The sequence below is a fragment of the Morchella sextelata genome (genome assembly GCF_020137385.1).
Source record: "Morchella sextelata strain SCLS chromosome Unknown scls_26, whole genome shotgun sequence".
In the NCBI taxonomy this organism is placed as follows: domain Eukaryota; kingdom Fungi; phylum Ascomycota; class Pezizomycetes; order Pezizales; family Morchellaceae; genus Morchella; species Morchella sextelata.
This window is the reverse complement of record NW_025408641.1, coordinates 5,695-481,855: the sequence shown is the minus strand read 5'-3', so window position 1 is coordinate 481,855 and position 476,161 is coordinate 5,695. Positions and strand designations below refer to the sequence as shown.

Below are 476,161 nucleotides of genomic sequence, written 5' to 3'. Positions count from 1 at the left end.
CAGATGTCTGAACTGTAAAGGAATCCATAAGGCCTCCGATCCAGCATGCCCCGAAAGAGTTAAACGCCGATTCCTCAACAAAGGAAAGGAAAACGCCCCACCCGCCCAAGACCCACCGGCCGCACCCATCCAGGAGCCGCTCCCGGTAGTCCAAGTACCAGCCACCGCCCCAGTCGGAGCAACACCCGTTCCCGAAGACGACCAACACATGACAAATAATGCTTAGGCCTCGAACCACCGCGCTCGCACACCAACTCAATTGTGCACGGAGCGAACTTATCACCAAGGCGGCGGTAGAAGAAGCGGAAACAGACTCTAGTATTTATTTTCTATTACTACAAGAACCATGGACCTCAGCAGAGGGATACCCACCAGAATCAAATCTCTTTTATATTTTTACGGCCAGCAACACCAATACAAAATGCGCAACATACGTCCGCAAACATGCCAATCTCAAACCAAAACACCACTACACACACGATAATTTCATTTTATCAATCACGGTAGAAATCCAAACCAAAAAAACCCAAATCCTAAACATATACTCCCCAGGCCGAAGTGGCCCCTTCGCCCAAATAGCAAGTACAATCCAAACCCTTGATAACTGTCTAGTAATGGGAGACTTCAACTGCCACCATCAGATGTGGTACGGAGAAAATTCACATGAGTACAGAAACAACATTCGAGCAGACCGGGTCAACGGCGCACGGTTAAAACGATGGATAACCCGACAGAAACTGACCCTCCTGAACGAACCAGGCGTCTTTACGCACTTCCCCAGAGACAGAGGGAAAAGGCCCACAACCATCGACCTTGCATTTGTAAAAGGCCCAACACTCGACCACAACCTACGATGGAGTACTGAACCCTACGGAGCGGGCTCAGACCACGGGAGAACCTCCGTCCACTTACACCTGGAAAAACCACCTTTTGTACCAAGACGAATGTGGCGACAAACAGACTGGAAGCTATTGGAGAACCACATGTCAAACATCTCCATCCCTGCAGAGGCATGGGAAACCAAGGAACACACGGAACAAACTGTCGATTTCTTCCTAGAATTGGTCAGGTCAACAGTCAGCATAGTAACACCACTCTCGAAGGAGGGGGTAAGAGCCAACTCCTGGTGGTCAGATGAGATGAAACAGATGAAGGCAAGGGTAAACGCAGCAGAAAAGAAGGCGAGAAATACAAGGAAATCCAATCACGTGGAGGAACACCGGAAGGCTTGCAGAGAATGGACAGTCATGATCCGGAAAGCAAAAGCGGACCAGCGGGAAAAGACGATGAACGAGGCGAAAGGTAGTGAAGTCTGGAGAATCCTAAACGTAGGAAGAAGAAGAGACACAATCATACCAACCATACAAGGTGAAGAAACGTTTGCGGGGAAGTGCCAAGCTCTAAGAGCCCAACTTTTCCCCTCGAAACGGACGTCCCCCGACCACCCCCCCCCTAAACATTAGACCCCCTTCTTTTGACCTTAGCAACACCTTCGACATAGTCACCCCCGAAGAACTTAATAAAGCAATCGACTCCTGTCCAGCGCACTCGGCGACCGGCCCGGATGGCATTCCTTATACCTTTATTAAAGCAATAGTCAAAGCAAACACAACTCTAATCCAAGACATGTTCTCCGCCATGCTCCGGCACGGCGTACACCCAGCGGAATGGAAAATAGCTAAGTGTATCCCGATCCCGAAACCCGGTAAAGCAAACTATCATGAAGCAAAAGCCTACCGGCCCATTTCCCTTCTACAATGTTTCAGCAAAATCCTGGAGAAGATAGTGGCCCAAAGACTCTGCACCGCTGGAGAAATTCTAGGCACACTCTCAGCGAATCAATTTGGGGGAAGACCAACCATCTCGGCAATCGACGCCCTGCTGAGAACCTTAACGCCAATACAACAAAACCTACTACTGAAAAACAGTACCGGAGTCGCTCGGCGAGACAGACCAGCGATCCTAACCAATGATATCCAAGGAGCATTTAACTGCGTTGACTACCTACTCCTCGCGGAAATCATGCAACAACAAAAATTCCCTACCTACTTAACAGAATGGTGCAAGGAATTCAATACCGGCAGAAAACTACAGTTTAAATTCAACCATGAGCTAGAAGAACCACAGCCCTATGATTCTGGAGTGCCGCAAGGTAGCCCCATGTCCCCGGTGCTATTTATGATCTATGCTGGAGTAATCCTGGACCCAACAAGCAGCCCGAAAGAGATGGACACTACTTACATCGATGACGACGCGCTGGTACAAATATCCAAAACACCAGGCTTCACAATCAAGAGATTAGAGGAACGAATGAGAGAGAGACTAATAAAAGCTGAGCCACTCCAAATTAAATACGACCCGGATAAATCCGACCTGATCTTCTTCCGGCTCACCACATCATCCACACAACACCCACGACTTCCAGTCAAAGTTAACAATATCAATATACACCCCAAGGAAAGACTGAAATATGTAGGAGTCTGGATAGATCCGACCCTTTCCTTCCGGCCCCACATCGAAGCAGCGATCGCAAAAGGCCTTAAAGCCCTCCACCAGATTCGATACACTGCCCGCTTGCCAGGCATAACGGTCAAAACAATCCATCATATCATAACACAAGGCTTCCTCCCAAGCCTACTCTACGGATCCGAGGCTTGGTGGACTGGCGCAGACCACATTATAAGATCCCTCGAACCACTATATAATGAAGCGGCCCGGATCATCACTGGCCTACCACGATGGACCAAGAGAGCTAAACTCCTCCGAGAAGCAGGACTACCCCCCCTAGATTACCTCCTAACATATCGCTCAAGAAAGTACGGAACCAGAATACTCTGCACCGAGGCAACCCATCCCAACAATGAATCCCTAATTGAGCTCCTCCCATACAGAGAAGCAAACATCAAAGGGACAGGTCTACACCGAATCGCTTCCCTCCTACTCCCATATCAAACCCCCGGAAATGCGAGAGACAAGTGGAACCAAAACAAACTACTACACGACCACCTGTTGGAAGAATGGAATACACAACCAATACCGGACTACCATCACCGGGGGGAGTTCCGCCCCCCTTCCAAGATTGCGAAACTCACCCTAACGGAGGCGAAAAAAGTTTTTCGAATCCGGTGCCAAACTACCCGAATCGATAAACACGCGGTATATACAGACCCCGAACCATGCCAGTGTGGTATGGAAAACTCAGCGAAACACACACTTATGGAATGCCCAGCGTGGGCTCGAATCCGTGCCCCCCTGATAGAAAGGATCCCCGGAGCGATGACCTGGGAAAACTGGATGTTTACAAACTTGAAAACGGACCTTATCTTACAATTTGCAAAAAACTCTCAACTCTCGAAGTGGTACGAGTCGGCGGAAGCGGAGGTGGACCTAGAAGCGGGGATGGAAGAAAATGATTAGGGACGGGATTAGGAAAGGGCGGTTTCCTTTTACCTTTTTAACTTTGGTTTTTACTTTGTTTTGATGGATCCAGCGCCCGAGTTCGCTGAGATATGTTATTTCTCCTTGTCGTTGGGTTGTTTCTGGTTGGGTGTCGTTCTGGAATCTCCTTATTCTTGTTGATGTTCGTTCGTGTTCGCTTTTGTTCTTGTTTGTTTGTTCGTGTTTGTTGTTTTCTTTCCTTTCGTTCTTTTGTTTGGTTCGTGTTTTAGGCGGTCGGGTCGGCGTGCGATAAGTCTTGTACTTCAAAGCAATATAAGTTTCTTCTTCTTCTTCTGTATTCTACTCGCTCGCCTCTGGCTCGCGATAGGATTTCTTTCCCCCCGAGATGGAGTTATACTGATTCTCGAATTGCTTCGGTCCCTGAACTTCCCTCGCTCGACACCCCCCATTCTTTGCTCGTTCGGTGCCCTCACGGGACGCGTCCACCGTTCACCCCTCGCCAAACCAGCGGCTACTCTCGAAAGCCGCCTTCGCCCCTCCTTATTTTCACTCATCGCACGAGTGATCCCACACGTCGGGTACGCACACTATCAGTAATCTCCAGTCAGCGAGAACCTACTGCCAAAGCGCTCGACAGCCCGCGAAGTTAGCGACCTCTCGGTCGCGAAACTATCGTCAAATTTTTTACCCGAGGTCCCGTGACCTTACCCCTCTTTATCGGCCTTAACCAGGCCACCCACTTTTACCCGAGGCGGCCCGCTCCCCTCACTCCAACTCAACCGGTCTCCGAGACCACCCTCAATACAATACGGTCGGCACTTTCGATTGCGACCCCCATATATACTGAGCCTTCGGCTCAACCCTTTTTGCATGTCCCCTCCAGAGGACACCACTTCAAATACGACTCGGGCACAGTCTTTAGCCGTTGCTCCAGGGACCGACGACCCCACCCACTCCTTACTTGACCATCCGGTCACCACTCCTTAATTCCTCGCTGCCTGACAACCAGATGCCCGAGGACCCACTCTTGAACAACCCCCCCTCGCTTCCACCCTGACGCTATTGCGGTTGGCCTTTCCTGCCTTCGTGCGCATGGTTTCCCAGTCCTGTTAAGGTTCGTCCACAGATACGACACCGGGAACGTTGGTAATGATATCGTTTCGATTGAATACTATGTATAGGATTGTGCTCGCTTATGTAGTTGACGGAGAAGCTTGGGGTTCACTCTTACTACGGGGAGGTTTCTTTGTTGTCGCTTAGATTCTGCTTACCTGTACCACTTGTTATTCGCGCCCTCTTCATGCGCTGTTTTTCTTATCGTGTACGTAGTTCTCATAGCTGCGGTAGTTAGTTCTTGTACTTTGTTTTTTGCTTTCGGGTTAGTCGGTGGAGGTTGTAGTCGGGTAGTTAGGTGTGCGATAAGCTTCGGCTTCTAAGCAATATAAGTTTCTTCTTCTTCTTCTTCTGTATTTATTCTACGAATACTATTCTTTGTCCGTACTACGTCATAGGGCTCCAACCGGTTTATCATACCAGGTAGAGCCACCTCATAGTCCATAGTCAAAGTATACCTTTACGTCTACGTCCACGTCTACGTTACTACCGAGGTTGTATTCCTTGGCACCACAGTCTATCGCCGACGGTCCTCGTGATACGTAGGTTGCGTCCTCTATCGCCAACCAATACAATATCATAGTTTACAATGTCGGAACATGCATCTATTGATTATCAACAACTCAGCGATAGTATCCAAGCCCTTTTTCGAGCGCATCCACAGGTCGATGATACTGTTGGAACTGAAGCCTATGCACTTCTCCAACAGTGCCGACATGGTCTTGCTCAATATGCAACGGATTTACAGGAGGTAGAAGCGGAGGCCGAGAGGGCGAGGAGAAGGTTTGAGCAAGATCTTGCTGCTGCCCGAGCTCAACAGGCTCCTGTTGAGACCGTCGCCCCTGTGCAAGCACCCGTCGAAGACAATGTTCCACCTGCACCCCCAGTACCACCCGCTACAGATACTACCTATCAGTCGGAGAAGCTCCCAGATCCTGAAGTATTTAAGGGGGATCGTGATCGAGAAAGACTACACCTGTTCAAGCAACAAATGAAGATTAAATTATTGGGAAATGCCGATCGCTATCCCACACTACAGTCTAAACTATCCTATGCATTCAGCAGATTGGAAGGCGTTGCCGCTAATCAGTTTTTACAATACGTCGGTGAAGAAGGCATTGCTTTGCCCTCTATGCTACGATTTTATGAGATTTTGGATACTGCTTTTGGGGACCCCGATCGGATGCGTACGGCTAGGAGGAATCTTAGGAACATCCGTCAACGAAATCGAACGTTCGCCGATTATTTTGCTGAGTTTCAACGATATGCTGCTGAGTCGGGTATGGATGAAGTCTCTCGGATTGAGGCTTTGATGGAAGGTATTAATGCGGAACTCGATGAATCAATGATACACCATGACACTCCCGCAACGGTAAATGCTTGTGCGACACTTCTGCAACGGTTGGATAATCGTCGCCGAGCAGCAGAAGCTAAGCGAGGAAGTAAAAAACCTTGGACTACTACTACTACTCCGGCCCCTCGTCCTCCACCAGCAAGTCCTGTTTCCACTCCCCACGCTGTCGCCCCAGTCGCCAATGCACCTGTTACTGAAAGTCATCCCTCATCCCACCCGGGAGGTGATGTACCAATGGATCTATCTGGAGGACGTCGTCGCCCCTCCCCTACCGAAAGAAATGCCCGCTTAGTTGAGGGCCGATGTTTCTATTGCGGAGGTGTTGGACATATGGTTAGGGATTGTCCTCAAGCGAGGGCAACTGGAAATCAACCAAGGAGGCCTGTGATGAGAGGAGCGGCGTTGACAGTGGAAGAAAATGACGGAAGCGATAACGAGTCGGCAAAAGATTTGTCCCTGCACTAAGTGGCTTAGCCCAGGGACCATTTAAGGATTTTTCTAGGATGTGTATTTCTGGTTTCTCGGTATCAGAGGAGGAAATGGATGAAAATCAACTTGTAGTAACTTGTTCGATTTCACAGAATAAAAATTCGTTTATACCTACCTACGCTCTTATTGATACCGGAGCATCAGGATATGCTTTCATTGATGAATCTTTTGCACGCCACAACAATCTTACAATGACCCCCCTCAAAATACCTCGCCATGTAGACGTTATAGACGGAAGACCTATTAAGTCAGGAAAAATTACCCATATTGTCGATGTCTCGGTAGACATTCATGGCCATCAGGAGACGGCGCCATATTTTGTAACGAAGTTAGGACACTATCCAATTGTGATGGGGATACCTTGGATGCGACGACATGATGTTACGATTCGACCGAAAGAAAATCTACTTGTTTTTGACTCTCAAAGCTGTTGTCAACACTGTTCACTCAGTGGAACTGCAGTTATTGTTCATGGTATCTCGATTCCCTTACCGGAACACCATACAATTATCGTTTCAGCAACTGAGAAACCCACTATCGATATTGAACAATTAGTACCGAAAGAATTTCACCATCGTCTCCATATGTTTAAAGAATACGATGCTTCAATTCTCCCACCACATCGACCATCCCATGACATCGAGATAGTATTGGAGGAAGGCAAAAAACCACCATATGGTATCACGGGGACTGTAGGCAATAGACTGTGGTGCCAAGGAATACAACCTAGGTAGTGACGTAGACGTGAACGTAGATGTAAAGGTATGCTTTGACTATGGACTATGGGGTGGCTCTGCCTGGTATGATAAACCGGTTGGAGCCCTATGACGTAGTGCGGACAGAGAATAGTATTCGTGGAATAAATACAGAGGTTGCGTAAGGAAGAAAGAGAAGAAGGAAAACAGACAAAAGCACGAGACAACGCCCCCTTATATATCCATCCATAATCCAACAATGACTAATACCTTCGCGTAACAGAAACCCAAAGAACATAACAGAAATCCCCATTACAAATCCTAATTCCACTGCACGATACCTCCTTCCCTCATCCCAGTTCATCACCTAGCCGAAATACATAGCTGCCATTACAGACCACGCCCCCCTCTAAGGCCTACCTCCTGGTAGGCTTAGGCTTCTCTGGATAACGCTTATGGAATCGTCTAATAATTTCAGGTGAATGTTCAAGGTCCGATAGCGGTTGCCAGGAGGCTTCGTCATATCCCATATATCGTACCAAATATTCAAATCTTCCTCTTCGTTTCCTCGAATCCAAAATATCTTCGACTTCCCATTCTTCCTCCCCTTCGATTTCAACCGGAGGTGGTGGTAATCGTTGTTGTCCTGGTAAAGGATCATTCGCTTCAGGTGACAATAACGAAACATGAAATACTGGATGAATTTTCATCGACCGGGGAAGTTCCAACTCGTAAGCATAGGGATTAACGATTCGTTTAACGCTATAAGGTCCAATACGTTTCCAATCGAATTTCTTAGAGGGTCGCTTTGTTAGAATATGACGGGTCGAGAGAAAAACCTTATCTCCTAAATAATATCGAGGAGCTGGAGTTCGATTCCTATTGGCTGATTCTTCTTGTATCCTTTGCGCCCGGAACATTTCTTCTCTTAGGAAGTCCACCACATCCTTCATTTCCCTTGCAATACGGTTCGCTTGATCCTCCGCCGTCGTTCGACCATGTTCCAAAGGCCCAAATGTTATCCTAGGATTCCTTCCCGAATTAGCATAAAAGGGGGAAACTTTTGTTGTTTCGGAAACGTGGTTGTTGGTTGCAAATTCAGCCATCGGTAGCCATCGGACCCAGTCATCTTGTTGATAGGAAACATAGCTTCGGAGGTATTGTTCCATTATGGCATTAATTCTTTCTGTCTGTCCATCTGTTTGGGGGTGGAATGCAGTAGAGAACTTTGGCGAGATTTCCAATCGATCACAAAGGGACCTCCAGAATTCCGCGACGAACTGTGTTCCTCGATCGGATACCATAGTGTCGGGTAATCCATGTAGCTTCCAGACGTTATCAATATATAGCCTTGCTACTTCCTGTGAGTCCGCCTCCTTTGTCGTTGGTATCAGATGCCGCATTTTGGTTAGTCTATCCACCACGACCAAAATCGCATTATACCCATCACTCTCAGGAAGATCAGTTACAAAGTCCATCGAGACATCTGTCCAGGGTCCATCGGGAATTGGCATGGGGCGAAGTACTCCATAAGGTGCATTGTGTGATGCCTTGCTACGGGTGCACACATTGCAATTCCTAATATACTGATCGACAAACTTCCGCATCTGTGGCCAGTAATATTCTCGACTTAGGAGCTCCAGAGTCTTCGCTCTACCCGGATGTCCTGCAGATGGTTTGTCATGATATTCTTTTAAAAGCCTTAGTCGAAGGTCATCATCGTCTGGTACATATAGCATGCCTCGATAAAGCAGCCGACCGTTGTTATCTTCCATACATTCGGCAAGTGAGATTTTGTTTGAGTGGCGTATGCCATTCCGAAGCATATTGAGAACCTTGTTTGGGAAACTATCCACTTGGTAAGCTTTTGAAAATAACTCCTCTACAGTGGACGCTCCTTCAGCGGATTCATTTGACAAAGAACCCGCGAACAAACTTAGCTTGGTATCCAAATTTTTTCGCTTCAGAATCACTTGACTCTGATGCGTTAACCGTTCATCCCCCTCTTTAGGTAGGTCACCTGACCTCCTAGTCAATGCATCTGGTTTTGTTCCTTGTTTTCCTGGCCGAAATTGTATAACGAAATCGAAGCGTGAAAGAAATTCGGACCAACGGGCTTGTCGACGATTTAACAATTTTGTTGTCATAAAATACTCAAGATTCCGATGGTCGCTAAGAACTTCAATTGGAAATTGAGCTCCCTCCAGATGATGTCGCCATTCTTCAAAACATCGTATAATTGCTAAAAGCTCTTTGTCATAGATTTCGTAGTTGCATTCTGCGGGAGAGTGTTTCTTGGAAAAGAAAGCAACTGGATGTAGAATTCCTTCGTTGTCACGTTGAGATAGGATTCCTGCTGAAACATAGTCGGATGCATCAGTTTCTATCACAATTTTTCGATCTGGATTAAAATGAGCTAGTATCGGTGCCGTTGTAAACATCTTTTTCAAAGTCTGAAATGCTTCCTCCCTTTCATCCGTCCATTCAAATTTAACGTTTTTCTTTGTCAAGGCTGTAAGCGGGGCAACAATTTTCGAATATCCCAAAATAAACCGTCGGTAGAAATTTGCAAATCCTAGGAATACTTGAACATCACGAAGGTTTGTCGGTGTAGTCCATTCCAAAACATCGATAACTTTCTTTGGATCCATTCTATTCCCATTCGGAGTAAGGATTAAACCAAGATATTTTGTTTCCTGAACCATAAATTCACATTTTTCAGGTTTAAGGTGAACATGATTTTCATCAAGTACCTTTAGAACCTTTTGAATATGTTCTTTATGTTCTGATAGGGTCTCGGAATAGATAAGGATATCGTCTAAGTATGCTGTTACGAATTGATCGAGGTAGGGACGTAGAATATCATTGATCCAATGCTGAAATGTAGCAGGGGCATTAGCTAATCCAAACGGCATTACTGTATATTCGAAATGTCCATATCGAGTCCGGAATGCTGTTTTCCATTCATCTCCCTCCGCTATCCTGATTTGATTATATCCCCATCGTAAATCCAACTTAGTATAGTATCGTGCTCTTGATAACTTAGCCAGGGTTTCTTTCAACAATGGTAATGGATATCGATTTTTGATTGTAATCGCATTTAGGCCTCGATAGTCAACACAAAGTCGAAGGGTTCCATCGCTTTTCTTCACAAACAGTATGGGTGCTCCCGCTGGTGATTCACTGGCTCGAATAAATCCTTTGGGTAAATTTTCATCAAGATATTCTCGTAGTGCTTTTAACTCAATTTGAGATAATCCATATATAGGTCCATATGGTGGTCGTTTGCCTTCCTCTAATACTATCTCGATGTCATGGGATGGTCGATGTGGTGGGAGAATTGAAGCATCATATTCTTTGAACATATGAAGACGATGGTGAAATTCTTTCGGTACTAATTGTTCGATATCGATAGTGGATTTCTCGGTTGCTGAAACGATGACTGTATGGTGTTCCGGTAAGGGGATCGAGATACCATGAACAATAACTGCAGTTCCACTGAGTGAACAGTGTTGACAACAGCTTCGAGAGTCAAAAACAAGTAGATTTTCTTTTGGTCGAATCGTAACATCATGTCGTCGCATCCAAGGTGTCCCCATCACAATCGGATAGTGTCCTAACTTCGTTACAAAACATGGCGCCGTCTCCCGATGACCATGAATGTCTAGCGAGACATCGACAATATGGGTAATTTTTCCTGACTTAATAGGCCTTCCGTCTATAACGTCTACATGGCGAGGTATTTTAAGGGGGGTCATTGTAAGATTGTTGTGGCGTGCAAAGGATTCATCAATGAAAGCATATCCTGATGCTCCGGTATCAATAAGGGCGTAGGTAGGTATAAACGAATTTTTATTCTGTGAAATCGAACAAGTTACTACAAGTTGATTTCCATCCATTTCCTCCTCTGATACCGAAAAACCAGAAATACACATCTTAGAAAAATCCTTAAACGGTCCCTGGGCTAAGCCACTTAGTGCAGGGACAAATCTTTTGCCGACTCATTATCGCTTCCATCATTTTCTTCCACTGTCAACGCCGCTCCTCTCATCACAGGCCTCCTTGGTTGATTTCCAGTTGCCCTCGCTTGGGGGCAATTTCTAACCATATGCCCGACACCTCCGCAATAGAAACATCGGCCCTCAGCTAATCGGGCGTTTCTTTCGGCAGGGGTAGGGCGACGACGTCCTCCAGACAGGTCCATGGGTACATCACCTCCAGGACGGAATGAGGGGTGATTCTCAGTAGCAGGTGGGTTGGCAGCAGGGGCAGCAGGACGGGGAGCAGGAACAGGATTTGTTGGTGGAGGGCGCGGAGCCGGGGTCGCAGTAGTAGTCCAAGGTTTTTTACTACCTCGCTTAGCTTCCGCCGCCCGTCGTCGGTTATCCAATCGTTGCAAGAGTGTTGCACAACCATCTACCGTTGCAGGAGTCTCATGGTGTATCATCGATTCGTCCAGTTCCCCATTAATTCCTTCCATCAAAGCCTCAATCCGAGAGACTTCATCCATACCCGACTCAGCAGCATACCGTTGAAACTCAGCAAAATAATCGGCAAAGGTTCGAGTGCGTTGTCTGATGTTCCGAAGATTTCTTCTAGCTGTACGCATTCGATCGGGGTCTCCAAAAGCTGTATCCAGAATCTCATAAAACCGTGTCATAGAAGGTAAGGCAATACCTTCTTCTCCCATGTACTGTAAAAACTGATTGGCAGCAGCACCTTCCAATCTGCTGAACGCGTACGATAACTTAGACTGTAGTGTAGGATAGCGATCGGCATTTCCTAATAGCTTAAGTTTCATTTGTTGCTTGAATAAGTGTAGCCTTTCCCGGTCACGATCCCCCCTGAACACGTCGGGGTCTGGGAGTTTCTCCGACCGATAGGTGGTACCGGTAACTGGTGGTGCTGGGGGTACAGGTGGAGCATTATTTCCAATAGGTTCTTCGTCAGGGGCCACAATCTGAACAGCAGTTTGTTGAGCTCGGGCAGCAGTAAGATCTCGTTCAAACATTCTTCTTGCCCTCTCAGCCTCCGCTTCTACCTCTTGTAAATCCGTTGCATATTGAGTAAGACCATTTTGACACTGTTGAAGAAGCGCATAAGCTTCAGCTCCGACAACATGATCGACCTGTGGATGCGCTTCAAAAAATCTTTGGAGGTTATCGTTGAGTTGTTGATAATCGACATGGACATGTTCCGACATTGTAGGCTATGGTGTTGTATTGGTTGGCGATAGAGGACGCAACCTACGTATCACGGGGACTGTAGGCAATAGACTGTGGTGCCAAGGAATACAACCTAGGTAGTGACGTAGACGTGAACGTAGATGTAAAGGTATGCTTTGACTATGGACTATGGGGTGGCTCTGCCTGGTATGATAAACCGGTTGGAGCCCTATGACGTAGTGCGGACAGAGAATAGTATTCGTGGAATAAATACAGAGGTTGCGTAAGGAAGAAAGAGAAGAAGGAAAACAGACAAAAGCACGAGACAACGCCCCCTTATATATCCATCCATAATCCAACAATGACTAATACCTTCGCGTAACAGAAACCCAAAGAACATAACAGAAATCCCCATTACAAATCCTAATTCCACTGCACGATACCTCCTTCCCTCATCCCAGTTCATCACCTAGCCGAAATACATAGCTGCCATTACATATGGACCCATATATGGATTATCTCAAATTGAGTTAAAAGCACTACGAGAATATCTTGATGAAAATTTACCCAAAGGATTTATTCGAGCCAGTGAATCACCAGCGGGAGCACCCATACTATTTGTGAAGAAAAGCGATGGAACCCTTAGACTCTGTGTTGACTATCGAGGCCTAAATGCGATTACAATCAAAAATCGATATCCATTACCATTGTTGAAAGAAACCCTGGCTAAGTTATCAAGGGCACAGTACTATACTAAGTTGGACTTACGATGGGGATATAATCAAATCAGGATAGCAGAAGGAGACGAATGGAAAACGGCGTTCCGGACTCGATATGGACATTTCGAATATACAGTAATGCCGTTTGGATTAGCTAATGCCCCTGCCATATTTCAGCATTGGATCAATGATATTCTACGTCCCTACCTCGATCAATTCGTAACGGCATATTTAGACGATATCCTTATCTATTCCGAGACCCTATCAGAACATAAAGAACATATTCAAAGGGTTCTAAAGGTACTTGATAAGAATCATGTTCACCTTAAACCTGAAAAATGTGAATTTATGGTTCAGGAAACAAAATACCTTGGTCTAATCCTTACTCCGGATGGGAATAGAATGGACCCAAAGAAAGTTGTCGATGTTTTGGAATGGACCACACCGACAAACCTTCGTGATGTTCAAGTATTTTTAGGATTTGCAAATTTCTATCGACGATTTATTCTAGGATATTCAAAAATTGTTGCTCCACTTACAGCTTTAACAAAGAAAAACGTTAAATTTGAATGGACGAATGAAAGGGAGGAAGCATTTCAAACTTTAAAAAAAATGTTTACAACGGCACCAATACTAACTCATTTTAATCCGGATCGAAAAATTGTAATAGAAACCGATGCATCCGACTATGTTTCAGCAGGAATCCTATCTCAACGTGACAACGAAGGAATCCTACATCCAGTCGCTTTCTTTTCCAAGAAACATTCTCCTGCAGAATGCAACTACGAAATCTATGATAAAGAACTTTTAGCAATTATACGATGTTTCGAAGAATGGCGACATCACCTGGAGGGAGCTCAATTTCCAATTGAAGTTCTTAGCGACCATCGGAATCTTGAATATTTTATGACAACAAAATTGTTAAATCGTCGACAAGCCCGTTGGTCTGAATTTCTTTCACGCTTCGATTTCGTTATACAATTTCGGCCAGGAAAACAAGGAACAAAACCAGATGCATTGACTAGGAGGTCAGGTGACCTACCTAAAGAGGGGGATGAAAGGTTGACGCATCAGAGTCAAGTGATTCTGAAGCGAAAAAATTTGGATATTAAGCTAAGTTTGTTCGCGGGTTCTTTATGAAATGAATCCGCTGAAGGAGCGTCCACTGTAGAGGAGTTATTTTCAAAAGCTTACCAAGTAGATAGTTTTCCAAACAAGGTCCTCAATATGCTTCGGAATGGCATACGTCACTCAAATAAAATCTCGCTTGCCGAATGTACGGAAGATAACAACGGTCGGCTGCTTTATCGAGGCATGCTATATGTACCAGACGACGATGACCTTCGACTAAGGCTTTTAAAAGAATACCATGATAAACCATCTGCAGGACATCCGGGTAGAGCGAAGACTCTAGAGCTTCTAAGTCGAGAATACTATTGGCCACAGATGCGGAAGTTCGTCGATCAGTATATTAGGAATTGCAATGTGTGCACCTGTAGCAAGGCATCACACAATGCACCTTATGGAGTACTTCGCCCCATGCCAATTCCCGATGGACCCTGGACAGATGTCTCGATGGATTTTGTGACTGATCTTCCTGAGAGTGATGGGTATAATCCGATTTTGGTCGTGGTGGATAGACTAACCAAAATGCGGCATCTAATACCAACGACCAAAGAGGCAGATTCAAAGGAAGTAGCGAAGCTATATATCGATCATGTTTGGAAGCTGCATGGACTACCAGATACCATTGTATCTGATCGAGGAACACAGTTCGTTGCAGAATTCTGGAAGTCGCTTTGTAATCGGTTGGAAATATCACCAAAATTCTCTACTGCATTTCACCCCCAAACAGATGGACAAACGGAAAGAATCAATGCCGTAATGGAACAGTACCTCCGAAGTTATGTTTCCTACCAACAAGATGATTGGGCTCGAATGCTACCAATGGCCGAATTTGCGACAAACAACCATGCTTCCGAAACAACAAAGGTCTCCCCGTTCTATGCCAATTCGGGAAGAAATCCAAGAATGACTTTTGGCCCTTTGGAACATGGTCGAACAACAGCTGAGGATCAAGCGAACCGTATTGCAAGAGAAATGAAGGATGTAATAGATTTCCTAAGAGAAGAGATGTTTCGAGCGCAAAGGATACAAGAAGAATCAGCCAACAAGAATCGAACTCCAGCTCCTCGGTACCATTTAGGAGATAAAGTTTTCCTATCGACTCGTCATATTCTAACCAAACGACCTTCCAAGAAATTCGACTGGAAACGTATTGGACCTTATAGTGTTAAGCGCATTGTTAATCCCTACGCTTACGAGTTGGAACTTCCCCGGTCAATGAAAATTCACCCAGTATTTCATGTTTCATTACTGTCACCTGATGCGAATGATCCCTTACCGGGACAACAACAGTTACCACCACCTCCGGTTGAGATCGAAGGAGAAGAAGAATGGGAAGCCGAAAATATTTTGGATTCGAGGAAACGAAGAGGAAGGTTTGAGTATTTGGTACGATATAGAGGATATGATGAAGCCTCCTGGCAACCACTATCGGACCTTGAGCATTCACCTGATATTGTTAAACGATTCCATGAGCGTTATCCAGGGAAGCCTAAGCCTACCAGGAGGTAGGCCTTAGAGGGGGGCGTGGTCTGTAACGGCAATTAGGTAATTCTGGCTAGGTGATAAATTGGAACGAGGGAAGGAGGTATTGTGCAGTGGAGTTAGGATTTGTAATGGGAATTTCTATTATGTTCTTTTGGTTTCTGTTACGCGAAGGTATTAGTCATCGTTGGATTATGGATGGATATATAAGGGGGTGTTGTCTTGTGTTTTTGTCTGTTTTCCTTCTTCTCTTCTTTCCTTATGCAACCTCTGTATTCTACCCGCTCGCCTCTGGCTCGCGGTAGGATTTCTTCCCCCCGAGATGGAGTTATACTGATTCTCGAATTGCTTCGGTCCCTGAACTTCCCTCGCTCGACACCCCCATTCTTTGCTCGTTCGGTGCCCTCACGGGATGCGTCCACCGTTCACCCCTCGCCAAACCAGCGGCTACTCTCGAAAGCCGCCTTCGCCCCTCCTTACTTTCACTCATCGCACGAGTGATCCCACACGTTGGGTACGCACACTGTCAGTAATCTCCAGTCAGCGAGAACCTACTGCCAAAGCGCTCGACAGCCCGCGAAGTTAGCGACCTCTCGGTCGCGAAACTATCGTCAAATTTTTTACCCGAGGTCCCGTGACCTTACCCCTCTTTATCGGCCTTAACCAGGCCACCCACTTTTACCCGAGGCGGCCCGCTCCCCTCACCCCAACCCAACCGGTCTCCGAGACCACCCTCAACACAACACGGTCGGCACTTTCGATTGCGACCCCCATACATACTGAGCCTTCGGCTCAACCCTTTTTGCATGTCCCCTCCAGAGGACACCACTTCAAACACGACTCGGGCACAGTCTTTAGCCGTTGCTCCAGGGACCGACGACCCCACCCACTCCTTACTTGACCAACCGGTCACCACTCCTCAATTCCTCGCTGCCTGACAACCAGAAGCCCGAGGACCCACACTCGACCCACCCCCCCTCGCTTTCACACCTGACGCTGTTGCGGTTGGCCTCTCCTGCCTTCGTGCGCGTGGTTTCCCAGTCCTGTTAAGGTTCGTCCACAGATATGACACCGGGAACGTTGGTAATGATATCGTTTCGATTGAACACTACGTTTAGGATTGTGCTCGCTAATGCAGTTGACGGAGAAGTTTGGGGTTCTTACTTTTACTACGGGGAGGTTTCTTTGTTGTCGCTTAGATTCTGCTTACCTGTACCACTTGTTATTCGCGCCCTCTTCGTGCGCTGTTTTTGTTTTATTATGTACGCAGTTCTTGTAGCCGCGGTAGTTAGTTTTTGTACTTCGTTTTTGCTTTCGGGTTAGTCGGTGGAGGTTGTAGTCGGGTAGTTAGGTGTGCGATAAGCTTCGGCTTCTAAGCAATATAAGTTTCTTCTTCTTCTTCTGTATTCTACTTGCTCGCTAAGGCTCGCAAAGAACTCCCTGATAACAAACCTCGCTTCAAAAACACTTTTATTTTATTCCCTTCGGTTTACCCTGGTATACCATACCAGGTTGAGCCACTTTGTCCCCGATCGTACGGTCGCGTTTGTTGTTCCTAGCGAAAGAAACACCACAAAAACTGGCTTCTAGCGAAGAATTCTCCAGCCTTGACCTCCCGAAAGGAAGGAAAAGAAACCTTTCTGAAACATCACTCTACGCCGCCAGAAGAACTGGACATTCAATCATGTCGCAGCAAGCTTTGCTCCAGTCCTTTTTTACCCAGTCTTTCCAGCAAGGGACAGCCCCCCCGCAGAACAGGAACACTCCGGTCCCCAACCCAACCCCATCCGGAGCTCAGGAACAGGAATTCTCCTCGACCTTTGCAACAGAATCCGACTACAACGACCCATACCAACCAAGAATTGACTACCTCTACCCGAGCATTGTCCCCCAGGACACCCACACCCAGACGGACCTGAACTATATCACCTGGGCCATCAGACATGCTACCAGCCGGATCTGCCCACCCTCCGACAGGATTGAAATCCTCGAAGAGCAAACAACTACACTCCGGAGAACAGTGGATACACTGAGACACCAGATCGAGGCGCAGACACATATGATCACCAATATGCATTCGGCGATCCACGCCCTCCTCAGCAAACAACCGCAACCGCAGCAACCGCAGCAACCGCAACAACAGCAACAACAGCAACAACAGCAACAACAGCGAAAACCACAACAACCGCAAGGACAGAGAATGCCCCCTCCAGCGGTCCCACAAACAGTTCCCCAAGCAGCGCCACAGGCAGCTCATCGGGCCCCCCTACCCGCACCCCCCCAACAAGCCCCACTCCGGGGATGGAAGGCAGGCACCTGGGCCGCCGTGGCCTCGGCACCCGGCCCTGCCCAAGGAAACTTCCAGGTTGTCGAGAGGAAAAAGAAGTCCGCAAAGCCAAAAGCGGACCCCCTCTTCAAACCAGAATACACCAAAATCAACAGGGAGATCATTGTTGAAACCACTGCCCCATCCGATGTCAACCCCTCTGAGATCAGGACCCTAGTCAATGCAAGGATTCAGGACGAATCCTGCCATTTCATTTCAGCAAGGAGAACACCCAAGGACAACTTCATCCTGGAAACAAAGTTCGTCACCCCTGCAACAAAGGCAATGGAATATGCCAAAGAAATTGAGGAGGCCCTCCTCACCCTACAGGTACCGGTCACTGTCATCCGCGCAAACTCTAAATGGTCAAAGTTTCTCCTCCATGGAATTCCCACAACGGTCAGGGAGGGCATCGAGGCGGGACAATTGGTAGCATCAGAAATCAGAAGCAACTATGGAGAGAACTTCCAACTTGCACAGATTCCCCGCTGGATCTCCAGAGCAGAGACTCGAATGGAGAAAACCCACTCATCAATGGTCATCGCGCTCCCAGGACAAATTACAATGGAAACACTAGGAGTTAAATTCCTATCTCTCTTCAACCGAAGCTGCCATATCGAGGCCTTCCTCCCAACCTTCCCGGATACTCAGTGTGCAAAGTGCCTCGAGTACGGCCACCGCCAAGAGAAATGTAAGAACAATGGGAAATGCGGCCACTGCGCCGGAGATCATCTTACCAGTTTTCACCCATGCAATCAATGCCAGGGAGGATATAGATGCACCCACACTCCAATTAGATGCCTGAACTGTAAAGGAGCTCATAAGGCCTCCGACCCAGCATGCCCCGAGAGAGCCAAACGCCGATTCCTCAATAAAGGGAAGGAAAATGCCCCACCCGCTCAAGACCCACCGGCCGCACCCGTCCAGGAGCTGCTTCCAATAGTTCAAGTACCAGCCACCACCCCAGTCGGAGCCACACCCATTCCCGAAGATGACCAACCCATGACAAATAATGCTTATGCCTCGAACCACCGCGCTCGCACACCAACTCAATTGTGCACGGAGCGAACTCATTACCAAGGCGGCGGTAGAAGAAGCGGAAACAGACTCTAGTATTTATTTCCTATTATTACAAGAACCATGGACCTCAGCAGAGGGATACCCACCAGAATCAAATCTCTTTTATATTTTTACAGCCAGCAATACCAATACAAAATGCGCAACATACGTCCGCAAACACGCCAACCTCAAACCAAAACACCACTACACACACGATAATTTTATAGTATCGATTACGGTAGAAATCCAGAACAAGAAAACCCAAATCCTAAACATATACTCCCCAGGCCGAAGTGGCCCCTTCGCTCAAATAGCAAGTACAATCCAAACCCTTGATAATTGTCTAGTAATGGGAGACTTCAACTGCCACCACCAAATGTGGTACGGAGTAAATTCACATGAATACAGAAACAATATTCGAGCAGACCGCGTCAATGGTGCACGACTAAAACGATGGATAACCCGACAGAAACTGTCCCTCCTGAACGAACCAGGCGTCTTTACGCATTTCCCCAGAGACAGAGGGAAAAGGCCCACAACCATCGACCTTACATTTGTAAAAGGCCCAATACTCGATCATAACCTACGATGGAGCACTGAACCCTACGGAGCGGGCTCAGACCATGGGAGAACCTCCGTTCACTTACACTTGGAGAAACCACCTTTTGTACCAAGACGAATGTGGCGACAAACAGACTGGAAGCTATTGGAAAACCACATGTCAAACATTTCCATCCCTGCAGAGGCATGGGAAACCAAGGAACTTACGGAACAGACTGTTGATTTCTTTCTAGAACTGGTCAGGTCAACAGTCAGCATAGTAACACCGCTCTCGAAGGAGGGGGTAAGAGCCAACTCCTGGTGGTCAGATGAAATGAAACAAATGAAGGCAAAGGTAAATGCAGCAGAAAGGAAGGCGAGGAACACAAGGAAACCCAATCACGTGGAGGAACACCGGAAGGCTTGCAGAGAATGGACAGTCATGATCCGGAAAGCAAAAGCGGATCAGCGGGAAAAGACGATGAACGAGGCGAAAGGTAGTGAAGTCTGGAGAATCCTAAACGTAGGAAGAAGAAGAGACACAATCATACCAACCATACAAGGTGAAGAAACGTTTGCGGGGAAGTGCCAAGCTCTAAGAGCCCAACTTTTCCCCTCGAAACGGACGTCCCCCGACCACCCCCCCCCTAAACATTAGACCCCCTTCTTTTGACCTTAGCAACACCTTCGACATAGTCACCCCCGAAGAACTTAATAAAGCAATCGACTCCTGTCCAGCGCACTCGGCGACCGGCCCGGATGGCATTCCTTATACCTTTATTAAAGCAATAGTCAAAGCAAACACAACTCTAATCCAAGACATGTTCTCCGCCATGCTCCGGCACGGCGTACACCCAGCGGAATGGAAAATAGCTAAGTGTATCCCGATCCCGAAACCCGGTAAAGCAAACTATCATGAAGCAAAAGCCTACCGGCCCATTTCCCTTCTACAATGTTTCAGCAAAATCCTGGAGAAGATAGTGGCCCAAAGACTCTGCACCGCTGGAGAAATTCTAGGCACACTCTCAGCGAATCAATTTGGGGGAAGACCAACCATCTCGGCAATCGACGCCCTGCTGAGAACCTTAACGCCAATACAACAAAACCTACTACTGAAAAACAGTACCGGAGTCGCTCGGCGAGACAGACCAGCGATCCTAACCAATGATATCCAAGGAGCATTTAACTGCGTTGACTACCTACTCCTCGCGGAAATCATGCAACAACAAAAATTCCCTACCTACTTAACAGAATGGTGCAAGGAATTCAATACCGGCAGAAAACTACAGTTTAAATTCAACCATGAGCTAGAAGAACCACAGCCCTATGATTCTGGAGTGCCGCAAGGTAGCCCCATGTCCCCGGTGCTATTTATGATCTATGCTGGAGTAATCCTGGACCCAACAAGCAGCCCGAAAGAGATGGACACTACTTACATCGATGACGACGCGCTGGTACAAATATCCAAAACACCAGGCTTCACAATCAAGAGATTGGAGGAACGAATGAGAGAGAGACTAATAAAAGCTGAGCCACTCCAAATTAAATACGACCCGGATAAATCCGACCTGATCTTCTTCCGGCTCACCACATCATCCACACAACACCCACGACTTCCAGTCAAAGTTAACAATATCAATATACACCCCAAGGAAAGACTGAAATATGTAGGAGTCTGGATAGATCCGACCCTTTCCTTCCGGCCCCACATCGAAGCAGCGATCGCAAAAGGCCTTAAAGCCCTCCACCAGATTCGATACACTGCCCGCTTGCCAGGCATAACGGTCAAAACAATCCATCATATCATAACACAAGGCTTCCTCCCAAGCCTACTCTACGGATCCGAGGCTTGGTGGACTGGCGCAGACCACATTATAAGATCCCTCGAACCACTATATAATGAAGCGGCCCGGATCATCACTGGCCTAGCACGATGGACCAAAAGAGCTAAACTCCTCCGAGAAGCAGGCCTATCCCCCTTAGAACACCTCCTGACATATCGCTCAAGAAAGTACGGAACCAGAATACTCTGCTCCGAGGCAACCCACCCCAACAATGAATCCCTGATCGAGCTCCTCCCTTACAAAGAAGCAAATATCAAAGGAACAGGCCTACACCGAATCGCTTCCCTACTACTCCCATACCAGACCCCCGGAAATGCGAGAGATAAGTGGAACCAAAATAAACTACTACGCGACCACCTGTTGGAAGAATGGAACACACAATCAATACCGAACTACCACCACCGGGGGGAATTCCGCCCCCCTCCCAAGATAGCGAAACTCACCCTTACGGAAGCAAAAAAAGTATTTCGAATCCGGTGCCAAACCACCCGAATCGACAAACACGCAGTATATACAGACCCCGAACCATGCCAGTGTGGTATGGAAAACTCAGCGAAACACATACTCATGGAATGCCCAGCGTGGGCTCGAATCCGCACCCCCCTGATAGAGAAGATCCCCGGAGCGATGACCTGGGAAAACTGGATGTTTACAAACCTGAGAACGGACCTCATCCTACAATTTGCAAAACAATCTCAACTCTCAAAATGGTACGAGTCGGCGGAGGCAGAGGCGGACCTGGAAGAGGGGAGGGAAGAAAATGATTAGGGACGGGATTAGGAAGGGCAGTTTCCTTTTACTCTTTAAATTTGGTTTTATGTTCTGTTTTTGATGGGTCCAGCGCTCGAGTCCGCTGAGATATGTTATTTCTCCTTGTCGTTGGGTTTTCTGGTCGAGTATTGTTCTGGAATTTCCTTGTTACTATTCGTGCTCGCTTGTGCTTGTTTTGTTCTTGTTCTTGTTCGTTTGCGTTTATGTTTGTTGTTTTCTTTTCTTTCTTTCTTTCTTTTGTTCGGTTTGATTTGTGTTTTAGGCGGTTGGGTCGGCGTGCGATAAGTCTTGTACTTCAATGCAATATAAGTTTCTTCTTCTTCTTCTGTATTTATTCTACGAATACTATTCTTTGTCCGTACTACGTCATAGGGCTCCAACCGGTTTATCATACCAGGTAGAGCCACCTCATAGTCCATAGTCAAAGTATACCTTTACGTCTACGTCCACGTCTACGTTACTACCGAGGTTGTATTCCTTGGCACCACAGTCTATCGCCGACGGTCCTCGTGATATTCTTCAGTTTTCGTTATCATCCAAACTCAAACAGCGTCTCACCCCGATGGAGAATATGAGTCCGATCAACGACCAACGCCTAGTCATGGCGCTTATCTGAACACATACCTTGCACCCACCTATTGCCCCTGCAATCTGTCGTTGCCGAAGCTAATCATAGTAAGCACAGCTCGAACCCTGGGCAACCAGGCGCTACAGTGCAGTATATGTACCTACTCTGGCCCGGCCTCACTTCCTTTGAACAAATATATTCGAGGACCTCACTTCGTTTGAGTAGCCTACCTACTGTTGTTGTAAGTTACGATCGGAACCTTTTATCGCCTCTGCTTTCAATCTTTGCATCGTTAGACCCCGAACGGCAAGGGAGAACGACATCTATACTATTGCGTCACCGCTAGAAACCGAAGGCAACCACCCAATGCCAAAAGCACGCATAGGTCCAGATTTGTTCACAACTCATAAACGCGGAGCCGAGTACAACCATCCCTGCTCGCTACCCTCGCCTAGCTCTCGGTATGCCAAATGATGCACTTTCTTCTGTTTTTTCCTCTTGATCTGTTGTTTCCGTTTTTGTCTGCTCACTGTTTCGTACACGTTCCTTTGATAGCTAGCGCATTGAATTTTTTTTTTTTTTTTTTTTTTGTGTTTTTTTCTGAAAATTATATTAATAAAAAAGAAAACTCTACACGTCTTGTTGGTTGAATAATTGCAGGTCTCTTCCTAAACAGAACTTGCTGGCAGTGCGCACATTGGTAGCTAGAACCTGCTGACAGTACGCACATTGGCATGCATGCATTTAAGTTTAACCGCCCTGTAGCTGTTCCCAGAATAACGCACATTTCGGGACATAAAAAGGCTATCGTCTCCCCAATACCCTCTAACCTGCCACTGTCATCTTTCACTTGGCATCTTTCACCTGCCGCCTTTCACCTGCCGCCTTTCACCTGCCGCCTTTCACCTGCCGCCTTTCACCTGCCACCTTTCACCTGCCGCCTTTCACCTGCCATCTTTTAATTTCATCGTTTTCAAAACTGAGCGTGCATCACGAGTTGAAAGCAGTTCATTCTCTCCATACTAGTTTATGCACAATGTCCAATTCACCATCATCGCAGCCCTCTATCCCATCTTCGTCTGTTTTTAATCCCTCGATGGATACCTTCACTCCACCTGATCCATCTACGAATACATCTCCCCCTGTTTCCGATCCACCACTGGGTGCTTCTATTGCATCAGACGATATTCATGCCGCAACACCTCACTCCTGTAGTTCAACACCTCTGCCTGAGGGCCCGGATTTGCGCCCACCCCCCGAGGTCCCACTTCCTCCGTATGCGGAAAGGCAAAAGCCTGGATTTTTCTTTGAAACTTTAGGCATAGGCTCGAAGAGAATCAGCAGGAAGCCTCTTCAAGATCGTAAGTCGGATGCATAACACTCGAGATGTTTTGTGTTTTGTTGACCGACTCTGTAGACGTGAGTGATGTATGGAGAGCTAGACCAGAATGGGCTACAACGGAATCTAGCTGGACGGAGCTTCCAGAACAGGAGCGGCTGTCGGCGGAGAACGAGTTGCAACGCGCTCTTGAAGCTCAGTACCCTCTTCCTGGTTACACGGCCAAGCGGGTGCAAGGGTGCCGGAACTGGTTGCCAAGGTTGATGTTAGCGGAAAGACACACGCAAAGAAAAAGAAAGCGGATTTCACGCCGACGCCAAACCGGCTCTCGCGCGGAGTGATTGTTTTTCTCTTGGGTCATTGATATAGGTAATGAGACCACTGTTGTATTTAGACATCAACTCGAGTGTTCACTTTATGGTTGGATGAGTACTTATTTATGTTCGAAGGAGATATCATATCTAGCAAAGTATCTTAAGGTAAAATAGTAGTGCGAGGGTGTCGAGGGAAGTAATCGAAGTATAAATGGAACAAAAGCGGTGCTGACCTCAAAGGAATTCACAAAGGAAGGGAGATAGGCTGGTGTAATTGTATAACTAGAACGCAATGATGGGGTCACAATGCCATTACCAAGAGGATTGTGAGAGCGCAGGAGCGTATTGAAATTGAGGGGGGGGGGGGGGGGGGAGGAGTCTATATTGAACCGACATTGCAGGTATACACAGAGGACAAGAATTCCCGGGGGGTGGATAGTAACCACTACCAAGGGGATTCAGTGGTTGCTCGCCGAGTTGTCCAAGTAAGCTTGGCGTGACCGCGGGAAGCGCTCAAGTCGGGATAGGAGTTGGTTCAAGAAGTTGCGGGACTGACTCGACGTATGAAAGTCGAGACTTTTGCCCGAGCCCTTTCTTTTTCAATTGGGCCTTCAACACCCCCGAGGGGCCGTTCTTGTTTGCTTGACGGGTAGTATCGCGGGGGTATTTCATCCGGGGTAATTTCAGGGACCATGCGGAAGGGTCTGTCTTTGGTGAGAGTTGTAGGCCCGACGAAGGCCCAGGGTGGGACTCTGTTAAGCTTTCGGGTTGGTACTGTTTTGAAGGTTGGTGATCTGCTGATTGGTCCTCGACTGAGGGTTGGTGTTCTGTGGAAAGGTCGGGCTGGAATTGTATTGAATTTTCAGGTTGTTGGGATGATGTTGCATATGGGTTTGTGGACGCAGGTTGTTTGGTATGTTTGGGAATAGAAAATGCCAAGCAGGATACCCACTTGTGTCGAGTAGTCTGACAGTCAGGGTTTTCCCAATCTCTAGTGGCTAGTCAATGATTATATATTTGAAATGGAGAAGGATTACTAACGGGTTACTGTAGACATCGATGCAAACATCGGCAACGAGATCTGGGAAAAAAGGATCCTCGTTCTCAAGAATGTATGCAGACAATGGCCGTGGGCCGCAAGAAATAATATCGTGGAGAGTGTGTCCAGGGATAGAGGAACACCATGCTTGGTTACATGTTGTTTAGTAACGCTGGGAGTTCGTTTGGAAGATACATCCTGCGGTTGTTTTACAAGCACAGCTGCGCCGAAAACAAAAAGAATGAAGGCACGTGAAGTGAATAACATGTTCGTTACACATTGTTTTTTTGAAGTTCAAACAGCTGAAGTCTTGGTGAGCGAGAGGTGGTAAAGGATGATCTAGAACAATGGCGACCTGCTGATGAAAAAGAACTTTCCCCTTTATATATGGTACCCGGAACAAATAAATTTTTTAAAAAAAAGCTAAATTATCATTGACATTTGCTTGCCGTGATATGATTGCACGTGACCTTCAGCAATGATTACAATTGCTCATTTACCATTCAGCTATGGTATTACGCCAATATGGGTGGTATGAGAGCACTATCGACGCCTCAACATGCCACGTACGGCATGCGACATCCTGCGGGCGACATCCTGCGGGCGACATCCTGCAAGCGACATCCCTGCAAGCGGGTGGTATTCGAGCTACATGTATGGATAGCGTTAAGATGCTTTTATTCAGGATATAATTATTACAATCTCGAAAAGTAAACTAATAAGTGTTTTACATCGCTACAGTTTTTCTCTTAACCGTATAGTATAGTATGCCACTCCCATTATGAATGATTGATCTTCCTCGAGCGATAACCGCTCGCAGGATGCCGCATGCCATGCGTGGCATGTTAGGAAGTCGTGAGTCCGGCCGCTGTCCTGCTGTCCGGATCGGGTGATAAGTTCGACGAGGAAGCGGAGACCATGTCGCAATGCGATAGGTAATCGCAGTGGCGCTACAAGGATGATGGTTGTGGTTTGAGACGCGCCACCATGCGCCCATTGAGAAATACCCATTGCCCAACACCCATTGCCCAACACCCATTGCCCAACACCCATTGCCCAACACCCATTGCCAAGTGCCCATGCCGCGCCTACCGCGGTGTGACAATTGATTAGCACACCAATTGGTGGAGAAGGGGGGGGGTTTCGAGCACACCAGCCATCGGGTGTCTTTGGAGAACGATTAAATTTGCTCATTGCTGGCAGGTAGATAGATACATGATAACAAGGACAACAAAAAAGGGACAAAGTTTGTTGCTCCTTATATACAGATAATTCCAATACCACGTGATCCCCATATTATATAATCCCTGGCACTAAGCCTAATCTGAAACCCTTGTTCCTACTATGAGTCATCCCTTATACACGAGTAATTACCATACATAACCGATATCGCAATGCCCTATTTCTACACCTGTCGTATTCTCTAGCACTAAGGCGAATGTTACGGAAGATTTCCTCGTCCGTGATATTGGCGGAGTTGACGTATTGGTTTTGCATGAAATATATCTCGTCTGCTGTTGTATACTCTGCGTATTTACTATCAGGGTCCCGTCACAAGGGGGTTGTAGTGTGCATAAGATACGCTCACCTTCAATGTATACATCAACCCCCCACCAGTGTTCCTCTTCTGCAAGCCCCGCTTTTGCGGCCAAAATGCGATGATGACCGTGCAGATATTCCACGCTTCCATCAGGCGCATCAAGCCTGGGAATCTCTGAGATATGTGTAAGGTCCCCTTGCAGTATATGTGTAAGGCGTTCCTCTCGCACGTTAGAACGGTGAAGTATCTCTTGGAATGCTGCTTCGCTAAGCAGCACGGGAATGCGGCGTAAGGGTGATGTTCTCTCCAACGCGAATGTCTTGAATACCTTTTTCAGGCGCTCAGCGTTTTTAGAATCGACCTCACGGGCCGGATACTTGGGTTTCTTGACAAATGCCCCGAAGGGAAGTATTGCATGGCCGCGGTACGAGCGCCCTCCGCTAGGTCGGTTGTCAGCCATCACAATCACAATCCCGTGTAGTGTAGAAGCAAAGGTGAGCAAAGGTGGATGCCATAGGTACAAACTAAGAGGGTACTGCGAGGTATTTGTAGCGCGCGGTAGCGTAAGCCAATCCGTGCAGGACCCGCGCGGGGCAAGCTTGGTGCCCGCGCGGTACCCACTGGCCCCCGTGCGGTCGTGCATTGCACCGCGCGGGTTCTGCCCGGATTGGCTTACGCGCGGTGAACTGGACAGGTGATTACCCGGACGCATGCCGGCAAGACGTCGTCGTCGACGAGATATGCGCTGATTACCGGGGTTAACAACAAGCGAAGATCACGATACATCACTCGAAAATCAATAAAGTCACCAAGGATCACTCGAGAATAAGTCTCGTCACCAAAAATCACTCGAACATAACACGAGATCACATCATGTCACTCGACAAGGGAGGTTCGGGGGTCGTGGAGATAGCACATAAAGTTGAATATTGCAATAGGAAACACAGAAGAAAGGTATGGACTACGCTAGATAATTTAAAAATAGAGCAGAAACCTTGTGGTAATCAAACATAAGAAATTGGGTCTAGAAAGGCGTCAAGACAAAACACCAAAGAAGGAATGATGAAACAACAAAGAACGTTGAATTGCAAAGACAGAATGAAAGCATGGTGCTACGCGGGATAATTCAAAACCAAGTAGAAAACGGTGTCGTAAGGCAACATAAGAAATTCAGTCTGAAAAGGTTTCATAAAGAAATGCAAAAGAATGGATCATGAAATAACAAAGAACATTGAATAGCAAAGATAGAAGGAAAGCATTGCGCTAGGCGAGGTACTTCAGGAAAGCAAGGGAGCAAAGATAAAGCTGGAAAAGCATGTCACAATGAAACGTAAGGACTTGGTCTGTAAGAGTTTCGGGGGGGAAAATAAAAAGGATAGATTATGAGAACTGGGGGTGATCAGGCATGTAGTATTGGTGTTAGAGTGGCGGGGCGATATAACAGTTCCCTAGGTGATGATTTCCGATGACACAAATGTGAGTTTAATGACAATAAACGGGGGCGGGTGGGAAAATCCTACATGTGTTACGCGAGGCAGAGCCGAAAATAGCGGCATCATCCATTCTTTCTTGGATGAAGAAGTGGTGGTGCGGAGTGGGCGGGTTGATGATTGATGTGAGTTGGTTCGGAGGAGACAGATGCAGTCCGTCCAACATGGATATCAATTGTAACTCGGTAGGAGGAGAATGTACATCTGTGGGAACGCGTGGAACGTGTGATCGCACAGGCGAAGGTTGCGCGATATCAAATTGGGTTGCAAGTTTTTGGAGGTGGGAGGGTGATGGGCGGCCGCTGGGGAGCAAAGGTGGAAGGACAGGCGTACTATGGGGGACAGGCAGGACACAACGAGGACCCGGGGTGCATGGAGTAAAAAGCGGGGGAACATAAGGGGCAGGGGAATATGGACGGTCGTTGGCGAGGAAAGGTTGAAGCACAGGCGTAGTAGGGGGGACAGGCATGACGCAAGAAGGAGCCGGGGTGTATGCAGTAAAAATCGGAGGAACAGAATGAGCAGAATGAGGAGGGGAATAGGGGTCATTGTGAACGAGCTCCCAGGGTTCATTCTGAACCATGGTGCTATACTCACGGTCACCCGGTCGTGGTGTCAAGGCAGCTGATCGTGCAAACGAACCCGCGTGATCACCTTGATCTGTATAGAGGGCCGAACTAGATCCATCTTGGTAAAATGTATGGATGTTTGGTTGCGGGGGAACATAGTATGCGGTGTGCCTGTAAGGCATGTACTTTAACATCATGTAACATCAATGGGACTGCGTGGCAACTTACCTTGAGAGTTCGGCAATAACGTGTTGAGACAAGGTGTAAATGTTATAGATCATGTCGAGATCCTTGTACAGCAATTGTGACGGCTGTGACTGTTCTTTTGCTCAATCTGTCCCTGTCGAATGGTGAACAAGTGATTGTTCATCGTTGTGATCTCAGACCACATTTCTTTAAGGTGCTCCGGGTAATACGCGCTGGGCTGGGAAGGAGCTTCGTTTTGAGGAGTGGGTGAAGACATGTTCTTATATTGAGTGGGGAAGATGAGAAGAGGGCAGTGAGACGAAGACAGTGGGGCGAGGATAGTGAGACGAGGATAGTGAGACGAGGACGCTGATATGGAGTTTCTTGTTCACTGGGAGGGGGATGTGCCTCGCCTTTATCCTCTTGCCTTGACCGGGAGGTCGTACACCCATCTCCATTTCCTGCACCCATTGAGATGTTCCCAATGGGTGACCCTCGTATATTTCTTTCCGAAATTAGTAAATACCGCGTGTGTATGGTCCAAAACACAACAGTGTTAGCCTTGGCCGCAGGCCAGCAGAGTGAGAGGGGGCAGCATGAAAGATAATGCACCCATTGGGGCGATAGATCTGTATGTTGGTGGCGTTTTCACAACATAGGCCTGGGTTTCAGCGGAATATAGTTTGGTTGTCTGAGCGTTTTGTCGGAAACTGCGCTGTTTGGAGCCATGGTTGCCGGATGAAGCGCCCGAATTCACCCCAAATTAACCATGCGTGATAGCCAATACTTGATTCCGTAAATACTGGGCTGTTTTGTAGATATTCGAGGCATAGAGTGCAGGATTAGCGCTCGCCGCTCGCCGCTCGCCGCTCACCGCTCACCGGCTGTCGGTTGCAAGGTGTCACATGCAGGCTGAAGGCGCCAGCATCAAAGACTACAGTCCTGGGTCGAAGATTAATACTACAATGGAAACATTCCTAGTTTGAGATAATTGAGTGCTGAATCGTCGCCGTACGCCTAGCATATTCAGCCTTCAGGTTTCTCGTTGTGATTTAAACCACAAGTGTCAGGTTAAGGAAGACGATGATTGAGGTTTGCCACGACATTTACTACTTCTGCAGTTAACAGCCCTCCCAAGGCAGTCAAGGATTAAGGTCAATTCACCGAGATCATGGTTAGGCGTGTGTAACCTCCTGGCAACGACGTCAACACTTTTCAGAAGTCTCCAAATATTCCCACTCCACCTCACCTTCAATTGCAAACCCACGACAGTCAAAATGCGCGCCGGCCTCCGCCCCCTGCTACGGGCGAAACCCCCCTCCGCCCTACTCCCTACTACCGCCGCCCGCCTCCAAAAGCGCACCCACACCACCCACACCGCCGCCGCCCGCTCCCCCCCCAGCGTCGACTCGGCGCGCGCCTACTGCGCCACCCTCCTCCAGTACGCTCCTCCATCCCCCGCAACCCACTACTCCCCACCACATCCTAACACCCCGCCCCCGCGCCCACTAGGAAACACGACTATGCCTCCCACCTCACCACCGCACTCATCCACCCGCTCGCGCGAGACGCCCACCTCGCTGTCCGCGCCTTCAACATCGACACGGCGCTCATCGACGACGCCGTGACCAGCGTTACCGTCGGCCGCATGCGCATGCAGTACTGGCGCGATGCCATCGACTCTACGTTTTCTGGGCGGGCGCCGGCGGAGCCTGTGGCGGTGCTGCTGGCGAGTGTGTTGCAGGGCGGAGCGCCGCTGGGGAAGGGGTGGTTTAAGAAGGTTATTGGCTGTCGGGTGCGTATTCCGGGGGTGAGGGGTGGAGGTGGGGTGGGGAGAGTGGTGAAAGTGGTGAGAGGGTGCTGATGGGGTACGGGGGGGACAGGAGCAATATCTAGGCGCCGTTCCATTCGCAACACTTGACGACCTCGAGGCATATGCAGAGGGCACCTACGGATCGCTCAACTACCTCAGTCTCGAGTCCTTCGGCGTGCACAGCGTTACGCTCGACCACGTAGCGTCTCATATCGGGAAAGCCGTCGGTATCGCCGCTATTCTGCGTGGTATGCCACTGCTAGCGTTTCCCGCAGGGGGAAGTGCGGGGGCGGGGGCGGTGGTGTTCCCGCTGGATGTGTGTGCGCAGCACGGGCTGCGGCAGGAGGACGTACTGAGAAAGGGTAGTGGGGCAGAGGGGCTGAAGGATGCGGTGTTTGCGGTGGCTACGAGGGCGAATGATCATTTGATCACGGCGAGGAAGATGTTGGGGGATGCGGGGGCAGAGGGGAAGGGTGCGCCGTTTGGCGCGTTTCTGAGTGCGGTGAGTGTTCCTGGATTCTGTAATTGGCGGGGGACTGATGAGATTGTGCATATTATAGGTCCCGACGGCGCTGTATCTGGAGCGGCTGGAGGGGGTGGATTTCGACCCGTTTGATCCGAGCTTGCAGAAGAGGCCGTGGAAGCTGCCGTGGAGGGCGTATCGTGCGTATTCGACGAAGAAGTTCTGAGATGGTGGGTGGGTATAGGTGGGTCTGTATAATATAGGTTGTCAATTGTGTACAGATTTTTCATCCAAGGTCTTTACAATCAAATCTAGTGATAGAGATTTCTCAGTCCACGGTGATTCCCTATTACAATCAAATCTCCTGTCGTCATACCACGACAGCGCGGAGAAGATTGACCTATCGTACTGGGATGGAAACATAGTCGAGCTGTTTCTCCAATTCCTGTATTTTGAGGATTACGAGGTGCCGGCAATGACAGAGAGCGACACGGATGCCATTGGCCAGTTTGGAGATACCAGTGGGGGTAGCGGCGGGGGGTGGATCAGGTTCGGCGGCAACATGTACACGCGATGTGGTAAACACTCCAGATACACGGGGTGCTGTTGCTGGCGAAGACGAAGGGAATGCACTGCTGGTACATACATGCCAAGTTGGCGAAGATTGCACACTACACAAGGGTTGATGTACTCGAGGAAATTGCGTGGTACCGACTCAACTTGATGCGTGAATCCTATGATCAAATATTGAGCAAGGCGCTACCTCATAGTTTATTGAGTTGGTGGAGTATAGTTACTCTGATATATCGCGATTGGTGGGGTTGGGGGAACTCGTATCAGACTTTGCGGTAAGCCGGCTCGAGAGTTTGACAACTCAAGTGGGTATGTATAATCTACTGTCTGTGAGAGGGGGGGGGGGGGGGGGGGGGACTTTCCATCGGATCTGATGGTGAGGATTGTGAATCGACTTTTTCATAAGGAGAAGAAAGTCCGTGACTTGCGACGCAAACTTCGGGCGCAGAAGAGATTGTCCAAAACTCGAGTTCTAAAAGTGGTGTAAGAGGGCTCTGAGAAGAGGGTACGTTCTGGTAAGAGGCATTGGGAGGATATAAAAGAGATTATAAAGAGATTGATGGTGGAACCGTGGAAGGGACGGGGTCCTCTCCGAAGCGAACATAATGAGCGGGCGTTAAGAGGAACTCTTTTTATGCTTGGAACTACGAATCCTTCTTCCATCACGGAGCGGATCGAGTGCAGTAATATACTGGACATATACCAGTTTTTCAAAGCGCCTTCTTTCATAGCATTCTTTATAATTGGCTTACAATACGCAAGACCTGTCACGTCACACCGTATCACTCGCTATACTACGCCGAGTAATTACTCGTGATCACTAATCTGCATGTGATTTCGCTTGGCATTCTCACGATCCTAACCCCACATCTCATTATTGACAGGCTTTCCAAGACCTTCTGCGTCTGCCCTGCATATATCCCGAGAACCTCATCTTTCGAAAGTCACCTAATAAACCCGTACCTAAAAATGCAGTGCATGGAGGTTCGCATTCTTCTACCGTATATCGCTGTTCTGTTATGTGGCTAACCTGAGAGTTGTAGGGCACGCAACCAGGAAGTAAGCTCATTTGGAGTGCTCGTTACCGGTGATGGCTAACTGACTCGTCGGGCGTGTCTTATAGACGAATCACTCTTTGACTTGCTCGAGAAACTTGAGAGTTTGAGTGGGGAAACAGTTTCAAAGATCGATGAGGCAGAAGAGCGAGCAAGGGTTTTGAAGTTAGAGTTGGCATTAGTTAGGGCCGAGAATATGAAGTTGAAAGAGGAGGCTGCAAAAAGGGACGAGGAGAATGAGAACTTAAGAAAGAGAAACGAGGAGTTATCAGCAAGAAATAAGGAACTGGAAGGCCGCGTGCCGAGCGGGTAGTTGAGCGGTAGATGATTGTAGGATGCAATACCTTACCAACATGCATTTTCAGAATCACGAATATAATGGATCAGGTTTACATATACCCACTACAGGTACAGGCTTGGTAGTCTCGTGCCCAGCCTGTGTTTGCTTTGATCCTGCGTACAGTGCGACAACAAAACAGTCTGGGAACGAGACTACAGGCTTGGGTGAATGGCTTATGATAACTGTTGCATGACGATACATCAGACTCTTTGTGGTACTTCGCAATGGATAGAGCTACCCCGCTTTATCGTGCGGCACAACCCCAAGGTGCAAAGTACGGGTAACATCACAAGCTGTCGTGAGGATAGCTAGCTATTTGAAGCTGCCATTTGATAAATTTGGTCTCGTGGGGGCTGAGAAACAATGTACCGCAACAAAGTATTTGTAAATTGGAGAGGCCACTGAACTGTAAGGTACAATGGGAGAAATGGCCATCGTAGGTAACTGGGTTTTGACCCTTGTAAACTTTGTTTTGACCCCTTTCGAATCTTACACACGCTGCAGATAAGGAGATAGTTGCAGCGGCTCTTTTAGGCTCTACACGTCGTTAAGGCAACGAAGGAGTGAAACTTCCCAACTAATCCTTGGCATGGGCTTTCAAACAACGCGACGCGTTCCCGAATTAACCTCCGAAACCAACAACACACCCTAGGGCCTCCCATTTCGAATTCTGGCATCCTATAAATATAATAACAGCTTCACAGAAGAACAGAGGGGATTTCATTGATCACGTCCATAAGTTATAGTTATGCCCGTCACTCCAAGCAATCGCAAAGCTCACTCCGACCAACGCACGGCCATCTCTACAAGAAGCATAGACCCAGCGTCAAATTTACTCTCTCCTCCAAATCATAAAGCCCCTACTTCCATAAGTGCTGTCCACCCTTTCTTTACTCCTAGACGGAATCCTCTCCGGAAGGTCACAGCAAGTAGCAGTAATTCAAGGGGACGAGGCCTCCCATCGCCCGAAGCATCACCATCTCACCGACAGTCTAAGAGATCACGTATATCAAAGTCTCTATTCGGCGAAAGTGAACAACCAATATTTATAACACCTCTTATCGAAGATGCTGAGACCAAGGAGGATACGGAGCTTGAACCAGGGCCTCCCCCGCCATTACCAAGAAAAATCAAATCGACCTTTAACAATAGGGTTTTGATGAGAAGCCTAGGCGGGTATGGGGTGCCATGGAGGGATCCAGGTCAACGGGGGTTTAGCTGCGCCGGTATGGGTCTCTTGATACGTCATCGGAGTATGCTAATGTAACGGCAGATTGGAAAATGGAGGTGAGGGGATTTTACTCTAGGCCGGAAGATTCACATTCTGTCGTAAATGATGAGAATGTCCTTTCGCTGCCTCTTACGGTACAAGCATGCAATCGAAATTCGCTCGTTGCGGTTGGAGATGAATCTGGTGCTGTACGGTTAATTGAGTCCGCAAAAGATGAAGCACCCGGGTTTGGTACATCAACCAAACACCACTTCATTAATAGGATTGTTCTGACGCCTCGTAGGGCTAACTTACACCGGCATGAATTGCCATGACAACGCTGTTTTTGACATTTCGTTCTCTCCGGACGACTTTCAAATGGTGTGTAATATCACTTTCCCCACCCTTTCATCCGATTTCCTATGTCCTTGACTCAACCATGTTTACCATATTCTAGGCAACTGCATCCGGTGACCAATCTGTCCGAATCTTTGATGTTCAGAAACGATTGTGCACTTCTGTTCTACAAGGTCATCGTAGCAGTATTAAACAAGTCGCATTCAATCCTCTCAACCCTTTCGTCCTTACTTCTTGCTCAAGGGATGGCAGCATCAATATCTGGGATACCCGCTGTGTTGGTGTTCGCTCTGAAGACCTTATCATCCACAAGCCTGTCAACTCTATTGATCAAGCTCATACCCCTCCTACTGCTCGGGGTAGGGGTGCCAAGAAGCGGGTTGACGTGAGTGTGACAGCGGTAACCTGGATCGAAGAACATAAGATTGCTTCGGCCTCAGAGTTGAATGCTGAGATTAAAGTGTGGGATATTCGGGCGACTCAGAAAAAAGGGAAGGCCGCAGTGGCTATAGACGCAAGCGCATTGCCCACACATCACAATAGGGCCTTTGGGTTAAATTCACTTACTTTAAGCCCTGATGGGGCCAGGCTTTATAGTCTTTGCAGGGATGGTGTGATATATGCGTACGCTACCCAGCATCTCTCTAACGGCCCTATTCATGCATACACCCACCCTCGTCTGCATGCATCGACTTTCTATGTCAAAACTGCAATCTCCCGCGACGGAAGATTGCTCTCAGCAGGCTCCTCAGATAACTGCCCGATCGTTTTCCCGACAGACGAACGCTACTTTGATCGATCACTGTATCCGCAATCGCACCCAGAGGACTCGAGGGCCGCAAGTGTCAGTAAGATTATGCCAGTGGGAAAGGGAGCAGCGTTAGTAAGGGGGTATGAAAAAGAGGTTATGGACCTTACGTGGACGATGGATGGCGATATGGTCGCAATCTCGGACGACTACCTAGCGAGATGTTGGAGGGTGGGAGAGAGAGGCGAAGAGGCGGAAAATATGAGGAGTGGAGGGGAGGAAGAAGGGCGAAGATGGGGATGGGGCTGGTCAGAGGTGGAGTAAGAAGAATAAGGGCGGTTAAACAGGTGGCAGTAGCTCGTCTCTAGACGAGTCGCCTATTAAGTCGCCATAAGACTGTCCCATATTGTTAAAATTGAATCTCGATTGGAGAATACGTTTGGGACCGACGTTTTGTATGCGTTCTGTCTGATTGGAGGCGTGAATCAGTTGGAAGTGAATAAAACTGTCCATAAATGTATTCAATCCCGAACATTTAATTATTAGGAACTGGCCCGGTTTATTGATTGCTCAAAGACAGACAACCTGAAGCATTGATGTTCTTAAAGCAGCCTTATCGAAAAAAGCGTAGGATAATTACAAGTAGATGTACAGTCATTTTTCAAAAAGAGTTACGAGTAGGAATACGTATAGACGTACGTACAGATAATAAATCACAAACACGTTTCGTTACATGTACCGATGCTGGCTGCAAGAGTTAAGTGGTTAAGGTGATGAGAGTAGATCTTCTAATATGTACTGACCTTAATTCTGCGAACCTACTCGCCCTCTGATTGGTCAAGAGCGGAAACCCTGTTTATTAACGGGGTATTGAGAGATACCTTAAACAGGAGTTCAACGGGTATCCACGGTGTATGGTAGAACCATCAACTGGGAATGGGTTCATGAGGTCCCTTCACTGGCGGGAGAGGACCTGGGGGGGGGGAGCAATCGAGATGGAAGACCCACGATAGGCAGAATTAATTGGAGTAAAGGGAACTCGCGCTCGCGAGGTCGGCCACTGCTAGTGTTATGAACTATTCGAGGGTCACGGTGGAGGACGGAAGTATGCTACCGACTCACTAGCGCTCATGGAGTTTTAAGGGAATTAGAAAATTACCTACCATCAACCACTTCCTGTGGCCTAACAAGCTGAAGTGTCGCCCAGAGGGGCCGAGTTCAATAGTTCGAACCTCCCAGACTTGGTGGGAAAACATACACTGTGTGACTGGGTAAAGGAGCAGAGCGGGATGCCTCTCCTTTTTGCTGCTTTGGACCTTGGAACACGGAATTTCCTTTTTTTTTTTTTTTTTTTTGCTCCGTTTTTTGAAACTTTGAACGGCACCCACGAACCCCTCGAGAGTCGTAATGACTCGTGTATATGTATTGTATTACTTGCAATTGGGCTGCTTGTGGTTAACGCCAAACCCGGTGTGGGGACGGAAGGATGTACATGTCAGCGGAAGATGGGTATAATTCTAGTCTCGTTCCCAGACTGTTTTGTTGTCGCACTGCGTGCAGACACAAATCAAGCAAACACAGGCTGGGCACGAGACTAGTATAATTCATTATGCTGGGGTATGGGCTGGCATTGGCTAGTAGTGGTCTTGGTCATAGTATATCACTCGATCTTTTGCCCCACTGTGTGCGGTGCTAGAATGCTCGGTATTAGTGACAATGCTTCGTGAGGGTTTATCTCTTAAATATATGGCCAGCTAGAGTACAATATTAAACTCTGAAATTGAATTCACCTACTAGAAAATGTTTAATCATCGACGCAGATTGCGAACATAAATAAACAACGCGGCCACCGAATCCATCAACCGAGAAGAGCCAACCAAAACCAACGATATCATAAGTATCTCACATAATAACCAAACTAACTACCAGTCACTGATTGCCATCAACTACCGTTTAAAGGGTATATCTGAATCCCTTCCTGCGTCCATCAGTCCCAACTTCCTCGCTAGAATCTGGCGCAAAACCCTCTTCCCTATCAAGCTTGCGGTTCTCATGCTTCAACCAAGTCCTAAGAGTAATTGCAGTAATAGCACAAACCCCAGTAAAAGTAGCTAGGACCAACCCGGCTTTCAGGTATCTGGGCTTGTCCGTACTCGGGTACAGGTAGCTAGTGAACAAGTGGGTACAGTTGGCGATAGAATTGACCATGGCAAGTGCGGCAGCACGTTTGGCTTTTGGGCGAGGGATTGTTGATGAGACCCACGAGAGTGTGACATTGAAGGCACTGTAGACACCCATAGTCATAAGAAACATAGCGGCGTAACGACCAGCAGTGGTTTCCAGGGTCACAACAAGGATATTGCCAAGCATGGAAATGGTGAGAGGGATGGCAATATGGAAACAACGCTCATTAGTTTTTCCGGAGTGTAAGGAATTGCCGATGGAGGTGAAAAAGGCAAGAAAGTATGGAGGTGCGGTCAGGAGTAGTGTAATGATGTTGTTATATCCAAGAGTTTTCATGATGGTTGGGAAGAAGTAGGTGTATGCCATACCAACAAGGAGGGAAAGTTGGAGGAGAATGAGTAGATAGACCTTGGGATCCGCAAGGGCCATAAGCGCACCCTTCCAGATGGAGCTACCGTCGTCGTCTTCGACACCACCGGCTTCTTCAGTCAGACGACACACAGCGAATTCGCGTTCCTCGACGGTAAGCCATCGGGTTTTCTTAGGATAGTTGGGCAAAATAAAGCCAGCTCCGATAGCGATAACGACGGTAATGCATCCTTCGATGATGAATAGCCATCTCCAAGCACGTAATCCACCAACACCTTCCATCTTGTCCAAAACACCTGCAGCAATCATTCCCCCAAAGGCATTGGAGAGAGTATTTCCGGCGTAAAGAAAGGCAATTCTCGGAGGAAGCTCAGCGCGAGAATACCATGAAGTCAGGAGTAGTAAAGCACCGGGGCTATGAGAAATGCTGTTTAGTATTCTTTTTCGGAAACTGAAGTAAAACAGGGGCTATCTCACAAGAAAGGGGCCTCAACGAAACCCAAAAAGAAACGAATAGACAGCACAGCACCGTAGGAGTGAGCAGCTGCCATAGAAGCAGACACCTAAAAAGAATAAAGTTAATATAATTTACCGATATTCTCTGCTTAGGATCACTTACACCTCCCCAAAGACATGCTGCGACTGAAAGATAGATACCCGGGCGAGGAAATCTAGACAATATCACGTTGGATGGAAATTGAAATAGCAGGTATCCAACATACATGATCATCAAAGACGTATTATATTGATGATCATTGAGGCCAATGTCGTCTTCCAAGCCGCCCAATCTAGCGTTGGTGAAGTTGTTACGGTCGAGGATACTATATGGATTATACAAGATTAGCCATTGTTTTCCAAATGTTTTCCAAATGTTTTGTATGTGCAAAAAATATACTTCAATAAGAATAATATGATCAAGGTAGGCATGAGCCTTGTATCCAATTTTCTAAGCATAGTTTTCTTGATTGCTTCCAATTCCTCGGGGGATTTGTTGACCAGGCATTCCGGCCTAGGAGTTTGATGCTGCGACCCAATGATGTCTTCAACCATAACCTGGTTAGACTTTTCGATTCCCGACTTGGTGCTGGGGATAGACATTCTGATTTGCTGGATTCAGGATCGACTGGCAGTTCCTTGTAGGTATTTGCTGTAGGGGTAATTATCTCTTGGCTTTGATACCGGACGGGTGGATAGCAAAGGGGAACTGGGAACGTGAGATTATATAGAGCTTTTTTTTTTTTTGGTTATTATATATCTTGAATGTAAACTTCTGCACGTACGCGCAAAGACGGCACGTCTTCACATTTTTTTTTGAGCATTTCCGGTCTTTGGTGGCTTGCTCTAAGTGAGCCCAGGAAGCCGTTGAAATGGGGTCACGGGAGTGGGGAAACAAGGATTTACGTCTCTTTAGCGAAATGCGGAGGTTATCCGCTCCCTAGTCCATACCAATGCAATCCAAGGCAACGAAGATTGGAAGTGGTGATCACTGATAAACGAATCCAGGAACTGTTCGTTTCGGAAATGCGGCTTTTCCGAGGCTTCGTTCCGGAAATGGCCCGGGTTTCGGAAATATGCTCTTACAGGGATTGTCGCTGGGTCGGAATTCCATCTCAACCACTGCCTTGCAATCCGCGCGTAAACGATGAGGCGAAAATCCGGCAAGAAAAAATTATATAGATATACTTAATTCCACGGTGCTATGTTCATATACTTAAAAACTCACTCTTGCCTCCGCATTACTTGATCAACTATATACCACTTCAGACGATAATAACAATGGCTCTCAACCGTACCTTTACTTTAAACACCGGAGCGCAGATTCCGGCCGTTGGTTTCGGAACTTGGCAAGCAAAACCCAACCAAGTCAGAATTGCCGTGGAAGCTGCTCTCCGTGCAGGATATAGACATATCGACTGTGCTGCTATATATCGTAATGAAGTTGAAGTTGGTGAAGGAATAAAGGCTTCAGGTGTTCCAAGGGAAGATATCTTTGTAAGTTTCTTTAAATTTTTGGATCTCTCAGCTTGACCTAATGATCCATACAAATAAAGGTGACATCGAAGCTGTGGAATACCAAGCATCATCCTGACGATGTCGAAAATGCACTGGACCGGACCTTACAATGCTTGGGGACGGATTACTTAGACCTTTATCTGATGCACTGGCCATGGTAAGAGTGGGCTTATTCTAAAGCTGAATGAAGCATGCCCCTAGAAGTCAAGTAGCTTATGAGTGATTTAAACAGCGCCTTTCGATCAGGAAGCGATTGGTTCCCTCTCGACAGTGAGGGCAAGTTCGAACTCAGTTCAGTAAGCTACGTTGATACGTGGAAAGCAATGGAGGCTCTTCTAGCGACTAAGAAAGTCAAGGCAATTGGTATTTCCAATTTTAATGAACGCAGAATCAACGATCTCCTCTCAAAATGCACCGTTGTCCCAGCAGTCAACCAGATAGAAGTCCACCCATACCTTCAACAGCCATCTCTGATGAAGCTTTGCAAAGAAAAGGGCATATTTATCGAAGCCTACTCGCCACTCGGGAATAATCAAACCGGTGAGCCGAGAACTGTTGATGATGCGAAGGTTCATGAGTTGTCAAAGAGGCTAGGTAAAGATCGAGGCCAGATACTGGTTAGCTGGGGTGTTCAAAAAGGACATGTTGTGTTGCCCAAGAGCGTGACAAAATCGAGGATAGAGTCGAATTTTCAAGGTACATTCGATTCATCTATTCAAGTACCTTTATTTCTCCGAGGCTAATTTGTGGGGAAATTTTAGATTTCATAATCCCCGAAGCAGAGTTTGAGGAATTAAATGCTTTAGAAAGACACAAAAGATTTAACTTCCCTGCTCATTGGGGTTATGACATTTTCGATGAGGCTGGTGATGAAAGGGTTAAGCAGGCGGCACTTGATTGGGCGGAGGCAAACAAGAAAGCCTAGTATCTTTAGACGGGTGTGTTAGCAATGGAATATTATGTTAGATCTGGCCGGTCTATAGGCTTCATTAAGGAGAAAAACAAATTTATGTAGACAGCTAAAAGTATGTGACAATCGTTTTCGGATAGCAACCCCGTTATTACGATCAGATAGATATGAACAAGAACTACATACACGCACGTTCAAACAAACTTCCCCAAATTAAAGTGAAGTATTGGTCCTAAATATATCCGCAGGCACTTGTAATACCTACATGTAGATGTAAGATGCGCCTTGTCATTACCACTGCAGGGTGGTGTCAATTAACTGTATGCGGGGTGAACTCGGCTAGTGCACCCGAATAGACCCTGAACATGCCATGCAAAGTTATTCCGCACACGTGGGGGCACAATAGCCGAAATATGACGAAGCTTGACTACATACCACGGATGAACCAGCTGGCCAGTGCATCTCATCCCTTCTCCTTCCCCGCAATCTACTACACCACGAGTAGATAACACTTTTTTTATTTTATTTTTAATTGTACGAACGAAGGAGATGAGCAATATGGAGGACATACGGTTTCCTGGAAACATCGGGCCCCCAATAAAGAAAAGGCGAAGGAATGCTACTAGAGCTTGTGATCGTTGCAAGGAGTATATTCACCCATGAGCTCTCTATCAATGGATTGTGAAATTGATTTCTGTTTCTTAGGAAAAAGTCGAAGTGCGATGGTACCCGAGTAAGGTTCAATCTTGTTGTTTACCGCAATTCATTTAAATTCTGATAATCGACAAAACAGCCATGTACTCGATGTACTACCAGTGGGGAAAGTAAGTCCTAATTCCTTATATCCTCGAGATAAGATTGAAATTCTGATCTATTTCAAAAGCATGTTCCTATGAAAAACCATATCTCCGGGGCACTGTGCCTGAGGTTCTACCTGCGAACCCTTCACAAAGTCAAAGCCCGACGTCTAGCACGGTTCGTGTCAAGTCTCAAGACCCACAGGACCCTCAAGATTCCCATGACCTCAATCTTAGCCGTGATGAAAGCGTTGATGCAGTGCATCATGAGTCTTATCTCGGTAAGTACATATGAAAGAGAGAATTCATCCTCATTATCGCCTCTTATCATAAACGCGTTAGGATCCTCTTCAAATCTTGTATTTTCTGAAGCCGCCCACCTGCACTTATCCACCCCACCTTCAACATCTTCCCACCTACAAGGTCCACGCGTCAACAACAATGAAAGCGAATATACCAGTAGTGACCTCCCACAAAGACGCATCACGAGTAACAATAGAATCAGAAATCAGAACAATCAATTTTGGTTTTCTGAGCCTCCTTTCCCACAATTGAACCTTGCTATGTTCTCACTTCCAACACGGGAGCAGGCATATCTATATTCAAGGTGGTACTTTGAGAACGCATCACCTACTTATCGGGTATTGCATCGGGCAAGCGTAGAGGCTATCATCGATGCTGGACTCTACGCGGGTGGCAATACGGATTGTAAAAAATTAGAGGATAGGTGTGTTTGTGCAATTGTCTTCATGGTTTGGGCTTTGGGATGCCAATATCCATTGGTTGAAAAGGAGGAGGACAAAGAGAAATATGGGAGAATGTCGTGAGTTCGCTTTTTTATATAAACATGTCGGCATTCACCAAAACCTCATGAAACCAGTGCGCAGCTAGTCGAACACCAAAATTCGATGCAACACAAGCCCATCAGGCCTTAGATGATAACCAAGGATATCAGAGTCCCATAAAACTGCTTGGAGCTTTTTTTGGTTGTTCTCTGGTTTATGGGTTGTGGAGGGGGAATTGAGCTTTGGAATTCACCTGCACCGATCTCATGTGGTTTTGATGAATGCTTGTCAAACGATGGGACTAGAAGTTCTGATGAAGGTTCAGGATACAGTTCTATCAATGTGCACAACTTCAACTGGAAAAGGAAAAATCACAAATCGATAGACTTGCGGCACTGCAGGCAAAATTACTTATGGTATAGAAACATATTCTCAATTCCATCATACATGCTTTTATGTTAATTAATTGATATTGAGAGATTTTTTTCTAATCCCATACCGCGCAAAAAATAGTGTCTCTACCTCCTAACTAAATCCCGTTTGAAAGCATCATGGGATCTTTTTGCGTCGGTAAAAAACATGGCGAACAGTCTGGACCTGAATCGAAGGGTACGGCTTCGGAGCAATCTGGATACTGTGCATTTGGAGTCACGAAGAAGAGCACTATGGGCAGTTTATACCCTGGATTCGTAGGCTTTTTCCTTCTAAAGTGCTTGATCTAGTGAGCTATACTTACTAATTAAAATAGATATCTGTGTACGATGCTAGGGAAAACATTAACTTGGGATGATAATGATGTGACAGAACAATATCCAAAATTGATAGACGATTCGAGATCAGCGTCAACTGATGTTGACATAAACCCTGATGTCGATGAAGTCGAATTCGATGAGGGAGATTGCGCGCCATCTCTGATGCACGCACCTATTGCTCACGCAAAGTAAGTACATAAATGGAATTAAAATTGCTGATACTATCTTCGTTCATGATTCTGACAGGGTCAATTGTGTTAGGCTAGCACGCATAGTACGGTTGACCCTTCGAACACTCTACAATGACCGACAGAAGTCCGAAGAGGATGATTTAGAGGAGATGGCGGTGTTTGATGGTCTTGCGGCGAAGATTGCAGATTGGGAAAACTCACTACCGGGCTTTCTCAAAGTAAAGGCCCCTGGAAGTTTGTTATTGATATACGCACGGTATGGGTCAATACTCATAGATTTTTAAATGAACTATCATTTACTTGAATTTACAGACAATCGGCGGTAATACAGCTCGCACATGCGCATGCTTTGATTATGATATACCGACCTTTCTTACCGCTCTCTGGGCTTACAAGCTCACCTACTTCTTCGATTGTTGCAAACGGCCCTGGAAGGCCGCGAAATGCAAGAGTCAAGGTCTATCAGGATTGCTGCTTGGATGCTGCATTAAAAGTGTGGAATTTAGTTTCTGGTTTGGCTAAAAAGCGTTCCATCTCCTCGCCTTTTTGGGTAAATAATATTCATTTTGTTTTTTTATGCTACAAACGCGTTCCATCATATCTAACGATGACCAGTTTTCAGCATATGTTACATTTTGCGCGGCAACAGTCATGTTGGTTTATGCTGCACAAAACCCGGACTCTAGCAAGAGCAGAACGGCGCTAAAAGCTGCAGAGAAATGTTGCTCTATTGAGAAAATGCTTGCCGGAGAAAACAACAAGATGGCTCAGAGGTATGCATCTGCATTGGAGGTATGTGGTTTTTTACTTCTTAAGTTTTGGTTCAATTCTCATTGTTGGAAACGAATAGGGTCTATTGCGGCAAGTCAAGAGTAGGCTAGAATTAGTAGATCGTGATAATGCGAGTGTGAAGGAAACCATCAACAACATTGGAACCACATTGGACATGGCAATTCAACCACTACAGCCCTTTGAACACACCCAGCACCAATCAAATTCACAACCACCGCCATCATCCCGTACAGTTCCACCGCACTCACAATTTTCTCCTGCCTTTTCCGAATCGCCAATTTTTCCAATAAACGACCCTAAACAATCAAATTTGGACGATCAAACGGGTATGACGGAATTATGGGGTGGTAATGGCATAGAATATGGGGACATGGGTGACATTATTTTGCAAGGGCTCGGAGAAGACTCCACATTTCAAGGGTTGGATGCAACAGTGAGCGGAGGTTATCTCTTTGGCTGGCCAGATGGGCCACTCTACTAGGCGCTGAGGTGGGCCCGGGACGTTGTGCAGATAAATTTGTAATTAATTGATCATGAGAGTATTATACTCTGTGTGTACCTTATAATTTGATATCATTAACCGAGAGTTTACCGACCAAAATCAAGCTTTTTTGCGCGAATCAGTATATATCCCAAATCGAAGGATTGATTGCGACTCGGTCCAGGGGGGTGTTGTGTTCCTGAATTTCTCTAGGACCGTATTTCCGAACCGGAGGTGTGGCTTTTCCGGAGAGCGCCGGAAAAGAACCCCAACCCAATTGGTTGTGAATCCGCAACGACGCCCATCTTCCGTAACAGCCTTTACGGCTGTATTCATCTCCCTGATAGCCCGAAATCCGATGGGAATTGTGGGGAAGGATTGTATATCATATCTGCATTTTTTTTCTTGGTAATGAAGCTATCCGTACTTAAGCATAGACACCTGCATCCTTCTTGGAAATTACCAAGAGATATACATGTATACATCTTTGTACACCTTTCTTCATCATCTCACGGGGAGGAAAACTATGGCTCCAGCTCTCATCACTCACGATAACCATGACGATGTTTCTGCAGTACCTGCACCTCTCACAATTGATCAGCTTGTCAGGTCACGTGCGGAAACAACTGGTGACACTCCTCTAATCGCATATCCAATTACTGGTCTCGATTACAAGGATTATACAGCCAGGCAGCTGGATATCTTTTCTGCCCGTGTGGCTATGCACTTCTCGAAGTTAATCGCCACTCGAAACTCTTCATCCGAACCTGAGAAAGTTGTTGCAATTCTTGCGGCATCTAATTTCGATTACTTGGTCAGCACAATAGCTCTTAGCAAGCTAGGGTTCACGGTATTGTTTCTTTCAACACGCATATCCGATGCTGCTTATGCATCACTTATTGAAGTGACAGGATGCACGCACATTGTGATCCAACCATCATTCGAAACTACGATTTCCAGAGTTAAAGCCACATGTTCTCTCCCAACTTTGATAACACATCTGATGCCTGAACGCACATCCTACGATTATCCCTTGGCCAAAACACATCCTTCTTTCTCAACTGCTTTTGACGCACATCTTGACCCCAATGTGGAAACAAACAACATATGTTGGATCATTCACTCCAGCGGCTCCACTGGTCTTCCTAAGCCCATAAAACAAACGCATGCCGCAGCTCTACGGAACTATTCCAACAATTTCAGTATGAACGGATTCATCACACTTCCTTTATTCCATGCTCATGGTATATCTTCCGTTTTTCGTGCAATTCATTCCGGCAGACAGATCCATGTTTATAATGCCGATTTACCGCTTACAAGCCCGTATCTTGTCGAGAGCATGGAAAGGCACCCACCAGAGATATTTTACGGTGTACCATATGCACTGAAATTGCTTGCCGAGTCACGGGAGGGGATGGAGGCATTGAAGAAGTGCCGTTTGGTCATGTTTGGTGGTTCAAGTTGCCCGGATGTTTTGGGTGATCGATTGGTAAAGAACGGTGTAAAGCTAGTTTCGCATTATGGAACGTGAGTTATATTGTCAATATTCATTGAGCGGGGGGTAACAATTAGCTAACAATTTCTAGGACCGAGACTGGTCAACTGATGACTTCATTTCGTGAGGATGGCGATTACGACTGGAATTATCTCAAGGTTTCTCCAAACCTCAAGCCTTTTGTCAGATGGGATCAGCAGGCAGGTGATGTTTACGAGTTAGTAATCCTCGATGGATGGGCGTCCAAGGTCGCTACAAACCGCCCAGATGGCTCTTACGCAACAAAAGACCTCTTCCTAAAACATCCTACGAAAGAGGATAGATGGAAATACTTCGGCCGTTTAGACGATACGCTCGTGCTCGTCAATGGTGAAAAGGCAAATCCAATCCAAACCGAACATACGGTGCGCGAAAATCCATATGTATCCGAAGCAGTCGTTTTTGGTGCAGGGAAACAACAATTGGGATCAATCGTTATTCTTTCCGATAACTCCAGGGGGATGCTAGAACAAGAAGTTATGGAGAGGGTTTGGCCTTCATTTGAGACCGCAAATACCCTTGCACCTGAATATGCCCGCATATCCCAGGAGATGGTTAGATTCTTACCCCCTGGTACCCCATTTCCTAGGACAGATAAAGGCACGGTGATTAGAGCTGCTTTTTACAATATATTCAAATCAGATATCGAGGAGATATATGCAGACATTGAGAGAGGCGCCGTTAATGGTGGTTTAGAGTTGCCAGAAACTGAGATCAAGGACTTTGTGCGCAATACCGTTCTCAGTTTGTTGAGGTTGCCAGATCCCTTGATCCTGAGAGACGATACAGACTTTTTCTCTATAGGGATGGACTCCTTGATGGCTGCACGGATTAGGTCTGCCATCCTGAAAAACCTCAACACTGGTGGGCAAACACTAGGCCTAAACATTGTATTCGAAAAGCCATCAGTCAACCAACTCTCGAAGTTTTTGTTCAGGTTGAGAGTTCCAGAGAAATCGGGCGTGGAAGAAGAGGAGACTGTTGAAGAAACCATGAAGAGATTGATTGAGAAATACTCCGAATTTCCCATGCATATCCCTGGAGATTCTGATGTCGAGGGTGAGCATGTGGTATGTTCCCCTTTACCCACTCAGCATAAAAAGCCCGCTAAAATAAATTCTCAATAGGTCGTTACTGGGGCTACTGGCTCCCTTGGAGCCCATATTGTAGCACAACTCGTTGCTATGAAGTCTGTAAAATCCGTTTTCTGCCTTGTCCGCGCGGAGTCTCCCAGGGCTGCTTGGGATCGTACTGTACAATCTTTACAAGTCAGACGGGTTTACGATAATTTATCAGATGAAGAGAAAAAGAAAATGATCTGTCTACCATCGAATCTAGCGGAGGAGGATCTTGGTCTTGGTCAGGGGCGTTATGAAGAGCTGAAATGTAAAGTTACGGCTATCATCCATTCGGCATGGTCAGTCAACTTCAACATGGATGTAACCAGCTTTGAGGCACAGCACATCAGAGGTATCGATCAAATACAGTCCCTATACCATGTGCATTATTAACAATAAGTATAGGTACTCACAACTTGATTAAGTTGTGTCTCCGCTCAAATCGTCCCTCTCCGGCTGGGTTCAACTTTCTCTCCAGCGTTTCATCTGTTGCGGCAACTGTTGGCTCCCAGGTCCCCGAATCCGTTGAAACATATCTCCAATCTGCTCAGCCCATGGGCTATGCCCGTTCAAAGCTTATCACAGAAAATATTTGCAATCTGGCTGCGAAGAAGGCTCGCATGAGTTCCCGTGTTCACCGTGTTGGCCAAGTAGTTGGTGACACTGATAACGGTATCTGGAACGCGACAGAGGCCATCCCGCTGTTGATACAAGGTGCCCTAAGTACAGGTGCTTTGCCTGCTCTCGAAGATACCCCTACTTGGCTACCCGTCAACATTGTCGCGAAGGTTGTCCTCGAATTGGCTTTTGTGCCCTCTGCTGATGCTCCGTTGAATGCATTGTTCCATGTCGTAAACCCAAACACAATCCACTGGACCAACGATCTTCTACCAGCTCTGAAAGAGGCCGGTCTTGAATTTGACATTGTCGGAAAACGGGACTGGGTCGATAAGCTTCGGAAGTCTGATCCAGACCCAGTGAAGAATCCGACATTCAAGCTGGTGGATTTCTTCGCCAAGAAATACGATAACGATAGAGTTGGAAAGGGGTTGTATTATCGTACGGAGTTGGCAAGAGCACTCTCACCAACACTGAGGGACATCGGGGTGGTAGATACAAAGTTGGTTTCAAAATTTGTGGATTACTGGAGGAAAAATTGTTGGAATGTTTAGCTTGTTACTGTTTCTTATGTTATACAGATTTGGGATGAAGTTTTGGGATCTTGATTTTTAAAGTTACTTTTTTATGATAACAGTTTGTATGACTCTTTATTTCCAATTTACGAAGATATCTTCCATCTATATACTCTTATCAACTTCCAGAGATTGGATAGTGATCGTCAAGCAAGGTCTTTTTTTCCCCTGTGTTTTGTTTTCATGCTCGCGTGGATTAGTAGACTACTAGTTACACGCCAAGACCGAGTGATACCCTGTGAACGGCGAACCCCAAAAAGGTTTACGCCACACATTCGTTTCTGTAGATGGGCATCGAAAAACAAGGGCGCGTTTCATCGATCTCCTTGATTTCCTGATCCGCAGTACTTCTCTGCGCTAAGTCTCCTGTCACCCTCCCCAGCGGATGAGAATGCCGCAATTCTACAAGTGGCTGCTTGGGGCGGGTAGGATGGCATAAGCAATGGTAGAGTATGCAAATACGCTAAACGTTAATTGTTCCAACCCGCACATCCCGGAAATTTGGAGAACCTAAGAGACTAGGCGGTTCATGGCTGCCGAAAATGATGTCAACCTATAGAACAGCCAGGATTCTGAGACTGCTTTGCTTGGTGTTGGAGTGATCGCCAGCATCACCCACGAGTATCGATCTATCACTCTAAAAACTCATTCGCAGGGTTACATATGAACCATGCACTACAATACCACGATGTTGGTGTTGCTTCTGGCTTTTTCCAGTACCATGATACCGATACCTAGTAACTACACGTGAGCAACACGTACATGCACCCCCTCCCCCCCTCAATGGCGAAAATCCTCCCTCACATCACCATCAACATCACCATCAACATCCCCACCGCCATCCAAAACAACCCCCTCCCTTCTCTCTCCTCCGAACGCAATCACAGCCCCTCACTCGCCGCCGCCGCCCACCACCCATCTTCCCGCTAAACCGCATTGGGCAAACGCACGCGCGACCCGGAAATTACCCCGCGAAAAACATACACACAGACACACCCCTCCTCCTCCTCCAATGTAAATATAGTAGCCTACAATCTCCGCACAGATATAATGGTTTAATGAGCCTCCTCATCTTCCTCCTCCTCCTCCTCCTCCTCCTCCTCCTCCTCCGTCCGGCGGCTTGTTTGCGCGCTGTTGAAAAGGTTTGGAGCGGTTTCGCTTCGGTTGGTCCCCCCCCCCCTTTTGTGGAGTGGGAGGGTGTTGCTGTTGCTTCATGGGGGGTCACTCGTGGAGAGGCTAGGATTGGGATTGGGATTGGGATGGGATGGGAATTGCACGGGGGTGAGTATATCTGAAATGGAGTTAGATTGTATCCGGCGGTCCTTATTATTTTCCTTTCCCCCCCCTTTGGCCCTAGGCTGGGATACTACTAATGCTAATAGCTACTATAACAACAGACAGACGGACGGACATAGAAAGGGCAGCAATAGCACTGGAGCGAGCGCAATAAAGAGAATGCGATGCGAGAGATATCGGCATAGAAAGGGAAATAAAAAAGTCAAAACGCGAAATCCACACAGCGCCATGCAAATAACTAGAAGATCAACTAACTAAAAACTAATTTGTGACGGACGACTTTCAAATATAAAAACGAAAGAGAAAGAGTAAAAGAGAAAAAGAAAGAGAAGGAAAAGCAAAACTGGTGATGATGGTGACGCAACAACTGAGTGTGGTGTGTATGCGTGTGCAGCCAATGACTTGTCGACAAATGAAACTTTCTGTTTGCTAGCATATATGATAACACTAGAGCGACTGACAAAAGACAAAAGGAACATTGCAGATAAAATGGAAATTGGAAAAAAGAAAAGTGAAACGAAAGGAATCAGTTAGTGTGCAGGTTCGTATAAAACTCACAACTGCAACACAACAGGTCGGCAATGTAGTAGGACACACGAGAGAACAAATCAAGAACCCCAAACCCCAGCTGATAATGCATCTCAACAGAGAACACAAAGGAAAAAAGTGAGGAAAAAAACTAGACCAAACCACCTATATAGACAATCCAACCCGCTCGCCAGCTCTTCACAGCAAAAAAAAAATAAATAAACGGAAAATAATGACACAAGAAGAAAAACAATCAATGTTACCAACCGCACAATGACATTAAGAAATTCCTATGATAATGTCTTTTCTCACTTCCAGGCTCATCAAAAATCGATTACAAAGGGTTATTTCATGATTGCTGCGGCGACCCGACAACTGGTGACCCGACAGCTGGCATCGGGGCCACAGGAGGGATCACAGGAGATGTTACCCCAGTGAGCGGGCCGGCAGTGTTTGCGATTGCTCGTTTTGAAAGAGTGCTCTTCATGGCGCCAAGCCATTTCGCAAGAACTTCTTCGTTTGGTGCCGAGAATCGGAACGATTTGCCTTCAGTGATGACCTGCATGCAGTGCTTTTTGGACTTTGACACTGGGTCAATCTCAACAGCATCGACAATGCTGTCTAGCGGGATTATCTTGATAGCTCGGTATTCCTAGTTTGGTTAGTCAAATCTGGACCTTCAAGCTTACTGCACAGTTGGATAGTACCTCTTCAGTTTTGTAGAAAGCCAGATTGATAGTCCTTAACACCACCCAGTATTTTTTCCACTGTCTTACACCGCCCTTTGACTTGAGACAGTACAAATATCCATGCCACACTACCCTTCCACCACCGTCCATTACATCGGTCGAAAACCCAGACTCATTCCTCACCATCCCAGGGTGTGGTGGTTCCGTTTCGGCTCCCGAGTCGATCCCTGCACCTAATGACAACTGCGAGATCCTGGCCCCGTCAGACATTGACGAGAACGACCCAACCTCCGCCCCTGAGTACTCCAAAGTCTGCGATGATACGCCACCACGTCCCATGCCCCTAATCTTGACAGCCCCCGAGTTCGTACCAAATTCGGGCGAGCTTGATCCTAACCTCATATCCGGGCTCATTGGAGCAGTCGGGCTAGAAAGCGGGTTCGTAGGGTCGTGAGCGTTGATTGGAGAGCCGAGGTAGAGGTCATCGTCCGCGTCCGCAAGGGCTGCAGTGCTGCGTATGCACTCAACCCACTCATTTGTATCCTTCAACGATTCGCCCTGAAAGTGATAATTCCGCGACGGGGAAAAGAGGCCAAAGACGTTGGGCTTCTTCGCGTCCTTAAGGACGGCCACTGCCGTGAGCTCGTTGAGGTAGACTTGACGGTGGATCTTGTACTCCTTCTGATCCTTGTACGACTGCAGACGATCACCGCGTAGGACGAACCAGCGACGTTTCCAGTTCTTGAAAGCCTACACGTCAGCATTGGTGGGGGGGTGAAGTGGGTGGAAAGGGGGAGGGGGGGAGTGCAGAAGCTACCTTTGTCTTCCTATTTCTCTTCATTAGCCAACCACTCTTGATCACCTTGTCCATGTGAAAGGCTCCGTCCTGGTCCACGCCAGCGATAGGTGCAGTATTCGTCCGCATGCGCAGCTGCGGTGGTTGCTCTCGCTGGGCAAACGCGTTGATGGGGGCCGTACCAGGGGGGGATATTGGTGAGAGAACTTGAGCTGTCGACATTTTTGCTGTTTGGTTGTATTATGGGCTACCGTGGCGAGATTGAGTGGTGAGAAATGTTCATGCCCAGGTCGTAGTAAAGGGGTGGTTGACTCGGAGCCTGCGAGAAATGGGTTGGTATGGTGCGTGCGTTGTTTTGGATGTTGTTGTGGGAACGGTGTGTTGATTAATGGGGGGAGTTGATATTTAATGGGCGACGAGAGATGGATGTGTGGGAAGAGAGGATGGAGGATGTTTGTTATGGAGGGGAGATGACGGACGTCGGAGTGGAGGTGGAGATGGCAGCAGGTGAGCAGAGTGATGATTGGACGGGAATTAACGGTTGCGTTGAGAGCATTTCCAGAAATGCAGCTGCAGCGAGGGGGGGGGTTGAGTGAGCGATGCAGAGCCGAATGTAGAAGTTTTAGTGAGTGAGAGAGCAGGAGTGTGTGGGGGGGGGGGGGGGGGGTGAGTGGGTGGAGGATCAAGCGTTTATTAATGGATGTATGATCTGGATGTATTATTGGGAAGATGAGTGTAACACAGGAATGAACGTGAGCGAGAGGCTATAGAGAGAGAAAGCGAACGAGCGAGAGATCGAGAGTGAATGTGAGGTGTGAATAGAATAATTTGGTGATGCGTGTGATGTAAGAATAGATGGGGGCACTAGAGACTAGAGTGAGTACATGTAGTTGCTACAGAAGAGAAATTTCGACACGGGAACAAAAAAAAAAAACGATACACACACAGAAATCCGAAAAAGACAGGCACACACAATAATAAAGTTAACCACTGGTAGAGTATGTAACCAGGCACAAAGGTTCTCGAATCGAATCCTAGGCACTGAGGCCCTTGAAGGACCAAGGTGCACCCACAGCAGCGGACCACAAATGCAGCGTCAACACGTTCAGCGTAGCGTCAACATGAACTCACGCCCCCATTCGTCCCCACAACCCCTGTCTCCTCTACCCGTAGAGTATGTAAGCGGCGCCAATCAGCAAGGCTTGTCCGTCCTGTCCTGTCCTGTCCGTAGTTAGTTAGGGTTAGGTGTTCCTACCCTCCTTCCTTGTTTCAGCGCTGCTGCTGCTGCGCGCTGCAGGCAAGACAGGCAGGCAGCACGACGACGGGCAGACTGTCCAGTCAGTGACTGGACAGGAACAGTCAGCCCCAGCTAGTTACATACCTGGCCCAGCTAGCCAGCCAAAGAAAGACATCCAAGCAAAACCCATCCATGATTCATCCCTCCCCCACCAAGCGTCTTCTTGTACCCCGCCAATAAAATAAATATTCCTACTTTTCCCAGAATAACGATCTTCTTGTCTAATTCGCCGCCACATAACACAGCTTTCACCCCCACCCCATTTCCCACCCCCCTGACCTACTTTCGAAACGTTCGTCTATCTAAAGCACATACATATCGATCGGGTTCAGTTATCAATCCAATAATTCAAGCTGTACTGCATCAGAACAGTAGTTGGGTAGTCAATAATTCGACACCGCGCACCACTACCACCATAGTCTGAATCGATGCCTCCCATCACTCCGGCTCAAATAGTCGCCCTTCAGAAGAACAGTGATAATATCCGAAACGTGAGTCTCCCCCCCCCCCCCCCCCCAAATAAACTAAGTCTAAGCGTCACTGTGTTTTGAAACACCGCGCTTACATACAATCGCCCTACAGATCTGCATCCTCGCGCATGTGGTGAGTTTCCAAAATTAACACATGTGCCCTCCCTCCATTCCATTCCTTACTCCCGAAACCCTGAAGCCGATCGCCTCACCGGTCCATACCACTACTCGGAGTTTCAATACTCTCCGCCACTATACCCTGAGGCGATCACTGCAGACGCTCTCTACCCTTCCAATCATTTCCCTTCCCAGTGTTTCGATAGTTCCCCAAAGTCCCGGACCGGAGTCCTCAGAGTTCCCACAGCTCCTCGGAAACCTCCTACTAACGCCTAACGCAGGATCATGGCAAAACCTCACTCTCCGACTGCCTACTCGCCACCAATGGCATTATTTCCTCCAAACTCGCCGGCCGCGTCCGCTACCTAGACTCGCGCCCGGATGAGCAGCTCCGCGGTATCACCATGGAGTCCTCCGCCATCTCCCTATACTTCCGCCTAATGCGATGCCCCACCCCCGAATCCGAGCCTGCGCCAAGCGAGTACCTTATCAACTTGATCGATTCCCCCGGCCACATTGACTTCTCCTCCGAGGTGTCCACCGCTTCCCGTCTCTGCGACGGTGCAGTAGTCCTGGTCGATGCCGTCGAGGGTGTTTGCTCCCAGACCGTCACCGTGCTCCGGCAGGCATGGCTCGAGAATATCAGGCCCATTTTGATCATTAATAAGATGGATCGCCTGATCACGGAGATCAAGCTCACGCCGGCAGAGGCGTTCACGCATCTGTGGAAGCTTCTGGAACAGGTAAATGCGGTCATGGGATCGTTCTTTGCGGGAGAGAGAATGGAGGAGGACCTGAAATGGCGCGAGACCCTCGAGGCGCGACTGGCAGCGACAAAGCTGCGTCAGGATGACGCAGAGGCCAGTGGTGAGGTTCCGGGTCAGGACACGCCGGAGAGCCAGTATGAGGAGCGCGACGATGAGGATATCTACTTTGCGCCTGAGAAGGATAACGTCATTTTCGCGAGCGCGATAGACGGGTGGGCATTCACAGTGCGCCAGTTTGCGAGCATATATGAGAAGAAGCTGGGCATCAAAAAGTCCGTTTTGGAGAAAGTGCTGTGGGGCGAATACTACCTGGACCCCAAGACGAAGCGGGTTTTGGGGGCAAAGCACCTGAAAGGGCGCAGCCTGAAGCCGATGTTTGTGCAGCTGGTTTTAGATAGCATCTGGGCAGTTTACGAGAGCACCGTTCTACAGAAGTATGCCCTCCATTCCCACCCCTTATTTCTTTCCCCGGATCATGGCTTATCACTCGCACCAACAGAGACCAAGAGCGCGTAGAGAAAATCGTAAAATCACTCAACATCAAGGTTCTCCCGCGTGAACTGAAGTCAAAAGACACACGTACACTCCTCACATCCATCTTCTCCCAATGGCTGCCTCTCTCCACCTCCGTGCTCGTAACAGTAATCGAAGAGCTCCCCTCCCCGCCCGTAGCCCAACACAAGCGTATCCCGTCGATCCTCCAGTCCGCACCCAGCGCCGACAAGATTGACAGCAGCCTCAAGACCGCCATGGTGGACTTCCAGACGGGCGCCGACGCGCCCATCATGGCGTTTGTCAGCAAGATGGTCGCCGTGCCGGAGAAGGAGCTAAAAAAGACAACGAGGGTGCAGCTGAGTGCGGAGGAAATGCGCGAAGCGGCACGCCAGAAGAGAATTGCAGTTGCTAGAGCGATCGCTGCGCAGGAAGAGGGCGCGGGCGCGGGCGAAGAAGAGCCGGAGTCGGCAGAGGCGCCGACTAGGGGTCCGAGGGAGACGGCGACGTTTAGTGTGCTCACTACCCTGAAGCCCACCGAGCCCGAGGCGGACAAGGAGAAGGAGAAGGAGAAAGATGAAGATGAGGGGGACAAGGAGCGTCTTATCGGCTTTGCACGTCTTTACTCTGGCACTATCACCGTTGGGCAGGAACTATATGTTTTGGGACCCAAGTACACCCCCTCCCAACCCGACCAGCACATCCAAAAGATCACCGTCACCGAGCTATACTACATGATGGGCCGCGACCTCCAATCCCTCGACTCCGTCCCCGCCGGCAACGTCTTCGGCATCGGCGGCCTCGAAGGCCGCATCCTCAAGTCCGGGACCCTCTGCTCCCTCCCACAAGGCGGCGTCAACCTCGCGGGCGTCAACCTCGGCGCCGCACCCATCGTGCGCGTCGCCGTGGAACCGAAGAATCCGAGCGACATGGGCAAGATGGTTGAAGGCCTCAAGATGCTCGAGCAAGCCGACCCCTGCGCCGAATACATTGTCCAGGAAACCGGCGAGCACGTGCTCCTGACCGCCGGCGAGCTGCATCTCGAGCGGTGCTTGAAGGACCTCCGGGAGCGCTTCGCGAGGGTGGATATCCAGAGCAGTGCGCCCATCGTGCCGTACCGCGAGTCCATCGTGGCGGCGGCGGAGATGTCCCCCGCGAAAGGTGAGGGCGGCGTGCGTGGCGCTGTGGCGGCGACAACGCCGTCGAAACAGGTCTCGATACGCATCCGGGTCCGCCCGCTCCCCGTGGAAGTGACAGAGTTCCTGCTCAAGAACAGCGGCAGCATCAAGCGCCTGTACGCCGAGCGCCGCGGCAACGAGGCCGAGGTCGCAGCAGCAGCGACCGAGAGCGCCGACGCCGCAGCCGAGGGCGCCGACAGCGCCACATCAAAGACCGAGAAGGCCGCCGCGCTCCTAAGCCTCCCGGAGTTCTGCGAGGGCCTGCAGAAAGCGTTCGACGAGGGCGAGGGCGCGGAGAAGGATGTCTGGGCCGGCATCGTGGAGAAGATCGCTGCCTTTGGCCCCCGCCGCATCGGGCCAAACTTGCTCATTGACGCCACCACGCAGGGGCTGTTCCGAAGACTGTAAATCCGATCATTTCCACCCACCCGAGTGATAGTCCATGACTGACTTTTTTTTTTTTTTTTCAAAACAGGCTCAACGACACCTCGACAGCACAGGAGGGCGCCTCGTCCTCCGCCAGGGACTTTGAAGATAAGTTCTCGCACGCCTTCCAGCTGGCCACGTGGCAGGGCCCGCTCTGCCACGAGCCCGTGCAGGGCATCGCCTGCTTCGTCGAGGAGGCGACCGTGCAGGACCAGGAGGACGATAGGAACCGTAACTTTGAGGTCATCACTGTCGTTCAGAACGCGATTAAGCAGGCCTTCCTCGACTGGAGTCCGCGCCTGCTGATGGCTATGTACAGCTGCGACATCCAAGCCTCCAGTACGTCTCCCCCTCCCCCCCCCCCCAGTCCATATCTAAACTAACACCCCCCGCCCCGCGCCTCCACAGCCGAAGTTCTCGGCAAAGTCTACGCCGTCGTGACGCGTCGGCGCGGCAAGATCCTCGCCGAAGAGATGAACGAGGGCACGCCCTTCTTCACGATCCGCGCCTCCCTCCCCGTCGCCGAGTCGTTCGGCTTCGGCGACGAGATCCGCAAGCGCACGTCGGGCGCCGCCTCGCCGCAGCTCATCTTCAGCGGCTACGAGATGCTGGTCGACGAGGACCCCTTCTGGACGCCCTTCACCGAGGACGAGCTCGAGGACCTCGGCGAGCTCGCCGACAAGGAGAATGTCGCGAAGAAGTACATGGACCGCGTGCGCGAGCGCAAGGGCCTGTTTGTCAAGAGGAAGGTGGTGGTGGGCGCGGAGAAGCAGAAGACGCTGAAAAGGTAGGTGGGTGGGTTGGGTGGGGTTTTTTTTGGAGAGAGGGGGGTGGGGGGGGGGGGGGTGCGGGGGTAGATGTGCTTGTGGGGATAGTTATTATATCTTTTTTTCTGTTCTTTTTGGTGGAATGTGTGCGTGCGTAGCCCGGCTACGACGGTCGATCCTGTCTGTCTGTGATTGTGACTGAGTGCCAGCTACCCAGCTAAGCTATGGATAAAATAATGCTACATATGTAAAACCGCCTCCACCCCACCACCACCACGGCCCCATCCAGAAGCCCCCTCCCTACCAAGGCCTTAAAATCCCACATAACCATCGATGCCATAAAAGATGCCATAAAAACAAGTAAAAAAAAAAAAAGGTAAAAGCTAAAATAAGTGCAAAAATAAAAGCTAAAAAAAGGTGAAGAAAAGTAAAAAGTCCCACCCCCCCAATCCCAGTTCCCTATAGTTAACGCCCATTACCACCCCTTTTCCTAAAGCCAGACCCGTCCTCCAGGAATGTTTTCCACAAGGAAAAACAGCCCCAAAGCTTTCCTAACACCTAAAACCAAATCCTAGAATTCCCTCACCCTCAATCCCCCAACGGCGCCGGCTTCGTCATCGCCCACCGCTCCGCCATGGCTTCAATCTTCGCAAGTAAATTACTGTCCCCACACCCAATTAGCATCCCCCATCCCCACACTCATCACAAAGAAAGGGTTTGCAAAACTCACTCCACACTCCCCCCCCCCCTCTCCTCCACCACCTCCCCGCCAATCGCCTCCATCGCCATCCTCATCACCCTCCCATGCTCCTCATAATGCGCCTCCACCGCCTTCAAGCTCTCCTCGCGGTCCGCGTCCATTATAAAGTGCCTACACCCGGCAATCTCGCACTCCCACAGGCCCCCCGGCCGGTTCGAGCCCAGCGCCTTCGGCGCAATGCTCGTCAGCGGCGAGATGAACGTCGTGGTGGTGGTGGTCGTCGTCGTCTTGACGCGCGCGGCGGCGGTGGCCGTGGCCGTGGGCGCGCCGATGCGCAGCGTCGTGATCAGTGATGGCTGCGTGCGCGCGCTGGCCGTGCACGCGCGTTTCGAGGCGGCGGAGGCGGCGCGGGAGGCGCCGTCGAGAGCGCGCTTCGAGGAGGTGCTGCTGGTGGTTGTGGAGGAGAAGGTACGTTTTGGTGCTGGCCGCGGCGGGGAGTCGCGCTCGGAGTCAGACTCGGAGTCGGCGGCGGCGGGCGGGGGCGCGGGCGTGCGTACGGGGCGGAGGACGGATTTGCCTTTGGAGCTGTAGATTGGGCGGGGGGGGACTTTGGAGCGGTTGCTGCGGCGGGCGGAGGAGGAGGGCTGGGTGTCTTCCTCTTCCTCTTCTTCGTCTTCGTCTTCTTCTTCTTGGTCTTCGTCGTCCTCGTCCTCGTTGCAGTCGTCGTCGGAGTCGTCGTCGGCAGCGGCATTGTGCATGCCGGGGTCCTCGTCGTCCGTGTCGAGGATGATGATGTGCTCCGGCTCCGCCGCGGGCTCCCTCTTCACAAAGATCGGCGCCAGCTTCTGCTGCACCAACTTCTTGGCCGGGCCCTTCTTCGCCGCCGTCTTCTTCGCCGGCTTCTTTACCGGGGGCGGCGGCACCTCTTCGTCCTCCTCCTCCTCCTCCTCCTCCTCCTCCTCCTCCTCCTCCTCCTCTTCCTCCTCCTCCTCCTCCTCCTTCACCTCCCTCTTGACCATCCCCCCCTTGATCCTCTCCTCCAGGCTCCCCGCCGCCGCCATCTTCACGACCCCCTCCACCTCCCGCTTATACGCGACCTTCCAGTCCCTAAACAGCGGGGTCCTTGCCCACATGGGCGTGTCCGTCCAGGCCGCACACATCTCAAACAGCAGGAAGCGGTGGTGGGCATCAAACAGGCGCTCCGCGGCCCTAGCACTCGGACACGACTCCCTGCGCAGGCGCGAGTAGTCGGCATAGACCTCGTGCACCGTGCCGGGGATGGGCGGGCCCGCGCCCTCGTAGGCGTCGAGGTAGCGGTCCTGCAGGAAGGCCCACAGCTGCATCTTCTCGAGCGCGCCGAGGAAGATGGGCGCGTAGCGCCGCGACGGCACCAGCGAGTACCACCCGCACTGCCCCAGCGCCCACAGCGTGAACGTGCCGTCGGCCAGCGACTGGATGGAGTAGGTGGTGACGCCGGCGATGGTGAGCTCTTCGCTGTAGAGGCGGGCGGCCTTGCCGGGGTATACTGTGCGTACGTCTGGATGTCAGTAGCCCCGGCCTATTGATTGAATCATCACGGAGGAGGGGAGGTGGGGGGTACCGATGTCGGCGAACTCGGCCGGCACGGGAGAGAGCTTCCCGCGGATCCGGTAGGGGCCTGTGTCTTGGACGTCGAGCAGGTCGGCCATGATGTCCTTCTCGCCGCGGCGGTAGCGGTACACGCACGCGTCGGTGAGCTCGAGGAGCGGCCAGGACTCTTGGTCGAGCGAGCGGTCGTACTGCTTTAGGGCTTGCTTCTCGAACATTGCGAGTTCTGCTTCTGTCCTGTCTGGTGGTGTTGAACCCGTGCGTGAAGGAGTGTGGTGGAAAAGTGGTGATGGATTGATTGGGTGAGGGAGGGAGGGAGGGAGGGAGGGAGGGAGGGAGGGAGGGAGGATTGGGGAGGGAGGGATTGATTGGGGAGAAGCAGAAGTTGGTGCTGTGGCTGTGGTGGGCGTGGGCGTGGGCGTGGGCGTGGCAACGGGGGTGTGGCGCCGGGGCGCGGGTTTGCGTTGAGGCTCGAAGACAGGGGAGAAGGGAGTGGGGGTTTATATGTTTAGATGTTTGTGTTTATATCAATACATACTCACATGTGTGTAACTATGAGATGGGACGGGACGGGGCTACAATATCTTTCAGGTGATCATGACTGTCGATAAATCTCTCATGATCGCTGTGAGTAAATGTATAGCTCTGATGATGGTGGAGAGCAGATCCATATATACTTGCTATCAGTACTCGAATTGAGAACGCCCGTTCCACAGCAAGTAGCATCAGAGCCGAGTACTATCCATCTTTCCTTTCGGAGTATTCCCAATTAAGGTTCTTCTGACGTTTTGTTTCAATTAACTGATATAGCCCCTTTGAGTATTTCTATTTTTTTTTAATCTACAGCCAGACTAGACGTTGTTAGCCGGCCGGCCCAAATGCTTTCTTTGGTGTGGTGGGCTTAACTTGCCTTGGTAGACGAGGCGGCGCCATGGATCCGGATTCTATGTATATGAGAGTAACTTCCAAAGAGTACTAAATGTAGCACTAGATCAACAAAAAGCAATCAGCTGCCACCCTCAATATCAATATCAATAGTCTTGATCACCAAACATTAAGTATGTAACAGAAACCGACACTAGAAAGAATACTTAAGAAACATCTCAACACCCCAAAAGGAAATTCTCAAACATGGCCAATCAAACCCCTAATACACACTGCATACTCGGTACATCTATCCTTATAACCCTTCACTCCGTTCGGGGGCATATGTAGGAGTACAAATTAGATAGCACGTGTATGTACTACACGATATCTAGATATTGCCTGCACGTACGAGCGCGGTACTAAATAAGCAAGCTGGGAAGCTGCTAGTGCACATGAAAGCACTACAGAGCTAGAAGCCAATCAATCAGAGCGTTGAAACTTCACAGCTAGGCTCAGTGATTATTAGAATTTGGTAAATAATACCGATTATGATTGAAGGCACAAGGTATCACTCGGTCTTGGCATCTTTTGGAGAGAGAGAGAGAGCTTGGATCGGGGCCCACATCAACCGGCCACACACCCAGATCTGAATCTATATGCTATTAGCGCTGGGGGTCTCTTGAAGAATGCGACGTTCGTAATATAGCATCAGTCGGATGGATAATTCGAACCATATATAGCTTCGTTATCCCCCCCCATACAGAGCTTTTTTTGTAAAATTGGAAATCGGGACATGCAAGGGGCCGGGATTGGAGAATCTTGGGAATTACATGTAATGACACACGTATGCAATGCATGTGAGATCCCGATCATGATAGAGCAATTAAAGCTCCACCAGAGCAAGACTAGAATCGTGCGGTTGGCTAACCGAAAGTAGGTGAGGTGGAGGCGAGAAGGAGGAAGGCAGACCAGAGGAAAGGAGGGAAAGGGAGAAGTAAGGGTAATGGACGGTGATTTTGAATGGTGGTGGCCACGGTCGCTGTGTCAAAGGAAGAGGGCGTAGTTGTGGCGGCGTCAGACGAAGAAGGAAAAGCGACATGTATTAGGGAGATGCTAAAGAGCTTTCCCAGTCCTAAACGAAAAGTCTCGCGACCTCTTTGACTTTTCTCTCCCACGTAGTAAATATACTCAAAACAGTCGTCAGCTGGTTCTGGTAAAAAAAAAACACTGGAGGTAAGAAAGAAAAAAAAAAAAAAGAAAAATGGGATTCCGTAACGGGAATCAAAACCCGGCCTCGCTGTCGTACTAGTTTCCTTTCGAGGGCATGCACAAACACATACGCCACTATGATACGGAACCCCGAAAGAAATATGTGCTGGGGGATATGATAAAGAGCTTTTTCCCAGTCCTAAACCCACAGGACGAGACGAGACATTTCCCAACCCTCGTCTCGGCTCGTCTCGCGCCCATCACTACGGGGCATATATATTTATGAGGCTGCTACTAGAAGTTACAAACTGGGCATGAGTCATCTTTGGAGAGCTTCAAATCTCAAATTTATCCTGAGCGAGGGCAACTTTAATTTGATGCCTAGTAAGTATTGCGTTCATGAAATATCACTCGTGTCACGTGAGTCAGGGAAACAGGAAGAACGAAAAACTGTTAGACCAAGTCCAAATTTTTCAGAAGGAAAAAAAAATACTTATACGTGTATATATATATAAAGGTACGTATAACTAGATAGCATCCCTACTATCAGTTGGATATATGAACCCATGTCGACGTGCAATTGATTTCATCCCGCTTGGCCTTGCAACATGTACAACGAAGAGATGCACGTAGCTGTAATAACCAGCCACAAACAACACGAAAAGTGAAGCTGGATGAGAAACAAAAGAAATGACATCTCTAGGCTCGGCGTCTTTAGAAGGAGCTTTATGCACGCCCTTAGCAGCAGGCATGCCTGTATTGTCCAATCCGGTAGAGGTTTCAACAGCCCCCGCCGCCGCCTCGTCAATTGCAGCTAGATGTGCTTTTCTCCACTTTTGCCGGTCTACCTCCCTACAATACTCCATAAACCGCTTACCACTTAAATTATAGTCCCTGCGTGTTAACCATGTGGCCATCTCACACATCTCGGGAACCCAAACTTCGTTGTAGGTTAATATATATGGTTTGGGAACCCGTGCACCAGGTACATGAGCGAGACAGGCTTCCTTAAGTAGTTGGTTTCCCACAGCCAACATGTCGCTATCAACCCAGAAGCGTGCGGAGTAGTATTCGCAAAGATTTTCGAAAGTAGTACTGCCTATGGTCTCCGACTGGTAGTTGAATACATTGGTAATTGTGGCGGCCGATATGATGACGCCTAGGGCGATTCGAAAACATTTGTGTGGGAATCGAGAGAACGCCCAAACTAAGAAGTCCGTGTTAAACCAACTAATCCCGCTTTGCTTCGATGTTTCCTGCGTCTGGCTGCTCGGTAAACCCTGATCAGCAGACATGGAGTGCCGTCGCCTAGGCCTCAGCGCTGGTTTCGAGTTCTTCAACTCCTTCACCACAGCCGAGAGCGTCCTCTCGACTCCCCGTAGCTTTCTCTCAGCACTGCCAAGTCTCTCCGATATATTTTCTACCAACTCAACAGCAAAATCTCCACCCCCATGCAGTAACAGGTGCATGTCTATCGGGCCTATCAAAGTCTGCAAGTTTTCGGCAGAAAACCTCGACACAAGTTCCCGTATGGGTTCTCCGCAGGATGTGTGGGAATAGATATACTCCAGCATCTCGACCACGCGAGCCGTCTGCTCCCCCACATCGATTCTCCCAAGCGCCCTTTGAAGGTTCTTGAACGATATGACCCGAAGCTCCTCAACGTCGTAGCACGCTGCAAGTGTATATATCTTCGCGTGGGTCAACAGGAAATTCAACGCATTCCCAACCTCAGAGTTCTTTTGGCGCTTCGCCGTATTCGGGCTCATCCCTCCGTCTACGCTCTCATCTTCCCCGCCTCTTTCTACCAATCTAGACTCGGGTACCTGATAGGACCCTATATACAGGAACTGGAGGAAGCGAGCAACCGTGTTTCCGTCCCAGTTTGATAGGTCAAGACGCTTTACACCCTTGGTGGCGCGACGAAGAGTCCTGGATTTCGCGGCAAATATAGAGCTGTGGACACGGAAGCGTTCCTGCCCGGATTCGGCAACTACTTCGATGATTTCTGAGGCGAGGAGCCCGAGATTCTGGGTAAAGCTATGGACGATGACTGTCAGTAAATATTTCGCTTAGTTATAGAGGTGGAAGAGGTTACCTGGTAGTACCTATAGCCATGGCTCTTGAAGGGATGAGTATATTTAGGACCAGAGATCATGAGAGTGTCTATTCTTTATTTTCAAGAAGTAAAGAGTTATATACGGCGCCCCAGGTCTATCTCGCTTGGCGGATAGTTGATAATATGATTGAAGCACATACAATGACGAGCTGCATGTTCTTTTCTTTGTTCTATCAAGGCTAGGGGGATCGCGATACCTCGAGTTATTCTGCTAAACAATGCATACATGATACCTCAGGTCCACAAAGAAAACAACCTGCGATCTACCATGGCCTCGGGCTTTCTCCAAATACTTAAGGGCTATTGCGGATGTGAATACAGGGTGTGGTTTTAACGCTTCACGACGTATCCCTTCGTCTGTCAATACTACCACCCTATAATAAAGGAATTAAATTTATATAGGAGATTCGTTATTTGATAAGAGAGATAACGAGATCTGTTAGTAAAGCCACACCAGATTTGCTTTTTCTTGGGGCGGCAGGATTTAACTGACAGAAGGGATGATAATATTCATGTCATGATCAACCATAGCTGAGGCCCGATAAGCTATCTTATCTATTTATACATTTAGTTACGAGTTATGAGGTATTGTTATAACCCTAAGCCCTCCCCAGAATTCAGCTAACCGCACCAAACAAAATCTTTGGCCCACACAGAGTTCAGATGTTTCCTCCTTTAAAAAGCTCCAGCTATCCCCATTAAAACGAGCTCAAGAACCTAGGGATCTCAATGGACCGTTTGACGTATTTATCTGTCTAATAACATATAAAACATTCTACCAGGGCTATATTTAGGGTAGTAGTACCGATACCTAAACCCCGGGTTAATTCAATTACTCATACGTAGTTGAAACTAGTTAATTTATATAGCTAGTACATACCTGTGTTCATAGCCTGTTTCCTTACAAGGTCTCACTCACCTTCTTGATCCCAGCTCTCTCCTTCGAACTCAGCAACCTTTTCATGATACAGAGCAAAGTTGTCCGCAGAATCAAGCTCTAGAACCTCAAGCCTTAACTCAACTTCAACGAGTCTCCCTATCACGGTTCTCAGCATCTCAGTCGTCAAATCACCTCCCTCACCCAGAAGTGTCCATACATCTTCCCGGTCCTTGAGATTTAAGAGTCGAATATTTTTTGCTACAAAGTCTAAAAAGAGCCTTCGTATTGGTTCATCAGAGTATTCACGGGTGCATATGTTTTCGTAGATATAACTCAAAACCTCTAGAATGTATTTTATAATCTTCTCGGTCAGAGCCGTTTCTAATGTGTTCGTCGACAAACATGGCGGGATTCTAGAAAGTATATCTTCAATCCTATTCAATGCTAACATCTGAAGCACTTCAACGTCTTTGTACTGCGCAAGCGCGTACACCTTCGTGTGCAATAGGAGCACATTAATGTTCTCGCTCCTAAAAAGTTCCTTGCATATGCAATCGAACGGCTCAGACGCACGGTGATATTCACGAGCAAATTCTGGTTCGAATTCCTCTCGATTTGGTTCATGGATCTGATAGTCGTCCACATACATGAATTGCAGGAACCGGCCAACTGTATCACCGTCCCAATCTGAGAAGTCGATCTTCTTCTCGGTGACCTCTTTCCATACACTGCTCATTATAGAACGAAGATGGTTTGATTTCGAGGTAAGGATGTCTTTGTGAACGAAAAATTTCCTGTTCCCGGACTCGGCCGAAACTTCGATGATCTCAGAAGTCAGTAGAGTGAGATCTGTTATGAGGCTGTTGTCGATTGGTTTTTATTAATTGTTAGTAATGACTAGATCTACTATTATAGAATACTCGAGGGGTATATACCTATATACTTTTGAAGACATGGTTTTTGATATTCGTCGACCCTTAGTTGTTGTAGTGTAATGAGCAGCTTGTAGTACTCTGTGAGTTAAAGTATGTGTCCATATATAACACGTATCATACTTACACAAGTGGGTGGCCATGGCCAGTGTCATGATGTACGTTGTGGTGGATTGTGATTGCGGGGTTAGGTGTCCCCCTAGCTCACTTTGCCCTCCCTCCCTTAAATATTACTTCCGGCGCACTAAAAATTTGTGTGGGCGAGTGTAGTCTAGGGGTAGACAGCTCGTCTTACACGAACACCGAGTGGGTTGAGTCCCCATGACCATCAGTAGGTCATGGGTTCAATCCCGGGGGTGGGAGTGTCTGTGGGGTGTATATTATATACCGGGAAACGTAGCCCATTATATTGCAGTACTGTATTGGGTAGGTAGCCCCGCGAAGGGTATATGGCCACAGCATCACTTTTTGTAAATTTATTGCCTATTTTGGGATTTTTCTTTCTTTTTTTGAGCTTATTAGGTAGCCTGAGGGCCTAGTGATATCGATCAGAGCTCTCTCTGGCCGGCCTACAATCGCAAATTGAACTATCTTAGCTTCTCGCTCATAAGTATTTGGCCAATTGGTCTCCCCCATTGTCAGGGCCGGATGTAGGATTAGGCCGGTTTATAATTAGCGAAACTTTTTCAGATCATATTCTTTTATAGTATAGTAGATGTAGCTTAGCAGATACGTTTGCTTTATACAGCCCACTCGTCGGTTTCCTGATGGTCGATTCTAGCTTTAAGGTAGGTAATGTATACATGGCTGCGGTTAAAAGCTCTCTATAACTGGTACATGGGCACATGTGTTCAGTAACGTAGCTACCATGCAAGTATCATGGCTATCGGGCTGAAACTTAAGGGCGTGCAGGCACATACAGTACCACCTCTCTGGGGATTGTTTAATTTAATTTACTTTGAATTGACTCAAAAATATACAAGTAGATACGTGTATGTAGTGAAGCTATCTCAATCTCCAAGATGCTTCCACGGGTGGCCGGAGACCAAACCACGACTGTAAAGAAATGTACAACCTCCGACTCAATACTCGGCCACCCCTAACCGCATCTTGTTCTACAGGTATCTGAGTTCTATTTAATTGATCGACGGCCCCGGGGATATCTGTTTGCGGGGTCTTCGTGACGGAGGGGTCTACTTCATCCTCCGAACCTTTAATCCCTCCAGTATTCTTTGGCTCCTCAGCTCTATCAATAGGTACTGTTACCAAGTCCTCCTTTCCAACCTCAAGGCCAGCTATAACCTCGCCCTCCTCACCCTCCCCACCCTCCTCACCCTCCTCACCCTCCTCACCCTCCTCGCCCTCCTCACCCTCCTCGCCCTCCTCGCCCTCTCTGCCTTCAACATCTTGAATATCCCCAATCGCCCCATCAGCCACAGCCACTGGATCCAAACATTCGTTGATGTTTGGATCATCACCCATCAACTCACTCTCCATGTTTTTGGCACCGTTACTACTCGCCTCAAACGTTTCAGTCACGGTAGCAAATTCCTTCTTATCTTCTAAGGAACTTTCCGCGAAACTACCCTGCACTGCTGCACTTATATCTTCGATATCACCACCGCCCTCCTCCACTATCTCGTTTTGTGGGACCGATTGCTCCTTGTTGACCATGTGGCAGGCCTTCAACTCACACATCGTATCTTTAAGATCTTCGCTAGTTTTGCCCTTGTCTACTACAACTACCAGGGCTTCAGTGCTTAGAGCATCCAACCGCGGCACTGCCTCAACATGTAGCACTCCCAAGTCGCTTTCAATACCTTCATTTCTTCTGTCCCCCCTCTCAACCCTCTCAAGTATAGTAACCATGTTCCCACCAAAGCCGTTTTCAGACCCAAATTGTCTCGTAACCATCTTGTGCATTAACTCAACCGCTAGATCGCCGCCTCCACACAGCAGCAACTTCATCTCCCGGCCGCTCACAGCCTTGAGCGTTCTGAAGTTCCCCGCTACATATCCCACCACAAGCTCCCTCGCGGGCTCCTGGGGACTTGTACGAGAGTAGATGTACTGCAGTAGCTCTATAACTTTTTTGGCTGTCCTTTCTGATATAGAAATCAGCCCAAGTGCTGTTCTTAGCCGGCTCACTGCTAAAGATTGCAATGCAGCAAGATTCTTATAACGTGCGAGTAGGTATAGTTTTGCGTGCACTAATAGCACGCCCTCGCTTTCTAGAATAATAGTTTCTAGCCCAGAGCTCGGCTCAGGATGTCGGTAGTCCCCAGTATGGAGAAACTCTAGGAATCGTCCCATAGTATTGCCATCCCAGTCGGGTTTCTCGACAACCGGCTCTTCCCACACATGAGGTTTTGATTCAATATCGTCATAGATATTGAAGTCGCTTTTCTCATTGACCCTATTGAAGATGAGAACACTAGTACATATCTAAGTTGAGAGAATGTGACGGGGGGGGGGAGTAATTCTGAATACAGTATTGTACATACCTGGAAGATAGTAGTGGAGGCGGCGTGGCGCAATGTGGAGGTGTCAGGAGAGGGGGGTAAGGCTGAGACATGCCAGCTGGAGGGAGAGGTCCTGGGCAGGCTACTCTATCTCTATCTACTCTACTTCGGGTGAGAACTGGGCGGGACGGTAGCCGTGGGATTCATTCTGGGTACATAACGCGCGTTCTCGATCTCGTTGGGTGGAGGATTGAGGTTCCTGGCGTACACGTAGGTGATCCGCCAAGATGTTACACGAAAACGGTTATTGCCGAGTCCTTCCCAGGTTTGTACCCGGCCGGAGAAGACCACCGTACATACCCGCGGTAGGTACTAGAGACTTTAGGTCAACCGGTTTTGAAAAATGCTTAATAGGCAATCCCTGATTTGGCCACGCAGAAGTAGGTACATACATCTGAGTATTATCAGCATTCATACGACACATGAAATATCAAATGAGGGGGCAGAATTGACGCAGTAACTAAATTTATACTCAGCCATCAATAACTTCATTCTCATCTTGGCATATATAAACACCCACTGAGTTTCACGCATGAGAGTGCAAGTATTCTGTATCTAGCAACCTTTGCGATTATATATCGTTTCATGATTCTTGGTCACTTTAATTTGGTGTTTATGATTGTTCTTGGCCTATATTATCACGATCAAGGGTTCGTAAATGCTATCATTATCACTAGCTAGAAATTCAGACATCCAAAGAAAAACTTGGAGCGCCCAGGTCCGCATCTCTCCCAGGGGATTACAGAAGGGGCCCAAAAGCGAAGGGGTAGTCTATATATAGCCACATCCTTACTGAAGAACAAAACCAAAGCTCTCTCTCGTGTGCCATGTCGAGCCATAAGTAAGCGGTTAAAATACCGTAAAGAAAACTCCAGAGAAGACAATGAAAAAAGAAATATGATGAGTATACATTAATCATTAGCAAGTTCATCATTCGTCCCATACATGCGTATATGAAACTTATGCTCCCTCCAGTTTGTCAAAAACACGAAGTCTAGGGCAAGAGGGCGTATAGCTAGTGTCTTGACAGTATAGTTCAAGCGATTTCCCTTCAAGCTCCAAGTAATAACTTCCAGCCCACAGCCGTTGTTCATAGAACTTACACATATCACCCCGCCTGCCAGCAGAAATTACAGGCCGTAAGACTCTAGAACCACGCGAGTGCTCGTTACATGCGACCTTTAGAGATTTCCCTTCAACCCTGACAAAGTCGCTCCCAGCCCAGTTATAGGCCCCATAATATTGGCATAGGTTTTGGAAAAACTTCCCGTCGACGGTTTGACTTTGAGATTGCGAGAATGTTTGAACCGATGGGGCGTAGGCGGCCTTATGAGTAGATAGGACGATCATAACGATCACGAATAAAGTTGTTGTTGCAATAGAAAGAAGTGTACGCAAGGAAAGGTTCCAGCCGGAAATAAGGAATATCAACTTATCCAAATTGTCCCATGGATGTTTCTTCGGTCCAGATATCGAGATATCGTCCTTACTATGACGGACTGGCGGCAGAATCGTGGATTTCTTTGCTCTTTCCTCCTCGAGCAACCTCTCCATGTTCGCAACCTTGTCGTTTAACTTTGATATCTCTCGTAGCTTGAGGGCCTCAGATCTCTTGGCGGCTTCCAGTCGTAAAGATGCCTCGTTCGATTCTCGCACCTTGTCCGTCAGTTTCTCCTCCCTCTTCTTGGCAGCCTCCAATCGGCGTTCTGCTGCGTTTAGATCTTGTGTAATTTCCGTGTTATTTTCCTCTGACTTTTGTAGCTTCCTTTCTACTTCGTTCATGAGCTTCTGCATCTCCGATTTAACTTCCACAAGAGCTCCTCCGGCATTGCAGAGTCTTGCTGCCACTTTCTCCATCAAGTCGACAGCACAATCGCCTCCCTTGCCCATCAATATCCTTATCTCCCCGTGTCCCTTGAGCTTTTCGAAATGCGCTGCTGCAAATGTTGACACAACATCCCGCATCGGATCATTAGAGCGTTTTTGAGTGTCGACATCACAATCCGTGGAAGGGCAAGTTGGAAAGTAGACATAGTCCAACATTTCAATAATATGGCGCAGCAAGTTTGGATCCTTATCAAGAAGGCTCCCATCGATGGCTTTTAGTACTTCTTTAAGCCTCTCTAAAGCCATCACTCGAAGTGCCTCTATCCTCTTGTGCTGCGCAAGGGTATAAACCTTAAGATGGGCCTTTAACATTTCCCCCAATTGCTCTGGATCCGACGGCAAAACCCCATTCTGGGTCTCCTTCTCTTCCTACTCCCTCTTTCGGGGGAGAAACCTCATAAGTCTCGCTATACAAAAAATCGACGAATCTCGCAACCGTATTGCCGTCCCACTCCAAGAGTTCGATTTTCTCCTCAAGTTCGGCACCCGTGATAGCACTCGGCAGGAGTCGCCATTTCGCGAGCAGCTTGCTGTTCACAAAAAAGCTGATATCACGGGATTTGACCTCGACCGTTTTTGAGGAGAGGTAGCTGTAGCTGGGTTGTTAGCTGGAGTTATGTTCATTCTTCGTTTTGAGGAGATACTTACCTGGAAATATTCATAGGCATTATGGTATCGAAGTCTGTCACTTCCTAGCATTCCAAAAAATCCGGAGGGCAGGAGGGAGAAATGGGGAGTTTTTTTTTTTCCCACGTCCCAATCGTGAGAGGACAGACAGCGCATAGTTAACCCTAACCCTTTATGCGGGTGTTGTACGGAGGTGTTTCAGGATGAGGCTCGAACCAGGATAATATCATGCTATTTACTGAGGTGGGCCTGCGGGGAGATGAATATGTCGGAAATGGAGAGATCTAGCAAAAGGAAAAAAAAAAAATGAGACAGAATCTATATGGGATATAAACTTTACCAATGGTCCTATTAGAGTTACGGTGGTATCCAATCTAATATTGCGTATCATGTGATGTGATGACCTAATGTGCCTTGTCACCTAACCCTAGGGCAGAGGCATGTGTATGAGAGGCTATAGTCCTCGGAGTTGAGAGATAAGAAGGCTGGAACTCAGGTAAAAGGTGAGATAAAGTGGGTTTTGATTGGTAGCTGGTAGTCTAGGCCCCGGTGTGTATAAAATATTATCGTGACTTGGACTGCCATGCCACATGTGGTGATAGGCATACCATGGCAAAATGCGCATGCTAGTACCCCACTGGACCACATATACAGTGTAACGTCTTCTTGTCCGAAAGCCTCGTTTGTGATGAGAACTGGGAATGATCGATCGAACCATAAGATCATCCATCCCAGGATCCTCTGACTCATATATAATTGTTTCACAGCTATCCCTAGGCCTGTGATGTTCTTGACAGCCTCCTGAACAGTAGCAACATGTATCAATTTTTAGCATGTATGGTACATAATCATGACACTAGAGATATCCTTGATAAATGATTCGGTATTCATGTTTGGCGTCTGTTTGAAAGTTTATGGAATCGCTAGCGCTATAGCCTGTATTCTGCGCTCTAAACCCTTCCATGTGATGGCTATCCTGAGAAGAAAGAGAGAAAGAAGCAAAGTTGAACCGGTGGAGAATCTGACGCCGGATGTGCACACCTATGCAGATAATAAATTTCAGCGATAACCCAACACCGCAGCTGGTCCGTTACTGTGGGTTTAAGTATTAGAATTTATGAGGCGAGTAGATATAATTGACGAGCACGTCCCCAATTAGTACCTGTGTTATGTATACCGAGGGAATCTGGGGTTTCTCAGGAAAAACCCCACACTTGTACGTAATTAACTCAGGCTCACTGCAGGTTTGCGATATTTTGAGGGACTATAAGCTGTCGAGAATACATGTGGTATATATCAACTGTTTTCCCATCTGTACATGAGTAACCAGCTTAAACCAAGAATATGACTTTCACTCATTTTTCAACAGCCTGAAAGAGACCAGCAGCCAGCGGCGACTCAGTTGAAGTATATTGCTATGTATAAATAGGTTCCGCCCAAACAAGGCGCGACTATTTCATACTTTTAGCTGTCGACGTCAGTTTGATTTCTTTGATGATATCCTGCAACGTTCTGTTGATGAAAATGAGGAAGTACACGAACTGTTTACATACATGTATGTGTTCATGATAATCACAGTAGCTCGATTTCAACACCAACGGCTGGTATGAAATCTCAGACTCAGCTTGGACTGCTGGATCACAATCACAGCTTAAAAATTACATATATGATTCAGAAGTGAAACATTCGGTTTGTAAATCGATGGCTGGCCGGGAATTGGAACGGGACTGATGAATTCGCACTGCTTTGTCCTTATCCTTATCGTTCTGTGTCTTCGACTAGCTGTGTGAACGTGGCACAGGAGACGAGAATACGCCAGAGAGCGGTCTTGAATTTAGCTCACTCTGTCTTGTTAATCCCGGTCTTGGCAAACTTCACGTCCAAGGTACGGGGGTATTTGCTTTAAAGTATTCCCGCCTTGTGGGCCGTGTGGGCCTTCCGAGCTTCTCTGGTCTCGAGGTGATGTCCCAAAGCAAAGATGGAAAGCCGCTCGGCGAGTCATACATACATGTAGACTACACGTGTACGGACGGCACTGTTGCCTCTGACCCTATCGCCTACATACCCGGCTTAATTGCCTACTTGTACTAGCTACGTATATACACGCGTGACTACAAGTACACCTGTCCTTACTTGGTGTTCCCTATAGAGCTTGTGTTTCCTGCATATTGACCTCGCGCGAGCTCCACTTCTTCTATTCACCCTTTGAATCATACTCCATCGCTACAAACCCTCGCCCCTCTGCGCGCCCGTTGGCATCGATATACCTCATATATACATGTATTAACCGCTCCAGTCCGCCTCTCGATCTCCGCCCTTTGGCCCCAACCGTACTTATGTAACTACAAGCGTATATTCACTAGTCATCTTCCATTAACAAGGAGCATCTATAGCAGAAGGAGATCAAAGCAAGTAGGAGTCTCAGCTCCTGTGGTCACGTGACGGAGTGACTTCAGCGAGTGATATGTCATGACTGATATATCATAAAAGTAAGTAGGACCATCTGGAAAGAACGCATTGATAATGCCAGTTCGCATTACTAACGCTTTTGTTCTACCTCTAGCTCTTCTCCTATTTAGTCTTCCTTGTAGTTAGTTTACCTCTCGCCCCACCCGGTGTCCGGACTTCTCGCAGGAGTGTGTGATATTGGCTTCACCAATCTCTACATTAAGCTACTCATTATTGTTGCCGTCAATCTCAGGCCTGCAGACTGTAAGAGTCGTTTTTATTGAAACTCCAGGCATGAACATCATATCAACAATTGCAAGGCAGGCTAGACCAACTGCGTGATTAAGCTCTACTATCTACGCAGGTAAGCCAATATTATCACCACCGTGCCTATAGCCAGAGATATACATTGTCCAACCAGTCGCCACTTCCTCGCCGTCTTGATCCAGGATGCTGTAATCATAGAAGAAAAATTAAATATCGGAGCTGGGGCGTACCTGGATCCGCCGATAAAAACATTCCATTCAAGTGCTATCCCTTTCTTTGGACGAATACCAGAGTGGCGAAATTCGTCGATGTCAGGGTGTGTATGCTGGACTACATGTAGCACCTGCTCTTATTCTTTATTGTGCTGGAAGCGTTCACCAGTACAGTCGAATCGCCCTATAAAGGTACAAAAGTGGCGCAAAGTCATACCCTTATAGGGCGTATACCCTTATAGACAGGGATACTTTGTGTCTACGAAGGCTATTGTAGTCCGGGAAGCCATACCCTTTAATATAAGGCGATTAACTTTATAAGAGGTACTTTTATAGGCCGATTCGACTGTATGTATGATACGGGGCTTGGCAAGGCAGTTGTTAGTGGGGGGTTAGAGTCTGGGTTCGATCCAGGGCCGGGTGGGAGCAGTACAAAACATGTAGGATGAGAGGAATATGATTCCCGTGATGTTACAGTGTTTTTGTTCTTTTTATGTACAGAGATTTAAATAAATAATAAAAAGGGAAAACTGTGTGGTGAATTCCTGACCGCTTTGAGTTGATTTGTAGGCGGGGGTGTCTTGCACATGCGAGTGAGATCTTATGATTGGAATACCAAGGCGTCCACCTAGATTTCTTAAAGTCCTAACACAAAATGCTAGACCCCAAACACAGACCTAAATATAAATACATGTATCTATAGAGTAAAACACCCAGATATGTACATAGGTACGTGTCAGGTTTCGTTACATATATGCGCCCATTCCTACATTATTCCGCCCAGACTCACCGTGCCTGCTCGAAGTGAAGGTGTGTACTTTTGTACCACCAACTTTGTCTCATACGTGCATACATGTATCTTCAGCTGCAGGCACGCCAAAAAAAAAAAGGAAGGTTGCATGCACGTAATCTTTCAGGCAACCATAGTAAGGGTTAGGGTTAATACTGTTCCCACCGAATATATATTCTCATAAGTTCGATATAGTCTAGAACAGCACACGCCCAAGCACTCTACGAGATACCGGAATCTTTGCGGCCATATTTTGCTGTTACTGACATACTCGCTGTATCTCATTATTATCCCACCTTTAGAGACCATGCCTCCAAGATTTTCTGGGTATTGCTTGTCCTACTCTAGGTTTGGGCGTGACGTCATACATTGGCTAACAAGTCGATATAGTCTCACTACAACTAGTGACCTCAGCTTCATCTCTTCGGAACCTTCCGTGATAACGTCTCGATCCGGCAAGCGGTTCTTTGTACATAGCGGTGTTATCGGCGACCTATACCTATGCACTGTTGGCCAAAGCCCCGGAGATATCGACCTCTCGGCTTGGAGTGATGACACAGTCAGCCGGTGGATCCAGTTCCTGTATGCTGGGAACTATCAGATCCCTGAACCCGCCTGGCAGGAGGACGACAAAGAAGAGGAAGAGGATGAAGAGGAAGAGGGGGATGAACAGGCTCCAACGGACAGAGATGGGTCAAATACACCCGACACAGTTCAAAGTCAGGCGAATCGGGAGGCAACACACGAAAATATACTACCTTTATATGTGGACATGTACGTACTCGCATAGTTCAGTCGGCCCTTACGAACTCGAAAGAATGGCATTCGATCGCCTCTATTCTGCGCTTCAGTAGTGCCGGTAGCTTTATAGAGAAGGGTGCCTCCAAACCAGCAATCGACTTCATCGAGACGTTAGCCTATACCTTCAATTTGGCCGAGACTACATGTAGTGATTATCGCATTAGACTAGGGGCGCGGGGACTAGCTCTTTTCAAGGATTTCGCAGTAACGCATTTCGGAAATCTGATGGTTCGTAAGGAAATGTCATCCTTGATGCGAAAGAACGGTGATTTTGCTGTTCAGTTGATGGGGTTGGTTGCCAATAAAGTTCGTAAGATAGAGAGCGATTCCAAGAACTAGAAAGATAAGGCTTTTGCGATTGGAGAAGCATTGCAGGAATCGATACGCAATCACGAAAAGATTGACGATCATTTGTATGGCCGTGATCCCTGGATGGAACTAGGGGGCTTTGCGTGTAAAGTTGTGGAAACTATACGCCTATCATCCGAGGTTGAGGCAAGAGTTCAAAGTTTACAACTCAAAAGGGATGGAAGAGTTCGTGAGTTTTGACAAAGATAGTGGAATGTCTTGATTTCTACCTCGAGGCAGCTAGCAAGTTGTTCAAGTCAGATTGGTCAGAGATTGAAAACTCTGAAGAGTTGGGCATCCAATATGAAGGTTGTGTCGCAGGCAAAATTTCGTACGTTGAGGCCTCGGCAAGAACTGATTTGACGGTTTTATATCCATCGGAAACAGAAGGTCATCCTGTGACACCTCTGAGGCCTCTAGAGCTAGAAGTTGTGAACTCGGCACATATGCTCCGTTGGTTGGAGACAAGTGGTGCTACCGCACTGATTAGAATTAGAGCCACCACACGGAGCGCCCTTATAAAATGTCTGATTGTCCGAGCGGCCTGGCTAGGTAGCCACGCAGGGTGGACGCGAGATAAGATAGAATGGTACGAAGCGCGTCTTCGGGGGTTTAATGGGCCAGAGCTTTTATGGACGTGTCCGGGCCAAGATTAGGTGGACTGGTCCGGACGAGAGCTTCAGCCTGCTGGACTGGACTGGTCTGAGTTTTATCCTTGCACGGGCCAAGGGGAAATTATATGGTCCTGAAAAAACAAGCCCACGGTAGTCCTGGATAGTTATTTTGTTAAGTCTTTTTTGGAGGATTCGTCTGTTTAAAACTTCTTGTAACAACACGTTCCTTAAGCTTTGGCCATAGTGTAAGCATGCACTGCACGCATGATGTAGCTTAGAGAAGCTTACGTGCACTTAAACCATGGCCAAATATGCGTGATTAAATGACGCCGGCGATGATATAATTTGCTCTTTTGTAAAGTTAAATGAGGAGAAGAGAGCTCGAATATTGAGGGTGACTTAATCTTCTGATGATGAGGTTGTCGAGGCTCCTTCATCTTGCAAGAATCTTCGAGGTTCGCAAAATTGAATTTTTTTAGGCTCCTGATCTTATAGTTTTAGGAGACTCGGGAGCTTATTTCTAGTAGGACTACTCAATCTAGATCTTCTATCAGCCACGGCCTATCAGGAGATGGGCATGTATAGTGGTGTTTCTGCCCTCTATTGTATTATACATGTAATCAGGCACTGCGCATGTACTTGCGCATGCGTCTTATGGGTACATAGGTTGCACGAGTGATATCTCATGATCAACTCCAATTGCCAAGACTGTTAGGCTTTGTTCATTCTCGTTTATCATCGTATTTTAACTCTAGAATATCCCGGTCCAATAGGTCTGTACTACTGAATTTACTACATACATCACGTGTATATATGAGATACCCACTAGTGGCTGCAAGTAGTTACCCGGCCCTTCTAGGTCTCTAAAACTTCAATTCAGTGACACCCCCGATGGGCAAAGATACGATAGTTGCATGTTCCTAGAAAACTCACCTAAAATGTCACGAAACCGCCGCATAGTCGCCTGGCGCACACCCGCCGATCTCCTTGAAGTTAAGGCCGCCTTCTATCCAGTCTCAAATGGCGAAGACCTCCGTCCAATGGCACTCGCAAAGGTATGGAAGAAAGCAAAAGGAAGAAGCAACCTCTATTCAGGAATCTCTAACACCCAATTGCGCCAGGTCCGTGCCTGGATATCGCGCACCCGCATCCCACACGCAATCGAAGCCACAGCGCTGCTAACAGAAGCCACCCTCCATGACACCTCCAGCCACTCAGCGCTCAACTCCAGACTCTCATACTCAACCGCGATCTGTCGGTACGTATCCGCGACCCCCCCACCCTACCCACCCATGACCCGCTAACAATTCAAGTCCCATACCAGCTTCGTCAATGGGCTCATAGATCCCGCGCAGCAGGCGCAATTCGCATTGCCTATGCACATCCTCGCGCGCAATCTCAACCTCCCAGCGTCGTTCGTCGAGATCCGACATGCGGCAACACATGACATGCTGCCCGGGCTACCGGTACTACGAGCGGTCGCGGCGAGGGCTCTGGCATGGCTGTGGGACAATTATTGGGTCTCGGTGGGCGTCAAGTGGACGTCAGAGGTAACAGGCTCTGGGGAAGAGGCGGTGCTGCAGTCGAAGGCGCGGATGGCGCTGAAGCGGTGGAGGCAGCTAAGGAGGGAGGATCCTAGGAAGCCATTAAAGCGATTTGATAAGACTCCCGAGGGCCGGGAGACCTATAAGATCATCAAGGAGTGTGCGGCGATCTGTCGAGGGGAGGAAGGGAAGGAGGCGCTGATTGAGGCATTCTTGGAAGAGAAGGGACTAATCCCAGCGGGTAAGAAGTATGTCATGCGGTCTCTTTTCCACCTCTTCTCTTATTTTATGCTAAAAGAACTCACAGGAAGGCACCCCTAATGAACGGCGCATTCCACCTCTGGCTTCCACTCCTAGACTCCCTTGACGCCTCCGTTAGTGGCTTTTCTAACATGCTCCTCTCCGCGATGCTCGATGTTTTTAATACCACCCGGCCACTCTTCACACTTCTGGACGGGACAAACCCAGACGACACGCACCCCCCCGAATTCATGGAAGCAGTGCTAGCATGGCTGAAACACCTCACATCCACCAACCCAGAGCCTAAAACAAACTTCGGCCACCAGGCCATAAGCCCAATTGACTATGATGAGCTAATCAAGCAATGCGTTGTGAGGCCCACTGAACGGTTTGCCCCTCCCTCCCTCTTTGCTCTGGGGAATTCGCTGACTGGTTTCCTACATACAGGGGTCTTAAATTCCTCCGCCATTTACTGAATGAGTACCCGGCCATGAACGAGAAGTACGCAAGGATTGTAGAGATTGCAGCCACTCAGGTTGTGCTGCCGCCGGCCAAGAAAGCAGAGGACGGCACAGATACGAGGAAGCGGAAACTCGAAGAGGTGGAAGCCGAGGTCAAGGAATTCGAGGCCAGGTTTGAGGCCATGAAGCGGCAAAAAGCTGAGCAGGAGGCGAGGCTGAGGGATGGTGATGCGATGCAAGTGGAGGCGGTGGTGGAGACCGTCAAGGCTGGGCGATGGAAGAAGTGGAATGGGGAATGGACACCGAGGCCTATTGGCGTCTTGTAAAATATTAGTTTTCATAAGGTAGAATAGCGTGTAATATAAGGAGGATATTATGTAATATCAACCTATCAGCGGCTCTAAAATCGAGGTAGGTGCTCCCCCGGCGCGCCCCCGCTTCCCATAATACCTAGAGATGATTGTATTTTGGCATTCACTATGGAGGAAATGACAAGAGCACAACTCATCATATGGGAGGTATCCTACTTTATACATTGACTACATGTAGATGACCAGAGGATTGATTCCGGGCGTTGTGTTGATTATTTTCAAGCCGCCTTTGCGCGAGCCAGATCGATTATCAAGTCGAGTGATAGGTCATGATCGAGACGGTGCCACAAGCCATCTACCTTGTTTAGGCAGCGTAGACTTATTCCTCCCGAGTCTTTGGTCACCGGATTCGAATCCCCTGGTTTAGGGATCACATATATATAGGTGGCCCATCTCTACGGTGTTTATGCCCGGATTTGGCGTACATGAGCCCATCCACCCAAACTACAGTACTAAAAAAGGGGGGTGGGATCCCTATAGTAGTACTATAGTAGTAGTGCGGTATTCTTATCTATACCGTATTCTTTCCAATACCGATTTATGCCGGTGTTTGGAGAAATATTTATTGCAAAGAATACCAATTAGTGCCTTCCGGTACAGCAGATTAGGACTAGTTCTGCGTGTTTTGAGATTAGTCTTGCCTTGATGGTACGTACCCCGTCTATACATCGAGCCCAGTATTGTATATACATGTATGCTAACATCACCATCGCCATCATCAAGTCTGCACCGGTTTAATTGCAATTATTATCACCATTGGCTGATAGGATTACCTGAGGTCTTTCGCGTGAGATGTTACGCCTAGATCAGGAAAATTTATTTTTTAAAAGTATATCCCAGTTCTGGAACGCCCATCATTGGAGGATGAACCTTCAGGGATCTATTGATAAATTAACATCTGGCGATGTTCATATTTGAAATGCTTCAAGCTTGAAATGCGGAATTAGGGTTAGGTGTTGAAAGTTTTAAGTATATCCCTATATCCCTATATCCCGTAGTTCTACTGGAGTGCTGCTGTAGTGAATAAAGTTCGGTACTACAGTTAACCCAGTATAATCTGGAACACGTGTTCTGGCTACTACCTTATTCTTACCGTATTTCTTCAATTTCCGTATTCTGAAAAATTAAATAGTATACAAAATACTACACTGATACGATTACTGTATCACTACTATAATTTACTTATATCGGTAATGCTATGATAGTGATCCCACCCCCTTTTTTCGTACTGTAGGAATGAGGCCATTGCGGTCGGGTACTTACACAGTTCTTGTTCCGTTCACATCAATCACCAACGTGTACCATTACATTATCTAGTATGTAGTAGTCGCGCGCGCTGAGAGTACCAAAACATGTGGAAGTCCACAGGTGTACTCGGTCACACACTTTTTCTTTTTTGGAAGAGTGGTCCTAGTAATGATAACCCTATTTTATTATTTTGAAAAAAGAAAAATAACGCAGTAGATGCAAAGCTAATTGAAGATTATGAGATAAAGAAGTATTCTAAACAAATAAAGAAGAGAAATAATAAAAAAGCAATACGTAAACCTCCATAGATGCCTAAATTCTAATGAATTTCTGCACCCTGTTCACACCATCTCCGCTCCTCTGGTCGGTTTCGTTTCATAGGTACATCCTTCATCAATCTTGTCTTGTCGATCTTTACTCAACGTATATGTTGTCATATCTGGCCCATTATGTTTCCCGATACCCATATGCGGCTTCCCATCACGGCCTGTAAATTTTCCTAAAGCGCATGCGTAATCGCGTGGATCCGCCCCATCTTCGACGAAGTCCGACCATGTTCTTAATCTCCTTTTTCTTTTACTTTTTCCTTTACTTTTACCTTTACGACTGAGAATGTCCCACCACCGTCGGGATGTCTGGGGTGAATTGTTCGCAGTCATCGGAGACGTTGCGGGGTTTGGTGGTGGTGTGGGGGGCGTGGCGGGAATATTCGTTGAATTGATTTCTTGAATAGTAGTCTCACTATTGTCACTCGGGTTTAATGAGCCTTGAAATGATGGCGGGAGTTGATTGACGGCCTTAGAGGCTTGAGGGGTTTCTGCTCCTTCGAGGTCAGAGGCCTTTTGGTGTTGGCCTAAGGGCTTTGTAGTTGTATTAGGATTGGAACCAGCTTTGATAATATCGGTTGCATAAACCATCAACAACTTTGAGGCCAATGTGATCGGCTGTCGAGGGAGAAATGGGCGACTGCGACAATAAAGGAGGAGAAGTATTTCCGAAATCATGATCACCTCGCAAGGGATCATGATGCTAACGCATACGATTGTAGTCGTCCAAGAATCATATGTTTCGTCGGGTAAAGCTAGCCAGGCAAATAAATAGATTTGTGATGCATAAACGGCTAATCCGCTGTTGAGATCGACGTAACTAGAAGCATCATCGTAACCGTTTCGATAGATATCTCTGGCAGCCAGCCACAAATCCTGAAAAGGCCACATTATGAACGCGATAGAATTACCGTATGCATATGGTGCGCCTTGTTCTCTGCGCATGAGGTAGATATACTCGTACTCGGATGAATATCTCCATATCTGCACCCAGAAGGATGATGTGGAGACCGTAAATATGAACTTCAAAACGCTGTGCCACGAGTTCCCGAATGTTTTAGGGAAACCTCCGTTCCTCGCCCAAAAAGGCTGCCCAGTGAGAATAATAAATAAGACGATAAGAATAAATGAAATCACACACAATGGGATCTTTTGGAAAAGCCATGGGTGGTTATCTTTCCAAAGCCAACGTCTGCGGAGCCTTGTAGCCTTAGAAACCCAACGGGGGGTTTTTATCCAAGAAAAGGTCAAAAAAAACCCGAATTTTTCAGGAGCGATGGTTGGTTGGGTACTAGCTTCTTTGTCGAGAGGAGGTAAATGGACGATACTAAATTGAGGTTCTTCATCTCCCAGGTATTGTGCTTGGAGTTTAAATCGAAGCGGCCCGAGTTTCCTTTCGAGTTCTTCCTCACAGATTTCCTCGTCTATATCTAGCTCTTCAAATACATGATAGATTGAGTTCTGAGGACTGTAATTTCTGGTGAGTCTGATGAGAGAACCGAAGTCGTTGAGGTTTCGTAGCACTCCAGATTTCCTCTTATGAAGTATTGTGGCCAATATCCCCATAAGTACAGACGCAAACAGCAGTACTCCTTGTAAAGCGTATTTGTAGACTGGAACCATTCTCATTTTATTCTCATCATCATACCCAAAACTCCGGGAAACCAGCTGTAGAAGAACTATCGTATCGAGAATCAGGGCCATAGATGTACAGAGAATTGTCCAATGGCGATTTCTTATGGCGATGTATGGTATGAAAAAGATGGACGGACGGAAGTAATCGACACAAAGACTTGTCGAGCCAGTCGCTCCGTCCGGCTGTGACATATGGTAAAAGGGCTCCATCTTTTTGACGGCATAGTCAAGCTCAAGGAAAAAGAGCCCCGAGAAAATAAGTATGAAGTTTGATAAAAACTCAGGTACGAATGACGAAACCAGCTCACGGGTCTCGTATTGAGGACCTTTTCTGAATAGCCCGCGGTCTCTAAGGGAAGTTTGATGAACATATTCAATCATGCCGATCGATATAAGAGGCAGTATGCACCAGAAACACAATGCCCAAGTACTCATAACCCAAGGACGGTAGTTTGGTGATTCTGGAGTAGGATTATCTGTACCTATTTCTCAACAGCTATAATTTAGTTTCAGAGACAACAATTGAAAAGATTCTATATTACCTTCATATATATCTGGGTTATGTCTAGTAATGGAAGAAACATTTGAGCCGGCGGTTTCAACAGAAGGAGGTCTCATAGTAACACTCCTAGATGTGCGATCAGTGCTTTCTGTTCTCATATTGTTGGTATGTAATCCGAATTGGAAGTGTAGAAAGGATTTAAATGATTAAATATATGTTTTACAGGGCGGATGATCTTTGAGCTGGTAGTAAGTTTTTGGCTGCGCACGAAAGCTACAGAATTGAGACATGATACTTGGCAAAGTTGGCAGCTTTAACAGCATAAGGGATAAGATAAGCGCCCACTCTCATGCATACATGTGTGGCGCCTTTGCGCTGTTCTTTTGCGATTTGAGGGTGCGTTAATGACGTGTGCCTAGATAAAAAAAATGTAGTTGTCGAATCATTTAGGAATCAATAACATGGCTTTCAAAAGGTGGCACTGGGCTGCTGAAACCCGCCCAATAAACTTTTGTAGATATAAAGATATTGAGATACGATATTGTCATAGCCTCCGGGCTGCATACAATTATTGGGATATGATGGCCGAGATGTTTGGTGGCTTGCCTGAACTGTACAGCTGTCTATGTACTGCGCCGCACTCTGATGTTCTCTCTTCTTTAAAGGTAATGCAACTATACATGCCCTCCGTCATTTTATAACCCTTCAAGTACCGTAGGATTTGAGAATATATATTCGTTGCGCCTCAGCAGGGGTATAAGCCAACCAGAGGCGGTATTTGGACGTCAATGTGCAAGTTTTGGTAGGGAGTGCCCCTGCTGCAGCGCAACGAATTTTTTCAAATACTGCTGTAGATCCAAAAGCAGCTGAAAACAGAAAAAGGAAAGAGAGAGAAAAAAATAGTTTATATGTACATACCTGTGTCAAGATACCTCATAGTACAGTCGCAACTCAATATGCCGGATTGCTAAGATTCTAAGGATTTCGTACGGGATAGCAAAAAATCCGGGATAGCAAATTGATTTTGCAGTAGGAAGAATAGTATTCTCAGAGGATCTCGTACGGGACAGCAAGGGATCCGGTGTATTGAGTTCCGGCATATCGAGTTGCGACTGTAGCCTCAAACCACAACTGTGTTATGTCACACTCTCAGTGTAAGTATTTCTAAAAGCACTGCGAAGGACTCGGGCTTGTTTTTTACAGATTGGGAAGGAGCCGTAGGTACATGTAGGTAAATACCTACATACGTGTTAGCTGGTGAGAGTCTTTACATACAGTGACAGAAACATGGATAAAATGACTACCGCAGTCTTTGGCAATGCCTTCTGATACTGTACCGCCACACAAGGCGCTAAATTACCCGAATTACCTCTTGTTGATGTTATTGTCAATGCGATGAACACATAAAAATATTGATAGGATACTCGCGCGTTAATTAGGTCCTAAGAAATTTTGTAAGGTCATTGCGACCAAGAATTCTCAGGGCTTAATTTATGCGTGAGTATTGTCGGAGACATTCTAATCTCGAGTTCGTAAAGTATTAACAGATGTCTAGCCCTAGAGTACAACTTAAGTGTCATCAAGGCTCCTAAAAATGATTTCCAGAATATACCGCTTCTTACGATTAACATTTTGTACTTTCCCTCATAAACCCGTGTCCTTATCTTTATGTTGTAATCCGGTTCATAAACGAAACACCTAAGTGCAGCATAATTTAATACCTATGTCACCAGGTCCCCAATTGTTGCCTTTTTCTTTCTTCTTTTTTGCTTTTCCTAAGAAAATATTTAGATTTACCGATCATAGCCGGAATCCCCAAGGATATCCCATGCTTCTAACCAGACCACGCCTCGGTTCTTTGGTTGGATGCAGAATGTAAGTTTACCCGTGGCCAGAATAATGGCAGGTCACTGTTCTCATAGATTAATAATACTCGGGAGGCTACTCTACTTAAATAGTGTACGCCTTCACAGCTATATTCCCTGGGGGTTGTACAGTATTGGGGTTCGACCCGGCCAGAACATCATGCCGCAGCGGCTATCCTAAAAAAATATTCGCCCAGTGTTTTAGTTGTCTCGGCTCCGCATTAACGTATTCAATCTTATTATGATTAGGCCTTCGCCACATAAAAGCCAGCTTAATTTTTGTGTGCGCAAAAATTCCATATTAATCTCTTGGAAGAACCAGAATCGCTATCCAAGACTGAGCAAAGGAGTAGAGACGAATCATATGTGAGTAAAAATCCAATGATGTTTCTAGAATTTACGATGGTGCATGCGGTTCTCAGGAGAGATTTCCAACTAAACGTCCACCTACTCGGCCACCCATTCAGAGATTTCTAGCCCCGAAGAGTTGTGAAGTTCCTCCCTAAAAGGTTCCATGAAAAGTCAGCAAGTTCACTTGAAAACAGGAACCTCATGAGCACGGAATCGGCACCTGACTCTAAGCCCAGGTGTAATCTCCAGTACTTACATTGCCGTCAAACAGTACATGGCAGATCTGATGTATCCCCATATAAACCATAGCTTGTAATCAGTGTGGTCCACGAGGAGCATCGAGGCGAGGAAGATCGGGCGTATCGAGTTTCCTCTGTCTCTGAGAAGATTTTTGGGTTGCCTCGAGCCATATACACCTATGCCTCGAGCTGTATCGATGCTCCTCGAGGCAGGTCTTGGCAGTGGGTTCTCAATAGGTCTTGTCTGGTTCGATCCCCCGGGATGTATATTTACACGAGTATCTCTCTTCTGGCAGCCTGAAGAATATATATTGAGTTGACTCGAGTCGAATCGAGTCGAGGAATATATCATGTATCGAGGCACCGGGTGTTGAGGGTAAGTGATCAGAATCTGATAAGTGAATGTTGCGGTGAATACGCCTATTTGTCTTATCAGATTCTGATCACTTTTCGCTACACCCTAGTACATCAGCCTCGTTGAAAAGTATACCTCGTGCCACCTCGAGGCATTTGCTTTGAGGTGAGACACGAAGTGCTTCGCCCTCGTGGACCACACTGCTTGTAATGACCTCGTAAGAATATAAAGGCTTATTACAGCTTGTCGAGGTCTTGGAGTATCTAACTTATCAGAGGTTTCTAATATGGGAAGCTAGGAGTGACTTGACAGCCCGAAGGTTTGGATAGTTACGCGGTTCTGCGGCTCGACAGTCAAAGCCATCCATATATCAATGACGGTGTGCAAGCCCGTCCAGACATTTAATTTGTAGAGGTAGGACAGTCAGCAATAAATTCCGTCCTCAACAATCGTAAACCATCGTCCGCTCTAAGCACATAGTTCTTGAACTCAGTATTACAGGCGATCGAGGGGGTGTTGTAATCAGAATGTAGGTACAACGGGAATGGAAAAATGATAATCCGAAGAATAGCCAAGCTGCACTAAGCCCTATTCAGCCGTTTCGTCACAGGCAAAAAAAAAATCCCGACCACGTCAACTGATCCGAGCGAGTATCCTGGCCCGGTCGAACCCCTCCAAAGGAACCCCTCTAGCTCTGGAAACAAAAACAAAAACGTTTCTATTCTAGTCCCAGCTTAACAAGACCACATCCCCTTTGCCAGTCATTAATGCTCATCTCCGCCCATCGCTTGAAATGAGTGCCCGTCTCCTCTCATCCAGAGCTGTTTCCTCAGCGATTTTACGCCGGCCTCAAATTGCCACTCGCCGTGTTCTTTCGGCTGCACCTTTATCCACATCTACCATAAAATCTAGTAGTACTACCTCCGGCGGCCTTCTACGTCTTGAGTCTGTACTGAGGTCTCAACGGCAAACATGGCCCAACCAGATCTATCGTGCTCACAGTGCCGGGGCTACGACAGTTAGGGCTTTGAGCTTTCACCGGGCTATACCAAAGCTCATGATGAAATTTATTAGGATACCAGCTGCGTTTGGTGGCGCTATGATTGCAGGTTTGGCTTATGTACAGTATCAGGCCCAGCGTCAGTACCAGCTGCCCATCTAGCGAACTCGTGAAGGGACTGTTACTAATTATGGTTAAACAGAGGCGGGCAATTACGCTATAGGGGTCTTCAATTCGGCTGGCGAAATTGTAGGAACGACTTATTCTGGGGCCAAGCAGAAGGTCAATGATATTTACGGAGGAGTAGCCGGTGGAATCGGCTCAGTTGAGCTTCCCGAGATGCCTGAATGGATGCAAGGCTTGTTTTCCGGGGGTGGAAAGGGCTCCGAGAATCCGGGCGGTGGTAGCGGTCAGGACCCAAAGGGAGGAGGCCCTAGAAAAGCTGCGGCTTCGGTTCTAGCAGGCGCAGCATTATACGGCGCTGGTGATGATGACGAGCGGACCGATCAACAAGCTGCCAAAGATGACCAAATGATGGTTTTGACTAGGAAGATGATTGAAATACGGAGCATTCTGCAGAAGGTTGGACAGACGGGGGTTCTTCAACTTCCTTCAATCGTGGTTATTGGCTCGCAGAGTTCAGGAAAGAGTTCAGTTTTGGAGGCAATTGTCGGTCACGAATTCTTACCGAAGGGCTCAAACATGGTTACCCGCCGGCCGATTGAATTGACCCTTATCAATACGCCCGAGTCACCGGTCGAATATGGCGAGTTTCCAGCTCTTGGACTTGGACGCATTTCAGACTTTACCCAGATTCAGCGGACACTTACCGACCTCAATCTTGCTGTTCCTGAGGCCGATTGTGTGTCTGATGATCCTATACAACTCAATATCTACTCCCCTACTGTCCCAGACCTATCGCTTATTGATCTTCCGGGTTATATCCAAATTAGTGCCCATGATCAGCCCGAAGAATTGAAGGGAAAGATTGCGGCTTTATGTGATAAATACATCCAGGCACCTAACGTTATTCTTGCAATTTCAGCCGCTGATGTCGACTTGGCGAATTCCACGGCCTTGAGGGCAAGCAGAAGAGTTGACCCAAGAGGTGAAAGGACTATTGGTGTTATCACAAAGATGGATTTGGTGGATCCCAAACGGGGAAGCGCGATTTTGAGGGATAGAAATTACCCTCTGCGGCTAGGCTATGTGGGGGTTGTCTGTAGAACGCCATCTTCAAAATTAGGCTTCCTAGGCAGCAAAAACGTCAACATCTCCAACGCTATTAGCAAAAACGAAAATGCCTACTTTGGAGCACACCCTGAATTTGCTGCACCTGACAGCCAACTAACAGTCGGAACTCAAAATTTAAGAAAGAAGCTCATGACTGTTCTAGAGCAGACTATGGCATTGAGTCTACGAAGCACAAGTAATGCAATTCATCAAGAGCTTGAAGAAGCAACCTATGAATTCAAAGTACAGTACAATGACCGACCATTGACTGCAGAGACCTATCTGGCGGAATCACTCGACAAATTCAAGCATTCCTTCAAGGATTTTACTGAACACTTTGGCCGGCCACAGGTCAGGCAGCTTCTCAAGCACGAACTTGATCAGAAGGTCCTTGATCTCCTGGCATCCCGATACTGGAACAAGCCTCTTGGAGAAGACAAATCACGAAGCCGTCTTGACGAAAGACCCTTATCTGAGCTTCCAAACGCTGACTCGGAAAGTCTTTTCTGGCACCGTCGACTTGACGCCTCAACATCTTCTCTCACAAAGCTCGGTGTCGGCCGTCTGGCTACCAATGTGGTCGCCAACGCCCTCACTCAGCACATGGACCGTCTCGTCTCTGAGTCTACGTTCAAGGAACATCCCTTTGCAAAGCAGGCTATCCAGGAAGCAACTAACGCGATTCTAAACGAGAGATTCTATTCCACTAGCGACCAAGTCGAGAACTGTATCAAACCTTTAAGTTTGAAATTGAAGTGGATGATCGCGAGTGGGCACACAGCAGGGAGAATGCCCAGCGGTTATTAAAGGAGGAACTGAAGGCGTGTGAAGAAGCTTTGAAGAACATGAAGACCACTATTGGTGGAAAGAAGTTAGGCCAGGTCATGACCTTTGTGGATAAAATTAGACAGGGAGAGCATGCAGATGTGAAGGAGGGAACGGAGGCTTTTGGCTTTAGTCAAGCACTTTTGCAAAAGGGTAAGCTTCAATATTCAAACTGGTGCATTTAGAGTGGTGCTGATAAGATCTCTTACAGGACGTGAGGGTGTCTTCCTAAGAGACAGAGCAGACCTCATCAAGATGCGTCTGATGGCTCTCAAGAGCAAGCAGTGTGCAAACCTAGTTAACAAATATCACTGCCCGGAGATCTTCATGGATGTAGTCGCCGAGAAACTGACCTCCACGGCCGTTCTCTTCCTGAACGTCGAGCTACTGTCAGAATTCTACTACAACGTATATTCCCCTTTTCTCATCCTTCCATTCATCAACTAACCCACCCCTCAGTTCCCTCGAGAGCTTGACAACCGCCTTGGTCGCCACCTCTCAATACAGCAAGTCGAGGCCTTCGCTCGCGAAGACCCAAAGATCCGAAAACACATTGACCTTCAGAAGCGAAAAGAGCTCCTCGAGCTCGCATTAGAGAAGATGGAGAGCCTCATGGCCCTAGAGAAGAGCAAGAAGCAGGCCCAGGGGGGAGCTGCAGCGGAACATAGTCCAAGTGTGAGAGGTAGCAGGTGGGGTGGTATGTTTTAGATGGGTATGAAGGGATGCGGCGTTTTTGTGAGGCTTTTTCTTCTTTTTTTCCCTCAGTTCCTTTCCATCCTTGGTGTGTGTTTTGAGGCGAGCGGGGCGGTACTTGACTTTACTTACAGATAACGTAAATTCCCAACTCCTTCTTGATAAGGCTTTGTTTTTGTATGTGCTTTTGATCATTCTTGTTTTATGTTTTTTTTAAGTCTTTCTGTGCCTGATATGTATATTGCTTTATGATACGATACTGCCCTGTGTGTTTGATATGCGCTGGATATGAGACGACGATATGATGAGGAACGTAGAATACATAACATGGAATACGAGATTTAAATTTTTTGGCGAGTCGTCTCTTGCTCTGTGACCTGCCCAACCAATCTGGATACCAGTCTTTCAATCAACATCTCAAACTTTCCTCACACCCGCGTGCATCCCTGCTGTCTTTCGGGACTCAAGGTCCCTAGAAAAATGTACCGCGGTGGCAGAGACCACATGAACGGAGGCGAGGGCCAATCAAGCAAAGAACCAGTGATAGCACTCATGATAAACAGAGGCCTAGGTGTTGTAGCAGAATGGATCTCGGTATTAAATCAATGGTATTTGGGTCCAGCACAAGTTGACTGCTTACGGTAAGTCGTAGTAAGGTCTGCACGGTTCACTTAACGCTCTAACCCCCTCTTTGTCCTAAAGAACCTGTCCGGGATTATCTTAAGCACAGTCATTCGCTAGTAATTCTAGTTTCTGTGGTGCCAAGATATTGGCGAATTAGCGTGTCGAGTGATATGCCATGATCTGGGCGGATGAATGGAACCATTTGGTTACGCATGATTGGAGCGGGCGACCAACAAACTCTTCACCCCGCACATCACAAACAAAAAAATCCGGCTTAACCTAATATGTACTACCCTTAATTCTGCGAACCTACTCGCCCTCTGATTGGCCAAGAGCGGAACCTAACCCTGACCTCTGCGTGGCAATGGGCTCACCCAAAATGCCACCCCCAAATGCCACGGAATGTCAAATTCAACTGCGGCTTTATACTGGGGGGTATTGCGCACTATTACCAAAATAAAAAAAGACCCCAAGCGGTACGTTTTGGGTGGTTATCCCTTGAACCGTCAGGCCGAATTGTAATCAGCGGAACCTAACGCAAAGTAGAAATCGTGATATAAGGCACGCCTGTAGGAGCAGCAATGACAGAAACCATCACAGAGCTCGTGTGTGATGAATTATACGTTGCAAGACAGACATACATATAAATCTTGCGTTTACCATATCACGATTTCCATTTTGCGTTAGGTTCCGCTAATTACAGTTCGGCCTGACGGTTCAAAGGATAGTATCTCTTCTTTCATACACAAAAAAAGAACAAAAAGTACTGTGCGGTTCCGGGACGAACTGGCACTACTCCCACCCCTGGGTCGAACCCTGGCCTTCTGTGATCGAAAGCAGGGCTAAACCTCGCGGTGTTCTTTGGCGAGGGTTAACCGTTAGACCACTCGCCCATGTGTGTTGGTGGCTAGAAATGATATTTGTGCGCCAAGGATGGTTGGCTAGTACGTATGTACTTCATTTCTTTATTTCAACAACTCATGCCCACAAAACTTTCTCTAGGTTACTAAAATCATAATTTTAAAACATGCGTACTCGTAGAAAGAAATCTCAAAACGTGTCTATCTATCTAGTAGTACCGCCAAAAAAAAAAAAAAAGAGGTATTACAACATGTACTTCTAGATCTAATCCATAGCCATCTTAGCCAACTCCTCTGCCACCTCGTCTACACTGCTCTTTCCGCCCCTCAGCACAACCTCGCTGGTGCCGACCTTGGATCCAAGCTCCTTCCATCGTGCTGTGTATGCAGCGCGGCGCTCGCCAGCGATGCGCAGGATCTCGGGCCAGTATTTGGGGTTCTGGTACTCAAAGTTGCTGTCTCCGCCGAACTTGATGTCGAGCTGGTCGGCGGGGACGTATTTGCGGAGGTCCTCGTTGAAAATGAGTTTTTCACGGGTCTAGAGATTGTTAGTGGGAATTGGTTGTTGGGCGTCTAAAGCGGGCTTACCAAGGGATCAATAAATGGGTTGATGGCCTTGAAGAAGAGTGACACGAACCAAGGGACTGAGTTGTGTTAGTTATAGTTCGGCTTCTATGACCTGTAGAGGGATACTCACTGTTGATGATCAACGCCCTCCCCAATCTCTCGGGATAGTGCATCTGCAAAATGTTCAACACCTCTCTTCCCTGCCCAACCGAAGGACTCGTGCTGCTTGTCGCACTCTTGAAGTCGATTAGGAGCGCCAAAGTCTCCTGTCCCGGTCCCATGATATCAATGACTCTCTCAAGCATGTACACCAGCGCATGCACCTGTCTCGGGCCCTTCTCGGTATTCTGTCTCCCGGGGTTCAGGTAAATACACGGCCGCGCGTCGTTGTCGAAACCCAGTGTGTACATCTTTCCTGTCTCAAGCTCCGGCGAGATATAGTCTCCAGTGTGCTCGCGGACACCGTACTCCCGGCGCCAGGTCAACGTGCCCTCCACACGCTTCTTTGCGTTGGCGACGTTCCACTTTGTGGCGCGGAGGTAGCGGAGGAGGCATTCCCGCGTCAACCACATCTTCTCCTCATCGTCGAGGGGCTTGGATTCGGCACCCTTCTCGGTGGAGGCGGGGACGGACTCGAGCTTTTCGATGTAGGCAAGAAGCTCGGCATATTTAGTCTCCTGTTCGGTGGTTATAGCCTCGGTCTTCGGGGGGTTGCAATCGGGCTTGGGGTTAATGAAAGGCGTGTAGCGTTTGTTGTCCTTGGCCTCCTCTGCGGCCAACTCAGCGTTTGGAATGACCTCTGGATGGATTGTGAGTTTAGGGGCGGCGGAAACTGGTGCAGGGGTCTCGGCAGGAGCAGCTGCAGGGGTGTCGGAGACTGGTGCGGCCTCGGCTGGGGGTGCGGCCTCGGTTGTTGTTTTTGTTTCAGCTGTCGGTGTCGTCGTCTCGGTTGCCGGGGCCTTCTCGTCAACGACTGCGGGGACCACAGGGGTCTCAACGGGGGTCTCAACGGGGGTCTCGGCAACTGGTGCTGTGGCCTCTGTCATGTTTGTGAATGTATGGGGTTCAATTGAGTGGATTAATCTGTTCAGAGCTCAGTGAATGTTAGATGAGTCAACAATAACAGAGAAGACTCGGGGGTGGGTGATAAAATGGGAAATCCATACGCAATTAACAGCTATATATTCTATAAAAGCAGCAGCGAGACGTTTTGAAGCACCGGTGGTGGAGGAGAAGGTGAGAAGGAGGAGAAGGGATAAGAGAAAGGACGTGGCGGTGGTTGTGTTGTTGTATCTACAGCAGCAAATTGAAGTAGAGTAGGTGCCCAGTGATAATAAGTACTCTGGATGCACGCCCTAGCCACCACAACCACAACCGTCCTTTCTTCGGCAACCCTTACCTTCTGCCTCTCGTCCTATTCTCGGGATGTTGGCTTGCCGGGTTGTTGGCACAGGGATGAATCCATATCCCCTGTCGCTTCATGCAATCTCCGCTGTTCAGCACCGGAACATCCTCCAATCGCTGCACCATCAGATAGGCGTAGCATGCAGCCCGTACCTAATCTGAATTGGGGCCACCATCCCGAATGGCGTTGACTAAGGATGTAACTCTAGAGCACTCTACTCTAAATGAATGAGAGCTGTGCCGTATGACAACTTTAATTTGACCACGCAGTTGAAAGGTTGGAGGCGCCGGAAGCACTTGCCGGTTTATCTATCCAAGGTGCGATACCAGCAGATTAGGTAGACCAGAGCATCAGATCGATCCCATCTAAAGTACCGAGTTCTACTCTAGGGAGGCCCCGATGCGAGGGATGACGTGAGCAGGGGGAAAGCTTGTGGTTTGGATGCTCGATGTGAGGCCTTGAGTGATACAATATGTTTGGTGGTGAGTTGAGTTACACAGATGGATGTCGCAATGGAATCTCCCGCATGGCTTTTTAAGGTCTCGAGTCCCACAAAACATCCCAGCATGGCGGTCCAGTGGGAAAGTTCACTTTTTATCTTGTCTATGGGAATTCATAACGTCTCTCGGGATGACCCTCTTGCTATTACCCTGAGCACTGACATAGCTCAAATGTTCATTATCACGCGTAGAGCGCAGAAAACCTAGAATTAGGACAGTTCCTTGGATATTGGAACCAAAGTCAAAGTCTCAAGTGCACAATATGACCTCGTATTTATATAATGTAAGCGGTGTAACGAGTTGATGCACTTCTCTTGAAGATGTGCAAATATTGAAGGTTTCCCGGTAAGAGCTCTCTATCTGCATTTCTAAGGAATTGGATCCATTTACCAGTCACTATGATGTTAGCAGTAGCAGTGCTTTATTGATCGTGATATGTAAACACTTCATCGAATAATGAAGTGAAGAGCTCCAGAGCCGTGTCCATTTTTGGTGACATCAGACCAGGCACGTGATCCTCTCAGGCACGTGACCCTCTCAGGCCCTAGTGCAGATCCCTGGGCACCCTTTTTCGCACTACACCAAACCCGGTCATGGGACCTCATGGCTCACTCAGGGTCCATCCAACCTGTCCATCTTGTTCATCTTGTCTAGCGCATCCGAATAGTGAGTGATAATCTATCTATCTGATATAGAGGACTCTCTTGGAATCGTAGAACAGATAACCAAGAAAACAATTTATCTGTGACGTCGTAAAGTACCGGAAGCTGAATCTTTTTATTCGGACTGGCAAGAAAAACACCGCAGATAGGGTGGAATTTGGTTGTGTTGCCAAGGAAAATTCGCTCGCGTGAGTGGCGGAAGAAACCCGAAAATCGCGACATTCAGCTCCATCTTGTGGTGCTAACTCCTGCATGATACTCTACCGATAAAGAAGAGGACTTCTCCTGGCTACGTAACAAGCTCTAGTTAGCTATTTCTCTTCAGCCCCTTCACTCTCTTTCCTCTCCTCTCTTCTATAATACACTCATTATTGACATCCCAATTCCACGTTCTCTCAAGGCTCATAACCATGTGTAAGCTCTCCCCCAAGCTCCCCCTTGACAAGTTAGGTTGGAATGACTCACTAACACCCCCCCCCCCCAGGTCGCTTCCTCGTCTACAAAGGTTCCAACCCAATCCTTCTCTCGGACCTAATCCTCAACCCTACGCACTCAATCCTCACCCAATCTTATGACTGCCGTCTCCGCCTGGACCGCCGTCCTCACAATGGCGATGGCTTCGGCGTCGGCTACTACACGACCCCCGAATTATCCTCCGAGCCCTGCATCTTCACGTCCACCACCCCCGCCTGGAATTGCGTCAACCTTGCCCGCATCGCCAAAAAGACCGTCTCAAGTCTAGTCTTCGCCCATGTCCGCGCTACCACCACAGGCGCCCTCAGCGAGAGCAACTGCCACCCGTTCTCCTACGGTAGTCTGATGTTTATGCACAATGGTCACTTGGCAAACTTTACCAGAATCAAGAGGAGGCTAGTTAGCAGCATAAAGGACGAGTTCTTCTTGATTGTTGAGGGCTCAACAGACAGCGAGTGGGCGTTCGCGCTGTACCTTGATACCCTTGCGTCGCTGGGCGTAGACCCAAAGAATCCGCCTATGCCGACTGGGTTCGGACATACACTTCTGCGCCAGGCGATGTTGGGGACAATCCGGAGGTTGAATGAGTTCTGGAGTGAGATTGGCGTGGATGAGCCAAGCTTGCTGAACTTTGCAGTGACAGATGGACATAGTGTTGTGTGCACACGCTACGTGACATCGCAGACAGAGGAGGCAGCGAGTCTATACTTTTCGTCCGGAACAAGGTTTCACGAGTACAAAGAAGGAGGGTTCTATCGGATGGAACGACATGATCGTGGACAAGATCTTGTTATGGTTGCCAGTGAGCCATTGACGTTCGAGCGTGGTGATTGGGTTACTGTGCCAACAAATAGTGTGCTGAGTATCAACAAGCAGACTGTGTTGATTCATCCGATTGTTGGTAAGTAGAGCCTTTTCTTGATGATTGTTGAATGTTGTTGACATTTATAAAGATCAATATTACCAGTCAAATCCCTCGTTTGCGCGCTCGACAGCACTCGCTGAGTCGAAGGGCATGGTCGGACAGGGCCCTGAAGCTCCCGCCACGGGCATACCCACTTCCGTCCCCGTCCCCGCCCCTACCCCCTCTCTCTCTACCTCAACTTCTACAAACGGTGCACCTACGCCTAAAACTAGCGGTACTACAACACCAAAATCAGTAGCAACCCCACCATCAGTAGAAAAAGTACAGCCCAAAGCCAAGAAGGAAATCCCTCATAAACTGCAAATTTCAACACTACACAACAAGAAAGAACAGGAAATATGGAAAGAAACCGGCTTGATTGTCCGAGTAGTTCTTCTGGCGCTGGTGTCGTTGATGGTGTTAGTGAACAGGGGGTATCTCGATTTGGAGAGTATTCCGGAGGCGCTTGACGGGTGGATAAAATCTATGCAGTGATTTGATTTATGTGGATGTGAGGAGTTGTCTCTTTTGTACGGAATTGGGATGGCGTTTAATTGTTAATGTGTGATATCCAGGTCAACGTGTGTTGGCTATCCCTTTGTTTTGTACTTTAGCTGGTGTGCGTATTTAGTAATTGAACGATTGATTGATGGTTACCTGTTTATGTGTGCAGTTTATATAAGAGTTTTTATAAAATCGCTGGACGCCATGGCCAAAAAAGGTCTGAGTCTGGTGGTTCAGACGTTCGTAACCTATTACTCGTCCAAGCTGTTTCTACTTCTGACTGACAATAAAGTACATGTATCTACATTAAACTTCTGTATCGCCAAGCCATACCCCTCGTGAAGGATCACAAGGTTAAACTTTAGCTAACACATTCGTAGGCATTAAGAGACACCCGTCTGTCTCCGGCCTACTCAGCCTTCTTCTGATTGGCTATTAACCTGGCTTTCCTAAATGCGTGGGTGAGACTTGGGCGAAAAACATGTTTTAAGACTTCCATTTTGATCACTGAGGTTTCTTCTTTTTGAACCTATATATAGACCGGAACATGTTTGGTGGATTTGATACTCACGTTTTATGGGCCTCTTGTAGACTCTAGAGGAAACGTCGCGGTATACTACGAACTCGTGCCAAGCTATATAAAAGCCTGGGCACGAGGCGGTCAGTCCATACGTACCGTAGATGTATCCATGCAGGGTGTCGGAAGATTAATTTAAATGTGCAGCGCAGAGACACCCCCCGTGCTCAAAATCTGGATTTAGGAAGCGTGCCAATGCGTTGTGCCAAAATATGTCTTCCCTCTTATGTACTCGCTGTAAAAGGCAACTTCGACGTCCGCCGAGACGAATTACTGCGGTAATATAATTAGGCGCTGTGTACCCAGGCTGGTGTTAGAGAGTGTTGCCTGACAACGCCCAAATACCCCCACATATCAAACACAATTGCAACACACTCCCTAAATTCAGAATTCAGGTACGGAACGTCTCTGCTACGCCTGAAAATACATTGGGCAGCTGCAGTGTTTGAAAGTAAAATATCCACCTTTAAGATAAAAAAGTCGCAGTGAGGCAGCGAAAATTAAATATATGGTAAAGAACCCAGAAAAGCCTTGATGACAGACATTCTTTCCCCTTTATATACACTCATTTGAAGATTTGTTCTCTAATGGTGTAGTTAGACTAAGCCAGAAACGGCCCGGGCTAGAGCCAGAGTTAGAAATGATTTTATTGGTTGGCCGACAAAAAGGTATTTCCAACTCCATCTTGGCTTTCCAAATATCCAGCAGAAAGGTCGTTTGAAAAGCTGGGATCGAGCCAGAACAACAAAATTTGGTATGACGTGGTTTTTTTTTAAATTTCAGAGATTTCAACAGACCTAGTGCCGATTCATCCAGCTAGTACTGTTAAAAGAACTCCGGCTTTTCAACCCAGCGATTTTTTGTTTTTGGGCAAATTGACCAGTCAAAACCAAAAAATGTCAACAAAAGTGCACCGACCCCTTTGCAATTTGCCCTGGCTGGATATCAACTATGGTTGGCCATTCGCCATTCAACAAGTTTCGCCATTGTCCCAGAAAATACTATATATGGTTACGAGCACCACTGCAGGAGCAGCAACAATTACTCTGTCGACTGCTCCAAGTAGACTCGCGTTTGGGGGTACGTATGCCGAAGATGGAGAATGCCGAACAAGGATTATTTGGGTGAGAAAAACAGGTATTCTAGGTACTTGTGGTTTGTCTCTCGCGATAGCAACAATCAGCCTCACCATTTTCTTAGGCCCACCAACCACCACCATAACCATGATAATTAAAGAAGGAGATAATTACTTTTGAGCATAAACACGACTATGACCTTAATACCCTTGGCTTTAGCTATTGGTTGTGGTTTTATAGGGTCTCAAGTTTGGTGGGCTGAAAGGTTACCAATTGGGATAATACTTACATGTATTGACCGGCAACGCAAGTAGTTAGTACTGCAACGTTGAGTTCTAGTACAATTCGGCATTCTCCATCTTCGGCATACCCCCCAAACGCGAGACGAGGTCTAGAAGACGGCCACGGTGCATGGTACCGATGAGGTGCAAATAAACCATGACACACCGGCACCACGTATGGTTTGAATGCAGGTACATACGTGGAAAATCGCAGAATCTCATGATCATGATCAGGATCAATAACGAATCGGACTGTAGCTAGGTTGGAATACCACTTACCCATTGGTCAAGACGGTCAAAAGTTACGCTTTTGGTCTGTCGGATTGAGCTAGACTCAACAAGTGCGATTCAGCTGTGGTAGTAGCGCATCGGGCTGTTACAATGGGAGGAAACCTCCGGTTTTGGGTGATTGATTGATTGATAAGTAATTCATTAATTGTGTGCAGCCCGGAGGCTATGACAATATCTGACATACCAAGACATGGAAATGGGGATATAACAGTAGAAAATAAAATAGAAATCTGATAATACAGTTCAAAAGTCACTGTCCTTTCCGTAAACAATTTATCCTCTTCCTTATTCTATCTCCAGTGTTATTAGACGACTTCCCATGAGCAATAGAGCGCGTTCTATCGCCCAATAGACCTGATTTGTCGTTCTATCAAATAGAACCCGAGTGTCTAAAAGATGTGATAGAGCACCATATTTGAGGAGAGGGTCTATGGGATAGAACATTTCTTATTCGCTTGGATAGAACTTTGAGCATCCCCACCTCCCCCCTCCAGCTAGAACAGGGAACTAAGAAAATCTCACTTGCTTATGGGAACCCGATCTATCTAAGAACCACCCGCTATTGCAATAGAACACGCTCTATGGCTGGGGACACCTTGAACCGGAGTGTCGCGACATTGGTTTCTGGCGATCAATTTCCCAATCGGGTAATTATTTAATAATTTTACTACAAGTAATTTGCCAAGATTATCCCTTGGCGCTCTCAGAGGAGGAACTTCTACTCAATTTGGACTATAGCTTTCCTAACTGGGTAATTAATCTGGCCCGAATAGGGAATTATGGGTGCGACATTGCTTGGGTCCCCCACCAAAAGTCCAACTTTTAGAAAATTCATAGCACCACCACAACGAAAGATAGAATTAATCAAGCTCTGTCATATTGTAGAGGAGAATAAGAACGATTGAATAACAGAGAGAAAAATAAATTAGAGTGTGGTTGGGGAAATTCATTAGCGGTTGAAGTTGACTCCCGAAACCACTCTGGTTCAAGGTGTCCCCAGCCATATTGCTTATGAGAAGTCGTCTATTCTTCCCTCAGGTTACCCCACCCCATTTTCAGCTCCGCTTTGCGTCTCGCTGTCTCCTCTCTCCAGTCGGTGTTTCCATTTTAGGAATTGGCTCCAGATGTTCCTCCAGTTGTGGGCAGCGAACTCATGAGCATTTGACAATTAACCCGGATCCCAATGTTTTCAGTCCAGTTCGGTTCGTTAGTCTTGAGACTCATTCCTCAATTAATAGTGTAGTCTACGTAGGTGGTTTCCCTGGCGGCTATTCGGACACCCACCTCACTCGGACAGAGTTAACGTAGAGAGGAGAAGATCAACGTTGTAAGTCCGAGTGGCTAGAGAAGTCGTCTATTCCTAAGAGAATAAAAGTCACTGCATGTAGGTTACAGTTTGTATAATTATATAAATCAGTCCAGCTGCCTCCGCGAGAGGGATTTATTCTGCAACTCACTCCACCGCACCTTTACACACATAAAAATGGGGGTACTTTCTGAACTCCTCGAGGCGTACCCGATTTCAGTCCCGGTTTTACTCGGATTATCTGTTTTCTTCTTTGTCGAGCAGGCGACGAGATCCAAGGCAAAGCTTCCATTCGCAGGGACTTGGTCATCGGATTTTTTGAGCCTATGTTATGGATGTTTGAAGTTCGTGAAATATGCTAGAAGTATGTTGGATGAAGGATACTGCAAAGTAAGTATTTTATGCCAAGGTAAATTATGCAAATATGTACCAGGATACATATAATTGACTAGATTGGTTCTTAGTTCCCAAATACACCGTTCCAGGTACCGACCCCCGCAGGAACTAGGGTTATAGTTCCGCCAAAGTTTGTGAAGGAGCTGAGGAACTATCCAAATTCCAAACTGAGTTTTAATGCTGCTATTTATGATGTGAGATTATATTGAGACTGTGTGGTTAAAGTAAGCAATGGTATATTAACATCATTAACAGGTTATGAATCTAAAGAAAGTTGGGCTATATTCCCTAGAGGAAGATAATACTCCTCATCAGATGTTGACTAGAGCACACCTTACATCTAATCTTGGTATGCCCTTTGATTTAATTTTGGTATGTAGCAATAGCGTGTATGAGCTTGAAGCTAACTCTAAAGCGCCACAGCAAAACTTATTCCCCCAATACTTGATGAATCCAAATACGCATTTCAAGTTGAGATTGGGTCAGCCGAAGGTAAATTACTCGTAGGTAATAATAGGTCTTATGACCCAGCTGACACCTGCAACAGAATGGAAAGCCGTACCCCTTCATTCGACTATGACTCGTATTGTCGCCCGCATTTCATCTCGCCTTTTCGTTGGTGAGGAAATCTGCCGCAACGAGGACTGGCTCCGCATCTCTATTGGATTTTCGACAGACGTCTTCAGCAACGCATTCTCCATGTTTCTCTTCCCCAGCTTTATCCGACCCCTCGCAGCCTACCTGTTACCATTCCAGCGTAGGGTCCGCCGCCAAAGAATGGAGTCGCGAAAGATTCTGGGCCCAACTTACAAGCAGCGACTAGCAGATAGAGAGGCAGGTAAGCCGAAGGTTGAGGATGGGTTTGATTGGATGATATCCAGTGCGGATCCCAAGTGGCAGAACGTAGATGATCTGGTCGATTTCCACCTGGCCCTGCAGTTGTCGGTGATCTACATACCGACGAATACACTGGTTGGCATGATATATGATTTGGCCGCACGACCGGAGTATATTGAACCACTACGGGAGGAGATTATACAGGCCGTTACGGAGGATGGCGGGCAGCTGAAGAAATCAACGCTGGCGAAGATGATGAAGGTGGATAGCTTCATGAAGGAATCTCACCGGTTCAACGCCGTTTTGAGTGAGTAGTTTTTTTTTTTTTTTCCTGATTTTCCATTCAGTGTAGTAGTTATAGTAGATTAGTAGCTGACCTAGTGCAAAGCCTCCTTCACCCGAAAAGCCATGCAGTCTTTTGACCTCTCAGATGGGACCCACATCCCCGCAGGCTCCATGCTCGCAACATCCGCGGTTTCTGCCCATTTCGACTCGACATACCATCAGAACCCGGAGGAGTTTGACGGATTCCGCTTCTACAAGATGCGACAGCAGACGGGTGAAGTCAACAAGCACTTATTCGTGTCCACCTCCCCTACGGAGATCAATTTTGGATACGGGGCCCACGCTTGCCCCGGGAGGTTCTTTGTGGCTAACAAGATGCAGCTGCTGCTGATCAGGGTATTGATGAAGTATGACTTCAAGTATCCTGAGGGTAAGGGTAGGCCAGAGGATATGGTGTTGGGGGACGCAAGGATGATGAATACAGCGGGAACCTTGATGATGAAGGAGAGGGTAGATGTGCCCAATTGGGACTTTTTGTGATGAACTAGAGGCGGGGGTGGGGGGTGGCTTCTTTGGTTTATTTTTGGACTTGTACAATTGTAATTTCTTTTGTTAAGAAGGTTTAAATTTACCACATATATTATTGTGAAGAGAAAGTGATATGAGCCCCAAGGGTTGGTGGGAGAAACAAGGGCCCGCTCAGGGCAGAGTACCCTGCTATGGTATACAGTCGCACCTCACTATCCCGGATCTCAATATCTCGGATTCCTTGCTCTCCCGTACGAAATCCTCTGGGATTTTAATCCTCTTGCTGCGAAATCGATTTGCTATCCCGTATGGAAATTGTCTGGTTCTTGGCATCCGGCATAGCGAGGTGCGACGGTAATAGCAGCTAATATCGTTAGATTTTTATCGCTTTTGTAATTGTGGCTGAGCGCCATATATACTTATTCTGTCAATATGTCTCAACAAATCTTTCCTTATCTAAAGTGGTGTTGAGTCTTGCAGCTGAGACAAAACCCATGCATCGTTACGTATACCCTTAATTCGTAATATGGCGAAAAACGCTAGTGTCCACCAAATGGTGGTGACTTTTGCCTGCAGAATATCAACCCATTGATCTCACACCTAAATCGATTCCTAGAGCTCGACTATGGATGGACGATGACCAGACAAAGCGATAGCCTCTAACCTACACCTAACCACGGGTGCTGCTATAATGCACATCACCGTCGAGGCCTCGCACACTCACCTGTGATTGTAGAGAGGAGTCATGAGATATCACTCGTCCACGCGCACGCCAAGCCCGCAGCTTATATAACGCGCGCGGGAAGTAATATATACACGATAAACAGAAACAGCCCACCAACCAGCAGCGCCGGATACATATGGAACGGACCACAGCAAACCTACAAACTCATTCTTTCTCTCTTTCTCTCCGCCTGGGAGACTATACCGCACGTTGGTCAGGGCGCGCGCACGACGTGCCGGTTGGTTTTGTTTAGTGGTGGGCGGCCGGATCCAATTGGTGGTACATGCAGTCATAACTGCGGGGTGTGTGTGTGTGTGTGTGTGATGTACCATCGATCGAGTGATAACCCATGATCCGAATTTCCCTAGCGTAACGCACAGCCTAGACTTAGACCTAGGTGTGGCCGTTTTTTTTTTTTTTTTTTTTTTTCCCTCTTGCGATTGAGGGCCGTTGGGATGTGTGCGTCTATGGTTATGGCTCTAGGCCAAGGTGGTCGTGGGGAGTGGGCGCAGGTAGATTAAACGATGTGGCCATGGGTGGATGCCGGTGGTGCTTTTGCGGGTTTTTTGAGGGAGGCGGTGAAGGAGTGAGGAAGCGATAGAGTGTCCAGTGGTGGTGGTGGTGACTTGGCCATTTACAGGCGCCCGGCCCATTCTATGGTGCCGCTTGGTCGGGTTTCGGAAAGTAATCTCTCTACTACGCACAGTTCGGTACGTTGAAACTGCGCACATCAGCTGCACGTGCACACCAAATCCAAACATCAAATTCCACACACCATATAAACCTACACACAATACCGTCAACCACAATGTCGCCCATGATGTGCACCCAAACTAAATACGACCCTCCCTTTTCACCCCCATCTCCTCCTCCTCCTTCTCCTTCGCTACGTCACACCAGACAGCAACGGCGCGCAAATCTCAATGCTGCGATTAAGGTCATTGAAAAGTTGGAGGCTAGGGTTAATGGGATGCGGAGAAATACGAAGGAGACAGTGGTGATATTTGAGGGTTTGCGGGAGGTGCGTATTTTCCTTTTCTTTTTGGTTGATTGGTTGATTGGTTGGGTTGGGCTGGGCTGGGCTGGGCTGGGCTTGGGTTGGGTTTGGATCGAGTTAGAGTTGTTGCTAACGAGTGCTTTTCGGTAGAGTTTAACGGATACTCCGGCAGAGGCGGGGGAGCAGAAAGAGGATGAGGAGGAGACTAAGAGGGGAGAGGTGGGGGCGATTGTCAAGAGGGAAGTGGTGAAGAAAGTGGTGCTGAGGGTGTCCGTGTAGGGGCTCAAGGGAGAGGGACTGGATGCGTAGTGGAGGTGTAGTGGAGTGATAGCTATATGTACGTGTAGTCACACAGTATACGTACATGTAGTGGATAAACCCAACTAACGAGCCAGCTAGGCTGAGATGGTGCAAGTGGTGGTTAGCGTTCTGTGTGTCAATGATTTGTTACAGGGATTTGTGCAGCAGCTAGCTGGATCAGCGCGAATAAATGCTAAACTCTAAACTCTAAACTCTAAACTCTATGTTCTGGCTGTACTGTCGGTGCCGCTACCTGTGGCATAGATTTGCAAAATGAGACCAGCTGGTATGTACATGTAGTTTTAAAAAACTCAAAACCTGCGTCTATGGCACAACACAGACACCACCGCCCAAGCACATGTAGTAGACCCCTCCACCCTCCACCCTCCACGCCACATACCACAAGTATCCCGTAGCATCCACCCCGCGCCCCCGAGCCGGGCCGCAACCTACAAGGATACACCAAGCCCGTCGCGCCGATCCCATACGGCGCATAACGTGGCATGCGGCGTAGCCAGCCACATACCCACCCCACCGGCGCCACAGCCCCCCATACGCCCAGCAAGAGCACAGGTACGACAGCAGCAGCCAGGCACTAGGTTGAAACAATCAAGTACATGTAGGTACCTCGGATGCAGTGATACCTCCCCCCCTCACCCACCCCCGCCGCCATTGTGCGTCATCGACGATCACTCGGTAGCGATAAGCGATTCGATTCGTCCCCGGCCCCGAGAACATGGGGGCTGAGGGGGCACGCACGGTACGGTACGATGCGGGCGGGCTCATGCCTTGGGTTTTGGGTTGGGGTTATGGTTCCTGGCGTGGAGGGTTGCTTTCTATTTAAAGTAGGGGTACTATACATGAGGGTATATATAACAACCCATCTCTAGCTTACCCGTTTGATACGGCCCATGACCACCCATTCTCTACAAGCGTTATATATACTCCGAAAGAACTCAAGCTTTTACTCTGCGAAGAAGAAGATGTACTTCCGCATCCTCCAATGCCCCACTGCGCGCGCGCCGACGCCGCCGCATCCGTATTACTACTATCGGCATACCCCCTCGTCTTCATCGTCGCGTGCGTTATTAGAGCTACAGGAGGGGGTGCTGGTGGAGGAGAAGGCGCATGTGCCGTACTACGAGCACCAGTATAACAAGGAGCGGCGGCGGCAGCAGCAGCGCGGGAAGGAGAGGCTGAGGAGTGGGGAGACGGCGGTGAGGAGGTTGGGGGGGAGAAGGTGGCTGGTGGTGGGGTGGGAGGAGGAGGCAAGGTGGGGGGCTTGATGGCGGGGGGTGGGTTTTCTTTCTTTTTCTGGTGGTTTTTTTCTGGGGGGGAAGGGGGAGTTCTTTGTGAGGGAGTTCTTTGTGGGAGAGCCTTTTTTCTGGAGGGGCGTATTGGGCGTTTTGGGTTTTATTTATTTATGTAAATGTGTTTGGAATAGAGAATGCCTACTGTTCACCTCCGTTACGTCCTATATATTAGGCAATATGCGCTTGGCAGTGGTATGTGTCCTGGTTGACCGAATACCGCATCTCCATATAAACCACCTTTCCTATGGCACTTGTAGTATCAGTACCAATCACCCGGGGAGCTCAGGAAGACGTCTTGTGATTACAGGGTTAGGTGTTGTCGCCCTCCCTTAAGTATTACTTCCCGGCCTCTGTCAATTGTGCGGGTGAGCGTTGTCTATTGGTAGACGCCTCGTCAACGGAGGACACCGAGCGGGTTGAGCCCCCATGACCATCAGTAGGTCATGGATTCAACCCCGAGGGGTGGGAGTCTATACTGGCGTTACGTGCAATAAATGGCACTCACCACCCTGAACAGCGTATTCTTCAGCAAGACTTTTTGTTCTTTTTAGCTTCTCGTACGTTCATTACATGCATGTAGCTGTCCCCCCTCCCCCCCGTCCCCCCCATACCTTTCCAATCTATACTCTTTTGTAAAATACATGTAGTAGATGCCAGTTCAATCACAGGCTGTCACTCGTCAGTTGACGCCAGGAACGTTACATACATGTCGACCTGGCAGGTTAGTCGACGGTTACGTGGCTGGACTCGGTCAAGCATATGTGTTCTGTCGTTTCAGGGAGCCTATAAAACTACGCTGTGGCGGCTACTTGATTGAATCATCATCATCATCGTCATCATCCTCATCATCATCATCATCTTCATCCTGCATCGAGCAAGACTTCCGATAGAGAGAGAGGCCTCGAAGTTCATACTTCACCAATAGCCTGGAAACGTCAACATCCTGTGAGTTCAAACATCTAAGCCCACTGCCCACTAGATATGGTTGATACTCTCTTTTCTTACATTGCAGATTAGGGGCCTCCTCAGCAATCTCGTCTCGATCCGAAATAATTCCTGCATGCATGTCCGGATACCGCGTGTATCTAGGGTTAGGGTTTGTCAACAGCCACCGCTTGCAGTGAAGCAGCCATTATGTCCTTCCTAGAAACCCCAAAACTACTTTTGCCTCGATTCCGTGGTATTCTGCTGAAACTGAGCGAGTTCTAGCTGTGTCTCTCTATTTGCAGACCTGCGTTTGTTATCGTCTGCCCCAGGGCTTTACGCGTTGCACCAAGCGCGTCGAAACCAATTTGCGGCACCCCCGAACACGTCTCCCCCAACTCAAACCTCCACGCCCGCAATCGCTCAATCCTCACCTCCGCCCACAACCTCACGATACCTCACGATACCTCACGATACAGAACCTACACATATATCACGAACCCACAAAGACCATATATCTACAGCAATGGATGAAGACCTCACATCCTACTTCGGCCCCCTCCCTGCCGACGTCGCCCCCGAGCTGCACTCCATGCTGCGCCTCCACAACATCAGCGCCGAGGAGCTCTTCTACAAGTGGGAGTCCTACTGCATGAAGATGGGCCCCGACACGCGGCCCACCCCCGACACCGTCGCCGCCTTCCGCAAAGACGTGCGCGAACAGCTCGAGAAGGATGTGCGCGCCCGCAGCCGCACCCAGCAGCACCAGACCCCCGCGCGCCGGAAGCCCGCACCCGCAGGCGGTGCAGACTGGATGATGGACGGGCTGACCCCCAGCGTCAAGCGCAAGTCTGACAAGGGGTACGGGACGCCTGTGAAGGCGTCGCGGGGGCCCAGTGGCGCCCCCGTGAAGGGGGGGGCGCCGTCAGTGTTTGCGGCGAGGACGAATGCGGGGGAGGTGGTGGAGGTGCTGAATGAGCACCTTCCGCAGCCGGCGATGCCGCAGGCGGGGGCGGAGGGCGGGTGGGAGGCGCGCGTGCGGCTGGTGGCGAATATGGATATCAAGCGGTTTGGGTTCCGCACAATGCACCAGAAGCTGACGGAGGCGTCGGAGGTGGTGGACGAACGCATCGACGACATGATGACGGTGGTGCAGGAGCACCACGGGCTCGCCGACGAGCAGTTTGGGAACCCGTCGACGGCGTCGCCGGCGGAGGTCGTTGCCGTCGGCCGCATCGTGTCGGACTTCCTCGACGGCAAACTCAACCCCGCGTCCGTCCTCCTCGAGGCCTCGCGGAGAATGGGTGCCGGTGCGAGAGTCCCGCTGAAGCTCGACGCCGTCAACAGCTTCTCCTTCTTCCCCGGCCAGATTGTGGCCGTGCGCGGCGTCAATGCCAGCGGCGCCTACTTTGCCGTCACGGAGATCCTCGACATCCCGCCGCCGCCGCTCCCCGCGTCCACCGCCGAGACACTGGCCGAGTCTGCCTCGCGCCTGGCTGGCGCCCCGCTGTCCGTCGTGGTGGCGTCTGGCCCATACACGACAGAGGACAATCTGGACTTCGAAGCCCTCGACGAGCTCTGCGAGCGAGCGGCGCGCGAGCGCCCCGACGTCGTGATCCTCACAGGCCCGTTCATAGACTCTGAGCACCCGCTCGTCAAGGCCGGCGATTTTGAGGTGGAGCGCGAGCGAGGTGGGCCAATCGCCGACCTCTTCCGCGAGCGCGTGAGTACAAAGATCCAAAAGATTGAGAACAGCATGGTGATCCTTGTGCCGGCCGTCACCGACGCCATCAGCACGCACGTCGCGTATCCGCAGGACAAGTTCAAGAAGCGCTTTCTCGAGCTGCCCACTGTATGCCGCCCTCCCCTCCCCCCTCTTCCCCTCGAGTGATGCCCTGTGACGCACCAAACTAACGCAGATGGACAGAACGTGAAGCTGCTCCCCAACCCCGCCACCTTCTCGCTCAACGAGGTGGTCTTCGCCGTGTCCACGCCCGACATCCTCCTGCACCTGTCGTCGGCCGAGTGCCGGCGCAACCCGTCGGAGCCACACCCTATCGCGCGGCTGTCGCGGTCACTCATGGCCCAGCGTAACTATTACCCGCTGTTCCCGCCGGCGGAGGGCGTGAATATGGATGTGCCGTATTGCAGGCTGGCGGACTTTATCAATGCGTGTCGTCCGGATGTGTTGGTGCTGCCGAGTGTGTTGGCGCCGACGGCGAAAGTGGTTGGGGGCGTGGTGGTGCTGAATTCTGGGGCGGCGAGTAGGAGAAAGGCGGCGGGGAACTGGGTGCGGTTGTGGGTGGGCGCTGGGGCGGGGGGAGAGGGGGAGGGAGGGGAGGTGAGGGGGCATAGGGTGTTTGAGAGGGTGAGGGTGGAGGTGGTGAGGGTTTAGATGGGGGTTTTGTCGCTTTTTCTTTTGTTGTGTTTTTGTTTTTTTGTTTTGGGATAGTTTAGAGGGGGGTGGGTAATGATACCATGCATAACGTGGTGGTGAATAGTAGTTTTTTCTTCCTCCTCTTTTCGCTTCTCGTAGTGATACTGCATCATGTATACTGCTAGAATTAATAGGTTGTGACGCTGATCATGGCTTCTCATCCACTGGTCCGGTCCGACCTTAACCAATGTAGTTACAGTCTACATGACTAGGCCAGCTAAATGTAGGTGTAAATGTAGTTACAAGTAGTCTATAAGCCCTCTTTTTCCTTTTCCTCTTTCTTCTCTTTTATTTCTGTTTCGCAATGCCTCGAAGACGACGTCGTGGTAGATTGACAGCTCAGGGTGAGGTATCCCCAGAAAGCACTTTTTTGTCATTTTCTGGAGCTTATTGGGGCTCTCCTCGTGTGGTTACATAGATGCATGGCCAGGGGAGGGGAGAGAGAGAGCCAATGATCGGATTTACCGGAAAACTAGACTGGCTACCCGCCCGCCCCCCTTCGGCTTTGTGTATGCTTCTGGCTATGGGGAGTGCTAACCTAAGTTTTTTATGCTTGGTAGGTAGGCGCTTGGGTATATAACCCCAGAGCCCGAATTTAAGGGATTGGGGTGGTCGAGTGATGGGCTGTGATACGGCATGCATATGGGTTTGAGGGAGGCTTGGCGATTCGATAGTGACTTGTGTCCGTTTTGGTCATGGCACGTTTTGGCGATTGATCCTGAGTTGAAAAAAAGTGCATGTGTAACTTAGACTCGATAGTCCTCATGCATATCATATCGATCGATGCAGTAATTTTGCAAACCCGTGTTCTCACGCAATCCATTGTGCTTCGAGACCAATGGATTGGTCCGGTCGGGGGCGAGGTTTCTGGTCGAGGCGGTGTTTTGGCGCGAGTGGCTGGATGCTGTGTTGTAGAGCGCATGGGGATCTAAGCATGCATCGCGTTTGGAAGGAATTTTGGCTTGAAATAGGATTGCGTCTCGTAACAGAGAGAGAGACGGAGCGCTGAAACAGAAGGGACCACAAAGCAGTAGAATACAACACGAGTACTTATACTAGAACGCAACCCAAGTGCTAGCTAATCTTGGGAACCTCATGATGATATGAGTGATCTACAGAATTAACAGGATATGGTGAAGAGCATCCGGATAGAAATACTAGCAACAGCTAGGGTATGTGGTGCAAAGTGATGCATTAATAAGGAAAAAAGAGAATAGATAGATAAACAAATAGATATGAAATACTAGTAGAGCTAGGAACCTCATTGAAAAATATTGCGGAAAAAAGAGTTTTCTGTATAAATAAGTGAGTAAGAAAAATTAAAGAGATGAAACAGATGAAAGACATGAGACGAAATAATAAACTAGTATAAGAAAATAAATATGAGAGAAAAGTCGAAACTAATTGAATACCTGAGAACAAATTAAGAGAATAAAGCAAAAGAAGAGAAGAAATGAAAGAAAGAAATTCAAGAAAAATAAAAATAAAAATAAAAATAAACCAAACGTAAAAGATGATAGAATTGAAAGTACACGAGGGCCACTCATACTCGTACCGATGCGGTATCAGTTTTACCCCCATTTCTGATACTGTATGGATCATGGCTGAGCATTGACATCAAAGGGTTAGGGGCTCTACTTCATCTTGGCACACCTCCAAGATCAAGTATCACTTCCAGTGCAGCACCCACCATGGGCGGGTGGTCTAGTGGTTAGACTGCTCGTCGGGTTAGACACCGAGTGTTTATCCAGGATACAAGGTCCTGGGTTCGAACCAGGGGTGGGGGTAGTAGCGCACACTAATCAATAAGTCGCTGCAGTACCTTTTGTGGAACCTTCTGTTCTGTTCTTTTTTTTTTTTTTTTTTCCTCGCCTGTCATTTTACATCATGTGTTAGTGCAGAGCACGTATATTGAAAACTGTGTCATTTTAGACCTTTTTCAATAATAAATTATCAGTCATCATCATTACGGATTGTTTCGTTCCCGAATCCCGTGTCCCCCACCCCCGGTATACCCATCTTGCCGGTCGGGCCGGGTTTTGGAAGTTTTCCCCAGTCACTTGCTCAAATGAGGACAGCGGTAATCCCTTGAACGTCGCCATAACTGAAAGGTTGCATGCGAGTATGAGAGATTATTATTATTATACGGATTGTTTCATGAAGAATCACTCGATCCATGATCGGTAAGTCGAGTGATGGTTGGTGAAGCACTAGCCCAATCGCCATTTCAGTAAGCAGTTGTAGAAATAGAGTCGTGTAATTATATCATCTTTTGACAATGAAGTATGATATAGAGCGCTATATCTTCTCAATAAAGATTTTATCAGAACAGTTCCAACCATAACTATCACCCATGTGCTTTCACCTTATCCCACTTGTTCAGCTAGCATATCAAACCCCAACAATTCCCATAAAGCGTTCGAAAATGGCGAATCAGTTACCATAATATTCTTACCGGGTTGTTTGGTTTCTAAACTCTCCCAAAACCCTTCTTGGTCATCTTTTTTTCGTTTCACCTTCTCTTTTCTTTCTCCCCCATCTTCCCTTGCAACCACATTACTTGTTCCGCCAAAGATTCCGTCGATCAAGATGAACTTCAATCTCTCCATCGCCTGTCTCTCTAGTTTTCTTTCCTCCGGCTCTATGGTGTGGTCTTTAACCTTTAGTGCCGCCTGAAATATTCTCAAGAAATACCAGGATGTCTCCTCTACTGCAAGCCTCTGGACCTTCATATCCTCGTTGTCTTCATCCAAGTAGGACAGATGTGATTGTGATAAAATACCATTTATTATTTCTAAGAAACGATAGAATAATCCTTCTAGTATATCTCTCTGATACGCTTCCCCCGCGCTCAGAGTCTTTAGGAGCCGAACCAGAATAGTTGTTAGTTCTAAACGGATGTCTCTTGTCGCCGGTTTGTCTGTTGGGTATAATGCCTCAGATAAAAGCCTTCGGGTAGTCTTATAGATTAGCGAAAGGATTCTGACGAGCATTTGGATAACACTGCCAATCCCAGAGGCTAGAAACTCTTTGTTTCTAGACTTGATTACTTTGCCTCCCTCCTCAATTAAATAACCTAAAGACGAAATGGCCTTGGCACAGGTCTTTCCGACAATATTTGAAATATCTTCAATCTCGTGTGACTCTTTGGTCCCACATGTGAGCTCGGCTGCAGCTGGGGAGATTGCTTTTGTAAGTTTGCCGTCGATGAAATCTTGTACCACGTCATACAGAGCCTGTGATGTTTGCTCGATAGATATAGGCACTAAGTGCGGCTCTCTAGCAAATTGCAATAGATACAGCGACGATATGAGTTTAGAAATTGCCGCTTCCATAAGGATAGGGGTTAGATGATGCATGCAGGAACAAACATATCATGCAGTTGGTCATGCACAGGGCAAACACTTACATCCAGAAAACCGCACAAAATCCCCTCCTTCGGGAAGAATATTCCACGATGGATCTTGCAGTATCTTGCTTGTCCCAGATTGATTTTCCACGGGTTTCGCAACATTTCCTGCAGGTACGCTTTTCCTCTTATTTACCGCCTTTCCCTTTCTCTTTACCAAGCCTGCGTCGTGTGACGCAAGTGGTGGCCTACAGCCCTTAAGAGAATCAGATTCGTTCGCCTTCGACAAAGCAGCAATCTTCTCTGTTAGTTCGTTGACCTTCGCTTGCAGCTCATGAATCCTGCCGGCGTTCGCCTCGGATCTTTCCCGCCAGAGCTTGCAAGCCTTGATATGCCGTTGCTCTGAAGCCGGATTTAGAGCCCGTTCTCCCGAGGAAGTGTGCGAGCGGAGCAGAACAATGAATTCTCTGATAGAAAGGGATGGTGGCTTATTTTGAAGAAGTTTGATTGCCAGTGCTATTCGGGCAGGGGAATCGAGGCGGGAGGGCTTGGATGAGATGCTAAGAGGGGTAGTAGGGGGCGTTGTTGATGACATTGTTGGATGGAATTGCAAGTCGGGAATCGGGATGCAAAGTGATATCTCAAAAGTTGACATGTTGACACGCAACCGATTATGCAGGGAAGGTGCACACAAAAGCGAAACATTAAAATCGATGCGGTCCGCGCTTGGGGTCTTGATCCGGGAAAAGAGGGAAAAATACTACTGAGGAGATATATGCCACTTAAAGACATAGCAATATATAGCAGTATATCAATATCAAGGAATATATTAAGACTGGACTCGCAAGAAGAACTTAATTTCCCCGGGAGGAGTTATATTGCCAACAATTTCTTACATATTGTTTTTGAGAATTAATTACAACATAGGTAAGTCAAGTCCTCACTCAGGATGCCGATATAGCAACAATCGCAGGCCGAAACCGTCAAATATCAGCTTACGAATCTAATGGAGAGTGCAGATCTCCCGGATCTCCCCCGGTGTCTCGTCAGCCCTGATTGACTACACCCCGCACCCCGCGCTGCACACTGACAAGGAGCCCAGCCGAGTGACCCATCATGAGCCATGACCATGGCAATACACGTTTCAGATACATACATGTACATGTAGATAAGAACGGCATGGAACACACCTACATGGCACCGCCATGCAAGTGGTCAAACCGATAACGTCCAACTGGTTTCATCTGTGCCTCTCAATCAGCGAAGCGATAGAAGCTTGATTCTAAAGACGTTTCTGTCAAGGTTATGATGTATGTAACCCCCGCCTTGCCGGCCGCTATGAATCTGCCTACTGATATGCAGTCAACCGTAATAACTACAACCGTCCTTTCGTCATCATTCGATGTTTGCTTTATGTATCGAGAAATCTCTGCCGCGGTGAACGGCAAGGCTGAAAAAAAAAAAAAGAAAAAAAAACTGTTCATCTCTCTATCCGCGTCCGGATGATAAGGCGAAAACCCAAATCCGTCGAACTTTTGGGGTTTAGGGGATACTGGGGCATGTCCCATACCAACTACCTTGAAGGTGCGCACTACTCACGAGGGCAAGGCTGCGCCCAGGTCCTTCACTCGTGGGAAACTCGTGAGATGGAAATTCAACCGGTATCGTAGCTCAACTCCACATGTCTGCTCCTCAAGTAGCGCGTGCACGCTAACATGTAAGTGACTTGTAGTTGAAGTGACAGGCTCGGTACTAGGCTCGTCCCCAACCCCTCTACTTCCATGCTTCCAGAGGACGGGCTGGTGCTATATCTCCCCGACTTGGGTGAGTTCTTTTTATATGGAGTGTCGGCTGTCGGGGTGGCTGTCGAGGTGGCTGTCGGACTCATTTACATACAAAAAATAAACTTTTTTTAGCTTCCGACATCAAAATTAAGGTTTATTCTGACCTCGATATCACATTTCGGGCTTTTATATCACAAGTAACGGGCTGGGTACGAGACTAGCTCGGTACACACATCCGACTATGCTTATAACAAGCCCCCCTTTAACTTTTGCATCTTGAGGATATATACTATCGGAGCCATATCGAGTCGGAACCCACATATTGCGGAGTGCAGCAGCTGCAGTCAGGGTTTACATACATGTGTTTTGTTCTCGCCACGTGCGGACCAAAAAAACTTCGGGGGAAAACAGTTACCGGATGAAGCCTGCCTGCTTGGGGGCTGTGCCTCGCCTTTATCTGATGTTAAGCGAGCTGCCTGTCTGAAGGAGTCGCAGCCCACTGCAGCCGAGGTGATTATTCGATTCGTTCGATTAATGACTGAATCCAGAGACCATACACTCTAGACGCTAGGTACATACTCTGCAATACTACCTACTCGCGACAGGCATGAAGTACCCGAATATGCAGCTGCAAGTTTTTGGTGTATTTTTGACTTCTACTCCAATGGAAATTGCAGATTAGGACGTGCATTTTCGGGTACTTGTTACCTGCTGCGAGTACTAGGTAGTAGAACGCCCTGTGGAACTACTCAGAAAATCATACGATATATATTCTAATCCATCACTACATGTACCACGTATTCATGGCCTTTTCTAGGAGGCGTTTTCCTTTCATTCGATTGATACATACCTAGTACAGTGAAGACGTGCTTATTAGCCGGAAGTCCATATCAATCGATACTACTCAACTTTAGCGCTTCTATGCAGGGGGCAACACGTGCATTATTGCAAGGCATGGTATTGCAAATGAAAAGAAACAAACTCTTCATGCAATATATATCAGGTACTATATGCAGGTCCAGGAAAATTTGCAATTGAGAGAAGTCGACTTGTTTTTTCCCACGATACGGTCGTACGGCGGCAGCCCGTCATCGATAACCGCGTCCTATGATGGGACTACCACCGGCGGCTGAAACTTACTGTTTTGAATTTTCTAGTAACTGCTATGTAGTACAACTACTGAAGTTTTCATCTCCGAAATTTTTACGGTGCAATTTTAGCTCCTTGGAATCTAGTTATCGGGCAACACCCAGATCTAGAATATTCGATTGCCCATCTCCAGACTACTTTAACATCATCTTTGGAGTTCTTGTGACAGGTCAGAGCAGAAGAGAAAAAAATAGCTTTTTTCATGGGATTCATCGTCGCCGTGCATTAGTTATAGCTTAGGCAACGGGGGCGTTATATCAAAACGGAAGGTTATAAGTAGGTTCTCCGCCATCTTCATGATAAATTACTGCATTCACTTAGTGATTAGTCCGGTGATTGTATTCTTGGTTGAGTAAAGAAACGTGATTTCTCTTACCTGACATGCAAAAAATTTCAGAAAGAAATTTAAAGCGGCACTTGAGCGACATTCCCCATGGCGATCTTCAGGAACGTCTCCTATCCTATTGTTAACTGTTCACTTAAGCTTCAATGATTTACAATGTTTGACATTGTTTGGTCGCTACAACGCTCGGGTGATGTCCGGTTGGTGCGCTTGATATTCCCATGTAATAATATCACGTCAACGCACTCCAACCTATCCCCGACACCGACAACCCGATTTCAAATTGCTTGTGAGACAGTGATTAGACGTTAATATTTTTTTTTCTAGAAGCTGACTATGGACCATAGGATGGCAGTGACAGTACATTATTATGTATGTCTTGTTTTATTTTGTGGTGGAGAAACAGCGCTACACATGTAGACTGCAGCACCGTTTGATATGTGAATGGTGATGTGTGGAAAATGGCTCTGTAAGAAATGTGATTTATTGGTATTAGAACAATTCACAAGACCCCCCGAGAGAAGCGAGGACTGTGCGGTGGTGCACCGGAGGCTTTACTTAGAAGTTAGGGGCACCTGCCAAGAAACCGGGGGGCCACGAGAGGCGATTTTATTAACCAGAGAGGCTCAAGAGCTAATGGAACGTCTGAGTGGGATTCGCCAAAGCTGGTGGACCGTGATGGGCCCAAATTTAACTGATGATAAAGGCAATCCTATTGATAAGATGGTATCTGCTACTTTCGATCTAAAAATCGTGAATGCTAATGTTTTATTAGACAGCCGTCGTCAGATATTAGAGGTGCAAATGATCAAAGTGCAAGTCAGGTACGGTAGATAGTTCGCTGCTCGGGTGGTGCTGCAGGTAGCGGTTGGGTTTTGTGCGGTGCAGGCTTGCCGCCCTGCGTCTGCTGCACCTCGCCAAAAGGTCTTCTACCACCCCCCACCCGATCAGGTTCAGGCATCTCCTTCGCATTTTGTTCCTGTTTGGCATCCCTGACTGTTCCCAGCCGTTCGGAATAGGTATCCAAACAGTAGTCTGAATGTTGTAGATAGTGTGTCGCTGGGGTTCATCAGCATCATCGTCCATCATCCCTCATCCCTTTTTTCTTTTTTGTCCCTCTTTTTGACTGTCTGTTACTCCCCGAAATTCACTGTGAGTAAGTCTGGAGCTCTCACAAAGCTTTGTCTGTTCCCGCGTGTCTCTGCACAGTACCGAAAGTCCCCCTTTTAGGTACTGGCTAATCTTCTCTCCGGCCAATTGAGAGAGGAAAAAAAAGTGACAGGGTCATCGTCGGCCAGCTAGGCGGAAGAGACTGTTGTGAAAATTCTCCTTGTCAGATCTCCTTCGGCACCTGTCTTCGCTCGCTCTTACATACACTCACTTCCCCCTCCGCGACATCGTGTGCCCGCGGTGGCTTCCCTGTTGACATATTATCGAAACGAAATCCCCACCCCCTCCCGTGGTTGTAGTGGCTACTACTTGGGCACGCCAAAACCAACCAAATTCTACCCCTGAGGTGATCCCAGGCAACAGGAGCATAAGCATAGACTTATTACGACCAACCTACGGAAACAGTTATATACATCTATTCCGCTCGTTCCATCGCCCATCCAGTAGCTTTACTATACCAGAGAGAGCGGCATCATGTCGCTCAACGGATTGGATACGCCTGAATTGACAGAGGCATTTGCAAAAGCATGCGCAGAGCCTGGAAGCTGGTACGTCAACTGTTTTTTCTTCTTCAATATATACCTTTCTCAACCCTGGCTTGATAATGGTCAATCACTCTATGGAGGGGGAAAATGCTCTTCGGTGGAACCCGTCTACAGCTCTTTTGCTGACAGGTATTGTGCTCACTTTGTAGGTTTTGGATTAAATACACCTCCCGAGACGATGTTGAGCTTCTGTGTCAGGGAATCAATGGAGCGGAGGAGATGCGAGAAGCAGCAGAGAAGGAGCCAGATGATTCGCCGCTGTATGGATTTATTCGATTCAGGCGACGAAATATCTTGATCAAGTATATCCCGGAGGGAACTTCGCGGGTTTTGAAAGGTGAGTCGCTACAAAGATTAAAAAAAAAAAAAAATCAAAAAAAAAACCTCATTCTCCGTTTACGGAATAATAACATTCCTTAATCTTCACAGCTCGATCACAGGTACATTTTCAATCCGTTGCTGAAAGGTTCATTCCAAACGACACTACATTCTCAATATCGACTCCTAAAGAGCTACGCGACAATGCATTGACGTCAGCATGCTCGACGCATACTGCAACTGCTTCGATATCTTCTTCGAATAGTTCTCTTCGAGCGCGTCGTTTAACGGATATTGCCGAATCTGCAGATGAGGAGGAGCCGCCTACAGCTGTAATGAGCGCTGGTTCGCCGGTGACATTCGGTGAGATCGATGGAAAAGGGAAGACTAGTCAAGGCTTGGCGGTGGTGATTACCGCACATGATTCGTCAATAACAGATGGCGGACCTGGCTCACCCGTCTTTCTCGATGGGGACAGGGACCTCTTGGGGTCCCCCCTAGGCGCCTCCTTTTCGAGAGACTCACTTGAACCCAGAAGAAAGTCAACAGGTACCTCACCCAGACCTTCTTCAACCGATTTATACGGACCGTACATATACACCCCTAGAGAAAAGGTTCGACTTGGACCTCGTCCCCACGTCGAGCCCGTAAAACGGCCTCATACCTCTGGTGAGCGTCCGAAAGCCTTCCCTAGCCCCGACCAGGAAATTCGACCCGTGGTCTCGGTTCCTAAATCTGTTCAAATTCCTCCAAGAAAATCCAAAGAATCAAGGAATAGGTCCTTGTCCAACGAATCTCTACGATCAGAGCAAGATACAATCTCATTTCTCTCAATTGAGATTGAGGACTCACCACCTCCTTCACCAAAATCACTCTCGCCGGTTCCCTCACAAGAGCCTGCCCTTACTCCTGAAAAGCAGAGGTTGATGAGAGCTTTGCAGCTGAGGAGAAAAACAATGCAACCTGAACTGAAAGAGCAATCGAGACGGGATGAGGAAGCCGCCCTAGAGATCCAAGGTATGAAGGAGTCAGACGAAATTAGCACCATTGCAGAAACTGACGAGGATGAAGACCGAGAGGAAGGGGAAAGTGGGATTGTATCCCAGAAGATAGTCGAGCCAGATTCAAACGAAGCTATCGGAGGACAAGAGGGGGTAGATGTGCTCGAGGAAAGTTCCCGTGGAGACGCGGTGAATGAAGGGGTAACACTGGATAGGGTAAACGAGCAGACAGAAACGGGAGATGCAACAGAGGACTTGAGGGAGCAGGATGATAAACTACCGGAATCACCAGTAGAACTACAATCACCCGAAAGTACAAAGGTTCGAGGCGAGCCCGATTCCGATGTTGACACTGAATCCGATCACACCGAAATTTCCATCATGACGGATTCTAGACCCGTAACTATGACAGCTATTCAGCAACCTATCCCTAGCATGATTAAAAGCAGTTCTCGCTCACACCCGACCAAACCCCCGTCACCAGATCCTTTGGCACCAAAGGTGCTCAAGAGAACTGATCGTCCAATTGAAAGCGAGCCCATAAACGAGCCCCCTGTTCCTGAGGCAGCCCGTTCTGTTTCTGCACCTTTCTTGAAACCGACAGCTCCCGCAGCTGGACCAAGAAAAGCTGTAGGCGGTGGGGGTGGGGGTGTGGCACAGCGGATTCGACAGCTCGAGATGTTGTCAGTTCAGAAAGCTGCCGCAGCAGCAGGGAAATCACCCCCTGTGAGCCGAGGCAGCTCCCCGACACCGCCGATTCCACAGTATCACCCGAACCGTCCGTCTAGTGTACATGTCCCAGTCGCGTTGCGTAGGATGTCTAATCCCCCTGCTCCTCTGCGGCCAACATCATCGGTATCGCGTCCATCCACTCCCAACACTTCTGTCTCAACTCTTGGGAACTCCTCTGGGAGTTTCACGTCCTCGTTACGATCAGTTATATCAACGCCTTCACTTCCGAAATCAAGCCCGCCAAAATCAAGTCCTGCTCCCAGGATGGAAATAATTGAACGCAATAACAGGCCCGAATTGCAAGTCACAACTCAAATCACCAGAGACGAGCAAGGAACTCCTCATCCATCATTCCAATCACCTCCAGCTCCAATTCCGGCTCCCGAGTCAGCTAAAAGCTTAAAAAGCCCCAATAGCTTCAGCCGGAGATCCAGCGTGGATATAACACCACAAGATCCAGTTCTGCGTAGCAGGAGTGTGGATGTAGCGCCCCCTCCAACAACATCTTCCAGAGGCCAAAGCATCGAGAGGGGTCGGGGTATTTTATCTAGATCATCAAGTTCAAGAGACTTAGAAAATCTCCCCGAGAAGATTCCCACACCCAGCTCCAGCCCTAAACCCACACCTACCTCCCCAAGACCGCCATCAACATACACGAACAGCTCGAAGAAGAGTAAGAAAGAAAAGGAAAGGCGTGGATCTTCTTCCAGCTCTGGGGGATCAGGGCCGTCTAAGGAAAAATCTAGATCCAAGTCGAAATCTCCGACAACCCCCAAGTCACCAAAGAGTCCTGGATTTTTGCAGAAAATGAGTGCGGCTTTAACAGGCAAGAAATCTAAGGAAGATGTGCAAGCCCCCGCTCCTGTAGCCCCCGCCGAGCCTGCGAAAAAATCATACCTCTTGGCTGGTTGGATAAATGCTCAACTTCCGGATACCATGTTATGGAGGCGGCGGTGTTTGAAGATAGATTCAAGTGGTTGGCTGTTCTTGTCTTTATCAGAAGATGAGGTATAATTCCTTTTATTCCCTTTAATTTGAGATTCCTCTGACGTATGAAACAGAATGCGCCACAAACTAAAAGATATCACATATCTACGGAGGTTCGATCGGTTGATTTACCAGATATGGATGAGCAAGAACTCCCCCACAGTGTGAGGCTTCATCTCTTTGAAGGCGGGACTCTGCAATGTGCTTGTCAGAACGCCAATGAGCAGAAAGAAGTATTGGGAGTGATTCGTGGTTGCATTGCATAGATGGCTTGCCCACTCTTCATTTCATCTCATTCTCTACTCATGCGTTTATTAAATGGTCGGAATTCTTAGTAGGGATTTGGTTGCAACGATATCCGACCATTTAATGAACGCCCGAGTAGCATCCAAAGTTATTCGTTTACATACACTGTTTTAGTTTTGCGGTCTTTTCTCGATAAATTTCAACCTTGTATTGCCAATACTTGTGGCTGCAAAAGAAACTGAATATTATAGACGATACTTAATGCTTCCCCTTCTAAAAAAAATATCTAGTATCCCTTTCGTTATCACTCTTTCAGCCATGTTCTTCTCGTTATACTCATTGTCACCATCGTGCCGGCTTTTTTTATTATCATCTAAAGATTCGTTATAAGGCAGGAGCCGTTGGGCATTTGGGCTCGCGGTTAGAAGGGTTGGGGCAATTACCTCCCCCTTTCCTTTATTCACTCTGCGATGCGCCCATATCAGGGGTGCTGTTTTTCATTTTGCCGTGGATTCGGGTTTATTCTTTTATTATTCTTTTTACAACTCTAGATCTACCTACTAGTTAGCGTGTTTTATTCTGTCTTCACTTCCTGTTTACTATGTTAATACCCCCGATTACCTCCCCATACACCCCTCCCTGGAGATGTCTTGCTATACTGCATTGTTTGTTTTCTTTGCTTATTAGTTCCGTTGTGTGCTTGATATCCCCCTTCGGTAGAAGATACCACACCCGTTTCCTCCACTCTACCGTCACGGATGGTTTGTGGGTAGGAGTTGGGGCAGCGCGATTTGATGATCGCAAGTTTTTTTGTCTTCGAGCGAATAAATAATCTTTGTTCGACCTAGCTTTCCGTTGTGATTCGAGCCATGTCCAAACCTGGTTCCATTGTAAATAAGCCTTGGCTTGGCAGCCGAACCTATATGCATGTGCCTCTGTTCAGGGTCCATTCAGGGTCCATTCAGGGTCCATTCAGGGTCCAAGTCGCACAAACCTTAAATCCACGTGCAAAGAACCCTCTCTTCGATATCATCTCCATCATCAAACGCAACTTCTAAATGGCAATTTCGGGGCTTCCCCCAACTGCTACTCCAGGTCAGCCATTGGCCTCATCAAGTCGTTATGTTCCCGGCACTGGCGTGCACATCTTTGATCGCGAAATATGTGCATCTATCGTTGGAATCCCGCAGCTATCCCCTAGCTCATCTTCAGGGCGTGAACAAATCTTGTCTGTTCTCCCTTGTACCGATTCCACAAATAAAAACGGGATTCTACCACAATTGGGAGCTATAATTTTGGGAAGGGTGACGAGGATAACCCACATTGAAGCTACATTGGCTATTTTTGTTGTGGGCGACGTAGTCTGCACTGATGAGTTTAAAGGTATTATCAGGTTTGTTACAAACGTCTGTAAGCTATGAGCTAGGTAAGCATCAAAAGCTAATATAATCGGGAATCCAGAAGGGAAGATGTACGAGCTTACTTGAAAGATAAAGCCAAGATTCTTTCCAGCTTTAGGCCTGGTGACATTGTTCGCGCTCGGATTGTGAGTGATATCCTGTCCCCTATATAATTCTTCCTGAGTAACTCGTCTAATTTATCTGTAGATATCACTTGGTGACCAGTCAAAATACTTTCTCTCAACTGCAAGCAATGATCTTGGTGTTATCGTCGCACATTCAGGTATGAAACCTAGCTAGGCCTCGATTCCCCTCGAGCCCAATGCCATCAACATTGGAGTTAATTTTCTGCCTTTTTGTTCCACGTATCTAACTTTATTAGAATCTGGCGATCCACTCAACCCGTTAAGCTGGCACGAAATGGTCTCACAATCGACAGGGGCGATAGAAGAACGAAAAGTTGCAAAACCGATGTGAAATAAATACATTCATTCATTAGTTGTCTTGAGATCTGCCATTGGGCGGGGGAGGGGGTGGATGAGAGTTAGCCTTGTGGTATATCTTCGAAAAAAGAAACAACATCTGGCTCTTCTAAAATACAAAATCAATGGAACCCACTCTCGAAATTATCGGGAAACCTAGATATGTCTTGCATGTGCCTGGGCCTTGAAACATTAATCTTCCAATTTTGAGCATGAGTGAATTAGTTTATATGGATATAGATATTTACATACATCTCAGGACTGTATACCACGTGCAATGATATGTAGATCTCGGGTTATCTCCGTTTTAGAACCATGATTACGAGTCGCCCAGTTAGCGTCTAATTAATCGCACAACTAACAATGCGCACGTTGTTGTTTGCGCACGTATGACTAAACCACCGTTTTAGGGTCAGAATTTATGATTGTCTTTGCCGTGAACGAATAGTGACGTCCGTCAGATCACTGTTCAAGATATTAATTCTTGAGAGTTAGCCTGTCGATGTTCTAGTATCACTGTATTGTTGTTGAAATTTTGTATATATTGTCTATATTTCCTATACCGCAGTAGCTATTCGGGCGTCGCGATCGCCCTGTTACTCACAACATGTATCTTCTGTGTGTATGGGTGCATGTAGAAAGCGTAAGCCTCCAAAACCCCCGCATCAAACGGCGTACTCCAGCCATTTTTTTCACAACTAAACGTATGTAATATTGCGCATGCGCATTCTTTTCTTTACAATGCATGTTGAGAAAATAAAATATATATCCCGGGCCGCAGAGCTAGTGCTTTTTACTCTGGTAACCACGAAATCTCTTAAGATCTTGTCGATACTACAAATTTCTTTCCCACTATAGTGCTATTAATTAACGGCCCCTACTGTATACCCAGAATTAAGTGTCCAAAAAGCTGAATTATGAGGATTCTATGCGTACATAGTACGGTGAATGATTTCATACTGGGACCCACATAAAGATAACCCTCTGTAGCTATATTAGTCAGGTATCGGTTTTCGAATTTCAATCCCTTTCTTCTTGTTTCCTAGTGCATGCAAGCATGCAGTCTTTTAATTAACCTGAACGCAATCAGTGAGTTAATTAAGAACAACAACGTACAAGTCCCTTTTAATTAACTATGACGACGTGTTCGCCGTATATAACGGTACCATAGTTTCATTCTCGATCAGCGAGTTGGGCATTAATTATAAATTGTTCTCACATAAGTATACCATGTAGTCATGTAGTTTGATTCAGTACTATTTCACATACATATGATGTACAAGGGTTCGTATATATTGCGCACGAGCTAGGGCGCTGCCTCATGCCACAACGCGCAACGCTGACTGAGCTGTCTCAGTATAAATTCTTCTAAGAATTTGACAATATATAAGTGAGCATCTCACTACATGTAATTGTAAGAATCAAATCCTTTACGATCATACCATTGACATTAGCGTTGTCTAGTAGAATTCACATGTCAGATCGAGACCCATTAAACCGACATCCCCATCTACACAAGCCTAACGCCAACCTTTACAATACCTGCCCTAATTATGATCCTGGGAATAACCCCGGACACACAACTACTATAGAGACTCCTAGAACTTCGAAAATGGAGAAATGGGTCAAAGTAAAAGTCCTCGGCGAAGGTTCATATGGAGTAGTATGGCTGGAGAAGGGAGAGCAAGGGGCGGTTCGGGCTGTGAAACAAATTTCCAGAGCAAATACTACCCTCAACCAACGAGAGCGACATGCCTTGACAGAACTGAAAGGGGTAAGGCTGTAATGGATCATTGATTTCGACATTGTATCTACTGATGCACAACTTTATGCTAATGCATACGCCATATAGTACCCCGACTCCTTTGTAGAGCTGTTCGAATCCGGATGCTATGAGGACCAAAATAACATCTACTTAGCGATGGAATACATCGAGCATGGCGACCTAATGGGCGTCGTTAAGAACCGTCAAGGCAGCATCTCTGAGAACGAAATAAAATCGATTACAAGGCAGCTACTCACTGCCTTAAAAATTATGCACAGTAAAAACTTTTGTCATCGTGACTTGAAACCCCAGGTAACACATTTCTCTCGGCAGGATACTTTTCTACTCATGTAGAAGTAATTAATATTTGAATAGAATATCTTGGTGGCCTCGATATCACCAATTAAAGTAAAAGTCGCCGATTTTGGCGTTACGAAGCAAGCCTCGGATAGCACCCAGCTACGAACGGTAGTGGGAACATGGGGTTACATGGCCCCTGAGGTCCTAGGCTTTTCTGATGCCGAGACCTCTGGGTACACAAGCTCTGCAGATATCTGGTCACTTGGGTCTTTACTGCACTTTATGTTTACGAATGAAGTCCCGTTTCCAGACAATCGAAAACTGATCAATTACGCTCGGGGGAATAACGCACAGTTTCCGACAGAAAAACTGCAAAAGTGGGGCGCGAGCTCGGCTGCAAGAGATTTTATTAAAAGCTTGATGAACCCTTGCCCGGAGAAAAGATTGACCGCGAAGCAAGCATTAGAAGCGTCATGGCTAAAAATTGATATCGATGAATCTGACCAGATCAGTCCACTTTCAGAAAGATCCTTACCAAACGCTCCCGAGCCTATGGCCAACAAACCAAAATTTAAAGGTTAGTCTCGCGTCTACATATCCAATCCTGCCTATAGTTATTCCGGTGTGAGAAACCCTAGAGATTAACGAATCATCCATCAGATTCTGGCAATTGGACGGCTGAGCCCGGCGCTGGCTACCCCAACAAATTTACATATCCATACGAATACAATGCCCAAGAGGAAGGATTCCAGAGTACGGCCTGGCTGACTGGAGTTCTCAACACAACGAGACGACCTCCGGATGTGGGAAATATACATATAGCCCCGTGTGGCTTTTTCAGCGCTGAACGATGGCTAGGATCGTGTGCAGAGGCTTTGTATTCTGGATCACAAGATCTAGAGGACGAATTGCCTTACCAATCGCACATATTCCCAATGACATTCAGGTAAGTTATGATATCAAACACTCGAATCATGCATGTATCCCGGGAGCTAACAGTTCCAGCAGATGGAATCAAGAGAGATCTTCAAAAACTATGCAATGGTCAAGAAAACCACGCGAGGTGACTTCATGCGGCAAGAAAACTGCAACTACAATCACAGAAAAACATTTTGCTCCAAGGGCAATGGGAGCGAAAGTCGTGAAAAGACAAAAGAATTGGACAAGGAGGCCAAGGGTCTTGTTCTATTATATAATGATGACTGTCTGAGCTTCTTTCAAGCAAATATAAAGGGGTAAAATATATTTAGTGTGAGGACTTGTGATCTCTAATCATATAACTTTCATATTTTCATTTTATTTTATTTTCATTTAAAATAGAGAATATTAATTCAGATTCAATAATTGAAGAAATTTGATAGCAAATCCACACTTTTGGCCCACAAAAAGGATAGTTTAATTAGGGGATAATAGAAAGCTAGGGGCCAGTTATGGCTCAATTGACTCATTTTAGTGGGTAGGTGTGTCAACTTGTATCTTGAATTCTCATTGGCCAAAATCGACTTTTAGCTTGAAGTATAGTTGTGGGTCGTTACTTGAGCATGAGGCTCTTCCTACAAGGGCTTATTGCCACTCAAATTGGCACACGTACCCACCCACCAAAGCGAGTTGAGACACAGGTGTAAGACCACTATCTGTAAGACAAAAGTTTCACCTGCCCATCCTCACAGCCGACGGAGATATCTGTCAGACCGCCGGGGAGGCTCTCAAATACGAGTTCAGAGCTATGTATTTACTGTTGATTATATATATATGATTACATATATATCCGGGTCCAGCACTTGAGTAGAAAATCCCAATCTAACTTTTCTGAAAAGGCAATATCAGTATTTCTAGGACGTGGACTATGATCGATGTGGTTATATCGCACTAGGAAATATTTGGTATATCGATATAGACTAATGTTAGAAAGTATATGACGCCTGTTAATCATGAATGAATATCCCAGGTACGTCTATATTCCCTGAACTATCGACATGAACGCCTTCTCGCATCACATTGCGCAGGCGATGAACACGCACTAATGATTCAATTATTACAAACTGAACACAGAATAAGGTGCTAGTATGAAGGCTTCCTCGTTGCTGAGCCTACAGGATCATATCACGCTTGAATTCTTCGGGACGCTCTTTGCAATTTGATAGACAGCGATAATAGTGCAACCAGGAGACCGCCACGGTCAGGCGGCCCAACGCCGAACGGTACACCGCGGCCGGTGCACCGGTGCACCGGCTATCAATGCGGACAGGCGTGCAAGATAGTGTGCGAAGACATTATTAACGGCCTAGTTTTGAAAATAATCGCTAGGCTACATGTATTTCTGAGTTTGTCCATTATGGCAGTACATATCAGTCAGGAACGCGCGCTAGAGATGTTGGGGGACGCAGGGCTTGGCAGCACTAAGACGGCTATCATTCATCCGCTATTTGAATAACGAATCTATCGAAGCTTGTGTTGGACAGGTTCTATTATTTTGACATTTCCCGAAACCTATAATTAACATATTCAACGACCAAAAGCTTCAGTATGTAAACATATTCGAAATCATAATATATCACTCGACTGCCAAGACAGCTCCAGATCTGCAATATCAATGATCGTCAGAGCAAGAATTTGGTTCTACCCTCTCGCCAGTCTCTCTATTTCTCTTCTTTTCACTGACCAAACGTAGAATCAACTTCTCCAATCTAAAATTCGTGATATGCATCATCAACACTCAAACAAAACTTGAGGCTATGCACGTATATATATATATATATAAAACCGATGTGTGATGTTGACACAAGTCCAGACCGGGGCGAGTCATAGGCCTAGGATCCTAGGAATGATACTTGTAATACCAGGATTATGAAGAATATAAATGTAATTTCTAGCCTCCGTTGAAGTCTTGAATGAAGATCAATGAGACCAAATTCTGGATTAATGAATTAAACAAAAAAAAAAAATTTCTGGATGCAATTTATCTCCGAGTGATTACCTATGATGACAATTATCGTCCTAGACATGGTGTATTATAATTTCTAAGATATTTCGGCACCTAAAAATTAAATCGATGAGAATTCCGTATTATATAGTATCTATGCAATCTTTTTGATGTTTGAGCGGTGTTTTTATTGACACTAATAGAATATGCGGGCACGTGTTTACTAACCTAAACTATATACATGTAGGCACGGAAGACTTTATTTAAGTCTGCATCGCGATTTAGAATAAAGTTTGTGCTACTTCTCAAACCTTCTTGCTTGGGAATAAGAGGTTTTTTTATGTTTCGCTTGGGCCCGTTTGTTCTTAAGAAATCCTTTGCTATCAATAATCTGTGTTGATCACGAGATTCTAGCTAAATCTTGTATAGATTAAACGAGTAATTATAGTTTATTTAGTGACCTCTTGGGGCAGGGGTGTTGGTATGGTGAAGAGAGATGCTAAACAAGGCCTTAGGAGTGGCAGAAATTCACAATCGTGAGGTGAAAACTGCTAGTGTAGCCTGTTGATACCTAGTCTATGTCTTTCAATTCGTCCAGTTAACCACCATTACTGAAAACTAGTTCAGGTATACACACCCAACTAGTATCAACCTAGCTTCGAACAGAACCTTAGCCAAAACTACAGTAAAACATCAGAATTTGAACGGCCAAGCGGTAAACACTTGAGTTTGCTTTACAAAAACCGTTTGCCTTGGCCCAACCCCAGTATAGACATTAAACTAGCAAAAAGATGTACCTTAACCAAGAACTCTTCCGTGTCTTTTGAATGAGTGAAGTTTATTAAAAGTGTACGGTTGTTATAACGCATACAAATTCCGACCCTCGCTATTGAGAGTTGGCTACCCAGCGCAGAAGGTTAACGTCATAGCTGGTATATATAAAGTATCGATGGGATAAGCCTAGTAGGCCTATAGATCTATTGAAAGCAATTATGCGATACAAGACCCATCCTGTCGTACCAAAAATGGCTCTCGGTTTCTAGATCTTCTCCAGTTGAGGGTTTAGTTAGAGAAATGATTAAACGGTCAAATTTGACCTGATCGGCTGGTAGAATAAATGGTCACCTTTGATGCACGTGGGAGTTTTATATAGGCGTGACAGATATATCTATCAATATCATAATATTAGTAGATTTCAAGACAATTATTACTCCACAATTCCGTTCCTCCTAATGAAGATTGTGATTTGAAACACACCCTAGCCTGAAAGACCTAAACTATAAACCAATGCGATAAGTAGGACGAATATGGAAGATGACGCTCTAGGGCCAGCAAACACCACCCCTGCAAATAAAAACGGCCCGGAACAAATATTATTTCTATGCAACATCTGACGAGAGTTCGATACGTGCCATGGCAGAAGCTAATTACTGAAGTTAGTATTCAATTATCAATCTCGGTGAAAATAACGCACGTCGTCTCACGGTCACACCGGGGGTGTCCTTATACAGTAATGGCTATTGCATTGTGCTTGTAATTGCAACAAATAAGCGCAAATCGCCGCTATGCAGGCCCTATCATGACAGCCCGTGCCACTCGAATGCACAGATATATGTATGCAATTGAGTAGAACCCTGAGGTATAAGGCGGGAAACTACACAAAGCTATCATAGGCCATTATTGGCTGTATCTACCCTGTTGGGAGCTTTGTATCCATGTAGCCAGTACTCAGGTTACACTGACTTCTCCAGCGGCGCGGTAAGGATGATAATATATGTATGACATCCTGAGCGATCCGACCCGACACAGCCCGACACCCATCACCTCTGTGGATCCTATTCAAAGTTGTTCGCTGTTGTGTGCTCGTAAGCGTTCAAGAAAGGTAGCGATATAAGGTCGTGCGGTGTGTAAATTGGTTGTAAGCGGAGATATGCTACTTTGACAGCACACCCTTGTTCCGATCAACGAGTTACTCAACAGCTTGCATAAACTCTATTTTAACCCCATCCCAGGCACAATTTCATGAGGGATGTGGCGGCTAATGTATTGATTGGTGTGTCGAATTGAGCGTCTGTGCCAATTGATTTCAGTTAAACATCTGGCTAAGTTATTCTGCTTACTGTCAGGATTTCAGGACTTGAACGGCGGGGAACTAAGTTGCCTTGCCTCGCCTTGAATCCACATTTATACCGCCCTATCTGGGCGTTCGAGTGGAGTTCTGAGCCCAGATTAACTGTGGATCGTGCTTTGGAAAGTTGAGATATTCGGATTATGATGTGAGACTCTGTTGATACTTTGGAATGATGGTGGTTGTTGTAGGTAGCTGGCTGTTGTAAGTAGCCGGTTGTTGTAGCCGGTTTTTGTGTCTTGATATTAGAGTTTTCAGAACGCCGGACACAATCGTGCCAAGTGTGAGTGAAACCTAACACCAGTTATTCACAAACAATGATGGTAGATGGACTACCAACCTCATCGTTCATCAAATCTCCTCTGCACACGATTGCCTAGCTACAAACGTGGCAGGAATTGCCATTAGGGTGATTCGACAACTGCCAAGAGCGTGACTGAGTAGGAACAAGTGTACGCATACGTTGTAGTTATAGAGGGTACAAAGAATATTCCTCTTACTCTACCACTTTCATCCTCTCGCTCTGTGTATCACTTTTATCCTTTATACCCTCTTCAGGGGCATGCTGGTGTCTCCAAGTATTCAACTGTGAATCTATCGGCGCGATCGTCCAAACAAGGGGGGAATATGTAATTGACAAAAGGAAAGCTAGTCTATGCTCCTTTGAGTTGTAGGTATCTCGCTCAATCCAGATGAACTGTAGAGCAGACCAGGTTCTAATCTCAATTACAGCCGATCAAGCTCCCACGTGGACGATTCATGCTCGTTGCCATTACTCTACAGCGCCAAATAAAAGAAATTCACAAAGACTATTGCTAACGAGCTAGAATGTTCTCCGAGAGACACCATTTCTCCCGGGCGACTACCATCAAGGCCAAATCAGTATTCTTGGCATAGCTCATGAAAGCCAGTAAGTCCTTGTCCCAGGTGTTGTATGTAGAGTGATCAAGGATAGCACACCATGCTATGCACCCACGGGAAGGAATTGCTTTTTCTCATACACCTACCCGTTAATATTCGTAACTCAGCTTCTCACGGCAGTTGTAGATATTGTACTTGTAGCTTTGCGCGCGCCCTTTTGAACTCAATTGATCATAAAATTCGATATGTTGGGTAACCTAGCCGTTCCCTTTCCGGATCCTGTGATTTACATTGTACAAATTGCTAATATTCCTGTGAATAGAAGCTTTGTGGGGTTGGTTGTACGATGGGGGAAGGCTCAAGGGGAAGAGGTTCAATGGTTTGCCAAGCACGCGCTCCTCGGATAAGCATCTCACTGTTTCGGCAGCCTAGATACGCGTGACTGAACAAGTGTGAGGCAGATTAGCTAAAATTCCATCATTAGCACGAGCTTTTCGTTATAACCAATTGATGCCCGATTTTATAGAAAAAACGTTTTAAGGTAGTGGTACCCGAAGAAAAGCAGTTTCGATTGATTGACCAAGCACCACGAACCCGACGCCGCAGACTTAATTCACTGAATTCGCACAATTCGCCCTCTCAAGGCTCTTGTGTTTCCAAGTTGGTCAATGCGGCGGTCAGCTGTTGTAGTTGATGTTGGTGGTGTGAGTGGCTGGCTCATGCACAGCTCGGCACTCGCTCTCTAGCTCAACCTCGTGAAGAAAGAAAAAAAGGGAAAGAAATTTGTTCTCTCTGAACTGTTCCAGGCGCCTGGATGAGTTGACGGCCGGTACCGACTGGTTGCCCGCTTGATTTGAGCCGAATTCGCCTCACTCAACACCACCTTGATGGGTCAAACTGCCTCTAAAGTACCTCCGATGCGGAGTGAGGTGACTTTTCTCATACCAGGTAGTAAGCAGTTATTTGTAGGTACCATTACTCGATGAAAACCACAAAAGGTACCTCGTAATGTAGCAAAAAGTACAGGGACTGGTACCTACGCGCTGTCCTCCACATCCTTTAACGGATAATAGGAAGAGAGAGAAATTTTCTTCCTTCCCCACACACGCAAGGCAGGAGACTTCGGTTTTGGAACGGCGATTCGAATCTCAAAGTATCGTGATATCTGTCTGTCAATGGATACCATCGTCACCTGTACCATTCCCCAACAGCTACTAGTATACGTAGGTACTCTGGATGTCACCGACGGTCACTCTATATTAAAGACTTGCGGGGAACCATCGGCTGCAGTGAGTGTTAGAGGTTTGGTAAGTTAGCCCCTCCCTCGAACCCACCGTGCCCCAGGGAGAACAGATAATTTGCTCGGTTGAGTTTACCACGCTAATTGTTGTACTGTTTTTACGAGGCGTCCCTTAGAGAAAGTTTGCAAACTGGACTGAGGTGGTTTGTAGTATTACGTAAAGCATCCAACTGTTATTGAGCGCATACGTAGTTATCCCCAAATGGACTTGTTGAAAGGGCAAGTCAGAGAGAGCTCTACATCGACCTTTCTCCGAGATGCTAGATGCTGTCCGCGGAGATGTGCGATAGGAAAATAAATAAACTCTTGACACGCCAAGGGTCAACACCTGAATGAAAAGGATCGCCTTACGCCTTCGGTCCCTTTTGGTCTCGGGATCACCCTGCTCCTTCTTCCACCATCACACCCACCTTGGTTACGCCTGCTTTTAAAAGCCTTGGAACGAAAGCGAAATTTCCCCCGCAATTTGCCTGTTGCGGCGGGGAAAGAAGGTGCGGTGTGCAGGGGGCCCTGATCGTCAGGGAGCGAGAAATGCCATTTCTATTTTCCCCTCTCGATTTCCGTCGATCTAGACGTCTGTTTTCTTTACTTTTTTCTTACCCTCTCACACCATAGCTTGCTCTGGTGAAAGCTTTCACTCATCGAAGCAGGGAACAAATAAGAAAAAAGGGGATCATGTACCGGTTTATCCATCATCTTCATCCATCGTGAACGACCAGATTGAAATGATGTCACTGATGACAATATCGATATATCCCTTAACAGTCAGTCCAGGCGGATTCAGTTTTGGTGTTGATGTTTACACTTTTCAGTGACCGCACAAAACGAAATTTTTTTGCTTGAGGCGCACTTGGTTGGGCAGGGTATCTTTGAGCTCCCTCTTCTTTGCTCCTCATGTCTACAGTAGTTACGGGGCTTTCTACTTTTCAGCGGCGCGTGACGTGGGTTTAGTAGGTATTTCTCATCCCTGGATAGTGGGAGCTAAGGTTGCTTGCTGTTGTCGCTTGTTTCATGCAAAACAAATAACGGACGCCAATTTTTATTTTATTTTTTTATTTTTGCGCGAACCACAATTAGGCTGGGGCCGAACATGCAAGATGCTTAGGGTCGCGTCGGTGGTCGGCAACGATCAGTGAAGTGTGAGGCGGCGCAAAAAATAGATCAATGATAATTTGCACGAGCGCTCATACTCATATATGACAGCAGCTATTCCATTAAGCAAAAAGGTCGGGACGGAGCTCGTACATACATGGAGTAGGGATGCTTTAAGCCGAGTGCGAGATGGTGCATGGTAGATGTGCTGTTACATATTCCCGTCAATCTGGCGAGGTGGATCTACTAGGGGAAGATACCAGCATCTTTGGGGGAGCTCAAAGACAATTCGCTGCGGGACTGAACAATGGAGAAAGTGTAAAAACACGTGGGCTGCGCAGAATTGGTTTCTGGTCCGTTTCTGTTCAGTTGGAGGAGAAAGCTCTCTATGGAGAAATATACTTGTGCTGCGCCATAGTTACCATAGCCGGAGTTCAAAGGATCCAAGAGCCGGCTTGGCCAACCATGTTGAAGCTGTGATTCACATCGAGAGCTTAGTTCCAATAAACCTAAAGGTTCCTTCACTTCCTTCACTTGCTGTCACTGGAAGTGCTCTTTAATCTAGTGGTAGAATAGTAGGCAGTCCAATATCCCCACTTCTTGGATACATACACTAACTGCGGATGATGGACCAGGGCTGATCGTGGTGAGGCTTGGGTGGAAAATTTCCACGCTCAATAATTTTTTCAGCCGCCAGCAGACGGCGGGCGGGCCCTTGGACATATAAAAATTTGTAGGTGATGTAAGACTAGGCGGACCTCGGTGGTTGCTGAAACAGGCAGCGGCGGCGAGCGATCGCATCAACATGCACCATAGGGCTGCTTGGTAGACTCGGTAAAGGATATTTTTGACAAGAATGCGCTGCACAGTAGGAGGGAGGCAAGGAAGCGTTTTCCAACGACGCCGCCACCTTCCCTCCTTCCTTCCTTCGATCATATCCATGCTAGTCGACCTGAAACGGGTTTTTTTTCCTGTCTACCCGTCGATTTAGCATTGGGATCCATCTCAAGTCGTCCTTTTTTTATTTTTTCTCTTTCACTCCGTAAAACAAAAACAAAAAAAACGAAAAATGAATGCAGGATATGCGAAGTTCAACCCTGGAATGGGAGTGCGGTAGTTGCAAGTAGACGCGATGAATGCGTAACGCACATGCGCAGGCCATACTCTAAACGCATATGTATGGATGGATGGATGTAGGTAGGTGGATCTCCATGGAGGAGGAGGTGGAGTGGAGGAACAGAAACACGGGAGCTAAAATGACGACCAAGAAGTAAAGGTGCCTTTCAGCATCGTGTTTACGAAGATCCCAGAAGAGGAACTACTTCGTCTGGAACGACCCGAAAGCAAGACCCCACCACTCATCACATCAGCAAGCACTTTTATTTTTTCCTGATGTGCCAGAAAATGTACTAGCGCTGCGGGAGAGCAATTCTATACGTAATGAGAAACCCGGGGTAGTGCTAGCGGTGACAAGAAGAACATAACGCCTTCGCATGGTAGTATTGCAGGTATGGATGGCATGGCCGCAAAAACCCAACCAGTCCCACCATGTGAGCGCCTGAACTGCATCGTGACCACCTACCTACCTACCTACATACTTCTTACTCACCTACCTACCTCTCTCTTTGGGCCTCTGCACTCAATCACTCCACTCACACTCACAACTCACATTAATTCGGCTGGCTGGTTGTTAGGAATCGAGCAGTATATAGCTCCAGCAGTAACCTCGCCGAATTACTGCCTCTTCAATAGATTGCCTTTACTTCACTTTGCCAAATCCGCTTCTTTACACTTACGATACAAGTTGGGGTGACCTACCTACATACTATCCACTACATACATCCATTCCCATACACACACACACTCACTCAGTACCTTACTACATAAGCTGTGTGAACTCATTCAATCAATCATATCAATTGCTTAGAACTGCAGCTCTCACAACCACAGCTGCTAAGCTGAACAACCACAACATCCCATTAACAAACGGCTGTGCACCCAACACGTTCTGGGCTGTTCAGCTGTGAGTTACCGTGGGTTTTGGGGCTAGGTTTTTTTCGGAGGAGGATGGATTTGGAAGTAAAAGAGCTACGACAGAAGATCTCATAAACAGCTAGCTTTCCCGCACATCCATCTCTCAAATAATTCAGAACCTTCAACCAAATAATTGCAATCCCTGCCAGTGGCTACTATTTCCTAGCTTCCCCACTACAGCTACAACGTTACTACTACAACTACAACTCCAACGACAACCACAACCACAACCACAACCACAACCACAGTTAAAGAAGAAGCTACTCAACTCCAACCCAAACCTTACCACACACAGCTACTAGTGCCAGATCAAGACCTCAGCCATTGCAACTAAAGTTACCTAGCCCAATTGATCCACGAGCAGTCCGCCGTCCCACCCCGCCCCACCTCAGCCCGCACACGTTGTTAATTCAGTTGTTGAGGAACGGCTAGCGCCAAAGAGGTTTTTCTTACGACATTTTTATGCCCATATATCGAAACCTCACCAGCAAAACCTCGCAAGGGAATAAATTTCCTCGACTCCTCCTTCACCCTCCACCCGACGATCCATCACCAGCAAGCTCAATGATATACCTACCAAACATCGAATCGCTTTCCTCAAAGCAAGGGAACTCCAAGAGACGCTTCTCTGGATCCCGCTCTAGTATGGAAGGAGTCCGCCCCATGCTCGAATCCTTCCGCTCATCAAAATCAACACTCAAGGCCAGTATTGAGGTCAGTCCAGAGATAAAAATGACAATTGAGTCACCGCCCCTCGTCTGCTACGGGACACCAAAAGAGTCGACCGGTGCGCTCTTGTCTGGCCTCGTCCACCTGGACGTCAAGGAGACGCAAACATTCGAGAGCTTTACCATGTCCTTTAAGGCCGAAGTCCTTACACGACGACCAGTGAGCACGCATTGTCGGGATTGCGCCGTCAACATCAGCGAACTTCACAAATGGACGCTCATCGCCGAGCCCGTAGTCCTCAAGAAGGGTATCCACACCTACCCCTTCAGCTACCTCGTCCCCGGCCACTTGCCCGCAACAAATAACAACACCCTCAGCAAGATCACATACAGCATCTCCGCCCTGGCCATGAGCGTCAAGGGCGACGAGATCAAATTCAAGCAACCCATCACCATCCAGCGCGCCATCCTGCCCGGCCTCGACCGCCACTCCATCCGCGTCTTCCCCCCCACCAACCTCTGCGCCTCCGTCAAGCTCCCGCCCGTCGTCCACCCCGGCGGCGACTTCCCGCTCGAGATCCGCCTGGACGGCGTCGTGCCAAAGAAGAAGCAGACCCGCTGGCGGCTGCGCAAGATCTCGTGGCGCATCGACGAGAACTGCCGCGTGGTGTCGCCGGCGTGCAAGTCCCACAGCAACAAGCTCGGCGGCGACGGCAAGGGCCTGCTGCACGACGACTCGAGGATAATTGGGTCGGGCGAGCTCAAGTCGGGTTGGAAATCGGACTTTGAGGCGGCCGGGGGGAAGATTGAGATGCAGTTTATGGCGGGGATTCCGGCGCATGCGGAGGCGGCGTGTGATATCGACTCGCCGTGTGGGATCGTGGTTTCGCACAATCTGATCATTGAGCTTATCGTTGCGGAAGAACACGTAAGTTTTTTTCCCTCCCAATCTATCAATTGATCTTTATCTTGAAAAATAACCAGCTCTTACTGACTATCTTCCCCCGCTATTCAGTGTCCTACAACTCAAACCCGCCTGATAACACCCACCGGCGCAGCGCGTGTCCTTCGGATGCAGTTCCGCCTCGCCGTCTCTGACCGCGGCGGCCTCGGTATCTCATGGGACGAGGAGACCCCCCCAATGTACGAGAACGTCCCCGAAGCCCCACCGCATTACACCGGCATCCAGTGCGGAGATATATCGGAATTCCTACCACCGGATTATGCGCATAGCTGCTGAGCCCTTTCTCACTTCACTACTACTACACATCATCACATACTCACTACTACTACTGCGACTCTCGATATCCGTTTTTCCTTTGTTTGGGGTGGGGAGGAGGGGTTATTTGGTATTATCTTTCTATTTTTTTTTTCCATTTTTATTTTGAAGCGTTTATTGCGGGTGTTTTATTTTTTTATTCTTTCCTCTACTTTTATTCAAGGGCGCCCTCAATTTCTTCTCAACTATAGACCAGGTGTTTTTTCTCGTTTTCTTCTTTTTTTCCGTTGGTGGTGTTTTTCGTTGTACAAAAGTATATCTTTTCTTTTTCCGGGTGAGCCCGGGTGAGTGAGGGGAGGGTGCACCCTAACCATACTCATCCTTCTCATCCTGTTCTATATCATGTATAACTACAGAGTCATGATTTATTGTACATGGACCTTGTTTACGCTCTACACGCATGCACGAATTTCCTTTTCCTCTTTTTCTTTTCTCTCTCTATGGAGGCGGGCTCTCTAGCTAGGACTGGAGTGGACTCAGGAGTGGTTATGTTATATGGGTACGGGAGTACAATATACCTAATAATGAATGAATAGAGGAGGGAAGGAGACTTAGTGGTTATACCCATCTGACGATAACTGTGCATTCTTCTCCTATCATCGTGATCTTGTGCAATCGATTTGTTGTTCGCGGGGAGGGGCCGGATTGAAAGGAGGGAAATAAAGTGGAGAGATAGGGGGGATATCGGAACGTCATGATTGATCCAGAAACACCCGACGGCGGCGGTGATCATGACATGTCAACGGTGTCCTATCGATCCAGGATAGGTAGTCAAAAAGGCAAGTCACAACCCGGTTTTTAAGCTTTGTGTGTGTGCGTGCATCATCTCATCTCATCTCAGAGTACATAGAATGGGTACATGATGTGAGTGTGAGAGCTTAAGTTATATAGAGTACAAATATAGATAAACTCTAATGGGCTGTTCTATATCTCAAACCCGTCGTTGTTGTGCGGCGCGCCGTTTCCAAGTATAGGAGGGAAGGAATCCTTGTTTGAGCTAGCTTAACTAGTTGAGCCCTAGCCCTGGCCTCTGTCACGCCGTGACATGATTGTTTGCGTGAGTTTGTTTGGGGTATTATTTATAGTGGGGAATATTTATACGTATAGCCTTCTCTCGCATGGTGGTAGTATGGCGTAGGCGACGGGTGGTAATTACTTACTTGTCCTGATTTAGGATTTCTAGCACACAATTAATTGCCATGGGCTACACATACTCTAAACAGAATCCGCTAGAGACCACAAACAACGTGGAACTACTATATGGCCGTCTCGCTTCCACGCCGGGCCTCTGCTCTGAGAGAATGGGTGCCGTTGATGGGAAGAATAAGATATCCTTATTTGGTGGTGACATGGTTTGTTGTGTCGTAGTTTTATGGTATGCCAAGCCCATACGGATGAGCGTAACTTAATTCCGCTGACGATGTGAGTCTTGTGTGTTCCCAGACTATCTATCCGCTGCTCTCGACTCGTCTGTTGACAGCACAGGTGCCTGTCTGTCTGTGCACTACTCGGATGCTACACTTTCGGGAAACAGGACTACCTCCATGCCATCGAAACCTCTATACGCAATCTACGGGACTAGCGGTACCGGGAGAGGCGCGATATGAAGGCTTGGCTTAGGTGACGACCGAGTGATATTTCGTGAGCGGTCGATACATCGTAACTAGTAAGGAAAGCCCGGAAAGATTCTCGTCGTTTTGTTAGTTGAGGTAGGGGGTCGCTGAGATACCTGTAACTCAGTTTGATAGGACCGGTACGTACACATTTCTGTGTTGTCTGCCGGCAAGGTTGTTGGAGTGGCTGTCGAGTATGACGCGATGATCATGGTTTATCACTCGGCCTATTTCTCCATCGGCGCTATAGCCAGGATCTCGATAGGATGGTTTGGTGTAAATGGCTTGTCGCTATTGGTGAACTAGAGAGGTCTTTAAACATAATAAACATAAACATAACAGTGTGGATATGGTGGAGGGGATCAGCGGCCATTTGCCCACTGGCACTGAGAGAATTAGCAACGGTTGCCTGATCATTTAATTAGACGTACCCTTTCTTGTCAATGGGATTTGGTTGGGGTAGTTCAAAGAATACTCGTAAGGTGTCTAGCTTGCGGTATAGACCCTTTTCAACCCTCCGTCCATGGGTTTATCGCCTCGTTTATTCAACCCAGGGGGATTGTAACTTCGTGGTAGTTCCATTGATTCATAACATGCGTTCTCAGTTCGTAGGTTATCCGCGGCACTTTTTATTACATCAGCAATTTTGAGTAGATGGGTGCCTTCGCTATTCTTGTTGACCCATGGCCACCTAATCAAAACAAAAACTTGGACTTTGAACGATCCCATAGTCGGATGCCCTTTCCCGCATGTTGAAGGTGGAGTTTTGTGGTGTTTCTTCATCGGGTTAAAGAGGGATATATATAGTTCATACGGGCAGGAGTTATAGGTGATATCGACATATACATGTACGTATACCAATATTGAGGGAGTACTTGTACGATTGTGACCACGTAGTAACTAGCTATCTATGAAACGTGTCAATAAGAATTGAGGATACGTTTCATGGCCGCGTACACTAGCTTCGAATACCTTTCTTTTTGTGTCAACTGGTAAACCGTCCTCTTTCCTGTGTCTACTTCTTTTACTGACATTTCAGACCATTTCTTGAGCTATGAACATTGACCCATTTCTATATACGGAGGCCCCAAAGCCACAACAGATATAATCGGCGGACCATTGACCCAGATTAAAAAAACGGAAAACAATTGGTTAGAAAATCCACCGCATTATTTCTCATGAAAGACGGTTAATATTTTTTACTGCAAGACGGCTTAAAAGGATCATAACCAAGCCGTTTCATCCTTAAACATGAAACCATGCTCATTCCCGGTCAAGTTAAATGAAAGTCACCGACAATAGAAGCTGCATTTCGTCTCAAGTGTTTCATAAAAAAAATTCCTAGTATGAAATTTGCCGCCATTGAATGCAAGTCACGGATCTGCGGCGAAAATTCTAGACTTGCCCGTCTCGTCCTATTGGACTCGGGTAGCTTCCTATAGAAAGATAGATTCCGGTAGCTTTTACATATCTACATCTTTACCCCACCATGGATACTTCCTCCAAGATAAAACAACCATCAAAACCGACCAACCATCAACCACCAACCACCAACCACCAAAACCAAAAATCTTTCTCCAACTCACCGTCACATCTATAACCATGCGCAACTACAAACAAACATACCTCTTCACCCTCCTCCTCACCCTGCTCCTTCTCCTCACCACCGCTCCTGCCCCCGCGCACGCCAGCCAGGCAACCACCACCTGCCTCCTCAAAGATACCGTCTCCGAGTTCAACTTCGAGCCCAGCGCCCAAGACGCTTCCCGTGCGCTTACCAAGTTCTGGTCAGACTGCACCACTGGCGCTATCAAAAAGCCCTTCCTCGCCTCTGACGCCACCCAATGCATGCAGGTCACCAAAGTCGGCACGGCCAACATCAGGCTGTGCCCCCCGCCTCTCAAGGACCGCAATGTCTGGAGGCGTGGCATAGAGTACAACTGTAACGAGATCAGGGTGGCCGTTATGGATGTTAATGCCTACTGCACCGCTCATGGGTTGACTGCGGGGTCGGCGTTGCTGGAGGATAGGAAGAGAGGGTTCGTGATTGTGAGGAGGATGATCTAGGATTAGCTAGGGAGTTGGAGATCTTTCTTCTGCTTTTTTGAACTCTTTCCTTACGTTTGCGCAATTGCACGCTAGAGATGCGGTTTCTAGTCGTGGGGTCCGTGCTTCTTTTTTGTACACAAGGTCAAATAGTTAGAGAAGTTAGATATCAAAGTCAACTTCTAAAGCTTTAAACAACATGGTCTTCGTAGCCTTCAGAAAGTGAACAGAGAAACAATTGTTCCCCAGAGTAAATAGGGTATACTATTCTAATCTGTTCAGTGATTTCTTATACCTAAGTATTGGAGAAGGTCTACGTACTTATTGATAAAATGACTGTAATCTTGATCTGTTCCGATCCGCGTTGAAAGAGATAACAAGTCATAAAAAATCACTCGAGGCTCGACACTCGTCCGAATTTTATGAAGCCAGGTAGTCCCAATATAAAATCTCAAAATAATCTTTCCGCAAAGTACGTATTTACTCAAAAAAAAAAGAAGAAAAAAACTCCGTCATAAAATCATTGTCACCAACCAAACCGTCACTCATCCATCCGTCCCTGATCTTACGGACCGAGCGTCCCCAGCACCTCTATTCTTAAACAACCTCTCAAGAAGCATGTTGGTCTCAACTTCTCTTGCCTCGCTCTCAGTGGCCCGAATTCTCTCCCTGACATGGAGCTCTTCAGCCTGTCTATGTAGTGCCGCGAGCGCGACTAGCCGCTGGTTCTTTTTGTTTATCCTGAATAACAGATTCTTCACTGCGATTTCCTGGTCTTGGAATGTCCTTTGATAGGCCGCAGAGGGCTTAGCGAGTCGCGAACTTCCTCCGCCAACGCCTCCATGCTGGATCTCAGACAGCCTGGCATAGGTTTCGCGCACCGTGGTGGCAATCAATTGGTTGACATGTTTGACGTCCTCGTCGAAATTTCTCAGCTCGTCATGGTCATTGAGCGGAATGGCAAACCGATCATCGTACGCTGTCGCCGCTTCGATATCACTCATCACTGCGCGGCTAACCACGAGGGGGGCAAGGCCCACCTCGGCAATATGGGCACTACTAAATTCAGGTGCCTCATGTGGGGCCTTGAAGGGGTTAAGAACCATAGTATTTGGTGGACCACCGTTCTCTGGTTCGTGCTCTTCGATGCATGGCTCGCCCGACGGTGTGTATCCCACGATTCGCCAGATCTTTTGGCCCGCTCCTGCTGGTTTGTGCCCCGTATTTCCGCCCCGGATACTTCTTCCATCCAGCTCATACATCTCCATCAGGTCGTTTCCTCTCTTCTCCCCCATCTCAGGCGCCTCGACGGTCTTTGGAAGCTCCGCTACAATCTCGGGCTGCTTTTCCTTTACTGGCTCTACCACTTCTTGGAAACAGACACTCGGAATGGCGCCCTCATTGACCTGGAACTCGCCCTTCCGGTCTGTCTGTAATATCTCGCCAATCTTGCTCTCCACCTCCCACAGCAAATCGTTGATTGCGTCCTCCCTCGTCACCCACTTCTTCCCCTTCGCCTTGCACTCCCTCTTCCACAGGATCTTCGAGTTGAAATCAGCATGCGAATCGCGCAGCGAACACGTCTTCGGCAGTATCAGCGCTGTACATGCGTTCGAGACGCCATTGTTGAAGGTGTGGTAGAACGTTATCAGCTGCACCTCTTGCCCGAAGAGCCATCTGCAATTCTCTGAGTACCCGTGGCCTTTAGTATCAACGAGGGGCCAGGGTTGAATGGGTTTATGTGTGTGTGCTAACCTAGTACCTGCTCGCGCCGCTGGGAGCTCGTGGGTTTCTCGTCGCCGTCCATGACCGTGCAGGGGTTGAGCTCTGGGATTTTATCTGTTAATGTTGCGGGCCTGCTTCCTGTCATTGAGCAGAGTTGTGCGGTTTATGAAAAGAAGGAGGGCGGGGGCCGTAATGGTAGCTGATGGTGTGTCCAGCGAGCCACCATGTGATTGGTAATATTAATAGGTACCAACGTGGTACAACAGCGCCTGAAACAGAAGGCTGGCTGTATTGGCTATACTTGACCGTGTGGCTGTCCGAAATTGGAATGGGGCGGGGCGTAGAAGCACTCAATTAATATCATATGTGCTTCATTCCTTTTTTTTGGAAGGGATATGTATTTGGCCGGCTGCTGTAATATTGCTCTGCGGTACCTACGAGTCTACTGAAATGCGACCCAATATTGTTAGATTATCCAAATACGGACTTGACGCAGGTGTTTGGCGTTAATAATCTGTGGATTTTGCCTATTATATCAGGCAACATGTGTCTGGCATACTGCATGGCTGTTGGATAAAAACGACAGAACCAATTACCGGCACCTGAATGTTTCCTTGGCAGCATGGAAAACGTTGAAGATCGATCATGGGCTAGGCCGAATGTGCAAACCTATTCTTTAGGGTACTATGGTTCCTGTGTGTCTTTTGTCTAGGGACACGGAATTTATTATTAAGGATTCGATTCACACACATAAAATATTATGCCACGGAATTTGAGTTATCAAGGATGGGGTACCACGGGAGGAAAAGCATGCTCGAAATAAACTCGGTCTCTAGCTTATCTCTTGTGGACCAGTACTGAATACACGCCCTAGAACGATTTTGTGTGCTGGTGTCGAGATCCTATGATCTTATTTCTCTTATGATCCGTCCTCGATCTCATCCCCTTTTGATGTGTTAGTCATGTTATATCACTCGCGATCGTGGGGCCGAGTCAACCGACCGGACAGGGGACTGCTGCCACGAAATATTTATCCTTCACCAATAGCTGGTCTATTTTCCGAGAAGCCACTCGAATATCATACCAGGTAATTAATGGGATATCCCTGAGACTAGCTCAATCCCGCCCGGCCAGTCTCGGGTATTGAAATGATAGGCCAAGCCCAGTGCGGCTAATCATGACTCCGAGTGAGTCCATTTATAGGCACTCTGTAAAATTGCCCGTGATATATTTCGAACACCTTTCGACTTTGATATCTAGTTAATCACTCACAAATATTCTTATCCTGTTGATGTCCAAGTAAGCCAGTTTTTGGTATACATACAAATATGGATCTTTAGGCCTATGCTATTGTCAACTCTGGGCCTGAAGGCTGTACCATACATGTACATGTTGGGTGACTGCAACGGCCGGAGAAAGATTCTCCTTCATCGAGAACGTATCGACATCGGCATCGTTTCTCCCAGGACAAACCGCCACCAGGAATAACAAAACATACAGAAAAAACACCACCCGCGGCTACAAATCTTCATCAATATTAGAGCTGTGGTCTTGCCGAGTAACCCAAGCCTACCTTCGATCCACCCCTCTTCTTCCTTAGCTTAGTAAGCAGGAGGTAATGACAGAATGAGCAGGATAACCTTGCATTAGTCTCTCCACTAGCGTGGTTTGGTGGGGCCTGTATATACTGAACTGTATCGCTATTATCTACAAGCATTTTCCGGCCTTTGGCCGGAGTAGGAACTGTTATGGCTTAAACAATATCAGTTTACCAACGCTTAAGATCACTGAAACCCCAAGATGCCCTGTGCACATATCTGATATACTATTTGGTTGACTCAAGGTATGTTGGAACCAATATCTACTGGCTGACTCAAACATATTTGATAGAATATCTACTTACTGACAAACATATTTGATAGAGAAAAAGAAAACCCCTCAAACCTGGCCAATCAAAACCTTTAAATAACACATTGCATATCGGTATATCTATATACTTATTAGATAATATATTTTATCCCGTTCCTGACTCATATCACACATAGCTTACTGCCTCCGGTGCAGCACCGAAAATCAGAGGGCGGATACAAGCTCATATCTTATCCTAAATACCAACGGCAACGGACACTCTCAGAGGTGGGCTAGGATTCGTACACGATGACAGGATGTAAGTCGCGAGGTCTTGGTATAAGAAGTAGCTCGTAGATATGATGAATATATACATATACATGTGGAAATGATGGTACAAATGGGTTATCTACATGTATCTATAGTGAAATAATCAAGGTACATATACGCGTTTGTACAGCCACTCTGCAAAAGTGTTCGTGATTCCGATTTCGGAGTGAGACATTTCTTCATATGTAACCGTGGCGGACCATCAAAACCCCCAATAGAAGACTTTCCTAGTGACCAATGGCGCCCGAAATCAATGTTGAAGGTGATTAATGACCTACTTTCTTTTATATACAGTCACGAACTATATTATCTATTTTTCGTTGTTTTGAATCTCAACATTAATAACGGATGCGCCACACTGCGCACTGACATTAAAACTAAATCACGAACACTTTTGCAGAGTGGCTGTACGTTTTGCGATAAATCAAGATCACCCTAACAGTTGGGGGGGAAAAAACGAAAGGTATTATAATTAATGAGGATATCAAACTCGAATGTTCTTAGCTATAGGCAACTTTTGTTGACACTGCTAGTCTCTGCCGGAGGCAAGATACAGCTACTCTGGTCCGAGATCTGATTCGATTGTGTCCTCAGCACACGAAACACATCATGCAGCTAAGGCTACAAAGAAAACATATTTTTTTGCAACTACAACCAGTCTTCTTACCTCTCATGGTTTCCCTGGTTAAGATTCACTGATCCTGAAGATCCGTCGAAGTTGGAGTGGAGGCCTCCGAGCGTTTACCCCCCAGAAGATGTCGTTTATTAACCGTTAGCCTACATTCCTAGAGATCTAAAGCAGCGGAGAAAGAGTTTCTCTATCCATGAGGTCTCAACAAATACTACTACGACCACCTCACACGAACCCCAATAAATATAGACAAAAAGCGACATACAAGATACGAAACCCATAGGATACCCCATTACTCTCCTCAGAAGGTAGGTTCACGTAGCTATGTACTTAGAGCTTTTGACTTAGAAACCTAGAAAATCCGTTCCACTCCTGATCATCAAGGTTAATATTTTGCCTCGATTTTCAGGGGTATAATTAATTAGTGTACTAGCTATCACTCGTCGCCTGAAGAAAGTAATGGCTCAGAAGCAAGAAAACATGGCCCTCTTATATATTCGTTTTGTCATCCATCTTCGATCCTATAAATGCTAACATTTACACCTTGGCATCCAAATTTAAAAGCCTAATTGCATTGTCCCCCAAGACACAGTCCGCTACCCCTTCCTCTCCAAATGCGTCCTTAATAGCATTGTAATTGGTCGTTACGCTTAACCACTGTTCCTCCTCCCCATCTAGGGGTGGGAAGAAGGGATGATCAGTCCCAAATAAGACTCTGTCAGCACCAGCCACGTCTACTGCAGCCTTCAACCCAACCGGTGAATACACAACTGCATCTAGTAGAATATTCTTGGATAGTACATCCCAAATGCTTCGCTTAGGCGCTGTGTTTGTGGTCTTGAGATGCGCGTCGTGTGCAATGACAGACTCAAGACGGCCCGCGAGGAAGGGGAGGGTACCGCCAGAGTGAGCGAGGAGCAGTGTGAGGCTTGGGTATCTATCAAAGACACCAGAGAGGATGAGGCGTGCAACTGCAATTGTCGTTTCAAGGGGAAAGCTACGCAGTGTCAATACATGTACTTATGATATAAAAGACACAAAGGAGGGTGTAGGTATACCCTAGCGCCAAGGGAAGAACATGTCCATACTCGGACGCCCTTGGTCCATACACCTCGGTAGGTAACCCGTAATGAGGATGTAGAAACATTGTCTGACAAGTCTCCTGTAGCGCTTCATACACCGGGTTCAACTTCTCGTCATCTAGCCCGTTACCTAGCCCCGAAGTACCCATGACGACGCCCCTAATCCATGGCAACCCTTGTAGCCTCCTGATCTCTTCTGTGATCTCTTCCACGCTCCCACTCAATGGAAGCGTTCCAAAGGCATATAATCGGCCAGGGTATGATCCGCAGGTGGTGTTCATATCATCATTGATGTCCTTCGCTGTGGCTGCAGCTTCAGATGGGGGCAAGAAGTCGAGCCAAGGGTTTGCGAGCGAAACAACAGAGATGTCAATATTGTGTTGGTCCATGAAGGCAATCTTGTAACTAAAATCATAGTACTCAGGACCGATAGGGCGGCCTCGAGCTGTGGAGTTATTGGACGAATTTTCACCTGGCAGGATTATGAGTCGCTCCTCGGTAGAGGGGGGGAATGTCCGCACATAGGGGACTGTAGTTCGGGAGCGGAGAACTGGAGGGCGCCGGCGTGTTAGTTGTTTTTGGAACCATGGGGTAGGAAAATGAAAATCTTACGCTTCATATAGGCAGGGGGGTATACATGAGTGTGGATATCGACAATCGTCATTGCTGCGGTATTGGGAATATTTGAATTGATGGGTAAAGATATAAGTGGACGTATATGACTATGAGGACTCAACTACTGTCTTTATATAAGATCTATTAGCGTGGCTTCAGCCTGTGAGCTGTCCTTCAACTTACGCTTGGGTACATACATGCGAGAACTAAGACATACATGTAGTACTTACATTATCTACTCACATGTACTGTACTACTCTATCATGTATGTACCTGTCCCCAGAGAGCAGTTCCGAGGTTTCACTGGCCCTCTTAATAAAACATCTAGGCTCTTTTCCATTGGCCTAAAATTCCCTGTCCGTCAACATTATACAGTATTCTTCATCCTGACGTATTCGCACACTACATACATGTAGATATATTAATACAATCCTCCAAATTGGTCGGGGGCACGCGACGACAGCAGCGGACGGGTCCGGCATTATTCCCACTTCGGATAAATATTACTGCGACTATGCCCTATTTCGGCCTTCTTGGCATCTGTTTATCGCGATAAGGAGCATTTATGGAAGGTGGGCAGGATGGTTTTGGATAAGATATGTAGTGGCCGGAATGTGGGGTAGGGCTCGGCAGGTCCTGCAGATTGGTGATAGGTAACCCTATGTACCTATCTGCTGATATGAGCGATGTTTGCGGTGATATGAGTGTGTAGAGTACTTGATAATACGAGGCGTTTCTATTATATATCCGTCTAAAACTACAGCTTCGCACTCGTCGACATACCCCCTGCTGTAATCGAAAGTATTCAACTATAGCTACAGCACCTACAAACGCGTGCTCTCCTTGAGCCTTACTTTACTAGTAGCACGGACTATCACCAGACGTATATGTCAAACATGGTCAACGCTCCTCAGGCCGTCACGACAGCTGTCTCCAAAGATGAGCTGTTCATTCCTGTAAGAATCCAGCTTGGAAACCCCCTGACCCCACCACTCCCGTTCCTTACTGCCACTGCAAAAATCACACATACTGAACTAGCACCTAGTTGATCGATTTCTCCCTCTTTCTTAATGGCACAGATGAAGACAAAAATGCTGCAGCCAACGGCATGGTCGACGGCTTCAAAAATGCCGGCTTTATGTAACCCCCCTATGAAGCCTACCTCACCAATACTATCTCGCCAACTGACCCTCATAGCTACATCAAGAACCACGGCGTCCCGCAGCCCTTGATCGACCGTGTCTTCGCCGAATCAGCCCTTTTCTTCGCTCGACCTAAAGACCAGAAAAACACACTCGCCTGGACCACCCCCGAGTCAAACCGTGGGTATGTTTCTCACGGTCGTGAGAAAGTAACACAGCTCGCCGACCCCACGCTCATCCAAGCGCTCCGCAACGCAAACCCCGATCTCAAAGAGTCTTTTGAGATTGGCCGTGACCATGTACCCGGGCTACCAAACCACTGGCCGGAACACCTCGACGAGGAGGGGAAGGTCTTTACTAAGACGATGAAGACCTTCTTCGAGACGTGCAAAGGGTTACATATCGAGGTTATGCGTGCCATAGGCTTAGGTATGGGCCTGGAGATGGGCTTCTTCGACAAGTTCACCTCTGGTGGTGATAATACGCTGCGCCTACTCCATTATCCGGCCGTTAAGAAGGATGTATTTGTCAAGAATAGGGACCAGGTCAGAGCAGGCAAACATACGGATTATGGCAGTATCACGCTGCTGTTTCAGGATGATAGAGGCGGCTTGCAGGTTAAGAGTCCGCAGGGGACTTTTGTGAATGCAACACCGATCCCGGGCACTAGTGAGTATTTCATATCTATGCAATGAAGTTTTGGAGGAGAAGTGTACTGATATGGTGTGCAACGTACGCCAGTTGTGATTAACGCTGGTGATCTGCTGGCGAGGTGGTCGAATTGTAAGATCAAGTCTACCGAGCATCAAGTCGTAGAGCCGCCGATTGCGCCAGATCGTGATGAGTATCCTGCCCGGTACTCTTGCGCGTAAGGCCTTACCTCATCTCCTTATTATTGTATGATATGCTGATAAAGAGATATTTAGATATTTCTGTAATCCGAACTTCGAACAGTACATTGAGGCACTCCCAGGGACATACCAGAGTGAAGAGGATAAGAAGTTTCCGGGAATCCTGAGCGGTGATTACTTGGTGCAGAGGTTACAGAGTACTTACACCACTTGAGCGCTTGTTTTTATTTATTGTGGGTTTGAGTTGGGGTATGGGGTTTGGAATGCATTGACTTTTGGGACGGACTTGAATTGTGGTTTTTATTTCTGCTGGCTAGTTGCAATCGACCGTTTTTGAGGAGCATGTTGTCTTGTCGCAATGATGATATGATTCAAGTCCCGCGCTTCTACATGTACTTGGTGTTGCGGGTTGTTCTAAATATCTATGTATGCCTGGGTGTTTCCCGCTGGGACGACTAACTATAACTAAGTAGCAGGTACTTACGTAGGTACATACACATATAGGAAACCAAAACTAAGAACTCAGCCGAAAACATAGTACCGCGACTATGTAGAGAGGCGCCTGTATAGCTTAGTCCTCAAAACTTTATTTTCAAATGGACAAGGAATCCTATCTTCACGGGTCGGGAGTACCGTCATGATATCTTATGGATCAGAATAAAGAATCTTGATAAAGACAAGCTAGGGATACTTTCTTTACATTATTCTTGCCGGCTTACAGTTTCACTCTATACATCGTTTACCGACTTACAATTTTCGGGTCACATACCCTGGTGTATTCGACACTTCATGACCTCAGGAATTTTAATTGTTGGTACTGGAATATTGACTCCTACCCCAGATCTATGCGATTATAATTGGGCTGCTCTATTGGGAACCGTTCCGATCCTATCTATAACAAATATATAATAGAGTTGCTCTCAACGAGGGATGGACACATCGCCATGAGAGGGTGAACCTTCATGAACACAAAAATTACAGTCGGCAGGTGTAGTATTGAGCTTATCTTCTAAGAGGGGAGGTATAAAGTCAACTTTTTCTGACTTCTTTTTTTGTTCTGTGTCCATGTAGCACCCTCTTGAGGCATAGGCTCTTGTGCAACTACTAAGTAACTACTTACACGTAGATGAATGTATATCAAATGAGTTACATGGGGACGGGATGACAAGGACTATGGATACGTTTGAGGTCCTTGAAATTGCTCACGGTATACTATAGTAGCTCACATACGCTCGACACGACATATATATGGTACGGAAAGAGGCATGCAATCCGTATCCTCAACATAAAATGCCATCTCGAATCTTCGTTCTAATACAAGTATTGTGCCACTTTATAATAATACCGCGGTTCAAAGATATATTTCTGCCGTAGTAGGTTCGCCCGCCCTTTAATTTAATGGTAACTGGTTGAACAAAGTAAATAATGCGGCTAGCCAGATATGCGTACGGGAATAGAGTGTGTAATTGTCTCAGTGTTATATCTACATGTTGAAGTGTTAGGTGTCGCCTCATAATCATTGAGGTGCATTTTTTCGGTGGCTTTGTTTATCGCGAAATCTAGATGATTGTCTGTGATAATGAGAATCATGAGTGATCACTCGCCTTGGGGGATTAGTAGCCGTATAATTGATGCTACCGGCCTATCTCAATTAGTGTTCGCTTGATCTTTTTCAATCATCAATGATACCTCCCCATACTCTCGCGGAACAATCAATCGAAAAAATCTCGCTACCGGTGATTTTCTGCAAGGGATCCGGATGACATCAGCTTTCTTATCCCTCGAGCCGCGTGATCCCGATGCAAAGTGGAGAAACCAGGAGTAATAAGCCTTTAGCCCTTCCCAGATATTACGTGTAATTGCTCTACAGAGCTAAGGGCTAGATGTATCGATACTTAATTAGGGCTTTGCAACATTTCGCATAGTCTAGTAGCGAAGGTTGGCTAAATGTAGTTTATGTAATAGTATCCAAAGCCATAATTATAATTATATAAATATGTACATATACAAGCAGTTTTATCACGCAGGCCGGTGATGTATATATACAGTCATCTAGGAATAACAACCTAAAGCTCACAAAGAACTTTACTGTCAGGATTCTCGTAGATCCTCTAACTCCGCTCTAGTCACAACCCATCACTCGGCATCACTAAGAACAAGAAACTGCCTGGATATGTATGTATGAGTCGCGCGTATGTATCTAAGGAGTTTGACAGTTTCTTGTTATAACAAAGAATTGTGGGCGGCTAGTAGTGAATGCCACGTATTTCCGTTATTTCGGAACCATCTTATCAATGTCAATGATCCAATCTCCACGTCTCAATCTTATACCATCAATCTCAGCAACCCAATGATCCTCACTACGCGATCGAATGCTCGATCGAATCAACGCCAAGGATCTCTTGTTACAACTCTATGCATACGATCTCTTCTCACATATTCCATACATATTTACCGTCTCAAAACAAACAAATTCCCCAGCTTTATGTATTTCAAATCCACACCAGCAGTCCAGTAAGTCTCGGCGATTATGAAGCGATATTTCGTGAAATTTATCGATTATTAGGACTAACCACGACCCACAAACTGGGATTAGGTTTATGACTGCCATTTCGTGTCTCCGTCCTTTTGTGAAGTCGTTTGGGCTCTTCATACCCCATAGACTTTACTACTATCACTTTAAACATCACTACGAAGGTCAGTTAGTAGAAACGACCCCATATCCATCCTTTACGAAGTAATACTTAACCTCATCCAGGTTAAGTTCTGTGATCCATCGGTACATGGGCTGCTGCCGATGCAAAATGTATGTTTAAACTTGCCAGTCTTAACTACATTTCTGAGATTCTAAGCTATAAACTTAAGTTTTCAGAGCAGCAACTAATATTTTGTGGAATATATAGCAAAACCACCACATTGCGGCTTTGAGGAGGAGCACAAACAAACTGGTAAATACCTAGAATATCTTACTACCCGCTGTACCAAGACCGATTAAGGGCGTTCCTCCTTTACTGCACATAGCTAGAGTGGCATTGTTACTCTAGTTGGATATACAGAAAAGGAGGACATCTATCAATCAGTCTTGAGACAGCGGAAAGTAGGATGTTCTGGGTGTTCGCTAGGTTGTTTATGTTTTTTTGTCAGTGTCGGTAGGTATTCGTTGATGTACTAGTTCTTTCCAATCGGTCTTATAACTAATTATATTAGTAAACAGTTGGGGGAGCCAGAGGAATCGGGAGCTTCTCCCTGTGATCGGTGTTATCTGTACGTATCATCTGGTGCTGATTTTTCAAAACCACTATTTGCATACAGAGATCTAATTATCCAATAGAGAACACCCAGGAAACGGCAAATACCTCAGATGATTTATAGGTACAGCCATATTAGTTTCGAAATCCCATGTTATAAGTATTATAGCTAATATCAATTGAGTAGGGCAAGGGTGAGTAGAAGTGGATGAAACTCCGCTACTACCCAGGCTGCGTCACCTAGGGCCCGGCCACCATCTCCGTACGTATAAATCTATTATAATCTTTCAAAATCTTTATTCTTTGCAATTTATGTGGCTGGGACTGGTGGGGGTGTATTGACTTACACCTCTCTGCCAGTCTCCCACTGATCCCGAAGTATGGGCGTGATTATCTATTTGAATATATTCTGAGAAGCGCAATTGCAATTATAAAAAACCCATTGATAAGATCAGAGAAAAGTCTAATCATTAGAATAGTCAACACCCAGGAAAGTGGCAACCAGGTAGCCCATTATCCGATACGGGGGCGCTCGAAGGTACAGCCACCCTGCAAAAGTGTTCGTGATTCGCCCGCTGGAGTGAGACATGATCGACATGAGACAAAGTGGCGTCCATGGACATTGCGGGTAGGAAATATCAAAAATACAGAGGTTTGCGACCCATTCAACACCGTGCCGTTCGATAGATATATAGTAAAATAAAATCCAAATAGGTTTTTCCGCTAAATAAGAAGACTCTTTCAACACTGTACCCGCTGAGTAGCAATAGAGTAAAAATACAAATAGGTTTCCGCAATCGTCCAGTACCCGTTCACTGCCTGTTCGTCAATACTTCGTATACCAGCCCTTTGCTTGAATGACGGCCTCCACCCTTCGGGGCATCGATGCTGCAAGTTTTTCAAAGAACTCCGGGGGTATGGTTTCCCAAACTAAAGGCAAAACTCTAGCCAGTTCCCTCTTTACAGCAGGTGGTCCCCCTTTGGTATCAGCAATTCTAGGGTACTGTTGTTGAAGCCTCTTCTTGAGTTCTACCCATACATGCTCGATAGGATTAAGATCTGGAGAGTAAGGTGGGTGGGCTTCCAACTCAATGTTGTTATGATCGAACCATTCTGTGATTATTCTGGCTGTATGAACTGGTGCATTATCATGTTGAAAACTGACATAAGGGTAGATGATCAAAGCACTTCTTAGAACTGATGGGAGATAACGTTTGATGATCCTAAGGTAGCGGATGCCAGTCATACTCTCGGGTACTGGAACCAAAGGGCCTTTATTCCCCCGTAAAAACAACCCCAAACCATTAGAGAAATACCTCTATCTTTTGGCTTTGGATAGATGCAGTCGGCAAGCCATTTCTCGTCTGGCTCTCTGAATACCCAAATTTGACGAGGGTCTTTAGATCTCTCAACCGCACACTCATCGCTCCAAATGACACTCATAAACTCCTCAATACCCCAGTCTTTCCGCTGCATTGCCCAATCTAGCCATTTTTTGACATGTTCGGGCTTCAATAGTGGACGGTGTTTGGCAAGCCATTTCTTAATATTTGCCTGCCGTAAGACTCGATCGACCGTAGCAAGAGAAATCCCAGGTGCATATTTGTCTCTAAATTCATTCTTTGTCATTCTCCGATTATTTTTTGCTGCTTTTACCAGTTCTTTCTTTTGCCGGCGGCTAAGCAAGGGCGGTCGACCAGAGCGGGGAAGGTTGTCCTCATTTCCGTCCCGTAAGACAGTACGCTGTATAAAGCTCTTGATTGTCGACCAAGGTCTAATAGATTATTATTAGTAGCTAGTCCGGATAGCCAGTCAGATAGTGAACACACCTGCCAATGATTGCCGACACTGTCTGTATGCAACCAAAGCAGAAGAAGAATGCGATAATCATGCCCTTTTCAGTTGACGACATCTGCCTCCTTGCAGTTTTCGCTTTAGGAGCCTTTTCTAACTTTAAATGAGCTAGACTCTTTTTCAAAAGCTGTACTTCAACAGCTTTATCCACTTGCACATGGCTATGTCGACGCCGTGCCATGGTTGCAGCGGCCCCACGACTTATTCCAGCGTCACGGATCTGTTGAGATTTCACAGGTATATTGCGGCTTCACAGGTTGCGGCTTGAAAGATTGCGGCTTGACAGAGTGCGGCTTCACAGGTTGCGGCTTGAAAGATTGCGGCTTGACAGAGTGCGGCTTCACAGGTTGCGGCTTCACAGGTTGCGGCTTCACAGGTTACGGCTTCAAAATCTTCACGCGTTGTGGGCTCCTCAAATTTTCACAACTTGAACCTGTACACAGTGATTAGTCAATTGAAACCTGTTGGATGTCTCACTCGAACAGGCGAATCACGAACACTTTTGCAGAGTGGCTGTACATAAAATTACAAAATCCATCATTATTTTTGCAAGATATACACGAAAATGTGGAGAGAGAAAATTAAAAGCTAACACCTAGGTGAATTAGCATTGACCCAGCAGCATTTGGGCGGCCTCTCAATTGTCCACAGCTGGTGCGGCTCTCGCCTTTCTTACGAAAGAAGAAGGGGAAAGCTCTAGAAGCTATCCTCCTGGTTGGCGCCAGTGTCACTGAGAATGACTTTTCTCACGAGTATTTGCAATATCGTAAGTCCAAAACAATCCCTTCTCTCTGAATTTAAAATTACTTACCTTTCAAACAGGCCTATGTTAGATAATACAATCGCCCGCCTGGCAGACACCCAGGATTGTCATGGCTGCCAGTTTGGTCACAATAGTTGACCGGCTCGTCATGTCTAAGGACATATAAAAGCGGAGAGGCGTGCTACTGACCGCCTACCGGCTGGGCTAAGGTCAATGCATGAGAATGGCGTTGGCACAGGGACTATTTCGTGGAATAGATCAAACGGCCCATAAGGGCTGTGAGGGGGAGTAGTATCCCATTCGATTTAGGTACGCGGTAGCCTGAAGCGACATTACGCCCAACACATGTCTACCAGGCTACAGATGGTGGTATCGACGGGGCAGGTCCAGGTGTAGGTTTTTTCTTTTTTTTTTGTAAATATCATTAATAAACATTTTATCTTGTACTTGCTGTTTCCTAGGAATTTCTTGAGTGGGAGTGATATAATCAGCACTAGTAGTAACTTATCGCGATGGCCGGTGGTAGTACCTTTTGCTAGTAGCAATATCAATAGTTGGATTTACCTAAATCGAGCTTATTAGTAAATGGTCTTTCGCTGTTAATTATTAGCACACCGATCGAGTGATTGGATTAATTGGTTTGCTTGTCCCAAAGTAACCCTCTTTTGATACATACATGTATGTCTATACTTGAGTAGACAGCATCATGATTCCTCGCTCGACCAGCCAGTCAGCTGACCATGACTGAGAACAGCACATATTGTTCCAGGCCACACCCTTAGCCCCTAGCTCTTTTCATGCGGCCAAAGATACACGACATCACAACACGCATGAAAGTACAATTCGTGATCTCTTGATTTCCTCTGGTGTCCTCCCGCCGCCCTCTTTTGGTTGTTAATGTAGCTAATAGGAGCGTAATGCAAACAAACACAAAAAAACAATAATAAAAAACTCCCCCCAATCCAGCCCAGCCCTGCCCAGTCCTGCCCAGTCCGTGCCTGATATTATGAATAAGGAAAAACGAAAGGAAAAATCCCCATTGAATACCCAGCCAGCAAAGAAATGATAAAATCCACAAAAACAAAAAGAAACAGGCAGGATTAAGAAAGAAAGTTAAAGGGTAAAAAGAAAAAAGATGGAATGCGTTATGGTGATATGGTAACGATGTGATGCTGTTATTATGGCGACTGTCCTTGCCCTGCATTTCCCGACCTAAACAAATAGTAATATAAAAAAAAAGAAAGCCTATACAGCAGCTTTTTGCTTTCCTTCTCTTTTCGACAGAAACTTGAATTCCATCGGTATCACGTCCTTGAGGCTGACTTTGCCTCTGCATACTGGGCACCTCCCAGCTGACTTAACCGGCGGCATAGCCGAGGCCTTGATGGCGCCGTGGAGGCATTTGTGGCAGAACATATGGCCTGTTCCCACACACACATAAGCAACTGTCTCGACAACTCTCTTCATAGAAACCGGCTATCTAGAAAAAGCAGGGCATATAGAGTAGCTGGTAGAAAGGGTCACAAACCACAAGGCGTCACCGCCAAATCTGTGGGCTCGTCCTCCATACAGATGACACACGTGAATCCCGCCACCTTCCTCTTCTCGCTCTCCCTCGCTGCCTCTTGAGTCTTCAGCAGGTCCTCCCTCTGCTGACGACGAAGCACGTCCTCATCCGCCTCCAGCTCTGTCAAGTCCACGCTCTCGATGACACGCCGGCGCTTCGCGGCTGGCTGCTCGTCGGAGTGGCTCGGCGGCGAAGCGGTGAGGTCTATTGTTGGGGCGCGGGCGTTCCAGCGTCTAGGGTTGCGGTTGGCGGGAGAAGGGCGGGGCGAGGCGTGAGGGTAGGGAGCGCGCGGGTATTGTTGTGACATTGTGGAGGCGTTTGGGTGTGTTTGTATGTTTAGTTGTGAGGATGAGGGGAGGTGTTGGAGGTGGTGAGGTGAGGTGAGGTTTTTGAAGGTGCAGCAGGCAGGACAAGGGCGTTATGTAGAGTAAGGTGCCTAGACTGGATACCGGACCCCCTTGGTCGTTGTTCCTGAGTTTTGACCTGGTCGCCAAGACTTTGCGCAGCTGTCAACTGGGGGTGCGATTCCATGATTGGTGGGAGGGTTTGTAGAGGTCTGGAACCTTCAGGGATGTCTACCTCTTTATTATTATTATTCACTCTCTGGGTATGTATTTACATATGTAGGTACTCTATTAAAGCCTGTGGGGAGCATCTGTAGCTCGTTTGAATACCTGGAAAAGCTGTGAGGATTGTGCATGTATGTAACCCTATTTGATGTAACCGTAGAAGGCACAACAGCAACGTGCCTCAATAACCAGGTGACAGGAGCGTCCACGTCGCACGAAACATACACATATTCAAACTCCTGTCAGCCAACCATATATATCAGTTCCAGACCACGGTGATGTCACTGATATCCTATCAGAATCATGGTCTCCTTATCACTACCGCATCACAAGACAAAATCTCAGGTAAATTTCTTTGAAGTCCTGTCTCTACCACGTATTCTGGTGTTTTAAACCTTCAGAGTTTATGCTGAATAGTGATCCCCATAATCCTAGCAATATACTTGGACCCCCAAACCTAAGAATAAGCTCAAGCCTGAGCTCGGACCAGACAATATGTCGAACATACTAAATACTTTGCAGAAATTGCGGCACAGTTCCAGCAGCTCTAGATGGGACCAGATGAGTCGAGTGCTCTCGTGCACACAGGACACGACATCGATCTACAGATGTACATACATACATGTATTGTAGATCCATGTCTTGAGCTCGAGCTCAAAGCTCGGGCCCACAGATCGTCAATCTACATAAAGCTTGGGAGGGTCCAGAACTCGAAAGTATCATAATTTAAATTGCCTTCTGCAGATCCTCGCCCAATTCTTATAAGGTTTTAAATATCGGTGAGAGGCGCAGGTACTTGTTCCTTACCTAGGAAAAGTACTGATACTCCAAAAACACATATTTGGCTCTTATCATTTTAGAGACGTTTATTCTTTTCTCGAGCTCTTGTCACGCACGATACATAGAACTAAAGCTGGAATATCGGCCACTATCAGCGGAGTTAGAGCGCAGAAGACCCCTGCCTGGTCTGTTATGTGATCTCGTCTCTTAATCCAAGTTCAATAAGCTAGCTTTGTCCCTCAAACCAAGGACATGTTGACATGGGCTTATTCAACCTTAGTTCTCGCTAGTGTGGTGTTCGGCTTATGACAGGTCCGAGCTTTAAGTCGGATTCGCTCGGCTTAAGAGAAGAAAGCACGATATATACAAGTATATACTCCTAGCATAATTATAAGAGGTACTCAGTATAAACCTCCTTTCGCAATACCCAACATATGCATATCAGTCAGAAATTTACACCTAAAGGGCAACTTCAGACTGAGTTCATACAACTACATGACATACATATATTCTAAGGCTCTCAAAGTGAATTCAGACCTAAAAAAAAAATGACTTCAGTACTGGCCCGGGCCTCATTGCGCAACTTGGAGCTTGAAATTTTCAAATCCAAAGGCCGTGCTGATATCTTGGCCATGCTGAACGTACATTTTTTGCGTAAGACATCCTCTTCAGAGTCTCAGTTTGAAGTCATTTTGCTAAATATGAGCTGGCTTGAGGCAAATGCAAGTTTTCCCTCGATCTGGCTCTATCCAGCTAGAATATCTCGAGGATGCACGAGCCTATGTTCGAACTTCCCACGCGAGCTTAAAAGCAGATTCATATTATATAATTATAAGTAAAGTTCTTGACTTCGGTTGAACTAGAGTATCCCGGACTAGTAGAACTGTTTGACTCACATAGGTAGTAGTTCGATCATAAGGTTGAGCTTACCACGAAGTACGTAAAGATTTTGTGTTCTGGCCTAATTAGGTATGAGATTCTCCTTTTGTTCCTAGACCTTTCAATATTTTTCCCGGGGGCGAGGAGGAGTTAAGGGCAGATGATGGGGTGAGGGGGGCTGGATATGTATGCTGGTTGACCAAAGAGGAGTGCAATCTGCCACAGCCTTGCGTCGTGCTTGTGATCTACCCCCACCTCCGGATCCCCTAAGTAGGTAATCTCTTGCAACCTTTAGGTAGCCGAAATTGGGTCGGCTGAAAGAACTTCAATAATCTTTGGGATGTAGAGGGATAACTCGAGGTGCACTATCACAACGAAGTACCGATAAGCTCGTAGCCCGTATTTGCGGGTCATCTTTGATTGTTTGGCAGGCCGCAGCTCTGCTCACTGTGCAAATAGCCACTCTCTAGCCTCTCCTCGTCTTGGTCCGCCTTGTGGGTCATGCGAATCCGATTTTGAGAAAGCTTGAGCACCATCGGCTTACTCGAAACCGGCGCCTAAGTACCACTCCAAGCCTCCAACTCTGTTGAGTTCCATTCAGTAACAATCGCGAGGGCGATGGGCGGCAGGATTAGTGAGTCTCCGACTATAACTACATGTATCCAATATTCGATTAGAGCATTCCATTTGTGCAGGTGCGTAGCTTACATTGCCCTTCCCCCGCACAGCCGCCACGCCTCCCCCCCGGATAACCCCCTCCCCTAGACAATACCTCCCCACATATGACAAAGCGATTTTTATGTTCCGTGGCATTGGAAGATCCTTCCACTAGACCTTATTTTCTGTTGAAGCGTACCCGTACCAGCCCTCTTGGCTGCCATGCCGCTTCAGATTTTATCACTTCAAGCGAGAAGTCTGGACACGAGATCACCCACCCCATAATACTGCATGGGGCCGAAGAGTTTTGATGAGAATCCCCCTTAAAATAGGGCTAGTTCTAACCATTCATACTACGCGACTTTCGAATAAGTACTTACATCTTGGAGAATGTCACCGCTAAGTAGTTAGGGCTGCAATATAGTCGCGAGTGATAATGTATGATTTCGCAAAGACACAACTCACAGTTACTCTTCACAGAACCCAACGCAGTCTATCCGCTACAAATACCTACATCTACGTACCAATCTAAAGAAGCCCCCTCCACCGCTCCCCCCACCCCATGCAAGCTCTTCGGAAAACAACGCTAACCGGATTGGTTGTGGCTCTAGTTACATCTAGTCTCGACAAAAAAAAAATTCGGAGTTGAACCGAGGATCTCAGCATTACTAGTGCTGCGCCTTACCAACTTGGCCATCAGAGCAGGTGTTTTCGCGCCTTGTATTGAGGCCAATCTCAAATTGATCTATAGGTCCCGTCCGGGTAGGGGAGTGTTAAAATCGGTTTAGGGCAATCATGTGTACTCTACATACTTTATTGTGGGCTTTTGTGGTGTATATCGATCCTTTGTTGGGCTAATGCGAAGAGGCAGAAACATCGAGTGAGAGATTGTGATTACAGGAAGATTGTCTATAAACAACTTTTCCTTCACAATGGCACCCATATTTCAAAAGCTGCAATCCTATGTAGTTCTAGAGATTCGTGATCGGTTGAGAAAGTCTCGGGAGTGTTGTGCGGTGATTTAAAATTGATGTGGAAGATGAAAGTTGAAACGAATTGCACTTGTACCTTTGCTAAAGATTAAAAGGTTATAACAAGATCGACCTGTACGGGGAAAAAAATATGCGCCCTAAGAATTTTGAAAACTACATGTGCTTGTACCAACCTTATTTTAAAGTTAGGATCCGTATAGGCTACATTTATTTAACTCAGAGACAATGTACTTTTGCCACAGCAAAACCAGCAGTGTCCTCTTAAAATACAGAAATAATAGTACAAAATGGGAGATCAAAATCTAAATCTAGAGGATTCTAGTTCTTCGATACCGGGCGGTTTCTATCTTGATATTTCGACGTATTCTTCGAAGGCCCCCTCTGCAATGTTTTCTCTTTTATGGCTAACATTTTCTCTTCCTTCTTCTTCGCCTTCCTCAACTGTTTTGCCGCAAGAACCTCGGCCTTCAACGCCGCCCTCTTTTCCTGCTTCGCAATCCTCCTCTCCTTCAGCTGCGCTTTCCTCATTTCCTTTCTCTTCGAATGCCCCAAGGTCGTCTGGACCTCCTGCTCTATGAGTTCCCCCAACTCCCATGCTTCTTCATCCGTGAGCCCAAAAGGGCCTCGTTTCCTCACCTTGCACTGTAGTTCTCTGATCCTGTTTTGCCTCTTCCTGACCTTCTGCTTGTTCGGGAGGGCTTCGTCTAGAATCTCCAGCGCTGGAGCCCCTTTAAGCTCGACACTTATAAGGTTTAGAAGGTCCCTTGACGCTACAAGTGTTTGCTCCACCCTCTCGAGCCGCTCCCGCCTCAGCCTCTTGTCTGCCCGGGCCTCTATTTTCATTCGGATCATTTCCCTTTTTGTTGGTAGGCCCATACTCGCAGCAATTATGTCGCGATCCCTTTCTAGCTCCACTTTCTTCTTCCTCTTGGCCAAGCGCTCCCGTTTAACTAATTCTCGCTTTGCCTGCTTCCTTTCAGCTTTCGTCAACTTTAAAGGTACGCCATGATTTAAAGGATGCGGTTCGGGCATTATTTCCAGAACCTCTCGAGGCTTTGGATGAGGCGGAAGCAGTGGTTCAGGCATCCTTTTCAAAAGCTCGTGAGGCTTTGGATGAGGCGGAAGCGGTAATTCTACCGGTTCTCTCTTGTCCCCCCCTCTGACTTTTTTCGGGATGAAAGGCTCTGGTGGTGGCGGCGGATTTAATGCTTCGAAAATGTTCTTTTGCATCTGTTCGAGTAGCTTCTGTGCTCCCTCCATTACATTTTCTGCGTGAGCCGCATTCAACTTCTCTTCGGAAAGTTTACCTTTTTTCCCCTTCTTGACGTTGCCTACTGGTTTAAAGGGAACCGTTACGTCTGGGTTGGGTGTCGTCTGTTCTTTCTTTGCTACCGATGACTGCTTTTGTATTTTTTTCTTCTCCACGGCAGGCGGCGTCTCCACGATGGGTGATTGCTCCAAGACAGGTGACGGCTCTACAACCTCTTGCTCGATCAAGTTCTCCAAGGTAGGCGGCAGCGTTGTCTCCACCTCCTCCAAAGGCTTCTCCATCTCAACCGTCCCCAAAGGCTTCTGGGTCTCCACCGCATTACCCTTCTTTTCCGACTTCTTCCCCTTCTTTTCCGACTTCTTCCCCTTCTTTTCCGAATTCTTCCCCTCCTTCTTCGAATCCACATCTTCAGCCTTATACATTGCCTGCAGCTCCTCCTTGGTACGCAGGATCTGCGCCTTGAGATATACACTCGTATCCTCGGCCCTGTACAAGTCCATGACCGGCTGCCTCTTCTTATAATTCCATCGCTCCAAACTAATCTGCATCTTTGGCACTACGGACGGATCTAGCTTCGCCTTATTGCCTTTGCCAAGGAGCTGCATGATGTCGAGTGACTCCCCATGCCGTATGGGAGTCGAGTGAGAAGGTGTGATGCAATCCATGCCAACATCCTTCCTCATCACCGTATCAATATCGACCGCTGAGAACCATGCCACCGACTGCGGCAGGTCATTGATTCCCATCTGCTCACTGAACATCGCGCGTGTCCACAGATTGGCCACCTGGAGCGCCATGGCGCACCGGTACTTGTCGGCCTCTGCGCAGAGATAGCGCACTTCGTCGTGGATAGTTAGTGCAACGCGTGCAGAAATATTGAAACGCTTGGTCAGATACTCCATCGCCACGAGGAGCATGTGAAGGTAGTCCACACCGCTGCTCTGCATAACCCAGTTGATGCGGCTAGGCATGAACTCCCGAGAAGAGAGGTTCTTCCGCGTCAGTGCCTGCGTAATGCCAGCGCCTAACACAGGTGTCTGTGGTGTCTCTTGCTCCGCAAATGTCTCAAGTTTATTGAATACGAAGCTCTCGGTGCCTCCATGCCAGAACCCACGCTCATGGACGGACGACTTACGGGTGCGGGTACCTTTGGTCTTTCTGTACATATCCTCTGCGAGAACAGTTGCATCCTGCTCACTCAGCGCCGGGTTTAGTTGCATCAATGTCATTGCGGCAAAGTACGAGCCAGCCCCATAGATGCGGGAGTAATTGATGACTTTTGCGCCGTTCCTGTCGACGCCAACAAGATCGGCAGTCCGCGAGTGCATGTCTGTGCCGTCGGCCTTGTTTCCTTCGAGCACCATGGAGCCGAGTGCGTTTGCACCGTGAAAGCCAAATACGGCGTCGCCGACCAGCGAAGCAATCCACAGCTCCTCGCTATCGACGTCTGCGCCTACGAATACATAACCGGGTGGAGGTTTGAGCATTGCTTTGATCTCGCTGCCGACACGCTGAGGATTTGGAGGTGGCGCAGTAAGCCATGTTGACTCCGAGGCGCGCCGAGTGACGGTTCCCATGGGCACTACCTTCGGGAGTATAATTCCAACCTCCTGGCTCCCCTCGGCGGTGGGGATACCGAAATCGACGCCAGGGTTGCTCTGCCAAACGACAGTCTGCTCCATAATACGTTCACGGGCATTGATCCAATATGCGCACTGCGCATTCATATCGAGCGCCTCCTTCCCAAGCGCATACTCTGATGACAGCACCCCCAAGTCAAAATATCGTTGGTAGCTCTTCGTCAGCGGACTGGCGCACCGTACTGACTGGCCGCTTTTATGCGGAAGCTTATAATAAGCGCCATCGGTGTCCCCTGCCACCTGTACTCTGGTGAGCGACCTTTCATACCTCTCAATAGCGTACTCAATGTCCTGCTTGCTCTGGCCCTTATGGGGAACCTTAGAAAGACGGAAGCACCATCCGTGTTCGTCGGACCAGAAGAGGGGATGTCCATCCCACGCCATCTTGAGGAGTAGTGGTGAAATGCGAGTACGCACAGAGAGTGACATTGAGGCATCACTGGTGGAGAATAGGTCTCTGTACCATTTAGGCATGCCCGGCTTCTTTCGCGGCATCACGCGCGGGGGGTCATCCGGCAGCTTGGTCTTGAGTTGTTTGACCTCCTGCCCGGACCAGTCGAGCTGCCGAAGCCATGGATCGGCGTTGTATATCTCGGGAGATTTGCGCAATTTCACGGCTTCTTCCGCGAGATCGACGAGGCGCTGGAGAACGGCGTCGGAGAGGCGGTGGTAGGTTGCTTCAGCGTTTGTAATATATGATTCCCAGCCGCGATTGACGGGGAGTATGCAGGATGAGAGGTGACGGAGGGCGGCAAAGGAGATGGGATGCGGACAGACTTCGAGGAAGGCGGGGAACACCTCTTTGTAGACTTTGTGTGTGACCACTACATCCTCGGCGCAGTAGGTTAATAGATTGTCAAGCTGCTCCCTCACACCCTCTGGATCCAAGATTCCAAACTGGTCTCTGATACTCTTGTCCATCTCAATCCCACAGTGAAACAAGGCCACGTCCTTTAGGCTATTTAGAGAGCTCTGTCCAGCCCAATGCCCGCCGCCCTCCAAGCTCTCACTCACTACGAAGCCTTCTTCGTTACGTTGGCCCCCCTCCGCATTCTTTTTGATCAATCCCTTCTTCTGTTTCGACGTGGCTCCATTCGCAGCGACATGCAAACTCATCGTGTCTAGAAACATTGTTTGCGTTCCAGCTACATTGTACTCTTCCTTCACCCGTACTCTATCGAAACCAATGTTGTGTCCGGCCACTATTCTAGCCTTGTTTGGATCTCCCAGGCTAATCAACTGCCGATCGTCCTTAGTTTCACCCAGCACCCACGGCGACAGCCATGCATACCACGCATGGGGGCTCACGGCGGTCGCCATGACCGCGAACGGAGATATTTTGTACAGGACTTCCACATCAAATACTAGACACTCCTCATCCGGTGACTCTACCTCCTCTGTTCGCCCGTCTGAGTAGTACTTGGTCCACCCCGACTTGTGCACCCACTTCTTCGGTATCGGCGGCACGTCAACGGCGGCAAACCCACGCGCGAGATCCTGATACGGAAAAGCGGCCTCCATACCGAGTTTGTAGAAGTGCTCATCGAGGGAATTCCCAGCGAGCGCTGGCAGTGGGAGCTCTACTGGCTTCGATCTGCTCGGTGGTTTTGAGAGGAGGTCATGGCGCTGGAGATGCTCTTTTGAGAGTTTTAGAAGATCGGGGGAGGGTATTTTAGGAGGAGCGGTGAAAAGCGCATTGTGGACTTTTTGTGGGAGGAGTTGAATTCCTAAGGGGTTGGTTCGTACTAAATATGCAGGTTTGTTAGTTTTTCAATTCTGTCCGGGGTGGCGGTATATATGATGGACTTACTGGAAGTACTCTTTGTAGACTTGTAGCGGTTGCGGAGTAGTTGTAGATGCAGATGCGGCTGTGGTCGGCCGCGAGTGCGGAAACAGGTCGACAGCATCGCGAGTTGATACTCAATGGCAATTTCGCATTGGCGGTGTTGTATGAAGCTTTACGGGGGTGGGGTGTTTGTGGAGGGGCGGATATTTTTTTTTCACCGTGATGTCAGGGATTGTTGCTGCCAAGGCTTCGTCGGATAAGATGTATAGTTAATCATTGACGTCCATCTAGTGGCAGAATTTTGACGCTTGCTTTTTCCCTCCAAGCTATAACATATTGATAACGTTTAAATGGATGAGATCAATGTTTGACTCAGTACCTGATGTGATGAGCATAACTATATATTAATTCCCTTGAAGTTAACCCTTTATAAAATTACAGTAATTAAGCAACCGGCCACAGATGATATTGATACCCGAATTAACCTTAGGTTTCTACTACAGTGTCAGATGTAAGAATTCGTAATAGCCTTGGGGACAGTGATGAGAACTCCTTTCAGCGCGTCATATTTAGATCTTGGGGTAGATCTGTTGATAGGTCATTTAAGATACCGGTGATAACTAATCATCAATTGTGTTGAAATCGAGCGTCCTATGCTCCCTATTAGTATCAGGTGCGAACGGGTTGAGTAGGGGAGGAAGAACGGGTTGACTAGCAGGGCAGGAAGGCTGGGTTATGACGAGTGAGCATGAGTGATGCTTGCAAGGGCTGTGGTCAACGACCTTTTCTTCTGTCTTTCCTTCTCACTCACTTCTGTATCAAGCACGAGTAAATCAATAAAAGCTTTCATCGCTCCCAACAAATTGCAAGTACATGCAATCGAGCAAACAACAAAACTGATCGATCCCTGGCTCATGAAAGTTTAGGGCTGTTCTATGTACAGCCACTCTGCTAAAGTGTTCGTGATTCAGTTTTAATGTCAGTGCGCAGTGTGGCGCACCCGTGAATTTGATGTTATTAGTGTTGAGGTTCAAAACAACGAAAAATATATAATATAGTTCGTAAGTATTTATAAAAGAAGATAAGTCCTTAAAATACTCTTCATTGATTCCGGGAGCCATTGGTCACTGGGGGAGTCTTCTCTTGGGGTTTTGATGGCCCGCCACGGTTACATATGAAGAAATGTCTCACTCCGAAATCGTAATCACGAACACTTTTGCAGAGTAGCTGTAGTTATTATATTATTAGCAGTAGAAATTGAACCGTGACTTGATAGATGTTACATCTAATATTGGTGTTCGGCCGGTTATACTAATATCATGAACGATCAATTAAGTACATCTAAGCCCACCTCCCCCGGGCCCCCAGGTTTCTAAAGAGGCATCAAAAGCGTAGTAGAGTTTCACTATCTAACTAACCGAATCACCTACGATACAGTGTTTACGAGGGGAATCCAAAATACTGAGGTTCTTTTTGAGGTATGACCGATCATTAGCTCAGTCGAAACCTTTTCTTTCTTTCCTTCTTGGGGGAGGGGGGGGGGGTTGAGGAAAGGGACTTGCATAAGGGTGTGGTCAATACCCCAATACCCCCCCCCCCCCCCCGGTTTCCTATCTCACGAAAACAGAATATATCGCCGTTATATTTTACCTTTTATTCGTTCTGTCTCTGTAGTTTAAAACCGAGCGCGGCACTCCCCGCCGGCTCTTATGATATTTTACAAGCGGAAAGTGTAAATCGCGGGGCAAAGAACAGGCTACAGGCCGGCCGGAAATGAGATTCATATCCTGTTCCTAAAAGAGAAGAATATAGCTGCATGCTCAGGCTTGTGGAAAAGGGGCAAAATTTCCTACCGATCACCCGGACCAGAGACCGAGGAGAAAGAGAGAAGCCAGAGGACAGAGAAAAGTTAATGTTTCAAGGTCCTCAGAATTGATTAGCTTCTTCATTGTTCAAGCTCTTTTGCTGGAAAATTCACGTTCTAGCTTGCATGCATCCTAGAGAAACGCCTTAGACTTAGAAGTTCAAGTACTCTGTCTACATCTTCTTTACCAATTCCCGTTAACTTACTTGCCGCCCGTTTAGCCGCATCACCTTCCATTGAAGTTATAACTCTAGCCGTGTACGCGTTGCATTTGGGGACTTGGAAAGATATCACCCAAAACCATCACCATATAGCTGTTGTTGTTCTAGATCTTGAAAGTTGGAGTTATCTTTAAAAAGTAGTGTGGTCCACGCGCGAGGCATCGACGCCCGAGGACTTGCCTCGAGGCCTCTGCCTCGAGGGAGCTCAAGGCATGGGGGTCGACAAGGCGAGCATGCTCGAGGCAAACCCTCTTGCCCGCCGGCCTCGAGCTGCTCGAGGTTTAGGTAATCATAGTATTAGTGGCATATATTCAGTAGGGTCGATGTTTCTGATAGGAACATTGGAAGCATTAATTTCCTACATTTGCGTTCCAGTATTACAATAAAATACGACTTTGACAGATCTAAATATAGCAATTATCTGCCTCAAGCCAGCTCGAGCACCTCGAGGCATCCCCCATTTTTTCACGAGCAAACAAAGGCATGGACAACACGAGGCAGAGGCACCTCGAGCACTTGTCACTGCTCGCCTCGAGCAGCCTCGTGGACCACACTATTAAAAAGATTTGTTTATATCCACTAGCCATGTAATTTTGCAATTTGCGCGCCTCAGACTCACCAGCTTCCCCTTTAGATCGTCTCGACCTTTATTAACACGCAATATCTTCCGTTACTTCGAATTTCTAGTCCAAAGTCCAAGCGATTCCTAGAGGAATTCTGCTGGTCTAATGAAAAGTTGTCGATTCTTCCTGGAATTAACACACGACATAAACATGCATTTCCTCACGGATATGTGTGCATGTGAGCTATCAAGCTATAATAGCCCAAGCTTATATATATTAAAGATTGATCACGATGAGTTGGTCTAGAAATTCGAAAGTACACCGTACCAATTGCAACAGTAGAAAGCTGAGGCCAGAGAATAGTTAGTGAAGTTGTGCCGTGCAAAGATACTTATTGTCTTATTGCCAATACACTTAATTAGCTAGCATATAAGTCATAAAGATTCAATTAGGAACATTGCTGCTCTGAATACGTATTGACTACATGTAGCAGCTCCGCAGCTGGCGATGTTCCGCTCATGGACATGGCCACTAATTAAAGAATCACCTGTTCGAAAGAAAGTTCCTATTACTCCGGTTAATTGCACGTAGTGGAAGGTATCAGCCGGTCAAAGGTTTGTAGACATTGTACATATATATATTAGCGTAATGAGGTTGACTGATTTTGTTTACATCTCGTTTCATGCGGCGCAGACGGAGAAAGCCGTGTGAGCCTCGCCTAGTCAATAATTCCAGATTCCAGCCACACACTCTCTTTCAACCTCCAACGAACTAGCCACGAAAACAACGCCATCCCCAGGCTCCAGTTTCTCGTGAGAACGCCCCCAGACCTCAAAGCGCGCGACGGTCTTGCTGAAACTCGCCTTTTACTGCCTTAAGTACGTGCCGTCTTTCGAAATGGCGCAATCAGCAGCATCTTCGTTCGACGACTTTCAAAAACTGCACAACACACTGATAGATCCCCATGGCCCAAATCTAGCGGTGCTGGCGGAAGAGCTGGAATCACGCACTGCAGAACTGAAGAAGTTGCTCGAGGTTCCACCCAAGAATGATGCCAGTCGAACGAAGATCAAGTCCGGTAAGCTACATACTGCCTCCACGCGTTTCCCGGACGGGCCCGTACTAACTTTACCTTGCGCAGGAAAACTGGAGATTAATGGAGGAGAATACAAGATCAACGAGCAGTTTATCCAGGAGGCGACACAGCTGTCAGATGACTTCAACATGGATGAGGTAGAGGCAGCACGGCTGTTATTTAGGGGATCTGAGGAGAAGCAAAAGCTAGATCGGTCGGCCTTCCAAAGCGCCGTCTTTCTCTACCATACTCGTCGACAAAACCTTCTAGAATGCTTACGACTAATACTCTCCTACGCGTTCAACGATAATACAGATCCTGAACTACGAGAGTTGGCCAAGGACACGGTTGATGTGCTATCTCCACTCAAGACTTGTGGGCAAACGTTTGCCGAGAGGTGTATTTCAGCGATGGGGTCGGTGCGGCAATCTGTGGAGCAGTTGAGGGCGAAGGAGAAACATGATCATACGCTTGGGCTAGAGAGTACCCCAAGTAATAAAGAGGAGTTAGAGATGCACGTCCGGTTCCTAATGAATCAGCATGAAGCCCTTGCATCTAGTGTTTACTACTTGGTCAAACTGAAGCGGGCCACAGTCTCAGATTTCAAGGCTCTACTCAACACCGTCAAGACCTTTGAGAAACATGACACATTCACCCTTCATCACATGCTTCCATTGTACGCCTTCATCACTATGCTCTGCGAGACTGATTCACCTCTGAGCTTTGAGGAGACTATCCAACTTCATAAAGAGATGTTGAGTAACTATAAATCATCACCATGGCCGCTAAAATATATTCACGCATCCGTCAATATATTGTGGATAAGCGAATTTAATGGACTCTGCAATGATCCTCCAACCATCGATGCGCCAAGTCTTCAAAAACTAGACTACATGACCGATATATTTGAGCCATCAAAAGAGGCGTTGGAGCAGGGTGCATTTGAATTCTTACTTGCGGTGTGCGCGGACGTTAGTGCCGGGTGGGCCCTCAACGCAGCAAAAGAGGATTTGCACCGATTTTTACAGACTCGAGTACCGCCAGTCGATCACCGTGGTCATATATCAGTACCTTTCAGGTCATTAATGATCAATCAGATAGAAATTTTTGTGGACAGTTTCATCTCAAACATGGCAGATGTATTGAAAGATATCAAGACGCGGGAGGAAGAGGACGTATTGTTAGGGCGGAAGACTTTGGGGTATGAGCTAGAGAGATTTTTCCTTATCATTCATTATGCATATTTGGGGCGACGAGACGCCGGAATGGTATTTTGGAGTGATCCAGAAAGCAATTTGCACGGGTTTATCTCTTGGGCATCGATGAGGCAAACACCGTTTATGGCGGCTACCTTCAGCTTTATGCTAGCTTCATTATCGTTAGGCAAAGTTGCCGCCGAACACACCCACAGATTTCTTCTTGACGAGGCCAACCCCGGTAGCACGAAAAGGAGGACAACCTATCTGTCGTGGGATTACATCTTCAAACAATTTCAACTGTATATTGGCCAGTTAGAAAAGAGATCACAGCAGTTAGTCCCAGCGAATGCCTTCAGGCCTCCCCTCCCGCCGCCAATTGAAACTACGGAGCCTGCACCTGAATTGAGTATGATGCTGGACGGATTCATGCGGCTAATCTCTCAAATTGTACAAGAATGTCCGGATGCCAGAAATTGGCTACTTCATGAGAGCCCCTTCAGAATTGTCCCTGCTCTGTTTGAGCTTCTCGGGTTACAAGCGTCAATCCAACTGTGGGATTCTATTTTTTCAACCATCACTGCTTTCTTGACTGAGAAGACTGAAGTTATTAATGGCGAAATATGGAAAGCAATTGACGATTGGGCTCTTGGAGCTGCTCCCCCAACTACCGCTCTACAACTCGGCGTCATCCCTGGAAAAGCCTTCGCCCAAGCTGGGTCTGAGAAACTTGACGCAGTAGTTACTTCGGTCCATCCTGCGGAGGCCTTTGTGCGTCTGCTTGCCACTTTGGTTTCGCCGGCATTTCATGACCAGCTTAAAGACGCTCTACCATTTCCCGAAAACCTTGGTAGCATGAATCGGTTATCCGGGATCGACCCATACGTCGATTTTATTTTGGGAACGATTTTCTCAAGTACCACGGTGCAGAATCTTCCTCCCGACCTTGTACTTCCGGTAGACAAGCAAGATATCCCAAGCGAAAGGTTGACCCGCTCACAGTACCGGAGTTTTCGTCCAGCGCTCCAATCTAGCTGCTTGACTTTTATTCATACTTGTCTTGCAACATTTAACGAAGATCTTCTCATTATCGCGAGCTCCAACATTTCTCTTGATTCTGCGATGAAATCATCTTCCCTTGAGACCTATGCAAAGCTGCATCCATTTGCCAGGGTCATGGAACATATCCTTACTGAGAAGTGCTTTAACGTTTTCTACGAAATCTTGAAGCTCGGCGTTGAGGATCTACAAGCCACGGACGTACCATTTCCTCTCGTTGAATTAGTCATCAACATTTTGGATCTTGCGTTGCAAATGCAGACAACATTTTTTGAGTTTGTTCGTCCTTTAGTCAAGCGTGACGACGGCATGCGAAAGGTGAACGTAACTTCTAACGGATACGGGTCCATTGAAGAAGCGGTCCTACACCATTTGGATATCGCAGTGTTTTTAGGACTGTTTGTGGGGAGTGCCAACCAGGATATCACCATGGCTGCTTTGAGCCTCCTTGAAAGGCTTTCCACACGGCCAAAATTGGTATCAACGGCAGGGCCATCACATACGTTTGGGCGGAAAATAGGCAGGAATCGTCTCCTAGGGATTATCGAGTCAAGTCCGGAGTCTCGTCGGATTTTGTTCAATTTTATTCACCAATGGGATGCGGATGTTGATGATGAGAGCCCAGACATGCGGTACCCACTTAAATTTGGTATATTAAAATTGCTTAATAGCAGTTTATCGGAACAACCAAATGAGTATACCCTTGCTCACTTCTTACTTGGATTCGGATACGACGAACAAGACGGCATTAGTCTTAGTGTTGAAGATGGAGGCATTGGATCTGGAATTGCTCTTCTTCATAGTATTTTGGCGGTTGTGGATGATGTTGCTGTATCGGATGATGAAGGCATGGCTTTTGATGGAGCTCTGTGCCAGCTGAAGAATGAGTGTTTCACTGTATTCAAACGGCTGTGGAAAGCGTCTTCCACATCAAGTGAAATGCTTTATGTTCTTCGAGCTAACAAACTCTTGTTTTCTCAGTTCATGGGGGAGCAGATCCTTAGAACGACTAGCAAGTGGGATGGTGTTCAATTTGGTTGCCTAGAGTTCTTCCAAGAGGGTAAGGCTTTAGGGCTTTGCAATTACATTGGAAGACGGGCCTCATTATTCAATTATATTGCGCTGGAAATCCGACAATTGGCCGCTCAAGGGGCCTCAACAATGGTCTCAAAATATCTTTCAACACTGCTTGGAGTAACAAATCTCGATGGGGACCCAATGCAAAATATCCACATTATTGACCTTCTCGACTTCTTGGAACTAGAAGCGCCTGAAGCCCTACCAATTCCAAAAATTACCTATTTCCATGACCTCAACCTTGCAACATTTCAACTAAATGACCAATTCGGCAATCCGTCGTTTCACCTACCAAATATTGAACAAGTTCTACTGCTACGTAAGCAAGAGTTACTGACCTCAGGGACTGTACACCCTCATGACGAAGATGTGGTCCAAGCTGAACTCGCTGAAATTTTAAATTACCTATTTGCCGAGAACCAGCTCCGTTACTACAGAGGCGCAAGACTTGAGTGTTTAAAGTCTTGGGCAACGCTAGTTGCTGTCATGTTGGAAGATTGTGAATTCGAACCGGCGGCAAAAACCTCGTTTCTGCTACAGGCATTGCAGGCTATCATGCCGAAGGTCGAGTCGTACAGCAGCAGCGATATTGAGAGTGCTCATGTACTCAGTTCGTTGACACATTCTCTGATCACTCATCTCAGGTTCGACATCAAGACTTTCGGCAAAGGCCGGTCAAGCGACTTGGCAAGTGATCGAATTTACGACCTTTTCCGAGTTTCATTAAGGTGCATCCAGTCACCAATGGCGACAGCAAGGCTACGCGAAGACTTTTATAACATCGCATATCGGTCCCTGCAGGGCACATCGGACCTTCTACAGCAAGGAAGCGCTACCCGCAGTCACAATATCCAAACGATCAAGGCGTCCGGTGACCGCTTGTTGGAGGTTTTGTGCAACGATGCCTACTCAGGTGAGGGACAGTGCAAGATAGTTGCACTGTTACTTCTGGAGGCACTTGTTGCACTTGCTGCAGCTGAGTCATCGCATTACGTGGTTGATGCTTTGATGCGACAGAATTTCTTGGTAGTGCTCGTGGATTCAACAAAACAAATCCGCACGGACCTAGTGACCACCAACTCTAATGGTAGGTTTTCTAACCTTGGATGTTCCTTCTGCCATCACTAACAGAAAGCAGACATCCCTTACTTGATGCGTTCTTTCAAGGCAACCACTGGCTTCCTCGTCCGAATTGCACAGACTAGAGTCGGTGCAGGCCATATCATTAATGCTGGTCTCTTCAAAGCCCTTCGCGAGAGCAAGCTCTTCTCTGTTGATCCTGACCTTGGGGTCGGAATTAACGACCCCAAGGCTCTTGAGAAATACTATGAGCTTCTTACACATGCTACGCGTGTTGTCGTCGCCTGTATTCTTTCCAGAGGCCAGGCCAATCGCCAGGCAATAACCGCAGGAAAACAATTCTTGATGGAAAACCGGCCTGTCGTACTGTCGGTGTTTAAGAGGCATGCCAACATTGGAGGTCCACGAATGGAAAATACCAAAGACATGAATGAGTTGGTAGGAATGTTTGTGTTGTTGATTGCGTTAACGGATTTCGTTGAGGTTTGTTTACCCTACATGCAGCCCATGAGAGAGAACTGTGACTAATTGATTCACAGTACGAAGAGAGTCTGCCGATACATGCGTAGAGTGAGTCTAAGGTGAGGTTCGATATGCCAGTCTGTTATGCGTTATATAAAGGCACAATTGGGGTTTATGTTTTTTTTTCTTTTGATTCTGGATGGGATCATATGGGATGGTCTGTTCTTATGATACCAACCTGTTATGCTTGGACAACCCAGTAGAGTCCGCTACTGTTCTGTTTTCTTTCCTTTCTCTCGATCTTTTGATGAGTGTCGTGTAAATGTAATGTGCTACAAAATAGTTTTTTTTGGTGCGTGTGTAAGTGGAGTGGAGTATTATGGTTTCAATGGGATGAACCTTTGTGTGCATTTTTTTCGATCCTTATCAAGTGGTTGATGTAACGAGTGATGGTCTATGACTCTAATGTTGAGAAAGAGGGTCGCAACAAAGGACAGGTCTTAATTAGCAGAATGAGGGAGCGGAAACGATAAACTTCCAGATTACTACTCAATTCAAAGTGGCCTCAATAGTAACCAAACCCCGGACTCGAAAGCGAGGCTATTGACACCATATCGCCTCTAAAAATCTCTACCAGTAACACCTGTATGTTTGACGCCTTCTGTGGGAGTGGCCCCTTCGTCATTCCTCGGGCTGGGAGCTGTGCTCAACCGAACCCAGAAGGTTTCGTGTTTCGGAATTCCGAGTTCGTGGTCCTAAAGCGAAAGGAGGCTAAGCACAGTTGCTCTGAAGTAATAACCCCTGGCGGGATAATTGGCTAGTTCTAACAGAACAGGTGGGTTAATAGAGCCGTGTTAAAGTGGGGGGGAAGTTGGTTTAGTCTTGAGAGTCTCTTAAGCCCAGTAGATGTCTCAGTAACTTTTCAAGTGCCCCCGCCCAGGTTCTCAGTTAGGGTAGAGCCCTCAGCTTCAACCCCCGGGCCGCCAACCCCCAAACCCTGCAGTCCGGCGCGAGAGTACCTCTTCTCCTACTTTACTACTCTTTTGCTCCTCCCTTTGTCCACTCATCACCCCCATACCACGTGGTATGTCAGAGCACAGCTTTGGCTAGGTGTCTTTCTAGGAAGATAAAAAGGCAGGGCACAAAGACCATGAACTAACATACAGATAACACTAAAAAATCATGCTGTGGGGGCGAGAACCGGGCAGAGAACTTAGGGTCATCTGAAGATAATGCTAACGACACAACCTCAATCCATTGCAGAGGTTGCCGCGCGAGTGCAACTAACTCAAACGATGGATTAAAGCCTTAGCACTCTACATCATGGCTGGAACCCCGTACGTTACTGCGCAGAAAAGTTAAGCACGGCGTCGGAAGAATAGATGAAGCACCCTAGATTAATTATAAACAGTCGTAGCTACCAACTACACGACTGCTGGTCTGAAAGCGGTTGAGGTGAAGCTAGATATGGCATAGGCACTCAAAAATCACTGCCGACATACCACTACTATCGGTCTTCCCCTCCAAGAGATCACGGCCCGGCTATTTGGATCGCGCTACTAGGAATGTCCGGCGAGTGATATATTGTGATGCACATGGAATAATCACTACATACAAGAAAATGCAGTCCGGCGCACTTCCTGTTGTGCTTTATAGCAACCTTGCATTGCCACTTTATATTGTGGTAGATACTGCGTTCCAGTACAAGAAAGATTTAAACTAAGGTCTAAGGTTGTGCCAATCCACGATACAGATGATTGATATGCAGCTCGTCCTGACCGAAAGGTGCTCAGCGAGTACTAGAGGAACCAAAAAAAGTGCAAGTGCTATTACCTCGGAAAAATAAGAACGTGCGTACGGATCTTCACTCTATTTGTGTATGTTTGTGCTACGCAAGTTGGTTTTAGGTGATAAGCCCTTAGGGAGCTCATATAAGAGCGATGACCGACTGATAACTACAGGAGTGACTACCTTTGCGGCAATAAGGTAGCTTTAATGGGTAATAAATTAGTACCAATAATCTTGCGAGCGAGCATCGTGGAGGAATGGTTCATGTCTCAGACATTGGTAGCTGTGGGAGCTTCTTCTTTCGAGTATGGATTACTATCCTAGAGTGGTGGGAGGCCTGAAACCACAAACTGGAACTACAAAACTGTGACTATAAACTACAGCTATTAGGGTCGACTAACGGAATCGGGGTAGTTAGTGTCGGAAAGGGATAAAACGCAAATCAAACCGGATCATGGCCATATCTGTTATCTAGAGCCAACTACGCCCGCCAAATCGTCCGAGTGATAATCCATGAGTCTTTGTCAACGTTTCATGCTCGAGGCCTAGCACCCATGCAGAGCCTAGCACCATTACTTGAGAACTCCACATTTTACCTAACACCAAGCATGACTTGAGTGAGGATCATCCTGAGGGGTAAACTAAACAGACAATCCTGTCTCTCCTTCCATCGGAGCCCATCCCCCCCACTCTCGATAGCTCCCCACTCCCTCTCCTCGTTCGGGAAACGATAACGCTTGATCTCCCTCCACATGTGTAGAAATGACGCGCCGAAAGCCCAACCACGTATCTCTGTGTCACGCGAGAGTTCCCAAAGCCCGAATCATGGCGCATAAGCGAGCGCGTACCCTTGCATCGGGCAGGGATTGTTTGCTTTTTGGGTGCAGTTTTTTTTTTTTGCGTGGTGAGCTTCTTGTTGGGATCTAGTTAGTACAGATGAGTGGAGGAGTGGAGGAGGAGGAGCACTAAGATAGATAGAGGCCAGAGAGGTTTGAGGTGGGAGATAGGAAGCTATATACCACGCCCCCCCCCCCCCCGCCTCTTCCTCCTCCTCCGTTCTTTCCGAGTATCTGGGTAGCTGCTCTGCTTGGGTGGGGTATTTACATTATCTCGAGCTCCTCGTCCACCACCGCTAATATCCTCAACAAAGTCAAAGTCTCCTCCACCACCAGACAGACAGAGCATCACGATACCTCCACACCTCACGATGGGCCCTACACTCCCCACCCACGGCCAACTCAGCATGTCCGAACGCCGGAACACCTTCCCCCTCAGCAACTCGTCCCGTCAGAAGCCACGGAAGTAAAGCCCCCCTCCCCAAACCCCCCCCCCAAAAAAAAAACCACAAACTAACCACCACAGATGGCCGCTCGCCTTCCGCTTCATCAAAGGCGCCATCCACCACGCCATCATCATCCCCGTGTCCATCCACACCCTCTTCACACTCCTCATCGTCTCCCTCGACGCCCACAGCGCCTACAACCTCGGCATCCCCGCCTCCATCGTGCCCTCCCTCTCCATCGTCGTGGGCCTCATGCTCGTCTTCCGCAACAGCTCCTCCTACGACCGCTACTGGGGCGGCCGCACGGGCCTGCAGTCCATCGTCAACAGCGTGCGCAACCTCACGCGCTCCTTCCTCGTCTGCGGCCCGCTCGACGACGACCAGGACCGCGCCGAGACGGAGAAGGTCGTAAAGACGCTCGTCGCTATCATGTATGCCGTCAAGAACCACCTCCGCGGGAATTGGGGCGCGATGGAGTTTCAGCCGGAGTATCGCATGTTGGTGCCGGAGGGGCTGGACGGGCATGAGGGCGAGGGCGTGGGCATGGCGCTGGAGTTGGGGTTTGTGGTGGAGAGGTATATTAAGAGGGGCGCGAGGAAGGGTGCGTTTAATGCGCCGCAGTCGGCGATGCTGAATGGGCAGTTGAATGGCATTATGGATGCGTATGGGCAGATGGAGACTATCAAGTGAGTTCGTCGGCTTCTCTGTGACTTTGAGAGCGGGTGGGTGCTGACGGGCGGGAATGGATAGATTGACACCAATCCCCGTATGTCAGCAAATCCACCAGAAACAGGTGCTGGCGCTATACTGCTGCATCCTCCCCTTCTGTCTGGTGGACGAGATGGGCTGGTGGACTGTGCCCGTCTTATCCCTGATCTGCTTCACGCTCTACGGCATCGAAGGGTGAGTTTCTCCATCTTTCTATCATTGCCTGACACTAACTGACACTACTTAGTATCGGAGAGGAGCTCGAAGACCCATTCGGCTACGACAAGAACGACATCAAGATTGATGCCATCATCGAGGATGCCAGGCAGGAGGTGTTGGTCCTGCTGGAGGGGTGGAAGAAGGGGAGTGATGAGTATTACCAGTAGTGGTGGTTGTGGTTGGTTTGTCGGGAGTAATGGGTGTATGGGTAGTTAACTTCTTTTTTTTTTTTTTTGAATTTATGATTTTTGTGGTTTTTTGTGTCATTGACAGGATATGGGATGATGATTATTAAGATGTAAGAAGAAGTTATTAGTATTAGATAGATACCCCAGTAGGGAAAGAAAAATAACGAGTACCACGGCCATTGAAATACTATTATAGTAAGAAGCAAGAATCAAGAAGCTAGAAGCAAGAAACATCATATCTCATCTACACATAACCACGTTCATCGGGCCATATCTAGCTACATACATGTAATTAAGCAAGCCCATCCACCCCCCCCCCCCCCCCCAGGGCCCCCCGCTCTACAACCCCATCTAAATCTAAGTCTAACTCACCCCCGCCCACTCCCTAAACCACGCCAAACACCCCGCATTCGCCACGCTCGCCGACACCGCCACGTCCATCCCACACAGGATCTGCTTCACCGCAACCTCCACCTTCTTCCCGTTCGTCGTCACCGGTATCTCCGGACACGCCTCCACCACCGCCGGCACATGCCGCGCACTCAGCTCCCGCCGAATCCTGTCCCGCACCTCCTTCACCAGCTCCGCCGTCAGCTCCTGGCCTGCAGACAGCTTGACAAAGAGTACGACCTGCTCGTCTGTGTCCGTGGGGCGCCGACGGCCGATACAGAGGGCGTCGTCGAATTGCGTGGGGAAGTGTGCGAGGAGGATGTTGTACTGCGCCGTGTGTTAGCTATCTGTCTATCGAGGAGGATGCGGGGAAGAAGAGGGGGGGGGGGGGGGGAGGGGGATATTTACGATCTCAGCAGACCCAAACCTCACGCCCGCAGGCTTCAAGATGCCGTCGCTGCGTCCCAGCATCACGAGGCCCCTCGTCTCGCCCACGATCTTTACGAAATCGCCGTGATGCCAGACACCCGGGAACTGCGTGAAGTAGCTCTTCTTGTACAAGTTCTCGCCGCCGGGGCCCCAGAAGGAGACAGGCATGCACGGGAATGGCGTGAGGCATACGAGGTCGCCGGCGGTGTCATCTGGTGCTTGCTGGCCCGCAGGAGACCATGACTGCACGTTCATGCCGAGGCCGAGACACTGGATCTCGCCGGAATGGACGGGTGAGAGCGGGGAGGGCGCGCCAAAGAGGGAGATTATGTCTGTGCCGCCGGTGATCGATGCGAGGTTTACGGGGCCGAAGGCGCGGTATACGTATTCGAACGTTGAGGGCGCAAGGACGGCCGCGGTGGAGTATATAGCCTTGAGGTGCGGGAGGGGCGGGGGCACGACGGAGTGCTGCTCGAGGAGGGAGAGGTATTTGGCGGATGTGCCGAAGTGGGTGATGTTTAGTTCGCGGAGGAGGGAGGGCATGGAGAGGTTTCCCTGGGGGTGGAAGGGGGAGCCGTCGTAGAGGACGATGGTGGCGCCGAGGGAGAGCGCCGAGACGAGCCAGTGCCACATCATCCAGGTGACGGTGGTGAACTGGAAGAAGGTGGAGGAGGGGGTCATGTCGCAGTGGAGGATGTGCTCCTTTTTGTGCTGGATGAGGGTGCCGATTGCGCCGTGGCAGATACATTTGGGTTCTAGAGGTGGGTTAGTTGGGTGCTGTAGGAGGGGGGATATGGGAGTGACTTACTCCCGGTAGTGCCGGAGGAGAAAAGAATGTAGACCGGGTGGTCGGGGTCGAGCTGCAGAAACTCGAGAGGGGCGGCTTTGTCTGCGGCGGTGGAGAGAAAGTCGGCATAGACGTAGGAGTCCCCGTTTATGGGCTTTACGCTGGGGATGTCGGGGGACTGGGAAAACTTGTCGATCACGACGACGGCTTTGAGGGTGGGTAGTGCTGCGACTACGAGTTTGAGCTTGTGCATCACGTCGTGCACTTTGCCATTGTAGAGAACTGCGCTGTCGGCAAAGAGGATTGTGGGCTCTAGCTGTACGAGTCTGTCTAGAACAGCTGTAGCACCGTGATCAGGACTGTAGATGTGTATTAGTATGTCGTAGTGAAATTGAAGAGTGTGGTGAATATCACATACCTGATTCCAGACCATACGCAACCTAAAGACGTCGCTGCAAGCATTGCCACGAGTGCATCCACATGGTTCGCAACATAACCTACACAGCTTGCGCCAGTCAGTAAAGGCACCCCCCCCTCGCTCCCCTCCAGCTCCCCATAGCAATACAAAACTCACCCGCAACCCTATCCCCAACCTTCACCCGCCCCTTCATCGCCGCCGCACACGCCCTCACCCTCTCCCTCAGCTCCGCCCACGTAACAACCACCCTCTCCTCCCTCTCCGTCGCCTCCACCACCGCCACCTTCTCCGCACTGCCCACCGCCCTCGGGAACAGCAAGTTCTCCGCAAAATTGAGCTTCGCGCCGGCGAACCAAGCCGGGCGCGGATAGATGCCCGCGGCCTCGTCCACGACGGTGTCCCATCGCCGCGAGGCAACGATGCCCGTGTAGTCCCACACCTCGCCCCAGAACTGCGACGGGTTGCCGACGGACCACCGCCACAGGGAGGCGTCCTTGTCGGTCTCGGGCCCGAATTGGACGTTGTGTTTGGCGGAGATGCGGGTTTTGAACTGGTGCATTTGGGTGCTCTCGGGAGAGGGGTGCTCCCAGAGCTTGCGGCCTGGGATTGCCTCGGCGGGGGCGGGGGCGGTGTCGGGTATCATCTTTGGGGGCGAATTCTAGGTTTGGGGGGGGTTGGATAGGTACGCGGGAGCTTTGAGACGGGGGGGGGGGGGGCTTGGGCAGTTATATATGAGCTATATAACTGAGCCTCGGTCTTCGGAGTTGGCGGGTGGACCTGCGAATGGGACGCTGCTTGTTTGCCAAGTGCGTACCTGCTTTTGCGCGTGCAATTGAGCCCTCTCCTCGGTGTTGACAGTCGGTCGTGACCCGTGGGTGAGCCGTGGTGTGTATATAATATGGCCTGAGATGTTATTGGGGGTTGGGACCTGAGCGATAACTGATCTGCAGCGTCGGGAGAGGTGCGGTCTTGGCGAGACAGCGATCGGTTCCAGGATGGGATGCTCGGCTAGGGTCGGGTCGGGACGGGTGATGGCTGGTGATGCGGGTGCTCTGCGTTCCCGTGGGAGAGAGGATGCGAGGGCCTAGGGGCCTATATCCATGTAGCTATTTTGATCCATGGCTGCATCCTGAAGCACGGATGGAGATTGTGTCTTGGGGGGAGGAGCCATATACATGTATGTCTCAAGCACAGAATGCCACTCGCGGCTGCTACCGGGGACCGGGCAGACAGGTGCATCTCCCTGGGAACGACTTATCCCCCCGCGCCCTCTCCGTATGAGAGCCATAGGCATAAACATCCTGGAAATGATCAGCGCTTCTCGCTACGACAAACGACCGCGGAGCGTGTAATCTAGCTCTGTCACCCCCGGATAGCTAGAGAGCCCGAACGTCCACGTACAACGACCCAGTCCAGGCGAGCACACACACGGCCAGCCTGTCTTCCAATGGTTGTAAAACGTGGTTTTGTTGACCTGAGTTCCCCCCCGTCCTTTGAGTGTGGGCTTCAAGAATTCGCGCCAAGTATCGCATCGAGTGATATATTGTGATGTATTTTCGATATAAGGCCAAGACTGGCCACCAGTAGGAAATATAAACACAAAAGAATATAGATGAGAAACGTTTCTCTAACCCCGGACCCCCTCTATCCGGCCCTAGCCATTAATTGAATGGAGTCTAATGATCAGCTACATCGTAATAGGGGAAGAGGGGGAGACAAGCCAACGGCATAAGCCACAGAAACCAGCGTTAATTTGAGTGGCTCACGCCATAGTTCTATCTGTATCCACCAGAAGAGATAGCGGAATAATACGGAAGTTCGAGCTGTAGTACGTTACGGGCCAGAGCTCTAATCGATACCACACATGCCCCACTGGCCCTCAGTCAGGCCCACCCACCCAATAAGCCCCCAAAATGGGCAATAAATTTACAAAAAGTGATGCTGTGGCCATATACCCTTCGCGGGGGTACCTACCCAATACAGTACTGCAATATAATGGGCTACGTTTCCCGGTATATAATATACACCCCACAGACACTCCCACCCCCGGGATTGAACCCATGGCCTACTGATGGCCATGGGGACTCAACCCACTCGGTGTTCGTGCAAGACGAGCTGTCTACCCGTAGACTACACTCGCCCACACAATCTTTTAGTGCGCCGGAAGTAATACTTAAGGGAGATGGGTAAGAGGTGCTAGGGAAACCTAACCCTGCCATGGCAATTTACCACAACCTACACCACGACCCACCGGCCAACCTCTTGTAACCGAAACGAAGACAGGAACGAGTTCTTGCCTCTTTTGTACGTTGTAATGCATAGACTCCATCTGCTCTGAAAAAGTAGATTACTTGCTGTGATAGGATACCCTCTACCCACATGCAATACTCCAAGGCCCTCATGCCCCTAGCTCTAGCTTTCCGTGCCCTTTATACAGCAAAAGACATCACGACAAGTACATATGCATGTGCACAGCGCCCAGTAGCAAAACTACCCACCTTACGTTTACCGCGCCTTAGAAACCACCACCACCACCACATCCAGCACCATAAACACCCCATCCCCACCGGCCGCCTAACCCTGCAAACAAACACCGCACCACCACCACCGCACGTTCCCCTCCTCCTACGACTCAACCCAACCCATATATGACAACCCTGCACCATTCATCTAAGTTCCGCTCTCCGCCGGCTCTTCACTACTTGTATCTACACGACGCGACCCAGGCGCAAATGTATCAACTGCCCGCCCCGCGCACTCGAATCAGCACCAACTGTACGCCATACACCCGCCAGCGGAGAGAAAGGGGGGGGGGGGGGGGTTACGGTTGCAGAGGATGGCAATGGTCAAGCCGATGCTGATGATGGTGGTGAGCGTGAGTGCTGCCTAGGTTGAGTTAGTGGTGGCGGTACAGTTGTGGGGTATAAGGAGGGGGGAGGGGGGGGGGGGCATACGATTCCGTGGGGTCCCATGTTGAGTTGATGTGTGTAGTTAATGTGGGAGTGATGGAGGGTTGGAGAAGAGGAGACTGGGGGGGGGGCGTGTTATATATCATCTGGAGTTTCTTTGTGAGGAATGCGTGTTTTGATAAAGCAATATCTGGTGTTTTGGCATAAGGTGATATGGTCGTCAGGCCATGGGCCACATGCACAGGCTATGGTATGTACTTGCATGAGATATCACTCGTCGCCAGATACAGATACCCGCGGGCATTGAGCACCTTCCTTATCTCTTATTACTGGCACTGAGTATTGCGTCTTGATTGAATGTGGATAGATGCTGTGTTGGTGGTGTGCATTGGGTATTCTTTGTTTTGAAGAACGGTTAGTTTTAAATATGGATAGTTGACGTGCATGGAGATTATGCCGGTTGGGAGCGGGATGATGACGGTCATGGCCGCAGAAGGTGGTCACATTTTCCCCGGAGCAGAAGTTGGGCCATTACCTTAGATGAGAGCCTGACACCGGGCACTCGATGCCCGTCTACACATTACATTACCACTATCTACCTATCTACCTATCTACAACCACACCCAACCCCACCCCACCCCACCCCACTACCCCCTCTCCAACCCATTCACAACCATATACCTACTCAGCCCAATCCACCCCCACCTAAACCACCTCATCTGGCTCTTATGGGCACTCACCATCGCCTCCCTCGCAACCCTCACCTCCCCCACCGAACTGACAAACCAGCCCGCCCCCGCGCCCCTCCCCCCCAACACCGCCTGCACAACGCCATCCAGCACAAACAGGTACTTGCGCACGATCCCCACGGTCCCCAACATCCACAGCTCCACCCCCGCCGTCTCCGACAGCCCCAACACCCACTCCTGCGCCCCCCGCAGACACGAGATGTGGTTCGGATGCCCGGACACCCCGCGCTCATCGAAGGTGATCAGCACATGCGGCAGCACCTCATGGCGCTCGCGCAGCACGCGCGCAATGGTGGCCGACGGCCACGGACTGTGCATCTGGTCCTGCAGCTCCCTGTTCACGCGCTCTATTAGCCACTCTCGCCTACAACCCGCGGTGGGGGGGGGGGGGGGGTGGCGGTACGGATGGTCAATGCTCTCCACACGCTCCTCCGGGACGCCGAGGCGCGCGCACGAGTCGACGAGCTCGTGTTTGCGGATGTGGCCGATGCCGTCGGCGTTGCCGGTGGAGAGGCAGATGACGGAGAGGGTGTTGTTGAGGTGGGGCTTTGTGAGGGCCAGCAGCGTGGGGGAGAAGAACATGGCCTCGTCGTCGGGGTGCGCGATGAGAAGGGTGATGCGCTTGTTGCGCGGGGGCGCGGTGCGCGTGGTGAGCGCGTAGAGCCAGGTGAGCGCGAGGGTGAGCGGGAGGAGGAGCGCGTGGAGGAGGTTCATCGTGGTGGGGATGGCGGGGGGTGGTGGTGGGAGCTGGAGAGAGAGAGAGTTGAGGATAGTAGTAGAGTAGAGAGGTAGGGATGTGCGAGGGTTTCAGTAAGTAGCCTCCTCCTCCGCCGATACCTGGAGCAACTATGTAGAGTACCTGCTCTGCTATGCATAATCGACAACACCCTCTCCACGCCGAGTAGCTGGTAGAGCACTCTACATAATGCTTGGTATATCCGAGCCCACCGATCGTGACGAGATAACCTACCTGTGCCTGCTCTGCCCCCGCAGGTCTTGATGCTTCACATACATGTCGATATTGGTTTCAGCGCTGCAGGGGGCTCCACAGCGACAGAATATATATACGCAATCTAGACAACCACGTCACTCGTCGCTGTCTCTGGCAGAATGCTCTTTACTTTACCTCTTGCTCTCGGCAGTGTGTACCTACATAGATACATCCTCTCTGGCCCCGCGGACCGGAGCAATTGCTGTGTTTCAGCGCGCGGAATACACACATGTGACATGCGGGTGCTTGGCGGTGAGTGCAGGGCCTGGATCATGGCAGAGCACTCGGCCCTCTCCCGCGACCACACCGCACCGGGCTCCGAGCGGCACCCGAGACCGTAGAGAGGGGCGGAAAGGCGGGCTGCTGCTATCCAGCGGCAGCTCTGTCGAAGCCGTGCAGAGGTCCTCTCCCGGGCCTCGGATGGCTGCGAGCCTCAGTGGGCTGGTGTCTTATGTAATCCACGCGCCAGCTCAGGGGAAACCCGCCGAACGGCAGCTCCCGCTCCCGCTCCCAATCCTCCTCCACAACTCAGCTATTCACACCACAATCGCCTCACGCTCCGCAATCCACCACTTCACAAACACCCAAACCTCAATCCCAAAACACACCGCACCGCACCGCACCGCAGCAATGGCAAAACCCAAATCCAAACCCGCCAAAGACCCCATCACAATCGCCGAAATGCCGCTCTCGCGCCCCCCTCCCAGCACCAGCACCAGCACCACCGATGGCGGCGGCGGCCCACGCCCCAAAACGCTCGTGGACCTCATCGAAGAGAAGCGGCCGCGGCACCCCGACGGCACCCCGATCCTGCCCTCCGACGGCGACGACGACGACGTGGTGCTGTTCGGCGCGGGCATGACGGCGGTGACGTGGACGGTGCCGCTGGCGATGCTGCTGTTCACGTTCGACGTGCTGGTGCACCAGCAGTACGTGCAGGAGGTTGACGTGGCGGAGATCTTGTGGCGGGTGGTGAAGGCTGTGCCTGGTTCGTATTTTTCTCCTTTCCCCTAGTTTTTGTAGGAAGGGGGGGGGGAGGGGGGGGTAGAGGCTAATGTGGTGGGTGGGGAACAGCGATATTTATACTCCTCTACGTGTTCCACCCGCGGCGGCACTGGGCGAGCGTGCAGCTGTTCTTCTTCGTCGTGAGCGTGGTGGCCGGCTGCTGGGTGGTCCATGCGGTGAACAAGTATGGCTACTACAAGGTGATGAAGCGGGCGCCGCCGGTGGGGACGTTGTGGATCTGGGCGGCGGTGGAGATGACGCTGGGGCCCGTGGTGCTGAGTTCGCTGGTTGTGGCGGGGTATACGTGGTGGATGGGGTATGGGTTTTAGTAGATGTAATGGCGGGGGAGTGGGGGGCTTTTAGAATGGGCTTTGGCGGTAATATACCATTATGTTGTTGGCTGCGTAGTTGGGTTTTTTTTTTTTGGTAAATGTCTTGAATGGTGTTTTGCACAGAGTGTAGGCCGTATTTGGACTTGTGAGTTTTTGGTAAAAAGTGCAATGCTAGCTCCGAAAAAGTGCTGCCAAGATGGAAGGGCAAAGCTTATTTCAGTCATTGACTCTAAGCCCAACTGATTGAAGATGTGATTGCAGCGTGATGATATGAGAACAACGATTCCAATGTGTTTGAGTATATTTGTACTGATTATTAGATTTATATCTACGAGCCCCCCAATATACAACGCTCACGCCCCCATGCTCCCGCCATGCTAAAATACACCAGCTAAAACAATAAAACCAAATCACAAAAAGCCCCACATCAAAACAAAAGAAAGCAATCAAAACGACAAAGGAAATAAAAAAACTATAAACAAGTACGCCCCCCATCCCCCCATCCCCCCATCCCACCTCATAAACCTAAACACTAAGCATCATCAACAATTAGGACTGCCTCCTCAAGTTCATCTGCAACTGCCTATCCAAGTCCGCACTCTCCATCCTGCCATGGCCAACCCCAAACTGCACCGGCGCCCCAGGGTGGAACCTAAACTCGACCGGCGTAGCCGGCACCTCGCCCTTCAACCCCATCTGCGCCAGCTTCTCCTTCACGCCGTCCCTGCTGGCCTGATTCGAGACCCAGCTGTTGACAGTCCTAAACTTCGGCTCCTCGCTATCGACGCTGCTCCTCTTCGTAGTCCACGAGAACCTCGACACCTGCGGGACCGGCGGCTCCGGCGGCGGGCCGAACGACGCATACATCTTCCTCGCAGCGGCCTTCTCCGGGTACGGCTCCGTCTGGCTAATTGACGACTCCATGCCAGGGGACCGCATCTCCTCGTAGACGGGCGGGAGGGGCTCGGCGGGGTTTGCGGTTTCGGGGCGGTAGAAGGTGCCCGGGTCGACGTTGTGCGTGGGCGGGTTGATGAAGACGAGTGGTGGGGGCTTTGGCATTCCCGGGGGCGACGGAGGCGGCCCCGGTGCGTTGGCTGCTGCCGCCGCCGAAGAGGGTGCTGGGCGGGGCGGCGGGGTAGGGGTAGGGGTGCTTCTCGTCGTTGTAGGTGACGGGGGCGGGGCGGGCTTTGCGCACGCGGTAGAGGAGGAAGGCGATGAGGGCGAGGACGAGGATTCCGCCGATGGTGCCGCCGGCGATGGCGGCGTTGCGGTTGTGGGTGTTGGCGGGAGAGGGGAGGATGTTGGGGAGGGCGGTGGGGGTGGCTGTACTTGTAGTAGATGGGAGAGTGTCGGCTAAGGCGGTGGTGGTTGCGGTTGCGGTTGCGGTTGGGAGAGAGGCGGAGATGGTGGAGCTGATGGGCGGGCGGTTTCGGGAGTCGTTTTGTGAGGACTGGGTAAGTAGATATTAGTATATATAGATCTAATGAATGTCTGAGGATAAATATAATATAACACATACATCATCGTCATCCTCATCATCACTAGCATCGTCATCGCTATCAACTTCGTCCTTCTCAGCTTTGATATCCTTATCCAGATGCACCGCATCTTCAATTGTCTGATTCAGAGAATCCGAGTTCTCCTCTGCCTCCCGGCGGTCAAGTGGAATTGCGGAGACTGCCGCAGCAGCGCCGAGAAACAATGCATATCTAAGGCGGAGGTTGTTGTTTGGCATCTTGATAGTTTGCTAATGATATTTTTAAGAGTAAATTGTTTTTGAAGGTGTAGAATATTTTGAATGCGAGGAGGCAATGAAGCGGTCGCAATTCGGAGCAGGAGAGAGGTCGTTATTGTAAAAATGTGGTACGTGCCGGACGTAGACTGGAAAAATATAAAAAGTGGTAGATATTTATTTTTACTGGAACCACAAATTCAAGGCACTGCCCAGAGAGCTAGAATCGAGCCTGTCGAAGAGGAAAGAAGGAAAGAAAAAAAAAAGGAGAAAAAAGTTTGCTCACCAAAGGAACGTAAGGTGAAAGTAAGAAAAGAAAGGAAGAAGGGAAGAAGAAGGAATGAAAAGAATCGAAATATTCGAAGAGTGTATGAAGTGAAGATGAAGCCCGTTCAGTCACAAGTCCAAAACTCGTAAGGAAGCGGATGTTGCCCACCAATGTATATAACCCTTTGGCACCGTACAAGCTGGAACTAGTCCGTAGCGCGTAAACAGGGGCATCCTATACTTAGTTATCCACAACCCACTGTACGTAGGTACATTTTGATTTGTGCATGAAGCCGCCCGCAAGACGATCATTTCAACTAGTCGGGGCTGGTACGGCCCCCCCTAAAACGGGCATGAAACCATATGTGTCTCACATCAACCTTTCAATACAAAAGGAAATCGGGGTAAAAAGGAAAGCCTCTTATGTCTGTAGCGAAGTGAGGGCTTACTCGGATGAGTCCCGGATTATGCAAGATGTTATGTCTTTCTTGTCTAGAAGAAAGGAATATTAGTACGGTAGTGTTATGAAAGCAGTAGTCTGGACTTACTGAGGTTGAAGGGGGGTACCCAGTTAGTACCCGTTGCTAACCCACAACAACAAAACCGCCTCCCACAGGCAACCCCTTTACCAGCATTAGGTACCTCCAGCTCCCGGCTTAAATTGATTCCTCTCCAAACAAACTCTAGCGAGAAAACTTCCATTACACAAACACCGTCGGTCTTCTACACGAGTGGTAGAGTGGAGCCCGGACATGACGAGGAAGGACGAGGATAGCTACATCGAATAGATTGCTCGGATTAAATTTCGTTAAAGGACCTTGTCGCCAGGATGACCATAACTCGGATGGAGCCGAGCTAATCATATCAAGGATTAAGCAGATCTGATCTCGTTGTTTTGCCAAGGAGCTGAATGGTGGTGAATAATTGGGTATTGGAACGCCCCCGAATAGTAGACGAAAAAAAAAGAGGCATAGTTGAGCTTGCAATTATAGCCTACCCTAGATAGCCATTGTGTACCTAATTATGTATTCAGCTCTTTTGCATCCTCCTCTAGTCACGAGAAAACTTCACGTCCAATCAAACCCCACTTGGCAGGAAACATACTGGTACCTTCAACCAGCCAACCAGTAACGTACTAATAGTAGTGCTTCTAAGCACTCGAAAAGAACTACTCTCAAAAGACTAAAGATAATCCGAAACGTTGCAGTTTAGTTGCTTCTATTTGACGATGAGTTTATTCTTCTTCCGGGGTACGTTAGCTGCGCATGTGAGATAGAGCAATCGTGAATTCCTCAGCCAGCGGCTACATAAACCCCAAGAACCTCACGAAGCGCCACTCGCACCTTCCCGCTTCTCTTCCCCATTCACCCCTCCACCTATTTTACTTGAGGCTCCGACGGGCATACGTACCCCGACGTCTCGAGTTACCTTTCCATAAGTGACCTGAAACGGGCAAGATCTGGAATTGTCACTTCAAGGCTTGAGTTACCTCGATCTCGTAGAAGGTTTCGAAGGGTTGACGTATGTGCCCTTTTGTTCGCGACAAGACAAAGTAAGGCACTTTTCGAGATGTCGATCACCAACAGGTAGAGGAGAAAGGATGCCTTGTGGGTGTGTGGATTTCCGGTGTTTGGGAGAAAGTAAAGGTGCGGCGACGGCGGTCCTGGGAGGTGGCCGATTCGCTCGCTCTAAGAGAAGAGGATGTAGCTTCCCATCCGGCACCGACCACAAGGACCTGGTAAACAAGCCAAGGAGCTTCCGCTCGCATAATCCCTAGTCTGCAGCAATCAAAGGTAAAACTTTGTTTCTGTTTATTGATGTTTATTCTTATTCTTATTCTTATTCTTATAATATATCCAAGCCCGACGCGAACTGCGCAATTGATATCGGGCCCTACATGTGCTTCTTCAACGACCAGGGGTGGTGCACGGTGGGTACATGTACCTACATCCCACGGCTATTTGTACCTTGCAATACGTTACGCACACCCCCTCAAACAAGAGTACGTATGTGTGTGTATGTTTCTTTGGTCCGGGAAGGAGGGAAATAATAGGCAGGAAGGCTTATAATTCTGTGGGGTGATATGATATGATTCGCAGCCAAATAATAAGAGAGTGTTTTGTTCGGTAGGGATTGCATATAACCGGAGGCTCGACTTGGAGACGAGACGAAGAAGCAGCTTGATTGGTCTGGGGGGGATCCTCGTACCTATATAGTTGTTACCATGCTATACTAGCGACCTGCATGTCATGTCTCCCAAACTACATGTATACATCCTGCCCTATCCACCAGTGCACCGCCGGGACCATAGCGTTTGCTCAATACAAGTACATGAACTGATTTGTTTGTGGGGACAAGAACAGCTCATTGAGATTCGAGATATAGTAGAGTCGAAACGTGATTGATGCGAGACAGAATTTTTCTTTACTCTGTTTCACTCTTCACTTAACAACGTTACCATAGCTAACGTCTCTCCCTCGAAGCACAATCGGCCCAGTTCGGGTAAAGGGTATTTCTTATTTGGAAACCAAGTAAACGGCAATTACACGCCGTAAAGATATCGATTTCCCGGCGGACGTTGGTGCAGTGATTTCCGGCATGAGATATCACTCGTGGTGCACATCACATACGTGTATAGGATTTCACCCGTGTAAACATGCAGTTTCAGGGCCCAGCCACGGCGGTTCCCCGGTAAAGTACTGCAGGAAGACTACGTAGTCATTATTCTGGGTGGCCTGTAATCGAAGACTCGAGCAATTACAAATGCATTGTTTTGACCTGCCGGACTGCAGAGGAAAGAGAGGGTGACAGGCTTCTAGGATCCTATGATGGCGACAAAATCTATGAAAACTCAATATGGACTGTTTGGAGCCACGTTTAAACTACATATACAATACATGATGTAGTTGTCCACAACAGTTGGAAATGCCAGAACGCAGTAGTATTCAGACCACCTCACAACAAGCAACGGCTGGCCCACAAATGACAACAGTGATATCTACATGTATGCATGCACATCTATTTCCCTTGACTCGTATCTATTGAACGAACTTCTAGACAGACGCGGTAAGCATCTAGAAGGCAGTCTTTTATCACAGCCGAAACACTTCCTTCGTCCCCATCCAGGAGAAAGGCTGACCACTTTAACAATCAATCCCGCCGAAAGCTACTCGGAATAGACAGCTGCAGTCTTACAGGACCGATAGCACAGTCGCAATCAGGCTTCCAGCACCATGGGTCATAGCCGATGAAACACCCAATAACTTCTACCCCATCCCGCATACTCCGCGACGCCAAGTGTGCGCGAGGCGGCAGTTCACTCTCCACCATTCCTTTGACGCCGTTCCAATTCAAGCATCCCATTACTCGACGGCTAATATTTCCAAGTTACACCTCTAGTTTGGTGGGGAGGAGTAGGCCTTTCCGACGGGTTTCATTGCACACCCAATGACGGAGAGAAGGGCAGCAATTATAACCGGATTTAATAGCTATAATATCCCAGCTAATGAGCACTCCTGAGAAGCGTATCTTAGCATGGACTCGGGAACCGGGGATTGGAGCTTCTTTGCTGCTTGGCTAGGAATGTCATCGATCCTGATGGGGGGCTGCTTTCGAGGTGCCGGCTTGACATTGCTGGTTTATCTACTTATTCGGCAATAGTAGTGTCCACAGCACCAGTACAGCGAAAGTTAAAGAGTGGGTCGGGCTTACGCACACCGGATTTCACCCCTATGACAGACATAGCCGTGATGGACAAGTCGCTATATCAATTGTCCGAGCACACTACTATGGGAGTTAAAAGCTGTGCGACAAATTTGTTCCTAGGCGCCAGCCCAGTGTAGAATTTCCCAGCCCATGGCCAGGGGAATACCTGATCCCGTTTCCTTTCCTTTTCTTGACGCCAGCGCAAACTAAACTACTTGGACACTATCACTCGTCAGAGTGAACAATAAATAGAGCGAGTGGTGCTCCCCCAACCGCCATGGAGTACCCAGTGGTGCCTAGTGGTGCCTTGCCCATGTGGCACTCCAGCTATATGCAGCTACAAATTTATCCCCCCATCTGTTAAAAAAATCTGCAATCTTCACAGCTATAAGCCAGAGCTGTATACTCGCAGCTCAACAAACCAAATAAAACAAACCCAACAAACCAATCCCAATAAAATATACTAAGAAAAAGAGAAGAACGCAATAAATGAAGGAAAATCAAGAAAAGAGGTCCTATCAGCAGACTTAACTCACGGTTCCAGTCCCCGTGCCGTTCTCAGTAATAATAATCTTCCTGCGATGCAGGCCAATTGGGTCATCAAACCTAGACACCCTCTCCCTCTTTGGAGGCGGCGGAGGCGGGGGAGGAGGAGTGGCATCACGCACGGGTACCAGGTCCACCAGGTCCATTTCCATGTCATCCTCGTCCTGCTCATGCGAATGAGCATGGTCATGGGTTTGATCGGGTTCTGCCATCTCCTGCTCCCTCTCCTGGTGCTCCTGAGGCCTGTCTTGCCTTTGCGTCTCCCTTTCTCTCTCGTGCTGTGGGGGCACCGGCTTCTCCTGCTCCTGCTCCTTCTCCTTCTCCTCGACCCCATTCTCCCTCATGATACCCCTGACCTTGTCTTCAATCTCGCACCTCCGCTCCGCCAGCATCCTTTCCACCTCCCTCTCGGCCTCGGCCAACCCTATAAAGCCCTCGAGCAGCTCCGCCGCCGAGCTCTTGTCGCGCACAAGCAGTGTTGGGTCGCGCTCAATCTCTGTAGTTGTTGTTTGCTCAATCCTTAGGGTGAACGACTTGCCCGCTTCCTATACACACATGGAGAGTTGTCAGCGAAAGCTCCTAATTTAGCTGTATCTCCCGTGGCAAAACCTACAGAGTCGGCAAAGTTCTGGTAGATGTCCTTCCGGAGGGTATCAAAGTGGCCGCGTTTCTTGTAGGTCGTTTTGAGGTTGTTGATTGTAGTCTTTGCGGCCGCGGTGAGAGGGGGCGGGGGTGCTGGGCGGGGTTGCGAGTGGTTTGAGTGGTGGGAATTGTGGTGGTGCGAGTGACGGGGCGGGGAGGTGGACGAGGGGCGGTAAGAGTCGTAAGAGTCGTGAGAAGCCATTGCCAGCAGAAAACCTGTGAAGACGGAGTTATATGTGTGTGGATATGAGGTAATTGAGTGCAGATAGCGATGCTGTAGCGAAGGTGACGTGAAGGTTTGGCGCGTCGAAGATCGGCGTTTTGCGGCTCTTGTGGATGCCAAGCGAGATCCTTTCGATAAGCGTGCAGGAACATTTCCGCCAGGCCTGGGCGGATGGAAGGAGATGGCGTGCAGAGCAGACAGAGTGAACTGCACGTAGGGCCGTGGAAAGCCCAAGTGTGGGGAACTGAGAATTGGGAACAGAATTGATATTCCTCATAGAAACCTCCCAGCGAATACAGCTTCAATTCTGCTGTTTCTCCAGTCTCAATCCTCGGTCGCGATTCCACTCAATTCGATCATTCACCCCCCTGCGCTTATCAGATTCTTGAAATTTTCTCGGCCCGCGCCCCCACATCAAGCAAAAGATCATTACCAGGTCAACGTTCCCGCCTCAACGACAACCCCTCGAGACATCAAAAGAGCTCTCCTGGGACTGCAGAGCTCTCGCCCCCTCACCTACACTCATTCACCAACTGTCACCCGCATCAATTGCGCGGCGGGCGACCCTCTCCTTATGAATGGACTACAGCCCGTCTCAATCCGCGCATGCACCCGACTCCGCTGCCTGCCGAAGCCTCCGCGCCCAGCATCATGCCTCCCCCGCCGGTACCTGCTCTCCGGTGACGGCCCCCTTAACCACCACCCCCTCCGCACCCCGCAGACCCCCCCCCCTGCTCCCACCCCCGCTCTCGACCCCGCCCTAACGGGCCTCACGCCAATCCCCCTCACCAACCGTGAGGGCCCTATCCGGCGCCTCCTCGCCGCCATCTCCGCCCGCAGGGACCCAGCAATCTGGCACCACTTCACCGCCATCGCCGCCGCAGACCTCACACCCCGCCTCACCGCCGCAGACTTCTCAAGCATCCTCCTCTCCCTCCGCCCCGCACGCTACGTCTCGCTCAGGGCACGGCACTACCTCAACGACCTCGGCCACCCCCGCCTGCTCCCGCTGCGCATCTCGTACGACGAGTTCCGCAGGAGACTCCATGCCGTGTCCGTCCAGATGGAGGCCAACGGCTACCAGATGGGCGTGCACGAGTACACCCACCTCCTCGACTGCGCGCGCGCCGGCAAGGACCGCGTCCTCGCCGAGCAGCTCTGGCGCCGTATGGCGGCCGCGGGGGTCGCCCCGGACACGTGGGCGTATAACTCGTACATGGCGGCGCTGTGCGGGACGGCGACGTTTGAGCGGGAGCTGCGTGTCACAGAGCGGACGCTGGCAATGCGGTCGGCGACGCCAGAGGACGTGAGGACGAGGGCCATGACGATATATCGCAGCATGATTGACCGCGGGGTTGTGCCGAACAGTATGACGTTTGATCTGCTGCTGCTGGCCATGTCGCGCATGGGCGATATCGGCGGCATGTGTAGGACGCTGAAGGAGGTGTGGGATGTGGATGTGGGGGCGCTGGCCACGCGGAAGGAGACGCCGGCGCCGGCGGTGGGTAAGGACTCGCCGCTGTGCCCGACGCAGCATACGTTGCTTGCGGTTGCGGCGGCGTTTGGTAGTAATAATGATGTGGAGAGCGCGGTGAGAACGGTGGACCATCTGGCGAGGAGGTATAAGGTGCTGATCTCGAAGGCGACGTGGGCAATGCTGCTTAATTGGACGTATGTGGCGACGAGGCCGCCGGCAAAGTATCTGCCCAAGTACAGCCCGGTCAATCTGTGGGACATCATGACGGCGCCGCCGTACTCGGTGGGGCCTACCATCGAGATGTACGACTATCTCGTGCGCTCGCTGATTGCGCGGAAGATGCATGAGAAGGCCATTGTGGCCATCGGCGATGCGCTGAAGATATATGCTGCAGATGCCGCGGCCAATGGGCATGTGAACGGCGATGAGAAGGAGATTGCATGGCGGCGGAGGATGGAGTTCAGGGAGCGCAGTATGATCCGCCGGTGGGCGGAGCTGCTGTGTCTGGGGAAGGGGATGAGGCCCGGGCATGCGAGGACGCTGGTGCCGGATGTGGTGCGCAAGCTGGGCTGGTTCTTGGGCGATCGGGTCACGTATGTGATGACCACGGGGTATGTCACGCTGGAGAGGGGCAAGGAGTATGCGTGGAGGCCGATGAGTATTCGCCGGAGGAAGAGGGTGGGGACGCCGTTGGGGACGGGGTCCAAGGAGATGGATTATCTGGATTAGGAGGGTGGTCTTTTGTACATAGTACTAGTTAGTTGGCTGTATGTAGTTCGTTTTTTACTATCTTTTTTTCTTTACTTCTATTTTCTTTCTTTGTCTTTACTTTTTTTTTTTTTTTTTTTACAACTTTGCGTTGGGAAGTTGTTGATATCAAAAAGGGGAGGGGGTACTTATATGCAGTAGAGGGTTTAGAGTGGTTTAGTTTAGAACTTAGTGGTAGGAGATGTATATGGAAATTCTGTGAACATATCATAGCGTTAATCCCGCTGTAATAGAGCTGACTGTGACTGTCTAATATATGGGTTGGATGCTTTCATATTGTGGGGGTGAATGATCGAGGACGCCAAGAGATCTAGAGTCAATGACCGGGCAGTAAAAGCGCCGGGTGTGCGCCATGAGGTTCGATGGGTTTGGGTCATTACTCGCCAGCGCTGGTGTCACTTGAAACCTGTGGATAACGAGTGATATCTCATGCAAGTACCATGGCCAGTGAAATGCATGTGGTCCATTGACGGCCATATCACCCTTAACTCAAAAAACGAAAACCAGATACATTATATATCGTACATGTAGCATGGCCAAGCCACCTATTGCTCCCCACTATCCCCTCTTCCGTCACTCCCAACCAAACTCACCGCCGCCATACACACCCACTGGTCATATTTAAGACCAGCCCTGCCCGAAAGCTCTTCAGAACAAAGAAGACTCAATGCATAACCCAGTCCACTACCAGCACAGCACCTACATCCACACCCACATCTAATCCAACAAATAGGCACAGCTCATCACTATTCGAAGCTGAAAGAGCTATTGGCACAGCTCAATGTCCCATGCGTGCTACTATTCATGAATACGTGTAGCCATACATATGGTATGGCCCATCAAGCTTTCGGCATACCGACTAGCAATCTCATTTTGGAAGATCTCAGGTTAATGGTTTGACTCAATTCCTACATATCTACATGCATCTACAGCCTGGTTTATATGACTACGTGACTGAGTTCGGCTCTAACTACACCATGGCAGCTGGAACTATATTAAACCAACAGATAAAAGAATATTACACACAACATCCTTCTAGCAGCATTACATACTGCCTATATTGCGTACTATTGGATCTGTCCCGGAATACCTGCCCATAGATATAACTATGTGTAGACCGAGACGTTCTAAGATATCACAAGACCCGAAAGACCGCAGGAGGGAATAAGATATAACGGCGTAGGTGGGGATATATCGATCCTTCGATTCTTCGCAACTTATATACACCCCAAACGACACTTATAACATCTTATTATCAAGACTTTACTCAACCAAGACCAGCGAATCTACTCAAAACCCCTCATACAATCATTCAGAAGAAGAAACTGCACCCATTGAACCAAGGAAAAGGTATCTAAATTAATTAATTCTATTCCACAGCTTTATCCTCTACCATCTCTAAAAGATACGACAGCACCTTACCCGCCGTCCGCCCCACCTCCCCACCATCCTTCTTCAAGCTCGCCAACCCCATACTCAGGAGCGCCAAAATATTCTTCCCCTGCCCATCCGTCAGATACCTCCTCCTCGCATCCACATCCTCCGGCTCCCCCGTCGCAAACTCCCCACCCCCACTACTCGCCGGCGGCGCCCCAAACAGGTTCAAATACGCATACGTATTCGACCTATCCGGGAGCCGATACACCTCAGCGTCCCCCCAGATACCCCTCACCCCCTCCATCTCCTCCTCCGCATCAAAACTTCCCAGTCCCTTCTCCAAAACATATTTCAGCACCTCCAAGTGCGCCATCACCACCTTCATCTCCTTCCCCTTCGGCACGACTGCCTTCACGCCTGCTCCATTCCAGCCCAGACACCCCGCAATACCCCTCAAGCTCGCGCCCCATCCGCCGCCGCCGAACGCGCCCTCTGGGTCGACTCCAATGGCCCATTGCAGGAACTTTGTCGAGTCCGCTCGAATCTCCTCGGTGATGTGTGTTGTGGCCGAGTTTACGAAGAGAAGGATCTTGGGGATGTACATTGCGACCTGGGACGTTGGGAGGAGCTTGAACAGGGCGAGGAGGTGCGTCCGTACGAGCTGCGAGGTGTCGAGCATGAGGGGTGTGAGGGCGCTGATGATGGCGGACATGGGCGGCACGCCATTGCTGGAGGTGGAGGTTTTAGAGGAGGCGTAGGCGAGGGCGTTGGGGAGGTGTGTGGTGAGGTAGGAGAGGGATTCGCGGCGGGTGGCGGAAGAGTGGTGCTTTAGGAGAGTGAGGTGGTGGGTGAAGAGGTAGGAGACGCTGGGGGCGGAGGTGTGGAGCGATTGGGTTGCGACGACAATTGCTGTACGGCGGCGCTTTTGTTAGTCTTCTTCTTCCCTCTGAGCAGGAGCAGGTACTGCGGACTGACCTTTTGACTTGAAGGATGTGTTTGTGAAGTTTGCGGCCTTGGGCTTTGTCTTTCCGACCTTTAGTTTTGGCTTCTGGAAGTCCTTGAGCTTCTCCTTCTTTTTCCTGTTGCTGGAACCCATTTTTGTGTCTGTCGCAGTACCGGGGTGTTTTGCGCCGAGTGAAGTTTTCGGGGCCGTTGAAGGATCTGCAATTATTTGGTTAGTTGGGCGGACAGTAGGGTAACCAGGCTATTGATATGCAGCCTTATCGATACCATGCCTAAATTTGGAAGCTCTATTAATTCTGATCCAAGTCGATCAAGGGTCTTGGCTGTGGTGGTTACACAGTCTATTATCTGTGGATGTTGAACTCGGGAGTGAGAGGTAGGTTGGTGCTCGAGTGGGCTTATATACATCTAGCTCGTTAATTATGTGCAAATCTCATTTACCTATGATCCTTACAGTTGCTGCCCTAAGCTGACATGGCCAGAAGATAAGTCATCGTGAGGCAAGTATATACTGGGTTAACCATAAATACCGAGAATCTGATAAGATAAACACACCTATTTCACAGCAAGATTCTGTTATCAGATTCTTCGTATTTACCCTCAACGCCCGGTACAGTGGTTTTCTGAGTGAGAGGGCCCGCGGTGATGATACATAAATCAAACTAAAGTCGACGACGATAATAGGTAGCAGTTATGGACGAAAACAGGAATATTCTTATTCCAGTTAGGGAATTAATTCATAGCCAAGTTAGAACCCACTCCAAAATAGTTCTATGTTTAAAAAAATAAAACACCGCAGACGAAAAAAATACCAATTGTTCTTAACCATGAACTTCGTGAACTCTATATGTACTACTCTGAACCATGAGCACTGACAAAGAAATTTTATACTCAGTCATACTATATGCCAATCACAGTAATTCGGCGGTGAACATCCGGGAGGGGCCAAATAAACAGAAAAAAACTACAGCAAGTTAATTAAATTAGCTAGGCCTGCAGTGGTTTCTTCACGCCCGCCCCAATATTCGGAGTACCTGACCGAGTAGGTATTACAGAGACGGGAATATGCATATACTGAAATAATAATTAATACTTAATTCTTAATTCTCCGCTCTCTCGCCTGCAGACAGTACTTCCAAAGCTGCTATTATGTATCCCCCAAATGTCTTGGCAAGTAAGATCTAATCTAATCTCGATCATTAAATTACTAACCGCTGCGTTGCTGTAGTAACCAATTGTTTACGCGAGTGATTTTTTATGTCGCCACGTGAGTATGGTACATGTAGCAGGCTTTAAATACCATATATATTAGCCATTTCACATCGGTAGACATAATCCCACACTAAGTAATGCATATTAAGACAGTTTTGTGATTTAAAGCATTTGGGACATATGTGTTCTGGAAAGAATTTTTAGGGCAAGAATTTAGGGCTTGGCTCAGGTTATTTTGTTAGTGGGGGTCAACGAAGACAATGTTCATACACGAATTCTCGACTGTACTGTCCACGTCTGCCCAACCCCGTTTAAAACATAGGTAAAAATATATATCGCTATCAAGTAAAATTCCTGTTGGATGGACCAAGAATTATTTATTCACGTAGATCCCAAGGTTGACATGCAAAATTAAAGGAAGCTGGAAGCTGACCCAAAAGCGATCGAGTGGAAGGATATAAATGTACATGATTTTATAAATCGGCCTCCTCCGGTAGGAGTGACGCGCGCGGTGAGCAGGGTTGCGAACTGCCAATTCGTGAATATATAGGCCAATCCATTTAGTATTTATATGGATATGTAACCTGCCAGGAAAGTAACCTGAGTAATCACGTCTAACCAGCAGAACATATATGTATTTATGCGCTAGAAATGTGAGAAGAATGCTCTAATTTATAGATTTTTAACATGGCCCCATTTCCGTGCTACCCCGAGCTCCGTCTCTGCCCGAGTGCTCCGAAAAATTTGGGAAATTTCATATATAGGGTTAATTACATGTAATTACCTTAAACCCACCGCCACAGATATGAATACAGCCTAGCCCTCCGATAATGTTATAAGAAAAAGTAAGAAAGATATGGTAATATTAAGAAAAAAGAACTAATTGCTAACAAAGTTCTAACAAGTGGCAGAAAATAAGAAATAGGAATTAATGGTAAGATAAGGAAAAGTATGAAAGAAGAACCAGGTGAGTTGTAGCTTTGGCACAAAAAAATGTGGCTTAGGAACTTACTCCCCATAATTCACCCTTACGAGTTCCATCATCTGAATTTTCTTCTTCAACTCTCTGATCACGTTGCCTGGAATGCTCCCGCTAAATGTGATTTCACACTCCGGGTTCATCTCTTCCAGCGCTTCAGGAAGATCTGTGATATCCTCCACGCAAGTCAACCCACTGATAGTTATTTTCTCCAGTTTCTCCCCCGCTCGGAGCAAGCCACTCCAAAACCTCGTTTCTTGGGTACCATGCCAGCGCCTCTCGTTGCCGTTGAATGCTACTATCCCTACGCTCAGCTCGCGGAGATCGTGAATATCTAGGCCAAGCTCGATGATCGCAAACGCGCTGGCGTCCGACACAGTTAACTTCTCGAGTGGAGGCGGAAATGACTTAAATTTGCGGTGCTCGAAGTTCACAGGACAACAAATTTGACGTGAGATCCTGTGTCGACTCGGTAGGTCTCCCATGGCTGACTTGGCGTTGATGCTGATATCCCGAGTATAAATTCTATATCTAATAGTCTTCATATCTGATGTAGATATACATGACCCATGAATTATAAGCTTTTTGCAGATAATGGGCGTCTTCATTATTGACAGAATCTGACAAATGCGATTGGTTTCGGTGTGCATAATCGTGATAGATTGTAGTCCATTGAATTTACTTGTTAAGATAAATTCTACAATTGCACCAATATATAATCATGTTAGTCGGTCTGCTATTATATGTTATACGTTATTGATTTTGTGTAGATTATTTACCTGCTGAATGATGGTTGATACCCATGAGACAGAGATTGCGGATCGCCAACTCCCTGCGATTCTTGGAGCGAAGCTTTGAGTCGAGCTTGAATATATCCTTCGAGTCTCCGGTAAACACTGATATAACCAGCATCTTTATCTTGTACTCAGTTGCAATCTTAGCTACAGTTGCTGGACTCGTCGTCTGGGGTCCGGGCGAAACACCCTGGTTGTCATTTGTACTTCTCCGGTCATCAAAGACTGAAGTAAGAAACTATACCACAGGCGTTAGTCTAAATTTTATATGAACAAGAACAGAAGAAGGAAAGCTAAAATTAAAATACCATTTGTGGTGGGCAATTAATAATTACGTTCCTCCATTTTTGGCAGACGTGACCCAGAACACACACCGACTCAAGTGGTGACCCAAAGGAAGAATTCGAATCGTCAGATATCCCTTGGAGATATTCCTTAAATATACAGACCAATATCTCCGTTGGAAGAAGATTAATATTAAGGTTCGTACCCGGTGGAAGGATTCGAGCCCTCAATCTTCTGGATCTGCGTGTCGCCTCGGCCCCAGTTGTGCGCTGCCGTTTTGTCACTGGAGTCGAGAATTCTTCTGATGGATCCACAGGAGTAATTCTGGCAGCAGAAGCTTTACGTTTCACCGGCATGGTGATTTTATATAAAGATATTTGTGCGTATGTAAAAGTAGTTTGGTTTAATGTTGTGAAAGTGTTTATCGAGAGATCTGAAATTTGTGTGTTTATGTAAATGAGAATGGAGACTGCGAGGAGAAAGATTAGGAGAGAGAGGAGGAGGGAGAGGAGGGGAGAGAGGTGGGGAGATGGAGGAGGAATTCCGGGGTACTAGGAATTGAGAGCACGTGACTTTAGCTATTGGTCTTTAAACACCAAGGTACGCTTCTTTAGAGTTCCAAACCGCAGTGGGAAATGAAACAACGATGAAGAACGAACGAGCAGCTGTGATGGGGGAAGAACAGAGGTGATGTACGAATAGTTTGCCGTGTAGCTGGTTGTCATTCATTCACGGGAAAGCCTTCAACTTGTGTGTTTACTCTCTCTATCGATAAGAACGAGGATCATAGCACTAGAGGGCGGCAGCTTGCATCCTTCGGGCTAGAATTTACAGGGTAGCTAGCGGCCTCGCCTACTTAAACTTGTGCTTAAATATTACGAGTCTAGAGAACTTTGATGTGGCTAGATTGCCTCACGGTACTTGTTGAGGTGGGTGGGACGAAACAACCCGTTAGAGAGTTCACAAAAGAATACATGTAGTAAATAATAGATGTGCGCACCGCACAGGTTGAATGATGAGGATGTATGAACGAATTTCTGTAGCTAGCCCCAATTCAAACTAACTCCTTAAGCCTGATGCTACAATTGCATGTAATACCCCACAACCAATCAAGGCAGAATAAATTTACTAATACAGAGCAGTGTAAGCAGATTTGGGCGCTCTCATTGATTCGCGCCTAGATACATGTAAATACATGTACCACTTTCATTAACAGACTACATGTACCGGGGGTTAACCATAAATACCGAGAATCTGACACCTATTTCACAGCAAGATTCTCTTATCAGATTCTTCGTATTTACCCTCAACACCCGGTACATGTAGTTTGGGAAAGAGGTCTAGTTAGCGCGGTGACATGCATAAATCATCGATATTGCAGTGATAGATCGATTCAATTATGGGTAGCTGCAATTCAAAACCTCATGCCTATGCATAAATCCATGAAGGAGTCAAAATGGGCGAGTTTTGTGAAATTGGTCAAGCCAGCGCAGACGAATTCGAGGTCTTGGCAGGAAGTTCAGGATTGCATGTATACAAGGCGCTAAGTTAATCTCCTGGAAATTGGTATTTTGAAAAAAAGGGTTGAAAAATGGTTGATTTACATGTAGGTATGTCTGCAAGAAGTACATATAACCAAAACGCGCTGGATTCGAATAATTACAAGTTGTTTACTGAAGAAATCAACCCCTCATAGAACTAAACTAAAAAAAAAAAAAGCGTAAGGCTCCAGCAAATAGGACATAAGATGAAACAATTAACCCCCAGAATAAACAAAGGAAATAAAGTGAAATAAATAAATGGCTATACCATGGCCAATATACCAGAAACAAACGAAAAAGATCGCCCCCTATGATACTGCTATACGCATTACGTCTCCATACTTAACTATACATGATAATAATAATAAAAACTAAATACAGGAATCAAAAACGAACCTCCCCATATGGATATGACTATTAGGAGACGATAAATAAAGAGCAACCCCCCCCCCAAATCGAGGTATCCCTGCTCTACCTCCCATACTCAACCAAGCCCCTGTATCTCCTGTACTGTGGTCTCGAAGGCCCCCTCCTGCTTGTGCTACTATTCACTCTCAGATTCCTCATTTGTTCCTGCATCGACTCATCTGCGCTCTCATACTCATAGTCCCCGTCTTCTGCGCCCCCATACCGGCTTCTTCTGCGGCTGGCACTCCTCTTCGCCCCTACACCATGATACCCCACATATTTTGGTTCTAGCCTTCCCCTTTGGTGTTGCGGAGTGGTTTCATACTGCATCTGCATCTCAAGCGCCGGCTTGGCATCTACATAATAATCTCCTGCCATGCTCCGTCTGTTGCCGCTAGTGTTTTGATAGTAGTCCTTCCCCGCATAGGTAGATACACTATTTCTTCTTTTCCCCATTGGCGGAGGGTTGAGTACATAGTCACCGACCACGCTTCCGCCGTCACCGCTGCCAACAGTCGATGTTCCTAGCCCGCTGCTACCGCTGATACTAGACTCAACCCAACGGTCGGTGCGGTTCATTTTATCCTCTGGATAAACCTCCGGTAGCTCAACTGCTGTGGATCGACGGTTCATGCTCTTCCGGTTTTCTGCGGGCGGCGGTGCGTGGTCCTGATAGTTCTCCGTCTGGCGGACCCTGGGCGCTGCCATGCTACTACTTCTTCTATGGCGTTCCTGTGGTGGAGTCTGCTGTGTCCGCCGGCTTTGTCTAGCTTCACTGTGGCGTGGTGAGCGTTTCGATGGCTGTTCGGCCTGGAAGGACTGCTCAACTCTCGTACTTTGAGTCCTAGTGATAGAGGGCATCGAAGTCCTCGGCTCCGCACTATGAGGCTGTTGATATCCAAAACCTTGTGCCTCAACTCCCAACGGCATCCTCGTGGCCGCCCTCGGAAACGCATCTGCAGCTTGGCTAAGCAACTGGGCATGTGTGAATGATGACCTTCCATCAACCTCTCGTAGCTGTGGGCCGGGGGTGGAGAACATTGGAAACCCTTGGCGGACCGGGTTGACATCTTGTACTTGCGGAGGGCCGGTAGGGGACATGAAATCGCCCCCATAGTAGCCACCTGATGTTGCTGGCCGTCCGCCTGAGAAGCTTGCCGGGCGGCCTCCAATAAAGCTACTTGGACGTGGAGGTGCGGGGATCTCAACAGATTGAACGACGATGGGACCATCATAAGGCTGTTCTTCGCGGCGGATAGGAGCGGTAGAGTGATGTGTATATGTCTGCGACCTTCCTGGCAATGGGGGTCTCCCCGGCGCAGGAGCGGTAGTAGGACGGAATCTCGACTGCCTAGAATATATTGCCCAGAACGTCTGTGATGCTCCGCCACTCTGTTTCTTCTCCTTCCCTACGGCGGAAACAACCCACTTGAAGTTCTTAATATCCTTCTCACTCTTGTTCAGTTTGTCCTCCTGTTTTCTCAGATGCCTGAGTTGGTATTTCCCAAGCTTAGATATACAAGTGCCAATATCCCTCCCGGGTTCATCATGCTTCCTGATCTGTTTTTCTGTTTCTTCTGGGGAAATGCTCATAGTTATATGATCGCAAGTCTCCCATTCATTTTTCCACGGGCGACCACTGGGTCTTTTCTGAAAGCAAACATAACGAGTGATCGGTGGCGGAGCACCGTGGACAATTACCGGGTGCCGTGGGAACTCTTGGTGAATCTGGGGGTGGTAGCTGTGGGGACGAGAACCTAAACCGAAACTGGAGCGGCGGTAGTCCATATCAGACTCAAATGGAGGGGTAGCTTGGAAGGAATGGCGGGGATTTAGATCTTCGAAGGTGGGCCTGTTACTTGAGGTGGAGTATCGCCCCAGTGGAGCTGTAGTTGTAGGGGGGCGAGGGATAGACATTGTTCAATAATAGCAGCTCTATAAAGCTTGTAGAAGAGTTTTATGATGTAGTGGAAGGATTTTAGGGGCAAAGGTTGATCGTCTGATCATCAACAGGTCTTGAAATCCGGAGAAAAGTCAAGACAAGATCGATCACTGTAAGTCAGGAACCAAGTCTGATTGATTGCAGATTAGATGACGATGAGGTATGTATGTAGGCGGGGTGTCGCAGGTAAAGGCCCAGAGATATCAAGATGAAGTCAGCTAGGTATCTCTGTCAAACTCTCTCGTGCACCGGCCCCGAAAAAACGTGAGGCTGTAGGAATTCAACGAAAGGCGAACTGCAACGGGGCGGACAGAGGCCAGCACAATCTTTATAAGTACAATCCTGTCGTCTTGCATCACACCCACCCAGCTGCAGAACTAAATCGCTGGTACCTATCATAGGGTCCTGCATGCTGGGTACTAAAACCGATAGGATCAGACAACCAAAAACCGTTTCACAAAACTTGATAAGTGCAACTCATTGAACGGATTATTTCTCAGCCTCGTCACTTTTGGTGCCAGTTTGAGTGATAGGCAGATGATCTGGAGGGGCATCAAGTCTATGGCATGAGGCGGGCGAAGCACTTCTCCACAGGATAGGCATAGTTGCTGCCTCAATTCAGATCCTAGACACTACCAAAAAGTTAATACACTTCCAAGAATTCCGCTCGAGCTCATAAAAAAGATTCTGATTTAAATGCGGCATAAGAATTCTTGCTCTTGCTAGAAATCCAGTTAACTGTTGGTTGGCTGCATATGCTTCTACACGCATCCCAGCCAATGGCCATGCAGTCATGCCGCTACCCCCAGATTTTTGGCGGAAATCCTCCTTATATAGGGTAATCATAGTCCAGGATGTTCGTCTCGTCTAATTCCCCGTTGTAGGAACCATCCCCACACCTTATCGAGAAAAAAGTAAAGGAATTGCAGCTACAACCTCCCAAGTAGAGCTGTAGCAGTTACGAACAAGCAAGGCGAACCGGCGCCTTCAAGAGTAGTACCAAGACAAGACAACGACAACGACAACGTCGAAGTTCGCCCTGAGCTCACTCCAAAGATAAGTTGCACTTGAAGGGTCCTAGTCTGTCCTCACTTTTGGAACTCGGAATACCCTTGAGGAAAAGCTCAATAATCCCGAAGCTCAATCGAAAGCTCGGATCGGATCGGTCAACCGTAAGCAGAGTCGGGTTGAAGCGCCAGTCGTTGCAAATAGGAAGGCTTCTTCAGGATACACCCAATGATCCACGGCCATGTTTTCGTCAACGAGCCGTAGATCGCAAAACGGGTTACCCTCTGCCTAATTAATCAATATTCGACTATCTGATTTGTCTACTGCCCTGACCACGCGCTCCGTCGCTAAGGGTAAACTGGAGAACGACACCACACACACCCTACACAGAACGTCCGAGTTGATGCAGCATGTTGAGTCGACTCTGCTCGCTCATCTCTAGACAAAGACTACATCTCTAGGAATTAATTATTTTTTCTCTCCCTACACCGGCGTCCCTCATCGATCGATTCTCGTGCACAGTGTTCCCGAGAAAACTAACATTTTTTTTTCTTTCAACCTTTCAGATCCTATAGTCGGCGGAGTCACCGAACTGACATGTCTTCTTCCTCTTCCGTCAATCCTTCCACTTCCTTCTCTGGGATCTCCTACCAAGGCGTAAACAGCACTTTTGAGAAAGCCATTCGTTAGCCAGGATACCACGGCAGAAAAAGAAAGCTGCCCAAAGAACATGTAATGGCATGGAGATAAAAGCAGGAAAACGAATACGGCGAATCTTTCCATATTCGTTTTCTTTCCTCTACCCTCCAATTCCAAGGGCCGTTTTCTAGTGGACAGCGTTTTTTTCTGTCTGCAGTGCGTGTTCGTTCGTTCGGTGAAAGAGAGGGCGCGGTGAAGAAGTATTTGGCAAGCTACAAATGTTTGGATACAGAGAGACCCCAAGCCTGTCAAGTGATAATAATAAACGTCGCTGTTATCGGCTGGTGGGAACACAGAGTGGTGTGTGTGTGGGACTAGACCAGGGATGGGATCGGCGCGAATGTCGTGCAGCTAGCTCTGGTCGCAGAGAACTCCACTCCACACCACCTGTACCACCACCACAAGCACAACCACAAGCACAACCACTTCCTTCCCCGAACGACTTCTGGAAGAGAGACACAGATGTACCTACACGTATGGTGCATGCCAGCAAATTCAAGACCAGAAAACCAAATGCCCATGTACTTTAGAGTAGCGTACCTGCCTAGAGTACTCTAGAGGACTGTAGAGTACCCAGAGGTAGGGGGCAAGTGTCTGAGCCAGATAACTAGATACTGATTATTCCCAATTACCAATCGGTAGGTTCCAGTAACTGGCAGTAAGCATTCCCCCCCCCCCCCCCCCCTCCTCTCCCCAATTGCTCTTCGACAGCGCTGCGGAGTGACGAAGTGGCTTTAAAGGCCACCACAGCTGCACGCACCGCCAACGCAACAGCCCCAGCCGCCTTCCACTGGGGGAAGGGTCAACTTTGGGGGGTGTTTTAATTTATTCCACTTTTACTACGGTATGGATAAGTTTACCCATACTTATACGTATAGTGGTGTGCATTATAGATCGATTTACAATCGATCGCCATAGCTATTGGTAAACATTTCATCCACAAAAACAACTCTTTCTACCGAATATATATCCATTTCTATAGGCCTACTATCTCGAACATTTCGATGCTCAGACTCCGAATGGTTCACCAGTTCTAATCCAAGGAATGATACTGGGCCTAACCAGCTTCGAATAATATTTCTTCCCGGCCCTTCCGAAAATATCAACTCCAGATACCGCTTTTATCTGCGCAAACTCTCGTATGAAATCACTCTCTCCTCAATAACATTGGAACGGATAAAGTCAGGAGAATTATCAGATGCCCTTCCCTTTCACGCCCCGGCCAGCTAGATGGACCCAAGAGAAATGACTACATATCTCGCAAAACTAGCTCGTGACCATAGCGCGGGAGACATCGGGATATGAATGCAGCTCAGGAATGCAAGGAAACTCAAATTATTCCACCGGCGCGGTGAACTTTACTGGAAAAAATTACCGTATCAGATATCCCGTCAAAAGTAAACCTACTCATCAATCCCGGCATCTACTCTGGGGTATTTCTACAAGTCTAGATCAACTTGACTTCCGTGCGTAAAGCCGGTCGTTCAGCCCTACACATGCGGTATCAGGTAAGGAGCAATCATAAGCTGCCCGGCCTATCGCTGTGATATTTCACATGGCACGATGTACGAGATGCGAAGCTGGGTTATTCCCAAAATTGGGTTGGGTCATCGTTCATCACTCGCATGGTCCAACCGCACAAATCCACAAACCGCCACGCTGATTCCCCAGCTCTACCATCTCTCTCCAAATTCTTCTCAATCATCTCATACATCTGTGATTACATCATCCACCACCGATGCCTCATCACTAGAACCCGGAATATCCACTCGTACATATGCCCTGTCCCAACATATCACCAGGACAGTCTGCGAACTCCAATTTCAATAACCTCATACTCCAGGTATCCAACATCAGAAACAAATCCTCTTCTAAATCCCGAAATAATGGCGGTCATCTCAAATACCTAGGAACATTATATACAACATGTGCCCCGCATCAACATCCATTACGCCAAGGCACATAGCGAGAATAATGTCAATCTTGATGGAGGCACGTGTAGGTACATGTATATACCTACATACATGTATGCAACTACCCCCCCCCCCCCCCCCCCAAGTATAAGACATGCCTTCGATCATGTTTAACATCTACAAGTAACATAAGTACTCCGGTATTATCATTGGAAGTATAACGGTATATGCATACTCCTTACTCTACTGTTTCGGCAGCTACTGAGGTGACTCGATCCATAAATTAAACCTTGTACGCATACAAATGCGAGATTTTCTGATGGAGAAATTTTACCCAAGCCCCAGCAATAAAGCCGAGTACCCCGAAACACAATTGAATTGTGTTTCCAAGCAGCCACCCATACCCGTGACACAAAGGTGCACTTGCACTTTAGAGAATGTAGCGTTACCAGCCAGTGCTGTCAACAAGTGCACTTGGCCAACAATTATCATGCAGGAGAGGGCAAATACCCGCACATGTGCGCACAAATATGAAACGTCGATCCGGACCTAAAGCAGGGGTATTTGATATACGGAGTTGAAATCAACTCCTCAGTCCTATAAGATCTCACTCAGTATGTACGTCCCTGAACTGTGGTATTATTGGAAGATCCCAATTAATACTGGTCGTATATAAAGCTTTCTTCCTCGTGTTCTTTTGAAAAGGCTTCTCACTCACGCTGGGCTAGTAGTAGGTACATACTAAGGCACACACGTATCCCTTAAGCTGTCGATGCTGACCCCCCTATAACAGAGGAATTAGATTTGGATGAGAGATCTATTATTTGATAAGAGAGATAACGAGATCTGTTAGTAAGGCCACACCAAATTTGCATTTTCGCGACAGCTTAAGGGATACACAAGTCTCAGAACATATTATAAGATACTCGCTTGTGGTTGTGGAGAGTTTTTTTTTTCCTTCCAAGGGAGATAAGAATCGCAATATCCACCGCATATTGTATCGTGTTAACTCTGATCCCAGTCCTATGCTCACACTAAGCATCTCAACCTCATTCTCGTTGTTTGCCTCGTCGTATGTACATGTGTCCAGCTTTCCACGACCGCCTTAAAATTATAGATCACTACTTATTTTATCATATTTGATTATAATGTAACTACCCAAGCTATATTTATAATACGCTTCTGCATAAATGAATATCAATCGAACGCACTTCTATATCACGCCAGGATGAGCAGCGGTAGCCCAAAATACATGTAAGTCCTCATCCAGGGCCGGCTCACACGGCACAGAAGGCCTTAAACTGCTAAACGGGCCCTTAGACTAATTCAACCTAATTATAGGGACTCCCTCGATAAGGGCTTACAGCCCGAAACCCGGCCTGGCCTGCCTAGGACCGCTTTATAAACAACATACACATCATAAAATGGTTTCTACATTTGATGCCTGTGCCTCGCTATATATTATCTTCATCTTCTCTATCAAATATCTGAAGCCCTGAATAACGTCTACTCCAGATCGAAACAAAAAAAGAAGAGAGCAGAATTCCTCAACCATATTATTAATAAACACTTAGATACACATACAACGTCCTGTAATCTCAGATTTATGAATTTACAGTAGGTCCCTCAAATCCCCTCAAATCCCTCATATTGGCCGGGTGAATCTATCTAGTATATGTACTACTTATATAAGTTCTCATCAATTGTCTCCGACCAGCCTCCATCCTCCATGAAAAGAAAAAAAAATTGAAAGAAGAAAAACACCGTGGAAAACGAAAGGAAAAATGAGAGATCAACGACCGCTGAAAGCCGAATGACAAAGGCAGGAAATAATGGCACCTGTAAATGCAATACAATGCAGAGCTAATACAGAGAAAGCTTTAAAGCGTGTGAAGAATGAAAAAAAAGAAAGGGGAATGCATTGATGGCAATGGAGCTAGGAAGAGGAGGAGGAGGAGGAGAAAACGATAGAGATAAAATCTTCGGGAGTACGCATAAGGACTGATAACTACCCATCATAATCCGTATATATCATTAATTCATCGCAAGTCTGACCCTGCACGACCAATACCCTCCTGCGCCATGCTACAGACCAAAGACAAAATACCAACATTCCAAAGAAAGGAGTAAAAGAGGAAGAAACAAAGTATGAATAAGAAGAAAACGCACTAGCCCTCCGCGGAAACAAAGAGACAACTTTTATTGAGGTATTTGAGGAGACGACAAGCACGAAGGGATGGCGAGCGGTAAAGGTTTGGCGTAAAAAATTCAACTAGAACTTTACTAGAAATGGGTTACCAAACCAAATCGTTGTCGCTCGTCGTCCCTTGATGCTCGTCGTCCCCTCAAATATTCGCATTTTACTAACAAACGATACCCTCACCTCTCGGCTCCTTCACTGAGCCTAGGTTGTTGCTCAGGAACAAATGTTACCGCTGCTGCTAGGGGCTCTAGGGTCGGACTCTCAGCAAGGTTCGCGAATGCCCCTCCGTCAAACACAAATGGACCTGCGTCGTTCATTGGTGTCATGGGTCCTTCGTGCCCTCCTTCTATACTACTAGTGCTTCCACTTCCACTTCCACTTCCACTTCCGCTCGCTCCATCTCCCACCATTCCACTTTGCTGCCGAATTTCTAGATCATGGACGCTTTCTTTACGTCGTCTACATGATCCCGACGCCTTGGATGAGGATGTCTGCCTAATCTCTACCGGTGAAGTTGTAGCCTGCAACGGCTCTGGAGGAACAATAGCCCCTGGAGATTGTTCGATGATTAGGTTTGTAGGGGCGCGAGCGGGCGCCGGCTCCGGGGCTTTTCCGACTTCTGATACCTGTAGGGCTTGCTCTTCTGCAGCAACAGGAGCACCGCTTTCCTCAATCACATTTTCGTCTACGTCATCGAAATTTTCCCATCCTTCGCCTAGTTCGTCCTCCTCGATATCACGATCCAAATCTGCGATTGCCCGGCAGTTGGGGCATAAGAATGAGGGGTAGTCTTTCTCAACCAGCGGGCGAATACATTTGTAGTGCCAGACATGGGAGCAAGGCGCTACAAAAAGTGATTGACATGGCTATCACAAACCAATTTTATTAGTAAAAATCATTTCCGCCCAGAACCTAGGTTAGGTATTGTCAAAAAAAAAAAAGAATTAAATTGGAACTTACAGCCACAGGCATGAGGCATATGGAGCATTCCGAAGTGTGTGTTGACATTGCATCTCCATCCTTTCCCTTGGCTGCTCCACCGGAGGTGCCTTTTGCAAGGTTCCTTATTCGTCGATGTGCAGACATACTATCATGTCTCGGGTAAGCTAAAATGCCCTTCTCGATTTCCTTGGGTAGGGATTTCATACTTGAAATTATTCAATGACTTTTGCCAAGCCCTGTTCAGTTCTACCCTAATTTTCACACATCTAAATATTTGCTCTTCCCCGCCCTTGAAGTCGATGCCAAGTTGTAGAATATCCCCATCATATAGCGGATAAGCTTTACTTTCATTTCCCGGTGCAGAAAGTCTGATGTGGTTTAAGAACGTCCCACTTGAGCTCTTGACGTCCCTGACATACCACTGACCCGCATCGCACCAGAACTCGCAATGTCGCCGAGAAACGACCTTTGACTTAAATCCCACAGGTGCAGATGGATTTGAGGAATCCCTATCACTATAACGGCCGACTCTAATCCGTTCATCTTTGAACCTCAGTGTGCGTTCGACGGGAGGGAAAATTAGAGATTCACGGGATGCCCGATTGTCGATATGAGGAATAAAACGGATCGATGCTGCGGGTTCGTTTACCTGATTAGCTCGAGCAGTATTGCTAGGACTACGAACAAGCGGGGCGTTCGGATGCCCTTGAGCAGTCGGTAGTGTGGGATCAAGAGGATTAGAGATTGTCTCATCGATGGACCTCACCGCCTCAGGATCGGTTGAGGCACGGGCACCAGGGGAGCCGTTGGAAACGACACCCGGTGTGTTTGAGAGCTCTGCTGAGGGCTGTGAAGCTACACGGGAGAGCCCACTGATACCGCTCACAGTTGGTAGCCACGCGTTTGAAGCTGTATTGTTGAGAGGCGAGGTTGACCGCTGTCGTGGAACCGTTGCTATTGGCTGCGATGGGGGAAGTGAGGGGGAAGTGGGAGTATGGTTGTTCATCGTATTATTATTGTGGTTGCTAGTTGAATTTGAGCTAGCATTAGCGGGGGTAACAGTGGGAGCAGCGGGCGACGTTGAGTGATTATGACCATGGGCGTAGTGGCGGAGGTAGGAGAGACCACGAAGACGACCCGTTCTTGGGGACTGGGGAGCGCCAGATGGAGGCACAACAGTTGAGGATGCTGTTGTAGACATGTTTGCTGGTAGCATCTACTAAGGGTAAACCTGATCGAGCGCCGTGAATAATGGTAAAGCTGCGGAAGGGGTATGCTGAGGTATTGTAGTGGGGGGTTAATGTTGAGTTGTTGCTTGTTGTTACTACTGCTGCTCAACTTGCAGGGAAACGTCTGTTTTGTTGTTGTTGCAGTTACTGAATGCAGGAGATGAGCGATCAGAGGAACGAAAGATAGAGAGACCGAGCTTTCAAGTAGAATTTGTGTACCTTCCTCTGTCCCTGTTGGATATACCGAAATGAAATCAGACGAACATCCAAGAACGTAGCCAGTACTATGCACTTATGCTGTATTGTGGTATTTTGTACAATGCGCAATATCCCGATAAATCCGGCGATCAAGGCGACAGGAGAGAACAAAGGATCTCGAGGAGGTTTCGATGTTCTTCGTGATGATGCAGAGAAAAGAATTTTGTTTGAGTTTCCCACAGCAGATCTGTGCACTCTAGGGATTATGTATTACGCTGGGTATGTACTTGGGGGCAACAATCGTCCAATCAAGATCACTGCCGTAACCAGACGCTATCCAAGAGACAGGCCAGGCCTTATGTCTTGGGAGGCGTAAAGAACGCAAGGCTAGAAAGGGGCTGGAGTCTGGGGAGAGAACTTTAGATACCCTCCTAACATCAAGTTCGGTCGCCGACTTTGACTTTGACTGTTGGTTTTTCCCCCTTCTATTCTGAAAGAGAGCCTCCACATTTACCAGTGCAGTGCTAACAAAAAGTCGAAGGCATATACCGCTGCCACGTACCAAGCAGGTTAAGATTGGCGTTTTCTCTCTCCTCTTGAGACTTCTATCTACCACCTTCCCGCCCACTCTTTTTCTTCTCCTCTTTCATTTCCAGGTGACCCTGTGTGGAAAGATCGTGTGATCTCTACCCTTATCGACCCATCCACATCTAGACTTAGGGTTACATACAGTTGTCAGAAATGCCATTATTTAGCTTCCCTACTCCCCTTTCTCACCGCTTTCCTCATCCTCTTCTCCCCGGCTCTCTTTCTTCCTCAAGCACAAAACACATGCCTCTTGTTTGCTTCATACGTGAAATATGTACCACAGTACCAAGACTTTTAGCTTTTGCAAACATGAGTGCACCAAGATAGTTTGTGTTCCGGGAGTTTGGTGTTTGAGTCAACATTTTTTTGATCTTTGCCACAGATTTACAGCTTTGCAAAGAATTAGTAAGCTCAAGTCAGTCAGCCAGCTATACTCGCCTCTTTATTTTACAGCTACACATTATACCATCAGGACGTTATGAAGAAAGGTTCACTTCAGGCGGTGTCTCATGTGTTTAGGTACCAGGTTGTCTTAAACTTCCACCTTCGTAGAACATTCTTCTAGACCTTCGAAGAGGATGCATTCTTTTTCACCAGAGCTAAACAACCACGCGAGAACCCGTGGTATCCATCATCCATGCATGCAGCCCGAGAGACCCGATCGTTGCACGCAAGGATTGGCGTTGGCTGGCGCCACCCTACCACTCTGGTGGTGTTTTGTCAGTATCACAGAGAATCACTCGCTTGGGGAAATAATCCAAGGTTCCCCTTCCTCCGACCCCGAACCGAGACAATTTCAGGGCAAGTTCAACAGCGCATGATATCATGATGTCATCTTCTGACAGATCTTATGATTTCGACGTTCCTCTTATCATTGCCGGTCCCGCATTTCTTTGATCGATAAGATAAAAAGGAAATATCGATATCTACCCCTCATTCTCTCTTTCATGCACCTTGCAGATGGCTTTCTAGAGTAGAGTAGTGATGAAATGGGTTTTTGTACTTGGGGATATTGATCTACTACGCATTCTCGGTTACGCCATGATGGCTGACATCAGCTCCTCGGAACCTAATATTGGAAAGAAGCATCCTAGAATCCTATAGCTACAGAGGGTTAAGGCCTTCGGGTCTTACGCTAGTGGTCAAGGAGGTTCCTCTCCGCAGACCCTTCCTCGACGATATAACAATCCATAGACGCCTAGGTACTTGTAAAGAGGAAGTAAGTTGCTCAGGTAGTGTTATGTATGGGTCGCATGAACATTGTGGTTTGGATTAACCACTCTCGGGTTGTGTCCGTCCGTGCTCTCTGTTGTAGGCTTTTCGCTTCACATCCCATATTCGGCGCCAAAAACCGATGAAGTTCCATAAGCGAACTTGATATTTCTTGAATCTTAATAAAGTGCAGATCTCACCACGCGAGTGAGTCTCAGCGATAGGCGGCGTAGTATCGTGTAGGTAATGGTATGTAATGGTCAGTAAGTAAACAATAGAGCGATTTCAAATCAGCAACGCTGCAAAGGAACATGCTATGGTTAAGTAAAAAAAAAAAGTCTTTGTATATTAGTTATCAGTGTGGGGGGGGGGGGGGATGACGAGTGGTTTATCTTTATATTCTGGGCTGTTTATCGCTCTTCATCATCCCCTAGGGAGAAGCATAAAATTCTCAAGAGGACGGGGTCAGCACGTTCGGAAATTGCATGATATGCCGGGCCCGAGACCGGGCCGGGTGGGTTAGCCCCATTCATTCGTTCATCTCACCATTCGGGAATAGCAAGGGGATAATGGTTGAGCTGTCCCACCAGGTCCACCAGGTCCACCCTTTAATCTTGTCTTTAATATTTTTTTCTTTGCTCTTTTGGGATATTGTCGCTACACACTGATTTCCAAACGGGGCCAATTGGAAAGCTGTTAAAGAAATTGTTTGTAGGTTACAGTTTCTCGGAAACCACAGAAGCCGTTGTTGTTGACTGCTAGGTACATGTAGTTAACTGACGCATGCAGGCAAAGGATGTCTGGCTGTTTCTGTTCCGAGGCTTTTTTTTCTTGTCTCCCTTTTTCTGGTGGAGACTCGTCCTTTAACTAAATAAACTCCTGTTCCAGCCTTGTGTTCTTATTTCGCTTACTTCCTTTTCCTCTTCTTCTTGTCTCCCTCCCAACCCAACCTCCTTCTACTCTCTCCCCCCCCTCGTTCCTGATCTTGGATCCCACTGTTGCTCTCCCGTCAACACGTTCCATCTGCTATTGCCCCTCCTTCGACCCTTTACTGCCGCTGGTCACGCTCAAGCTTCCCTGTGTTTCCACTACACGTTGGTTGGCACTTGTGTGTTGTTGGGAGAGATCTTCAGGAACAGGCCCCCTTCCCCCCCGAGAGATAGAAAAGAGAGAGTTGTGTCAACGCAAAACCACCCCTTTTAATCTTTCAACCACACTAATGTGTTGGCTGAAATAAAAAATCAACTTCATCGACGCTAGTACTACAAGATAACATCCATCTGCAGCCTCAATTTCTTAAGACAGTTACCCAATTCGACACGGGATGCCTCGTAATCCGTTCTCGTCTTCGTCCGCGACGGCTCCTATCCCTATCGACGCTCCGCGCAAACGCTCACCTTCTTCCTCTCGCAACACTGCTGCTAAGGTGGCCCAGTTCTTCTCCTCATCACCGAAAGCTGCATACTCCCTTCCGGCCCATCTTTCGGCCTCTGCCTCTCTCCTGGCTGCTCAGGAGCAGAACAACGCCCGTAGCCTCTCCCCTTCGGTGTCTTTGCCAACTATCTCCCTTTCAACTGCTACTGCGGATAAATTGTCAGATACCCCTACGATGCTGTTTTCACCCCCTTCTCCGGAAGCTGCGAGGAAGCTGGCGAGAGAGCATGCACAGTTTGGTCCCTTAGGCCACGCAAGCCATAAGTGCATCTCACAGCACCCCAAAGGATCACCGGTAGAGGATCCTGTTGAGGATGAACCGCCGTATTACTTTTTGCTTACGACGTACATCTCGTATCTCGTATTGATTGTATTCGGACACGTTCGGGATTTCTTCGGCAAGAGGTTCAAGGATCAGAATTACAAGCATCTGAAGGCTCAAAATGTAGGTGGTCATTGTTGTGGTTGGTTGCTGGCAGTGCAACGGTTGATTACGAAGCTGACGCAACTCTTTTGCTTTTTACCAGGGCTATGCAGCTTTGAACAGTGACTTTGACAACTTCTACGTTCGGCGATTGAAGATGCGGATCAGCGATTGCTTCGCCCGTCCCATTACTGGTGTTCCGGGCCGCTTCATTACCCTGTTGGACCGCGTGTCCGATGATTTCAATCTTACATTCAAACTTACCGGTACACAAACTGAGGCATTGAATATGAGCTCGTACAACTACCTTGGATTTGCCCAATCAGTAGGCCCCTGTGCAGATGCTGTGGAGGATAGCATCAGACGTTATGGAATGTCCTCTGCGAGCTCTCGTGTCGATGCGGGTACCTCGGACCTCCATACCGACGTGGAAAAGCTGGTTGCCGATTTCGTTGGGAAGCCTTCTGCAATCGTTTTCTCCATGGGTTATGCTACAAACTCGGCTGCCTTCTCTGCCTTGGTTGGAAAGGGATGCTTGATTATTTCTGATGAGTTGAATCACGCCTCCATTCGTTTTGGAGCTCGTAGTTCCGGTGCCGTGATTGGAATGTTTAAGCACAACGATATGAATGACTTGGAGCGTCTTTTGAGGGAACAAATTTCTCAGGGTCAACCGAGGACACACCGCCCCTGGAAAAAGATTCTTGTTGTCGTGGAAGGTCTTTACTCGATGGAGGGAACCATGTGCAATCTTCCAGGATTGTTGGAACTCAAACACATCTATAAGTTTAATCTGTTCATCGACGAGGCTCACTCTATTGGTGCATTGGGACCAAGGGGCCGTGGTATCTGTGATTACTTTGGCATTGATCCCTCCGAAGTTGATATTCTCATGGGAACTTTGACTAAGTCTTTCGGTGCCAACGGTGGATACATTGCTGCGGATAAGCACGTCATTGATAAGTTTCGGACTTCTCACGCGGCTAGTGTTTATGGCGAGTCACCAGCACCCCCAGTCTTGATGCAAATCTCATCATCTTTGCGTATTATCGCTGGAGAACTCGTTCCTGGTCAAGGTGAAGAGCGTCTGCAGCGTCTGGCCTTCAACTCTCGATACCTTCGCCTAGGTTTAAAGCGCCTAGGATTCATTGTATACGGCCAAGACGATTCGCCTATTATTCCTCTCATGCTGTATAACCCTGCAAAGATTCCAGCCTTTTCACATGAGATGTTGCGGCGAAAAATTGCTGTCGTCGTCGTTGGATACCCTGCGACCCCACTTGTTAGCTCAAGAGCTCGATTCTGCATTTCTGCTGCCCACACCAAAGACGATCTGGATAGGCTTTTGACTGCTTGTGACGAGATTGGCGATGTTTTGCAACTCAAGTTTTCCAGTGGCATTGCTGGTGGTGCTGTTCCACTACCGCCCGGAGTCACCCGCGAAGACGAGAAGGAGATGAGGAAAAAGGGAATTGTATCACCACCCAGATGGCCTCTGGAGGAGGTTCTTAAGCGAGGTGTGAAGGACGTTCAGTCTCCGTTAAGATAATGGGTTCATGCGATGGGGGGGAATTCGGAGTACTGCTCGTCTCGGACTAATTGTTGCATGTTTGGGAGGTGTGGGTGTTTATCTTTTTGTTCTTCTTTTTTTGTACATTTTCCAGCCGCATGTTTGTGTTTTTGTTTGCGCATTCAGCGAGGCCGATTAATGTATATTTCACCTGTTGTCTCGGGCTTCTCCTCTCTTCATGGGAGTTCGTTTTCGGGGAAAAAAATTAATTACCTAAGGGTAGGCGGTTCGCTGGCTGGCTGGGGGGGCTTTATTGGGAGTTTGTACACTTTGGGGAATTCGCGGCATTTTATATACTCTAAACCCTTCTTATTCCTTCATGTTCCCCTTCTATTTTACGTCTGGGAGTTTTTTCTTTCTCTTTCTCTATATATCTCTACCTTAGATTCCTGATTGATGAGCTAAAGCTTGGTTTGTTGTTTGTTTCCCCCTTTTTTTCTTTCTATCTTTTTGCTTTTTTTTCAACCAGGTATGATATCAATATTACAGTAACGTGTATGCTAGTTATGTTATTATATGGTAATGTCATATGGCAGGGAATTATGGAAATGGTAGGTTACCTAGGTTGGGGAGTAATGTCTAGAAAAATATGAAGTTTATTTTGGTTACGTTCCCTTTAGTCTCTTTGGTACTCTACTTTAGTTTAATTTGGCGAAAAAGGGAAAAATATGTGACATACCCTGCACTGCATGGAGGCGGGCCGGTTGATTACATGGTATGGAGATAGGTACATTTGCTAGGTGTTCCTCAGGAGACTTTTTGTAAAACTGGGCATATTGCAGGTTACAGACGCATCGGTGCGATCGTTGTACTAGGGTGTAGCGAAAAGTTATCAGAATCTGATAAGACAAATACACGTATTCACCGCAACATTCACTTATCAGATTCTGATCACTTACCCTCAACACCCGGTACTCTACTGACTAGTGTTAGCCCCCTCCAACCATCCTTGGCGCACAAATAATATTTCTAGCTAAGAACACACATGGGCGAGTGGTCTAATGGCTATCACTCGCCTTCCGGACACCGCGAGGTTAGGCCCGGCCTTCGATTACAGAAGGTCCACGGTTCAATCCAGGGGTGGGAGTAGTAGATTTCGCCCGGTGAAATCTGCAGTACTTTTTGTTCTTTTAGTGTATGAAAGAAGAGATAATAAATATGATGAGTGAGACCTGCACAAACCGAGTGGGATCAATTATAATATGTAATTAACGTTGGGAGCTTCCACCTCCATCCACCTCCATCCACCTCCCTCTAAACTTTGGGGGCTTCAATGGGGGCCTTCGGCCCCCTCCATCTCTTCAATTCATGGGACCTTTTTACTGCGCCGTAGATTTTGGTGGGCGGGCTGGTTGCCATGTAAGTAGGGGAGAGCACGCCGGGTAAGCGCAAAAGGTTTCGCAAATGGAGCCTTTACAGTACATATTAGATGGACAGGGAAGCTGGGGCGGGTCATGGATTGTCACTCGATGCTTTAGACAGGGGGTGGGAACGCCAAGGCCGATGGTTTGGACGTTGTGGTGCAGATTACGCACAGGTCAGCGGTTACGTGGCTGAACCAGGTCAAGCATATCTGTTAGGATTCTCAAACTGCATAAAACTAGGCTGCGGCACCATAGCAATCCAATCATCATCACTCCTCCATACTTGCATCAGAGCATAACCCATATATGATAGCGAGATCACGAACCCGAACAGCCTGAAAGCATGGGAACTTTTGTGTCTCTAACCACGGGAATGACTAGGGAAGTACAGAACTCAATTCGTATGTAGTTTCGATATCTCACTACAAGACCATTCCGCCATGGGCCGATAATAGAACAGGGCAAGTACGTATGTACATCCCAGTTTGGTAAATAAGAGTTGACATTTACCCGTATCTATCTATCTATCTAGAGTATACTCATGTCACCACCAGCACTACTGCTGCTCCTACTGTTGCAGTGTAACAACCGCCCACACATGCATGACCGCCGGGAGGTGCCTATCATCACGAACTATCACTCGGCCCATGGTACCCGTGCGGAGGAGCGGAACTGCACGTCTCCCTCGACGTCGGGCACGCTACGGGCGGCGGCCTCTTTTGCTTCTGTGACTTTTTCATTCTGCGGGGTGTCAGTTAGGGGAGGGGCATTGGCATAGATAGGAAAGCCGGAGTCACTCACAAGCATAGCCGTCTGCCCATCCACCCACAGCAGCGTCGCCCAATGGTCGTTCAGGATCGTCACAACCGCCGCCAACTACCCCCCACACCACATCAGCCACTTCACTCTCCCCCCAAACCACAAAGGAAACGCAAAAAAAAAAAAAGAAAGAAAAAAAATCTCACCGGATTCCCCACCCCCCGCATCCTCTCCCCCGCCTCATTCAACACGCCCACCATCTCCTCGGCGCCATTGACCATCTCCTCTACCCTCTCGCTGGTGCCCAGCAGTCCACCCAGCATCCCCTCCCGCTCCGCATCGACCGGCGCCGGCGCCCGCTCCTGCGCGCCGATGAACGCCTCGTACCAGTCCAGCACCTCCTCCATACGCGCCTGCTCGGCGGCCAGGCGGTCGAGCGCGCGATTGTGCGTGGCGGACTGCGCCTCGGCGGAGGATGTGGCGAGCGTGAGGTCGTTGATGGCGTCGCGGGCGGTGAGGAGGGTGGTGTCGCAGTTCCGGAGAAGGGCGCCGTGGGACGTGAATGTCTGTTTGTGGGCTTCGAGGGTGGCGGTCCAGTCTGTGGTTGCGTCTGAGAGGGAGGAGGTGGGGGTTAGGTACGTTGGGAGAGGGGGGAGAGGGGGGAAGGTGGAAGTGGTGGGGGTGGGTGGGTTGGCGGCGGTGCGGGGGAATGGGGGGACGGGGGGGATAGCGGAGAAGAGGGCGGTGGGGGGAGGTGCTTGTGCTGGTGCTAGAGTTGCGGTAGCTGTAGGAGCGGGGATTGATTTCGTCGCAGCTGTCTGAAACAAGCTTGCAGGGTCAGAAGGCGCTCCAGTATCAGTAGGAGAAACCAGGACATCAGCCTGCGGCAGGGCCGGGGCTTTTCCAAAAGTAAACTCCGTCGTAGCAGCAGCTGCTGTAGGTAATACACTCGAGAACACCCCTCCCGCAGGGGCAGGAGCGGCAGGTGTAGGTGTAGGAACAGCCTGCCCAAAAAGTGAGCTGCTACTAGAACCCGCCGAAGACGCAGGTGCAGCGTTCTGCGCCTGCCCAAAAAGCGTACTCCCACCAGAACCCGTCGAAGCTGCATTAACGGCCCCGAAGCCCGGCGGCCACCCCGCGGGTGTGGTAGAAGTGGTGGCAGCGGCATTGACGCTCCCGTGGCCTTGAGGTAGACCCGCTGGTGTAGTCGTATTGGTGGTTGTAGTCTGTGACAGGAATGCGGGAGGTACGGACTGAGCGGGCTGAGTGGGCGGGAGTGGTCGTTGTAACTCGTGCATGATGGCGGCTAGGTTTGCAAAGTCCGGGGCTATAATATCGGGAGTCGTAGTGGCAGTGTTAGGTGGTACTGGTGCAATGAATGGTTTGTATGTAGGAAGGGGGGGCGGAGTGGAGGGTGAGTTGAAGGGATTTGTGGTGGGTTGGTTGAAGGAGTTTGTGGCCGGTGGGTTGAAGGGGTTTTTGGGAGGTGCGGGCTGGCCAGCGGGAGGGATATGTTGCTTTATTCGTCGTATTAGTGAAGATATGTCTGTAGTTTCTGGGACTGTCGCAGGAGTAGCAGGAGTAGCAGTGGTGATTGTAGGTGCAACAAATGGATTGTATGTAGCAGGAGCATTAGTAGTGGTGATGCTAGGTGCAGCAAACGGATTATACGTAGCAGAAGGCGACGGCGTATTAAAGTGCCCCACAGCAGGCGCTGGCACCGCGGCGTTGGTAGTAGAAGCTGCGGCGAACGGGTTATACACCGGCGGCGCACCAAACGGATTATATCCCTTCGTCGCCCCCTGAAGCCGGTACGTCCAAACGGATTCACAGGAGGAGACTTATCGAACAGACCCACCGCCAGCCCCGGCGGCACCTGAGCAGCAGTAGGATACGACGGTGAAAAAGACGGATTATATACCGGCAGCGGCGGCGCGGACGCTGTCGCAAACGGGTTCACAAACGGCGCTCCAGAAGCATCTTTCGGCGCACTAAACGGGTTCGCCGCAGGTCCCCCGAATATGTTGGTCTTTGGAGCCTCTGAAAACGGCGAGCTGAATGGACTCGACGACGTCGACGCCGGCGGTCCCCCAAATACCGGCGGCGCAGGCCCGCCAAACAGCGGCGGGGCTGCTCCAGATCGCCCGCCGGCGCCCGCACGCACAGAGGGATTCTTACCCGCGCCGAAAGCTGTCGCAAACATGCTTCCGGAAGCAGTAGCGGCGCTTGTCTTTCGCGTTCCGAAGAGGCTGCCACTGCCAACAGCTGGGGTTGCCGTCACTGCATGCACCATAACCATAATCAGTATTAGAACAAAGAAACCCCACCCACCCCCCACCCCCAACCTCAACAACAACAGCACATGAACAAGAAAAAAAAACTACCATTCGTCTCCCCATACCCCTTCAGCGCCGCCGCCGGCGGACTCGACCCGGGGCTGCTGAACGTAAACTGCGTGGTGGATCCGGCTGGGCCCGGTGCGCCGGTGAGGGTTGGGAGCGCTTTTGGGTTGTTGATTTTGGATTTTGGGGTTATTATCTTGCGGCCGGGTGGGGGGGTGAAGTTGCGGCCGGACATTGTGGTGGTGGTGGTGGTGGTGGTGGTGGTACTAGTTGTATGTAGAATTGAGAAGAGGTAGAGGTAGAGAGGGTAGCTAGGGAAGGGGGGTAGAGAAAAGGAAGGGGGGGGGAGTACGCTTTGTCCGTGTTTGTGGGGGAAGGGGGGCGCTCACTATATATCACTATCACCTGTCCACTGTAGTTTGCTAGCTAGCCAGCGCTGGGCCTCGAAGCTTGTTTGTGCCGTTGTGTTACAGCCCGAGTGATGGGCTGTGATGCAGGTGTTTCTCAAGGCCTATTTATCCATCCAAGCTACCTAATCCACCGGAGTACTAAAAAAGTTGGTCTTCTGCACTCACTATATACACACACCCCTCGCGAGGATAATAATTCTATATATCAAAAAGGCCCGACCCCTATAGTAGTCTTCTACCGGCCAGCCATTGAATGGAGCTTCCAACTTCAATAAAAGCGATAAGGTGAACGGCACTAGCCCACCTATTATCCTTGGCGCGCGCACTGCCGTCTAAATATCACTTCCAGCCGGGAAACATACTGAACGCCGAGATAGTCTGTCTTCCTATGGTACAGGTTCAATCCCAGGGTGGGAGGGGTGGGAGTAGTGGATTTCGACCTTCCGGCGAGAATCTGTGTTGTTTTCGTGGATAATTAGATTAAGAATCTACTGTTTTTTGTACAAAATGGAAAACGTTTTGCTATACCCTAGCCCTATATCCGACCCTGATCATGGGGAGAGGGGGGGGAGACCAAATAATGAGCAAGAAGCCAAGATAACCGTTCAAGCCGCAATCACAGGGCCGGCCAGTCAGCAATCCACTCGATATCACACCTAACCCACGAGGCCTCCCCCAGGCCGAGTGCCACCAAGCCCCAGAAAGAAAGAAAAAAAATGTCATTAAATATAAACACAAAAAGTCTTGCCGGAGAGTATGCTTTTCAGGGTGGTGAGTGCCATTTATTACACATAACGCCGGTATAGACTCCCACCCCTCGGAGCTGAACACATGACCTACTGATGGCCATGGGGACTCAACCCGCTCGGTGTCCTCCGTTGACGAGGCGAGGCGTCTACCACTATAGACCACGCTCGCCCACACAATTGTCAATGGCCCGGAAGTAATACTTAAGGGAGTGAAGGCAAAGCGACACCTAACCCTGTAATCACAATCTACATATCACCACGTATATCATGACCCACTGCATGGCCACCCTTTCGTTTCTTTTTAAGCTGGATCCCCGGATGACTGGTAATGTATAAATTGGAAAACGTTTTACTAAACACTAGCCCTCTATCCGGGCCCTGACCATGAATTAAGATCCACTCGATCATCGACACCACACCTAGTCCCCCCCCGTCCGCCCCCCTCCCCCGGGATCATGGAAGACTCAACCGGCCCACTCGGTGTTTCCCCCACGAACACTCGCCCACATAATGTTCAGCGGCCCATGCAATACTTGAACGGGGGTGAGACAGGTAAGAATATGTTTCGCCAAACCTAACCCTACACTTGGCCGTTGGATCCCTGGGAATCCGACTACATGTACATACATGAAAGGGCAAGATGAGCTATGCAGTCTCCGGCCGGAGGCGAGAAGATGGATTTGCGTGGCGGAATTAAAGGGCACGGTACGTACCAGTACTCGATTACTAAACCGATAGGCGATAGGAACTAATGAAGGATATAATTATGAAATTTCAAAACCTCAAATTTCTCCATTGGAGCCTACACGCCGCAGTTGCTAGTAGTGGGGATGGGGGGGGGGGGGGGTGTGGGTGTTGGGTGTTGGGTGCGTGTGGCTGGTTTTCGGGTGTACGTGGTGTTGGGCTCGTATAGGCGAGCTGTCGTGCCAGCACCTGTTACTGCTATGTCGATACTTGTCCGATTAATCCGTGACTGTATAGCTACATGAAGTAGTTAGACTCCTTGCCGAGACAAGAATCAAGTAACTATGTACATTCTCGTGCTACTTGTCAACTTGATGAAAATCCTACCTTTTAGAGAAGCCGGTTTATGGCCAGCGAGTGATAGTCCTATGACCAACCATAATTCTCTCGGGGATGTAAAGGGCAGGTAACTCCATGTAGGAATCGCTACATGTAGCTAGGTGGGTGTATGTAGGCTTCAGTGTAGATATATATATTCCATTGCCTTTAAAAATCTACTTTTAGCACCCACCAGCTCACGAGGCAAAAACCCGCGCCAGCACAACCTACATGACAAGAACCTAGCCGCCACCACAATTGTCCGAGTGACAGTCTGTGAAGCAACCACCACTAAAAAACCAAGAAAGAATGTAAAAACAGAGCGAGAAAAAAAAAGACGTGTACGCCGCCGCCCCCCCACCCCATCCCAGACATAATAATAATAAAAAAGGCCATAAAAAAAAGAGTAGAAAAGAAGAAGTCCATAGATAGGCTGCTGGCTATGCGACGTAGACATAGACGTTATCTTCCACGCGCTCCATGTACTCTTTATCAATCAACCTACACCGCCGCACACCCATTAGCCCCCCTCCCCCTCCCAGAAAGAAAGCAAGCAAAAAAAACATACCTCTCAATATTCCGCTTGATATCGGCCACCTCCAACACGCCCCTATTCTTCGTCTGCTCAATGACCATCCCCACAAGCTCCGAATGCCTCACCTTCTTCCTCCCCTTCATGATGCGTATCACCGCCGCCTGCGTCTCATACTGCCGATCCCTCGCCACGCCCTCATGCGTCTCGCGGTTCTCCTCCTTCGTCTCCTTGAGCTGGATCTGGTTAATCTTGACGCGAAACTTCCCATCACTGAACGCCGTATTGACCACAAACCGATCCGCCGGCCCGACATCGCGGCCGCGCGGGCTCTTCGCGAGAACACGGTGCTTCGCGCACGCCAGCGACTGCAGCGTGCGCGCCAGCTGGTCACTCGGCAGCCCCGTCGCCTCCAGCAGGTCCGCGAACGACAGCGGCGTGCCGGCCGGCACGTCGTTGAACAGCAGGAGCACGACGGCCTGGAAGGCCGAGAGCACGAGCTCCTTGTTGCCCTTCGGGAAGGCGGCCTTGAGGACGCAGTGGGAGAGGTTGTGGCGCCACACGAGCTTGCGCCCCGAGTGCTTGCTGACGTAGAAGGCCTCGAAGGCCTTGGTGTACGCCGCGATGTCGTTCGGGATGCTGATGGGCACCTCGGGGTACGATGGCCAGGCCGCCTGGCTGAGGATGTTGACGTAGAGGTCGACGTCGTGCGCCGCGCTGCTGCCGCGGGACTTGAACGAGGCGACGGCCTCGCGCGAGAGGTCGACGTCCTTGAACATGCCCTCGAGGTTGTGCGTGAAGCCCGCGCCGCACTCGGTCTTGAGCTTCGTGATCATCATGCGCTCGGCATCGGCGCTGGCGCTGCGGCCCATCAGCAGGCGCCGCGCAAGGTCCTTCTTGTAGAAGGCCTCGAACACGTCCTTGCCCTGGATGAAGCGGAACAGGTCCAGCACCCACTCGAGCATGAACGCGAGCTGCGCGTCGTCGTCGCCGGCGTGCGCGGCGAGCGCACACATCTCCGGCGACGTCGTGGCCGGCAGCCCCTTGGTCCCCGTGCGCAGCAGCAGGTCGACGAACTTCGCGATCATCTCGGCGGGCTTGCTGTTTGCGGCCGTGGAGGCGCCGGGCCGCCGCGCGTTGATGAACTTTGCGAACGACTCGCGCAGCGCGTAGCTGAGCGTCTCGCACTTGTGGAAGCTGTGCGCCTGCAGCTGGTCGAGCGCGTGCTTGAACTGCAGCAGCCGCGGCACCATCTCCTCCGTGCGCTCGTCGTCCTGCACGATCGCCGTGCCGGTGGCGGTGATGTGCGCCTCCCACGCGGGGCGCAGCGCGTCGCCCGCGGACCCGACGCGCGACAGCAGCGTGTACAGGAGGGCCAGGGAGTGCTGCTGGCGCGCCGTGAGCAGCTCGCCGACGGCGCTCTTGTCGGTCAGGATGGCGAGGCGCTTGCGCACCATCTCGTCCTCGATGACGGCGATGAGGTCGCGCTTCGTCGACTGCTCGAGCGCGAAGCGGTCGCAGCGGGCGGTCTCGCGGTCGAGCTGCGCGGACGTGGTGTGCAGGTAGGTGCCGAGGGACTGGCTGGCCGACTCGGCGGCCGCGAGCTGCGAGAAGTACGTGCGCGAGAAGGTGATGAATTGCGGCTCGAAGGCGTGGTTGTACATGCCCAGGTTGGAGATCATGCGGACGCAGGAGAGGAGGAGCGGGGTGTTGTGGGGTTGGGCGGCGCCGTCGGTGCGGCGGTCGGTGTCGATGAGGGCGAAGATGCCGCGGAGGAAGAGCGGCTCGAGGGTGGCGTCGGTGGCGATGTGCTTGCGGAAGATGTCGAGGCCGATGGCCTCAATGGGCTTCTCCTTGGCCGAGGGGAGCAGATACGACCGGTCCAGGTACAGGAATATCGACCGAATCATCCCCTGTGAAGCAAATCACGTTAGCAAACCCGCCCCCCCCCCCCCAAACCACCGTCATCCCCCACCCCCCCCAATATCAGAAACTCACCAACTGCTCATTCCACTTCCTCCACGCCTTCTCCACCTCCTTCACCACCTCTCCCCCGACCCCCACATCCCCCTTCAGCCTCCCACCCACATACCCATCCATGCGTCTCCTCAGCCTCTCCGCCAGCTGCTGGCCCCTCTCCGCACGGCATATGTTCTCCACGCCACGATACAGCTCCTCCAGGCTCGCCGCGATCTTCACGCCGCCAAAGATCGACCCCAGCGCGGCGTCAAGTGCCCCCCACGTCGTGTTGAAGTAGGCGTCGGGGTCGCCGCGGTTCGGCTTGCGCAGGTTCTTGATCTGCAGCTTGCGCGCGCCGGCGTGCGGCTGGAACGGCGGCGGGCGCGGCGTGGGCGTGGGCGGCGGGCTGGCCGTGAGGTCTATGATTGTTGGTGCGGCGCTGGCCTTGGTGGCGGCGGCGGTGGTGGTGCTGGGGAAGTTGAGCATTGTGGCTTGCGTGACTATGGTGGTGGGGGTGGTGGTGGTGGGAGGGGCGGGGGTGCTGGTCTTGGAACGGGGGCGTTTGGGCGTGGGGTGGATGTCGGATTTGAAGAGTGTTGGGATGGTGGGTTGCGGGAAGGGGGTGGTGGTTGTGGTGGCTGTGGTGGTGGGCGGCGATTGCTTTCGCTTCTTGCTGGGTGGGGGCGCGGCGTCACGGACGGTGGTGGGTGCCTTTTCGGGCATGCGGGCTCCGCGAGGGGGATTGGCGGAGGTGGAGGTGGAGGTGGAGGTGGAGGTGAGGTGGTGATGGGTGATGGGTGATGGTGGAGGTGGTGTAGATGTAGTTATGGATGCAGGTAGATGTAGATAGTGGGTGGGTGTGGATGAATGGATGAATTGATGGATGAATTGATGATGATGGTGGTGTGTAGTGGTGGTGGTGATGGTGATGGTGATGGTGATGGTGATGGTGATGGTGGGGGAGAGGGGGAGTGAGAGAGAGGGGATGTGTGGGTATTATTAAGGCCCCAGGACCTGTCTCTCAGTGCGGTGTGTGGTGTCTGTGTGCAGCATGTGTGTCTGTCTGTCTGTCGGTCTGTCTGCGTGCAGATGATGTAGACATCAACCTGCGGAGTTAACAAGGAGTTATCTCTGCATACGGTCAGACCCACCACCACCACCCACCACCCCCACCATCCACTCCACACACCCACCTACACAAGAGAACCCAGAGCTAGATAGAGCTCGACTCAACACCATGGGTGGGTGCGTGAGGTGTAGTTTTGCAAACGTGTATAATAGTTACATGTAGGTATTCCCCTCGAGAGCTACATAGAGCATTGAGCAGCGGGAATCGGGAAAAGACCACCACCATCGGCTGGCTGGGTGGCTGCCAGGCTCACCTCATCCATCCACTATCACGAATTGCAGCCGCGGAATTGCTACAGACTGATGGTCAGACAGACAGACAAACAACATGTAGAGTCCGGAGTCGAAGTCCTACTGAATGGCAGTGGGCATGTAGGTATGTATATGGGCGGTGGGTATAGGTCTGTCTGTCTGTCTGTCTGTCTGTCTGCAACGGCAATTGCCCACACTGTCCAGGGCCGATACATCCTATCCACTCTCATCACGGCCCCTCACCCTGTAGACACTCACCCTCCTCGCCCCATAGGTATCCAATCCAGGTATTCGGGTGTTCAGGTATTCACACTTTCTACTTTCTGAGACACACCCGGCAGCGTAGCACAAAGACGCCCCGCCAAGCTTCGCGAAAAAGCAAGCAAGCAACGCTCTCTCGCTCCCTCCCCGGTCACTGTTCTTGCTCCCCGGTCTCAACACTTGCACTCGAGCCTCATGTAGCTCTCACAAACACTGTCAACCACCACCGAACAACAGCCCACAACCCAACACTGCGCTCTCTCTACACCTCCCACCAAGCGGAAAAGGATACAAAAGAAGGACAGAAAAAGGAAAGAACGCGACACCACAATGTCAGACCTCCGTAACTGGGTATCCGACAACATCATCAAGGTCAGTACTGCCCTCCCTCTCATCTGCTGTCATTCCCTCCCCCCCCCTCTCAGTCCCTCCCTCCCTCTCCCCCCCTCTCAGTCCCTCCCTCCCTCTCCCCCCTCTCAGTCCCTCCCTCCCTCTCCCCCCCCTCTCAGTCCCTCCCCCCTCTCAGTCCCTCCCCCCTCTCAGTCCCCCTCCCCACAATGGCAAACACCCCACTAACCCACCACCCCCCGCCCCCAGTTCTCCGGCGCCGCAGACCCCACAATCGTCGACTTCATCATCGCCTCCGCCACCACCGCAAAGTCGCCCACAGCGCTCAACGACACGCTCTCGGCCTTCCTCGACGGCGCCAGCGCCACCGACACCCGCCGCTTCACCTCAGACCTCTTCCAGCGCGTCGCCCGCAAGCCCTCCACCTCCTCCACCTCCAGCAGCACCGGCAAACGCCCGCCGCCCGAGAAGAAGAAGAAGTATGCGCTGCTGGCCATGGAGGACGACGACGGCGACGCGGCGATGATGCCGCCGCCGCCGCCAACATCTACATCGACGCGGGAAAAGAGCAGCAAGGAGAAGCGCCGGGAGAGCAGGAAGGAGGAGCGCCGCGAGCGGGAGTCGTCGGGCCGTGATAAGGAGCGGGACAGGGACCGCCGGGACGACAAGGACAAGGACAAAGACAAGGACCGCCGCACAAAGCGCATCCGCCGCAAAGACACCGCCGACGACGACGACCGCTGGGGCGACGAGGAGCTCTCGGAACATGACTACCCCCCCTCCGACGACGATGCCGCCGCCCGCTCCCCGACCCACGACCAGCCCCCCAGCAAGCGTGCCCGCGTCGACAACGAGGACGACGCCGAGGCGCTCGACGACGAGGAGCTCGCCGAGCTCAACCGCATCCGCGACATCAAGGAGCGCGACGAGTTTGCAAAGCGCCTCAAGGACAAGGACGACCAGAAGACCAAGAAGCTCGTCGAGGACCGGTCGTCGACCAAAGACGGCAAGCTCCTCGCGCAGCGGCGCGCCCTCGCCGACGACGCCACGGCCCGCAGCGCCGCCCTGCCCGACCTGCGCGAGCGCTCGCGGCAGGAGTATCTCAAGAAGCGGGAGCTGGAGCGGCTGGCGCTGCTGCGCAAGGAGGTGGCCGAGGAGCAGCAGGAGCTGCGCACGAACCCCGACCTGACGCGGCGCGAGAAGGAGGAGTTTGCAAAGAACAAGGAGATCCTGCGGCTGGCGGAGGAGCGGCTGCGCGTCGACGACCACCTGGACGGGTACATGCTGCCCGAGGACTACATCACGGAGAAGGGCAAGATCGACGTGCGCAAGAAGGAGGCGGCGCTGTACGAGCGGTACGTGGAGCGCGGCGACGACGGCCAGGAGCGCTTCGTGACTGAGCAGGAGGAGTGGGAGCAGCACCAGGCCGAGAAGGCGCGCGCGCAGGTGCGCCGCAGCGAGCGCGTCGACGAGGGCGAGTACGAGTATGTGTTTGACGACTCGCAGCAGCTGAGGTTTGTGCTGGAGAACACGGACGTCGACAGCAACTCGGTCTTCACGAGCAAGGAGCAGCAGCAGATGGAGCAGCAGCTCAAGGCGGCCGAGAGCAGGGCGAAGAGCATCGACGAGACGCGCAAGTCGCTGCCCATCTACGAGTGGCGCCAGCGCTTCCTCGCCGCCGTCGAGCAGTACCAGGTGCTCATCATCGTCGGCGAGACGGGGTCCGGCAAGACCACGCAGCTGCCGCAGTACCTGCACGAGGCCGGGTACACGCAGGGCGGGCTCAAGGTGGGCTGCACGCAGCCCCGCCGAGTCGCCGCCATGTCCGTGGCCGCGCGCGTGGCCGAGGAGATGGGCGTCAAGGTCGGCAACGAGGTGGGCTACTCGATCCGCTTCGAGGACTCGACCTCCGACAAGACGGTGCTCAAGTACATGACCGACGGCATGCTGCTGCGCGAGTTCCTCACCGAGCCCGACCTCGGCGGCTACTCGGCGCTCATGATCGACGAGGCGCACGAGCGCACGCTCTCCACCGACATCCTCTTCGGGCTCGTCAAGGACATTGCGCGCTTCCGGCCCGAGCTCAAGCTGCTCATCTCGTCGGCCACCATGGACGCGCAGAAGTTCTCACGGTACTTTGACGACGCGCCCATCTTCAACATCCCCGGCCGCCGCTACCCCGTCGACGTGCACTACACGCAGCAGCCCGAGGCAAACTACCTCAACGCCGCCATCACCACAATCTTCCAGATCCACACCACCACGCCGCCGCAGGGCGACATCCTCGTCTTCCTCACGGGCCAGGACGAGATCGACGCCGCCGAGCAGAACCTCCAGGAGACGTGCCGCAAGCTCGGAAACAAGATCCGCGAGATGATCATCTGCCCCATCTACGCCAACCTGCCCTCGGAGCTGCAGGCAAAGATCTTCGAGCCCACGCCCGCCGGCGCGCGCAAGGTCGTCCTCGCGACAAACATCGCGGAGACGTCCCTCACCATCGACGGCATCGTCTACGTCATCGACCCGGGCTTCGTCAAGGAGAACGTCTACAACCCGCGCACCGGCATGGAGTCCCTCGTCGTGACCCCCTGCTCCCGCGCGGCCGCCAAACAGCGGATGGGGCGTGCGGGCCGTGTCGGCCCGGGCAAGTGCTTCCGCCTCTACACGAAATGGGCCTACCAGAACGAGCTCGACGAGAACACCACCCCCGAGATCCAGCGCACGAACCTCAACAGCGTAGTCCTCCTGCTCAAGTCACTGGGCATCAACGACCTCATCGAGTTCGACTTCATGGACCCGCCGCCGGCCGAGACGCTCATCAGGGCACTCGAGAACCTGTACGCCCTCGGCGCACTCAACGACAAGGGCGAGCTGACCAAGATCGGCCGGCAGATGGCCGAGTTCCCGACAGACCCCATGCTCGCCAAGTCCATCCTCGCGGCCGCCACCTACGGCTGCGTCGAGGAGGTGCTCTCCATCATCGCCATGCTCGGCGAGTCCTCGTCGCTCTTCTACCGCCCCAAGGACAAGAAGTTCCACGCGGACCAGGCGCGCGCGCGCTTCACGAGCAAGGACGGCGGCGACCACGTCACGCTGCTCAACATCTGGAACCAGTGGGTCGACACCAACTTCTCGTACGTGTGGGCGCGCGAGAACTTTCTGCAGTTCCGGTCGCTGGGGCGGGCTAGGGACGTGCGCGATCAGCTGCATCGGCTGTGTGAGCGCGTGGAGGTGGAGGTGGTGGCGTGCGGCGGCACGAGTAATGTGTTGCCGGTGCAGAAGGCGATTACGGCGGGGTTCTTCCCGAATGCGGCGCGGCTGCAGAGGGGCGGCGATACGTATCGCACGGTGAAGAATGGGCAGACGGTGCATGTGCATCCGAGTAGTTGCTTGTTTGAGGTCAACCCGAAGTGGCTGATTTATTATGAGCTGGTGTTGACGAGTGAGTTCTTCTTCTTCTTCTTCCTTCTTCCTTCTAGTAGTAGTAGTAGTAGTAGTAGTAGTAGTTGTGCTAATATAGCGGACGTGGACAGGCAAGGAGTTTATGCGCAACGTGATGCCGCTGCAGCCCGAATGGCTCGTCGAGGTGGCGCCGCACTACCACAAGAAGAAGGACCTGGAGACGCTGGGCACGAACAAGAAGATGCCGAAGGGGCAGGGCGCGCCGGCGGAGAAATAGCTGTTGTTGGGTGCGTGCGGGACTGACTTTGGGTGGTTAACGAGTGATGGGATATGACCTGTGGAGTAAAAAAATGTAGAATTAATATTATATTGTAACTGATAGAAAGAGAGAGGTGGAAAGGTACATAACGAGATAGTGTGTGGTCTGCGGTGTGTGGTCTGCGGTGTGTGGTCTGCGGTGTGTGGTCTGCGGTCTGTGGTCTGTGGTGTTGGGGCGGAGGTGGTTGCGGCGGCGGCGGCGGCGGCGGCGGCGGCGGCTTGGCGAGTGTTCATGGGGTATCACTCGTGTGCCAAGCAAGCGCTAGAAGCCGCATCCCCGGCCGGGGAGGGGAATTGAATTAAAGTGCTGTTTAGAATTGATCAAGTGCGGTCATGAAATATCACTCGGTCTATCGGCAGAGACAGAATTTCTTTTTTTTTTTTTTGGTTTAATTCATTAATTCGGCAGACACAGAAACCTAGAAGCAATTTTTATTCTTCCGGCATCACTGTATAATATGCCGTGCGCCATGAGCTATGCAAGAGGTATAAGCGAAAATATGACATGTATCCACATCCCAAACATAAAGAACCGTAAATCATCCGCTGCCCTCTTTCTCGACTCCTCTTAAGCTCTAACCAGCCCCTGCCGCCCCACCGACCATTTATTTAGGCCGCCTTATGGCGCTCCCGGTCCCTTTCCTTATGGTGCCCAATATCCGTCCTCTCATCCTTCCGGTTTGCGGCTTCCACTTCCAAGGCTCCAGCCCAGCGTCAGTAGAAACCTTGAACCGGTTGTCGGGCGGGTGGTAGCCATTACCTCGATCGAATAGGATAATCGGGGTGTATCCACGTCTTCCTCCTCCCGCGTTAATGGGAGTAAATCCTCCCTCTTTACCTAGTACTGCGAGAGCACACTCTCTCCCTACAAGAGGACGTACTCCTCCTCATCCGGATCGACCTCGCCTTCCCGCTCCACATCGTTCCCGTCGGTGTCGAGCTCGACCCACTCGTCCGGGTCAATCTCCACATAGATGCCGTCCTCCTCTCCCGTGCGCCGGAGCCTCGCCGCGGCCTGGCTCAGTTCGCGGATGCAGTTCATGCTAAGATCCTATGTCACCACACATCGTTAATCAACCATGCCCAAGGGGGGAGGGGGGGCGATGGATGAGTGAGGGAAAGACACCATAAGTGAGAGCTGCTGGACAAGATCCCAGGGCTCGGGGTCGCAGTTGCTGACGAGGTGTTGTTGGTCGATGTAGTTGGGGTACATGTGCATTCTCTATTGAGCTGGGTGGTCAATCTTGTATATTTACTTGTATATGCATCAAGAATTCTGGAGACTTACGTCCATGACGGCTCCACATGTTATCCGGGGAAGGTAGGGCTTTGGGGGAAGGATAATTCCCATTTCCTGGATAGCGGTGGCGGTGTTAGTCTCACTATCTATTTCTTTCTTACGGAGTAATTGAGTAATTATGAGGCAATCTAGCAATGTCTTACATCGCAGCTTATTTCATACTCGACGATGGTTATGCTTTTAGGCTTCTTCTTGATCTTTCTCGTCACTTTTTGCTCTTCGTTTGGCTCTTTGCTTGGCCCTCCGTTTGGTTCGTAGTTTGATTTTTGGTTTTGTTCTTTCTTTTGATTTTTCTTTTGATCTTTATTTTCATCTTTATTTTCATCTTTCTTTGACGCTTTCTGCTGCTCCTCCTGCTCCTGTCGCCGCCGTAGCTGTTGCTGTTGCTGTGACCGCTGCTGTTGCCGTGGCCGTTGCTCTTGCTGCCGCTCTTGCTGCAGCTCCTGTGAAGCATTATTGTTAGTCATAGTTAAATTATAAAAGTTAGGAAATATTTCTGTAATGACCGTGTCAAAGGAGCGTGGTGGTGGCGCTGATGAAATGTATAAAAGGAGTGTAATCCATGGCAGTGGCGGGAATAGAATGGATCGCCAGGGAGAGAGATTAGTTGACTTTATATAAGGGTGTCTCTACCCTATATCGATTTCCGCGTGTGACTGGAATATTGGCCCGTGTCATTGCTGGTCATGCTGGCTGTGCGTTTGGTAATTGTTACGTCGTTCCCGTCCGGGGAGATAACTGGGCCGGTATATAAGTTTAGGAGCACGAGGTGGGTGGGGGTTAGAGGGGGTGTTTTGAGGGGTGTTATGAGGAGATGGGGCGTCTTTTAAATTTGGGGGTATATATTTGCACTTACGGCCGTGTGTAACCTGGCGAAGTTTTGATATATATAGAGGAACTACATGTACTGTATATATAGCAGCCAAAATATTCCAAAACCAGTCAGAGTAATCGGCTACTATATATCATACCGAATTCGTGATATTTAGCTACTAATTAAGCACGAGCGAAGAAAAGAAACGCAGAACCACTGCATCATACGCGATCACTCGGCCATCTTCTACGAGTTGAAACGGAGTTATAGGAAGCATATCTGTATGGCAACCACACAACTCCGTTCCATTCCCTTTGAAATCCCGTCTTTCCAAAAACGGCTGCGTTTGGATAGGACGTTGAAACGAAGTGCTTCCGAGCCTAGGAGGACATATAGTGACGTCATGTATAGGCTCCTAGGTGTGTATATAAAGAGCTCATCGACGTCGTCTACGGTAGTAAATGCATGAATCTTTATATAAGCCTGTGCATGGCTCGCGCGACGTTAGTGCACGACACTAGTGCAGCTTGGTCCTTGCATCTTGATGCCCCCAACCCAATTAAGCCCTGTCGCGAGTGAGTGGTGCGATGGGCGCAAACCTTCCAACGACGTCGTCCTTCATCCTCATCACAAATTTGGCCTCAAAAGTGTACCCACCAACATGACAGGCACTCTCTCCTATGCGTGCCACTCCTTTTAGGTTCCAACTTCTCTCGAAAAAACAGAAAGAAACAAAATAAAGCCTCGGAGGAATCTAACCTCCGATACCTTGATTAACGCGGCCGAAGCGGCATTAATACAAAGAAGCAATGTCATTACTACACCACACCACCACCGAAGCTGCTGATGTGTCTTGGGCGGGAAAACATATTTGGCCTTTTTAGCCAATATATCCGGGCACATCTTGGAGGTGATAAAACCTCATTTCGAGGCTCTCATATCAAGAAAGGGCACTTATACTTTGAATTATATTATACCCTGGGCTCGGAAGCCATATTTCGACATTAGTACGGACTTATCAACACTCACCCTCACCGGCCCTGAACATATATATATACATATTCGCCCGGTTAACGAGCAGATTCGATATCACGCATAAAAAGACAGTATTGGGCACTTCAAGGTGGGACGGATGGCGGCCTCGAGGCATGCAACTTCATTGAATAGTATACAATCAGCAGCGAATCATACCCGCCATCATGCATCAATTCTCGGTATCGGAGCCCATTTATCGACTTTTTTTTACCTGACAGCACCGCGGGTCCCGGAATCAGGTTTCTCTGGTGGATGGTACGTGAGTGGATAGGACGATTCCACTTCTTGTGCAAATAACCTCTGTCAGTATCTAAGAGATCAGTCATAGCCAGTCTGCTCCGGCCCATTCATACACCTTCGGCGCCGCCATTTGCCCTCAAGGTTAGGAGTAGAGATCGCTCGTGGATCCTTCTCCTCCTCCTCCTCCTTGTTATAGCCACCCCAAGCCCTCCTGCATTAATGTCATAAAATAATCTCAGGGCTCAATTATCAAGCTCCTCACTCGAAAGGGAAGGTGAGAATGGGATAAGAGCACTGTTGAACGGCTATTGAACGACTATTGAACGTATATGTAGTTGCTGGAAGTACTCATATATAAAGGGGACTATCCGGTACACACTTTCTTTTGTCGTTGGCCACTCTCTTCTTCCCTTTTAATTTAGCTAGCGAATACAAGCCCTTTTTGAGACACTCTTCGGGACGTATTGCATGCATGTAGCTCGCGGAAAAGAAGCATAGAGGAGGCTAAAGATACAGCACTCTGGTAAAGAGCTTAATGTCAAGGGATGTAGGGCTAGAGGAAGAGGACAGGGCTGGGCGGAACGATAAACCTACCGGCAAGGAAGGTAAACGAAAGAGTTGTCAGAATGGGAGAATCAAAACATCCTGGGAGGATATCAGACGAATGAGCTGCTGTTGCTGGTGATAATACCCGCGATTTTAGAAAAAGGGGTGGAGTTTAGATTCGAAGTACAGGACTGACATGAGAGCCAGAGACTACTTCCGGCCCCGATTGACCTCTAACTCTGAGCCGTGCTGAACATTTCCCGCTTGTAGACAAGCGAAATATATGTAGGTGTCTTATGGGTATGCGCAGGAAACCATCCAAAACAGTACTGTGGTAGGGGAATCATTCCCTCCAATTTAGATGCAAAACGAATGCAGCGCACGCAGGTTTCTGTAGCGCACTTCCCATGGAGCATCTCAAGCCAATGTTATTCTCGATTATACCGCTAGGTCAATGATCACCTGCCGCACAACTGGTCAGAACAACGCTAACCTTTTTCGCAGGCCTTTGGTCGACATCAACAGGCTAGGGCCGTGGAACAGGCCTTACAGACCTAACGTATCAGCTATCTACAGAAAGAAACATCACAACTAACTTCAGAAAGAAAGAAAAGGTTCCCAATCCTCGCTAGGCGTACTTGGAAGAAGATGCGTTTACTAGTGGCTGTGAGGGATGAGGAGAAGTGGAGTGAAGGCCGGCTTCTATTCCCCGGTGCAAGTTGAAGTATCCCAAGTCCTTCTGAGTTCTGACTACAGAACAGGAAGTAGATCAAAGTTTCTGTTAGATAGTAAATAGATCAAAAGCTAGCAAACGACCCCGCCGTGGTTTTTCGGTGCAGATTAATAATATCGCTATTTTCTTAATTATTGCTACAAGATGGGGCTTCATATACCCAAAATAGGTGGCAAGAACATGTTCTAGACCCTCATAAGTAAACATGGAAAACTGTCCTTGGCGAACATAAAATCCAAGAAAAACCCCAACCCGGAAATTTAACTCCCAGGCCCGAAAGCCCAAAATCAACACCCACGCCTGCCGCCAAGACGAGTGATGGCTTATGAATTAACCTACTAACCACTAAGTGATTAGTCCGCGGACTTCAAGACTATATGTACATACCAAATCTCACCAATGCGACATGTTTGCGGAGCTGTCTTGCGTTTTCTCCCCCTAGAGGCTACGTTTTCGGCTGAATACATAGGAAGCGGGTGTTAATATACTTACCCATGATGCAAAATGTCGACTCGTCCACATACCGTGCATCGACAATTTTGGCATCGGCCACGAATCCTCTCTAACTAAAGCCGGGTAGCGACTTCGAGATACTTCGGCTTTATTGATAATTGAGCTTTGTCCCGCGTCAGGTCTAGAAGCTTGATAGAAAATTGCAAGGCTATCTAAGGCTCGGGGTTTGTGGTGGGTGGTGCTTTGGGCTTTCCTGTGGTTGTGGTTAGCTAACTTAGATGGCCCTAATTTATGTATGCTTCTTTGGTTATAGTTATATCTAGTAACTCTGTGGTTTAGGGGTTGTGCAAGACCCTCAGCCGTACGCGTGAAGGGTTTATCGACCTCACCCTAAGACAACGTACCCACATGACAGAAGCTTCCAATCGATCGACGTATCCGGAGAAAGCTTCAGTGGTTGGGGTTAGCTAATGTACAGACTGCTTACATTCAGTCTAGATCTCGGTAGCTAAGACTTTCTCCGTGGGCGCCAGCTAGAGACCCAAGTAACAAATAACTCACGCCTACCGCACATGAGTCGAGTGATAAGCCCGCCAATAAACCCAAAAACCAAAGCTTTGAGATATCCGCCGTCATGCACGCCTCCCAAGGCTTCCACCACCTCCTCCGCTTCCGACCCACTGCTGTCTGTTTGTCTGTCGTCCCTCCTCTCCCTCCTGTGCCACCAATGCACAGGGTTAGGGCTGCGGCGAAGTTAAAATAAGCAACACCACCACCGACGCAGGGGATCCTTCGATTCAGATCTAGATCCACCGCCCCTGCACATCAGACATGTGTTCCAGATAGAGCTCGACCTCCGATTAACTTTGTCCCTGCGCTCCACTCTGGCCGGGGGGCTTACAAACAAAAAATCCCAGGGACGACTCTGCCAGAATTCCAACCGGCGGCCATGACACATTCCGACGTTCCTGCAGCACAGAAGATAAAAAAAGGCAAGACACAAGATCGGCTTGCCCGTAATAAAATAAAATAATAAAAAAACAAATCCCAACTCCCCGGTTCGGAAGGAAACGCAAGGCAAGTACGAAGGTGAAGTGTTTGAGGTAAGGGGACGTGCTTGTGTGATGTATGTAGAAGCAAAACATCGGATGGGCGGGCCAATTGGCACAGCATACCGTACCGGCCCGATTCCGAGGGGCACATCATTTCCGGATGTACCTGCTGTGCCTTCTCGCTTGTGCTGAGCCGGTTTATGCGTTGAGGATCCTTCGTGTGGGTGCATCTTATTCTGCCCAACTATTATATTGTACTCGTTAGTAACTACGTACAATATGACGGTCATAATCAGGAGACAATGATAGAAGATCATGGTTATAGCGGCACTTGGGTCTGAGTAATTGGAATCAACATTTGGAAGTTTCGGCCCTCGGAATGACCTAGTACCAAGCAGAGTAACAAAGACATCACCAGATTTGCACATGGAGTTATGAGGTAAAAAAAATCAAAGATATGCCAAATGCATACTTCAAGTAAGTAAAGTATATACAACCTTTTGAAGAGTAAGTAAAAGAAAAGACTCCCGCCAGATAAACCAATAACCCACCTAAGCTGCACATACAACAGTGGGTATATATATGAACAGATAATCGGATAAAACAACAAAAGAAAGCAGCAACCAAGGGTAAAAAAATCCATAGCCAAGTTGGCATGACCCCAACGTAACAAATTCATCCCCAAGCCAGTGACCCAATTTTTAAGCCCATTCCAACCGTACCGTAAAACCGAACCGATTTATATAAACCACAAGTAGACAAATGAAAAAGTCCGTAAGGACTGCAGACCCATCTGGGCAATAGTAAGGAAAATGCAGAAAAGAACACCTAAAACCCAAAAGAAAAGCTCGTAAAATCATCATCTCCTATCCAAACAAACAAACAAAAAATCCAATCCCGTAGATTTTAACAAATAAAAAAGAAGAAAAAACTACCCCCTAGTGCCCTGGAAGGCCAATCGGCATCCAGCTTCTCCTTTCATCCATACTCCTCGCAATTCTCCCTCCGGGTGTCAAAGGGGGCAATAGTCTCCTCTGCGTAGCCTGTCCACTCTCATCTTCCTCATCCGAAACCTCGCCAGCCGTTTCATCTGCAAGTCTTTGGAAGTAATCCGCAAGCCCTCCGTTCGAAACCACAGAATCGTACTGCGGCGGAGGTGTGACAAGTGGTGGCGGAGCAACATCGTGATCGAATGGGGGTGGTTGATATGAAGGCACTCTAATGAGATGCATTGGCCTTGATGCGCCGCTGTTAGGGTCAAAAGCCGGCGGGCTGTCGTTTACAGATCCAACCAATGTCGAACTTGAGCTCCTTGATGAAGAGACAGTAGGGGTTGCATCACGGGGCGAGTTGCGACGGCTAAGGGGTGGGCAGGAACAGGTGCCACCAGTAGCCTGTCCAGAATTGTTGCTGTCATAGGCCGGAAGGTCGGTATTTGCTCCAGCTGCGCGACAGGAAAGAATATGGAATGGAGAATCGATAGAAATTTCGAAGTGGCGGCGCTTCGTGGGATCGTTGGGATCTGTCTTGCTAAGACGCATCACGATCTATACAGTCCATGTTAGTTTGGGAAACAAGGCACCAAGACAGGGAAATAGGATCCTACCTTGATCCAATGATGGACCTGGATATTTTGATACGTAGTATCAAAATGTATCCGGTCCTTCTCCTTCGCATTGCAGCCAGGAAGCTGGATTGAAAATTCCATCTCAGTGGGTCCAATATTATTCTCTCCATTCAAATCACCAAGCAAGCTGTCTGACCCATTCCCAGAATCGATATTCTGACCCTCTCCGGCGGTTTGGCTTGGGTCAAACCCGCCACCAGCAATCACCCTGGCAGACGATCCTGTAAATGCCGATGATGCCGGGCCATCGGCCCTCTTCTCATACAACTGGACCTTCTTCGTCGGATCCAGTCGATGCACCTTCTTATTCTTGCAAGAATATTCGATATTCTCAGTGATGAATATCTTGATTCGGTGGCACCGTACTTTCGCAAGCGGCGTCAACTTAAACGCGATGGGGATTTTTGAGCCTAGCGGGAACGACTTCCCCGAGATGACGATGTCGTAATGAAGCTGGTCCTCCCACGTGCGACTGATTGCAATGGGCTCCGAACATTCCAAGCTCGACTCCGCCGGACATCTAATCAGCGTAACATCCTTCCTTCCCACCAAGTTTGGTCGGAAAGCTCCAGGCCGCTCGATAACCCCCTCCAACTCATACTTCACAGACCCCATATCCACATCGATCGTTTCCGGTAGACAACTCTCCAGCGGCAGCTCGAAGTTGTAAATGTAATCGCCCGGTTGGAAGACTCGGTAGCCACGTTGCGCCACCGTGACGCTGTTTGGTGATTCGCCTTTGCTGAAGCTTCGTGACTGGGAGAGCTGCAGTGATAGGCGGCGTTCTGATGCAGATCCAGCCATGGCAGGCGTAATGCCAAGGGGAGACGCAGAGCGTGCCAAGTGTCCAATGGCGGAGGTAAGAGACGAAGTGCTATCACTAGAGCTCTTGTAGAGACGGCAAGAATCCGCACAATGTCCGATCTCGGCAGTTGCGAACTGAGCATTGAAGAACGGCCATGTATGTTTCATAATTTCCTTCTCTTCCCGATACTCCGACTTCTTTGGCGGGATGCCTAGAATTTTCCAGAATGTCAGCTAACTCTCCACCGTCATTATTACGGAATCTAGGGTTTCTGTGATAATTACCTTCTGGCCACTCGGTCGTTGCCTTTCCCTGGAACGTTAAACTGATAACCTTGATCTTCGTCGGCTTCGTTACTCTCAAAACCAGACATCCCCGCAGCATCGCCGGCGTCCTATTCGAGTGATCACTCTGGTCGAACCCCTGCAAGAACAACATCGGTTCGGCAAGCTGGATCGTCATCGTAACCGCTCCTCCACTCGTCGCAGCCTGCGGCTTTTCTGATGTCAGCATTCCCCCCGACCCGCAGTCGTGCGAGTTATTGCTATTACTTGTCCATGCCGGCGAGAGATGCCCCGTCGTCCTGGTGCTGCAGTTGCTGCTGCTGTTGCTGCTGCGTAGTGGCTGCGGCAACGAGAGATGCCGGGAATGTGAACTTGTACGGTGGGCAGGAATGCCAGACATTCCACCGCCCATCGCTCTCGAAACTCGCATTTTGGAATTTGAGGACTGTGAAGGCTCCTGGGACTTTCGGCTTGAAAACGAAGACGTGGTTGAAACGGCGTGAGCAAACAGTCGCTTTGCGACGGCCGAGGGCGTCCTCTGTATCCGTCTAGCAATCGACTCTGCCGAGTTGTAGAATTGCTGTGAGGACGACGACGATGATGATGAGCTTTCTGTGGGAAGCTGAGCGTGGCTTCTTCGTCGGGAAGCTCTACGGGAACTGCAGGTAGTATTTGAGGCAGAGGCAGAAGCTCGGGTGTTGCGCCGGCCCGGATGTGCGGTGGAACCGGTATTTGTAACTGCGGGGGGGTTCTGGGCAGCGTTAATAACTGTAGATGTCATCATGTCGGTAAACGGATCGTCTATCAGATAGGGAATGATATGGTGTCTATCAAGTTGTATAGTATGGTATATAAATAGGTATCGGGGTGGGTGGGTGATATTTTGTGGAATATGCCAGCGTCCACAGAAACAAATATAACGAAGGTATTGTAGATGATTGAGGTAACGGTATGAACAACTTCAACGGCGGGAGAATGGGACGAATTTTAAGAAGAGATGAGGGGAGGGAGGTGGGGGGCGGTGGAGGTAATATGTATTATGAGGATTGGGATATCTGAATATGGATATATGCAAACACCGTGACAGTGTCCTATGAATGCGGCGGAAAGGGCAAGCTTACTGCCACTTAATAATCCTCGTCGGCACAGGCACAAGAAGGCACGACAATAATGCTGGCCGGAGGTGTCTCAATGTGAACCGATTCGGCCTTTTTTGTCTTTCCCTGCGAAGTGTGGGGGAGTAAGTGTGAGGGATTCTTTAATATAATATCAAAAAGGTCCGCCTAGAATTGCAGCAGATGTTAAGTAAGGCAAGGTATGTGGTAAGTGGGTACAGAGACGGGTGAATGCAGCAAGTGAGTGAGTGAGAGAGATTGAAAATTGAATGGGCGTATCGTGAACTATGTGGAAGTAAACAGTCCGAGTACTGGGGATGAGAGGCAAGACAACGTAGTTGCTTGTCCATGTCTTTATTTTCCTACTAGTAGCCAAAAATCAGGATTCCCTGTGTGCCAGCCATGATGAGCCCTGACAGGCCCTATCCTACAGGGTTAGATGGTGGTTGGTAAGGCAAGGCGGCCGGGAATGTCTTTCTCGCTCGTCCCTTCATCCTACATGTAGCCATTAACCTCTCCGAAACCCATCATCTAGAGTATTTATGCTCCACAACCCGGACTGTCATAGGCCTGCGGTTTTTATTATTATTTAGACACCTGCGATGAGGGATCAGGCTTGATGCTGGCAAACTGTTGATTCATCAAGCCGGTATCTACGGCAAGGCCATGACGAAGAGACGCATTGCAATGTTATTGTAGGGAACATGGCAGTTACGTTAACCACCAGCTTCCTGCATATATATGAGGATAAGAGCTGGATTGGGCACATAAACCTTTCGAATAATGCTCTGGCCTGCCCACTTTCACGTTCAACTCAACGGCCACCACCGCAACACATCCTGTCACTCATCTTTTTTTTTTTCTTTCTCCCCCCACAAACGAACAGAAAAGGGTTTAAAATTATAATGCCTTTCCTTTTCCATTTGGAGGCGCTGGGCGGGTGCCATTTCAAACCTTACTGCCTTCTTATCTCACTCCACGCGCCGAGCGCTTTCATGATCATCTCATCCAGATGACAAAAAACATTATTAACCCGCCAGCAGATTTGGAATCCTACCTTCCTACCCTCTTTGGTCGGCGGAGGCCTTTCCAGCAGTAGAGCACGGCTGTCCCTGGTTCCCGGATGCATCCCCGTGTGCGCGCATGACATCAGGAAAAAAAAAATAAGGAAGTCCGTTCCATAACATCTGTTCTTGTGCTGCATGAATTTGTGTTCTGCACCACCCGCAGCCACATTCAATGCTGCCACATCTGGGGTTCGAATCCTCATGTGCCCTGTTATGATGCTCCCAGCACACTTTTTTATTCCCGGCCAGGAAGCGATTCGATCCACTCTGCAAGATATGACACTTCCCCGTCAAGATGTGCTGGTCGTCCCTTCCATTTGTTGTTGAGCAAGCGGTTCCTTGAATTTTTTTTCATTTTTCATTTGCTGCAACACAACATCGGTAGAGCGGGCTTTAATCGGGACAGAGACACCGAGTCAACTGGTCCGGAGGTTAACAATTTCAGTAAACAAGGAAATTATCACCGAAATGACAAGACAACGGCGACACAACGTGCGTTGTGGAGAGTCAAGTTTTGCCAAGAAACAAGACCGTTGACAAATTTTTCGCTACCCTATCGGTAGTTAAGGTTTCGCCTTCGCTTCATGACGCGATTTACTTCCAGAAAACTCCATAGACCTATTTCCATCTCTCTTCGCGAGGAAAAAAAAAGGCACAACTTGAAGATACAGTTAAAAACATCGGTAATACACCGTTTCTCTGTTTCTGCTGCTGCACATAGAGTAGTTACAGAACTACAGACAAGACAGACCCTGTGAATGGACCCCGGCACCCCTGGGCTTGTCAAACCCACAAATCTTTGTGGATCTCTGGTTCCACACACGCCCCATTCCGTATTGGTTAAGGACAACCCTGCCAAGTGAAAGCCCTCGCCCTTACCGACGGAAGCCCCACACACCATCATCACTACCAGTCTACCTACCACACACCCGTGTGGCTTAACTGCTACTCTAGCACTCGGTTGCTTCTTTTTTTAGGTACTCCCGTGCCCCCCCCAAAAGCCTAAAAGATCACTCGCTAAAGTTTCATATCTTTGTACTTGCCCTAAAGTAAAGTACCTATCGATATCTAGGGACTGAGTGAGATGTTGGATAAACATTCCACCAGCGCTTGGGACAATCAATATATGTATGCACCACTACAACGTATGTGGGTACTTATCTACCTTCCCTTTATGCAAGTCGTAGACAATACAATAATGCGGAGAAGTGTGGCAGTGGTGGTAACTTTATCCAAGTTGACCCAAGAAACAATAAACGCGCGTAACCCAAGCCAGTTTCCTCTTCCACTTACTCTACAAGGCGCACAGCATATACTCTAGGTAGAGTATATCTGTAAGAGTATGATCACTCTACCAGCTTACATACATGCTGTGTAGATACAACCATATTTTAATATATGCACTCATCTTCGCTGACACAAAAGCTCGCGGATGTTCCCCCGCGCTCGCGGCTGTAGACCTGTACGTACCCCGACCCCGATCATGGCGTCCGCCAGGGTATCCGAAGCCGAGTTTGTGGGAGGTTAGTGTTCTGGTAGGTCAATCGATTGAGGCGCGGCGGTGGGGGGCAGCCTCGGTTACGACGAGCCTTGCATTGGGAAATATGGGTTGTAATAGAGTTTATTGGAGGAGGTGATGTTTCTACGATCAAACCTTCTCAAAGCCTGACTCGTAATGGGAATGCAGCGCCTGTGGCATGCTATGTAATTCAAAGGAAGGGGTTAGGTGATATCGAATACGAACAATAATAACAATGATAATAACACATAATGTGAGGGTATAGAGGTAGGTATTGTTTGCTGCACTGCACAGCCCTTTCAAAATACGAGATAGAATCAAATCCCAAGACCGCAACTCGTGTTGTGTTTATTGTCGTCGAATGAATGTACTACACGGCATAAGACATGCAAAATAGTCCCTTACATCACCTCAAAGAAGAGCTACCAATGGCACCCGTGTGGAAGCCAGTAGAGGATTAACTAAAGCCAAAGATAACGGTGTCATTCGGAATCTCGGATCCTCACACTGAATCTTTGGCTACGGCGATCGTGAGTATCCATTGGTAAAGTATCTCGGCGGTATGTATGTCGGGGCCTCAGATCTTCTATGTACTCGTATTTTCCTGACGTTTGTGGACGCGACTGATATTGCATGCCATACAAAAATACGCCAAGCTCATGATTTTGGGTGTATGCAATAATGGCCCAGTTCAAAAACGTCAGGAAGATACTAGTACGTACCTACGTCCGCAGTGTGCAAGACGTCGGAAATAGAACAGCGCATCATGGCCGAATTGAGGGTATAACCTGTCCGTTTAGAGTAGTCTTGACATCATCCCTCAGGGCTACCAGGATACAGAAAGCTTGGTCCGTCTTGTGGTCTAGGCTTTTATTCCGCGCGTAAAGTACAAACGAACAAAACACAAATCCTGAGATGGTATGGGATGAAATGCGGATCAGGAAAGGTCCGTGTGCGGTTTGTCAGGCTATCCTGGGCAGCCTGTGCCCTAAATACATGTAGGATGGCCGGGGAGATAACAAATAGCAGGCTTTGGAGGGAGATTGACGGAGTTCGGGTTGGCGTGGAAAATCCTTGTGGGAGGGCAGTTGGGTCATATTTTGTCACTCGGAAAGTAGTCTGGTTTTGAAACTTTCACCGCGGTGGATGGTGTTTCAAGGCCCCGTACGTACTGGAGTAGTGACCATGGGCGGATATATAATTCTTGGGATAAGAAGCCTAGAGTATGATTTTTGGTACACCTAGGGCGGGTTTGAAGCTCAGGAAGCCATATGAATCGTAGCAACAATCCCCAATGTTCCCATCGGTACCACTATCATTTAACATGGCGACCAGGAACCGTAAGCCTCCTCCTATGATATTGGCCCCACTCGCCTAACCCTTGAAATACCCTTGTAATACAGGAGAAAAACAACAAGAAGAAATTACCATATACGTATAGTACTCAATCTGCTGCTTTCAGCTTGAGTGTTCTCGTTGCAGACCTTGCAAATTAGTGAACCTGCAAAAGCTGATACCAGATGTTATTCAGCGCATCTCCCGTAGTATGACCAATCTAGCCCTCCTCGACCGAGCACGCAGATCCAGAGCTGATTATCCAGGAGTTCCCTGCCATAAGCCGAACCACGGCTAACCCTCGCTCGGGTGCAGTAATCCTAAACCAAAAGCGCCCCATCAACCCTGTTCGAAGTTATGAACAGCTTCTAGAACCCCTGGTGTCCTTCTGCATCACAAGGATTCCCGCATTGAACCTCAAGGGGGTATCTTGAGCTGCATAATACCGAAGATCTAACCTAAGTCGATCTCTTCATGTCAGAAACCAAGGGTATGGCATGTAAAATCAGTCAAACCATTCCTCATTCTGCGGATCGGTTGGTTATGTTAATCACCAGCAGGTATACATTGTCGTTTAGGACATGAAAACCCTTGATCGTGAAGGTGAAGTTTACTCAAGCACACTCCAGTGGCGAAGATAAATCTCTACGGCGATCTGGTTCATGTTTAATACCAGTAAACGGAGTCAAATCCACGCTGCTGCTGGTGAAGGGCACCTGAAAGCTGACACGAGGGGATTGATTCAATCCTAGAGCAAAGGTCTAAAAGGCCAAAACTAACGTGCGACAGTAGACGAAATGGTGGCAAGAGCAGAATTCAAAGGAGCAGAGCCCAATGAGGGGAACCAGGAAAGAAATCAATCGATTCCATCACATCACGTTACCGGCTGCGAAACCAAAATATGGGGGAATACAAAAGGTGAGGAGATAAAGAGAAAAGCCCTACGAAAGGTGAATCTGGGGGGGGGGGGGGGGGGTCGAGAAAAAAAAGAAGGTAGTAGGCGCTAATATACTGTAGGTGCCTAGGCCATACAGACATCAAGGAGCGCTGGTTCTCAGAATTTCTATACCGGTGTTTATTTCTCAATTACGTTCTACGCAGAGGCTAACGATTGGTATAGAGAAGAGAGAAAGGCAATAGTCTTAGGGGAGAGATACTTAGGTGTTATATGATCTACCCAGAACCCTTTAGTCAACAATATTTACAAAAACCGTGGAAAACTGGCCAAGGAACTCATAAATATATATAAAGTGCAGCTCACAATGCTACTCGAAAGAGGATCTTATGACAGAGTAAACCTTACAGAACTTGAATGATTGGTACTTTTTTGGCCTAGTTGATTCATCCGGTCAGAATGCTTTATAAAAATGGACCGTAAATGTAACCCGTCTAGACGCCGCCTTCTTAGTTCATTCGTTAAGCGGCCAGAATATCTTCCATCCGTGCTAGTACCTATTGCGTGACACGATCAGAAATTGCATGGGGAAGGATGGGAGCGCTAGCTGCAGGGCTTTCTATAATCATACGGTAAGTTGCCATTAACTACACCCCCTAACTGGGCTGACTCCCTAAATGGGCCAGAATATCGTTTATCATAAATGCTTGAGACTTCAGGATCAGGAAACTTAACTAATTTTCAAAACCTAGATCGAGAGCTTTTGTTTTGGGTAACGCACAGAGAGACCAGAGCGAGTGATAATCCATGAACGTAAATAAGTACTTGTTAGAAGATACAAACACCCCACGTTGCCGTAATTTTCTATAATTCCAATTCGCCTATGTATGTATTAGTGCTATAACATACTGATCTCTTGCAACAAATCTTTGCGAGACGATTCATCTCAGCTTTAAAGCCGAGGCCCAGGCTGATACCCCACCATTACATGCTCACCCCACACTGCATGAAATATCAACATAACATTTAACGTTAACCTCAGTCATGGGAACGGTTAAAACGGAAATCGGCAAAGCCGTACTCACAAACCATCACTCGTCATCTTGATTACTGTCCTACTTGCCTCGGCTTATTAAATCCGCGCAGAACGATGTTAGGTTTGCGCCGGAGGCTCCGGGGATGTCAACTCCGGAGAATAAAATCACGCATCTATATGCAGGCGCTCATATCGACAGAGATATCCGAAACCGAGGGCCGGGAAGGTGACGGAAGAAATAAAGAAGGGACTGGTGATATTTGCCTTGATGGCATCACTCTACTGGCTTAGCTCCCAACTACTTTACACATATGTGAAGTTAATATTGAAAATGAGACTATTGCAGTTTGCAGAAAAAAATACATGTAACTATACTATCGTACAAATGCTACACGGTGTATATATGATATGTGCTTTAATAAGGTACATAGCAATAAATCCACCAAACTAATCAATACAATTATTTACTCATAAAATAGTCCAGCAAAGGAACGAACCTACTCTCCATAGTATGAGAGAAAAAACACACCAACGCCAAAAAAACACTTATACATGTCATCCGTAGCCATAATTACCTAGCCCTCCTCCCTCTCCGTACGCTACCCTCTACATCTACCGCCGTCTTAACTCTCTTCATTACCGATCTCTGGTTCTTTGGTGTGTCTGGTCCAACCGCATCGCCACTGAGCTTTGCCCGCACATTTTTTCTCTCCTTCTCAGCTTCCGGATCTTCATATCTGATAGCCTGACTGGGCGCCGGGGTCGTCTGGTCTGGGGGGCGTCTAGTGCTGCTTAGATCGTGCAGGTTGACTTGAGTATTTTTAGCTTCAGACACTACCGGTTCAGCGTGACTTTCGACTGAAGATGCTCGGGAAGGATTGTTATAGAATGATAGGTTTGAGGTGGCTCTCCCCTGGAGTTTTCCGCGTGGTCGTTTGCGTTCAATTGCGTTTGTAATTTCGCCTTTGCCGAGTTTCCCTAGGATGTCACTGATACCGCCGCTGGATTTTCCACTTGCGGGGTCGGGTGTGTCTTGATTGTCACTCGAGGAAGGCTTTGTTACTATGTTTAACGCACTGATTTGTGGCACTGGGAAGGATGTCGACAGTTGCGTCGGTGGTGTTGGATCTCTGGCTATGTTGTGGTTAATTTCATTAAGATTTTCGAAGTCATCTTGAAAACCTTGTCCATCCTCGGTATCATCTACAACAGGTTCATCTTGCTTTACCTCGAAGGCTGGTTTTATTGGTGAATGTATTTCCACCGAGGGCACCGGTGATAAACTGCTCGAACTTCCTTTTGAAAAGTCCATTTCCAAACCTTTACTCGGCGCGATGATGGGAGGATAGGCTTTTTCATCAACCCTCTTTCCAGACTTTTGGCATTTATACAACCAGTCTGGTGAGACAATGTGGCAACCAGGAGTTGCGTTTGCCACTTTAAAGTCCTTGGTTGTATCCCGAGGGGTCTTCGACGAATGTATCATGTGTGTGATGGAGGTATCTGGGTGAATGGAATCTACGATAGCGGCACCAAGAGATCTCGCAACTGAACTCAATTCGACACTGCGAGCCTATAGTTTTTTTTTTTTTAATCTTTTAAGCCGATTATTCCTGAATGGTTTGCAGGGAAGGGGATTACCTTCAAATTTTTGCTTATATAAATAAAGCATTTGTCCAAAACACCGTTGTCTTCACATGGCATTTGTTGATTCTCTATGTAGTTGATGGTACCGCTATCGCCGGGTAATGGGTCCGAAGTCTTTCCCCCCAAATCAGCTGCATTCGTTTCGACTGGCTTCTTCCCCCTTAGCCTGTCTCCGAAAGACTGCAAGTTCTCACCCAGAAGCTTCCCCCCGTCCTGAAAATCCTTTCCCAAAAACCGTGGTCTCTTGTTATTTCCCGAAAATTGACCATCTACCACTGGCCCTTCTTTGCCTTCTATATCCTCTGGTTCTCTTGATTTTCGTTTCTTTCCCAAAATGAGAAAATCTGTGAATGGTACTTCTTTGCACTCCTTTAGACATTGCCGGAACCACTCGGTCGTCACTACAGGTATATCATTTTGAATTGCGAAGTCAAACTTATCCCCTCTAGCCGGTAAACTTGTGACGAGTAGGTCTCTTTTCTTTGTTAGAATATCATGAAAAGAAGCCCCTGTGGAGTTTTTCCAAGTCAGCGAGTAACCCGAAAGCACCGGATTTGAGATTCGAGCTAACCTAGTAGAGTTATTAGGTTTCTCATATGTAGTAACTCGACTCCTGTAAATTGTGTCAAGCAGATTTGCATTCCTTTAAATCCTATTACCAATGTTAGACCACATCTGCAAATACCATTAATCGGGTATACCTTCTAAAGGAAATTCTTCAAATGGTGAATATGTAAAGCCATCGGACGGCTCAAGGAGTGTTGATTTGTGCATACAAGCCTCAAGCCACCAATCCGTGACAATCAAAACATTTTCAATGCTAGAGAAATCAGGACAGTCACGTTTGCGCATGGTAGCTGGAACCACGACAAATAATCGAGATGTACCCTGTAAACAGTTGAGTGCTTGAGTTGAAGAAACTATATTCGCATCGTAGGAGAGCAGAATACTATGCACAATCCCAGCCTGTAAAACATAAGTACGGGAGCTTTGATGTGGAGGACTTGGATGTAGAATTCAACAAACCCGTTTTTTATTAAACCCATAAATGTAGAAACTACATTGCGCCATGAGCCCTGCGTTAGCGGACACACGAGTGGGTAGTTTTTCGGAGTCTTTAACTCTTTCTGGCATGTCTTTGGGCGATTTCTTTGCACTATCTGCGTGCGAATTTTCCTCCCATTCGTCTCTTTTTTTTGGCTTCGGATTAGATGCCTGTCCCAAGATATCCCCCCAAATTCCCTGACTCTGACTCCCTAGCAAGTCACCAGCTCTTTTCCGGATCTTCCGCTTGCTACTGGCTTCAGGAAGTGACTCTGCAGTTACAGTGGTCCGGGGTGCTGGCTTAGCCCCTGCACCCAATTTCTCTTTGGGCAAACGTGGATCATAGCATGATTCCTCCAGAGCCATGCCTCTCTCTAAACTCTCATGAAGCCATTCCACTGTTACAACGCTAATATTATTATTCATGGCGAATTCGTATTTCTTCCCCGTAGGAGCTGCGGCGATAAGGTGGGTCACATGCCTCGTTAGATCGGGGTGGTAGGAAGCTCCGTGGCCGCTGACCAGATCTTCAATTTTCTTTCGATCGGCCACTAGAGTAATTATCAGCATCTGCTCCGGGGTGCATCGTCCCCAGCGGTCCATTACTCACAATCCAAAATACCGGTGACAGATATCGATAATTTATAAAGAATAGGAAGCTGGAATTTTTCCTCAAAACCGCGGGGGTTTATGTCTTCACCATCGATCCAAACATCGTACATGGAGTCCACCCATCCCACCATCATTACCTTCACATCTGTCCGCATCTTCGCAACATATCTGTATTTCGGCGTGGTGATGTCCTCGCACACCAAATGAGTTACATCCGAAGTAAGATCAAGGACATGTCGCGCCCCCATATCCTGCGCTTTCTTGGCTAGTATTTGCTATAGACACATGCTATCAGCTTTGGCCCCGGGGGTAAGAAACAGGAGTTCGGATATGAAATTTGTACTCACACGAGCATCCGGAGGAACCGATGTGCAACATATAACAATTCTACTGAGCGGGTGAGAATGGCGTGTTATCTCTGCCTGGTCTGCCATTTTGAGTGGCGGGACGCGTATGTTTAAAGTTGCGAATTTGAGTGAGTTGAGAATAAAGATAGGTCGGGGTTTCGCGTTGACGGTTGCATCACATTCCATGGCGCATGTGGTATGTCACGCCAGGGTTAGGGTTATATATAATGGAGAATTCGTACCTCTTGCTAATTTAATGATACTGATAGCGTGTATATCGTGTAGGGGCTCGTTTACAATCATAGAGAAGTTCGTACCTGGTACCCAGTTCTTGTTTAGAAAATAATCTATCAAGGTGAGTATCTAGCTTGGCGCACAGCCACTCACTCGATAATTCTTGCGGAGACCATTATCAATATAATATTCGACATTCTAATTACCTATGTATGTATGTCCCGAAGCCGCATCATATATGATATACGGGACCAAAGTTCCTAGCTGAAGATTCTGCCGGTGACAACTAGATGATCGGGCCGAGTGAGGTTCTATGAACCAGAGGGTCTACTCGCCAAAAAATAAAGTCTGTGGATGAACTAAGTACCGTTGCAACGCAACCATTAGGCCAGGTACTTAATTCATCCACAGACTTTATTTTTTGGCGAGTATATCTAGTTTCAGTGTCCATATACTGGTAGTTAAACTATAAACTAAGTTGACTTCATTCTAGTCGTGAGTATATAGCCCAATAAGCCTTAGGGATCTAGCCCTTCCATAGGTGTAGGGTGCATATAGTGACGGGCCGCCCTTCTGGTAGGGAATAGGGGGGATATATCTTTTAGCTTTAACTACATTAAAGACGAATCTGGTGCCAAGAGCGTGCTCGTCCCCAACGTCCCCAACATCCCAGCCGGAAGACCACGGTTTCTGGAGTTATATGTGTATACAGTACCAGAAATGGGGGTAGAACTAATACTGCATCAGTACGGATTACGAGAATATATATGCCGCTTTGTCTCCGTATTTTAACGGAGGACCCCTAGACCCGCGGCCGGTGATAATTGTGGTCGTACCAATTTAGATAATGGTATTCAATATTAATATTCAGATATATCATTAGCTATCACTTAAGTCTAGGCGTCATCAAACGAACAATTTCTCTGAACTTATATATTTTGACTAGTATATGTACAGATATAATTCTAAATTTAAGGTGGAGGTGAAATCGGAAGTATATTTAGATATTATGATATTAACACGAGTGGTAACTGGCGTGTAACTTAAATATACAGTACTGTAGCGTATATACGCGCGTAACAAACCGGCAGAGGGGGCTAAAACCTGCACTTGGAAGAAGCAACAAAAACAAAAAATAGCACTAACACTGTTGATATAGTACGTAGCAAGAGTCATTAGATACATGTATATATGCGAGAGTAGATTTTAGATCGGAGCCACACAAAGTACTGGCTCTAACCGGTGTGCTAAATATTGTTCATGAAACAGGAGTTGCATCTGTCACTTGCGGATTTCTTGAGCAGCTTTTGAAGTTTACACACTGATCGTACACGTATCGAATCCTCCCCACTTCAATTGTATGTAAACGCAATATACATGTATATACCTCTCAGAAATAAGTACATGTATGTACATGAAGTCACTAAATATTATACACATACTTAAGTAATATGAGATTAAAACGGATTCTATGACACTAACAATACGTACTTTCCAAAATAACTTACGCTCCGTTCTGCAAAACTGAAATATAACCAAATATGTGAATTTTCGATCTCGTATATTTGTGGATGTGGATGTGGATGTGGATGTGGTAGATTGAGCTACTTCTAATGCTGTATAAAAATGTCAGTTCAAAATTCAGGTTGGAGCCGAATATTTTTTTTACATCAATATTAGGCATACAGCAACAAATTGGAAAATATTGCATTTCGTGGTAGCTGGAACTAGAAGCAATATCGTATATTTTTCTCAATATTACAAGATTGGGCTGAATATCATGATATTCGGGTGCTGCAGAACAGGGTGCGCATGCTAGTACCAAAATTAAACCAAATCATGTATGTACATATGCATGTCACTTTATTATTCAGAGAATTCGACGCAAATTAAGCTGATACACCGTAGCTAAATTTAATATGAGGGGTATTGAGAATTAAATTGTTTGGGGATCCATCTATAACATTTTCATTTTAGCCATTTTTATCTAGCTATCCTGATGAAAAGATATTTGGTCCCACAAATTTGCTTCACGGGCGGTTATTTTCCAAATCCATATAAACCCTCTTTAAAACTCATCCTCGCCGCTGCCTGAGATGATAACATTGTTCACCTTTAGGACCATTCTGCAAAGTTGAGTGGCTAACAGAAGCTGTTGACGCTTTCCAATCAAGGGATCGATGACAAAGTGTTCCTTCATGTCGTTACTTCCACTCTGCATGCAATCCACTCCCAACTTTGAGTTGTTCTCGCGAGCCTGGCGAGACTTGACGTAGGCCAAAGTTTCAATGGGAGATAAACCAGAATTCTCGGCGAGTGCCATAGGAATGGCATCAAGGGCTTGAGCAAAAGCGCGGATAGCATACTGTTCCAATCCGGGAGTCTAAAAACCGTTGATTTTAGCACTTCATTTATATGAATGAGAAGGACACCTGTATACCTTATCGGCCTCTTCAGCGACCGCCAGCGAACAAGAGATTTCCGCAGCACCTCCGCCATAAACGACACGGTTATCACGAACCAAGTTCCGGACGACACAAAGAGCATCGTGTAGAGCACGCTTGGCCTCATCGATGATCTGGGGATAATACATCAGTGCCTACTTAATGAATAACCAACTTATTTTTGTGCTCACCATTTTGTTACTTCCTCGGACAAAGACGGTAACAGCCCGTGTATTAGCACAGTCCTCAATGACCAACATCCGATCCCTAGTAGTTCCAAATGACAACTCCCTAACTAACCCAGCTTTTCCAAGCTTCTCCGCTGTCAGATCTTCGAATCGTGGAACAATCCGAGCGTTTGTTGCAATGGCGATCAGCTCAATCTCTGGTCCACCAACCCATCGAACAGCGGGTAACTTATTCTGAAGCAACAAATGATTGGCCTCATCATCAAATCCCCACTGACATATAACTAGGTTCGCGCCGGTATCCTTAATCTGCTTGATCATTTCCTCAAACTTGCTTTTCTCATAGGCCTGAAGACGCTTGAACTCATCGACGGAGGTGATATCGAGCTTATGCTTAGTCTTAGGCTTTGGGGGCTCAAACGCGCAAGTCAGGATAGCAAGTTTTGCGTCATGAATGACCCTAGGCATCTGAGGATGTGACATGTCCTTATCGATAATAACGCCCTTTACCAGCATCGAGTCTTCAAGAGAGCCACCAACTTTACCATCAACTTTGATTAGCTCAAAATCAACATCCTTACGGTCCAAGTCTGCAACAGAAAGAACCGCATCAACGGCAATCTTAGTGAATTTGTCATGGGCCTTAGAAACGATCTTGGAGCCAAGAGATGTCTTTGCAGCTCTCAACAAATTGTCCATATTGTCCTTTGAGAACTCTACCACGTCCGAAATTTTATCAAGGTGAGCCACGGCAACGTCACAAGCCTGGTCAAAACCGTCTGCGATCCTTATGGGATGGATGCCCTTATCGATCAAATCACTCGCGGCCTCTAAGAGAGCTCCGGCAAGAACAACGACACCAGTTGTACCATCTCCTATCTCGTCGTCTTGAGATTTTGACAGCTCAACAAGAAGCTTGGCTACGTGGTTTTCAATTTCCATCTATAAACATAATTCCGTATCAGTACGCGTGTAAGATAGTCACAATGATAGGGGGATAGATACCTGTCCCAAGATCGTCGCACCGTCGTTCGTGACAGTGATGTCGCCATCGGGGGATATTAAAATCTTGTCGAGTCCTCTTGGTCCCTAAATCCAGGTATCATATCAGCCACCACTCTTCCCTAACTCAATATCATCTAAACGCATACCAAAGAAGACTTGACAATGTTTGCTACAGTTTTTGCGGCCAAGATATGAGACTTGACAGCTTCCGTTCCGTGTTGTCGTTTCTTCTTCCCCTGGCTATCACAAACAAGATTTATTAATCCCAAATTCCCAGTCCTCGTACATTTCTTTTCCCACGGAAAGCTATCCAACACTCACTCTCGAACAATGATGAACGGTCGTCCATTCTCGTCCCGTACCATTTGAGCATTGCTCATGTCGAGTTGCATCTGCCCAGCCATGTTAAGGAGCGGAGGAGGATGTCAAGGTGAGGGGCAGCTAGGTTGGCAAAATAATCGGTTCCTGGTAATTTACCGGTACACGAGATTCAATGAGATGTCGTCGGATTTTATTCAGAGCGGGGAGATAGTGGGAGGGGAGGGATGCGGCTCGAAGAGAGTTGATGCTTCCCGGTGCTGGCTGGCGTTTACCTTACTAACGACACCCAAAAAAATATCGAGGTGGGGTGCGGCCCTGCAGGCTGTGTGGCTTTAGCGGGGCTGTGGCGGTGCATGACTAAACAATCTCCATAAAACAGGAACGGTACAATGTACGTAGATACATATTTCATCGATAGGCTTTTATTCCAAATATTATACTCGCCAAGCAAATAAAACACAAAACAAACAGAATAACGATCATGACCACCACCCCAAAGCATCACAAATCACGAAAACGTTTCCACCCCCTCCCCTCCCAAAACAAATACCCCCTCCAATTTTGTTTGTGTGCCTCAAGTCCCCAGTAAACAACTCGGCAATAAGATACGAACTCAATCATAGGACATTTCTTTATATTCATGTCGTCTGCCTAAGATATTACTTATCCAACTAATTCCTACGTATTATTGACCTATCTCATTGCATCAGCAGCAGAAATTAACATAGGATGATCAAAGACTAAGTCGGATGGGCGGATTCCATACCTTTTCTCTCATTTGTGACAAGAATTGCCCTAACCCAACACTTTGATCTGCTCTATCCTCAATCAACATGGTCTGAGCCCACAGTCTAAGGGCAGGTTCTCCGTCTCCACGAACGACGTAAAGATGTGGAACAGTGATTGACCCAACATGCTTCGATTTGCTATGGTCCCTGCTCTTTGCAATGACATTTCTAACACGCTCGTTGAATTCGGACCCAGGCCCCTCTAGTATGGGAAGAGAGGTCTTGCCAACCTTGACATGTTCGACAGAGGGGAGGCCAAACACGTCCTGAATCAGCTGGGGAACGGCTTGAGGGCCGATCCACAAGAATTGAACCTGAGAGTCATCAATCAAATAACAGCCATACGGAGCCAGACGTTCTGAGGAGAGATTCATCCCTGGTGGAAGGACGATTTCACCAGTCGTAGAGTCTGGGAGACCACAATTATCCGGCATGTCATGAAGGGAGTAAAATTTGGGGTGAATATACTGCATCAAGAGGGGGGCGGGTAACGTTGAAAGGAGACAAAGAGCGGCTGAACGGAGGTCTGAGGGGATTTGAGCAGATTTTCGAAGCCCGACCTAATCGAAAATTAATAACCAACTTCAAAGGAGCCATATACAAGAAAATACCTACATGTTTCATCAACCCCAGAAATAAGACTACGAGTCCCCTCAAATTGGCAGGAAACGACAATGGTGTTGCGGCCCCAACGTGGCTAGAAGTGAGTTCCTTCTTGAAAGTAATCAAGAGCTCTGTCAACTTTGCCTGAAGGGCATCTCTCGCTTGCTCCAATCCACCGCTTAATGCCTTCTCTACTGCTTTGTGGCTGAAATAAGTGGTTATAGCTACTTGGTCCGCCGAGGCGTAGACATCCGCTAGGTTCTGCGTAGTAGGTAGAGCTAAGGTCATGACCCGGATCCTTCGCTCCCCGTTGCAGGTAGTATGAAGTACGGCTGTCTGCATGCAGACAAACTGCTTGCCAAGAGTTTCGTCAATAGCAACCTCAACTACATACCCTTGATCACGGGGGAAAGCGGGAAATGCACAAAGATCCGAGGAGCGGTTGAAAAAGTTTCCATAAAATGTCTGCATTCGCAGACCAGTAGTCGCCCGGACTCTCATGACAGCCTCGAGAGCAATCTCCGCCGACAAATGATCTGAAAATTCTCTCGCAAACTTGATGGCATCCTCGCTTCTAGAAGCATTCCATCCTGGGTAGAACCAGGTTTGCCCACCAGTGTATCTTGGCAGATTGCTCAAGGAAGCAACATCCTGATAGCTGTTTGAAAAGAGGAACATATCGACGGAAACCTGGTTCTTCGAGCACTCCACGGCAAATGACTTATAGAAGCTGTTGCCTGTTTGTAGTAATTGACTTTCTTTGCTTGTTCCAAGAAGCTTCTTGTCCTCTCTGCTCTCAAGTTTTCCAGCTCCCAAATTTGGCAGAGATGCTGTCAAGACAACGATTTTACCGCCAATGGCTGAAATCAACTTGTGACCGGCTTGTAACGCGCTTCCCATTGCGCTTGTCCCATTCTGGGTATTCACAAACATATCTTGCAGCTTGCCCAACAAGCTCTCGATACCCTCTCTACAATCCGCCAAGGGCACAAGCAGATCCCCAGGAATTGGCAAAAACGGTTCTTCCAAATCCGATACAACAAGCATGCTGGGCTCCGAACTGTCTCTAGGAACTGAAAAGTAATGCAATGAGCTATCCACGGCAATGAAACCTAGACGTGTTCGTTTATCTGCATTCGGAATCCTATCAAGACTCTCGAGAATAGTTCTAGCAGCAGTTGCCAAGAGACCACATTGCACTGCACCGTAGCTAACATCGAGGAGGAAAAGATAGACTAAGGGCTGCGGTGGTCGAACCATGTATTCCTGGGGGGCAATAAATTCTACAACACTGTAGTTAAGCTCCGGCCGCTGCCACCGATCCAGATTTTTTTGTGCAGCCTGGTCCCAATCAAAAGCTTGAGGAACATCGTTGGTGAGATTGCACATATTGCATCGCCAACGATGCCCATGGTCCAAGAACGTTGCATATGGGTTGATGTAAGATCTGCAGCGACGACAACGAGAAATGACCGTATCAGACACCAGCGGGATCGGATCCTCGGCATCGTGGAGAGAAGTATAGGGCTGGATAATCAGTGCAAAGGGGAGTTTCGATTTTTTGAGCAAGCCGTGTGTGGTGGGGACGGCGTTTAAGGTAGAGCGCATATATTGCGGAGGACAATTGGCATGGGGTGAAGGTGTCAACGATGCCTAGATTTTATAATTAGCTGGGAGAAAGTGTGGATAAGAACTATTCCATACATTAGGAGGTAGAACGATCTCCGGAGGAGGAAACTCCAATTCAGCGACGTTAAATGGCTGTTGCATCAAGTCAACTGTATAAAGATGGTTGAGCGCCGCAGGCTTTTGAATACCACCTTGTCCTAATCCCATCTGTCCAAATTGCTGTGTTACTCCTCCCATTCCCGGAGCTCCCCCAGGTGGCTCATACCCACCAGCAGCAATATTTCCTGCGCCAACTCCAGAATTACCTTGAGGCATACCGTAACTTGGCTGTGCTCCCATAGAAGGCGTGGGACCTCCCATTGGGGAAAACAACTGTGGTGTTTGATCATGCGCTGGATACCCCCCCATCCCAGCTCCAGCTCCCATGACTCCGCCCTGGGAGCTGGGAGTGCCGGCGGAATTTGCTCCTGCGCCAAACTCATACTGTTCTTCGGCATAACCACGCCTTCTACCACGCCCACCATGGCCACTTGTTGTACCAGAGGGTGGTGGGGGAACAGAACCTCCCTGAGGCGGGGTGGGAACTCCGGTTGGGGGGAGTTGGTATCCCTGGGGTTGTCCGTATTGTTGCTGCTGCTGCGCATATGGGTCAGGCGTCTGGCCGTATTGTTGAGGAGGTGGCGGTGGTGCTTGAGATTGGTATTGTTGATTTGGGTCTCCGTAGTAAGGGCCACTGGGACCTTGGTTCGGGGGAGGTGATGCCATATCTACTCGATTAATTTGACCCGTAGAGACAAATAATTGAAATGGAGCGCGGGGTAGGTAAAATATGAAGGGAAAGGTAGGAGTATCGTGAGGTGGGGGGTTACAATGATGATACTAACAACTCCAGAGGACACCTGTAGGGTTCCAAGGTATCCAATACGATTGATTACCTGAAAAGGGTGATGTGTGAAGAAGCCAGATGGTTTGTGGCGTGGCTGGTGGGGTTGGTGAGGGGCGCCATGTGTGGCACAGTCACTCGGCCATTGCCAAGGTAGCTCGTGGCCTCAATCAAGCTCTTCAAGCCACGTATAGCTTGTTCTTGTCTTGAAGGCTCGTTAGACAAACATATCAATTATGACAAAAGCTTGACCGCCTCTCGATACACTCGCTTTCTGATAATTTGGTTTGTTTTGCAACACCTATTCATAGGCAAGATTCTCATTCACAACTTCTCACTCGGTAACGAATACCCTAGACGATAAATATAAATACATGTACCCGAACTCTTTCTTTGAAGTCCTTTACTTTAATTAAATTAAATGTAGGCCTTCGATGTTACAACGCCTGATCCTAACTGTGATTTATTCCTTTCGAATATCGAGATGTCGGGCAGCTTCATATGGTTCCAGGCCATAAGCCCAAATCTACACCCATATGTACTCATTATCTTCACATACCCTTACCCTTACCTTCTTCCAGATAGCCACTTGTCAGCTGCCAAAAATGCATTCGCCTCCTCTCCAAGAACGCCTTCCCTTTGAAGAACCTTAACCCCAACGACCATCTAGCACCAAAATTGATCAGCCACATGGATTTGAAATGTTTTGTCGAGGGGCTTCTTACCGCATCCCAAACTTTGAAGGCCAACGCAACATCCGCAACAATATCCACAGCCTGTGCGAACATCCTTGGAAGCTTCTCCTTTTGTCTCTGCTTCGCTTCTTCTGTAGTAGGTTCGGGCTCATTTGAAAGCTCGTCTAAATAGGTCTTGACTGCGATACCCAATCCCGCGCTGACTTCATCAATGAATGGAAGTCTAAGTCCCAGCTCCGTCAAATCTCCCCTATCTCTTTCTGCGTCACCATTCATCAAGAGGCTGACCAAAACCATTTCGACCATATTTCTCAGGTTCCTCGTAAGTGTCCTGATGAATGAATTGAAGCCCAAGAGGTTTCTGCTTAGCGGGCCGGTATAACCGATCGACTTGTGATTGATGGGCACGATACTTGCCACTCGTGATATAAGAGTCGTGTGTGTTTTGTCCTCTTCTTTTCGAAATTAGTACCAGGCCCTAAGTATAGGAGGTGGGCAGGTAGCTGTAATAATCGGGGGGAAACAAAAATTTACCTGTACCTCTAGACGGCGCTCCGGACAAGGCAGGTGCAAAGTTGGCTTCTTTGAGAACCTTGAAACGGAGCAATTCCATCCCAATGTAGATTGACTCGTCTAATTCAGGAGTATCAAGCTCAGCCATGGCGGCCTGGAGACCACGGCCCCAGGGGGTTAGTTTGTGCTCTTCGCCATCAATAAAGTCTCGCAACTGGAGCATGCTCCAGAGAGTATTCAGCTTGATTTCATCCTGAGTTTTCAGGAACTGTAGGATAATTAGAAATTTGAATATCTCAAAGAACATTTGTGCATTACCTTGATATCATCTTTCCTTACATCTTCCTTTTTGGTATCGTTCTTTTTCCCATCATCCTTCTTCACGTTTTTGGTAATGGTTTTAGCAGCGAATGTAGGGTCAGTAAGAGAAGTAAGAGCGAAGGAAAGGCCAACAGATTTCTATTTAGATTAGTCATGTGATCTTGATAATCAAAATAGACAGGAGCCCTCAAGGCAATGAAACAACTTACATTGGCCCTTTCCAGCTCTGGTCTCAAAAAACTCTCCTTAACATTCCAATTCTTGGTTGCAAGGTAAGGTGTGGCAACGACATCTTTAGGAACCAATTTCTTCGTTGCTTTCTTATCAAACCAGCAGTGCACAGAGACAGCACTGCTAGTCCACCATCTGTGCAATGGCTGGGCAAGCAAACTCAATGTTTGCAACCGCAACGGATCGAGAGCGTCCAAAAACTTCCTATACTCCTCGGCATCACCATTATCAAATGGCGCAACTATTACGAGTTCCCCGGTGGCCAACATATCTACAACTTGGGGCCCTATAACGCCACGAGAAAGATAGAAGTATAGCTCTTCTGGTAAGCGTTGTCCAATAAACTCATGAACATCACCCGGAGCTTCTTTTGAACGAAGAGGCTCGGCAACTCCATCCTCAGTGAATATTACGTGATGTCTTACGGAAGCTCGTGCTTTTCTGTACTTGTCGATATAACCCGTCGTCCCTGCACCTGCGTTGGTGTTTAATACGGTTGATATATTGCGATACCTCTTTATTAAGTCAATGGAGGTCAAAAATGCATGCGCTGGGGCCACAGCCTGGCCTTCAACCCCCGGAAACGGGCGACATAGGTCTGAGCCAGATAGCAAACAAGCGTCTACAAACATATCGTTCATGAGTGACATATCTTGAAGAAGTCTCTGCCTATTGATCCAAGTAAATGTACTCCCGGGAGTGATATTAATGTGGGTGATGACTTTTTCAACTTCGAACATAAATAGCTCGGAGTTTCCCCAGATAGCGTCGACGAATCCTTGTTTTTGGAGATATTGCATCTATGATCGATTTTAGAGCTGGACTAGCAATTGAGCTCACGCATTATGTTTCATACCTGAGGCCAGGCAGCATAAGGCGCGACCTGGAAATCAACGTCGTTTTCTAATAAAATTCGCTGGAAATAGCGATATATCTCCCATGGTTCTAGGGTGCCTGAGAATATGGTATAGATTAGCTTCAGATCCCAACAGCCATTTTATCACCAGGTTCGGGCGTGGACTAACCTGCTATGCCGAATGCTTCCACAGCTTCATTTGCCAGCCCCCTGTCATAAAGCTCCCATGCTCGAGACCTTTGTGCTAGGCCCTCATCATTCACAGTGAACGGCGCCTCGATAGGTACAGTCTTGAACCCTTTGAAAACGAAAATAGGCTTGATGCCTGCCTTGCGCAAATCATCAATGTCGGCCTCGACGGTGTTTCTCAGATTAAACGGAAACCCCCCTAGAGCTACAACCAACGGTTCTTTTGAGGGTGTGGTGGTAAGAAGCTTTTGGAGATAATGATCGGCCTCGATACCGAGAACAGAATCCTTCAATGCTGAGAGGGGAAGTGTCTCGGATTTACCCTGAGTAACTATCCAGGCATCGAAGCTTTTGACTGAGATTTGCCGGTGTCAGTAACTGGATTATGTGACTAATAAGGGGTTCATTGTCTGCGTACCGGGCATTTCTGAAATTAATCTCAGGCTGTGGTGATATGCAGCTGCGATTCGACTGGTGGAGATTATTTGGAGCAAAGGATGATGGGGATGGGTAAATGAGGGCTGCAGGGAATAAGATATAAGGAGAGTAAGAAGAGAAAGGAATGTCACAAACGGATTATTCTAGACTGTGAGTGATGGGGGAACAATTGGCTTCGAAGTGGTAGATAACTGCTCTATTCGTAAAAGGTGGTGTTTGTTGCACACGCACGAGGGCCAAGACAGAGGACGTGATCCTTGTATCGTGCTCTTGGCTTTTTGCGGGGCAGTAAACAAACTTACTTGGCAGCAACATGTACGGTACTGTACTCGTAGTCTCCTGGCGTTTTTGGACTGGGCCACTATTGCATACACCCAAAATCAGGATCTTGGCGTATTTTTGTATGGTATGCAATATCAGTCGCGTTCAAAAACGTCAGGAAGTTACGAGTAGGTACAATATATGTACGCTAAACGTATCTACATGACCCAGGAAGGTGACTGCACGCCTTTACAGAAAGCTTCCGGTAGTCAACAGCCATACCAGTGTTCAATACATGTAATAATCATATATATGTAATAAATATCATGCATACATGTACCAAAAAATGGTACGTTATTCCCATTAATGCGCTAGTAATGCAGCAAGCATACGGCATTACTACGGTATTCCTTTTGCAATGCGTAAATCCCGTAGTCATACAGTACTGATTTCACCCCGTTTTTTTGTATTGTATTTATACGCTTGTATGTAACTGGGTACCGTATTTCATAGAGCTAGAATGGAATGATGCCAAGCGATTCAATTGTGGCATGATCAACACAAGCATCATGCAAGCTATCGCTTATTTCAACCTCATCCCCAGAGAAACCCATATTCTACCTAGGCCTGTTCCCTAATATCCCAGCTACCTTCATGATGTCAATGCCAATAGTATCTCTTATCTCTCTACAAGACAGCTCAGAATGCGCCTCAAATCTCCTAGAAGCTGCCCAGACATTAGGCTTCGTCTACATCACTTCCGAGGGTAGCAATATCTCCACAGAAAAGATAGATCGCATGTTCCAGTTGGTGCGCTTACCCTCGCATTATGGCTGTTCTTACCTGGTTCATAGCTAATCTTCTCGTTGTCATCCGCTTCAAGTGAGCTATAGTCCAAGAAATTCTTTTCGTCTCCTAGAGAAGAGAAAGAGAAATGTCGAATATCAGCAGACAACAAGGGATGGTCATCGATGCACTCGGAGACTCTTGATCCTCAGAATCAACGAAGAGGGGATTTTAAAGAGTAAGTATATTTCTCTCTAGAGTTCAGCAGAGCGCTTACACTGGTTTAGAGCATTTAACTTTGGTGAGTTTAAGGACGGCAAAGCTCAGCAACCTATGCCCGCGGCTCTGAGTGAGCACGAAGCCGAACTCAGCGAATTCGCAGACCTATGTCATAGCCTTTGTTTAAAGCTTCTCCGCCTCTTTGCTATTGCTCTAAAGGTATATTATCCCTTAGATACTACACGTTCGTTAAGTTCTCGGGTATGATGCAACAGCATCCGACGGTTTAACGAATAAACAATTGCATATATGTTCATAATTCAGTCATTAATAACACTCGCAGATCGATCATTCAGAAGGGGGAGAGGACTGGTTCACATCCCGTCACTCGGACAACGGTCCATCCGGCTCCATTCTTCGCCTCCTGCATTACCCTTCTCTCCCGGCTGATTCCGATTACTCTCCCACACTCGATATTCGTGCAGGTGCACACAGCGACTATGGCTCTGTCACACTATTATTACAACGTGCTGGTGAGCCTGGACTTGAAATCCACCATCCTGTCACCAAAACCTGGAGTCCCGTACCCGTATTAAAAGATGCTATATTGGTGAACATCGGTGATTTACTATCGTATTGGACAGCGGGGTTACTACGATCCACAATTCATAGAGTCACATTCCCTAAAACCCCGGGAGTGGCCCCAAATGATAGATATAGCATTGTGTATTTCTGTCATCCGGAAAACAGTACGTTATTAACGCCGATACCAAGTGAGGTTGTAAAGGGAAGAGGGGACAGGGGGGCGAATGATACAGAAAGGACATTGACGGCAGATGATCATTTGCGGGGAAGGCTAAAGGCTACCTATGGGTGGAAATAATAACCGATGGGTATGTATCTACAAGTATATATACATCTTATATGTACAGTACCAAAAAAAGGGGATGTAACAGGTGCTATAGCAATACGGAATTGTGCAAAACTTCCTAACTATTATACCGTTGCAATACAGACCCTCGCGGCATTCTGATAGATAAGGTACTGGATCCACCCGCATTTTTGGTACAGCACCTGCATACATGTATATATCGAAGTTATAATCCTGAGACCTACGAATTTTGCGGGGACCTCTACACATTCTGTATCTTCACGTTCAAGTGTTTACATTGAATTCCCATCCTAAACACGGCTTCAATGGTTACACGTACACATTGAACATTTAATAAGTAAGTATGTACACAGACGCACCAATTATTCAATGTGTCTTTTAAAGCTTATGATTGACCGAGTTTGATAAACCTTTCCTTTGCTTCCCAGAAAGTTTATCAAGCTTATTAGTTTGAGTCAGTCGAGAAATAATGCCATGGAAGATGGGTGCAAAAGGCATTTTCAGGTTTACTGTGATCTTTGAGTTGGTAAAGTCACATAAGCCCAGCTGTTCTAGCCACATAACTCTCTACTTAGGCAATGGTCTGAAAAACGCTTGTATGTACATAAGTACATGTCTGTATGTAGCAACTTTTCAATACTATTTACACTACAAGACCATGATATAATACCCTCTATTCATCTAAATACCTAAGTACGTGTAGTTGATACAAATCTAAAATCTTTAGCTACAGTAAGAAACATATCAAAGATCCTCAACCAAGATGTTTGACCCCCAACCTGTATATATTCCCACCCATACCCATCTACCCAAAAGACGTATTTGAAAAGAAAAATAATGCAACTCCTTTTTTCTTTTTCTTTCCCTCAGAAACTCCCACCCCATTTTTATTCCCCAACTATCTAATATCCAAAATAATAGTCAACCTTGATTATAGGACTTTTACTTTAGTCAACAACCACATTATCTAAGAACCATCTATTCTCAATACTCCTCATCCATTTATTCGTTTGCTCCGCAAGAGTAAGTGTCAGGATGGTGTGCGGCAATATTCTTGCGAGGTGTGCAAAATATCCTTTATAAATCGCTAGCACCCCCTCCGTCTTAATGGTTTTCTTTACACAATCCCAGATGCCAGAGTAGAGATTCCCGGTTTGGTTATACATGCGGGACATAACCGTGTCTGTCAAAAAGAAAGCTGTTAGAATCACCCATGTCCCACTAAACTTTCATGGAGAGTAACATACCCGGTGGGTGCATAACACAGCAGACCACGAACCCACTCACCGCACTACTCGCCAGGTGTAGTCCCACGCCATCTTTAACGCCCGTCCACTGCTCAATTCTTCGCTTCGCGAAGAAGTATGTGGGCAACTGCACACTGCTTCCGAACCCAGTACGTACCATCGCAGCTCCTACGCCGCGGTAAAGACCTTTTATTCCCTCTGCTGCATGGATTTGGCGGAATCCATCAATTGCGCCTTTATATTTATGTTGAGTGCCTACTGGGAGGAATGGCGAGTGTGATTGCAAGCGGGTCTTGACAAGGAAGAAGGGAGAACCGATGGCGGCGCCGAGGATCCCGGAGGATGCTCCGCTAAAGACATTGATGCCGAAAGATTGCTTTGCAGCATCATCGTACACAAGGGATGTGAGGGTTGTACGGATTGGTTCGTAGAACCCCAGGCGACAGCCGTTCAGCATAGTTTGGTAGCAGTACTGGATAACATCATTAATGCCTTCTCTTATATGATTACAATTATAAGACTTTAGCTAAGAGTAGCTTATTCGGAACTTGGTTGCGATTGCCCAAATGCTTTTGTGACGGTATCGGAAATGGGGTGGGGTAGAGGAAATCATACAGCAGCGCCCAAACCAGCCATTAAGCCCCTGATACCCTCATTTCGCAAAATAACAGCAACTCCTTGGAAAACACCGGTATAGACCCTTTTTGTCTGGGATTTCGCCGAGAGCTCTCCCTGCAATTGCAGCCTACACTTTTTGTATCAGTAACAGTTTTGCCATAGGAGGCGGAAGAGAACTTACCTCGTCTTCACAGTTTCAAATCCATGTGTCACTGTTACGGCACCGCAAGCAGCGATTCCGCCAGACAAAAACCCGCCGAGAGTTGTGGACATCCCTCGTACACTTGTGGATTGACTACCGTGAAGGCCCGCAATGACAATTGGGGTTGAGCGACGATAGAGAAAGGTTGTTTAGATTTTCCGAGAGAAAAAAAGATGGACTAGTAATTGCAACCAAGTAGCCAAGACCTGATCAAGATCATGCATGCAGGGACATAGAAGAGAAAAATAGACTGGTACAAATAGAGTGGCCGACGACAGCCAAAGATCTACGATACCTAAGGTGAAGAAGAATTTACATCCATTCTTATTCAGCTATACAGCTCAGCAATTTAAAGGACACTTTTACATTAGAAATCTTACCCGGGGCTAGAGCTAGGGACAATCCCGAAGAACTCAGTGAAGAGCTACAAAATCATTACTCATCCCGGTGCTACTAAGTGATGCCACATGTGACTATATTACAAACGCCAGAAACAATATCTGCATGGTGCTACTAGAGTAATGTAGAGTACATGTAGGTAAGTACATGTACCTACATACGTACCACAAGACCAACATATAAATCAGAACGAGTCTCTAACGTACAGTATCAATTATAATTTAAACCGAATACCTAGTCATGAAGGCCCAAGATGCATGTAGTACAATATATTATGTAGATAGAGTACTTGTATTGCTTGGGGAATACATGTACATACAGCAAAAGCTTGCTATAACGGTACGCTCGGGACCGGGATTTGGTACCGTTATAGAGAGATTACCCTTATATAAGAGGTGATTGTGCTGAAATCCGGGGATTACCCTTATAGAAGGTACTGTTATAGAAAGCTTTCGCTGTACCTACATGTAGCGTCCTACGTGTATGTAAGCGTATGCATCGGTGTAAGCTACATGTCTAGAGTATCCCCTTCTCCGTATTTGCCAAGGCCGGTAGATGATACTTTATCTGAGCCAGGGGTTAGGGCTGAAGTAACGCGACTTCCTCAAAGTCAACTGCAGAGCCTCTCTCAACTATCACGAATCTGCTCAAACAATACCCATTGCCACTCTTGACCAAACTTTGGTGAGTGATAATTTTTAAAAATCTTGCTATTCACAACCCCCCAACCCCCCCCCCCCCCCCCAAACGTTCAGTCATAAGTACTTTATCTAACACAATTCGAAAGTCCAATACCATAGATTCAGATATCCCGATAGATCCAAGTTCCCCGCCGGTCTCAGGAAGAGCCTTGAAAAGCAGCCAAAGGGGGAGTAGAAGGATTGGTATAAGCGGAAGAAAATGACCACCAATACGGCAACCCCAGGCACTAGACACCCTGAAACGGTCAAGCTCCAGGAAACAATTCACCGTTACCGGCCCTCTAAAGCATTTTCCAACTTTGCAAAAGGCGCAGAAGTAACATCCCTCGATTTCGATGATACTGGTGAATTCTGCATAGCAGCTGGTGATGATGAAACCCTCCAACTATACGACTGTAAACTTGGGAAACACAACAAAACGCTCTACAGCAAAAAGTATGGATGTCATCTTGCAAGGTTCACACACACGCAGAGTAATGTAATTTATGCTTCGACCAAAGAAAACGGTACAACTCCCCATCCTTCCTGGTCTGTATGTCCGCTGAAAGGTATGTAGCTGCAAAACAGAGCTGATCACGGGCCCTCCATGGGTACAGACACGATTCGCTACCTCTCCCTTCATGATAACACATTCATCCGTTACTTTAAAGGCCACAAACGGCTTGTGACATCGCTAGAGGTCTCCCCAGTAGACGATCAATTTATATCTTGCTCCCTCGATGACACTGTCCGAGTGTGGGATCTTCGGACCCCCAACTGTAACGGTCTTCTCAATATCTTGTCCCCATCACTTGCTGCATTCGATCCTTCCGGTATCATCTTTGCCGTTGCTTCTCACGCATCAAGCTCTATCTTGTTGTATGATTTGCGCAACTATGACAAGCAGCCTTTCACAACCTTCACCCTAACGGACGACACATTCCTCCATGCCTATTCATACCCAGCTCGTATGCCTGCATGGTCGAAGCTCGAGTTCAGTAATGATGGAAAACATATGTTGGTTGGAACTCGGGGACATGCCCACTATGTTATTGATTCGTTTGCGGAGAATACCTCGCAGTTTCTATATAGGACTAAACGGCCAAATGGGCCCACAAATCCGAAAAAGATTGAGACTTCGGGTGATGTCTGTTTGACGCCTGATGCGAGGTACATAGTTGGAGGGCAAGGCGAGAAGGGAGTCGTGGTTTGGGATACTTGGGTACAGCCAGATGACAAAAAAACACTAAAGCCATTTGTGGAATTGGCAGAAAATAGTAAAGTTATGGCAAGTGTGGTTGCTTTCAATCCGAAAATGAACCTATTTGCAACGGCGCATAAGGATGTGGTAAGTCTTTCTGTCCATATTCTTTCTTCTCTCGCTGTGAAAGGGCCAGTGAGATGGAATTATGATGCTCGGAATCTTGATACCATATATCGAGATCTGGCAATGATTCTCGGCACCCTTTACACTCCTACCTGTCTTTCTTCCACCCACTCTTCTCCACGGAGCAATACTATGAAAGAAAGAACTTAGAGTCTTCTTGTTTTTGGACAAAGATACGTCTATCAAACAGTCGGGCCTTATTCTTTCTCTAGTAGTGGCAGAATCATCCTCTTTAACCGTGGTCACTTGCTAACCTCATATATCCAGACATTCTGGCTCCCGGAACAGCATGCCCCAGATGCGCCAGCCTCCGAGACGCCGGTGGCAGCAAGATAGGGGGATGGGGATGTTTCATCGTCATATCAATCAAGTGGGCTTTTCTTGGTTTGCTTTTGTTTTATTTATCTTTCCTTTTCGTCTCCTCCATGATGGGTCCATTCATTAATGTAATAATACTTTTATCCTGAGGAGTTAATTTCCGTTACTGCTTGGGACTCTTCTACTAGAGCTCACGCAATCCGGTTATTACTTACTTTTCCAGACAAAGCGGTGCTGAGAAAGAAAAAAAGGGGGAAAGTGATTCGAACTGATGATTAAATCGAGGAAAACTGAAAGAAGTCATCCGCGATGTCCCCGATCTTTACGAATTAAGCCATGTGATGGTAAATCTAGTCTAGTATCAATTACTTACTCCATCCAAATCAAGGGCGATTCTATCAAGTTCAGAGATAAAAGAAACAGAATATACTCGTGCTGTACTTCCCTACTGCCATAGGGTAGGGCAAATGTATGCCTAGGTAGAGTATAATACATGTGGAGTACTTACCTGTACCTCTCCCCAAGAGCTCCTCCAAAGGACCCAACTAGAGTACCCCCTAATGCGGGTAACCAAGAAAGAAAGTTAGACATGCCAACCAGGTGCTTGCATTCAACAATCCAAACCCTGACTTCGTACATACATTTCTTCTTCCTCTACTGGGCATCCGACCTTTCGGGACAAGTACCCAGGCACCGATGCAATGTCAAGTCAATCAACACCAAGAGGTGGGCCCATGTCGAGCCCTATCTAACTCGAGCCACTGCGAACATCCACAAAGTCCAAAGCCAAAGCCGTATCCAACCACAGGATATTGCTACGACCAGCTAAAAACTCAACCGAAATTGAAAATGAAAATGAAATATTGCGAAAGGAAACCCAATACCAACGTGGCTACGCTAAATGGAAAAAAAAATTACATGAGGAAAAAAAAGAAACAAAATGTACACCGAAAAAAAAATATCAAACAGGCTGGGGAAAAAAATCCTCAAAGTTGGTATGCAACGTTCAAGAGATGCGTGATCGCAGGCGTCAACTCCTGTGCTTATTGGAAAAGGCTCGTCACGTCTTTCCGCGTCATGCACGACAACACTTCCCCGGACCCCATTCCGCCGGTGGGGAAGGATTAAAGTCGCAAAAGCAAAACATCAAAAAAGTAAACCTCAGTGTTCATTCCGGAACTCGTGAGCGAATCAGGTGACAACAACGTGAGAGAAAAATAGAGAAAACCCTGGAGCCCAAAGAGAAAAAGAAATATGGCACATAATTAGTTGGGCATAGCTCAGAGGCACAGGTTGGCCAGAGTAGAAATGATTTACAATGTAGGTCGAACGCCTGGGTTTTTCTTTTCACAGCATTGAGTTGCATCTGTGAGTTTCGTCGTGACCTGGTTAGCGGCAAATATAAATATAGGAGGAGCGAGATGGTGGAAAGGGATCGCGAGATGAGAGAAACGGTATGGTAAGTAAAAAAAAAAGAAATTGTGTTTCCGGAAAATAACTCACTTGACGCAAAGAAGCTTGTGTTCCCCCTTCTTCGATTGTTTCGCTCTGAATGAGGTTCCCCCGCATCTATGTTCCGCCAGTCAGTCAAAGAACGGTACACGCTGCCGGTGGCTGGAGAAGTGCTATAATTTTGTGTTTATTGAACTCGGGGTTTCAAAATTAAACATACCTTTTGCACCTCACAGTTTCATTTTCACTCTCTTCACCTTCATCGCTACTGAAGACTTCTTCGTCAGATTCATCTGAGTCAACCGCGCTCAATCTATGTCTGCTACTTCCGGCTGAAGCCCTAGTCATAGGCATCCCCGAGTTTCGGTCCTGATTCGCTCCTTGGCCCCTCAATCCATTGCCAGTCTGATTCTGCACAGTACTTCTTGGTCGTTCCACATCAGGTAAAACTTTGCCATCTGCACTTGAAGGAATACCATGCCCACGGTTTGTACCGCTGGCCACGGTGTATGCATTGTGGCCATTATGTATTGGACCATCTACCCCAATCGAGGTTGCTCTTGACGCTCTCGAACGAACACTTCCAGACCTCATAAACCGGTTTGAGGTGCTACCAGACCCAATCGACATTGCCCCCATCGATTTCCTTGGAGAAACACTTCTGTTTGATGATCCGTCCAAACCAAGGCTGTTCCTGTGACCGCGAATTGAGCCTTCGAGACTACCGTTAGATGCAATGCTTTGTCGCCACGATTGGATTCGATCTGAGCCGTGGTGAGAATGTGATGAATTTCTCCTCCCATGACCATTAAATAGGCTATCTCCAATCTTTTTCGAAAGGGTTGATGCAGTATCAAAACTATCACTCTTGCGCTTGTTAAATGCGCAATCCTGTCGAAATACTTTTATACGACCAGTGTAGTCTGCGGTGACTATAATATTCCCATCGGGATGTGTTGACCTTTGTAAATACGCCGGAGACTCCTCAGGAGGCTTGGGAATATTGAGGACAGAGCTATCTTCTGATTTATGATCCGCCAATGATTCGGGGTGCTTTTTCGACGATATCGAGTCAGAACCTCGACTAACAAGAGTTACTGGTGGTGGATTGCACAAATCATATAGAGGATCTCCGGAACCTCCCAGCAGCTGCCGAGTCGCTGTTGGTGCCATGATCGCAACCGTAACAATTGCAGGATGGGCTGCAGAGACATTAGGCCAGTGCTATATGATGACTATTGCTATGGAAGAGATTTTACCCTCAAAATGTTCAGCAGGCCTTTTGTCCTTTCTCTCTGCCTCCCCTGACCCAACGTTCCATATGTAGACCCTCCTATCTTCACTGCCGCTGATGACGTATTGGGCATCATCGCTGAATGTGGCGTGGATTTGACTGCACGTATTCTCGTTGCCCTTAAATTTCACTTCAAGGCTTTTGTCTCTAGCATTGTACATACGCACCCTTGAATCATTGCTGGTGATCAAAATTTTAACTTCGCCATTTGGATCATTTGGCGGGAATGTGATGGTTTCGATCCCGGTAATCTTACTCCCTTTTGCGTTCTTTCCATGAGATGATCTTACGTGAACTTGAGTGTGATATCTCAATCCCTCGGTTTCATAAAAAAGGCACAACCCGCTCAGACAGCCCGCAATTGCCATTCTCCCATCTGGGGTAAATGCTACTGCAGTTATTAAGTCGGGAAGCTCGTTCCAAAATGCCACGCTTTTATCAGGTATGCTCCAAAGTCTCAACTTAGAATCAAGCGACCCAGCCAGAAAAAAACGGTCATCTCGAGGATGAAAGCAAATGGCGGTGACAAAATCACTGTGCTGAAAGCAGCAAAGACATTCCTTTCTAGAGACGTGCCATAGCCGTACAGTCTTATCCATTGAAGATGAAAGCAAGAAATTGTTCTGTAAAATGTTAGTCAAATAACACAGCATGTACACCCTGTGATACCAGGGACTTTTGCTTCAAAGTCACCGACCTTACTCCAACTTAGATCCAATACATCTGCCGTATGACCAGTATATTCATGGATAGGCTCCGAGCGAAATACAGGAGCGTTCAACCGAACTCCCCTTCCGCCAGAGTAGATCCCCCCTGACCCAGCTTCTTCCTCTTTTTCGTGCATTTCCCGCTCCTCTTTGGTACTGATAACTTGCCATACCCGTACAATCTTATCCTGCCCGCCCGCTGCTATATAACGGCCATCTTTGCTCCATTTCATAGCCCATATAGCTCCACTCTTATGTGCTGGGATGTTACTAAGTGACGCCGTCGATAAATTGAACTTACTAGCATTGGGCGACTTTGGATGCTCCTCATGTTTTCGGTAAAGCTCTTGAGCAAGAAATGTTTGATCAAACTCACGCTTGTGTTTGTTTTGTGAACGAACCTTAAAAACAAATATTTTAGCTCCCAGAACCTTCACACCGGATTTAATGTATAACTTACCCTTATATATTTCGGAGGCGCCGGGAACTGAGGTGTAAATCCATGTCCGCCAATTGGCTCAGAGAAAACATGAGCATCCATCCCCTCCGTCCTCATGTCAACCTCAAATCCATCTTCATTCTGAGGCGCGTCCCCACCCTTTTTCTTCCCACCCATTATCCGGCTAAGGAAAGAAACGCCCTTTCTACAAACTCAATTTAGACCCTCATGTCCTACAAAATCTCGGAGAGGGTGAGATATACGAACTTCTTCTGGGGTTGTGTATCCATATGCCTAATCGTGTCCGAAGGATTCCTCTCAGGAATAGCCCCCATCACACCCTCATTTTGCGCATCATCATTGCTATCCTTCCGCGCCTTCTGTCGAATCGTATTCTCGGTTCCTGTACGACGGAGGATCTGCATTGTCAATGGGTCCGCAAGTGTTGTACCTTCACGCATGGGCACCCCTTTCCTTCTCGCAGTACTGGTCGTGGGAGACTGAAGCCTTTCAGTGTCGAGTGCTAAAGTTGAATTTGAAAATCTGGACTGTGATCCATTCGAGAATGCCGTGGATCCGCCAGCAGTCGTGGGGACTAGGAACCAATCCCACTCCGTCAGCGTTCCAGCGCCCAGCTAGCCCAGCCTTCCTTTGATTCCTTACCATCATTACCTGATGTTGTCGGGCGGCCGTTCTCAGAACCAATGTCGTTCACGATAGTTCTTGGAGCACTCGGGGAGGGCGAGACAGGAACTCCAGATTTTGATATCTTAATCGAAGGAAGTATCGAGGGTAGAATTGAAGTTGTCATTGCGGTCATTAATTTGGCATGTGGAATTGTTGGTTGCAGCACAGACTTGAATCGTACACAGATCACAGATCACTGTATAATCGTTCCTTATCTGTTTCACGCTGCAATAATGACGATCAAAAGTAGGTACTGGAGAAACAAAAGGTGGCTTAAAAGTTTAAAGTACAGCTGAAACTGCCCTTAAATTTCACTTCGTAAGGCAAATATCTAGATAGTAAGTATGACGTTGATGTAAGGTACTTCGCAAGCAAGCAAGCAGGTATCGCAAAGCAGGAACCCGGTGAAGACCAGATAATACCTAGCTGGCAGGGAGCGATTCATCCGATGAGAGATCTCTGAATGCCATGTCTTGCAGCCACCGTGGCTATTCAACACGGTTAATGGTATGTTCACTGTTACATCACATCATCGGTTGCCGGGCACGGACGGTCAACGTTTCCGGTTCCGGACAGGGTATATACCTACATGTAGGCACTTGCTTCCACAAGAGCTTGTAGTAGTAGAGACGTTTCGCAACCAGACTTTGAATTAAATATGGGATGGGATGTGATTGGAGAATGAAGGCCTAAGTGGGGCAGAGTTACTGGAAATCTTCCTGATTGAGATCAAAACACTCCCAAAGCCCGTTAATCGAAACTTAGAGCTCGTTGCTTTGAGCTATGGAAAGAAAAAAGGACAAGTGAGAGTTCGATTAACGGCTTTGTGGAGTCAAAGGTGTCCTTCTTTGGGGAAAAATCTTTGGGAATCCGTCGTGTCAACCAATCATGAGTCTGGTCGCGAGCCGAATTTAATATTTTCTTGCGAAACCTCTCTAATGAGCATTTTGCATCTTGCAAGAGGGAAGGAAAGATAAGAGCAACTGGCGGCATTTTTGAAAATGATGCTTCATTGTCGCACAAGGTCACACCTCACTAGAGCATTATCTAGACAAATCTGCCAAGTAGAGTACCGCAGTATTTGAGAAAATTCGTCAGCAGGGGTATTCTCTACAAAAACTTGCATATTGACTTCCAAATACTGCCTCTGGTTGGCTTATACCCCTGCTGAGGCGCAACGAATATTCTCAAATACAGCGGTACCTCATCGTCATCCGGCAAAAGTCCCCAGACTAACCCTATCTCCCGCAAATGCAGTTTGAGTCTGCCCAGAGCCAGATGATCCAGTGATAGGCCACTAGCAGTGCTAGTGGCAGTGACGGTCCAACGGATTCGATAGTTCGGTTGTGATCCAGTCGCACCGCTTTGCGCGCAGCTTTGCATCGTAAATCGGCCAAGACTTGATAGTACCTGCTACATGTATGTATGTATATACACTACAATCCTCGGACTGATACTTGTTTTGGAACTGCTCAAAAAGCTATCTACATGTAATACCTACATGTAGGGTATGTATCTTTTGGATACCTAGAGTAGGTACATGTATCGTTATGGGCTGGAATTGATGGTATCACTCGCGATCATCTTCATAAAATAATGATTAGCGATGTCAAGGGCGTTTAGAAATCATAAATAAGTCCCCACTCAAGTATCTACAACTATAAAAACAAGTTTGGGCATACGACCTCGACCAATCCGTAACTCATCTATACATGACAAACATGACAAGCAGAAAGGTTTCGTGCACCACATATCACTCGGATAAACACTTTCGCCAAGCCTTCTTGCTGCATACATTGGCTAACAAGACGTGAGACTCCTACTGTCGTTCACGGTGTGCCAGCGGACAGGGAGTTTGTGCCAATGAGAAAGAGCTTAGCCGTCCTATGTATCTCCTCTTTTTGGTTTAATCCCTAAGAATCCAGTGTCCGTCACAAGTTAACCAGTGAACGTCGACAATGTTTTCAAGTAGCGACGGGGGATCATAGAAAATTAGCTTGCCGAGCCTTAATGTTATCAAGCCGTCAAAATGTGCAGCACTAGTTGTGTTTGCCGTGCACAGCGGTGAGAACAGTGGGCAAGTGGACATCAGTGCAAATGTGTATCATCGACAGCAAGGATCCAAAACCCGGAAAGGTTGCTTGTCATAAATAGTTTAGACTGGATACACCACATTTAAGATACAGTAGATCTACATAGGGTTTGTTGTCTGCTGAAGAATGAACCGTTGCGATTTGGGCTGATGTCGGTATGGGTGTCAGTGTGGAGCTCGTAGCGAGTTAGAATTTCTAACCATAAGGCTATTTGACATCCTGAAGTGGGAGGTGGTTTGTTCATATTTGTTGGGATTCCTTCAGTAGAGTATTTACTCCGAAATTGGATCTTGGTAGCCCTGATACTTCCTATTCCTACTATAGAGATACATAGACCAGATAAAGCGATGCATCATGATTTTTTGATTCATGATACTGCAGCTGAGTTGAAGCATTAAGTGTCAATGACAGGATGTAGGTGCAAATTCTGCTCCGCTTTCCAAGAGTCCCTAGATGTCCACGGAGATGGTTCACCATTATCCTTTGCATCATTGGTAATTCCATTAAAGAGTTTCTTATTTTTCCTGCGTGTCTCAAGTTGATTCCAAATTAGACACCGTGGAACTCAATAAAGCAAACGGTACAAGATTACTACTTCTGGACACCTCCTCGAGCACATATGTAGGGCCTACATCATTGCCTGCTCGTGCCCTGCAGTATGTAAACTGTATCATTCGATATCCCTTCCACCGGGGATGGCCATTTGATCAAAGCTCACGCCGTACTCTATGGCCTGCCTACCTACTCTACCTACCCAGCTAGGTAGAATTCGCTCTGCGGGTAAAAAGCAAAATGTATCATAATACTTAGAGTACCTATTCGTGCATACAGTAATCTACTCGCAGCAGATAACAAGTACCCGAAAATGCACGTCCTAATCTGCAATTTCCATTGGAGTAGAAGTCAAAAATACACCAAAAACTTGCAGCTGCATATTCGGGTACTTCATGCCCGTCGCGAGTACTCTACTACCTACTCTAAACCATGGTCATAGGTGTTCTCCATATTTCTAGATATAGTACTACCACTTTTTAGAGCCGATCTTTGCCATGTTCGGCAGTTCGTTAGAGTACCTTGTTCGCTTGCCCCGCCGCTAATCTTGAGCGCCAGAATTCGGATGAACCGAGATGCTCTTCGCATATCGACTCTAAAGTACAAGCCAACCTGACATCTGTTTAAAGTTATTGTAGGTCTGGGCCCTGGTACCTACCATCGAATAAGTACCATCATGTGGGTAAAAATTTGTTTCGCTTTGTCGACATATGTACATACCTAGGTACCTACTTAGAAGGCAAAACAGAAAGTGCTGCAGGAACCCCAGAATTGAACATATCTGATATTGAAAATCCAGCACCCTTACCACGCGAGCGAGCGGCCGCTCGATCACGCTGAATCTAATGATCAGAACCCGAAATATCGTGGCATCCAACCTATGATTGCCTTGCGATGTCTCTGTCCTACCTGCCGCGTCTCCACACTCAAATATATGAGTACAGTAGCCAACAGCTGTCCCCCCAGTCAAGAGATGCACGTACCGCAGTTACAGGAGTCGCGCCATTCAATGACCCTCGTTATATATATTTTATTTTTCTAGGTTGCATTGCAATGCAAAGTTGTGGAGGTTTTGTAGAGTATTCTGGAGTACCTATGTAGGTACTCCACTCCTCAACTACTGCTTGACCCATTCGACTATGATGGACTCGAGACCTGAAAATCAACCCCTCTCCCTCTAAGCAAGTGCTCCTCCGCCCCTCAATTCTGAGCTTGGTGGAACCCAAAAAGCAAATCCTCTGCAGTCCTTAATTCCCAGGTCAGAAATCGTCGCTCAGAAGCCTTATGTTTTTCCTTTTTGGGAGCGTAATGCACATCCCACAACTTGGTGGACCTTTTTCTTTCCTGTATCCATACCGAACCGTAAAAAAAAAAAAAAAAAAAAAGAACTCACCTACTCCAGAGCACGGATGCTAGTTGTCTCAGATTTCTATGCAGGCTGTGAATAAGCGCGAATGCCGACCAAAATTTTTTGGGCCAACGAGGACAGGGTACCAAGGGGCTTGGGGGCGATTCTCGGAGGACACAGACACCCTGGGAAATGTGGGCACACGACCCCCCTCTTCTCTTACCCGTGTTCTGAAAGCTACTCTCGACATGTGTAGGAGATCTTTGGGCACTTGAGGACCCTAAGAGTACGTGAGGCTGCCGTGGGTTGAACTTGCCGCGACCTGTGTGCCTTTTCTTGTCCTGCACGCAACCTTCCCCACACGCCTTGGACAGCTAGCTATCAACCATCATCAATCAAGCTTTATTATATCTGCTATTCGTACAGACAAGGAGCAGCAGTACTGGAGACTGGGGTTATCTTTTCTGACTTGAATGTGATAAAGAGAAAAAGAGAGATAGACAGAGAGACAGACAGAGAGAGAAAGAGAGAGAGAAGAGAATCATCAACAATCAACATCACTGTAATGGAGCAATCATCATCCCATACTGATCGCGAGGCTTCTTCACCACATCCACAATCACTAAAAACAGAATCACCACTATCATCAACGATCCCCAAAACAGAAACACCATATCCCTTTATTACCTTTACCTCAGTGCCCGTTCCACCAGTCGCATTCTCCTTCCCACTTCCTCCAATCATTACGGCGCGGGCACCGTATTCATGGTCAGGTTTAACGCCGTCTTCAACGTATCCTCGAAAACGAGCTCGTCCGCTTGCCGATGTCGATGGCATCGACAAAGACTGTCGTGACTACAACAAGAAGCGGCGGCTACGGTTAAAATTAATCACCTCCCGTTTGAGCGAGCCATTTGCCATTCCCCCGACAAACATTCTCGATCGGGGAAACTGTTCTCGGGTAGCATTATGGGCGAAAACTCGGGCCGTTTCAAGGCATGTTCTGCGAAAGGCAGCGATTCTGAATAAAATAAAACGAGATGCGATGGCTGCGAGAGCGGCACAGGAACGACAGGTTGAAATCGCCAGACAACAGTACAGGTACAATAGAAAACTTCTTCCAAACCCCCTGCTTGAAAAACCCATCATGAACTTGATATATTCTTTGATTATGGCCGATAATGAGCGAATCTGACATTTCCCCCTTGTGTCATTTCCCAGAGAAAAACTGGCTGCCAACGCAAAATCGAACACAAGAAAAAATCGCGTAGCCCAGTCCAATTCCCCAATAGTCCAAGGGTCACATGTAATGAAAACGCCACGGAAATCAAAAGGTACAATCATGCAGAAAACTTGTGGAGATGCCTCAAGTCTGACAGAGTACATAGATCCATATGGTATACCAAAGCATCATCGTCCTCCAACACCACCAAGCGAAACCGAGCTGGAATACCGGCGTCGTGTCATGGGGCTGGGTATATAAAAGTTGAAGTGCATGCGTGACGGAGAAACTAACGGTTAGAAAAACAAAAATAATAATCATGTTCGGTGGGATTTTGTTTGTGGTTATGATTTCATTTTGGAGAAGCGGAGTATTGGAGAAATGGGTATGTGATTCTTATTGATTTTGCGGGAATGTACAATGAACTTTCATATTTCTCTCTTTGGTTTTAGGAGGGGGTTTGTCGGGATATTTTTCTCTTTCTTCTTTTCTTTATTTTTTTTTATTTTGGTAATTCTGTCATTTCTCATGGTATGTGGCGGTCGGATTTTTGTCCTTTGGTTTGGCATCTGGGTTTATGACGGAAGGAGCTTGTCGACTCTGTCCCTTGCAATATCGCACATTGCCTGCATTTTTTTCGATTTGTATGTTAGTAGGTTTATGGTTACCTTGGGAGAAGAAGCTGGGCATAGTGGGGCAGGAATATAACGAGGAGGTTGAAGAGGGGGAGATGGAAAGGGCGGGGAGCACGTTGATTGCTTCTGTTTTCTCGACTTCAATATCTCCTCGAGCGATTCTTCGCTCCATATCTTCCATAATAAGTGCCCTACTACGGCCATTGACGAAAACGCTGTTATTTGTGTCGAGAGAAGTTTAGCCAAGATGAACCATCAGAGAGAGATGATGAGGGGTAACATACACATATCTCAAACCTAAAAGAAGCAATATTCGTCAGCTTCCAATACAAATATTTCAATATAGGGAGTGGGGGTCTGTAAATAAAACAAAAAAGAGCTATGAACTGACCAGGAAACGTCTCTTCATACTGTTTATTCAGGGCCTTCAGCTTGATCGCCTCCTCCTCACTCTCCGCTGTGAGACTGGCCTGCTCAAGCCTCGAATGCTCGCTGTCGATCCTCTTTTCCCCCAACCTTGGATGTGCTGCAAGAATTTTCAGCAGCCAGGCTGTATTCGACGGCGAATCGGTGTCTTTGAGGTCTATAAGTAGTTGCTTGATCAAAGTGATAACCTCATCATAGTTATCGAACGGCCCAGTGGCCAGGTACTCCAGCGCAAGAGTATTCAATGCATCGCAGGGCTCGAAAAGATGGGCAAGGACTTTTACTCGACCGTCGGTAGGTAAAACTGGGATCGTTGCTGCGCCAGGAAGCCTGTATCTAGACATTACTTGGGGGCGATTGGTAAGGATTTTGGAGGGGGGAGTGGGAAGAGCGCTGTTTAAGTTGATGCGATTCTTCACGTAGAGCACGCACGATGGTATGGTACGGTACTGGCAACGACGGAATGGTTACCGTCAGTAGGGGACAGCAGCGGAATGCAAGATAAGTGCCCGCACTCGCCGGTAAATAAATAGATAAAATACCTACAACATGCACCTGTTGTCTGGGTGTTATTTTATTATTATTTGTAGGTAAGAAGAAGAAGTACTGTAGTGTACTAGGAGCCACGAAGGAGGCCAGGAGTAGCCGCGTTCGAGTTAAAAATTCCCGCGTCTCGACTACCTTGATCCGTCTGGCTGGCTGACTGCCAATCCACAGTTCACGGCGGCCATATAGGCAGCAGCCCAGAGCCCAGTAAAGTACCTACATAGTACTTGCTTACAGCAGCGATAGATAGCCCCAGGATTGGTATGGGGGGTATGGGTGCTGGTGCTGCGATAAGAGAAAGTGGTGAAGTGAAAAACGAAACAGTGCCACGAAAAAGGGTCGCTAGCTGTCCGGCGCTCGGCTTGTCCCGCTGCCACAAACAGCCCTCCCACGCGAGCCCCTGCAGAACCGACAACCTGGGAAAGTCCCCGCCGGTCTTCCCGAGCCCTGCTTGAGGTTGACAAGTGGTCTATGTCGTAATGCGATTGGGTTTTTATTGGTATTTACATCAATATTTCAAACTCAACCCCCCCTGAGGATCAATTGATTCGATGGTCTGTCACACAGTGGGTCACGTCTAGAAGAATGTATTATTGTCGGAATGGGAAGTCTCTATACTGGAATTATACTGGTACTCTAACACTTGTAGCCACTTCATCCAGAACACCTTCCACGTCAATGTGTTTTAAGTACGCCTCTATCGCCTCTGCTTTACTGCCCCAGAGACTGCTTTTCTCGCCCTCTGGCTTCTGCACAAGTTCAATTCGGTGGTTGTACACTTTGTAGAGGGCTAAACTAACCAGCGACGGCGTTGCGAAATCCAAGCCATGCAGTGGCGAAAGACATCTAAATTGCATTGCAGTTAATACATCTTCAAACTTGCAATGTAATTGTCAGCAGAGAACAGAGAATAGTACCTGACAAGCAACTCAAAATCCTTGGTTGCTCTTGCCGATACGCCTCCTGCAACGGCTCTGTGATTTCTTATAAAGACGACGATATCAATGATATGCCTCTTAATCTCTATACTAACAGTAACGTCTTCTGCCATTGCTTTGAGGCTCTCCATTACAGCCGCAGAAACCAAAACACCATTTCCAGATGGGGGAAATCTCGAATCTCGGCGTAACGGCGGTGTCGTAGAGAGTTTGCGTATAACAACTGAAGCCAGGGAGTCGCTGTCTGATCTTTCCACTTCCATTTCTGCTTCTGCTACCTCCCTCTCCACATCTTCCGGAAATCCTTCTTCCGAAGGGTGGTAGTGCGAGATAAAGAAATGGTCACGCTTGTACACAATCAGTTCCAGTCATGTATAAAGCCATAGAGTGGGTGCAAAACCAAATGATTTGTTAAAGTTGGAGGTTCACTAGATTTTACTAGCATAGCGATGAATAAAAATCTCTCCGGGACTTCAAAAGCGCCTTTACGTGTTGAGAATTGCCTTGTCCTCATAAGCTGTGAGGAGTTAGTTGGCTTGAGTTTTAGGGTTTCAGACTCATGAGAGGGCATACCTCTAACGCTTGAGCTTGTACTTGGGGATTTGCTAAATCTAAGTCCCTTGCGATAACTATATTCGCAATCTTTCGTCCATTCATAAACTCTTCCTGTGTGCCTTGTGATTGACTCCGCAGGGTGTTTGAGCGCGATCGATATCCATAATAAGATTCCTAGGTGTAGTATTAGAACACTGCATGTTTGAAGCAAGATTATTGTAAATAACCTCGCGGGATAGAACTGGCGATGCCCTGAACGAGGTCGACCGCGCTCTGGTCTCATCCGGCAACAGAAGGGCCTCTGCGAAATCGTCCAAGCTGGTCTCCGGAGCGCAGTGAACCACTGTTGTCGAAAGGCCAAACACACTTATCGCGGCCTATGCATATTTAAGTTAACCAACGCAGCAAGCACCTGAGGAGAGCTCCAGCTTACCAGCTCTAGCTGTCTTTGTAGCAGGTGTAAACATTGTCCCTCAGTGCTCAGGATGCAATGCTTGTCCGCAACCAAGCATAATAAAACCGCCAGCTCGACATCATTGAGACGATGCACCAAACCCGAGATATATTCTCTATCCATGCATGGATCTATACTCGCTGCAGTCGTCGAGTGGGGAAGGGGGGTGTTTCCCGTAGCTAAGAAGCTCACCAGGGGGAAAGTTGAGGCTCAAATCCCCACATTATTCCGTTACCCGGTTGTCCAGGTCAGCAAGAGCTCTCATCCACCGTTAAACCCACTTCAAACAACTCGTGGGGCCGTCTTTCTCCCCCGCATCGGATTCAAAATGAAGATAACCACCACCCCCCAGGAGTTTGTAGACGAGTCATTACGGCTCCTAGCAGCTCGTCCATCTGCTGTATGATGCCAATTCTACATTTCCATTGCTCTTGCAATTATTGACCGCAGTGCAGACTATAACAACCACATACCATGCAGCCGCATCCGGCAAAGGAAAACTTACAATCAAGACCTATGATCCAGTGTCAGGCGCAGTCATTAAGTTTAGAACCTGCAAGATCGCCGTTGTAGGACGGATGATCGCAGGCCTCAACCGCTTAGGAAGACAGCAAGCCAATGTGCCTGAGCCAATCGTGCCCGGTAATGATAAAATACAACGTTATTTGGCAGGGAGTTATTCTGGATGGCTAATTGGGTTGGACGGGGTACAGATACGCCGGTAGATGCTACACTAGTTTCCACAGTCACATCGGCAACAGGAACGCCGATTTCAGGGCAGGCTACGCCGCTGACAGTAGACACGGGGTCGAAAAATAAGAAGAAGAAGAAGAGAGGAAAGTCATGATTGGGGGCATGTGATATAGATTGAGGGTATGCGGAAAATTATGCAGGGAATAAAACTTTTGGTTTCATGCCCTGTGTATCATACCCGCCGGTTGGTTTCAGGGTGCATGGGAGTTTGGCATTTGGTATCATGAAACGTCTCAAAGCTAAGATTTGCGAATATGCTTAATGGCTATCTTATTATACGTTCCACAACCAGTCAACAACAAACTAGGTTTTTATAGCTTGTGTCTAATGTCTCCGAAGCGATATACTGTAACGAGTAGGTACCTTGTTCCGGGCTTCATCTACCAGCAGTACCTATCGCGACTTGCCTTGGCCCGCAGTTTTTTATTTCCCATCACTAGCAGTGATTTTATTACCGGGAAAAAAAAAAACGGCATAGGTTTGATATCCTGACCCGCTCATTACCTCCACTCATATCATTTCCAACGCACGGGGAAAGCGTTGAATAAGTTTCAGTCTCGATGCGACTGCTTTCTGCAGTTATTACATCAGTTAGCTTAGCACCCAGGCTTATCCATCCCGTGCGGCAGTATTTGTAGAACCCGTAGACACGTTAACGGTTTGAAACACTACTTATAATAATTAATCTTCAGGGCTGAAATAAAACAAGGAGAATATACATACTGCCTATCCCCTTCGAATCCGAGACATGGATTATCACCCGCACTCCTCAAACCAGTGTGGAAAATATTTAGGCGCTTCTAATTACGAGAATAAAAGAAGAAAAACATACATGTACTTAGTACTACATGTACCCTAGCTTTGATAGCGCCTACAACCACATATGCTTGGAATGGTGCGATCACTGTGTGACTTTACCCATGATGATCTGACACCGTGATGTGACCGGGAAATAAGTATCTTGCACCTATGCACTGGTATTTCCAAACATGTAACAGATTATAAATACTTATATATACGCATTATTTACCGATCATTTCATTTCTATTTAGTATATAGATCTATGGAGTTAAGTATACAAAGTTTGAGGCTCGAGCTTTATAAATAAGCCTATGTACATGATTTAGATCATAGATCATCACTCGATGTTCATCATGTTCTAAACATCCAGATATGCCCCGGGCCCAGTTAGTACTGCCGGTCACCGTGCGTCGTGTATGGACCTATCCCCCGTGGTTAGAATTGTGTTTGGTATGGTCATATGAGTCCCATAGTTATACCAAAACTGCAACGACCAAGTATAGTATAATTTCAATAAGGAAGATTCATGCTTCCAATTCTTGGCCTAATTGAGATACTGGTAAAGGTGGAGAGGAAAGCAATAAAAAGACCCTTCGCCTTCAGGGCTCGTTCTTTATGGATATGGCCTAAAAGTGGCCTGTAGAGTCTTTCAGGTATCTAGATAAGGGATGCGTAATTTCAGGGGAGATGGGAAAGCTCTCGGGATTCTGTGTGTATTGCTGGTTGCGCAAATATTACATATTTAAAATGCGAGTACATGTAAGCTAATTACTTCATAGCAGCATCCTCTTTCTGTATTTGGTACGTTATAGATACGACACCCAACATAAGAGTATATCACATATCCATCATAAGGATAAGAATTTCTGATCTTGGCCTCATTAATTTCATCTCTAGAGAATCCATTGAAATTTCATCCTCATCCTCAACCCCATCTCCACCACACCCCCAATCATCCAAACCTCCACCAAACCCCACCGCTCACCGCAAAAGCCACAACATTCGACCCTACCCAAATCCCAACCCACAGCAGAATAATTAGGCCTCTGGTCATAAATCATATAGACCTTAACATCCCATATTCTTAACAACCAACTACAGCTAGAGCTACATGATGAATGATGAATGATATAGATGTCAGATAAGCTTTTTTATGCTCGTAATAAAAGACATCATGCCCTCTCTCTTATCATAAATTAATACCAGAGAAGTGGGGAGGAATAACTAGAGCTATGTATAACGCCGCAATAAAACGCCAGATACGCAGAAGTAGAGAAGAAGGAAGCAGAGAGCAGCAGGAGAGCAGAAGAAAGAGGATAATAAACAGGCCAGACCAGCTAGAAAGAAGAAAAATAAAGATAGCAAAGAGAAAGCCGAATATTACTATAAATCGCTGCCACAACGGAACACAAGCACAACCCCTACCACCAGACGACAAAAAAAAGAAGACTACTGCTAGCTCTACGAGCACCATCTCTGGATATATGGGATGGGGGCAGTGGTAACAATATATTTTTTCCTTCTGCTTCTTATTTAAGCCAGAATCCTCCTCTCTCCTGATTCGCCTATATGATTGAGAGTTTGTTAGTAACAGAGATTTGCCGGCTGGTTGCGAACTCACCATATTGGTCTCCGCTTGCGTCAGGCTCCGCTTGAGATCGTACCAGAGAGCCTTAATCTCTGGCTCGAGATCGTCCGTGACCTGGTTTGCCCATCTCGTGCGCTCTACGACCCACCCGTCGCCATTAGCCCACTTCTCTGTCCGCCCAACCCCCCCCCCCCCAAAAAAAACAAAAAAAACAAACAGAAGCCGGAATCATATGCTCACCCTCAATACTCATCTTCGCCGCCTTATTCTGCCATTTCTCATCAAAATATCCCAAACCCTTCAACGCAAACTCCATCGCCACCCTCAGAGACTTCTTCCAGTGCATAAACATATGCGTCAGCTTCGCCCTCTCGTGGCAGTAGCGGCCCACAAAAAAGTCCCTAGTCTCGGCCGGAATCTCGAACCCTGCGCTATCCTCGCTATTCTCCGCATCGCTAGGCGACAGGTCGTCCAACGTCTCGCGGTCATACCGCGCGCCCGTGAAATACACGACATACGCCGCGGGCCGACTCGTGATGTGGCACGCCTCGCAGGTGGGCCTCTGCGGGCCCTCCGAGCAGACCCTGGAGTGGAAGTCGGGGCGCGCGCGCATCGCGCGTATAAACTCGGGCTGCCAGGCGGCGGACTGGAGCACGCTGCCGCCCATGCTCTCGAGGCGCCGGTCGAGCGCGGCGATGGCAAACTGCGAGATGGGGTCGTCGATAGGGAAGGATGGATTGAGGAGGTACTGCACCATCCAGAGGCAGACGACTTTGAAGTTCTCGCGCGGGGGCTGGTGAGAGCGGTGCGTGTACTCGATGGGGACCTGGTTGTCAGGATGTCCGAGCGCTGTGGCATCTTCGTCGTCGGAGATGATCCAGGATTCGTTGTCGAGGTCATCGTCGGCGCGGGGGTAATGGGGCTCGTCTTCTTCGCCGTCTTCTTCGGGTATTTCTTCGCCGGAGGCGTCGGAGGGGTCGGTGTCGTAAAGGGCGGCGCGGGGAGATTCGGAGGACTCGCTATCGGTAATGGTGATGCCGGCACGCTTTGCTTTGAGCTCTTTGAGTTTCTTCTGGAATGGAGTGAGTTTGGGAGCGGAGCCGGCGTTGCGGGTACGGGTTGAGAGCACGTCTAGAGGTTTGTCAGATGGGCCATACCGTGGGAGTTGAGTGGGTCGGGGGAAAGGTGTGCAGGGAGCTTACGGCGCTTTGGCGCAATGAAGGCCAGATCCTCCTTCAGGTCCTCTTCTTCCTCTTCGTCCAATTCGAGAACGAGCGCTCTTTCCTTACCCTTGTCCTTTCTCTTGCGCCCGGAAGTAATGACGGCCTCATCTTCGTCTTCATCGTCGCCATAGTCACTATCTATCTCAATTGGTTCCCTTGCTTTGCCTTTGCCATTGTCTTCCCTCCGCGCCCGTTTCGGCCTTGGTGTGTCCTCATCGTCCTCGGACATAACCATAGGCACGTATCTCTTGAGCTCCTTCCGCCTCGCGGGCCCAGTATCAATAACCACCGCAAAGCTCTTCCCGCTAGGAAAGACCAGCGCATCATCCTCATCGTCATTTCCAGGCTGGAGCTGTGTTTGCTTTGCCTTGCCTTTCCCTCTTCCTTTCCGTATTGGCGCGGCTTTTGTAGCGGCTTTTGTAGCGGATTTGGTAGCGGATTTCGGTTCGGGCTGTGTTGGTTGCGGCTCCTGCTTGAGCTTTGTCTGCCTCTGCGAGGTTCTCCTGGGCGGCGGCGGCGGCGGGGGAGGTGGTCGTGGTGGTGGGGCACGGCGGCGGGGAGGAGGTGGTGCATCTTCATCGTCAGGAACCGGGACTGGAGCACGTGGTGGGCGGGAACCAGGGCCAGGGGCACCTGCGGGGAGATTCAGGGCTGATTGGTACGCTTTCAACTTGCGTTTAGTGGGGCGCACCATTTTGGGCGATGATGGTCCTGTTTAATGGGACGGTGCTAGTGGGAGTGGGATGCAGGCCGTGGGGGGGGATGAGTGTTGGAGTGTGATGATTGTTTCTGTGAGGACAGCAGGATGAATTGGTTGAACGCAGATATCTGAGATATCTACATGTAACTTGCAAGCAAATCTACAGGCAAGGGAGCTAGTCGTTCTGTTCTGGTTGAGCAAACGCCACTTGCGTCGTTGTCGTAGTCGTTGTCGTAGTCGTTGTCGTAGTCGTTGTCGTTGTCGCGGTTCTGTGGGGGCGTGAGGCAGAACGTGGGAGAGACGCGATCATCACGTTTGTCCGTCTGGCAGCGTTCCCCAGAGAGGCTAGAGTGGCTGACGGTAGAGCAGAGCTACATCCATGTACATGTAACATACGGGCTGCAACCAACCAGCGTCCACAAACAGGCACAACAACTGTCAACCAGCCGGTGACTCTGCCAAGCACGCAACCAGCAGAGCAGAGCACAGGCAGGGTAAGTCCACAACCAGCTCTTCTGAGTAACGCAACCCCCCCAAACCAGCCAAGATCCTCTCCAAGATAAAGTGGCCAGGTAGCGGCAAGTTCCACCCTACGCGCCTCGTCGTGACGCATGCAACGCATCATCGAAGTAAGTATTCCAATTAATGCCCCCTAACCCTACATACCCTCACCACAAAAACCCGGAATCAAGCTTGGAAGTCGATAAAGACAAAGACAGCCAGCCATAACACGCAAAAAGTGATCGACAAGCCAATGATTCCCACCCCACTTCCCCAAGCAATAGTTTTTGCTTGCTTGATTGCTTGATTGCTTGATTGCTTGATTGCTTGATTGCTTGATTGCTTTCCCTCTGGCCCAACGTTTGGAGAGGGCCTGCATAGGCGAGCGAGTGCAGACAAGACAGCGATGCCGTCATGATTGCGCAGCACTGCTTAATATCTGTCTTGGGGGACTCCACCATATCCACCATATCCACATGAAAAAATGCAATTCCAACCAACCAGAGGAAAAAACACTCGACATGACATCGATGTTGATGCCCTGTTTTTGGCCTTTTTGCACGCAAGAGATGGAAATGGAGGCTGCGGAAGACGCAAGTTGTAGATTGTACTTAAGGTGTTAATCGCCGCCTCCAGTAATGCGTTTTCTTTTCAACCATCCTCACTACACACAACTACGAAAATTACCCCGATATTTGAGAATTGTGCTTTGTTTTGCATATCTCGCAATAATACCATATCATCAACCTATTACTACGATAACTGCTATTACAAATTAATCAAATAATCATCAATACCAATATCGATTCACCCAACAACAATCAATACTCAATACTCAAAATCCAATTACTACTCCACTACCACTGATTTGCCACACCCCAACACATAGCCCACCATGAAGAGCAAATCCGTAAATCGACCCGTCGACACAAAAGTAAAAGAAGCCGATATTGAGAACAAGCTCCGGCTGTTTGGCATCTTCCAAGGTATGCATAAACATCCATCACAGCTCCTCACTAGTACTAACAAACCCCAGGCTTCGCATCCGGCAAGCTCCCCTCAAATTCACAGATCGACACCGCACTCAGCTCCTTCTCCTCCCACCCCAAACTACGCAACCCCAACCCTAAACTCTCCGACGAGGGCAAGGTAATCCTCAACGACTTCCGCGCCGTCGTCGAGGAGGCGAAGCGTCTCCTCCTCACAAAGAACCACGACCAGGCAATCCAGGAGTTCATCTACTCCACCACACAGCTTGGCCAGAAGGGCGGTCCCGACGCCGGCACACCGAATGCGCCAGTATCAAAAGACACCGCCGCTAGGGACGCAGAGGAGGCAAAGGCCGGACTGCGAGTACTAGGAGAGCTGGTAATCACCAACGGGTACGTTCCTCCACCGAGTGATAATCCATGATGCCAGCCTAAAAAAAAACATACTGACTCCCCTCTCCATAGTCAATTCCGCAAGCTACTCAATGACGGCGTAGTACTCATGCGCGACATCGCCGGCGACTCGGCTACAAAGGCCGCCGGCAAGGTCCGCCCCGGCGAAGACCAGCTCCGCCAGATCGACGAGCCAGCCCCCGACCACACATGGCACGACGCCCCCAACATGTCAAAGGATAACATCAAGGGCCAGTTCCGCGACAAGTTCAACAAGAACAAGCCACTCGACCGCAGCGACCTGCGCGAAACCGCCAAGACCGCCAATGCCGCCGCCGACCCGCTCAACTCGCGCGAGACACAGCAGACCGCCGACCGCGTTGCGCACGACCAGCGCTACGGCACGGAGAGCGGCGTCGATGCCGCCGCGGGTTTGAGGGTTGGTGCAGCGGAGCTGAGGGACCGTGTCAGCGAGAACACGCCCGAGGAGCACAAGCAGCGCGTGAGGGAGTACAGGGACCGCACGAGGGGGTACATGAGCAACAAGATGCCCAAGGAGCGCCGCGAGCAGGTCATCTTCCGCCTCAAGAAGATGGTGGTTGAGATCCAGTCGCACCAGGACTACCAGCAGGCCATTGACACGCTGCTGCGCCTCGCCGAGAACTACTCGGGTCATGGGAAGTCACTCGCCCGCGACGGCACCGGCACGGTCCAGAGTGCGCGCCAGGACTCGCATCTCGTCAGCGCTGAGAAGTACTTTAGATCTATCATTGAGCGCTTTGCGAACAACACTAGTGCCGACGACCTCTTTGAGGCCATTGACGATGTCTACCGTGATGCCGACCGCGACCCGGAGCTGAAGGAGTGGTTCCGCGGTGTCAACTCGTATATCCGCACCTGCCTCAAGGAGGAGGGATACATCATGCGCGACGAGTCCAACGACCGCTACGACCGCCTCTACGACCAGGGCAACTTCCTGCTGCGCGACCGCTACCGCGACCACACCGACCGCGTCGTCAACGAGTTCCGCTTCCTCGGGGAGCAGTTCGCAGAGGACCCGGACAACAAGAGGTTCGGCGAGGCCATGCAGAAGTTGTTCAACGACCTTGGAAACGATGAGAATGGAAAGCCCGTGTTCAAGAAGCATCTCGTGAAGGATGTAACCCAGGTCATCATCCCCGAGGTCTTTGAGAATATCAGATATGTGCCGATCCCCAGGATTGAGTACAGCGACCCGATGATGGACGCGGTCGTGGAGAACTTGGTCATTGAGAGCGACAACTTGATGCCTAATGTTTTGGAGATCGGGAATGACAATTACATGAGGTTTGGGCGCAAGTCTGTTGCTAGCAAGAAGAGGCACAGTGCCATGGTCTCAGCATCCGGTATCCAGTGCGATCTCAGAGGTTAGTTTTACCCCAATACTTCGTCCTGATATCAATGATACTAATACCATGTGAACAGACGTTTCCTACTACATCAAGAGAAAGCAAGGCTTCCCCTCAGTCACCGACATCGGTGTGGCCGACATCTTCCTCGGCGGCGAAGGCTTCTCCTTCAAGCTCGAGCTAGCGACCGCCGAAAAGCACGACCGCGCCCGCTTCTTCAAGGTCGAGAACGTGCACGTCAGCCTCACCAACATGACCATTAAGCTGAAGCAGTCCAACCACAAGATGATATTCAACATCTTCAAGCCGCTCCTGCTCAAGGTCATGAAGCCGGCCCTCACCAAGGTGCTCGAGAAGCAGATCCGCGACACCTTCGGCCAGCTCGACGCCCTGTGCTACCGCATCCACCAGGAGCAGAAGAAGATCGAGACGGACCTCAAGAACAACCCCGACCCCGAGAACGCCCAGAACATCTACAACCGCTACTACCAGGCCATGCAGCGCGAGATGATCAAGCGCAAGGAACAGGTCGCGGCAAAGACGGAGGACAAGAAGGTCAACATGGCCGTCACAAAGCAGGACAGCATGTTCCAGAACATCTCGCTGCCAGGCGGCATCAGCACCAGGGCTACCCACTACAAGGAGCTTGCCCAGCGCGGTGACAGGTGGCAGAGCGATGTCTTCAACATTGGCTCGGCGTCGCCGACGACGGGGGTCCCACAGCCGCAGGCAATCACGAGGAAGTCACCGCACGGACAGAGAAGGAGCTTGAGGGAACGAGAGACGGCGAGCTTGAGCACCTCTAGGGACAGTGGGTACCATCCTAGTGGTGTGGATGCCTATCTCAATGGGTCATCGGTGGGCTACGGCAATGGGGCCACGGGCTTTGGGGATAAGTACGCTGCGGAGCAGCAACACGATGCGAACCAGAGGATTGGTGGTTACGCCTTGAACCAGCAGCCCGGTACTCATTTGCCTGTGTTTAACAGCACCCAAGCTAACAGAGTTGTCTAAATCTTGTAATTTTCCTTCTATTAATTTGTGAAGTGATGAAGGTGGTGATAATACTGGATGGATTGAGGGAGGATAGTACTGGCTATGGACGATAATTTAATGTCTTTTTTTTTATTCATTTTTCCTTTTTTTTGTTTCTTTATATCCACTAGGTTTGCTCTGTATATGTAGCTGAAACGGCAACGAGTCTCTTATGTAATTATTATTTAGGTAGGGATTAATACACATATGTAGTACTTCATCTTGTCTCTTTCAATTGTTAGTGCACGTTGTGTGAATAAGTACTAATCACTCCGTGGTAGTACTGCTTGTAGCAACTTGTAATATTGATTTATCCTTTGAGTATGGGCGGGTTCTAGAAGTAACTTAAGGTAAATGTTTTATGACTTTATGGGCTTGTAGTAAAGTATTTTATATCATCTAAGGACGCTTCGATTTCCACTGGGTTTAATAAACAAGCTACTCGTGGTTTGTTTGGGAGACCAGATTATACGGTTTATATGCCGGTTTATTCACCACACGAACCGATACCGAGACATCACAGAATGAGTTTTTCGACTGTAGAGGTTGCGTCAATTTTCATGACTGCAATAATATATTCCGGATTTTTTGGTCCTCTAAACGTCCTTAGATAAATAATTGATGCGCCAAGCGCCACAACGTGTAGTAGATGAGTAAGCTTGTGGGATAACCTTACGAGATTATAATTGGTTGTGTTTTGCCTGAGCTTTGCAATCCATCTAGTACTGTATTTAGAGTCTGATATTGTATTGAAATCTCATTTAATTTAGGCTCGTATATACTTTATATATAGAGAATTGTGCTCTATATAAATACATGTAGTCTTGCCTCTGCTGTATGTCAACTGTTGCTGCAAGTTAATGCTTGGAGGGAATTCAACATCACGCATAACATATAGCCGCAGTAGTTATTTAAAGTGTTTCCCCTGGTAGCATCAGTTATAGACGAAGGAATAGCAGGATTCGACTGTAGATATGTGAACCGCCATAAAAACCTCTCCGACGGGCTAGGTTAGTATGTGCCCGCGACTGAGGCTTTGCCCGGTTTCAATACCTTCAGGCTTTGTAAGAGGTTTTCTGCGGAGTCTAAATGGATATAGAATTCCCCTCTGCTCACCTTCTGTCTGAATCAATGGGAAGTGATGGGAATAGCCCGCGTTTTATAATTACTTAATAGAACGTTTTTGGCAAGTCGAACTCTAGAATACCTAGTCTTCTTCGCTAGGCCTAGTGAAAGGCACGTTGAAACTCGAACTGAGCTACCCTGCAGGCTGCCGAAGAATTATGTAGAGAAGGTTCTTTTGCAAAGTGGACAGATGTAGGATTATAAATGGACGTGTAAAAATTATACAGCGCTTCCTGCCGGGCCGGGACTACGTCCCCGGGCCGACGGAGCTAACATGGGTTTGTCAGGTTCACTCAGACTTCCCAAGAGGATTACATACCGATAAGAACCCGTTCAGCGTCAATTAGCTGATGCACCTAGAGTACATGTAGAGTAGGTACTCTAGAGTACATAAGGGCGTTTGTGGATCTGCCTGTATACATCGTATGTGGTACTGTAGATAAAATTATACCCCACTATGTACTCTAGAATCGATTTCCTATCTCAACTCTTCAGAGGTTTACACGGTTTATCTTGACACATATGCCATTGTATGTACCTAGCAGAGTAATCCACATATGACCCCTCATGAATCATTAACACGCATGATGCGGCACCTGCTAGTGCCGGTATTAAGTTACTCTAGAAGAGGAAGTTTTATCAGAACCCCGCTGCATACTAAAGCCAGGAGACGTGACGCGCTTTGTTGATTTTTCTAGAGTACCGGGGTTGTCAGGGTGATCAGGATAATTATCAGCGGATCCTTCGATCAGATAAATTCCGATCCTGGCAGGCTGGTCGAAAAGGGGTGGGTTACAATATCACTGGGTTACCCCTTGCAACCTCAACAGGCGTTGATTCGCTGAAAGTTCCAAATTGTACTCCTGGTTTATTGGTCCATCCAGGGAAAAGCTGCAGGAGGACGAGGCGTGATTCACTAAAAAAAAAAAAATTGACGCGTTGAGTGAATTCAGGTGGGACCGTTGCTGGCGAAGACGCGCTGGTCAACTTGACCATGTTTGGATTGATCTCTTGGTATACAAGTGTCTCGTATAAAATCTCTTTGTGTCTCCTCCTCGTCCTGCCATAGATACATAAATCAACCATCAACTCAATTCTAAATTTGTACCTACACCTTCTCGTCACTGTTAAACTTACCAATATCTCAACTCCCTACCTTCCTCACAATCCCAAATGGCTACTACACAGATGACCCCTTCCAAGAAAGTGCGTATCCCCATAGTAACACTCTTAACGCGTCCGTGGGTCTGAATCTTGACACTAACCCGTGTCTAGGCTGCCAACGCCATGTCAAATCTTAAAGTTGACGACATTACTGCTGCAAAGAACATGACCTCATCCTTCCAGAAGGTCAGCACAGACAGTCCCAAGAAAGACTTGAAGACCGTCGAGACCTCCGAACCTGAGCTCGATGAGCCCCTTCTTAGGGAGAATAAGCAACGCTTTGTTTTGTTTCCCATCAAGTACAATGACGTGAGTTTCTTCAATTCCTCTGCTATCGTCGTAACTATCCACTAAACATATTTCTCCGATTCCAGATTTGGCAAATGTACAAGAAAGCCGAGGCCTCTTTCTGGGTTGCAGAGGAGATTGATCTCTCAAAGGATCTCAACGATTGGAACAACCGCATGAACGATGATGAGCGTTACTTCATTTCACATGTTCTCGCTTTCTTTGCCGCCTCTGACGGCATTGTCAATGAGAACCTCGTCCAGCGCTTCAGTAATGAAGTCCAAATCCCCGAGGCCCGTTGCTTTTATGGATTTCAGATCATGATGGAGAACATTCACTCTGAGACGTACTCCCTTCTCATTGATACGTACATCAAGGACCAGAAGCAGAGGACCTACCTGTTCGATGCTGTTGATACCATTCCTTGCATCAAGAAGAAGGCCGACTGGGCCATCAGGTGGATCGAGGACAAGAATTCAACTTTCGCTCAGCGCCTAGTCGCATTTGCTGCTGTCGAGGGTATCTTCTTCAGTGGCTCTTTCGCCTCAATCTTCTGGCTTAAGAAGCGTGGTTTGATGCCTGGCTTGTCATTCTCCAACGAGCTCATTTCTCGTGATGAAGGTCTTCATACCGATTTCGCCTGTCTTCTCTTCAACCATTTGAACAACCGTCCTAGTAAGCAGGCTGTTCAGGACATCATCACTGAGGCCGTTGGGATCGAGCAAGAATTTTTGACCGAGGCTCTTCCTTGCGGGCTTCTAGGGATGAACGCTAAGCTTATGAAACAATACATCGAGTTTGTCGCGGATAGACTTCTTCTATCTCTCGGAAATGACAAGTTCTACAACTCCACCAACCCTTTCGATTTCATGGAGTCTATCTCCCTTGCAGGAAAGACCAATTTCTTTGAGAAGCGTGTCGGTGACTACCAGAAGGCTGGTGTGATGGCCTCCACCACCAAGAAAGATACTGCGTCCGAGGACGAAGATGATGAGAGCAACGGCATCCGATTCGATGAAGATTTCTAGAGGTTCACTTACTGTTTTTTATATCTGTATAACGGTTCATTTCCTTAAATGTTTGGAGGTTTTGGGTAGGGTCTTTTTTTGAATTGGGCTGCGGGTTTGGGTTTCGAAGGTTGTTTTCTGGTTCCACCGTGTTTCTTTTTAGATGTTTGGGTCTTCCACCCCTGATCTTCGATCGCACTCCACTCCTGCATCAATCAGATTCATTTTAGGGTATTGTTTTTCTGGGAGTTTCTACTTGTTAAACTTTTCTTTTGGTTACTTTTAGTCATACGCTTTTGTATCCTGTATTTGTAAATAGACAGCAGTGTCTTCTAGGCGACATTAGCAAGAGGGAAATTTGGGTAAATCTGGCTATCATCAGTGTAGTCATGATGGGCTCCCAAGAAATAAATCCTGCCTTATTCCTACATATGGTACTTTCATTCTAACCGTGGTTTAACGTGATTTCACCATATTAAGACTCTGCACTCTTCTGCGTGTATCTCGGATTTTAAAATGGTTACACTCATTGTTGTACTCCCGCCAAAGCGCACTTTGGAATACCCCCCACGCAGCTACGCTAAATGATAAATTCTGGCCTGTTAAGGCAGATTTATAGGCCTTATAAAGACACTGGTTCCCTATACAATCCTCTCTTAAACTTCCACAAGAATCCTTACCATCGATGCAAAGACCGTTTTCTTTTTCAACTGGATTTATCTCGGGGGTCTAATATTTGAAGAATAGCACCAGCTATCCTGTCATCTCGGCTGCCGTTATAACCTGGAAATGCATTGGAAGCGGCGTGGTTTGGTACGATCACCCCATCCATGCCTACGTATTTTAAATTATACTTATACATTGATGACGCTGGTAGACCAAGATGTGGGTAGAAACTCTGGAACTCCCGTCGCTCCGCAACCTCCCCAACATGGAGGGTAAAGATTTGTTCTCGAGCTCAGGGTGAGAAAAATAAGATGTTACGAAATTTTAGCGTAAGGTGGCCCGGAGAAATGTGGGGAATGAAAGGCCAAAAACATGTACTTAACCATCACTCTTTATCATTGAACGAGAGGCTTGAGTGTTAACAAACGGCTTTCTCTATCGTTATAGACAGCGACAATTGCCAAATAGTCACCAAGAATGATCTATATGGAGTGACTTTTCTAATTCTTTTACTCGTAAGCAAGTGTAAAGCTATTCATCGAATATCAGTCCAACATTGGGCCCAACTAAAATATGTACGTACATGCACATGAACCTACATGTACCTACATGTAGATAGGGCGCCAGAAAGATTAGTGAAATTACATCAGCATAATGCTTAACTGCAGTAGTGATACGCCTTTATTTTTTTTACGGTATTTCCGGTAGCATGTGGAGTTAACTAGGTATTCTCACACGATGCCGCATTTACATCGCACTAAGGAGAGACAAACCTGTAGAGTGTGTGCTTAGTCATCATCGTGGTACTGGTTACATGTAGTTATGGGGAAATGATCGCTCAACCTGCTTTCAGGCAGTATGGCATTGGGGGTTCTGGTTGTGGGTCGCTGTGAGACTGCATTCCAAGTTCTTTTGACTGTGAAGAGCCTGTGGCGAGCGCTGTTTAGCCCAAGGTCGGAAATACCTCTACATGTTTCTGATAGAAGTTTGAGCGTAAAACAGAGTAAAGGATCTAAGCTATGTAGTTCAGCTCCTAGGATCATATCCACTTCAAGACATATTAAAGAATAACTATCTCCAGTAGATATCATGGCACTGCCATCATACATTTGAAGAGAAATACCGCGTGTGAGGGGACAGTCGCGCACCATAGAAATTGGCCAACGTTGATTGGTTGCAACAATTGAATTGGTTGTAATGCGCGACTGACCCGGGTGCGCGACGCGCGATACTAAATAGTCTTGCTACTTCAGAAGTAGGAACTCTGACGGACGCTAGCAGCCAGGGTTAAGCCTACACGAGTAAAGATGATAATACCAAGGAAATTTAAAACTGGCTATCTCTTAAGATGTACGTCAATGATGACCCTTTTACTTTGGGATAGAGTATCTGTGCCAGTGCTTGGTTAGGAATTCAAGAAATTTGTTAGGCCTTTACTAAAAGGATCAGCATTTTTCAGGCAGCCTAAAGGATTCATATACAGTTATACTTAGCTATAGTTATAAATCCAGTTCACTGGTACGACACATTATAATAAATGCTGCGGGCGGTTGTGGTAGTTAAAATCCCGGGCAGGTTACAAGCCTCATTAGCTCTAACTTCTCGCTTTCTTTCGGATGTCCTTGTGTTTTCTGTTCACCAACTGCATATAGGGATTAAGTAACCCGGGAGGTTGGCTCTTAGTTACTTGTATTGATGATGCATCAATGAGAGAGGAGGGAGAGTAGTTCTCTCTCCTCGACTCAAGTACAGAGCTTCTTTAATAACAACCACATTCTCTAGTATCTTCGATCGTCTAGTGATACCTAACCCTGAGAATGGTAATATGGGATTACCACAAGGGATCATCAGATCTAGATGACATATATCCTTATACGCTTTAGTGTCGAATCGTAAAACTACATGTATATGGATCTTACCTAAGCCTTATGGAGTCTTCACTAGAAACGCAGACTTATAGAGCGCCTTTTCCTCTCGGTTATAATAATGTTTCATAAGACTTCGATGAGTGTTCAAAGGGTTACAAACCTATATGCGAGATAAGCGCCCAACAAAGTTCTGCTATTTCCCGATTCGGCACTCACTTCGATTATGTCCCTATTTATAATTGGGGTGGATGGTACCGAAATTAGCGTTGCGGGTTACATGGGTTGAAGGATCGATCAGGGCTCAGTTTCGAGAGCATAAATTTTATTCTCGATTCATGCCAGTGCCAGAGGGTATAACAAGCATAGTGTAGTTCTAATATATTTTATGCCATAGTCTACGACTGCACGCAAAGTTTTGTACCTAGAATGAATAAACTGCTTGATATATAAAAAAAAAAAAGTTCTAATATATTTGTTGATTGTAATTAGTATGGCTCAGGATTCACTTATGTAGCATCAATGATAATTCCAACAACAAAATGCACATCACAAAAACACCAGAAAGGCTGCCGTAAGCTGATAACTCCATACTTTTTATTATTGTTTCAAACCAAATTCGAACTTGAAGCCTCATCACTGCGCTTCCAATAGAGAAGCTAAAGACTTGAAAAACTATATCGGGGCTTTCATTACCTCTGTTTCCATGATTCTATTACTAGAAAGTGGCATCACAAATGCTGCATAATGCATCGGCGTCCCTAACTTTCCCGCAGACTGATCTACAACTCAAAGAACCTGGTACACGTACATATCTCCCCGGCCTGCGGATACCCAAGGGGAGTGATATCCCATGAAATTGCTGAAATTTCAAGCCCGTGAGTAACTACTCTGGTTTTCATTCATGTGGGTGTTCGGGCTCCAGCATCGATTTTATAAACAAGCTGTCCTCTGGGGCTTGATCCAAAGTTTCTGGCACCGATTTCATCTCCATGAGAGCTGGAGTCGTTCAAATTTCCTCAATAGCACTTATAGAATCGTATTGTATGACTTTCGGTGTGAGCGATGATTGGTGATGGGATAATATTCTGGTACTAAGTGAGCTACCTCATGATCAGTACCTTGTAGATCTACAAAGGGCAATACTTTATGTGTCGTCATGAATAAGGTGATCGTAGGACGATTGCATAAAATCACTCAATGGAAAGTAATATCGGACCCGAATTTGGCCATTCTCGTGTCTATCACAAACTAGGTATTTTAAATACAGTTGCCTTTTCTTTTCTTTCACCTTTCTTCTCCATTTGCCACCCAGATATGAATTTCCACTCCGTTAAAGCCTCTTACATACAGAAAGAAAGAAGGAAAGAAAGAAAGGACAGAAAGGAAGGAAATAAAAAAAAAAACTGAAAATAATGAAAATAAAAAAAGAAATGCAAATGCTCCCACCCAGCTTTCTCCCAGATTTCCAGACAAAAATGTTAGTGCAAGTTAACCCCTACAATGGGAAAAGCCTGGCCAACAAAATAAAAGAAAGATATAACGAGGAAATAGTTCTCCTTTAAAATTCGATCCCGGAACAGATTTAGTCGGGGAGCTCATATTTTCGATTCCCCATTGCCTCTTTCGTAGGCCGATATACTTGCTATATCCCAGCTCCCATGATTATTAACAAACAATAAAAAAAAAAACACGCAATTTTCGCGAGTGGAACTTTTTTGCTCTGAAACCTGAAAAAGCAGCCCATCCCGGATAAACAAAATTCCGAATATAAGAAACAGTAGGGTATAAAGAGAGGATAAGAGTAGGAAAGGAAGAGGCAAAATGTGTAAGTAGGAAGAGAAAATAACCCCCAAATCCATGCCCGCAGACCCTTCCCAAAGCTTCAGAAATCAAGGTGTAAAAGAATATCAGTCCGAATAAACAGAATAAAATAAATAAAATAAAGAAGGCACAGGCCAATGCAACAAAAAGGCAATATGTGCAATTTACACGCTAGCAAGAACAAGAGGATAGGAAACAGTGGAATCAAATTTATAGAAAAGTCGTAAAAATAAAATAAAACTCCAGTGAGCCGCCTGTAAAAGTAAAGGGACGAACAAAAAAGAAAGAAAAAACCGGTCTCAGATATCATGCAACGTTATGAGGACTGCCTAAGACTACTGCTGCGCTTGAACGCACCAATGTCTATGGTAAACCCATGCGCTTTTTTGGCATTCCTTGCTACAGTACTTCGTACGCCTGCACCGTCTGCATTTTGCAAATTGACGAGTGTACTCCTCCCATTTCCCACATTCGTAATATGCGCATTGTCGAATTCCGCCTCGGGAGTCGTCCTTTCGGCAAAGATTTCTCATCACTACGCCTGCCCAGTACTGCATATCCGGAGGGTGGTGTCGAACAGTGAACTTCTCCACGAGAGGAAAAATATTGTAATCATCTGGTAGGAGATACTCTTCTTGCTCTTCGAGGGATTCTTGATCTTGGCTAGCCAAATTACTTGGTTCTTCGTCCAGAAGGTGAATTTCGCCGCTGATAGAGAGTTTTGGTACTAGGTGAGATTTTTGGAAGTAAGATCGCAGGTTGCAATACTTTGAAACATAAGCAAGAAGTTGTAATGACATTAGAACATCCTCTTCACGAGGCATTGAAGGCAACACAACCGAAGATGAGCTATCTTGAAGGTAGCGAGATGGAAAATGAAACGCTGTTGGAATGGCCAAAGGTGGATTAGCCGTTGGGGGGTTTGTATTGGTTGCTGCATTGATGATGCTGCCATCTATCGGCGACCGATGCGTGATATTGAATGTTTCAGTATCTTGGGTGTCTGTACCATGGGGGCCAGCCAATCCCATTGGAGCATCCACTGAACCAAGGATTGTTTGGCGGTCATCTATGCCTTCTATGTCCTCTCCCGTCTGAATATCTACAATCGGTTCGTTTGCATTCTCCACTTCACCTGACGGATTGGGAATCTCGTCTGCATTCGGATCATCGGATTCCCCCGATATCGAGCGCTGGTGGCGAATGGATGGCCGGCTACTTCGGCGAATTGTTCTGCTAGATGATGTGGGAGGCGGAGGATTAGGCGTGGTGGGTGATTCGGGTTGAGAAACATTTCCGGCCTGTAGCATTGATGGTAGCCTTTCAGTGTCCCGAATGGGTCGCAGGCCAAATCCTGCAACATTAACATCCATTACTGGGAGCGCAGCTGCCAAAGGCTGTAGTCCGCTCTGATCGCGCGCAGGAATTCCTGAATGATATGTGTGGAAGTGGTGACGACTATCATGAGTTCGATTAGGGTGAGATTGTCTAATATAAGCAATCCTTTCTGCGGGATTTGGTACAGTAAGTGTTTGGTGAGAGTTGGCGTGCACATTTTCTAAAGCCTGTGAGGCAGGTATTTCAATAGACGCAGGCGGTGCTTGTCTCCTAAACCCCCGGTCTCCTCCTGAGGGCCTCTCATGTCGATCATAAAAAGAATTAGGGGGTTTGTTGTCGCGGGACCGAACTGAGTGGCTACCAGAAGCAGTACGCTTCGCATTAGCTGCGTCTGCCTTTGACTGTAGTTTGTCGATAACCTGTACATAATTGTCCAAGATTGTTGCAATGACTGGGACCATATCTGCCTCCACTACCCTAGTTCGCACGTTTTCTGAACCCCGCACACCTATGTTCACGACACACTGAAATGCTAGATTCCATTTCCACATGCTCATCAGATCCTTGTTCCGCCCATCCTTCAGTATGCATACCAGCCTTTCGATACCTCCATCGACGGTAAGAATATCCCTGATGCGAGCCGACGAAGTAGTAAGATAGGCAAGGTGATTCAGAGAATTTATGAGAGGGAGAGTTGATGTGCAATCCAGCGCTCGTCTATCATAAAGAGCGGTCGTAATACCAACGGATGCTTTATTGAGATTAGGAATGCTGAAGTTGACTTCTCGCATTGTTGATATTATAGGCTGGGATGGGAGAAGTTGGAGGAGGGGGGGAGGGGTTAGGAGCTACGAGGGAGATATATGTCAGCACGTCGGGATTTTCTTCATATGGAAGTAATATCGCACAACTAACTGGAGATTGCGATGTGGTGACAGACCTTGTATGCAAGTTCCGAAAGGTGGCAATCGAACCAAATAGCGGTAATGGTTCTCTCCAGGTAAGGGAAGAAGGTAAAGTCTAGAGCGAAAGGTGTTGAAAGTCGATCGGACAAGTCGTTATCAGAAGACGAAAGTAGTTGTCCCTAAGCGGTAAAAGGATGGAAAGAAACAAGAGGGCTCAGAGGGGAGCTATAAAGGAAAGGTTTATCAAGAGCCGTGGGGTTTGGTGGGCGGCTGTCGTCTTCGTTAGTAGTAGCGGTTGAAGAGTGCAGGTGATGAGTGGTGGTTGTGATGGCGATGGTTGCTGGCTGGGCTGGGCTGGCTGTGCTTTACAAATGGCCGGAGGCAGGGAGGAGGTGAGAGGAGAAATGAAAACGGAAGCAGCCAACCACGAGTGAGGACACACAGAAATTCTCCCCGAGGGAACAGGAAGCACAGACAACACAACACAGCAGACAGCGAGTTACTGGCGATCCAGTCCGATCCAGTCCCACGGGTACCAGCAGTAAACAAATACACTTACCAACGGCTAGATAAAAAGAAGAGGGAAAGAAACAGGATATGGAAGTAGAGAGGGAGTATTTAGGAAGAGGAGAAACAGGATGGCACAATAGCAACAACAATGACAGACAGTGAGCTCTCCCTCTCTCTATTTGTTTTGTCTGCCTGCCTGTGACTATGCGGATGGAGAGAATGGCCGCCGGCTTTCTTCTTCGTGGAAGTAAGCACTGGCAAGGGAGGAGGTCGGAGTCGCTGGGGGTTGTGTGGTGTGTGCAGAACAGTCTATTAGCAGTCAGGACTGTGATTGGTCAGAGTCAAGAGGTAAGTGGACCATGGTGTCGCGCCGTAGCAGGGGATACATACTCTCTACGATTTTGCCCGCGCGAAAGGAGAGAGAGGGGATGTCAGGGAAGCCGAAATTGTACGGCCAAGGATTAAGAAGCTGCATCTTCACTCATGGTGCCGCCAGTCTCCAGAGTAAGTAACCCAGAGGAGGATCGAGCGTTTCACTACAGCCGTATGTACGGTAGATACATCTGTATGTATCCTACAGACAGAGACGTGCTGGCGGAGTGGGAGTGGTGAGGTTCACTAAAAACGAAACTACAGTATAAAAAACAAAATTAAAATGGAAACTACGACATCGCAAGAACTCTTTGCGTTTTTTTTTTCGTTAGCGATTCTTAAAGATTTCCTAAGTGTGTGCGTTGTTTCCTGCTGTGAAGTAACCTGAGTGGCAAACAAATTGAGGGGGCGCTTCGGTCCCCAAAATTTGTTGATAAATTTCGATAAAACCTCGCTTCACCTCACGATGTGAATATGCAGGAAATAATCGACCTTAGCCGCCAATTATTGTCAATTCGTTAATCCCCAACTGCGCTCGTGACCACAAAGAAAATAAGCCTTTCTGAAATCCTGCATGCCTGGTTGGTGATGAAATTAACACTAGGTAACCCACTACATACCTACGTGACATAAGTACATACCTACATGATGTCGATAGACTTCTGCTGGCATTCAACGAGAGAAAGCTGTATGCCGAGCAAAAAAAAATGTTTTTTATGCACAACCAGGTGGCGAAGAGATAGTGAGCCGGAGAGATAAATACCTAAATGATAAGCGGTTATCGAGCCCGAGTCAAATGTTTCAGTGGAGAACAAAGTTTCACAGGTTTCCAGGGCACCTGTCGGATCATTTCCTCTGTTTATCTAGAATAAAATCTCTATTCACTCAGTTGTCTAGTGCGCATGGCACACATGTACCTACATTTGTGCATCATTTAGGATGTAGCCTCTGAAGACGAACCCAAGTCTACCACAGGTAATTATCTCACCCGGTCGGAGTACTCAAATTGATGGATAATTAGTATACATGTATCTAGTTTTAATCCTGTTAACAGCCCGACTCAATTGTGTCACATCAACCTAAATAGTGTAAACCTAGATAATTATTCTGTTTCAGAAGTATTCCGTAACTCTGAAAATAATCAAGGGCGCGCAATTCATGATTTAAGCTTTATCCACAGACTTATCATTTGCAGCTCAGCTCTGTTAAAGACCTTAGGCCTGTTTGTTCAATAAGGTATATATGGAACTGTAGCTACCTACATGTATTTAGACAATAGACTTTGGTTGAAATTGGCTACCCAAGGGTGGTAGTTGTCTCTCGATTTCAGTAAAAAGATTTCAGATCGTTGATTTGATCCTTTCAGACCCTGCAGGAAGGCCACTTAGATTATGTCTTCTTCCGTTTGTAGCGGTATGGCTATGGGTGCATTTAGTCGATCGAGTGATCGATTGTGCAGACAGCTAAGCTAAGTGGTAACCTCTAACACTGGGCATGGTATTAGACAACAATACAGATCTGCAGAATAAATTGGAGTTGTTGTACTTGGCCCTAGTTGCACCTACCTACATACATGTAGTGGTGCCCGGGGACCTGGAATCGATCAAAGATATGTACATGTAAATATACGGTAAAGTGATCTTTCATGCCCCTTACCAACATGGACGTACTGAGTGTTAGACGTATTCAAGTTTCAGATCTCGTTGAAAAGATATCTGGGCAATCTGAGTGCGATTGTTAGTTGATAGTTCTCTTCTTATAGGTAGATTTATAATTACAATGACGACACCTACTTATTATTAGCTATGCTCTGAGCGCAAGATCTGGGATTGAGTGATGCGTGGTTCCACCCACAGAAGTTCATGGCGTCACCAAAATGAGGATAGAATAGTACCTAGATACACGGTACCAGCATTTATGTATTAGTACTTGTAAGTACATGTAGGTACCTACAGTGATACCTGGGGTGCTCTATCATGTGTTGTAGGATACCTAGAGAGTACATAGGACGTTCGATGTGTATACCATATGCAAGAGTCCCATTGAGCCTCAAAGGTTTCAACGCAGTCAACAGCCAAGAAGCCGGCGCATACAGGATTCGAAGCCGCGCGGCTATGCAAGTTGTAGGAAAGACCACCTACCGGCCTAAAACATGTACATACATGGAAACGGATCAAACTCTAGTGATAAAAGAGCACATAAAGTACGAGTACAGAATGGTACATAGCACTTGAATTTTATGCGTATAAGTACATGAAATCCAGTACCTACGTGACCGTAAAAGTGATCGACAAAGGGTCCGACCCTGTAAGTTGTGATGCATATCATGATTTTTGCACCCTAGTTACCCCCAGCCTCACAGTTACAGACTTTCTCACATCGTCCTCGATCTTGACCTTTGCTCTCCTTCCTACACCCTGTACAGTCAAAAACTATATCAAATTGCGGGGAAGCAAGGTGTCCCAAGGAGTCTGCCCTGCATACTGTATACCCATCTTGAACCTACGTGTGTCGTTTCCTGCAGACTCTCCACAAATATCTGAAGGAAGTTATGCTTCTGTGCGCGTCTAGTTAAAGTAGGTGGTCACTTGTACTTTGCTGGCCGAGATCTACTTGAGGATATTCTCTGGACCAAGCTCCTGAAGGGAAGGTTAGAAGGATTAGAAGGTAGATTGAAGAATAGAAACTGACTTTGTTCCAGGCCAACAGATATCCATGGTCGAACCAAACAGCAATGTTCCGAGATCGGATGAAGAGCCTGCTGAAGACCAACCGTCTTCAACATCTGGAACACTACGGGATTCCAACTCGGACATTCCCATCCAGTCCACGGGAAGTGGCATTCCACGCATTAGATTTTCCACGGACATAGATCGTTCCGAGCCTTTAGCACCGGGCAGTTCCCCCACGGATGGGAAGATTGTTGCCACTGCAGGTCTTACAATTGATACCTCACCCAGGACTGCTCAGAGAGAAAGCTTGGAAATAAGATCGTTCGGTCGGAAAACTAGCGATACAAACTCATCAAGCTCGGTAACAGATGCTCGACCCCCCGCACCTTATCACACACTCTCACCGACGTCTCCCACGTCCCCAAGGAAACGCAACCGAGGGTATAGTTTGCGACGACAACTATTCTTCAGGAATGTACACGATCAAATGGACCAGGACGCTGGGTTTGCCCACAGTAGCGCCAATGATATGGGAATCGAGCTCAATTCCGTACATCCTTCACATGAATTCAAGAACCAACGTATAGAATTCCAGGATGCTGCTACAGGAGAGGGAGCAGAGGAGGAGGAAAAAGAGAAGGCTGATCATGTCTATCCCAAAAGACAAGGGAGTCTACCCCCCATTTCCGGCAGCCTTCCACAATATTCATTGTGGGCTCATAAACAGTCCAAAACATTTAGAGCCCAGGTCCAGTCATACTATAAAAACATCCAACAATTGATATTAAGATACAACGAGGCTCCACCAAGTAAAGAGGGGAGGAGAATACCTGTTGACGCTGAAAGGAAGGATCCACTTATAGATGAGAGGACATTGAAGGAATACATCGGAAATACCATCAGAAGTAGTCGTTACACCATTTGGAGCTTCCTTCCAAAGCAGTTATTTGCTCAGTTTTCGAAACTGGCGAACTTGTAGGCAACGGTTTCTTAACAGGCATTGATATTGAGCTAATGAATCCCCAGCTACTTTCTTTGTGTTTCAATTTTGCAGATGATACCCAGTGAGTTAAATCATCCGCGCCTTTTTGAGCGCCTCCCTATAAATTTGTATAACACTAACTTGGAGGATTAGCGCTGAGCACTACTGGAAGTAAGCTCCCGAGTGATATTTCGTGTTCATCGAGCTAATTTCCGATAGCATACACAACGATTGTCCCATTATTATTCTTCATAACACTATCCATGACCAAAGAGGGCTACGATGATTATCGACGATATAAGCTAGATAAGGTTGAGAATAATCGCTATGCTCAAATACTTGATACCTATAAACCCAGCGATGATCGCGATCTTCCCTCTACGCCCCGTTTTTGGGCGGAAACAAAGTGGAGGAATATTCGCGTGGGTGACATAGTAAAACTCGAACGCGACGACTCGGTCCCAGCAGATATAATCATACTCCATTCCGACGGTCCACGAGGAATAGCATATGTGGAAACCATGGCGTTGGACGGAGAGACAAACTTGAAGAGCAAACAGGCATTGCCGATAATATCAGAGCAATGTGATACTATCGAAAAGCTTGGAGCATTCAAAGCGCAGGTCGTAGTGGAGGATCCTAACATGGATCTTTACAACTTCGAAGGAAAGGTTACGGTTGGAGACGAAACGAAGCCTTTAACAAATAACCAGGTGATCTACAGAGGAAGTGTGATACGAAACACATCAAACATGTGGGGATTGGTTATATTTACGGGAGAGGAAAGCAAGATTCGGATGAAGTGGGTTGAAATCGTCTAATCACGGTGGGTTAGGGTTAATATCAGTTACTAACTTTGATTGCATAGTGCAAACAAAAACCCACGAACTAAGGCACCATCGTTACAAGCAATCGTCAATAAGATTGTGATTATCGTTGTAATTTTTGTCATTGCCTTGGCTGTTTTTAACACCGTTGCATACCGTCTTTGGCGAAATCGAACGGAAAGGCGCTCCTGGTACTTAACTAATAGCAGCGTTGCCTTTTTCCCTATATTCGCTTCCTACGTAATTATGTATGGCGCCACAGATTCATAGAAAGTGGTTAACCCAAGATGTCAACATTTGCTAATTAAACATAGGTTCAATACTCTCATTCCTCTTTCTCTCTATGTTAGTTTGGAGATCATAAAGCTAGCTCAGATGTTCCTCCTGAATGATATCGATATGTATGATCCAGAAACCGACACACCAATGGAGGCAAGGACGTCCACTATTAATGAAGATTGTGGCCAAGTCAGGTAAGGTCCGTTTTTTAATCCCACCCGCAGTGTCAAAATTAACGAGTAAAAGTTACATATTTTCCGATAAAACTGGTACCTTGACCGACAACGCTATGCTATTTCGGAAACTAAGCGTTGGAGGTCAGGCTTGGCTACATGATCTCGATATTCAGCGGGAAGCAGGCGAACTTGCTGATCGGTCTAGCTTAGATAAAAGGCGAAGAGAAAAAGGAAAGGGCAAAGCCAAGAAGATAATAGGCCGTTCAAAATCAGTTCATATGAATACAAAGGGAACCGATCTTGAACCACATCGTACTAGAAAATCCTTCGGCGATATGGCTTATATACAGCAGGTCGAGACTATCCCACCTAAATTATCACTTGATGGTCGACTTCGAAACAAATCGTCTTCAAATTCTCTCCGATGGCGCTCTACAGCAATTCCCCAAAAAGCTCAACCACAATTATCCACGATGGATCTCCTGTACTACCTTCAAAACCATCCACATACTTTCTTTGCCCGTAAAGCTAGGTTTTTCCTGCTTTCTATAGCCTTGTGTCATACATGCATCCCCGAAGTGGATGGCGACGGAAATATAACTTACCAAGCGGCATCCCCTGACGAGTTGGCCTTGGTGAGAGCTGCACAGGAATTGGGATATATTACGATTGATCGACAGATAAATAAGATTTCAATAAAAACTTTTCCAAGTGGGCCTATGGGGGAACCACTTATCGAAGATTATGAGATTTTGGAAGTTATTGAGTTTTCTAGTAAAAGAAAGCGAATGTCGATAATTATCCGCATGCCAAATGGGAAATTTTGCGTTTTTTGCAAAGGGGCGGATACAACTATGATTGAGCTTCTTCGGCTTCGGGATCTGGCTAAACAGAAAGCATTGGAGGTTGAAAGACGTGCAAATAAGAGAAAAAGTCTTGAGGCGCAGGAAGTCATACGGAGGACTAGTATGCAGCGTACAAGTATAGGTGGCCGGTCTAGTATAGGCGGCCGGCCAAGTTTCGGTGGCCCTGGCCGCCCCAGCATGTCTACGAATCGCCTAAAACCGATTCAAGACGAATTCGATGATTGGCTAAGGGATAAAGAGCAGGGGATCGATATGTCATCTATTGACGATGAAAGCATCTATTCTCGGCCATCTGCCCAGTTTGCAAGCCGTCACTCAATTGCTTTTGGGGAAATCAACGTACCACTAGAACGAGAAATTAGCGAGGATATGGTTGATGAGAATATTGCTGCGGACGAAGCAAAGGTTATTGAGCGCTGTTTTGCGCACATCAACGACTTTGCCACGGAAGGGCTAAGGACATTACTTTATGCCCACCGCTTTTTGGACGAACAGGAATACGCTGGATGGAAGAAGATATATGCAGAAGCAACAACGAGTCTTGTTGATAGACAGAGCCTTATCGAGAAGGCGGCCGATATGATCGAAAGGGACTTTGAGCTCAGCGGTGCCACAGCAATCGAGGATAAGCTGCAGAAAGGCGTTCCAGAGACTATTGACAAGCTCAGGAGAGCAGGTATCAAATTATGGATGCTGACCGGAGATAAGCGAGGTAGATGCCACGAAATCCATGCCACTGATCGATTACTATATTAATTTTCATTCTCTAGAAACCGCGATTAATATCGGCCACTCTTGCCGATTGATTAAAGACTACTCGAATATTATTGTTCTTGATAAAAGAGATGGCTACATCGAAAGAAAAATGGCAGAAGCAATATTAGAGATCAATGCTGGGAAAGTTGCTCATTCGGTCGTAGTTGTGGACGGTGGTACTTTAACGAGTATTGATGAGGACGAGACACTGAAGTCTTTATTCTTTGATATTGCTATTATCACGGACTCTGTCATTTGCTGCCGCGCAAGCCCTAGCCAGAAAGCATCACTTGTCAAGACCATTAGGACCAAGGTTAATAAGTCTGTGACCTTGGCAATTGGGGATGGTGCAAACGATATAGCAATGATTCAAGAAGCGCATGTGGGTATTGGAATCACCGGGAAAGAAGGTTTACAAGCAGCCAGAGTCTCGGATTATTCCATGGCGCAATTCAGATTTTTGTTGAAATTTTTGCTGGTTCACGGGAGATGGAATTACGTTAGAATATGCAAATATACAGTTGGAACATTTTGGAAGGTATAGACCATCAGTAGATTTCTTTGGGAGAATAATCGGTATTATACAGTATGATTAAGTGATAACTGATACATTTTTTTAGGAGCTGCTATTCTATCTTACCCAAGCCCTCTTTCAGAGGTCGAATGGCTATACGGGAACCAGCTTTTATGAGTCATGGAGCTTGAGCATGTTTAATACTCTGTTCACCTCGCTTCCGGTGATTATCTTGGGAATTTTTGAAAAGGACCTTTCTCCCGCAACTCTATTGGCTGTACCAGAACTCTATCGCAAGGGACAGCTAAATGAAGGGTTTAACTTTCGAATTTACCTTGGCTGGATGTTCCTTGCCTCTTCACAGGCAGTTCTAAATTATTACATGATGTTCACGTTGTACGCCCCACGTCTTACGGTCGATAACGGGATATATGCTATGGGCGTTATCACGTATAGTGTTGTGGTTACGCTTGTTTCAGCAAAGTTGCAGTGAGTATCCCAGGTCTGGATTCTGATCGGGCTCGGTAATAACATATTTTACAAGACTCATAGAGACGCACAACAAAACCGTCATAGTCGCAGCAACCTTTGTTCTTTCCGTTGGAGGATGGTAAGCAATCAATCTACCACGTCACGTTCTGTTTGTTCATATCTAATGAACTATAGGTTCCTTTGGAACATTATATTGGGCGAAACATACTCAAATAACGTCATCTATAATGTCAAAGATGGAATTTTGCGACGTTTTGGCAAAGACTTAACTTGGTGGCTTGTCTATATATTTTGTCTCTCGGCCTGTCTCGTCCTTGACTTGGCCTTGATCTCTATTCGTGCTGCATTTTGGCCTACGGATGTACGTATCCTTAATTACTTCTATATGACTCAATTTCATGCTAATTATTGGATTTATAATGGCACTAGGTTGATGTCTTTCAGGAGATCGAGAAATCAAAGGAAATGCGGCAACGCATGGAAAAAGCAGCCAGTGTTGAGCTCCAACAAAGCTGGAACCAGAACCAAGGAAGATCTAAAGCAGAAATTGAAATTGAAGGTGAAGTGCAAGAATTCTTAGATAGGCCGAGGGTGATGGAAGAAGGAAGAACCCCAGGCAGAAAGAGCACAAGTTCATGTGTCGACCGAATCTCGTTTTCTGGAGATCGAGGAGACGCGGAGGATGATATTAACGTGCATCTGGCAAGAAGATTTGGATCTATTAGAAGATGATCCTTGTGACAGGACGTTTGGATTGTTTTTCCAAGAATAGGCGTTTATGACGTATAAATGTGTATGGGCATGTACATTCAGGTATATGGAAGTAGGAACGAATATATAATATATGGACTTGAACACTTGCTTGAGGGGATTTAAGATGAATTTGATCAATGGGCCTCAGTCAGATCTGGGATGACCCTACTTATCAGCGCTGGAACGTGTAAACATCCCTCCCGATTCATACGGTGCTTTGACTGCTAGAGAGAGAAATGCATCGAGCAATTCAGCCTACAGTCGCTCACCTAGTGACGGCGGATCCTGTCTGATGGTTGTGTTTGCAGTAATTTCCCCTTGGCGTCCCAAAGTTAACTCTGTTATTGGCCTCAAATCCCTGACCGCCATCAGACAGGATCCGCCTTCACCCAGTGAGTGTCTGTAACTCTAAGAGCTGCATGTTTGACCAACCAGAACGCGCATTCCCGTTGATGGACGCTCAAAACGCGGGGTGGTAGTTTTAAACCAAGAACTGGCATGGGCACAGATACCATGCAGGTATTCTCAGCCGACAGCCGTTGACTTTACTCATAACGTGGATATCAAATCCATGTCAAAGGCTGAGACTGACTCTACTGAGCGAGTCTCCAGCCTCCTGATCAGTGTTTCCCATTGAGCACCCGCCACAATAACAGCTACATGTAGTTGTAACAGTTACTTTTGCCGCAGGTGCAATATACCTGTATGTCGTGTCGGTAGGAAATCCCGTGGTAGTTTATCTACCTATGTCAACCGGAGAATTATTGAGCTCGGCCCGCTCGCCTGTCGTCTACTATTATTGCAGATCGCAGGGTGTGTAGGCACTCTACTCTAAGTACATGTATTTGCCTACAGTACTCGTAGTAAGTGTATTTGCCTACATGTCTATAATGTACTGTCTCTATTTTTTCTATTATTGGAACGGTCTGATTGGCTGTTGGGTGCAGGGGTGCAATTAGTCAGCACGACACATCAAAGTACTGAGCACTCACGAGAGGAGGAGGATGGGACCGAAGGCCCCTCATGAATTAAATTTTATTTGATACCCATAATTCAACGTACAACTCGCGGTCGCGAGTTGGCACACCCCTAGTATGTATGTATGTACTTAGAGTACATGTAGCTACCTCATCTTAATGTACTTGGATCGATCGATTGATAAGAGATAGACACTATAATCTAGCTTCTACCTAACATCGTTATGTAAGATGTTCGTCTACTCTAGTACCGCAGTATTCGTAGAAGCTTGGGTTAAAATGATTCAAGTCCTTGAATATCCACACAAGGTGATTGAAATGTACGTTACATAAACATTTAGCCAGTCAGAGCAAGATCTATCGATTCCAATTCAAAAGCTCGTCTTGCATATAGAGCAGAGACCACTCCTGGCATGGCATTTGCTAGTGATATAAAGTCTGCGACTGATTGACTGTGAGGGGCAAGTTTGACCATCATCACAGTGTATCACAACGCGCTTGGGGAAACCCCACTTGCCCAATGCCCATAACCGTCGGTGTCTCGGCAATGGACCTTTTTTTGGATATGAAGGGATCAAGAGTTTTGCCCCTTTTTGCCCAGAACTTGGTACCAACGGAGCGTTCCTGGCCCTAGACGAGGCTCCGCTTGCCTTGAGCGATGGGCCGCCACCGATCATCCTTACTTAGACCCAGGCTAGCCGACAGCCTACATAGCTGAGACGGGTTAAGACCAAGCAAGACTTTGGGGGCTGTTCCTGAATGCATGCGCTAGCGGTCCCGAGACAGCGTTTATTGAACGCCTGCCGTCACTTTGTTTTCTTCAAGTTGATGTCCACCAAACGATATCAAATTGAATACCACGATCAGAAGCAGCCGAGGGGGAGAGAGGAGGTGCATGGAATCATAATTAAGTCGGGACTGCTATTGATAGGCAGTGTACAGGTGGTTGTTATGATGATGATGATGATGGAGACTACAGCGGGGGATGCTGGCTGGCTAGACGGTTGGCCGGACACCATAGGATGGTTGGCGCACCGGCCAGCCAGGTTATTCTATGCCATTATGATTCGGCATTCAATCGGATGATTTCTGCGTGCGTGCCTGAGATGGGAATCCTCTACCTAGAGTAGGTGATTCTACACAAACGCGGAATTCAGTAATGTGTTAGAGTGCATATGTATTTTTTCTATAAATTCATATGGCCATGGAACCTTTCGAACTACATGTACCCTGTTGATGAACTTAAGATATAAAAAAATGATTCGAGAGATTTAATAGAGCGGTTTCCCCCAGTGAAGATTTTGGTTCCGCGCATAACTCTCTCTACCTACTCCAGGCGTAAACCCCACCCATCGCATCGCCTTCTTTCGCGAGAGCTGTGTGCCTGTGCCTGTGCCTGTGCCAGGTGGTGATTGAACATAGAGAAAGAAGTCTCCGACCCCTGGCGTCAAAAAGGACGAAGCAGGGTACAATTGGATGGCCACTGAGTAGCTGATTGTTTACGCCTCCACATTTTTGTTTCCTTTTCTTCATTTTTATGTTTTCTTTTTCTTTCCTTACCTTTCCTTTGCTTTCTAACTTGTCTTGTTTCCGTAAATACATCTATATCGGGATTTTTTTTCCTGCCCCCATTAATTCGAATTGGGACCTGTGAGCGGACGGGCAAAAAAAAGAGAGGAAAAAAAGGGAGACCCCTGCGGCTGTTTGGAGCCTGGCCTGGAGAGGAGCACGAGGAGCACGGTGAGAGACTCCAAAGGAAAGCAGGACAACCGCTGCTGCCTCTCCCCTCCCTTCAGGCTTCAGCACCACCACACCCATCCGCGCCCCCCTACACAGCTTGTGCTCATCCATGTAGTGTAGGGTGTAGCTACCCACACCCAAGGCGCTTTCTCCTTCTTACTATGCCGATTCCGCCGTCTGCACTACATACCCACCAGCCCACCGCCCGCCTGAGCTAGTGGCCAGCCTGTGTGCATGCAGTATGTAGAGTAGAGTACCTACATGTAGTGTAGCTGCTAAGTTGGTAACCAATACTGTGTGTAGCAACCAGATGTATCACAAGTACGCAGGTCAGGGCAGGTAGGTATGCGCGGAGGGACGTTGTCATCGGTCTAACTGCCTGCTGGCTTGCCCTCACACCCACACCCCCACAAGTGCCCACACATACACACCGCACGAACCCCCTTCCCTCCCTTCTCTTTCCCTTCTTCTTCTCCTTCCTTACCCTCTCTCTCACTCACCGACAGTTGATCTCCAGGCATCGTGATCTTCCTTTCTTTTTGATCCTATACTCTTTAACTTTGCACGCCTTTTTCAGGTTACAGCCTCACTCTTTCGGCTGTCCTAGACGCTCTTTTTTGGCACTCATTCGAACAAGGTAGAGTAGTCTCATTCCTTGTAGGCTATTCAGCTAGACATCATCCGACTATTCACGACTTTGTCGCTCCACTCGCCACCTTCTTTCCAAAACTACCCTCAGCATCCTCAACTTGTTGAGTGTATTTACACATTCTTTGGCCTTTCTTTAACCCTTTCCTTCATATTATTAAAAATCATTCTCTTCTTTTGCCCACCAGGGTTTTTCTTGTTTCGAAAGAAAATTACAACTAAACAAAAAAGAATCCTTGGATTTCTACGTCTCCGACCGGCGCGAAGTTCTTCACGATCACTACTAGTGTAACAAACTAAGAATCACAAACACGTCCTTGTGACAGTCAACTTATTTAGCAAGAAAGAAGATCAACGCAACAAACGACTCAGTACAGTTCAGGTCAACTGTCTGATTAGCATATACCATCTTTTGTCAACTACTAAGTTCGGCGTACCAACCTTCAGACAATTCGAGTGAAACAAATACTATAGGTAATCTTGGCTTCCTGGAGATAACATCGCCCGGGATCATTCCGAGGTTGATCGCGTATCACGTTGGTCATGAACTTTGAAACTGATTCGAGCGAATAGTCGCGTCTTTCTATAAACTAGTAGAGAACCACACTATACAGGATGTCTTCATTGACTTCTCCTTCTCCTTCTCCCCCTCATCAGCAGCTACATCAGACAAATGGCTCGCGACGACCACCAAGGAAGAGCACACTTACGCAACAACAGAAAAACCAGAAACGTCAGAGAGCGACGCAGGAGCAACTCGTGACCCTGGAAGCCGAGTTCAATAAGAACCCTACGCCAACAGCCGTCGTGCGTGAACGTATTGCTCAGGAGATCAACATGACTGAACGTTCAGTTCAAATTTGGTTTCAGAATCGGTATGTTGTCTCCTTTCCAAGGCATCTTCCATTTTCCTAATCCTAATACATGTTGGGTTTTTCTAGACGAGCAAAGATCAAGCATTTGGCGAAAAAGAGCATTGAAACTGGAGAGGACTGTGACGCGATTCCTGATTGCATGCGTCAGTACTTGGCTATGCAAGCAATGGAAAATGGAAAGGGATATCCTCGTGACATGATGGCAGACCGTTCCCGAAGTCTTTCAGCCTACGGCAACGGTAACATGATGTTGACTCCTGAACCAAGTCCCCAAGGAAAGATTGGTAAGTGAAAGGATTCACCTATTACCTGGGCGGAAAACTTACTAGATTAGTTATCCACCATTTTACCTGTCGATCATTGACCATTGGTTCCTGGCGCCGCGTCGGTCAGAATGCGATGGATCTTGTTATCTTCTACTCACCTGAAAAGGCGTGTATTACTTACTATATCAACAATGACTCCGCTGGTTATAAGATTGAATATCCTTTCTCGTCTATCAAAAACATCGAGCTCGAGGGATTGGACTCACCCACATCTGCCGCCAATGGAACACAGAAGCAGGGGCAGCTTGTTATCAGTCTGACCCAGCCACCGAACTTCTTCATGGATTCGTCCGGCTCCGGGGGGTTTTACCAATGCCGTGATTTTACAGAAGATCAGCAAGCTTCCCAAGTTTTGGTCCACCAACTTGGGGGGCCCCCTAAAGTACTCCAGGGTCAACTTGCAAAGTTGATGACATCAGAATCTTTTGCCAACAGACACAATCACCCTCCTGCGCACATGACGTTTTACGAGCACCCCACCCTATCGGTTTCTGCTCCTGTCTCTCCACAAATTATACGCCCTGCTTCATCAAACGATGTCGATTCACTATCGGTATACCCCCAGGATCCCACATTTAGTCACAACTTCCACCAAAAGCATCGCCGAACAAGGAGTAGATCCGTACCGAGCGCCATTGACTTTTCACAGTACAATATGCCATCCTTCTCTTTCCAGGACCCACAGGATCATCTCTACGCCCCAGCGCCGCAACATCCTCACTCTTTGGTCAATCCTGGGCTTTCGAATCCTCTACGTATTGACACATCCTCATCAGGTTTTCTCGATTATAGACCTGGCTCAGCCTACCCTCTTTCTGCAGCCACCACAACTTCACCCTCTGATTATGCTAGTCCATCAATGCTCAATTCTTCTTTACAGCCTGATATGAATGGAAACGGCTACGGTACCCCCTACAGTTTGCCATTCTTATCGCCAATGATTGATCCCACAGGGGTCATCAATCCTTCAGTCTCTCCAATTTCAATGGGTCATGGTGATCCTGTAATTGCAAGCGCTTCACCACCCTTGTCACACATGCACCGCGCGGATAGCTCTGAGCTATTTCCAGAGACATATGATCACCACGGAAATCTTTCGGATGATGGTGTTGGTTTAAGCGAACTATATTCAAAGCAATCATTGACCATGTCAGGCAGCTCTCCATCGGCACTTGACGATTCAGACGAAGTAGACATGCAGCACATGATGCATTACCCGATGTCCCAAGGTGTTTCGCCTCAAGGGAATATGATGTAATGCGATTATTCTTTCACGCTACGGTACCGCGCAGTACAGACAAATCGTCCTCTGTCAAAGTATTCGTCTATTTCTTAGCTATTGGGTTTCATCTCATCTCAGTTTGTTTTTCTTTTTTTTCATATGACTGCCCTCGTGTTTTCGTCGTGTAACTTTGAATGATCATCAGAGGAGTGTGGGATCCGGGTTTGGTACACAGAGAGAGCGGGTCTCTCTTGAACTTCAACGCTTTTCTATCTCGTTAGTTTTTTTGTTATCTCCTTTTTCTTTTTCTATATTTTTTTTTTGCCCTGTTCCCTCTCTACATTGAACAGGGCTGGGGTTTCTCAGGTTGGGTTATGGGGATCTGCTTGTGGTATTCGGTGGTAACGGCTTTTATTTTCTTGTAATAGTAAGCCCATAACCAGAAAAACCTGTGGAACTATAGGGAGGCGTTCTGTCGGGCTTACTGGAAAGCAATGGGTAGGGAATCCTCAAAAATATTACGCCCTTCTATTAATAACCTTTCTTTATTATTGCCTCCAGAGTTTATCACTTTGTGGCGCATTGTTTAGTTTATAATTTCCATTTCTCTCTTATCGGATTCATGTTGCATTTTTTTTCTCCGGGTCCTTTATATACAGTTTTTTCTCCAGCCTTGTAGGCTCTGCAACAAGAAGAGTTCGCTGGCTGATTTTCTATTTCCTTATATTGCTTTATTTTCCTTTGTCGCACCTGTCCTTTTCCTTTTCAATGTTTGGGGGTTAAATAGTACGTATTACTTACTGATTGATATTGAGTAGTATCTTCCACACGAGTGACCTTTTTGCTAGATTCCAGTAGAATATAAATCGTTGTGGAGTCCAACCTAGTGTAAATAAATAAATGCCTAGATAAGATATTAAAGATACTAGCTCGATCCCCTGGTAATTGTTACTACAATGCTGTGCATTTATTCATTGCAAAACTTATCTCTCTGGGCTACTAATGTCGGGCAATTAAAATTTCGTCTATAAAATAAAGTGTTCTAGAGTAAATCCTTGGTGACTACATGTACCGTTAATCGTAGAGCCGACCGACACGGACCGAGTGGGCATATGTATGCATAATGTATATACGATATATTATCCAATTCAGACTCTACTTACCGTACTGGAAAGGGCACGACGGGTTTGGTAGAACCAAACTTCGGGAGGAAGAATTGGTTTCCGCGACAGGATCACAATGTATCACTCGATGGGACTATTTCCAAAGTAACTTGCGAGTGACATTTTGGGACCGCGCGCCATGTCAACCATCTAATGACATTGGAAATAAATACAAGTTTAGGTATATATGCTCGCTATCTCGGGTTTATAGAGGGTGTTAAATAACAATATATCACCTAGCACCCTACCTTAAATAATCTATTAGAAACGATATTTCGTAGGAAGTTACTGAGGGGTGTTAGAGTTAGACCTAGATACGCTTACAAAATCTTCGAGGGACGAAATAGATAAGTCTGCTCCACGTAAGGTGTGGGGTCGGTTCTCATAATTTTTGAATTAATTTCTGGAAACCCTCGAAAGCAATAAACTCTATACGCTTTTGGGTAAATCTTAAAAACATAAAAACAACTGTGGTCCCAAGTCAAACTAGCAGAAATTATTATTTGAAATAGCTCACCAATAGCCCTTGAATGGACTAATCTATTCTGTCATGTTCGACAGTGAATTCCCCTGTCGCCTCACTTTCTATTACCGCGTCTAAAGTCTCACTCTCATTATTAATGAAGAGAAAGGCGACGAGGACTAGCGCCGCTCCAACCCAATAAAGAAATTTTGGAGAATTTTGATGTAAGAGCATTTGTCCCAGCAGCGCGAGGGGGATAGTCAAGCTGAGACCAACAGTGACGATGAGGGGAGTTGTAAGGAGCATGGCATATGCCCAACAATAGTCAGAAACAAGAGTTATAAGTGCGTTGATCTAGATAAAACGTTGGTTGAGTCTATGCAATTAAAGTGTAGATGGAAAAGATGACGCTAGGGGTTCAAGAGGGGGTGGGAATAAACTAACGGCAACAATCCACCATACTCTATTATCTGGCGGCAGCTGGAATTTCTCCACCCCCATGGCATGTAAAAGTAACAGGCCGGGCCATAGACCAAGGAGATTAAATAGACCAACGAAACCGAAAAACATTTGCATTGAGACCCTGCTTTCATGCCCAACGCGTACCTTGAGCAGTGTAGTGTAGACCCCGTATGAAAAAGCTCCAAATAATGCCATGCCATCACCAAGCATGATTTCCGCTGGTGTTTTATCATATTTACCTGCTACTGATTCCTTGTGGCTGTCGAAATCGATACTGGATATGAGTGAGATACCAGCGATCGAGAGAAACACTGAAAATAATTTTGTCCAAGAGAATCGTTCGATCCTGAGAAGGGCACTAAGGATTAAAGTAAAGATGCCTGATAATATTCACCAATCGCGATAATGTGGATTAGCACAGCTCCATCTGGCAAGATTTAACTGAGAGAGCGTGGGGAAAGTACTGCTGGTACAACTTAAGATGGTCGAACTAGCTACTGACGTCCATTTTAAGCAGTAGCTTTGAAAATAGTTTGCCTGTGAATACCACCAAGTCAGCAACCCTTAAATTTGCCCTCCAAACAATAATACGGAGGTCAAAAACACACAATAAACCACATCAAACAAAATTCAGCACTCAACCTCATGGTCTCCCTAATTCCCAATTTTCCCGCCCTGCCAGGGGCGTTCGCCGCATCTTCCGACTGTTCGCAGTCTTGCGTAACTGGACGATATTCACAACGTCCCAGAGCGCCCTCCACCCAACCCTCCGCATCATCGTTTCTCCATCGGGCGAGCGCTTTCCTCGATGCCCATGGCATCAAATAGAAGCAGAACACCGATGTATTGAGGTATGTCACAAAATATGGCTTTGTATAAGAGTCATCAGAGAATATAGCATAGGTCAAGAAGGAGCTGGAAACCCAGAGGACAATGACAACTGATAACAGTAGAATCCCGAGTCTTTTCCGGGTGGAGCGATCTTAGAAAGTTGAAGTGAGCGTTTCGAGGATTGGTCACATTCTACTTTACTTTATATTCAGGTATAAACATACCGATATGGGCTTGCTTCATGCGGCGTATATTTATTGCCATCTCGTTATTTAATAACGGAGTGTCAGACTCGTTGGGTGGTGAAGGTTCTCTGCTAGTCATAACTGTATGAATATCAGGGTGTCTGAATGTGTATGGGGTGGAGCTGGGGTCAATCGATGGAGGATGGATTATGTAGGTATATGTATATGTAGAGTATGTACTGGGTACTTCAGGCGGGTTGCATGTGAATCATCGTCGAATGACTTGAGCTCAAACAATCTGATAAGATCTAACGCGTTTCACTGAAAAGCAACCATCCCAGAGCCTGAATCTCCCCCGCTGTCCTCCACAAAGCTCCAGTATGATGCTTGGGTCCTTTATGAAGTAAAGGTATTGAAAAGTAATTTAACCATAATAGCTCAATCACTTCAGATTCAATCATAACACACTTGAGGTGTCTGAACTAGCCGATTGGGACCTTGAAGTCAACACAGAGGTGACGGAACTTGATACTCCTCCCCAGACAGAGCCTACTGCTGAGCCATCCGCCGAGCCCCTTGCCGAACATCGCCCTCTGCTAAGGACCTCGTCGCGAATCACGTGGTAAGCCAAATCTAACGAAGATTGATTACTAATATTAGGCCAGCCGCTACTTAGCACTCTAGGTATCTTAAATTCGCCATCAAAAGGTTAGGCTCTGTTCGGACGGACGTCAATACCATGGTATTCACCCCGAGTAGGAAGGTGTGTAAGTCAGTGTAGTATTTGAGTGTTCGGATGGCCCAAATTATTGGTTTTGATACCATGAATACGCCACAAAATACCATGGTTTTAACAAATACCTCTGGAGGTATTTATTTCCCGTTGTCTCGTATCTTCATGCCTCTACCCAACAATATCTCAACTCCATCCGAACACTTTTGTCTTCGGCGAATACTCGGTTTTATCTCAGAGCATTCAAATTGTCTGTTTTTGTTTGCATGTCATACCCTAACCCTGCTACGTTACACGAAAGAAGTTCCTGCTACCTGCCTGTTGCAGCCTGGGAAACATGGATGGTGAAGCTATGTACCTACACTGTGTGTATGCCTCGTACCTCAGGAAAATATGAAATCTCTTCGTGGGAATGAGAGTAGGTACATGTACTTATCAGAAACATATATTATGGTATCTTGAGCGTTTTCCCTTCGAGGATGGTGGGGTCCGCTTACTAATTCGTCACCTGGTGGGAACTGTACCTCTCTAAAGTAGGTACTTATAAGTAGACCTACGTCGTGTGGATACATATAGTACTGGTACCCAATCAACTACACCACATATCTGTTCCCACAAAGACCTACAACCATACTACCCTATTAAATAAACGATTCACTATGACAACAGTTTCTTCAACATTATCCTCCTCTCATATTTCGTCCTCATCGTGGAGAATAGATTTCTTGAGCTCTCTTGCCCAGCGCGATAAACGAGAGAAGTCTCATGATGATTTTATCTCTGCTTGTCCTCTCCCCTTCCCTTCTCATTCATCATTGAAAATATCCACCAAAAACTCTTAAGATTCGTGGATAATCTAACATACATGTTATAAATTAGACTCTCGTCTAGCGTCACGCACCACCTCAATTCACGAGTCTTCCGCTTCATCCAAAGATGCTTCTAATGCACTCGGGGAAGGAGTCCTAGAAGGCGGCGACCTAGGCGGGGCTGCCGCAGGACTTACCCAGCTAAAAGCCGACTTGAGTGCCGCACAACAGACCAAAGCTCACTTACAATTGAGTCTCAAAGCGGTGGGTGAAGAGAAAGACACGCTTCAGAGAAAGCTTGAGCAGCAAGACCGCATAATTTTAGAACGGAACCGACTAGATCGAAGAACTAGAGACTTAGAGGAGGAAGTCCGAGCTAAAAACAAACATATCCAGGTTAGACCATCCTCACCCCAATACACCTACTGTTATACTTCCCTTCCATGTTGAGTTCTAATATTCTCGGATGCTAATCACCATATAACGTTTACAACTTGGAACCTAAAAGGAGCTACAAGATGAAATCTTGACCCTTACAATGGAACTGAACATGCTGACTAAGAGAGAAGAGGCCGTGCGGAAGGAGAATAAGGAACTTGTCGATCGATACATGGCTGAGATGGCAAAAAAGGCTGAAAGCATGAACCGAGAATCCAATTGGGAATAGATTGCTTTTCTAATAATTACATGTAGATCATCGATTCTTGGCAAGATATGGTTGACTAGGGCTTGGTATTACAGCATTTTCTCAATGGCTTCCGCTTATGCTCGTCGCCTGAAGTACACCAGGCCCGATTTTTCATCAATTTTATGATTATACTGGGCTTCACAACCTTGGAAAGATGCGTTGATTATTATTAGTAGAAATACTCTAAAAACCCAGCGCATGCCTGGATTATCAATTAGTAAAGTCATGCGAGAAAATATTTAGCATTGGGAACGCCGCATCGCTATTGTACAGCAGGTAAAAAAGTAGAAGAGGTATATTACAATTCCTGACCCAATTCCACGAACTCCATGGCTATGTAGTATCCATTAAACAAGCGTTTAGACCACAGGAACGATCACCTGCGAGACTCTCGTAAGGGCAAAAGAGACGAAGCTTAGATAAGAATGTAGATACGAAAGGGATGACAAGAACAATCACCTAACTATTGAAATGCGGTACCGCGGCGGTCGATAAACTTTCAGTCATCGAGGGTTTTCAGACTGTTTGGCTCTTTTCCTTCTCATAGAAATCTCTCAACATGCTTTCATCGACAGTTTGGATGTAATACTTCCCACCAGCATGTGTCCACGAAACCGAATTGGAGAAATATTCCTTTTCCTCCAGTCTGAGCCTACTAACAGGATTTCCAGCTGTGCGCGAGGTGATAACATGATTGGCAGGGACGAATGGTTTTAGTGAAAGTATTTTTGCCCCTTCTTTCAAGTCCAAGAACATGTCGAGTAAACGTTGATTCAGACTCGAGTCAAAGACGTAATTGTTGACCAACTTTATGTAGAAGAATTGTTAGGTGGAGAACAAAAAATAATAATAAAGCCTTGCTAATGCCTATGAAAATAAGGGATGATAAGAGCCTCACCAATACATCGGTTCTTTTCAGGATGTCAGCAATTCTTCGATTCTCAAGAAAATCGCCTCTTTCGAGTCTCACTTTTCCAGGGTTGACTCCCCACATCTTACAGCGGGCCTCAAATTCTTTTTGCTGCTTCTGCGCAAGAGCAATAGCGTTCGGCATGATTTCACAGCCCCAGCTTTCGCATCCTATTTCTAGAGCCGCATGGAGCACGACATTTCCCGTTCCACTCCCGAGATCCACAAAAACCTTGTCCATTGTCAAATCGGCATCCTTAAACAGCTTCGTTGTAAATTTAGGCAAAAGTTCTCCGTAAACTGTGCTCGAGAACGCAACATACTCTTTCAGAGTATCTACCTGAGGGGCTACAGTACGGGCATACGTCTGAGCAAGTATATGCTCAACTAGTAAGAACGGAAGCGCACCCATCTCCGCGATCCTTGTTTTGAAAGTTCCATCCTTCCGGTATTTTCGCACAAGGCGATTATACTTTTCGATGCCTTCGTGAAATTTGGCCGATTCACCATTTTTCAAAGCACGTCGCAGGGAATACACTAAGCCACCGGATGTCTCAGAAAATATCTCATCGGCTTGTGGGTCGGTGAGGAGGTGGTTTGCAACATGCTCCATGGTGGTTAGAATGTCTGCTACCGGGTTAAACTCATCTGCATCGGTGTGCTGCACAAGCTGATACCTATGCGATGTCTTTTAGAAACCGTTCTTAGCAGACTAGTTTCGGAGTATATTTGTTACCTCTCAGATTGCGATATTCCAGGGTATTGGAGCTTGATATCTAACAACTTATTGTCTGATTTCTTGAAGACTACATCCTCGGAGCCATTAGTCGTACATTCTTCTCAATGGAGGTTTGATATATCAAGCATACCGCGCGTACTATTCTTTCCCCAGGTCTTATTGCCAATGCTGGCGATCTGATCCGCATGAACAAAGGAGCTATTCTCTAAATTCGTTGATGTTGAGATACTCCGAAAGCTCAGTGGGTTCACTAGATTCCTGTTACGGGATTGTGTTGGAGCGGCAGGCGATACGCTCTTGTAACGCTTGGATGCTCGTTCGTCGGTATTGTCGCCATCGCTGGAACTTTCGTCACTTGACTCGAGGCGTAAAGATAATGGCGATCTTGAAGAAGAATGTCTGTAGCGGTTTCTCGAGGATGCTAGCGATTCAGGACTGGGAGGTTTCAGTAAATCTGGCGTCGATGAAGAAGGGCCTTTAGACTGCTCAAAATGTTTACGCTTCCGGGACGAAGATGTCAGGCGTTTAGAACTAGGATGGTGCAGCGGTGTAGTCCGACCGCTATCACGCTTCGACTCCCCATCCCCCCTCGCTGCAGAAACAGATCTGTTTGGTAGAAGGTCTGTCGGTTTAGACTTCGGTTCGGAGGCTACCTTAATAGTCTTCACCGTAAACTTCTGAGGAGTGATTGGTGTCGTTCCGGTCTTATTGAACTTGGCGAAAAAACTCATGACAGTTAAAGATACGATCAAGAGATAGTTACACGTTAGAGCAGGGGTTCTTCGGTTGAGAACAAAGCGGGACCGGAATAGGATTGTGGCGAGAGGGAGGAATATATTTCAGTACGAGGGTGTATTGGTATGGGCTTCTTTCCTATCCTCAGATATATTTCAGCGCAGCACCAGTCGTTATTCGTGAATGGTGTAGACGTATGGAGGGAACGATGCGATGGGATGCATGTAACGAGACCGAAATTGAAACTGCTGATAGATGGAGAGGCAAATCTAGCTGAAGAGAGATAAAGGGGAAACACAATGGAACACGCGTAGAAGCTTCGCGGCTATTCTTTGTATCCTTGCAACGAAAAAAGAAGCTCAAATGTAATCGGTACTTCTACCAATATCGCTTTGAGATAATTTAACAGAAATTGATCTTGGAAGCAAAAAGAAATCCGGAGAGGACTGACCATGACGATTACTTCTACCTATGTACTATAAATGATTTCACGGCGAAAAGAAGTAAAAATAAGATAAAAAACAAAAATAAATAAATAGATACCGTGGGGAAACAATTGTTTGTAGGTATACTGCCATTGTAGTAGTCGCACCTCGCCGCCTGCAGCGTGGTTCCTCCACCAAAAATCATTTCCCATCTCGGATTTGGGTTCTTTACGGATCATATGGGAATCAAGAATAGGTTGCCTTGAGTGCATATATAAGTACTTGCTACATAACTCGGAATTGTTAGTGACAACAGTGCCGTACATAAGCTAGATCAACTCTTGTGAGATAGGGTGCGATAGTGGGTTGGTCTCGGCAAATGTAAAATGCTGTGGATGATAAACAAACGAGTGCTCCTTGATGATTTATAGGGGATTTAAGTTTGCCAATTTGTACCTGCCTACCATCAAAATCGTATTAGTGCAAAAATCACAAAAAACAATACTGTTATAGCCTAGAGGCGGTGTAGTAGCCAATTAACATTTTATTCTACAGCCTCTGATTGAAATTATTTTGCGAGTTAGTTAAAAAGATAAATTGATATGCTTGTACAATGTGTAACGGGGGTCTCTTCTAAGAGAAATAGAATAGGATAGAATAGAGACGGCCGTACAAGATAGACAATCAGGTTGCAGATTGTTCAAAGATACTATCGCTAGAACTCAATAATCTTTAAGGGCTCTGTGTGAGGGATGCGTACCAGACCACAAGAGTACACTACGCAGAGCTCAGAGTTCGGCTAACAGCTACAAAGGTAGAAGTCTCCAAGGTCTCTTCAGTCAACGTCGAGTATGAATCTCCTTGGTCCGATACGGGCCCCGCGAGCTACGTTATCAACAAAGATTCACTAGAGTTAGCGTATAGTATTCGACCGTCTTCGACGTAATAGTTCAGGTAGAGTTCGAAGTCACGACAGAGTAAAGTATTTCCAAAAGTATAGTCAAAATAAAGTTGTAACTCGCGTATCAACGATTTATATTGTTAAGACACTGATTTCGCCGATGATGGTTTAGCTAGTCAGTGAATGACACAGTGTTTATATCCCTCGCTTATGTCTCGAGGACCCAGTCTACTAATAATACAGAATACACTCAGGGCCTACCCGAGACCCTGAAAAACAATCAAGAACATTTAACTCCTAAGTCCGTAACCCAAACTCCTAAACCCGCTGAAACCCCTCAACCTATTTATCCACTCCAATGCACGTTTCCCTGTCGATGTTTCTTCTCCATCGGCCCTCTGGTGGATAATCGTCAGCGTCGGCTATTCGGAGATCTCGGACGGCAAGGCTACCTACTTAGGCCTCTTCCCACATCGCTTTCCCACATAGCAGAGTCGTCTCATGCCCACAGGTACCGCCGATAGGTACTCGGTCGGCTGGTAGCTTACGCCGATTCGCTCCGGGTGATTCGATCTTCGATCCGATTGATTCCAGCTATCCCTCATATATCCACCGGTCCAAAAGCACTCCCCTCCGGCGGTTTGATGCTCCGGGGGTTATTATTGGGGTCGAAAATGTATTTTTTAACTAGGAAAACCGCAACTCCGCATTTGATCGCATATCGATCGCACCACACCTCGTGGATGCGAACCGGAGTTGATAGTGGTGTGGCCATTAGTATCAAAGGGTATTGGGGTATCTACTAGCCTTTCTCTTACTCCCGTAAATACTTGGCATGCCCGTAACAGCTTACCCCCCTTCCAGGGTGTCACGTCTCGGGACATCTTCTGACAGACTATGGTTCCAGTAAACCTGCTCCACATATCACCCGCGGTGTCTGTGGAGGGGAAGGACTTAGCCCCGTGGGGTACCTTTATAGTCTCAGGCGTTGGTCCTTCACGGCCTTGGGGTTCCTTCGATGGAAGTCGTGGACAAGGTCAAGTACCTCCTCATCCATAGCGTCCATGACTTGGTACGTACAGTCACTCATCGAATAGCCCCGCCATTTCACCAGGTATTCCACTAATCCTCTCCTGCTCTTTCGACTTCCCACAATACTTTCCACTTCATATAGAACATCTCCTTCCTTATTGACCTCCTCGGGAGTCGGGGGACGTTGTTCGCGGCCTGGGATACTGCTCTGTCGGTAACGTTCCAAGAGTTCGATGTGGAACACGTTATGGATTTTGATTTGTGGTGGCAGTTCCAATTCACAGGCTCGTTTTCCCGCTAGTCGGATGATCTTGAACGGACCGAGTTTCTTATGATCGAGCTTTTTGGTGGAACGACGTGTCTTGATATTGGCCGCATTGAGCATGACCATGTCACCTATCTTAAAGTTCGGCGGTTCGTTCCTTTTCCGATCATAGTATTTCCCCATCTTCTCCCTGGTGTCTGTCAAACGAGCGAGAGCAGAATCGTGAACTCCTCGGATGAAGTGAGCGTACAGGTCACTGGTTGGGTTGACCACTTCGGCTTCCGTCGGCCAGTTGGTCCTTGGGTTGTAACCGTAATTGGTATAAAACGGAGATTGACCCGTGGCGGTGGTAACCGAGTTGTTGTAAGCATACTCCGCCAACGGGAGTAGCTCTGCCCAATCATCTTGTTCGTAATTGCAGAACGCTCGTAGGTAGTGCTCGAGGGTTTGGTTGACCCGTTCTGTTTGCCCATCGGTCTGAGGGTGGAAAGCCGTACTCATTCTTATCCTCACGTCCAATAATTCCATAAGGGATGCCCAAAAGCTTGAAGTAAATTTGGCGTCCCTATCGCAAACTATATCAAGAGGCAGTCCATGGAGTCGCCAGATTTGACCAAGGAATATCTTCGCTAAATCCTGCGCGGTCGTTTCTGCTACTAGGGGGATGAAGTGCGACATCTTCGAGAACCTATCGACTACTACCCAGATTTGGTTATATCCCTTTGATTCCGGTAACTGCACGACGAAGTCCATGATATCGATTGCCAGACAGAATGTGGCGTGGACAGTGGTAGAAGCGCACCGTATTTCTTATGGCGGCTGGGTTTGTTACGCTGGCACTCGTCACATGACCGAACGTAATCGTCAATCCACTCGTTCATTTTTGGCCAATAGAAGTTGCGCGTGATGAGTTCCAAAGTTTTATCTTGTCCAAAGTGTCCTGCCACCTTCGAATCGTGTTCTGACTGTGCAATTCGGATCTTGATACGATCGTCTGCCGGAATGTAGAGTCGGTTCTTATAGAAGAGTAGTCCGTCTTTCTCAGTGATATCCTTCAATTCCCCCAGCTTCTCCCCTTGCTCAACTCTCTCTTTCAATCCTACCCATATCGGGTCTCCCGATGCCGCCTGCCTGACATGATCCAGAAAATTCTTAGACCAGTCAATCACCCCCTTGGAGGCAAGCGACACCGCTGATACCACAAACTCTTCCTCCGCCAACTGTCCGGGCTTAAAGAACCTGTCTATCGGCTGTTTCCCAAGCGTGCCTCCCCCTTCAGGACGGTACTCCGGCCGTCGCGATAGTGCATCTGCCTTCCCATTTTTGATTCCCGGGCGGTAAATAATTTTAAAGTCAAACTCTGCCAAAGACTCAGCCCACCTTGCCTGTCGTCGGTTAAGAACCTTGGTCGTTGAGAAATATTCCAAGTTCTTGTGATCCGTGTAGACGAGGACCGTTCGGCTAGGTCCTTCGAGGTAGTGACGCCATTGTTTAAAAGCTGAGACGATTCCTAGCATCTCCTTATCCCAGACATCGTAGTTGAGTTCCGCTGGGTTAAGCTTTCGAGAATAGAAGGCAACGGGGTGAGTCTTTCCGTCGATAACCTGGGATAGAATTGCGGCGATAGCAAAATCACTTGCGTCCGTTTCCACGATAGTCTGGCGATCTGGAGAGAAGTGTACCAAGATCGGCGCAGACGTAAACAGGGTTTTGAGTTTTTCGAAGGCTGCTTGGGCCATCATAGACCAGACAAAGTTCTTAGCATCACCCCTGAGACAATCGGTAATGGGTTTACAGACCCCGGAGAAATTGTGGATAAACCTTCTGTAGAAGTTGGCAAAGCCCATGAAGATCTGTACTTCCTTAACGCTGCGCGGGGCTTGCCAATTCGTAACAGACATAACCTTATCCAGTGCCATGGTGACGCCTGCTGGGGCAAGGATGTAACCGAGGAACTCGATTTCAGTGAGCTCGAAGAACGATTTCTTCGGGTTGGCGACCAGGTTATATTCTTGTAGCCTACTAAGGACTTTACCGACCAGCTCCCTGTGTTCCTCTCGAGACTTGCTATATATTAGGATATCATCAAGGTATACTACTACACCTTGATCCAGGAATTCCCTCAGCGCATCATTCATCATGTTCTGGAAGGTTGCCGGCGCATTTGCCAGCCCAAAAGGCATAATGAGGTACTCAAAATGCCCGTACCGCGTACGAAAGGCTGTCTTCCACTCGTCGCCGTCTTTGATCCTGATGAGGTTGTAACCTTCCTTCAGGTCAATCTTTGAGAAGATAACCGCGCCTGCCACTCGATCTCGTAGCTCGTCCATAAGCGGTAGAGGATACCTGTTCTTGATGGACACACGGTTAAGTCTACGGTAGTCAACGCAAAGTCGTAGACTACCGTCCTTCTTCTTCACAAATAGGATTGGGGCTCCTGCCGGGGATTTGCTAGGCCTAATCTTTCCCAATCGCAACATTTTATCTAGGTACTCTCGAAGCACCTTCAGTTCGACTTCGGATAGGGAGTAAACGGGTCCCCATGGTGGCTGCTTCCCCGGTTCAAGATCTATCGCATGGTCGTAAGATCGATGCGGTGGTAATTTGTCTGCTTCCGATGGTAGGAAGACTTTAAGGAACCCATGGAGCCAAGAGGGAAGAGTTTCGCGGAGGTTGGTCGATTCATCTTCCAATAGACAGATGCTACCGATGAATTGGGCCTCCGGATCGTCCAGTACACCCTCGTCCATTTCTATTTGTGGTTCCTTGTCAGTGAAGCATCGACTCTTGCAGTTCCTGCCATCGTAGGAAACTTCCCCATTTGCCCCTATAACCGGCTTATGTTCTTTCAACCACCAGTTTGGTAATATTGCATCGATGCCAGACAGAAGAGGGGCGATCTCGAATGATAGTTGCGTTTGATGCCCCTTTGACATTATAATTAATGGTTGTATAAAGGCGTGTCCCGTGCCCTTCATAACCTCTCCCGTAAATCCAAATACCCGGGCCGGGACGTCTCGTTTCACCTTCGGGACCTCAAAACTATCAACAAAAACAGCAGACAAAACAGGACCAGTTGGACCAGTATCCAACAACACCTTACAAGGTAAACATTTCTCCGCAAAACAAAGGAACTGATTAACGATAGGTCGAGGACCGTGAATTGGTTCATCCAAAATTTTCTGTTTTTTCTCCGGTTGGGACGCTCTCCCTTCCTGCCTTTTTCTTTTCATATTTTTTTTGTTGTTTTCTGTCAGTGATAACATAGCAATCTGGGGATACTCCTGACCTGACTCATCAGAGTCCCCTTTTAAAAATCCTCGTCGAAATCCATCTCAGATTCCGATCCGCGTTCTCGCACAAACGCTTGCCCACTGGTGTACTCCGCAGCAGCCGTCGCAGCCGGCTTCCTAGCACGGTGCCTCATTCGCTTTCTCTGAGGTTGGGGTTCCGGTGGTTCCATATCGTGGTCGCCATCGTCGTCGCGGGTACGCTTTCGGGAGAAAGAGGAGATAGATGCACTGCTGTTAGCATCTGACCGACACCATTTCCAAAGATGACCCTTTCGGCCACATCGCACACAGACACCATCGGTCTTTCGCTGGTCTCGGACCGGCGGTGGAACTCCTTTGGTGGCTTCATCGTAGTCATGGTATATTGGCTTATTCCCCGACTTATTCTTGCTGGTGCTCTTCTTATCTTGCCCCTTTTCTTTCTCCTCAGTCTGAGCCCTCCCCTTGATCTTAAACCCCTTTTCCTTCTGCCGCGAGTTCCCACCATGGTTCGACTCCTTTCCTCTCGACTCTGCTTTCCCCAACATTTTCATCTGCTCCTGATAAGCCTCGTGAGCCTTGCCGGCTCGTTCCAACTGTTGGATGTACTCGGAGTCGTCCTCGGTTGGATCGAAGCGTGAGTGGCGCTCCCGGATTTCATTTGGTAGCCCTTGGAGCAAGGCGGCGCGATAGGATGCTCCTTTCATCTGAGCATGCTGGTTCATGATCTCCATCCTCGTCAGATAGTCCCCGATGTTAGCAGAGTACTTGAACTGCTGCATCTTCATCGCGTTCTGCATAGCTTCCTGAGTGCTTAGGAAACGTTTTCTGATCTCCTGACGGAACCGAGTCCAAGTAGCGTAGTCTGCGGCTGCCGGACCTAGCATCTTGGTCTCGATATACTCCATAAACCATTCCTTTGCCAACCCACACGTATACGTTCCAGCGAACAGTACTCTGTTTCTGTCCGTTCGGAACTTCTTCGGTTTCTGCTCGAAGTAGATTTCGCACTCCATGAGCCAATGCCGCAGGTTATGCTTTCTGGCATTATCGAACTCAAAGGGTATTTTGGCGAGCGAATCTACCATATCTTCATCCTCAGGCGGCGCCGAATTCCGGTTCCCGCCTCGGTTCATTCTCCAATTCTTCCGACCATGCGACCATTCACTGTTATCGTCGTCATCGTCATCGGAAGGCTCTGGATCTCCCCCAACATTTCCTCTTGGTGGGTTTCGGGGAGGTTGATTACCACCATTCCCTCCTACCGGAGCAGCTCCTACCGGTCGCCTGCCACTGTTTCCCTGCACTGGGCCGGCGTCCTCCGGTTGTTTGCCTCCATTTCCACCAACTGGGCCAGCTTCTTCTGGTTGCTTGCCATTCCCTGATGTTTGAGGGCCAGCATTTTGGGGGTTCTTGCCATTGCCAACAGGAACCGTTCGGGGTGCATTAGGATCTAAGGGAGCACTAGCCACGGAAGGTGCTACTGACAGATGTTGCCGCAGTAGTTCCTCCATCTCGGCTATCCGTTGGTTTCTTATCTCATCGGACTGCTTGAATTGCGCAAACATAGCCCGTTGTTCCCCTTTCTCCTGCTCCCGCTCTTCTCGTGGCATCCTCAGTTGTCGCTCCGCCTCCAACAGTTGGTTCTGGGTAATCCGATGATTGCGATCCAGAACCTCGTGGTCGGCGGCTCGTGCGGCTTCATGCATTTGTTGGACATTGGTGACGAGCTCAAAGAGCGATTCGAGATGTTGTTTTTGGGCAATGGCTTCTTGCCGTACCTTCTTATCCAGGATTTGTCCACTCCCTTGGACTTGTTCCTGGAGGTTTTGTAGCTGCTGCCAAACGGCCTGTCCAGCTGAGCCAAGATACCTCATTTGCGCCTCATGGGTATCCAAAAACTCCTGCATGTTCCTCACGAACTGATCTTGAGCAGAGCGTTTTTTCGATTGCCTAGTTTGTGTGGAGGGTCCGCCCGTAAGTAGGGGGTCTGGGCTAGCAGCCCTTGATATTACCATAGAGTCTTCCCCTCCGGCCTCCTCAGTTACGGCCGAGGTATCTATGAAATAATTATCCCTTCGGGTAGTCATTGTGATAGGGGATAATGACGATAGTTCTTTTCTTTGAGGTGACTTCGTTACTCCAAGTGAACTTGTGAGTAACAATATACTGTGAGGGATGCGTACCAGACCACAAGAGTACACTACGCAGAGCTCAGAGTTCGGCTAACAGCTACAAAGGTAGAAGTCTCCAAGGTCTCTTCAGTCAACGTCGAGTATGATTCTCCTTGATCCGATACGGGCCCTGCGAGCTAGGTTATCAACAAAGATTCACTAGAGTTAACGTATGATGTTCGACCGTCTTCGACGTAATAGTTCAGGTAGAGTTCGAAGTCACAATAGAATAAAGTATTTCAAAAGTATAGTCAATAAAGTTGTAACTCGCGTATCAACGATTTATATTGTTAAGACTCTGATTTCGCCGATAATGGTTTGGCTAGTCAGTGAATGACACAGTATTTATATCCCTCGCTTATGTTTCGAGGACCCAGTCTACTAATAATACAGAATACACTCGGGGCATGCCCAAGACCCTGAAAAACAACCAAGAACATTTAACTCCTAAGTCCGTAACCCAAACTCCTAAACCCGCTGAAACCCCTCAACCTATTTATCTACTCCAATGCACGTTTCCCTGTCGATGTTTCTTCTCCATCGGCCGTCTGGTGGATAATCGTCAGCGCCGGCTATTCGGAGGTCTCGGACGGCAAGGCTACCTACTCAGGCCTCTTCCCACATCGCTTTCCCACATAGCAGAGTCCTCTCATGCCCACAGGTACCGTCGATAGGTACTCGGTCGGCTGGCAGCTTGCGCCGATTCGCTCCGAGCGGTCCGATCTTCGATCTGATTGATTCCAGCTGTCTCTCATATATCCACCGGTACCAAAACACACCCCTTCGGTGGTTTGACGCTCCGGGGGTTATTATTGGGGTCGAAAACGTGTTTTTTAACTAGGAAAACCGCAACTCCGCATTTGGTCGCATATCGATCGCACCACACCTCGTGGGTGCGAACCGGAGTTGATAGTGGTGTTGCCATTAGTATCAAAGGGTATTGGGGTATCTACTAGCCTTTCTCTCACTCCCGTAAATGCTTGGCATGCCTGTAACAGGAAGAGTCTACCGAGACTATCCGGGGCCGCGATGAAGTTATTGTTGCTCTCAAGGGCGAGCTTGAGGAGTCTAAGGCCGAAGAGGAGGAGCTTCGGTATCGCCTGGCACCACATCAGGAAAGTCTCGCCATCGCTGATGAGAACCTCGCTGATGCTGAAGATGAGATTCTTCACATCACCTCTGTTGCAAAGGCCTGGGAGGCCCAAGCCAATGCCACCATCGCTGATCTTCGTTCTCGCATCTCCGCTGCCATAGTTAAACCCCGATCCCGGCATGTCTCCGTTAAGCCTCGTTATCTTACCCCTCGCTCCCAAGACCCCCGTACCATCAACAATTGGCGAGAAAAGCCAATTGAACAAGTGTCTCAAAAGCCGGCGTTAAAAGGTCAGCCCCTTTGGTAAAGAATGGCAAACCAAAGGGGCAAACCCCGCCACCTGTCTCTGTTCTTCCTGCTATTACTGTGTCCGAAGATAAGATGTCTGAAGACTCTCTTGTTGTCACCTGCTCTGTCTCCCAAGATCCCGACTCCTTCGTTCCTACCTATGCTCTCATCGATACAGGAGCATCAGGATATGCGTTTATTGATCAAGGTTTTATGGAAAAATATGGACTCTCCTCGGAACCCCTGAAGACACCACGCCTCCTTGAGGTAATCGATGGTAGGCTAGTCGAATCAGGAAAAATTACCCACGTCGCTCGCCTTTCATTAGATATCCATGGTCATCAGGAAACTGCTCCATTCTTCGTTACCCAGTTGAGTCACTATCCGATTGTATTGGGAATACCTTGGATGCGACATCATGATGTTACGATTCGACCGAAGGAAAATTTACTTGTTTTTGACTCTCTAAGCTGTTGTCAACACTGTTCACTCAGTGGAACGACAGTCACTGTCCATGGAATTTCGATCCCTCTACCGGAACATCATACTGTTGTCGTTTCAGCAGTTGAAAAATCCACGGTCGACATCAAGCAACTAGTACCAAAGGAGTTCCACCATCGTCTCCATATGTTCCAAGAATATGATGCTTCAGTCCTTCCACCACATCGGCCGTCACATGATATTGAGATCGTATTGAAGGAAGGTAAACGACCACCGTACGGACCAATATATGGATTATCCCAGGTTGAATTAAAAGCACTACGGGAATACCTCGACGAAAATCTACCTAAGGGACTCATTCGAGCCAGTGAGTCACCAGCGGGAGCACCCATACTATTCGTAAAGAAAAGTGATGGGACTCTTCGGCTTTGCGTAGATTATCGGGGCCTCAATGCAATTACGATCAAAAATCGGTATCCGTTACCATTGTTAAAAGAAACTCTGGCCAAGCTATCAAAAGCGCAATATTATACCAAGCTGGATCTACGTTGGGGATATAACCAAATCAGGGTCGCCGAGGGAGACGAATGGAAGACGGCGTTCAGGACTCGTTATGGACATTTCGAGTATACTGTAATGCCGTTCGGATTAGCTAATGCCCCTGCCACGTTCCAACATTGGATCAATGATATTTTACGACCATACCTCGATCAATTTGTGACAGCATACCTAGATGACATTCTTATCTACTCGGAAACCCTGGCAGAACACAAAGAGCACATTCGAAAGGTTTTGAAGGTACTTGATGAGAATCATGTTCACCTTAAGCCTGAGAAATGTGAATTTATGGTCCAGGAAACGAAGTATCTCGGCCTTATTCTCACCCCGGATGGGACTAGGATGGATCCGAAGAAAGTTGTCGATGTTTTGGAATGGTCCACACCAAGGAATCTCCATGATGTTCAAGTATTTCTGGGATTTGCGAATTTCTATCGGCGTTTTATTTTAGGATATTCAAAAATTGTTGCTCCGCTCACGGCTTTGACCAAGAAAAATGTTAAGTTCGAATGGACGGACGAAAGGGAGGAAGCATTCCAGACATTGAAAAAGATGTTCACAACGGCACCCATACTAGCGCACTTTGATCCGAATCGGAAAATCGTAGTAGAAACCGATGCATCCGACTATGTTTCTGCTGCAATCCTGTCCCAACGTGACGACGAAGGAATTCTACATCCAGTCGCTTTCTTCTCTAAGAAACATTCCCCTGCGGAATGTAACTATGAGATCTATGACAAAGAACTTCTGGCAATTGTACGATGTTTTGAGGAATGGCGACATCATTTGGAAGGGGCACAATTCCCAATTGAAGTTCTCAGCGATCATAGGAACCTTGAATATTTTATGTCAACAAAGCTATTAAACCGTCGACAAGCCCGTTGGTCGGAATTTCTTTCACGTTTCGATTTCGTCATTCAATTTAGACCAGGGAAACAAGGGGCAAAGCCAGATGCATTGACTAGGAGGTCGGGTGACCTACCTAAGGAGGGGGATGAACGGTTGACGCATCAAAGCCAGGTGGTTTTGAAGCGAAAAAATTTGGATTCAAAGCTAAGTTTGTTCGCGGGTTCTTTTTCAAATGAATCCGCTGAAGGAATGTCTACTGTAGAAGAGTTGTTTTCAAATGCTTACCAAGTTGACAGTTTCCCGAACAAAGTCCTTGCAATGCTTCGGAATGGCGTCCATTACTCGAATAAGATTTCGCTTGCCGAATGTACGGAAGACAATAACGGTCGGCTACTTTATCGTGGCGCACTCTATGTACCAGATGACAACGATCTTCGGCTAAGTCTCCTAAAGGAATATCATGACAAACCATCGGCAGGCCATCCAGGCAGAGCGAAGACTTTGGAACTCCTGAATCGAGAGTACTACTGGCCACAGATGCGAAAATATGTCGACCAGTACGTTAGGAATTGCAATGTGTGTGCCCGTAGCAAGGCACCACGCAATGCACCTTATGGGGTGCTTCGACCCATGCCAATTCCCGATGGGCCCTGGACAGATGTCTCGATGGATTTCGTTACTGACCTTCCGGAAAGCGATGGATATAATGCGATATTGGTCGTAGTGGATCGACTAACCAAAATGCGGCATCTGATACCAACGACAAAGGAGGCGGATTCACGGGAAGTAGCAAGGCTATATATTGATAACGTCTGGAAGCTACATGGATTACCCGACACTATGGTATCCGATCAAGGAACACAGTTCGTTGCGGAATTCTGGAGGTCCCTTTGTGATCGATTGTAACGGAGCCATTTCAACTGTCTGGTGTATGAGTACACACAGGGCCCGATTACATGCTGAGAGTTATTGTTAGAAGCCAGTTGCACGGTGATATGCAAGTACCGGCAGTGTGGTTAGCTACCAGCTGTTAGAGTAACTACATTCCGGGCGCTAGGAAGGGGATCTATTCATGGGAGCAATGACTGACGAGTCTATGCCTCGCCAGTGTCTAGAAGACCGGCCAGAGTGAAGCTCTGATTGTCCGGTGATCCTCTGTATCCTTTAAGCATTGTTTGTCCGCTGAAGCGGCAGGGACTATGCTAGGGAAGTCTACAATAAGCGAAAGCTTTACAGCAATCATTAAGCTTACACCTGAGCAGCAGCTCATTCATGCAGGTCCTCGGTTGTGTGGCAACCAAGGCTGCAGGTGTTACAAAGGCTTTGACTAAGGGTGGTTGCCTTGGGTATCGGAAACACCTGCTGACGCTTAGAGAAAAGCGGGGTAGCGGTGGTATTGTTTCCGGTACTGAGGTAAGGCCCACCGGAACTTAGTAAAGGAGTTAGGAGCAGAGAATAGAGGCCTTGGGAGTATAAGTACTCAGGTTCATTCTCGCCCTTCAGTCCTGTTCTCCCCAGTCTTCATCAGAAAGGAAAAAACCAAGTTCTTATCGGTAGCAGAGCCCTTAAAGATTATTGAGTTCTAGTGATAGTATCTTTGAATAATCTGCAACCTGATTGTATATCTTGCACGGCCGTCTCTATTCTATCTATTCTATTTCTCTTAGAAGGGACCCCCGTTACATCGATTGGAAATCTCGCCAAAATTCTCTACTGCGTTCCACCCCCAAACAGCTGGACAGACAGAAAGAATCAATGCTATAATGGAACAATACCTTCGAAGCTATATTTCCTATCAACAAGATGACTGGGTCCGATGGTTACCGATGGCTGAATTTGCAACCAATAACCACGTTTCCGAAACAACAAAAGTTTCCCCCTTTTATGCTAATTTGGGAAGGAATCCCAGGATGACATTTGGACCTTTGGAACATGGTAGAACGACGGCGGAAGATCAAGCTAATAGCATCGCCCGAGAAATGAAGGGTATCATCGACTTCTTACGAAATGAGATGTTCCGAGCACAAAGGATTCAAGAAGAGTCGGCCAATATGAATCGGATTCCGGCCCCTCACTACCGTGTGGGAGATAAAGTCTTCCTGTCGACACGCCATGTCCTGACGAAACGACCCTCGAAAAAATTCGATTGGAAACGTATTGGACCGTATGTTGTGAAACGAATTGTCAATCCCTATGCCTATGAATTAGAACTTCCTCGTTCGATGAAAATACATCCGGTATTCCACGTTTCGTTATTGTCGCCCGCAGCCAATGATCCCTTGCCCGGTCAGGAACAACTACCTCCACCCCCAATTGAAATCGAAGGACAAGAGGAGTGGGAGGTTGAAGATATTTTGGATTCGAGGAAGCGCCGGGGGAGATTCGAATATCTAGTAAAGTATGTCGGGTATAATGAAACTTCTTGGCAACCATTGTCAGACGTCGAACATTCGCCCGATATTGTTGAACGATTTCACGAACGTTACCCACGGAAACCTAAGCCTACCAGGAGGTAGGCCTTAGAGGGGGGAGTGGTCTGTAAAGGCAGCCATATGTTTCGGTTATGCGAAGTGTCAGAGTATGTAAAGGAAGGATTGTGTAGTTTGTGTGTGGGATTTGTTAAGCGAGTTTCTATTATGTTCTTTCTGTTTCTGTTACGCGAGAAGATGAGTCATTGTGGGTTGGGGTCTGGATATATAAAGGGGCGTTGTCTCGGCTTTCTTCTGTTTTCTTTCCTTTCCTTTTCTCTTTATGCAACCTCTGTATTTACTTGCTCGCCTCCAGCTCGCAAAAACTCCCTGATAACAAACCTCGCTTCAAAAACACTTTACTTTACTCCCCTCGGTTTACCCTGGTATACCATACCAGGTTGAGCCACTTCGTCCCCGATCGTACGGTCGCGTCTTGTTGTTCCAAGCGAAAGAAACCTACGAAAACTGGCTTCTAGCGAAGAATTCTCCAGCCTTGACCTCCCAAAGGGAAGGAAAAGAAACCTATCCGAAACTTCACTTTACGCCGCCAGGAGAACTGGACATTCAGTTATGTCGCAGCAAGCTTCGCTCCAGTCCTTTTTCACCCAGTCTTCCCAGCAAGGGACAGCCCCCTCGCAGATCAGGAACACTCAGGTTCCCGACCCAACCCCATCCGGAGCTCAGGAACAGGAATTCTCCTCGACCTTTGCAACAGAATCCGACTACAACGACCCCTACCAACCGAGAGTCGACTACCTCTACCCGAGCATTGTCCCCCAAGACACTCACACCCAGACGGACCTGAACTACATTACCTGGGCCATCAGACATGCCACCAGCCGGATCTGCCCACCCTCCGACAGGATTGAAATCCTCGAAGAGCAAACGACTACACTCCGGAGAACAGTGGACACACTGAGACATCAAATCGAGGCGCAGACAAGCATGATCACCAATATGCATTCGGCAATCCACGCGCTCCTCAACAAAGAACCACAACCGCAGCAACCGCAGCAACCGCAACAGCAACAACAGCAACAACAGCGAAAACCACAACAACCGCAAGGACAGAGAATGCCCCCTCCAGCGGTCCCACAAACAGTTCCCCAAGCAGCGCCACAGGCAGCTCCTCAGGCCCCCCCACCCGCACCCCCCCAACAAGCCCCACCTCGTAGATGGAAGGCAGGCACCTGGGCCGCCGTGGCCTCGGCACCCGGTCCTGCCCAAGGAAACTTCCAGGTCATCGAGAGGAAAAAGAAGTCCGCAAAGCCAAAAGCGGACCCCCTCTTCAAACCAGAGTACACCAAAATCAACAGGGAGATCATTGTTGAAACTACTGCCCCATCCGACGTTAACCCCTCGAGATCAGGACCCTCGTCAACGCAAGAATCCAGGACGAGTCATGCCATTTCATCTCGGCAAGAAGGACACCCAAGGACAACTTCATCCTGGAAACAAAATTCGTCACTCCTGCAACAAAGGCAATGGAATATGCCAAAGAAATTGAGGAGGCCCTCCTCACCCTACAGGTACCGGTCGCTGTCATCCGCGCAAACTCAAAATGGTCAAAGTTTCTCCTCCATGGAATCCCCACAACGGTCGGGGAGGGCATTGAGGCGGGACAATTGGTAGCATCAGAAATCAGAAGCAACTACGGAGAGAACTTCCAACTTGCCCAGGTTCCCCGCTGGATCTCCAGGGCAGAAACTCGAATGGAAAAAACGCACTCATCAATGGTCATCGCGCTCCCAGGACAAATTACAATGGAAACACTAGGAGTTAAATTCCTATCTCTCTTCAACCGAAGCTGCCACATCGAGGCCTTCCTCCCGACCTTCCCAGACACCCAGTGCGCGAAGTGCCTCGAATACGGTCACCGTCAGGAGAAATGCAAAAACAATGGGAGATGCGGTCACTGTGCCGGAGATCACCTCACCAGCTTCCACCCATGCAATCAATGCCAGGGAGGATATAGATGCACCCACACCCCAATCAGATGTCTGAACTGTAAAGGAATCCATAAGGCCTCCGACCCAGCATGCCCCGAAAGAGTCAAACGCCGATTCCTGAACAAAGGAAAGGAAAACGCCCCACCCGCTCAAGACCCACCGGCAGCACCCGTCCAAGAGTTGCTTCCGATAGTTCAAGTACCAGCCACCGCCCCAGTCGGAGCCACACCCGTTCCCGAAGACGACCAACCCATGACAAATAATGCTTAGGCCTCGAACCACCTCGCTCGCACACCAACTCAATTGTGCACGGAGCGAACTTATTACCAGGGCGGCGGTAGAAGAAGCGGAAACGGACTCTAGTATTTATTTCCTATTATTACAAGAACCATGGACCTCAGCAGAGGGATACCCACCAGAATCAAATCTCTTTTATAATTTTACAGCCAGCAACACCAATACAAAATGCGCAACATACGTCCGCAAACATGCCAACCTTAAACCAAAACACCACTACACACACGATAATTTCATAGTATCAATTACGGTAGAAATCCAGAACAAGAAAACCCAAATCCTAAACATATACTCCCCAGGCCGAAGTGGCCCCTTCGCTCAAATAGCAAGTACAATCCAAACCCTTGATAATTGTCTAGTAATGGGAGACTTCAACTGCCACCATCAAATGTGGTACGGAGTAAATTCACATGAATACAGAAACAACATTCGAGCAGACCGCGTCAATGGTGCACGGCTAAAACGATGGATAACCCGACAGAAACTGACCCTCCTGAACGAACCAGGCGTCTTTACGCATTTCCCCAGAGACAGAGGGAAAAGGCCCACAACCATCGACCTTACATTTGTAAAAGGCCCAATACTCGATCACAACCTACGATGGAGCACTGAACCCTACGGAGCGGGCTCAGACCATGGGAGAACCTCCGTTCACTTACACCTGGAGAAACCACCTTTTGTACCAAGACGAATGTGGCGACAAACAGACTGGAAGCTATTGGAAAACCACATGTCAAACATTTCCATCCCTGCAGAGGCATGGGAAACCAAGGAACTTACGGAACAGACTGTCGATTTCTTTCTAGAACTGGTCAGGTCAACAGTCAGCATAGTAACACCGCTCTCGAAGGAGGGGGTAAGAGCCAACTCCTGGTGGTCAGATGAAATGAAACAAATGAAGGCAAGGGTAAATGCAGCAGAAAGGAAGGCGAGGAACACAAGGAAACCCAATCACGTGGGGGAACACCGGAAGGCTTGCAGAGAATGGACAGTCATGATCCGGAAAGCAAAAGCGGATCAGCGGGAAAAGACGATGAACGAGGCGAAAGGTAGTGAAGTCTGGAGAATCCTAAGCGCGGGAAGGAGACGAGACACAATCATACCAACTATACAAGGTGAAGAAACGTTCGCGGAGAAGTGTCAAGCTCTAAGAGCCCAACTTTTCCCCTCGAAATGGACGTCCCCCGACCATCCCCCCTTGAACATTAGACCCCCTTCTTTTGACCTTAGCAACACCTTCGACATAGTCACCCCCGAAGAACTTAATAAAGCAATCGACTCCTGTCCAGTGCACTCGGCGACCGGCCCGGATGGCATCCCTTATACCTTTATTAAAGCAATAGTCAGAGCAAATACAACTCTAATCCAAGACATGTTCTCCGCCATGCTCCGGCACGGTGTACACCCAGCGGAATGGAAAATAGCTAAGTGTATCCCGATCCCGAAACCCGGTAAAGCAAACTACCATGAAGCGAAAGCCTACCGGCCCATTTCCCTTCTACAATGTTTCAGCAAAATCCTGGAGAAGATAGTGACCCAAAGACTCTGCACCGCTGGAGAAATTCTAGGCACACTCTCAGCGAATCAATTTGGAGGAAGACCAACCATCTTGGCAATCGACGCCCTGCTGAGAACCTTAACGCCAATACAACAAAACCTACTACTGAAAAACAGTACCGGAGTCGCTCGGCGAGACAGATCAGCGATCCTAACCAATGATATCCAAGGAGCATTTAACTGCGTTGACCACCTAATCCTCGCGGAAATCATGCAACAACAAAAATTCCCTACCTACTTAACAGAATGGTGCAAGGAATTCAATACCGGCAGAAAACTACAGTTTCAATTCAACCATGAGCTAGAGGAGCCACAGCCCTATGATTCTGGAGTGCCGCAAGGTAGCCCCATGTCCCCGGTGCTATTTATGATCTATGCTGGAGTAATCCTGGACCCAACAAGCAGCCCGAAAGAGATGGACACTACTTACATCGATGACGACGCGCTGGTACAAATATCCAAAACACCAGGCTTCACAATCAAGAGAATGGAGGAACGAATGAGAGAGAGACTAATAAAAGCTGAGCCACTCCAAATTAAATACGACCCGGATAAATCCGACCTGATCTTCTTCCGGCCCACCTCATCATCCACACAACAACCACGACTTCCGGTCAAAGTTAACAATATCAATATACACCCCAAGGAAAGACTGAAATATGTAGGAGTCTGGATAGATCCGACCCTCTCCTTCCGGCCCCACATCGAAGCAGCGATCGCAAAAGGCCTTAAAGCCCTCCACCAGATTCGATACACAGCCCGCTTGCCAGGCATAACGGTCAAAACAATCCATCATATCATAACACAAGGCTTCCTCCCAAGCCTACTCTACGGATCCGAGGCTTGGTGGACTGGCGCAGACCACATTATAAGATCCCTCGAACCACTATATAATGAAGCGGCCCGGATCATCACCGGCCTACCACGATGGACCAAAAGAGCTAAACTCCTTCGAGAAGCAGGCCTACCCCCCTTAGAACACCTCCTGACATATCGCTCAAGAAAGTACGGAACCAGAATACTCTGCTCCGAGGCAACCCACCCCAACAATGAATCCCTGATCGAGCTCCTCCCTTACAAAGAAGCAAATATCAAAGGAACAGGCCTACACCGAATCGCTTCCCTACTACTCCCATACCAGACCCCCGGAAATGCAAGAGATAAGTGGAACCAGAATAAACTACTACGCGACCACCTGTTGGAAGAATGGAACAAACAATCAATACTGAACTACCACCACCGGGGGGAATTCCGCCCCCCTCCCAAGATAGCGAAACTCACACTTACGGAAGCAAAAAAAGTATTTCGAATCCGGTGCCAAACCACCCGAATCGACAAACACGCAGTATATACAGACCCCGAACCATGCCAGTGTGGTATGGAAAACTCAGCGAAACACATACTCATGGAATGCCCGGCGTGGGCTCGAATCCGCACCCCCCTGATAGAGAAGATCCCCGGAGCGATGACCTGGGAAAACTGGATGTTTACAAACCTGAGAACGGACCTCATCCTACAATTTGCAAAACAATCTCAACTCTCGAAATGGTACGAGTCGGCGGAGGCGGAGGCGGACCTAGAAGAGGGGATGGAAGAAAATGATTAGGGACGGGATTAGGAAGGGCAGTTTCCTTTTACTCTTTAAATTTGTTTTTATGTTCTGTTTTGATGGGTCCAGCGCTCGATTCCGCTGAGACATGTTATTTCTCCTTGTCGTTGGGTTTTCTGGTCGAGTATTGTTCTGGAATTTCCTCGTTACTGTTCGTGCTCGCTTGTGCTTGTTTTGTTCTTGTTCTTGTTCGTTTGCGTTTGCGTTTGTTGTTTTCTTTTCTTTCTTTCTTTCTTTTGTTCGGTTCGGTTTGTGTTTTAGGCGGATTGGGTCGGCGTGCGATAAGTCTTGTACTTCAAAGCAATATAAGTTTCTTCTTCTTCTTCTGTACTTTACAGTAACGAATACTATTTGGTTTGCGCTACGTCATAGGGTTTACCCGGTATACTAGACCAGGTACAACCATCCATAGTCCATAGTCCACAGTCCCCGTTCTTGCCTTAGGTGTACCCTTCGGCCCCATAGTCCATAGCCCACGAACCTCCTACGTCCACGTCTTCGCCTCGGTTGTATTCCTTGGCTTCATAGTTCCTACGCCCATAGTCCCCGTTACAAAAACCATCATCGGCGAAATCAGAGTCTTAACAATACAAATCCTTGATACGCGAGTTACAACTTTATTGACTATACTTTTGGAATTACTTTACTCTATTGTGACTTCGAACTCTACCTGAACTATTACGTCGAAGACGGTCGAATTCTATACGCTAACTCTAGTGAATCTTTGTTGATAACCTAGCTCGCGGGGCCCGTATCGGATCAAGGAGATTTATACTCGACGTTGACTGAGGAGACCTTGGAGACTTCTACCTTTGTAGCTGTTAGCCGAACTCTGAGCTCTGCGTAGTGTACTCTTGTGGTCTGGTACGCATCCCTCACAGTATATTGTTACTCACAAGTTCACTTGGAGTAACGAAGTCACCTCAAAGAAAAGAACTATCGTCATTATCCCCTATCACAATGACTACCCGAAGGGATAATTATTTCATAGATACCTCGGCCGTAACTGAGGAGGCCGGAGGGGAAGACTCTATGGTAATATCAAGGTGTGAGGGATGCGTACCAGACCACAAGAGTACACTACGCAGAGCTCAGAGTTCGGCTAACAGCTACAAAGGTAGAAGTCTCCAAGGTCTCTTCAGTCAACGTCGAGTATGATTCTCCTCGATCCGATACGGGCCCCGCGAGCTACGTTATCAACAAAGATTCACTAGAGTTAGCGTTTGATGTTCGACCATCTTCGACGTAATAGTTCAGGTAGAGTTCGAAGTCACGATAGAGTAAAGTAATTCCAAAGTATAGTCAAATAAAGTTGTAACTCGCGTATCAACGATTTATATTGTTAAGACTCTGATTTCGCCGATGATGGTTTGGCTAGTCAGTGAATGACACAGTATTTATATCCCTCGCTTATGTCTCGAGGACCCAGTCTTCTAATAATACAGCATACACTCGGGGCCTGCCCGAGACCCTGAAAAACAACCAAGAACATTTAACTCCTAAGTCCGTAACCCAAACTCCTAAAGCCGCTAAAACCCCTCAACCTTTTTATCCACTCTGATGCACGTTTCCCTGTCGATGTTTCTTCCCCATCGGCCGTCTGGTGGATAATCGTCAGCGTCGGCTATTCGGAGGTCTCGGACGGCAAGGCTACCTACTCAGGCCTCTTCCCACATCGCTTTCCCACATAGCAGAGTCCTCTCATGCCCACAGGTACCGCCGACAGGTACTTGGTCGGCTGGCAGCTTGCGCCGATTCGCTCCGAGCGGTCCGATCTTCGATCCGATTGATTCCAGCTGTCCCTCATATATCCACCGGTACCAAAACACTCCTCTCCGGCGGTTTGACGCTCCGGGGGTTATTATTGGGGTCGAAAACGTGTTTTTTATGACTCTGGGTATTTGGTCGTAATTTGGTCGCACCACACTCCGCGAGTGTGGTCAAGAGTTGATATTAGCGTACAGAGGGTATTGGGGTATCTACTAGCCTTTCTCTCACTCCCGTAAATACTTGGCATGCCCGTAACAGCTCACCCCCCTTCCAGGGTGTCACGTCTCGGGACATCTTCTGACCGACTATGGTTCCAGTAAACCTGCTCCACATATCACCCGCGGTGTCTGTGGAGGGGAAGGACTTAGCCCCGTAGGATACCTCTATAGTATCAGGCGTTGGTCCTTCACGGCCTTGGGGTTCCTTCGATGGAACTCGCGGACAAGGTCAAGTACTTCCTCATCCATAGCGTTCATGACTTGATACGTACAGTCACTCATCGAATAGCCCCGCCATTTCACCAGGTATTCCACTAATCCTCTTCTGCTTTTCCGACTCCCCACGATAGTTTCCACTTCGTACAGCACCTCTCCTTCCTTATCGACCTCTTCGGGAGTTGGGGGACGTTGTTCTCGGCCTGGGATACTGCTCTGTCGATACCGTTCCAAGAGTTCGATATGGAACACGTTATGGATTTTGACTTGCGGTGGCAGTTCCAGTTCGCACGCTCGTTTACCGGCTAGTCGGACAATTTTGAACGGGCCGAGTTTCTTATGATCGAGTTTCTTGGTAGAGCGACGAGTCTTAATGTTGGTCGCATTGAGCATAACCATATCTCCCACCTTGAAGTTAGGCGGTTCGTCCCTTTTCCGATCATAGTATTTCCCCATCTTCTCCCTAGTGTCTGTTAGGCGAGCGAGAGCAGAATCGTGAACTCCTCGGATGAAGTGAGCATACAGGTCACTGGTTGGGTTGACCACTTCAGCTTCCGTCGGCCAGTTGGTTCTTGGGTTGTAACCATAATTGGTATAGAACGGAGATTGGCCCGTGGCGGTGGTAACCGAGTTGTTGTAAGCATACTCCGCCAACGGGAGTAGCTCTGCCCAATCATCTTGTTCGTAATTGCAGAACGCTCGTAGGTAGTGCTCGAGGGTTTGGTTGACCCGTTCTGTTTGCCCATCGGTCTGAGGGTGGAAAGCCGTACTCATTCTTATCCTCACGTCCAATAATTCCATAAGGGATGCCCAAAAGCTTGAAGTAAATTTGGCGTCCCTATCGCAAACTATATCAAGAGGCAGTCCATGGAGTCGCCAGATTTGACCAAGGAATATCTTCGCTAAATCCTGCGCGGTCGTTTCTGCTACTAGGGGGATGAAGTGCGACATCTTCGAGAACCTATCGACTACTACCCAGATTTGGTTATATCCCTTTGATTCCGGTAACTGCACGACGAAGTCCATGATATCGATTGCCAGACAGAATGTGGCGTGGACAGTGGTAGAAGCGCACCGTATTTCTTATGGCGGCTGGGTTTGTTACGCTGGCACTCGTCACATGACCGAACGTAATCGTCAATCCACTCGTTCATTTTTGGCCAATAGAAGTTGCGCGTGATGAGTTCCAAAGTTTTATCTTGTCCAAAGTGTCCTGCCACCTTCGAATCGTGTTCTGACTGTGCAATTCGGATCTTGATACGATCGTCTGCCGGAATGTAGAGTCGGTTCTTATAGAAGAGTAGTCCGTCTTTCTCAGTGATATCCTTCAATTCCCCCAGCTTCTCCCCTTGCTCAACTCTCTCTTTCAATCCTACCCATATCGGGTCTCCCGATGCCGCCTGCCTGACATGATCCAGAAAATTCTTAGACCAGTCAATCACCCCCTTGGAGGCAAGCGACACCGCTGATACCACAAACTCTTCCTCCGCCAACTGTCCGGGCTTAAAGAACCTGTCTATCGGCTGTTTCCCAAGCGTGCCTCCCCCTTCAGGACGGTACTCCGGCCGTCGCGATAGTGCATCTGCCTTCCCATTTTTGATTCCCGGGCGGTAAATAATTTTAAAGTCAAACTCTGCCAAAGACTCAGCCCACCTTGCCTGTCGTCGGTTAAGAACCTTGGTCGTTGAGAAATATTCCAAGTTCTTGTGATCCGTGTAGACGAGGACCGTTCGGCTAGGTCCTTCGAGGTAGTGACGCCATTGTTTAAAAGCTGAGACGATTCCTAGCATCTCCTTATCCCAGACATCGTAGTTGAGTTCCGCTGGGTTAAGCTTTCGAGAATAGAAGGCAACGGGGTGAGTCTTTCCGTCGATAACCTGGGATAGAATTGCGGCGATAGCAAAATCACTTGCGTCCGTTTCCACGATAGTCTGGCGATCTGGAGAGAAGTGTACCAAGATCGGCGCAGACGTAAACAGGGTTTTGAGTTTTTCGAAGGCTGCTTGGGCCATCATAGACCAGACAAAGTTCTTAGCATCACCCCTGAGACAATCGGTAATGGGTTTACAGACCCCGGAGAAATTGTGGATAAACCTTCTGTAGAAGTTTGCAAAGCCCATGAAGATCTGTACTTCCTTAACGCTGCGCGGGGCTTGCCAATTCGTAACAGACATAACCTTATCCAGTGCCATGGTGACGCCTGCTGGGGCAAGGATGTATCCGAGGAACTCGATTTCGGTGAGCTCGAAGAACGATTTCTTCGGCTTGGCGACCAGATTGTATTCTTGTAGCCTACTAAGGACTTTGCCGACCAACTCTCTGTGCTCCTCTCGAGACTTGCTATATATTAGGATATCATCAAGATATACTACTACACCTTGATCCAAGAATTCCCTCAGCGCATCATTCATCATGTTCTGGAAGGTCGCCGGCGCATTTGCCAGCCCAAAAGGCATGACGAGGTACTCAAAATGTCCATACCGCGTACGGAAGGCTGTCTTCCACTCGTCGCCGTCTTTGATCCTGATGAGGTTGTAACCTTCCTTCAGGTCAATCTTCGAGAAGATAACCGCGCCTGCCACTCGATCTCGCAGTTCGTCCATAAGCGGTAACGGATACCTGTTCTTAATGGACACACGGTTAAGTCCACGGTAGTCAACGCAAAGTCGCAGACTACCGTCCTTCTTCTTCACAAATAGGATTGGGGCTCCTGCTGGGGATTTGCTCGGCTGAATCTTTCCCAATCGCAGCATTTTATCCAGGTACTCCCTAAGCACCTTCAGTTCGACTTCGGATAGGGAGTAAACGGGTCCCCATGGTGGCTGCTTCCCCGGTTCAAGATCTATCGCGTGGTCGTAAGATCGATGCGGTGGTAATTTATCTGCTTCCGATGGTAGGAAGACTTTAAGGAACCCATGGAGCCAAGAGGGAAGAGTTTCGCGGAGGTTAACCGATTCATCTTCCAAAAGACAAATACTACCGATGAATTGGGCCTCCGGATCGTCTAGTACTCCCTCGTCCATTTCTATTTGAGGTTCCTTGTCAGTGAAGCATCGACTCTTACAGTTCTCGCCATCGTAGGAAACTTCCCCATTTGCCTCTATAACCGGTTTGTGTTCTTTCAACCACCAGTTCGGTAGTATCGCGTCGATGCCAAGTGGGAGTGGGGCGATCTCGAATGACAACTGTGTTTGATGCCCCCTTGACATTATAATTAATGGTTGTGTAAAGGCGTGTCCCGTGCCCTTCATAACTTGTCCCGTAAATCCAAATACCCGGGCCGGGACGTCTCGTTTCACCTTCGGGACCTCAAAACTATCAACAAAAACAGCAGACAAAACAGGACCAGTTGCACCAGTATCCAACAACACCTTACAAGGTAAACATTTTTTCGCAAAACAAAGGAACTGATTAACGATAGGTCGAGGACCGTGAATAGGTTCCTCCAAACCTTTCTGTTTTTTCTCCGGTCGGGACGCTCTCCCTTCCTGCCTTTTTCTTTTCATATTTTTTTTGTTGTTTTCCGTCAGTGATAACATAGCAATCTGGGGGTACTCCTGACCTGACTCATCCGAGTCCCCTTTTAAAAATCCTCGTCGAAATCCATCTCAGATTCCGATCCGCGTTCTTGCACAAACGCTTGCCCACTGGTGTACTCAGCAGCAGCCGTAGCAGCCGGCTTTCTAGCGCGGTGCCTCATACGCTTTCTCTGAGGTTGGGGTTCCGGTGGTTCCATATCGTGGTCGCCATCGTCATCGCGGGTACGCTTTCGGGAGAAAGAGGAGATAGATGCACTGCTGTTAGCATCTGAACGACACCATTTCCAAAGATGACCCTTTCGGCCACATCGTACACAGGCTCCATCGGTCTTTCGCTGCTCTCGGACCGGCTGTGGAACTCCTTTGGTGGCTTCGTCGTAGTCGTGGTATATTGGCTTATTCCCCGACTTGTGCTTGCTGGTGCTCTTCTTATCTTGCCCTTTTTCTTTCTCCTCAGTCTGAGCCCTCCCCTTGATTTTAAACCCCTTCTCCTTTTGCCGCGAGTTCCCACCATTATTCGTCTCCCTTCCTCTCGACTCCGCTTTCCCCAACATTTTCATCTGCTCTTGATAAGCCTCGTGAGCCTTGCCGGCTCGTTCCAACTGTTGGATGTACTCGGAGTCGTAATCGGTTGGATCGAAGCGTGAGTGGCGTTCTCGGATTTCATTTGGTAGCCCTTGGAGCAGGGCGGCACGGTAGGATGCTCCTTTCATCTGAGCATGCTGGTTCATGATCTCCATCCTCGTCAGGTAGTCTCCGATGTTCGCAGAGTACTTAAACTGCTGCATCTTCATCGCATTTTCCATAGCCTCCTGAGTACTTAAGAAGCGTTTTCTGATCTCCTGACGGAAACGGGTCCAAGTAGCGTAGTCCGCGGCTGCCGGTCCTAGCATCTTGGTCTCGATATATTCCATAAACCATTCCTTTGCCAACCCACACGTATACGTCCCAGCGAACAGTACCTTGTTCCTATCCGTTCGGAACTTCTTGGGCTTCTGCTCGAAGTAGATCTCGCACTCCATGAGCCAATGCCGCAGGTTATGCTTCCTGGCATTATCGAACTCAAAGGGTATTTTGGCGAGCGAATCTACCATATCCTCGTCTTCAGGCGGCGCCGAATTCCGGTTCCCGCCTCGGTTCGTTCTCCAGTTCTTTCGACCGTGTGACCATTCACTGTTGTCGTCGTCATCGTCGTCGGAAGGTTCCGGGTCTCCCCCAACATTTCCTCTTGGTGGGTTCTGGGGAGGTTGATTTCCACCATTCCCGCCAACGGGGGCAGCTCTCACCGGTTTCCTGCCACTATTTCCCTGCACTGGGCCGGCATCCTCCGGTCGCCTGCCTCCATTTCCTCCTACGGGACCAGCGTTTCCCCCTGCTGGGCCAGCGTTTTCGGGGTTCTTGCCATTGCCAACAGGAACCGTTTGGGGTGCAATAGGGTCCAAGGGAATACTCACCATGGAGGGTGCTACCGACAAATGTTGTCGTAGACGTTCCTCCATCTCGGCTATTCGTTGGTTTCTTACGTCGTCGGACTGCTTGAATTGTGCCAACAGTTCCCGCTGTTCCCTTTTCTCCTGCTCTCGCTCCTCCCTTGCGATTCTCAGCTGTCGTTCCGCCTCCAGCAGTTGGTTCTGGGTAACTCGATAGTTGCGGTCCAGAACCTCGTGGTCAGCGACTCGTGCGACTTCCTATTCTTGTCGAACATTTGCGACGAGCTCAAAGAGCGATTCGAGATGTTGCTTCTGGGCGATGGCTTCTAGTCGTACTTTCTTGTCCAGAATTTGCCCACTTCCTTGGACTTGTTCCTGGAGGTTTTGTAGCTGCTGCCAAACGGCCTGTCCAGCTGTACCAAGATACCTCATTTGTGCCTCATGGGTATCCAAAAACTCCTGCATGGACCTCGTAAACTGGGCTTGAGCAGAGCGTTTACTCGTTGACCTAGTTTGTGTAGAGGGTCCTCCCTGGAGTAGGGGGTCGGGGCTAACAGCCCCAGATAGTACCATAGCATCCTCTGCGGCCTCGTCTGTTACGGCCGAGGTGTCTACGAAATAATCCCTTCGGCCAGCCATTGTGGTAAGGGATAATGATGATAGTTCTTCCTTTTTGAGGTGACTTCGTTACTCCAAGTGAACTTGTGAGTAACAATATACTGTGAGGGATGCGTACCAGACCACAAGAGTACACTACGCAGAGCTCAGAGTTCGGCTAACAGCTACAAAGGTAGAAGTCTCCAAGGTCTCTTCAGTCAACGTCGAGTATGATTCTCCTCGATCCGATACGGGCCCCGCGAGCTACGTTATCAACAAAGATTCACTAGAGTTAGCGTTTGATGTTCGACCGTCTTCGACGTAATAGTTCAGGTAGAGTTCGAAGTCACGATAGAGTAAAGTAATTCCAAAGTATAGTCAAATAAAGTTGTAACTCGCGTATCAACGATTTATATTGTTAAGACTCTGATTTCGCCGATGATGGTTTGGCTAGTCAGTGAATGACACAGTATTTATATCCCTCGCTTATGTCTCGAGGACCCAGTCTTCTAATAATACAGCATACACTCGGGTCCTGCCCGAGACCCTGAAAAACAACCAAGAACATTTAACTCCTAAGTCCGTAACCCAAACTCCTAAAGCCGCTAAAACCCCTCAACCTTTTTATCCACTCTGATGCACGTTTCCCTGTCGATGTTTCTTCCCCATCGGCCGTCTGGTGGATAATCGTCAGCGTCGGCTATTCGGAGGTCTCGGACGGCAAGGCTACCTACTCAGGCCTCTTCCCACATCGCTTTCCCACATAGCAGAGTCCTCTCATGCCCACAGGTACCGCCGACAGGTACTTGGTCGGCTGGCAGCTTGCGCCGATTCGCTCCGAGCGGTCCGATCTTCGATCCGATTGATTCCAGCTGTCCCTCATATATCCACCGGTACCAAAACACTCCTCTCCGGCGGTTTGACGCTCCGGGGGTTATTATTGGGGTCGAAAACGTGTTTTTTATGACTCTGGGTATTTGGTCGTAATTTGGTCGCACCACACTCCGCGAGTGTGGTCAAGAGTTGATATTAGCGTACAGAGGGTATTGGGGTATCTACTAGCCTTTCTCTCACTCCCGTAAATACTTGGCATGCCCGTAACACAAGGGCTGCTAGCCCAGACCCCTGTTACGAACTATATGGCTATATCAAGTGTAGGAGTTATTAGGAATTCTGGAAGGTTCCATGGGATTAGTAATCGGTTGTTATCTTTTTACTATATAGAGTTGCTCGGGTCTTCTGTTGTGTTTTCTTCTCTTTCCTTACGCAACATCTTGTATTCTACTGTGGGTTATTACTTTGGGGATTCTCCTCGCTTCAATACATTACTTTTACTCTCAGTCCTCGTTACGTCTGCTGTCCCTTATGCCCGGCGTGCTCGCTGTTATGATCTTCGCCGCCTCTCTATTCCTCGCCTCGTTCTGGTCGGTTAACATGCCGACCGCCGTTATCTCCGTCCTCGTACGGACCCTTACCTCTGTCCTCGTACAGACCTTCGTCGCTGTCCTCTCCTCTGTCCGCGTACCGACCTCTGTCCCTGCCTTCGGGTACACCACTGCGTCGTCCCTCGCCCTTGCGCGAGGCCTGTCCCTTCCCTCGGGGAACCTAACCATGTCCCTCGACCCCTCAGCTTATACCTCGCCCATGGTTCCTTACAACCCCCTACTTACGGGCGGACCCTCCACACAAACTAGGCAATCGAAAAAACGCTCTGCTCAAGATCAGTTCGTGAGGAACTGTAACGGCAGCTACGTATTTTGGCTAGGTGATGAACTGGGATGAGGGAAGGAGGTATCGTGCAGTGGAATTAGGATTTGTAATGGGGATTTCTGTTATGTTCTTTGGGTTTCTGTTACGCGAAGGTATTAGTCATCGTTGGATTATGGATGGATATATAAGGGGGTGTTGTCTCGTGCTTTTGTCTGTTTTCCTTCTTCTCTTTCTTCCTTATGTAACCTCTGTATTTTATTCCACGAATATTATTCTTTGTTCGCACTACATCATAGGGCTTCAACCGGTTTATCATACCAGGTAGAGCCACCCATAGTCCATAGTCAAAGTATATCTTTACGTCTACGTCCACGTCTACGTTACTACCTAGGTTGTATTCCTTGGCACCACAGTCTATCGCCTATAGTCCCCGTGATAGGAACATGCAGGAGTTTTTGGATACCCATGAGGCGCAAATGAGGTATCTTGGCTCAGCTGGACAGGCCGTTTGGCAGCAGCTACAAAACCTCCAGGAACAAGTCCAAGGGAGTGGACAAATCCTGGATAAGAAGGTACGGCAAGAAGCCATTGCCCAAAAACAACATCTCGAATCGCTCTTTGAGCTCGTCACCAATGTCCAACAAATGCATGAAGCCGCAGGAGCCGCCGACCACGAGGTTCTGGATCGCAATCATCGGATTACCCAGAACCAACTGTTGGAGGCGGAGCGACAACTGAGGATGGCACGAGAAGAGCGGGAGCAGGAGAAAGGGGAACAACGGGCTATGTTTGCGCAATTCAAGCAGTCCGATGAGATAAGAAACCAACGGATAGCCGAGATGGAGGAACTACTGCGGCAATATCTGTCAGTAGCACCTTCCGTGGCTAGTGCTCCCTTAGATCCTAATTGTAACGGAGCCATTTCAACTGTCTGGTGTATGAGTACACACAGGGCCCGGTTACATGCTGAGAGTTATTGTTAGAAGCCAGTTGCACGGTGATATGCAAGTACCGGCAGTGTGGTTAGCTACCAGCTGTTAGAGTAACTACATTCCGGGCGCTAGGAAGGGGATCTATTCATGGGAGCAATGACTGACGAGTCTATGCCTCGCCAGTGTCTAGAAGACCGGCCAGAGTGAAGCTCTGATTGTCCGGTGATCCACTATATCCTCTGAGCATTGTAAGTCCGCCGAAGGGCAGGGACTATGCTAGGGAAGTCTACAATAAGAGAAAGCTCTACAGCAATGATTAAGCTTACACCTGAGCGGCAGCTCATTCATGCAGGTCCTCGGTTGTGTGGCAACCAAGGCTGCAGGTGTTACAAAGGCTTTGACTAAGGGTGGTTGCCTTGGGTATCGGAAGCACCTGCTGACGCTTAGAGAAAAGCGGGGTAGCGGTGGTATTGTTTCCGGTACTGAGGGAAGGCCCACCGGAACTTAGTAAAGGAGTTAGGAGCAGAGAATAGAGGCCTTCGGAGTATAAGTACTCAGGTTCATTCTCGCCTTTGAGTCCGGTTCTCTCAAGTCTTCATCAGAAAGAAAACCAAGTTCTTATCGGTAGCAGAGCCCTTAAAGATTATTGAGTTCTAGCGATAGTATCTTTGAATAATCTGCAACCTGATTGTCTATCTTGCACGGCCGTCTCTATTCTATCTTATTTTATTTCTCTTAGAAGAGACCCCCGTTACACTAATGCACCCCGAACGGTTCCTGTTGGCAATGGCAAGAACCCCCAAAATGCTGGCCCTCAAACATCAGGGAATGGCAAGCAACCAGAAGAAGCTGGCCCAGTTGGTGGAAATGGAGGCAAACAACCGGAGGACGCCGGCCCAGTGCAGGGAAACAGTGGCAGGCGACCGGTAGGAGCTGCTCCGGTAGGAGGGAATGGTGGTAATCAACCTCCCCGAAACCCACCAAGAGGAAATGTTGGGGGAGATCCAGAGCCTTCCGACGACGATGACGACGATAACAGTGAATGGTCGCATGGTCGGAAGAATTGGAGAATGAACCGAGGCGGGAACCGGAATTCGGCGCCGCCTGAGGATGAAGATATGGTAGATTCGCTCGCCAAAATACCCTTTGAGTTCGATAATGCCAGAAAGCATAACCTGCGGCATTGGCTCATGGAGTGCGAAATCTACTTCGAGCAGAAACCGAAGAAGTTCCGAACGGACAAAAACAGAGTACTGTTCGCTGGAACGTATACGTGTGGGTTGGCAAAGGAATGGTTTATGGAGTATATCGAGACCAAGATGCTAGGTCCGGCAGCCGCAGACTACGCTACTTGGACTCGGTTCCGTCAGGAGATCAGAAAACGTTTCCTAAGCACTCAGGAAGCTATGCAGAACGCGATGAAGATGCAGCAGTTCAAGTACTCTGCTAACATCGGGGACTATCTGACGAGGATGGAGATCATGAAACAGCATGCTCAGATGAAAGGAGCATCCTATCGCGCCGCCTTGCTCCAAGGGCTACCAAATGAAATCCGGGAGCACCACTCACGCTTCGATCCAACCGAGGACGACTCCGAGTACATCCAACAGTTGGAACGAGCCGGCAAGGCTCACGAGGCTTATCAGGAGCAGATGAAAATGTTGGGGAAAGCAGAGTCGAGAGGAAAGGAGTCGAACCATGGTGGGAACTCGCGGCAGAAGGAAAAGGGGTTTAAGATCAAGGGGAGGGCTCAGACTGAGGAGAAAGAAAAGGGGCAAGATAAGAAGAGCACCAGCAAGAATAAGTCGGGGAATAAGCCAATATACCACGACTACCATGAAGCCACCAAAGGAGTTCCACCCCCGGTCCGAGACCAGCGAAAGACCGATGGTGTCTGTGTGCGATGTGGCCGAAAGGGTCATCTTTGGAAATGGTGTCGGTCAGATGCTAACAGCAGTGCATCTATCTCCTCTTTCTCCCGAAAGCGTACCCGCGACGACGATGGCGACCACGATATGGAACCACCGGAACCCCAACCTCAGAGAAAGCGAATGAGGCACCGTGCTAGGAAGCCGGCTGCGACGGCTGCTGCGGAGTACACCAGTGGGCAAGCGTTTGTGCGAGAACGCGGATCGGAATCTGAGATGGATTTCGACGAGGATTTTTAAAAGGGGACTCTGATGAGTCAGGTCAGGAGTATCCCCAGATTGCTATGTTATCACTGACAGAAAACAACAAAAAAAATATGAAAAGAAAAAGGCAGGAAGGGAGAGCGTCCCAACCGGAGAAAAAACAGAAAATTTTGGATGAACCAATTCAGGTCCTCGACCTATCGTTAATCAGTTCCTTTGTTTTGCGGAGAAATGTTTACCTTGTAAGGTGTTGTTGGATACTGGTCCAACTGGTCCTGTTTTGTCTGCTGTTTTTGTTGATAGTTTTGAGGTCCCGAAGGTGAAACGAGACGTCCCGGCCCGGGTATTTGGATTTACGGGAGAGGTTATGAAGGGCACGGGACACGCCTTTATACAACCATTAATTATAATGTCAAAGGGGCATCAAACGCAACTATCATTCGAGATCGCCCCTCTTCTGTCTGGCATCGATGCAATATTACCAAACTGGTGGTTGAAAGAACATAAGCCGGTTATAGGGGCAAATGGGGAAGTTTCCTACGATGGCAGGAACTGCAAGAGTCGATGCTTCACTGACAAGGAACCACAAATAGAAATGGACGAGGTGTAACAGGGGTCCTTTCTAAGAGAAATAGATTTGTATAGAATAGAGACGGCCATGCAAGATAGACAATCAGGTTGCAGATTATTCAAAGATACTATCGCTAGAACTCAATAATCTTTAAGGGCTCTGCTACCGATAATCACTTGGTTTTTCTTTTTGATGAAGACTCGAGAGAATAGGACTGAAGGGCGAGAATGAACCTGAGTACTTATACTCCGAAGGCCTCTATTCTCTGCTCCTTACTCCTTACTAAGTTCCGGTGGGCCTTCCCTCAGTACCGGAAACAATACCACCGCTACCCCGCTTTTCTCTAAGCGTCAGCAGGTGTTTCCGATACCCAAGGCAACCACCCTTAGTCAAAGCCTTTGTAACACCTGCAGCCTTGGTTGCCACACAACCGAGGACCTGCATGAATGAGCTGCTGCTCAGGTGTAAGCTTAATGATTGCTGTAGAGCTTTCGCTTATTGTAGACTTCCCTAGCATAGTCCCTGCCGCTTCAGCGGACAAACAATGCTCCGAGGATACAGAGGATCACCGGGCAATCAGAGCTTCTCTCTGGCCGGTCTTCTAGTCACTGGCGAGGCATAGACTCATCAGTCATTGCTCCCATGAATAGATCCTCTTCCTAGCACCCGGAATGTAGTTACTCTAACAGCTGGTAGCTAACCACACTGCCGGTACTTGCATATCACCGTGCAACTGGCTTCTAACAATAACTCTCAGCATGTAACCGGGCCCTGTGTGTACTCATACACCAGACAGTTGAAATGGCTCCGTTACACCACTCCCCTCTTCCAGGATCTTGGTCTCCGAGATCTATAACCATTCTATTACCATTCATTCTATATGACAAGAAACTCCGTGATATGCAAGGAAATGAAAACCCAAAAGGAAATAATCTACACCCCAACAATCCGCTTGTCTTTGGGTTTCTTAGGATACCTCATATGAAAATCCCGAAGGGCTTCTTCAGCACTCTTCTTGAGATGCTCCCAAGGTTCCCATGTAGCATCCTCGTTTTCATAAGCTTCCCACAGCACTAGGTATTCCACTCGTCTCCTTTTCTTATTGATCCGGCTATCAGATACCTCTCGGACAACCCAGTTCTGTTCTCCTTCACTCTCTTCCGGCTCCGGTACAGGAACTCTTCTCTCAGGATCTACCGGTGCTCGGTAAGGTTCCAGAAGAGAGACATGAAAGACCGGGTGGATTCCCATTTGGGGGGGAAGAGAGAGCTTGTAGGCATGGGTACCAATAGCTTCTAAGACCTTAAAGGGTCCCATCTTCTTCTGATCCAGTTTTCCCAAAGGCCGCTTTGTTTGCACATTGCGCCGGTCCAACATAACTTCATCTCCGGGCTTGATTTCAGGCGGTGCCAGGGCATGAGCATCATACCACCGGGCCATCCTTAATCTAGCTTTACCCAAGCTGGCATTCATAGCCTGCCAGATAGATTCCCATTGAGATACCATGACCTCTGTAACGGAGCCATTTCAACTGTCTGGTGTATGAGTACACACAGGGCCCGGTTACATGCTGAGAGTTATTGTTAGAAGCCAGTTGCACGGTGATATGCAAGTACCGGCAGTGTGGTTAGCTACCAGCTGTTAGAGTAACTACATTCCGGGCGCTAGGAAGGGGATCTATTCATGGGAGCAATGACTGACGAGTCTATGTCTCGCCAGTGTCTAGAAGATCGGCCAGAGTGAAGCTCTGATTGCCCGGTGATCCTCTATATCCTCTGAGCATTGTAAGTCCGCCGAAGGGCAGGGACTATGCTAGGGAAGTCTACAATAAGCGAGAGCTCTACAGCAATGATTAAGCTTACACCTGAGCAGCAGCTCATTCATGCAGGTCCTCGGTTGTGTGGCAACCAAGGCTGCAGGTGTTACAAAGGCTTTGACTAAGGGTGGTTGCCTTGGGTATCGGAAACACCTGCTGACGCTTAGAGAAAAGCGGGGTAGCGGTGGTATTGTTTCCGGTACTGAGGGAAGGCCCACCGGAACTTAGAAAAGGAGTTAGGAGCAGAGAATAGAGGCCTTCGGAGTATAAGTACTCAGGTTCATTCTCGCCCTTCAGTCCTGTTCTCTCGAGTCTTCATCAGAAAAAACAAGTTCTTATCGGTAGCAGAGCCCTTAAAGATTATTGAGTTCTAGCGATAGTATCTTTGAATAATCTGCAACCTGATTGTCTATCTTGCACGGCCGTCTCTATTCTATACAAATCTATTTCTCTTAGAAAGGACCCCCGTTACAGATAATCTTTAGGGCTCAAGTCACCTTCAGATTATTCTTCCTCTATACAAAAATGTTCGCCCTCTCGGCTCCAGATGCACCCCTTCAGATTGAATGGCAGCCGGTGCCCCTCCAGCTTGATGCCACCGGGCAGACACAGCTTGTCAAAAAGCCCAGGACCGCTCTACAGACCTACATTCCCGGCTGTGAGCCTGCCTGGCAGGATACCGACGAGATTTCTGTCCAACAGTTCTTCACAGAGCTCCAGACCTACCTCCAGCACAGCCTGCAGAATCAGTTGACCCGGGGCAGTCAGGCCCTACTCGTTGTACAAGAGCGCCAGGCAGCACAGAATGCTCTGATGGCAGAAGCTCTTGAGTACATGAGGATGGAGGTCAACTCTGTTCAGGAAGAACTTCGGAAGTATGTGGAGAGAGATGAACTAAATAACGATGCCATGGAGATTGAGTGGACAAACCCGGCTACTCCACCAGACTTTGTGGCCGAGATACAGAGAGCCCTTGATGAAGGAAGACTGGTGGTGGGTAGACCAGCAACTCCAGCACCAAATCCTGTCTCCAGATCCTCTTCCAGAGCAGCTACCAGGACAATGCAGCGGAAGACTAGCCCCTTTGCAGCATTCCCAGTCCGATCCACTAGGAGAGTTATCCCTATAGTGCAGCCAGCGGTGGGGGCTTCACCTTTACCACCTAGCCGCTTCGGTGGAACACATCCACTCCTTGGAGGAGCTGACCGATCCTTTGACTATGAAGGAGAGTTCTTCTCAGGTGCAGGCCGTGGACCTCCCAGCCCACTAGCCAGGAACCCAGGAAGGTTCACCATGTCTGGGGGCGCGCAACCAGCAGCAACTTCACCACTGGCTAGCAACCCGGCACCAGTAGCACCTGTAGCCCCTCCTGCTCAGGCCGCCGCTCCCCCTCCAGCTCAGGCACAGGGAGGAAGCGGTGGGAATCAGAACCCTCCACCTCCCGCGGCCCAAGCTCCTGCTCCTGGAGACTCAGACAGTTCAGACTCGGAACCAGAAGGTGGGGATAGAAGAGCCTGGCGGAGATATTTTAAGAAGAAGTTGGAAAAGCAGCAGAAGGATCTGTTGGCTATGATGTCCCAGCAGTTCCGACCTCCGGCCGCCTTTCCCCCTTCTACTTCCACCAGGGCTCGAGAACCAAAGGCACCACCACCTTCCAAGTTCCAGGGCAAGGCGGAGCAAGTGGAGACCTTTATCCGGCAATGTGAGAATGTGTTCTCCATTGAGAGCCTGTCCTTTACCTCTGAGGAGGTTAAGATCCGATATGCAGGCAACTTGATGGAAGGTGAGGCAGCGATCCGATGGTATGAGGCATACCACAATTCAATTGATCAAGCCTCCGCCAACCGCCTTGCCGGGATGTCAGTGCAGTTGGATCAGAGATGGAAGCGCTGGGATTCCTTTGTGGATGCTTTTAGAGCTGCCTTCGGTGAAGCCATCTCTAGAGATGATGCTGTAGCCCAATGGAATACCCTCACCCACACAGCTCGAGGAGGAATAGACCTCTTCCTGAATACTATCATTCAGCTGATGTGGAAGACTGGCTATGAGGGTCAGTTGGTGGATGATAAGATTCATAATTCCCTCCTCCCGGACCTAGGCATGAGTTGGGCTCTTTTTAATCCCAAGCCAAAGTCCTTGATGGAGCGGATAGCTGCTCTAAGAGAGTTAGGGCACACCCATGAGAGGTACCAAGGGATGGCAGCTGAGAAAGCGCACCCTCGGACCAAGAAGGAGCCTCCTGCTCAGAAGGACCAGCAGCCTAAGAGGAAAAGAGAAGCTGCGAGCTCCTCCGGACCTCAGAAGACTCCTGGACCTAAAGATAAAGCGGTGGAACTGAAGGGTATCCCGGGGGATATTCTAGAAGAAAGAAGGAAAGCAGAAGTATGCTTGAAGGTATGACCTTCCGGTACTCCCTATTGGTAGAGTGCATAGACTGACTTGTGCAATAGTGCGGCAAGTCCAGACACAAATGGACCGATTGTTGGTCCAAGGAACCTACTGTTGTCCGAGTGGCAGCAGTGAGAGTACAAAAGCGGAAGAGAGGGAATGGCAAGTCCAACTCTCAGAAGAAGGCTAAAGTGGCTGCTGTAGTAGCAGAGGATCCACTTGTTGTACTCCCGGAGGTTACAGAAGATTTTGTTTTACAGCCTGAGCAAGACTCGGACAATGAAATCCTCTGGTAGAAAGGTGTCTGTTGAGTCTATGTTTACTAGTTTTCTTTTATATGGGTTTTCGGTTTCTATGTTTCTCTTGAATAAATTATGATTGTGTTTTCCGCCTATTTGATTGCTGCAAGCACTCTGAGGATGGGTTTAAGACCCGAAACAGCTGGTCTGTCAGTGCTCTACCAAAGTTATATTTGCTACAAGACACTTCCAAACCGCTACTAAAAAATTACCACACATCATACCCGCTATATTACCGCTTGGGAATAGAACCAAAGGATCTTTGATCTTAGTAGTGCCCGAAGCTATTAGCTATGTTGAAAAGACAAAGAGAAACGAGTCCAGAATCCGCTGTTAAGCAAAGAAGGTTGGAACAGAGGATTCCTTCCTTACCAGTACATGGAAAAAGACCTATACTGAAGGCAGGACTGTCATGGACAGTCAAAGGAAAGGATGAAGGCGCCCAAGGGTCATTCCTGTTTGACACCGGTTGTACAGGAGCAATCCTCAACCAGAGTTTTGTCAGGAAGCATGGAATTCCCTTAGTGCGGCGGGATCAACCTCTGACAATGTTTGATGCTCAAGGAGATGTCATGATGGGAGGAGGCGAGTATTACACTCACCCGGTCCGCATGACTATGGGAGATCATAAAGAGACGCTCCGATGGGAAGTGGCTACTTTGGAGGAAGGAATGACCGGTTACCTGCCAATTAGTTGGGCTAGGAAGCATAACCCGGACATTAACTGGGAACTCAATACCATGAGCTGGAGGAGTGACTACTGCAAGCAGAATTGTCTCCCAGCGGCCACCAAGATCGAACTGATCTCTCCATATCAAATGTTGGAGGAAGAAGAGACAGTCTATCAATTGGTTGGTTCAGTATGGCATGATGAGGACGGAGGTGATATTGCTGAGAAAATACACCACCTATACCGGGATTGGGCTGATGTGTTCAGTCAGGAGAAGATTGAGGAAATGCCATCGCATTCCCACAATGATTTGAAGATCAAACTCTTGCCTGGCACCGCTCCCCCATTTGGCCCGCTGTACCCATGTTCCGCTCCAGAGTTGAAGGCCCTCCGAGAGTACCTGGACAAAGAATTGTCTTCAGGAAAGATCTCTAGATCTAACAGCCCTGCTGCGGCGCCCATACTGTTCATTCCCAAGAAGGATGGGACATTGCGGATTTGTGTGGACTACAGAGGATTGAACAAGGTCACTGTCAAGGACAAGTACCCGCTGCCTATCATGAGTGAGCTCAGAGACAGGTTGTTCAAGGCCAAAATCTTCACAAAGATAGACTTGAAGAACGGCTTCAATTTGATCAGGATAGCCGAAGGTGATGAGTGGAAAACCGCTTTCAGAACCCGCTATGGACTGTATCAGTATAATGTGATGCCGTTTGGTCTATGCAATGCTCCCTCCGCCTTCCAGGCAATGATTAATGATGTGCTAAAGGAACTATTGGATGAAGGAGTGGTTGTCTATATCGACGACATCCTCATCTACTCGGAGACTGAAAAAGAGCATGAGCTACTGGTCAAGAAGGTATTACAGAAGCTTAGAGAAGCAAAGCTCTGTGCCTCGATCAGCAAGACATCCTTCCATGTCCGAGAAGTAGAGTACCTAGGCTATCACATCTCGGAAGAAGGAGTATCTATGTCAGAAGACAAGGTAGAGGCAGTTAAGGAATGGCCGGTCCCTGAGAATATCAAGGCAGTACAGGCATTCCTCGGATTTGCAAACTTCTATCGCCGCTTCATTGAAGGCTTCAGTAAGGTTTGCAAGCCATTAACTGACCTCTTGCAAAAAGACAAGAAATGGTATTGGACGGCAGCACATGAGCAGGCCTTTGAAGAACTCAAGAGGCTGTTCACAAGCGCTCCAATCCTCCTTCATTTTGACCCTAGTAGGAGAACGGTGGTCGAGACAGATGCCAGTGATTTTGCCAAGGGAGCGGTGCTCTCTCAGTATGGGGGTGATGGGAAGCTACATCCGGTGGCATTCTATTCTAAGAAGTTCTCCCCCGCTGAGATCAACTATGACATTCATGATAAGGAAATGGGAGCTATTGTAGCCTCTTTCCGGGAATGGGAACACATGCTCAAATCTTGTGAACAAGAGATCACGGTTTTCACAGACCACAAGAACTTGGAGTATTTTAATTCTACCAAGGTTCTCACTAGGCGGCAAGCTAGATGGTCCGAGGACCTAGCAGGCTACAATTTTAAAGTTGTCTACAGACCGGGAGAAAAGAATGGCAAGACTGATGTGCTATCTAGGCGCTGGGATCACCGCCTTGGAGAGGGAGGTGAAACTCTGCAGCCGGAGCCACAGATCTTTTTTAGGCCAGGTCAATTGGTTTTGGATCCTGCAAAGCTAGCAGCTGTCAGGGTGAATCAGTTGCAGAATACATTCTTAGAGCGCCTATACACGGCTGCTAAAGAGGATAGTTTCTGGCAGGAATTGCATCGCTCCCTGGTTGAAAGGAAACCAAATTTGGACCAGAACTTGTCGGTCAAGAACGGTCTCATCTTCTACAAAAATAGATGGTATATACCCAAAGACAAGAAGCTTCAGATGGAAATACTGTCCGATACCCATGACTCTAAGGTGGCGGGTCACTTTGGCCAATTTAAGACACTAGAGCGGGTGAAAAACAACTTCTTTTGGCCCAACATGGATAAGGATGTTGAGGAATATGTCCGGAGCTGTGACAGCTGCCAGAGGAATAAGACCTCAAGACACAAGAAGTTTGGTATGCTCCAACCGTTGGAGATACCCTATCGGCCATGGACTTCCATCTCTATGGACTTCATTGTGGGATTACCGGAATCTAGTGGGTTTACAAAGATCTGGGTAATAGTGGACCGCTTTTCGAAGATGGCACACTACATCCCTCTTCCTACCCTCAATAAAACGGAAGATTTGGCTAAGTTGTTCTTGAAGGAAGTTTGGAGACTCCATGGTTTACCTGATGACATAGTCTCGGACAGAGATAGCAGGTTCATTTCTCACTTTTGGCAATCTCTCATGAGTCTCCTCAATGTGAAGCTGAAGATGTCCACATCTTTCCACCCCCAAACGGACGGTCAAACAGAAAGAGTTAATCAGACCCTGGAACATTACTTGCGGAGTTATTGTTCATATCAACAGGATGACTGGGCAGAACTCTTGCCTTTGGCAGAGTATGCTTATAACTCGGCGGTCTCTGAGTCTACCAAAGTATCGGCTTTCTATGCCAACTATGGATATGAACCCAGGACCAACTGGCCGGCCCCAAAGGAAGGAGTAGAATGGAACAATCCAGCGAGCGAGGTCATGACATCTCAATGGGAATCTATCTGGCAGGCTATGAACGCCAGCTTGGGTAAAGCTAGATTAAGGATGGCCCGGTGGTATGATGCTCATGCCCTGGCACCGCCCGAAATCAAGCCCGGAGATGAAGTTATGTTGGACCGGCGCAATGTGCAAACAAAGCGGCCTTTGGGAAAACTGGATCAGAAGAAGATGGGACCCTTTAAGGTCTTAGAAGCTATTGGTACCCGTGCCTACAAGCTCTCTCTTCCCCCCCAAATGGGAATCCACCCGGTCTTTCATGTCTCTCTTCTGGAACCTTACAGAGCACCGGCAGATCCTGAGAGAAGAGTTCCTGTACCGGAGCCCGAAGAGATTGAAGGAGAACAGAACTGGGTTGTCCGAGAGGTAGCAGATAGCCGGGTCAATAAGAAAAGAAGACGAGTGGAATACCTAGTGCTGTGGGAAGGTTATGAAAACGAGGATGCTACATGGGAACCTTGGGAGCATCTCAAGAAGAGTGCTGAAGAAGCCCTTCGGGATTTCCATATGAGGTATCCTAAGAAACCCAAGGACAAGCGGATTGTTGGGGTGTAGATTATTCCCTCTTGGGTTTTCATTTCCTTGCATATCATGGAGTTTCTTGTCATATAGAATGAATGGTAATAGAATGGTTATAGATCTCGGAGACCAAGATCCTGGAAGAGGGGAGTGGTGTAACGGAGCCATTTCAACTGTCTGGTGTATGAGTACACACAGGGCCCGGTTACATGCTGAGAGTTATTGTTAGAAGCCAGTTGCACGGTGATATGCAAGTACCGGCAGTGTGGTTAGCTACCAGCTGTTAGAGTAACTACATTCCGGGCGCTAGGAAGGGGATCTATTCATGGGAGCAATGACTGACGAGTCTATGTCTCGCCAGTGTCTAGAAGATCGGCCAGAGTGAAGCTCTGATTGCCCGGTGATCCTCTATATCCTCTGAGCATTGTAAGTCCGCCGAAGGGCAGGGACTATGCTAGGGAAGTCTACAATAAGCGAGAGCTCTACAGCAATGATTAAGCTTACACCTGAGCAGCAGCTCATTCATGCAGGTCCTCGGTTGTGTGGCAACCAAGGCTGCAGGTGTTACAAAGGCTTTGACTAAGGGTGGTTGCCTTGGGTATCGGAAACACCTGCTGACGCTTAGAGAAAAGCGGGGTAGCGGTGGTATTGTTTCCGGTACTGAGGGAAGGCCCACCGGAACTTAGAAAAGGAGTTAGGAGCAGAGAATAGAGGCCTTCGGAGTATAAGTACTCAGGTTCATTCTCGCCCTTCAGTCCTGTTCTCTCGAGTCTTCATCAGAAAAAACAAGTTCTTATCGGTAGCAGAGCCCTTAAAGATTATTGAGTTCTAGCGATAGTATCTTTGAATAATCTGCAACCTGATTGTCTATCTTGCACGGCCGTCTCTATTCTATACAAATCTATTTCTCTTAGAAAGGACCCCCGTTACAACCTCACTTGCTGGATTGTTCCATTCTACTCCTTCCTTTGGGGCCGGCCAGTTGGTCCTGGGTTCATATCCGTAGTTGGCATAAAAAGCCGATACTTTGGTAGACTCAGAGACCGCCGAGTTATATGCATACTCTGCCAAAGGCAAGAGTTCTGCCCAGTCATCCTGTTGATATGAACAATAACTCCGCAAGTAATGTTCCAGGGTCTGATTAACTCTTTCTGTTTGACCGTCCGTTTGAGGGTGGAAAGATGTGGACATCTTCAGCTTCACATTGAGGAGACTCATGAGAGATTGCCAAAAGTGAGAGATGAACCTGCTATCTCTGTCCGAGACTATGTCATCAGGTAAACCATGGAGTCTCCAAACTTCCTTCAAGAACAACTTAGCCAAATCTTCCGTTTTATTGAGGGTAGGAAGAGGGATGTAGTGTGCCATTTTCGAAAAGCGGTCCACTATTACCCAGATCTTTGTAAACCCACTAGATTCCGGTAATCCCACAATGAAGTCCATAGAGATGGAAGTCCATGGCCGATAGGGTATCTCCAATGGTTAGAGCATACCAAACTTCTTGTGTCTTGAGGTCTTATTCCTCTGGCAGCTGTCACAGCTCCGGACATATTCCTCAACATCCTTATCCATGTTGGGCCAAAAGAAGTTATTTTTCACCCGCTCTAGTGTCTTAAATTGGCCAAAATGACCAGCCACCTTAGAGTCATGGGTATCGGACAGTATTTCCATCTGAAGCTTCTTGTCTTTGGGTATATACCATCTATTTTTGTAGAAGATGAGACCATTCTTGACCGACAAGTTCTGGTCCAAATTTGGTTTCCTTTCAACCAGGGAGCGGTGCAGTTCCTGCCAGAAACTATCCTTTTTAGCGACCGTATATAGGCGCTCCAAGAATGTGTTCTGCAATTGATTCACCCTGACAGCCGCTAGCTTTGCAGGATCCAAAACCAATTGACCTGGCCTAAAAAAGATCTGTGGCTCCGGCTGCAGAGTTTCACCTCCCTCTCCAAGGCGGTGATCCCAGCGCCTAGATAACACATCAGTCTTGCCATTCTTTTCTCCCGGTCTGTAGACAACTTTAAAATTGTAGCCTGCGAGGTCTTCAGACCATCTAGCTTGCCGCCTAGTGAGAACCTTGGTGGAATTAAAATACTCCAAGTTCTTGTGGTCTGTAAAAACCGTGATCTCTTGCTCACAAGATTTGAGCATGTGTTCCCATTCCCGGAAAGAGGCTACAATAGCTCCCATTTCCTTATCATGAATGTCATAGTTGATCTCAGCAGGGGAGAACTTCTTAGAATAGAATGCCACCGGATGTAGCTTCCCATCATCCCCATACTGAGAGAGCACCGCTCCCTTGGCAATATCACTGGCATCTGTCTCGACCACCGTTCTCCTACTAGGGTCAAAATGAAGGAGAATTGGAGCGCTTGTGAACAGCCTCTTGAGTTCTTCAAAGGCCTGCTCATGTGCTGCCGTCCAATACCATTTCTTGTCCTTTTGCAGGAGGTCAGTTAATGGTTTGCAAACTTTACTGAAGCCTTCAATAAAGCGGCGATAGAAGTTTGCAAATCCGAGGAATGCCTGTACTGCCTTGATATTCTCAGGGACCGGCCATTCCTTAACTGCCTCCACCTTGTCTTCTGACATAGATACTCCTTCTTCCGAGATGTGATAGCCTAGGTATTCTACTTCTCGGACATGGAAGGATGTCTTACTGATCGAGGCACAGAGCTTAGCTTCCCTAAGCTTCTGTAGTACCTTCTTGACCAATAGCTCATGCTCTTTCTCAGTCTCCGAGTAGATGAGGATGTCATCAATATAGACAACTACTCCTTCATCCAGTAGTTCCTTTAGCACATCATTGATCATTGCCTGGAAAGCGGAGGGAGCATTGCATAGACCAAATGGCATCACATTATACTGATACAGTCCATAGCGGGTTCTGAAAGCGGTTTTCCACTCATCACCTTCTGCAACCCTGATCAAATTGAAGCCATTCTTCAGGTCTATCTTCGTGAAGATCTTGGCCTTGAACAACCTGTCTCTGAGCTCACTCATGATGGGCAGCGGGTACTTGTCTTTGACAGTGACCTTGTTCAATCCTCTGTAGTCCACACAAATCAGCAATGTCCCATCCTTCTTAGGAATGAACAGTATGGGCGCCGCAGCAGGGCTGTTAGATCTAGAGATTTTTCCTGAAGACAACTCTTTGTCCAGGTACTCTCGGAGGGCCTTCAACTCTGGAGCGGAACATGGGTACAGCGGGCCAAATGGGGGAGCGGTCCCAGGCAAGAGTTTGATCTTCAAATCATTATGGGAATGCGGCGGCATTTCCTCAATCTTCTCTTGACTGAACACATCAGCCCAATCCCGGTATAGGTGGTGTATTTTCTCAGCAATATCACCTCCGTCCTCATTATGCCATACTGAACCAACCAATTGATAGACTGTTTCTTCTTCTTCCAACATTTGATATGGAGAGATCAGTTCAATCTTGGTGGCCGCTGGGAGACAATTCTGCTTGCAGTAGTCACTCCTCCAGCTCATGGTGTTGAGTTCCCAATTGATGTCCGGGTTATGCTTCCTAGCCCAACTAATTGGCAGGTAACCGGTCATTCCTTCTTCCAAAGTAGCCACTTCCCATCGGAGTGTCTCTTTATGATCTCCCATGATCATGCGGACCGGATGAGTATAATACTCACCTCCTCCCATCATGACATCTCCTTGAGCATCAAACATTGTCAGAGGTTGATCCCGCCGCACTAAGGGAATTCCATGCTTCCTGACAAAACTCTGGTTGAGGATTGCTCCTGTACAACCGGTGTCAAACAGGAAGGACCCTTGGGCGCCTTCATCCTTTCCTTTGACTGTCCATGACAGTTCTGCCTTCAGTATAGGTCTTTTTCCATGTACTGGTAAGGAGGGAAGCCTCTGTTCCAACCTTCTTTGCTTAACAGCGGGTTCTGAGCTTGTTTCTCTTTGTCTTTTCAACATAGCTAATAGCTTCGGGCACTACTAAGATCAGAGATCCTTTGGTTCTATTCCCAAGCGATAATATAGCAGATGTATTGTGTAGTAGTCTTTTTAGCAGCGGTTTGGAGGTGTCTTGATAGCAAATATAACTTTGGTAGAGCACTGACAGACCAGCTGTTTCGGGTCTTAAACCCATCCTCAGAGTGCTTGGAGCAATCAAATAGGCGGAAACACAATCATAATTTATTCAAGAGAAACATAGAAACCCAAAAACCCATATAAAAGAAAACTAGTAAACATAGACTCAGACAGACACTTTTCTACCAGATGATTTCATTGTCCGAGTCTTGCTCAGGTTGAAAAACAAAATCTTCTGTAACCACTGGGAGTACAACAAGTGGATCTTCTGCTACCACAGCAGCCACTTTAGCCTTCTTCTGAGAGTTGGACTTGCCATTCCCTCTTTTCCGCTTTTGTACTCTTACCGCCGCCACTCGGACAACAGTAGGTTCCTTTGACCAACAATCGGTCCATTTGTGTCTGGACTTGCCGCACTATTGCACAAGTCAGTCTATGCACTCTACCAATAGGGAGTGCCGGAAGGTCATACCTTCAAGCATACTTCTGCTTTCCTTCTTTCTTCTAGAATATCCCCCGGGATACCCTTCAGTTCCACCGCTTTGTCCTTAGGTCCAGGAGTCTTCTGAGATCCGGAGGAGCTTGCAGCTTCTCTTTTCCTCTTAGGCTGCTGGTCCTTCTGAGCGGTAGGATCCTTCTTGGTCCGAGGGGGCGCCTTCTCAGCTGCCATCCCTTGGTACCTCTCATGAGTGTGCCCTAACTCTCTAAGAGCAGCTATCCGCTCCATCAGGGACTTTGGCTTGGGATTGAAAAGAGCCCAACTCATGCCTAGGTCCGCAAGGAGGGAATTGTTGATCTTATCATCCACCAACTGACCCTCATAGCCAGTCTTCCACATCAGCTGAATGATAGTATTCAGGAAGAGGTCTATTCCTCCTCGGGCGGTGTGGGTAAGGGTATTCCATTGGGCTACAGCATCATCTCGAGAGATGGCTTCACCAAAGACGGCTCTAAAAGCATCCACAGAGGAATCCCAGCGCTTCTGTTACGGGCATGCCAAGCATTTACGGGAGTGAGAGAAAAGGCCAGTAGATACCCCAATACCCTCTGTACGTTAATGTCAACTCTTGACCACACTCGCGGAGTGTGGTGCGACCAACATACGACCAAAACACAGAGTCATAAAAAACACGTTTTCGACCCCAATAATAACCCCCGGAGCGTCAAACCGCCGGAGGGGAGTGTTTTGGTACCGGTGGATATATGAGGGACAGCTGGAATCAATCGGATCGAAGATCGGACCGCTCGGAGCGAATCGGCGCAAGCTGCCAGCGACCGAGTACCTATCGGCGGTACCTGTAGGCGTGAGAGGACTCTGCTATGTGGGAAAGCGATGTGGGAAGAGGCCTGAGTAGGTAGCCTTGCCGTCCGAGACCTCCGAATAGCCGGCGCTGACGATTATCCACCAGACGGCCGATGGAGAAGAAACATCGACAGGGAAACGTGCATTGGAGTAGATAAATAGGTTGAGGGGTTTCAGCGGGTTTAGGAGTTTGGGTTACGGACTTAGGAGTTAAATGTTCTTGGTTGTTTTTCAGGGTCTTGGGCATGCCCCGAGTGTATTCTGTATTATTAGTAGACTGGGTCCTCGAGACATAAGCGAGGGATATAAATACTGTGTCATTCACTGACTAGCAAAACTGTAACGGCAGCCATATGTTTCGGTTATGCGAAGTGTCAGAGTATGTAAAGGAAGGATTGTGTAGTTTGTGTGTGGGATTTGTTAAGCGAGTTTCTATTATGTTCTTTCTGTTTCTGTTACGCGAGAAGATGAGTCATTGTGGGTTGGGGTCTGGATATATAAAGGGGCGTTGTCTCGGCTTTCTTCTGTTTTCTTTCCTTTCCTTTTCTCTTTATGCAACCTCTGTATTCTACTCGCTCGCCTCTGGCTCGCGATAGGATTTCTTCCCCCCGAGATGGAGTTATACTGATTCTCGAATTGCTTCGGTCCCTGAACTTCCCTCGCTCGACACCCCCCATTCTTTGTTCGTTCGGTGCCCTCACGGGTCGCGTCCACCGTTCACCCCTCGCCAAACCAGCGGCTACTCTCGAAAGCCGCCTTCGCCCCTCCTTATTTTCACTCATCGCAGGAGTGATCCCACACGTCGGGTACGCACACTGTCAGTAATCTCCAGTCAGCGAGAACCTACTGCCAAAGCGCTCGACAGCCCGCGAAGTTAGCGACCTCTCGGTCGCGAAACTATCGTCAAATTTTTTACCCGAGGTCCCGTGACCTTACCCCTCTTTATCGGCCTTAACCAGGCCACCCACTTTTACCCGAGGCGGCCCGCTCCCCTCACCCCAACCCAACCGGTCTCCGAGACCACCCTCAACACAACACGGTCGGCACTTTCGATTGCGACCCCCATACATACTGAGCCTTCGGCTCAACCCTTTTTGCATGTCCCCTCCAGAGGACACCACTTTAAACACGACTCGGGCACAGTTTTTAGCCGTTGCTCCAGGGACCGACGACCCCACCCACTCCTTACTTGACCAACCGGTCACCACTCCTCAATTCCTCGCTGCCTGACAACCAGAAGCCCGAGGACCCACACTCGACCCACCCCCCCTCGCTTTCACACCTGACGCTGTTGCGGTTGGCCTCTCCCGCCTTCGTGCGCGTGGTTTCCCAGTCCTGTTAAGGTTCGTCCACAGATATGACACCGGGAACGTTGGTAATGATATCGTTTCGATTGAACACTACGTTTAGGATTGTGCTCGCTAATGTAGTTGACGGAGAAGTTTGGGGTTTTATTCTTACTACGGGGAGGTTTCTTTGTTGTCGCTTAGATTCTGCTTACCTGTACCACTTGTTATTCGCGCCCTCTTCGTGCGCTGTTTTTGTTTTATTATGTACGCAGTTCTTGTAGCTGCGGTAGTTAGTTTTTTGTACTTCGTTTTTGCTTTCGGGTTAGTTGGTGGAGGTTGTAGTCGGGTAGTTAGGTGTGCGATAAGCTTCGGCTTCTATGCAATATAAGATTCTCTCTCTCTCTCTCTGTATTCTACTCGCTCGCCTCTGGCTCGCGATAGGATTTCTTCCCCCCGAGATGGAGTTATACTGATTCTCGAATTGCTTCGGTCCCTGAACTTCCCTCGCTCGACACCCCCCATTCTTTGTTCGTTCGGTGCCCTCACGGGTCGCGTCCACCGTTCACCCCTCGCCAAACCAGCGGCTACTCTCGAAAGCCACCCTCGCCCCTCCTTATTTTCACTCATCGCACGAGTGATCCCACACGTCGGGTACGCACACTGTCAGTAATCTCCAGTCAGCGAGAACCTACTGCCAAAGCGCTCGACAGCCCGCGAAGTTACCGACCTCTCGGTCGCGAAACTATGGTCAAATTTTTTACCCGAGGTCCCGTGACCTTACCCCTCTTTATCGGCCTTAACCAGGCAACCCTTTCTTACCCGAGGCGGCCCGCTCCCCTCACCCCAACCCAACCGGTCTCCAAGACCACCCTCAACACAACACGGTCGGCACTTTCGATTGCGACCCCCATACATACTGAGCCTTCGGCTCAACCCTTTTTGCATGTCCCCTCCAGAGGACACCACTTCAAATACGACTCGGGCACAGTCTTTAGCCGTTGCTCCAGGGACCGACGACCCCACCCACTCCTTACTTGACCAACCGGTCACCACTCCTCAATTCCTTGCTGCCTGACAACCAGAAGCTCGATGACCCACATTCGACCCACCCCCCCTCGCTTTCACACCTGACGCTGTTGCGGTTGGCCTCTCCTGCCTTCGTGCGCGTGGTTTCCCAGTCCTGTTAAGGTTCGTCCACAGATATGACACCGGGAACGTTGGTAATGATATCGTTTCGATTGAACACTACGTATAGGATTGTGCTCGCTAATGCAGTTGACGGAGAAGTTTGGGGTTCTTACTTATTTACTACGGGAAGGTTTCTTTGTTGTCGCTTAGATTCTGCTTACCTGTACCACTTGTTATTCGTGCCCTCTTCGTGCGCTGTTTTGTTTTATTTATGTACGCAGTTCTTGTAGCTGCGGTAGTTAGTTTTTGTACTTTGTTTTTGCTTTCGGGTTAGTCGGTGGAGGTTGTAGTCGGGTAGTTAGGTGTGCGATAAGCTTCGGCTTCTATGCAATATAAGATTCTCTCTCTCTCTCTCTCTGTACTTTACAGTCACGAATACTATTTGGTTTGCGCTACGTCATAGGGTTTACCCGGTATACTAGACCAGGTACAACCATCCATAGTCCATAGTCCACAGTCCCCGTTCTTGCCTTAGGTGTACCCTTCGGCCCCATAGTCCATAGTCCACGAACCTCCTACGTCCACGTCTTCGCCTCGGTTGTATTCCTTGGCTTCATAGTTCCTACGCCCATAGTCTGTGAGGGATGCGTACCAGACCACAAGAGTACACTACGCAGAGCTCAGAGTTCGGCTAACAGCTACAAAGGTAGAAGTCTCCAAGGTCTGTTCAGTCAACGTCGAGTATGATTCTCCTTGATCCGATACGGGCCCCGCGAGCTACGTTATCAACAAAGATTCACTAGAGTTAGCGGATGATGTTCGACCGTCTTCGACGTAATAGTTCAGGTAGAGTTCGAAGTCACGATAGAGTAAAGTAATTCCAAAAGTATAGTCAAATAAAGTTGTAACTCGCGTATCAACGATTTATATTGTTAAGACTCTGATTTCGCCGATGATGGTTTGGCTAGTCAGTGAATGACACAGTATTTATATCCCTCGCTTATGTCTCGAGGACCCAATCTACTAATAATACAGAATACACTCGGGGCATGCCCGAGACCCTGAAAAACAACCAAGAACATTTAACTCCTAATTCCGTAACCCAAACTCCTAAAGCCGCTGAAATCCCTCAACCTATTTATCTACTCTAATGCACATTTCCCTGTCGATGTTTCTTCTCCATCGGCCGTCTGGTGGATAATCGTCAGCGCCGGCTATTCGGAGGTCTCGGACGGCAAGGCTACCTACTCAGGCCTCTTCCCACATCGCTTTCCCACATAGCAGAGTCCTCTCATGCCCACAGGTACCGTCGATAGGTACTCGGTCGGCTGGCAGCTTGCGCCGATTCGCTCCGAGCGGTCCGATCTTCGATCCGATTGATTCCAGCTGTCCCTCATATATCCACCGGTACCAAAACACAACCCTCCGGGGGTTTGACGCTCCGGGGGTTATTAATGGGGTCGAAAACGTGTTTTTTAACTAGGAAAACCGCAACTCCGCATTTGGTCACATATCGATCGCACCACACCTCGTGGGTGCGAACCGGAGTTGATAGTGGTATTGCCATTAGTATCAAAGGGTATTGGGGTATCTACCAGCCTTTCTCTCACTCCCGTAAATGCTTGGCATGCCCGTAACAGCTTACCCCCCTTCCAGGGTGTCACGTCTCGGGACATCTTCTGACAGACTATGGTTCCAGTAATCCTGCTCCACATATCACCTGCGGTGTCTGTGGAGGGGAAGGACTTAGCCCCGTAGGGTACCTCTATAGTCTCAGGCGTTGGTCCTTCACGGCCTTGGGGTTCCTTCGATGGAAGTCGCGGACAAGGTCAAGTACCTCCTCATCCATAGCGTCCATGACTTGGTACGTACAGTCACTCATCGAATAGCCCCGCCATTTCACCAGGTATTCCACTAATCCTCTCCTGCTCTTTCGACTTCCCACAATACTTTCCACTTCATATAGAACATCTCCTTCCTTATTGACCTGCTCGGGAGTCGGGGGACGTTGTTCGCGGCCTGGGATACTGCTCTGTCGGTAACGTTCCAAGAGTTCGATGTGGAACACTGTGAGGGATGCGTACCAGACCACAAGAGTACACTACGCAGAGCTCAGAGTTCGGCTAACAGCTACAAAGGTAGAAGTCTCCAAGGTCTCTTCAGTCAACGTCGGGTATGATTCTCCTTGATCCGATACGGGCCCCGCGAGCTACGTTATCAACAAAGATTCACTAGAGTTAGCGTGTGATGTTCGACCGTCTTCGACGTAATAGTTCAGGTATAGTTCGAAGTCACAATAGAATAAAGTATTTCCAAAAGTATAGTCAAATAAAGTTGTAACTCGCGTATCAACGATTTATATTGTTAAGACTCTGATTTCGCCGATAATGGTTTGGCTAGTCAGTGAATGACACAGTATTTATATCCCTCGCTTATGTCTCGAGGACCCAATCTACTAATAATACAGAATACACTCGGGGCATGCCCGAGACCCTGAAAAACAACCAAGAACATTTAACTCCTAAGTCCGTAACCCAAACTCCTAAACCAGCTGAAACCCCTCAACCTATTTATCCACTCTAATGCACGTTTCCCTGTCGATGTTTCTTCTCCATCGGCCGTCTGGTGGATAATCGTCAGCGTCGGCTATTCGGAGGTCTCGGACGGCAAGGCTACCTACTCAGGCCTCTTCCCACATCGCTTTCCCACATAGCAGAGTCCTCTCATGCCCATAGGTACCGCCGATAGGTACTCGGTCGGCTGGCAGCTTGCGCCGATTCGCTCCGAGCGGTCCGATCTTCGATCCGATTGATTCCAGCTGTCCCTCATATATCCACCGGTACCAAAACACTCCCCTCCGGCGGTTTAACGCTCCGGGGGTTATTATTGGGGTCGAAAACGTGTTTTTTATGACTCTGTGTTTTTTGGTCGTAATTTGGTCGCACCACACTCCGCGAGTGTGGTCCAGAGTTGATATTAGCGTACAGAGGGTATTGGGGTATCTACTAGCCTTTCTCTCACTCCCGTAAATGCTTGGCATGCCCGTAACAGCTTACCCCCCTTCCAGGGTGTCACGTCTCGGGACATCTTCTGACAGACTATGGTTCCAGTAAACCTGCTCCACATATCACCCGCGGTGTCTGTGGAGGGGAAGGACTTAGCCCCGTAGGGTACCTCTATAGTCTCAGGCGTTGGTCCTTCACGGCCTTGGGGTTCCTTCGATGGAAGTCGCGGACAAGGTCAAGTACTTCCTCATCCATAGCGTCCATGACTTGATACGTACAGTCACTCATCGAATAGCCCCGCCATTTCACCAGGTATTCCACTAATCCTCTTCTACTTTTCCGGCTCCCCACGATACTTTCCACTTCGTACAGCACCTCTCCTTCCTTATCGACCTCTTCGGGAGTTGGGGGGCGTTGTTCTCGGCCTGGGATACTGCTTTGTCGATACCGTTCCAAGAGTTCAATATGGAACACATTATGGATTTTGACTTGTGGCGGCAGTTCCAGTTCGCAGGCTCGTTTCCCGGCTAGTCGGATGATTTTGAACGGGCCGAGTTTCTTGTGATCGAGTTTCTTGGTGGAGCGACGTGTCTTGATATTGGTCGCATTGAGCATAACCATGTCTCCCACCTTGAAGTTAGGCGGTTCGTCCCTTTTTCGATCATAGTATTTCCCCATCTTCTCCCTGGTATCTGTTAAGCGAGCGAGAGCAGAATCATGAACTCCCCGGATGAAGTGAGCGTACAGGTCACTGGTTGGGTTGACCACTTCGGCTTCCGTCGGCCAGTTGGTTCTTGGGTTGTAACCGTAATTGGTATAGAACGGAGATTGACCCGTGGCGGTGGTAACCGAGTTGTTGTAAGCATACTCCGCCAAAGGGAGTAGCTCTGCCCAATCATCTTGCTCATAGTTGCAGAACGCTCGTAAGTAGTGTTCGAGGGTTTGGTTGACCCGCTCTGTTTGCCCATCGGTCTGAGGGTGGAAAGCCGTACTCATTCTTATCCTCACGTCCAATAATTCCATAAGGGATGCCCAAAAACTCGAAGTAAACTTGGCGTCCCTGTCGGAAACTATATCAAGAGGCAGCCCATGGAGTCGCCAGATTTGACCGAGGAATATCTTCGCTAAATCCTGCGCGGTCGTTTCTGCTACTAGGGGGATGAAGTGCGACATCTTCGAGAACCTATCGACTACTACCCAGATTTGGTTATATCCCTTTGATTCTGGTAACTGCACGACGAAGTCCATTGATATCGATTGCCAGACAGAATGTGGCGTGGACAGTGGTAGAAGCGCGCCGTATTTCTTATGGCGGCTGGGTTTGTTGCGCTGGCACTCGTCACATGACCGAACGTGAGGGATGCGTACCAGACCACAAGAGTACACTACGCAGAGCTCAGAGTTCGGCTAACAGCTACAAAGGTAGAAGTCTCCAAGGTCTCTTCAGTCAACGTCGGGTATGATTCTCCTTGATCCGATACGGGCCCCGCGAGCTACGTTATCAACAAAGATTCACTAGAGTTAGCGTAGGATGTTCGACCGTCTTCGACGTAATAGTTCAGGTAGAGTTCGAAGTCACGATAGAGTAAAGTAATTCCAAAAGTATAGTCAAATAAAGTTGTAACTCGCGTATCAACGATTTATATTGTTAAGACTCTGATTTCGCCGATGATGGTTTGGCTAGTCAGTGAATGACACAGTATTTATATCCCTCGCTTATGTCTCGAGGACCCAGTCTACTAATAATACAGAATACACTCGGGGCATGCCCGAGACCCTGAAAAACAACCAAGAATATTTAACTCCTAAGTCCGTAACCCAAACTCCTAAACCCGCTGAAACCCCTCAACCTATTTATCCACTCTAATACACGTTTCCCTGTCGAGGTTTCTTCTCCATCGGCCGTCTGGTGGATAATCGTCAGCGTCGGCTATTCGGAGGTCTCGGACGGCAAGGCTACCTACTCAGGCCTCTTCCCACATCGCTTTCCCACATAGCAGAGTCCTCTCATGCCCACAGGTACCGCCGATAGGTACTCGGTCGGCTGGCAGCTTGCGCCGATTCGCTCTGAGCGGTCCGATCTTCGATCCGATTGATTCCAGCTGTCCCTCATATATCCACCGGTACCAAAACACTCCCCTCCGGCGGTTTGACGCTCCGGGGGTTATTATTGGGGTTGAAAACGTGTTTTTTATGACTCTGGGTTTTTTGGTCGTAATTTGGTCGCACCACACTCCGCGAGTGTGGTCCAGAGTTGATATTAGCGTACAGAGGGTATTGGGGTATCTACTAGCCTTTCTCTTACTCCCGTAAATGCTTGGCATGCCCGTAACAGCTTACCCCCCTTCCAGGGTGTCACGTCTCGGGACATCTTCTGACAGACTATGGTTCCAGTAAACCTGCTCCACATATCACCCGCGGTGTCTGTGGAGGGGAAGGACTTAGCCCCGTAGGGTACCTCTATAGTCTCAGGCGTTGGTCCTTCACGGCCTTGGGGTTCCTTCGATGGAAGTCGCGGACAAGGTCAAGTACTTCCTCATCCATAGCGTCCATGACTTGATACGTACAGTCACTCATCGAATAGCCCCGCCATTTCACCAGGTATTCCACTAATCCTCTTCTGCTTTTCCGGCTCCCCACGATACTTTCCACTTCGTACAGCACCTCTCCTTCCTTATCGACCTCTTCGGGAGTTGGGGGACGTTGTTCTCGGCCTGGGATACTGCTTTGTCGATACCGTTCCAAGAGTTCAATATGGAACACATTATGGATTTTGACTTGTGGCGGCAGTTCCAGTTCGCAGGCTCGTTTCCCGGCTAGTCGGATGATTTTGAACGGGCCGAGTTTCTTGTGATCGAGTTTCTTGGTGGAGCGACGTGTCTTGATATTGGTCGCATTGAGCATAACCATGTCTCCCACCTTGAAGTTAGGCGGTTCGTCCCTTTTTCGATCATAGTATTTCCCCATCTTCTCCCTGGTGTCTGTTAAGCGAGCGAGAGCAGAATCATGAATCCCTCGGATGAAGTGAGCGTACAGGTCACTAGTTGGGTTGACCACTTCGGCTTCTGTTGGCCAGTTGGTTCTTGGGTTATAACCGTAATTGGTATAAAACGGAGATTGACCCGTGGCGGTGGTAACCGAGTTGTTGTAAGCATACTCCGCCAACGGGAGTAGCTCTGCCCAATCATCTTGCTCGTAATTGCAGAACGCTCGTAAGTAATGCTCGAGGGTTTGGTTGACTCGCTCTGTTTGCCCATCGGTCTGAGGGTGGAAAGCCGTACTCATTCTTATCCTCACGTCCAATAATTCCATAAGGGATGCCCAAAAGCTTGAAGTAAACTTGGCGTCCCTGTCGGAAACTATATCAAGAGGCAGCCCATGGAGTCGCCAGATTTGACCGAGGAATATCTTCGCTAAATCCTGCGCGGTCGTTTCTGCTACTAGGGGAATGAAGTGCGACATCTTCGAAAACCTATCGACTACTACCCAAATTTGGTTGTATCCCTTCGATTCCGGTAATTGCACGACGAAGTCCATTGATATCGATTGCCAGACGGAATGTGGTGTGGACAATGGTAGAAGCGCACCGTACTTCTTATGGCGGCTGGGTTTGTTGCGCTGGCACTCGTCACATGACCGAACGTAATCATCAATCCACTCGTTCATTTTTGGCCAATAGAAGTTACGTGTGATGAGTTCCAAAGTTTTGTCTTGTCCAAAGTGTCCTGCCACCTTCGAATCGTGTTCTGACTGTGCAATTCGGATCTTGATACGGTCGTCTGCCGGAATATAGAGTCGGTTCTTATAGAAGAGTAGCCCGTCTTTTTCGGCAATATCCTTCAATTCCCCCAGCTTCTCCCCTTGCTCAACTCTCTCTTTCATTCCTACCCATGTCGGGTCTCCCGATGCCGCCTGCCTGACATGATCCAGAAAATTCTTCGACCAGTCAATCACCCCCTTGGAGGCAAGCGACACCGCTGATACCACAAACTCTTCCTCCGCCAACTGTCCGGGCTTAAAGAACCTGTCTATCGGCTGTTTCCCAAGCGTGCCTCCCCCTTCAGGACGGTACTCCGGCCGTCGCGATAGTGCATCTGCCTTCCCATTTTTGGTTCCCGGGCGGTAAATAATCTTAAAGTCAAATTCCGCCAAAGACTCAGCCCACCTTGCCTGTCGTCGGTTAAGAACCTTGGTTGTTGAGAAATATTCCAAGTTCTTATGATCCGTATAAACGAGAACCGTTCGGCTAGGTCCTTCGAGGTAGTGACGCCATTGTTTAAAGGCTGACACAATTCCTAGCATCTCCTTATCCCATACGTCGTAGTTGAGTTCCGCTGGGTTAAGCTTTCGAGAATAAAAGGCAACAGGGTGAGTCTTTCCGTCAATAACCTGGGATAAAATTGCGGCGATAGCAAAATCACTTGCGTCCGTTTCCACGATAGTCTGGCGATCTGGAGAGAAATGTACCAAGATCGGCGCAGACGTAAACAGGGTTTTGAGTTTTTCGAAGGCCGCTTGGGCCGTCATAGACCAGACAAAGTTCTTAGCATCACCCCTGAGACAATCGGTAATGGGTTTACAGACCCCGGAGAAATTGTGGATAAACCTTCTGTAGAAGTTGGCAAAGCCCATGAAGATCTGTACTTCCTTAACGCTACGCGGGGCTTGCCAATTCGTAACAGACATAACCTTATCCAGTGCCATGGTGACGCCTGCTGGGGCAAGGATGTATCCGAGGAACTCGATTTCAGTGAGCTCGAAGAACGATTTCTTCGGGTTGGCGACCAGATTATATTCTTGTAGCCTACTAAGGACTTTGCCGACCAACTCCCTGTGCTCCTCTCGAGACTTGCTATATATTAGGATATCATCAAGGTATACTACTACACCTTGATCCAAGAATTCCCTCAGCGCATCATTCATCATGTTCTGGAAGGTCGCCGGCGCATTTGCCAGCCCAAAAGGCATAACGAGGTACTCAAAATGCCCGTACCGCGTACGGAATGCCGTCTTCCACTCGTCGCCGTCTTTGATCCTGATGAGGTTGTAACCTTCCTTCAGGTCAATCTTCGAGAAGATAACCGCGCCTGCCACTCGATCTCGTAGTTCGTCCATAAGTGGTAACGGATACCTGTTCTTAATGGATACTCGGTTAAGTCCACGGTAGTCAACGCAAAGTCGCAGACTACCGTCCTTCTTCTTCACAAATAGGATTGGGGCTCCTGCAGGGGATTTGCTCGGCCTAATCTTTCCCAATCGCAACATTTTGTCCAGGTACTCCCGAAGCACCTTCAGTTCGACTTCGGATAGGGAGTAAACGGGTCCCCATGGTGGCTGCTTCCCTGGTTCGAGATCTATCGCATGGTCGTAAGATCGATGCGGTGGTAGTTTGTCGGCTTCCGATGGTAGGAAGACTTTAAGGAACCCATGGAGCCAAGAGGGAAGAGTTTCACGGAGGTTAACCGATTCATCTTCCAAGAGACAGATGCTACCGATGAATTGGGCCTCCGGATCGTCCAGTACACCCTCGTCCATTTCTATTTGAGGTTCCTTGTCAGTGAAGCAACGACTCTTGCAGTTCTCACCATCGTAGGAAACTTCCCCATTTGCCCCTATAACCGGCTTGTGTTCTTTCAACCACCAGTTCGGTAGTATCGCGTCGATGCCAATTGGGAGAGGGGCGATCTCGAATGACAACTGTGTTTGATGCCCCCTTGACATTATAATTAATGGTTGTGTAAAGGCGTGTCCCGTGCCCTTCATAACTTCTCCCGTAAATCCAAATACCCGGGCCGGGACGTCTCGTTTCACCTTCGGGACCTCAAAGCTATCAACAAAAACAGCAGACAAAACAGGACCAGTTGCACCAGTATCCAACAACACCCTACAAGGTAAACATTTTTCCGCAAAACAAAGGAACTGATTAACGATAGGTCGAGGACCATGAATAGGTTCCTCCAAAATTTTCTGTTTTTTCTCCGGTTGGGACGCTCTCCCTTCCTGCCTTTTTCTTTTCATATTTTTTTTGTTGTTTTCCGTCAGTGATAACATAGCAATCTGGGGATACTCCTGACCTGACTCATCAGAGTCCCCTTTTAAAAATCCTCGTCGAAATCCATTTCAGATTCCGATCCGCGTTCTCGCACAAACGCTTGCCCACTGGTGTACTCCGCAGCAGCCGTCGCAGCCGGCTTCTTAGCACGGTGCCTCATTCGCTTTCTCTGAGGTTGGGGTTCCGGTGGTTCCATATCGTGGTCGCCATCGTCATCGCGGGTACGCTTTCGGGAGAAAGAGGAGATAGATGCACTGCTGTTAGCATCTGAACGACACCACTTCCAAAGATGACCCTTCCGGCCACATCGCACACAGGCTCCATCGGTCTTTCGCTGTTCTCGGACCGGCTGTGGAACTCCTTTGGTGGCTTCGTCGTAGTCGTGGTATATTGGCTTATTCCCCGACTTGTTCTTGCTGGTGCTCTTCTTATCTTGCCCTTTCTCTTTCTCCTCGGTCTGAGCCCTCCCCTTGATCTTAAACCCCTTCTCCTTTTGCCGCGAGTTCCCACCATTATTCGTCTCCCTTCCTCTCGACTCCGCTTTCCCCAACATCTTCATCTGCTCTTGATAGGCCTCATGAGCCTTACCGGCTCGCTCCAACTGTTGGATGTACTCGGAGTCGTCCTCAGTTGGATCGAAGCGTGAGTGGCGCTCCCGGATTTCATTTGGTAGTCCTTGGAGCAAGGCGGCGCGATAGGATGCTCCTTTCATCTGAGCATGCTGGTTCATGATCTCCATTCTTGTCAGGTAGTCTCCGATGTTAGCAGAGTACTTAAACTGCTGCATCTTCATCGCGTTTTCCATAGCCTCCTGAGTACTTAAGAAGCGTTTCCTAATCTCCTGACGGAACCGAGTCCAAGTGGCGTAGTCCGCGGCTGCCGGTCCTAGCATCTTGGTCTCGATGTATTCCATGAACCATTCCTTTGCCAACCCACACGTATACGTTCCAGCGAACAGTACCTTGTTCCTGTCCGTTCGGAACTTCTTGGGCTTCTGCTCAAAGTAGATCTCGCATTCCATGAGCCAATGCCGCAGGTTATGCTTCCTGGCATTATCGAACTCGAAGGGTATTTTGGCAAGCGAATCTACCATATCGTCGTCTTCAGGCGGCGCCGAATTCCGGTTCCCGCCTCGGTTCCTTCTCCAATTCTTCCGACCGTGCGACCATTCACTGTTATCGTCGTCATCGTCGTCGGAAGGTTCTGGGTCTCCCCCAACGTTTCCTCTTGGTGGGTTTTGTGGAGGTTGATTCCCACCATTCCCGCCAACTGGAGCAGCTCCCACCGGTCCTCTGCCATTATTGCCCTGCACTGGGCCGGCATCCTCCGGTTGCCTGCCTCCATTCCCTCCTACTGGACCAGCGTTTCCTCCTACTGGGCCAGCATTTTCGGGTTTCTTGCCATTGCCAACAGGAACCGTTCGGGGTGCATTAGGATCTAAGGGAGCACTTGCCACGGAAGGTGCTACTGACAGATGTTGTCGCAGTAGTTCCTCCATCTCGGCTATCCGTTGGTTTCTTTCCGCATCGGACCGCTTGAATTCCGCAAACCAAGCTCGTTGCTCCCCTTTTTCCTGCTCTCGCTCTTCTCTTACCATCCTCAGTTGTCGCTCCGCCTCCTGTAACTGGTTCTGGGTTTGCAGATGACTTTGCTCCAGAACCTTGTGGTCGGCGGCTCGTGCAGCTTCATGTACTTGTTGGACACTGGAGACGAGTTCAAAGAGCGATTCCAGATGTTGTTTTTGGGCAATGGCTTCTTGTCGCACCTTCTTGTCCAGGATTTGCCCACTCCCTTGGACTTGTTCCTGGAGGTTTTGTAGCTGCTGCCAAACGGCCTGTCCAGCTGCACCAAGATACCTCATTTGTGCCTCATGGGTATCCAAAAACTCCTGCATATTCCTCACGAACTGGGCTTGAGCAGAGCGTTTACTCGATTGCCTAGTTGTTGTAGAGGGTCCTCCCGTCACTAGGGGGTCTGGGCTAGCAGCCCTTGATATCACCATAGAATCTTCTCCTCCGGCCTCCTCAGTTACGGCCGAGGTATCTATGAAGTAATTATCCCTTCGGGTAGTCATTGTAATAGGGGATAACGATGATAGTTCTTTTCTTTGAGGTGACTTCGTTACTCCAAGTGAACTTGTGAGTAACAATATACTGTGAGGGATGCGTACCAGACCACAAGAGTACACTACGCAGAGCTCAGAGTTCGGCTAACAGCTACAAAGGTAGAAGTCTCCAAGGTCTCTTCAGTCAACGTCGGGTATGATTCTCCTTGATCCGATACGGGCCCCGCGAGCTACGTTATCAACAAAGATTCACTAGAGTTAGCGTAGGATGTTCGACCGTCTTCGACGTAATAGTTCAGGTAGAGTTCGAAGTCACGATAGAGTAAAGTAATTCCAAAAGTATAGTCAAATAAAGTTGTAACTCGCGTATCAACGATTTATATTGTTAAGACTCTGATTTCGCCGATGATGGTTTGGCTAGTCAGTGAATGACACAGTATTTATATCCCTCGCTTATGTCTCGAGGACCCAGTCTACTAATAATACAGAATACACTCGGGGCATGCCCGAGACCCTGAAAAACAACCAAGAATATTTAACTCCTAAGTCCGTAACCCAAACTCCTAAACCCGCTGAAACCCCTCAACCTATTTATCCACTCTAATACACGTTTCCCTGTCGATGTTTCTTCTCCATCGGCCGTCTGGTGGATAATCGTCAGCGTCGGCTATTCGGAGGTCTCGGACGGCAAGGCTACCTACTCAGGCCTCTTCCCACATCGCTTTCCCACATAGCAGAGTCCTCTCATGCCCACAGGTACCGCCGATAGGTACTCGGTCGGCTGGCAGCTTGCGCCGATTCGCTCTGAGCGGTCCGATCTTCGATCCGATTGATTCCAGCTGTCCCTCATATATCCACCGGTACCAAAACACTCCCCTCCGGCGGTTTGACGCTCCGGGGGTTATTATTGGGGTTGAAAACGTGTTTTTTATGACTCTGGGTTTTTTGGTCGTAATTTGGTCGCACCACACTCCGCGAGTGTGGTCCAGAGTTGATATTAGCGTACAGAGGGTATTGGGGTATCTACTAGCCTTTCTCTTACTCCCGTAAATGCTTGGCATGCCCGTAACAGTAGTCATCAATCCACTCGTTCATTTTTGGCCAATAGAAGTTACGCGTGATGAGTTCCAGTGTCTTGTCTTGTCCAAAGTGTCCTGCCACTTTCGAGTCGTGTTCTGCCTGTGCGATTCGGATCTTGATACGGTCGTCTGCCGGGATGTAGAGTCGGTTCTTATAGAAGAGTAGCCCGTCTTTCTCAGCGATATCCTTTAATTCCCCCAGCTTCTCCCCTTGCTCAACTCTCTCTTTCAATCCTACCCATGTCGGGTCTCCCGATGCCGCCTGCCTGACATGATCCAGAAAATTCTTAGACCAGTCAATCACCCCCTTGGAGGCAAGCGACACCGCTGATACCACAAACTCTTCCTCCGCCAACTGTCCGGGCTTAAAGAACCTGTCTATCGGCTGTTTCCCAAGCGTGCCTCCCCCTTCAGGACGGTACTCCGGCCGTCGCGATAGTGCATCTGCCTTCCCATTTTTGGTTCCCGGGCGGTAAATAATCTTAAAATCAAATTCCGCCAAAGACTCAGCCCACCTTGCCTGTCGTCGGTTAAGAACCTTGGTTGTTGAGAAATATTCCAAGTTCTTATGATCTGTGTAGACGAGAACCGTTCGGCTAGGTCCTTCGAGGTAGTGACGCCATTGCTTGAAGGCCGACACAATTCCTAGCATCTCCTTATCCCAGACGTCGTAGTTGAGTTCCGCTGGGTTAAGCTTTCGAGAATAAAAGGCAACAGGGTGAGTCTTTCCGTCAATAACCTGGGATAGAATTGCGGCAATAGCAAAATCGCTTGCGTCCGTTTCCACGATAGTCTGGCGATCTGGAGAGAAGTGTACCAAGATCGGCGCAGACGTAAATAGGGTTTTGAGTTTTTCGAAGGCTGCTTGGGCCATCATAGACCAGACAAAGTTCTTAGCATCACCCCTGAGACAATCGGTAATGGGTTTACAGACCCCGGAGAAATTGTGGATAAATCTTCTGTAGAAGTTGGCAAAGCCCATGAAGATCTGTACTTCCTTAACGCTACGCGGGGCTTGCCAGTTCGTAACAGACATAACCTTATCCAGTGCCATGGTGACGCCTGCTGGGGCGAGGATGTATCCGAGGAACTCGATTTCGGTGAGCTCGAAGAACGATTTCTTCGGGTTGGCGACCAGGTTGTATTCTTGTAGCCTGCTAAGTACTTTGCCGACCAGCTCCCTGTGTTCTTCTCGAGACTTGCTATATATTAGGATATCATCAAGGTATACTACTACCCCTTGATCCAAAAATTCCCTCAGCGCATCATTCATCATGTTCTGGAAGGTCGCCGGCGCATTTGCCAGCCCAAAAGGCATGACGAGGTACTCAAAATGTCCGTACCGCGTACGGAATGCTGTCTTCCACTCGTCGCCGTCTTTGATCCTGATGAGGTTGTAACCTTCCTTTAGGTCAATCTTCGAGAAGATAACCGCGCCTGCCACTCGATCTCGTAGTTCGTCCATAAGTGGTAACGGATACCTGTTCTTAATGGACACGCGGTTAAGTCCACGGTAGTCAACGCAAAGTCGTAGGCTACCGTCCTTCTTCTTCACAAATAGGATTGGGGCTCCTGCCGGGGATTTGCTCGGCCTAATCTTTCCTAATCGCAACATTTTGTCCAGGTACTCCCGAAGCACCTTCAGCTCGACTTCGGATAGGGAGTAGACGGGTCCCCATGGTGGCTGTTTACCTGGTTCAAGATCTATCGCATGGTCGTAAGATCGATGCGGTGGTAATTTGTCTGCTTCCGACGGTAGGAAGACTTTAAGGAACCCATGGAGCCAAGAGGGAAGGGTTTCGCGGAGGTTAACCGATTCGTCTTCCAAAAGACAAATGCTACCGATGAATTGGGCCTCCGGATCGTCCAATACTCCCTCGTCCATTTCTATTTGAGGTTCCTTGTCAGTGAAGCATCGACTTTTGCAGTTCTCGCCATCGTAGGAAACTTCCCCATTTGACCCTATAACCGGCTTATGTTCTTTCAACCACCAGTTCGGTAATATGGCATCGATGCCAACCGGGAGAGGGGCGATCTCGAATGACAACTGTGTTTGATGCCCCCTTGACATTATAATTAATGGTTGTGTAAAGGCGTGTCCCGTGCCCTTCATAACTTCTCCCGTAAATCCAAATACCCGGGCCGGGACGTCTCGTTTCACCTTCGGGACCTCAAAACTATCAACAAAAACAGCAGACAAAACAGGACCAGTTGCACCAGTATCCAACAACACCTTACAGGGTAAACATTTTTCCGCAAAACAAAGGAACTGATTAACAATAGGTCGAGGACCATGAATAGGTTCCTCCAAAATTTTCTGTTTTTTCTCCGGTTGGGACGCTCTCCCTTCCTGTCTTTTTCTTTTCATATTTTTTTTTTTGTTTTCCGTCAGTGATAACATAGCAATCTGGGGATACTCCTGACCTGACTCATCAGAGTCCCCTTTTAAAAATCCTCATCGAAATCCATCTCAGATTCCGATCCGCGTTCTCGCACAAACGCTTGCCCACTGGTGTACTCCGCAGCAGCCGTCGCAGCCGGCTTCTTAGCACGGTGCCTCATTCGCTTTCTCTGAGGTTGGGGTTCCGGTGGTTCCATATCGTGGTCGCCATCGTCATCGCGGGTACGCTTTCGGGAGAAAGAGGAGATAGATGCACTGCTGTTAGCATCTGAACGACACCATTTCCAAAGATGACCCTTTCGGCCACATCGCACACAGGCTCCATCGGTCTTTCGCTGTTCTCGGACCGGCTGTGGAACTCCTTTGGTGGCTTCATCGTAGTCGTGGTATATTGGCTTATTCCCCGACTTGTTCTTGCTGGTGCTCTTCTTATCTTGCCCTTTTTCCTTCTCCTCGGTTTGAGCTCTTCCCTTGATCTTAAACCCCTTCTCCTTCTGCCGCGAGTTCCCACCATTATTCGACTCCCTTCCTCTCGACTCCGCTTTCCCCAACATCTTCATCTGCTCTTGATAAGCCTCATGAGCCTTACCGGCTCGTTCCAACTGTTGGATATACTCGGAGTCGTCCTCGGTTGGATCGAAGCGTGAGTGGCGCTCTCGGATTTCATTTGGTAGCCCTTGGAGCAGGGCGGCACGATAGGATGCTCCTTTCATCTGAGCATGCTGGTTCATGATCTCCATTCTCGTCAGGTAGTCTCCGATGTTAGCAGAGTACTTAAACTGCTGCATCTTCATCGCGTTCTCCATAGCCTCTTGAGTGCTTAAGAAACGTTTCCTAATCTCCTGACGGAACCGAGTCCAAGTAGCGTAGTCCGCGGCTGCCGGTCCTAGCATCTTGGTCTCGATGTATTCCATGAACCATTCCTTTGCCAACCCACACGTATACGTTCCGGCGAACAGTACCTTGTTCCTGTCCGTTCGGAACTTCTTAGGTTTCTGCTCGAAGTAGATCTCGCACTCCATGAGCCAATGCCGCAGGTTATGCTTCCTGGCATTATCGAACTCAAAGGGTATTTTGGCGAGCGAATCTACCATATCGTCGTCTTCAGGCGGCGCCGAATTCCGGTTCCCGCCTCGGTTTCTTCTCCAATTCTTCCGACCGTGCGACCATTCACTGTTATCGTCGTCATCGTCGTCGGAAGGTTCTGGATCTCCCCCAACGTTTCCTCTTGGTGGGTTCTGGGGAGGTTGATTTCCACCATTCCCGCCGACGGGGGCAGCTCCCACCGGTTTCTTGCCACTATTTCCCTGCACTGAGCCGGCATCCTCTGGTTGCCTGCCTCCGTTTCCTCCTACGGGACCAGCATTTCCTCCTACTGGGCCAGCGTTTTCGGGGTTCTTGCCATTACCAACAGGAACCGTTTGGGGTGCAGTAGGGTCCAGGGGAATGCTTACCATGGAGGGTGCTACCGACATATGTTGTCGTAGGCGTTCCTCCATTTCGGCTATTCGTTGGTTTCTTACATCATCAGACTGCTTGAATTGTGCCAACAGTTCCCGCTGTTCCCTTTTTTCCTGCTCTCGCTCTTCTCTTGCAAGTCTCAGCTGCCGTTCCGCCTCCAACAGTTGGTTCTGGGTAATTCGATGGTTACGGTCCAGGACCTCGTGGTCGGCGGCTCGTGCTGCTTCGTGTTCTTGTTGGACATGGGAGACGAGCTCAAAGAGCGATTCGAGATGTTGCTTCTGGGCGATAGCTTCTTGCCGTACTTTCTTATCCAGAACCTGCCCACTCCCCTGCACTTGTTCCTGGAGGTTTTGTAGCTGCTGCCAAACGGCCTGTCCAGCTGCACCAAGATACCTCATTTGTGCCGCATGGGTATCCAAAAACTCCTGCATGGACCTCGTAAACTGGGCTTGAGCAGAGTTTCTCTTCGTCGACCTAGTGTGTGTAGAGGGTCCTCCCTGGAGTAGGGGATCTGGGCTAGCAACCCTTGATATTACCATAGAATCTTCTCCTCCGGCCTCCTCAGTTACGGCCGAGGTATCTATGAAGTAATTATCCCCTCGAAATGCCATTGTGGTAAGGGATAATGGTGATAGTTCTTCTTTTTTGAGGTGACTTCGTTACTCCAAGTGAACTTGCGAGTAACAATATACTGTGAGGGATGCGTACCAGACCACAAGAGTACACTACGCAGAGCTCAGAGTTCGGCTAACAGCTACAAAGGTAGAAGTCTCCAAGGTCTCTTCAGTCAACGTCGGGTATGATTCTCCTTGATCCGATACGGGCCCCGCGAGCTACGTTATCAACAAAGATTCACTAGAGTTAGCGTGTGATGTTCGACCGTCTTCGACGTAATAGTTCAGGTATAGTTCGAAGTCACAATAGAATAAAGTATTTCCAAAAGTATAGTCAAATAAAGTTGTAACTCGCGTATCAACGATTTATATTGTTAAGACTCTGATTTCGCCGATAATGGTTTGGCTAGTCAGTGAATGACACAGTATTTATATCCCTCGCTTATGTCTCGAGGACCCAATCTACTAATAATACAGAATACACTCGGGGCATGCCCGAGACCCTGAAAAACAACCAAGAACATTTAACTCCTAAGTCCGTAACCCAAACTCCTAAACCAGCTGAAACCCCTCAACCTATTTATCCACTCTAATGCACGTTTCCCTGTCGATGTTTCTTCTCCATCGGCCGTCTGGTGGATAATCGTCAGCGTCGGCTATTCGGAGGTCTCGGACGGCAAGGCTACCTACTCAGGCCTCTTCCCACATCGCTTTCCCACATAGCAGAGTCCTCTCATGCCCATAGGTACCGCCGATAGGTACTCGGTCGGCTGGCAGCTTGCGCCGATTCGCTCCGAGCGGTCCGATCTTCGATCCGATTGATTCCAGCTGTCCCTCATATATCCACCGGTACCAAAACACTCCCCTCCGGCGGTTTAACGCTCCGGGGGTTATTATTGGGGTCGAAAACGTGTTTTTTATGACTCTGTGTTTTTTGGTCGTAATTTGGTCGCACCACACTCCGCGAGTGTGGTCCAGAGTTGATATTAGCGTACAGAGGGTATTGGGGTATCTACTAGCCTTTCTCTCACTCCCGTAAATGCTTGGCATGCCCGTAACAAACACGTTATGGATTTTGATTGTGGTGGCAGTTCCAATTCACAGGCTCGTTTTCCCGCTAGTCGGATGATCTTGAACGGACCGAGTTTCTTATGATCGAGCTTTTTGGTGGAACGACGTGTCTTGATATTGGCCGCATTGAGCATGACCATGTCACCTATCTTAAAATTCGGCGGTTCGTTCCTTTTCCGATCATAGTATTTCCCCATCTTCTCCCTGGTGTCTGTCAAACGAGCGAGAGCAGAATCGTGAACTCCTCGGATGAAGTGAGCGTACAGGTCACTGGTTGGGTTGACCACTTCGGCTTCCGTCGGCCAGTTGGTCCTTGGGTTGTAACCGTAATTGATATAAAACAGAGATTGACCCGTGGCGGTGGTAACCGAGTTGTTGTAAGCATACTCCGCCAACGGGAGTAGCTCTGCCCAATCATCTTGTTCGTAATTGCAGAACGCTCGTAGGTAGTGCTCGAGGGTTTGGTTGACCCGTTCTGTTTGCCCATCGGTCTGAGGGTGGAAAGCCGTACTCATTCTTATCCTCACGTCCAATAATTCCATAAGGGATGCCCAAAAGCTTGAAGTAAATTTGGCGTCCCTATCGCAAACTATATCAAGAGGCAGTCCATGGAGTCGCCAGATTTGACCAAGGAATATCTTCGCTAAATCCTGCGCGGTCGTTTCTGCTACTAGGGGGATGAAGTGCGACATCTTCGAGAACCTATCGACTACTACCCAGATTTGGTTATATCCCTTTGATTCCGGTAACTGCACGACGAAGTCCATTGATATCGATTGCCAGACAGAATGTGGCGTGGACAGTGGTAGAAGCGCACCGTATTTCTTATGGCGGCTGGGTTTGTTACGCTGGCACTCGTCACATGACCGAACGTAATCGTCAATCCACTCGTTCATTTTTGGCCAATAGAAGTTGCGCGTGATGAGTTCCAAAGTTTTATCTTGTCCAAAGTGTCCTGCCACCTTCGAATCGTGTTCTGACTGTGCAATTCGGATCTTGATACGATCGTCTACCGGAATGTAGAGTCGGTTCTTATAGAAGAGTAGTCCGTCTTTCTCAGTGATATCCTTCAATTCCCCCAGCTTCTCCCCTTGCTCAACTCTCTCTTTCAATCCTACCCATATCGGGTCTCCCGATGCCGCCTGCCTGACATGATCCAGAAAATTCTTAGACCAGTCAATCACCCCCTTGGAGGCAAGCGACACCGCTGATACCACAAACTCTTCCTCCGCCAACTGTCCGGGCTTAAAGAACCTGTCTATCGGCTGTTTCCCAAGCGTGCCTCCCCCTTCAGGACGGTACTCCGGCCGTCGCGATAGTGCATCTGCCTTCCCATTTTTGATTCCCGGGCGGTAAATAATTTTAAAGTCAAACTCTGCCAAAGACTCAGCCCACCTTGCCTGTCGTCGGTTAAGAACCTTGGTCTTTGAGAAATATTCCAAGTTCTTGTGATCCGTGTAGACGAGGACCATTCGGCTAGGTCCTTCGAGGTAGTGACGCCATTGTTTAAAAGCTGACACGATTCCTAGCATCTCCTTATCCCAGACATCGTAGTTGAGTTCCGCTGGGTTAAGCTTTCGAGAATAGAAGGCAACGGGGTGAGTCTTTCCGTCGATAACCTGGGATAGAATCGCGGCAATTGCAAAATCACTTGCGTCTGTTTCCACGATAGTCTGGCGATCTGGAGAGAAGTGGACCAAGATCGGCGCAGACGTAAACAGGGTTTTGAGTTTTTCGAAGGCTGCTTGGGCCGTCATAGACCAGACAAAGTTCTTAGCATCACCCCTGAGACAATCGGTAATGGGTTTACAGACCCCGGAGAAATTGTGGATAAACCTTCTGTAGAAGTTGGCAAAGCCCATGAAGATCTGTACTTCCTTAACGCTGCGCGGGGCTTGCCAATTCGTAACAGACATAACCTTATCCAGTGCCATGGTGACGCCTGCTGTGGCAAGGATGTAACCGAGGAACTCGATTTCAGTGAGCTCGAAGAACGATTTCTTCGGGTTGGCGACCAGGTTGTATTCTTGTAGCCTGCTAAGTACTTTGCCGACCAGCTCCCTGTGTTCCTCTCGAGACTTGCTATATATTAGGATATCATCAAGGTATACTACTACACCTTGATCCAGGAATTCCCTCAGCGCATCATTCATCATGTTCTGGAAGGTTGCCGGCGCATTTGCCAGCCCAAAAGGCATAATGAGGTACTCAAAATGCCCGTACCGCGTACGAAAGGCTGTCTTCCACTCGTCGCCGTCTTTGATCCTGATGAGGTTGTAACCTTCCTTCAGGTCAATCTTTGAGAAGATAACCGCGCCTGCCACTCGATCTCGTAGCTCGTCCATAAGCGGTAGAGGATACCTGTTCTTGATGGACACACGGTTAAGTCTACGGTAGTCAACGCAAAGTCGTAGACTACCGTCCTTCTTCTTCACAAATAGGATTGGGGCTCCTGCCGGGGATTTGCTAGGCCTAATCTTTCCCAATCGCAACATTTTATCTAGGTACTCTCGAAGCACCTTCAGTTCGACTTCGGATAGGGAGTAAACGGGTCCCCATGGTGGCTGCTTCCCCGGTTCAAGATCTATCGCATGGTCGTAAGATCGATGCGGTGGTAATTTGTCTGCTTCCGATGGTAGGAAGACTTTAAGGAACCCATGGAGCCAAGAGGGAAGAGTTTCGCGGAGGTTGGTCGATTCATCTTCCAATAGACAGATGCTACCGATGAATTGGGCCTCCGGATCGTCCAGTACACCCTCGTGTAACGGAGCCATTTCAACTGTCTGGTGTATGAGTACACACAGGGCCCGGTTACATGCTGAGAGTTATTGTTAGAAGCCAGTTGCACGGTGATATGCAAGTACCGGCAGTGTGGTTAGCTACCAGCTGTTAGAGTAACTACATTCCGGGCGCTAGGAAGCGGATCTATTCATGGGAGCAATGACTGACGAGTCTATGCCTCGCCAATGACTAGAAGACCGGCCAGAGTAAAGCTCTGATTGACCGGTGATCCTCTGTATCCTCTAAGCATTGTAAAGTCCGCCGAAAGGCAGGAACTCTGCTAGGGAAGTCTACAATAAGCGCAAGTCTACAGCAATGATTAAGCTTACGCCTGAGCGGCAGCTCATTCATGCAGGTCCTCGGTTGTGTGGCAACCTAGGCTGCAGGTGTTACAAAGGCTTTGACTAAGGGTGGTTGCCTTGGGTATCGGAAACACCTGCTGACGCTTAGAGAAAAGCGGGGTAGCGGTGGTATTGTTTCCGGTACTGAGGGAAGGCCCACCGGAACTTAGTAAGGAGTTAGGAGCAGAGAATAGAGGCCTTCGGAGTATAAGTACTCAGGTTCATTCTCGCCCTTCAGTCCTGTTCTCTCCAGTCTTCATGAGAAAGAAAAACCAAGTTATTATCGGTAGCAGAGCCCTTAAAGATTATTGAGTTCTAGCGATAGTATCTTAGAATAATCTGCAACCTGATTGTCTATCTTGCACGGCCGTCTTTATTCTATACAAATCTATTTCCCTTAGAAAGGACCCCCGTTACAGATAATCTTTAAGGCTCAAGTCACCTTCAGATTATTCTTCCTCTATACAAAATGTCCGCCCTCCCCGCTCCGGATGCACCCCTGCAGATTGAATGGCAGCCGGTGCCCCTCCAGCTTGATGCCACCGGGCAGACACAGCTTGTCAAGAAGCCCAGGACCGCTCTACAGACCTACATCCCCGGTTGTGAGCCTGCCTGGCAGGATACCGATGAGATTTCCGTCCAACAGTTCTTCACAGAGCTTCAGACCTACCTTCAACACAGCCTGCAGAATCAGTTGACCCGGGGCAGTCAGGCCCTACTCATTGTACAAGAGCGCCAGGCAGCACAGAATGCTCTGTTGGCAGAAGCTCTTGAGTACATGAGGATGGAGGTCAACTCTGTCCAGGAAGAACTCCGGAAGTATGTGGAGAAAGATGAACTGAATGCCGATGCCATGGAGATTGAGTGGACAAACCCGGCTACTCCACCGGACTTTGTGGCCGAGATACAGAGAGCCCTTGATGAAGGAAGACTGGTGGTGGCCAGACCAGCAACTCCGGCACCAATTCCAGCCTCCAGGTCCTCTTCCAGGGCAGCTACCAGGACAATGCAGCGGAAGGCCAGCCCCTTTGCAGCATTTCCGGTTAGATCCACTAGGAGAGTTATCCCTATTGTGCAGCCAGCGGTGGGAGCCTCACCCTTACCACCTAGCCGCTTCTGTGGAGTACACCCGCTCCTTGGAGGAACTGACCGATCCTTTGACTTTGAAGGAGAGTTCTTCTCAGGTGCAGGCCGAGGACCTCCCAGTCCACTAGCCAGGAACCCAGGAAGGTTTACCATGTCCGGTGCCGCTCAAGGAGCACCGTCCTCACCATTGGCTAGCAATCCGGCACCAGTGTCACCTCCGGCCGCCGCTCCCCCTCCAGCTCAGCCACAGGGAGGAAGTGGTGGAAATCAGAACCCTCCTCTCCCCGCGGCCCAAGCTCCTGCTCCTGGAGATTCAGACAGTTCAGACTCGGAACCAGAAGGTGGTGATAGAAGAGCCTGGCGGAGATATTTCAAGAAGAAGTTGGAAAAGCAGCAGAAGGATCTGTTGGCTATGATGTCCCAGCAGTTCCGACCTCCGGCCGCCTCTCCCCCTTCTACTTCCACCAGGGCTCGAGAACCGAAGGCACCACCACCTTCCAAGTTCCAGGGCAAGGCGGAGCAAGTGGAGACCTTTATCCGGCAATGTGAGAATGTCTTCTCCATTGAGAGCCTATCCTTTACCTCTGAGGAGGTTAAGATCCGATATGCAGGCAACTTGATGGAAGGCGAGGCAGCGATCCGATGGTATGAGGCATACCACAACTCAATTGATCAAGCCTCCGCCAACCGTCTTGCTGGAATGACGGTACAGTTGGATCAGAGATGGAAGCGCTGGGATTCCTTTGTGGATGCTTTTAGAGCTGCCTTCGGTGAAGCCATCTCTAGAGATGATGCTGTAGCCCAATGGAATACCCTCACCCACACAGCTCGAGGAGGAATAGACCTCTTCCTGAATACTATTATTCAGCTGATGTGGAAGACTGGCTATGAGGGTCAGTTGGTGGATGACAAGATTCATAATTCCCTCCTCCCGGACCTAGGCATGAGTTGGGCTCTTTTTAATCCCAAGCCAAAGTCCTTGATGGAGCGGATAGCTGCTCTAAGAGAGTTAGGGCACACCCATGAGAGGTACCAAGGGATGGCAGCTGAGAAAGCGCACCCTCGGACCAAGAAAGATTCCCCCGCTCAGAAAGACCAGCAGCCTAAGAGGAAAAGAGAAGCTGCGAGCTCCTCCGGAACTCAGAAGACTCCTGGACCTAAAGACAAAGCGGTGGAACTGAAGGGTATCCCGGGGGATATTCTAGAAGAAAGAAGGAAAGCAGAAGTATGCTTGAAGGTATGACCTTCCGGTACTCCCTATTGGTAGAGTGCATAGACTGACTTGTGCAATAGTGCGGCAAGTCCAGACACAAATGGACCGATTGTTGGTCCAAGGAACCTACTGTTGTCCGAGTGGCAGCAGTGAGAGTACAAAAGCGGAAAAGAGGGAATGGCAAGTCCAACTCTCAGAAGAAGGCTAAAGTGGCTGCTGTAGTAGCAGAAGATCCACTTGTTGTACTCCCGGAGGTTACAGAAGATTTTGTTTTGCAGCCTGAGCAAGACTCGGACAATGAAATCCTCTGGTAGAAAAGTGTCTGTTTTGGGTCTATGTTTACTAGTTTTCTTTTATATGGGGTTTCCGGTTTCTATGTTTCTCTTGAATAAAAATTATGATTGTGTTTCCGCCTATTTGATTGCTCCAAGCACTCTGAGGATGGGTTTAAGACCCGAAACAGCTGGTCTGTCAGTGCTCTACCAAAGTTACATTTGCTACCAAGACACTTTCAAACCGCTACTAAGAATTACTACACATCATACCAGCTATATAATCGCTTGGGAATAGAACCAAAAGATCTTTTGATCTTAGTAGTGCCCAGAGCTATTAGCCATGTTGAAAAGACAGAGAGAAACAAGTTCAGAACCCGCTGTTAAGAAAAGAAGGTTGGAACAGAGGCTTCCCTCCTTACCAGTACATGGAAAAAGACCTATACTGAAGGCAGGACTGTCATGGACAGTCAAAGGAAAGGATGAAGGCGCCCAAGGGTCCTTCCTGTTTGACACCGGTTGTACAGGAGCTATCCTCAACCAGAGTTTTGTCAGGAAACATGGAATTCCCTTAGTGCGGCGGGATCAACCTCTGACAATGTTTGATGCTCAAGGAGATGTCATGATGGGAGGAGGCGAGTATTACACTCACCCGGTCCGCATGACTATGGGAGATCATAAAGAGACACTCCGATGGGAAATGGCTACTTTGGAAGAAGGAATGGCCGGTTACCTGCCAATTAGTTGGGCTAGGAAGCATAACCCGGACATCAATTGGGAACTCAACACCATGAGCTGGAGGAGTGACTACTGCAAGCAGAATTGTCTCCCAGCGGCCACCAAAATTGAACTAATCTCTCCATACCAAATGTTGGAAGAAGAAGAGACAGTCTATCAATTGGTTGGTTCAGTATGGCATGATGAGGACGGAGGTGATATTGCTGAGAAAATACACCACCTATACCGGGATTGGGCTGATGTGTTCAGTCAAGAGAAGATTGAGGAAATGCCGCCGCATTCCCATAATGATTTGAAGATCAAACTCTTGCCTGGCACCGCTCCCCCATTTGGCCCGCTGTACCCATGTTCCGCTCCAGAGTTGAAGGCCCTCCGAGAGTACCTGGACAAGGAGTTGTTTTCAGGAAAGATCTCTAGATCTAACAGCCCTGCTGCGGCGCCCATACTGTTCATTCCTAAGAAGGATGGGACATTGCGGATTTGTGTGGACTACAGAGGATTGAACAAGGTCACCGTCAAGGACAAGTACCCGCTGCCTATCATGAGTGAGCTCAGAGACAGGTTGTTCAAGGCCAAGATCTTCACAAAGATAGACCTGAAGAACGGCTTCAATTTGATCAGGATAGCAGAAGGTGATGAGTGGAAAACCGCTTTCAGAACCCGCTATGGACTGTATCAGTATAATGTGATGCCATTTGGTCTATGCAATGCTCCCTCTGCCTTCCAGGCAATGATCAATGATGTGCTAAAGGAACTACTGGATGAAGGAGTGGTTGTCTACATCGACGACATCCTCATCTACTCGGAGACTGAGAAAGAGCATGAGCTATTGGTCAAGAAGGTACTACAGAAGCTTAGGGAAGCTAAGCTCTGTGCCTCGATCAGTAAGACATCCTTCCATGTCCGAGAAGTAGAATACCTAGGCTATCATATCTCGGAGGAAGGAGTATCTATGTCAGAAGACAAGGTGGAAGCAGTTAAGGAATGGCCGGTCCCTGAGAATATCAAGGCAGTACAGGCATTCCTCGGATTTGCAAACTTCTATCGCCGCTTTATTGAAGGCTTCAGTAAAGTTTGCAAACCATTAACTGATCTCCTGCAAAAAGACAAGAAATGGTATTGGACGGCAGCACATGAGCAGGCCTTTGAAGAACTCAAGGGGCTGTTCACAAGCGCTCCAATCCTCCTTCACTTTGACCCTAGTAGGAGAACGGTGGTCGAGACAGATGCCAGTGATTTTGCAAAAGGAGCAGTGCTCTCTCAGTATGGGGACGATGGAAAGCTACATCCGGTGGCATTCTATTCTAAGAAGTTCTCCCCTGCTGAGATCAACTATGACATTCATGATAAGGAAATGGGAGCTATTGTAGCCTCTTTCCGGGAATGGGAACACATGCTTAAATCTTGTGAGCAGGAAATCACGGTTTTTACAGACCACAAGAACTTGGAGTACTTTAATTCTACCAAGGTTCTCACTAGGCGGCAAGCTAGATGGTCTGAAGACCTCGCAGGCTACAATTTCAAAGTTGTCTACAGACCGGGGGAAAAGAATGGCAAGACTGATGTGCTATCTAGGCGCTGGGATCACCGCCTTGGAGAGGGAGGTGAAACTCTGCAGCCGGAGCCACAGATCTTTTTTAGGCCAGGTCAATTGGTTTTGGATCCTGCAAAGCTAGCGGCTGTCAGGGTGAATCAATTGCAGAATACATTCTTGGAGCGTCTATATGCGGCTGCTAAAGAGGATAGTTTCTGGCAAGAATTGCACCGCTCCCTGGTTGAAAGGAAACCAAATTTGGACCAGAACTTGTCGGTCAAGAACGGTCTCATCTTCTACAAAAATAGATGGTACATACCCAAAGCCAAGAAGCTTCAGATGGAAATACTGTCCGATACCCATGACTCTAAGGTGGCTGGTCACTTTGGCCAATTTAAGACACTTGAGCGGGTGAAAAACAACTTCTTTTGGCCCAACATGGATAAGGATGTTGAGGAATATGTCCGGAGCTGTGACAGCTGCCAGCGGAATAAGACCTCAAGACACAAGAAGTTTGGTATGCTCCAACCGTTGGAGATACCCTATCGGCCATGGACTTCCATCTCTATGGACTTCATTGTGGGATTACCGGAATCTAGTGGGTTTACAAAGATCTGGGTAATAGTGGACCGTTTTTCGAAGATGGCACATTACATCCCTCTTCCTACCCTCAATAAAACGGAAGATTTGGCTAAGTTGTTCTTGAAGGAAGTTTGGAGACTCCATGGTTTACCTGATGACATAGTCTCGGACAGAGATAGCAGGTTCATCTCTTACTTTTGGCAATCTCTCATGAGCCTCCTCAATGTGAAGCTGAAGATGTCCACTTCTTTCCACCCCCAAACGGACGGTCAAACAGAAAGAGTTAACCAGACCCTGGAACATTACTTGCGGAGTTATTGTTCATATCAACAGGATGACTGGGCAGAACTCTTGCCTCTGGCAGAGTATGCTTATAACTCGGCGGTCTCTGAGTCTACCAAAGTATCGGCTTTTTATGCCAACTATGGATATGAACCCAGGACCAACTGGCCGGACCCAAAGGAAGGAGTAGAATGGAACAATCCAGCAAGCGAGGTCATGATATCTCAATGGGAATCTATCTGGCAGGCTATGAACGCCAGCTTGGGTAAAGCTAGATTAAGGATGGCCCGGTGGTATGATGCTCATGCCCTGGCACCCCCTGAAATCAAGCCCGGAGATGAAGTTATGTTGGACCGGCGCAATGTGCAAACAAAGCGGCCTTTGGGAAAACTGGATCAGAAGAAGATGGGACCCTTTAAGGTCTTAGAAGCTATTGGTACTCGTGCCTACAAGCTCTCTCTTCCCCCCCAGATGGGAATCCACCCGGTCTTTCATGTCTCTCTCCTAGAATCCTACAGAGCACCGGTAGATCCTGAGAGAAGAGTTCCCCCACCGGAACCCGAAGAGGTTGAGGGAGAACAGAACTGGGTTGTCCGAGAGGTAGCTGATAGCCAGGTCAATAAGAAGAGAAGACGAGTGGAATATCTAGTGCTGTGGGAAGGTTATGAGAACGAGGATGCTACATGGGAACCTTGGGAGCATCTCAAGAAGAGTGCTGAAGAAGCCCTTCGGGATTTCCATATGAGGTATCCTAAGAAACCCAAGGACAAGCGGATTGTTGGGGTGTAGATTATTTCCTTTGGGTTTTCATTTCCTTGCATATCACGGAGTTTCTTGTCATATAGAATGGATGGTAATTAGAATAGATATAGATCTCGGAGACCAAGATCCTGGAAGAGGGGAGTGGTGTAACGGAGCCATTTCAACTGTCTGGTGTATGAGTACACACAGGGCCCGGTTACATGCTGAGAGTTATTGTTAGAAGCCAGTTGCACGGTGATATGCAAGTACCGGCAGTGTGGTTAGCTACCAGCTGTTAGAGTAACTACATTCCGGGCGCTAGGAAGCGGATCTATTCATGGGAGCAATGACTGACGAGTCTATGCCTCGCCAATGACTAGAAGACCGGCCAGAGTAAAGCTCTGATTGACCGGTGATCCTCTGTATCCTCTAAGCATTGTAAAGTCCGCCGAAAGGCAGGAACTCTGCTAGGGAAGTCTACAATAAGCGCAAGTCTACAGCAATGATTAAGCTTACACCTGAGCGGCAGCTCATTCATGCAGGTCCTCGGTTGTGTGGCAACCTAGGCTGCAGGTGTTACAAAGGCTTTGACTAAGGGTGGTTGCCTTGGGTATCGGAAACACCTGCTGACGCTTAGAGAAAAGCGGGGTAGCGGTGGTATTGTTTCCGGTACTGAGGGAAGGCCCACCGGAACTTAGTAAGGAGTTAGGAGCAGAGAATAGAGGCCTTCGGAGTATAAGTACTCAGGTTCATTCTCGCCCTTCAGTCCTGTTCTCTCCAGTCTTCATGAGAAAGAAAAACCAAGTTATTATCGGTAGCAGAGCCCTTAAAGATTATTGAGTTCTAGCGATAGTATCTTAGAATAATCTGCAACCTGATTGTCTATCTTGCACGGCCGTCTTTATTCTATACAAACCTATTTCCCTTAGAAAGGACCCCCGTTACATGAGAGAAGAGCGGGAGCAGGAGAAAGGGGAGCAACGAGCTTGGTTTGCGCAATTCAAGCGGTCCGATGAGGAAAGAAACCAACGGATAGCCGAGATGGAGGAACTACTGCGACAACACCTGTCAGTGGCACCTTCCGTGGCCAGTGCTCCTTTAGACCCTAATGCACCCCGAACGGTTCCTGTTGGCAACGGCAAGAACCCCCAAAATGCCGGCCCTCAAACATCAGGGAACGGCAAGCAACCAGAAGAAGCTGGTCCAGTTGGAGGCAACGGAGGCAAAAAACCGGAGGACGCCGGCCCAGTACAGGGAAACAGTGGCAGGCGACCGGTGGGAGCTGCTCCGGTAGGAGGGAATGGTGGAAATCTACCTCCCCGAAATCCACCAAGAGGAAACGTTGGGGGAGATCCAGAACCTTCCGACGACGATGACGACGATAACAGTGAATGGTCACACGGTCGGAAGAATTGGAGAATGAACCGAGGCGGGAACCGGAATTCGGCGCCGCCTGAAGACGACGATATGGTAGATTCGCTCGCCAAAATACCCTTTGAGTTCGATAATGCCAGAAAGCATAATCTGCGGCATTGGCTCATGGAGTGCGAGATCTACTTCGAGCAGAAGCCCAAGAAGTTCCGAACGGACAGAAACAAGGTACTGTTCGCTGGGACGTATACGTGTGGGTTGGCAAAGGAATGGTTTATGGAATATATCGAGACCAAGATGCTTGGACCGGCAGCCGCGGACTACGCTACTTGGACTCGGTTCCGTCAGGAGATTAGGAAACGTTTTCTAAGCACTCAAGAGGCTATGGAGAACGCGATGAAGATGCAGCAGTTTAAGTACTCTGCCAACATCGGAGACTACCTGACGAGAATGGAGATCATGAACCAGCATGCTCAGATGAAAGGAGCATCCTATCGCGCCGCCCTGCTCCAAGGGCTACCAAATGAAATCCGGGAGCGCCACTCACGCTTCGATCCAACCGATGACGACTCCGAGTACATCCAACAGTTGGAACGAGCCGGCAAGGCTCATGAGGCTTATCAAGAGCAGATGAAAATGTTGGGGAAAGCGGAGTCGAGAGGAAGGGAGACGAATAATGGTGGAAACTCGCGGCAAAAGGAGAAGGGGTTTAAGATCAAGGGGAGGGCTCAGACTGAGGAGAAAGAAAAAGGGCAAGATAAGAAGAGCACCAGCAAGAACAAGTCGGGAACAAGCCAATATACCACGACTACGACGAAGCCACCAAAGGAGTTCCACAGCCGGTCCGAGAACAGCGAAAGACCGATGGAGCCTGTGTGCGGTGTGGCCGAAAGGGTCATCTTTGGAAGTGGTGTCGTTCAGATGCTAACAGCAGTGCATCTATCTCCTCTTTCTCCCGAAAGCGTACCCGCGATGACGATGGCGACCACGATATGGAACCACCGGAACCCCAATCTCAGAGAAAGCGAATGAGGCACCGTGCTAAGAAGCCGGCTGCGACGGCTGCTGCAGAGTACACCAGTGGGCAAGCGTTTGTGCGAGAACGCGGATCGGAATCTGAGATGGATTTCGATGAGGATTTTTAAAAGGGGACTCTGATGAGTCAGGTCAGGAGTATCCCCAGATTGCTATGTTATCACTGACGGAAAACAACAAAAAAAATATGAAAAGAAAAAGGCAGGAAGGGAGAGCGTCCCAACCGGAGAAAAAACAGAAAATTTTGGAGGAACCTATTCATGGTCCTCGACCTATCGTTAATCAGTTCCTTTGTTTTGCGGAAAAATGTTTATCTTGTAAGGTGTTGTTGGATACTGGTGTGACTGGTCCTGTTTTGTCTGCTGTTTTTGTTGATAGTTTTGAGGTCCCGAAGGTGAAACGAGACGTCCCGGCCCGGGTATTTGGATTTACGGGAGAAGTTATGAAGGGCACGGGACACGCCTTTACACAACCATTAATTATAATGTCAAGGGGGCATCAAACGCAACTATCATTCGAGATCGCCCCTCTCCCGCCTGGCATCGATGCGATACTACCAAACTGGTGGTTGAAAGAACACAAGCCGGTTATAGGGACAAATGGGGAAGTTTCCTACGATGGCGAGAACTGCAAGAGTCGATGCTTCACTGACAAGGAACCTCAAATAGAAATGGACGAGGGTCTACTGGACGATCCGGAGGCCCAATTCATCGGTAGCATTTGTCTATTGGAAGATGAATCGGTCAACCTTCGCGAAACCCTCCCCCCTTGGTTCCATGGGTTCCTTAAAGTCTTCCTACCATCGGAAGCAGACAAATTACCACCGCATCGATCCTACGACCATGCGATAGATCTTGAACCAGGGAAGCAGCCACCATGGGGACCCGTTTACTCCCTATCCGAAGTCGAGCTGAAGGTGCTTCGGGAGTACCTGGACAAAATGTTGCGATTGGGAAAGATTAGGCCGAGCAAATCCCCGGCAGGAGCCCCAATCCTATTTGTGAAGAAGAAGGACGGTAGTCTACGACTTTGCGTTGACTACCGTGGACTTAACCGCGTGTCCATCAAGAACAGGTATCCGTTACCACTTATGGACGAACTACGAGATCGAGTGGCAGGCGCGGTTATCTTCTCGAAGATTGACCTGAAGGAAGGTTACAACCTCATCAGGATCAAAGACGGCGACGAGTGGAAGACAGCATTCCGTACGCGGTACGGGCATTTTGAGTACCTCGTCATGCCTTTTGGGCTGGCAAATGCGCCGGCGACCTTCCAGAACATGATGAATGACGCGCTAAGGGAATTCTTGGATCAAGGTGTAGTAGTATACCTTGATGACATCCTAATATATAGCAAGTCTCGAGAAGAGCACAGAGAGTTGGTCGGCAAAGTCCTTAGTAGGCTACAAGAATACAATCTAGTCGCCAACCCGAAGAAATCGTTCTTCGAGCTCACCGAAATCGAGTTCCTTGGATACATCCTTGCCCCAGCAGGCGTCACCATGGCACTGGATAAGGTCATGTCTGTTACGAATTGGCAAGCCCCGCGCAGCGTTAAGGAAGTACAGATCTTCATGGGCTTTGCCAACTTCTACAGAAGGTTTATCCACAATTTCTCCGGGGTCTGTAAACCCATTACCGATTGTCTCAGGGGTGATGCTAAGAACTTTGTCTGGTCTATGATGGCCCAAGCAGCCTTCGAAAAACTCAAAACCCTGTTTACGTCTGCGCCGATCTTGGTACACTTCTCTCCAGATCGCCAAACTATCGTGGAAACGGACGCAAGTGATTTTGCTATTGCCGCAATTCTATCCCAGGTTATTGACGGAAAGACTCACCCTGTTGCCTTTTATTCTCGGAAGCTTAACCCAGCGGAACTCAACTACGACGTCTGGGATAAGGAGATGCTAGGAATTGTGTCGGCATTTAAGCAATGGCGTCACTACCTCGAAGGACCTAGCCGAACGGTCCTCGTCTACACGGATCACAAGAACTTGGAATATTTCTCAACGACCAAGGTTCTTAACCGACGACAGGCAAGGTGGGCTGAGTCTTTGGCGGAATTTGACTTTAAGATTATTTACCGCCCGGGAACCAAGAATGGGAAGGCAGATGCATTATCGCGACGGCCGGAGTACCGTCCTGAAGGGGGAGGCACGCTTGGGAAACAGCCGATAGACAGGTTCTTTAAGCCCGGACAGTTGGCGGAGGAAGAGTTTGTGGTATCAGCGGTGTCGCTTGCCTCCAAGGGGGTGATTGACTGGTCTAAGAATTTTCTGGATCATGTCAGGCAGGCGGCATCGGGAGACCCGATATGGGTAGGATTGAAAGAGAGAGTTGAGCAAGGGGAGAAGCTGGGGGAATTGAAGGATATCACTGAGAAAGACGGACTACTCTTCTATAAGAACCGACTCTACATTCCGGCAGACGATCGTATCAAGATCCGAATTGCACAGTCAGAACACGATTCGAAGGTGGCAGGACACTTTGGACAAGATAAAACTTTGGAACTCATCACGCGCAACTTCTATTGGCCAAAAATGAACGAGTGGATTGACGATTACGTTCGGTCATGTGACGAGTGCCAGCGTAACAAACCCAGCCGCCATAAGAAATACGGTGCGCTTCTACCACTGTCCACGCCTCATTCTGTCTGGCAATCGATATCAATGGACTTCGTCGTGCAGTTACCGGAATCAAAGGGATACAACCAAATCTGGGTAGTAGTCGATAGGTTCTCGAAGATGTCGCACTTCATCCCCCTAGTAGCAGAAACGACCGCGCAGGATTTAGCGAAGATATTCCTTGGTCAAATCTGGCGACTCCATGGACTGCCTCTTGATATAGTTTGCGATAGGGACGCCAAATTTACTTCAAGCTTTTGGGCATCCCTTATGGAATTATTGGACGTGAGGATAAGAATGAGTACGGCTTTCCACCCTCAGACCGATGGGCAAACAGAACGGGTCAACCAAACCCTCGAGCACTACCTACGAGCGTTCTGCAATTACGAACAAGATGATTGGGCAGAGCTACTCCCGTTGGCGGAGTATGCTTACAACAACTCGGTTACCACCGCCACGGGCCAATCTCCGTTCTATACCAATTACGGTTACAACCCAAGGACCAACTGGCCGACGGAAGCCGAAGTGGTTAACCCAACCAGTGACCTGTACGCTCACTTCATCCGAGGAGTTCATGACTCTGCTCTCGCTCGCTTAACAGACACCAGGGAGAAGATGGGGAAATACTATGATCGGAAAAGGGACGAACCGCCTAACTTCAAGGTGGGAGACATGGTTATGCTCAATGCGACCAACATCAAGACTCGTCGCTCTACCAAGAAACTCGATCATAAGAAACTCGGTCCGTTTAAGATTATCCGACTAGCTGGGAAACGAGCCTGCGAACTGGAACTGCCACTACAAGTCAAAATCCATAACGTGTTCCACATTGAACTCTTGGAACGTTACCGACAGTGCAGTATCCCAGGTCGCGAACAACGCCCCCCGACTCCCGAGGAGGTCGATAAGGAAGGAGAGGTGCTGTATGAAGTGGAAAGTATTGTGGGAAGCCGGAAAAGCAGAAGAGGATTAGTGGAATACCTGGTGAAATGGCGGGGCTATTCGATGAGTGACTGTACGTACCAAGTCATGGATGCTATGGATGAGGAGGTACTTGACCTTGTCCGCGACTTCCATCGAAGGAACCCCAAGGCTGTGAAGGATCAACGCCTGAGACTATAGAGGTACCCTACGGGGCTAAATCCTTCCCCTCCACAGACACCACGGGTGATATGTGGAGCAGGTTTACTGGAACCATAGTCTGTCAGAAGATGTCCCGAGAAGTGACACCCTGGAAGGGGGGTAAGCTGTTACGGGCATGCCAAGCATTTACGGGAGTGAGAGAAAGGCTAGTAGATACCCCGATACCCTTTGATGCTAATATCAACTCCGGTTCGCACCCACGAGGTGTGGTGCGATCGATATGCGACCAAATGCGGAGTTGCGGTTTTCCTAGTTAAAAAACACGTTTTCGACCCCAATAATAACCCCCGGAGCGTCAAACCGCCGGAGGGGAGTGTTTTGGTACCGGTGGATATATGAGGGACAGCTGGAATCAATCGGATCGAAGATCGGACCGCTCGGAGCGAATCGGCGCAAGCTGCCAGCCGACCGAGTACCTATCGGCGGTACCTGTGGGCATGAGAGGACTCTGCTATGTGGGAAATCGATGTGGGAAGGGGCCTGAGTAGGTAGCCTTGCCGTCCGAGACCTCCGAATAGCCGCCGCTGACGATTATCCACCAGACGGCCGATGGAGAAGAAACATCGACAGGGAAACGTGCATTAGAGTGGATAAATAGGTTGAGGGGTTTCAGCGGCTTTAGGAGTTTGGGTTATGGACTTAGGAGTTAAATGTTCTTGGTTGTTTTTCAGGGTCTCGGGTAGGCCCCGAGTATATTCGGTATTATTAGTAGACTGGGTCCTCGAGACATAAGCGAGGGATATAAATACTGTGTCATTCACTGACTAGCCAAACCATCATCGGCGAAATCAGAGTCTTAACAATATAAATCGTTGATACGCGAGTTACAACTTTATTTGACTATACTTTCTAAATTACTTTACTCTATCGTGACTTCGAACTCTACCTGAACTATTACGTCGAAGACGGTCGAATCCTATACGCTAACTCTAGTGAATCTTTGTTGATAACGTAGCTCGCGGGGCCCTTATCGGATCAAGGAGATTCCTACTCGACGTTGACTGAAGAGACCTTGGAGACTTCTATCTTTGTAGCTGTTAGCCGAACTCTGAGCTCTGCGTAGTGTACTCTTGCGGTCTGGTACGCATCCCTCACAGGGTGGTTGCCTTGGGTATCGGAAACACCTGCTGACGCTTAGAGAAAAGCGGGGTAGCGGTGGTATTGTTTCCGGTACTGAGGGAAGGCCCACCGGAACTTAGTAAGGAGTAAGGAGCAGAGAATAGAGGCCTTCGGAGTATAAGTATTCAGGTTCATTCTCGCCCTTCAGTCCTATTCTCTCGAGTCTTCATCAAAAAGAAAAACCAAGTTCTTATCGGTAGCAGAGCCCTTAAAGATTATTGAGTTCTAGCGATAGTATCTTTGAATAATCTGCAACCTGATTGTCTATCTTGCACGGCCGTCTCTATTCTATACAAATCTATTTCTCTTAGAAAGGACCCCCGTTACAGATAATCTTTAAGGCTCAAGTCACCTTCAGATTATTCTTCCTTTATACAAAATGTCCGCCCTCCCGGCTCCAGATGCACCCCTTCAGATTTAATGGCAGCCGGTGTTACGGGCATGCCAAGCATTTACGGGAGTGAGAGAAAGGCTAGTAGATACCCCAATACCCTTTAGTACTAATGGCAACACCACTATCAACTCCGGTTCGCACCCACGAGGTGTGGTGCGATCGATATGCGACCAAATGCGGAGTTGCGGTTTTCCTAGTTAAAAAACACGTTTTCGACCCCAATAATAACCCCCGGAGCGTCAAACCGCCGGAGGGGAGTGTTTTGGTACCGGTGGATATATGAGGGACAGCTGGAATCAATCGGATCGAACATCGGACCGCTCGGAGCGAATCGGCGCAAGCTGCCAGCCGACCGAGTACCTATCGGCGGTACCTATGGGCATGAGAGGACTCTGCTATGTGGGAAAGCGATGTGGGAAGAGGCCTGAGTAGGTAGCCTTGCCGTCCGAAACCTCCGAATAGCCGACGCTGACGATTATCCACCAGACGGCCGATGGAGAAGAAACATCGACAGGGAAACGTGCATTAGAGTGGATAAATAGGTTGAGGGGTTTCAGCGGCTTTAGGAGTTTGGGTTACGGACTTAGGAGTTAAATGTTCTTGGTTGTTTTTCAGGGTCTCGGGCATGCCCCGAGTGTATTTTGTATTATTAGTAGACTGGGTCCTCGAGACATAAGCGAGGGATATAAATACTGTGTCATTCACTGACTAGCCAAACCATCATCGGCGAAATCAGAGTCTTAACAATATAAATCGTTGATACGCGAGTTACAACTTTATTTGACTATACTTTTGGAATTACTTTACTCTATCGTGACTTCGAACTCTACCTGAACTATTACGTCGAAGACGGTCGAACATCACACGCTAACTCTAGTGAATCTTTGTTGATAACGTAGCTCGCGGGGCCCGTATCGGATCAAGGAGAATCATACTCGACGTTGACTGAAGAGACCTTGGAGACTTCTACCTTTGTAGCTGTTAGCCGAACTCTGAGCTCTGCGTAGTGTACTCTTGTGGTCTGGTACGCATCCCTCACAGCCGGTGCCCCTCCAGCTTGATGCCACCGGGCAGACACAGCTTGTCAAAAAGCCCAGGACCGCTCTACAGACCTACATTCCCGGCTGTGAGCCTGCCTGGCAGGATACCGACGAAATCTCGGTCCAACAGTTCTTCACAGAGCTCCAGACCTACCTCCAGCACAGCCTGCAGAATCAGTTGACCCGGGGCAGTCAGGCCCTACTCCTTGTACAAGAGCGCCAGGCAGCACAGAATGCTCTGATGGCAGAAGCTCTTGAGTACATGAGGATGGAGGTCAACTCTGTCCAGGAAGAACTCCGGAAGTATGTGGAGAAAGATGAACTGAATGCCGATGCCATGGAGATTGAGTGGACAAACCCGGCTACTCCACCAGACTTTGTTGCCGAGATACAAAGAGCCCTTGATGAAGGAAGACTGGTGGTGGCTAGACCCGCAACTCCGGCACCAAATCCAGTCTCCAGGTCCTCTTCCAGAGCAGCTACCAGGACAATGCAGCGGAAGACCAGCCCCTTTGCAGCATTTCCGGTCCGATCCACTAGGAGAGTTATCCCTATTGTGCAGCCAGTGGTGGGTGCTTCACCTTTACCACCTAGCCGCTTCGGTGGAGTACACCCACTCCTTGGAGGAGCTGACCGATCCTTTGACTATGAAGGAGAGTTCTTCTCAGGTGCAGGCCGAGGACCTCCCAGCCCGCTAGCCAGGAATCCGGGAAGATTTACCATGTCTGGGGCCGCTCAACCAGCAGCAACCTCACCACTGGCCAGCAACCCGGCACCAGTAGCACCTGTGGCCCCTCCTGCTGCGGCCGCCGCTCCCCCTCCAGCTAATGTACAGGGTGGAAGCGGTGGGAACCAGAACCCTCCACCTCCCGTGGCCCATGCTCCTGCTCCTGGAGATTCAGACAGTTCTGACAGTTCAGACTCGGAACCAGAAGGTGGTGATAGAAGAGGTTGGCGGAGATACCTTAAGAAGAAGTTGGAAAAGCAACAAAAGGATTTGTTTGCTATGATGTCTCAGCAGTACCGACCTCCGGCCGCCTCTCCCCCTTCTGCTACTACCAGGGCCCGAGAACCAAAGGCACCACCACCCTCCAAGTTCCAGGGCAAAGCAGAGCAGGTGGAGACCTTCATCCGGCAATGTGAGAATGTGTTCTCCATTGAGAGCCTGTCATTTACCTCTGAGGAGGTTAAGATCCGATATGCAGGCAATTTGATGGAAGGAGAAGCAGCGGTCCGATGGTATGAGGCATACCACAATTCAATTGATCAAGCCTCAGCCAACCGCCTTGCTGGAATGCCGGTGACTTTGGATCTGAGATGGAAGCGCTGGGACTCCTTTGTGGATGCTTTTAGAGCAGCCTTCGGTGAAGCCATCTCTCGAGATGATGCTGTAGCCCAATGGAATACCCTTACCCACACAGCCCGAGGAGGAATTGATCTCTTCCTGAATACTATTATTCATCTGATGTGGAAGACTGGCTATGAGGGTCAGTTGGTGGATGATAAGATCAACAATTCCCTCCTCGCGGACCTAGGCATGAGTTGGGCTCTTTTCAGTCCCAAGCCAAAGTCCTTGATGGAGCGGATAGCTGCTCTAAGAGAATTAGGGCACACTTATGAGAGGTACCAAGGGATGACAGCTGAAAAAACGCCCCCTTGAACCAAAAAAAATCCTCCCGCTCAGAAGGACCAGCAGCCTAAGAGGAAAAGAGAAGCTGTGAGCTCCTCTGGACCTCAAAAGACTCCCGGTCCTAAAGACAAATCGGTGGAACTGAAGGGTATCCCGGGGGATATTCTAGAAGAAAGAAGGAAAGCAGAAGTATGCTTGAAGGTATGACCTTCCGGCACTCCCTATTGGTAGAGCGCATAGACTGACTTGTGCAATAGTACGGCAAGTCCAGACACAAATGGACCGATTGTTGGTCCAAGGAACCTACTGTTATCCGAGTCGCAGCAGTGAGAGTACAAAAGCGGAAAAGAGGGAATGGCAAGTCCAACTCTCAGAAGAAGGCTAAAGTGGCTGCTGTGGTAGCAGAAGATCCACTTGTTGTACTCCCAGAGGTTACAGAAGATTTTGTTTTTCAACCTGAGCAAGACTCGGACAATGAAATCATCTGGTAGAAAAGTGTCTGTCTGAGTCTATGTTTACTAGTTTTCTTTTATATGGGTTTTTGGGTTTCTATGTTTCTCTTGAATAAATTATGATTGTGTTTCCACCTATTTGATTGCTCTAAGCACTCTGAGGATGGGTTGAAGACCCGAAACAGCTGGTCTGTCAGTGCTCTACCAAAGTTATTGTGAGGGATGCGTACCAGACCACAAGAGTACACTACGCAGAGCTCAGAGTTCGGCTAACAGCTACAAAGGTAGAAGTCTCCAAGGTCTCTTCAGTCAACGTCGAGTATGATTCTCCTTGATCCGATACGGGCCCCGCGAGCTACGTTATCGACAAAGATTCACTAGAGTTAGCGTATAGAATTCGACCGTCTTCGACGTAATAGTTCAGGTAGAGTTCGAAGTCACGATAGAGTAAAGTATTTTCAAAAGTATAGTCAAAATAAAGTTGTAACTCGCGTATCAACGATTTATATTGTTAAGACTCTGATTTCGCCGATAATGGTTTGGCTAGTCAGTGAATGACACAGTATTTATATCCCTCGCTTATGTCTCGAGGACCCAGTCTGCTAATAATACAGAATACACTCGGGGCATGCCCGAGACCCTGAAAAACAACCAAGAACGTTTAACTCCTAAGTCCGTAACCCAAACTCCTAAATCCGCTGAAACCCCTCAACCTATTTATCCACTCTAATGCACGTTTCCCTGTCGATGTTTCTTCTCCATCGGCCGTCTGGTGGATAATCGTCAGCGTCGGCTATTTCGGAGGTCTCGGACGGCAAGGCTACCTACTCAGGCCTCTTCCCACATCGCTTTCCCACATAGCAGAGTCCTCTCATGCCCACAGGTACCGCCGATAGGTACTCGGTCGGCTGGCAGCTTGCGCCGATTCGCTCCGAGCGGGCCGATCTTCGATCCGATTGATTCCAGCTGTCCCTCATATATCCATCGGTACCAAAACACTCCCCTCCGGCGGTTTGACGCTCCGGGGGTTATTATTGGGGTCGAAAACGTGTTTTTTATGACTCTGGGTTTTTTGGTCGTAATTTGGTCGCACCACACTCCGCGAGTGTGGTCAAGAGTTGATATTAGCGTACAGAGGGTATTGGGGTATCTACTAGCCTTTCTCTCACTCCCGTAAATGCTTAGCATGCCCGTAACAGCTTACCCCCCTTCCAGGGTGTCACGTCTCGGGACATCTTCTGACAGACTATGGTTCCAGTAAACCTGCTCCACATATCACCCGCGGTGTCTGTGGAGGGGAAGGACTTAGCCCCGTAGGGTACCTCTATAGTCTCAGGCGTTGGTCCTTCACGGCCTTGGGGTTCCTTCGATGGAAGTCGCGGACAAGATCAAGTACTTCCTCATCCATAGCGTCCATGACTTGATACGTACAGTCACTCATCGAATAGCCCCGCCATTTCACCAGGTATTCCACTAATCCTTTTCTACTCTTCCGGCTTCCCACAATACTTTCCACTTCATACAGGACCTCTCCTTCCTTATCAACCTCTTCGGGAGTTGGGGGACGTTGTTCTCGGCCTGGGATACTGCTCTGTCGATACCGTTCCAAGAGTTCAATATGGAACACATTATGGATTTTAACTTGTGGCGGCAGTTCCAGTTCGCAGGCTCGTTTCCCGGCTAATCGGATGATTTTGAACGGACCGAGTTTCTTATGATCGAGCTTTTTGGTGGAACGACGTGTCTTGATATTGGCCGCATTAAGCATGACCATGTCGCCTATCTTAAAGTTCGGCGGTTCGTCCCTTTTCCGATCATAGTATTTCCCCATCTTCTCCCTGGTATCTGTTAAACGAGCGAGAGCAGAGTCGTGAACTCCTCGTATGAAGTGAGCGTACAGGTCACTTGTGGGGTTGACCACTTCGGCTTCCGTCGGCCAGTTGGTTCTTGGGTTATAACCGTAATTGGTATAGAACGGAGATTGACCCGTGGCGGTGGTAACCGAGTTGTTGTAAGCATACTCCGCCAACGGGAGTAGCTCTGCCCAATCATCTTGCTCGTAGTTGCAGAACGCTCGTAGATAGTGCTCAAGGGTTTGGTTCACCCGCTCTGTTTGCCCATCGGTCTGAGGGTGGAAAGCCGTACTCATTCTTATCCTCACATCCAATAATTCCATAAGGGATGCCCAAAAGCTTGAAGTAAACTTGGCGTCCCTGTCGGAAACTATATCAAGAGGCAGCCCATGGAGTCGCCAGATTTGACCGAGGAATATCTTCGCTAAATCCTGCGCGGTCGTTTCTGCTACTAGGGGGATGAAGTGCGACATCTTCGAGAACCTATCGACTACTACCCAGATTTGGTTGTATCCCTTTGATTCCGGTAACTGCACAATAAAGTCCATTGATATTGATTGCCAGACAGCATGTGGCGTGGACAGTGGTAGAAGCGCACCGTATTTCTTATGGCGGCTGGGTTTGTTGCGTTGGCACTCGTCACATGACCGAACATAATCATCAATCCACTCGTTCATTTTTGGCCAATAAAAGTTGCGCGTGATGAGTTCCAAAGTTTTATCTTGTCCAAAGTGTCCTGCCACCTTCGAATCGTGTTCTGACTGTGCAATTCGGATCTTGATGCGGTCGTCTGCCGGAATGTAGAGTCGGTTCTTATAGAAGAGTAGCCCGTCTTTCTCAGCAATATCCTTCAATTCCCCCAGCTTCTCCCCTTGCTCAACTCTCTCTTTCAATCCTACCCATGTCGGGTCTCCCGATGCCGCCTGCCTGACATGATCCAGAAAGTTCTTAGACCAGTCAATCACCCCCTTGGAGGCAAGCGACACCGCTGATACCACAAACTCTTCCTCCGCCAACTGTCCGGGCTTAAAGAACCTGTCTATCGGCTGTTTCCCAAGCGTGCCTCCCCCTTCAGGACGGTACTCCGGCCGTCGCGATAGTGCATCTGCCTTCCCATTTTTGGTTCCCGGGCGGTAAATAATTTTAAAGTCAAATTCCGCCAAAGACTCAGCCCATCTTGCCTGTCGTCGGTTAAGAACCTTGGTTGTTGAAAAATATTCCAAGTTCTTGTGATCTGTATAGACGAGAACCGTTCGACTAGGTCCTTCGAGGTAGTGACGCCATTGCTTGAAGGCTGACACAATTCCTAGCATCTCCTTATCCCAGACGTCGTAATTGAGTTCCGCTGGGTTAAGCTTTCGAGAATAAAAGGCAACAGGGTGAGTCTTTCCGTCAATAACCTGGGATAAGATTGCGGCGATAGCAAAATCACTTGCGTCCGTTTCCACGATAGTCTGGCGATCTGGAGAGAAGTGTACCAAGATCGGCGCAGACGTAAACAGGGTTTTGAGTTTTTCGAAGGCTGCTTGGGCCGTCATAGACCAGACGAAGTTCTTAGCATCACCCCTGAGACAATCGGTAATGGGTTTACAGACCCCGGAGAAATTGTGGATAAACCTTCTGTAGAAGTTGGCAAAGCCCATGAAGATCTGTACTTCCTTAACGCTGCGCGGGGCTTGCCAATTCGTAACAGACATGACCTTATCCAGTGCCATGGTGACGCCTGCTGGGGCAAGGATGTATCCGAGGAACTCGATTTCGGTGAGCTCGAAGAACGATTTCTTCGGGTTGGCGACTAGATTGTATTCTTGTAGCCTACTAAGGACTTTGCCAACCAACTCTCTATGCTCCTCTCGAGACTTGCTATATATTAGGATGTCATCAAGGTATACTACTACCCCTTGATCCAAGAACTCCCTCAGCGCATCATTCATCATGTTCTGGAAGGTCGCCGGCGCATTTGCCAGCCCAAAAGGCATGACGAGGTACTCAAAATGTCCATACCGCGTACGGAAGGCTGTCTTCCACTCGTCGCCGTCTTTAATCCTAATGAGGTTATAACCTTCCTTCAGGTCGATCTTTGAGAAGATAACCGCGCCTGCTACTCGATCTCGTAGTTCGTCCATAAGTGGTAGCGGATACCTGTTCTTGATGGACACACGGTTAAGTCCACGGTAGTCAACGCAAAGTCGCAGACTACCGTCCTTCTTCTTCACAAATAGGATTGGGGCTCCTGCTGGGGATTTGCTCGGCCTAATCTTTCCCAATCGCAACATTTTGTCCAGGTACTCCCGAAGCACCTTCAGCTCGACTTCGGATAGGGAGTAGACGGGTCCCCATGGTGGCTGCTTCCCTGGTTCAAGATCTATCGCATGGTCGTAGGATCGATGCGGTGGTAATTTGTCTGCTTCCGATGGTAGGAAGACTTTAAGGAACCCATGGAGCCAAGAGGGAAGAGTCTCACGGAGGTTAACCGATTCATCTTCCAAGAGACAAATGCTACCGATGAATTGGGCCTCCGGATCGTCCAGTACTCCCTCGTCCATTTCTATTTGAGGTTCCTTGTCAGTGAAACATCGACTCTTGCAATTCTCACCATCGTAGGAAACTTCCCCATTTGCCCCTATAACCGGCTTATGTTCTTTCAGCCACCAGTTCGGTAATATTGCATCGATGCCAAGTGGGAGAGGGGCAATCTCGAATGACAACTGTGTTTGATGCCCCCTTGACATTATAATTAATGGTTGTGTAAAGGCGTGTCCCGTGCCCTTCATAACTTCTCCCGTAAATCCAAATACCCGGGCCGGGACGTCTCGTTTCACCTTCGGGACCTCAAAACTATCAACAAAAACAGCAGACAAAACAGGACCAGTTACACCAGTATCCAACAACACCTTACAAGGTAAACATTTTTCCGCAAAACAAAGGAACTGATTAACGATAGGTCGAGGACCATGAATAGGTTGCTCCAAAATTTTCTGTTTTTTCTCCGGTTGGGACGCTCTCCCTTCCTGCCTTTTTCTTTTCATATTTTTTTTGTTGTTTTCCGTCAGTGATAACATAGCAATCTGGGGATACTCCTGACCTGACTCATCAGAGTCCCCTTTTAAAAATCCTCGTCGAAATCCATCTCAGATTCCGATCCGCGTTCTCGCACAAACGCTTGCCCACTGGTGTACTCCGCAGCAGCCGTCGCAGCCGGCTTCTTAGCACGGTGCCTCATTCGCTTTCTCTGAGGTTGGGGTTCCGGTGGTTCCATATCGTGGTCACCATCGTCATCGCGGGTACGCTTTCGTGAGAAAGAGGAGATAGATGCACTGCTGTTAGCATCTGAACGACACCACTTCCAAAGATGACCCTTTCGGCCACATCGCACACAGGCTCCATCGGTCTTTCGCTGTTCTCGGACCGGCTGTGGAACTCCTTTGGTGGCTTCGTCGTAGTCGTGGTATATTGGCTTATTCCCCGACTTGTTCTTGCTGGTGCTCTTCTTATCTTGCCCTTTTTCTTTCTCCTCAGTCTGAGCCCTCCCCTTGATCTTAAACCCCTTCTCCTTTTGCCGCGAGTTCCCACCATTATTCGTCTCCCTTCCTCTCGACTCCGCTTTCCCCAACATCTTCATCTGCTCTTGATAAGCCTCGTGAGCCTTGCCAGCTCGTTCCAACTGTTGGATGTACTCAGAGTCGTCATCGGTTGGATCGAAGCGTGAGTGGCGCTCCCGGATTTCATTTGGTAGCCCTTGGAGCAAGGCGGCACGATAGGATGCTCCTTTCATCTGAGCATGCTGGTTCATGATCTCCATTCTCGTCAGGTAGTCTCCGATGTTAGCAGAGTACTTAAACTGCTGCATCTTCATCGCGTTCTCCATAGCCTCTTGAGTGCTTAAGAAACGTTTCCTAATCTCTTGACGGAACCGAGTCCAAGTAGCGTAGTCCGCGGCTGCCGGTCCTAGCATCTTGGTCTCGATGTATTCCATGAACCATTCCTTTGCCAACCCACACGTATACGTTCCAGCGAACAGTACCTTGTTCCTGTCCGTTCGGAATTTCTTAGGCTTCTGCTCGAAGTAGATCTCGCACTCCATGAGCCAATGCCGCAGGTTATGCTTCCTGGCATTATCGAACTCAAAGGGTATTTTGGCGAGCGAATCTACCATATCGTCGTCTTCAGGCAGCGCCGAATTCCGGTTCCCGCCTCGGTTCCTTCTCCAGTTCTTCCGACCGTGCGACCATTCACTGTTATCGTCGTCATCGTCGTCGGAAGGTTCTGGGTCTCCCCCAACGTTTCCTCTTGGTGGGTTTTGTGGAGGCTGATTCCCACCATTCCCACCAACTGGAGCGGCTTCCACCGGTCCTCTGCCACTATTGCCATGCACTGGGCCGGCATCCTCCGGTCGCCTGCCTCCATTTCCTCCTACGGGGCCAGCATTTCCTCCTACTGGGCCAGCATTTTCGGGTTTCTTGCCATTGCCAACAGGAGCCGTTCGGGGCGCGTTGGGGTCTAAGGGAGCACTAGCCACGGAAGGTGCTACTGACAGGTGTTGTCGCAGTAGTTCCTCCATCTCGGCTATTCGCTGGTTCCTTATCTCATCGGACTGCTTGAATTGCGCAAACATAGCCCGTTGTTCCCCTTTCTCCTGCTCCCGTTCTTCTCGTACCATCCTCAGCTGTCGCTCCGCTTCCAACAGTTGGTTCTGGGTAATCCGATGGTTACGGTCCAGAACCTCGTGGTCGGCGGCTCGTGCGGTTTCTTGCATTTGTTGGACATGGGTGACGAGTTCAAAGAGCGACTCGAGATGTTGTTTTTGGGCAATGGCTTCTTGCCGTACTTTCCTATCCAGGATTTGTCCACTCCCTTGGACTTGCTCCTGGAGGTTTTGTAGCTGCTGCCAAACGGCCTGTCCAGCTGCACCCAGATACCTCATTTGTGCCTCATGGGTATCCAAAAACTCCTGCATATTCCTCACGAACTGGGCTTGAGCAGAGCGTTTACTCGATTGCCTAGTTGTTGTAGAGGGTCCTCCCGTGATTAGGGGGTCTGGGCTAGCAGCCCTTGATATCACCATAGAATCTTCTCCTCCGGCCTCCTCAGTTACGGCCGAGGTATCTATGAAGTAATTATCCCTTCGGGTAGTCATTGTGATAGGGGATAACGATGATAGTTCTTTTTCTTTGAGGTGACTTCGTTACTCCAAGTGAACTTGTGAGTAACAATATACTGTGAGGGATGCGTACCAGACCACAAGAGTACACTACGCAGAGCTCAGAGTTCGGCTAACAGCTACAAAGGTAGAAGTCTCCAAGGTCTCTTCAGTCAACGTCGAGTATGATTCTCCTTGATCCGATACGGGCCCCGCGAGCTACGTTATCGACAAAGATTCACTAGAGTTAGCGTATAGAATTCGACCGTCTTCGACGTAATAGTTCAGGTAGAGTTCGAAGTCACGATAGAGTAAAGTATTTTCAAAAGTATAGTCAAAATAAAGTTGTAACTCGCGTATCAACGATTTATATTGTTAAGACTCTGATTTCGCCGATAATGGTTTGGCTAGTCAGTGAATGACACAGTATTTATATCCCTCGCTTATGTCTCGAGGACCCAGTCTGCTAATAATACAGAATACACTCGGGGCATGCCCGAGACCCTGAAAAACAACCAAGAACGTTTAACTCCTAAGTCCGTAACCCAAACTCCTAAATCCGCTGAAACCCCTCAACCTATTTATCCACTCTAATGCACGTTTCCCTGTCGATGTTTCTTCTCCATCGGCCGTCTGGTGGATAATCGTCAGCGTCGGCTATTTCGGAGGTCTCGGACGGCAAGGCTACCTACTCAGGCCTCTTCCCACATCGCTTTCCCACATAGCAGAGTCCTCTCATGCCCACAGGTACCGCCGATAGGTACTCGGTCGGCTGGCAGCTTGCGCCGATTCGCTCCGAGCGGGCCGATCTTCGATCCGATTGATTCCAGCTGTCCCTCATATATCCATCGGTACCAAAACACTCCCCTCCGGCGGTTTGACGCTCCGGGGGTTATTATTGGGGTCGAAAACGTGTTTTTTATGACTCTGGGTTTTTTGGTCGTAATTTGGTCGCACCACACTCCGCGAGTGTGGTCAAGAGTTGATATTAGCGTACAGAGGGTATTGGGGTATCTACTAGCCTTTCTCTCACTCCCGTAAATGCTTAGCATGCCCGTAACAGTTATATTTGCTATCAAGACACTTCCAAACCGCTGCAAAAAAAGACTACTACAATATATCTGCTATATTATCGCTTGGGAATAGAACCAAAGGATCTCTGATCTTAGTAGTGCCCGAAGCTATTAACTATGTTGAAAAGACAAAGAGAAACAAGTTCAGAACCCGCTGTTAAGCAAAAAAGGTTGGAACAGAGACTTCCCTCCTTACCAGTACATGGAAAAAGACCTATACTGAAGGCAGGACTGTCATGGACAGTCAAAGGAAAGGATGAAGGCACCCAAGGGTCTTTCCTGTTTGACACCGGTTGTACAGGAGCAATCCTCAACCAGAGTTTTGTCAGGAAGCATGGAATTCCCTTAGTGCGGCGGGATCAACCTCTGACAATGTTTGATGCTCAAGGAGATGTCATGATGGAAGGAGGTGAGTATTACACTCACCCGGTCCGCATGACTATGGGAGATCATAAAGAGACACTCCGATGGGAAGTGGCTACTTTGGAAGAAGGAATGACCGGTTACCTGCCAATTAGTTGGGCTAGGAAGCATAACCCGGACATCAACTGGGAACTCAACACCATGAGCTGGAGGAGTGACTACTGCAAGCAGAATTGTCTCCCAGCGGCCACCAAGATTGAACTGATCTCTCCATATCAAATGTTGGAAGAAGAAGAAACAGTCTATCAATTGGTTGGTTCAGTATGGCATGATGAGGACGGAGGTGATATTGCTGAGAAAATACACCACCTATACCGGGATTGGGCTGATGTGTTCAGTCAAGAGAAGATTGAGGAAATGCCGCCGCATTCCCATAATGATTTGAAGATCAAACTCTTGCCTGGGACCGCTCCCCCATTTGGCCCGCTGTACCCATGTTCCGCTCCAGAGTTGAAGGCCCTCCGAGAGTACCTGGACAAAGAATTGTCTTCAGGAAAGATCTCTAGATCTAACAGCCCTGCTGCGGCGCCCATACTGTTCATTCCTAAGAAAGATGGGACATTGCGGATTTGTGTGGACTACAGAGGATTGAACAAGGTCACTGTCAAAGACAAGTACCCGCTGCCCATCATGAGTGAGCTCAGAGACAGGTTGTTCAAGGCCAAGATCTTCACGAAGATAGACCTGAAGAATGGCTTCAATTTGATCAGGGTTGCAGAAGGTGATGAGTGGAAAACCGCTTTCAGAACCCGCTATGGACTGTATCAGTATAATGTGATGCCATTTGGTCTATGCAATGCTCCCTCCGCTTTCCAGGCAATGATCAATGATGTGCTAAAGGAACTACTGGATGAAGGAGTAGTTGTCTATATTGATGACATCCTCATCTACTCGGAGACTGAGAAAGAGCATGAGCTATTGGTCAAGAAGGTACTACAGAAGCTTAGGGAAGCTAAGCTCTGTGCCTCGATCAGTAAGACATCCTTCCATGTCCGAGAAGTAGAATACCTAGGCTATCACATCTCGGAAGAAGGAGTATCTATGTCAGAAGACAAGGTGGAGGCAGTTAAGGAATGGCCGGTCCCTGAGAATATCAAGGCAGTACAGGCATTCCTCGGATTTGCAAACTTCTATCGCCGCTTTATTGAAGGCTTCAGTAAAGTTTGCAAACCATTAACTGACCTCCTGCAAAAGGACAAGAAATGGTATTGGACGGCAGCACATGAGCAGGCCTTTGAAGAACTTAAGAGGCTGTTCACAAGCGCTCCAATTCTCCTTCATTTTGACCCTAGTAGGAGAACGGTGGTCGAGACAGATGCCAGTGATTTTGCCAAGGGAGCGGTGTTCTCTCAGTATGGGGATGATGGGAAGCTAAATCCGGTGGCATTCTATTCTAAGAAATTCTCCCCTGCTGAGATCAACTATGACATTCATGATAAGGAAATGGGAGCTATTGTAGCCTCTTTCCGAGAATGGGAACACATGCTCAAATCCTGTGAGCAGGAGATCACGGTTTTCACAGACCACAAGAACTTGGAGTATTTTAATTCTACCAAGGTCCTCACTAGGCGGCAAGCTAGATGGTCTGAAGACCTCGCAGGCTACAATTTCAAAGTTGTCTACAGACCGGGAGAAAAGAATGGCAAGACTGATGTGTTATCTAGGTGCTGGGATCACCGCCTTGGAGAGGGAGGTGAAACTCTGCAGCCGGAGCCACAGATCTTTTTTAGGCCAGGTCAATTGGTTTTGGATCCTGCAAAGCTAGCGGCCGTCAGGGTGAATCAATTGCAGAATACATTCTTAGAGTGCCTGTACACGGCTGCTAAAGAGGATAGTTTCTGGCAGGAATTGCACCGCTCCCTGGTTGAAAGGAAACCAAATTTGGACCAGAACTTGTCGGTCAAGAACGGTCTCATCTTCTACAAGAATAGATGGTATATACCCAAAGATAAGAAGCTCCAGATGGAAATACTGGCCGATACCCATGACTCTAAGGTGGCGGGTCACTTTGGCCAATTTAAGACACTTGAGCGGGTGAAAAACAACTTCTTTTGGCCCAACATGGATAAGGATGTTGAGGAATATGTCCGGAGCTGTGACAGCTGTGTGAGGGATGCGTACCAGACCACAAGAGTACACTACGCAGAGCTCAGAGTTCGGCTAACAGCTACAAAGGTAGAAGTCTCCAAGGTCTCTTCAGTCAACGTCGAGTATGATACTCCTTGATCCGATACGGGCCCCGTGAGCTACGTTATCAACAAAGATTCACTAGAGTTAGCGTGTGATGTTCGACCGTCTTCGACGTAATAGTTCAGGTAGAGTTCGAAGTCACGATAGAATAAAGTATTTCCAAAAGTATAGTCAAATAAAGTTGTAACTCGCGTATCAACGATTTATATTGTTAAGACTCTGATTGCGCCGATGATAGTTTGGCTAGTCAGTGAATGACATCGTATTTATATCCCTCGCTTATGTCTCGAGGACCCAGTCTACTAATAATACCGAATATACTCGGGGCCTACCCGAGACCCTGAAAAACAACCAAGAACATTTAACTCCTAAATCCGTAACCCAAACTCCTAAACCCGCTGAAACCCCTCAACCTATTTATCTACTCCAATGCACGTTTCCCTGTCGATGTTTCTTCTCCATCGGCCGTCTGGTGGATAATCGTCAGCGTCGGCTATTCGGAGGTCTCGGACGACACAGCTACCTACTCAGGCCTCTTCCCACATCGCTTTCCCACATAGCAGAGTCCTCTCATGCCCACAGGTACCGCCGATAGGTACTCGGTCGGCTGGTAGCTTGCGCCGATTCGCTCCGGGTGGTCCGATCTTTGATCCGATTGATTCCAGCTGTCCCTCATATATCCACCGGTCCAAAAGCACTCCCCTCCGGCGGTTTGACGCTCCGGGGGTTATTATTGGGGTCGAAAACGTGTTTTTTAACTAGGAAAACCGCAACTCCGCATTTGGTCGCATATTGATCGCACCGCACCTCGTGGGTGCGAACCTGAGTTGACATTAGCATACAGAGGGTATTGGGATATCTACTGGCCTTTTCTCTTACTCCCGTAAATGCTTGGCATGCCCATAACAGCTTACCCCCCTTCCAGGGTGTCACGTCTCGGGACATCTTCTGACAGACTATGGTTCCAGTAAACCTGCTCCACATATCACCCGTGGTGTCTGTGGAGGGGAAGGACTTAGCCCCGTAGGGTACCTCTATAGTCTCAGGCGTTGGTCCTTCACGGCCTTGGGGTTCCTTCGATGAAAGTCGCGGACTAGATCAAGTACGTCTTCGTTCATAACATCCATGACTTGATAAGTACAGTCGCTCATTGAATAGCCCCGCCATTTCAACAGGTATTCCACTAATCCACTTCTACTCTTCCGGCTTCCCACAATACTTTCCACTTCGTACAAAACCTCTCCTTCCTTATCGACCTCTTCGGGAGTCGGGGGACGTTGTTCGCGGCCTGGGATACTGCTCTGTCGATAACGTTCCAAGAGTTCAATGTGGAACACATTGTGGATCTTGACTTGTGGTGGCAGTTCCAATTCGCAGGCTCGTTTTCCGGCTACTCGGATAATTTTGAACGGGCCGAGTTTCTTATGATCAAGTTTCTTGGTAGAGCGACGTGTCTTGATATTGGTCGCGTTGAGCATAACCATATGTCCCACCTTGAAGTTAGGTGGTTCGTCCCTTTTCCGATCATAGTATTTCCCCATCTTCTCCCTGGTATCTATTAAGCGAGTGAGAGCAGAGTCATGAACTCCTCGGATGAAGTGAGCGTACAGGTCACTGGTTGGGTTGACCACTTCGGCTTCCGTCGGCCAGTTGGTTCTTGGGTTGTAACCGTAATTGGTATAGAACGGAGATTGACCCGTGGCGGTGGTAACCGAGTTGTTGTAAGCATACTCCGCCAACGGGAGTAGCTCTGCCCAATCATCTTGCTCGTAGTTACAGAACGCTCGTAACTAGTGCTCGAGGGTTTGGTTGACCCGCTCTGTTTGCCTATCGGTCTGAGGGTGGAAAGCCGTACTCATTCTTATTCTCACATCCAATAATTCCATAAGAGATGCCCAAAAGCTTGAAGTGAATTTGGCGTCTCTGTCGGAAACTATATCAAGAGGCAGCCCATGGAGTCGCCAGATTTGACCGAGGAATATCTTTGCTAAATCCTGCGCGGTCGTTTCTGCTACTAAGGGAATGAAGTGCGAGATCTTCGAGAACCTATCGACTACTACCCAGATTTGATTGTATCCCTTTGATTCCGGTAACTGTACCACGAAGTCCATTGATATCGATTGCCAGACAGAATGTGGCGTGGACAGTGGTAGAAGCGCACCGTATTTCTTATGGCGGCTGGGTTTGTTACGCTGGCACTCGTCACATGACCGAACGTAATCGTCAATCCACTCGTTCATTTTTGGCCAATAGAAGTTGCGCGTGATGAGTTCCAAAGTTTTATCTTGTCCAAAGTGTCCTGCCACCTTCGAATCGTGTTCTGACTGTGCAATTCGGATCTTGATACGATCGTCTGCCGGAATGTAGAGTCGGTTCTTATAGAAGAGTAGTCCGTCTTTCTCAGTGATATCCTTCAATTCCCCCAGCTTCTCCCCTTGCTCAACTCTCTCTTTCAATCCTACCCATATCGGGTCTCCCGATGCCGCCTGCCTGACATGATCCAGAAAATTCTTAGACCAGTCAATCACCCCCTTGGAGGCAAGCGACACCGCTGATACCACAAACTCTTCCTCCGCCACCTGTCCGGGCTTAAAGAACCTGTCTATCGGCTGTTTCCCAAGCGTGCCTCCCCCTTCAGGACGGTACTCCGGCCGTCGCGATAGTGCATCTGCCTTCCCATTTTTGGTTCCCGGGCGGTAAATAATCTTAAAGTCAAATTCCGCCAAAAACTCAGCCCACCTTGCCTGTCGTCGGTTAAGAACCTTGGTTGTTGAAAAATATTCCAAGTTCTTGTGATCCGTATAGACGAGAACCGTTCGGCTAGGTCCTTCGAGGTAGTGACGCCATTGCTTGAAGGCTGACACAATTCCTAGCATCTCCTTATCCCAGACGTCGTGGTTGAGTTCCGCTGGGTTAAGTTTTCGAGAATAAAAGGCAACAGGGTGAGTCTTTCCGTCAATAACCTGGGATAGAATTGCGGCGATAGCAAAATCACTTGCGTCCGTTTCCACGATAGTCTGGCGATCTGGAGAGAAGTGTACCAAGATCGGCGCAGACGTAAACAGGGTTTTGAGTTTTTCGAAGGCTGCTTGGGCCATCATAGACCAGACAAAGTTCTTGGCATCACCCCTGAGACAATCGGTAATGGGTTTACAGACCCCGGAGAAATTGTGGATAAACCTTCTGTAGAAGTTGGCAAAGCCCATGAAGATCTGTACTTCCTTAACGCTGCGCGGGGCTTGCCAATTCGTAACAGACATAACCTTATCCAGTGCCATGGTGACGCCTGCTGGGGCAAGGATGTATCCAAGGAACTCGATTTCGGTGAGCTCGAAGAACGATTTCTTCGGGTTGGCAACTAGGTTGTATTCTTGTAGCCTACTAAGTACTTTGCCGACCAGCTCCCTGTGTTCCTCTCGAGACTTGCTATATATTAGGATATCATCAAGGTATACCACTACACCTTGATCCAAGAATTCACTCAGCGCATCATTCATCATATTCTGGAAGGTCGCCGGCGCATTTGCCAGCCCAAAAGGCATGACGAGGTACTCAAAATGCCCGTATATCACGGGGACTATAGGCGACAGACTGTGGTGCCAAGGAATACAACCTAGGTAGTGACGTAGACGTGGACGTAGAGGTAGAGGTATACTTTGACTATGGACTATGGGGTGGCTCTATCTGGTATGATAAACCAGTTGGAGCCCTATGACGTAGTGCGGACAAAGAATGGTATTCGTGGAATAAGTACAGAAGAAGAAGAAGAAACTTATATTGCTTTGAAGTACAAGACTTATCGCACGCCGACCCAACCGCCTAAAACACAAATCAAACCGAACAAAAAGAAAGAAAGAAAAGAAAACAACAAACATAAACGCAAAAGAACAAGAACAAGAACAAAACAAGCACAAGCGAGCACGAACAGTAACAAGGAAATTCCAGAACAATACTCGACCAGAAAACCCAACGACAAGGAGAAATAACATATCTCAGCGCACTCGAGCGCTGGACCCATCAAAACAGAACATAAAAACAAATTTAAAGAGTAAAAGGAAACTGCCCTTCCTAATCCCGTCCCTAATCATTTTCTTCCATCCCCTCTTCCAGGTCCGCCTCCGCCTCCGCCGACTCGTACCATTTCGAGAGTTGAGATTGTTTTGCAAATTGTAGGATCAGGTCCGTTCTCAGGTTTGTAAACATCCAGTTTTCCCAGGTCATCGCTCCGGGGATCTTCTCTATCAGGGGGGTGCGGATTCGAGCCCACGCTGGGCATTCCATGAGTATGTGTTTCGCTGAGTTTTCCATACCACACTGGCATGGTTCGGGGTCTGTATATACTGCGTGTTTGTCGATTCGGGTGGTTTGGCACCGGATTCGAAATACTTTTTTTGCTTCCGTAAGTGTGAGTTTCGCTATCTTGGGAGGGGGGCGGAATTCCCCCCGGTGGTGGTAGTTCGGTATTGATTGTGTGTTCCATTCTTCCAACAGGTGGTCGCGTAGTAGTTTATTCTGGTTCCACTTATCTCTCGCATTTCCGGGGGTCTGGTATGGGAGTAGTAGGGAAGCGATTCGGTGTAGGCCTGTTCCTTTGATATTTGCTTCTTTGTAAGGGAGGAGCTCGATCAGGGATTCATTGTTGGGGTGGGTTGCCTCGGAGCAGAGTATTCTGGTTCCGTACTTTCTTGAGCGATATGTCAGGAGGTGTTCTAAGGGGGGTAGGCCTGCTTCTCGAAGGAGTTTAGCTCTTTTGGTCCATCGTGGTAGGCCGGTGATGATCCGGGCCGCTTCATTATATAGTGGTTCGAGGGATCTTATAATGTGGTCTGCGCCAGTCCACCAAGCCTCGGATCCGTAGAGTAGGCTTGGGAGGAAGCCTTGTGTTATGATATGATGGATTGTTTTGACCGTTATGCCTGGCAAGCGGGCTGTGTATCGAATCTGGTGGAGGGCTTTAAGGCCTTTTGCGATCGCTGCTTCGATGTGGGGCCGGAAGGAGAGGGTCGGATCTATCCAGACTCCTACATATTTCAGTCTTTCCTTGGGGTGTATATTGATATTGTTAACTTTGACCGGAAGTCGTGGTTGTTGTGTGGATGATGAGGTGGGCCGGAAGAAGATCAGGTCGGATTTATCCGGGTCATATTTAATTTGGAGTGGCTCAGCTTTTATTAGTCTCTCTCTCATTCGTTCCTCCATTCTCTTGATTGTGAAGCCTGGTGTTTTGGATATTTGTACCAGCGCGTCGTCATCGATGTAAGTAGTGTCCATCTCTTTCGGGCTGCTTGTTGGGTCCAGGATTACTCCAGCATAGATCATAAATAGCACTGGGGACATGGGGCTACCTTGCGGGACTCCAGAATCATAGGGCTGTGGCTCCTCTAGCTCATGGTTGAATTGAAACTGTAGTTTTCTGCCGGTATTGAATTCCTTGCACCATTCTGTTAAGTAGGTAGGGAATTTTTGTTGTTGCATGATTTCCGCGAGGAGTAGGTGGTCAACGCAGTTAAATGCTCCTTGGATATCATTGGTTAGGATCGCTGGTCTGTCTCGCCGAGCGACTCCGGTACTGTTTTTCAGTAGTAGGTTTTGTTGTATTGGCGTTAAGGTTCTCAGCAGGGCGTCGATTGCCGAGATGGTTGGTCTTCCTCCAAATTGATTCGCTGAGAGTGTGCCTAGAATTTCTCCAGCGGTGCAGAGTCTTTGGGCCACTATCTTCTCCAGGATTTTGCTGAAACATTGTAGAAGGGAAATGGGCCGGTAGGCTTTCGCTTCATGATAGTTTGCTTTACCGGGTTTCGGGATCGGGATACACTTAGCTATTTTCCATTCCGCTGGGTGTACACCGTGCCGGAGCATAGCGGAGAACATGTCTTGGATTAGAGTTGTGTTTGCTTTGACTATTGCTTTAATAAAGGTATAAGGGATGCCATCCGGGCCGGTCGCCGAGTGCGCTGGACAGGAGTCGATTGCTTTGTTGAGTTCTTCGGGGGTGACTATGTCGAAGGTGTTGCTAAGGTCAAAAGAAGGGGGTCTAATGTTCAAGGGGGGATGGTCGGGGGACGTCCATTTCGAGGGGAAAAGTTGGGCTCTTAGAGCTTGACACTTCTCCGCGAACGTTTCTTCACCTTGTATAGTTGGTATGATTGTGTCTCGTCTCCTTCCCGCGCTTAGGATTCTCCAGACTTCACTACCTTTCGCCTCGTTCATCGTCTTTTCCCGCTGGTCCGCTTTTGCTTTCCGGATCATGACTGTCCATTCTCTGCAAGCCTTCCGGTGTTCCTCCACGTGATTGGGTTTCCCTGTATTTCTCGCCTTTCTTTCTGCTGCATTTACCCTTGCCTTCATTTGTTTCATCTCATCTGACCACCAGGAGTTGGCTCTTACCCCCTCCTTCGAGAGCGGTGTTACTATGCTGACTGTTGACCTGACCAGTTCTAGAAAGAAATCGACAGTCTGTTCCGTAAGTTCCTTGGTTTCCCATGCCTCTGCAGGGATGGAAATGTTTGACATGTGGTTTTCCAATAGCTTCCAGTCTGTTTGTCGCCACATTCGTCTTGGTACAAAAGGTGGTTTCTCCAAGTGTAAGTGAACGGAGGTTCTCCCATGGTCTGAACCCGCTCCGTAGGGTTCAGTGCTCCATCGTAGGTTGTGGTCAAGTGTTGGGCCTTTTACAAATGCAAGGTCGATGGTTGTGGGCCTTTTCCCTCTGTCTCTGGGGAAGTGCGTAAAGACGCCTGGTTCGTTCAGGAGGGTCAGTTTCTGTCGGGTTATCCATCGTTTTAGCCGTGCACCATTGACGCGGTCTGCTCGAATGTTGTTTCTGTATTCATGTGAATTTACTCCGTACCACATTTGATGGTGGCAGTTGAAGTCTCCCATTACTAGACAATTATCAAGGGTTTGGATTGTACTTGCTATTTGAGCGAAGGGGCCACTTCGGCCTGGGGAGTATATATTTAGGATTTGGGTTTTCTTGGTCTGGATTTCTACCGTAATCGATACTATGAAGTTATCATATGTATAGTGGTGTTTTGGTTTAAGGTTGGCATGTTTGCGGACGTATGTTGCGCATTTCGTGTTGATATTGCTGGCTGTAAAAAGGTAAAAAAGATTTGATTCTGGTGGATAACCCTCTGCTGAGGTCCATGGTTCTTGTAATAATAGGAAATAAATACTAGAGTCTGTTTCCGCTTCTTCTACCGCCGCCTTGGTAATAAGTTCGCTCCGTGCACAATTGAGTTGGTGTGCGAGCGCGGTGGTTCGAGGCCTAGGCATTATTTGTCATGTGTTGGTCGTCTTCGGGAACGGGTGTGGCTCCGACTGGGGCGGTGGCTGGTACTTGAACTATCGGAAGCAACTCTTGGACGGGTGCGGCCGGTGGGTCTTGAGCGGGTGGGGCGTTTTCCTTTCCTTTGTTGAGGAATCGGCGTTTGACTCTTTCGGGGCATGCTGGGTCGGAGGCCTTATGGATTCCTTTACAGTTCAGACATCTGATTGGGGTGTGGGTGCATCTATATCCTCCCTGGCATTGATTGCATGTGTGGAAGCTGGTGAGGTGATCTCCGGCACAGTGACCGCATCTCCCGTTGTTTTTGCATTTCTCCTGGCGGTGGCCGTATTCGAGGCACTTCGCGCACTGGGTGTCTGGGAAAGTTGGGAGGAAGGCCTCGATGTGGCAGCTTCGGTTAAAGAGGGATAGGAACTTAACTCCTAGTGTTTCCATTGTAACTTGTCCTGGGAGCGCGATGACCATTGATGAGTGGGTTTTCTCCATTCGAGTTTCTGCTCTGGAGATCCAGCGAGGAACCTGGGCAAGTTGGAAGTTCTCTCCATAGTTGCTTCTGATTTCTGATGCTACCAATTGTCCCGCCTCGATGCCCTCCCCGACCGTTGTGGGAATTCCATGGAGGAGAAACTTTGACCATTTAGAGTTTGCGCGGATGACAGCGACCGGTACCTGTAGGGTGAGGAGGGCCTCCTCAATTTCTTTGGCATATTCCATTGCCTTTGTTGCAGGGGTGACAAACTTTGTTTCCAGGATGAAGTTGTCCTTGGGTGTTCTCCTTGCTGAAATGAAATGGCAGGATTCGTCCTGAATCCTTGCATTGACTAGGGTCCTGATCTCGGAGGGATTGACGTCGGATGGGGCAGTGGTTTCGACAATGATTTCTCTGTTGATTTTGGTATATTCTGGCTTGAAGAGAGGGTCCGCTTTTGGCTTTGCGGACTTCTTTCTTCTCTCAACAACCTGGAAATTTCCTTGAGCAGGACCGGGTGCCGAGGCCACGGCGGCCCAGGTGCCTGCTTTCCATCCACGGGGTGGGGCTTGTTGGGGGAGTGCGGGTGGGGGGGCCTGAGGAGCTGCCTGAGGTGCTGCTTGGGGAACTGTTTGGGGGACCGCTGAAGGGGGCATTCTCTGTCCCTGCGGTTGTTGTGGTTTTCGCTGTTGTTGCTGTTGTTGCTGTTGTTGCGGTTGCTGCGGTTGCTGCGGTTGAGGTTGTTTATTGAGGAGCGCGTGGATCGCCGAGTGCATATTGGTGATCATACTTGTCTGCGCCTCGATTTGATGTCTCAATGTGTCCACTGTTCTCCGGAGTGTAGTCGTTTGCTCTTCGAGGATTTCAATCCTCTCGGAGGGTGGGCATATCCGGCTGGTGGCATGTCTGATGGCCCAGGTAATATAGTTCAGGTCCGTCTGGGTGTGAGTGTCCTGGGGGACAACGCTCGGGTAGAGGTAGTCAATTCTCGGTTGGTATGGGTCATTATAGTCGGATTCTGTTGCGAAGGTCGTGTAACGGGGGTCCTTTCTAAGAGAAATAGAATTGGATAGAATAGAGACGGCCGTGCAAGATAGACAATCAGGTTGCAGATTATTCAAAGATACTATCGCTAGAACTCAATAATCTTTAAGGGCTCTGCTACCGATAAGAACTTGGCTTTTCTTTCTGATGAAGACTGGAGAGAATAGGACTGAAGGGCGAGAATGAACCTGAGTACTTATACTCCGAAGGCCTCTGTTCTCTGCTCCTAACTCCTTTACTAAGTTCCGGTGGGCCTTCCCTCAGTACCGGAAACAATACCACCGCTACCCCGCTTTTCTCTAAGCCTCAGCAGGTGTTTCCGATACCCAAGGCAACCACCCTTAGTCAAAGCCTTTGTAACACCTGCAGCCTTGGTTGCCACACAACCGAGGACCTGCATAATTGAGCTGCCGCTCAGGTGTCAGCTTAATCATTGCTGTAGAGCTTTCGCTTATTGTAGACTTCCCTAGCATAGTCCCTGCCGCTTCGGCGGACAAACAATGCTCCGAGGATACAGAGGATCACCGGGCAATCAGAGCTTCACTCTGGCCGGTCTTCTAGACACTGGCGAGGCATAGACTCGTCAGTCGTTGCTCCCATGAATAAATCTGCTTCCTAGCGCCCAGAATGTAGTTACTCTAACAGCTGGTAGCTAACCACACTGCCGGTACTTGCATATCACTGTGCAACTGGCTTCTAACAATAACTCTCAGCATGTAATCGGGCCCTGTGTGTACTCATACACCAGACAGTTGAAGTGGCTCCGTTACAGGTCGAGGAGAATTCCTGTTCCTGAGTTCCGGATGGGGTTGGGTCGGGAACCGGAGTTTTCCTGTTCAGCGGGGGGGCTGTCCCTTGTTGGGAGGATTGGGTAAAAAAGGACTGGAGCGATGCTTGCTGCGACATAATTGAATGTCCAGTTCTTCTGGCGGCGTAGAGTGATGTTTCGGAAAGGTTTCTTTTCCTTCCTTTCGGGGGGTCAAGGCTGGAGAATTCTTCGCTGGAAGCCAGTTTTCGTAGGTTTCTTTCGCTTAGAACAACAAAACGCGACCGTACGATCGGGGACGAAGTGGCTCAGCCTGGTATGGTATACCAGGGTAAACCGAGAGGAGTAAAATAAAAAGTTTTTAAAGCGAGGTTTGTTATCAGGGAGTTCTTTGCGAGCCTTAGCGAGCAAAATAAATACAGAAGAAGAAGAAGAAGAAACTTATATTGCTTTGAAGTACAAGACTTATCGCACACCGACCCAACCGCCTAAAACACGAACCGAACCGAACAAAAGAAAGAAAGAAAAACAACAAACGCAAACGCAAACAAACAAGAACAAGAACAAGAACAAAACAAGCACAAGCGAGCACGAACAATAACAAGGAAAATCCAGAACAACACTTCAACCAGAAAACCCATCGACAAGGAGAAATAACATATCTCAGCGGACTCGAGCGCTGGATCCATCAAATCAAAGAATAAAAACAATTTTAAAGAGTAAAAGGAAACTCCCCTTCCTAATCCCGTTCCCGGTCATTTTCTTCCATCCCCTCTTCCAGGTCCGCCTCCGCCTCCGCCGACTCGTACCATTTCGAGAGTTGAGATTGTTTCGCAAATTGTAGGATGAGGTCCGTTCTCAGGTTTGTAAACATCCAGTTTTCCCAGGTCATCGCTCCGGGGATCTTCTCTATCAGAGGGGCGCGGATTCGAGCCCACGCTGGGCATTCCATAAGTATATGTTTCGCTGAGTTTTCCATCCCACACTGGCATGGTTCGGGGTCTGTGTATACTGCGTGTTTGTCGACTCGGGTGGTTTGGCACCGGATCCGAAATACTTTCTTTGCTTCCGTAAGGGTGAGTTTCGCTATCTTGGGAGGGGGGCGGAATTCCCCCCGATGATGGTAGTTCGGTATTGATTGTGTGTTCCATTCTTCCAACAGGTGGTCGCGTAGTAGTTTGTTTTGGTTCCACTTATCTCTCGCATTTCCGGGGGTCTGGTATGGGAGTAGTAAGGAGGCGATTCGGTGTAAGCCTGTTCCTTTGATATTTGCTTCTCTGTATGGGAGGAGCTCGATCAGAGATTCGTTGTTGGGGTGGGTTGCGTCGGTGCAGAGTATTCTAGTTCCGTACTTTCTTGAGCGATATGTCAGGAGATGTTCTAAGGGGGGTAAGCCTGCTTCTCGGAGGAGTTTAGTTCTTTTGGTCCATCGTGGTAGGCCGGTGATGACCCGGGCCGCTTCATTGTATAGTGGTTCGAGGGATCTTATAATGTGGTCTGCGCCAGTCCACCAAGCCTCGGATCCGTAGAGTAGACTTGGGAGGAAGCCTTGTGTTATAATGTGGTGGATTGTTTTAACCGTTATTCCTGGCAGGCGGGCGGTGTATCGAATCTGGTGGAGGGCTTTAAGGCCTTTTGCGATCGCTGCTTCAATGTGGGGCCGGAAGGAGAGGGTCGGATCTATCCAGACTCCTACATATTTCAGCCTCTCCTTGGGGTGTATGTTGGTATTGTTAATTTTGACCGAAAGTCGTGGTTGTTGTGTGGATGATGTCGTGGGCCGGAAGAAGATCAGGTCGGATTTATCCGGGTCGTACTTGATTTGGAGTGGCTCAGCTTTTATTAGTCTCTCTCTCATTCGTTCCTCCATTCTCTTGATTGTGAAGCCTGGTGTTTTGGATATTTGCACCAGTGCATCGTCATCGATATATGTGGTGTCCATCTCTTTCGGGCTACTTGTTGAGTCCAGGATTACTCCAGCATAGATCATAAATAGTACCGGGGACATGGGGCTACCTTACGGCACTCCAGAATTATAAGGCTGTGGTTCCTCTAGCTCATGGTTAAATTGAAACTGTAGTTTTCTGCCGGTATTGAATTCCTTGCACCATTCTGTTAAGTAGGTAGGGAATTTTTGTTGGTACATGATTTCCGCGAGGAGTAGGTGGTCGACGCAGTTAAATGCTCCTTGGATGTCGTTGGTTAGGATCGCTGGTCTGTCTCGCCGTGCGACTCCGGTACTGTTTTTCAGTAGTAGGTTTTGTTGTATTGGTGTCAAGGTTCTCATGAGGGCGTCGATTGCCGAGATGGCTGGTCTTCCTCCAAATTGATTCGCTGAGAGTGTGCCTAGAATTTCTCCAGCGGTGCAGAGTCTTTGGGCCACTATCTTCTCCAGGATTTTGCTGAAACATTGTAGAAGGGAAATGGGCCGGTAGGCTTTCGCTTCATGGTAGTTTGCTTTACCGGGTTTCGGGATCGGGATACACTTAGCTATTTTCCATTCCGCTGGGTGTACACCGTGCCGGAGCATGGCGGAGAACATGTCTTGGATTAGAGTTGTATTTGCTCTGACTATTGCTTTAATAAAGGTATAAGGGATGCCATCCGGGCCGGTCGCCGAGTGCACTGGACAGGAGTCGATTGCTTTATTAAGTTCTTCGGGGGTGACTATGTCGAAGGTGTTGCTAAGGTCAAAAGAAGGGGGTCTAATGTTCAAGGGGGGATGGTCGGGGGACGTCCATTTCGAGGGGAAAAGTTGGGCTCTTAGAGCTTGACACTTCTCCGCGAACGTTTCTTCACCTTGTATAGTTGGTATGATTGTGTCTCGTCTCCTTCCCGCGCTTAGGATTCTCCAGACTTCACTACCTTTCGCCTCGTTCATCGTCTTTTCCCGCTGGTCCGCTTTTGCTTTCCGGATCATGACTGTCCATTCTCTGCAAGCCTTCCGGTGTTCCTCCACGTGATTGGGTTTCCCTGTATTTCTCGCCTTTCTTTCTGCTGCATTTACCCTTGCCTTCATTTGTTTCATCTCATCTGACCACCAGGAGTTGGCTCTTACCCCCTCCTTCGAGAGCGGTGTTACTATGCTGACTGTTGACCTGACCAGTTCTAGAAAGAAATCGACAGTCTGTTCCGTAAGTTCCTTGGTTTCCCATGCCTCTGCAGGGATGGAAATGTTTGACATGTGGTTTTCCAATAGCTTCCAGTCTGTTTGTCGCCACATTCGTCTTGGTACAAAAGGTGGTTTCTCCAGGTGTAAGTGAACGGAGGTTCTCCCATGGTCTGAGCCCGCTCCGTAGGGTTCAGTGCTCCATCGTAGGTTGTGATCGAGTATTGGGCCTTTTACAAATGTAAGGTCGATGGTTGTGGGCCTTTTCCCTCTGTCTCTGGGGAAATGCGTAAAGACGCCTGGTTCGTTCAGGAGGGTCAGTTTCTGTCGGGTTATCCATCGTTTTAGCCGTGCACCATTGACGCGGTCTGCTCGAATGTTGTTTCTGTATTCATGTGAATTTACTCCGTACCACATTTGATGGTGGCAGTTGAAGTCTCCCATTACTAGACAATTATCAAGGGTTTGGATTGTACTTGCTATTTGAGCGAAGGGGCCACTTCGGCCTGGGGAGTTTATATTTAGGATTTGGGTTTTCTTGGTCTGGATTTCTACCGTAATCGATACTATGAAGTTATCATATGTATAGTGGTGTTTTGGTTTAAGGTTGGCATGTTTGCGGACGTATGTTGCGCATTTCGTGTTGATATTGCTGGCTGTAAAAAGGTAAAAAAGATTTGATTCTGGTGGATAACCCTCTGCTGAGGTCCATGGTTCTTGTAATAATAGGAAATAAATACTAGAGTCTGTTTCCGCTTCTTCTACCGCCGCCTTGGTAATAAGTTCGCTCCGTGCACAATTGAGTTGGTGTGCGAGCGCGGTGGTTCGAGGCCTAGGCATTATTTGTCATGTGTTGGTCGTCTTCGGGAACGGGTGTGGCTCCGACTGGGGCGGTGGCTGGTACTTGAACTATCGGAAGCAACTCTTGGACGGGTGCGGCCGGTGGGTCTTGAGCGGGTGGGGCGTTTTCCTTTCCTTTGTTGAGGAATCGGCGTTTGACTCTTTCGGGGCATGCTGGGTCGGAGGCCTTATGGATTCCTTTACAGTTCAGACATCTGATTGGGGTGTGGGTGCATCTATATCCTCCCTGGCATTGATTGCATGTGTGGAAGCTGGTGAGGTGATCTCCGGCACAGTGACCGCATCTCCCGTTGTTTTTGCATTTCTCCTGGCGGTGGCCGTATTCGAGGCACTTCGCGCACTGGGTGTCTGGGAAAGTTGGGAGGAAGGCCTCGATGTGGCAGCTTCGGTTAAAGAGGGATAGGAACTTAACTCCTAGTGTTTCCATTGTAACTTGTCCTGGGAGCGCGATGACCATTGATGAGTGGGTTTTCTCCATTCGAGTTTCTGCTCTGGAGATCCAGCGAGGAACCTGGGCAAGTTGGAAGTTCTCTCCATAGTTGCTTCTGATTTCTGATGCTACCAATTGTCCCGCCTCGATGCCCTCCCCGACCGTTGTGGGAATTCCATGGAGGAGAAACTTTGACCGTTTAGAGTTTGCGCGGATGACAGCGACCGGTACCTGTAGGGTGAGGAGGGCCTCCTCAATTTCTTTGGCATATTCCATTGCCTTTGTTGCAGGGGTGACAAACTTTGTTTCCAGGATGAAGTTGTCCTTGGGTGTTCTCCTTGCTGAAATGAAATGGCAGGATTCGTCCTGAATCCTTGCATTGACTAGGGTCCTGATCTCGGAGGGATTGACGTCGGATGGGGCAGTGGTTTCGACAATGATTTCTCTGTTGATTTTGGTATATTCTGGCTTGAAGAGAGGGTCCGCTTTTGGCTTTGCGGATTTCTTTCTTCTCTCAACAACCTGGAAGTTTCCTTGAGCGGGACCGGGTGCCGAGGCCACGGCGGCCCAGGTGCCTGCTTTCCATCCACGGGGTGGGGCTTGTTGGGGGGGTGCGGGTGGGGGGGCCTGAGGAGCTGCCTGAGGCGCTGCTTGGGGAACTGTCTGGGGGATCGCTGGAGGGGGCATTCTCTGTCCCTGCGGTTGTTGTGGTTGTTGTGGTTTTCGCTGTTGTTGCTGTTGTTGCTGTTGTTGGTTTTGTTGTGGTTGCTGCGGTTGCTGCGGTTGTGGTTGTTTGTTGAGGAGAAGATGGATCGCCGAGTGCATACTGGTGATCATACTTGTCTGCGCCTCGATTTGGTGCCTCAGTGTATCCACTGTTCTCCGGAGTGTAGTCGTTTGCTCTTCGAGGATTTCAATCCTCTCAGAGGGTGGGCAGATTCGGCTGGTGGCATGTCTGATGGCCCAGGTAATATAGTTCAGGTCCGTCTGGGTGTGAGTATCCTGGTGGACAACGCTCGGGTAGAGGTAGTCAATTCTCGGTTGGTATGGGTCGTTGTAGTCGGATTCTGCTGCAAAGGTCGAGGAGAATTCTTGTTCCTGGCCTCCGGATGGGGTTGGGTCGGGAACCGGAGTATTCCTGTTTTGCGGAGGGGCTGTCCCTTGCTGGGAAGACTGGGTGAAAAAGGACTGGAGCGAGGCTTGTTGCGACATGATTGAATGTCCAGTTCTTCTGGCGGCGTAGAGTGAGGTTTCGGAAAGGTTTCTTTTCCTTCCTTTCGGGAGGTCAAGGCTGGAGAATTCTTCGCTGGAAGCCAGTTTTCGTAGGTTTCTTTCGCTTGGAACAACAAAACGCGACAGTACGATCGGGGGCAAAGTGGCTCAACCTTCTATGGTATACCAGGGTAAACCGAGGGGAATAAAATAAAGTGTTTTTGAAGCGAGGTTTGATATCAGGGAGTTCTTTGCGAGCCTTAGCGAGCAAGTAGAATACAGAGAGAGAGAGAGAATCTTATATTGCATAGAAGCCGAAGCTTATCGCACACCTAACTACCCGACTACAACCTCCACCGACTAACCCGAAAGCAAAAACAAAGTACAAAAACTAACTACCGCAGCTACAAGAACTGCGTACATAAATAAAACAAAACAGCGCACGAAGAGGGCGCGAATAACAAGTGGTACAGGTAAGCAGAATCTAAGCGACAACAAAGAAACCTTCCCGTAGTAAATAAGTAAGAACCCCAAACTTCTCCGTCAACTGCATTAGCGAGCACAATCCTATACGTAGTGTTCAATCGAAACGATATCATTACCAACGTTCCCGGTGTCATATCTGTGGACGAACCTTAACAGGACTGGGAAACCACGCGCACGAAGGCAGGAGAGGCCAACCGCAACAGCGTCAGGTGTGAAAGCGAGGGGGGGTGGGTCGAATGTGGGTCCTCGGGCTTCTGGTTGTCAGGCAGCGAGGAATTGAGGAGTGGTGACCGGTTGGTCAAGTAAGGAGTGGGTGGGGTCGTCGGTCCCTGGAGCAACCGCTAAAGACTGTGCCCGAGTCGTATTTGAAGTGGTGTCCTCTGGAGGGGACATGCAAAAAGGGTTGAGCCGAAGGCTCAGTATGTATGGGGGTCGCAATCGAAAGTGCCGACCGTGTTGTGTTGAGGGTGGTCTCGGAGACCGGTTGGGTTGGGGTGAGGGGAGCGGGCCGCCTCGGGTAAGAAAGGGTTGCCTGGTTAAGGCCGATAAAGAGGGGTAAGGTCACGGGACCTCGGGTAAAAAATTTGACCATAGTTTCGCGACCGAGAGGTCGGTAACTTCGCGGGCTGTCGAGCGCTTTGGCAGTAGGTTCTCGCTGACTGGAGATTACTGACAGTGTGCGTACCCGACGTGTGGGATCACTCGTGCGATGAGTGAAAATAAGGAGGGGCGAGGGCGGCTTTCGAGAGTAGCCGCTGGTTTGGCGAGGGGTGAACGGTGGACGCGACCCGTGAGGGCACCGAACGAACAAAGAATGGGGGGTGTCGAGCGAGGGAAGTTCAGGGACCGAAGCAATTCGAGAATCAGTATAACTCCATCTCGGGGGGAAGAAATCCTATCGCGAGCCAGAGACGAGCGAGTAGAATACAGAAGAAGAAGAAGAAACTTATATTGCTTTGAAGTACAAGACTTATAGCACGCCGACCCAACCGCCTAAACACAAACCGAACCGAACCGAACAAAAGAAAGAAAGAAAGAAAAGAAAAACAACGAACGCAAACACAAACGAACAAGAACAAGAACAAAACAAGCACAAGCAAGCACGAACAGTAACAAGGAAATTCCAGAACAATACTCGACCAGAAGACCCAACGACAAGGAGAAATAACATGTCTCAGCGGAATCGAGCGCTCGACCCATCAAAACAGAACATAAAAACAAATTTAAAGAGTAAAAGGAAACTGCCCTTCCTAATCCCGTCCCTAATTATTTTCTTCCATCCCCTCTTCTAGGTCCGCCTCTGCCTCCGCCGACTCGTACCATTTCGAGAGTTGAGATTGTTTTGCAAATTGTAGGATGAGGTCCGTTCTCAGGTTTGTAAACATCCAGTTTTCCCAGGTCATCGCTCCGGGGATCTTCTCTATCAGGGGGGTGCGGATTCGAGCCCACGCTGGGCACTCCATGAGTATGTGTTTCGCTGAGTTTTCCATACCACACTGGCATGGTTCGGGGTCTGTATATACTGCGTGTTTGTCTATTCGGGTGGTTTGGCACCGGATTCGAAATACTTTTTTTGCTTCCGTAAGGGTGAGTTTCGCTATCTTGGGAGGGGGGCGGAATTCCCCCCGGTGGTGGTAGTTCGGTATTGATTGTGTGTTCCATTCTTCCAACAGGTGGTCGCGTAGTAGTTTATTTTGGTTCCACTTATCTCTCGCATTTCCGGGGGTCTGGTATGGGAGTAGTAGGGAAGCGATTCGGTGTAGGCCTGTTCCTTTGATATTTGCTTCTTTGTATGGGAGGAGCTCGATCAGGGATTCATTGTTGGGGTGGGTTGCCTCGGAGCAGAGTATTCTGGTTCCGTACTTTCTTGAGCGATATGTCAGGAGGTGTTCTAAGGGGGGTAGGCCTGCTTCTCGGAGGAGTTTAGCTCTTTTGGTCCATCGTGGTAGGCCGGTGATGATCCGGGCCGCTTCATTATATAGTGGTTCGAGGGATCTTATAATGTGGTCTGCGCCAGTCCACCAAGCCTCGGATCCGTAGAGTAGGCTTGGGAGGAAGCCTTGTGTTATGATATGATGGATTGTTTTGACCGTTATGCCTGGCAAGCGGGCTGTGTATCGAATCTGGTGGAGGGCTTTAAGGCCTTTTGCGATCGCTGCTTCGATGTGGGGCCGGAAGGAGAGGGTCGGATCTATCCAGACTCCTACATATTTCAGCCTTTCTTTGGGGTGTATATTGATATTGTTAACTTTGACCGGAAGTCGTGGTTGTTGTGTGGATGATGTGGTGGGCCGGAAGAAGATCAAGTCGGATTTATCCGGGTCGTATTTAATTTGGAGTGGCTCAGCTTTTATTAGTCTCTCTCTCATTCGTTCCTCCATTCTCTTGATTGTGAAGCCTGGTGTTTTGGATATTTGTACCAGCGCGTCGTCATCGATGTAAGTAGTGTCCATCTCTTTCGGGCTGCTTGTTGGGTCCAGGATTACTCCAGCATAGATCATAAATAGCACCGGGGACATGGGGCTACCTTGCGGCACTCCAGAATCATAGGGCTGTGGCTCTTCTAGCTCATGGTTGAATTGAAACTGTAGTTTTCTGCCGGTATTGAATTCCTTGCACCATTCTGTTAAGTAGGTAGGGAATTTTTGTTGTTGCATGATTTCCGCGAGGAGTAGGTGGTCAACGCAGTTAAATGCTCCTTGGATATCATTGGTGAGGATCGCTGGTCTGTCTCGCCGAGCGACTCCGGTACTGTTTTTCAGTAGTAGGTTTTGTTGTATTGGCGTTAAGGTTCTCAGCAGGGCGTCGATTGCCGAGATGGTTGGTCTTCCTCCAAATTGATTCGCTGAGAGTGTGCCTAGAATTTCTCCAGCGGTGCAGAGTCTTTGGGCCACTATCTTCTCCAGGATTTTGCTGAAACATTGTAGAAGGGAAATGGGCCGGTAGGCTTTTGCTTCATGATAGTTTGCTTTACCGGGTTTCGGGATCGGGATACACTTAGCTATTTTCCATTCCGCTGGGTGTACGCCGTGCCGGAGCATGGCGGAGAACATGTCTTGGATTAGAGTTGTGTTTGCTTTGACTATTGCTTTAATAAAGGTGTAAGGAATGCCATCCGGGCCGGTCGCCGAGTGCGCTGGACAGGAGTCGATTGCTTTATTAAGTTCTTCGGGGGTGACTATGTCGAAGGTGTTGCTAAGGTCAAAAGAAGGGGGTCTAATGTTTAGGGGGGGGTGGTCGGGGGACGTCCGTTTCGAGGGGAAAAGTTGGGCTCTTAGAGCTTGACACTTCCCCGCAAACGTTTCTTCACCTTGTATGGTTGGTATGATTGTGTCTCTTCTTCTTCCTACGTTTAGGATTCTCCAGACTTCACTACCTTTCGCCTCGTTCATCGTCTTTTCCCGCTGATCCGCTTTTGCTTTCCGGATCATGACTGTCCATTCTCTGCAAGCCTTCCGGTGTTCCTCCACGTGATTGGGTTTCCTTGTGTTCCTCGCCTTCCTTTCTGCTGCATTTACCCTTGCCTTCATTTGTTTCATTTCATCTGACCACCAGGAGTTGGCTCTTACCCCCTCCTTCGAGAGCGGTGTTACTATGCTGACTGTTGACCTGACCAGTTCTAGAAAGAAATCGACAGTCTGTTCCGTAAGTTCCTTGGTTTCCCATGCCTCTGCAGGGATGGAAATGTTTGACATGTGGTTTTCCAATAGCTTCCAGTCTGTTTGTCGCCACATTCGTCTTGGTACAAAAGGTGGTTTCTCCAGGTGTAAGTGAACGGAGGTTCTCCCATGGTCTGAGCCCGCTCCGTAGGGTTCAGTGCTCCATCGTAGGTTATGATCGAGTATTGGGCCTTTTACAAATGTAAGGTCGATGGTTGTCGGCCTTTTCCCTCTGTCTCTGGGGAAATGCGTGAAGACGCCTGGTTCGTTCAGGAGGGACAGTTTCTGTCGGGTTATCCATCGTTTTAGTCGTGCACCATTGACTCGGTCTGCTCGAATATTGTTTCTGTATTCATGTGAATTTACTCCGTACCACATTTGATGGTGGCAGTTGAAGTCTCCCATTACTAGACAATTATCAAGGGTTTGGATTGTACTTGCTATTTGAGCCAAGGGGCCACTTCGGCCTGGGGAGTATATGTTTAGGATTTGGGTTTTCTTGTTCTGGATTTCTACCGTAATCGATACTATGAAATTATCATGTGTGTAGTGGTGTTTTGGTTTGAGGTTGGCATGTTTGCGGACGTATGTTGCGCATTTCGTATTGATATTGCTGGCTGTAAAAAGGTAAAAAAGATTTGATTCTGGTGTATATCCCTCTGTTGAGGTCCATGGTTCTTGTAATAGTAGGAAATAAATGCTCGAGTCTGTTTCTGCTCCTTCCACCGCCGCCTTGGTGATTAGTTCGCTCCGTGCACAATTAAGTTGGTGTGCGAGCGCAGTTGTTCGCAGCCTAGGCATTATTCGTCATGGGTTGGTCGTCTTCGGGAACGGGTGTGGCTCCGACCGGGGCGGTGGCTGGTACTTGGATTATTGAAATTGGCTCCTGGGCGGGTGCGGCAGGTGGGTCTTGGGCGGGTGGGGCGTTTTCCTTTCCTTTGTTAAGGAATCGGCGTTTAACTCTTTCAGGGCATGCTGGGTCGGAGGCCTTATGGATTCCTTTACAGTTCAAACATCTGATTGGGGTGTGGGTGCATCTGTATCCTCCCTGGCATTGATTGCATGGGTGGAAGCTGGTGAGATGGTCTCCGGCACAATGACCGCATTTTCCATTGTTCTTACATTTCTCCTGGCGGTGGCCGTATTCGAGGCACTTTGCACACTGGGTATCCGGGAAGGTTGGGAGGAAGGCCTCGATATGGCAGCTTCGGTTGAAGAGAGATAGGAATTTAACTCCTAGTGTTTCCATTGTGATTTGTCCCGGGAGCGCGATGACCATAGATGAGTGGGTTTTCTCCATTCGAGTTTCTGCCCTGGATATCCAGCGGGGAACCTGGGCAAGTTGGAAGTTCTCTCCATAGTTGCTTCTGATTTCTGATGCTACTAGTTGTCCCGCCTCAATGCCCTCCCCGACCGTTGTGGGGATTCCATGGAGGAGAAACTTTGACCATTTGGAGTTTGCGCGGATGACAGCGACCGGTACCTGTAGGGTGAGGAGGGCCTCCTCAATTTCTTTGGCGTATTCCATTGCCTTTGTTGCAGGGGTAACGAATTTTGTTTCCAGGATGAAGTTGTCCTTAGGTGTTCTTCTTGCCGAAATGAAATGGCAGGACTCGTCTTGGATTCTTGCATTGACGAGGGTTCTGATCTCGGAGGGGTTAACGTCAGATGGGGCAGTAGTTTCCACGATGATCTCCCTGTTGATCTTGGTATACTCTGGTTTGAAGAGGGGATCCGCTTTTGGCTTTGCGGACTTCTTTTTCCTCTCGATGACCTGGAAGTTACCTTGGGCAGGACCGGGTGCCGAGGCCACGGCGGCCCAGGTGCCTGCCTTCCATCCACGAGGTGGGGCTTGTTGGGGGGGTGCGGGTGGGGGGGCCTGAGGAGCTGCCTGTGGCGTTGCTTGGGGAGCTGTTTGTGGGACCGCTGGAGGGGGCATTCTCTGTCCTTGCGGTTGCTGTGGTTTTCGCTGCTGTTGCTATTGTTGCTGTTGATGCTGTTGTTGCGGTTGTTGCGGTTGCTGCGGTTGCTGCGGTTGTGGTTGTTTGTTGAGGAGCGCGTGGATCGCCGAATGCATATTGGTGATCATGTTTGTCTGCGCCTCGATCTGATGCTTCAGTGTATCCACTGTTCTCCGGAGAGTAGTCGTTTGCTCTTCGAGGATTTCAATCCTGTCGGAGGGTGGGCAGATCCGGCTGGTGGCATGTCTAATGGCCCAGGTGATGTAGTTCAGGTCCGTCTGGGTGTGGGTGTCCTGGGGGACAATGCTCGGGTAGAGGTAGTCAACTCTCGGCTGGTAGGGGTCGTTGTAGTCGGATTCTGTTGCAAAGGTCGAGGAGAATTCCTGTTCCTGAGCTCCGGATGGGGTTGGGTCGGGAACCTGAGTGTTCCTGTTCTGCGAGGGGGCTGTCCCTTGTTGGGAAGACTGGGTGAAAAAGGACTGGAGCGAAGCTTGCTGCGACATGACTGAGTGTCCAGTTCTTCTGGCGGCGTGAAGTGATGTTTCGGAGAGGTTTCTTTTCCTTCCCTTTGGGAGGTCAAGGCTGGAGAATTCTTCGCTAGAAGCCAGTTTTCGTGGTGTTTCTTTCGCTAGGAACAACAAACGCAACCGTACGATCGGGGGCGAAGTGGCTCAGCCTGGTATGGTATACCAGGGTAAACCGAAGGGAATAAAATAAATGTTTTTAAAGCGAGGTTTGTTATCAGGGAGTTCTTTGCGAGCCTTAGCGAGCAAGAGTAAATACAGAGGTTGCGTAAGGAAAGAAGAGAAGAAGGAAAACAAACAAAAACACAAGACAACACCCCCTTATATATCCATCCATAATCCAACGATGACTAATACCTTCGCGTAACAGAAACCAAAAGAACATAATAGAAATCTCCATTACAAATCTTAATTCCACTGCACAATACCTCCTTCCCTCGTTCCAGTTTATCACCTAGCCAGAAATACCTAATTGCCGTTACACCGTACCGCGTACGGAATGCTGTCTTCCACTCGTCGCCGTCTTTGATCCTGATGAGGTTGTAACCTTCCTTCAGGTCAATCTTCGAGAATATAACCGCGCCTGCCACTCGATCTCGTAGTTCGTCCATAAGTGGTAACGGATACCTGTTCTTGATGGACACGCGGTTAAGTCCACGGTAGTCAACGCAAAGTCGTAGACTACCGTCCTTCTTCTTCACAAATAGGATTGGGGCTCCTGCCGGGGATTTGCTCGGCCTAATCTTTCCCAATCGCAACATTTTGTCCAGGTACTCCCGAAGCACCTTCAGCTCGACTTCGGATAGGGAGTAGACGGGTCCCCATGGTGGCTGTTTACCTGGTTCAAGATCTATCGCATGGTCGTAGGATCGATGCGGTGGTAGTTTGTCTGCTTCCGATGGTAGGAAGACTTTAAGGAACCCATGGAGCCAAGAGGGAAGAGTCTCGCGGAGGTTAACCGATTCATCTTCCAAAAGACAAATACTACCGATGAATTGGGCCTCTGGATCGTCCAATACACCCTCGTCCATCTCTATTTGAGGTTCCTTGTCAGTGAAGCATCGACTCTTACAGTTCTCGCCATCGTAGGAAACTTCCCCATTTGCCCCTATAACCGGCTTGTGTTCTTTCAACCACCAGTTCGGTAATATTGCATCGATGCCAAGTGGGAGAGGGGCGATCTCGAATGACAACTGTGTTTGATGCCCCCTTGACATTATAATTAATGGTTGTGTAAAGGCGTGTCCCGTGCCCTTCATAACTTCTCCCGTAAATCCAAATACCCGGGCCGGGACGTCTCGTTTCACCTTCGGGACCTCAAAACTATCAACAAAAACAGCAGACAAAACAGGACCAGTTGCACCAGTATCCAACAACACCTTACAAGGTAAACATTTTTCCGCAAAACAAAGGAACTGATTAACGATAGGTCGAGGACCATGAATAGGTTCCTCCAAAATTTTCTGTTTTTTCTCCGGTTGGGACGCTCTCCCTTCCTGCCTTTTTCTTTTCATATTTTTTTTGTTGTTTTCCGTCAGTGATAACATAGCAATCTGGGGATACTCCTGACCTGACCCATCAGAGTCCCCTTTTAAAAATCCTCGTCGAAATCCATCTCAGATTCCGATCCGCGTTCTCGCACAAACGCTTGCCCACTGGTGTACTCCGCAGCAGCCGTAGCAGCCGGCTTCCTAGCACGGTGCCTCATGCGCTTCTTCGGAGGTTGGGGTTCCGGTGGTTCCATATCGTGGTCGCCATCGTCATCGCGGGTACGCTTTCGGGAGAAAGAGGAGATAGATGCACTGCTGTTAGCATCTGAACGACACCATTTCCCAAGATGACCCTTTCGGCCACATCGCACACAGACACCGTCGGTCTTTCGCTGGTCTCGGACCGGCTGTGGAACTCCTTTGGTGGCTTCGTCGTAGTCGTGGTATATTGGCTTATTCCCCCACTTGTTCTTGCTGGTGCTCTCCTTATCTTGCCCTTTTTCTTTCTCCTCTGTCTGAGCCCTCCCCTTGATCCTAAACCCCTTCTCCTTCTGCCGCGAGTTCCCACCATTATTCGACTCCCTTCCACTCGACTCCGCTTTCCCCAACATCTTCATCTGCTCTTGATAAGCCTCATGAGCCTTGCCGGCTCGTTCCAACTGTTGGATATACTCGGAGTCGTCATCGGTTGGATCGAAGCGTGAGTGGCGCTCCCGGATTTCATTTGGTAACCCTTGGAGCAAGGCGGCGCGGTAGGATGCTCCTTTCATTTGAGCATGCTGGTTCATAATTTCCATCCTCGTCAGGTAGTCCCCGATGTTCGCAGAGTACTTAAACTGCTGCATCTTCATCGCGTTCTCCATAGCTTCCTGAGTGCTTAGGAAACGTTTTCAGATCTCCTGACGGAATCGAGTCCAAGTAGCGTAGTCGGCGGCTGCCGGACCTAGCATCTTGGTCTCGATATACTCCATAAACCATTCCTTTGCCAACCCACACGTATACGTTCCAGCGAACAGTACTTTATTCCTGTCCGTTCGGAACTTCTTCGGCTTCTGCTCAAAGTAGATCTCGCACTCCATGAGCCAATGCCGCAGGTTATGCTTTCTGGCATTATCGAACTCGAAGGGTATTTTGGCGAGCGAGTCTACCATGTCTTCATCCTCAGGCGGCGCCGAATTCCGGTTTCCGCCTCGGTTCATTCTCCAATTTTTCCGACCATGCGACCATTCGCTATTATCATCGTCATCGTCGTCGGAAGGTTCTGGGTCTCCCCCAACGTTCCCTCTTGGTGGGTTTCGGGGAGGTTGATTTCCACCATTTCTTCCTACCGGAGCAGCTCCTACCGGTCGCCTCTCACTGTTTCCCTGCACCGGGCCGGCGTCCTCCGGTTGTTTGCCTCCATTTCCACCAGCTGGGCCAGCTTCTTCTGGTTGCTTGCCATTCCCTGATGTTTGAGGGCCAGCATTTTGGGGGTTCTTGCCATTGCCAACAGGAACCGTTCGGGGTGCATTAGGGTCTAAGGGAGCACTAGCCATGGAAGGTGCTACTGACAGATGTTGTTGCAGTAGTTCCTCCATCTCGGCTATCCGTTGGTTTCTCTCCTCATCGGACCGCTTAAATTGCGCAAATAGAGCTCGTTGTTCCCCTTTTTCCTGCTCCCGCTCTTCTCTCACCATTCTCAGTTGCCGCTCCGCCTCCATTAGCTGGGTCTGGGTTTGCTGATGACTTCGTTCCAGAACCTCGTGGTCGGCGGCTCGTGCGGCTTCTTGTACTTGTCGGACATTGGCGACGAGCTCAAAGAGCGATTCGAGATGTTGCTTTTGGGCAATGGCTTCTTGCCGTACTTTCTTGTGCAGGATTTGCCCACTCCCTTGGACTTGTTCCTGGAGGTTTTGTAGCTGCTGCCAAACAGCCTGTCCAGCTGAACCAAGATACCTCATTTGTGCCTCATGGGTATCCAAAAACTCCTGCATATTCCTCACGAACTGGGCTTGAGCAGAGCGTTTACTCGATTGCCTAGTTTGTGTAGAGGGTCTTCCCGTAAGTAAGGGATCTGGGCTAGCAGCCCTCGATATTACCATAGAATCTGTTACGGGCATGCCAAGCATTTACGGGAGTAAGAGAAAAAGGTTAATTAGATACCCCAATACCCTCTGTATGCTAATGTCAACTCCGGTTCGCACCCACGAGGTGCGGTGCGATCGATATGCGACCAAATGCGGAGTTGCGGTTTTCCTAGTTAAAAAACACGTTTTCGACGCCAATAATAACCCCCGGAGCGTCAAACCGCCGGAGGGAAGTGTTTTGGTACCGGTGGGTATATGAGGGACAGCTGGAATCAATCGGATCGAAGATCGGACCGCTCGGAGCGAATCGGCGCAAGCTGCCAGCGACCGAGTACCTATCGGCGGTACCTGTAGGCGTGAGAGGACTCTGCTATGTGGGAAAGAGATGTGGGAAGAGGCCTGAGTAGGTAGCCTTGCCGTCCGAGACCTCCGAATAGCCGGCGCTGACGATTATCCACCAGACAGCCGATGGAGAAGAAACATCGACAGGGAAACTTGCATTGGAGTAGATAAATAGGTTGAGGGGTTTCAGCGGGTTTAGGAGTTTGGGTTACGGACTTAGGAGTTAAATGTTCTTGGTTGTTTTTCAGGGTCTTGGGCATGCCCCGAGTGTATTCTGTATTATTAGTAGACTGGGTCCTCGAGACATAAGCGAGGGATATAAATACTGTGTCATTCACTGACTAGCCAAACCATCATCGGCGAAATCAGAGTCTTAACAATATAAATCGTTGATACGCGAGTTACAACTTTATTTGACTATACTTTTGGAATTACTTTACTCTATCGTGACTTCGAACTCTACCTGAACTATTACGTCGAAGACGGTCGAACATCACACGCTAACTCTAGTGAATCTTTGTTGATAACGTAGCTCGCGGGGCCCGTATCGGATCAAGGAGAATCATACTCGACGTTGACTGAAGAGACCTTGGAGACTTCTACCTTTGTAGCTGTTAGCCGAACTCTGAGCTCTGCGTAGTGTACTCTTGTGGTCTGGTACGCATCCCTCACAGAATCTTCCCCTCCGGCCTCCTCAGTTACGGCCGAGGTATCTATGAAATAATTATCCCTTCGGGTAGTCATTGTGATAGGGGATAATGATGATAGTTCTTCTTTTTGAGGTGACTTCGTTACTCCAAGTGAACTTGTGAGTAACAATATACTGTGAGGGATGCGTACCAGACCACTGTAACGGCAGCCATGTGGTTTGGTCATGTGAGGTGTTAGGGTATGAGGAGGAAGGGTTATGCAGTGTGGTTGGGTTTAGTGAAGCGGGTTTCTATTATGTTCTTTCTGTTTCTGTTACGCGAGAGTATGAGTCAGCATTGGGATAGGGTATGGATATATAAGGGGGGCGTTGTCTTGTGATTTCTTGTTTCTCTTTCTTTTCTTTTCTTCTTTATGCAACCTCTGTACTTTATAGTTACGAATACTATTTGGTTTGCGCTACGTCATAGGGTTTACCCGGTATACTAGACCAGGTACAACCATCCATAGTCCACAGTCCCCGTTCTTGCCTTAGGTGTACCCTTCGGCCCCATAGTCCATAGTCCACGTTCCCACCTTGGTAGCCTACCTCGGCCCCATAGTCCATAGTCCACGAACCTCCTTACGTCTACGTCTTCGCCTCGGTTGTATTCCTTGGCTTCATAGTTCCTACGCCCATAGTCCCCGTTATACTTAGGTTGCATCCTCTACAGCCAACCGATACAACACCACCTTGCTTAGCTCTGGTCGCGACTATGTCCGACACCACTCAGGATACGCTGCTGCAGCGTCTTTCAGAATTTCTGGCCACCTATGGTCCCCTCCCAGCCGATATAGACTTCGGCGAAGAACTTACGGAGGCTCATGGTCTTATTACTGAGTGTTTGGAGGCTCTCACCAAGCCTCTTGACACCCCCGCACCACTAGAACCCGTTATCGATACGGCTCAGGAAGAGGTCATCGCCGGCCTCACTATAGAACTAGAAGCAGCCAACGAAAAGGCTGCCGATTTTTGGCAAACCTTGTGCGATAACCAGGAAGATTCTACTGAAATCATCCGAGGTCGCGACGAGGTTATCGTTGCTTTGAAGATTGAGCTGGAGGAATCGAAGGCTGAAGAAGAAGAGCTTCGGTTCCGCCTGGCACTACACCAGGAAAGTCTCGCCATTGCCGACGAGAACCTCGCTGATGCTGAAGATGAGATTCTTCACATCACTTCTGTTGCAAAGGCTTGGGAAGTTCAAGCCAATGCCACCATTGCCGATCTTCGCTCTCGTGTCTCCGCCTCTGCCGCTAGAGTTAAAACCCAATCTCGCCATGTTTCTAAGTCTCGCTATCTCGCCCCTCGCTCCCAAGACCCCCGTACCATCAACAATTGGCGAGAAAAGCCAATTGAACAAGTGTCTCAAAAGCCGGCGTTAAAAGGTCAGCCCCTTTGGTAAAGAATGGCAAACCAAAGGGGCCAACCCCGCCACCTGTCTCTGTTCTTCCTGCTGTTACTGTGTCCGAGGATAAAATGTCTGAAGACACTCTTGTCGTCACCTGCTCTGTCTCCCAAGATCCCGACTTTTTCGTTCCTACCTATGCTCTCATTGATACTGGAGCATCAGGATATGCTTTTATCGATGAATCTTTCGTACGCCATAATAATCTTACAATGACCCCGCTTAAGAGATCTCGCCAAGTGGATGTTATAGATGGTAGGCCTATTGAATCAGGGAAAATTACTCATATTGTTGATGTCTCGTTAGACATTCATGGCCATCGAGAAAATGCGACATGTTTTGTGACGAAACTAGGACATTATCCAATTGTGATGGGGATACCCTGGATGCGACACCATGATGTCACGATTCGACCAAAAGACAATCTACTCGTTTTTGATTCTCAGAATTGTTGTCAGCACTGTTCACTCAGTGGGACTGCAGTTATAGTTCATGGCATATCGGTCCCTTTACCAGAGCATCATACCATCGTTGTTTCAGCAGCTGAAAAATCCACCGTCGACGTTAAGCAATTGGTACCAAAGGAATTCCACCATCGGCTCCATATGTTTGAAGAATATGATGCTTCAGTTCTTCCCCCCCATCGACCCTCTCATGACATCGAAATAGTGTTGGAAGAGGGTAAACGACCACCCTATGGACCAATATATGGGTTATCACAGACCGAATTAAAAGCGTTACAGGAATACCTTGATGAAAATCTACCAAAAGGATTTATCAGGGCCAGTGAATCGCCGGCGGGAGCACCCATATTGTTCGTGAAAAAAAATGATGGGACTCTTCGACTATGTGTGGATTACCGAGGCCTCAATGCGATCACAGTCAAAAATCGGTACCCGTTACCACTGTTAAAGGAAACTTTGGCTAAACTTTCGAAGGCACAGTACTATACCAAGTTGGATCTACATTGGGGATACAATCAGATCAGGGTAGCGGAGGGAGACGAATGGAAAACGGCATTTAGGACTCGTTATGGACATTTCGAGTATACTGTAATGCCGTTCGGATTAGCTAATGCCCCTGCTACGTTCCAACACTGGATCAATGATATTTTACGACCATACCTCGACCAATTTGTGACAGCATACCTAGATGATATTCTTATCTACTCGGAAACCCTGGCAGAACACAAAGAGCACATTCGAAAGGTTTTGAAGGTACTTGATGAGAGTCATGTTCACCTTAAGCCTGAGAAATGTGAATTTATAGTCCAGGAAACGAAGTATCTCGGCCTTATTCTCACCCCGGATGGGAATAGGATGGATCCAAAGAAAGTTGTCGATGTTTTGGAATGGTCCATACCAAGGAATCTCCATGATATTCAAGTATTTCTGGGATTTGCGAATTTCTATCGGCGTTTTATTTTAGGGTATTCAAAAATTGTTGCTCCGCTTACAGCTCTGACCAAGAAAAATGTTAAATTTGAATGGACGGATGAAAGGGAGGAAGCATTCCAGACATTGAAAAGGATGTTCACAACGGCACCCATACTAATGCACTTTGATCCGGATCGGAAAATCGTGGTAGAAACCGATGCATCCGACTATGTTTCTGCTGGAATTCTGTCTCAACGTGACGACGAAGGAATTCTACATCCAGTCGCTTTCTTCTCTAAGAAACATTCCCCTGCGGAATGTAACTATGAGATCTATGACAAAGAACTCCTGGCAATCGTACGATGTTTTGAGGAATGGCGACATTATTTAGAGGGGGCACAATTCCCAATTGAAGTTCTTAGCGACCATCGGAACCTCGAATATTTCATGTCAACAAAGTTATTAAACCGTCGACAAGCCCGTTGGTCGGAATTTCTTTCACGTTTCGATTTCGTCATTCAATTTAGACCAGGGAAACAAGGAGCAAAGCCGGATGCATTGACTAGGAGGTCGGGTGACCTACCTAAGGAGGGGGATGAACGGTTGACGCATCAAAGCCAGGTAGTTTTGAAGCGAAAAAATTTGGATTCAAAGCTAAGTTTGTTCGCGGGTTCTTTTTCAAATGAATCCGCTGAAGGAATGTCCACTGTAGAAGAGTTGTTTTCAAATGCTTATCAAGTTGACAGTTTCCCGAACAAAGTCCTCGCGATGCTTCGGAATGGCGTTCGCCATTCGAATAAAATTTCACTTGCTGAATGTACGGAGGACAACAACGGTCGGCTACTTTATCGTGGCGCACTCTACGTACCGGACAACAATGACCTTCGACTAAAACTTCTAAAAGAATACCATGATAACCCATCGGCAGGCCATCCAGGCAGAGCAAAGACTTTGGAACTCCTGAATCGAGAATACTACTGGCCACGAATGCGAAATTATGTCGATCAGTATGTTAGGAATTGCAATGTGTGTGCCCGTAGCAAGGCATCACGCAATGCGCCCTATGGAGTACTCCGACCTATGCCAATACCTGATGGACCATGGATGGATGTATCGATGGATTTTGTTACAGACCTTCCGGAGAGTGATGGGTACAATGCAATTCTAGTTGTGGTGGATAGACTAACCAAAATGCGACATTTCATACCCACAACTAAAGAGGCGGATTCAAAAGAAGTAGCGAGGTTATATATCGATAATGTTTGGAAATTACATGGACTCCCTGAAACTATGGTATCTGATCGAGGAACACAATTTGTTGCGGAATTCTGGAGGTCCCTTTGCGATCGTTTGGAAATATCGCCAAAATTCTCTACAGCGTTTCACCCCCAGACGGATGGACAAACGGAAAGAATCAATGCTGTGATGGAACAATACCTTCGAAGTTATGTTTCTTATCAACAGGACGACTGGGTTCGATGGTTGCCAATGGCCGAGTTTGCAACAAATAACCATGCTTCTGAAACGACGAGAATCTCTCCATTTTACGCCAACTCAGGGAGGAATCCAAGAATGACTTTTGGTCCTTTGGAACATGGTAGGACGACAGCGGAGGATCAGGCCAATAGTATTGTAAGAGAGATGAAGGATATATTGGATTTTCTAAAGGATGAATTATTTCGAGCGCAAAGGATTCAAGAAGAGTCCGCCAATATACGTCGAACTCCAGCACCTTACTATCGAGTAGGAGATCGAGTTTTCTTATCAACACGCCATGTCCTCACCAAACGACCATCGAAGAAACTTGATTGGAAACGCATTGGACCATATATCGTGAAGCGGATCGTTAGTCCTTATGCCTATGAGTTGGAACTCCCTCGTTCCATGAAAGTTCATCCCGTATTCCATGTCTCTTTATTGTCGTCTGCAGCAAACGATCCTTTACCAGGACAACAACAGTTACCACCACCGCCGGTCGAAGTTGAAGGACAGGAGGAGTGGGAAGTCGAGGATATTTTGGATTCCAGGGATTGTCGGGGAAGATTTGAATACTTGGTTAAGTATGCCGGTTATGACGAAGCTTCGTGGCAGCCATTGTCAGATGTCGAACATTCGCCCGATACTGTCAAACGATTTCACAAACGATATCCACGGAAGCCTAAGCCTACCAGGAGGTAGGCCGTAGAGGGGGGAGTGGTCTGTAACGGCAGCCATGTGGTTTGGTCATGTGAGGTGTTAGGGTATGAGGAGGAAGGGTTATGCAGTGTGGTTGGGTTTAGTGAAGCGGGTTTCTATTATGTTCTTTCTGTTTCTGTTACGCGAGAGTATGAGTCAGCATTGGGATAGGGTATGGATATATAAGGGGGGCGTTGTCTTGTGATTTCTTGTTTCTCTTTCTTTTCTTTTCTTCTTTATGCAACCTCTGTACTTTATAGTTACGAATACTATTTGGTTTGCGCTACGTCATAGGGTTTACCCGGTATACTAGACCAGGTACAACCATCCATAGTCCACAGTCCCCGTTCTTGCCTTAGGTGTACCCTTCGGCCCCATAGTCCATAGTCCACGTTCCCACCTTGGTAGCCTACCTCGGCCCCATAGTCCATAGTCCACGAACCTCCTTACGTCTACGTCTTCGCCTCGGTTGTATTCCTTGGCTTCATAGTTCCTACGCCCATAGTCCCCGTTATAACCACAAGAGTACACTACGCAGAGCTCAGAGTTCGGCTAACAGCTACAAAGATAGAAGTCTCCAAGGTCTCTTCAGTCAACGTCGAGTATGAATCTCCTTGATTCGATACGGGCCCCACGAGCTATGTTATCAAAAAAGATTCACTAGAGTTAGCGGATGGTATTCGACCGTCTTCGACGTAATAGTTCAGGTAGAGTTCGAAGTCACGATAGAGTAAAGTATTTCCAGAAGTATAGTCAAATAAAGTTGTAACTCGCGTATCAACGATTTATATTGTTAAGACTCTGATTTCGCCGATGATGGTTTGGCTAGTCAGTGAATTACACAGTATTTATATCCCTCGCTTATGTCTCGAGGACCCAGTCTACTAATAATACAGAATACACTCGGGGCCTATCCGAGACCCTGAAAAACAACCAAGAACATTTTAACTCCTAAGTCCGCAACCCAAACTCCTAAGTCCGCAACCCAAACTCCTAAGTCCGCTGAAACCCCTCAACCTATTTACCCATTCTAATGCACGTTTCCCTGTCGATGTTTCTTCTCCATCGGCCGTTCAGGCCTCTTCCCACATTGCTTTCCCACATAACAGAGTTCTCTCATGCCCAGAGGTACCGCCGATAGGTACTCGGTGTAACGGAGCCATTTCAAGTGTCTGGTGTATGAGTACACACAGGGCCCGGCTACATGCTGAGAGTTATTGTTAGAAGCCAGTTGCACAGTGACATGCAAGTGCCGGCAGTGTGGTTAGCTACCAGCTGTCAGAGTAACTACATTCCGGGCGCTAGAAAGGGGATCCATTCATGGGAGCAATGACTGACGAGTCTATGCCTCGCCAGTGACTAGAAGGCCGGCCAGAGTGAAGCTCTGATTGCCCGGTGATCCTCTGTATCCTCTGAGTACTGCACCTCCGCCGAGGAGGCAGGGACTATGCTAGGGAAGTCTACAATAAGCGAATGCTCTACAGCAATGATTAAGCTTACACCTGAGTGGCAGCTCATTCATGCAGGCCCTCGGTTGTGTGGCAACCAAGGCTGCAGGTGTTACAAAGGCTTTGACTAAGGGTGGTTGCCTTGGGTATCGGAAACACCTGCTGACGCTTAGAGAAAAGCGGGGTAGCGGTGGTATTGTTTCCGGTACTGAGGAAAGGCCCACCGGAACTTAGTAAGGAGTTAGGAGCAGAGAATAGAGGCCTTCGGAGTATAAGTACTCAGGTTCATTCTCGCCCTTCAGTCCTGTTCTCTCCAGTCTTCATCAGAAAGAAAAACCAAGTTCTTATCGGTAGCAGAGCCCTTAAAGATTATTGAGTTCTAGCGATAGTATCTTTGAATAATCTGCAACCTGATTGTCTATCTTGCACAGCCGTCTCTATTCTATCCGATTCTATTTCTCTTAGAAAGGACCCCCGTTACACTCAGTCGGCTAGTAGCTTGCGCCGATTCGCTATGAGTGATCCGATCTTCGATCCGATTGCTTCTAGCTGTCCCTCATATATCCACCGGTCCAAAAGCACTCCCCTTCGGCGGTTTGATGCTCCGGGGATTATTATTGGGGTCGAAAACGTGTTTTTTAGAACTCCGTATTTTGGTCGTATATTGGTCGCACCAAACCCCGCGGGTGCGGTCTAGAGTTGACATTAGCGTACAGAGGGTATTGGGGTATCTACTGGCCTTTTCTCTTACTCCCGTAAATGTTTGATATGCCCTTAACAGAACTTGAGTACTTATACTCCGAAAGCCTCTATTCTCTGCTCCTAACTGCTTACTAAGTTCCGGTGAAGCCTTTCCTCGCTCCTCAAAAAATACCATCGCTACTCCGCTTTTCTCTAAGCGTCAGCAGATGTTTTGCGATGCCCAAGGCAACCACCCTTAGTCAAAGCCTTTGTAACACCTGCAGCCTTGGTTGCCACACAACTGGGGCCTGCATAAATGAGCTGCCGCTCAGATGTAAGTGCACTTATTGCTGTAGAGCTTTCGTTTATTGTAGACTTCCCTGGCATAGTCCCTGCCACAAAATCGGCGGACTTGCAATGCTCAGAGTATACAGAGGATCACCGGGCAATCAGAGCTTCACTCTGGCTGGCCTTGTAGTCACTGGTGAGGAATAGACTTATTAGTCATTACTCCCCTGAATAGATCCTCTTCCTAGTGCCCAGAATGTAGTTACTCTAACAGCTGGTAGCTAACCACACTGCCGGTACTTGCATATCACTGTACAACTGGCTCCTAACAATAACTCTGAGCATGTAACCGGGCCCTGTGTGTACTCATACACCAGACAGTTGAAATGGCTCCGTTACAATATAGAACCGCGGCTTGTGGAACTTTCAAAACTCTTAATAGTAATCACAGCAAAGAATCAAGGGCATTGATGGACGCGAAAGCGACCGGTCAGAAGCGCTGATTTAAATGCACAGAATTATCACGTCTATCCGAGCCTGGTTGAGTCGTTCACTCCTTCAGTTTGAACCCGCATGTCTGAGACCTACATTGAGTCCGCATGTTGAGGTTCTTCTTTCCTGCCCCAGTACAAAAACTAAAAATCCTTCCCCTTCACTCCACGAATACTCTCAATTGCCGGACAAGGATGTTGAAATGGCCAATGAGAATTAAAGAACCTGGATATCTTGCAGCTTAGTTGTTTGTGACGTAACTGGACCCCCTGTTCGTGAATTGGCGGTATTCGTCGAGTGACGATCAATGACTGTAACTACATGTAATACTCAAGTTGTGAGCAACCCTACCTATGAATGCCAACCATGAAACGCTATTTTTAACTTTTCATCTCACTGTCCCTCTCGTACCACCGCTCGTAGCAAACCTAGGTGGTTGTTTCATTAAAATTTCAGACATCGAACAGCTAGGCATGTTTTACGTTTGGAGGATAGAGCTGTCGTGGGGCCTACGATACCTCAGGTTCCGGCGTTGAATCTAAAGAGTCTGGCCTCGCCCGGAAAGCAGCTCAAGACAACTCATGATTTTAAAAAACTTGTGGTCAATTTACATCTATCGATATTGTACTGGACATTGACCGCTAAGCTCGGGCCAACACCTCCTAAGACTTCTGAGCCCTTCGGGTATCCATCACGTGGAATTTCTAATACTAAAGATCTACATGGCTATTATCCCAGTTCTTGCAGACCTACCGAAACCAGTGCTCTATAACTACTACCTGTACACTTATACTCTCATATTGCACTCTCAAACTCCTTTACGTATAATTCCGCACCTCGGTCCGGTGGCATGGCTCATGCATTCCAACATCGTCAACCTATCCAGAGATTTGTGGACGGGAACATAGTCTGTCGGTGGCGGGTGACACAAATGCAAGATGGTTATCCAGGGATCTTTCGTGGTGTATGTGTTTCTACAATTCGTTTCCTGCCGTGGCTTCGTAGGACTCGATTATCATCCGTTGATCAAGTTACCCTGGAGGAGCTCTCTCTAGATACAATAGCCGCGGGCTAGGAAGGGACGGGAGCATCTCATTGATAGCGCAATGTGCCGGCTTCTGATTTCGTCATACATCATCACTCGACCTACCTGCATGGGAGATCACTTAAAAAAAAAAAAAAAAAAAATAATAGAAAAAGTAAAGAAATTGACCAGTTCCCAAAATTTGAATGAACATTATGCAGGTCTTAAGTGTTAGTACGCACTCTAAGCTGGGATATCACGAATATTTCTTTAGTATTGGACGGGAATTCAACTGATCAAAGCCTTACCAGGTACCGCCTACATGCACGCCCTCCGCTGGTTGTGTGTAAACTCTGTCAATGAGTAGAGTATGTAGTACACGGGTCTTTTCATTGCTTTTTCTGTTCCCAGCCTTTGGTACACCTAGCCAGTGTTGTGTTTTCAAACATAAAATTGTTGTGTTTTTGGACGTGCCGCCGGCATGGTGGTCCGTTACCGCAAAACGTGTTACCATCTCTTGCAACCTTCATTACCTACAGAAACTCTGAACGCAACAGAAAACACTGAGTACCTACATCCTGCTTAAGCACTCAACCTACATGTGTTTGTCTCAATAACTACATTTCAGAGCCTGCAGACCATCTTCAGGCCCCACCCAGCCAGTTATCTCAGCCTTGAAAGGGCATACGTGCTCTACATTTCGCTAACTCCATTACACACACTTCAATCGGTTCACCGTTAGCTATCTTTCACTCTCCTCAAAAGACCCTTAGTCTACCGAACCGTATTTTAGACATGTGCAAGGTTCTAGTATGCTGTTGCTATTTTTTCTTCTTTGCATATCTTACATACGACTATGTGTTTAATGAACGAGGGATTTATTTAGAATCATTGGTGAAAGAGCGCCGAAGTCCGGCCATAACCTCCAAGGATGGGACAAATTTGGCTGGCTCAGATGAAAATGCAACCAACGCAGTAACCGTGGACCTTACAGTTTTAAAGAACAGGACACTACAATGAGGGGCACAGGTGGGGTAATATCCGTTGGACATAGTGATCTACCTTCGTTTATCTAGCCATGGGCTATCAACAGCATTTGTAGGTTAATGCCCCACAACTTGTTATGCAGGGAAGAAAAACAAAGCTGGCAGCTGGAAATAAAAAGAAAAGAAAAGTATGTGGGGTAATCACCTTATGGGGGGGGAACTGACGTGACAGTCATTTATCCCACAGAAATATATCAATTCGAAGTGATTACACGTGCTACGTTACATGCCGGTAGAATTACATGGTGAGATCAGTTCTAGGTGGAAATCATCACTAGGATATTTACATAAGGTACATACATGTACATACGCTCCTGGGAGGAATATGGTACTTGTGGAAATGTATTCCGACGCTCAAATTTTCTTTCATTCACGAAATCATTGAGACCTAGCCAGTGGTGCGTCAGATATCCATTTTCATATTCCTTTCGACCGTTTTTATGACGTCTGTACCATCTTAATGGACAAAAGCCTAGTCCAATACACACTTGCAACAGATAACTGATAGTTCCAGGACATTGCTTTTATTCACGGCGCAAATATCAATGGATGGATATTCAGGGCAGTCTGCATATGCAATGCAACTAATTCACATTGTTGTACTTTCATATGCATTCCGCCGCCTACTCTTCCTGTCCCTCCCCAACCTTTGAGTGAAATACCGTAAGCCCGACCTTTTGGCTATTTATTCGTGCTTCAGGCGGATGGCTTGGTAAAATGAGAAACAACCAAGTACCGATACTTCAGTACGATTTAAAACCGCTCTGTGATACCTTAAATGGCGTGCTTATGATTACCGCTTGACAAACTGAAGGATTGTGAGGTTTTTTTCACCAAGGAACTCTTATTTTCTTCTTTTAATTATTTTCTTTAATTTTATGCAAGCGTCGTGTTTTTTCTGTCTTCAACAACATCTCAAGGTTCGAAAATATTCGGGGACATGGGCCTGTTTCAGTTGTTTGGTTTTTCGAGAGATTATTCCGTTTCCCTTCTTGCTCACCTTGTTAATAGTTGGGTCTTGGCACACTGATACCAAGCTTTTGTTTTTCTTTCGAACCCAACTCCTCAGTCCATTTCTAGGCCGACTTTTGAGCGCCGCAAGCGCATTTGCCTAATGCAGGTTGATTGGTTGTCGTTTGGTAGATAATTACTTTGTTTCAAATGCAATCAGGAATATTCCTTTGGACAGTTGTAGGTACCCTCAAGCGATACGTTACTCTTGCCCACAACAGTTCACTGTAATAAAAGGAACACACCAACGTCCTCTTGATTCAAAGATTTTGATATTGTAAGCGGTGACAGACACGAGGTTGACCTTGCAGAGCGGATGGGGCACCCGCAGTACATTGTGTACTCGATCGATCTGAATCTGAGAAGAAGATTGACTCTTACCTAATATTAATACACTTTGGGAAGGATCTAATATTCTCTTTGGGGAGAAAAGTGCTACTCGTGTGAGCAACCATTCTCCTCGGAAAGTGGGCCAATGATTGCAGGGTTAGGGGGTGTTCAGAGTTTCTAGCGTCCAGATGAGGGGCGTTTGCGCTTGTTTTTTTTTTCTTTTTTTTTTTCTCATGCGCTCAACAAGTTGCTGTGTCTTAGCGACGGAACATTGCCAGTTCCCAAAGAGATCATCTCCTCAAATAACAGGGGCATTGTTTTTTCTAGGCGTGAACCAAATTATGGGGAACCGAGGTTACTCAAACCAGAACGCTTCTCGAAGGGCTGGCGCTGGAAGGTAGATAGATTACTGCTGTAACTCACCAATACTCTAGAACCAGGTCTAGCCTGCAATGGGAAGATGGCGGGTATTGATAAGGGTGCAGAAATGTGCGGGTCCTGATAGGCTGTTGACAGACTGTAGATCCACCGTTTCCTTTTGTGTTCCCCCACCCTGCAGTATGATGTGTAGTGCTGTAACTGTCCCTCTGAAATACAGGATGATCTATGAGACTACATATGTAGGTATCGAGACCCATCCCTTGGGTAGCTTTTCTCATGGCGAGTGAGTTCGAATGATGTATTCAAATTACCCCATTTGGATTACCCTGTGAATCCCTGGAGCCAAAGGTTGGATTGTCCGCCGTGCTCACTCCCGGGGCGCCGGATGAAAGCGTAGCATGCTCTATCTTCTGGGGGGTTCCGATTTGCTTTTGTGCCCTACTTACATGCAGTATTACAATACCTACAGTCTCTACACTTCTTTTGAGACAGGGAAAGGGGATACCAAGAAGGTACCTCGTGATAGAGTGACCAGCTAGCGGTCTGAGAAATGCACCACTTCGCCGACTCCCTATCTTTCTGTATCTCGGGAGTTTTAACCCCGTATTCGAAGTTTCTTTTTCTCGCTACTTGAATTTGTTCCAAGAGGTAAGGTTCGCCTAGTGAGGTATTCTAGGTATGATGCTACTGCTGGCTTCCACCGCTCTATGTATCTAGGAGGATGCGATTAGCAGTAGTTAACTGAGAAGAGGGTTGAGGTGGCGGTGGTGCTCGTCCCATCTTTCTACTCTGGATATTGAGTACCTTGCCAGCTATGCGGTCCCAATCGTCATGCTCTTGGTTCAGTTTGCTGTTTCTTATCTGTCCATGAGCATCTACTGCCCGTCAATCAAACCATACCCGTGGTGTTTCTCCATGCTCATCTTGGTTCCCCAACATGCTTCAATTCGCGGGTGATGCCCGGCCGCTAGGAATGACAGTATAATTCACGCTGTCTACTTATTTTTCCCACACGACATGTTTGATTTACATAAGGACGTGGATTCCCCGCCGTCTTCCACTCTCACCCCGCTTGTTTTGTTCATCATCCGTCAATATCTATCCACTTATCTTTCTCGCTTCTTTACCTACATCCCCAGCAATTTGTTGTTCACATATCCTGTAAAAAAAAAACGCGTGACTCGCTCTCGAGTTGGACCCTGTTTTAATCCTTGAGACATCGATTTGTCACGAGTCATCCTTCTCTACCAGGTTAGCAGAAAGTTTCGAAACAAGTGTGTGCGGCCCCAACATTTGGCTTGCTGCATGAAGTAGAAAGAGTGCACTGTACTCTATCCGCACACAGACGTTATCTATCTACTGTGCTGCCCACTTGCCGGTGTAGTGATTCCCTATCTATACCAATATCTATTCAGCCATCCATATTCCAGACGGAGAAGCAAGAGGATAGGGCAGGGAAAGACAGGCGAGACATTGTTTTTAATTTACAGGGAGTCAAACAGTCAGACTGTCAGGCCTGTTATCCGTCATCAAATAGAAGGAAGAAACCCATTCCCGGTGTTTTAGACATACATACATAGGCATACAGCGCACCCTCTGCCTTACTCTTTGTGCGCTTAGCTCTGGACCCCCTCCAAGCCGCCAGCCTCATACATACATAACACAGAAAATATTGTTAGCTATCAGCGAACCCGTTCCGATGGAGCTACTCCTGACTCCCGCTAGGACAACGTCCTTATCCTCAGCTACTTTCACTACCACCACTACCGCCATCACTCTTCTTTCTTCCTCTAACCTTCACCACCACAACTCACACTCCCACTGTCTTGTTCGATCGCTTTCGGCCTCAACTTCGGACGACGATATATTTCCATCTTCCGATACTGCAGTCGTACATGAAAAGATACATTCCTGGTATTCCCATCAAACATCGTCGTCGTCGTCGCCGAGCATGATGTCTGCCCCATTACCTTTGATTTCCTCCAGCCCTATGGTTATCCCTACGAAGGGCTCTTCGAGGTCTAGAGGAAATCACTACAAAAACAACAAACATACGGGTGTAGCACCGGCAGTTGCGGCCCTCCTGGCGGTAACGGCTATTCCTCCCCCAGGCTCAAGGAAACAGAGAGTTGCTCTGCGACAGCAACAACAGCAGCAGCGGCCTTCTCCGAACGTTTTCATTGAGCCTCCAACGCCTTCCGACGATATACCTTTGTCATTTGATGATGCCCTTGGAGAGTCTGTTTTCCTTGGTTTAGAATCCGTTGCTCTATCTCGTGATCCCTCAAGAGATTCAACTCGATCTTCATTATCTCTGCTCCTTGGTCCCCCGGATTATGACGATGATACTTCCTGTTCGCTTCAAAAGTCACCAAGCGACAGTCACCTGTCAGTTCGGTCCGATTCATCAGATTCCGTGCCTTCTCTTGAAGATGACGACCGGTCTACATTTTCGTGGAGCAGTTTTCAATCGTTGCCCCTCTCTCGAAAACGTCCCGCCGGTGATCCCCGGGCTCGAATCCTGGCATCGAATTCTGAGGAGTGTCACTTCGATCACCCGCTAATGTTCGATTCCGACGACGATACCGCAGAACCTGTGCTTGAACCAGAGTTAGGCTTCTTTTCCGAGGACGCTCTCAAACGGGTGACCCGCCGCCTTAATTTCAAGTCGAATCTGACTGCCTCGATTCGCGTCCTTAAATCGGCTGCCCGGAGTTTTTCATCTATTTCGGTCGCTGCACCCTTTACCCAGCCAGACGATTACCTTACCCGAAGTATCCTTTCTATATCACCTCAATTCACAGATGAGAAGCGACCGGCCCTGAGTCTTGATACCCCAACACCAGCGCTTCGCCGTTATCTAAACCCAACAAATGCTACCCCCGATTCCCCTTGCACTGGAGCGATCCAGATGCAAACCTACTCTTCATCGCAAAAGCCTAGCAAAGAGACACACAAGGATGCATCCGTTGCAAATTCCCGCGTATCCAACCCGGCCGCACGACCACGCGAGGTCAGGGAAAACGGTGATTTTCTCCGCGTTATTGTTTTGGAGATGAACATGCGTCGACGAGGCAAGCTGAGTGATACTGCGCATGGGAAGGCCAAAATCGCCCTCCCGCCACGTCAACCATACAAGTATAGGGTATTAGGAGATGCCAGACGTTGGGAGGCTTGGACATGCAGTTACGATGAATAATGCTATGCAAGAGATGGGGCGGGGCGCTTCCGAAACACTCCCAATTCTGGAATTCCGGTTCTAGGATACTGGATGCCGTCGGATTTAGGTCTCCGCCGATATTGGTGTGCTGTACAGTGAACATGATGCGATGTGCTAAATATTTCTTATTTCTTTTTAGGGGTGAACGAACCACAGGGTGGGTGTTCTTGGAGTCGTATTCTTGCTTTTTTCTTTCTTTTATTCTCGTAGGAGGCTGCTCTTCCAGATCTCGTGATTCAGATGTACGAATTGGGATAGTAAGTTTGTTGAACCATTCCTCATCATAGGTTGTTACATGTAGCGTTAGCATTTTTAGTTTCTTTTATTGTTACATAAATTTTTGTGGGTTTTTTTTGTGGGCGTTTCTTTTGTGTTCATAGTCTTCTGGTTTGGGTTTCGCGTACTTACATGTACAATTGCTTTTCTTTTGTTTCTATGACTGCAAGATACCTCATTTCATTGGTCCAGAGAATTGTTTGAGTTTTGCTGTATAGGACGGATGAAGATTTAGTTTCTAGATAATTTGTTCTAAGGTCAACGTGTGGTTTTTAGTTGGGTATTTAACTTCTTGTCTATCACTTCACCGTTGTGGCATCAGCTGGTATTGATGGCTTTGATTTGAATTTTGATGTCGGCTGGCTCGCGAAAGCCGTCGATATAAATCCTGTGCGTTGTAGGTATGAGGTGAAGGAATAAATATTGAACGAGGCCGAATCGTGCGGAGGCTACTCTCTTATAATCTGAGCAATATTCTTATTCCACTACTAGTAGTACCGCTTCATATTAACTGGGACACTTACACTCCGATCTTTCTAATATCAGGTGTGTTCTAACCGTGCATAGAATTCCCCTCCACCGTGCCGTGTAGGTGTGGGTGATGCGAACATGCGCCTTGATGGCATCAGATGACGGTATCCTGAATGATATTTCACATAGCAGACGCTCGCGTGTGTGAAATTTCCATTTTCGGGGGGTACCAATAATCCGCAATTTCATATTAAATTTGAAAATTTACGCTAATTACTACTAATGAATCTAGTATAAGTCAATCGCTATTAGCGCTCTAGCATTCCTCCATACTTCCATACACATGTATTTGTATCGCCAACCTAATGTCTTTTGCTATATGTAGTACTCTTGCAACCTGGTGGTGGTATTTTGACGCCCAGTCTTCTGACTGATTGCCACACTTCGTCCTGGACGCTGAGAGGCAGTTTCCTTCCCTTCAAACTCTGGTCTATCAACCACGTACCAACAACAAACTCGTCTCTGCTAAGTCTACCCTTCATACCGTGATCGACAAGGCCCCAGATATCTGCTAAATGATTCAACGGCAGTCTCGATCTAGTCCAAATATCCCTCGCTATCAAAGAATGCACGCAATCCGACAAGTCTTCAGTATAGTCTGGCGTTGACGACCACACATGTTGTAACTGAAAGCTATGTGGCTGGTGAGATTTTGTTTTCTGTAAACTGAATGAATAGGGTGAAGGGCCTTTCGATTTCGAATCACATGTGGTCAGGAGAAGTCCCTTATTTGCAGCCCACAGTCCCTCATAACGTTTTCGCTCTACATCGGTAATAAAATGCCTCCAACGCCGACGCTCCCCCTCCGAATGTTTATGTGGATGATGTTTTATAAGATTTGGCATCTTTATTTGGGGGCTAGCTTCAGCAGGTGACCTAGGCTTCCTCATTGTTTCCCTAAACCCTGTTTTGGGGGGTGAGGGAAGACTTTTTCGACGGCCACGGCGCGGTGCAGGTGGTGCAGGCGGCTTCCTCGGCGCGGGCGAATTCACGCGGGACGGAGCGAGTGACGCAGCTATAACAGAGTCCCCGGTCAAATGCTTTGATAATGGCAAAGGTTGGCGGCAGCTACCGCGGATGGGGGGAATGTGGGTTGCGGCGGACACCACGGCGAAGGATTTACCTCCTGCCATTTGGGGGGGATATTTCCCAGTGAAAGGCGTCTCTTTGGTATGGGAGATATTGTTGAGTGCGATAGGGAGGGTTGCAATGAAACCGATGAGCGAGCAGTGTCGTACTTTGAGAAACCCGTTTTCACCGAATCAATAGACAACGCATCGGAGTTATCCTCAATTTTTAAAGTCTTGCCATTGGGTACCTTCAAACTATCATGTGCTCTTCTCGGGGGAGGCGGCCTTGGGGGTTGGGATTTTTTTGGGGGGGTTCGTGGAATTTTTCCCTTGGCAGCTAAAGTAGCTGCTAAAAGCGCATTCTTGTGGTCTGATAATCCAGATGTCTCGTGCATCTCAGATTGCTTCGAGTCAAGTAGAAAAGGCGAGGGTTCATGTGCCGTGATATGAGAGCTTGGACGGTTGTCAAAGTTTAAAGGAGTTGAAATTCCCTGGGCAGGTTTTGAACTTTGCTTGAGGATGGGACTGCCTCTGCTTGAGCTGTGTGTGGAGTTAGAAGATGAAAGCTGAGTGGCTATAATCGCAGCTGTCAATGATGGGTTTTCCGAAACCGGCCGGATAGGCTTTGGTGCACATATCGTAGCACCTTTTTCAAATAAATTTTTAAGAGAAGATATATCCTCTAGCGAAGTTGAATCAACGCCTTGAGAGCTTATATCTGGTAGTCTGCTGTGTTTCGGCGAGACATCTACTGATAGCGCCGGCGAGTATTCCTCTAGAGAAACACCATCCCGAAGTAAACGACTGCATGTGTTCACAGTGCCGGTTGCGGGCTTGTCGTCACCTTTGCCGACTGTTGTGCCGCCCTTAGCTATTCGAGTTCTAAATTCTGCGGCGGCGGCATCCCCAACAACCATTGACGAAGACTTCTGGAGTAAGGGGGTTTTTGAGACGGGGGGTCCGTATTGGTGCTCCTGCATTTTGTCTTTCAATTTTCTCTGTTGAATAGCTGGTAGACGTCCCTTATCACCGGTATCCACTTTTCCGATTGGTGAGCTTGCCGTGGAAATCTTATTGATCACACATCCCTTTTTTGTAGCGCTGCGATTGCTCGAATCCTCTGTCGGAGATGTAATGGTTGTTACGCTTTTATCAAAACTTAGGGTTGCGGCTCTTAACGCAACAGCACTCGGGTTAGAATTTGAAGAATGTTGGGTTTGAGAAGTCGGAGGGTTCAGATTCATGGCTCAAGCACTATGATATAGAATCAGAATGAATACGCTGTCGACAAAAATCGTGGAATTTAGGCTTCTCACCGAGTGTAGTGAAGTATTGAAAACCAAATTTAAGAGAAGCATGCAGGGGTAAATCGTGGTCACAGCAAATTACGTCGAGTACGCACAGCTATGATAATCAACAGCACGCAGATAGTGGTCGTAAAGTTGGTTGAGGCAGAGGTTGATAACTGCCAGATTGGTTGTTTGGCACGGCCACGACAGGGGGATAATTATATAATGGCATATATGTACTTGTAGGTATATACGTACATGTCTACATGTATGATGTGCCTGACTTATCGAATACAAGTACTTTATGCTATGTAGAGTAGAATTGAGAGCACAGTCGCAAGAACAAAATACCTACCGCATAAACCTGCCTTCCACTCAGCATATATTCAACAAAAGTCTGGGCACGTAGGATAGGGGAAAGGGGGAGAGTTTGGTATGTTACCGCATATACCGTACACTGTAGTCTTAAGTATATTTCCCTTTAGCAGAATGCAGAGTATAAAAATAGGTATGTAGGTTCAAGAAATTTATCGTCTGCAATACCCATTAAACAAGAGACTTCTTCAATAAGGGATTACGACGAGTTGTGTAAATGATACATTTTCAGAAACCTGTATCAATACTGGATCAAGACTTCACTATATACATGTAGTGCTCTCTCCATCATCACAAATGCCCACACAGGGCAACTATTAGGGGCTATCCTCTGACCTCTAGATCGCTGTTACTATTAAGCTGTGATCGTGATACATGTAGTTACGCTCGTTACCCCTCTAGTAAGGTTTAGGCTTCAACAAGCACAAAGATGTAAATACATGCACATGTACATATAGACGTGTACCAGGCCCTACATAATCAAACCCCAACTCTATCACATATATACAAGTAGCTCAAATCTCCAGAACCATTTTTTTTTCTTTTTAAATATATACAGCTTCAAATAATATGTCGGGTCCTGTAATTACATGTAGTTTGAAGCATTTGGATGAGATTTTGGTATCATAACGTAATACCTAATGGAGAATAGAGTTAAGACAAGCAACTGAAATAGATTACCCAGTACCATACCAATGCTCAAACTTGAGAATGCGGTTTCAAAACTTTATTTTGCGAAGTAGTATAATGAAGTCCAATGTACCATGTACGTATTAACAGAAATATTACTTAGACCAAAAGAGCGCTACGGTATACTTCTCATAAGTAACTATGTACATATACAGAAACATGGATAAAATGACTACCGCAGTCTTTGGCAATGCCGTACCACTGCGGTAACACTACCGTTTACTTCGTCAAAATACGAAGATAAAGCGGCATATTCTCACAATGCCGTACTGATGCGGTATCAGTTTTACCCCCATTTCTGATATTGTACTTACGTACATAGTAGAAGGGTGGTTTAAGATCCCTAGCCCTGCGGCGGCGCCAAAGGTCCCTAACCCTAACTAGAGTAGGCCAAACATGCAAGGTATAATCGTAAACTAACTACAGGCTGCATGTCAATCCACATACAAAGTTGGCTCGAAACTACATGACTACAGTTGCGGGTAGTTACCGCTTTTCTGGGTGGCAAATGGCATTTCCCAAAATTAATGGCCGTTACCGGAACTCAAAAGTCTACTACGGGTGACAACTGGAAAGATTCTCTCGTTTCAACACCTAAAAAATGGGCTGCTGGGTAGTTTTAGGAATAGTGGGGCGCAATTTATATGGCAAAAAGTTTGGAACCAGTTCCAGCTGTCACCCTCTATCCCTTGGACTGGTAAGACATGCAGATTCCCTGACTTCCTGATTAGGGTGTGGCAGAGTGACTTCGCCATTGAGGAAATGATCATTTTTACAGAGGCAAAGTCACTTAGCCACCGCATATACATAGTTCCCCGTGGGGAGTCAGGGAATCTGTATGTCTCACCAGTCCAAGGGATCACTGTGAAAACTGAAGAGTTATTAGTTGAGGAGTGTATGAAACAGGTTATGTATCTACTTATCAACTGGGTGGACCAAAAGGACTCATAAATTGCTATTACCGGGGGTCTTGAGGTGGACGTGCCTACTTAACCCTTACGCGTCCCTGCATTTATTGCTCACGTGGTTACGCGTTTGTCCACTTTAGCCGAGCCCGTATCATGGCTTCGATAACTACATGTATGACTCGACGTTTCCCTTAAGGACTTTCTTGCTGCTCCCTCCATCTTGCTTGACGCCTCCCCTCGAAGAATATAACGAAACATAGGATTCACATTACCAACGAATATTTCAAGCTGTTTGTATTATGTCTGATCTCGGTACCCTTCCAGATGCCCCACCCGTGGCTCGCGATATCGTAGAAGGCATCAGCGTAGAAGCCTTCGGCCCTAACAAAATCCTTACCGAGGCGGAACTTAACCGCGATTATCCCCTTAGGCCAAGGAACAAAAAACATACTCTTCCTTTTCACGAGTTACACACATATCTCTTTGATCCACTTCTTGCGAACAAGAAGAAAAGAACAGGCCCCAATCAAAGAGTATCAAAATTAAAGCCCCATGAAATCAGACGGAATATTATTGACCGGTTTATATCTCGCTGGAGGACTGAAGTTGGAAATGATATCTATCCCGCATTTAGGTTGATTTTATGCGATAAAGACAGAGATCGCAGTGTGTATGTTTTCCCTATCAAAGTAGAAATGGTCTCAGACTCACATTTCTCCTTCTGAGTTCAGATACCATCTTAAAGAAAAGACAATTGGCCATCTGTGGGTCAAGGTGATGAAAATTAATAAAGACAGCGATGACGGCTATGCTCTCTTAAATTGGAGGCAACCAGGCGCCTCGAAGAGTGCTGGTGACTTTGCTCTACGCTGCCATGGTACGTTCCACTGTAAGAATTAATAGTGAGAATTCTATTATATCATCTTCTTGAGTTTTTGATTTTCGAATCCGCTCCGAAATACATTCCTCCAATTTATTATTCAACTACTGCCCACTTTGATCTCTGGGACTGTGGGAGCTGTCAATTCCTACGCATTATTTACATAATCTGAGGAGATATCCAATCGAAATTTCAACACTAATGTCTGCCCCTGAACCTTAGAGGTGATTAAAAAACGCCCAATGAGAACCACCCCAGGCAACTTGACGATTGATCAAGTGAACGCAATGCTTGACAATCTTTCCCAAGCTACTAAAGAGTGAGCGTTCATCTACCATAATTCTCATGACAATTTATACAGACAATTAACCCGTCACCATATGTTCTTGTAGAGAGGATCAATTGCCGATTATGGTCGATTTCTATAACAACATGGATGCCGATGAACTGATGTGGATCATTAGAATTATCATGAGGCGTAAGTTACCGATAGCATGCTAGGCCCTTTCTGAGGATAATTCGATCATCCGTACTGACAACCATTACCTATAACTAAAGAGATGAAAGTTGGTGCTACGGAAAAAACCTTCTTCGAGTACCCACCTCTTTGATCAATTGTTGGAAACAAAACTTATTGCTAATACTTCGTAGTGCGTGGCATCCCGATGCGGATGCCCTATTCAATGTTTCATCATCTCTCAAGCGTGTCTGCTGGGAGTTGTATAATCCTGATTTCCGCATGGATTCCGATGTAACTCGATATCCCTTTGGTTTCCCTCGTTCTATAGTAATGGTATTGTAGGACAAATCTGTGACCCTTATGTCCTGTTTCCAACCTCAACTTGCACAGTTTCAGAAGCGTTCCATGGCCGAGGTTGTTAAAGCTATGCACCCAACAGCTGAAGATCCAACATTCTGGATAGAAGAAAAGCTCGATGGTGAGCGAATGCAAATGCATTATCAGAATGGAAAATTTATGTTTTGGAGCAGGAGGGGGAAGGAATACACAAGGCTTTATGGATCAGGTTGGGATGATGGAAGTTTGACAAGACACCTGGGGGGGGCATTTGACAAAGGAGTTAAAAGGTTTTATAACCCCCATTATATCTATACTGATGGTTTCTAACTTGTCATGACGCAGTATCATTTTAGACGGGGAAATGATTACATGGGACCCCAGAATGGATGTTATCGTTGCTTTTGGGACACTAAAAACGGCTGCATTGGAGGGGAATAGAAACCCATATGGGGATGGACCTAGGCCCTTATGTAAGGATTTTCTTCAGTCATTATTTATATCCTACAAGTGCTGATATGCTCCTATGGCAGTTCGGGTTTTTGATATACTTTACCTGAACGGACAATCATTGATTAATTATACACTGAGGGACAGGCGTAAGGCCCTGGAGAGAAGTATCAAGAGCGTACACAGAAGAATGGAGGTTCATCAGTATGTGGAAGCACAAGAGGGGAGAGAAATTGAAAAAATGTTGCGGCAAGTAATCGCCGAAGCAAGTGAAGGCCTAGTTATTAAGGTAGGTTTACTCGCACGAGTAGAGTATAGGCCCCCATATGTTCACCCAATAGTGTTTGAGAGTGAAACCCTCCTGGACTAAATGTATTAATCATCTAGAATCCGCGAAGCATATACCGCCTCAACGACCGAAACGATGATTGGATGAAGGTAAAACCAGACTACATGACAGAATTTGGCGAATCACTTGACCTTCTCATTCTTGGTGGCTATTGGGGAAGCGGGAAGCGCGGTGGTATCCTCTCATCGTATTTATGCGGTGTCCGCCTCGATGGAAATCATCTTCTTCCTGGCGAAAATCCCATGAAATTTTGGTCTTTCTGTAAAGTGGGTGGTGGTTTTACCGCAAATGAATACTCCCAAATTGCCCACATGACTGATTCCCAGTGGGTGCCTTGGGATCCCAAGAACCCGCCTAAAGAGTTTATGGAGCTCGCAGGAGGTGATCAAGCCTTCGAGCGCCCCGATGTGTGGATTCGCCCTGACAGGAGCTTTGTGGTTGAAGTCAAAGCTGCTAGTGTAGCACCGACTGACAAATTCAGGGTTGGCATGACTTTGAGGTTTCCAAGGTTCAAAAGACTAAGGGAGGACAAGGATTGGAAGAGTGCACTTAGCATATCGGGATTATTGAGGCTAAAGGATGAGGTCGAGAAGGGGGAGGAGGAGAAAGCCATGAATATGGAAAATAGGAGAAGACCGGGAAAACGGATAAAAAGAGAATTGAAGGTTCTTGGAGTATCCGAGACAGCCCACAGATTGGATCAAGTAATTGTGAGCAGGTCGAATCCGCTGTTTAAGGATTATTCTTTCTGTAAGTGCAAAACTACTGCGTTCCGCGGGGAAACTACTTCTGATAGAATTGTTACTAGATATCATGTCTGAGTCTACATCCCCTAAACAAAAGAAGAGCAAGGTTGAGTTGGAACAGCTTGTCAAATCCCATGGGGGCAGGATCTTCCAAACTGAAAACGCAGCTGAAAACACTTGGGTTATTGGGGACAGAAGTGAGATTCACCTTCAAAGTACTAAATAATTACCCCTAACCATTTTTAGACACTGTCAAGATTTCTGCATTGAAGAAGAAGGGGACCCATGATATCATACGGTCTTCGTGGATATTAGATTCAATCCACCAAGACGAAGCAGAACGAAGAGGTGGTAGAAGAGGAGGCTATGTTCTCCCACTAGAACCCCGATACATATTCTCTGCTGCTGGAGATATTGAACAGAAAAGCCAAAACGCGATCGACACATGGGGTGACAGTTACGCGAGAGATGTTGATGCTGGAGAATTGGGCCAGGTATTTTACACATGTCCCCTTTTATACATTTATGTATTTCTTGTCATTGACATAGCCAAACATTAGCTCCTCGATGGTATGTCAACTAATATTGAACATGTATTCATGGCCAAGTTCATTCAGACCCTTGATCATGATAACTTCCATAGCTTTGACGGTTTACCTGGATGGATCTTCAGAGAATTAGTCATTTATATAGACACCCTGAACTCGAAGGAGTTCAAAGCCAGGCATCCGACATTTGTCAACTCCGGTCCTCACGATATATATGCACACGTTCATGATCCTAGCATATCCAGCATCCTAGTGCAGTTTGCCGGAGGTAAAATATCTGAAGATATAAACGATCTAGATATCACCCATGTTGTTGTCAATACCGGCGATCTATCACGGTTACAGTCTATCAGAAGTTTAATTCAATCGTAATGTTATACCAAGCCTCTTTTAATACATTCATATTCTAACTTCATATGTATAGACGCCAAAGGATTCCAAGAATGGTGACAACAGAGTGGATTGAGGAAAGTTTGATATGTAAAGCGGTATTAAATGAGGAGAGGTTTGCGCCAGCTTCTCTATGATTTTCTGAGCATGAAATGTAACTCTACGGATTCATAATTTTTTTCTCTGGGTGCATCATTACCGTGCCATTTATTGATTGTGTTTTGATCAATGCGATGAGTTCCAGAATACCAACGATTAAATGAGCATCATCGAATATCACTCGAGATATAATCACTACAATAAAGAGTAAATTGGTTGATCGATTCATAGTTCATTCGTGTATGCAATGAAGAGTGAATGATTGATTGATTGATAATTGATTGATAATTCATTCAATGAGGAGTGGAGTCAGTAAGGTTTCTTACCAAGAGTTCATATAATCTGCGCAATAGGTATACGTACCTTGCCCCACAGACGATAAAAACCACTATTCGTCCTGGATTTCAGTATCGTTCTAAAGAAATCTCCATGTTGCTCAGTATGTACATACCGTAGGCGGGAACTTTGTCTACGGCCTACAGATGTAATACAGGGAATCGATAAGGATGTCTTCACATCACAGTCTCGAAAATGATTCCAGCTTCATTATTTTGTAAGGGAACTATGTAAATCAATACATATGTAGGTACGTAAGGTTTCAAGGTCTTAGTTATTAACTCCCATGAGAAATCTACATCTAGGGGTAGGTACATTCGGCAAACGTAGTGTTTTTGCGAATGGTTAAGACCAATAAGAATTAGTATTTGTTGGGCAATTTCGCAGGTTTATTGGTTGCTACATACTTATAAATTCGCTAAAACTATCGATGGGCATGAGACAAAACCTGGCGAGACTTTGAATCAGATAAGACGAGACCATGCAAAGTTAAATATGTAAGATCTCGAGAGCATTTTATAAAAGTCTCGGGGCTTTCTTTGTCAGGAAAAATTATTCATTTCTGCTCAATCCCTCAACTAATAGCCCAACCCTCACTATCAAGAGATTTCTGTGATCACAAAGTCTCGAGACTTTGGCAAGACTAACCCCTATGTATTGGCAAACATGAACCCTACTATCGCAAGGCGAGACAAGACTATGCTTTAGTCTCGTCTCGTCTTGTATTGTGCCATCACTAGGGCCCAAAACCCTGCGCCCGCCAAAGTTCAAGGCCATGTGAACCGCTATGTACTACCAACCCCACTCAATTCTATATGGGTGGCGATCCAGGGAAACTTAATTGTATATATGATGTTTTCAACTCTTAATCATCCCAAGGCTTCGGCCGAGTGTTTGAATTTTTTGCTATTCGGGGGCAGGTTTTTGCAAAGACCTCAGAATCCAATACTCAGCTTGTGGGCACTATTTTGAGACCCCCATTGTTGCTGTTGGGGTTTTGATAACAACATCGGTTATCCAGTATTGATTGAGGCAATGCCTCCCACTCCTCTTGCCGGCAATGAAAGCTCATCTTCGTGATGAGGTCTTCTCTGTCTATTGCTTTATCACCATTTTAGTGCGCGCTTAAGTATTTTCCATGCATTCTCTATGGCGTTCAAATCTGGCGATCCAGCAGGCCAGACATCCTACTGATTGGATAGCCTGTATCTTTATTTATCTATGCAGATTTAGACCTGTTTTGTGTAGAGTAATAATAGCTTGCTGCTTGTCGTATCTTGATACTTTTGTAGAGCTCGTGGTGGGGTGGTTATGGTTTGGCTTACCCTCAAAAAACGGCGGGAACTTGTTGCACGCAACTGTACAATACTCTAGGCTCTACTACTCTGGTTCGCTGATTCGCTCTGATCGTTTCCTATAAAAGACAAAAGTGAATTTCCGGTGCCGTGTACTCTACGTGTAAAAGTTACGCTTGGTCTATCCAACATTTCCGGAAAAGCAAAAAATAGATCCTTGGCAGGTGCACCCGAGTGATTTATCATGTTTCAACTAGTCCAGTAGCCCAGTAAAAAAGAAGAGCACTCCACAGCACCTGTAGAATAGAGCTTGTACCTATTCTAGTGTGGGTACTTCGGTGGATTATCCGCGCTGAGTATTCTACAGTCCCAACTCGATATGTCGGATTACTAAGATACAGTTCATTTCATATATACGGGATAGCAAATATTTACGATAAATCTGGGATAGCAAGTTGATTTTGCATGAAGAAATTAAAATCCCAGAGGATTTCGTACGAGACAGCAAGGGATCGGGGGTATTAAGTTCCGACATATCGAGTTGCGACTGTACATCGATACTAGGGGTGTGCCAACTCGCGACCGCGAGTTGTACGTTGAATTATGGGTATCAAATAAAATTTAATTCTCCCTCTACAATCATGAGGGGCCTTTGGCCCCATCCTCCTCCTCTCGTGAGTGCTCAGTACTTTGATGTGTCGTGCTGACTAATCAACATCCCTGCACTCAGCAGCCAATCAAACCGTTCCAATGTTAGAAAACTTAGCGATAGTACATTATCCCATGGACGGATGAAATTATCAAAGTTGCGACCTGGACCGTGCACCCACTTGGCGCTGATGATTTCCTTTTTGAGAGGTCATGTGATATGATATTTGGTCTGGTAGGGGGGGCCGGTGGCTTAGTTCAACTGGCAACCGACTCGGATAATGGTTGCAAATCATTTTTGGTTCACCCTGTCAACCGATGGTGTATTGCAAATCATTTTGGTTCACCCTGTCAACCGATAATGGTTGCAAATTACTTATAGTTGACCTGTCGAGTGGTGCAGTAGGAAGTGGTGCAATAGGCACTGACTCGGAGTTGTCAATGAATCAGGTCGTCACGGTGATATTTTACAAAACAGGCACGGCACAGGACAAACTTGCAAAGTACACAGGAAAAATATGATGTAGGGGCCCTTTTTCTTTTCTGTCCTTCTCTCCTCAACTTCAGCCGGCAGTACTCGCATTCTCTTCTTTTTTCCATGCGTACCTAGTATGCCAGAAACACTGTGAAATGGCGAGTAGTAGTAGCAATTAGAAAAATATTAGATGTGTTACCTACCTGTACATGTTCTTGTAGAAGCCGGTCAACAGGTGGTGGTAAATCCAAAA

The 476,161-nt window shown here is 48.0% G+C and overlaps 123 protein-coding genes across 123 annotated transcripts; 59 read left to right on the top strand and 64 right to left on the bottom strand.

Moving 5' to 3' along the window:
- Positions 1 to 5,101: 5,101 nt before the first annotated feature.
- On the top strand, positions 5,102 to 6,331 carry H6S33_008393 (uncharacterized protein; the record flags this gene model as incomplete). Its single annotated transcript, XM_044839736.1, has 1 exon — positions 5,102 to 6,331. The coding sequence occupies one exon, from the start codon at positions 5,102 to 5,104 to the stop codon at positions 6,329 to 6,331; it is 1,230 nt and encodes a 409-aa protein (XP_044687938.1).
- A 74-nt stretch (positions 6,332 to 6,405) lies between these two features.
- H6S33_008392 (uncharacterized protein) lies at positions 6,406 to 7,089 on the top strand (the record flags this gene model as incomplete). The annotated part of the gene is made up of 1 exon (XM_044839735.1): positions 6,406 to 7,089. The coding sequence occupies one exon, from the start codon at positions 6,406 to 6,408 to the stop codon at positions 7,087 to 7,089; it is 684 nt and encodes a 227-aa protein (XP_044687937.1).
- A 377-nt stretch (positions 7,090 to 7,466) lies between these two features.
- Positions 7,467 to 10,808, bottom strand: H6S33_008391 (uncharacterized protein; the record flags this gene model as incomplete). Its single annotated transcript, XM_044839734.1, has 1 exon — positions 7,467 to 10,808. One exon carries the CDS (start codon positions 10,806 to 10,808, stop codon positions 7,467 to 7,469), a length of 3,342 nt encoding a protein of 1,113 aa, XP_044687936.1.
- A 215-nt stretch (positions 10,809 to 11,023) lies between these two features.
- Positions 11,024 to 12,253, bottom strand: H6S33_008390 (uncharacterized protein; the record flags this gene model as incomplete). Its single annotated transcript, XM_044839733.1, has 1 exon — positions 11,024 to 12,253. One exon carries the CDS (start codon positions 12,251 to 12,253, stop codon positions 11,024 to 11,026), a length of 1,230 nt encoding a protein of 409 aa, XP_044687935.1.
- An 819-nt stretch (positions 12,254 to 13,072) lies between these two features.
- Positions 13,073 to 15,571, top strand: H6S33_008389 (uncharacterized protein; the record flags this gene model as incomplete). The annotated part of the gene is made up of 2 exons (XM_044839732.1): positions 13,073 to 14,051; positions 14,106 to 15,571. The coding sequence occupies 2 exons, from the start codon at positions 13,073 to 13,075 to the stop codon at positions 15,569 to 15,571; spliced, it is 2,445 nt and encodes an 814-aa protein (XP_044687934.1).
- A 1,657-nt stretch (positions 15,572 to 17,228) lies between these two features.
- H6S33_008388 (uncharacterized protein) lies at positions 17,229 to 18,983 on the top strand (the record flags this gene model as incomplete). The annotated part of the gene is made up of 1 exon (XM_044839730.1): positions 17,229 to 18,983. One exon carries the CDS (start codon positions 17,229 to 17,231, stop codon positions 18,981 to 18,983), a length of 1,755 nt encoding a protein of 584 aa, XP_044687933.1.
- A 295-nt stretch (positions 18,984 to 19,278) lies between these two features.
- Positions 19,279 to 22,081, top strand: H6S33_008387 (uncharacterized protein; the record flags this gene model as incomplete). The annotated part of the gene is made up of 2 exons (XM_044839729.1): positions 19,279 to 20,042; positions 20,149 to 22,081. The coding sequence occupies 2 exons, from the start codon at positions 19,279 to 19,281 to the stop codon at positions 22,079 to 22,081; spliced, it is 2,697 nt and encodes an 898-aa protein (XP_044687932.1).
- A 1,607-nt stretch (positions 22,082 to 23,688) lies between these two features.
- Positions 23,689 to 25,511, top strand: H6S33_008386 (uncharacterized protein; the record flags this gene model as incomplete). Its single annotated transcript, XM_044839728.1, has 9 exons — positions 23,689 to 24,013; positions 24,070 to 24,250; positions 24,462 to 24,470; positions 24,558 to 24,575; positions 24,707 to 24,790; positions 24,876 to 24,941; positions 24,993 to 25,090; positions 25,172 to 25,218; positions 25,359 to 25,511. 9 exons carry the CDS (start codon positions 23,689 to 23,691, stop codon positions 25,509 to 25,511), a joined length of 981 nt encoding a protein of 326 aa, XP_044687931.1.
- A 568-nt stretch (positions 25,512 to 26,079) lies between these two features.
- H6S33_008385 (uncharacterized protein) lies at positions 26,080 to 27,527 on the bottom strand (the record flags this gene model as incomplete). Its single annotated transcript, XM_044839727.1, has 4 exons — positions 26,080 to 26,432; positions 26,790 to 26,870; positions 26,933 to 27,324; positions 27,406 to 27,527. The coding sequence occupies 4 exons, from the start codon at positions 27,525 to 27,527 to the stop codon at positions 26,080 to 26,082; spliced, it is 948 nt and encodes a 315-aa protein (XP_044687930.1).
- A 2,879-nt stretch (positions 27,528 to 30,406) lies between these two features.
- H6S33_008384 (uncharacterized protein) lies at positions 30,407 to 31,631 on the top strand (the record flags this gene model as incomplete). Its single annotated transcript, XM_044839726.1, has 4 exons — positions 30,407 to 30,570; positions 30,642 to 30,924; positions 31,013 to 31,444; positions 31,503 to 31,631. The coding sequence occupies 4 exons, from the start codon at positions 30,407 to 30,409 to the stop codon at positions 31,629 to 31,631; spliced, it is 1,008 nt and encodes a 335-aa protein (XP_044687929.1).
- A 1,316-nt stretch (positions 31,632 to 32,947) lies between these two features.
- H6S33_008383 (uncharacterized protein) lies at positions 32,948 to 33,346 on the top strand (the record flags this gene model as incomplete). The annotated part of the gene is made up of 3 exons (XM_044839725.1): positions 32,948 to 32,962; positions 33,022 to 33,037; positions 33,102 to 33,346. The coding sequence occupies 3 exons, from the start codon at positions 32,948 to 32,950 to the stop codon at positions 33,344 to 33,346; spliced, it is 276 nt and encodes a 91-aa protein (XP_044687928.1).
- Positions 33,347 to 34,121: 775 nt separating this feature from the next.
- On the top strand, positions 34,122 to 36,012 carry H6S33_008382 (uncharacterized protein; the record flags this gene model as incomplete). The annotated part of the gene is made up of 4 exons (XM_044839724.1): positions 34,122 to 34,599; positions 34,647 to 34,835; positions 34,888 to 34,964; positions 35,041 to 36,012. 4 exons carry the CDS (start codon positions 34,122 to 34,124, stop codon positions 36,010 to 36,012), a joined length of 1,716 nt encoding a protein of 571 aa, XP_044687927.1.
- A 1,629-nt stretch (positions 36,013 to 37,641) lies between these two features.
- On the bottom strand, positions 37,642 to 39,291 carry H6S33_008381 (uncharacterized protein; the record flags this gene model as incomplete). Its single annotated transcript, XM_044839723.1, has 5 exons — positions 37,642 to 37,756; positions 37,811 to 38,656; positions 38,719 to 38,804; positions 38,861 to 39,062; positions 39,137 to 39,291. The coding sequence occupies 5 exons, from the start codon at positions 39,289 to 39,291 to the stop codon at positions 37,642 to 37,644; spliced, it is 1,404 nt and encodes a 467-aa protein (XP_044687926.1).
- A 726-nt stretch (positions 39,292 to 40,017) lies between these two features.
- H6S33_008380 (uncharacterized protein) lies at positions 40,018 to 41,179 on the top strand (the record flags this gene model as incomplete). The annotated part of the gene is made up of 4 exons (XM_044839722.1): positions 40,018 to 40,233; positions 40,293 to 40,411; positions 40,487 to 40,950; positions 41,016 to 41,179. 4 exons carry the CDS (start codon positions 40,018 to 40,020, stop codon positions 41,177 to 41,179), a joined length of 963 nt encoding a protein of 320 aa, XP_044687925.1.
- A 534-nt stretch (positions 41,180 to 41,713) lies between these two features.
- H6S33_008379 (uncharacterized protein) lies at positions 41,714 to 44,962 on the top strand (the record flags this gene model as incomplete). The annotated part of the gene is made up of 11 exons (XM_044839721.1): positions 41,714 to 41,811; positions 41,870 to 41,897; positions 41,958 to 41,988; positions 42,048 to 42,242; positions 42,304 to 42,784; positions 43,072 to 43,162; positions 43,260 to 43,435; positions 43,495 to 43,686; positions 43,760 to 43,923; positions 44,312 to 44,481; positions 44,540 to 44,962. The coding sequence occupies 11 exons, from the start codon at positions 41,714 to 41,716 to the stop codon at positions 44,960 to 44,962; spliced, it is 2,049 nt and encodes a 682-aa protein (XP_044687924.1).
- Positions 44,963 to 45,488: 526 nt separating this feature from the next.
- H6S33_008378 (uncharacterized protein) lies at positions 45,489 to 45,891 on the top strand (the record flags this gene model as incomplete). The annotated part of the gene is made up of 2 exons (XM_044839719.1): positions 45,489 to 45,812; positions 45,874 to 45,891. 2 exons carry the CDS (start codon positions 45,489 to 45,491, stop codon positions 45,889 to 45,891), a joined length of 342 nt encoding a protein of 113 aa, XP_044687923.1.
- Positions 45,892 to 45,965: 74 nt separating this feature from the next.
- H6S33_008377 (uncharacterized protein) lies at positions 45,966 to 48,786 on the top strand (the record flags this gene model as incomplete). Its single annotated transcript, XM_044839718.1, has 4 exons — positions 45,966 to 46,489; positions 46,549 to 47,566; positions 47,624 to 47,966; positions 48,020 to 48,786. The coding sequence occupies 4 exons, from the start codon at positions 45,966 to 45,968 to the stop codon at positions 48,784 to 48,786; spliced, it is 2,652 nt and encodes an 883-aa protein (XP_044687922.1).
- A 2,194-nt stretch (positions 48,787 to 50,980) lies between these two features.
- On the bottom strand, positions 50,981 to 52,338 carry H6S33_008376 (uncharacterized protein; the record flags this gene model as incomplete). Its single annotated transcript, XM_044839717.1, has 3 exons — positions 50,981 to 51,283; positions 51,339 to 52,070; positions 52,138 to 52,338. The coding sequence occupies 3 exons, from the start codon at positions 52,336 to 52,338 to the stop codon at positions 50,981 to 50,983; spliced, it is 1,236 nt and encodes a 411-aa protein (XP_044687921.1).
- Positions 52,339 to 53,841: 1,503 nt separating this feature from the next.
- Positions 53,842 to 57,654, top strand: H6S33_008375 (uncharacterized protein; the record flags this gene model as incomplete). The annotated part of the gene is made up of 6 exons (XM_044839716.1): positions 53,842 to 53,904; positions 53,996 to 54,016; positions 54,282 to 55,201; positions 55,267 to 56,841; positions 56,913 to 57,202; positions 57,272 to 57,654. The coding sequence occupies 6 exons, from the start codon at positions 53,842 to 53,844 to the stop codon at positions 57,652 to 57,654; spliced, it is 3,252 nt and encodes a 1,083-aa protein (XP_044687920.1).
- A 564-nt stretch (positions 57,655 to 58,218) lies between these two features.
- H6S33_008374 (uncharacterized protein) lies at positions 58,219 to 60,135 on the bottom strand (the record flags this gene model as incomplete). Its single annotated transcript, XM_044839715.1, has 3 exons — positions 58,219 to 58,291; positions 58,361 to 59,855; positions 59,931 to 60,135. The coding sequence occupies 3 exons, from the start codon at positions 60,133 to 60,135 to the stop codon at positions 58,219 to 58,221; spliced, it is 1,773 nt and encodes a 590-aa protein (XP_044687919.1).
- Positions 60,136 to 60,892: 757 nt separating this feature from the next.
- Positions 60,893 to 61,543, bottom strand: H6S33_008373 (uncharacterized protein; the record flags this gene model as incomplete). The annotated part of the gene is made up of 5 exons (XM_044839714.1): positions 60,893 to 60,904; positions 60,995 to 61,007; positions 61,194 to 61,253; positions 61,328 to 61,430; positions 61,516 to 61,543. The coding sequence occupies 5 exons, from the start codon at positions 61,541 to 61,543 to the stop codon at positions 60,893 to 60,895; spliced, it is 216 nt and encodes a 71-aa protein (XP_044687918.1).
- Positions 61,544 to 62,520: 977 nt separating this feature from the next.
- On the bottom strand, positions 62,521 to 64,111 carry H6S33_008372 (uncharacterized protein; the record flags this gene model as incomplete). The annotated part of the gene is made up of 2 exons (XM_044839713.1): positions 62,521 to 64,033; positions 64,092 to 64,111. The coding sequence occupies 2 exons, from the start codon at positions 64,109 to 64,111 to the stop codon at positions 62,521 to 62,523; spliced, it is 1,533 nt and encodes a 510-aa protein (XP_044687917.1).
- A 912-nt stretch (positions 64,112 to 65,023) lies between these two features.
- Positions 65,024 to 65,947, bottom strand: H6S33_008371 (uncharacterized protein; the record flags this gene model as incomplete). The annotated part of the gene is made up of 2 exons (XM_044839712.1): positions 65,024 to 65,852; positions 65,928 to 65,947. 2 exons carry the CDS (start codon positions 65,945 to 65,947, stop codon positions 65,024 to 65,026), a joined length of 849 nt encoding a protein of 282 aa, XP_044687916.1.
- Positions 65,948 to 66,929: 982 nt separating this feature from the next.
- H6S33_008370 (uncharacterized protein) lies at positions 66,930 to 68,499 on the bottom strand (the record flags this gene model as incomplete). Its single annotated transcript, XM_044839711.1, has 2 exons — positions 66,930 to 68,340; positions 68,429 to 68,499. The coding sequence occupies 2 exons, from the start codon at positions 68,497 to 68,499 to the stop codon at positions 66,930 to 66,932; spliced, it is 1,482 nt and encodes a 493-aa protein (XP_044687915.1).
- Positions 68,500 to 69,406: 907 nt separating this feature from the next.
- On the bottom strand, positions 69,407 to 71,116 carry H6S33_008369 (uncharacterized protein; the record flags this gene model as incomplete). Its single annotated transcript, XM_044839710.1, has 4 exons — positions 69,407 to 70,702; positions 70,770 to 70,923; positions 70,982 to 71,015; positions 71,110 to 71,116. 4 exons carry the CDS (start codon positions 71,114 to 71,116, stop codon positions 69,407 to 69,409), a joined length of 1,491 nt encoding a protein of 496 aa, XP_044687914.1.
- A 3,868-nt stretch (positions 71,117 to 74,984) lies between these two features.
- Positions 74,985 to 75,817, top strand: H6S33_008368 (uncharacterized protein; the record flags this gene model as incomplete). The annotated part of the gene is made up of 3 exons (XM_044840002.1): positions 74,985 to 75,004; positions 75,068 to 75,396; positions 75,468 to 75,817. 3 exons carry the CDS (start codon positions 74,985 to 74,987, stop codon positions 75,815 to 75,817), a joined length of 699 nt encoding a protein of 232 aa, XP_044687913.1.
- Positions 75,818 to 77,378: 1,561 nt separating this feature from the next.
- H6S33_008367 (uncharacterized protein) lies at positions 77,379 to 79,011 on the top strand (the record flags this gene model as incomplete). The annotated part of the gene is made up of 5 exons (XM_044840001.1): positions 77,379 to 77,495; positions 77,562 to 77,698; positions 77,765 to 78,232; positions 78,292 to 78,612; positions 78,672 to 79,011. 5 exons carry the CDS (start codon positions 77,379 to 77,381, stop codon positions 79,009 to 79,011), a joined length of 1,383 nt encoding a protein of 460 aa, XP_044687912.1.
- Positions 79,012 to 86,370: 7,359 nt separating this feature from the next.
- Positions 86,371 to 89,343, top strand: H6S33_008366 (uncharacterized protein; the record flags this gene model as incomplete). The annotated part of the gene is made up of 5 exons (XM_044840000.1): positions 86,371 to 86,716; positions 86,780 to 88,537; positions 88,567 to 88,788; positions 88,847 to 89,043; positions 89,095 to 89,343. The coding sequence occupies 5 exons, from the start codon at positions 86,371 to 86,373 to the stop codon at positions 89,341 to 89,343; spliced, it is 2,772 nt and encodes a 923-aa protein (XP_044687911.1).
- A 1,734-nt stretch (positions 89,344 to 91,077) lies between these two features.
- On the bottom strand, positions 91,078 to 92,425 carry H6S33_008365 (uncharacterized protein; the record flags this gene model as incomplete). The annotated part of the gene is made up of 3 exons (XM_044839999.1): positions 91,078 to 91,350; positions 91,401 to 91,456; positions 91,510 to 92,425. 3 exons carry the CDS (start codon positions 92,423 to 92,425, stop codon positions 91,078 to 91,080), a joined length of 1,245 nt encoding a protein of 414 aa, XP_044687910.1.
- Positions 92,426 to 94,356: 1,931 nt separating this feature from the next.
- H6S33_008364 (uncharacterized protein) lies at positions 94,357 to 95,819 on the top strand (the record flags this gene model as incomplete). Its single annotated transcript, XM_044839998.1, has 3 exons — positions 94,357 to 94,360; positions 94,431 to 95,321; positions 95,374 to 95,819. 3 exons carry the CDS (start codon positions 94,357 to 94,359, stop codon positions 95,817 to 95,819), a joined length of 1,341 nt encoding a protein of 446 aa, XP_044687909.1.
- Positions 95,820 to 99,536: 3,717 nt separating this feature from the next.
- On the top strand, positions 99,537 to 101,417 carry H6S33_008363 (uncharacterized protein; the record flags this gene model as incomplete). The annotated part of the gene is made up of 6 exons (XM_044839997.1): positions 99,537 to 99,749; positions 99,824 to 99,949; positions 100,011 to 100,104; positions 100,179 to 100,247; positions 100,303 to 100,899; positions 100,981 to 101,417. The coding sequence occupies 6 exons, from the start codon at positions 99,537 to 99,539 to the stop codon at positions 101,415 to 101,417; spliced, it is 1,536 nt and encodes a 511-aa protein (XP_044687908.1).
- A 1,520-nt stretch (positions 101,418 to 102,937) lies between these two features.
- Positions 102,938 to 103,405, top strand: H6S33_008362 (uncharacterized protein; the record flags this gene model as incomplete). The annotated part of the gene is made up of 2 exons (XM_044839996.1): positions 102,938 to 103,150; positions 103,277 to 103,405. The coding sequence occupies 2 exons, from the start codon at positions 102,938 to 102,940 to the stop codon at positions 103,403 to 103,405; spliced, it is 342 nt and encodes a 113-aa protein (XP_044687907.1).
- A 1,004-nt stretch (positions 103,406 to 104,409) lies between these two features.
- Positions 104,410 to 104,712, top strand: H6S33_008361 (uncharacterized protein; the record flags this gene model as incomplete). The annotated part of the gene is made up of 1 exon (XM_044839995.1): positions 104,410 to 104,712. One exon carries the CDS (start codon positions 104,410 to 104,412, stop codon positions 104,710 to 104,712), a length of 303 nt encoding a protein of 100 aa, XP_044687906.1.
- Positions 104,713 to 106,189: 1,477 nt separating this feature from the next.
- On the top strand, positions 106,190 to 108,058 carry H6S33_008360 (uncharacterized protein; the record flags this gene model as incomplete). The annotated part of the gene is made up of 2 exons (XM_044839994.1): positions 106,190 to 107,515; positions 107,591 to 108,058. The coding sequence occupies 2 exons, from the start codon at positions 106,190 to 106,192 to the stop codon at positions 108,056 to 108,058; spliced, it is 1,794 nt and encodes a 597-aa protein (XP_044687905.1).
- A 2,408-nt stretch (positions 108,059 to 110,466) lies between these two features.
- Positions 110,467 to 112,044, bottom strand: H6S33_008359 (uncharacterized protein; the record flags this gene model as incomplete). Its single annotated transcript, XM_044839993.1, has 2 exons — positions 110,467 to 111,428; positions 111,510 to 112,044. The coding sequence occupies 2 exons, from the start codon at positions 112,042 to 112,044 to the stop codon at positions 110,467 to 110,469; spliced, it is 1,497 nt and encodes a 498-aa protein (XP_044687904.1).
- Positions 112,045 to 116,369: 4,325 nt separating this feature from the next.
- On the top strand, positions 116,370 to 119,505 carry H6S33_008358 (uncharacterized protein; the record flags this gene model as incomplete). Its single annotated transcript, XM_044839991.1, has 3 exons — positions 116,370 to 116,443; positions 116,590 to 116,777; positions 116,870 to 119,505. The coding sequence occupies 3 exons, from the start codon at positions 116,370 to 116,372 to the stop codon at positions 119,503 to 119,505; spliced, it is 2,898 nt and encodes a 965-aa protein (XP_044687903.1).
- A 1,277-nt stretch (positions 119,506 to 120,782) lies between these two features.
- H6S33_008357 (uncharacterized protein) lies at positions 120,783 to 121,117 on the top strand (the record flags this gene model as incomplete). The annotated part of the gene is made up of 1 exon (XM_044839990.1): positions 120,783 to 121,117. A coding segment is annotated over one exon (335 nt), but the record flags the coding sequence as incomplete, so codon positions are not given.
- A 2,101-nt stretch (positions 121,118 to 123,218) lies between these two features.
- On the top strand, positions 123,219 to 124,571 carry H6S33_008356 (uncharacterized protein; the record flags this gene model as incomplete). Its single annotated transcript, XM_044839989.1, has 5 exons — positions 123,219 to 123,380; positions 123,459 to 123,683; positions 123,747 to 124,248; positions 124,332 to 124,474; positions 124,530 to 124,571. 5 exons carry the CDS (start codon positions 123,219 to 123,221, stop codon positions 124,569 to 124,571), a joined length of 1,074 nt encoding a protein of 357 aa, XP_044687901.1.
- A 35-nt stretch (positions 124,572 to 124,606) lies between these two features.
- H6S33_008355 (uncharacterized protein) lies at positions 124,607 to 124,881 on the top strand (the record flags this gene model as incomplete). Its single annotated transcript, XM_044839988.1, has 2 exons — positions 124,607 to 124,617; positions 124,677 to 124,881. The coding sequence occupies 2 exons, from the start codon at positions 124,607 to 124,609 to the stop codon at positions 124,879 to 124,881; spliced, it is 216 nt and encodes a 71-aa protein (XP_044687900.1).
- Positions 124,882 to 134,471: 9,590 nt separating this feature from the next.
- H6S33_008354 (uncharacterized protein) lies at positions 134,472 to 135,917 on the top strand (the record flags this gene model as incomplete). The annotated part of the gene is made up of 2 exons (XM_044839987.1): positions 134,472 to 135,605; positions 135,693 to 135,917. The coding sequence occupies 2 exons, from the start codon at positions 134,472 to 134,474 to the stop codon at positions 135,915 to 135,917; spliced, it is 1,359 nt and encodes a 452-aa protein (XP_044687899.1).
- Positions 135,918 to 139,171: 3,254 nt separating this feature from the next.
- Positions 139,172 to 139,636, top strand: H6S33_008353 (uncharacterized protein; the record flags this gene model as incomplete). The annotated part of the gene is made up of 1 exon (XM_044839986.1): positions 139,172 to 139,636. The coding sequence occupies one exon, from the start codon at positions 139,172 to 139,174 to the stop codon at positions 139,634 to 139,636; it is 465 nt and encodes a 154-aa protein (XP_044687898.1).
- A 524-nt stretch (positions 139,637 to 140,160) lies between these two features.
- H6S33_008352 (uncharacterized protein) lies at positions 140,161 to 141,485 on the bottom strand (the record flags this gene model as incomplete). Its single annotated transcript, XM_044839985.1, has 2 exons — positions 140,161 to 141,302; positions 141,371 to 141,485. The coding sequence occupies 2 exons, from the start codon at positions 141,483 to 141,485 to the stop codon at positions 140,161 to 140,163; spliced, it is 1,257 nt and encodes a 418-aa protein (XP_044687897.1).
- Positions 141,486 to 144,686: 3,201 nt separating this feature from the next.
- On the bottom strand, positions 144,687 to 145,895 carry H6S33_008351 (uncharacterized protein; the record flags this gene model as incomplete). The annotated part of the gene is made up of 3 exons (XM_044839984.1): positions 144,687 to 145,146; positions 145,208 to 145,781; positions 145,844 to 145,895. The coding sequence occupies 3 exons, from the start codon at positions 145,893 to 145,895 to the stop codon at positions 144,687 to 144,689; spliced, it is 1,086 nt and encodes a 361-aa protein (XP_044687896.1).
- Positions 145,896 to 146,733: 838 nt separating this feature from the next.
- H6S33_008350 (uncharacterized protein) lies at positions 146,734 to 148,053 on the top strand (the record flags this gene model as incomplete). Its single annotated transcript, XM_044839983.1, has 5 exons — positions 146,734 to 146,802; positions 146,892 to 146,986; positions 147,044 to 147,657; positions 147,730 to 147,856; positions 147,915 to 148,053. 5 exons carry the CDS (start codon positions 146,734 to 146,736, stop codon positions 148,051 to 148,053), a joined length of 1,044 nt encoding a protein of 347 aa, XP_044687895.1.
- A 3,860-nt stretch (positions 148,054 to 151,913) lies between these two features.
- H6S33_008349 (uncharacterized protein) lies at positions 151,914 to 153,122 on the bottom strand (the record flags this gene model as incomplete). The annotated part of the gene is made up of 4 exons (XM_044839982.1): positions 151,914 to 152,090; positions 152,253 to 152,359; positions 152,404 to 152,861; positions 152,917 to 153,122. 4 exons carry the CDS (start codon positions 153,120 to 153,122, stop codon positions 151,914 to 151,916), a joined length of 948 nt encoding a protein of 315 aa, XP_044687894.1.
- A 1,827-nt stretch (positions 153,123 to 154,949) lies between these two features.
- H6S33_008348 (uncharacterized protein) lies at positions 154,950 to 155,578 on the bottom strand (the record flags this gene model as incomplete). The annotated part of the gene is made up of 2 exons (XM_044839980.1): positions 154,950 to 155,125; positions 155,233 to 155,578. The coding sequence occupies 2 exons, from the start codon at positions 155,576 to 155,578 to the stop codon at positions 154,950 to 154,952; spliced, it is 522 nt and encodes a 173-aa protein (XP_044687893.1).
- Positions 155,579 to 159,466: 3,888 nt separating this feature from the next.
- H6S33_008347 (uncharacterized protein) lies at positions 159,467 to 163,965 on the bottom strand (the record flags this gene model as incomplete). Its single annotated transcript, XM_044839979.1, has 2 exons — positions 159,467 to 163,803; positions 163,869 to 163,965. The coding sequence occupies 2 exons, from the start codon at positions 163,963 to 163,965 to the stop codon at positions 159,467 to 159,469; spliced, it is 4,434 nt and encodes a 1,477-aa protein (XP_044687892.1).
- Positions 163,966 to 167,389: 3,424 nt separating this feature from the next.
- On the top strand, positions 167,390 to 172,548 carry H6S33_008346 (uncharacterized protein; the record flags this gene model as incomplete). Its single annotated transcript, XM_044839978.1, has 4 exons — positions 167,390 to 167,570; positions 167,634 to 171,986; positions 172,038 to 172,462; positions 172,519 to 172,548. 4 exons carry the CDS (start codon positions 167,390 to 167,392, stop codon positions 172,546 to 172,548), a joined length of 4,989 nt encoding a protein of 1,662 aa, XP_044687891.1.
- A 2,888-nt stretch (positions 172,549 to 175,436) lies between these two features.
- H6S33_008345 (uncharacterized protein) lies at positions 175,437 to 176,605 on the top strand (the record flags this gene model as incomplete). Its single annotated transcript, XM_044839977.1, has 4 exons — positions 175,437 to 175,531; positions 175,592 to 176,197; positions 176,262 to 176,414; positions 176,467 to 176,605. 4 exons carry the CDS (start codon positions 175,437 to 175,439, stop codon positions 176,603 to 176,605), a joined length of 993 nt encoding a protein of 330 aa, XP_044687890.1.
- Positions 176,606 to 176,989: 384 nt separating this feature from the next.
- Positions 176,990 to 179,293, bottom strand: H6S33_008344 (uncharacterized protein; the record flags this gene model as incomplete). Its single annotated transcript, XM_044839976.1, has 6 exons — positions 176,990 to 177,199; positions 177,257 to 177,343; positions 177,425 to 178,200; positions 178,254 to 178,591; positions 178,651 to 178,729; positions 178,807 to 179,293. 6 exons carry the CDS (start codon positions 179,291 to 179,293, stop codon positions 176,990 to 176,992), a joined length of 1,977 nt encoding a protein of 658 aa, XP_044687889.1.
- Positions 179,294 to 182,206: 2,913 nt separating this feature from the next.
- On the bottom strand, positions 182,207 to 183,022 carry H6S33_008343 (uncharacterized protein; the record flags this gene model as incomplete). Its single annotated transcript, XM_044839975.1, has 2 exons — positions 182,207 to 182,642; positions 182,712 to 183,022. 2 exons carry the CDS (start codon positions 183,020 to 183,022, stop codon positions 182,207 to 182,209), a joined length of 747 nt encoding a protein of 248 aa, XP_044687888.1.
- A 697-nt stretch (positions 183,023 to 183,719) lies between these two features.
- On the top strand, positions 183,720 to 184,633 carry H6S33_008342 (uncharacterized protein; the record flags this gene model as incomplete). The annotated part of the gene is made up of 2 exons (XM_044839974.1): positions 183,720 to 184,287; positions 184,374 to 184,633. 2 exons carry the CDS (start codon positions 183,720 to 183,722, stop codon positions 184,631 to 184,633), a joined length of 828 nt encoding a protein of 275 aa, XP_044687887.1.
- A 552-nt stretch (positions 184,634 to 185,185) lies between these two features.
- Positions 185,186 to 186,371, bottom strand: H6S33_008341 (uncharacterized protein; the record flags this gene model as incomplete). The annotated part of the gene is made up of 3 exons (XM_044839973.1): positions 185,186 to 185,686; positions 185,709 to 186,086; positions 186,156 to 186,371. The coding sequence occupies 3 exons, from the start codon at positions 186,369 to 186,371 to the stop codon at positions 185,186 to 185,188; spliced, it is 1,095 nt and encodes a 364-aa protein (XP_044687886.1).
- Positions 186,372 to 190,867: 4,496 nt separating this feature from the next.
- Positions 190,868 to 191,730, bottom strand: H6S33_008340 (uncharacterized protein; the record flags this gene model as incomplete). Its single annotated transcript, XM_044839972.1, has 2 exons — positions 190,868 to 191,431; positions 191,500 to 191,730. The coding sequence occupies 2 exons, from the start codon at positions 191,728 to 191,730 to the stop codon at positions 190,868 to 190,870; spliced, it is 795 nt and encodes a 264-aa protein (XP_044687885.1).
- A 595-nt stretch (positions 191,731 to 192,325) lies between these two features.
- H6S33_008339 (uncharacterized protein) lies at positions 192,326 to 193,957 on the top strand (the record flags this gene model as incomplete). The annotated part of the gene is made up of 2 exons (XM_044839971.1): positions 192,326 to 193,510; positions 193,568 to 193,957. The coding sequence occupies 2 exons, from the start codon at positions 192,326 to 192,328 to the stop codon at positions 193,955 to 193,957; spliced, it is 1,575 nt and encodes a 524-aa protein (XP_044687884.1).
- A 1,408-nt stretch (positions 193,958 to 195,365) lies between these two features.
- H6S33_008338 (uncharacterized protein) lies at positions 195,366 to 196,469 on the bottom strand (the record flags this gene model as incomplete). Its single annotated transcript, XM_044839969.1, has 2 exons — positions 195,366 to 196,282; positions 196,349 to 196,469. The coding sequence occupies 2 exons, from the start codon at positions 196,467 to 196,469 to the stop codon at positions 195,366 to 195,368; spliced, it is 1,038 nt and encodes a 345-aa protein (XP_044687883.1).
- Positions 196,470 to 198,556: 2,087 nt separating this feature from the next.
- Positions 198,557 to 199,962, bottom strand: H6S33_008337 (uncharacterized protein; the record flags this gene model as incomplete). The annotated part of the gene is made up of 3 exons (XM_044839968.1): positions 198,557 to 199,224; positions 199,307 to 199,559; positions 199,657 to 199,962. The coding sequence occupies 3 exons, from the start codon at positions 199,960 to 199,962 to the stop codon at positions 198,557 to 198,559; spliced, it is 1,227 nt and encodes a 408-aa protein (XP_044687882.1).
- A 1,656-nt stretch (positions 199,963 to 201,618) lies between these two features.
- On the bottom strand, positions 201,619 to 203,472 carry H6S33_008336 (uncharacterized protein; the record flags this gene model as incomplete). Its single annotated transcript, XM_044839967.1, has 2 exons — positions 201,619 to 201,691; positions 201,749 to 203,472. 2 exons carry the CDS (start codon positions 203,470 to 203,472, stop codon positions 201,619 to 201,621), a joined length of 1,797 nt encoding a protein of 598 aa, XP_044687881.1.
- A 1,950-nt stretch (positions 203,473 to 205,422) lies between these two features.
- Positions 205,423 to 206,241, top strand: H6S33_008335 (uncharacterized protein; the record flags this gene model as incomplete). The annotated part of the gene is made up of 5 exons (XM_044839966.1): positions 205,423 to 205,668; positions 205,763 to 205,783; positions 205,847 to 205,862; positions 206,083 to 206,128; positions 206,187 to 206,241. 5 exons carry the CDS (start codon positions 205,423 to 205,425, stop codon positions 206,239 to 206,241), a joined length of 384 nt encoding a protein of 127 aa, XP_044687880.1.
- Positions 206,242 to 206,981: 740 nt separating this feature from the next.
- Positions 206,982 to 207,945, top strand: H6S33_008334 (uncharacterized protein; the record flags this gene model as incomplete). The annotated part of the gene is made up of 9 exons (XM_044839965.1): positions 206,982 to 207,047; positions 207,115 to 207,230; positions 207,302 to 207,317; positions 207,376 to 207,383; positions 207,457 to 207,556; positions 207,614 to 207,635; positions 207,722 to 207,731; positions 207,796 to 207,851; positions 207,911 to 207,945. The coding sequence occupies 9 exons, from the start codon at positions 206,982 to 206,984 to the stop codon at positions 207,943 to 207,945; spliced, it is 429 nt and encodes a 142-aa protein (XP_044687879.1).
- A 1,551-nt stretch (positions 207,946 to 209,496) lies between these two features.
- On the bottom strand, positions 209,497 to 211,463 carry H6S33_008333 (uncharacterized protein; the record flags this gene model as incomplete). Its single annotated transcript, XM_044839964.1, has 3 exons — positions 209,497 to 210,186; positions 210,281 to 210,407; positions 210,469 to 211,463. The coding sequence occupies 3 exons, from the start codon at positions 211,461 to 211,463 to the stop codon at positions 209,497 to 209,499; spliced, it is 1,812 nt and encodes a 603-aa protein (XP_044687878.1).
- A 3,350-nt stretch (positions 211,464 to 214,813) lies between these two features.
- H6S33_008332 (uncharacterized protein) lies at positions 214,814 to 216,896 on the top strand (the record flags this gene model as incomplete). The annotated part of the gene is made up of 2 exons (XM_044839963.1): positions 214,814 to 215,368; positions 215,451 to 216,896. The coding sequence occupies 2 exons, from the start codon at positions 214,814 to 214,816 to the stop codon at positions 216,894 to 216,896; spliced, it is 2,001 nt and encodes a 666-aa protein (XP_044687877.1).
- Positions 216,897 to 218,917: 2,021 nt separating this feature from the next.
- On the bottom strand, positions 218,918 to 221,617 carry H6S33_008331 (uncharacterized protein; the record flags this gene model as incomplete). The annotated part of the gene is made up of 5 exons (XM_044839962.1): positions 218,918 to 219,022; positions 219,083 to 219,157; positions 219,247 to 220,842; positions 220,899 to 221,320; positions 221,425 to 221,617. 5 exons carry the CDS (start codon positions 221,615 to 221,617, stop codon positions 218,918 to 218,920), a joined length of 2,391 nt encoding a protein of 796 aa, XP_044687876.1.
- Positions 221,618 to 224,043: 2,426 nt separating this feature from the next.
- On the bottom strand, positions 224,044 to 226,817 carry H6S33_008330 (uncharacterized protein; the record flags this gene model as incomplete). Its single annotated transcript, XM_044839961.1, has 3 exons — positions 224,044 to 224,104; positions 224,172 to 226,048; positions 226,134 to 226,817. The coding sequence occupies 3 exons, from the start codon at positions 226,815 to 226,817 to the stop codon at positions 224,044 to 224,046; spliced, it is 2,622 nt and encodes an 873-aa protein (XP_044687875.1).
- A 1,248-nt stretch (positions 226,818 to 228,065) lies between these two features.
- H6S33_008329 (uncharacterized protein) lies at positions 228,066 to 231,762 on the top strand (the record flags this gene model as incomplete). Its single annotated transcript, XM_044839960.1, has 3 exons — positions 228,066 to 228,107; positions 228,333 to 231,525; positions 231,617 to 231,762. The coding sequence occupies 3 exons, from the start codon at positions 228,066 to 228,068 to the stop codon at positions 231,760 to 231,762; spliced, it is 3,381 nt and encodes a 1,126-aa protein (XP_044687874.1).
- Positions 231,763 to 232,668: 906 nt separating this feature from the next.
- H6S33_008328 (uncharacterized protein) lies at positions 232,669 to 233,570 on the bottom strand (the record flags this gene model as incomplete). Its single annotated transcript, XM_044839958.1, has 4 exons — positions 232,669 to 232,854; positions 232,930 to 233,025; positions 233,092 to 233,157; positions 233,247 to 233,570. The coding sequence occupies 4 exons, from the start codon at positions 233,568 to 233,570 to the stop codon at positions 232,669 to 232,671; spliced, it is 672 nt and encodes a 223-aa protein (XP_044687873.1).
- A 3,231-nt stretch (positions 233,571 to 236,801) lies between these two features.
- H6S33_008327 (uncharacterized protein) lies at positions 236,802 to 238,293 on the bottom strand (the record flags this gene model as incomplete). Its single annotated transcript, XM_044839957.1, has 8 exons — positions 236,802 to 236,809; positions 236,869 to 236,928; positions 236,996 to 237,177; positions 237,329 to 237,372; positions 237,440 to 237,457; positions 237,606 to 237,727; positions 237,826 to 237,892; positions 238,105 to 238,293. The coding sequence occupies 8 exons, from the start codon at positions 238,291 to 238,293 to the stop codon at positions 236,802 to 236,804; spliced, it is 690 nt and encodes a 229-aa protein (XP_044687872.1).
- A 621-nt stretch (positions 238,294 to 238,914) lies between these two features.
- Positions 238,915 to 241,473, bottom strand: H6S33_008326 (uncharacterized protein; the record flags this gene model as incomplete). The annotated part of the gene is made up of 3 exons (XM_044839956.1): positions 238,915 to 239,523; positions 239,583 to 240,619; positions 240,693 to 241,473. 3 exons carry the CDS (start codon positions 241,471 to 241,473, stop codon positions 238,915 to 238,917), a joined length of 2,427 nt encoding a protein of 808 aa, XP_044687871.1.
- Positions 241,474 to 245,664: 4,191 nt separating this feature from the next.
- On the top strand, positions 245,665 to 246,753 carry H6S33_008325 (uncharacterized protein; the record flags this gene model as incomplete). Its single annotated transcript, XM_044839955.1, has 8 exons — positions 245,665 to 245,733; positions 245,797 to 245,828; positions 245,925 to 245,937; positions 245,995 to 246,153; positions 246,210 to 246,218; positions 246,307 to 246,331; positions 246,521 to 246,646; positions 246,746 to 246,753. The coding sequence occupies 8 exons, from the start codon at positions 245,665 to 245,667 to the stop codon at positions 246,751 to 246,753; spliced, it is 441 nt and encodes a 146-aa protein (XP_044687870.1).
- Positions 246,754 to 248,230: 1,477 nt separating this feature from the next.
- H6S33_008324 (uncharacterized protein) lies at positions 248,231 to 251,396 on the bottom strand (the record flags this gene model as incomplete). The annotated part of the gene is made up of 7 exons (XM_044839954.1): positions 248,231 to 249,232; positions 249,301 to 249,815; positions 249,878 to 249,958; positions 250,008 to 250,272; positions 250,333 to 250,901; positions 250,961 to 251,237; positions 251,310 to 251,396. 7 exons carry the CDS (start codon positions 251,394 to 251,396, stop codon positions 248,231 to 248,233), a joined length of 2,796 nt encoding a protein of 931 aa, XP_044687869.1.
- A 2,215-nt stretch (positions 251,397 to 253,611) lies between these two features.
- On the bottom strand, positions 253,612 to 255,584 carry H6S33_008323 (uncharacterized protein; the record flags this gene model as incomplete). Its single annotated transcript, XM_044839953.1, has 6 exons — positions 253,612 to 253,926; positions 253,984 to 254,121; positions 254,179 to 255,117; positions 255,181 to 255,264; positions 255,327 to 255,420; positions 255,502 to 255,584. The coding sequence occupies 6 exons, from the start codon at positions 255,582 to 255,584 to the stop codon at positions 253,612 to 253,614; spliced, it is 1,653 nt and encodes a 550-aa protein (XP_044687868.1).
- Positions 255,585 to 256,179: 595 nt separating this feature from the next.
- H6S33_008322 (uncharacterized protein) lies at positions 256,180 to 259,286 on the bottom strand (the record flags this gene model as incomplete). Its single annotated transcript, XM_044839952.1, has 4 exons — positions 256,180 to 256,194; positions 256,268 to 256,849; positions 256,905 to 258,545; positions 258,597 to 259,286. 4 exons carry the CDS (start codon positions 259,284 to 259,286, stop codon positions 256,180 to 256,182), a joined length of 2,928 nt encoding a protein of 975 aa, XP_044687867.1.
- Positions 259,287 to 259,821: 535 nt separating this feature from the next.
- Positions 259,822 to 262,634, bottom strand: H6S33_008321 (uncharacterized protein; the record flags this gene model as incomplete). The annotated part of the gene is made up of 9 exons (XM_044839951.1): positions 259,822 to 259,930; positions 259,976 to 260,070; positions 260,130 to 260,554; positions 260,634 to 260,880; positions 260,931 to 261,071; positions 261,143 to 261,964; positions 262,021 to 262,118; positions 262,190 to 262,564; positions 262,628 to 262,634. 9 exons carry the CDS (start codon positions 262,632 to 262,634, stop codon positions 259,822 to 259,824), a joined length of 2,319 nt encoding a protein of 772 aa, XP_044687866.1.
- A 928-nt stretch (positions 262,635 to 263,562) lies between these two features.
- H6S33_008320 (uncharacterized protein) lies at positions 263,563 to 264,796 on the top strand (the record flags this gene model as incomplete). The annotated part of the gene is made up of 4 exons (XM_044839950.1): positions 263,563 to 263,718; positions 263,802 to 263,932; positions 263,982 to 264,132; positions 264,257 to 264,796. The coding sequence occupies 4 exons, from the start codon at positions 263,563 to 263,565 to the stop codon at positions 264,794 to 264,796; spliced, it is 978 nt and encodes a 325-aa protein (XP_044687865.1).
- Positions 264,797 to 265,752: 956 nt separating this feature from the next.
- Positions 265,753 to 266,943, bottom strand: H6S33_008319 (uncharacterized protein; the record flags this gene model as incomplete). The annotated part of the gene is made up of 4 exons (XM_044839949.1): positions 265,753 to 265,988; positions 266,053 to 266,524; positions 266,668 to 266,797; positions 266,852 to 266,943. 4 exons carry the CDS (start codon positions 266,941 to 266,943, stop codon positions 265,753 to 265,755), a joined length of 930 nt encoding a protein of 309 aa, XP_044687864.1.
- Positions 266,944 to 268,171: 1,228 nt separating this feature from the next.
- Positions 268,172 to 269,674, top strand: H6S33_008318 (uncharacterized protein; the record flags this gene model as incomplete). The annotated part of the gene is made up of 3 exons (XM_044839947.1): positions 268,172 to 268,450; positions 268,529 to 269,299; positions 269,606 to 269,674. 3 exons carry the CDS (start codon positions 268,172 to 268,174, stop codon positions 269,672 to 269,674), a joined length of 1,119 nt encoding a protein of 372 aa, XP_044687863.1.
- A 1,481-nt stretch (positions 269,675 to 271,155) lies between these two features.
- H6S33_008317 (uncharacterized protein) lies at positions 271,156 to 274,359 on the bottom strand (the record flags this gene model as incomplete). The annotated part of the gene is made up of 7 exons (XM_044839946.1): positions 271,156 to 271,225; positions 271,329 to 272,310; positions 272,368 to 273,025; positions 273,079 to 273,510; positions 273,570 to 273,753; positions 273,816 to 274,143; positions 274,212 to 274,359. 7 exons carry the CDS (start codon positions 274,357 to 274,359, stop codon positions 271,156 to 271,158), a joined length of 2,802 nt encoding a protein of 933 aa, XP_044687862.1.
- A 5,610-nt stretch (positions 274,360 to 279,969) lies between these two features.
- Positions 279,970 to 280,855, bottom strand: H6S33_008316 (uncharacterized protein; the record flags this gene model as incomplete). Its single annotated transcript, XM_044839945.1, has 4 exons — positions 279,970 to 280,076; positions 280,119 to 280,300; positions 280,370 to 280,382; positions 280,477 to 280,855. The coding sequence occupies 4 exons, from the start codon at positions 280,853 to 280,855 to the stop codon at positions 279,970 to 279,972; spliced, it is 681 nt and encodes a 226-aa protein (XP_044687861.1).
- An 825-nt stretch (positions 280,856 to 281,680) lies between these two features.
- Positions 281,681 to 283,127, bottom strand: H6S33_008315 (uncharacterized protein; the record flags this gene model as incomplete). Its single annotated transcript, XM_044839944.1, has 7 exons — positions 281,681 to 281,806; positions 281,858 to 281,903; positions 281,975 to 282,342; positions 282,396 to 282,512; positions 282,569 to 282,724; positions 282,778 to 282,927; positions 282,984 to 283,127. The coding sequence occupies 7 exons, from the start codon at positions 283,125 to 283,127 to the stop codon at positions 281,681 to 281,683; spliced, it is 1,107 nt and encodes a 368-aa protein (XP_044687860.1).
- Positions 283,128 to 283,332: 205 nt separating this feature from the next.
- On the top strand, positions 283,333 to 283,851 carry H6S33_008314 (uncharacterized protein; the record flags this gene model as incomplete). The annotated part of the gene is made up of 3 exons (XM_044839943.1): positions 283,333 to 283,404; positions 283,460 to 283,646; positions 283,718 to 283,851. 3 exons carry the CDS (start codon positions 283,333 to 283,335, stop codon positions 283,849 to 283,851), a joined length of 393 nt encoding a protein of 130 aa, XP_044687859.1.
- Positions 283,852 to 286,087: 2,236 nt separating this feature from the next.
- H6S33_008313 (uncharacterized protein) lies at positions 286,088 to 288,063 on the bottom strand (the record flags this gene model as incomplete). Its single annotated transcript, XM_044839942.1, has 4 exons — positions 286,088 to 286,123; positions 286,180 to 286,283; positions 286,387 to 287,277; positions 287,349 to 288,063. The coding sequence occupies 4 exons, from the start codon at positions 288,061 to 288,063 to the stop codon at positions 286,088 to 286,090; spliced, it is 1,746 nt and encodes a 581-aa protein (XP_044687858.1).
- A 1,402-nt stretch (positions 288,064 to 289,465) lies between these two features.
- On the top strand, positions 289,466 to 292,354 carry H6S33_008312 (uncharacterized protein; the record flags this gene model as incomplete). Its single annotated transcript, XM_044839941.1, has 4 exons — positions 289,466 to 289,556; positions 289,607 to 289,952; positions 290,025 to 291,358; positions 291,417 to 292,354. The coding sequence occupies 4 exons, from the start codon at positions 289,466 to 289,468 to the stop codon at positions 292,352 to 292,354; spliced, it is 2,709 nt and encodes a 902-aa protein (XP_044687857.1).
- A 1,968-nt stretch (positions 292,355 to 294,322) lies between these two features.
- H6S33_008311 (uncharacterized protein) lies at positions 294,323 to 294,496 on the bottom strand (the record flags this gene model as incomplete). The annotated part of the gene is made up of 1 exon (XM_044839940.1): positions 294,323 to 294,496. A coding segment is annotated over one exon (174 nt), but the record flags the coding sequence as incomplete, so codon positions are not given.
- A 177-nt stretch (positions 294,497 to 294,673) lies between these two features.
- H6S33_008310 (uncharacterized protein) lies at positions 294,674 to 295,980 on the top strand (the record flags this gene model as incomplete). The annotated part of the gene is made up of 3 exons (XM_044839939.1): positions 294,674 to 294,706; positions 294,776 to 294,973; positions 295,039 to 295,980. The coding sequence occupies 3 exons, from the start codon at positions 294,674 to 294,676 to the stop codon at positions 295,978 to 295,980; spliced, it is 1,173 nt and encodes a 390-aa protein (XP_044687855.1).
- Positions 295,981 to 300,649: 4,669 nt separating this feature from the next.
- On the bottom strand, positions 300,650 to 302,443 carry H6S33_008309 (uncharacterized protein; the record flags this gene model as incomplete). Its single annotated transcript, XM_044839938.1, has 2 exons — positions 300,650 to 301,081; positions 301,154 to 302,443. The coding sequence occupies 2 exons, from the start codon at positions 302,441 to 302,443 to the stop codon at positions 300,650 to 300,652; spliced, it is 1,722 nt and encodes a 573-aa protein (XP_044687854.1).
- A 3,711-nt stretch (positions 302,444 to 306,154) lies between these two features.
- On the top strand, positions 306,155 to 311,735 carry H6S33_008308 (uncharacterized protein; the record flags this gene model as incomplete). The annotated part of the gene is made up of 12 exons (XM_044839936.1): positions 306,155 to 307,086; positions 307,138 to 307,175; positions 307,247 to 307,264; positions 307,313 to 307,895; positions 307,962 to 308,111; positions 308,235 to 308,393; positions 308,446 to 309,953; positions 310,012 to 310,379; positions 310,618 to 311,000; positions 311,056 to 311,121; positions 311,178 to 311,364; positions 311,433 to 311,735. The coding sequence occupies 12 exons, from the start codon at positions 306,155 to 306,157 to the stop codon at positions 311,733 to 311,735; spliced, it is 4,695 nt and encodes a 1,564-aa protein (XP_044687853.1).
- Positions 311,736 to 315,736: 4,001 nt separating this feature from the next.
- Positions 315,737 to 317,580, top strand: H6S33_008307 (uncharacterized protein; the record flags this gene model as incomplete). Its single annotated transcript, XM_044839935.1, has 4 exons — positions 315,737 to 315,996; positions 316,063 to 316,280; positions 316,331 to 316,875; positions 316,972 to 317,580. The coding sequence occupies 4 exons, from the start codon at positions 315,737 to 315,739 to the stop codon at positions 317,578 to 317,580; spliced, it is 1,632 nt and encodes a 543-aa protein (XP_044687852.1).
- Positions 317,581 to 319,242: 1,662 nt separating this feature from the next.
- On the bottom strand, positions 319,243 to 320,787 carry H6S33_008306 (uncharacterized protein; the record flags this gene model as incomplete). The annotated part of the gene is made up of 5 exons (XM_044839934.1): positions 319,243 to 319,524; positions 319,615 to 320,012; positions 320,097 to 320,169; positions 320,241 to 320,614; positions 320,688 to 320,787. The coding sequence occupies 5 exons, from the start codon at positions 320,785 to 320,787 to the stop codon at positions 319,243 to 319,245; spliced, it is 1,227 nt and encodes a 408-aa protein (XP_044687851.1).
- Positions 320,788 to 322,040: 1,253 nt separating this feature from the next.
- Positions 322,041 to 322,857, top strand: H6S33_008305 (uncharacterized protein; the record flags this gene model as incomplete). Its single annotated transcript, XM_044839933.1, has 3 exons — positions 322,041 to 322,167; positions 322,261 to 322,586; positions 322,699 to 322,857. The coding sequence occupies 3 exons, from the start codon at positions 322,041 to 322,043 to the stop codon at positions 322,855 to 322,857; spliced, it is 612 nt and encodes a 203-aa protein (XP_044687850.1).
- Positions 322,858 to 323,394: 537 nt separating this feature from the next.
- Positions 323,395 to 325,257, bottom strand: H6S33_008304 (uncharacterized protein; the record flags this gene model as incomplete). The annotated part of the gene is made up of 4 exons (XM_044839932.1): positions 323,395 to 323,685; positions 323,777 to 324,464; positions 324,524 to 324,593; positions 324,657 to 325,257. 4 exons carry the CDS (start codon positions 325,255 to 325,257, stop codon positions 323,395 to 323,397), a joined length of 1,650 nt encoding a protein of 549 aa, XP_044687849.1.
- A 2,303-nt stretch (positions 325,258 to 327,560) lies between these two features.
- H6S33_008303 (uncharacterized protein) lies at positions 327,561 to 328,562 on the bottom strand (the record flags this gene model as incomplete). Its single annotated transcript, XM_044839931.1, has 1 exon — positions 327,561 to 328,562. The coding sequence occupies one exon, from the start codon at positions 328,560 to 328,562 to the stop codon at positions 327,561 to 327,563; it is 1,002 nt and encodes a 333-aa protein (XP_044687848.1).
- A 20-nt stretch (positions 328,563 to 328,582) lies between these two features.
- H6S33_008302 (uncharacterized protein) lies at positions 328,583 to 331,117 on the bottom strand (the record flags this gene model as incomplete). The annotated part of the gene is made up of 1 exon (XM_044839930.1): positions 328,583 to 331,117. One exon carries the CDS (start codon positions 331,115 to 331,117, stop codon positions 328,583 to 328,585), a length of 2,535 nt encoding a protein of 844 aa, XP_044687847.1.
- Positions 331,118 to 331,194: 77 nt separating this feature from the next.
- H6S33_008301 (uncharacterized protein) lies at positions 331,195 to 333,246 on the bottom strand (the record flags this gene model as incomplete). The annotated part of the gene is made up of 1 exon (XM_044839929.1): positions 331,195 to 333,246. The coding sequence occupies one exon, from the start codon at positions 333,244 to 333,246 to the stop codon at positions 331,195 to 331,197; it is 2,052 nt and encodes a 683-aa protein (XP_044687846.1).
- Positions 333,247 to 338,322: 5,076 nt separating this feature from the next.
- Positions 338,323 to 339,075, top strand: H6S33_008300 (uncharacterized protein; the record flags this gene model as incomplete). Its single annotated transcript, XM_044839928.1, has 1 exon — positions 338,323 to 339,075. The coding sequence occupies one exon, from the start codon at positions 338,323 to 338,325 to the stop codon at positions 339,073 to 339,075; it is 753 nt and encodes a 250-aa protein (XP_044687845.1).
- A 7,520-nt stretch (positions 339,076 to 346,595) lies between these two features.
- Positions 346,596 to 347,597, bottom strand: H6S33_008299 (uncharacterized protein; the record flags this gene model as incomplete). Its single annotated transcript, XM_044839927.1, has 1 exon — positions 346,596 to 347,597. The coding sequence occupies one exon, from the start codon at positions 347,595 to 347,597 to the stop codon at positions 346,596 to 346,598; it is 1,002 nt and encodes a 333-aa protein (XP_044687844.1).
- A 20-nt stretch (positions 347,598 to 347,617) lies between these two features.
- Positions 347,618 to 350,152, bottom strand: H6S33_008298 (uncharacterized protein; the record flags this gene model as incomplete). The annotated part of the gene is made up of 1 exon (XM_044839919.1): positions 347,618 to 350,152. One exon carries the CDS (start codon positions 350,150 to 350,152, stop codon positions 347,618 to 347,620), a length of 2,535 nt encoding a protein of 844 aa, XP_044687843.1.
- Positions 350,153 to 353,577: 3,425 nt separating this feature from the next.
- Positions 353,578 to 353,994, top strand: H6S33_008297 (uncharacterized protein; the record flags this gene model as incomplete). The annotated part of the gene is made up of 1 exon (XM_044839908.1): positions 353,578 to 353,994. The coding sequence occupies one exon, from the start codon at positions 353,578 to 353,580 to the stop codon at positions 353,992 to 353,994; it is 417 nt and encodes a 138-aa protein (XP_044687842.1).
- Positions 353,995 to 354,365: 371 nt separating this feature from the next.
- On the top strand, positions 354,366 to 356,957 carry H6S33_008296 (uncharacterized protein; the record flags this gene model as incomplete). Its single annotated transcript, XM_044839897.1, has 2 exons — positions 354,366 to 354,787; positions 355,594 to 356,957. Coding segments are annotated over 2 exons (1,786 nt in total), but the record flags the coding sequence as incomplete, so codon positions are not given.
- Positions 356,958 to 357,233: 276 nt separating this feature from the next.
- On the top strand, positions 357,234 to 357,596 carry H6S33_008295 (uncharacterized protein; the record flags this gene model as incomplete). Its single annotated transcript, XM_044839886.1, has 1 exon — positions 357,234 to 357,596. A coding segment is annotated over one exon (363 nt), but the record flags the coding sequence as incomplete, so codon positions are not given.
- Positions 357,597 to 358,490: 894 nt separating this feature from the next.
- On the bottom strand, positions 358,491 to 359,063 carry H6S33_008294 (uncharacterized protein; the record flags this gene model as incomplete). Its single annotated transcript, XM_044839875.1, has 1 exon — positions 358,491 to 359,063. One exon carries the CDS (start codon positions 359,061 to 359,063, stop codon positions 358,491 to 358,493), a length of 573 nt encoding a protein of 190 aa, XP_044687839.1.
- Positions 359,064 to 359,898: 835 nt separating this feature from the next.
- On the top strand, positions 359,899 to 361,767 carry H6S33_008293 (uncharacterized protein; the record flags this gene model as incomplete). Its single annotated transcript, XM_044839864.1, has 1 exon — positions 359,899 to 361,767. A coding segment is annotated over one exon (1,869 nt), but the record flags the coding sequence as incomplete, so codon positions are not given.
- An 8,660-nt stretch (positions 361,768 to 370,427) lies between these two features.
- On the bottom strand, positions 370,428 to 370,937 carry H6S33_008292 (uncharacterized protein; the record flags this gene model as incomplete). Its single annotated transcript, XM_044839853.1, has 1 exon — positions 370,428 to 370,937. A coding segment is annotated over one exon (510 nt), but the record flags the coding sequence as incomplete, so codon positions are not given.
- A 5,914-nt stretch (positions 370,938 to 376,851) lies between these two features.
- On the bottom strand, positions 376,852 to 377,928 carry H6S33_008291 (uncharacterized protein; the record flags this gene model as incomplete). The annotated part of the gene is made up of 1 exon (XM_044839842.1): positions 376,852 to 377,928. The coding sequence occupies one exon, from the start codon at positions 377,926 to 377,928 to the stop codon at positions 376,852 to 376,854; it is 1,077 nt and encodes a 358-aa protein (XP_044687836.1).
- Positions 377,929 to 379,140: 1,212 nt separating this feature from the next.
- On the bottom strand, positions 379,141 to 382,698 carry H6S33_008290 (uncharacterized protein; the record flags this gene model as incomplete). Its single annotated transcript, XM_044839831.1, has 1 exon — positions 379,141 to 382,698. One exon carries the CDS (start codon positions 382,696 to 382,698, stop codon positions 379,141 to 379,143), a length of 3,558 nt encoding a protein of 1,185 aa, XP_044687835.1.
- A 77-nt stretch (positions 382,699 to 382,775) lies between these two features.
- On the bottom strand, positions 382,776 to 384,806 carry H6S33_008289 (uncharacterized protein; the record flags this gene model as incomplete). The annotated part of the gene is made up of 1 exon (XM_044839820.1): positions 382,776 to 384,806. One exon carries the CDS (start codon positions 384,804 to 384,806, stop codon positions 382,776 to 382,778), a length of 2,031 nt encoding a protein of 676 aa, XP_044687834.1.
- Positions 384,807 to 385,835: 1,029 nt separating this feature from the next.
- On the bottom strand, positions 385,836 to 388,244 carry H6S33_008288 (uncharacterized protein; the record flags this gene model as incomplete). Its single annotated transcript, XM_044839808.1, has 1 exon — positions 385,836 to 388,244. The coding sequence occupies one exon, from the start codon at positions 388,242 to 388,244 to the stop codon at positions 385,836 to 385,838; it is 2,409 nt and encodes an 802-aa protein (XP_044687833.1).
- Positions 388,245 to 388,321: 77 nt separating this feature from the next.
- On the bottom strand, positions 388,322 to 390,352 carry H6S33_008287 (uncharacterized protein; the record flags this gene model as incomplete). Its single annotated transcript, XM_044839797.1, has 1 exon — positions 388,322 to 390,352. One exon carries the CDS (start codon positions 390,350 to 390,352, stop codon positions 388,322 to 388,324), a length of 2,031 nt encoding a protein of 676 aa, XP_044687832.1.
- A 989-nt stretch (positions 390,353 to 391,341) lies between these two features.
- H6S33_008286 (uncharacterized protein) lies at positions 391,342 to 394,200 on the bottom strand (the record flags this gene model as incomplete). The annotated part of the gene is made up of 1 exon (XM_044839786.1): positions 391,342 to 394,200. One exon carries the CDS (start codon positions 394,198 to 394,200, stop codon positions 391,342 to 391,344), a length of 2,859 nt encoding a protein of 952 aa, XP_044687831.1.
- An 817-nt stretch (positions 394,201 to 395,017) lies between these two features.
- H6S33_008285 (uncharacterized protein) lies at positions 395,018 to 396,871 on the top strand (the record flags this gene model as incomplete). The annotated part of the gene is made up of 1 exon (XM_044839775.1): positions 395,018 to 396,871. A coding segment is annotated over one exon (1,854 nt), but the record flags the coding sequence as incomplete, so codon positions are not given.
- Positions 396,872 to 396,927: 56 nt separating this feature from the next.
- On the top strand, positions 396,928 to 397,161 carry H6S33_008284 (uncharacterized protein; the record flags this gene model as incomplete). Its single annotated transcript, XM_044839764.1, has 1 exon — positions 396,928 to 397,161. A coding segment is annotated over one exon (234 nt), but the record flags the coding sequence as incomplete, so codon positions are not given.
- A 301-nt stretch (positions 397,162 to 397,462) lies between these two features.
- H6S33_008283 (uncharacterized protein) lies at positions 397,463 to 401,044 on the top strand (the record flags this gene model as incomplete). Its single annotated transcript, XM_044839753.1, has 1 exon — positions 397,463 to 401,044. One exon carries the CDS (start codon positions 397,463 to 397,465, stop codon positions 401,042 to 401,044), a length of 3,582 nt encoding a protein of 1,193 aa, XP_044687828.1.
- Positions 401,045 to 401,941: 897 nt separating this feature from the next.
- H6S33_008282 (uncharacterized protein) lies at positions 401,942 to 403,242 on the top strand (the record flags this gene model as incomplete). The annotated part of the gene is made up of 1 exon (XM_044839742.1): positions 401,942 to 403,242. A coding segment is annotated over one exon (1,301 nt), but the record flags the coding sequence as incomplete, so codon positions are not given.
- Positions 403,243 to 409,722: 6,480 nt separating this feature from the next.
- On the top strand, positions 409,723 to 411,842 carry H6S33_008281 (uncharacterized protein; the record flags this gene model as incomplete). Its single annotated transcript, XM_044839731.1, has 3 exons — positions 409,723 to 411,344; positions 411,432 to 411,552; positions 411,609 to 411,842. Coding segments are annotated over 3 exons (1,977 nt in total), but the record flags the coding sequence as incomplete, so codon positions are not given.
- Positions 411,843 to 413,127: 1,285 nt separating this feature from the next.
- On the bottom strand, positions 413,128 to 416,685 carry H6S33_008280 (uncharacterized protein; the record flags this gene model as incomplete). Its single annotated transcript, XM_044839720.1, has 1 exon — positions 413,128 to 416,685. The coding sequence occupies one exon, from the start codon at positions 416,683 to 416,685 to the stop codon at positions 413,128 to 413,130; it is 3,558 nt and encodes a 1,185-aa protein (XP_044687825.1).
- Positions 416,686 to 416,762: 77 nt separating this feature from the next.
- H6S33_008279 (uncharacterized protein) lies at positions 416,763 to 418,793 on the bottom strand (the record flags this gene model as incomplete). Its single annotated transcript, XM_044839709.1, has 1 exon — positions 416,763 to 418,793. The coding sequence occupies one exon, from the start codon at positions 418,791 to 418,793 to the stop codon at positions 416,763 to 416,765; it is 2,031 nt and encodes a 676-aa protein (XP_044687824.1).
- A 1,193-nt stretch (positions 418,794 to 419,986) lies between these two features.
- H6S33_008278 (uncharacterized protein) lies at positions 419,987 to 422,518 on the top strand (the record flags this gene model as incomplete). The annotated part of the gene is made up of 1 exon (XM_044839992.1): positions 419,987 to 422,518. One exon carries the CDS (start codon positions 419,987 to 419,989, stop codon positions 422,516 to 422,518), a length of 2,532 nt encoding a protein of 843 aa, XP_044687823.1.
- A 10,273-nt stretch (positions 422,519 to 432,791) lies between these two features.
- H6S33_008277 (uncharacterized protein) lies at positions 432,792 to 434,042 on the bottom strand (the record flags this gene model as incomplete). The annotated part of the gene is made up of 1 exon (XM_044839981.1): positions 432,792 to 434,042. The coding sequence occupies one exon, from the start codon at positions 434,040 to 434,042 to the stop codon at positions 432,792 to 432,794; it is 1,251 nt and encodes a 416-aa protein (XP_044687822.1).
- Positions 434,043 to 445,885: 11,843 nt separating this feature from the next.
- H6S33_008276 (uncharacterized protein) lies at positions 445,886 to 446,647 on the bottom strand (the record flags this gene model as incomplete). The annotated part of the gene is made up of 1 exon (XM_044839970.1): positions 445,886 to 446,647. One exon carries the CDS (start codon positions 446,645 to 446,647, stop codon positions 445,886 to 445,888), a length of 762 nt encoding a protein of 253 aa, XP_044687821.1.
- Positions 446,648 to 446,674: 27 nt separating this feature from the next.
- H6S33_008275 (uncharacterized protein) lies at positions 446,675 to 447,883 on the bottom strand (the record flags this gene model as incomplete). The annotated part of the gene is made up of 1 exon (XM_044839959.1): positions 446,675 to 447,883. One exon carries the CDS (start codon positions 447,881 to 447,883, stop codon positions 446,675 to 446,677), a length of 1,209 nt encoding a protein of 402 aa, XP_044687820.1.
- Positions 447,884 to 448,744: 861 nt separating this feature from the next.
- Positions 448,745 to 448,936, bottom strand: H6S33_008274 (uncharacterized protein; the record flags this gene model as incomplete). Its single annotated transcript, XM_044839948.1, has 1 exon — positions 448,745 to 448,936. The coding sequence occupies one exon, from the start codon at positions 448,934 to 448,936 to the stop codon at positions 448,745 to 448,747; it is 192 nt and encodes a 63-aa protein (XP_044687819.1).
- A 13,300-nt stretch (positions 448,937 to 462,236) lies between these two features.
- H6S33_008273 (uncharacterized protein) lies at positions 462,237 to 463,736 on the top strand (the record flags this gene model as incomplete). The annotated part of the gene is made up of 1 exon (XM_044839937.1): positions 462,237 to 463,736. The coding sequence occupies one exon, from the start codon at positions 462,237 to 462,239 to the stop codon at positions 463,734 to 463,736; it is 1,500 nt and encodes a 499-aa protein (XP_044687818.1).
- Positions 463,737 to 465,597: 1,861 nt separating this feature from the next.
- Positions 465,598 to 466,614, bottom strand: H6S33_008272 (uncharacterized protein; the record flags this gene model as incomplete). Its single annotated transcript, XM_044839926.1, has 1 exon — positions 465,598 to 466,614. One exon carries the CDS (start codon positions 466,612 to 466,614, stop codon positions 465,598 to 465,600), a length of 1,017 nt encoding a protein of 338 aa, XP_044687817.1.
- Positions 466,615 to 469,195: 2,581 nt separating this feature from the next.
- H6S33_008271 (uncharacterized protein) lies at positions 469,196 to 473,192 on the top strand (the record flags this gene model as incomplete). The annotated part of the gene is made up of 14 exons (XM_044839819.1): positions 469,196 to 469,566; positions 469,628 to 469,773; positions 469,999 to 470,095; positions 470,169 to 470,254; positions 470,335 to 470,371; positions 470,428 to 470,527; positions 470,579 to 470,862; positions 470,918 to 471,045; positions 471,106 to 471,311; positions 471,410 to 472,121; positions 472,180 to 472,314; positions 472,364 to 472,611; positions 472,678 to 473,033; positions 473,090 to 473,192. The coding sequence occupies 14 exons, from the start codon at positions 469,196 to 469,198 to the stop codon at positions 473,190 to 473,192; spliced, it is 3,009 nt and encodes a 1,002-aa protein (XP_044687816.1).
- Between the last annotated feature and the right edge of the window lie 2,969 nt (positions 473,193 to 476,161).